Source organism: Hippoglossus stenolepis, chromosome 18 (genome assembly GCF_022539355.2).
Source record: "Hippoglossus stenolepis isolate QCI-W04-F060 chromosome 18, HSTE1.2, whole genome shotgun sequence".
Lineage (NCBI taxonomy): Eukaryota > Metazoa > Chordata > Actinopteri > Pleuronectiformes > Pleuronectidae > Hippoglossus > Hippoglossus stenolepis.
Genome location: NC_061500.1, coordinates 10,217,954 through 10,663,441, shown reverse-complemented (window position 1 = coordinate 10,663,441; position 445,488 = coordinate 10,217,954). Strand labels below are relative to the sequence as shown.

At 41.7% G+C, this 445,488-nt stretch overlaps 23 protein-coding genes and 2 long non-coding RNA genes across 49 annotated transcripts; 16 read left to right on the top strand and 9 right to left on the bottom strand.

Annotated features, from left to right (window-relative positions):
* Positions 1–6,202: 6,202 nt before the first annotated feature.
* rgs3a (regulator of G protein signaling 3a) lies at positions 6,203–151,586 on the bottom strand. Of its 7 annotated transcripts, XM_035141577.2 has the most exons (24): positions 151,401–151,586; positions 145,151–145,264; positions 135,646–135,696; positions 133,478–133,536; positions 133,299–133,393; positions 132,375–132,443; positions 129,351–129,411; positions 125,011–125,101; positions 112,272–112,339; positions 98,393–98,474; positions 97,448–97,553; positions 96,700–97,120; positions 94,699–94,738; positions 93,627–94,000; positions 91,798–91,875; positions 87,480–87,591; positions 83,691–83,734; positions 67,406–67,543; positions 42,263–43,258; positions 21,764–21,834; positions 10,759–10,860; positions 9,630–9,691; positions 8,516–8,682; positions 6,203–8,420 (listed from the first exon to the last, which is right to left on the bottom strand). In XM_035141577.2, exons 1-24 carry the CDS (start codon positions 151,423–151,425, stop codon positions 8,220–8,222), a joined length of 3,627 nt encoding a protein of 1,208 aa, XP_034997468.1. In that variant the 5' UTR covers positions 151,426–151,586; the 3' UTR covers positions 6,203–8,219. The 7 variants fall into 7 exon arrangements, with proteins under 7 accessions (XP_034997468.1, XP_034997471.1, XP_034997469.1 ...); XM_035141580.2 differs by lacking the exons at positions 125,011–125,101; positions 129,351–129,411; positions 132,375–132,443; ... (3 more) ...; positions 145,151–145,264; positions 151,401–151,586 and adding an exon at positions 124,057–124,341; XM_035141578.2 differs by lacking the exons at positions 112,272–112,339; positions 125,011–125,101; positions 129,351–129,411; ... (4 more) ...; positions 145,151–145,264; positions 151,401–151,586 and adding an exon at positions 102,576–103,427.
* Positions 151,587–151,696: 110 nt separating this feature from the next.
* Positions 151,697–154,973, top strand: rabepk (Rab9 effector protein with kelch motifs). The gene is made up of 8 exons (XM_035141587.2): positions 151,697–152,086; positions 152,451–152,505; positions 152,591–152,745; positions 153,062–153,217; positions 153,510–153,674; positions 153,926–154,075; positions 154,224–154,373; positions 154,520–154,973. The coding sequence occupies exons 2-8, from the start codon at positions 152,453–152,455 to the stop codon at positions 154,729–154,731; spliced, it is 1,041 nt and encodes a 346-aa protein (XP_034997478.1). The 5' UTR covers positions 151,697–152,086; positions 152,451–152,452; the 3' UTR covers positions 154,732–154,973.
* Positions 154,971–158,824, bottom strand: hspa5 (heat shock protein 5). Its single transcript, XM_035141585.1, has 9 exons — positions 158,656–158,824; positions 157,978–158,130; positions 157,638–157,869; positions 157,396–157,533; positions 157,186–157,298; positions 156,699–157,089; positions 156,357–156,594; positions 156,100–156,267; positions 154,971–155,989 (listed from the first exon to the last, which is right to left on the bottom strand). Exons 2-9 carry the CDS (start codon positions 158,091–158,093, stop codon positions 155,421–155,423), a joined length of 1,965 nt encoding a protein of 654 aa, XP_034997476.1. The 5' UTR covers positions 158,094–158,130; positions 158,656–158,824; the 3' UTR covers positions 154,971–155,420.
* Positions 158,825–161,445: 2,621 nt separating this feature from the next.
* On the top strand, positions 161,446–179,188 carry golga2 (golgin A2). 5 transcript variants are annotated; one of them, XM_035184291.2, is made up of 28 exons: positions 161,446–161,530; positions 162,864–163,037; positions 164,349–164,417; positions 165,663–165,800; positions 166,127–166,173; positions 166,439–166,502; positions 167,186–167,245; positions 168,085–168,165; positions 168,703–168,741; positions 168,862–168,924; positions 169,079–169,172; positions 169,279–169,385; positions 169,629–169,687; positions 169,848–169,989; positions 170,108–170,197; positions 171,033–171,140; positions 171,258–171,345; positions 171,736–171,878; positions 172,007–172,225; positions 172,413–172,526; positions 172,728–172,952; positions 173,110–173,209; positions 174,017–174,108; positions 174,267–174,495; positions 174,594–174,755; positions 174,844–174,950; positions 175,102–175,294; positions 175,771–179,188. In XM_035184291.2, exons 1-28 carry the CDS (start codon positions 161,483–161,485, stop codon positions 176,037–176,039), a joined length of 3,324 nt encoding a protein of 1,107 aa, XP_035040182.1. In that variant the 5' UTR covers positions 161,446–161,482; the 3' UTR covers positions 176,040–179,188. The 5 variants fall into 5 exon arrangements, with proteins under 5 accessions (XP_035040182.1, XP_035040183.1, XP_035040186.1 ...); XM_035184292.2 differs by lacking the exon at positions 164,349–164,417; XM_035184295.2 differs by lacking the exon at positions 165,663–165,800.
* A 627-nt stretch (positions 179,189–179,815) lies between these two features.
* Positions 179,816–228,201, bottom strand: dnm1a (dynamin 1a). Of its 5 annotated transcripts, none has more exons than XM_035185043.2 (24): positions 227,711–228,198; positions 218,391–218,464; positions 217,290–217,439; positions 216,863–217,066; positions 216,017–216,115; positions 214,743–214,903; positions 214,481–214,623; positions 214,263–214,398; positions 212,457–212,524; positions 211,793–211,931; positions 206,495–206,581; positions 205,484–205,554; positions 205,330–205,381; positions 204,465–204,476; positions 202,200–202,229; positions 201,771–201,884; positions 186,311–186,420; positions 185,455–185,566; positions 185,198–185,212; positions 184,867–185,037; positions 184,521–184,762; positions 184,172–184,375; positions 183,287–183,324; positions 179,816–180,614 (listed from the first exon to the last, which is right to left on the bottom strand). In XM_035185043.2, the coding sequence occupies exons 1-23, from the start codon at positions 227,869–227,871 to the stop codon at positions 183,303–183,305; spliced, it is 2,577 nt and encodes an 858-aa protein (XP_035040934.1). In that variant the 5' UTR covers positions 227,872–228,198; the 3' UTR covers positions 179,816–180,614; positions 183,287–183,302. The 5 variants fall into 5 exon arrangements, with proteins under 5 accessions (XP_035040934.1, XP_047200442.1, XP_047200441.1 ...); XM_035185042.2 differs by lacking the exon at positions 179,816–180,614 and adding an exon at positions 182,452–182,497 and having other exon boundaries at positions 227,711–228,199; XM_047344486.1 differs by lacking the exons at positions 202,200–202,229; positions 211,793–211,931 and adding an exon at positions 209,896–210,034 and having other exon boundaries at positions 227,711–228,201.
* Positions 196,701–198,342, top strand: LOC118125949. Its single transcript, XR_004698896.2, has 2 exons — positions 196,701–197,025; positions 197,681–198,342. It is a non-coding gene; the product is annotated as an uncharacterized LOC118125949 (long non-coding RNA).
* A 1,012-nt stretch (positions 228,202–229,213) lies between the features above and the next one.
* On the top strand, positions 229,214–237,825 carry ciz1a (cdkn1a interacting zinc finger protein 1a). Of its 2 annotated transcripts, none has more exons than XM_035184490.2 (16): positions 229,214–229,341; positions 229,800–230,115; positions 231,503–231,630; positions 231,768–232,009; positions 232,930–233,047; positions 233,215–233,302; positions 233,493–233,572; positions 233,723–233,802; positions 233,984–234,190; positions 234,317–234,447; positions 234,529–234,622; positions 234,750–234,863; positions 234,947–235,096; positions 235,271–235,349; positions 235,440–235,561; positions 235,688–237,825. In XM_035184490.2, the coding sequence occupies exons 2-16, from the start codon at positions 229,940–229,942 to the stop codon at positions 236,204–236,206; spliced, it is 2,328 nt and encodes a 775-aa protein (XP_035040381.2). In that variant the 5' UTR covers positions 229,214–229,341; positions 229,800–229,939; the 3' UTR covers positions 236,207–237,825. The 2 variants fall into 2 exon arrangements, with proteins under 2 accessions (XP_035040381.2, XP_035040380.2); XM_035184489.2 differs by having other exon boundaries at positions 229,797–230,115.
* An 882-nt stretch (positions 237,826–238,707) lies between these two features.
* bbln (bublin coiled coil protein) lies at positions 238,708–241,329 on the bottom strand. Its single transcript, XM_035184491.2, has 2 exons — positions 240,968–241,329; positions 238,708–240,377 (listed from the first exon to the last, which is right to left on the bottom strand). Exons 1-2 carry the CDS (start codon positions 241,044–241,046, stop codon positions 240,136–240,138), a joined length of 321 nt encoding a protein of 106 aa, XP_035040382.1. The 5' UTR covers positions 241,047–241,329; the 3' UTR covers positions 238,708–240,135.
* Positions 241,330–242,341: 1,012 nt separating this feature from the next.
* Positions 242,342–244,879, top strand: surf2 (surfeit 2). The gene is made up of 6 exons (XM_035141657.2): positions 242,342–242,530; positions 242,759–242,910; positions 243,065–243,168; positions 243,940–244,128; positions 244,334–244,467; positions 244,561–244,879. The coding sequence occupies exons 1-6, from the start codon at positions 242,456–242,458 to the stop codon at positions 244,648–244,650; spliced, it is 744 nt and encodes a 247-aa protein (XP_034997548.1). The 5' UTR covers positions 242,342–242,455; the 3' UTR covers positions 244,651–244,879.
* Positions 244,880–247,250: 2,371 nt separating this feature from the next.
* On the top strand, positions 247,251–254,572 carry surf4 (surfeit 4). The gene is made up of 6 exons (XM_035184967.2): positions 247,251–247,558; positions 250,113–250,299; positions 251,115–251,191; positions 251,289–251,332; positions 252,663–252,849; positions 253,349–254,572. Exons 1-6 carry the CDS (start codon positions 247,511–247,513, stop codon positions 253,613–253,615), a joined length of 810 nt encoding a protein of 269 aa, XP_035040858.1. The 5' UTR covers positions 247,251–247,510; the 3' UTR covers positions 253,616–254,572.
* A 1,750-nt stretch (positions 254,573–256,322) lies between these two features.
* Positions 256,323–283,168, top strand: ass1 (argininosuccinate synthase 1). 3 transcript variants are annotated; one of them, XM_035185023.2, is made up of 15 exons: positions 256,323–256,711; positions 257,836–257,969; positions 259,546–259,614; positions 260,247–260,435; positions 261,950–262,006; positions 262,090–262,164; positions 263,054–263,124; positions 263,239–263,269; positions 269,409–269,499; positions 274,082–274,166; positions 274,693–274,757; positions 277,358–277,489; positions 279,042–279,198; positions 282,247–282,312; positions 282,443–283,168. In XM_035185023.2, exons 2-15 carry the CDS (start codon positions 257,868–257,870, stop codon positions 282,489–282,491), a joined length of 1,239 nt encoding a protein of 412 aa, XP_035040914.1. In that variant the 5' UTR covers positions 256,323–256,711; positions 257,836–257,867; the 3' UTR covers positions 282,492–283,168. The 3 variants fall into 3 exon arrangements, with proteins under 3 accessions (XP_035040914.1, XP_035040913.1, XP_035040915.1); XM_035185022.2 differs by having other exon boundaries at positions 256,325–256,652; XM_035185024.2 differs by lacking the exon at positions 256,323–256,711 and adding an exon at positions 256,888–256,908.
* Positions 283,169–294,684: 11,516 nt separating this feature from the next.
* Positions 294,685–314,539, top strand: fubp3 (far upstream element (FUSE) binding protein 3). Of its 2 annotated transcripts, XM_035184505.2 has the most exons (19): positions 294,685–294,822; positions 298,851–298,962; positions 301,546–301,579; positions 302,125–302,174; positions 302,299–302,370; positions 302,793–302,850; positions 303,698–303,860; positions 304,670–304,768; positions 304,967–305,071; positions 305,191–305,293; positions 305,776–305,876; positions 306,143–306,272; positions 310,002–310,162; positions 310,455–310,528; positions 310,688–310,764; positions 311,148–311,204; positions 311,531–311,581; positions 311,739–311,866; positions 313,102–314,539. In XM_035184505.2, the coding sequence occupies exons 1-19, from the start codon at positions 294,727–294,729 to the stop codon at positions 313,108–313,110; spliced, it is 1,680 nt and encodes a 559-aa protein (XP_035040396.1). In that variant the 5' UTR covers positions 294,685–294,726; the 3' UTR covers positions 313,111–314,539. The 2 variants fall into 2 exon arrangements, with proteins under 2 accessions (XP_035040396.1, XP_035040397.1); XM_035184506.2 differs by lacking the exon at positions 311,148–311,204 and having other exon boundaries at positions 294,697–294,822.
* Positions 314,540–320,024: 5,485 nt separating this feature from the next.
* LOC118125945 (PR domain zinc finger protein 12) lies at positions 320,025–323,613 on the top strand. The gene is made up of 5 exons (XM_035185034.1): positions 320,025–320,250; positions 321,773–321,963; positions 322,074–322,229; positions 322,445–322,559; positions 322,679–323,613. Exons 1-5 carry the CDS (start codon positions 320,025–320,027, stop codon positions 323,131–323,133), a joined length of 1,143 nt encoding a protein of 380 aa, XP_035040925.1. The 3' UTR covers positions 323,134–323,613.
* Positions 323,614–330,040: 6,427 nt separating this feature from the next.
* LOC118125822 lies at positions 330,041–331,068 on the bottom strand. Its single transcript, XR_004698886.2, has 3 exons — positions 330,852–331,068; positions 330,443–330,532; positions 330,041–330,350 (listed from the first exon to the last, which is right to left on the bottom strand). It is a non-coding gene; the product is annotated as an uncharacterized LOC118125822 (long non-coding RNA).
* A 1,245-nt stretch (positions 331,069–332,313) lies between these two features.
* fbxw5 (F-box and WD repeat domain containing 5) lies at positions 332,314–340,027 on the top strand. Of its 2 annotated transcripts, none has more exons than XM_035184838.2 (10): positions 332,314–332,434; positions 334,031–334,226; positions 334,344–334,501; positions 335,064–335,247; positions 335,544–335,692; positions 335,981–336,313; positions 336,427–336,607; positions 336,728–336,875; positions 337,239–337,451; positions 337,838–340,027. In XM_035184838.2, the coding sequence occupies exons 2-10, from the start codon at positions 334,040–334,042 to the stop codon at positions 338,169–338,171; spliced, it is 1,887 nt and encodes a 628-aa protein (XP_035040729.1). In that variant the 5' UTR covers positions 332,314–332,434; positions 334,031–334,039; the 3' UTR covers positions 338,172–340,027. The 2 variants fall into 2 exon arrangements, with proteins under 2 accessions (XP_035040729.1, XP_035040730.1); XM_035184839.2 differs by lacking the exon at positions 332,314–332,434 and adding an exon at positions 332,449–332,998.
* A 2,553-nt stretch (positions 340,028–342,580) lies between these two features.
* Positions 342,581–355,975, bottom strand: traf2b (Tnf receptor-associated factor 2b). 2 transcript variants are annotated; one of them, XM_035184841.2, is made up of 11 exons: positions 355,842–355,975; positions 350,714–350,914; positions 349,934–350,012; positions 349,639–349,737; positions 347,524–347,685; positions 347,355–347,429; positions 347,002–347,076; positions 346,000–346,224; positions 345,603–345,906; positions 345,209–345,357; positions 342,581–345,129 (listed from the first exon to the last, which is right to left on the bottom strand). In XM_035184841.2, the coding sequence occupies exons 2-11, from the start codon at positions 350,887–350,889 to the stop codon at positions 344,911–344,913; spliced, it is 1,563 nt and encodes a 520-aa protein (XP_035040732.1). In that variant the 5' UTR covers positions 350,890–350,914; positions 355,842–355,975; the 3' UTR covers positions 342,581–344,910. The 2 variants fall into 2 exon arrangements, with proteins under 2 accessions (XP_035040732.1, XP_035040731.1); XM_035184840.2 differs by lacking the exon at positions 355,842–355,975 and adding an exon at positions 355,483–355,622.
* A 77-nt stretch (positions 355,976–356,052) lies between these two features.
* On the top strand, positions 356,053–361,649 carry coq4 (coenzyme Q4 homolog (S. cerevisiae)). The gene is made up of 7 exons (XM_035184844.2): positions 356,053–356,186; positions 357,171–357,326; positions 358,300–358,396; positions 358,494–358,596; positions 358,745–358,874; positions 359,237–359,330; positions 360,710–361,649. The coding sequence occupies exons 1-7, from the start codon at positions 356,120–356,122 to the stop codon at positions 360,891–360,893; spliced, it is 831 nt and encodes a 276-aa protein (XP_035040735.2). The 5' UTR covers positions 356,053–356,119; the 3' UTR covers positions 360,894–361,649.
* Positions 361,650–362,779: 1,130 nt separating this feature from the next.
* bspry (B-box and SPRY domain containing) lies at positions 362,780–367,738 on the bottom strand. Its single transcript, XM_035184842.1, has 6 exons — positions 367,185–367,738; positions 366,017–366,115; positions 364,718–364,948; positions 364,539–364,564; positions 364,306–364,430; positions 362,780–363,987 (listed from the first exon to the last, which is right to left on the bottom strand). The coding sequence occupies exons 1-6, from the start codon at positions 367,626–367,628 to the stop codon at positions 363,452–363,454; spliced, it is 1,461 nt and encodes a 486-aa protein (XP_035040733.1). The 5' UTR covers positions 367,629–367,738; the 3' UTR covers positions 362,780–363,451.
* Positions 367,739–371,771: 4,033 nt separating this feature from the next.
* On the top strand, positions 371,772–377,768 carry zmynd19 (zinc finger, MYND-type containing 19). Its single transcript, XM_035185159.2, has 6 exons — positions 371,772–372,053; positions 373,675–373,734; positions 373,815–373,921; positions 374,382–374,522; positions 375,011–375,191; positions 375,318–377,768. Exons 1-6 carry the CDS (start codon positions 372,003–372,005, stop codon positions 375,459–375,461), a joined length of 684 nt encoding a protein of 227 aa, XP_035041050.1. The 5' UTR covers positions 371,772–372,002; the 3' UTR covers positions 375,462–377,768.
* A 1,037-nt stretch (positions 377,769–378,805) lies between these two features.
* tmem141 (transmembrane protein 141) lies at positions 378,806–381,172 on the top strand. 2 transcript variants are annotated; one of them, XM_035185161.2, is made up of 6 exons: positions 378,806–378,951; positions 379,028–379,092; positions 379,231–379,297; positions 380,481–380,564; positions 380,682–380,792; positions 381,003–381,172. In XM_035185161.2, the coding sequence occupies exons 2-6, from the start codon at positions 379,039–379,041 to the stop codon at positions 381,062–381,064; spliced, it is 378 nt and encodes a 125-aa protein (XP_035041052.1). In that variant the 5' UTR covers positions 378,806–378,951; positions 379,028–379,038; the 3' UTR covers positions 381,065–381,172. The 2 variants fall into 2 exon arrangements, with proteins under 2 accessions (XP_035041052.1, XP_035041051.1); XM_035185160.2 differs by having other exon boundaries at positions 378,898–379,092.
* A 4,094-nt stretch (positions 381,173–385,266) lies between these two features.
* On the top strand, positions 385,267–396,514 carry sapcd2 (suppressor APC domain containing 2). 2 transcript variants are annotated; one of them, XM_035141612.1, is made up of 6 exons: positions 385,267–386,256; positions 389,046–389,179; positions 393,396–393,542; positions 394,220–394,321; positions 394,782–394,898; positions 394,989–396,514. In XM_035141612.1, the coding sequence occupies exons 1-6, from the start codon at positions 385,503–385,505 to the stop codon at positions 395,115–395,117; spliced, it is 1,383 nt and encodes a 460-aa protein (XP_034997503.1). In that variant the 5' UTR covers positions 385,267–385,502; the 3' UTR covers positions 395,118–396,514. The 2 variants fall into 2 exon arrangements, with proteins under 2 accessions (XP_034997503.1, XP_034997501.1); XM_035141610.1 differs by having other exon boundaries at positions 394,779–394,898.
* Positions 396,515–397,820: 1,306 nt separating this feature from the next.
* Positions 397,821–401,146, top strand: LOC118125780 (proteinase-activated receptor 3). 2 transcript variants are annotated; one of them, XM_035184749.2, is made up of 2 exons: positions 397,821–397,921; positions 399,510–401,146. In XM_035184749.2, exon 2 carries the CDS (start codon positions 399,564–399,566, stop codon positions 400,458–400,460), a length of 897 nt encoding a protein of 298 aa, XP_035040640.1. In that variant the 5' UTR covers positions 397,821–397,921; positions 399,510–399,563; the 3' UTR covers positions 400,461–401,146. The 2 variants fall into 2 exon arrangements, with proteins under 2 accessions (XP_035040640.1, XP_035040639.1); XM_035184748.2 differs by lacking the exon at positions 397,821–397,921 and adding an exon at positions 398,196–398,329.
* A 75-nt stretch (positions 401,147–401,221) lies between these two features.
* LOC118125779 (zinc finger protein 436) lies at positions 401,222–405,459 on the bottom strand. The gene is made up of 2 exons (XM_035184747.2): positions 405,004–405,459; positions 401,222–404,398 (listed from the first exon to the last, which is right to left on the bottom strand). The coding sequence occupies exons 1-2, from the start codon at positions 405,200–405,202 to the stop codon at positions 402,747–402,749; spliced, it is 1,851 nt and encodes a 616-aa protein (XP_035040638.2). The 5' UTR covers positions 405,203–405,459; the 3' UTR covers positions 401,222–402,746.
* A 48-nt stretch (positions 405,460–405,507) lies between these two features.
* LOC118125778 (PH and SEC7 domain-containing protein 4) lies at positions 405,508–417,342 on the top strand. 2 transcript variants are annotated; one of them, XM_035184745.2, is made up of 17 exons: positions 405,508–405,639; positions 406,837–407,233; positions 408,876–409,577; positions 409,891–409,972; positions 410,155–410,542; positions 410,672–411,715; positions 413,403–413,483; positions 413,587–413,699; positions 413,804–413,862; positions 413,951–414,040; positions 414,143–414,186; positions 414,291–414,463; positions 415,147–415,217; positions 415,312–415,457; positions 415,543–415,687; positions 416,211–416,357; positions 416,458–417,342. In XM_035184745.2, exons 3-17 carry the CDS (start codon positions 409,062–409,064, stop codon positions 416,743–416,745), a joined length of 3,387 nt encoding a protein of 1,128 aa, XP_035040636.2. In that variant the 5' UTR covers positions 405,508–405,639; positions 406,837–407,233; positions 408,876–409,061; the 3' UTR covers positions 416,746–417,342. The 2 variants fall into 2 exon arrangements, with proteins under 2 accessions (XP_035040636.2, XP_035040637.2); XM_035184746.2 differs by lacking the exons at positions 405,508–405,639; positions 406,837–407,233 and adding an exon at positions 408,322–408,496.
* Positions 417,343–424,915: 7,573 nt separating this feature from the next.
* Positions 424,916–431,822, bottom strand: pax8 (paired box 8). The gene is made up of 11 exons (XM_047344543.1): positions 431,780–431,822; positions 431,419–431,584; positions 431,059–431,256; positions 430,743–430,819; positions 430,395–430,520; positions 429,530–429,705; positions 429,179–429,296; positions 428,714–428,953; positions 428,128–428,229; positions 426,823–426,912; positions 424,916–425,703 (listed from the first exon to the last, which is right to left on the bottom strand). Exons 1-11 carry the CDS (start codon positions 431,820–431,822, stop codon positions 425,633–425,635), a joined length of 1,407 nt encoding a protein of 468 aa, XP_047200499.1. The 3' UTR covers positions 424,916–425,632.
* Positions 431,823–445,488: the final 13,666 nt, after the last annotated feature.

Here is a 445,488-nt window from a genome sequence, read left to right as displayed (position 1 = left end):
CACACCTGCACGTGCACGCCCACTGTACGTGAGTGGTCACATGATTTGTGTTTTCAGGTGCAGTAAAAACTGGCATGGAACAAAAATACTCATATGGACAGAGATTGTTTTAATTTGAAATCGCCATTTTCAAACTAAATTGTAGTAGAATGGATGTAGCCTGTGGCATTTCAAAGTTTTTAAAAGTGTTTTCTATTTGATAAATTTGACGTTTTTGTTTGTGGCAGAGCCGAGAAGGAGACAAGGCAGGTGTTTGATAAAGAAAAAGCAGGCTTACGGTGCAGTTGGCAGGTGACAGGCAGGACAACTGAAAAATCCAAACTCAAATAATTCCAAAAAGGGAAAGACTAAACAAAAAGAAACAAAATGGAGCTGAGAAGAAACACCTGGAAACAAAGCAGCAAAACCGAAGCACGAGGAGCCCAGAGATGTTCACATACAAACTGACAGAGGAGAACGAGCACAGAGACTGAAGGAGATCACTGAACTCAGGTGAGACGCATGAGGAAGGTGCAGAGCATCACAGGAGCAGGACAATCAGACAGACACAGGAAGTAAAGAAAGAGGGACTCACAAGGAAAGAAGTTTCAAAGTAAAGCAGGAACTAACAAATCCAAAATGCAAAGAGAGATATTGCATAAATCCAAAGATCCAAGAACCAAATGCAAGGAAAACAACAAGGCCAAAGTCTGCAAATAGAAAACAAGTGTAAACAATCCAAGGATACAAAAAGTCTTTGAAGTCGTTACAAATTCACAAAGACAAATTTAAAGTTCATACATAACAAGAAAATATGTGACTGGGATCAAAAAGTAAATTATGATGTATTGTAACTTAGAATAAATGTCTTCTATTTTACGCAGATCAGATACACCGGCACATGACGCACGAGTGTCTACACAAGTTTTATATATGCGTCTTATGTATGGTGTGTGTGTACGTGTGTGTGTGTGTGTGAAATTTAGACGTCCACAGCTGCTTGCTATTAGTCCAGCTGCGTCCGCCTGAATCTCCTAAAGAATTTGGTCATGTTTCAAGAATGAAGGGAAGAGTTTTCTCTCTCTCTCTCTCTCTCTCTCTCACACATCTTCACTCATTTACACGACTTGCTACACAAATGTGCATCTTGTGGTTGGTTCAGTAAATGGTGAATGGACTTTATTTATACTTTACAGCCACATTCACACAAAACTATTCTATACGCAGCACTTTTTCTCTCACACATCATTCACACATGGCCGTCAGAGGCAGTTTTGGGGTTTGGTGTCTTGCCCAAGGATATTTCAGAATGAAGACTGGAGGAACCGGGAATCAAACCAGCGACCTTCTGGTTAGTGAACGACCTGATAAAGGAAATGTGACTCATCGTGTCCGTCACTGTGAAGAATATAACCTTGATTGATTTGATTGGCGCTGGGGATCTTTCCTGTTCAGCCTGTTCGCCGCCTCTCGCCCAACGTCACCTGGGATTCGACCCTCCAGAGATAAGCAGCATAGATACTGGATGGACAGAGGATTGATTTGGTTTGTTGCACTGATTTGAATAAACAAAACAAAAAAATTCACAGCTGTTGGTACTTTTATGACATTTGGACCGAGCCATTCTCGCTGTTTCCCCTTGTTTCCAGTCTCCTGTCTGTTAAGCTAAATTTAGTTGGCGACTGGGTGGAGCTGCATATCGAGTGTACGGCCGTTCGACTGGAATTAATCGTCTAAATCTCAGCAAAAAAGCGAATAAGTGTATTTTCTAAAACATCAAATGAATCCATTAAAGCTCGCCGTCTCCTGTAATTTAAAAAACATCACTTTGTATAAATCTATTTCTGTAAAGGCCGTCTATATAAAAAGCTGACCTGTTTTGATTAGAGCACTGGGATAAGACCGGCTACTAAATCCTGCTTCCTTCCTCTGTCTGTTGCTGTTTTTAAAAGTCCCTGTCTTCCAGCGTCCGATGACGACATCCGCTGGAGATACCGAGTGGCGGTGATATGATGGAAAACTGCTCAGGGAGCGGCGGTGCACGTGTGGCAGGTAGCGCGTCACGTGCAAACTTTAGGCAAGCTCAGCACTGTTACGGCCCCCTCGGGTCCTTCAACTGAGAATTTGTGCCGGACTGTGGAAAAACTGGAAACGTTCCTGTGAACTGACACACGGCCAGAAACTAAAAATACCCCGAGCTCATGAGGAAATGAGATAAATGTAGAAGAATAAATAGATAAAACAGACACTTCAGTAAATCCTTTTCTATTTTATCCACATGTTGCAGTAAACTCTACAGATGAGGGCTAAAAGGGATCGTGGGATGGAGGGGTCCACGGAGCGAGCGAGGACGATGGGAGAGGCGTGATGTTGCGTTTGTAAACCTGCCAACAGTTGAAAGGATCGGCTGATCTGAGAATTAAGGATTAATCGAGGTTTAGGCCCCTTGACTGCTGCGCAAGTAGAGAGAATAATAATATAAGGGACGAGAGGGGAAGTCCCTGAATCCGGCACGACGACGTGTTACGGCTCCTCTGAGATCCTGATGCTAAAAACAGACGTCAAATATAAAGATAAAGATAAAGATCGACCTGGTGTCGTCTGATAGAGGTAAAAAATACTAGAGTTTTTCATAATCGTTTTGATATAGAAAGATATCATGTTTTTATTTGAGTGGAAATGTGAAAAAACGGAAAATCTAGTCTGAGCATCGTATTGTATATTTCTGCTCGAGCTGACAAATTCATCCACATTGTGAGTGAATGTTAATACAACAATCAACAAATGACAAAGAGAGGGTCACATATTCTTATATACAGTGTTTATAGTAGTTATATAAAAATCTTTTTCCAAAATCAGACAGGACAGTTCAGGGTAAAATGTTTGCTCTTATAGAAACAGAAGGAAGCTCGGAGAATGAATATACCTCCGCCAAGGCTAACGCCTGAATCTGGCGATTTTTCCATATCTGCTCCAAATTGAATGGGATCTTTCTTGGGTCATTATCCACCCGTCCACAGAATTTCATAGGAATCAGTTCTGTCATTTCAGAGTATTTCTCAGAGAATCATTTGTGGGTCTCAGGCAGGTTTATTGGACTGATATTTATGAGTGTGTGAGATGTGGCGCAGATCCAAATGAAAATCAGAATCGATCTAAATGTGGTTTCATAAAGCGACTGTTGGGCCTTGGCAGGTGTGTGTTCTCTACTGAGAGACATTCTCAGTGTTTTACAGGCAGTCGTATGTTTGAAAAACTCTTGTCTGCCTCTGCTTCCTGTCTTTATGCTAAGCTAAGCTAATTGACGGGTTGTGTGTTCTATCAACTCTCTTATCTATCTCGTGGGAAGGAAGCAGATAAGTGTATTCCCGAAAATGTCAAAGTACTAATTTAAGAATTGCATCAGTCAAGATGCACACAATTGGGAGAGCTGCCAGACTTGCAAAGCAATAAATAAAAAAACTAAAGACTGGAAACCTCTTTCCCTGTCGTCCAGTAAGACTTGCACATGGACATTTCTGCAAATAAAGATACAACACATCCTATCCTCGTGACAAATGTTCTACTTGACAGGAATGTCAGATAAGACACTGTCAGACAGGAGGAAACATCTTCAGCCACATTAGGAGCAGGAGGAGACGAGACATCTCAACAGGAAATGCGAGCTGGCGTGTTTCGGCCTCACGTGACGGCTGAATTAGAAAAAAAAACAATGGCAGAAACTGTGATACGGTTTGCACAGATGACAGAGAGGAAGGAAACTCCAACAAAAGGATTTGGTGAAAAAGAATCCAGAGCGAGAGCGGAACCCCCCTATTGTGTGGTGTACAAGATTGGCGTAGAAAAACACAATCGTGGGTCGTGAAGACAAAGACGCGGTCGCCGGGGAGCGAGAGGGAGAGGAAACAGGCCGAGAGAGGCGATAGAGAAGTCGATGACTAAAAGAAACTGTGTCAAAACAGATGGCAGCTGGTAAAGAAGATTAGGTGCTGTTACTACTGTCTCCAATACCACTTCAGACTGATCACCCCTCCAAACACAGACAAACACACACACACACACACACACGCTGCACTCACAGGCCTCCAACTGTTTCCTTTCATTCCGTCCCAACAACCCGGCCGACCTTCGACCCGGTGTCACACTGACTCCTCTCCTCTTCTCAGAAAACCAGACAGACGACGAGTCGTGACGGCTCTTATCTCCATCTCACTCACGACTCCACTCCATTAAGGATTGTGTCAATCCCTCAAACCAGACATGTAATTCTTCAGTTTGTGTGGGAGATTAGACGCGTTGCATAAAAAACAAGAGGATACGAGAGGAGTTTTCACCCTTGTGTGTTTGTTTGTTTGTGAGCAAGATTACACAAAAACAGCTGAACGGATTACTTGGTGGAAGGATGTTGGATGTGTCAGGGAAGATCTCAATACATTTTGGTTATTTTTCACTGTCTTTATCTTCACGAGATTTTTCTACGTTTTCATCATTTTCCCAAGGAATAGGATTTAAATAATCATTATTATCATAATAATAATTTATTTTTCATAAAACATAGTAAAAGAAAGGTGAAATGTAATGGGTTCCTTCCACCCCCCCATTCCTCCGCCAGGTTTGGTGGAAATTGGTTTTGACAGCTTTTCCTTAATTCTGCTAAAAAAACAATAACAAACAGACGCAGGTGAAAACATAACCTCCTCGGCTGAGGTAATAAACACAAGCGTTCTGTTGATGGGACAAATCAAACCAAGGTTTAAGTCATATTGTCTAAATCGGTTTATTTTGGGGGAAAAGCTGATTTATACTTAAAATGTGGTTGATAATTCTCAATTTAAGAGGAAAATGGTGAGCACACGACTACATGACAGATAGAAGGAGGAATGTCAGTGTTGCAAGTTCATGAGAATAAACTTTACGGTTGTTACAGGGGTGATGATTAACGCTGTGAAATTAGAGCCACATTTAAAAGAACTTCCTCACCGTGGATGGTTCTCACAGTCCAGGTTACTCAAAGGAAAACATTCTGGGAAACACGCTGATTTACTTCAGATGAGATGTCTGCAAACTATTTATGACGCTTCAGAGCCAAACGGTAATTAAGTTCAGCTAGAACGAGGGGAAAGGTTAAAAAACTGCCATCGTCCCCTCTGCAGTTCACTTATTAACATGCTCGCTATATCATGCTTCAAATTTCTTGCCCGGGCCAAAGTCCTGTCATCACCTCGAGTCCTGGTCTGGCACAAACCCCCACTGTACAACCACAAAGTGTCACACTTTATACTGGAGGTTTGGAACAGAACTCACAAATGAAAAGTGTTGATGAACATGTAGAATTGTTTTTAAACTTTGGACTGAGCCTAGATTAGTTTCGTCCATAGACTGTATTTAAAAAAGATTTCGTCCAAGCGGGGGGCAAAAAAATAACCCAGCCTAACGCCAACCCGATAGGATTTCTGCTTTTTGTGTCCAAACCAGACATGAGCCAGATGTAGTTATTGTTTGTTTTCACCGATTACAGACAGGTGCAGTGTAATAAACAACAGTCCAGCCAACGTGACTGACCGGAACGCGTACCCTGCCTATCAGGACCCATCTGGGCTGGTTTCAAACTAAAGTTTTGAAAGGTTTGGGTAGCCGCACTCCATGTGCTTAGCTAAGCTAACCACACCATGTGACTGCAGCTTCATATTTAAGCGTAAAGACACAAGACATAGGTCCCAAAATGTTGAGCTATTCCTTTAAGCAACTTCAAGCTCATGTCTATTCCCTCTCAACAGAGCTGGAATGCACCAGTCCACGTTTATGGACGCCGTGCACAGACACACAGAGCGAAGAAGCCCAGCCAACATGACGACCCAAACCTGGATATCATTAAAAAAAATTCTGTTTAAACCCAGTCGGGAAACACAAAAAATCCTAACCCTATGCATGGGTTTGGGTCCCAACGGGTCCCGACAGGCCGGGCCAGGTTTTTGAAATGACGTTTTTGAAATGACGTTCTGGTTTGAGTTTAATAGTTCAGGTATCCACACTCCTATATGCTATGCTAAGCTAACCTTACCATGTGGCTGCAGCTTCATATTCAGCTCATATGAATGATTCCTTTGAGCAACTTCACACATCGTGTCTGTTGCTTCTCATCAGAGCGAGACTGCACATCTCAGACACACAAACACACACACACACACACACACACGCCAGAAGAAAGATTCAGAGACAAGCGTGTCTTTACTTCATCAGTTGGTTGGTTTATTTATCATTAGCAATGACACCAAATGTACTCTACTGTTTTTCACTTGTTATCATGGGAGATGCATTTTGAATTGTAAACAGTGAAAATGATAAAAATGCATTTCAGAAAACTCCTTACAAGCAGTGTATGACCAGGGACAGGAGCAGACTGGACCTGCTCTCGCTCACCTATTGTTGTATCTTTTATCACTTTTTTAACAATACACGTCATCTTATAGTTTTGAGTCTCTCATATTTACATAGATACAGCTGAGTCCCACATTCCATCACCAGCAGAGACCGATCCGTTTCGTGTTTTTTGTTTGTTTTTAATGTGTTATCACATAGTTTTCTTAAAGAATTATATTTACAACCATAACGTCCCCCGGCTGCCTGCTGCCGGGGGGTCGACACATAATTAGAATCACTTGCTTAAAATTCTTTAAACTACTTAATGGTTCTTGAAAGTTTACGTTGTAAGTCAACCTTATAGCTCTAAACGTTTTGTTTTTTTTCTTCTCTTAACAAATAAAGTTAATACAGAGCTCAAGCCGTTCGTCTTCCCCCGTTAAAAAGTAAAAATCATCCAAATAAACGAACAAACCAAAAATAATAACAAAAGAAATATTGCACTTAAAAGTTCAGGACAGCATTGGACCTGTTTGGTGGTTAAGAGGAGTGAGAGCTTTCAGCCGAGTGCTTTGAGGAGGTGAGGGTGTGTGTTGAAGCATCCAGCCTGTTAATCTAAATAAATAGGCGAACCTTTGTACAACATGAAGCAGTTTTTTCTTTTTTTTCCTCGCACTATGACACGAGCAGCCTCACGTGCGTTGCTCAGCAGAACTAGGGAGTGCAGGTCGGAATATCTTAAAACATTTTTTTTAAATGAAAAAAACAACAGCGAGTGTGTGTAGAAAAACAAGAGCCGGAACCTGTCGTGGCAATGTCCTGAGAAAACGCTTCCTCGGTTTGTCCACCATGAGCTACAATGGTAAAGGAAATGTTGCTTGGCTGCACCGAACGGCTGTTCCTTTTTCTTCTTGAGTCGTCGTTCCTTGTTGTAAACAGTCTTTGGAGACAGGAAGCAAGTCGTCGTCTTTTCTTTTTATTTTCCATCTCTGGCTTTGAGTGTGATTTTGAAAATGTCTTTCAGTGTGAGAGTGACACACGTCTGTGTTTCTTCACACCGTCCGTTATTTATACACGTGGAGTTCTTGGCCCCCCCGTCTCCGCTGAGCGTTCACAGTCTTTCTGGATGAAGTGAAAGCGGTTTACAGAAGCTTTGAGAGATCGTGGGGTTTAACAGAGATGACTAGTTTTCATTCAGACATCGTCTCGTCGTTTGTTTTTTGTTTTCTCTCTCCGTCACAGATTTTCAAGCCCCATGGAAATGAAAAACGTGAAGAAAAAGGATGTCGCGTCGTACCAACAGCTTTAGAAGTGGCTTCACATAGGACATGGAGGAGGAAAGGAGGGGATTTCAAAAAGAAAAATTAAAGGAAAGGAAGTGACAGAACAGTACCCGACTGTCTTTATGTCTGCAGGGTTTTCTTTTTTTTTGGAGTAACCCCTCCTTTTCTCCAGTACAACTCCACAAGGACACAAACAAATGTCATTTTTCTCTCACAAGACACTGACAAAAAGCAAACAGTGATCAGACGAGCGTCCAGCTCTCGCTCCAGCCCTCGCCTGTGGGCTTCTATATTGTTTTTTTTTCTCCGGTTAACATCCATTCATCAGTCCATCCATTCATCCATCCACCTGGTAACTGTGTAAACTACATTCCTTTGCAGTGCCATAGAGCTTTGCCGCGTCATGTCACACCACAAAAAAATTCAAATAAAATAGTGGACAGGATGACACACACACACAGAGAAATAAAAATAAAAAAAGGCAAACAAAGAACCTCACATCCCTCCCGCCCCGCTGTGTGTTTTTTTTTCAAGTCTGCCCCGTTTTTCTCTCATCATCATCATAGTCGTCTCGCTTTCTCGTCTTTTCCCGGTCTCTTATGACGAAGACGAAGTCGAAGTGGAGCTGGACTTTTTTTGGTTGATTAAGTCCAAGTAGAGTTCTGAGCGGAGGAAGCGGGGATATGAGTCCTTCTCCATCAGCCCGTATATCCGCCTCTGCGCGAGGTCAAAGCAGGAGCGCGTCACATTCTGCAGGTTGTCCTTGGTGTGATCTCGGGTGTACGAATCCAGATTTACCTGCAGAGGAAAGGAACGAAAAACAAGCGATGAGTTTACGCTTTCAAGACACAACATTGAGAGAACTGCTACAAGTTCTGTCCCCTCTCGCTCACCTCTTTACACGACTGGATGGCGATGTATTCTGCAAAGATCTTCTTGGCTTTCGAGGCCATCTTGGACTGCGACTTGATCTTCTTGTACTCCTCGCACGCCAGCCAGAATTCCAGATTCTCCTCGCTGAACTCGGTGCGCAGGAAAGCTCGGAACGCCGCCAGACCATCTGAGACAGAGCAGAGGAGAGGAGGAGAATAAACAAGAGGAGTTGACTTGGAGTGCCATGGCAACCTCACAGCTGAAGCTCTGCTCGGAGTTTCAGCGCCCAAAATAGCTCCGTGACGGCCTTTCGAGTCATGTGGTCGGAATAAAGTGAGACATAAAAAACACCACATCTTCAATCCTTTTAAACAACATCACACCGCTGACCCAATCCTCTCTCGCCATCCAGCATGACATGCACGCATCTCTTTATGCATGAGTTGTAAATGAACAAAGATGAGACTGTTTCGGTGTAAAGAGGAGGAGGAGGCAGAGGAGGAGGAGGTGGGGGAAAAGTCTAATTCTGGAACTTTGGGGCTTTTTAAGTTTCGGTCCGGTTAATGATTTGAGGAAGACGTCTGCATGCAGGGAAAAGAAAGGCAGGAAGCCGCGTCCACCCACAGCTCCTGTCTGCACCTTTCCGTTCCCATGAATCACCCACGCTGATAAGCTGAGCCAACGCCGCGCGGTCATCTCTTACCTCATTCTGGGGAAGCAGGAGTGAGGTAAGAGGCGGAGAGGAGGGGAGGAAATTGGACGAGGGAGAATAAAGGGGGTGAACAGAGCCGGATGAGGAACAGATGTAGCGCTGGCTTTTGATCAGCTCTGACTGAGAGTCATGAGCTGAGGAAGATGAATTGTGGGAAACAAAAATAGCAGCACACATGCACGTTGACTGACTCGACCCCCTCCTCACTTTTTTCTTTCTTCTGTGCAACACATGGGCTCCATACATCAGCATAAGCACAGTGCCTGGGATTGTCACCCTCCCCCCACCACCTCAAGCAAGCACTGGGCCATATGGCAAACATGTTGAAGACTTTGGGAGCCTGTGTGTGTGTGTGAAGTGTGAAGTGTGGAGGAAGATGGCGGAGTAAAATGAGGGGATAAGGAAGAAAAAAAGTAACTTACATTTGTGTGCCAGCAGCTTGTCGAGCGAGTCCCCCCATTTCAGTGCCTCCTCTGGGGTGGGCCTGCAGATGAAAGCAGAGCGGTTCTTTAACAAGCCCATCTCAGCCAGGTTTCTCATTGTGTGACCCATCCGCAGAACTTTGCCTATGCTGGGTTGGACGAGTGGAATCCTGGGAGTTTATTCCTGCACGCTGCTGCCCTCCACTCTAGTGTGTGTGTGCTGCTCTGTGCCTCACACTCGCCTTGGGATTGGTCTGAGCTTTGAGAGCCATGAGTCTGTCTGGTCCTGCACTGTGGTGGGGGGAGGCTTTTATATTCCCACTGAATGCGACTAGGCAGGCGGGTGGGGAGGGGCGTCCGCCGGCCAATGGGGATGCGCCGTTGGGTTTAGAGACCTCCTCCTCCCCCACCCCACCCCCACCGGTGTGCGTCTGCCCCCTGCTGCCTCTCCTCCTCCTCTGTGCCCTGCTTTAACAGTGCTCATCTTCCACTCGCTGCAATCCACATCTGAGGCCTGATTTGACACACAGACTATCTATTCCCACAAATCAACTAAAGTTGCATTTGCTCTTACACCTTGGCATCTTGTTTCGCTGACTGTCATTCATGTGTTGAAGCAGCTTTTTAAAAAATAAATTAGATGGTGTAAATGTATTTCTCTCAGATTCTTAAATTAATCTATTTTGAAAATAAGGGGAAATACTAATATAAGAACCTATAATATCGACATTTACTTCAGCAGAGGACATTTATTCTTTAGGTCCAAATGTTCTTTAACTTAATATCTAAGTTAATAAAATATATCAAAGTACATAAGAGATATTACATCTCCCTGATAAGACAATGCAAATGCGTAGAAACATGAAAACTACTTCATATATGTGATATGTTAAAATAAAAGAACAACATCTAAACAATTCCCTTCCCTCCCTCCGACACACCTCACACATCTTCCCATTCACTTTGTTACTAACACACACATTCCCAGCACACACCCATCTCTGCTGCTGCCCACACGTCTGTCTCCCAGCAGCACCACGTCCGTCACCAGTCATGGTGGCAAGACTCGGAAAAAAAAACGTGTCACACCCGCCCACAGGGCACATGCAGTCAGGAAGTGGCCACTTACTTGACTGACTTCATAGACTTGTCTAGCTTGCCGGCTGGGTTGCTTCCTGGGGATTCATTCCTCCTCCGCAGGAAAGCCAGTCGATTCTTCATGTCTTTGGCCCTGAGTGGAGGAGAGGATGGAAGAGAAGAAAGAGAAGGGAAAGGGAAAAGAGGAGTGGGGAAAGAGGGGGAAAGGGTGAACGATTTACGAGTGCAGGAGAGGGGTGGGGAGGAGGTGGAGGCAGGAGAAGGAGAAAATGGAATCAGGGAAGAGAGGATATGATGGATAGAGTTGGACAAAAAGAGGGAAGGGGAAAGAAAGAGTTGAGTCTCCAAGTCCAAAGTCCACAACTGAAACAATCCAAGATTCGGGAATCACTCAATTCAAACTCTTCAGCACGATAAATCCAATCCACAAAGAATCAAAGCCACAAACTTCAGAAAAAAGCAAAAAACAAACTCTTGTGTTTGTACATTTTAGTCTTCAGGTATGTTGCTATGGCGGATCAGGAGTTTTTCCCCGAATTCGCTGATATTGAGCTTCCTTCTCCTTCGCTTTGTGTCAGCGGCTCTCAATCTGTCAATCAACAATCTCTAACAGTCCTTTCCCGTAGATGCGTCCCTGGCAGGTTCCTCGGCAGGGACTGAGCGAATGTGGCAGGGAAGGAGGAGAGAGACTCGACGCACACTCCTCTGTTTCATCACGCCGCTCTCTATGTGCCTGGAGGGGTTGCTGAGAGGGAGCTGACCCAGGGGCCGAGGCAACAGGGCGCAGTGACCTCTCCTCGCTCCTCTGCCGCTTCCCTCCAGCATCCGAAAATCCTCCTGACCGCTCACCTCACCTGTCTCACCTTTCCACCACCGTCACACACACACATACATACAGACCCCCTGCTGCACATGCGCCACCTTCAATCGCAGACAAGGCAGTGAACCAATCCTCGGCCCGACAGGATACTGCGCACTCCCATAATCCCACGGTACCTGTCCTGGCTTTTCCCGACCTGGACCACGTGCTGCCTCACTGGGATATGACCTCACTCAAACGCCCATTTCCTGAGTCCCTGCTTTTGATTTCCACTGTGGATTGACTGGCCCGCTAATAATGCAGCGCTGCGACGTGCGCTCACTGGCCCTAATCGCTGCAAGCTGTCCCACCGGCAACTCGCGGCCCCCAGGAGAGCATGTACTCCCCAAATTAAAAGAAAAACAGAGCTTCTACTTATAGACACTTATCATTAAAGCATGAAGAGGGGGAGAGTGTGACAACTGATTAGCACACTGAGAGATTAGCAGAAATACTGTGCATGAGGACACTTGGATGGGGATGAAAGAACAGGTTTCGGTTTTGGTACGGGCACCTGTACCAACTTGTGTCCACTTCACCGGTGTTTTCATGCCAGTCACAGGTGTTGGGAAACTCCCAGTCTGCAATCTGCATGTGCATATGTGGGTGAAGGGAAGAGTGGGAGAGGTGTAAATGTAACTTGGTCTCAAGCACGCACACTCACAGAGCGGCGGCCGCACTGAACAGAGAACACAGTCAGCTATAGCTGTGTGTTTTTCCCCCCCGAACGCCTGCTCGAAAGGAAAAGGTAGAAACATGCCCGGGCACATGGTTCGACATTTGTGTTTGGAAAAGGTGAATAGCTCCTTTAAGATCCGGATGAGTGTGACTTTGTAGGTGGATTCATTTGGGTGTGTTTGGGTTTGACTGCTGCGGACTCAGAGAAACGCAAGAGGCCTTTTTGGAAAGGATTCGCCAAACAGTTTCCAGACTCTGGGAAATGTCCGAAAGATTCTGTCCAGGCATTTTGCAGAGTTTGCCTTTCAAAGAAACGCAGCAGGACATTGTCCAGGTCCGACGTGTTCATGAGAACAGGAAAGTGAACATTCAGGCGAGGGGTGGCACACCGCAAAGGGTAGGAAGTAGGACCTGACGTATAAATCTGCTTTGGAAAGCACTTGATCAGCACATCACACCTCATCGCCGAAGTCTCATCGTCTTTTCAGGTTGACAACCTCATCTGCCCCTTCTTTCTGTGTCGCAGCTCTTTCCCATCCGGAGATATTTGTATTGTTTTGAGTTTTTCTCAGTTGTGCATGTAAGAAACTTCGCCGTAAATGTATTTTCCTGCTGTGTTCTCACATGGACCTTGGTCCTTTTCTGAACATTTTACCAGGGGTTTGGCAAAAAAAAAGATCTGGAGAATGTCCAGAGCGACTGACTCAGACGTTGGCGTTCTCACATACAGCCTCACAATATTCAATTGGTGCAACATTCAAGTCACTTTGGCCCAGGAAAAAATTCCATGGGACAATAAAGTATATTCGATTTGATTGAAGAAAACAAAGGACCAAAAAAATTACTTAAAAAAAGAAAAAGAAAAACACAATGACATGATGAAATCTAAGCACTGCACAGTGTCACTTGTGGAGATATTACTCATCCATTGACTGAAATAACATCAGTGCCAGAGTTTAGGCCTCGGTTTCATGGAAACATCCCTGAGAATAGCATCACACTCAGAATCCTGAAGGACATTATTACCCAAATAAAAACTCTCATGCTGTTAAATAAACTCATAACACCAGAGTTGGATTTATTAGATCGTTCTATATTTAGGCTGCACTCAAGGCAATTAGGGTCTCGAGCTGTGCATCGGTTCGCTCTGCGTCTGCCTCGCCCCTCGCATGTGAAGAAGAAAAGAGCCTGTATTTTATAAGGGTTGCAAAATATTTCTGTTGGCCTGACAAAGGACACTATAATATTTATTCTGGTTTTATAGAAGCCGAGGCCCCAGCGGGAATGATGTCATAACAACGGGCACTTCAAGGGGGTAAAATGTGTTTCTATCCTGCCACCATGTGGGCGTCAGTGGATACTGCAAACACAAACAGCAGCACAGGTTATTCTTTCACTCCTCAGGGTTTGGAGTCAGGACTGGAAACAGCTTGAGCTCACATCAAGCCAGGATTTATTTCTCCCGCTTATTTTTAGAAACTCAAAGAGAGCTTTGGCATTATTCTTGAAAACAAGTTCATGTAGCATCCACGTTTAAACCACTGGCAACACCGACTGCAGCAGGACTTTTCTCTGTAGTCTCTGTCTGAAGGTTGTCGAACTGCAGCAGGGAGGTTTCAGGGAAACGGCCATAAATTAAGCTCAATCAACTCCAACTTGAGGGAGGGACACATAACACTCCTCCCTCAACTTTGGGCAAAGACACATTCTCCTTTCTTTCAGCTGTGTCATGCAGAGGACTACAGACATGTCTGTGTCCTCCAGACACAGAGATTTAGCAAAATCAGCTACCGAACTCCAACTTATCGTCTCTAAACGAAGGGGAATGACTTAAAGCATGTTGAGTAAAAACCACCTTGGGTGAAACTCAAGATTTACAGCAGGAGGAAACTGCGCCCGGGTGCAGAGAGGAAACACTTACACCAACAAAACCAGCTGTTTTCGACATGAAAAGCAGCAAATGTATTATATATATTTCAGTATATCTTAATACCACATGGAACCAGTCTTGTGCTTGAGTCTATTTTCAGAGAAGCAGCACTTACTAACTGATACTGTTACTGTTCTTTGCACCTCTGCTCTTTATGTGCTAATGGCTCTCCTCACAGTCCCACTTTAACTACCTCTATATTTAAAGTTGCCACTTTTCCTCTCCAGCTGCTAATAGCTCCCCTGCACTAATGCGATTAGCTCTGTATCACACTTCATTTGATTTATCACACAGAATAAACCCCGTTCTTTACAGAATCTGCTAAAAGACTGACACATGCTCCGCGTGAGATTAACAAATGAATATGTACGGGCCACTTCCCTGCCAGCCAACCATACACAGCACAGCCACATTTGCAGCTTTTGGTGTAACGCGTACACACACCTGACTGTCTGCCTGTGTCTGTACAAGAGAGGATGCTTCATGTGCTTAAGTGAAGGAGCGAGAGGTCTTTAGATCCGCAATTATCCGCAGGTTTCCGTTCTCTCTATTCCCTCTCTGCTTGGTTCACATTAGGCGCGCTAATAGCACCCTGCTGGATATTCCTGGTGTTCTGAAAAGTAGGCCGCACTCTCAGGGAAAGGCTCTGGGAGCACATGAGGAGCGGAGGCTGCAGACAGACTATACTGCAGATGGATCTACTGTCCCATTTGTTTGTATGAAAGTCTTTATTTAAACCAGATAATCATTGGGGGCAAAAGGTGTCATTTACAATGATGTTGAGAATATGCAAAATAATAAAAGGTATAAGATAAGAAAAAAATCAACCAAAACAAGAAGTTATGGAAGTTGAAAAGTTTGAGATCATCCATTTCAAAAGATTAACAGCTACCAACAATTAGATATTATATTATTAGTTATTTGTAGTGGATTTTGAGCTGCAAAGACGCCAAAACACCGATTTTCCAGCCTTAGAATGAACTTCATAGACATGGAGCTTAAGCCAGTCATGAGTCCTAAGTAGACCCAATACACAGAGACACGTTCACATCATCAGGTAAATGTCTGGAACATTCAGGCGAGGGGGCGGGGGGGTTCTGGGTAGAACATGCAGGAGGCAGGACATGACGTGAACATTTGTAGTATTTGTTTTTCTTCAGTTTTCCTTGAAACGTCATTAACACACCGGACATTTTCCTGCTCTATTCTCACGTGGGCTCAACCAAACATTTTACAAACATTTTACTCGCAGGAAAAGCTCTGGAAAATGTCCTGAGCAACTGACTCCAACATTTGAATTCTCCCATACAACTGGTCTGGAACATTTCAGCATATTGTCTTGAAGCAGCTCTAGTGTAATGTAACCTGTAACTAAATATACTGTATGAAGGCAGCTTTGCAGTGAAGGTCTCATGAATAAACACATATTCATACAAGTCACGTTTCTCAGAGAGAGAGAGGACGAGCCAACCTTTTGTACAGAATGGAACGATGAGGAGTGTCATCCTACGTTTCTGTTTTCTACATGAGGATTTGTATCCCACAATGGAAGAGTTCAGCCTTTGTAAACCTGTGAAATCTGGGGCTGCAGCATGGAGCACAGAGGAGGAATTGAACTATGCGGCCGGTGAGAGCGGCGATGCTGAAGCATGTTTTCATTCCCTCTGCCACTTTCTATTTACAGAGAGCTGTTTGCCTGCGAAGTCACTACAGGACACAACACACAAACAACACTGTGTTTGTGCATCTGTGCCTGTGCGAGTATAACGGGTCAAGGGTTGTGTCAGTGTGTCTCTAACACTAAAAATAGCGTTAACACTGTTAAGGCTGTGGGGACAAATTGTGAGTGTTCGTTTTTTCTGTGTAAACAAAAACAGTCCCGAGATTTTATGTGTCCACGAGACGTAACGCAATTAGGAAGTGAGAGGCATGCCTTTCTCTGCAGATCTAAAAATGACAAGCGAGTGGCTGTGATATTCCTAGAAGAACAATGAAAAAGGGAATTGACCTCAATTTTGTCCATAAATATAACACTGTCACATTCACAGTCTCCCTCAATCAAGGGCCGAAAAAAGAGCTCTATTTCTGACAAAACTCACCTTCCTGCAAAAACCACATGAGCAATGCTATTCCTGAAATCCAGGCTGCGTATATTAAGAAAAAGGGGCAGCCTCAAGTTAGAAATTAAAGCTTCTTCCTCTGAAATAGTCAGAGCGCTTTCAGCCTCACGGGGGATTCTGTTCCCTCACTGCGACTGTCAAATGAGATCCACGTAGAGGTCAGATAGTTTCCTTCCAGCCCCAGAGCAACTACTCCTGGGGGATGACAAACAGCCCCCATGCACTCATGCTGTCCTCACCCTGTTTCAAATTCTTCATCATGAGAATCAGAGCTAACACACACACACACACTCCATTGCCTCGCTCTTACCTTTCCAGGTACTTTTCTGAGAAATCGACCATGGCGTGAAACATGGGTGCCAGCTTGTGTTTGACAGCATGTAAGCATGTGTCAAGAGTCCCGGTGCTCGAGGCCCAAAGGGTTTGTTTAATAATCACATTCCTCTAACCCCTGAGAGGCTCTGGTGAAGCGTTATATAGTCCTGAGGGGTCTGGGGGAGGCGGACCCGGGACTCACCCAATCACCACACGGTTTTTAGGACAGGGTAGATTCCTTCCACTGGGGCAGGAGCAGTTTTTTTTTTTGTTTTATGGGGAAGTAAGTTGAGATGACATTTGTCTCATTAAGCAAAAAAAATTGATGACCTGTTTATGATCTTGTCTCAAAATATGGCTTCTCTGCACTGGCTTCCTGTTTTCAATAAACCTCATTGAACTGATTCCTTTTAAGACGTTACTACGAGCCAAGTTTCTTGCTGTGTCTTTAATTTTTTTTCTTTTAGTTTGTCAGAATCAAATCGGATCTGATCCCCAATCAGGAAGAAAAAAAATGATGGCTTTGTCATGTTTTAAACATTATGTCATAACCTTAGCCAGAAATGCTTGATTTATTGTGGGGACTAAACGAAAGGGGAACTCTTTGTGTGAGACAGTATTACTGCACATTTAAAAAAAGAAAGTCTTTTATGACTCCAGAGGGAGCTGTGCAAAGTTTGATAAACATCCATAAATAAGGTCACTTGAGCACCAGCTGGGCCTGAAAACTTCAAGTTGGAACATTTAGAGAATATGCAGTTGTGGCATTAGATAAGATAGTTGGGTCAGCAGCCCTCTGTAGCCCACCCCTCATCTCTGCTAGAGGGTGGTGGCTCAGGGTGACATCAGCCACTGTACTAACATTGTCTGATTCACTGGACGTAGACTGTGGTTTTAAGGACGCCATTGGCTGAATGTCTCACACCATTTTGCCTTCCCCTCCCTTCCACTTCCTGCCTGCTACTGTTTTCAAAATCGCCTTTGCTGCAGGAAGCAACTCCAACAAGCTACGAGCTACCAGCCCACACGAGAAATATCCTATCAACCCAAGTTCTTCCCTGAAACTATCTTTACCACGTTGGAGAATGCAGAGCTGTATCAGTGGGAAATACTATCACTGATAATAATTAACTAATTATATTGCCTGATCATGGGCAGTAAATGTGTTCAGTCCTGTGGTGGTGCAATCAGCAGTTGACATCTGAAGCTGAACTACAAATCAAAACTTCAAAACAGCCCAGGTAACCACAGCAGGACACAAGTTAACCTCTGGCATTGACTTTAGTCTCAGTCAAAGACATCTGGACTTCTGTTTCCTCCGTCGCTCATCAAGAGGCGTCATTAGTTTGACAGATTGCTCAGAAGTCCCAGTCATTTAAACCTGCACGCAACGTCCAGCTGTTTGTTCTGAGTCTTTGTATGTAGGAGACTGAAGAATTCCAGTTTCAGGGAACGTCTACATGTCTATAAACTGTATATAACAACTATATAAAGAACATTCACCTCGGCAAACTTTCACACTACAGATAAGAGCATTAGATAAACCTTGGCAGCAAAAACAACCTGGGAACTGCAACAAGAAGTATTGGAAACACAATCTTGTGAGTATTTGGGACAAAGATGTATTAATTTTGGTTGTAAAATCAAAAAGGAAAAGGTTTGTCTCTCTCATCATCCTCAGAACCTTAGATTTATTTATGGAAAAGCTCACATTTCTTCACATATGACTCTGGGGCATCAGTTTATTGCTTTATTGCTACTTTGGGGGAGTGTAGTCGTGCTGGGTCTCATTGCTTGAGGAAGCAGAACACCTGGACTGAGTGAAAACAAAAGGAGGTAATGGAGGGGGGGGGGAGGCACAGTTAATGTGGACAATCCCAGGAAAACAGCTGTGCTGGATCCAGAAAACAGGGCAGAGGCAGCGAGAAGTGCAAAAAGGGAGATGGGGAGAAGAATAAGGGGCCGAGAGAAAAGCTAAAACAAGTAAAGGAATGCTGAGGAAGTCAAGGAGCAGAGTGTGTTGTGGTGAATGATGCATGAGTGAGGGTGAGACAATGAATTCACTGTGCTGTGGCCAAGTGCTTCGCAGCAGCAGCAGCGACAGGAAGTTTCAAAGAGGAGATTTGTTATATTCGTTCACATGGAAGTACAAATTCACGTCTTTGTGCAAAAGTGCAATCGATTTTCTCCTTGTTTTATGGTTATTGATGTTGTTTATTGACATTTTCCTAATTCAAAGCTGATTCTTGGTGACAAATGAATCACTGGTGATGATTATGATGATTAAGGCAAGAAGAAGGTTGTTTATAAGAGGATTTATTCTAATGACAAACTGAAACTACTCAAAAAAGAAAAAAAATGCCTACTCTCTCTTCATATATGACTTACAGTTACATAATCCACAGGGTCAAAGGTCAGGCATCCTTCTTTAAATACAAATGGCTACACCTCATCATGATTCCAACAGATACACATTCTTTTTTTCCCTTTCTTTATATATATATATATATATATATTTCCTCTTATTTCAAACCCAAGTTGTTTAATAATTTTATTTTCAAGTCTTAATTTATTTCATTTCAAATGTACTTTTCATCATGATTCCAACAGATACACATCTACATTTGCTCTTTTCTATAAGTTACAGATCAGTCTCGGACATCTGGAGGGAATAATTTAATTTCCCTTCAAGCCTGGTTATAAAGCATAGCCGGAGATTTCAATCTATAGGAGCAACATATTGCATTTGTATTCCTCTGAGTTACACCGGAAAGATATTGTGCTCCAGTGTATGTTTGTTTGTGTGACCTAATATGATGGAGAAGATTATTGCTCCTTGTATAGGCAGCGTAATGGAGAGGGCTGAAAAAAGTAAAAATACACTTATCATTAAAGCATGAAAAATACTGGACCATGAAAGAAGCGTTAGAAGTGAAAACAGGCTCATGATATTGAGAATATAACGGAAAAATACAGAAGCCAAGTGGGTAAACACGTTGAGTTTCCACCGCGCTGAAAGGTTAGAGGGTTATCATCATATTGGCTCATGGTGACAGAGGAAGGTTGCATCAATGACAGGAGTTCATTTCATCTGGAGAAGACAACATGTTTTCTTCCACTCAGCCTTCATCACTGTCATAACTGTGCTTGTGCAGATGAACCCATTGAAGGACGACGGGCACCGCACCTGGCAAAGCATCCGGATGTTTACACAATGCATTCAATAAGTATTGTGTAAATTTCATGTGTCTACATGAGGATATAAGGATTAGGACTTCAAATCATAACACATTTATGAGTTTGATAAATTAATTTGGTTGGCACAAACTGTTTTCTATATCTAGACACTTTGAATTATTGTTTTTAAGGAATCCTTTACATGACACAGTGATGGGTTGTATTAGATGAGCTAATGTCATGATCCATGTTTGTGAACCGCTAGTAAGCCAATCACAGTTAACTATGACCCATGTCAATAAATGCCGTCAAGCTGAGTTGTACGACTGAAATTGTCATTTACACACAACAGGTCATTAACATAAAAGTGTTTCTTTGTTTGCTAGTTTGCAGGATTACACAAAAACTACTCAACGGATTTACATGAAGGTTTGTGGAGGGCTGGGCCATGAACCAAGAAAGAATCCCATCAATTCTTGTCCAGATCCAGGAATTATTTCAATTCTTTAACATTGTGAGATTGTTTATTTCTCATACATGGATCTTGTTTTTGTTTTTTTAAATCAGCCATGATCAGAGGACTGATGTTCATGAGTGTGGGTAATTTGTTGCACATCCAAATAAAAATCTGGATCTATTAACTTTAAATGTTGTTTCTAGAGGGGACTGTCGGGCCTTAGTCCATTCTAGTTCTGTTTATAAAAACTATCAAATACACAATTATATTTCCTCTTGAAAAATAAGGAATCAACTCTGTTAATTCTGTTTAGTGTTACTATAAGGAAACACAAATTATCTTCATTTACATCAAAATATGTTTTGTGGACAATCAATCGTTGATTTTGGTATTTTTCTCTCATTTCTGCAAAAAAGACAAAAAATATAACATGTATAATCTACTAGATGCAAGACTGTATTCAGAGGAAATAAAGGACACATCGGTTATCCCTCTAAAAAACATTCCCATATTGTTTTATTAAAGAAAATAAAGTGATGGCGATATTCTAGGACTCTGGAGAAAAAAGGTCTGTGGAATCTTAATCACTTAATCTGCTGGTTAACCACACAACATTAAACACAGCTCGTGCTGACGAGCGAGCAGCCATCAGGGCCCAGGGACTGGGAGCAGGTTTTTTATTGTCCTCGCGGTGTGAAATGTGCTTTCATCTCGCTGAACAGGAGCGTGAATAAAGTTCATTCAACAGCTGATGAATCACCGAGGCGTCGACACACACACACAAACACTCTCAACACACACACACACACACCTTACTTCACCCACCATTGAGAATGTGAGAGACCCATATGGCACCACACTCCTCAGGAGCACACACATCATTTACCACGTCATTAAGTCGATTATGAACCGCGTAAAATGATTAGCTTTAACTCTCGCTGCCACCTTAAGCATGCGACGTGCTCCTGCATCGCACAGACCATAATAAGAGACGGAATACTTGCATGTAACAGTGTTTGCATTAGACAGAAAAATCTAAAATTGAACATCAATCCCCCTTTACTGTTCAAAATTTAATTACGACAAAAGCAGAGGTTTTAAATGTAACCGTCCCAGTGTTGACATGTCCCAACATCTTCCAGCCCCAAATCTAATCATGCCCCTGCCAACACAATGTCAGAATACTGTAAGTCCTGATATCTCCATTAACCCCCCCATGGGCCACTATTAAAGAACTCATTAGCATTCACCATTAGTTTGGACACAAGTGATGACACCCTCTCAAAATAAAGAATGTTAAAGCCCGGGTGTCAATACTGAACCCTTTCCCTAAAAACACATGTAGTTGTCATTCCCATGCTTTATTTTTCATAGAATAATATACTGTGAATGAACTTAAAATTTTAAATCTAAAAGCTTTGACGTGCAAGTTCAAAAACGAGATGATAAAAGTGAAAATGACCACACATGACAAAAACAAAGAAATATTTGAAGACTTACAGGTTCTTGGATTTCTTCTTCTTTGTCCCTTCGGGGCCGACCTCGCAGCTACAGGGGGATCCGGAGCTGAGCTGGGGGGAGAGGAAGGAGAGCACACACTGCATCATCCAGCCTCCGCACAGAGAGAGGGCCTTGTGGCCTCACGCAGACATGGTGGCTCGCTTCAACCAGCTCCAGGAGGCAATGACAACCTAGCACGCTGTTTAAGTCCTTGGTGCGCCCCCAGCTACAGACTGAGACTACTCCACGGCTGAGAAGGTTAATCCATAGCAGGCGTCCACAGTGAATGTCCCACAACACAAAGCCCTCTGAGGTGTGTGTGTCTGAATCCCACTGAATCAAAGCGTGTTTGTAAACTGTGTGTGTGTGTCCGGGTGACACAAAGTAAGTGAAAATCTGCGAGAGTGGAGACAGAGCGTGAAAGACCACGGCTGTTGTTTCTGTTGGCCTCCAACTGTGCCCTAAGGTTTGAAGTGTTGAGCCGAGACCCCGGTTTCACGTTACACTCTCTGCCAACCCTCCATTTTGATTGGTTAAAGGGAAAAAGGGAAGTTGCTTCAGGGTGGGGAAGGGGTCAATATCCACTAATCTGATGGCCTGAAGCCGCCCGATTGTATGTGTGTGTGTGTGTGAGGCTCTAAATAATGAGCCATTGTATTACAGGAACCCACAGTTGAACCTGAGCTGGATACTGGCCACAGCTGGTAACACATTGGGGGGGGGGGACAAATGAGTTTCAACCTTCAGAAGAAGCACAGTGTTTTAGGGAACCATGGGCACTATTGCCTGGTTGATGATACACTTCCTGAAAAAAGCTCACCCTGTTACATTTGGCTGCAGAGTTTGTGTTTTCCAGCAGCTTGAATTCAGTCGGTTACATTAAATTCCAAAGGAGACAAGATTTAACGTGGGAGAGAACATAAAAAACTGTCTGTAATTGGATTTTTTACAACAACCGCTCATCCCATCGATCGATCGGTAATTCTTTAGAAACATAACACAACAACCATTTAACAACAGTCTGGGGCGACACATCCACTGAACCGGATATCTCAAAGATGGCTGCTTCTGGTCAACGCGTGGATCCCCCGGGAAACAAGCTGCAGATTCAATACCTGCACAGGAGATGGACTTATCACGGCACTACAACTGCCCTGCATGGTCACTTGTGAAAGCATCCTGGAGAGGTTCGTTTAAGAGGCATTGACAAGAAAGAGCACTTGTTAGTTAACTTTACGTCCCCACCCGAGAAAGATATATAAGGATTATTAACAGCCCAGAATAAGTCATTCACGCATAGCTGCTGTTGAAACTTACACCATGTATGAATGAGAAAATGGCTCAAACTAACACGACAGACTGATTTTAAGGTGTGTTAATCATTTCAGATATTTTATTAAGAATACACAGTATTTGCCAGTTATTTTCCTAACTGCATATCTCTCTAGTGAGGAAATAAATCCATGTTGTACTTATTTTAAAGTCCCACACTGATGAAAATTAAAAAATGGCTCCCTGGTGCCTTTTTTATATGATGGGAAACATATCTAGAGTGAGAAAACCATGACAGAGTATTTCCCTCTTTAATGAGGAAGGAAGTGATACAGTTATATTCAAGCTATTTAAATTCCATGAGGGGGACCTTTTTAATGACAAATCTTTTGAATATGTCATTTTGAGGAATAAAGAAGAGTTTTAGGGCTGTCATAAGCTACTTGATCTCTTCACTTCAGTATTGTAATGTTTTCTTGTAAATGTTGCAGCTGTGTTGCCATGAGGTTTCCATGAATTGTGTCTATTTGCATGTTTTCTGAAGTTGTGTTGCATTGAACTCTCATGGTCACGATTGCCTTAGAGTCAAAAAATGCATTACATGGATGCATACTAATGTCTTTGTGTGTGAATGCCTCTGCACATCCATTTGTGCCTGCATACATTAAGAGTGTGTCCATGCACATTGAGGTTATTGGACTATTATTGTATTTAAACGATAATGTTTAGTCTCACAGGACAACGTTTCCATCCATGTGTATCAAGCCACATAATATGTACCAGCTGCCCACAGTAATATCCCATGGTGCTTTTGTATTGTTATTGATCCTGGTCGATAAATCACACGTATTGAGTTTTTTAAGCGACTGACAAATGGAAAGACCACAGAAAAAACACGAAGGGATGTGAAGCCATTAGACGAAACCGCTCCACAAGATGTGAAACATTAACTCTTTCATTGCTTTCTGTCTCGGTTGGGAATTGTTTCATCCTCGATTTATTATGATACAGAATTAAAAAAAAATCAACCTCCTCAATGAAGCCCTGAGGCATTTTCAAATTTTATTGCAGGTATAAGAATATTATATCATAAAATTTGATATTTGACCTGATCGTGTCCCTAAATATTTTAAGATCATGCGCCACTATCCCTCTCTCAGCAGAACTGAAGTAATCAATCATGTTTTTGACAAGGTTTTTACAAATTCCCTTCGTCTTTTCATGACAGCAGCAGTGAAACACAGGTTTGTGAATTAGACCTTGTCCAGTGCTGATGTGGGCGAGTACAGTCTTTTAATAAGTCCACACTCCTCAACGTCACCCCAGAGAAAACATGCACTGAAGTAACAGTTGACTGTGTAAGGTGAGTGAGAGTACATTATGTAGGAGCTGTCTAAAAATGAGCACAAGCTAAAAAAAGGAACAAAATATATTTATAGCTGCTTGATGATCGGTATAAAGACCTGTCACACTATAATGTGTATGTGTGGGCGCATGTGTGTGTGTGTGTGTGTGTGTGTGTGTGTGTGTGTGTGTGTGTGTGTGTGTGTGTGTGTGTGTGAGAAGGGGGGTGGTTTTTCTCTGTCTATTGGCATGAAAAGACTTGGTATATATTTATAAGTTGTTTCCTCAGGTATGTGACATTTCTAACCAAAGACAATACAATGATATTTGGTGACGACTATTTGTGCCTGAAGTTTTTCACATAAAAGAAATGTTTGAGAGAAAATCACCCGTGTTGTGGATATGAAAACCAAAAGGCCGAGGCATTTGGGTTGTTCACTTCATTCTGCAGAATAAATGACTATTTACAATAAAAATATATGATATTCGTCCCTTGAAAAGTAGCAACAAACCCTAATCGGTAGCATGAATAGGGGTTAAGTCATTGAGGATCATCAGGGATATCAAAAAACTTCATACTCTAATCACTAATTCCATCAGACAGGTTTTCCCCTGAAAAAGGTGTAAAACCAGTTGGAAAACCAGACAAGCCTTTCCCCTCTCCTCTCCGAGGACATTCAGCCTCTTGTAGCCCCCGAGGAGAGGATTGTTCAGGGCTATCAGGAGAACAAATTTTATTGTGAAGCCACTGGAGAACAATCGGGGGGGATCGTATGCTTGTCAGGTCGGCCTTTGTTCAACTAGCTGTCTGCATGTTAGGACTGGAACGCTCATTCACACTAGACTGCCATGTTCCAGCTGGATGAGTGCCACATGGATACACACACAGGGAAGTGTGTCGGCCTTTTTCATAGAAGTGTAGGCTGACTGTTCAAATTCATCAACACTCACACAAATTCAACTACGACAGACTGCTACATTAATAAGAGCTTGTTTAAAATACATTATTTTGACTCTATCACTCTGTGTGTACAGGGGTGTTTTAAATCGGCATCAACTTGCACAGGATTTTCACTGTGTCTGTATTTTTCTGTGTTAAAATAGAACTAGAATTACAACCCTGCAGTTGTATCCACCAATCAGAGCAGTTACATATATTTTTCCCCCCAGATTCATATAAGGTCATTGTGACCTTTGACCTTCGGCCACTGCAATCTAATCAATTAACCTTTGAGTCCACGTGACAACTGGTCAAAATCTGAAGAAATTCCCTGAAATAAAACGACACTGTGCCCTTGACCTTTGACCTAGAAATTCTAATTGTATCTTTGAGTGCAAGTGAACTTTTGTACCATATTTAAAAAAAATCCTGAGAGGTTTTCCTGAGATGTCCCAGTGACCATAACCTTTCAACCTTGACCTCCAAAATCGAATAAAGTTCATCCTTGAATCCAACTGAATGTTTGAAGCAAAGTTGAAGAAATTCCCTAAAGGCGTTCTTGAAACGGACAACCCCTAACCCCAATGCCTGCAACCACTGGCTGTCGCCGGCGTGGAGGCATCTATTCTCAAGTTTCTCAGTGTTTCTATTTTCCCTTTCTTTCTGGCTCCACAGCCAAAAGCCTGCACACATGACTTAAGCACACAATTCACACACTCCCAGACTGCCTTGAAATGGCCAGTGGAGCAGAGAAGTCTGAATCTTTTCTAAAATTAACCCTGGTCTGTGTGTGTGTGTGTGTGCATGCTTATGTGTATAGACTGCTCACATACCTCACTGGATACAGTAAGAAAACACAGAATTGGCCAAAGACCACATGACGATATGGCCCCCTGAGGCACGGGATGCGTGCTGCTAGCGGTCGCAGGAGGGCTGCGCAGATTCACAGATAAAGGTTTAACCTGGTGACGACTGTGCTGCACACGTGTCTTTGTTGCAGTGATACATGCCTGCACATGTGGGGGTAATCATATGGGCAAACGTGTTTCCAACAAGTTCAAAACATTCATTGAAAACATTTGCAGACACACACACACACACACACACACACACACACACACACACACACACACACACACACACACACACACACACACACACACACACACACACACACACACACACACACACACACACACACACACACACACACACACGGTCTAGTGACATGTCAGTTGAGCTCAAGTAAAGGGAGAATGGTGTGTGTGTGGTTGAGGTGTTAGTCATGTTGTGTGCGAGTGCATGTGTGTCTTCGGAGATCAGGGTCAGATTCCTAGGACGGAGCAAAAATGTCTGTCTCTCTGTCTCAACAAACTGTACATTCTTCACTTGTGCTCTGCACCAACAAACCCATTGTAGGAACAATATTCTAAACACGGCCGAGAAACATTCTTGACCCGGCCAACCCAGATTCCAAATCCTTCCAACGGCCTAAAACCCTCAGAGGTGAAGAAATGAGTCTTGGTCCGTGTGTGTTTAAACTTCTCACCAGTTCAAGCCCTGCTGCTTCCCTCCATCAGACCCCCCTCAGGCTGCTTCCTTCCTTTTCATTGCTCGGTTTCTTCTTTTATTCGAAAAACAAGCGGACGAGCGGGAGTCTGAACAATCTCCCATTCCCATAAAGAACAGCATTAGATTGGTGCTACTGTTGTACCCCAGCTTCCTGCCATTGTGTGGCTCTACCAAATGTGTGTGTGTGTACTTATTTTTTTCGTGAGGACCATTTTTAAGATAGACCTTATGGAGTGACGACATTTTGGGACATTTTTGCTGGTCCTCATTTTTTCTAGGGCTGTTTGAGGGTTAAGACCAGCTTTCAGGGTGAGGGTTAGAATTAGGTTTAGGTGAGGGTAAGATATTTAGTTCTGATAGTTAAGGTTAAGGTAAGGGATTAAGGAATACCTTATCTAATGAGTGTGGTTAGGGTTAGGGTTATCCACACTATGGATTCATTCGCACTTGTGTTGTGTGGATGTGTGCGTGTGTGTGTGTGCATGCATGTGTGTGAAATACCTATTTCAGACTGATGCAGTGACTTTATTAAGAGCTGTTTTTTTTTTTTTACAGTAATCATAGGACAACTTTACAGTGACAGAAACAAAGAGTATTATTAGCTTGATGTTGCTAAGTCAACAATAACTTCTGCTTATTTACTTTCAATAGATGTTTGAACATGATTACTAACTGCAAGTGGTTATTTTTACTTTTCCACCAGATGTAATGTCACTAATCACACAAGATGAATGTAGTTAAATGGGGTGAAATGGGATTTGAACATTAGTTCATTGAACATTTTGTCCATTAAACTGTCTGCGTGACGACAGATTAACGTTTGTTAGTTTAGGCTCTTTTAATTGTATTTATCGTAACTTTCCACTGAAGAAATAAAGGGAAAATGTTGCACAGCAGACTTACAGCCATGGGGGATGTGAAAAGAACAAAGTGAAAAAATAGAGTAGGAAAATTATTCCCATTATGTCTTCATGTGACGTAGCAACCCAGACTGCATAATTAGTTTTTTATTTGGATTTGATATGGTGTTCACTATATGAAAACATGGGTCATATTGTATTGTTATTAAAAGTCACATGTCGGTACGGGAACCATGAATCATTAAATCTGTTAGGGCATTGTAATTTTCTATTTCATGAATTTAATAAATAGAGTCAGAAAAGTCTCTTTCTGTCCAGACTTTCCCTCCTTTCTCAGAATAGCATCGTGGTTTGATGCTTTAATCCTCAACACTGAACAGGCAGCAGACAACAGCAGGTTAGTTGGGCACACGTCAACATGTGAATCACAGTCACAGTCCATTATCTCAGTGTTTTAACAGAGTGCGAGTCACGTGGTAACAACAAGCTGCAGGATCCAACTGAGCAGACGGTTTAGTGAAACAACTAAACAAGTGAAGAAATTCCTTTGTTTTGCATTTCGTGAATTTTCTTCATCTCAAAAATAATTCTTATCGACTCCAGGATCCAGGAGAACTGCACAGATTCACTAACACGTCAGAAGCTCCTGACAGGTGGATATCACCAGATAAAACAATGTGACTTTGGATATTCATTTAATTTACAAAACAATGTCTGTTTTGCAGAAACAACCTCTTAATGAGGTTCACTTCATTCAGTAGCAAGAAAATACAGCTGCAATATCACCAGTTCCTTTATGCGGCCAAATCATCATTTAAAATTTTAACAGCAGAAAAAAAGGTTCTTAATCTATTAATTAATAGGAATGTTTTTTATGTAACACTAAATAAACCAATCAGACTGAGTCCTCCCATTCCCTTTTAAAAGCCAGGTGCACTTGCACATGGGAAGCTTGCTATTATGATTGCGGATTTGCTAGGTAGTGAGAGAGAACATCTTTCTGCAGAGAAACCAGCAGAGTGCTATGTATTCACATATTACTATATTGACAATCTGCCCTTAAAGAAGCACAGATGATTGAAAACATGAGAACAGACCAATGACGGAGCAAAAGCATCTGATAGATTAAACAATTAATAGGCATCCTGGCTAAAAAGTTGCATGATGGTGATCTAATTAATTAAATTCACAGTTCTGATCACTCTGAAAGGTGAACTTTTGCTTCATGACAAAAGTTAAGCTACCTCCCAAACTGAACTCTGAGGTATTTTTAGTCCTAGTTTTCCCTCTGACTGTCAGAGCCTTGATAAATACAAGCCCAGAGGGAACGTGAGCTCAAAGTCAGGGAACACATGTTTCTATGTGGTTCCACATGCTTGATTGTAACACTTGCGAAAATACTATACTATCCTTTTTCTAAGTTAAATCTGAAAAACATCCCTTTTGCAGGACATATATAAGTAAACCGGGCAAACAACTGAACACAGTTCGGCCATTTATTGCCACTGATAAGTGTCTGCACTTTCTCACAGATCTCGGCCAGAGAGGTGAGAGAAAATAAAGTGAAAAAGGAGACAGAAAAAAGGAATGGGCTCTGCCTCTGAGGGGCATTGGAGGAACAATGGGGCCTTTGTAAGAGGCAGAAAACACAATAAAATATAGAGAAAAAAGATTTAATAAAGGGACAAACTGATGATTCAACAAAGAAACTTGGGGGAGCGATCGCAAAAGCAATAGCTGAGCTCAGCGGGGGGGCTGCAATCAATATCAGGCAATATAATCCATATATGAAGCTGGTGTCAAGTGAAGTTTTCATGAAGCTATAAAAAGGGTTTATATGGTTTATTCATAAAGATAACAAGTATTTTTTAATCAGGTCTGGTGGTTTACCTCAGAGTTCGTCCTTTGTTTTATAAGAACATTAAGAAAATATCCCTGATATTTTTCTTTGATGTGTAAATTATATAACTGCTTTAATGTCGTACTATTTCTTTCTTCATTGTTTCAATTTATGTCACAGGAAACATTTTTCCAACTTCCTCCACAAATGAAAGGAGATTTTGGGGAGAAATAAACTTCAACAACTGTCAAGGACAAAGGAGAGTTATTGTGTGTGTGTGTGCGATTCTGTGAGAACGTGTGAGCTTGTGTAATTGGATGGCAGACACTTTTAAACACACACACACACACACACACACACTCAGTAATATCTCCATATAAACTCAATGACCTTCACACAGGATTCTGACTCAAAAGCTGCACAATAGAAGCGGTGCACTGTTCGCACGTATGTGTGTGTGTGTGTGTGTGTGTGTGTGTGTGTGTGTGTGTGTCTCTCGTCTGCCTCCTGTTACTCAGCCCTGCTCAGGAGATGGCTGCTTCCTGCATAAGTTCTTGCAATGTCACAAGATGTTCATGAACAATGCTGCCAAGACGTCACATCTGGGAACTGCTCTGAAAACATGGTCATGTTATGCCCGGTCCTGAAACTGGTGCTATCCATTAGAACATTATTGACTTTCCCTGAACAGCCGATGACCTTTCTGCTTGGACTTTTAATGGCTGCTGCCTCACGGTTCTTTCCAGAGGTGGTGCTTATGCACAGATTTGTCATCAGGAGCATCAGTGGGCCCATTACTCCCAATTTGCTGCAGCCACAATGGGGCAAAGTATGCATATATATTTTCATATTATGCTACAGTGCCTACATGAACTGCATGATTAAGCTTCAATAACCTAATGACAGCTGACGATTGAACCATAGGTTGCAAACTGTTGCAGCCAGACTCTATTAGCGCCGATGATGGATTTGCCACTTTCAAACCAGTGACTCATGCTTCCTTGGTCAGTTACACTGTAAAAATGTATGTGGTTATTATTTCTCGATATTAATTCATGAAATCCAGGTGCATGAAAACATCTGAGACCCCCTCTTATGACGCAGATGTGTTTAATCAGTCGGACCTTGTATGGTCTTTTCAAAGCCTGATTTGTTTTGTTGTTTTGGTACCTCGGTTGGTAACTGTAGCTGTAGTGCCAGTGTTGATACAGTATTTACTGTATCGTCTTACAATAAATGACATTAGATTGTTTAACTGTGATTTAATAATGTTGTAAAGTGTGTTTATTGTCAAATTGATCTGATACAGGCATGACGCACTTGTTTTCTATCCGCAGTAGCTGAGTGTCAGGGGGAGATGTATGGCTTTCAGGAGGGAAGGGAGACATACAGCAAATGAGATTACGACCACGGTAGCTGGAGAATTATGTGGGTCACGCACCCGCTCCTGTAAAGGTCGTGCTTCGCCTCCCAGCGGAAGTAAACAATGCATGGCAGCCTGACTTCTCTGCTGGCCTCTATTTGTGGAGTGACAGATGAGATTAAAGCATCTGTTCCCTGTGACTTCTACTTTAAGCTGGGGTCAAATTTACAGGGCTAATTTAATTTGTTATATACCGCAAAAGCATTAGCCTCAGGCTGCACCCGTACTAATATGTTATCATTTTAAAACTCCGTCCACACCAAGATCTTAGCTTCATATCAGTAATAATCTGCTTCCTTAATAACACACTTGTAACTGCGTTGGACTAGTTAGAGAAAATAAAAGGAACGAGAAACTGTTTACAATGTTTTATCTTCACAGTTGTGACTGATAATCAGGAAGTGTTCAAACTAAAATGTAGCAGTGAGGATGAAGCCTCAATGTCTTTAAAAAATTAAAATGTTATTGTCATAGTGTCATTCACTTCTATGTAAATGGAAAAACCAAACGTAAACTGATAAATAAGCACCAAAAAAAGCTAATTTTACGCATCAGTAGTTTTGGTAATTAGTCATTTTGGCTATTGTAAAAATGTTTAAAACAAAATTAAGTAGTGCAACTTTTATGTTTTGAAGAATACCATTAACATATTGTGTCAAAAACAAAGAAAATATATCTTGTGTGAGTTGGTTATTGAGCAAAATGTTCTAAATAAAACACCACAACTTCAGAAATGTAGTTTTGAGGATAAAAACACAATCATAGAAAACTGTTCTGTCCTGTTAAACAGCTTCTCTTACTGTTGGAAGTGAATGAAGAGCAGGTTGAAATGAATCCCGTCCGGCTGCCTAACTAAAGGGGACCAGTGTGATATCGCTCTATGATTAAATGCTGTGTAATCACAGCAGGAAGTCGCCATCAGCAATAAGGTGACCACGGCAAACTTCAACAAAAAGGTTATTCAAGATTATTTATCTGGTTTTATTTATAGCACATGCCTTCTTCTAAAACTTTGATTTCTCTTTCTCTACCTCCAGGGCTGATCGTTACCTTGACCCTGTTCCCATCCTGCGAGAACAGCGTGTGTGCTCCCATCATCCCACCATCGACTCCTGCCTCCTGGGGAGTTTGAGTGATTCTGTTTGTCCTTTTCTTGCATGTGTGTGCGGCTGCTGTGCGGTTGTGTGTGTCTAAATTCAAACACAACCAGGTTTTGCGTACTCATGTGGGCCGCACAGCTGGCACACTGACAAAGAACACCGCGTTCTTGTTATCTCACTGTATGTAAAATTTTTAGTGCAGACAGAACATTGCGGGATTTGGACAGAAAAGATTCCGTCTTTAAAAGTGAGAGAGTGAGAAGAACAATCGTTAACAACACACCGGTATTTGTAATTATTGTAAAGAAAGTTCTCTTGTATATTTATTGCTATATCAAACAATACACATTTTATTCTAATATTGGAATTACTGAGTGACACAATCTAGTTATCTCATAATACGTAAGAAAGTGAACACTCACTAATCTTTGCTAATTTGGTCGAAGCTTTGAACTGGAAGATTAAATTGGATAGTTATCTAATCAAGATTCAATGGAGAACACTTCTTGGTGCGTGTCGGGATTTAAAGGTGGATCTTTACCACTAAAGACGTCAATGTTTTTCACCATGAATACAAATTTCAACCTTTGCAGAATCCATGTGTGGTGGAAGAAGTATTTGTAATCTCGTTAATCACATTTGTGAGTCAGAGACTACGAAGGATAGCTTTGTGTGTGTGCAAATTTATATACTAGAAACTATCCATCTGCATTTATGTAACCAACCCACCGATTCAGACACAACACTGCTATGGCAACGAACGCTGTAAACGTCCCGATTCAAACACACACAAGACGCAACTGTGAAACAGGGAGCCTTCTGGATCCTGTCTTGGATGAGGTGCATGTCAGGAGAGGGTCTTGTTGTTATGGTGAGCGCATCCAAAGTCCTGTCACTTCATTTACCCAACTGCATACAGTGCAGGGCACCGAGCTGGGCAGAGAGCGTGAGTCCGCTGAAATAGGTCTGGCCACTTAGTGCCGTGACATCAGGCCGTCGAGTCCTACGAAAGTACGACATCATCAAATGTAGATTGCTGTTGTAACGGCTGTGTATTCCCCTAAGCTGGTTACCAATGATGTGCCTCATGTGCGTTATTGTATTAGTCATGTTAATGTCATTAGCTTTTGCAGTTGATGGTAATTGAAACAATGTCCCATCTCACAATTTCCAGGCTCAGGCTGCAACGTCCTCCTCCGTCACTCATGGGGTCAAATAAGTTCCGCTGTTGCCATGTCGTGAACTATGGAAAATTGGGTCCAGCCATTTTTCCTTTCACGTATGAAGAACGCAGCAGGGGATTGTCCGAGTCAGATGTTTTCACAATAGGAAAATACCCACAACATTGGGTGGCGCCCGAGCAGAGCACGTAGGAGGCAGGACATAACATTTAACTTCCACATCGGAAATCACTTTTTGTTTATAGCACATTGAATTCGCCGTTGGTCCTTATCTCCAAATGCAACTTTCTACCATCTTTGTTGGCATCTTCTACATCGTGTATGACACCTTTTTTTTAAATCACTATATATATATATTCTTTTTGGGGTCTTTTCATCAACAAGTCCACTTGCTCGCTGTGACATTTTCCTGATTTCTCACATCAGCTCACTCCGACATTCTCCAGAGAAATCGACCAAGCCATTTGCGCTCCGAAATTGGAAAGTTCAGTATATGTCTGAAAACAGCTTTAGAAAGTGTCCTGCAGCGGAAGCAATCTGTTACGGTGTGGATATAGTTACAAATAACCAGAAACCTCCGTGTGTGCACATTCACTGTTTGACCGTGGGAATCCAGCAGGAACAAACCATTTATTTTTAGAATCGGTTTAAAAGAAACACCCCGGATTCATGTTGTATTACAGCAATATCAAGATTTACTGGAAACAGAAAGATCACACACACACACACACACACACACACACACACACACACACACACACACACACACACACACACACACACACACACACACACACACACACACACACACACACACACACACACACACACACACACACACACACACACAAAGTTCACAGCATTACCAATTCAGGTAGCTCCAATCACAAACTGCCAACAACTGTTTACAAATAAACAAGTTGGATGAATGCTAGCTTCATTAGCTTGGGATTAGCTCTAGTCTCTGTGGTGGGGATTTGTGAACGTGTTAAAGTCCCTCTGGAGCCTACTGAGTGTTTTAATGGCAGAAAAAGAGAGAGTGAGAGCGAAAGGAAACACGTAATTACAGGGTGAGTTTTGTTTTAGGGACGTGGGAGCTTCTCTGGCAAAGAATGATTAGTGTGGGAAGCTTTGAACCCTCGTGAGATCACAGTAAGTTTCCAGGTTTGCAATGATATAGAGATTTCATTTCAGGGGGAAAATACCAAAAAGTTTATACACTCATATTTTGGAAATGATCTTAAATAATCCTGCAGAAATTGCTCTTAACCCACAGGAGTACCCTTTGGTTAAACTAAGGTTAAATTTCCCTGAGACACACAATAAAAAGCTTTAATTTGTTTTTATTGGACGGCTCTTTCCATATGTCTATGTTATTCTTAATTTAAAGTGTGACTACGGCAATATAACAAAACAGAAATAAATTCCATAATACACACCAACCATCCATTTATCTATATCTACACACATTTATTATGAAAATGACCGTGAAAAAACACATGTTTGTACTTTTATCCTCGTCTGGATTTTTGGCAGGGAAGAGAAAAGAATTGGTGTAATAAGTTATTTCAGTTGGCAGTCAGTTATAATAAAACATCTGTATGGATTAACAGAAAGTGATAGCTCTTCCCAGAACACGGATATTTGTTATCACAGTTGCTCAACTGGGAATGATGTTTATCCTTCCCGTAAGTTCTACTGGTTATATCTGCAGAGCCAGAATATCCAATGTACATGTTTCAGTTTGGAATATTTAGTAAACAAGAGGCCAAACACAGTTGACCATTGCCACCCTCCCCCCCCCCCCACCACCCCGACTAGACAGGTCACATAGCAGCAGTGACCTGTCTAGTCATGTGCCATGAGCTCTAATAGGAAAACATGAAGAAGAGCAAGAATGTACTGAATGAACTGAGCAGTGTGTTTGTGTTCTATATGCAAACTTTAACATGTCACTATACTACCTGCAGTAATAAAGCATTAGCATTACCCCTTAGCCCGAAGAGAACATCATAAACTAACTACATCTTTTGGTTTTCGGTTCTTTTTTCTGATTAAAATGTTATGTAAGAAAAATCCCCGTTCAGGACTGGAACATCCGCTCTGTGGGGGGGGGGGTTCAGCTCTGGATGCTGCGACAGAATATCCAATTTCAGGCTAAGCTGATCCGTCCTGGTCTTCAATTGGTTTGGTTTGGCCGAGAAACTGCAGGCAAAACTCAGAAACCAGACTCATCAGCTGGTCCTCGTCCTCAAAACCTTTTCTCCTGTAAAAGTGACGCACAAATCTAACATGTGTGTTGGTTCCTCCAAATATGTTCATCTATTCTAGACATCCAAACAGGCTCATTTTAGAGCAACAAATCAACAGTATTGATACTATATGATACTTTACTATAATACAGTGGTTTCCTAAACTAGGGGTCAGGACCCCTGGGGGGTCGTGACAAAAATAAGGGCGAAGCAAAAAGATTTTCATGAAACAATTAAATAACATTTTAAAAAAGCACATTTTAGCCATAAGTGTTACAAAAGATGAAATAAATCATTATATCATGTATTCACTATGTGGGCTTGAGGTTTTAAAACTAAGGAGATTCTAACCAGTTCTTGGTGTTAGCTTTAGCCAATTAGTTACTGCTAGATCTGCTGGCAACTGCGGACATGTCAGCCGACAAAATGTCTACGTTGTTTGTCCAATGGATCATCACGGATACAGTTTTGGTGTCTTATAAATCCATCACTAGTAGGAACATGTACAAAAAAACTAACTTAACTAACAAAACTAACTAACTAAGTAATTTTGAGAGGTGCATCTGCCAGGTGTACCATAGCAAAGCTAAATTATTCTCCCTCACAATATAAAATGCAGTAGAGTAAATGCTTAACTCAGCTCAAATTGCTCAGAGATGGTGCACGTGCATGTGTGTGCATGTGCTCTGTATAAAAGAGCCATAACCTCTTTTAATGTGTTAAGACTGTTAAAGCCAAGGTTGTAAAGAACCCGAGTGGAGCGAGCTGGGTGGAATAATGGAAAGAGAATGTGAGAGGACCATTGTGGTTGTTTGAGGTTTTATCGTATTAAAAGTAATATCTTAGTAATGCCTGAGAGCACTAACAGCTTATTAGATAAAGATTAAAGTTTGTTCAGGTTTTTTTTCCCCCTCGTGCACAAAGACACTCTGCATTCCTCTTCCTTTTTAAGCAGCCAAATCAAAAACAAAGATCTATTTCAGACAACACAAGCGCTTCACTCACAGTCAGATGCCTCCCATTTCACAAGTGACAAGGATTCCTTCCTAAATTAAAAAGATCCTGTCTACACTGTCTTTGTGTAGACAGGATCTAAGTTTTTTTTTTCTTTTTGTAGCAATCACATATTGACTTCCATATATTTTGTTGTTATTTGCTTCACCACAAGCAGAAAAACCTCATGTTCAGTTCTTTCACGTGTTTGTCAATAGATATCGTAGTGACTCTTCCGGAGGCTCGCTCTTTTCCCGCTCAGTAAATATTTACATGTTACTTATTTAGCATTTCACTGGCCTGGCTGCGTCCCACGTGGATCTGAGCCCAGGGGACCTTTTGTCCCTTCCACCCGCGACATACTGTACAGTCAAACAGAAGAAACCCCCTCGTGTTTACCTACAATACGACTCATTCAGTGTGTCACAGGGCTGTCACAGAGTAAATGCTGTTTTTTATGTACACATCGCCATGTGGTATATCCCTTATTTTGTTTGATATTTGGACAAAAAAAACCCAACAAAACACTTGAAGCGAGGACACCAACACTCATCGATACCGAGTATTTTTAAATCGCTTCCTAGAAAAGTTTGTTCAGTAAAAAACAAACTATTATTAGCTGTGGTCATGCGCGCTGACTACTGAGAGGTACAAGTCCCAGCCTCGATATCAACAAGCGCTGTGCCCCTCTGCTACTACAACCTTTGAGCTAAGATTAGGTAAACTACAGGGAACATGGACATTAGGGCCTGGGGGAATGAGGGGAGGTCAGCGCTAATAGTTTTGACTTGGAAGACTGGGAGCCTGGTAGATGTGTATAGTTCAGGTACTTGGAGATGACTTCACAGTATAAGAAGTTTACCAATGTTTTTGCACTAAAATAGCATGTTTGGGTTCCTGTTAGTGTTTATCCTGCTTATCACAACGCAGAGGACATGTTAGTGGAGGTCTAGGAAATTGAAGTAATACTATATTCTGATAATACTTCACTCAAAGCAAGTTGTTCTTAGCTTGGGCGCACATGGTCCTGTGCAGGTATGCTATTCTTGACGGTTTGTTTATAAGGTAAAACAAGTAAACAGAAATAAACTTGCCCCTTATTATACAGCTAAGCATCTTTTTTAACCTGCTATTGTACATTTTAGGCAAACAAATATAATAACGGTAATTTAAAGGATGTTTTTGTACCCATACTGTTTGCATAGGTATACCTTCTGTTTCATTGTTATTCTATGTTTTGTGAATTGATTCAATATTTTGGATTTAGCTCCCGGGACAAAGGTCAGATAAAGCCGTGTATGTTCTGTTTGCCCAGCACCAGATTGCTCTGCAGTGCTCAGCCCGGTTTCTTTAGTCAAACAAATAAAGCATAACATGTTGTTGCTGTAGCTTAAATAATTAATTTCCATTTTCCCCTGCTTCACTCCTATATTAGAGCTAAAGCAGCAATATTACTTTAGAACATTAATTTAGCTGTGCAGCAGTGCAAAGGTTTATTTCAGACAGAAATAACAGATGGGCTAATTATGTGTGCAGTGTACCGACAGTAAATGGAAATAGTACCTGCTCAAGTGTTGAATTTTGTTCAAACTAAACAAGAGATTTCATCAATTTCAAAAAATCGTGACTAATTAATTTTTTTTATACTTTTAAATCTAGATTGTATTGTTAAAAAGAAGAGATGGTGAATGAGGCAAACACGACGAAGGATAGAAGCAGATGTTTCTAACTGTCGGCCACACGTACAACGTCCTTCACCTTCACAATCCTCTTGCAACGAGAGAGAATCACAAGACGGTTCTATAACACTGGTCTCCTGACTGGAAACACAGCAGAACCATTATACAACCATTATGAACCATGCTGTCTGTGTCCATTCCTACATGCCAACTCTATTTTTCTGTGTGTGTTCCTGTGCACGCGTAACACAACACCTGTTTTCCACTTTGAATGCATGTGGGCCTATTTGTGTTTTGAACTCTGCACCCCTGTGTATCCTCGACACAATGCAGGAATGTAAGCCATCGCACCACCATCAGTAAACATGTGAAAATGTTTCCTCCCAAACTCCTTGAAAGACGGACGATATTTATCCTGATTTCAAACAAACATTCAGAGCCCGTAAACAAAATGTTTAGCCTGTTGGATCTGTTGCAGCGACGCCTCTTCTCAAACTGAAACTAAAACTTTAGACAATGTGTCTGGAATAAGATGTGAGAAGAAAAACACAACACGAGAGATGTCTGATTGGAAGAAAATGCAAATGATTATTCTTTTGGCGGGCCTGTCACATCGTGTCTCTGAAGTCTCACTGTGGCATTCAAGCATTCTTCTACATTTCTGTTTTAGTTGTTTAATTGTGGTATTATGGTTACGTGCAAATGGTAGCAAATTATGTCAGTGCAGGTGAGGGTTTGTGTAGGCTCTCTATTTGATTGGCAGGCCAAATGCTGTCCCTTATCCAATCTGACTAACACAAAGATGATGAAAGATGAAAAATAAAAGTTGATACATAAACAAATGGGTTTTCCTGTCCCATAGGCTCAATATCCATGTGGAGCACGGATTTGACCTATTTTCAAAGCTACTTTTGTTGTCAATGTATTGTTTGTACACCTGCAAACTGAATTCTGATGACAAATACCATACAGTCTTGAACAATATAGACATGTTTTAATATGTATTTATGTTTACTAATGATTTTTCACCCATTAGTAGCAGGAAAAACAACTTTCTTTAAAGTGGCTGTCAAGGAAAGAAACAAAAAAAAACAACAACTCTTGGCTCTTGCTCTCTGCTTGTCCCTGGTTCTCCATGCATTGATAACAGGCCACTAAAGACATCAAGTGAGAGGAAAAGATGCAGAACGGAAAGAAACGCCAGACCAGTGCTGGGGTTTGTTAAAGGGCAAGTAAACACTGGCTGGCAAGGGAAGAGAGAAATGTCAGACAGTGTGTCTGTATGTGTGCGTGTGTGTGTGCATTGGTTTTCACATTCTCAGATCCCAAGTTATTGAAATGCTCGTAATGAACGGACGTGCAAACAAGTATCACTAACGTCTTAAAACTGCATTCAGTCAGTCACTGCATCTAAATAATGAAAAACAAACTTTTAAAGCAAAACACCTTTGCTTTATTCTTAATGTTGGCTCCCTCTGCATTGTCTCTGCACCTGACATGTGACTGTGAAACCAGCATGGAAGCTGAGGCTCTCTTCATATTGTTGATACTAAATTGTATTTCAACAGGATAATATATGACGAATTAAGAATTATTTGAAATGTTATTACTAACTGGAATTTAGCCTGTGGTTTCCATCGTTTAAATAATAACTCTAATTCATTTGCACACGTCTGATATGTAAGAGTTGAAAATAACCAGATTTCTGCCCACTACGTCACTGCAGTGCGGAAAATGAGCGATACAACAAGCTGTGAAAACATTTGACGGTCTTATGAAATAAAGGCGGTGTATTCTCGTGAATCTGTGTAACCAGACTTAAGAAGAACCATGAAGTTCTCTTGGTCAGAGACTGGACAGACGGACACACACACACACACACACACACACACACACACACACACACACACACACACACACACACACACACACACACACACACACACACACACACACACACACACACACACACACACACACACACACACACCTAGAGATGTCACAAGATTTATGAATGAGGGGGAGATGGCAGATCATTTTAAATAATGGAAACTCCAGTCTCAAAGGAACAGTGTCCATGACGCCAATAGGTAGTAAAATTACCCTTGAATCTGCCAAGACCAATAGGCTCCAGCCCTGTCTGCCGCATTCCTCCCCTGCACCGCTCACACACACTGCCATTTAAGGCTGCCGAGTGTGCTGACAGACTTGAGAAGGCCGAGGAAGATAAAGAGGGGAAGTGCCTCTGATATTCTACACTGATAAAGCACTTGTTTACCTCTGTCATTTGTCTGTCGTTAAGTCTGTGGGGTGCCTCTGGAGCTTTGATATCGCTCTGTCTTCTTTTCCCCTACACTTTTCTTCCCATTGGCCTGTTCTCCTCTTCTTTTCTAAAAAGAAGTCTTTAGTTTTGCAGGTGTTCAGGTCAAACTACTATAAATAGCGCACTTGGGGGAAAAAAATCGCTGCAGAGATGACGATTTGTCTGCATTCCAGCTCATGTGCAATAATTCTACAGAAATTATAAAGCATAATATGTCATGTTTAACAGGGAAACAAGCCCCACAGAGGGTTCTCAGTTTCATCACTTCATCTCGGCCAAAGTGAAGAGAGAAGAAATGACGCACACTCATTTCAAGCTGCTGCTCTTGCATGACGTGACGCATGCTTCCCTCTGTTGGACAACTGCAACAACTGCTGCCTGCACTAAAACCAATGGCACACTCTGCACAGATCCCTCCATCGTCCAGTAGTAAATATTTGTGATTTAAAGCATATCTCTTTTACTTGTGACTTATCGATATGTTCACTACGGTTTCTCACAAAAGCTGACACTTATTTCCTGAAAACAGTGTTGCATTTTCTCACCATAGAATATTCCATACCGACTAAGTGAAGCAAAGGAAAATGTTCAATGGTAAAAAAATGTTGGGAATACGCAGTTATAAACTTTGCTACGGATGCTAATGTATTCCACATAATGGTATGAGAGTGCATGAAACTAAAATGAAATACAGTCGTTTTTCATGAATTATTTAGTAAGTGGCTTTTTGTATAATGCCACTGTTCTCTCTATGTAAATGTGTTTTGCAGTTTGTGTGAAACCAGGCATAAATTCTTTATATAACGAGTTGAATGCTGTTATTGTCTATATTTTCATATTATGTCGTGTTTTTGCAGTGAGTTGTTCATTGTGTTAGAGTGAAGGAGAATGTGTGCACCTCATTCCATGATGTGACCAACTAAACAGTGAATGCATGTACAGTTTCTACAGGGGAATAGTGGAAGTATAGTATTATTTGTAATGTATTTCTGCTTTCTGTTCAGCAGGGAGCTTATTTAAATGCAAATGAGGCTGAGTGCCATTTTATGTGCAGTTAATATTTTAACAATATTTAACTGCATACAGTGACTTGAATGCTACTTTCTAATGCTACTTGCAAAACAATTCTGTTGTGCAAGTCGTCAATATGTCTTGTGCTGTAGAAAATATTCTACTGAATCCAAGCACAAGATTGTACCGGTATTAGTTGCAATGCACGGCCAGAATGTCGACTGCACATTTACTGTGTGTGTATGTTTCTATTGTTGGTTACGTTAGAAAGAACATTCTTGTTAGATTTATTTTGTTGAACACTCAGATTGTGTCTTGATTCTTGTGCACTTGCTCTATTCTACCACTTGATGTCGCTCTTTTTTACAGAAACAAGTGAACTGAAACTTAGGGCTGAACTGTTAAATCATTAACGCACTACTTATGCAATAGTTAGCAGAGACACAGTGTAGATATAGAGCTATATGTGACATTTAAGAAAGTATCTGTATGTATGTGTAAAGAAAAACTGAAGTAATCTGAATGACCATACATTAATGTGTGTTTGTGTTTTATTTAAGGTGCTTTAAACTTCTTAGAACCTATTACAAGTACTGGAAATGTGCTATAACCATGGCAGCAGCTGCATTTTACTACAGTTCTGAATTTGTGTAATTGTATTTCACTGTGTTTCAGTACAAACTGTAATATTAAGTGTGAAGCTGCTTACCTTCCTCCCGGAGAACAGCATACACAGCTGATGCATTGAGCCTCCATTCTTGGTCAGCTCTTTCTTCAGGGTTTTGGGCGATGGCAGCGTCCAGCCGCCCTTGTGGTGCACTCCCCCGGCCTCTAGGCAGTTGATGGCGTTGTCGGAGGTGAAACAGGACGCGCGGGGATCTTGCAGGAGGCTCCCCTCACTGTGGGTGCGCCTGCGGAGGGAGTTCTGCACGCTGAGCCCCCCTCCTCCGTGTTTCTCACAGGTGGCCCCCTCCACCATGCTGCGGCGCTTGCTGTCGCTCCTCTGCAGGTAGGCGTCGTCGCTGTCGTCTTCGTCGTCCTCCTCTTCAGACTCCTCATCCTCATCATCATCTTCGTCGTACTCTTCTTCATCGGTGTTGGGTGAGGAGAGGGCATCGGCGCTGAAGGAGCGATCAAGGCGCAGCTCGGGGATGACAAATGAAGATGAGGAGGAGGAGGGGGGAGCGTTGGTGTCGGGAGGCTCCGAGGCGTTGTCCTCATCAGTGTTGGACACTAACAGGTTGAGGTTGACCTCCTCTTCATTCATCTCTCCCTCCTCCTCCCCTCTATAATCTTTCTCTTCCCCCTCACTTACAACACTCCTTCTGCTGGCCCCATCTTCTTCCTCCTCCTCTTCCTCTTTCATGTGCCCCCCATTCTTCATCAGTCTCCAGAACTCCATCTCATTTCCCTCTATGCTCTTGCAATCTTCACCCTCGGTGGAAGGTGGTGGTGTGGGAGGCACCTTGTGTCGCTCCTCGGATCCCACCAGACCACCAAGGGGCATGTAGATCTCATCCAGAGGGGTGAGCTGCTCGGAGGGGTGAGGGCTCCCCAGGGTCCGGGGCTCCGAGGGGCTCGAAGGATAGAGACTGCTCTCGTCGCCCTCTGAGCTGCGGGTGGGCAGGTGGAGGCACACACCTCCTCGATCTCCTCCTACTCCACCCAGTTCACATGAAGGGTCATCCACCTTAGGCTCCAACATCTGCAGAAGGGGACAGAGAAAGAAAAGATGGAAGGAAAGTTAGTCACATCTGTTTGTTACAAGGTCTGTACACACAAATCAGACAAATTCAACGCAGCATGATGGAGATTTGCTCCCATGAACAAATCCATTTATCACATCTGGTTGGCATGCTACAAGCTGGTGGGACTAAATGGAATGGCCACAGAAGTCTGTGATTTGAATCTGTATCTGCCCAAAAGAAGGAATACTTACTTAAACCTAACAGGTCATAGTGCAAGCTTAAACAGGAGACAACATGCCTGGGGCCCTGAGTTGAGAAGGGGGCCCCTGAGAAGAGCTCATCACATTAGTCCACAACAACTGTTTTGTGAGAACTCCCTTAAATTCTATGATTTTCAATGTGCAGGACTGCAATGACACCAGGGTCAGAAACTCCATATGGGGCCTTACTTGTAATTTTTGATGTTTGGTTTGATATAGGTTCCCTTTTTCTGAGGCCCTTGAAACTTTCCCGATCAGGAATATCAACAAACACAGAGCACATTGTGAACACTGTTAAACTAGTTGAATGACGGCATAAAAAGTGACGACACATCTTGCGCGCCCGATGCTAATTTTGGCTAATCTTAATTCTAATTCCATCAGACTGACAAAAGGCTGATCTGCCAGAGAGCAGATTGTAATATCCGTGCCAGTGAGTTCATATTGTGATACACTGCTGTTTCTCTCACCCATGCTGCTACTGTACTACACCAGAGCTTGCTGCACTGATTCAGTCAAACTAAGCTGCAACTGAGCCCTCAGGGACTGCGGATTAAACAAAACAGTGTTAGCACCAGTAATATTTATCTGCCTCCTCTCTGACATGTTTCTATCATTTCAACTTTGTTTTTCACCCAAAATGACTGCACACATGCTCTCCACTGCCCCATAATGGAGCCCTCAGTAGGTGGACCATTACCAATGCATTCTGAGTGGGCCAGCGTCACTCAGTCCCACAGAATTTCAAATTCGATAGGATCATCAGAAGTTGTGAACGATGCTGAATATGTTTATAAAGCTATGCACAAAACTTTTTTAATCAAAGCCATACGTGTTTGAACATTTAGGGAGGACACTAGATTTCCAGAGGATATTTCAACTGTATATTTAAGTTTATAAATTGCCATACTATAAAACATGTTAATTTTGGCCCTGGTATATTTTGACAAAAGGGCAAGGTAACTTATTAACGTGTGCTCAACAAAATGCTGCAGCCACTCAGAGCTACTCTGCGCTCCAGTAAACAGCTCACAGCAGAAACCAGGAAGAAATCCAGACGCCTGAAGGCATTTATCAATACTTTAAACAGAGATGATGCACTGGTTCAAGAAGACAAAGACTGTGTTCACACGATTCACTCAGTCAAGTCAATGTAGAATTAAAAGTAACTCAAAGAGGACGAAGGAGATTTGGTACGAACACAAAGGATTAAGGAATAAAATTTGAGAGGAGAGAAAGTGACTCATAGTTTTCCTTTACTTTTCTATCTTTCACCTCCTCCAACTCAAAATGTCTCACACCGTGTTAAGCATTAAGGTGACTCTATATTTAGTTAGGCTAATGTGTGTTAATGGATACACATGAATATATAGAGCAAACGAAAATAAACCATGATGCTACAAATATCCTGTTGTACAACACACTCCTGACTTGTTAAGTCACGAGTCGTCGGCTCGTCAACAAAATGAATCGTACCTTCTCTCAGACTGCAGCGAGTCGAGTGAAGGGTTTCATTGTGCTGGTCGAGTTAACCCATGATGACGAGCTGCAGTCACAAGACATCCTCGCTCTAATTGGGGATAATGCCGCCTCCTCTCAGACAGCTCTCATGATATTCCACAAGCTGTTTGTGTGCTTCTGCAGCTCAAATCGGTTTCCCCAGATACCGCTGCCCCGCTCGCCCCCTGCCTTTTCAACTTTTGACCTGTTTTCATAAACTCAGGGAGGAGCTTTTTTGGGGGGATTTTGATTCAGGATGAACTCAGATACAGATTCTGAATTCAATATCAAAGTAAAGTTCTCTGTGTCACACGCTGAAATATAACTGCTTTTATTTTCTGCCAACACGTTATCAAAGTGAAAGGAGAAGTGGTTATTTGCATACTGAGTGGTGTGAGGTATGATTTGCCTCAGCTGCATATATGCACAATCTGATCATGGTATTTCTGGATACAGGAATGGGACGTGGAGGTCTGAAATTGGGGTCACTGTGACTCCAGCAACAATATGACCTCATATTTCTGTAATGTGAGCCGTGGAGAACTTGCAGGCTCCGGTCTGTGTGTGTTCACGATCACTTACTGAAACTATCTGCACATCTGACATTTAAAAAACAAAAAAATCCACAATTTATGGTGTTGACTTGCAAAACAAATAATGCCCTGCGTGTTCTCCAAAAGCTGAGCATCAATTCTGTTTATAATGGATTTGTGTGTATTTTTTAAATGTTTATTTGTATAGGGATGGATAAAGCATCTCCACCCTGAAATCAGTTTTTTAGGGGACAAGTTAAGTCTTAGATTCTTACCAATATTCTAGGTATACTTCAGAAATACTCTGTTTATAAAGAGATTAAATATTTAAAAACCAAATTAAACAGCAATAAAGTGCTACTCTACCAATACTGTGCCTTGTTGTGCACCATCACAGAGTCAATTTAATATTCATATCACAAAAACATAACAAAGATTATATAATTCTTCTGACAAAACGGTCCACATTGTTTAATAAGGTGAAGATTTACCTTAAAAAACAATTGTTTTATTATCCACAGCTCTTTGGATCAAGTAGGCCTATGTGAATATATACACTGACAAATGAAACTGTTGGAAAAGAAAAATATAACCCAGCACCCTTCAAGTAGATTTGTTATTAGCAATAATTGTGTACTGTAGTAGATTTACTACATGTGAAGAAGAAGCAGCATGAGAAAAGGGAACCTGTGTGTTAATAAGTGCCAAACTACTGGTGAATTAGTTACGAGCAAGACCTCACCATAGAATGAGGTATGAGTCAGAAAGACTTCATTTAAAGTTACAGGGATATTCTATTAGTAGGTCAAGTAAGTAAAATTAGTACAATTAAAACAACTGTAGTTGTGTGTTTTGTTACATATGAACAAACCATATTTATTAGTGGTATTAAGGGAGAAAGACAAATCCTGTGGTACTTCCTAATAAGGCCCGAACTCAGCAAAGATTGCAATTCATATACGACAACTTCAGTACTAAGTATTAAAAGGAACTAATGACAAATTCTTTGTTAATGACTTAGTGGTTTGAATATGACCATGCAGAATACAAAGGTGCTTTATAATGACTCATAGAGACAATATTTGACTAATATGTATGCTATTAAGCAATCAGTTAATGGATTATAAGTGAACCTGTTACTGAATTTGAATATTTATGGGTTTTGTTTTCCATTGAGATCAAAATGCAGAAGTTGCACCAGACAACTATGGTGGCCGGGCCGCAGATAAGCAGCAGATGTGGATGGAAGATGAATTCAAACATTCAAACAGAAAACTAGTAATTTCAAACCCCCACCCCAAGAGCAGTCAGTCATGAAAGTAGTCGGGACCCTCTCACCTACTCGCCGACTTCTCTTTATTCTAGCAACAGATCTCTCCGAGTATCCCTACCCGATGTTTAACAGACCTTTTCCTTGTCTGTTTGTTTGGGTGGTGTCTGTTTCACTTACTATTTCCAAGTGCGGCTGCAGCATAGTCACGAGAACAGTGACTATAAATATAAACTCGACTTGTCTTGAACGCCAGCCACCCCCAAGGTGATTCCAGACTTCTCATTTTCCCTCCTAACTACCTCTTAACCTCGCTGTGATCTTATCTTAATGCTTCACAGTGGTGTTACAACCAAGACATCAAGGCTTCTACTGATTATGTGAGGTGTATTTTTAGAGTGAAATGGACGGTAATAAAATTTTCCTTGGGGTGGGAGTATAAGTAAAACCTCTGCCTTCATTCTGTTCCATCTGTTTCTTGTTCTTTCTTTGGGCATGTTGGTCCAAATCAGAAAAACGGAGACAGGAATCCAAAGCTTTGGTCGTTTCATCAGGTATGTCATAGTTTGGACATTTTTGAAAACATAATGGGATAAACATGAATTGTTCTGAATCTATCCATCACACATTTAGGGAGTGTCTCAATTCAGGGGTGGCCTCCTTCAAAGGCTGCATGATGTCCTTCCATGCCCAAGAAACAAAGTCTCCAACTGGTGGATCCTTCTCTGGCCAACTGATCCCAGGATTCATTGCGGAAATGGCGTCAGCGAGCGACAAGATGTCCAACGCTTAAGTGTCACGTTGCAAATCAACCGAACACTTAACAATACACATGTTAGACCTGTCCTGTCACATTCACTTCAACTTTCTAACACTTCCTACAGTCGACAAACACACAAACACACACTCACACACACCAGCAGCTTCACATTAACCCTGTTCTTCTTTGATGCCAGTTTTCACATCTCAATTAAAGATTAAAATAAATAAAAGCATATAAATAAATGCACTAATCTTCAAAGCTTTGTCAAGCTAGGACAATTAGAATTTTGCCTAAACCCGCTAACCTTCTCTCTTCAATGAGCCTGCTTCAAAAGACGAACCAAAAGACACAAGCTAATGGGCGACAAGACCTTGCGCAGCATCCTTTTTCCCCCCTTGCTCTTGGATTTGCTGTATATGCAGGTAGAACACACATGAACTCAGTAGTCATTCAACAGAATAAAATCCCTGGCGATGCCTGAATTAAGCGAGGAAACAAAACCAGCACTAAAAGGCAGAGAGAGCAGGATGAGGTAAGAGAGTAAATAGATGGAGGACACAATGTGGACAAGACAAGCAGAAGGGAGGAGGGGAGTGGGTGATAGATAATGAGTCAGTGAAAGAGGGCAGAGAGAGGGAAATAAAGCAGGAGGGAAGAGGAGAGGACTTGAGAGCAAGTCTTGGAAATGTCTGTGTTGGTTTTTAAAGTAGATGGACCATTAACACCATTAGGTCTCGCACATGACCTAACTAGCTAATGATGAACTTTTCTGAGTCGTGAGGATATGAATTTACAAATACAATCTTAAAAGTGGAAGTGTTTGGTTAGTTTTCATGGTCCAGGAAAAAACAGGGAACTAGGATTTAGCTCACAGAGAAGACGTGATTTATTGTCTTGGCTGCCCCATGGGCTAAAACTATGCTTCATCATGTTTGAAATCAAGCCTGCGCCTTACGTTCAAGGCCGGGAGGCAGCCATACGGGCGGCTTACATTTTTTTCCCATGAGTTAGTGAGCTCGAGTCAATTTCACTTTAGCTCATTTTACACATTGTATAAAAGTCTTAATGTGCAATGTGCCGAAAACAGAGGAACTCAATTGTACATCATTGCTCATGTGTAATAGAAGCATAATGTCTAAAAATAGAAAAAAGAGCATGCCGCTGTTCCGAGAGATAAACGACATGCATGTCATTGACCATCCTGCTTTGCCACGTAGATCTCTCCACACTTAAATGCTCGCAGCATGATAAATCCCTCTGATGTAGGTTGCTAAAGGCTTTTATTCATACATCACGCTCTGGTCAGTTATTACACGTGTTGCTGAAGATCAAAAGGAGCATTTCAGATGCCCTCTTTCATAAATATCAAGCTGTTCAAAAGGCTACTCGTCGTATTCATGTCAGTTAAGAGCCAGGGAACTTAAGGAGCCGGAGGCCGCAAATAAGCAAATGGCGAGGATTATCACATTTCCTATATTTCGGTGGAATTCCAGCTGTGCTTCTGTCCCACAGGAGAGAAAAATAACTAAAATGTCCAATGGAAGGAAAATCTGTGAAAAAAGGCCTAGGGGTTCAGAAACATAATCATACATGCTTGACGGACTCTGGAGTCCCAAAATAGGAGGATTTTTAAAGCCAAACTGGGGCATGGAGGGAAGCGACCCTTGGCCTTATTTCCTGCATTCAGTGAATAGTTTAATGTGGAAACATACAGTTCAGAAGCTGTACTCACATATGCATTATCATAAAGTATGTCACCATTTGAATTTCAATATATTATACAATTAAACCTTAAAGGGTGTGGATCTGTTTACAAGCAGCCACCACTGATATAATGAATAATGTAGAGGCAAAATGATTATCTTGCACATGCATTCATATGCAACTGGTGTGTACAAAAACATACCCCCCCCGCCCCTGTTTAACAGTTAATAAAGGAAGTAACACCTCCTCATGGCACCTGCTAAATAACTGGTGACTCATGCAGGGTGTTGCCAACTGAGTGCAACAGAAACAATGAGGGGATCAGGTGAGAAAAGAGAAACCCTCCATAGTGCTATTTCTAAAATACACCCCTAGAAAAATTAATACTGAGAAATAATGACCTCACTTTGCAAAAACTAATGATATTCTGATAGTCTAAATCGCTCAAGGTTGAAATCTCTGAAATGAAAGGCGAAAGTACAGAGAACACACACACACACACACACACACACACACACACACACACACACACACACACACACACACACACACACACACACACACACACACACACACACACACACACACACACACACACACACACACACACCGTCACCCAGAGACAACCATGTGAACTCTGTCCCACGGTTACCATGGAAATGAGAGCCCCATCCCAGGGGAGCAGCTGTGCTGCGTGTTCTCCAAAAGCTGAAGATGCACCCTATGAACTCTGTCATCTTAGTTTCCCCAAACCCCTCCCTCGCCTCTCAATTTCAAGGTGCCATCTTTCATCTTTATCTCCTTCCTTCCCTTTCCACCTTTCCCATTTCTCCATTTAATTTCCTGTGTCCTAGTTGATAATAAGTAAGACATTACATTAAAGAGCATCAAAGCCTCCCTCTCCTTCACTCTATACTCTAATATTAATGGTTATTGTGTCCACCACCAGGCCACTTGCCAAATCTACCCTCAACCCCATTAAATCCAGCTCAACTCAATTAATATTCCTGTTTAATTTGGTATATTTTGTTGGACCAAGGATTTTCTTGTCTTCCTCTGTGCCTCTCTTTTCTTCCCAGTACTCCGTGTTGGGGCTATAAGATGGCTGGCAGGATGTCCAAGTGATGTACCCAATCAGTCTGTATTAACCTTGTTATTCAGTCTCCTTTACGCACCGACTTATCCCATTGATTTCCTAAAAGAACATGTGAGGTCAGATAAGTCTCAGCACTACTTCCTGTTAACATGGCCCCATGGGAAAACATGGTCAGAGCAAAGAGACAGAAACAAAGTTTATCAAACTTGTTGTCCTTTTATTTAAATGAGTATTCTCACCTCCTGAGTTTCACATTAAAATAACCACTTTGGGTTAAAACGTACTTAAAACCCTGTATCTGCTTTTGTCTGTATGTTTTCCCATTTCTCCTAATTTGCAATAGATAATTTCCTACACGAAGCAGACGATCTGATCCCTCAACAGCTTCCCAATAAGAAACACTGCTCCAGGTGTTTTTATGAAAAGCAGGAATCTAGATTTTCTTGTTCATTTTCCCAAACTTTAAATTGTGTGATGAAATTAATGGTAGATTTTGCAATAAAATGTGTCAGCAACAATTTTTTTTTACAATAAAAATCTGCGATTAAACATTTAAAAAGTGTACTACATACTAAATCTTCCTTAACTTAAAGTGCATTATCAAGACAAATGCCCTCTAAATCTCTTAAGTGTTCATTATGCAGCCATATCACGATTAAGTGTTGTTTTTAGTCCAGGCCTCTCTCTGTGGAGTTTGTATGTTCTCCATGGTCTGAGTGGGTTTTTACCTCAGGGGCGATCCATAAATGATAAACAGGATAACTGAGGGAATGGAAAAACATCATTGAATCATTATTATTGACAGGCATGTGTGAACAGCATTTGTATGAGCTCATCATATGTTTTGTATTTAGGGCAACACTTATTCTGTCGTCAGATATAATTGTCCGTGGAGAGAAAGTACAATATTTGCCTGTAATGTCGACCATTACGGAGGCAACACTGTATTTATCTCAAATTAAAAACATATTTTACATTGCATTATGTAACCCTCAGACAAACAAATTTCATTAAAATAGGAGCTAAAAAAGAGGGAATAGGAAAATACAACTCAATATCTAAAAATAAAGAGGAAGAAGGATACAGAAGGTAAACAGAATACAAGTCCTTGGTCTGAAAATGAATTTATAACCTAGGTACAATAAATAAATAGAAGGCCTTAAACTAAAATCAATAACCAGGGTTTCTTGCATATGTCTGTGTAAAACTGTTACTCTAAACTTGCTTGGGGATGTGATTGTTATCTGACTCAGCAGTAACAGCTAATTTGTTTTCTTGAGCAGTTTTAAACCACATTATTATCCACTAACTTAAATAATTTACGACAACCAGTGGGACAGTTTATTTCCTGCATTCCTGCAATCACAGGTCATACATAAAAAAAACCTCAAACATGTTTTGTCTACAGCCAACGTGTATAACTTGATATGATAATGACCCTGATATGTCATAATATTATTAAAGTGCTATTAGAGTGTCTGGTCCATCTTAATATACATTAGCCACAGTTTGACATGTATTGTCCAGAACAATCTGCAGTTTGATGATTTAAGGGCTTTTATTGCTTTGTGTAATACCAATATCTTGTTAAGGGGCCGCAACATATAGACGATCAATCTCTGATCGGCCTCATCATATGCACCGCTACGCACCAGCCTCTGTTGCCCTCAATTTCACTGAGGGAAGAGTGATGACACGGTAATAGTCATTTATCTGTCGGACCCCTCCATTGTTATGAGGCCGAATGAGAAAGCGGGTCCATAAATCTAAGAAAAGAATAAGACGAGGTGTCAGGTGAACACTGGGAGCAGAAAGGTGCATCTTTTAACCCCATCATGGAAACAATGGTTTGAAAAGAGAACTGAGGAGAGGGATAACAAGGTTTAGATAGAAAGTTTTTATTTAGGTGTAGATGCAAGTTTTTCACTCACCATTATTAAAGTGTATGAAATCAGTTGCACATAACAATATTGCTTATCAGGGTTTTGGAGGTTCAGTATTTCTCAGGAAAACTTTGAAGACCTCGACTGCATTTTATCAGCTCATTAATATTTCAGCTTCAAACTGGGAGCTGGCGAAGGAACCGTCCAGTACGTATCTATGTTTGTGTTCATGCTCCGGCCCTCACATTTCAACCAAACTCAAATTTAAGAATGCCACGCCATGCTGCGACTCCCATAAGACTCCGGGACTATTGGAAGAATCAAAATGCACGATTCATTCGCTCAAACAAACCAAGGCAAAAACAAGCTAGAGAGAGAAAGCGAGGGAGGGAGGGAGAAAAGGAGAGAGAGGAGGGGTCACATCCAAAGATGCAAAGGCATTATTGATAGAAGCCGAGGGTAAAGAGAGAAAATGTCATTGACGTAACTTGCCCCGTGACGCCGGGCAGCTGAAGACAATGTGACCACTGAGAAAGGCTGGAAAAGGCCTTCATAGAAGGAGCGGAGAGGGGTGTGTGTGTGTGTGTGTGTGTGGTAGTGGTGGAGGGGTTATTGGGTGCAAGTGCGTGTGCGTATGTGCGCGTGCACGAGAGAAGATGCATCTATCTTTTGTTTGTTTTTTGTCTTTGGTCGTTGCGTGTGCATGCGAGTGTGAGAACAAGGGATTTTGATCTGTAGGACATTGTTTTTTCCCAGGTTATAGCAGGTTATAAATAAACGTCTCATTTGTTCAGGCTTGAGAGAATAGAAGGAGGAGAGGAGGAGGAGTTTTCTACCTTTATTCTTGTAAATGTGTAAAACTTCTGTCAGGATTCATTCAGACACAAGCGACCGTTTGCACTCTCACTTTTTGTGTATCAACAGGCACCAACGCAGACTCCACAGCCCGGCATCTAACTCCCTCCTTTTAAGAAGAGGATAACCTCACTATTCCCTTAATGAGGCAAAAGAGAGAAGCAATTTTCCCCAGTGTGCGCCCTGTTGTGTTTTTTCCCCTCTGGTCCCTGTGCTTGGCTCTTACATGGTTTAGAGTATGTCTTCTTAATGGCCATCTCCCTAGTGTTCTTTCCCCCCCTCAGTCTCCCTGTTCCTCCCCACTATACGACTCCCCTGACATGTGGATTGCTGAATAACGCCGCTGGCACGCAGCCTGAGCAGAAAACGGACAAAACAAAAGCACCGAGCGGAATGTAAACAATCAGTTCATCAATCAATATACTGTACAGAACCCTTGTTTTTTTGAGAGATTACAAGAGCAATCACATTAAAAGGAAGGATAACTGGATGGAGTTACAGTAGAGACAGAAAATAAAGTGGAAAGCAAGCTAACACAGAGAAAGATGTGGAAAAAGTTAAATGAATGAAAATAAAGCACGATACCAACCCCTCGTATCAGCGCCTGTCATAAAGATACCCAGTGACAAATAAGCCTTTATTGCTTTTTCCTATCATTCCTCTCATCTCTCCGTCTTCTTTCTATCCCCTCTCCGTGAGGACCAGACCCCTTCCTGTCTCCCAGCAGCACAACAATATCAACATCTCAAACTGGCTGAAAACATAAATACCCCTTCTCCTAAACCCAAAGTAAAGCAGCATAAAAAAATACATGATTACTCATAAAAACATGAAGTACTCTATAGATTAGAAATTCACTTAAGGTGTAGAACAACCCCTACCTGGCAAGAGGAAGCAGTTCCAGGTTACAATCCAGCAAAGGCAGATGAAGACACACCACACATCCCCATTCAAGTGGCCTACTTCCTCTGTCAAACTGGTGTGTGTTGGGCTGGTGTGTGTGTGAGTGTGTGTGAGTGTGTGTGTGTGATTCTGTCAGTATGGGCTAGGTCAACTGAAGAGTGCCGAGACGGAGCGAGGGAGGAGGAGAGAAAGAAAGGGGAAGAGAGCAAATGCCCATGAGGCTAAGAAGGTGGACTCCCAAGCTGCACAAACAAGTGAGGAGGAAGGAGGGAGAGGGCAGAAGGGAGAGAGAGAGAGAGAGAGAGAGAGAGAGAGAGAGAGAGAGAGAGAGAGAGGGAGGAGATAGAGATAATGACAAGAGACAAATGAGCAGCGAGAGCTCGGAGAGAAGCATATGTGTGCGTGTGCGTCCACCAAACATACTGATCTATACAATGTCCCCATGTGATTGCAGATGTGTGTCTGCAAATATCATCCTACATGTGTGTGTACACATATTCATCTGTGCCTTTCACGACAACCCCCTCCCCTCCATTTGTCCGCGAGAACATTAAGCACTGCAGCCAGGTCCCACAGGATGCACAAGGCACACAATGGACACATATCCATTGTAAACACACACGCACACCGAGAGCATGTACTTAGAACACACCTACATGTATCTGTCACACAACACAGCCACTGGTTAATAATATATGAAACAGGAACTTTGGCAGATTGTAAAAAGGTCCATGTTGTGTGGCTCAGATTTAAATCAAAACCTATAGATCTGATCTGTAAACCTAAACCAAGGACTTTGTGTATATAATTCTACACACAAAAGGAAGTCACATAAACCTTTGTATATTCCCCGGCTGTGATTGACCCGCAGCGATAATTTCATTAGTTCTTATTGTTACTGTCGAGCTCATAATAGGTATTATATAGAAATGTTTTCACTCTAAAGTTGCTCTGAGTCACAGCCTGCCACAATATCCTTGAAGTGGATGACATCAGTGCAGCATTTCTAATCAAGCAATGCCACAACCACGCAGAATCCAGGGAGGACTCGGTGAACCCTGCAAGTGAGCTGAGAATTGTTAGCCCGCTTTTCCTCTGAAGCCCGGCTATAATGGCGACTTCTGCCTGCAGCAGCATGTGCTTGATTGTTATTCCATAAAGGCAATTACGTTTTTCTGAGGTGGTCAAGTCGTAGACAACCAATAAAACTTCGAACCAACACATGGGACTGAGTGAAATCTACTGAGTCAATGCTTGGGATCACATGGCTGCTCCTTTCGTAATTCTGCCGCTTGAGCAGAGCAAAGTGTCAAGACAAGACACAGTAAGTGGGTTTCTTTCACCAAAACTGGAGTTAAGGAAATGTACATCAAAAAATACAGCTGGAAGAAAAAAGATTAATAAATAAATATAAATAGATAAGACAAATCTGACCAAGTATTCAGAGTCAACTTCAAACACAAAGGCACATTTTGGTTGGAAGAACTGAGGTTAAACCATAGATCGTATACAAAGATGGACGGCATGTCTCCACCCCTCCCACTATCCAGAAATGAAGCCAAAACATCCCAAATATGAACGCTGCCATTGAGCCTCGACCAATCATGATTCAGTCTCAGCTGTCAATCATGACGTTTCACCTCATTTTTATATATCAAATAAAAAAATTGAAACCAATATGAGTGTGATAAAAATTTACCTTAAAATGACAGAAACCATCTTTAAATTTATTTGACATGTAGTTTGTCTTTTTAGTCTGTTCCATCTCCCATCCACCAACATGAAGGTGTAGGAATTTATGACCTTTATTGCAGACAGCTGCGATTAAGATGCTTTGGCTTCCCTTTTGGGAAGCCGTCATGCCGTCGGCAACTTACAACTTTAACAGAAAAATAAAGGTCGCTACATGTGATACAAGCTTCCAAATTTACTAGAAGTCTTACACATAGAATCATAAATCATGTTTTCGTCATTGATTAACAAGTGGACCTGTTGTACGCTCTGCCTCTTCCACTCATTCACACACATTCGCTCTCTGTTCTCTCAAGAGCCTCTCGGTGCTACTCAGGAGAAAGGCTTTTGTATCTCTTGAGCGAGCAACATTTGACGTTGAGAGGGAGAAGACACACACACCTGCTGTCTCTCTCTGCGCGGCTCCTCGGGTCAACGACTACACATCACCGACAAAACCCCCAAGAGGTAAAACGTCTGACACAAACGCAATGGTTCCCCGAGCAGCAGACAACACTTCAATGCTAGTTACTTCAAAAACATGAACTTGAAGGAGACACACTGATGCACACTCAACAGCCAACAGTTGTAGAGCCCCTAGTAATAAATGTGAATCAATTCTATGTATAGCTGCAGTAAGCACAAGGCAGTAAAGGATGGTAGTGAAATCCCCTGCCTCGGGAACACTTAACCAAAGAATGAATCACACATGCGCTATTTGTACGATTTCTCCAGCACTCCTGTCTAAATGTGTGCCTTTACTTTAAAAAGAAAGTGTTAATGAGGAGGACAACTATCGAATAAACACTAAACTATAAAATCTTGAGAAAAGTGTAAGCCACAAATCACTAAACCTCCCCCACCAATATCAAAGAAAATAGTTCAAATGTTGAATTGAAAATCCCCAGTTACATAAATGTGAGTAACGTATAAATAGTTGTGACTTCACCTCCAGCAGCATTTGCAGGACGGTTGCGACTGCGGCATGCACACACACACACACACCAACTCAGACACACACCAACTCAGACACACAACCTGTACACGGGCAAATCCGGACACAGTTACACATTTAGATCATGTTTAAAAAAGCATAAAAAACACAATAATCCTAATCTCCACCACAGGGGCAGCAGAAGAAGTCTCCAAAAAGAGCTCCCAGTTTGACCTTCACCGCAGTAGTAGAGAAAGATAGTGTACATTACCTTAGACACAGGCATCTGGACGAGAAGTGTGTTTTCTCGAGTATGTGAAGTGGGTTATTGCTGGTGTGTGTGTGTGTGTGCGCGTCCCAGAGTGCAACAAAGAGTGGCACAGTTCCTCCACTCATACACACATACACATATAAAGAGCACGTGTGCAGCGTGAACAGATACAAGCTGCTAATCCAATGTGACCAAATGTGATAATTTTTTTCGTCCTCTCCCCTCTGTTCGTTTTTCAGGATGTGTTTTCTCCTCCTTGCTCTGTTTTCTTGTCTGTTGTTGTTGCTGCAGTCCCAGTTTGCTCCCCAAGCTTGATAATAACGTGCGTGCCTACGTGTGCGCGATAGACAGTGAGAGGGGGAGTGAGAGAGAGCAGGGGGGGGGGGTGTAAAAACGGGATTTGATGAAGGAGGGGGATGAAAAATAAAGGACGACTGGAATCGGGGAGAGACGGAGGTGTGAGGGTGAAAGGGGGAATTGCAAAAATGTCAAATGTGTTAAAAACGTGGAGCGAGCGACGGTTATGAAAAGATCACACACAACTAACTCTCAGGAGAGCAAAGCCGTCAGTGTCCTTCAGTCTCCCTCTCTCGCCATCGCTCCCTCTCTTTCTCCCTCTGCGTGCTATTTTTAGAAGTTGCTGTGTCGTAAATCAAAGTACTGAATCAAAACCTATCAAAGAGCAGGATGTAAAGGGCCATGTCTTTCACACCTTATAAAATACACACAGACAGACACGCGCACACACACACACACGCACGCACACTCACCCTGTCTGTTACAATGAGCATGTGTCTGCATCAGACCTGAAGGGAGCTATGTAAGCTATTCATGAGGCCTTATCTAATCATGTCATGTGCTAATATATAATGGGCTTTTTCAAATAGCTATTTTAAACATCGTCAATTGCCCCTCGCGCAGACCACTGTCTCCCACAGCGCCTCCAGCTGAAGGTATTCTCGGGGAAACATTTTCAATAAAGTAATAATTGACATTTAAAAAGTAGAATATCAACTAACGGTAAACTAGATTTTCCGCTATCCACTTGTTTCATACGTTTTCTCGCACTTTGCTCTTGTTCGGCTCCCTCCTGTTAATTGGTAGCAGAATGTTTTCCACTTCTCCGTCTCACTGCTAATCATCGAGTACGCAATGATCATGTAGTAATGAAAAATGTACTTGTGCCACGTTATTTGCGATTATGCCGGCTCCGCTGCATGCTCAGTGGGGCAAACATCACTTTTCTGGGTAAAGAATGTACGTATATAAAATGGAGAGTGAATGGATTTCATGCTCTACTGTGCCTCCTTAGGACTGAGTCCACGAGGCTCTTATCCATACTCGCTGCTGCGCCGATGCATAATTGCCATTATATAACACAGTTATGAATAGTTAAAGGTGAGCTAAAATAAAGCCAAACACCACTCCATCAAAGGGAAATCATTAATGTTTAAGGAGAAACAAGGGAATGAATTGTACAGTACAGGCCACAATGAATAACATCCCAGAGCTGTGTGAGTCAGCGTACATTCGTGTGTGTGTGTCTGACAGAGAGAGTACATAGTAGAGAGAAACAAAGACAGTGATAAGGGCAGAGAGAGAGAGAGAGAGAGAGAGAGAGAGAGAGAGAGAGAGAAGGTAAAAGTCTGAATATTTGCATTTGAAGGCTACAAAAAAGAATTCAAATGAACTCTTAGATAAAAGGTAAAGAAGAGAAAGTTAAGTCTGTTTCCACTGGTCAAAAAACCCACTAAAATCCACTAACTTGTGGATTTGTCTGCAATGGGAATGGATACAATCAACATTCATTCTCGGGACAAATGTCTCCGCAGTGAACTCTGGATTTTAAACAGCTCCAGCTCCGATCAGCAATGGAAACATGACACGCGCATGAACGTAGCCCCTCTCCTGCATGGAGCTTCCAGCAATTATGCCTAAATAGCAACAAACATTTGTGTTCTTATTGGTTTTGACATCTGGGGAATGACGTGCAGCAGTGACTTCTTTCATCGTATCGTGCAAGATGCAACAATGACAGTGAGGTTTCAGATGTGATGGTTTCTGGCACTTCCCTGACGTCGATCATGACTCAACAAGGGGAAAAAAACAGACAGGCAAACTCCTCTTTAAATAAGAAACCTTAATACTAAACTAAAGGAGGTATTAGGAGGAGGGTGGGAGAAGAGATTAGGGGAGAGAAGATTTGGGCTCTGGTTAAAAGGGAAAAATGATGAGTTGTGATCTTTTGCAACCTTTGTCTCAAAAGACAATCTCTTACGAGCCAACTTCTCTGCACCCATTAAATCCTTTTAGAAACATAAAACACATTTTCGTCATAACTCCCCTGTCATGGGACTGTTTTAAATGTTTCAGCATGGCTTCCACATGTTGGCTCCATGAGAACCACTTCAAAATCTAAATATCACACTTCAAAAGGTAACGCATACCAAAAATGGCAAGCGAGTGGGCTGTTTGTGTGTGTGTGTGTGTGCACGCACGGGTGTGAGAGGAGAAGGGACGAGCAAAGACGTGACAAATGGAATTCATCCGTGTCTAATTAGAGACAATGAAGGGGAAAGTGTGTGTCTGTTGCAGAGAAGAGAAACGAGGCCAAGAGAAATGTTCATCACGCGCTTGTACAGATGTCGCCTGAATTATACTTTACAATTACATCCTTCACTTTGTCGACGCTGAGTCCAGTCGACACACGGAACAGTTTCACTCAGTTCTTTGTATCATTAACAGTGTAAATATTCGTATTCATTACGTCTATAATCCCCCAGTGAAGGTGAGATGACAGGTGTGTAGCAGCCTCATCTCTCTCTCATAGCCTCACTGGACCATCCAGTGAAAACAAAATGTCAAAAAATCCCCCAGCTTACAGCCTGCTAGCTTTCTCCTCACATTGTTCAGTCACTCAGTGTCGTCCTTCCTTCTCCTGCCAACCCCAGGCTCGGATCCCAACTACTGCATCTGCCACTGTCTTAACATGCTGTCCAACCCCGGGCGACCACTTTTAAAATGCTTCCTTTACTGTCGCTGCTGCCTTCCTAACAATTCCCTCTCTCTGCCAAAATGACCATGAGCTATGTTCGATCACTCTACATCGTTGTATATTGAATGTCTTGCTTTCATTATTTTGTTTTTACTGTAGATTGGCAGCTTGTACTCTGTTGCAAATAAAATGTGGGGAAATAAATAAATAAAAATATATCAGATGTCAATTGGACTCTGCAGCTCTCCTCAGTTTTGCAGAGCTTTGTATGGGGCTTCAGCTCATTGCTTGGTTTAATGTTTCAGTTCACTCTCACTGCTGTAAGCTACCTGCTAATCACCAAACACCAGACAGCTAAAAAGCCAGATATCACCCTCCATGTCTTTATTATATTTCACACAATTCCACTGACCAACAGGTGGCAGTAATAAATATGAGTGTAAACATGGCTGGATTTTAAATACTAGCAAATTCTCTAGGAGGAAGCAAATGATTAAACAAACAAAAAACAACACCATTAGTCAACGGTCATTAGTCCCCTCACAAAAACAGGTCAATCTCAGATAGGTGTACTAGTTTAACACCTACTCAGACTAAACATTCCCAAACTGGAGAAAATCGATAATCTTCAATATAACTGTGAGATTTCACGCAGGGAAAAAACATTTGCATTATTGAACATCGACTCAGAAAACTGCTAATTTATGAAGAGCTGAGACACAGTCCTGGGAAACAGAGGGTGGTGACACATCCTGACAAGAGGATGCTGTAAAGCAATCCTCAAATGAAAACCTTTAGAGTCAAAATGGAGGAAAATATTTATTTTTCTAATTTACTCTAAAATGAAGCTGAGCAATCAACTTCACGTCATTTTGTGTTGCTGCTTTAAATGCAGTGTGTCACTGTAGTGAGACACGCTGCTCCATAGATGCATATTCTCTGACACACTTCCTTTCTGTCCAGAGCTTCATGTATCATGGATGGAGAGCATGCCGCAGTGGAAGGACATGGACTAGTGGGGAAGACAGAGGAGAGGACAGAGCTTTCTTTCTTTCTTTCTTTCTTTCATTTCTTTCTTTCTTTCATTTCTTCATGAATAAACAGTTTGACACGTCGAGCGACAGAGTGGGACAGAGAGGGGGTGAGAGAGGGTCCTTGTCACACTGCGTCACTGCTCTCTCCAACATAAATGCTGTATTATAACCAGTTCGAACAGATTCTCATAAATGTGAAATGAGGCAGCCAGAGTAAGAGGACAGAGCGAGCTGCGACCAAAACCCCAACAGATACACTTTGTCCATTAGCAGCAGCCATCTTGTTTTCATTGCTCGTGTGAGCCTATTCTCTCGTGTGGGAAATGAATGCGATTTTACTGGCCACAGTTCTTCTGCCTCAAAGAGGGAGTGCCAGCATTGCTCATCAACTGTTAACTGTCCATGATAAAGTGTGGCTGTTGTTTTCAAAATGGTCAGTCCTGCATAAATTCCCATTTGAGGCTTTCTGTGTGTGTGTGTGTGTGTGTGTGTGTGTGTGTGTGTGTGTGTGTGTGTGTGTGTGTGTGTGTGTGTGTGTGTGTGTGTGTGTGTGTGTGTGTGTGTGTGTGTGTGTGTGTGTGTGTGTGTGTGTGTGTGTGTGTGTGTGTGTGTGTGTGTGATGGAAGCCGAACAAATTTATTTTTCCAGCAGCTTAGTGGGTAATGCTGTCCAGACAAGAATGTGCCGGAAGCTTTGCAAGGAAGGAGACCTTTAATAGCTATTGAACACCAGACCACGAGGCTAAGTGTTTGTTGGTGAACGGAAATATGGAAACAAATAAAACTTAAAATCAAGTTTATATACTGGGAATGTTGGGGTCCTAATTTAGGATCTTAGGTCCTAATTGTGCGGTTGCTACCAGAATGTTTTTCTAACTTTCCTGCTTTTACTTTGAAGGCCAACCCAGCTGAAGGTATGGCCACAATGTCCTTCCCTTCCAATGAATTTGCCAAGCACGCAACCACTGACAAATTGTGATGCCACAGTTTGGCATTGTGTGATGTAAAATAAATGGAGTGATCACATTCTGCGTGGAATTGATGCCACGGTTTGTATTTGTAGTAGTTTAGGGTAATTTTGGAAAAGCTGACGCATTCAGCAATTTAAGTGGTCCAGATTTGTCACAAACAGATGATCTGCCTTTCTGAACAGGAGACACACTCTTAAACATTATAATACATTCATCTGAATTATTAGATTTGGGGTCAAATGTTTCTGAAACACCCAAAAACAAAAGTAATGTTTTTCTCCAGCCCTAACAGACAAACACTGGCCTCTGTGTATTTGCAGATCGTCCAGGATCATCTCCTGTTAAATCACCAAAAAGTGTAACTTCAGCTGATGATCAGCCAATTTTCTCTCAATTATCTGACAAGCTCATCCCCATAACCACCTCCCATCCAGGTCATAGACCACTTTGTCATTCTTTAGCTTCACTTTAACCTATTCAAAGTTATTTCTGTCAGAGCCTCGAGACAGAGGCCTCGTTTATTCAAGATGAGTCACCATAAATATTTGCTCCGAGTCATCTGTTTACCATCTGCCGTCTTTAAACGAAGCTCCACAAAAAGCTGAAACTGGCAAAACCTCATCGTGCTCCGCTCTCGGAGGGACCGGAGAATTATATAATCGCCCAGTGGAAAGGGTTCACGTCCAGATTTTTCCAAACGGAAGCGAACAAAGTGTTTTGTGGATCGGAGGAAGCCAGGCTGCTGCTGACATCAACACTGTGGCGGCGTAACCACATTTGCTCTGAAAACATGAATGAAATTAACTAACAGAGTAGAATGAACAGATGTGATCCCTACAATGTGTGTGTGTGTGTGTGTGTGTGTGTGTGTGTGTGTGTGTGTGTGTGTGTCTATTCTGCTCTCACAGCACACTTGAACATAGCTTTTGAGTATAAAGTGCCAGCTTCAGCCAAGTGTGGATTTACTCAGCTTTGTGCATGAGAGGACAAATGCAGTTTCTGACACAAAGGATATGTGTGATTCCACAAGCAATTTTCTAAAGCTCTTTTGCTGCAGTTTTTACTCACTGACAGGAATAAACACTGTCCATCGATGGTACACCGCATTAGGTTTACACAGTGAGTTCTAGTGTTGACTCAGCAGTAACAAACAGGCCGAAATGGAGTTATTAAGGTAAAGGCTTTTTTTTTTTAGAGATAAGAGGACAATTTGCAAAATATAAATATAAAAGTTTATATTAAATGGGACGTTGCAGCTGATCGTCATCCTCTTGAGAGGGATTTAGGTTTTAAACTTCTTTTTATGTTATCTAATGGAAGAAACTGGCCCACATGTGTCTTTACATGCCAACATGAAATTACCCAAAGGGTCACATACAACAGAAAGGATACCACAATGGCATTCCTTTTATATCTCTTCCTCTTCGTTCTTGACAATGATTTGCATGTAATTAAACACATTTGGAGTTGACTGAATACAAACTATTTGCCTCTAAGGTATTCGGCTGAAATGCAATCAAAAGTGAACCAAATTGTCTAGATGTAAAAATGTTATGATTAAGCATGAAATTCCTTTGCCTTCAGGGCAACAATTAGATTTGCATTTGATAAAGAGATAAGCATAAAAGCCTCTAATGACTACAATTAAGAAGGTATACAAATGAAAGACATGCATTTAGGATTTCAGTAAAAATGTATCATCAGCTCTCGTAGGAATACTAATGTGTTATCCTCTCTACAGGAAAATGTGTGATTTTGATTCTGCAGACAGTTCAAACGTTTCATCTGGAGGCTGGAACGCCTGGTGGCATTTATTACCGCAGTTATTAAATAACTGACGGTGTTAAAGCTGGCCCCTTTCTGAACCCCTCGGCGGCTCCATAGCATTGATGAGATCCACATACGGAGGTGGTCACATTCAGAGGAGGTCTGGGATGCATGTGGACACATTCTTTTTACGTCGTGTGTGCACAAATGCATCCTTGAAGGAGCCGCATCATATTCAGCTGATGCCTCTGACCCGCAACAGATTAACAATAAATCCAAAGTATTTCTGTTTTGTGGCAGCCACCACAATATTAATGCACATTGATTTTCAATAAAAAAAAAAAAAAATTCAAAAGGGTAAAATCTTATTTCATTGCGCACAGCATATTGATTTGCTCGACCTCTCCTGACATCAACACAAAGGTATTGACAAAGGACCTATCTGTTGAGTCGGACTGGCAAAAAACTACATTATTTGGCTTCACACACAGAAATGATGTACAAATTTATTTACATGTAGAGCGGGGATGTGAGACCAGATCAAATGTTGTCAGGCGACACCTGTGGAAATGAAAGCGGTGTAAACTGATGCACTTGGAGCTGAGCACTCTAGAGGAATTTCAGCCAAGACACGTTTTGATCTGATCTCACTCACTTGCCAAGGTGGTCTGGGACGCACAAATCCTTTGTATGTTATATGCTAATGCGTCCTGATGTGTCCCTGAGAAGGACCTTAAAAGACAAATGAATGCAGGAAGTGGGGGTTGTTTTATTGACAGCATGGCAACGCTCCAAAAAATGGAATTGAAGCTTAACACCTCATATCCATTAAGGAAGATTCAGTCCAAAGAAATCTAGACAACAGCTATCAACATGATATAAGGTTTTGAGGAATCTTTAGTTGAAGCGAAGAAGGGAATAACACGTTGAAGACAAATGGACACACGTGTAAGCGGCAACGAGTGGTTGTCCACTTGTGTTTGTATTCCCAAGGCGCATGTTAATTCAAGATGTAAACAGGGTCGATAAGAGGCATCACCCCGGTTTGCACAACAAAAGGTTTGTTTGGCTTTAAAAACTGAAGCTTTAGGAAGTGTAATTAGCTACTAATAACAAAAAACGATAAGGGATTATAACAGTTTTTTTACCATGTCCTAATTGATCAATGGAGTTTGATTTGGTCGGCTGTGTTTGTGTAAATGGTGTTGACTTAACGTGACTTAACGTGACCCAACGTGACTCAACCTGCCTGGCCAGCTGCTTTGTTATTGAACGTATTGAGCATTTCAGTGCATGTGATGTGGTCATTCAGTCGGCTGGGTGCACATAATTGACCCAGGATCATGGGAGAAAACAGCCAATAAAAGCATCACGTACAAAAGATATTCTTTGGAAGATTATCCATCATGTTCCAAACCCAAGTCTGAATGTTGAATCTGTTGAATTCTTGAGAAAATTAAGATAATTGAGGATATTTTGAGGTCATTTTCCCTTCTGGGTAATCAAGGCTTCATCCCAAATCTTTTCAGATGAACCATGTGGGTAAAAATACTCTCTCTCTCACACACACACACACACACACACACACACACACACACACACACACACACACACACACACACACACACACACACACACACACACACACACACACACACACACACACACACACACACACACACACACACACACACACACGAATACACACACACAATCAGAGAGAGAGGATGGGATGAAAGACTGTCGGCTTTTCTTCCCCTCTCTCTCTCTCGCCCTCTTTCATGTGCTGATGAAATGAAGCCCTAATGTACAACAGGTGTGCCATCTACACACTACGCTATTTATTCCTTTTAATCACCTCTCAGCCAATCTCAAGCAAATTGGGTTGAACATCTTTTAAACTGATGAAGTAAATGGGTTGTCTGGTGCTCATCAAAAATGAAAGAAGTACAGAAAGAAGAAACCCGAAATCTTGGATTTACCGCTGATTACTTTTGAGATATCGTGTTCCCAATAATGGATGAACAACCTGAAAACCTAATGCCTCCAGCCACTAGCTGTTGTAAGTGTGGAGCAACAAAAAGCATCATGAATGAAAGAAGAAAGGAAAGGTAATTGTATCAAGGAAATAAGGCTAATCAAAAAAACAGCAAACCTCTGATTAAATGATGCTCCAAGGACGTTAACGGTTGTTTTCATCCGAAGATTTGCAAGAATGCCACATATTAACACATCTTTTACAAAAGTAGAAATCATTTTGAATTAGATTTCCTCAGGTAGCGCTCGAATTGATCAAAATGGGCCACGGTGATCTGCACAGCTCCCTCGGCAGTCAGCCTCCTAATCAGTGCGGTCAAAGCCCAGTGAGCACTTGAATATCAGTTACAGCTCATCTTAAACAGCCCCCTGCACCACCATCGTGCTACACTGAGCTGTAAAGGTGTAATGACTTTATCTAGCAGTGATTACATTTGGTTTCGATTCTTTCAGAAGCAATTCATTGCATCTTAAAATGTCATATTCTGTGTATTATTGGATTCAATCAAACTCATTTCAGTGCTTCCGAGAGCAACAGGAAAACAAAGGGGAATTGTAAGAAGAAAATCGAATATGTTCGAATTAATATTTGTATATTGGAGGGATCAAATGAGAATGTGTGTTCACCCAACCGCTGCTGTAGACTCCTGTTTAAGCCTCTGCATTTTGGCAAACTCTATCTTGGTCTTTTTTTTTAAACCAGAAGCAACCATATTTGGAGGAGTGGGGGGTGATTCTGAAAGAGAGCTTGATGACACAGTACACCCACCTGCACCTGCACCCATCAAAAGGTATTAACTGTCAATCACACAGACCAAAAGCTACAATGCATACTGTGCTTTATGACTAGAAACCCCCTCTACTGGTCATTTGAGAAACTACAGATTTCAGAATGCACTTCCGCATTGGCTTCACTTTCCGGACCAGGAGTCTGCGTCCATTTTTATATACAGTCTAAAGTAAAGACCAAAAACAGAGCTAGAAGAAGAGTGAGTAGCTGACTGGGCTTATAATTATCATGTACACAAATATGTCCCCAGATGAATGTTGTAAATATGCAACTGTTTGCTAACAAGTTAGCCAAATAAACTTAAAGCTGATATGTCACTTATAGGAAGTAAATTGTGTGATTAAAAATATATCCAACATCTATCCAAATATATCAAAACTATTAATTTAATGCATATAATGTCAATAAAGAAACTAAACAACTGTCCTTCCATGTATCACCACACCACAGGTAAACAAAGAAAACACCTGGTGCTCAGTGTTTCATCCCATCTGGTGTGGTTATCCTTTCAAATGATCACAACAAACATGATTCACCACAGTGTCATTCGTCCAGATGAAATCGAGTTGGTTAAAACCTGCTTTTGCCAGAAAATATCTCCTCCAGCAGGATTTAAATTGCTCTTAGCTGCACTAAAGCAGGACCACTATTCAAATGCAAGCAGATAAAAAAAAGGCAGCAGGATTAAACTCTCCAAAGAAATGTATGACCTAAGTGGAAAATCATAAGAATGGCAGTGTGAGCTTCCAGGAAAGTGCAGACGTTACTGACTCAGCGTGTATGCTTGGGAGTGAGTTGTATACATGCGGCCTGGGTCATTGGAAATGCTTGTATATGTGTGTGTGAGAGTGTGACCATGTGGCCGTACCTGGTCAAAGTGATGCGGAATGGAAGGCTCCCTCCTGTGAAGCTGGAGCTGCTTGTCAATGTTGTCCTTCAGGCACTGACACACACGGCGTTTCTGGTCTGCTGAAAAGGCTTCCAGGCTCAGCAGGCAGTCACACTTCTAGAGACATACAGGAAGAGGGAGAGAGAGAGAGAGAGAGAGAGAGAGAGAGAGAGAGAGAGAGAGAGAGAGAGAAAGTGGAGACGGACAGAGAGAGAGAGAGAGAGAGAGAGTGGGTGAGGAGCAAGAGGGGTGGAGGAAAAGAAAACGGCCAATTAGGCATCTGCTGTCAGAGAAATCAAGAAGTGCCTCCTGATCCTTGGATAGTGAAAGGGTTCAAGACGGGAAGAGCACGAGAGAACAAACGAAAGAAATTATAATAGAAAGTGTGCACGTGTGAAATGAGGAAAATGCTAAACAATAGTTTTTCACTTTTTAATGAGGGTCTGAGAGGAGGCCAGTCTTTCTACGTGTGTGCTTACCTGTCTGTCTGTCTGTCTGTCTGTGTGTCTGTGTGTGTGTGTGTGTGTGTGTGTGTGTGTGTGTGTGTGTGTGTGAGTCAGAGAGAGCAATGAGTGCCATCAGAGACGATAATGACAAACAAAAGAGCGTAATCCACCACGCGTATCAGAGGTCTTACACCTTTCTGTGTGGGAACGAGCCTGATAGCACGTCTGCGTGTGTCCAGCGGAATGAAATAAATGATGGTATCTATAACAAACACCGGCCCTACTACCAGCACTGGTGTTAATGTGCACAAACAGCTGCCATCTGAACTTTGTTTTCATGACACCACAGGCTGTACAGTGGCGCAGCCCCGTGGGCATCAAAACGCTAGCATTAGTGAAATTAGATAATAGCCGGCCTCCACTTCACGCAGAATTTGATACGCTGGCGAGACAATTACAGTGCGTGACTAATGGCAAGATGGTACTGCTGAAAGAGAACAAATCAATACGCCCCTGCTGGGAAATACATGGGAATAAATATCTGACAGCCAGTGGTTAAATTAGAGTTGGTCAAATGGCTTCTCATTGAAAAGAGTATAAATACCCCTGGGCTGACTCTGCAGGACATCCTGGTATCTGTGTTTGACCTCAGTAATGGGCAGATTAAATCTTTGATCGATTAATGTCCTCATTTGTGTTTGGTTACGACTCCACCAATGTGCCTCTGATAAAAGACAGAGCATCTAAGAAAAAACATCTTCGCTCGAACAGATTAATCTCATGTTGATTTGTGCTTCAAACGCTAATTTGGAAACAGCTTCCGAGCAGACCTCCTAAATAGTTTAAGGAGGAAGGTTAATGGGACAAGTACATTTTGTTTATGTGCTGCAGAGTTGTAGCTGGAGGAAATTGTTCTGATTTTACAATATTCGCCAAAAAAAACCAGACAAGCTTATGTCATTCCAGTGTTTACAATTGATCTTAGAATTAATAACCTGTAATTGGTGGGCAATATTTCAGCTCTTTGACTTGAGCCGACTTGATACAAAATGTCCATTCATCAATACTCAATTCCGGGTAAACATTTTCTAATATGCAGATCTATGACTGCGCAACAAATTAAATGTGTTTGTTCTATAAATCACTGTTCAATTCCTTCCTGTAATACTGACTTGCTCATTGAATACACACAGGACGGACCCCTGAGGTCATCAGATAAAGGTCTCGTCACAACACAGAGATTAAACTCTAAATCAGCCTTTACTGCCTCTTTTATTTATGCTGAATGATTGTTTTTGTCAATTTCCTTTTAAATTACTATTATATTTTTATGAATCACCATTCTAATTATTACGTTTTCATCTTATTTGTATCCTAGTTTTATGACATATGTATATAAGATATGTTAAGTCATGTCATGTATTTGTCGTGTACCTTTGCTTTTTATCTTGAAGATATGAAATCCTGTATAAATAAACTTGACTCGACTATTCCATCATTTGTGAACTCAAACACCATCAGCTCATCTCCACATCTTCTCCTGTTAAATCACAGTGAATATCTTAATATTAGGTTTGTTTAGTTGAAGAAATGTCTCCATTATGTCATTATTACGTCATGTATTGTTCTCAAGTATGTTTTTTTTTTCTCCATCTCCTCTATTTCCAATTCGATCATGTCCACCTACCTACCGTTGTTCTGCCTCTGGCGGTGTCGGGGGAGAAACATTTGTGCACTGACATTTTTGGGCACAAGTCAGGATATAAATAGTATTTTTTCCATTTTGTGAAAGTCGACAGAGATTGACTGAAGCCTTCTGGGTTTTTCTTGACACTTGCTGCCCTGGTCAGTGGTGATTCATGATGCTAGCTTATTTGCCTGATTCCTGGCTGCATGGGCTTTTGCACGGCCTGCTGTGCTGCTGTCTCTTTGAATATATGTCACTATTAATGTCACTCAATGTCCCGGTGAAGATGGGAAGGCTGCTGTTGTGGAGTCTACTGGCGCAAAGTGTTTGGTGGTTAAAGCCTTGTCATTGTTAGTGATGCTAATGCAGGGTAAAAAGGCATTTAAAGCCCACGTCAGTAATGGCAACATAAAGTCTGCTTTGCTTTGACACAGAATGAAATGCACTGCCTACAAAGCAGAGTAGAGTGGTGATGTGCAGCATTATGAAGTGCAATACAATAATCTGCCAACACGTGCAGAATACAAATACACAAATAAAATAAAGAAAGACACACGTGAGGTACAGTAAGAAACAACAATAAAGGGTCATTTTCTAGTCAAAAGTAAAGAAATACAGAGAGAAAAACAAGAAAGAGAAGCAGGTTCGGTAGCGTAAGCATTAATGAAATTGAGCCTGACTGTTTTCAATTGCACCATGAGATGATGAAATAGGGGCTTTTTCAGAGTGGACAGGAATCGATGCGGATGTTCTTTGATATCAATCATTTGGACTGAATCTGAGTTTATAAGGATGACGCACAAGCCATAATACGTGGAACACATCTCACACACACACACACACACACACACACACACACACACACACACACACACACACACACACACACACACACACACACACACACACACACACACACACACACACACACACACACACACACACACACACACACACGATAACTTCAATGTAAACAACAAGCTCTGTTTTTGTGTTGTCACATTAGGGATGACATCATATTCTGAAGAAGTTGATTCCTGGTTGCCTGGAGACAGCAAAAGGACACCGCTTGTGCACGTCTAAAATGAAGGTGTGCACGATGGTCGCACCCCCGGAGCCAACTAACCTTCAATCATGTACTGCTAATACGACCTGTTCATGCACATGCAACCCAACGGAAAAACACAGACACACGGCTACTGCTCAGGAGGTTGAGCGGTTTGTCCACTAATCCGAGGGGAAGGAGGTTCGATTACTGGCTTGTCCGGTCCACATTGCCAAAGTGTCCTCGAGCAAAACGCTGACGGCCAAATTGCTCATGGCAGCGTGTAAATGAGATGCATAGCTGCTTAGGCAAAGGGCTAAATATATAGAAGCCCTGTGTGTTTGAACGGCTGAATGGGAACCGTACTGTAAAGCGCTGTGAGTGGTCGTTAGGGCTAGAAAAGCACTTCATAAACGCAGTTCATTAACACACACACATGGACATTTTCACATGACTGATATGTGATGCCCTGTTCCTCTGTATTTCCTCTTTAATAATTCTTTGGAATAAATAATACTGCGAAAAGCAACACAGGCTTTCCAGCTAACATTGCCTCATATGGCCCGGTTTTCCCACACAACTCCCTGCTGCCCCAACTCAGAGAAAACACATCTGCTACAGAGTTCACTTTAGTGTCCCAGGGGAAAGCATGCACCTGCAAACACACATAAACAGACACACTCACACAACGAGCAAGCCTCTAAGATCTGTACACAGCTCCGGTCTGAACTTAGCACTTGAGAGCAGCAGGCCTGGACTCTCTTCGCCCGTTATGTGAGTCATGGTGAGCCGCGGGTCCCAGAGGGTTTACATCCCTGATCCGTCAAAGGGAGGAAGTGTGAGTGTTTACATAGTCTCGTGTGTAAATATGAGGTACACAGCGCGCGGCATACTGTACACCACTTACTGACGTCATGCACATTTTGTCCTGAGTAAAGAGAGACACGGGGGGGGAGTGACACATGACAGACGTAGAATAACACAGAGGTCATTTCTTATTGGGATTAACACGGCATACACAGCAAACGAACCATGCTCCGCCGGGGGAATACTAATGATGATTTATTTGTGTCGGCTTTCAATTTCAATTTCTCTTTTCAGCCCCCGATACAGGACTTGTGCGCTCTGACTTTGAACTCTGCATTAGTATCCGGGATTGTTACCCCCCGACAGTGACTCGCACATCATTGCATTACATCAGTTAAAATAATCAATCGTGCCAGGAAATGAGTCAACTGTTGACAGCTGGCCACAGACCACATGTTTTACACAGGAATCATCTGGAGCCAGCTGGAGCGCTCTATAACATTGGCACTGCAATCTATTTCACAGGACAGCTGTCTCCCGCTTTCAAGTGGTACTTCGGTCTTGTGATGCATCTTTCATTTTGGGTCGAAAGACACCAAATAAAATAACAATGTATCCGAGTCAGGACCCAAATGATATTTATCATCTGGGCTGCTTTGAGTTTGAGAGGATTCTCCGCAACACTTTGGTGGGAAATCTTGGGAAATTGTTTTAGTTGAGTTCATGTTGCTTCTTGCCAGTAAACAGCTTCTGGGCAGCGTCCCACAAACATTGGGATTTGTAAGTTTGCGCAAACAGAGTCAGGTCATGAATGAAGCCTTTATTCTTGGAATAATGGAGTGACTATTCATCTTATTCCTAAAATGATCACCTTAATATTCGTATTAGCTGAAATAGCAAATGGGTCCTTTACTCTAACTCCCTTGTTTATAAATGCAGCCGTCCAAGAGATAAACAGGAGTCCTAATGGAACAAAATTCAATGAATGGCCACTAGCCTGACATGGAGTGGCTAAAAATACAAGCAGCATTTCCCCTTAATCAGATTGATTAAAGTGCTCCCTGGTTGAAGCCCTCCTCCCTGAGCCATCTGGCAGATGAGTTTTCAGACTCGGCCGCTGACAACACAGTTCACCTAAGCTGCCACTGCACAGGTTAGCAGGATTTCAATGACAGCGTAAGTATGCCACATTCAGGTATCATTGTTTCACACTGCCTGGTAATACTAACCTGATTATTAGATGTGTTTTGCTTTCATGTGGCAAAGATCACATTTGTATAACAAAAGTTCAACATTTTGGGAAAGTTCGCTTATTGGCTTCTCCCCCCCCCCTTCAAGCAGAGGGGTGTTGCAACAAGGTGGGCGAAGCAAGCAGTTGCCTGGGGCCTCCAGCTGAGAGGGGCCCCTAAAACAAGCTGGTGTTGTTAATCCACAGCAACAAAAACGTTGTGAGAACCCCCTTAAATTATATGATCCGCTATATACAGGGAGCTGTAACGACACCATAGATGTAAAGCCCCTAATGAGGCCCCATGCAACTGTCTTTCTGCCAAAAGCTTCGTAATTTTAGAGGTTTGGTTGAAGACTAAATGTTTAAATGCATGTGTATGACATGTGGGTCAAGGAGGTTTGGGGGGTTGCACTTAAACTTGTGTATGCACAGTATGCACTTTCTCTTTAATTTGATACTAATAAGAATATAGTGCCTCCTAGGTCCCCTTTGCCTGGGGCCCTCAAAGTCCCTTGAATTACCACTGATGTCAAACTAAGATAATCAGCTTCTGGCTGTAGCTATAAGCAAATAGAAAATTAAATCTTAACACTCTGCTTGAAATTGAATCTGAATATTTCCCTAAATATCCGACAAGCCTTTAAAATAAAAATCTTATTTGGACCTGAATCCAGGTATAAAACAATGCCTTTTCTTTAGGTCATCATACTTTGCATTGAAGAAGTTTTTGCTCTCAAATAAGATAATTTCCACAAGAGTTCTGCCATGAGCTATAAATCCCTCCCTGCTGGTCCAACCGCTCCTGCACCACTACCCTCGCCCCCAACTCCAGCGCAATCTCAGCTTTGATTATCTCTGCACTGTTTGCACACATTTCCTGATGGAAATGTAGCTCAGCTCTTGGAGATAAACTTCAGTCTGGAAGTTTGTTCATGCACACACGTTTGTGTTTTGAGAGTAAACACTGGAGGCAGATATGGCTCCCTTTTAAAAGTATAGATAGAAAGAGCCAGTGAGTAAAACACCCGGAGAGCGAAGAAAACTCTCAATCAAGTGTGCACACCACAGAAGATCAGTGACGACACATATCTATTACCATCCCCACACAGGCTGTGGCAAGGTTAATCTCTATAAGGCAAAAAGAAAAGAAGACATAATGCCACCTTGGTTTTGCAGGATAATGATAACGATGTTATCATTTAAATGAATGGTAAAATATATAATGTAAATATAAAGTGCCTGTTATGTATAAGTACCTCTTACATATAAGTATTCACATGATTCATACCATGCTCCTCAGAGATCAGTGGCTTATAATGAGTCCCTATACTCTGTCACACCAAGCAGCATCACACCCTGTTAGTCCCGTACACGGCTGCTGAACATGCTATCGGGACTCGACACTCTCCCACAATTGAGTTAGTTACGGATCAAACTACCTATTATCTCATAGTCCTGCATAATCAGGAGCACGCCATTGCTCTTACGTCTTTGGACAAAATGACTGTATCAACGGGTTTATGGCTTCTTCCTACCGAGTGACATTTGAACAAGAGGGGAGCATAAGAAGCTAGTTAACTCTACAGTATGTGTCATTAGATGTGAAAGTCATTTAAACTCTTTTTCGGTTATTTAAAGGTTTTAAATGTCCTTATTTTTCCTCCCGCTCACTTTATATCCATGCAAGTGCTTTGGCTCGCAGCTTATCCACCATTTTGGTCCAGACTGAAACTTCCAAAACTAGAATGGCACTCATTAGAGCGCCTAGATCCACCAAGGCACAACTTCTATTTTATATTTCCACATGTTCTCTTTTTCTTAATTTCCCCCGGAGTGGAATCTTATCTTATCTTATCGTATCCACACCAAAATACAACAGCTGTATAATAATAATATAAAAAAATGCAAACTCTCTGTCAATAAAGCCCATAAGACAAATTCATCTCATATACTTCACCGAACAATTTAAACATGGAATGCAGCCTCCTCTCGACTCTGCGGCTTTCCCACACTCTTTTATCTATTTCCAGTTTGTTTGTCTGGTTTCCAGCTCGCAGCTCTTCTGTGGTTAGCCCAGAAAGAGCTGCAATGAAAAGAGCGAGTAAACAGGAGTCATTGGCCTGCAGAGCCACCGGGGAGGATGATAAGCATCATCCTCCCCGGTGTCATGTGCTTACATGACACGGCAAAGAGGAAGCTTTCTGAATTCAGACAGTGTTTCTGAAAAGTAGATTCTCCTATTTTAAAACGTCGGTAAGGTCACATGTCTACATGATAATTCAATGACCCGGTCAGTGAGTCAGGTAATCGTTTTCAGAAATTGTTTCCTAATCGAGGGATGTCGCAATATACTAGAGTTTACAATAAAGTTGATTGATCATGTTAATAAGACACGTGATACAAATAATCCAATAACTCTTAAATACTAAGAGTTATCTATGATTATCATTATCTATGATTATTATTTGGGTTACTCTCTCTATGAGCAGGGGGAGTGCAGGTCTCTCTCTCTCTCTCTCTCTCTGGGTGAGGGGTTAAGAGACTGATGTGTTCAGTCTATAATCTCCTCTGCTCCATTTCTGTATCAACCCCTAGTAGTTGTTGGTATCTACATACTCTTTTGAACCACCTCTACCATAATTGTGTTTATTGCAAAAGCATTAAGGCACTGTAATGTACATACCTATACAAAATGTAAATGCATCATTAATTTGTGACTTACTTCTGCACACATTCCCATTCAGGTCAGTGAATAATTCATGTGCTGACAGCCATTTGTCCTGCACCTGATGCAATAGGGAGGGTAATGCAGCTCAAGAGAATATGCTCGTCACCGATGCTGCTGGGCGAGTTGTTGGTGGTCGTAGATCTCAATGCAATCTTATCTCGAAGATGGGGGCGATTATATTTAGATGTAAGGCCAGTAAAGCGACAGCGCTGCCAGTCTGGGCTGACATATTAAATCAAAGCAAAGGCAAAGCAAAGCAAACTTTAATTCGGGGCTCATCTGGAGGGAAGAGGGCACGTCTCGGCTCAATCGGACCCCAGAGAGACGGGTCCTGCCCTGCCTGTGTTATGGATGGCTACCATGAAGGAGGTATTTTGCTGACTGGAGCCTCTGGGTGCAAATCATTCACACCCTTACTTCAGCCTGCAAGCGGCAGCCAGTCTGTCATGCAGTTAACGATGTGCTTGAAAGCACCGAGATACCTAAATACACACTGTATAGATAGACACACAAACCAGCACTTACAGATGCACATCCTTATAGATATGTTAAAGACTTCTGCTTAGTCCCGGAGAAGAACATCAACAGTGAGTGTTCACTTAATCAAATCAAAGCTGCAGCATTATTTGTGGCCACAAATGTTACATGAAGGTCATCCTGCACATCATAAACCAAAACCACACTGGGATTTCACTTAGTTCAGCAACATCCCTGTACATGTTGGTGCCTGTGAGCTCTTCTCAAACATCCCATCCTCTATGTGCTGCTTCAAGTGTACACAAACTTTAATGTTTCAAAACCAATATCTGCTAATTCCACGTATAATAATACTTGGATATAGAGTGAAACCATTTGTAACAACTGAACAATGAAGAAGTACAACTTTAAAATGTAAAATAAATGTACTCTGTGCAGACTATCCTGAGATGTGTTAAGTAGTCTTAGTATTTTTTTTACTCTAACCTCTAAATGTATTCAACTGAAAACAATTAAGTTCAGTCTCCCCTGACTTCGTGCAATCAATTGTGGGTCTAACTCACTTGAGACCGTGACAAGTTAACTCAGCACAGCGTTAAACAACCGCTCAGTCATCTTCTGATTAAGGAATTACACATTTTCCATCCTTACTTTAAAAAAAAAAAAAATCTAACTACTGCACTTACAGCCAAGCCACCTAGTTTCAGATCTCCCTACTTCATGCAACTGAGCCACAACAACACACACACGTTTGAATGCACCCCACACAGACCCCTCAATCAGGAACACTTACATCTCCACTGTCAGACAGTAGGTGCTGCTGCAATGAGCTCCCCTCCCTGGCGAACCTTTTCTTAGGCCCGACCCGGGCGGACAAGTTCCCCATGACGACTCTGGCTGTGACCCTGATGCACTCCGCTGGACCACTTATCTCGTACAGTGTCTCTCCTTTGTCTCGGTGTTTTTCATTTACACAGTGATTTCTTGCTTCCTCTCTCCCTGCGTCACTGACACACTTACACACACATGACTTTCCAGAGACACAATTGCACCCCCATCCACCACCAACACCACCACTTTCCCTTTCCACGTGTAAATCTGGGTTACATCACTTCTGTTTTGAGCAAGTGCTAAAATAGCATGACCTCCGGCTATATGGAGGAGAAGGACAGGAGTAGACGAAATGAGGAGGGCAGGCAGGAGAAGACTGATCCTGGATCTTTGATATAAATCAAGAAATAGTACATAGATGAGACATAATTTGGAGAGACTATATAATTTCATCATTTTATTTGACCCCATAGGAGATAGAGTACTTGCCTGTAGAGATGTAGCTGGGAGGTCTGTTACATGACAAGTATCGTAATATGTTACTGTGGAGTTTATGAAAGCTTTGTGTGTGTAGCTGTGGGTTATTTGTCTGTTTTTGTATTTGCTAAACCACCGCACGACAAGTTATTTATAGCAGCACTGTATAAATGCCGTCTTTTACTTCCTTTAAGGCCTGTCCTGCATTTTCTGCCTTTATTGGACAGGATATGGAGAAATACTGAAATACATCTGAAATGCTCGAGGAAAGAAATCAGGGGAATCCCACGCAACACAGGTCAGATCTGACATTATACATACGATCATTATATATACACGATATGAACTCAAATGATATTACACAAAGATCACATCAGGGCTGGGAAATTAACCAAAAATGTATCGAAACCGACATTTATAAGCTCTAACCGACAATCTAATCTTGCTCATGTCGGTTAATTCATTTAATACTTTGCCCAATGTGAACATTCACAAACTCTCGGGTTTCTGGAACGTTCATTTTGCAGCAGGGGTCAGGGTACCTGTCGAATCAAGTTGGAAATAATCGTGATATTGTGTCTGTGAATATTCTCAGCCATCCAGGTCATGGTATATCCAAGTGCCAAAAAACAAGGTCAACTGGACTTGGTTAAGTTTCTTGGATAATCATGATATTGATTTTAAGTCACAACTCCCTGCCCTATAGATCACATTATCTATGATTTAAATTGTGGTTTTAGTTAGGGACCTCGTCAGGAGTATTGACAGAGAGGGAAATAAATGTCTTGAGGGCCGAAGCAATTTCACTAAAAACATGAGACCTTGTCCTAAATCTCTCTCTCAGTTAGTGCGTGTGTGCGTGCGCGCGCGTGTGTGTGTGTGTGTGTGTGTGTGTGTGTGTGTGTGTGTGTGTGTGTGTGTGTGTGTGTGTGTGTGTGTGTGTGTGTGTGTGTGTGTGTGTGTGTGTGTGTGTGTGTGTGTGTGTGTGTGTGTGTGTGTGACCTTTGCACAGAGAAGCCAGAAAGAGCAATTCAATTAGAGTCTATCACATTACACACGTATCTCATTTGAGTGAACGTAAACAAACAAAGCGCACACACACACACGCGCGCAAACACACACCGAAGGTCGCGGTCATCCAAACTCTTCAAACATATCTTTATCTTCTCTGATCAGCGCGGCTCAATAATCCGGCTATTTGTGACCCGTGTAAATGTCCTCTCCCAGATCTCTTTAGATGTTTTTTTCCTATCTCCTTTCCTCCCCCCATCCATCCACCTCGCACTCTCCTCCACTTCACACGCCAGTGCGCCCCACCAGCGGGCCAAGAAGGTCAACCTCTCCGTAAAGACTGTCGTCACTCAAGGATAAAGGAGTACTACAGCGGTTTAGCAGCTGCTGGAGAGGAGAGGAGAGTCACAGTACATGTGTGAGGTAAGAGCAACAGTAAAAGTGATGTGATGTTTCACTGTGGCTCCTTGAGGTATGAAATGGACTGCTGACAGGTGTATCAACGATAATAGATGACTGCGCGGCTTAGAGTATGTGCAGGCGTGTGTGTGGGGGGTCTGACAAGATGGATGGAGGAACGGGTCTGACAAGGAAAACAGTGGTAGTAGAAGTAAATGTTAGCTGGAGTTAAACACACACACACACAGAGCTATCCTTATAGTACTTTGCATTGACTTCCATTTATTGTGTATAGCCTAACCAAAAACCTTATACCTAACCTTAACTAGGAACAATTCATACCTGAATTCATACCTAAACCAGGACCTTAGGAATTAAGGTTTTGGTCAACAACAACACACACACACACACACACGCTGGTACTTAGTATCTTAGTGAGGACACTCATTGATATAATACACTCCCTAGCCCCTAACCCTAACCATCCAAACTAAATGCCTTACCCTAACTTAAACCTAATTCTAACCCTAACCCTAAAACCAAGTATTAACCCTCAAGCAGCCCATTGAAAAAGTGAGGACCGGTCTAACTGTGCTCACTTTCCAAAAATGTCCTCACTCTGTAGGTTCTATGCTTAAAATGGTCCTCACAAAGAAATAAGTACAATAACTCAGCACTGGTCTGGTATCTTTTGGAGAATAATTCAAGGAAACGTGACTGTTTTAGTCAAGTAAGCAACTATCAAGCTGTCGGAGGTCCCTCCAGCTTTTGTGGTGCAGTATGTAAAGTTAGATGTATTTGTGCATCAATGACATTTGAATAATGGGATTAAAGACAGTAAGAAACAGCATTAGAAACAGAAGAAATGTGACAAGACCATCCCTGCAGACCTTTTTAATGTGTCGCATAAAATCCAAAATCTACCTGTTTAATTCCTTGAAAGTCTCTCTCTGCTCTCTTTCATCCTGCCTACGTATGGCTTTCTATTTTTAAATGTTGCCTAATTGGATAGAAAAGCAGTGGAGCTTTTTTCCCAGCCTGTGGGACAGAAATCAGAGCCTTCACATTCTGTCTGGAATTTCTGGGGGGAAAAAAGGCCCCTTTTAAAGATTCACAAGCTGCTAATTAGGTTATGCAGCACATTTCAAAGCAAAAGAACTGCTGTGACGATATGTATGTGCGGCAGGAGGGGTCAGGGTTTATATAGTTTCTCGATGAAAAGATGATCTGTGCGTGCAGACGTCTGCAGCCGAAAGCAAATTGCAGACGAGTCACAGTGGCCGGATGGATTAAAGAAAAAAAGGGAAATAAGGGCATCAGCGATCCGGTCTGTTAAGCCTATACTTTAGAAACACTTCTAAGACATCTTCACTTTAAGTGTGGAGTGTTAAAAAGCATTCGTACTCGTTTCCATAAGAGCAAAACAGAAAGACTGGTTTGTTCAGGCCAAGTATCCATAGATCCACAAGACACTGTATATAAATTGATTTGAGAGCCACAAAGTTCACAGTCATGCTCTTTCTATTGATGCGCACAGTCGACAGCAGGGTGGCACAAACAAGGGGTTTGCACAATCTCCCCCCCTCTCAGTGCGACACCTCTTTGCAGAGGTGCTCAAGCAGACCACAGGGAGTCGCTAGTGCAGCAATGAGAACAGGAGCCTCACCGGCTTCACACCAGAAAGCACTAGTATGACTGATGCTGCTGTCTGGATGCTGTCTGTGGCACCTGAGCATAAAGAGACTACATTTCCCAATGGGATGTGAAAGCAGCATAAAACAATGGTGTTGCAAAATGTCATTTCACTATTATTTACACCCAATTCAAAATGATGGTGTAATTAAAGGACAGCTCCACATTTTTTCAGTCTGTCTTCATCACAAAACAGTATGTACATATAAAAGAGTTTTTACTTCCCCCATGACGACTTTGTTTTCACCTCTGTCCATTTGATTGTTTGTTTTGTTTGTCAACAGGATTATAAAATAAAAACGGAATAACTACGGAAAGAATTCCTCCGAATTTTCGTGGCAGAATGGGCCAGATACAGATACTCTTAAATGCCTTTCTGCCATGTCAACTATTTTATTTATATTATTTATTTATTATTTAAATACTTTTTGTATTGTCAAAGAAATTGCGCTTTTAGCTCGACGCAACTAAACTGCTCTTTTATGGTGTTTTAAAGTGTTATTATTGTTTTAGCGGATGTTTGTCAGCGTGTATTTATCTTGTTTTTTCTTTTAATTGCACTAAACCAAATTGCCTTCGGGGCAGATAAAGTTGTATTGTATAATTTCTTGAGCATTGCCAAACAGGGCATTTTTGGACATTTTCACCAATTTCCCAGGGAATAATTCATGGATCTTAATGTTAAAAATCAGGCATATTTAGGGAGCTGGTATCTTAGAGTATGTGCAATTTGGTGCACCTTGATTAAATCTAAAAGAACTGTTGGGCCTTGGTGGAGTAATCTGGAACGATTAGCTTGTGATAAATATGATGCAAAAGTAAGTAGGCTACATTTATTCTCTTAAATGTGTCAGATACAGCTTGGGTTCCTCATCTCATTTTCTCATCTGTAGTTATGAATGTTATTTTTGCTACAAGTCAAAGCTTTGGAGTTACGCCTCCTGGAGGCACATCCTATTGGACAGCTAATCCTAAAGTATGCATATAAATCACGTTGTGTCCTTATGTCTTGCCACTGGTCTATTACGCAAAAGAGTTGGTGCCTCTCTGTCTGGGGCATCTGAGTTATATATGAAAGTCCCTGGGCGTAGATACTACAATGTACTGTTTGTCGGCCATTTATCTATAATCTGACCTGGGGCACTGCGAAGAGAGAAGGGAGTATATGTGGAATTAGACACTATTCTCCTAATGGTGTACAGATATAGTGTAATATGCTCTATGTACATTATATATAGTGGCATATACAGTGATGTGTGAGGATGGCCAAAAATTCCTCAACAGTTGTGAGGTTTTGAAAAGGATCCAGATTGGGTGGGAGATTTTGGATCTGATAAAGGGATATTAAGTCCCAACGTGCACCAGCGTGCCAGCTACACAGCCGTGTTAGCACAACAGCCACGACTCTACATATGCTATTTAGCTAATTGAGCAGTTTTCAACCCACTTTTTACGCCGTGCCAGATTATATGTTGTACATCTGGAGAAATATCACTGCAGGTGATGATGATATAAGGACAGAGAAAATATCTTTTACGCAAGATAATATTCTGTGAGGTGGCTCCAGAGTGTGTGCGACAATTGTACTATACAACACAGAGAGATGTGTGCAGGAGGAGAGAGGGAGAGGATAAAGTGACGGATACATAACACAACTTTAAAAGCATGATGTAACCCTGCCGTTTTATTCCCTCACACTTTCTGTGTTTTTAAAAAATGTTAGGAAATGGACATGAAGAGAAGCAGTGGAAAGGGAAGAGAGGGTATCAAAGTGAAGAGGAGAGACGGTCTGTCTACCACCACCTGCGAACATGCTCATTAACAACAGCCGAGCTGCCAAGGCAATGGAAAAAAAATATTTAAAATGGCCAATCAGGCTCCAAAACTATCAAATCCCATGAGAGAGTCTGTCAGATACCGTCTACACAGCAGATTGCTTTTATGCTTTTTCTGCGAAATGACTGTCTAAACACTGTAATGACAAGAGAGAGGACAGACAGTGATGCAGAACCCCACTGACATTAGGAGAGATTTGAAAACTAATTATGTAGAGCAGCACTTCACTAAGTAAAACTGTTGTGAAGGAGAAACACTTTGGATTTTACATCTCAAACAACGTCTGGTTATATATCATGTTTAAGTCTTTTTCTTTTTGCTGTACAGTATATGAAGCTTTAAACTTTGGCTAAGACCAGTTTTCACACGACTAGAACTTCTGCTGTGTTCATTTATTTTTTATGCTGCTGAAACAATGGAGAACGTGAGCTCTCAAAATGCCATTTCAGTTGTTGAATAATTGGTAACCACCGCGATGTAATATTAATAATTCGCTCCTCTTCATCTTAAATTGATAGATAGAGAGGTACTTTATTACAGAGGGTATAAGGACGATGACTTGTCATAAATGCCGTAACTATGATTGTGTAAACAAAACCAATCGCAATGTAAAATACGTGCATCATATTTTAAATACTACAATCCCACATTATTGAGTTGTATATTTGTGTGAGCATAAAACAAGATACTGTATATTTCACGGCCTTATTATCTTTGCCAAGTAGGTTATGTCTTCATCCTTTTCTGTGTTTGTTTGTCACAAGCACTTGGTGGAAAGGTGGGACATGCGCCCTGAAAGAACCCATTAAATTGTGGCATATAATAAAAAAATACTCAATAAAATGTGTTTTCATGGCCTTCTTCAACATTGAAAACTGTTTTTTTGGACTTTTTCCTAATTTCCTGAGGGATAATGCACGGATCTTGATGAAGGAAATCAACACATCTTGAGGGGACTAATATCTGAGTGTGTGCAATTTAGTGAGGATCCAAATAAAAAGCTAGTTAATTTAAATGTGGGTTCATAAGGGTGTTGGCTTTTTTCAGCCGTGGTACGGTAACAAAAATGGCTGCACCCTTACCACCATGTGGAGATGAATTCATGAGGATTCAGTTTGGAATCAACAGTTTATATGTATCTTCAATAGCTTTGGAACTGTGTCCAAACAAACATGATGGATTTGGTGCCGAATTGAAGGGGACTGTTAAGCCTTGGCAGAGGAATAAGCTGAGTGTCATTGTAGTTTGAAATAAGGATTATCTTGAATCTGAATTTATGAAATACACAGACATAATACAAAAAGAACCACTCTCTTGATGGAACAAACTATACTTCTATAATCTCTAAATATATATAACGGAGGGGATGTTGCATGGGTCTGTGATGGAGTCGAGTCTGACAGACACACAGAGAAAAGACATTTTCATTACAGCTTTCGCTAATCCTTGTGTCTTCCCTGTAATGTGATTTCCACCAGAGTCAATGGCCCCTCCGGCTCACAGAACAAAATTGTTCACATTATAGCCTCCTTTACCCTCTTTCTCTGTCCTCTTTCAAACACAAACACAAACACACACACACAGTCCCTTCTCTTACCTCGGTCATGTGAATAAGGTAGAATCTCAGCTCTTCAGCATAATCTGTAACACAAAGGAACAAAGAGATAAATACTAATGCTAGCAGGACATATGGAGCATATTGATTTACAGTTAGGGTTAGGGATTTGGGTAAAAATAATCTTATTGATACAGTAGGTCAGAGTTATAGACGTCCACCAAAGCATAAGTCACAGAGGAAGCACTCTGTGAGACAGGCCTGTGCATCTGGAGTCAAGATATATGGTTTTAATCGAATGATCCCTCCTCTCCAACAGACACACACACACGCGGTGGTTATCAATTTTGTCCAATGTTCAAGAAATTGGCCCTGAGGTGTGAGATTTAATGCTTCCTTACCCACATTGTGAAGGCAAATAAGAGCATATATCTATCTATCTATCTATCCATCCATCCATCCATCCATCCATCCATCATCTATCCCTCCATCCATCCTTCAGTAAATATTTAAATCTATCTATCTAACTATCGACTGTATCCACTGTCTATGTATCTACAACCCATCAACTCTCATCAAATTCTGATTCTAATGTGGTGAATCCTGATTGGTGGGCCTCACCTTTTTCTAAATGTCCAAACAGCTCAGACAAAAACAGAAAACTTTCATGTAAAATAACTTTGGAGGGTAAAGATGTGTTTGTGTACGAGCGCATGACTCAGAGTGAGGAGCTGGTGAAGTTCTCGGAGCATTTACTACTGTGACACTCACTGAATGCATCATTTGTCAATGAGGTTGTGTCTGTGAGAGGATGGACGTAGAAATACTAGAAGTGTATCGTGGCTTTCAAGACTGTTTCTGTGTCGCCCAGCTGTCGTGATACAAAACACTGAAAAGACTTAATAAGGATGAGATCTTGTTACTTCCAGTCAAGAGAGGACGAATGATGTCAGAGTGATTTCGGACTTTAGCATGTGAGCATCATCTGGAGAAAGCGGTATGTATGAGCATGTGTGTCACTAATGATGGATTAATTAGGAGACACTTTCTGTATATTCATAGATTCTGGGGTTTTCAATAACGTAGTTAAGTTGAAAATCCTTGAATATTATTTAAGAATGTCATTTTTTTTTTTTATATGACTCATAGGTTATTATCAAGAGCAGAGCACTTCATGTTTTAAAATATGTCTAGAGGGGATATTTTAACCGTCTGAAGTTGTCCTTCATTCAGTTACTAAATCCAGACTCTCTAAAGGCTCACTCTCACAACAGAGCTCATCCTCTGGACCAGAGGACTTTGAGCCTGAAAACTTCCAATTAGAGCACAAACCTTAAGTGTTTACTAAGCCTTCGATACAGGCGGAAATTCAGGGGATCAAATTAGGATCGCTAATATTTTGTGCTTGTAAAATGATGTCCACAAAGAATTACGGCTAGTTTATTCAATAATATCTAATGTATTTAAAGAGACCAAAGGACAACGGGTGCAGTGATGGTTATGGTCCGTGTGTGTGATGTTGAGACAACAGGACCCATGAGAAGTGTCGAGTTTTGCCAGTTTCAAAAAAGTGGTTGTTTTCATAACTAACAGCAGAGGTCAGTGTTGGATATTTTTCAGATTTTCAGAGGGCCATCATACAGCCTGTGAGTGAAGCTTACTGATAAAGTCAGATGAAAAACCTTGCATTTGATATACAGTATTTTATAATGCCCACATTTCATCTTAAATCAAAGAATGGTTATTTTTTTATAGGCCATGGAAATGATCATAAACTAAAAAAAGACATGTTGGTTATTCTAAAGTTACCATCTCAAAAATGAGTGAATCACTTCATATCATTGACATTTTCAACGGTGTAGTTACTCACATTTTATCCAAGGAAGAACAAATATCTCAAAAGTGGAATGCTCTGAAAACTGTCCTGCTTCTGGCAGTGTAGATGTACATGGCTCTCTTGTTAATTTAGTGAAAGTGGAATTAGTTTGCTAGGTACAATGGTCATTTAGTTGTGTGTGTGTGTGTGTGTGTGTGTGTGTGTGTGTGTGTGTGTGTGTGTGTGTGTGTGTGTGGTGTGTGTGTGTGTGTGTGTGTCAAGATCACTTTTTAATATCGCGCTCACTTCCCACGCTCATCAGCCGAGTATCTGGGTGACAGGAACACAGGAAAGCCCCTGAATTGAACTTGCACTGTGTCATTACACGCACAGGCACGCACACACACACACACACACACTCTACACACAGTTGTCAAACACGCCCTTGCTGAAACAAACACAATCCCCTGGCGCCTCTTTCCTGAGTGACGTTGCCGAAGCGAAATAACAATGACAGGCAGCAGGGTGGAGATGTGTGTGTGCGTGCGTGTGTGTGTGTCCTCTCATGAAACGCACAGACACGCGAACCCTTCTGAATCCCCACCCTGGAGATCTCTGCCGGTTTGGATGAAGGGCGGAGGTCAGACGTGTTCCCTGCAGGGGAGAGCAGCGATGTCTGTGGGAGGGAGAGCGTATCAGCCCGCATCAGGATTAATGTGCTAACGTTAATGTGTTGATTGGATGTCTTTATTAACTGTTCCCTCACTGTGTCAGCCTCCGCTTTCATGTGTGGTTTTCTATTCCTATTGTGTATCTGCAATTAACATTCCACGCCATTACACTGTTTGGCATTTGTGTTGATTCTAATCAAGAAAATAAGCAAGAGGTAACCACACTGTCATTATACTGACTCAGCAGACACGCTACCTCATCTACATTTAAATTATTATCTAAATATATTAAACATGACACAATAATGTAACTACATTTTGTGCTTATTACCTTGAGCACAATATAACAACGGTGATGAATGTGCACTTAAGAAATATGGCTACTTACTTAAAAAAAAAGAAGCAAGATGGTGCTGGAAGAAAATGCAAAACTTGAGGCTTCAAAATATCAGTTCACAAACTAATGGGTGATGTCATGGTGGGTTGCCACTTAGTTCTAGCACATTTTCCTGACGTCTGTGGATAATGACTTTGCGGCTATTTGAGGCTATGCTAGCATCTGAAAACTTTTCATGAGCACCGTTTACACAGTCATCTGAAAAGTCACTAAAGCTGTCAGACAAAAGTAGTGAAGTAAAAAGTACAATAGAGTAGGAGCAGATGTAGAAGTGCCAGTACAAATGTTAAGTACAGTACTTCAAATGTGTACTTAAGTACCATACTTGATTAAATGTACTTGGTTATTGTCTACCACTGTCTCAAAGTACCTCTCCCTTTGCTCTGCCCCAAGCATGACTCCAAACTTCACCCACGCCTCCACCCACCACTCCAAACACAGATATTTACACTGAGGCCTATTTATTTGAGTTGCCGGCGCTCTGTGCTCTGGCCCCCGACGGCCAAACTATTCTCTCCACATCGCAGAGGAGACCATTGTTTACACCAAGGTGAAATAAGAAGACAAAGCAACAGGAACTTGGGCAGTGTTTTCCTAAATATCCTCTGGTTAAGCTGAGCTGAAACGATCACTGCGATAATAGTCCTGTATGTTTATTTCTAGTTGGGCTATTAGAGTGTTTAAATGTTGCATTTGTTCTTCATTATCGTGTGTTTAACTGTGAAAGGTCAAACATGGTTTAATATGGTGACTTTGGAGATCGCACTTTTGGCTGATGTTTTTGTTTTTGGACTTTCGGAAACTTGTTGACATAATCACAAGAATTTAACATTTTTAACTCTCCTTTGTGCTCATTATCTCTGACATTTTAGAAAATTTCGCGGCAGCTACAACTATTATACTGTATTTAGGAATTCAGTTTTGGTGACTGGTGTATTAACGCTTACCGTCCTGGAGCCGCAGCTGTCTGAGGTACAGGGGGCTCTGAAGGACGTTACATCTGCCTGGTTCATCTTCCCTCGTCACCAGCATCAGGTCATTGTAGACGAACACTGTAACCTTCAAAGAAAGAAGAAGAAAAAAAAACATCAGTGGGGCCGGGGTGGGGGAGGAGGATGAAAAAAAGAGTTTGAAAGAGGATGTGAAGAAAAGGAAGAGTGAGGTTGAAAAGGAAGCAAGAAGGGACAGAGTCTCTGATTCTCTCACTTTAAATTAATCACATCTCACAAACACATCTGCAAACCAGTGAGATTCACAAAGACTAACTAACACCCCAAAGGTCTCACCGCTGTTCGAGGTGTAACCAACTCATGACCTATAACACAGGAAATGCACTTCACACATAGTTAAGACAGAACATGGCTTCATAGTTTAAACGGTAACACTGTGTAAAGTATAATATGCTTCAATTTTATGTTTTTTTGTACAGCTGCAAAAGAGTGTTATATAATATAAATCACTTTATTTACACTTGATAAAAATAAAGAATTCACTTTATTGTCTGGGCTTTTAAGACGCTCTTTTATTTAAATTCTCTGTGGAAGCAATGAACATTTTCATATCACTTTAGCACGTTTTTGCAAGGGCAGATTTTGTGCATGCATGTCTGTAATGTGGATCAATGTCTGCAGAAAAATATAATTTTTATTAGATTCACTATTGTGTCATGTTGCTTGCAGAGGACTTTCGGTCGCTTTTTAATCATACAAGTGGCACAGTTCTCCTTGGTTTGTATACATGATTATTTAATTTTGGACGATTGCTACATTAAAGACTGGATCTAGAGTTTTGCGTGACTGGCTTTCGGCTTGCGAAAAAAGAACAGAGAAAGAAGTAGATTATAAAAATGAAAAAGAAGTCTAGATGTGGGCCGAGTGGTCGCTTGTGTGAGGCCGTGCTTTCATGCAACGTAACCAGCACGCAGTGTGATTCATGCAGATGGGCAACGGTTCAAGACAAAGCTTTTGCTTTGGTGGCTTCCTCTGAAGGGTGAGATAGAAGAGACGGCCTCTCAGATGTAGCCAGTATCTGGTTAGAAAGTGTGTGTGTGTAGTGTGTGTGTGTGGTTGTGTGTGGGTGGAAGAGGATGTAAGTCAAAGTAAAGAAGAAGGGCACAGCATTTAGGAGGCAAACAGGGTCGCACATCTACTCACATGCACAAACAAATACACACTGTCCAGAAAAGTTAAAAAAAGCTTTTATGTCAAACAATCTTCAACGTTTGTTAAGTCGTCCAGTCAACAGTTATTAAATGAAAAAATTAAATAACGTTTTGTCATCTAATTACAGCAAATATATAAGACAACTTAATAATATTTTGACCTCATCAGTTGTAAAATAAGACTGAGTCATAATTTATATATGTATCAAGCAGTCGATATCCTGTGTTAACCTTTGTTGTAAAGACTATAACTACTTTCATTAATTAAGCATCAGCACATTATTTACGACTCTGGTGACAGTAAACTTAGGAGGATTTATAAGTTTCAAGTGGTTTAATCACCTTCATTATTTTTGATAACTAGAAATAAAGGATTGAAAACACATTGATAATCCACACCAGTAAGATCAAAATGATAAACTTGTTAGATTTCATAAATTCTTTCTTTCAGGAAATGTATTATGTCTTAAATTCTCTTCATCATTAAATCTACTCAAATCTGTTTTGTTCAATTGTCACTTTGAAGCCTTACTAATATTTGTCCTGCTAAAAGTCAATTTTGTCCAAATGTCACTTAAGCCCAAATCCATTCTGTGCCATGTTCTGCTCATATTGTGTTCATGCATCACAAAGAAAGTTCTGCCTGTTTGTGTGATCACTAGAGTTTGTGCGTTCGCCTGCGGGGTAGACTTACACAACCCCAGTGAGTAAAGAGTAAAGGCTGGAACAACACACACACACACACACACACACACACACACACACACACACACACACACACACACACACACACACACACACACACACACACACACACACACACACACACACACACACAGAGAGATCATTAAAAACAAGCCTGTATAAAGAGGCAGAGTGGAGAGAAACTCCCTCCTGACAAACACTGGCTGTTAAATATTTGTTTTATGACTGACCCCAGAGACAGGCCAGGACTGCACCTTCCATGCCAGCAGTCAGTGCATTTCACTGCACAGCGGAGGGAGGGTTATCTGACGGGGCGAATTAAAGAGTTGTGGCGAGATCTTGATTTAACGCAACGAGTCTCTTTTCTCTTTTCACAAATCGTGAAAACGTCGATTAATTTGAACTCTTCTGCCAAACAGGTTTTTCTTTTATTGTATTTGCACATTTATCAAGGTAATGCAAATATGTGTTAAGTAAATATTGTAACATTAATGCGACCAACCGGCGTGAATGTTCATTTAACTTCAGTCAACAGCATAATGGTTCAGATGTAAACATCTCCAATATCCCCTTCAGAATATTATGGTAAACTGAGCTTATTGTGAGGATCATTATACATCAGAAGGCATCAAAGTTTTAGATAAAGCTTTAGAACACCACTTTACAACACAATGCTATCCATCCATTATCTATACCATTTGTCCTTTGAAGTTTGCGGAGGGAGCTGGAGTCAATCCCAGCTAACATTCGGCGAATGGTAGGTTACACTCTGGACAAGACGCCAGCGCATAACAGGGCCGACATACAGAGACAAACAACCATTCACACTACGGCCAATTTAGAGTCTTCAGTGAAACCAACCCCGATCTGCATGTCTTCGGACTGCGGGAGGAAGCTGGAGTAAGCGAAGATGAAGGAAACAACTGGAGATTTAAAAATTTAAATAAATCATAGAATGCTTTCGTTGAACTAAAACTTTGACCTAAAACTTTGACTCATTCAGCAGCCGAACACACTTGTTTTGAAAGTTCACCCCATGTCTTTTTACCGAATCTCTCACCAAAGTCCGGAGACAGTGTTGGTTTTTAATCTTGTGAAGCCAAAGACTGAGGTCTTTGTAAGCTGCCGGTAGGAAATCTGGAAGTTAAAATTGTCCTAAATCCCTGAAAAATGATTCCTCGATGTGTTTTCTATGAAATCCACATGATTTATTTTTACCTTGTGTATTTTACCGTTTGTCTTTGTACGATTTAAAGTTTAATCGCTTACATTTCAACGCTAGAAACCAGGATGTTCCAAAACTTTTGACCGGTAATGTTCGTATAAGTAAAATATGAGGAGTTGCCGTTTCTTTTGAGGCATAAAACAGAATTTCTGTGATAGTCAGATGTTTCACACTCTGCTCCTTTCATCAATTATTCATTCCGCTCGACTCATGTGGACCTGATAGTTCAGAGTCGTTACAAATTCATCAGAGATGTTCAGATGTTCCGACATCTCCTCTCAGGATGTTGCTCCGTACTCTCTGTCCCCTTCTGTATACTTAGATAACACTAAAACACAAACACATGTTGAGTACTGATGCACACTGGGGCAACGGACCATCTCCTCCAGTTTGGCCAAAAGAAACAAACCACATAACCGGTAGTGACAAACTAACAAAATGTTTGCCACTAGCCTGATTGTCAACATTTATCATGAGAGGTGAGGAGAGGAGAGCACAGGGGGGGGGGGGCTCAATCTTTCTGTATCAATCAAATTTATAAACTCTTCAAAAGAAGCACAAAGAAAATCACATTTTCTTTTTTCATCACAAAGCTCCAATCCGGCACCTCAGGGGCACCATTTTTCAGCCTTGTGGTTTTTCTTCAGATTAGTTTTGGATCATCGAGTACAAGGTTTTGGGCGTTTCCCTGTCAACAACAACCAAACTTGCCGTGTAGAAAAGTAAACTGAAGTAAAGTGTAAACTAAATGTACACTTAAAAGGTCCAGTGTGTAAGATTTAGCTGAAAGGGATTTTTTGGCAGAAATTTAATATAAAATAACCCTAGTGATGTTTTCACTGTTGATGTTTCATCTAAATTGTACGAATTATTGTTTTCTTTACCCTAGAATGGGCCTTTTATATTTAAATACTTTATATTTACATCAGGAGCGGGTCCTCTCTACGGAGGACGCCATGTTTTTTACTGTATGACAACTGAAGGCTACCACAGGTTCTATTTCATGTTTGGAAGGAGAGGGTGAGGAGAGGGGCATTCAGCTGCAACATGCAACTTCACCACTAGATATCACTAAATTATACACACTGAACCTTTAAATTCTATGGTATGCATTGACATCACATGTATAGACGGAGATGTACACACATGCTGTACTAGTACTGGTAGCACTCACCTTAAGAGAGTGGTGCTTGCTCTCATGAAGTATCATCTCCTCAGATATGATGAGCGTTCGGCTGCACAGGTCAAGAGGCTGCACGGAGAAGAGGGACAGATAACAGAGACAGGTTAGGACGTAAAGGTTGTGGACATTATTCTGAGGCTCATTCAGTTATAAATGATATTTTGGGGTTTTGTGTGTTAAACATTTCCCCAAGATAAAATTTAAGAGGAAAATATTGCACATAGTGAAAGAAAGTTGTGGTACCAAATCCATCTCAGCTCCAAAATCCAAATGCTCTCCTAAACTACTCAGAGCGTGTGTCTTTTTTCTTTCTGCTATAAGAAACACAAGTGATAAAGTTTCTGTGATGACAGACGGCGAGCTGTGCAGCGGTAAGTGAAGTCTGAGTATGACGAGACACTGACAATAAAATGAATAGTAAGTATGGGGGAGGAGGGGACTTCCTCTCAGGTCCAGGGTTTGAGAAAAGGGGCCGATTCACATTGTGTGTGTGTGTGTGTGTGTGTGTGTGTGTGTGTGTGTGTGGGTGTGTGTGGGTGTGTGTGGGTGTGGGTGGGTGTTTGTGGTCAGGGTCAGGTTTACATGTTTCTGTGTGAATTAACAGGAAGTACCACTGCAGTCACTGCATTTTGAACATGGCAATGCTTCGAAGACCCCAAGATACCAACAGTATTTGAAATGTGGGAGAAAATATCATATCACAACTAACATGTCTCACAGGGAACAGCTAAATTATTACTTTTTTTTTGCAATGACACATGATTTTAAATAAGTTCCAATCCAATTCCTAACTTGGGTAAGTCCCCCATTACATATTTCTGATTATCATACTACACAATACATATATATCATTAGTATTAATTTACAGGAATATAAGACCTTTCTGATTATCATACTACACAGAATATATATTATTAGTATTCATTTATAGAAATATGAGGTCTTTCTGGTCGAATATATATCAGAATAAAAATAAAATATATATTAGTGGAGTAATACACTTTCACACAGGTGAACTTTTGTATATATAGTACTAGCTAAACAGAATATGACATTGAAAGTCATTGAAAGCCAAAATAAGCCCTTTAAATGGATTTATACAGTTCCTTTTCTTTCTTGTTAATGTTTATAAAATAAATAAGTCAAGAAACTTCCTTGTTATTCCGTTTAACATTAAACTCCGAGGTTTAACCTCTAAATGGCTCATGTCTACTTTCTTTTGAGCTCTGCGTTCGGGAGAACCATCATATCTATAGAACACATCCATCTTCTGCACCATTATATGTGGATTTTCCTATTTGACCACAGAAAACTATTTTTTCAGGGCAACATGAGGTCTCACATGCTTATACTTAATTATGACCACGCATGTTTAAGTTCAGCCATTGCTTTTCATGTCTCCCTCCTTTTGTTTCAGTCTGCCTGATAAACAAAAGTTTGCCATTTTAGGAGATGCACGTATTTGCTTTATCTGCTGAGTATTAGATGAAGATTATATCTGTTCATTTAACATGAAGCTACAGCCGGCCCCCTGTTATCTTAATGGAAAATGGGGAAACAGCTAGTCTGGCTCTGTCCAAAGCCAACAAGATCGGTTTATTAGGTCCTATGAAGCTCACTAGTTAACACGCGATATATATTCTGTTTAGTCTGCAGAAGAACAGAGGTCAAATCATGGTGTAAAAACATACATGTTGACTACAATGTGATTATTATTTAATAACTAACCTCCGGGCAAAATATGATGCATTATATTTTACAATAAAACCACTAACATTAACCATTATAAAAAACACAGGTATTAACACGAATTGTCCTACCTGAACAAAAATGGGGAAGATAAGGATCTTGGGTGCCACTTTCACATATCCATAGTTGCCATGTGGAGTATGTGAGCGGACAATAGTGCAGTTCTGGTAGTTTGCAAAGTTGGCGTTCTGCTGCTGGTAGTTGGATCCCCCTGCATTCGTGGAGGTGGATGATGTCTTTGTCGTCTTGGAGTTGTTGGACCGTCTTAGGAAGCCGGTGCGGCTTGAGAATCCACCACCGCCACCACTGCTGCTGCCGCCGCCGCCGCCTCCTCCTCCTCCACCAACACCCCCACTCGGACCTCCAGAGAAACCAGCGCGTCCACCACCGGCCTGGGTTTGGGGTTGTGGACCAGAGCCCTGACGTGTTGGGTATAACCTGGCTGCTGTGGAAGAAAAGGAAGGTGAAGCAGTTGTGCATAAAAACACAGATAACATACAAAATACTGTCATTTCTCAATATATTTATGGTGAGTAAGTAAATACAGAATGGGAGATCTGACTGAGCATGATACAGGGCATTCAATTTGGGTCAGAGTTTGTCCAGAAGTGCAAGAGGTCAGGAATCAACTATTCAAAACTGCTAGAAATTCAATTAAAATGGACTGAGTGGAATTAATTTTTTAGATGTCAGGACCTGAAATATTTATTTCCTGCCTTTTTCCTGTGTTTTGGGGTTAACTTTGCCAGCTCCGGGCTCCAGCTTATATGGATTCAAAGAGGTGGACACATAAATGACATTTTAATCTGTTATAATGATAAGCTTTGAGAAAAAATATATGCAAATAAAAACTAGTGATGATCTTATGTTGTAAATCATTTCGACCAGAATTCAAAGTGTTGCATTCACTGTATTTATATGGTGAGTTTAACTTGAGGTTATTTTAGTTGAAGATGTTTCAGTGAATTATATCACATCAGTAACCTGAAACGTGGAGTAAGAAAACCTAATCTAACACTGGGCTACGTCCAAAACAATAGCAGAGTGAAGCCAATTTAAACTGTGGCTCTCGGCCAAAAATACCCGACAGTAGAAATAATAACAAAACACTGCAGGAGTGTGAAAATGACATGCACGTCTTACCTAATGTTCCCTGGTCGTCCTGGTAAACAGGCCTTAAGATCTGAAAGAAGAGTAATATGAAATTACATTATTATTAATAATACTTTGTTTTAACTGACATCTAAGATACAGACAGGTATAGAAATGAGGTAAGATACAGTTTGTGTGGGGAATTTCTATATAATCATGTTCTTTAATTTCTATGATGTGATGATCACGAGACACATTTCCTTATTATAACAAAAGAGAAGTGTCATTGTATGTGTTTTTCTCTAAAGTAATAAAGTTGGGTTTTTATTCTGTAGTATGTGTGTCATGCACTTTAAGTTCCACTGCTGCCGGGCCGTGAGTTTGTGTTTTGGCATCAAGCTGGACAATATCATCAACAGCCTCTCGCATGACATTGAATCTCGTTTTCCAGGACTCAGCTGAGCCCGTTCGAGTCGTGCAGGACTCAGTGAAGCAGTGATGGTTTCTCCCTGTCATGACAAATTACAGTCAACTGAGGCAGCGAAGACAGAAAGCTGCCATCACGTCACACGTTGTTCACTTTAATACAGGATGTGAACTTGGGAGTTGAGAGCCGCAAAATGTTATCATTAGGAGGTTTTTATTCCACCAGATTATAAGGATAAATACAAACTGCCGTGTGGGCGCTGTGTGAGTTTGTATTGTGTCGTTTGGGATATGTCACCAACGTGACCTATTTCCGCAGGGGCTTTCTGTATTTTCAGCCAGCCGATGACCACCACAAAATTTCGCCAAATTCTTGCCCCTTTATATTTTGTGTGATACAAGTGGTGGCTGTTTGATGGGGAATTTATTGTTCACTCTTTTTCCTGAGGCTTCCCCCCCATATTTCCAAACCACCGGACACCTTTTTGTTTTTACAGTGCATTGTCACTTCCTTGAATAAGCTTCATCTCTTCCTTCTGAAATCAGTCTGATCTCATGTTTTTTGCAATGCACAAAGATGTTCTTTAGCTAAACCAGAACCTGACAAGCATTTACTTATGAAGATGGACACTGCATGACGCACAGACACACAACACACACAGGCGCAGCTTCAAGTCACAAGCTCATTAGGAAACAAGCAGAGAGGAAGAGAGATGTAAATGAAACAATGTAAAAGCCAAAAGGGTTTAGTTGGTTAGAAATGTTTCTGGAAGTTTGGAAAAACTTTTTAGAGCCTGAAAACTGATTAAAACCTAGATTATAATCACTAAAAGACAGAGGTTTGTGCTGCAGGGACTCAAACACATCCTGGACTCTTTGGTTGAACTTGTTTTTCACCCTGAGGAGGTTGAGTTAATAGGTTAGTATTTTATCGTTATGAGGTTGTTAGCTGAGGAATTCAGTTCAGTCTTTTTTTGATTTAATGAGTTTGCTTTATTTTGTTTTTATGATGAAAACTTTTAACTCATATACATGATGTCACTATAGATGCATCCATAAGTACACGCTATATAAAACACTATGTACATGTCATACTGTGCATGTACATACATGTTATACTTGTAATGGACCAATCTTGGAATGTGAAATTGTTAAAGTAATATTTTTTTTCCCTTCTTAAATGGCAGAACTATTTGTTTTGGAAATACTGACGTATAAAAGATGGCACAGGGGATTCAGCAATAAGTTATCTATAAGATAAATGATGTCAGATACATAGCATTGTTTTCCTAATATGAAAAATGTTTAACTGCCAAAAGCTTCACATGATATAGACACAATTTATTATCAACAGCTGCACTTTATATGTTATTGTCTCCTATTGCTTCCTGTAGCTGCAGGACTGATCTATACGTGTTATGTTCAAGACACGTTGTAAAGCACAGATCGGTGAGACAGCAGTAACCCAGATGGCCCAGACACGCTGTAAACACAGTCCTTCTATCTACCAGCACCAGGGATGTAAGGTAAGGAGACATATCTAGGATGAGCCATCATATGACCATGGTGAGGATGAGGAGGACGAAGAAGATGATGAAGGTGCAGCCCACCACCAGCCTGCGGTACCTGGCTTCCGGGGTTGATGGGCGCCAGGATGATGTAGTTGTCCCCGTTGGAGGCCTTGACCCTGGTACCCTTCAGTGTGGCAGTGTGCGGGTGGTGGAGGTGTCGCGGCTTCCCGTCCAGCTCCTCGGCGGACCCCCCCTGGGCCCCCCACGCGAGGGTCCCCATGCCTAAGCCGCTGCTGTTTCCGGCTTCGGAGCCGTTGACCAGCAGCCTGCGGGCGGCGGTGGCACGGTGGTGAGCGGGGAGAGGCGGCACGGCGGGCGGGGTTTTATCCGGTGCACGCCTGCGGGTGGGGGGCGAGGGGGTGTCATAGTTTGAGGTGGAGGGCTTGTAGGAGGGCCGGTGGATGAGGCCATCAAAATTAGGCTTAGCTGAGGGACCGGTGCGCCACACCACCACCTTGATTTCATTGGTGCTGTTTCTGAGGAGAGAAAGAAAGATAATGTTGAATAAAGATCTGGAGGAGTGGATATGATACGTATATATTTTGTGAAACAACTCAATGAGAAGAAGAACAACAATATAACAATTTAATAACTTTATGTTGATGACTCCTAACCTGAACTCACTGTAAAATGAATTCCTCTAAAATGAATGATCTTTCTACAGCCGACATGTAATGTCTCTCAGTCAATTAGATAATCATTACTGATTGCTCGTCCTGAGTCCTGGATAAGCCTTTCATTCTCTCAAACAATTAGGTGCTAATTGTCCCGTAATCCTCTGGTGTATTGGGGCTGGCTATTACCTGATCGCGTGGGCTAAATCCACACACTTCCACTGCTCCACTGGCTGCCCATTTAGCTGCAGGAGAGTGTCCAAATGTTGCAGACCTGCCTGATCTGCTGGACCCCCTGCCAGAGTGAAGAGACAGAAAAAAACATTTGTTACTTTTACATCTTTTAAGCACCTTTCATGCTATCCATGGCTATAATTTACTGTATTTATAATACTTAGAGGTACAGAATTGCAAATGACTGTACACATGAAACAATAAGGTAATAATTTAAGCTAAGATACACCTGATACGGGCATGAAACTGTTTTGAATCTCTCCACTAGGACTGAAACCATGAGATCAGCTCAAGATTCAGCATCTCCTTCAAACACATGGCTGCAGGGTGACCCACTGTGAACATGGGAGCTTCACAGCCAGGCTCCTTATTAACTGCTACACCCCGCTGACTGAGTCAGACCTAATGCTAATGCCCAAAGCTAAAACCAGGAGATAAAAAAGAAAAAACATTACCCACAGGTGGTGAATGAAACTTTCATGATGTATGAATCAGATTTCAAACTTTGCTCAATCAATGTGAAACAAGAGCAACTCTCACTGTAAAATAAACTATTACCATATTGTTTACACAGTCAGAAAATCAATAATTGGTTCATGTCATCAATATTAAAAGTAAAAATCACTTGTTAGAAGCCCTGCGAATGAAAATGAATCATAGCCAAACAATATTACCATGTTGGGCAAAGCAATTTAGTTTTGTCTACTTTTAAATTAAGAAATGTAGGATTTTGGGTGTTGGTGCTAGAACAAGAATTTGCAACGAGAAGCGCTAAGGAAAAGTTAAAGTAAGCTTGGTTCGTCTTTAAAGGTATTTCAGTCCTACAACATGAAAGACCTCAAAGAAGCCTCTCTCTGGAAAGACAGATCCCAGGAGGCTGACATGTGCATGCAAACTCGCCTGGATCAACAGCCTGTACCCTCACTGGGGAATCCGAGCAGATGGTGAAGCCATATCCATCCTTTCCTCGAAGGATGATCACCTGTGGAACGCACACACACACAGTTATTTTATTAAACATAGATACAATCTCTTTCTTTCGCCCACTACCTGAGAAACCAAAAGTAACATGCTGGCAAAAAGAGAAATAAACTCCCTTCCTACGGGATGATGAAGTAGATTATGATTCCGGCGTCTACATCCTGTTAAAGCTGTCATAAGAGAAGAATCCCCGTGAAATCAGTTAGCTGAATTAATGTGAAAAACAACTCCGATAGACGGAAGAAAGGCATTCTGAGTTCTGTAGTGTGGGAAGAATTTCATATACAGACTCTACCGCAAACAGATTACTTATATCTCTTAGAAACAGAAAGTCTCTCTCACACAAAAACATTCATTTCAACAAAATAGACACATTTTTACTGTCATAGACACAACAATTATTATTATAGAGAAATATAAAACCTACTCCTTTGCAATCAAATATGAGTTATACAAAATACAGCTGCCTCTTGAAATACACTATTATTTATTTGTCCAGGTTAATCCCACTGAGATTAAGAGATCCCACACACTGGCACACAGCAAGTAACTGTGTATAGTAAAACATTCATTTAAAATAATTTCATATCAAGTAATGTACGAGTCGTCATTAAAAATGAGTTTATAATCCATTGTCGGAATATTTTTCTAAACATAGAAGCAAGCAGCTTTCCACAGCAGAGTAAAGATTGTCATGTATTGCATCTCTGCCTAATGTCAGAATGTTCTGCCATGTATTTCTAGTGTTTTAATCCAATTCTTTATTTTCAAAAATAACAGATTTGGACAGATTTTGCAGGAATCAATTCATCTAATCCAATCAGCAATGCATCAATTTGCCAAATCTCGACATCACGGCACGAAGACGAAGTGTTTGTCTGCTCAAATGTACCAGATCGACACACAGAGCACACACACACAGAGCACAGACACACACAGATAATGCTGATCTCTCTTTCCCATTGTGTTTCTCTCTCTTTGACCCCCCACCACATCGTCATTCACTACCTGTGCTCGAAAGTCTGAGCCAAAGTCAACAAGGTTCCATCCAAAACATCTCACTTTCCAACCTTATCTGCTGACAACCACAGCTCGGAACACGCACAAAACACACACACACATCCCTGCCATCTCTATTTCTTTTTCTAGCACAGGAAAACTATGAGTATATCCTGCTAAATTACAAAGTCTGCCCATGAGCAAGATGCAGCACACGGAGAAATAATAGGGATTATTCAGGGGCCTGAAGCTCATGATGACCCTAAAATGTCGGGGACGATTGTGGTCTCTTATAGTCCACTGATTTTGTGTGCCCCTTGTCACTGTTTGGGGCCACTTTTTCTTTTTTTAAACCACATTTCTATACTCTTTAGTCGCTCTTTTTTGTCTCTATTTCTGTCTACATCAAAACTGACACTACTGAAAATATAATGTAACGCTACAGAGAAAGAAAACTGGATTTAATACCTGTCGTACAAAAAGAAATTGCAGCTGTCATCTGTTTTTATCTCCATGTTCGACATGTGTCTGAAACTTAATCTGCTCTTTAGATTAAATCAGTGTCTTTGGGATTTTTGCTGAGTTGCAGCAAGTAAACGGACAGAAAATTGACTGAACACAAAGATGGACGACATGACAGCTCCCCACAAAGTGAGGGCGAAGCGTCTTGATCGCCACCTGGTGGCTGGCTGCAATATAGGTCATTAATCCAGCCTCCTCCATATTAACGGTTGGGATATGAGCCAAAGTGTTTTTATGACACTGATGTATGTTCAAGAGTTTGGTTTTGACCATTGATTGGTCGAGCGTGTGTCGACAGGACCTCAGTGCAATCATATGATCTCAACTGTGAAGACTCTAGGTCGCAAAATGGCGGCGTTCGGATCTGGGGTATTTCAGCTTAATTTCTGGAGAGTGGGAGGAAATCGCTTTGTCCATCTTTATTTAAAGGCTACGATCTGTGATGCTTGCTACTGTTATGATAAGAGCTTTGACCTTGTTCCTCTGAGGCTGAACCCACACACACACACACACACACACACACACACACACACACACACACACACACACACACACACACACACACACACACACACACACACACACACACACACACACACACACACACACACACACACACACACACACACACCTCTTCCTCTTAATTCATAACTGTAGCAAAAATAAGTACAGACAGTATTATACTTGCTAAACCTGTGGCCGTGCGCTGCTTTGATATTTTCGTATTATGACAAGACCGGGTTTAGACTAATCATCCTTGAGTCTGGCTGTGTGACAAAACCAGAGAGAGAGAAAATAATGACATGTACAGAAAATGAGAGTGAAAGAAGAGATGAAAAACGATAAACGGGGATAAAAACTAAAAAAGATGGATTAAACAGTGGTGATGGTGAGGGAGCAGATGAAAAAGACAAATAGTGGAACAGATGGTATTAAAAAAAAACATTTCTGTGGAATTAAGGCGACCAGTCACAGAACGTTTTGTAGGATCATCTTGCAATTGAAGAAAATTGAAAAAAGATGAAAATTAACTGTGCTGAGAGAGAGAGAGAGATCTATATATCCATCTTTTTTAACAGAGGAGGTTTCAGACATGGTGTTCCTTTTCAAGCGGAACTCTCTGAACTGTCTAATTTCGCCTGATTCATCCAAACTCCAGAGCTTTTACAGCATTAATTCAATTTGTGAAGTCCAACCACTGGAGCTCCCTCTGGTCTGCCAGAGAGAAGCAGCACCACCCGCCCGGTTTCCTACTTCAACAATAAAACAGCGGGATTATTCACAAGCTAAAACAGAAAAGAGAACAATAGAATAATAGAATAAATTTGTATGAATGTTCTCTAAGTGACTGTTTTTTTTATTACATCCTCAAGACAAATTTCTGAAGATAAATGAATGGGAACAGTTCTCAGGATGAATTAAATTAGGTTCTTTCTTGATAAATCGATGATTCAATCAAAGGGCATGTGGAAGAAGAAAATACACTAAAACTTAAAAAAATATGAACTTTCTTGCAACCCAAGGGGGGGAAACCTGTGTGTGTGTGTATATGAGTTCATGTGCGTGTGACCAAGCTTTCCCCTTTTTTACATTCATGCCTCAGTGCGCCACCATCCTCTCAGACACGACCGCATGAAGCCGGGAGCAAAGAAATAAATCCTGCCGGTCTCCTCCGGATGATTTCAGTACACGTCTTGTCTGCCTTCCAACAGAGCAGCAGAGATAACATTCACCGCCAACAGGTGCGCATACAACTAAATAACATCTCCCAAGTGCACACAGCAGATCGGCTGTACTGTGTGTGGTGAGACAATGTTATCTGGGTCAGTATGTTGAGTGACTAAGACAGCACACCCAACACTGCAGTCACACACATAGAAGTGAAGTGTCATGCTGCATTTTGGTCACGTTAGCCCAGTGTTACAAATATTCTCTCTGATTCACTGCTGCAGTCTTAGTTTATTTGTTTCATTCTCTTATGGTTTTAATAAGCTGTTCCACCCCAATGTCAAGTTTGGTTTCCTACTCTTTAAATGTGCATTTCAGACGTGCAGGATGTGGCATCGCTTCACGCCACAGCAAATATTTGTCTCGTCTCATCCACTCTCCCTCTCCCTCCATCAGCCCCCTTCTCTCACAATGAGTAGGATAAATAATGTAAAGGACAGAGAGAGAGAGCGAGAGAGAGAGAGCTGCTCTTCACCTCTCAGGAACCACATCCTCCAAATCTCCTTCGTTTCGCTTACAGGCTGTTGTTCCTTTCCTGGACGTGTTGGACAGGCAGCTGAAAGTGCATTTTTCTCCCACTCAGCAATGGCAAAATATTTGGATGTGACAGTACGCAAACAGAGATATTACCATTTAAATTTTTTATGTGCAGCTCTTTCTGCTTTTGCCTTTTATAAATTATGGAATACAATTTATCTTCTGGCAATTAATTATGAAAGCAGACCGCAGAGATTGCAACTTTCAAAGCTGTAATTCATTCCACCAGTCTCTCTCTATAACATCACTGATTGATACCGTGCACTCGACGCACGTTTTCTCTTTTTCTATCTTCCTCTCTCTGAAAAACACACACCTGTGGCAGCCTACATCCGATGCACAGGTGGCACAGCCCGTGGATGGTGTGCAGGACACCTCCACCTCCTCCTCTCCCTCCTTCTCCAGGGTTTAAGTCCGCAGCTAGCACACACACACTGCGACGGTGACTTTCCACCTGGCCGCCCCCTCTGCAGCCCGAGTATCTCCACAGCCTCCTCTGTGCGGGCGAGTGTGTTCTCCTGGGGCTGTGCTCGAGCGGCTGGGAGCACTTCAGGGTGTTATGGATCATCTCAGCAGTGACGGCAGCCAAAAAAAGAGTGTCTGGAGTGGCAGTGCAGTCCAGAAATAGATGGTTGCTGATAGCAATATTGTTTCTCACTCTGCTGGAAAACAGGAATCTGTCGAGTATAACAAAAATGGTCCTTGGAGACGTTTTTCAGCCAAACTGGCTGTCGCTCCGCATCAGCTTTCTTCAAATGAGTCTAGATTTATTTTCCTGGTGGCAGCACTCTGCGAACTGAACTCCAGCTGCACTCTTGTCCATTCAAGGTTTGTTTGCAACAACTCCAGTCATGAATGCATATTCCCGTGTGCAAGTTTCTACATCGGTACCCATCATTTTAACCACAGCTTCACGTCTCCCTCGTGATTTCTTTTGAAAGTGAAGTTCAATGATTCCTTCCTTTAGGTTTTCATTCTTCTCCCCTCTTCTTGCATTGGCCCTGTCCTGTAAGACAGCGTCCAGCTTCTTGCTCTGCGGCCTGAACGCTTGCAGTAGCGCCTGGGATCAGCTGTGAGAGAGTGTGCGGCGGTGGTGTCGGCGTCATGTAGGCGAGACTGGCGCTGGCTCAGCCTGCTCGGGCCACACTGTAGCTCCTGGCTGGGGCACTCATGGGAACTCTTCAACTGCAGAAGAATAGGAGGAAGTGCCTCCCACCGCCGCCACCCCCCCCATCCCCTCTACACACATACACATGCACACATGCACACATGCACTTGTGCATACCTCGCCACCGCACAGCCAGGACAACTTTGTGTGCCTGCCCCCGATAAGGCCAGTTTACTTCCTGAGTCCACACTATTAGGTTGTGAGAGGTGCTTTAGCTCTCAGTCTTTGGCAAATATACACTTAAGTGACTAATATAGGTGGCACAAGTGTGACGTTTATGAATTAGAGTGAGCGAGACAGGAGTTTTATTAGGAATGGTCGAGTAAACAGGAGTGTGAAAACCATTGAAAGTGGATTTTAACTTAAAATGTTTCTGATTTCTCACAACGATTAGGACAATGTATAAAAACTTTATATTACCACGTTTACCAAAAGATTATGGTAGAAGTATTGTTGAGAGCACATACGTAAATACACACACACTTATAAATCAAAATGACCACCTCATCAGACCTTTTCCCACCTCAGCTCCCACACTCCAGTCTCCGTCCAGACATTATGCTTGTTTGTTATGTTTTCGACTTCCATATTTCCTCCGCTTTTCCTTTCCGCTGCTCCCCCTCAGCGCTCTAACCACACGGTACGGAAATTCACAGGTCTGTGAACTCGGGACAGTCCCCCCTCCTCCTCCTCCTCTTCCACTTGTCCAAACATTATTTTTGTTTTCAATATCTGCACGCCTGGGAAAGGGGTGGTAATCTGCTTAAAAATAACAACAACACCTCAGCGGCAGTGCAGGAAAAAGCTTGTTAAATTATGGCTCAAACAGTGGCCAGTCTAACCCCTAGCAACTCCCATTGATGCCCAGCTGGCCTCCTCTCTTCTTTTTTTTTTTTTACTGTTTAGGTGCCTGGCTCATGGAATGACACATGGACAGAGAAGTGACAGAGGACGAGCGGGGTGAACGAGGAGCGACGCTGCACTAGTCTCTACAATGCGAATAAAGTGGCAGAAAAGGCCGTTGTCTTAAGATCCCTTCATGCAAGTAGTAATGGCAGCTTTTCCCTGTTTGCCTTTTCAAAAGGGTGAGGGTTACCCGTCAAGCACACAAAAAACACTTTCTCTCCCTTTCACGCTGCGCTGTTCACCTCTAAATGGGCAGAAGGACGGATTAGAGGGGGAGAAGAAAGGGAAAGAAGAAAGCATGTCTTAGGGAGAGGAGTGAAAGAAGAGTTTGTAAAGCTCGTCTAGGAGCCAGACGAGGCCAGTCAGTTGGTTAGTAATGTGGGATCTCGCTGCATCTCCCTGTCGGCCTCCCTCTCTCTTTCTGACCTGAATAAAGAGCTATCAAAGGCGGAGGCGTCTTTCACGCCAATGAACACACAAGTTGGGTCTAAGGCCAAGTTCAGGGTCACAGCTCAAGTTGCACTTAAAATACAAACGTTGGAAGACAAGGACATAGATTCATAACAAGGGTACAGTAGAAGCAACTGACAAAAGCTAAGCTTCCACAGATTAGAGTATTAGTTTAAGTCAAATCAATTCATCTTTGAAATGCATAGATTAGTGAACATCAACACACTTTCAAGTGAATGACAAACTATAGAAAGAAATAATAAAAGAAAGAAGTATAAAAAGTAAAGAGTGGGACACAGCATGCTCATAAAGACAAAGGAAGATATATTCACAATGTTTGTCATCTTAGTTTAACTTTAAACTAGAATCTGAACATACTATGGTACGTTTTGCAGTTATTTGAATATGATCCATTCACCAGGGGGACATGAATGTCTATATAGATTGTACATTATCAGCAGACAATCCCAAAAAGAGAAGCCAAAGCGTCTCAATCACCCCCTGGTGGCTGGCTGCGATAGAAGTTCTTAATTCCGCCTCCTTGTTAGCGGATGGAACATGGATTAAACTTAATAGTTTCTGTCATTTAAAGTAGTTCTTATCACACCTATGTTTGTCCAAGTGTTCATTTTCCAAGTAAGTTTGGTTTTAATTAGTTATTTGATGCTATAGAATCGGGGTAAAACGCCATGATTGACGCTGAGATTGGTCGAGGGTGTGTACTGACGGGACGTCTCTACACTCCACCATCACAACTGCACAGATTCTGGCTCATTGGCACAAGATGGCAGAGTTCATAACCAGGAAATTTGGCTTTATTTCTGGATAGTGGGATGGAGTTATATACAGTTCACGGTCTATACTTACTTTAATGGCTGCATCTATTATTGACTGGTAGATGTACTGCATTCTCGTGTGAAAATGATGAACATCTGTAAAAAACATGATGGCAATCCGGCAAAGAATCCGTACCAAAGTGAGCAATGGGCTGACGACCAACACACCTACACTGCCATCTCTTCAGCCATAGAGCTAAGAAATATCAACCTGAGTCGGACAAATGTCTTTAGCCTTTTATTCACTCAGACACACACACTGATAGCAGTTTAAATGCACTGTTCGGCTTCAGGGTCTTGACACATGGACGGACCACTTATTCTCTTGTATCTGGCTTGAACTCTCCAATGAAAAGAAGATTAGCAGAAGTTATAAGGATAGGCACGCACACGTCCTGCATCTAGAAAGAACAGGGTTAGGGACAGCTAGGGCCCTGGGCCGAAAATACTCACAAAAGAAAACATCCTGGCAATAAAACTAACCATTCTTCATTTATTCTGAGACACCGGCCAGAAAATCCAACCTCACTGTCCTCTTTTTAGTTTGCCTCACCCTTCCTTCCCTGTCAGACACGAGTGTCAGAACCATTTTCTCAGAGATGGTTTAGGAGGTAATGCTAGCTGACAAGCAAAGTGATGCAGGGGGACATGTAACCCAGGGCGCGACTATTGTTAATATTCATGAACTCTGTGCTCCTTGCCAATGACATAAGCAGGGTTTTTTCCCTCTGCCTCTGAGCAGATGAACTGTTGTGGTGGCGCTTGTCAAATTTATCATCTGTAATTCAGACGAGCATTGTCATGATTAGAGATAACAGTCATTTTGGAGATGTTCCAGCTGATTCTTGTCAAGGACAGGATATGTAGATATGCAGATGAATAAGAAAATTCAAATGAATGCAGAAATGAATAGTTTACTACATAAATAAATGAAGAAATAAATACAGTGTGCGATGAAAAGGGCCATTTCTGTATTCATTCATTTTGTCATTTTTTTGGTCAAAATATCTGTGATAACCTTTATTATCTTAGTTTTGACAAGTACATTGAACCTATACTAATATATATACCTATAAATGGGCTTTAGATGTACTATTAAAAAAGGAATTACACTGGAGTTTTCACTGACAAATTCTCCAAATATCACAGAGATTAAAAACAGGGGTCAATATTTTCCCATCACAAAATTTCACCCCCGTGACTGTGGCTAGTGTTTATCCCAAATGCCAACAATCCCCTGTCTCTTATCTTTAAAAGCAAACCATGGTAACGCCAGATCTTTTTATTATATTGAAAAGACATTGAGCTCGCAGTGAGTCACACACAGCAAAATAACAGAGTTCATTCTGTGTGACATTTTTAAAGCATAATTTATCCCAAACTCGGGGTAATTATCTTAGTTCAAAAGAACAATGATTTTAAGTAAAAATGCAGAAGAAAGTTGTAAAAGTGGAGACGGCGAACGGAGGAAAATCTTCTTGAAATAGCCTTGTGGTTTTTCTGAGGGACATTCCTTTGTGGATATGAAGTATTATCTTCACCGACATCTGAAGTGTCCAAAGCCTTAAATGAGCCCAGTGTAAATCACTGAAATTATTCATGTGTAAGGCCATCATCAAACACTGAAATGTTTGAGTAGGTAAAGAGTGGGCAGTTAATGATACCACAGGGCTCTTTGTGCCGCATGGGTGATGGCCATGGGGTGACAGAGAGAGAAAAAAGAGAGGGAAAAGCAGCAGGAGGAGGAGGAGGGGGAGGCCACAATGGTGAAGGAGGACATACGCAGCGGTCTGGAAGGGAGCAAGGACAAGGCAACAGAAAATGAGTACAGAAAAGAGAAGAAAGTCTGAAAGGTTTTCCATTCTCCCTTAATTTAGTCTGTGAATGTGCTTCTCCCCCCCCTCCCTCAACTCTCCCCTGAGACGGTCCCACACAAACCGCACAATCATCTGTTACTCTGATTCACCCGGAGATAAAGAGGAAGAGGGAGAACAAGAATTAAAGGGGAGGGAGGAAAGAGGATGGAGAGGGGAAAGGAGCATTCACAAATACACATGTAGAACTTTGCCATGTCGATGCTGCTCTTCATCTCTTCACCCTCCGTATGACTTCAAAAGCCTCATAGTGGAAACAGTACAGTAACTTTATTCTGTTAGCAATGTCAGGAATGTTATAAATCTGTTTTGCAGGAATTCGCTGAAGATAAACTGAGCCAAGTTCAGCTCATCAAATACACAAATGTGTTGTGTCAGAGTAGTGTTGTGACTTGTGTTTCTGTGTCTGTCCAATGTGCGTTACGCGTAAAGAGAGGAAGAGTGTGTGAAAGGGGAAAGTAAATCGAGCACCTCTGTCTAATCCTGTCCCGTCAGGCTTATTACTGTTGCTCCGTGAGACCACCGCTTCTCCACAGAGTTCACATCCTGGAGTGTTTCAACTTTCTCAAGAAACACGGATACGTTGCAATGAGACACTGATCTGCTGAATCGGCCTAAATGTCAGCCACTCCGGGTGTCGAAGTCATACTGATCACATGTATTTAACAAGTCCATGTACATTGCAAGAATTGACTTATCACCTCAACCAACGAAGGTTGTGTTTTGACACCTGTCTGTTGCTTGGTTTGTGGGTTTGTCATCAGGCTTGCACAAAAACTACAAAACAGAGTTCCACAAAAGTTGGTGGAAGGACGGGACATGAAGGAAGAGATTGATACGGACTGCTTTTTGACATATTCAACATTTTCCCAGGTAATAATGCACGGATGAAGGCATAGAAAGGGAACTGATATCTATGAGTTTGTGCAATTTGGTGCAGCAAGATAGAATTTAATGGGACTATTGGGTCTAAGCACAGGAAAGTGCCCTCTTTTTGTTGAATCCCTCACAGTTCAGTGATTTCAAACAAACCAATTCCTTTTTTGAGAGACAATTCTTAATTGCGTAACATTCATGGAACCTCGCGTGTATGACAAACAATAGTCAATGACCATGTCCACTGTGCTGCAACATACAGTGTTACTTAAAATACATTTTGAACAATTATAAGCTCTGTTCACTCATGTGAAGTATTGTTGAATTCAGTTACCCTGCAAGGTACGTTGATGATCAAACCTTGGATCTTGTTCAGGCACAGATTGACTGTGGAGAAATTGTTCCTGTGCTACATGACCCTGCAGGACATCCATTTCTTTTCACTGCACACAGCAGCACTGCTAGAAAACAATGGCAAATTGGACACCGAAAGACTTATCAACACTTCAAGTACACAGGCGACGTAACTGATGGATTTTTGCTGTTGAACGCCTGCTGGGGTCTGAACACATTAACACCTCAGAGAAATGTTTTTCTAATGCGAGTATCTCTCAAAAACTCACCAAGAGTAATGGTAAAAATCCACTGTATTATTGATAACGCACCAAATCTAAGTTGTCTTCCTATTCCTATTTTGCTTGTACATTTAATCCGATGATTTAGATTATTACCTGTTCTGCTGTGTGCGTTTCCTCTGAGCAGTTTTTATGATTGAAAGCTGAATGTTCTGGGCTACACTTCTGAGTGTGAATGTGAATTCTTTCTTGTTTGTGGCGAGCGTATTTGGAGCAGACTGGGGCATTTCTCTTATGGCAGACTCAGCTATGTGTGGTTGTGGTTTCCACGGAGTCTTTACTTAGGATCTGTCAGTTTGTTTTATTAGGCTCCTGTTTACACTGAAGCACTGTCTGTTTTCTGACAAAATGCCGCAGACAAAAACGTGCATTTGGCTTCAAAGCTGTCCGATACCCATCTCTTTGAGTCTTTGTATACAGTATTCATGATATATGTAGCCTGCTCCATACCCTGGGTTTACAGAAATGTGATGGATCAAAGAAAAAAATCCATAACAGGAAGATAATATATGCCTCATGAGTGCCAGCTGACTTCCCCCGCCCCGATTTTCAATAATGACAGCCCCTATCTAAACATAGCCCCCTGTCACACATACATCTGAACCTGTAAAAGTGATTTTGCCGAAGCATTAACTGCGTTGGCATCGTGTGGGAACAGAAGCCAGAGTCAATTTTCCATGACAGTTACTTGGAAAATGTGCCAACTCGGGATCCAGTAAGAAATATGAGTTATAAATCTTCATCCACAGCTGTGGCGTCAACAAAAACATGCAAAAAGATGCAGCATTTATAAGCAACGAGATAATATTATCTTTGATGTGACACAAGAGGAATGGTTGAAAGACGCCGCCATTAACTATTTATTAATGTATTTGTTCCTTTTTGCGCACTTACTTTTAATACCATCTCTTTCCCACATGTTTTTGTCCATGAATTCTTTTTGCTAATGGTTTATCAGGGTAAAGTGTCTTTGAGTGCCTCTAAAGGTCCCATGTCTCACACATTTGCAGGGTTTTATCTGAAGGTTTGATATCCAGAAGATATATTTGTGGTTTTAAGTAAAAAAAAACCTTTCACTCTCTCCTCTCTCATGTTTCTCTCTAGAGCTCAAACAAGAACATTGTGTGTTGAGGCCAGCCAGGGGAGCGTGCATGGTCACAGAGTCCAAGATCATCGGGGACATCAGGGAGGTGAGTGATCGGGCAGCTGGTAGAGCAAGATGGGAACACGGTGAGTCGATTACCAGGTGAAGGGAGTTGTCTACCTTTCCGTCATGTCAAGACCACATGTAAATTTGAATGGGATTTATTGGAAGTGCAGACGAGAGACTATAGCGGCAACATCAAGGCGAGGTTAAGTCAGTGGATACCATCACTTAACTGAGAGAGAGGTTTGCAGTCCTGACACAGCCAAAAACATGGCTGGTTTTAAAGTAACTCATAAAACAACGTGATTGATACAACAGGGAACCTAAAACATTTAAGTAATACAACAACTGGGAGAAGAATTGTGTTACAAAGGTTCAACGCTGAAAGGTCATAAACTAACTAATAATAACAAACAATAGTCCTTAAAAGAGATTGATCAAAATAAAGCAGAGTTCAGGTAGAAGGAGAAGCCAAATGATTAGCGATGTCATTGTGACATCACAAAGTTACGACAGTCCTGATGGCTTGTTTTAATGCACAGTCTCTAAATATTTCTCCACATTTCTCCGTGGATTGAGAACTTTGAAACTTTCACATAATGTATGTATTGACCCTAGACAGACAAAGAAATCTGATAATATGAGACCTTTAGAAGTTCTGTGTAAATAAAAAGAGCTATCATTCTTATCGTTATTATATAACGCAAGAATCTTGTTTTTCAGTATCACATTAATAACAGCTGTGGTAGAGCCACTTATTTACATGTTTAAGTATAGTCAGAAAGAAGGGATCATATTTTGTTTGTTTGAAGTTTTGTTATTCCAGTTTCAGTAAAAAAAAAAGAATAACTTGCCTCTTGTTCAGCAAAAAGTGACATTCAAATTTAAGGCTTGTATTATTGTATTACTGAGAAGGCAAAAAGGCTTTTGGCATCTATTAGAGGGGAAGGCCGGTCCTTATGCTGCAGTGCATTGTCTTTGACTAAAAGCCGAGATGTAAATTATCCTGCTTTATTACTGTAGCTTAAAACCCAAGAGACAGACATTGTGAAGTTCGCTGAAGAGGGAGAACACCTGCATCTAAAACAAATGGTTGCATCTAGCTAGCGAGCTAGCTATATAGCCTGCTTGCTAGCTTATCCAACAAGTGCATGTACTGTAGGTTACAGCCGTTTTTTTTAAATGTCATCTAGACAGTTCCCAATAGAATTGGCAGCATTAGCGTGGACTCTTAAATAATCTACTTAAATAATCATTATTTCCTCATACAGCTGTAAAATGCGTGAAAGTATCATCAGTCATCCTCCTGTGTCTCTGTTAACAGTTTAAGTGGTCTACCACATTCATTGTTAATTAATGCACGGACGTTGTACAGTCAGCAATTTGGAAATTGAGAAAATGGACTTTAAAGCAACGTCCGACTTGAAATATTACAACAAAACTAAAACCACAAGATGTAAAGGATAAAAGGGAGGAGAAGGAGAGAACAGGAAGGTTTCGTGATTTCCACAAACAGATAAGGAAAACTGGCTTCACATCCGACTGCACATTTCACTTTTCCCCTTTCTCATGACAAACCATTATTCTGCTCCACATGTGACTCACATTCAAGTGAGCCTTTTGACATATATTGTCTTTCAAGAAATGACATCTTGCTCCATTCACTGCTCCGAGCACAAACACATGACTCAATTAGTTGCTATAGTTGCTGAAAATGTGTAACATGGAATTCGTGCAGTAAATGTTTCACTGAAGGCATGTTTATGCATGATGAGTTTGTTGGACATGGTGCAATGTCACGGCTCAACTACTTCGTATTATCGTATACAGGCCTATTTATTCATTATGCACACGATCAAACGTAATGAATAATAACACATAGAAGCGAAAGTGGAAATGGAAAGATATTCTCATTCTCACATCCAAGTACAGCAATAGTATTATTAGATTAATGTCCATATACACAATTAAACTTCCCCAATATTTCAATTACTCAAGTTGACATGCACCCCCCCACACACACACACAGACAGACAGACACACAACAGAAAAGGCAAACTTCTACATGATTAAACTTTGCACGGACACACAGGAAGTTAAAAATATTCGATTGTACTTACTGTTAAGCATTGCATATTCTCAGGGCGATTGGTCTCGGGGGCAGCACCATGGTTTGACAGCACAGCGTCTGAAATGTAGACAAAGGAATCACGGGCTGAGACAGTGCCTTTGGAGCACATTTCTCCCTGTGCCAACGCAAAACAGCTTTCTTGATGCACAAAACAAAAATCCCCAAGTTGTTCTGAGAGTCCATAAAAAGTGATTCAGAAAGATAACAACGAGCAATTATGGCAACAGCTGAGCGGAGCAGCCGTCGCTGGGCTGGTGTTCAAACTTAAGCGAGCACATAAAAAGGCAAAAAACAGGCCAGCAGAGTCAAGGAAAATCCCGTAAGATGCGAGGATCCAACAAACTGCCCAAGAGAGGAGTGGAAGTGAGAACAAGTGAGAAGGAGGGAGGGAGGGAGGGGTGAAGAAGAGAAAAGGAACTCCTCTCTCACTCTATTATCTGTCCGTCACAGGGCTCCTGGGAAGTTGCTATGGTTACAGGGACTCACGCCTCAGTGTCCTTTTAACTATTGCTCATAAAGGCAGCATTCAGCTTAGGGCTACAATGCAGATCTCCCCGTCTCCTTCTTACTGCATTCCCTTCTGTTTTTAAACGGGTTGACAGCTCTCACTTCATACAGTACATCTTATTTTTTACTTTCTACATTTCCTCTGTCTGCACAACTTCCCACAGAAAAACCCAAAGCATTCCCTCTCCAAACAAAAGCACCATCCTCCTGCTGTTATTACCATTCCTCTTTCTATACTCCTCCATCTCTAACCCATACCTCCATGACCAAAGCATGGAAATGATTTGACCTCAGACTGTGAAACGTTATTTTCAAAACTCTGCCAACCGAGTCTGAACAGCCCCAACACAAGTGAAAGGGTGTAAGTGGATCAGTGACCTTCTATGAGCCTTGCAAAATATTGGAACAACAACATTATATACACAAAAATACCTTGAAATGTTTGCTCAAGTAGATTTAGAGTTGGGGTTGGATGTTAAAAACACATTTTAGCACTGAATGATAGTTTAACATATATAGTTTAAATTGAAATTGTTGCAACACTGTTGTTTTACTGCTGACTGAAGCTAACTGAAGCTTTGAGATGTCTGAGAAATCAAGTTATTCTTGTAACTACTAGTCACAATAAAAGTACACAGGACTACACAAAGCTTGGCAGTAGAACATGCATTTTGTCCCACCAAGAAAAACAACAGCTGCTGGTCATTTTGCCAATGGCCAAAAATGACCAGCAGCCATTGTAATTCTGATCTTGACGGGAACGGGAAGTTGACAACAGTGACAACTCATTTGAATCCTGAACTTAACCAAATGGTTATTATTTATAATCTTGATTTGAGTCCGTGAACCGCAACAAAGAACTGTTAAGCAAAAAAGTCTTCGACACATCAAATTAAAAGAAACTTGAACATGTTTTAAATCATAGACAAACTCTATGAATTTAATAATTATTAATGTCTGATAGTATTTGATTTCCTATGAATAGGAAATGTTAAATTTACACAAGATGTCTCCTACGTCTCTCAACGGTAGCACGACATCATGAGCGAGCACGCGGCAAATAGTGCTGCACACACCAAGTTAGAGATCTCTTATGTTATTATGAGAGTACTGGTTCAATATGAAACTGTGTCAGGACCCAATAGTGCCACTTCAGTCTAGATAGTTAATGGGAAACATTGTAAGAGCCAAAAGTTTTAAGTTTCAACATCATATTGTAATGTGAATATTTTGCATCACTCAGTACAGTACAGGCAAAACAAGCAAAGAGAAGTAAAAAAAGCAAAAGAGTTTAAAATGTATCCGTAGTCCACAAGTAGATTCGAAACTTAAAAACCTCCCTAGATTTTGGACACAGTTTCTACTTTCCTCTGTGGCCCTAAAGTTTAACCCCAGAGTTTAATCCCAGAGGAAAAGGTCCAATCCCATAGTTGCGGTTGCCATCGTAACCCTGGGGCTTTAAAAAAAAAAAAGATTCTGTCACTCCCGAATCTGAAGCCTCCAGGGGTCCAGCTAAAGAGAGGGGCTAACCTGGCTGGCTTCAAGCCCAGGAGAGGAGCCTTTTGTCTGGCTAAGACATCGGTAACATGGGGCATATGAGGGGAGCAGCTGGCAACGAGCAACATCCAGAATGACTGACATAAAAATGGGGGGAAAGAAAGAGGAACAATAGGGGAGGGAAATACCGGACAGTGGGAAAAGTATACACAAGAGAAACCCGGAATTGGGTAAAAAAAAAAGCAATGTAGTCAGAAAAGGGGAATAAGAAAGAGAGGAACTTAAAGAAAGGCAGAGAGTGGAATCAGATGGGGGAGGGGGGGCAGAAAATGAAGACGTGCAAAAGGCAAGAAGAAAGAAAAGACATGTTAAGGTGCTGGCTGTCTCAATCAACCAGTCTCAGATCTGCCACAACATAAATAGCCCTGGACTCTGCCCAAATCAAACATTGCCCCACTCACTCCCCCTTTTCACCTCCTGTCACCAACAAACAAATAAACACTTGATGGAGAGAGTGGCAAAACCAAGGAGGGAGAAGACTTCCTCCCGTTCAATTCACTGAGTCTCTTCAGATCACCTCAAGTATCAGGAGAGGATTGTTTAAACTGCTCACGCCAAGAAATAACAGTCAATAGAGAAAGTGATTGTAATGAACTGGCAATAAACATCAAAATGTACTGTATAGAAGTGATGGGGCCAACAACCAACATCTCTCTCATGATGCAAGTCAATAGAAATGGAAATAGTTCAGCCAGAGTTCAGTGCACATCTGACAGCAGCAAATACACACAATTGGATTCATGATGCTGACAATTTGGACCCAAATGTCTTTCTTAAACAAGTAAAAGGTTCCTTTTGACTGCATTTAGAGTTTTGTTCGACCGATATATCGATTCACACTCGAGTCGCGGTCCCTTTTGCAAACTCTCCAGCCTTGCAGCTCTTGATGCAGCTCTATTTGGTGAACACAACAAGTAAATCTGAAGCTCATCACCACGCTGAAAGAGTGGATTCAGTCTTGTGCCTGAGGGCGCTTTTGTTGGTCAATGGACAAATTGATCCTTTAGATGAGGGGAACGATGTGGAGTGTGTGCAGCAACATAAAACCTCTGGATTCAGTTCAGTTCTTTTACATGTTCTCTTTGATGAGGTCGGTCATTATTGTGCACAGTGTTGCAGCTATAGTGTGTGCCCTAACTGTGATGTAGACTGAAACACTGCCTGCTGTTATACACGCATCCTGTACTGCCATCTTAAACATTGGAAATCTTAGTTTAACCGAGTTTCACAGTGACTTTCTGACCAACACGCACACAATAAAAAACAATCCATCTTAAGTCTATGGGGATCATCTTCATCCTTCAGTAGTCCAGCAAAAGATTGGAGTGATTTTCCCCCTCCATCAAATTTCAGTTGTAAAATATGTCACATCTAATACTGGATAATCCACTAAATCCCGCAGGCCAACCGGTCAACGGTTGCGATAAAACCGTCAGTGAGCCACTTGTTCACATTTGTTGACATGTTTATTAAAACTAAAGCTGCCAATTTTCCATATCTGGGACAAAGGTCATGCTTTAAACAGCTGAGCTGACTGAGAGGCACTGGGGATGCTGATCTGTTCATTATGATTACTGCGCAACTAGCAAGAGTGTCACCCACTGACTGAAGGGTCACATGCATACAGGCGTTTACCTCCAAGGCTAATGCTCTATCTCGCCATGTCAAAGAAAATTCACAGGATCTGCTACATAATTTAACGGGCTTTTCCCTGGGACATGCCGCACTCCTCCTCAAACTTTTATGGAAATCAGTCGAGCAGTTTTTGTGTAATCATGCTAATTAACAAACAAACAGACAAACAAAAGCAGATGAAAACTGTAGATTCAGATCTGCACGAAAATTCAATGGGTTTTTCTTTGGGTCATGCCCCACCACTCCAAAATAATTTCATGTAAATCAGTTAGTTAGATAACAAATAGAAAAACTAAAGCAGAGGAAAACAAAACTACCCTGGAGGTGGTAACTAACAGATGGTTTTCATTGGACAGTGGAGGAAAAATTATTGGATTCTATGAAACCAACTACGCTGGATTGTTTCTGATCCCATGGAAGCACATTGGTTCCACTGTAAACTGGCAGATGTGTAGATGCCCTTCATGATCCACCCTGTCATTCCATTTTATATAGGTCAAGATCTGATAAGTATTCTGCTTCTGTTTAAGAGGAAGAAACACTGTTCTAAAAGGCTACAGTTATTACAGAGAGGTTTGCAGGAGGTGGAAAAAATAACAGGAACATGCTATGTACAACAACAACACATATATTAGATGACTTAGTGCTCGGACATTATCAATAAATAATGAAAAAGCAGCGTTTAGATGTTTCTACAGTAATCTTATATATTATAGGGGGTTCCTATATGTATTTTTTTCCACCCCTTTAATGTCATGAAAAGAAGATAGCAAAAGTAGAACATACATGCATATTGTAATACAAACATCAAACTTCAAAATGGATGCACAGATAATTTACAATACATCTTCACCACACGCAGTTTGATCCCTGAGAGGATTGCATTTTCAGATGCTTGAGTTCTCTGCACCTAAAGCGGAGTGCATTTCAAACATGACACAATAGTATAATATTGAGCATGAGAGATATTTGTGCCTGACCTGTGCAGCCATTAAACAACTGAGTCATTTACAGCCTGATAACACATAGAACAAGACAATTACTGTTAAGTAACGGGCAGATAAATGTTAAATACTGTTTAGTGACTGACGCATTTCAGTTCCTGTTTCTGTCTAAAGCAAATAGCCAGATTGGATTATGTCTGCCGTGTCAATGTGTGGTAGATTGTCCCTGATGGGGATTTTGTTCAAAGGATTTGAGGTGAACAAAACATTCAGAGACTGGGATGGGATTTCAGATTACAGGCTGAATTGGTTACGCCAAAATCACCAACTTCTACCAGTTCACCAGGTTTGGTCACAACAGCAGAAATAGTTGCTCACAATAATAACAGAACATAAGCGAGCTAACTGATGAGTAGAGGCTTGGCATTGGAAAGTAGCAAGCGGAATAAAGTTTAATTTGTCTCACAACACAGTATTTCTCACGCAGTTACTCTAAACTAAGAGAGCAGGGAATCACCAACAAGATCATAAATATTCCTGCACATGCATTCCACTGAGTCCCTTCCCTTGTCTTAAGTAAACACAGCAGGTTTATAGTGACACTGACAATTAAGAGCATGAAAAAAGCTCCTGTTGTATCATCGTTGCAAAAGCAAAACCTGAAATTATTTTTTAAGAATACTGACAACTTAACTATGCAAAAGAGCCATCAAGATAAGAAATATGAAAAAAAATACATTTTTATTATATTCCTTCATGCACGCTCTCTCTGTGAGAATTATGTGTCATTCACACAGAACTGTCAGTATGTACTGCGACACGTGCTATAAATATCTGCAGAGCAGGATGGGAATATGCTTGTTATCAACATGAGTGCACCCCATATTGGCACTCACACTCCGACCAGTCCTGCCCACTTACTTACGCCCACTTTCTGCAGGCGCAACATGTCGAGGTTCATTGGCTGTGACCCTAACACATGGAAGTGTCCGCCCACTGAACATTGTGCTATTTGAAAGTTTGCAGTCTGGAGAGATTCATACTTAAGGAGGTGCAGAGGTTGAAGAGTAGAGGTGCCAACATCATCTGTGGTTGTCTGAGATGGACTAGTGCATGTGCCCCCCCCCATCAACCTCAAACTTTCCAGAGGACAAAGTGTTCCTGCAGTCAATCCTCACACTTTTTATTTACTGTTTCCTGTCTCGTCTCTGCTAAGATGAAATTGAATGCGAACTTCAAATTTTCTGTGCAGCTCACGTTATATTTACATTATATTTCATTACAAAAGGATCTGTTAGAAAAATGTCAGACTCACCTCAAGTTTTAAGTTTTTAATTTCACAGGCAAAGCTCCTTGTGTTAGCTCTGCTGTCGCTCATCTGGTTTAATTCTTAATTTAGAGACATCTTGTGCAGAGGATGAAATCGACTTAAATACTCATTCAAATGTCTTATGACGCCAATGGTCGACAAACATTGGTGCCACTTATCTTTCCTGAATGGACGTCCTCTGAGGACCGTGTGGGCGTGAGTGTGCTTGACTGACAAGTCTCTGACCATCCTATTAGTTTTGTGGCACCTGTTAGGTTGAGAGACATCACACCGTGTCAGGGACAGAATCGGTCTGTCTAAGTTCAATGGAGAGTGAATTCCATAATGTGAGGGAACTTTATTTTGAAATATATTTTAAATAAGCTTGTTCAAGTGGAGTATATCGTTCTAGCAAGAGATACAGACAAGTTTCATTTGGACAGCAAATGTGTTTTTCCTTTCTTTTTTTCTAGACTAGCAATTCCAGTTGTTCACAAAACCAAGATTTACTTTGTTTATATTATAGAATAATAGCTGATAATGTCAGAGGAGCAGAAAATGCAACAGAGCAGCGGAGTATGAACTACTGGGTCAAATGCTTCACTTCAGATCAAGTGGACATGACACCAGGGTCAATAATAGCCCCTCAGAGAAAGCATCAGATGTATGTCATGTCAGAGATACGGTACGCTCATCAACACATTGTCTCCCATAATCACACACAACCAGTGTTTACCAGAACAACTTGACAATATAGAAAACACCCCCTCCTCCGTGTCAACGGCCGAGCCTCACGCACACACACACACAAAGTTGATGGCATTGCGTAAAATTTAATCTGCTGATTTAAAGGCACAGCTTGCCATCTGGAAAGGCCTGACAGTGTTTATTTGTGTGTGTGTGTGTGTGTGTGTGTGTGTACAGTGTCTGGCTCCCCATTCATCCATTATGAATAGTGAAACAAGTGTGTGTATGAAGCAGATGACATACTTTTTAAGCACGAGCCCATTGGCTGTTCAGCTAGTTTTCGCTTTCACGCATATGGAGAGCACCTGACCCACATTGGAAGCTTGTTGGAGGGAAATGTATTAGAACATGGTTAAAAACACACACACGTACATGTCACCGTGGGTCAGTTGTCTTCATATGCAAACCATAAAAAAAAGGTAGAGCGAGGAGAGTTTCTCAAATGCTCTGTATTTTTCTTTCATTAGTAATAAAATGACAGAAACAAATCTACATATGCCTGTGAACAAATACGCACAGATGGGTGGACAAACTTAATCTCTCCGAAAAGTACCGCGCCATCCTAATGACCATCGAGACTAATGAAGGGAAATTCATTTTTCTGTTTTTGTGCAGCGAGCGCTTTTGTTCTCTCCATTGTTCTGTACTTAATTTACTACCATGCACAGTTTATCCGAGCAGATATTTTCTATTACTTTAAGCATTTGACGAAATTGAAAAACAAAAAAAACACTACACAGCCACAGAAAGTAATTGTGTATTATTATTTTCCTCTCTCTCCAAATTTAACAATCGACACGTGTGCACCACCTTTGAATGTAGTCAGAGCCAATACAGAGCTGTATTTCTACAGTATTAGGTCTTCATCACCGCATCAGGCAAAATTGTGTCCTGCAAATCTGCACAAATTTTCTTGTCACTCCTTTTAACAGAAATGTTGTTTGGCTGCCACTCATGCACCGTCTTTCTGTTCCTGCCTTTCAACGCATGTTTAGCAAAGTTAAGACGGCAGCCTTTTTATTGCCTTACAGTGTAATTAGCTGTCAGCGCTCCGCAGATTTTTGTTGTAGAGGCGGTAGGAAAGTCAGTCGGTCTGAGTCACAATGGCACTAGAGAGTAAAAAGAAGAATGACTTCCAGCAATCTGTAGAAAAAGTATATCTCTTTAAAATGTCGCTTTGTCAAAGTCGAAAATAGAATAATTGCATTACTCCATCTATCAGTACATTTTTACTTCCGAAGCTTCTCAGTAGCTCATAGCCCTAAACCCCTTATTCCTCCACTAGCGCAAAAAGCTTGTTTTTTAGTAATGAAAAAAATACACAAAAACAGCCAAGAACTGCAGTTTTTATAAAATGTAACTTCAACAGGAGTACGTACTGTATTTGTTTAGTGATTCATTTGACGTTCTAGTAAATTTACGGCAGCAAGGTCTATGTGGGATTAGATCAAAACACTCCTGTTCATCATAAAGAAGCAACATGACGACGCACTGTGACGTCTCGCTTTGGTTTGGGAGCTGCCGCTTTGAAGCCTCGAGGATTTGGCCAGCACCATGTTTGAAACCAGAAGAAACCATATTTGAAGAAGCAGGGGAGTCTGACTGAGCTTGAGGTACGGCCAATCACATGGTGTCTACGCTTCAATGTATAGGCAACCGTTCTTTATCATCCATTTTACTTTAATTGGGACCATTATTTACAAAATTAATATCATGCTGTATTGAAGACTAAAAAAAAAATTAGATGACTTCCTGTGGAATCTGCCTCTGCTGGTCATTCGAGAGAATACAGGTTAGTCCTTTCCACAGACCCAAAGTCTGCATCCAATTTCTTATACAGTCAATGTTTTTTAACAATAGAGGAATGAGCTGTATCAGACTTGACAACACAAGTAAAACTTGTTAGTTGAGCAGAAGAGATTTCTGCATAATGAATGCCCCAAGACAACTATGTTTCCTTCCCTTCCGGTAGGTCAGGACGATGCTGCATCATGTGTAGATGTGCCGCCGACTTCCTCGTCCAACATAATTCTGCCTCCAGGGATTTTGGCTTGGCACTGCCCTGACTTTGAACTGGCACAGCTCTCTGACTGAGGGATTAGTGAGACACACTGATACAAATGGTGCACCTCTGGTCAGAGTCTGTGCACATCAACATGGATCCATTCACGATCAAGCCTTTTATATTTTCCATCGGATGATATTTGCATACAAAGTTAGACTTTCTTTCAAATAGGATATTGATTGTAGGATTGTGACAGTGCAGCTGCCATGTCCAAACAGCTGTTACTCAGAACTGTATTAAATGTAAATCCTCTCTCAAATGCAACTACACAGGCAGAGCACATGCTTTGTATTTATCTCCCCACTGCAAAATAATTATATAAACTCTGGGTAGGAACTGTAGCAGTTTGATAATGCAATGCTTAAACAGAAAATGGAAATTAAACATGGAGTAGTTTATTTTTAACTCTGACTTAAGTTGGACTTAATTCATTAATGAGATGATGACTCTGAGTGATGCTAGAAGTTGTAGCTGAAGTTCATTTCATTTTAATCATTAACAAATCTGAGGCCAACCAAACCCAAAATGGATTCATGTCACTCCAACAGTATTTATAATTTTTTTATTATTATTATTTAGTATTAAGTATTCATTTACAAACCTAACACTAAACCCAACCATATTCCTCACTGTTTTTGTGCCTAAAATTATGGTAGCATCTTGTGAATATTTGGAGCAAATTAAATCTTTAAATAATTTGCATCTACAAAATATTACTGGTTTCTATTTTGGGGTTAATTTCAGTACATGCATCTATCTAACCCGTATGTGACTTCAGGGAAAGTCTACAGAGTACCAAAAATATTGCTACACAAAATATTGCCAGCCCAAACAGTGCATACCATAATTCCCCAGGGTGCTGCACAGAAAGGAACAAACAAATAAACCAACAGAATTACAAAATGCACACATCCAACCACAGCTCCCCCTGAGCATGACCACAAATATAACAAATACTGCTCACTGGCAGCTCAAAGGTTAGATAAATTATGGTACTATTTATAAAACTCTATGTTCAACTTACTCAAACAAGAGTCATCAGGAGATAACATATGCATGAAAGAGCAGATAAGTTGATGCGTTTACAGTTACCTGAGGTCACAACCCAAAATGGCAAAAGGCCACGACTTTACAACCTGTAAACTGTGAAGTTTAATGAAAACATTCCAACTGGTTTTCCAGCTCTGCTGCAGAAGCAAAGTGATGACAGATGGATGGACGTATGGACAGACACTTTATCCATTTCTCCCCGTTTCTTATTGAGGGATGAAAAAAAGCATTATTTTCTTTTCGGTACGAATATTTTTAGAAAATCACTATAGAGATGTTTACTCATTTATGGAGAAACCAAAACACATGGTAAACATATTCATAAAGAGATTTATGTGTCTCAGCTTCATTACATTCAAATTACAGGAAAAACTGAAGGATGTTAAAGATTGCTGCTGTGGCTTGGAACAGAGGTGCGATGACGAGAGGAAAAACTTTGAAATTGGCCTTGAAACCAAAGCATTACAAGAACCTGATGAGCCTGCCAAGCTCCCAGTACAACCCTACTACCTCCGTTTCTTAATATAAACTCTAATCATGGTCTTGGGTGGAAGTTAATGTTAGATTGAACTGTTTGTTTAGCAAATGGGTTTTTGCATCCTGCCACAATACCTGGGTACATAATAGTTGGACTGAGGACAAACAGACAAGTGAGAGAGATGTCAGAGTGATTAATAAACTTTGATGTCTGAGCAAACCCAAAGTGGAACATGAATAAAACTACAGGTAAGGGAGGGGAGGGGCATGAAATGGAAGAGACAGAGAAAAAGCTCAAGGATATTCAGAATCGGAGGCAAAGAGAGAAACATAAATAAAATTGACTATCAAAGAAAGTGAGAGAGATAAAGAGGGGATGGACACACACAGTGATACTCTAATGAATGAGATTTTGTTAATTTCCGTGTTAGCGCCTGTCATGGTGCAGCGGTCCCTGGCCTACATTCTGCCAGCTGGCTACACGCAAGTGCATGCACCCCCCTCTCACACACAGACAAACCCACACACAAGGATCAGAGGAGACAGTAGTGGGGCAGTATTGCCACGCGGTAAGATTAAAATATTCTGCATCCATCTAATACTGCTAAGCACGCAGGGTTTCATTCTTTTATCCTCTTTACATCCTCTGAAATTTACTTAAAAAGTTGCTTTCCCACACCTTCTGAATATCATTACTAATATTATAGTTAAAACACCCTGCAGCTTCTCATCCCACAAGCTAAAAGAATAATTTGCCTGTGTTACCCTTGAGTATAAGGATGCCCTCATGCAAGCCTTGTAATGGTTTCCTGCTGGCTGAGTCTTGCTCAATCTGATACCCTTGTCCCAGTTCCATCCACAGATGCATAAAACTAATTTTAAAGTTGCATGAGGTAGATTAGCCTAGTTCAGTGTAAATTGGGATGGGTAACGTAGTGTCTTATGATAAACGCTATAAGCAATAGGAAAGTCAACGGTACTAAGCGTGAAAAGGTGCATGTGGGAATATATGTGTATGTGCTGATGTGCAACGTTTGTGTCCCATGCACAAAAGGTGGGGTCATACTGTAAGTAATCCACCGAGTGGGTAAGCCAAGCTCCTTAAAGTGGTCTTCCATAGAAAGCAATTGTGACCAATTTAGCTCAGCGAGAGAAAATTAGATGAGAATTGACAGATTAGCGGCGCATGCAGAGAGTAACAAAGGGCTGTTTGAAAGTAATGTCAGCAACAATATAAACACACAAAAGAGAAATGCACGGATGGGGGAAACAAGCAATGAGAGGAGTTAAGAAAAAGAAGTGGAGGGAGAGAGTACATCAGACAAAAAATTCATAAAATAAAAGAGCTAAAGCACACCAAAAATAAAAATAAAAAATGGTCCATGCTGCTAATTTGCTGCTTTGCGATGCAATGTGCAACTTCCAAAATATCCATGAGTGCATTTGATACAGTCAAGAATAATAACACAAACATAGTACTCACCTAGTCTAGGCTGCCCTTAATGCTGGCACTGAGTAGCATAACTCCAACACACACACACACAACCACACACGCACACACCACCCCCAATGTGAAACTACGAGTGAGTGCAAACATAAGTAGAAGGAGAATGAGCACTCCGGGTGCGGAGAGCAGAAAAATAGATTTCCAAACAAATGTGTCTGAATGAGAGTATGGGTGTGTGTGTGGGTGTGTGTGTGTGAGATGGGTGGGTGTGTGATACCGTTTGTCTAGCAGCGAACGGTATAGGAGAGCTCCGACTCTCTCTCTCTCTCTCTCTCTGGCAACTGTGACGCTTCACTTTCATCCAGACTCCTCCCTCCCTCCTACTCACGCCGTCTTTCCCTCATTCGCTCTCCCAATCCTTCTTTCTTTCCCTCTCTTAATCCCTCACTTCCCCGGTCACCCCCACCTCCCGACCCAAAGGCTGATAAAGACTTAAGAGCAGAGAGCCTGACACCCCGGGCGCACACAGACATGTGAGAAAATGTATACAGCTTGTAGTAACAGTACCCAAGTTGTGTCGCCATTATATTCAAGCTTCATTCGCCCCTTTAACACTGTTGTTATAGCTTTTATCTTTATTTTATGACATCTTTTTCTACACTAGCTTTTATCGTCATCCTGTTTTCCAGAACTCCAACAGAGCTTTGTACAATTTGAAAAGTTTTTGGAATCAATATCAAATGATGCCAGAATGCCTAAAGAGTATATTTTTCTATACCTTCGTTAAACACCCTTTGCAATGCCCCCAAAAATTTAATAAAATATGGATAATATAAATAAAATGCCAACTTTCAGTGCTTCACACAATCTGATGCTAGTTAAACACTTTTCAGTGAGTTCATCAAAAGTACCAATGTTTGATGCTCAGTCCTAAACATCAGTGTTCCGGCCTTATTGACGGAATAATGAATAATTATCAAGTTAACTTACCGGTGGTGTGGCAGTTGTGTTGTGTGGCCACTTTAAGATGCTTCTTCCTCCCCAGCTCTTCCCCCAGTAGGTAGTACCATCCTTGAACTTCCTACAGCACACACACACACACACACACAAACAAAGACTGTCTATATATGTATATGCAAGTGTGAGTGTGTGTGCATGTGTGTGTGACTATTCACGAGTGCTGAGTTGAAGCTTGGGGATTCAACCTAATGAGTGCTTCATTTAAAATGAATCTTCTATGTGAGTGCATAAACATGTACAGACACACACATGCTTGCTCCTCCAGGGCTGTGAGCACTGAACACAGACACACACACACCACATACAATGCTTTGGCTTATTCCAGCAGCTGATGCCCCCGCTTCTGCACTTCTGCCTTGTGGGCCAGATGGTGTGTGTCTCTGCGCATGTGTGTGCGTGCATGTGTGTGTGTGTGTGTGTGTGTGTGTGTGTGTGTGTGTGTGTGTGTGTGTGTGTGTGTGTGTGTGTGTGTGTGTCAGACTACAGTACGTGTGTTACATAAAGCCGTGACAGAGGGAGTCTGATGTGTAATCCTGATGATGTGGACACAGTCTTGCAAACAAGAACATGAAAACACCATCATAAGCTCTGCCATCATTTTACCCTGTGCTACACATTCACCACAGCACACACATGCACACATGCATGCACACACACACAGCCAGTCTCCTCTTTTACACTGAATACCGTGATGCCATGGACAGTAACAATAATCTCCATTTTAAAAGCATCTTATCTGAGTGGACAGATAACTGCAGGCAGTGGGACAAGGGGGGAGGACGGGCAGGGGACTTGTATAGAAGAAGGGGGAAGGGAAGGGAAGGGGAGGGGAGGGGAGGGGAGGGCATATGTCCTGAAAGTCAGGGAGGGATTTACGCCATCGTTCAATATTACCCTGCACATGTGACAAAGGGGGGAAAGAATGGGGCCAACAGAGCTGTTAGTCGGGCAGGAGACAGACGAGAGAAGGGAGAGAGCAGGGGATGAGGAAGAGGTAAAAATCGCAAAGTGACACACGGGTGCAAACAAACAACAAGATGTGACAGACGAGCGAGCGAGAGAGATAGAAAAAAAAGTTGAGTCTCCTAAAGCTCCCCAGAAGATCAAGAGCCAGGAATGTATGGGTTTGTAAGGGATGAATGAAAACGACCAACAGAGGAGAAGAATGGATGTAGAGACGTAACTCCCTGTGATTCAAAGCTAAATCTCCCTCATTAGCGTATCAAGTTAATTAAATATTAATTGGTATAAATGTTAGACGAAGGAAGCAATAAGCCTGACTAAAATATCATTTAATTCCCTTGTTTGTTTGCCTCGCTTGATGTGGACGTTAAAAAAAAAAACTCAGTGGAGAGAGTTGAAGAGAAAACAAGGGGTTTTATAAATCTGCAGCTGGCTTCATGTTTTTCCAGCTTTACTTTCTCGACAGCAAATTAAGTTTTATTTTGACTTCTCAGTCTGAGAAACAAAACAACCACAATCATTAACGGAAAGCAGACACCATTTTCTGTGTCACTCAAACTGAAATGAAATGTGCCTCTGAGCTTCCTTTGAAGCCGGAGACAAAAGAAATATACATAAAAAAAGCTGCTTTCAGACATGCACTGAAGTCGGGACCTATTCCAGACACTTTACCAGAGGGGTTTCCATGTGAGAATGCAAATGTCCGAGTCAGTTGCTCCAGACATTTAACCGACTTTTCCTGCCAGCCCCCTAAAGTAAAGGAAAATGTCCGGAAAATGTCTAAATGAGTTCTATAAAGTGAGAAAACAGCAAAACAATGACAGCGAGCGGGGGTGTATTTGGTGTTACGAAGAATACAAATATCTCCGGATGAAAAAAAGAAATGTAGAGGACGCAGACGAAGATGTCAACTTTGAAAGACAAGTTTCAAAAGCTTTTGGTGACATTGACGGCAGTGTCTATGTGCTGTTCACAAAAATACTGTGATTTCAGCAGTGCAATATATCGGTCATGTCCTTCCTCCTGCAGGCTCCACCCCTCGCATGAAGGTTCCATTAATGTTCCTGTTGTTGTGAACGCATCTGACCCAGACAATCTCCTGCTGCATCCTTCATATGTGAAAGAAAAACTTTTTACTGAAGATTTTACTGAACTTCTATTATCTACTTCACAAAGCGTTCAGATTTGAATGGTTCATTAGGGCGGACTGCAGAGTTCTGGACTGGTGAAGGGCAGCAAAGTGCAACAACTGATCCTGGAAGTACACAAACTGACGAGGCCCACAAATAAAGGGTAAAAGCTGCTGCTTCATTTTCTCTGAGGCTTTCATATTAGTGCCTTAACCACATCACATGGGTTCTCTGCTTAAATCCAGGGTTGCTGACCTTGGAAAACAAGCAATATCAGGCTACACTACACAAAAAAATCTGCAACCGATACATGCAATCCCCTCCCGTCAGCTACACCCGCAAAACGAGAGAGAAGAGAGAGAGAGAACGTGCACCGCTGTGACTTGCTCGCTAACTACTGGCTATCGTCTTCAGCAGTGTGCATCTCCACTCATGCGGTGGGGGCACGGGCATGGTGCGCACAAGTCGGTCAGCGACAGACGGATAGTGTTTTTATTACAGTCCTGCAAGGGCCACAGACACAGGCTTCTCTTTTTCTCGACAACTTTATTGATGGCTATCAGGACATGAAGAGGATGTCAATTAATTTGATAAAAAAAAAAAAATAAATAAAAAAGTGTTTCAGAATCAACTTACAAAACAATCCTAACTTTAATATAAAGCAGAATCAGGTATATTTGCCAATAAACAATAGCGTCCTCATACTGTACATACTGCATACTATACATTTACTTTGTCTCAAAAGAACAGAAGTACTGAAGCATTAAACACAATTTGCAGTGGTTACTGCACTAAGCACGAAAATGTGTGCTTCATTTTTAAAATGAGAGTATGTGGCACAGTGCAGGGAAAACAAATACTCAAAGCAAACGGAGAGGGAAGGAAAGATAGAAATGGATGAATTAAGGTTCAATAATTAAAGAGTGAAGACAAAGAGCTAAGAAAAGCAGATGTGTGCATTTACTTTACAACCGAAGAGAACCTATTTCATCTAACTGAGCCACAGCACAACGCTGAGCTCCTCATCTCGAGCTGCCGTCACCTGGGACAGTTTGGGGAGAACGACTGAGAGCTAAGTGTTCTTCTTTATTATGATGTAGGTGTGTGGGAAGAAGTGGTGTCAACCTGTGTGTGTCTGTCGGTGTGTGTGTGTGTGAGTAGTTGTCCTCTCCACATCCCCTGGTAGGTACAGAGAGTCTGAATATCAAAGAGTTTACTCTCACTTTTCAACTAGTTCTAGTGTCGGTGTCAGTGAGACTAGACAGCGTTCAGCCAGTAAGCACAAAGGCCAAAGCAGCAGTTACACTCAAAGTGTGATGAGAACACTTTTGGACACAGCAAACTGAGACTGACAAAAGGAATCAGCTTTGGGCTTTTATGATGCGCTGCTTGTTCAGATTTAGGACATGAAATACACTGTCTCTAAGGAAATACTCAATTTTATTTGATTGGAATATTACACCGCAAAGTTCTGTAAAAGTGCATTTTTGCACTAACACTGTAATTTTCAAATCAAACTTTTATTTTATTGCCTCCACCAAGGAGGTTATGTTTTCACCCCTGCCTGTCTGTTCGTTTGTTTGCTTGTCAGCAGGATTGTGCAAAAACCAATGAGCAGTTCTCCAGGAAACTTGGTGGAAAGATGGGAAATGGGCCAAGAAAGAACCCATTACATTTTGGCACGGATCTGTACAAAAGGGGCAGATCCAGGAATTATTTTTTTAATCACTTTAAGATTGTCACAGATTTCCCGGGGAATAATTGATGAATCTTGATGAAAAAGAAAATCTGACATATTAAGAGGACTGATGTCTTGGAGTCATTTTGGTGCAGCTCGATACAATTTCGGGGGAACGTTTAATGCTACCGAGTGTCATTTTATTTTAATAAATGAAAGACATGACACTCTGAGACTTAAATCATAAAAGTCGTGTTGTTCATGTGTGTGACCCATGACATTTCAGAGGAGAGAATGACTCAAAGTGTGTTTCGCTCCAGTATCTGGCGGCAGTGTTCCTGTGCGGTAACACTGGTAACCCTAAAGTGTTTCTTCTCAGCTATTGAGGTCACTGGAATTCATTCACACTGAAGTAAACTGTCAGAGTCACGGTCTAACGGACGGACACACGCAGGAGAAGAGGTAACGTTAGAAAGACGGCGCTGAGGACACGGTTCGCCGATCATCCTCATATCTGTTATATCCGTGTTCAAACTCACCTCGTCTCTGTCCATGAGGGAGCGGACACCGAAGCTCAGGCAGCCCAGCAGTGCACTCATCCTTTCGATACACAGAGAGACAGACAGACAGACAGAGAGTAAAAATAGATGAATATCCCTGAATAAAGCTGATGTGTCATCTAATTCAGTTCTGACATTTGAAATGTCTCCTATGACCCAAATTAATTTACTCAAATAGACCTAAGAGCAAAGTTAAACTAATCAATGGGATGCTGTGTAAAAAATATGGGTGCTGTTAGAAGCAAAATAATCCATAACAAAGGACAAAACGAACAAAATACGCTCTACTTGGGGAACATTTGTCATGAATAACACAACAAAAGTGACAGTGATCTAATTAATTATCAGCTTTATGGGCATGTATGTGGTGGAGGAGTGAGTTGGGATATGTTAAGTTACGCGTACATGAGAAAAACAGCTCTCGACATCCTCCCAGCTGTGCTGGACTAATGCAGCTGCAGATGCTGCGCTGAGGGCAAACTGGCCCCCAGCGCGAATGAGCACCTGAAATGTTTCTTGCCATCCCCTCGGTCGGATGAGCCAGTGACCGAAAAAGCTCTGCTGCATTTACAGAACGTCGAGGAGACCCTGCTGATATCATACTCGCCTATTCTAACACAACTCCCTGAGAATCCAGATTCAGCCCTTCCAAACTTTTTCACCAGAAGAGGCAGCCTACATTTTATGCACATCATAAATCATGTATTTTTCATCCATGCATTACTAGGGGGGAAAAGTGCTTCAATTTAAGAATATTGTGGCAATAAGGCATATTCCATTAAAATACCAAGATCCTGTCGAGAAATAGTAACTCTACACCCCAATCCTAATATAGAGAACTTTTCCTTTTTTTGTCTAAACATACTACAGTGCTGCACTCCACTACACCCAAGAACAAATAGTGAAACTATCGGTGCAAAATTAATGAATGAAATAAGAAAACTAAAATAGCCAAGGCCAAACACATTTAAATCTGCTAGATCTGGATTTTAATTTGGGTCTGCACCAAAATCAAACAAACTAACAAACAAACACAGAGGGAGGATATAGATAATAAAATCCAAAGGTTTCTGTTACATATGATAGTGAACATCTCTTTTGTTTCATCCTCAAAGTAACACGGTGAAACACTGATCGAGCTCTGTGATGCCTCGAGTGGGCAGCAGCTGCAACATAAACAGTTATGCCATGTGGAAGCGGAAATATAGCATCGACGTGCACATATGCAATATGAACAATACAGCAGTGTGATTTAACGCTGCTCCTATGATCCGTCTTTTCATTTCACCAATGTGAATTTACACGAGCTATAGTTTTTGGGTGTGGAGAAATAATAAAGGGGACACCCTGATTTGATTTGTGAACACTAGAGTGTAGATCTTTTCTTTGCAGCACGTTGTGTCATTGTGTCCATACATTACAGGAGCGCTCACATTCATGCAAGGATCAGCTGGGTTTGGCTACAGCGGCACTTTGGCTTGTTCTGTGGTGCTTAAAGAGGATTTGCTTTCCACAACTTCCCCACAGCACTCGTCCAGTCGAATAATCACCTTTTAATGACATTTCAGGCTTTCGCTTTATGTATACAAATATTAAGTGTACTCCTGCAGAGGCCACTGGTTGATTGTGCTTCCCACTTACCGCATTTGACCATGTTTGCAGGTGAGAAACACAAATAGTCTTGTACGAGTTGCTGCACAATGAATCCTCCACATGGTCCTTTATTTTTTACTTGTGCTACATGAGCCGTTTCTGCACTGGAATGTTTCATGCTGATAAGACATCTTGTACATCTTAACATCTTGTACTACGTGGGCCACGACGCACAGCCCATTAACATTAAACAAAGGTTGTTCACAGAGCAAAAATCCTTGCAGTACCTGTGTCTCCACCAAACCATTAAATTAGCTCTTGCAACAGACCTGCCTGAACGCTGACGTTCGGGGCCTCTGAGCTTATAATTGCGTTCATCACATAAGAAATTCCTGCTTTCCTTTCCCCGACACTCCCTTTGCTCACAGAGGTATAAGAGTTTCAGAGTTTACAAGTGCGATGAGGATATATATAATTTTCAATTCAACACAGGGTCCTTGTGTGGATTTGGAGCACATGCATGTCTGTTAAATACATTAGCGTGTACCATAACCTAGATTCTGAGTCTCCACCCTGGTGTCTTGGAGTTAATTTAAATCTATAACAGATTAAAGAAAAAAAAGCAAATTCTGTATCTGACAAACATAGTAAATGATGGCTTTATTATTACCCACTTTTCGCTCCTTGCTTATCCCAATTATCAGCAGCAACCATTTGGTGTGAATGAGGCTTAATTGCGCACCAAAGATGAGCAAATCGCTCTTAATCTGTGTCCCAGGAACTGTCCCAAAAAGGTCTTTATCTTTATAATCATTCTATGATCTAAGCTGAACCAAGCATTTCACTCTATACAGTGCAGATGCATACATCCTTGTATGTAGTATTTGTTTTTACTCAACTCAAAACAGCAGAAAAACTTTGAAGAACGTCAATGGGCTCAAAGAGATTCTTCTCCATTCATGGAAAAGAGCTGTTAAATATATAAGTCATGTTATTTAGTATTTGCGGCACATAGTGATACTTTTCTTCTGTCCCCTCAACGTAACATTGCACACAAAATTTGTGACTCATTCGACCATATGTCCTCGATCCCCAGCAATGACCCTGTTTCAGCACAAGTCTGATGAGGCAGAGAGGCGAGAGTAACACATTCGCTCTGCCAGATTCAGAAAGAGGCATAGAAAAGAAACACACATACACAGAGACAAGCGAGACACAGCAATATGCAGGAACATCAATTATAAAATGGAATTTTGTTGACCTAGTAGTGAAGCTTCGTGACTACGCTCGCTGATGTGTCGCAGCTTCATGGAAATAAACAATTTAAATGTGAGTTTGAATGAAAATCAAAACCCCCCAAAAACACATTCCTTCAATACTATCACGAGTCACACGATCACCAGCAGGTACCTTGTTGTGGAGTCAGAGTTCCACATTGTGAAGAGCAGTCTCTTATGAAGGTCCGTCTCACTGACAACACTGTAAACAAAAGGGAAGAGAAGAAGTCAGCTCCTCTTTAACTTTGTCTTTAGGCCAAATACAAGGCATATTTTCACTCGCAGTGCCGACGTGTCTGCTTTCGTTTGCGCCACTCAAACACTTTATGAATCTCTTTAAAATCGACTGTACACAGAGGAGAGGACGTCCTGGTGGTATAGCTCGACACACAATTCTTTCAGTCTGGAAAAACCTTTAAAGAGTATTTGTAACTCCTTAGTTCACTATATGATCTGCTCAGACTGAAATGTTACATAAACATTTACCTACAACTTCAACTGCTTTCAGACATGCAAGTGTTCGCATATTTTCCCCATGTGAGAAAGCAAATGTCCATAACATCTCCTACTAGCAAGCGAGTGGGTACATTCCCAGCAGGCGAGTGGGCGTGTTGATGATGTTTCCAACACACAACGGGCGCAAACTGGAAGAACACAATGCAGTTAGAGGAGGCAGACGAAGATGTCAATTTGGAAAGATGATATTTGAGAACTTTTGTTGATAAGGTTTGATGCCAGTGTCGATGTGCTGAAAACAAAAACACTTTGCTCTCCGCAGCATGTTAGATTCTGCCTCCTGCATGCTCTACCCAGGTGCCAACCCTGGCACGGACGTGGACTGTTACAGAAATGTTCCTGTTGATGTGAACGTGTCCGACCCAGACAATCTCCTGCTGCGTTCCTGAATAAAAGCTTACGAGTCAGAAGCTCTGTATATCTAAAGCAAAGAGGAGCATGGTTTTATTTACCTGGTGGCATGCAGATAAAAATGTTTAGCTATGATTAATGGCTATAGAAACTGTGACAATGACTATAGAATACATGTCTGAATCCTCACAAGTAAAAGGTTTGTAAGAAGATGGGGTTTCTACAGTGAGGAACCATCTGAGTCTTCTGTCTGTCTGTAGGATCACTGTCTGGGGACATGCCAACCTGGAGAACACAGAGAAAAAGACAAATTTACAGGAAATCCAGTTTCCAGCGTTGCCCACATGAGCTTTTTCTCTCTGCACATACCTTAACATAAGAGTCACATGCCCCCTGGCACTCTTCCAGCATGCCCCTCGCCTCCAGAACTGTGGACACATAAAAATAGAACTGGATAAATTATGAAACGGCTCATTCCATGAGATCATATTATGGACTGTTGACTTTTTAGTCTCATTAATTTTATACGATATGCACATCAAATTTTAAGATTCTGGGTCAAAAGGTCAAAATAGAGAACCAACATTGAACCCACTAAGATTAAGATGTAGAATATTTGTCTGCAGCAAAAAAAAAACATGATCAGGTTTACGTGTGTAGTGCATGTGTGCATGTGCACTTTTTGCCGTATGCAGTGAGCAAGCTGATCTGATTGGGGGAAAGAGTGGCTGCCATGTTTAATATGGCTTACTTGACCCCTATTAACTTGGCCATATTTTGTTTTGTTTGCTGAAATAACAAGCTGTGAAAACCATTTTAAATTTATTCCATTGGCTGTGAACTCTGAAGGGAAATCTGCAAGCTCGACAGGAACACCTGCTCAAGTTGGGTTTAATTTTTTCTGCCTTCATCACTGTCAGCAGTCATTTTATTGTGTGTTTTTTTATCCTGTACCACAGCACAGCGTTGAATGAGGTTCCGTCCTACTGCCGTTAGCTTGGGGATAATAAGAATATGTGACAGGTCTTCAGCAGCTATCTGCCTGCAGAGCTTGATAAACCTCTTAAAGACATATAATATAATCTACATGAAATCTAACCTGTCAATAATACAAGATGCAATTAATACAATATCAGTTTTTTTGTGTAAACTCAAATGCCATCTGTAGCTGTCACGTGTATAACACACTATCATTTCAAAGCTTAAGTCGCTTAATTAGAAACTAAAAAAAACAGACTTCCAAACTGGACTCTATAATAATAATCTGATTCTGTGGGGAATTTGGGCATTATCACATTATTATGTTTAAAGACAGATTTTTCCTCCTGAGTGAACACTGTGGATTTAAACTCTTCTTCATGAGCAGAGAATGACTGCTCATACTTGATCAACAGCAAAACATTATACAAATCTGATGCAGATCATTTATGTGTTATACTTCCTCTCTGTGCATAAGCATTATAACGAAATAGGTCTTAAAACTGTGTTTAATTACTATTGATGAAAATTCTATTGCGATAATTATTGATATTGTTTTATTGCCTAGCCCTAAGTAAGACATTGCATCTTAGTAGTGACCATTCCGTTTCCACATTATTTTGAAAACCAGAACAATACACTTTCACGCTTGGTGTGCGCTTGTTCACATAAATACATACAGAGTACACATACTATGCAAATCTATCAACATAAATGTTAACTTAAGATCCGCCCATCTACACACTGAGGTTTTGAGGTTGCAAACCTGTGTGACTGTGTTTGACCGTAGCTTCCTTCCATCTCTGCTCAACTCAGAAGTTTACACTTGATGACAAATGCAAAACACAACTACACACAATACACAACCAGAGCATCTCAAAGGGTATGAAAGAGAAGCATTATTTTCTATGGACAAATAAAACATAGCTGAAGCATAAATAATACATTGGTTGGTGGTTTTTCTATGCTGATTTGTATCCGAGCGGACAGCAGCCGCAGTCCCAGCAAGACACTGTTTACACATGTATTTACCTCAGGCTTGTGTTTATAGATGGGTTGATCAAACTCGTAGTCATAAAAGTATTTAGTGGTGGTGTTATACTGAGTTGCATTATCTTAAGAGCAAGGTTTAATGTGCAATTCCCCAGCGCTGCATTTAACTGAAGGGGAATAATTGGACATTTCATTACATAATTGTGTAATGAAATAGAAAAGAGTGGAAGAGGGGAAATACTAAGAAGCTCATCTGATGAGTAAATAGCCATTAACACAGAAATGACAGAAACATCCACTGTTGGATTAATGTACCCAGCTCCCTTCTATACTATGTATTTTCTCATCTATGATCGCCATGGTTTGACATAAATTGTTTGATATTATTTTTATTTATAATATGTTACCAGCCCCAAGAAGACACCCACTGTGTCTTAGCCTCTCCTTTTCCCTTCCACACGCAAGTTGTCCAGTCAATAAAGAAAAATACCCCAAAAATATAAAGAAAGAAATAATAATAAACATTGTATTGTGTCTCTGTACAAACAGCCCTTAGCGTGACTCACCACTAACAACAAGGACTTCCTGCTCCTGGACGATTGACAGCTTCAGCTGACCTGTTCAAAACAAGAGAAAAGGAAGGTTACCACCAGGTTATCACAGGTGTGCTACAAAATCTAACCCTAATGGAGGTTGGATATTTCGGGAAACACACTTGTTTTCTTTCTTGCAAAGACCATAACTATTGGTGAAGCTACAGCCAGGAGATGCTTTGCTTGGTTTAGTTCCTCAATTTCTTGGTCACATTGACTTGCTGGACTCTTGTTCTTGTTCCCTGGAACCCTCAGAATTTGAACTGGCAGGCCCTCAGGGGCCACTTGCATTTGTGTGTGCAGCATGTTGTGCCTGCAAAGATCTGTTTCACTGTCACATTGTGTTATCTCTCAAAAAGTCAGTCAAGACAAGTTTGAAAATGTGTTTTTTTTTTAGTTTTTAGTTTACTTACTTTTCTTGTTATTGAGTTAATGCGTGTGTGTGTGTGTGTGTGTGTGTGTGTGTGTGTGTGTGTGTGTGTGTGTGTGTGTGTGTGTGTGTGTGTGTGTGTGTGTGTGTTTCCACAGTCTATCATCTGTCACTTTTTCCTTCTCTCCCTCTTTCCTGTAAGTCTCCTCACAGCTCTAGGAGACTTGTTAGCCGTGTTGACATGGCCACTGTTAACATTGGCTTTGTGCAATTTTTAATTAATCCTGCTCATAAGAGCACCGTCTACAGCTAAAATGTGGGAGCCTCGTTGTGTGATAACACTGCTGGCACTTCAGAGCTTGGGTAAAAGGGATGTTTGTCGTTCCCACAGTGAACTTGGCATGGTTTTTGTGCTGCTGGCTGAGGTCGAAGAACAAAGTGAAAACACTGTTTGAAATATCTTCCTGGTGCGTCTGAACCTGCCTGACACAAAGGTGGTTCTAAAGCAGTCTCACGAGTACCAGAATCAATTTATATCACACGGCAAGTATAAGCAAAACCCAAAGGAAAATGGTAAACACAGATGGACAAAAGAGTTTCAGGAAAGCTGCAGTATAAAGTGGACATTTACACAAGTAAACATTGACTACATACAGTCAAAGGCTGCTGGAAAACAAAGATCTAACACACTGTGCTTTTTATTACATTTTTGTGCAGGAGAGAGATCGGTAAAAACAGACATTATTTATAATCCATGTAAATTACACTCCTCGTGGTGGGAGACTGAGAAAGTGTCATGAAGGTAAGTGTTACTTTTTTAAGTTTAGAATTTTGGAGATAGCTATTAATTTTTACAAAGTTACTCTGCTCCAGAATAATGAGGCAGTAAAGTACTGAATGATAAAATAAGATAAACATTATTGATGCTGGGGGAATTCACTATAGGACAATAAAATGAAATATAGAAAGTGAGTACATAAATATAAATAATTTACATAATATACATTTTTTCACTACAGACAGAATATTATGGGTAGAGAAAATAGTCGGACAAAGTGCAGTGGCACAGGATGACTGCACAGTAAGCATTATATTGCAGGGTATAATAATAAGTGTACAGATTTCGAGAGAGAGACTAATATAAATATATAGACAGGTATAAAAATGATATCTATGTAATATAAAAATTATATTCCCTTCGTGTAAAGTCTGAGTGACACTCTTTCCCACCTTACGTTGTTAAAATGGATAAAATGTGTTCATGTTTGCAAGGGCATCCCATGGGGGTTATGGATGTTGTGACTCCCCGAGCCATTGCTGAAACATGACTTCACCCCCCTCTTCGCTTTTTAACGACAAGGTCATTGATGAATAAAAACAGAGTCGCCCATACATGACAAACCATTGATCAAGTTTGATTGATTGAATAGCCACGCAGCCAGTCACAGCCGTTTGACCAACCCCCCCTCCCCACCCATCCAGGGAGGAGTAAACACTACAAATACGTTGCGTGTGTGTATGCAGGACCCAGGCGTTCTGTCACTCACAACTGATTAGGGAATAACAGCTCAGAGGTAGGTAACGACTTTTTAACTGAATTTCTCTTGTGATTTATGTCATCAGTTAATGAACATAGAATTAAATGGACTGGACATTTTGGATGCTGAGGTTAGACTGTGAGTGGAAGTGGACTAATAGGGCCTGGCAGACGAGACAGCACTGTGGGTCAGAGCATCCACAGATGAAAACACTAATGCACTACCTCACACTACCTCATGCACGGTTAACGGCTGGGAACAGATGTTCTTCTGCTTAATTGCTATGCTAGCAGCTCTATGAGACTATACTTGGCACAGCAGCGCTATGGGCTAAATGCTAATCTCAACATTCTAACATTCTCACAATAACACTAACATGCTGTAGAATTATAGCATCTATAATGTTTGCTGGGTTTATCTCATATCTATATATAGCGTGCTCCTACTAAACCCACAGTGGAGCTGAGGCTGACAGCTTGGTGGTGGTATTTGATCATAAAACCAAAGTATTGAACAAATTGAAATTATGAACGGATGATTGGAGAAAAGAGAATAAGTTATGGTACATTTATTACAATTTATCCTGAGGGAGATAGTAATGTCTGTACTAAATAACGTGACAAATTCATCCAATGTTTTTGAGTGGCACTGGAGGAAAAGTCAAGGGATCACCGACGTCTCAAGGCTCCATCCTCCAGGTAAGATTAACATCAAGTGTCATGAAAATCATTTTTTTCAGTGAGGTGTTTGACAACTTTCAGACAAAGTGTCAAATTCAAGGTGACGCTGCAGGAAAAGTCAGAGGATCACGAAGAGGTTCAGTGTGATCCTCTGGACATTGAAGGCCAATGTAAGGGTGAAATGTATTTCTAGATGTAAATGCATTGTCTATAACAAAGGAAAATAAAAGTTAACATCAAATCAAGCTCTGTGTGGATGATATGGAATATAGAGATGTGACATTTACAATTAAAGTGAATTCAATCAGGCTATGTGCAGGTTAAGAACCTCAAACTTTTATGCTCACGCTGTATGGATCAAATAGGCGGCTACAACATGGCGCTCACACTGAACATGTGCATGGAAACAAGATGTCAGGCAGCATTACTTGGACCATGCATACAATATAGTAGTGTGCATAATCTGGCAAAAATTCCACCCAATTCTAAAACTAGTCAGGGGCAACTCCTTCCATTCAGGGAGAAAATCTGGCTTAATCCAGACAATGTCTGCCCGACTCTAAAGAAATACCTCAAGAGACAGTTTCCTGATGCTGAAGTTCCAGAAACTCTTACTCTGAAGAGCTCTACTTCTAAATAAATTACTAGGACTTATGTGCCACTACCAGATCTACTCGAATCAGAGACATCTCCATCAAGTATTAGATTTAAACTGTCACGGGAACTTCAAAACACTGTCAAATGTTCCTGCAGTTCAACAAATCCTCATTTCGCAGGCAAATGTATATTCTGTGAATATAATTGACTTGACTTAAGATTTTCAGCTGCTACTTGAAGACCTTAAGTAAATGGGCACTTCCCTCTCGCTGCAACACCCTTAATCCTCTGTTTTAAAAAATGCACTGGATGCACCCAGGGGCAGCAGCGATGCCCTGGAGCTGGTGTGCATGACGTGAATCGAACAGGAGACACTTGAAAATGCCACAATTGTCCAGGTGAAGGAACAAGCCCTCAGTGTTGGGGAGATGCCAACCTTTCAACCTTTACGGAGAGAAGGAGAGTGAGAGAGCGAACCTATAATTAAAATAATGTAGAATAATAAAAAGGTCTAGAATGAGATTTTTTATAGCTGCAGTAAAAAATAATGAGTCCCCGCAACAATAAAAGTATTCAGCACTTTGGAGAGGCGGCACAGGTTGCACCGAATGACAGAAAACTAGACAGGAAAGAATAAAAAGGCTGAACTCGACTTTAGTGCTAAAGAAAATATTTATTGCTCTGACGACAAAGAACAAAGAGACTCAATTTACTAGTGTTTGAGTTTAACATACTCAAAGCTGTAAAGAGAGTTAACACCTTTCGTTTGCTACATGGGAATTAAAAACTAAATCTTTCATTGAGTGCTTGTGTATCTAACTTATTATATAAAAGCACAGTCAGTGACCCCAGCTATCAATTTACAGTTATAACTGGTCTCCACTGTGGGTCAATACTGTGAATACTTTCTTTTTTTAATTGGCAGATTTGCACTTGTCACAAAATGTTAATTCCTTAGAACAACAATGACGTCTCATGCTTTGCTGAGGCAAAAAACTTGATCGAACATTGATGTTTGATGAAAGATGGCTGAATTTCTGACGAGTTAAATGCAACACAGATATGTCGAAGAAGATTCTTGGTCCAACGTGCAGGTGAACAGTCAAACCAAAAAACGAAGGGGAAAAAAGTAAAATAGGAACATCTCAGCATTAAACCAAATGGGAAGGAGCTGATAACAAGTCTGGGTTTAGAGATAAAAACATTGTATCATAATTAAAGTGACCAAACTTATTACAGTTATGCTTGTGTAGAAGAATATAAGACCATATCAAATGGGTGCAACATTGACATTAGCATTAACTTGCTCAATAATTCATTTCAAAATATCATGATAATACTTAAGATAGTAAAATAATGGCAGCTAATAAATAGTCCAATATTCAGTTGCCCCTGACGGCAAAGTAGACGAACTGGCACAAGACTTAAGTTCAACGATATATGAACTTCGTCTCGGAGACTTTGGATGATGCTGGACACCAAATCACCAAGGTAATTATGGAAAATAGAGACAGAAATGATAGAACCAACACAGGGGAAATTTACCCCGGTATCCTAAGACACCGGTAAATGCCGTCACTATTTGTGCCTCTTAAAGTTATGCCATTATTTGTTATTATCTTCTTAAGAATGGAGAATGTCTCAAGGTTCAATCTTATCCCAATAACAGACAGGATGGCACAAAACATAAAACATCCTGATTGAATGCATTCCAATGCCCTGACATGTTACTGGCCAAAGACTTTCACCTCAGGTAACTGCTTGCATATCCTCATTGTTGCTTCTATTCAGCCATTTCCCGGGGTTATCTCTGTTGAACAGGTGAGTCATCTTTTTGTTTCATCCCTTCTTTGTATGCAAGACCTATTTTTCTACTCTATTTAGTCTTTGATCGTGTTGCCCCCAGCAGCGCTCTCTCTCTCTGTGTACTTCAGACTTAATTTCATTGACACTGACTTCAACTGCCATTAAACCCCGTTTCGCTGAACATATCTCCACCTCCACCTGATAAACTGTGAGGCATTTGTGTAATGAAATTGCGCATTTAAAAAAAGACAGATGTTATACAAGGCTGGCAGGATACAGTAAGTAATGTTTTATTAGAATATGGAAAAAGGGGATTTAGAGAAAGAGGCAGATAAAAAGCTCGGCGTCACACACAATTAAAAAAAGATGTGAGAGACTAACACTGATACTGACAGGGAGTTTACTCTTTATCTGACCTCGCCCCTGCTGAGCCTGTCCTCGTTCATGTGCCAGTTCAATTAGGCCACAAAGTGCTGTTGCCTGTCCAGTAACAGGGCACGAGTACAGCCAAGTCAGGACTAATCTATCACGGATTTTGTATAGTTTCATTTGACATCCTGTGACCAAGGTAGCGAATAATGTGAGGGGAAACAAACCAGCACAAGCAAAAACAACACACAGCAGATATTGTACATCCAGGACCGTTGATATATCAAGGACAAACTTGAATATCTGTTGTCCACATTAAGACATAAGAAAATGAAATTATTTTTGTTCTGTGAAACAAGGAAGCTTTTGAAATGTTGCCCTACTTTGTCATTGCCACAGCGGCCCTGTCACTGTCACTCAAGACGTCGTGCACAATGCTGCCTTGTACCTCGGAGGTTTTACTCCTGATTCAAAGCTGATGACAACACAGGGTGATAACAATGACAATCTGTTCAGAGATGGAATGAATAGTCTGAATTAATGTAACACCAGTTAAATGTTGCATGCGTTCACCGAGCCAAAACGTTCATCTGGACACACATCGTTTTAGTTTGAAAAACGCCATTTTCAAATGAAAACGTGGTGTATGGATGTAGCCTAAGGCTGAGGGATATGTTTTTGTGTGCGTTTCCTCATTACCCTCCCAACTCCCACTCTCTGCTTTAACAGGCTTTTGCTGCTTATTTGTCACATTTACATTTGAAAGCTTGTGCCCCCCCAGCATCCAATAAGGCCAGGCCGGGGTACATTGTTGGTCTTTATGCAACGCCTGAAATAAGCCATTACTGGCAAGAAAAGGAGCAAGCAAAGAAACCTGTGTTATTCTGTGGTCTGTAACATTTAATGAAAGAACGGGAGCCATCTTGAGGAAGTTGGGAAACTGCTGTGTGACGGATTTAAAGTTTTCATCTGGGGCGGGCACCAGTTCATCCCATTTGATCCAAACGGAGAGAACAAAGAGCAGACTTGATGAGAGACACACGAGGTGTCCTCTCGATTCCTCGCTCAATTTCTTTTAACAGGCTTGTTATACAACTTGCCAAACCACATCTTCTTCTGTGTTGGCTGCCAAAACCAGTGGGATGGAGCTCTTGCTGTATTATCGGATCAGGGGAGTACAGATCAAATTTATTGTGTACATTAAATCCACAGGGGGAGACACTTCTGTGTCAGATACCAATACCCCTTGACAGAAAGGACAGTAGAGTGTTATTTGATGGCTTCAGAGACAAGTCTGAGGGAATTCAGTATGTATATTTCAAAAAAGCCTCAATGATGACATGAAACTTTTAATTACACACAATCATTGGCAGACTTACACATTCTCAGGAAGGGGAAAAGATAAATCTTCAATGCATGGGGGGGGGGAAATGAACGAAAATACAAATAATACTAAACGCACATATACGTGTGTCTGTGTATTTTCCAAAGAATATGCTTATACATGCAGTACTTGAAGCAGTGATGTTTATGTATGGCTAAGTCAACAAGCAGAATAATTTGGGAGTTTGTAAATACGACAATGTCGAAAAATAAATTGGCAAGACACATTATTTTTGTCAGAGAGGTGCGGGTAAAGAAAAATCAGCCTTCAAAATCTGTTTTCTTGTGACTGTTTAAAGCACAATCCCTCTCTGAAAAACTCTGTGGAAATAAAAAAGCACAAACTTCCATCTCACAAACCCTTAATTGGAAAAACCGCACTCGCCATTTGTTTTTTTGGCGTTACTCAAGAACTAGAACTGCCAACCTGTCATTTAGGTTTTTCAGTTTTCCCCATTAAATTGGAATAACATCAAATCCTGAAACACATTCTGCCTCTTAAGATGTTAAGTCTGGAGCTATTGATCCACAGAGCATCTCTGTTCCTCACTGCAAATTAGAGCTGGACTGATATGAGCTGACTTACTTTTGATTTACTTTTATTTAAAATAAGGTTTATGGTTAAACTGTAGACTCAAATTACATTTCATTGTCATGAGGGTTTGATCATGAAATCTACAGAATAATTGCTTTTTTTTTAAACGTATATTTATCATAACAGAAATTTTACCATATCAGTCAAACTAATGTAAATCAATTCATTAAGACCTAGTTTTGTTCAGGAAAACATTGTTTTTCCTCATAAATACAACATTAGTCAAGAAGCAAAGTAATTTATGGGATAAGGTTTATCTCTAATTCATATCAATTAAAAGTACAATTGTCTTTATTCTTTCAATATTGTCAATTCCCTCGTTCCTATTCTATCAGTCCAAGCTAATATGTTGATTAAAAGTCTTTAGTTTTGTTTGAATTAATTCTCTTAAACAATCTAAAAAGATGAATGGGTCAAAAAGGAAGATGTTGTAAGTGAAGTCTTAGGCTGCAACATGTGAAGTGTAATTAAAAATTACATATAAATTCTTTACCCCACACAAATTGTGTCTTGGAAAACACTTGAGGTTTGATTTGGACGGAAGACTTTAGATAAGCTTTAAATGGAAGTCGCAGCATTTGGCCGTGACCAGGTTGGCTGCTGTAACTCATTCTTCGGCAATAGAAAACGCTTTCCCTCAGGGAGACCACAGACACACTCTGCTTAACAATAGACGCTTTCTGGAAGAAGTCAGGCTCGTGGCAAAGTTTGACCCAGTTCTGAAAGGGCACACTGTCAGAATGAACTCGTTGCGTGCTCATGTGGGAGGGTCATGCACAGCAACGTCACATATTATTGGAAATCCAATCATCTCACTATTAACTTTACAGTTTCAGCCGGCACGCCTGATGGCAGACAGGCTGAGCGAGACACGTTGGAAATGGGACCTCAGAGAAATACCACAAATCATTCTGAATGGTCCACGGAGGAAAGCTTGTGATCCCTTATTTTGACTAGTCTCCAAGAACTAAATATAACATTTAAAGACAGTTGAGGTCAGGCATGCTGTACAACTCTAGTGCCAATATGCGTGGAAAGGGTGGTCTAAAGGTTTTTCTATTTCAACAAAGTGATAGTCAGAATGTATGGCATGCATGTAACGATGACACTTAAATTATCTTCAGGAACAACGATGTTTGGAAGCTGGGAAAGAGAAATTAAAGCTGAAGCACAGAGCTAGGCCGATACAGAAGGGACCACTGCTTCAAAAAGGCAAGACCAGCTGTAAAGGCAGGTTGACATTGTGCTCATTGTGGGTAATGTTGGGCTTCTCTACAATATTGTGAGGTCTTAAAATTAAGTAAAGTGCCTTGAGATAATGTTCAGCATGGTGTGATTTTGCTCTATAGAAAAATGTTATTGAAATTGAGGACTATCCCACACAAAAGACTGGAATGTCACGCAGTAGGGAGCATATCTCCACCAAAGCCCAACAGCCCCCTTAAATCCAATCAAGCTGCACCACAAGACCCATGAGAACCCTGGGAAATTAGGGATAATGTCAAAGTGAAAAAGAAAGTAAAAAGAAATCCTGGCTCTGCCCCACGTATCTGGATCTGCACCAAAATTTAAGTTCTTCCCTGATTCATACCGAATTCTTCCACCAGGTTTAGTGGTAATCTATTCAGAAGTTTTTGTGTAATACTGCTGCTAACTAACAATCGGCAATGAAAATATAACCTCCTTTGTGGAGGCAATAACCAACATGAAAGAAACGTAGAGATATCTTTGGTTGTGGTTTTAAAACGGTAACAAGTACAGGTGCACCCTAACCCTCCTGACTCCCTAACACTCCACATAAATGATTCAGGGTGTCACCAGATAGGGAGAGGCAGTGTCATTACCAGACCAAAGGACCTGCTGCGAGTAATATCCTCCTCATACTGGACACGCCGCAGGATCGAGTGTCTGTCAGACCTACATGACACAATGCTTTATACAACGCATTCCTGTACTGTGACCATGATAAATAAAAAAAGACAAAGAAATACAGATGGACTGGCACACAGCGAAGTCTTTTAGTTGATGCTATTATAGATGCAAGGGAAAGTTAATTAAAATTATCAGATATTAAGAGTCTTAAACTTAAGTCTAAGTGGATTTGGTCTGAAAACTAAGGTCTATAAGGATATTACCTCACCGTGGGTACTGAGGAGGAAGGACGATGTCTGCGGGGAGTTGGCAGGGGTCTTCCGTAGGTAAACTTTGAGGCAGGTCATCTTGGAGGGAGCTGCTGCAGAGATGGTTCCAGGGGCTACAAAGAAGAGAAGGAACGAAACATGATGCCTGTGTGTATGTGCGTGTGTGTGTGTGTGTGTCTGCTGGTGTGTGTGTGTGCATGTATTTGCATTCAGTTAAAGACAAAGATAGGCAGCATAAAGAGATTTTAAAAAATATAAAAACATGTATTTTTTTAGAAATGCCAATGAATTTATGTTAAACTCCCCCCCCGACTTTCTCTTCATGCTCCAACCAGTGGCAGGATGTGACCTGTTACCACGGCTGGCAATTAAAGGGTTCAACTATTTTGTTTTTCGAGAATCCTTTCGGCTCCACCGGTCAAGCCTGGATCACAATAACTGCTGGAATTCCCCCCATTTCAATCTGCACAAAAGAAGTATGAACAGACTGAATGTGCATGTACACAGCAAGCAACAAAGTCCACAATTAAGTTCTTTTCAACATTTTGTATCATTGATATCATCGCTCCACGGCTTTCTCATCTAATTGGTGTATCCTCTGGCCAGAATTTTATAATTATCTGCCCTAAATTTGGATCAAATGTACCATGTTAAGAACATACGACAATAGCAAAATTTGTCAATTTAGTTAAGTCCTTTATCCACGGAGTAGAAAAAAACATAATTAAATTAATCTGCAACAGTACTACAAAGAGCTTGTAGTACATGGTTTAGCTAAATATTTGATTAAACTCATTAAATTTGCTGGTTGCATTGAGTGTAAAAAAAGGTGGATGACAAGACTGCTCCCTAAATTGTGATAACTTGATCACCACCTGGTGGCTGGCTGCAATATAGGTCATAAATCCAACCTCCTCCGTGTTAGCAGATGGGACAGGGGCCAAACTAAAAGCCATATATCTTTCCCAAAGACAAAGTAAATTTTTTTAATCAAGTTTCATTTTACTAAGTTGTTAAATGCTATAAAAATGGGGCGAAACATCTTGATTTACAGCTGATAGTGACTCACAATTGTTAGAGTGCGTGCATTGGCAGGAACCGCGCCTCAATACCCACGATCGCTACTGCACAGACTCTGGCTCTGAAATCCTCAAGATGGCAGCATTCATATCCGGGATAATTTGGCTTCTTTTCTGGATAGTGAGTGGAAGTAGAGACGCGTCATCCATCTTTATATACAGTCTGTGGCTTGTTGCTAACAAGCTACTGGTAAAAAATGGCTTTGCATTTGAGGTGGGGGGGGCAAAGACACACATGGGCAACATTCACCGTACGAATTTACAACTGCACTTGGCAGCGCCCAAATTAATTTGCAGTAAATTCAACAAATATACAGAGACTTCAGAAGTAATACCCTGCGAGTGTTAAATTAACAACATAAACAAACGCAGTCCAGATCTGCTTTAAGAGCAAACAACAATGATTTAAAAAGACAAAATAAACATGTTTTTAAACCCAGATTGAATCATCAGTACAAACAATGGGAGTAAGCCAGTGTTGTGGTTGCGTGTCAGTAATCTAGATTACTTTGCAGCATGACTTAACACACCTCTGGGTTAAATGTGACACAATGGCAATCGTTACAGCACATTGTTTTGACATGTCGCCCTGTGGCAGTGTACCACTAACCCAGAGATGAACTTTCTATATTAATCCTGATTACTAAACTGCCGCACACTAAGAAGGCTCCCAAATCAAGCTGTATTTAAAAAAGGGAGATTAAAGTGGGGGGGAAAGGCTGGTAATTGAATAGCAGCCTTCCACCTACAACACATAGTGTCCAAATTCAAAATCAGCAAGTATTGTACAGGCAGCATTCTCACAATAGCATGCGCTCAATGATACTATTCTGGGCTGACAAAAAGTATATTTCCAGTTATCTCTCTCTCCTGCCTCTAGTCCCTTCCTCAGGATTTTGAAAAGTGATAATCACAGGCCTTTTTCCTCTCATTCTATCTTTCCACAGAAAATCCCCTGATTCATTTAGTCCTTATCAGTTACAAGTGAAGGGAAAACAAAGGATTTCCCTGAAACTCATACGCTGCTTCCCTGAAGGGGAAACTGGGCAGATAATGCTAAGGTGGCACGGCTTGGTCAGAGCAGAATGTTTGAATTGTTGACTTGTCTTTAACTATAGCAGTTATATTTTTGACCAATGGTGCAAAATCCCAAAATGTTACTATAGAGTAGAACAGGAGAAGGTTGCATTGTCCCACATTTAGGGACCCAGAGGTATTTGGTATTTTTGCTTGAAAAAGTGACCCAATCAATCAAAGTTATCAAAGTAGTTGATACATTTGACGATTGACTGATCAATAAATCAACTTATCATTACAGCTCTACATATTTTACAAATCAAATAGTGGGTATTTTGACCATAGACTGTATATAAAGATGGACGACAGGTCTCCAGTTCCTCCCACTATCCACAAAGTCTGTGCAGTAGCGATCAGGGTGTGGAGTCACGTTTGCAAGGTCCCGCCGATACACACATGCTTGACCAATCATGAGTCAGTCTCTGCTGTCAATGACATTTCACCTGTTTTTATAATTTCAAATAAGTAATTAAACCGAACTTACTAGAAAATTAACACTTACACATACATCAGTCTGATAAGAACTTTCTGAAATGACAGAAAAACTATTTTTGAGAGAAATGGATTTGATGTGTCGTTTGACTTTTTTATTTGGCACATGTCCCATCTACTAACCTAGAGGAGGTGACCTATACTGCAACCTGCCACCAGGTGGCAATCAAGAGGATTTAGGAGGCTATGGAGACCCTTTGTTGTATATTTTGGGGAGCCCCTACATTGTCCATCTTTATATACAGTCTATGTATAGTATAGAATGTAAAAATGCAAAAAAAATTGTAATGTGAGGGAAGCAGTTAGCAGAATTTTTTGGGCCCCTCGGTCACTATCACAAACAGCCAGTTGTGGCTCGAAACCACAACGCTTCAACGATAGAAAGCACAAATATTCCTGTGTCCCCAATAGGTTGAGGCATGATAAGGAATTGCAAGTTACAGTTAGTGCGAAGGCAGAGCAGTGTGAGGAAGGTGCAATATCAGGTGAAACTGGAAAGGCAGGGGAGAGGCAAGGGAGACGTAATTAAGATGGAGGAGATATGTAGGCGAGAGGGAACGTGCTCTTCAAACAGATGAATTTTCAATTTGCGTCGGAAGATTGGGGCAAGACTATGTGGTTCTGGCTGGAGGTGATCTCCATCACTGTGGAGAGAGAAGAGAGAGGGATATGTGGAGAGATGTCCAGATTGCCACAGGGGACACATGAGCAAAGTGAATGGAGGGCACGGCTGCTAAATCCATACAGTGAGTGGCACATTGTATTCTATGAAATACACCTCAAGGATCAGGGTGTATTGTTATGGAAAAGGAATAAATAATAAAAGGGCTGAAATAACATGTTAAATGTCATAGTCAATAATTAATTCATCAGGAAAAATCTTCACTGCATGAATATTCTCAAATTAAAAGTTTCTTTTGCTTTACGCCATTGTAAATTAAAGATTTGGGAGCTCTGGACAGTTGTTGGGCAAAATAATTAAATTTTAGGACATCACCTTGGGTTTCTTGTTGACAGGATTCTTTTGCACAATTTTATGATATTATATTGGCTAAATTATTAATAAAAGTCAATAAATGAAATAATCCTTAGTTGCAAACTGACCACTTTTACAAATGGACACTGACTTCTTATTTTTTAACTGTTATTCAAGTCAAACTACTCTGGGCTGCTAAATGGGACCCTCCCTCAAAGCAACCCTGTGAAACCGTTATCCAGTTCAGGATGACACATTGTTATGAAGCTCCAGAAGGGCTCAGGCCTGCAGACAGCTGCACAGTGGTGCTGTAAATCACTGTGTCTAGTAAGTCTAGAATATAACAAAGCCTAACATTTCTTTTGGGTTAATGGCTTGTTGCAGTCTTCTCTTGGTTTATTTGAAGTGTCAGTTTGAGCTACTGACACTTCAGGATAGCAGTGTCTGTGTGAAGTTTTACTCAGTTACCGTATTTAAGTACAGTTTTGAGATACTTGGTATTTATTGTCTGGAAAACTTACCTTTCTGCAAATCTGTATTTTTGCAGCATTACATTTAAATACTGGACTTCTTATTGGACTACATTTTGCACTCCACTTTTTATACAGGATGTTGTTGTTTTTGACATGAACACAGCCATCAATACAATGTGCTTCAGTGGGTACAAGAAGTACTAGTACAAATTGTTTTGAAACCGCTCCAATCTCAGAAAGGCAAATTGGCTTTTTCCGCATTCTATATGTTCCAAGAAGAAGAGGCATTTTTTTCCCCCTCTTAGAAAATACATGTCCTCCCATGTTAGAAATGAAAAGCAGTTAGGCCAATGTCTACAGATTAATTCAGAATCTGATAACTTGACTTCTAATTGTACCGTGTCTGCAACACTGCTGACTGTGACTTAAATCTTTATCGTCCCTCGTTCTTAAATTAATCTGATTCTGGGCACATCACTGCTCTTGTTCTATCTCCCTGTCCTCGCTTACCTTTTCCTTTTCAGGCCCTTTAGGCTTAAAGAATCCTCAGTGAAGGCAAGTCAAATACATGTGTGCCGTTTTTTAGAGAATACATGTTGCATTATCCTTATGACAAAAGCTCTATCCTCTGTTCACGCAATATATATGAATTAAGACACATAATATTTTTTAAAAACTCCCAAACAGGAAAATGAAGTACATACAATTTGACATTTTCACAAAAGATACAATGGCGCAGCCTATTGGCCACACTTTGAAGTGCAACCTAATGACAGTGAAAACGCATGGCAAATTAATATTATGTAACAACTTGCACAAACTGTCTTCCTAATGTAAGCACAACACAGAAAAAAAATGTATTTAAAATTTAACATGTATCATAAATCTAAAAATATTTATCAGTTTTATTTTTATTTTGCTTAAGGCAAAGTTCATGAAAATTCTACATAGAACCACAAGATGTCGCTCCTCCACCACATCAGCCGCAGTCCTGTATGATTGTTGAAGGTAAATATACTTTAAAATATATGTGGACTAAAGTGTTTCATCTTGAATGCTGTTTCACTACTCTCACATTGCTTGCATTTACACTATATCAAACTTCAAACAGTATTTCATCTAAAGTATTAATACTTGAATTTGTATTTGATAATTTGGGCAGCTGGGGAATCAGTCTGAAACTTAAGTATTTTCCTTTCATAACCTCTTCAGAACTGTTTTTAATGTGCGATTATTAAGATGCTTTTTGTATACGTAGTTATTTTGGCATCACTTGCTTTTTTCCGATTTTTACCCTGTGTATATTGTTTAGAACACTATAAAAAGGATTATTATTATCATGATTATTTTACTAGTTTTATTGGCCTACCAGGGGTAACATTTTGGCCTGATCAAATATAACGGCAACTTAACAAATAGCAACAAGTGGGTGGTAATGTTAAGCTCTGGTTTTCCACACATGTCTGGATAATGGAAAAGTAAAAGAATTATTATCCGTCATACAATAAGATAAGTTGCTGGTACTTTTGAGTGATGAGAATCACAGACTTTGCTCAGCACCTGCCAGACAAATACTCACTGTTTTTGAAAAGACATTCCCAGATGGAAAAATGTGAAACAACTGATATGCACAGTGTAATAACTATACATATACACATGTGCAATAAATATTCACACACACTCCATACAGTGACTGTATGAATGTATATAGTTATAGTTTTGTATTTGACTTTTTTTTATAGTAAGCTCTTTCTACCTTGCTTTTATTTTAATTTAACTACTGCACTGCTGAGCTGACCTGTTACTTCTTGTCCAACACCATTTCATTGTACCGTTGACCCTGTGTTCACTTGTCCATGACAAAATTGAAACTTGAAACTTGAATAAAACTTGAAACTTGAGCTGTGTGGAAGACAAACATAACAATATCCACTCTTCTCCACAGTAATGATAGTTTTTCTGAACTTGTTGCAGCAGGTTCAGCCAAACAATGACGCAGCAAAGGAGGACATATCATATTCACTATAGACTGAAATGAAAGGATTGATATCATAAATGTATCCTGTGTATTTTACAATAAGTTCAATCCCACTGAAGTTGCTCTGAAGCATTTTTCACGCTTCATGCAACACAACACATTTTCTCAATCTACCTGTGGCTGCCATCTTGGTCCACATGCCTGCTGCCTGGTGATGAAAGGTCACAAAGCTCAGCAAGCAGGAGAGGCCACGTCTGCTCCAGCTGAAGGTGAATGGTCTCCTGAGAGCGTCTTCAAAACAATAATGATTTCCTAAATGTCCTTTTTGCAAAGTTTCGCTTTTTTTAATGAACAAACTCTGTGACGCCAATCATCAGTGCAAAAATACAACAGGGTGGCGCTGTGGTCACTTTAGCTACCTTTTTATAGGAGTGAAGAAGAAGAAGAAGAAGAGGAGGAGGGCGTTTTCAGGCCAAACAGGAAGTAAAGACATTGCTCGAGTGTCTTAAAAAACTGAACTAAATATTAAAACCACGCGGTATATTCACATTAATGTTGTATGAATATTATAATAGAGCTTTTGTGGCCGCTCATTGTCACGTTAAACTGCGGGCGGATAGGATGAGCGTACTGCGCAAGGCAACCATGGCAACTACGTTTACGCACGTTGTCGACCCACCACTTGCCGTAGCTTTTTTTACGTAGCGCTGTGTTGTGGCTGGGAGACGAGAGAAGTTTACTGTTTCACGTGTTGCTATTTCTAACAACCACAGCCATTAAATAGAGATCGGAGCTCACTGATATCGATTTCTGTTCAATGACGGATGATTAGTCTCTACGCTTTGAACCCGGAATCGCAGGTTAGTGTGGAGGAAGCTCCTGCCATGCTAGTGTTAGCTTGTAGTAGCTTGGTGGTGTGTTAAATGTTCAGTGGCGTTATATTAACCTGCATTTGAAACACAAGACTGACGACTTACACGCACGGAGACAGTAAAACTATAATAATCAATATTTGGGTTGCTTCGACTGGAGCTTAATTTCACGTAAGGGCTTCTGTGCATCCCATCTTCTTAAAGTCTTTAGACAGTAAAACTAACTATCATTTTGACAAAGGTTAGAGATGAATCAGTTGTTTCTTTCTGCACAGAATCTCCACTGAAAAATGATAATGCATTGATCATTGAAAATAGAAGGAAAAACAGTTACTTCATATGTCTTTGACAGCTATGGAGTTCCTCCCAGTGCTCGAGCCACTGGATAAACCCAAACAAGGCATGTGGTAAGTGAATCAAGATTAATTGGTGCAACTTGTGATCTTATGAAATGTAAAATTGCTTTTGCTCAAATGTTGTCGTTGTCCACAGGTATTCTTTGATACCCAGGGGGGGTGCTCCAGGGGTCGGTGTGGGTCACACCTGCACATTTACTTCGTCTGGAGACGGAGACAGAGGAAGAATCCTGATTGTTGGGGGAGCCAACCCCAGTGGAAGTTTCTCACATTCACATTTCATAAATCTAGGTAATATATATATGAAAATGTGTCCATGTGGTGTTATAGATAAATACAGTTTTTAAATTAAGTTGCATTAGTTTGACTGCAGGTAACTTTCATTCATGCTCATGCTAACTTGCTCCACATTAACATTAGTGTTAAAACAACAAATTTGACCTTGGCTAAGACACTGTATATTCTTTCATGAATTTACAATCATCGCTGACTGTAATTTAGAGGAGGTGTAAGGAGAGGAGGTCCATTTATAGTGTTTCATTGCTGAATTTGTTAGTAACATCAGATGCAATTTCTTTATAATTTTGTTGTGTCTGACTCTCACCAGATAATCATGAATGGGACATTCCGGAGTGGGAGGGTTTGGAGGCACGATATGAACACTGCAGCTTTGTGCCAGAGAGCTGCCCACAGAGCCTGTGGGTGTTTGGGGGTGCACAGCAGAGTGGCAATCGCAGTTGTATCCAGAACTTACAGCTCACAGGTAAATCCCAACTTGTGTTTACCTGGTTATGTTTATGATCAGATAGATTTCACAAATAATCTGGGCTCTATTCTTTGGAATTGCTGAGGATATGAAATCATCTGCTGTCGTGTTTTGTTGCAGTGAAAACCTGCAGACTTTGCCGTATGATGCATAAGTCTGTTTGGTTTTTAACTGTGCTGTAGAAAATACTGTTTCTGTGGAATCGTCAAACAAGTTGATTCTACCATGTGGGGCCATTGCTTTCTGTAAATCGAGAACAATCCATTCTGTCATTTCTATTCTTGTCCAGACAGTAGCGCTCACTGGAAGGACGTGTCAGTTAACGGGACGCCCCCTAGTCCAAGGACATACCACACCAACTCAGCCTGCCTTGGGGACACATTGTATGTCTTCTCTGGAGGTGAAGCAGGAGCTTCCCCTGTGTCAGACCAAAAACTTCATGTCTTCGATACAGGTTTGTGTTGAATTTAAGAGAATTTAAAAGAAATTGACATCTTTGAGGGAAAAAGAAAAGACAAACTGAGCGTTTTGGCCAAAAGATTCTACCAAACTCATTTGGTACAAGTAGTTTTTAATCATTTTTAATTAAAATAAGATTCGGACAAGACAAATCAATCAGGAATTTTTTTATAGAATAAACTTTTCTTTTTCATACCAGAAAAAATAACTTAATTATTTTTTTACTTTAATGTGAATGTGTTCTAGTGTCTTTCACCTGGTCCCAACCAGAAACACAAGGCAGACACCCACCAGCCAGACACGGCCACATTATTGTCGCAGTGGGTTCGAAGATCTACATTCACGGAGGCATGGCTGGAGAAAAATTCCACAATGACATGTACTCTCTCGACACAGGTAAGCCTGAACTCCTCAGTCAATTATTTTCAGAGGATTTAAGTTTCAAGCTGCCTTGCAGTTATCTCAGATGATGATCACAGTGCAGGGTGAAAATGCTGTCAAAACTTTGAACTGGAATAGTTACAAATGTGCTTTTCTTTTTAAGGGAGTATGAAGTGGGAGAAAGTGCAGAACAAAGGAGATATCCCACCTGGAATGGCATCCCACTCAGCAGTGGTGCTGGGAAAGAACATCTACATCTTTGGAGGGATGAATAAGGATGGTGCCAGCAACTCCATGTACAGATTCAACATAGGTATCCTGCCTTTAACAGATATTGTCTTCAGTATATATTTTACACCTGCTTATATCTGAGATTTCCTATATAAGTGAAGCTGTGTAGTTCTCAACAAAAATGTAAAAAATATTTGCACATAGTGAAATAATATTGTCTGCTTGCAGAAAAAAGTAGATGGTTCCTAATGAAATTCAAAGGAGATATGCCACCAAATCGCTTGGACCACTCCATGTGTTTGTTGCCCTGGAAGGTGCATGAAGAAGAGCAGGTCGACAGCCCTGCTGCCTCAGAGACGATACATCTGGCCTTTGTATTTGGAGGGATGGACACAACAGGTGTCATACATAATGACTGTATTGTGACTGTTGTGACATGATGTAATATTAATTCACTCAAATTGTAATAGTGTTGACTCCATTATTGAAAACCTTACAAATGGTCAAGATGTTTCTAAACCTTAAATACATATTGATATGAACATTGTTTAGCAAATACTGACTATAGAGTTCTGTGGTATAAAGCTGGATTTTTATTCATTTCAGCCAGTGATCAATGTCTGTCAGTATTTATGCTAAGTGTTGTACCCTAAAATCATAAATGAATGCATGAGACAAATTATTTTATATATCAAACATTTATTTCAATGTCTTTCCCGAAGTACAATGACCAGATTCAATAAATAACTTTTTATAATTGCCTGTGAACATTATGAGCCCTTGATCCCACAGACACTCTACTCAAGGGACCCACAAATACCTGCCCACCCACCCCGCTAAGCCCCTCCCCACAAGAGAACCCTATTCGGACTGCCTGAGAACAGCAGCAGCAAGCCTCATATTGGGCTGATGAATATCTCCGCCTCCCAGCGAAGAGAACACCTCTCGCACACTGAAACCATTTTAAAAGTCTTTCTTTAGATTCAGTATGGTTGTTTGTTATCGCCACCCCTTCCCGACCTTTCCACTCACTATTTGAGTCCCATCAGTCCAATATGTACATCTAGATGCCACTACCAGAGAGGCAAGGGGCGACAGAAGAGATGACTTAGATGACTTCAAAACCTGCCTACAACTCATCCCTCTCCTCTTGCTCGCTCTCAGCGCCCTCAGGTGGGGGGCCGCCCGCACTGCCATAAAGCTTGCTGATAATGGGCTGCACCACTTCTTCCAGCTCCTTCTTCTTGGCCTGGAAGTCTTCCAGCTCAGCGTCTTGGTGCGACTCCATCCACTCAATCTTCTCCTCTACTGCCTTCTCGATGATTTCCTTGTCTTCATCGGACAGCTTGCCGCCAAGCTTCTCCTTGTCGCCGATCTGGTTCTTCAGAGAGTAGGCGTAGCTCTCCAGCTCGTTGCGGGAGTCGATCCTCTCTTTCAGCTTCTTGTCCTCATCTGCAAAGCGCTCTGCGTCATTCACCATGCGCTCAATGTCATCAGGTGTCAGGCGGTTCTGGTCGTTGGTGATTGTGATCTTGTTCTTGTTGCCTGTGCCCTTGTCTTCAGCGGTGACTCGCAGAATGCCATTGACATCGATTTCAAAAGTGACTTCAATCTGTGGTACGCCACGAGGGGCAGGAGGGATTCCTGTCAGGTCGAAGGTTCCCAGCAGATGGTTGTCTTTTGTCAGAGGACGCTCACCTGAAGAGTTAATAATAATTAAGCTTGGGTAGTGTTTAATTTTTCTTTCTGCATATAAGGAAAATACAAACATGTCATGTTTTTTTTACAGTGTAATGTCCAATTCTTACCTTCATAAACCTTAATGGTGACAGTGGGCTGGTTATCAGAGGCTGTAGAGAAGATCTGAGATTTCTTGGTGGGCACCACAGTGTTCCTGGGGATCAGTTTGGTCATGACTCCTCCAACTGTCTCAATACCAAGAGTCAGCGGGCACACATCCAGAAGAACCACATCACCTGCAAGAGAGAACAACATTTAATAAACTGGATAAAAATTGAAAGCCTGGCTCAGCGTGAGAGATACTATTATGAGGGTAATGACTTACCAGTGTCCTCCTCTCCAGAGAGCACTCCAGCCTGCACAGCGGCTCCAAATGCCACAGCCTCATCAGGGTTGATGCCCCTAGATGGCTCCTTGCCATTGAAGAACTCCTTCACCAGCTGCTGAATTTTGGGGATACGGGTGGAGCCTCCAACCAGGACAATCTCATCAATGTCAGGTTTCTTCAGGTCAGAATCTTCCAGCACCTTCTGTACAGGCTTCATGGTGGAACGGAACAGGTCCTGGAAGAATAGAAGACATGGTTAATAAGCTTACCAAAAATATTAACAGTTTTAAGCTGTGGTAGTCTGTGTTTATATAATTGAACTGTTACACAATGACTTACCATGTTCAGCTCTTCGAACTTGGCACGGGTCAGAGTCTCAGAGAAGTCTTCTCCCTCAAAGAAGGACTCGATCTCAATGCGGGCCTGGTGCTGGGCGGACAGCCCCCTCTTTGCCTTTTCAACCTCACGACGCAGCTTCTGCACAGCACGGTGGTCTTTGCGCACATCTTTGCCAGTTTTCTTCTTGTACAGCTTGATGAAGTGCTCCATGACACGCTGGTCGAAGTCTTCACCTCCCAGGTGAGTGTCACCATTGGTGGCCACCACTTCAAATACGCCATTGTCGATGGTCAGGAGGGAGACATCAAAGGTGCCACCACCCAGATCAAACACAAGAATGTTCTTCTCGCCATCCCTCTTGTCCAGACCATAAGCAATGGCAGCGGCAGTTCTAAAAGAAACAGTAAAGGTTGTCTTTTAATATAGGCAAGAGGGGAAAACACGTTCACCCCATTAAAGAAAAAAATCATTTTCATTAGACACTTACGGCTCATTGATGATTCTCATGACGATCAGACCAGCGATGGTTCCAGCATCCTTAGTAGCCTGACGCTGGGCATCATTGAAGTAAGCAGGGACAGTGACCACAGCGTGTGTGACCTGAGGGCGAAAAATAGGAGAAAATTAGACTCAAATATACACTGTTTATTTAGGACTTGAATATTCTTTGATGCATTTTCTTAAGCATTTTTCATACCTTCTTGCCCAGGTAAGCCTCAGCAGTCTCCTTCATCTTAGTCAGCACCATGGCAGAGATCTCCTCAGGAGCAAATGACTTCATCGTGCCACCACCAATGTCAACCTGGATATGGGGCTTGCTCTTCTTCTCAGTGACCTAAAGATAGAAAACCATCATGATTAATATCCAAGTACGTCACTTAACCATTACCTGATGATCTTTTGACCACACAACCACAACTATTATGAGCAGAGACTGACCTTGAAGGGAAAGTATTTGATGTCCGACTGCACAGTGGAGTCCCCCCAAGTGCGTCCAATCAGTCTCTTGGCATCGAAAACCGTGTTCTCAGGGTTAGAGGTCAGCTGGTTCTTAGCGGCATCACCGATAAGGCGCTCGCCCTCGCTGGTGAAGGCAACGTATGATGGGGTGATGCGGTTACCCTGGTCGTTGGCAATGATCTCCACACGACCATTCTTGAACACTCCAACACTGAAGGAAAACATTTTATAGATTAGGGTTATTTCATTTCAAACATGCATTATTACATTAATTTCTAAAAGGATATAGCAATCAGGCCTTGATCACTCTTTTCCTCACCATGAGTAGGTCGTGCCCAGGTCGATTCCAACCACAGTCCCCACGTTCTCCTTCTTGTCGTCGTCATCGGCAAACGCAGTGCCGGCCACCAGCATTACGACCCACAGCAGCTTCATCTCCGCTTCTTTTTAAGCTCGGATCTCCAGAGAAAACCTGAGGAGAGGTAGAACAATGTAAAAACGTGGCCATGCTAACGTGACGTGGTTCTGTCTGCCTCCCAAGTTCACGCCCGCCGACAGCTTATGCTAATGCTCCGTGTCATTCACCGGGCTTCAGACCCATGATGGCCGGGACCTCGGCTAATGAATCCCCGCAAAACGTCAAACAATAAGCGTTGGAAGAAAATGAGTTAGCTGAATAGAGCACCCACTGCTGCCGTTCATCGTTAGCACGTTTTTCCTCCATCCGCCGGTAGCTAGCTAACCACGTTACAGTGTCCAGCCGGCATGCGAGTGTAAATATTACAGCCGAGTATTGTTTAAAGTATGTTATTGTGACGAATGGCACATTGCAGTCACAGTAACTGTACATCCGGATTTACAAAATACACGAAACACGTCGGTTAAACACACCACTCTCCTCCAATGTTAGCTTAGCTGCCCTGATGGTGTTCGCCTTGTAGACATTATGAAATATTACATCTCCGCGTAGTCACATTCACAACAGGAGTATACGTACTTGAACCGGAGTATTATCAGCGAATCCTCGGCCTTGACGCTGCCTCTACGTGTGTTCTCTCGTTGCAAAGCGTATCTTCTCCTCTCTGTGTGTTCTGTACTCTTTTCTCTGTGAAGTGATTTTCGATGAGAGGCGCTCTCTCCATTTATAAGCAGTCACTTCTTCCCCGTCGTGGAGCCGCGCGATTGGCCGAGCGGCTGCTCGTTGGAACGCGCTTATTGGTGCCTCCCGGTACGCTGGCCGCCGCTGATTCGGTGCCCGGCAGGTCGCGTCGACGTCACCGCTTTTGCACCACCGCCGCCGACGCTGATTGGCTGTCTGTCGGCCAGCTCCAGGAAGTCTGATGGTGCAGCGACACGCCATTCAACCGACCAGGGCATGGCTGAATGTCCACACTTCATACATCAGAAGTTACTGCTGCTTTCTTTTCTCTTTTTAGAATAATGACCCTCACATGTAAGAGGCAGACAGGCAGTCTCACTCTGCTGTTGTTTCAACCTGTGTTGGTTTCAGGAGTACTGATGATGACTCACTGCTATGAGGAAGAAAAGCATTAACCCTGTGTAATATGTGTGTGTGACCAAATGGCCTAAAAGCAAAAATGTTGTCGCATCAGTTGAACTGGATTGACTGGATGTTTCATCAGTGACAATTACATTTTGACACAAACACTCTCCAGCCAGCGATCACATACAGATTTCACATAAACTGAAATATTTTGCACATAAGCAGGTTACAGGTTACATAACACATCAAGCACCTACAGTGCACTGCGTTCTGTCATATGGTCTCCTATCTCAAAAAGTCAAAATCGGTCAAGGTTAGCCAAACAGTTGCCAGCACCACACCACACATTCTATATGATCCCTTTAAAATGTGCAGACTTTACATTGCTAAAATGTGTGACTGTAAATGAAGGCATTAAACAAGCATTTATTAAACATTAAAGGTATATGAAATAACTTTCTTCTTTCTTGCTTTTGTCGACAATGGTGTGTGTCTTGATTATAATGTAACCTAATGTGTCTATTTTCAACTGACACACACGTATCTGCTGTTGAGCCAACTCTGGTTACTTATGTGGTATCCGAAATATGAGGAAGACAATGATAATTCTTTAATAAGGAGATCTCGGTTAGATAAATCCACGAATCAGCTTGTTTCAAGATTTTTCAAATAAAAACGTAAGACTTATACAATTTTTGACACACTAGATACTACTAAGTATGTGAAACCATTGTGTTCTGTTGTTTAAGGAATTTTCCTTTCTTGAAAATTCCTGAAATGGTTCAGATTTATTTTAGGGCCTCGATTCTGAAGCAAAGCAGAGTGATAAGGAAGACTACCCGACCCTTAAGAAGAAAATCTGTGAAATAACATTAGGCCAAGGCATCTTTTTAATATTTTTTTTTGCCAGACACAGGCTACCTCTATTCTCTATTTGTCTTTTTTTCATAGTGCTCCATCTTGGACGCCACTGAACCATTGCTGAGTCCCTGGCTTACAGATATGAATGTTTTCCAAATACAAATCTGCTAGCCTCTGATACTACCATTGACTTTCATTTTCCCTGTTGTGCAAATGAGCAGACTACTGGGTAAAAAAAATTGATGAGCTATAAAGGAGAAAGAGGGTATGCCCATTTCAGCTGGGTCTGTAGTTGAGGACAAGTGTTCCTCTCCTGCATAGCTTATGTTTCAGAGTTAAAAATGTTAGTAACAGTTTGGATATATAAATAATTTAGCTTTATGAATAAGTCATCCTTCAGGGAGGACTGAACAGCTTCAACACAATCATATCTGTTGATGTTATTGTTATGTTATTATTTAATGGCTGAAACTTTCACTGATGCTTTCGTTCGGTCTGACTTGATTTGCACAGTTTGAGAGGGACAGGATAGGATATCAGACTTAACACTTATAATTTAGATAATATTTGTATTCTGCTCTGTTGATACAAATGTATTGGACACTAATGCATTTGTGATCAAGAGGCCTCATTCTCTCTCAAACTCTGGAGTCTTTCTTGCTCAAATAGGTTTTTTGTTCCGCAGCTAAGCTGAATATGCAAGTAATGTTTCCACTGTTTGATTTTCTCTTTCAGTTTTTTCTCATCCAGTGTAGGAGGAGCTATGACACTGCTCAATGAAAGTTTCAGGAAGTGATCAAATGCAGATATATATATATATTAAGAATAAATTCAAGATTCAAGACTTTATTTATCTTGTGCACAACAATTACAGAAAGCAGTCGCTGGCAATGAAATTCTTGTTACAGGCTCCCTTCTAGCCATGCTCAGAAATATTTGAAAACCACACAAGCAAAAAAAATTTAAATTAAAAATAGAATATAAAAAATAAAATAAAATATATAAAATACAATAAAACTAAAGTATTTAAATAAAATATACACCTAAAGTATAAATTATAAACTAAAATAAAGAATATATATATACACACAAACATATGTATTATGTTTTTTCATAACATAATATTGTGGTTGTCTGATAGAATACAACTAATAACAGATCGTTTCATTCTTCACTAGTTCTGCACTGCACACATGAAAGCAAAATTAAAATAGAGAAACATATATATTTTGATTCGAAAATCTAACAAAGACAAAATTCTTCCTGCTTGCTCGCTCTTGATTATATTGGCTGAAGAAATTATTTTATTTAACTGAACAAATTACTTTGTTACTTTATTACTTTGTTACTATTGATTTATTTGCTCTGATCTCCTCCCTCTCCTGCGCCCCCCACCGGCGGAGGCACCAGCAGGCACCGGACTGATGACGTGGTTGGGTCGGCGGAGCAGAGCAGCAGGATGGCCGACCAGAGCAGGCAAATCAAACTCGCTGCAGCCAAGAAAAAGGTAAAAGTCATTTGCAACTGGACCGGTTCAATGCTTAGGGTTCCGCTGTGGTTTGCCGGTTTGCGGTGCTGGTGGTTTTTTGATCCGTTTTGTCACCAATCTACTCTCGGTGCAGGGGTGTTGTCATTACACGTCGCCCGACCTCTGCGCGGTCGCTTCTCCCTCCCAGCCTCACTTCCCCCGGGCGTGTAATGCGCAGGAGAGACCGGGGCTTCTCCCGGGCCTGTGCTTGTAGCATGAACTTTCCCAGATTATGTGGACTATTTTTAGTTCGCGGAGACATTTGCAGCATCCCGCGGTGTTTGTCTTGCCAGCGATTAAGTCATTTTACTCTCTTTGCCTATTGGTATCTTTATAACTAACGTAAAATGTAGTTATTAGCAAACCATGGCGTGCTAACTAAGGCTGGTTAGCAACTTGGCTAACTATCAGTTGGTGCTGTGTGTGTGTGTATAGACTCAGCAGACGTGTAGCTTTCTGCCTTGTTTCACAGAAGGGGCTCAGTTATCAAAGTAAGCAGCTACCAAACATTATTGTTTAAGTAAATACTGGTGTTAGCATTGTAGCCCAGTTAGCCGGATAGGATGACGGGGACTGTTTTGACAGCTGACACCCCTCTTCCCTGTCCTGCTGTGAGCTTTAGCTAGGTGTGCTGTGAGGCTAGTCTCAAAGATGGCCTTATCTACTGTGAAATGTTAGCTTCGGGGAAATGTCTCGTCAGCAGTCTGGCCTACAATCGTCCTGACTGACTGGTCGTGGTGTTTAAAATATACATTTTTGCTGCAATTCAATGTAAAGTGCTTTACAAATCCCCCATGGTTCCTTGTGGTACCCAACGACAGCTGTCACACACAGGCCTCATGGCCAAAGCACAGGGGACAAACCCACTCAGGCACGAGAAAGTATGTTTCAGATGTCACATGTGCAAACTGCAAATAGATGATCCTACTTTGCCACAAAGATATACCGACCCCATCTTGTTTGGTTTACAACATTAAACCAGTGAGCAAACAAGTCAGAGTGACATTCAATAACTTGCTGGCCGTGGTTATGCATTCCAGTCAACAAATGAAACCGGATCTGTGGTGTAGCTGGTGTATTGTCAGAGATATCCCCATTCATTTAGCTTGACAAGACCTTACAGTGATTAGAGATTAAACTGTATGTCTGTAAGGCTGAAGGTTTGGAACAAGACTCAGAGTTGAATTATTAAAGTAAAACATATGGCTTTTGTAAATCAGGAAGCAGAGGATCTTTCTCTCTGTCGGTCAAGAAGTACTTGGTGCATTCGTGTTCACACATTCATTGTTTCCCCCTCTCATGTCCTGCTCAGCTGAAGGAGTTTCAGCAGAAGAGCTCCCCTGCTAGTGGAGGAGGAGAGAAGGGTGGAGGAGGAGGAGGAGGAGGAGGAGGTGGCGGCGGCGGATCAGGGGCCAAGAAGAAGAGGAAGGGGAAGGGACTGAACCAGTATGATGCACCTACAACAGATAGAAACTCCCCAATCAACGTAAGTCTTTCCTTTATCATCTGCTTGTCATTCTGACCCTCTGGGTCAAATAACAACCTCTCTTTGTGCTTGACAGCCTGTCTGTGTTCTGGTTATCTCTGGTTTGTCAAACCCAGTGTGAACATGTTAAACTCAGTCTTTTGTTTGCTGTTTACAAAAGACAAGCAAAGGATTAGTGCATGTTATGTCTTGAACTTACAAACTGTATTGCTTCAATACACAGTGACTCTAGTCTGATAAACAAATCCAGAAGAGTTGATCATAGAGTGCTTTATTATTTGTTTTCTTGAACTCAAATGATTTATAATAGTCTCCTTGGCCATTGATATAAAATGTTGCCGGTTGTGAACTGATATGGTTGAAATACTGTCAAGTTGCCAAATGTTTTACTCCAAGCAATTGATGGCACACAGTGCAAACAACACAGCAGTATTAACATCTACTGTGTTTGCTCACCAGGTAATGGAGGGAAAATAATGTTTAATCCAGAAAGACTAGAACACTGGGCTAGAAGCCAATTGTTTACCCTTGGACCATAACAGTTGCCATTGTCAGGTTATAATGCAAAGGAAGAATGTGGGAAATTTGTTTTGATTTTGTGAGGTAAATTATATATAGTATAGTATATTTTAGTTATAATCATTAACACATACAAAAAAACATTTAATGATTGATAATGGCTAAATAATTAAAAGTAACATTTTGGAAGCAGTGATCACTCAGTTGTTTTTAATTTGTCAAAAGTAACAGGAAGTAACATGGCCAGTGGTTGTTTGGGCTGGTGATTTTTGAAAACCACTGGCTGAGTGAGGACACACAGTGAGGCATGTGACTCCAGCACTTTCAAACACAGCGATGGGCACGTAGGTCAGTTTTCCACAGACCATTTCAGTCAGTCAGTCGTTTTCTAATCCTAACTGAAATCTGGGCCTAGTTAGTTTGTGGAGCTGATTTAAGAGAAGCAAGAGATTTGTAATCGGGATAATAGTTCTCCACAAAGACAACATTTGGGGAAATGATGCACTGTCCCAGAGGTCTTATTGTGATTTATGTGTTTACATTAGTAATTTTTCTTTTGAATTGAACTGCAATAAAACGCAGCTGATATTGACTTCTTGGGAGCAGCTTCAGTTTCTCCTCATCACACTCCCTCCTCTCTTCTGGACCTCCTTTTTCTAAGATTTCTTGTAGCAGCAGCTTGTCTGTGCCTTTCTGTGCCTTTCTGTGTCTTAAATCACTATCACTTTCTAAATCATCCTCTCCTCTTTTGCCAATTTTTCACTATCCACCTTTGTTTCTTGTTTCCTGTAGTTTGACAGTATTCTCAAAGTGTTTAATCAAAGCAATGGAGTAGCCCTACCTCTTTATGGCAACAGTCAGGTGAGACTGTCTTTCTCTCTCTCTCCTGTCCTCCTTTGTTTCCTCCCTGCCTGTTTTATCTGCCTCTGCATCCCTCTGCTGTAAATACCTGCTCCTCACATGGTATTTAATATTGCACCTCGCTTCCCCATTCTTACCTTCCTTTTACGACAAGTGCACTTGTTCTATGTCACATTAACCTGAGAGCATGCTGGCGAATTTGAGTACTTGCGTTGGTGGTGTGCTTTTTAAAATACTTGTCAAGAGTGCAATAAAGGTTAAGAAACATGGAGGATGTGTTATTGAAGTATTGTTGGTGACCACTTGGAGTTCATATTTCTATGTAGAAGTGCATTGAAGATGGGAATGATATGCACGGTGGCTGGCAACAGTCTCAGTATTGTGTTGTGCTGTGTTATTTGCATCTGGGTGCATGATGCAGGCATGCATCTGGGAAAACCAGAAATGTGTGTACTGCATTTTAACCATTTTCATCGCTGCTTTTGTGTTTGCTGCTGGTTATCTTTGCCTTATTTGTATGCACTCATAACTTTTTGTACAAAAGTCAAAGTAGCACAGAAAGATTTGTTATAGTCTAAGTTTTTGATAGAGCTCAAATGGTAGCAGTGGTTGGTACAACTCTCTATTAGCTATAGTTAACTAAATAGATACCAACACTTAACCTCCATTTACTTGTATGTTATTGTCCTCTCAGCTTGTGCACTATCATGCAATCATTTCATTAAGTAAATGACACAACTGAATCAAACTGGCACCTTAAAGGTTCAGTGTGTAGAATTTAGTGGTAAGGTTGCATGTTGCAGCTGAATACCCCTCAACTCACCCTCCCCTTCCAAACATGAAGGAGAACCCGTGGAAACCTTCAGTTGTCATAAAAACTCAAAAGGTGTTTAGTTTGTCCAGTTTGGACGACTGTAAAAAACATGGTGGCCTCCATAGAGAGCCCCCCCCCCCGATGTAAATATAAAGTATTTAAATATAAAGGGGCCATTCTAGGTTAATGATGAAAAAAAATTCTTATAATTTAGATGAAACTCACTAGTGTAAACATAACTGGGATTATTTTATATTCAATTTCTGCCAATAGATCCCTTTCACCTAAATCTTACACACGGAAACTTTAAACCAAGTCAGCATGTATACACCTACATCATTATTGTCTTGCTCTTGCTTTTTAATCGTGACTGCTCTTTTTCCTGGCATGAAACCAGTTTGTGCATTTTTCTGTTTTATGTGTCACCTCAGACCTTTGCTGACGTGGAGCCCATGGGGTCTTCAGTTCCCCAGCTGCTGGAGGACCCAGGGGGCGAGCCTGAGTCTAACGCTGCTGTGCCTAACACTACTAATAACCCTGAGTTTGTCGGTCACAACGCTGACCTGCAGGTGTGTCTCTCACATCAATTCATTGTGTCTCTGTCTCTATTTTTCCCTCCATCTTACAACTGTCAAACCTATTATAAGCCTTAACAAGATGACTCTAATAAGTCTGATCCAATTTGTTGAATTGATTCTAATATATGAGCGTGATGATGGGATCATCCCATCCATGCTTTTGTTTTTTGTGGTGCTTATCACACAGATTCTTTTTTGTGCTTATCACACAGATTCTTTTTACATCAATTTGATCAATGTCACTTTTATCTGTTTTTCTTTCTCTTTTAACTCTATTCCTCCTTTCAATCTGTATTTCTCTCTCCCTCTCTCTGCAGGACTATCCTGATACCAATGGCAATGAGAGTTTAACAGAGGAAAATAGGTGGGGTACCTGACTTCTCACTGCCACTCAGACCCTTGCATCTTTTCATGGAAACACTCACAGCACATAATACAGGGACATAATTATGCATGTTGTCCAAGTTTTTATTTTTACATTATGTTTTTGCCTAGTTTTAACTGTATTTATAGTCTATAAATACTGACTTTTCTTCTACCAAACACTAAACAATATTTTTAGTTATTGTTTATAATTATTGCACCTTATATGTAATTATAATAATGTCTCTGTGTGTGTTGTCCTGCAGACCACTGTCTTCCACAGAGAGCCTACGGCAGCTCTCACAGCAGCTGAACGGCCTGGTCTCTGAGGTAGGATCTCTCTCATTCTCTCACTCTCACACATTTCTTTGTCATATGGTGCTATGGGTTTTTAACAGTAACACACCACAACTGATGTGCATTTGCAACAAGAGTGTGTTGCATCAATCCTCAGGAGGAATTTTCAAATTTACCAGCTGGTCTGAATGGCCTCAAGCACGCCCGACGGCACCAACTGAAGCACCAAGCCAGATTTAATATTTCCTCTGATCTTTGGATTAGTGAAGTCAGCAGCAAAACAGAAAGTGTGTTTTTGGTCAGGTTTCTGAAACTGTTATGACCTTTTACTGTCTAAAAGTCATGCAGTTTGGTTGATATAATAGCAGGTCATACAGTAATATGTTAAGCAAACAGAATTATGTTACTTTCAAGAAAATATGTTGAAGTATTTTTGCCTCACATGGTGGTGAAAAGCAGATGATACCAGTGTTTACTAAATGCATTTCACGTCTGCGATGCATCCACTATGTTTAACCTTCAAGAATGTGAAGATCATTTTTCATTTAGACACAAGCATAATTTTTAACATGAATGTTTACAGAGTTATGAATGAAAACCAACTGTTATGGACTTGATGATGCCTGTAGGGTCTATATATAAACTTAACTTGAAAAAACACATGCTGATTTCTCTGTATTGGAATGTCAGTAACATGGGGCTCTGTGTCATTTCAGTCATCTACTGCGTATGTGAATGGAGATGGTGCACCTGTTCTCAATGAGAGAGAAATGGAGGTGAGATGGACATCTAACTCAAATTTTTAATTAACTAAAACTTACTCTGAGATTTGAAACCTGTAATAGAAGTCAGTCAAGTCATACAATAGTCCCACCATTCTATGGGATTTACAGCAGCAGCGATATGAGGCATAATTTTCTGCAGTTCTCTGTTTCAGTTATAACTCATCTTATAGCTTCAACTCAAAATCAACATATTATCACCAATATTAAGTTTAGCTCCCTATCTGAAATGGTAATACTTGTGTTTTTAACATAAGCTGGGTAATCAACCACTAACTCTGTGAGGGTGACCTTCCTGGCTTTTTGTAATTGAATTAACTACACAGAGTATGTAACATGTTCTTTCCAAGAATTTCCCAGATTAATGACAGTGTGTAAATCTGTTTTGTCCTGTATACACAGTAACTGGTTAAGTGATCTTTCTGGTGCTGGCTATAGAAGGGATACAGAAACATGTAATGTTATTTCACTGACCACACTCATAGTTTGGTCAATTAAGAAGAACTTGAGAGAAACTTTATCTGACAAACTGAGGTCATTTGGATCATGTCCAGATTTACCTAAATAGGTCATTATTAAGGCTCCACTATTTTTAACTGCTTTAACCACCATCATGTATTTAAGTTATCTGTCATGACTCATTATTAAAAAAAACATTTTTGCACCACTTATAAAAGTATTATTGTTTACCTCCATGTTAATGATTCACATTTGAATTTTCCACCTTCCATATGTTATTTATTTGACATTTGCCACTGCACTTTATCCCTCTCTCGTGTTTTTTTTGTATTGTTTATTTTTGTCTTTCCCGGATGCATGTGTGCACGTGATAGAGTCGGAACCAGGAGCTGGCAGCCGCCCTGGAGTCCAGCAACCTAACAAACTCTCAGCTCAATACCCAGCTAGACCAGCTGGTAAGCAGCAGCAGCTGTGTGTGTGTGTGTGTGTGTGTGTGTGTGTGTGTGTGTGTGTGGCTGTGTGTGTATTTTCCTGCACGCCTCTGTGATCGGAGTAACACCATACTTAACCCTTTCACTATTTAATGCCACATCAGTGCATGTACTGTATGCATTCTGCACATCACCTTGAGTAACCTCACTGGATGAAGTCATATATGTTTTTCATGTTATTTATTTATCTTTCTCTTAGGTTGACATTAATTTCGAACCTAAGCATAAAGTGAAGCCTTAGGAGCAGATCTGTAATAACCTGATTAAAAATGGTTTAATAAACGTACTAACCGCAATAAACTAATATACATATATAAATAACTATAAACGCAAATGATCTACTAACCAGGTTCATTATTTTAATCCCTCATCTCTGTCCTATCTGAGGTCTTTGGTGCCAGAATTTTACTCATGTTTTATATAATTGTGTTTCACTGCTTGGATGCTGAATGACATGTTGATGTTTTCCAAACATAAATTGATATCCTGTTGATCTGGCAGGCAAAGCAATCTCAGGAGCTCACAGATCAGCTACAAAAGGTAACCATTACTTTTCCCCACCTCTGTCTGTTCATTACTGTCCTCATTCCTGTCCAGTCTATACTGAATTTCCACCTCCTTCCCAGTCATTCAACCTTTTTTTCTTTTTTCTTCCTACAGGAGCGAAAAGAATTTGAGCAGAGATGTTCCAAAGAGCAGGGAGCCATGCGCGAGCAATTGCAGGTAAGGGAGAGAAAATGAAACCTCCCCATTCCAACCCTTCCTTTTCTATGTCGAGAAAATGGAGTTAATTTTATGTTGGGATTTAATGAGGGACTTCAGTTGACATTTGCTGACTCAGAGAACTGTGCTCTGTGTTTGTCTTTCTTTTCATTAGGTTCACATCCAGACCATTGGAATACTGGTATCAGAGAAATCAGAGCTACAAACAGCACTACAATACACACAACACGCTGCACGGCAGAAAACAGGTTTGTGTGTTTTATAAGAAGAGGTGCATTCATTTTTCATCTGAGCAAGACATTGACCCCCTCAGCGGGTAATTAAAAGTTTGTGTATGTGTCTCTGTGTGTGTAGGTGAGGCAGAGGAGTTGAACAGCCGTCTGCATGCAACAAAGCAGAGAGTGTCAGAGCTGGAGCGAACCCTCTCTTCTGTCTCAGCACAACAGAAACAGTTTGAAAAGGTTTGCAGTCAATAGACTCCCTGTAAACAGAATTCACTGTGAAATGAGTAATGCAGAGGCAACATATAAGACCAGCTTAACGAACTAACACAATCAGCTACATCAATGTTATACAGATCGTCAGCCTCACACAGACGCACGTCCCACGTCCTTTGTTTCAGTGAAAAATATTTTCTGAGATGTTTTTGTCCTCCTGTCCAAGTGTCTGTTATTTTTAATAAATGTTTTTCTTTTTGTCCCCAGCACAATAAAGAACTTGAAAAGGAGAGAGACAACCTGAGACTAGAGGTGTTTAGAGTAAAGTAAGTCTGTTTATCCTAGAATACTTAAGGAGACATGTTCTTATAAGATTTTGATGTTAAAGAAGGCAATTCAAATCCATCAAATTCTACATAGAGCAACAGGTGGCATGAGCCACGTGTCCCAGGTCTTATGAGTATCTAATAGACTTTGTTTTTGCAGCAATGTGAGTGAGGAGTCGAAGCAGCAGAGCTCAGAGCTGTCTGAGAAGCTGAAACTGACGTCACATGACAATGGAGCGATGAGGCTGGAGGTGGAAGATCTTCGCAAGAGGCTCGAGATTGGTGACCTCATGCTGCAACAGGTGCGTTACACCAGACCCACATTAAATCACTTTCCCCTATAGTTAAACTAAAAACAAAACATTTTTATTTGTAAACCCGCATTCAATTCCAGTGTTTGTCCTTTTCATTTTTCATTAGTACTCCAATCAGTCAGATCCCAGCAGTGCCAACCAGCAGGCGCAGTTACTGGTGGAAGAGAAACAGCAGCTGGAGACTCAAAATCACCAGGTCTGTGTGCAAGGACCTTTCTCTTACTGAGCCCTCATACATACACGTTGCTTTAACACTCAATGTTATGCTCGCCTGACACTTGGTGCTGGCATGAACGTGTTATTGGTCGTCATACAACAAGCCATTTCTCCTGGACACACAACATATCCAGGCTTCGTGCTAATGTGCTAACTGTCATTGCAAAGCTTCAGGGAATTAAACTGCAACCAGATGAGCATTCGCCAGGTTCACCATCTGCCTCCTCTGTCCAGGCACAGTTTGACATTTCATGTCAGGCAGGAACTGTATTTGCGTAAATGTGATTTGACTGACTTGGGCCTGCTCTTGAGTATTTGTTTGCCTCTGCTGCAGCTTGAAAAGTTGAGCTTTTCTCATCTTCTGCCGCACACAAAGCAAGAAAAGCAAAGCAACAAAACCACAATGCTGTTCGACAATCATGACATCACCATTCAAAGTTAATGAGAAGCTTTTCTGTTGAAGGCTTTAACACGTATTAGTGCTCAGTTACATTTATCCACATACTTCTCCACTTTGTCATTCTACTTGCCTAGTTGGTGTATAGATAATTTAAACCTCAGCCACAGTCATAATTTTCACGTTAGTATTTGCATATAATGACACGTGTTGTTTTCACTTCCTCCAGCTTTATGTCTTGCTTGACAATTTTAATTACTTGCTACTTTAAGGTTACAAACTGACATTTTTTATCATTTGAAAATAAACCACCCACAACTACTATGAACGTTGTGTCTGAACCATTGCCTGTTTATCCTTTGGAACCAGAAAGTCTTGTTTACCCATTTTCCTCTTTTATGTCTTTTATGTTTTGTAGCTGATGGAGTCGATTGGTCAGCTGAAGACAGAGAGGGACTGTTATGCAGAGCAGATCCAAGAAGAGGGCCGTGTATGGAAGGACAAAACAGAACAGCTGCTAACACAGGTTACTCACTAACTTGTTGGCTATAGTTTAAAAATAAAGAGAGTGCTATGTCCTTTAATGTTCTTTATTTTTTAAAGCAAACAAAAGACTTATTAATGTGTGTCACTGTCTATGCAGGTGTCATTGGTTGCAGAGGAGAGGGACAGAAACATCAACCGAGTCCAAGAGTTGGAGGCCAGCATCACAGAGCTAATAAATGCTGCAGGTAATAGTTGCACACTGCCCTCATCTACTCTTTCTGTGTCCTCGCTACTCTTCATTCGATGGTAGGATTAATAGAATTGGTTCTCCGCTGATCTTTGAGAAACCTGCACCTGATTAAGGAGCTTGTTAGATGAAGGAGAGCGACTAGAGCACTCTGAATCATTAGTCCATTTTAAGTGAATTGTTTCTTTAATGCTGTAAATCAATCAGTGTGCTCCAGTCTTTGTCAGACAATCAGTTTTTGTATGATAATGTGTCATTTAGCACTATATTTAAAGCTGTACCAGTCTAAACGCTGTCATCTTGCAGGTGGCACAGCTACCATAGTGAAGTGTGTTTCACTGTAGCAAAATTACTAAGTTTGAGAACTTTCATCCTTCTTCTCCTCCAGCGTTACTGTCCCAAGAGCGAGAGGCTCAGGGTAATGCAGAGCCTCCGTCCTCGGGACCATCAGAGAGTGAGGTGGCTCTGCAAGAGAGCCTCGACAGACTACAACAAGAGAAAGAAGCCCTGGCTGAACAGTATCAGGCACAGGTATGCACCTCTTTGTTTTCTTCATTCCTAAACATCTAGATCTATAAACAAATTTTATGTGATCCACATACTGTATTTTATCAGTTTTAAAGAAATATAACTTTAGCCTTTGTAACATTTCCCCCCAGCTGAGAGACAACAAGCAGCTGAGCCGCATGTGTTCTGAGCAAGAGACGCGTCTGGGGGAGATGGAGCGGCAGGTGGAGAGCCGAACCCAGGAGGGAGAGGATCGTCGCCGCATGTTGGAGGATGTTCAGTCAGACAAGGCCACTATTAGCCGCGCTCTCACCCAGAACCGGACACTGAAGGACCAGCTGGCTGAGCTTCAGAACGGTTTTGTCAAACTGGTGAGGCTGCAAATCTTGCTGTCCATCTGTCCTTTTCTAATGACTCGTTAGAATTTGTATTCAATTATTGTATAGAAAAGGTTTTATCTGGGCCTCTGTAACAAAGTGTTACATAACTTCATGACAAGTGTTAACTCAAAGGGTGGGACACTTCTGCCTTCAAGCCAAAATGTCTTTGTTTGTACAGACTAATGAGAACATGGAGCTGACCACTGCCATCCAGTCAGAGCAACACGTGAAAAAGGAGCTGGCTCGCAGGATGGGTGAACTGCAAGAGGGACTGCACAATGTCAAGGAGGAGGTATGGTCACACGCCACTTTCAATTGCATTTGTCAGAGTTTGCACTTCAGCTGACTTCACTTTGCTCCCTTGTATGTTTTTAGTTGTCTATTCTATACACGTTCTCTGCCACGTCCATAGAGATAAAACCAATGCCTTGACCACACAGTCATTATCTCTGTCCTCTTGCTCTAATCTCCATCTCCATTCCTCCGCCTCCAGCTGGACTTGAAAAATCAAGAGACTCAGGGTCTGATGGAGCAGAGGGACCAGGTGGTGGCTCACCTGCAGCAGTACTGTGCCGGCTACCAGACCCTGGCCTCCGAGAGAGAACAGATTCACCGACAGTATCTGCAGCAGTGCCAGCTTATGGACCGGCTGCAGCACGATGAAAGCCAGGGCCGTGTGCAGCTGGAGATCAGTCACTGTCAGCTCAAAGAAACGCAGGTGTGTGATTCAGGAATAAGGTTTTTCTCCAAACGTAACTCTATTTTTAATTTGAATGTGCTGTAAAACCCCCTGTTTCTGTCACTGTTCATTCTTTATCATTTTTATGAACAGTTCATTCTTCATTGTTTCAATGACTCCCTGTCTCCCCCTACAGGACCATTTGGAGCAGTTGGTCAGAGACAATGAGCAGCTGAAGTATGAAGTGAAGGAACTTCTCCACAGCTCAGTTCTTGCAACATCACCGAGAGACCAAGGTAAGAATTATCTTAATCGGGGCCCGAGCGCTGACAGTGTGAAGGCCCTTTTGCTTTTCATTTGATTATTCAGGAAAAGGAATCGCATTTTTGACGGCGTGAACATACTCGAAAACTCACCAAACTTTGAGTAAACTTAGTAACAAAGGAAAAACTTAGTAACAAAGGAAAAATTTGGGGAATACCTAAAATAGTTAATGATGAAATTCATTCACTGCAAAGATATAGAAAATAAAAACTGAGCCAGGTCACTTTTGACCCACGTTGTGTATCAAAGGGTTAAGATAAAAAAGAATTACACTTGTTTGTGACTTACTAATTAACTCCACCCAGGCTTTATATAAAACACTTCAAAGGATTAATTAAGCAAAGAATTATGTTCCCAGTTTGCTTTAATGTCACATTGTCAATGGTCATAGAGTCTTTTGATTTCCTAGACTGAGGTGAAAGATTTATACGATCTGAAGAGAAATGAGTGTTTTTGACCTGAACAGGTCCTGAATAGATCTCTATTAGTCTGTATGTAGTGATAGTGATAGCACCACCTACTGCCAAAAAGAGGTAAGCCTCGTTTTACAACTTTAATTCGATTTAATTAACACTTATAGGCAGGGAAAGAAAGAACAGCAGTTTTTAACCTGTGCTCTATCTACAGTTATGTACAGTTATAATTGCTGCAATCTCACATTTTAAATGTGACCAATTAGTTTTACAGGTTGGAATCACATGTTTAAGAAATGGGAAACAATATCTATCCAGCTGTCTATAAAAGTCTTAACAGCTTTAATTTGTCATCATGTCATCAAGGTGATGGAGTGGAAAGCCAGTCCCTGCAGGAGAGTCCAAAGATGTCTTCCTCCATAGTTATCCCAGAAGACTTCGATAGCCAGAAAGAGATGGTAAGTAGGGTGATGAATATTTATGCAAGTATACTTAAAGGATTTATTGGTCCCGGCCAGGGGTCTCTCTCTTTTCCCGGCCTCTCGCCCAATGTCAACTTGGATTGAACGTTTTCTTCCTCCCACTGTCCTCATCACCACTTCCTGTCCCCCTGCAGGAAGAGTTCATCCGTGGAGCTCTGGTTCACTTGGAGGGAGAGAGGGACGAGGCCAGGAGGCAACTGGAGGAGGAGCACAGGCTCCACATGGCAGCCCGGCACCAGGCCGCTGTGGCCCTCAGCCTTGAACACCAACACCACAGCCACGAAACTGCTCATGACCATAATCATGAGCACGATCACACTCATAGCCAACATGGTCACTGTGAACACAGTCACGAGCATTCAGGTGAGGAAGACTACATTGTTGGTCTGTGTGCAAGTCTTTCTGGTTATGTAAATAGAGTATATTATTATAATGTGTACTCTGTGCTGTCCCCGGCTTAGAAGGAGGAGTTCCAGTTGAAGTTCATCAGGCCCTGCAGGTTGCCATGGAGAAGCTTCAGCAGCGTTTCACGACCCTCATGCAAGAGAAGGTGGACCTGAAGGAGCGGGTGGAGGAGCTGGAGCATCGCTGCATCCAGTTGTCTGGAGAGACCGACACCATAGGTGAGAATGAACAACAGCACAGAGGGTCCAAAAGGGACATCACCATACCAGTTAATGGTGCAATGACGTTCTCTGTTTGTCTCTTCAGGGGAGTACATAGCCCTGTACCAGAATCAGCGAGCCATCATGAAGCAGAAACACCAGGAGAAGGAGCATTACATCAGCATGTTGGCCCAGGACAAGGAAGAGATGAAGGTCGGTTATCGTGACCTTTTCATTTAAGATAATCATCAACGCAGTACAATGTCGTCACATGCGATGTTGGTGTTGAAGCATTTTTCGCTCAGTTTTCTCTCTAACTAACATTCAAAGACTAAAAGGCCGTTGTTTCTCTACTGTGCATCAGGCGAAGCTGGCGGAGCTGCAGGATCTGGTGATGAGGTTGGTGGCTGAACGGAATGACTGGTACAGCCGCTACGCCAAAGCTGTAGCTGGCACAAGCACGGTGAACCCCGACCTGCTTCCTGTTGGGGAGGATCACACTCATCCAGAGCACCATGGGCACACAGACATGGAGATTAATGCCGTCAGTGGAGCAGGTAGGCACAGCCAGGATAATGTTCTGTCATGATGCAGATATTCTATCCTAAATCAATAAATAAACGGTTTGCCATTGATGTGTGTCTAGAGGAAAGAGTCAGGAGGTTAAATGTGTCCTCTCAAGCCACATGCAGCCAAAGAGCTGAGATGTATTTTCTAAGTTTTCTCCATTTTTCTGCCAAAGAGAAGGATTCAGACTTAAGCCGTTTCAGACATGGCCTCGGGGTTAAATCCAGAGAATTGGCTACGGAGTTTACCCGCAGTTTGCCTTTCACACATTCTCAACATCTTCGGCATTATTCAGGCGAGAGGTGGAGCATCTGGGTGCAGCAGGAAGTGGCGTAGTGATCATATTTACAGCCCCCCGACACCGTCGTCAGCTCTAATCACCACAAACTGTCTTGGCATCTTCGTCCGTGTCTTCAACGTGTATGTCACCCATTTTTCACTTGGAGATATTTGTTTTCTTCTACAGAAGCCATTGAGGTCATTCCTCTGTCAGAGTCCACCACAGGCCTGGAAGCCCTCTCCTCCCAGGCACTTTCGACCAGAGCAGCCCAGACCGAGTCCAAGCCCCTGGGACCCAACGAGGACGGCACTGCGCAACAGATCATGCAGCTGCTCCAGGAGATCCAGAACCCCCAGGGGGCGCTAAGATCAGCCCCCTTCCTCGGGGAGAACCCCTGCATCCCCTTCTTCTACCGGCCCGACGAACAGGATGAAGTCAAGATCCTGGTGGTGTGAGGTGTGGGTATGAGAAAGGCGTGAATGTGTGTGTGTGCTAATGGACATGTCTTGAAGTACGGGGAATATTAAACACCACAGTTTACCATGTTTATATCTAATAGATCATATTCACAAACACTTGGACACCTTACAGAAGAGATCACAGATAGAAGAATGTCTCTGACCCAGTTACATTACAACACCCCCTCTGTTCCGCGTGTTGGCACGATTGTGTGCATGGTTAAAGAGAAAGTATTTTCTATTTGCTCTTTTTATGTTTCTGTTTTTTGTTCATGATGCTCTTCCCAGAGAGGAGATAATCAGTATTCCTAAACATAATCTGATTACTCTCAGTACCGCAATTTTTAATCCCCATCCCCTCTCTCGTCCCCCATCTTTACACATAAGTGCAATAAAGGGGCGGTGTACTCTGTGCCCCTGCTGAAACAGTACTTAAAGAGCTGTTGTGAATTAGCAGCCTGTGTCAGCAACTCTGCTACAAATCTCAGTTTTACACAATTCACTGTACAAATGCCAAAAAAGAGCATCCCGTTTGAATGTAACAAGCTGAATATTTCCCTGTATGTTTGTGTAACATGAAGAGAGAGAGGAGGAGAAGGGTGCAGCAAGACGATATCGGGTGGTGGTAGAGTGAGATTTAAGTGAAGTCAACAATGGAACTTAGTGCACATAAATGCTTAAGCTTAAGTAGGTGCAGTTTCAAAATCGAAAGCCCACAAGTTAAGGCTCATTCATGCTGACGGATGCATTGATTTCAACATGCCCCCCAATGTTGGCATGGTAGTTACGTAATACATCCACTAGAGGGCAGCACGTAGATGCCTGTAGGTTATTACAACTCGCAGACTTACTCCTCAAAGACATCCTCCTGTCTTATGGTCGTTTCACTTGAACTATTGGCTACACTGCCCCCTACGATTTCCGGCGGGACTGCTTCCGTTTCGTCTGTGTCTGTACGCTCTCAGATACGGATGAAGGCAGAGTACGCACAGTTCAGTTCAATCTGTTTCTGTATCTTATGTTGAGCATAGATGAGCCTTAACAGGATCTGGTTCAGGAAGACAGAGGCAGGTGTTGCAGAATGATGCTGTCCCTAAAACTACCTTTTTTCTCCTCTTTCATTGTCCTTTTCCTTCAAAGACTGAAAAACAAGTCGTACGTTGATACAGTGCAATGTGTTGATATGTGTTTGTGTAGCGTTGATGTTAAACCGAGAAGTCGCCATTGTTATTATTTCTGACTCAGCGAGAGGATGAGGTGAAACCTAAAGACCCCATGAAGAAAGAAAAAAACATGTTATTGTGGCATTATTTTCTCCATTGTTGCTGAAAACAACAACAACACAGGAGAAGGACGACTTTCAGATACACAACAGAGCTCCACGTTCTACTTCTACAGGTTAAGATGTTGAGGTACAGAATTTGAAGAAGTTACAGGAAGTATAGAGTTATAATCTATATTTGCAGTCATATATCTGCTTTTGAATATTCTGTGATCACAATCTCAATCCACACTTCCATCACTCAAAGCTCATAACTAATTTATTCTTCCTCATCTTCTGTTTCACGGGGTCTTTAAGTTTCTAAACGAACTAACCATGATTACTAGGAGCCTGTTCTTTTCTGTTACGTTTATCTCGTATCTCTACACATCAAAGATGAATTAATGCACATCCTTTACAACTGGACTGTGTGTATGTGTGTGTGCGTGCGTATGTGTGTCAGCGTCTGTTCTGTGTGTGTAGAGCTGTATAAGATTATATAAGTACGATTGCACTAAAACTGTACAAAGCTTCTCCGTCAGCTCAGTTTCTACCACTGAGCCTCCGCGGAGCAAACGAGGAATCCTATGATGCGTCGCTCTGTGTGCTGAGGGTTCCAGCCGAGGCAACTTAATTTAAGTGAAAGCGCGCGCATGCGAGAGACCAAGGTGTGTAAACACGAATTGAACATGATCGTCATGACGTTATTCCCAGACCTTTGGGACCAAACTGAATTTGAGAACATGAGCAACTTTTCATCTTTCTCAAGGAGAGAAGCAAAATTCATATTTAGATATCATCTCATTGTCCATCGATAATCGGGTTAATCTCCTTGTGGTGTTAAATAAATGAGAAATTACAGAGGATTCCAACATCTGGACTGACGTTTCTTTCACCTGATGACACGATGAGCGTTTCAGCTTTAAGAGAGAGATAAGATGCCCAAGTTCAAAAATGTAGATCAGAGTGTCGGACTCTTAATTTTTACATCCTCTGGTGAGTTTATTTCGAGGTAGAGAACAATTTGTGACCATAAGAAATTTCACACTCGATATTGATAACTAAAAATAACAGGACAGAAATGATCAGTGCAGATTCTGATGTAACGACAGTTTAAGGTGAATAGGGGCTGTATATGACTCCTCTACCCTAAACCACATCACTTTGACAGTTGGTTTCTGACTAAATTGACTTCTTTACTCTCGATTTTAAAATCCCTCGCTTCTTAGCATTCTGTCACTTTTTGTTTTTTCTCTTGAAATGCAACAAAATGAATTATTGTTTTGTTTTTGATTCTGGGAGCGGTGAGACCAAGATGGTAAATATTTATATAAATATACAAAATAAATCCTTTTTAGTGGTGTTTCTGGGACTTGTAAATGAAAAGGTGAAATTACTACAGATAAAGTTACTTCCCACTCTTTCTGATTCACTGTTAAATATGTTCCGTGTGATTGAAACAAATAGCAATGAGGAAGCATTAATTGTCTTTACCGTAAAAGAGGCAGTGTACATACTGTAACTGTGTAACATATTGTATATTCATTATGCCTGGTGTGTGTGTGAGTGTGTGTGGAGGGGGGTTTGTCGGCAGCGTGGGCTGTGTGTAAGTACAGAGTCAGGTTGTTGGTGGTTACTGACCGGCTGTGATTTAATACAAAGATTGACTAGAAAAAGATCTATTTATTTGAAGTAAGTTAGAATCTGAACTAATCACTTTTAAAGTCAAATGGAAGCGAGTGTTGGATGGAAATGAAGGATTGTTGTTCAGAGAACTGATTTGTCTGAGGGCGGCTTCACACTGAAGCTTTCTGATTTTTTTTTTTCTTTCCTTGAGTAATAATTTCTCCCCTTCTCCTGAATAAAACTGATTGAGCAACTGAAACAGTTTCTGAATGATTCATCATTTTTATAATGAACTTATCGCTAATCTGCTGTAAAACTGCTGTGAACACAAAGCTCAAACTGCTTAATGGAATTCAGACGACATCAATTGTATTATTTACTATTTATTTTAACTTTCTATTTACACCTAAAATGTAGCATACTTCGGCAGATCCTGATTTTTAAAATTAATTTCCATTAGATAATTAGTTTGATGCTTGCATATAGTAAGGACCAAAACTAGCAATTGAATTATTCATGATTTGATGTTTGATAATTTCATTCATTTATCTCTTTCAGTTTATAAAAAGGTTTTTAAAAACACTCATTTTGTCTCATAATCCAAACCCCACATATTTAATCTAGTACCTTCCATCATCTGTGTCTTCAAAGGACTTATAAATGTGCCAATTCCCCTTTACTACAGTTTCTCACTTTTACTCTCATGCCAGGTTGCTGGAAATATGTATTTAATTGAATTAAAAAACATTTAATTTGTATATGTTTTTAATGTAAAACCTTGATCCCATGATGTCTCCTTAAAGCTGATAGATAACAAATATGCTCTCAGGAACAGATGATGTCGAGCATCGTGAAGAGGAAGAAAAAAGACGGACAGAGAGGAAGCTGAGAGTTTCAGTACACTGAGATTTTTAATGTGTTGACATTAAAGCGCAGCCGTCCTGCCGACTAACATCATCCATCAGTTTGAACAAGACGCAGGAGCTGGAGCTGCTGCAGCAATTCACACACACTCACGCTGCGTCTCCCTGCTCTTCTACACACACACACACACACACTCACACTCACAAACATACATACACACATACAGAGAGAGAAAAACAAACAAACAAAACCCCCTCTCTGCTACGAGCTACAGTATCAAACCTGCCTGCACATGTCAATATACATCACTGTATTATACATTTTTTGTAAATTTTTTTTAATATTTCCTTATACAGATACTCATTTATTCATAATAATTTAAATACTCAGCAAGTACATACACTGCAGACTAAATTCTCTAGACAGTAGAAGTACAAGTCCCATAAGATGCACCACACATATACAGAATAACGCATTAATAAGATATGTCCATAATAAACTATTCACTGTTAAACCATTGGTAGAATATGCTTCGTTTTGCTTTGCAGTCGTGGAGGACCGGGATGCACAAGTTTTATTTTACATCAATGGAGGTACAGGGGGAGGGGGGGGGGCTTAATCGTGGCTGGTGGGTTCGGCGGTTTCTGTCACGAGTCAAAAATACAACACATCACACTGAGTTCAGTGGTAGAAGAGGGGTGGTGGGGGGTGCTGGGGATTGCAAAGATGGGTTCGACTCACAGGGCGAAACAGACGGAGCGCTCGATAGTTTTATGCATAGACTGTGGCTGTTTGTTTGTTCTCACTCACCCCCGTGACCACTGAGAGAGGGAAGGAAAGAAAAGAACAAAAAAAAGAAGCAGAAAAGAAATGGAAGATTATCATCCTGAATGATTTGATGCAGTTCACTTAAAAACACACAGAAACCAGATTTCCCTCTGAGAAAAGAAAAAAAAAAGGCGCTCAGGCTGCAACCCAGGCCACAGATCCCCTTCCTCTTAGTTAGACATATTCTCTTGCTTTTATTTGAATGGTGACATGCAGCTGTCTGCACGAACACGTCCTATATAGCCTTTTTATATATTGCACTTTTTATTTAGATCCAGCCTCCATAAGATAACGCAGAGTTTGTGTGAAGATTGGAGGAGGAAAGAGGGAAAAGTGGCACCAGGAAGTAAAAAAATAAATAAATTGGGAAACCAGTTTGTTTGTTGCATAGTTTCTGTGGAAGCACAGACAACAGTGTTTTCAGAGGTGGTTGTCACACACATGCGCAAGCATTTGCACTCGAAATGATTCAACTACTGGAGAAAACGTGGGTAAATCTACGGATGTTGAGGCTTTCTGGAGGCGAAAAGGCCCAGAGAGTCCCTCACAAGAGGAGGAGGAGGAGGGAAAGCAAGGATGAAGAGCAGAAGCACCCTATCTGTGCAGATATCTGAGGGTGAGGAGTCTGCAGCTCATCCTTGATTTCCTTTACGCCCTCGTCGATCGATCGAGTGAGTGACTGAATGGGTGGGCAGTCAGGTGATGGGAGTTTTAGAGGAGAGGAGGTGAAAGAGAGGACAGGGGGCCTCCTCTAAGAGGGAGGCGGCAGGGGGCTCTCGGGGCGAGAGGGCCCGCTCTGGTTTGGCCGGCTGTTTCGGTGGAAAGAGTGGAAACAGAGAAAAAACAGATGAAACTCCCAAAATCATTAAGGTGAGGAGACCCAAGGGACGTCACTGTGTTTATCTGCAGCTCAGAATAAACTCAATAATAATAAAAAAAAAGATAAATACTGAATTTATGAACGGGACCTTTCCTCTCCATCTTCTATTCCTCACTATGGATGTTTAGTTTTCTGAAAAGTGTGTCCTCGCCTGTGATCTTTAGGGGGAGCACTTTTACAGATCAAAGCCTGAATACAACTGGTAGAAATGAGAAGAAAAACACTAATATGCAACCAGGAATACTTCACTAAAACATTGTGATGTGATATTTGTTTTTGTTTTTTTCCTTTTACATTTTGAGAATAAAGTGGAAACGTCCAGATGATTTAAAAGGTTAAATCTTAAAATTTCAACTTTATTCTCAAAGAGGCAAATTAGAAAAAAATAGATCTTTCGCTTCTCTTGTGAAATAAACGTTTTAGTTTGAAGTATTTCTTTATTAAAAATTAAGATAATAAATCATAAAATAAAACTTAAAAAGATAAAACAAATGTTAAAAAAAAAGAGAAAGAAGTCAGCAGCCAGAATCCCCATTTAAAATGCTGGAGTGTAATACTCAGGCAGAGTTTCATGCTCGATTTGTAAAGTCTCCTCCTTCAGGTTTAAAAGGAGGAGGAATATGTTGTGTGTTTGCTTGTATATATATATATTTGTGTGTATTTATGTAAGCAGGTGTGCATGCATATGAGCACACACTTTGTCTTATCAGGTATTTCTTATTCTCTACATAGTTCATCTAAACTGAGGGAGTTGGGGTTTCGGTCATGCAGCTGTGTTTTCAAGTATTCTGCATCTCTGTGTGGAACAGAGGGAGAGAGAGAGAGGGCTTGTTGTAAGGGAGGAGTAGATGCAGGAGAAGGGAGCCGGCTGAGGTCAAGTGAGGCGGAAAAACGACAGGGAGGTGGCGCTGTTGTCCGTGGACTCTCAACCCAGAGGAGGGACGGGCAGAGCGGGAGGAGCCTGGGCTAGTGGGTTGGAGAAGGCGGGGTCTCCGACTGCCACACACACACACACACACACACACACACACACACACACACACACACACACACACACACACACACACACACACACACACACACACACACACACACACACACACACACACACACACACACACAGGGAGAGATACAGAGGGAACAAGTTGGATTAGTGTTTGTCAATGTGTGAAAATGTATTCTGCATTTCCCCCCCCACCCATTGTTAAAATTCATGCACATACACAGAAATACGACATCATCACAGACAACCACCTACATCATGAGGTAACACATATCACTACATGAGATATCAGGCTCGGTTCCCATGGCCACAGCGCCGGTAAGGCTGTATCCATGTGTATATGTGTATATATATGTCTGTGTTCTGTCAAGGCCTCACTGTACAAAGTTAGGGATGAGTGGGATGTGGTGAGAAATTTAACATCACATACAACACGGACACAAAACCATCTTTAAGTTGTGAGCTTTTGACTTGAATCCTGTTCAACCCCCTGCTGTTGCAAATAAGAAACCTCCTCTTTCTCCCGACACACTGATGCCACCTTTTAGGAACAAGTTAGCATCAACAGCAACAAAAGAAAAGGCTACGACCAAACTCAGCTCACACACTGATGCAAACTCAAACACACACCCTTGGGGGGGGGGGGTGTTTGCCAAGCAGCACTCTGAGAAGAGAAATGCAAAGTGAGAAAGAGGAGATGGCATGCAGTGAAAGGATGAGAGAGGATGAGAAAGAAGGATCGTGATGGCGGTGATGATAATGGCGGACAGTACCCAACGTACCAGAAACGTCCTCCCCTCACTGGTCAGTGATAGTGATTCTGTAGAAGGAACCATAGTCATGTGCGGGGACAGAGGTGTGGTGAGGGAGAGAGGGATGAAGAGAAGAGAGAAGGAGTGCAAAACGGTTACAGTGCAGGAAATGACCAATGTGACGTGAGCTCAGCTCTCCGACAGACCGGCCACACTGCGAAATGATTTAGATGGAAAAAGTTCCGAGAGTCGGATTTCGAGGTTGAATTTGTGTCGGTGAGAGCTTCACTCTGCAACGTTAGCGTCTCCTGCAGTAAACGAGGCAAGCTGCTACTCTGACCGTGAATGTTCAAAACCCGTAGTTAGCTCACAGACACGGTCCAGCACAAGGAGAACTTGACAAGTGCAGCCACAGATACAGTTCATGGAGAAGAGAAACAAAAACCCAAACGTTTTCCATCACCCTAAATCCAGCTTTGAAGCTTAAAAATCATAATCATCTAGATAATAGACGAGAGCAGAGGTGAGGTGTGTGTTAGTGGTGATCAGAGGAGTTTGAGCTGGTGATGTTTGACAGCGTGTGGAAAGTTAAAAGTGGTGGCAGAGAGAAATCGAGTCGAGGTGAAACCAAGAGAAAAAGAAATCACGATAATCACATGTCTATCCTTCTATTTCGGGATCTCTACCCGTCTATCATCCTCTACCTCAACCACAGCTCTCCACTTTCATTTACCTCCTTCATGTGGCTTCAGGTGTCTTCACGTCCCCCTTAGTAACAGAGAGCATCCACACTTCAGGTTGGATAGCTCCTCATGATTTAAGCTATTTGATGGATGTTAAAGTCCTCATGGAAATAAATCGTTCTCTATGTTGGTGTGAAGAAGGGTTTAAAACACGTCTCATGTTTTCACTCACCTGGGCACACTTGGGGGTGCGCGGTTAGGCCTGGAGGGCACAGAGGGTGGCGGCCCACTGTAGGGGTCCGGAGAAGCTCCGGGCCGAGACGGGACAGGGGGTCCCCCGGCAGGAGGAGGCCCGGGTGGAGGCCCACGAGAGCCGGGGCGGGCGGGGGGTCCCGGCGGAGCTCTGCGGTTTGGAGTTGGACTGCTGGCCGGAGACCTGGAGGATAATAATCACAGAACATCAGAATAATCATGGAAGAAACTACATTTACTCGTCACATAAACCACCGAATTATAATTTTAAAAAACAATACATCCAATAAAGATCCTGTTTTACCCGACAGATGTGTCTTATGTCTTACCTTCCTCCGGAGTTGGCCCGTTGCACCTGCAGCCAGGAATCATCCACGGGCGGCGGCATGGCGGTGGTTACAGTTGACGTGCTGATGTCGCCGATGATGCTGAGCGCCTCCCGCAGGGCGTGGTACATCCGCAGCATCTCGTCACGGTGCGTGGCCTGTTCCTGAGACTCCTCCATCAGCGAGTTCTGGTCGCCGCACGAGTACAACTGGGCCAGCAGGTCGGCGTTGATGTACTCCTTCGTCTGGACGGAGAGAGAGAGAGAGAAGAGAAAACGTTCTGTGATCTGTGGAACATTTACAGCTGAATACAACAATAACACTCCTGAGTACCACACCAGGGACTGACATTGTTAATCATGAGGTGCATGATGGTCTTTGGCATCAGGTCGCGGACGGTCTTGTTGACGATGGCCATGTAGGAGTCCACCAGGTTACGAATGGTCTCCACCTGCCGCTCCAGCTGAGGATCCATGCTGTGCACGAAGTTGTCACTGCCGCTGTCTTCGCCGCCGTCACTCTGCAGAGACAAAGTCAGAGAGTATTGAAGGAAAGACGGGAATTGTCCAGCTACAAACTTTTTTCTCTTCTTTATTTCAAAAATATTTTATATTCATGCTTTTTTGTCCAATAAAATGTTGTGGAAAAGACAGCGTGATGATGAAAAGACACAAACATACCTTTCCTTCCTTGTCCTACACGGTCAAACAGTGATGGAAGATAAAAGACATTGAAAAGGACAAATACAGAAACACATGAGACACGACAACATTAAAATAGATGAACATCAACATATAAAAGATCACGTTTGTCTGCATGGTTTTGACAAAGTGAGGGTTAAGAATGTGTTTTACTGTTCGTGTAGTTTGTAGAACACACATTTATATCCATGTATGATTAAAACTATGATACTGTTCTACATAGAATGAATCTTTACCGTGACGCGTTCAGGATAAACTCCGGCTCGAAGGAACGAGGCCTTCCAAGCATCAATATCCTCCTGACTCTCACAGGCCAGCTCCAGCTGACGGTAATCCTTATAAACGTTCCTGTGGAGGAAAACGTATTTTAGGAACACTGTTGTTTTTACCTGAACAGCCGCACATCCTTGTAGCAGCAGTGGAAAATAACTAAGTATTTCACTGATGAGGAACATTTTAAACACAACTTTATTTGAGATATTAATATTTCAAAGGCAAATATCAGGCTTTTTTACTGCACTACATTACTTTCACAGCTATATAGACACTAATTACTTTTTATTACCAGCTGTAAAAAAATAAGCCAACAAATAACACTGACATACTGAATAATTAGCATCTCTGCTTTCTTATCTTAAAGCCCAATTTGTTAGTAAATTTACCTCATCAAATTTTTGAATTAGGGCTTTTACTTGTTCCATTTCTATTATTTTTTAATTACACATTTTATTATATAAATGTAAATTTATCTTATTGTTATTGTTCTAAATTTGTATGTCTTAATCACTTTATTGTGCTATTTAACATAGACGACTCTTATCAGTTTTAATTATGAGTTCACCTATACAAGTTTTTCACAGTCACACCTCTAAAACCACTGTGACAATAAGGACTTTCAATCTTGAATCAGGAAATGTTTGAGTGGAAAAGAGAAAAAGCTAATTGTACTAGTTGCTTTCTATTCGTAACGACCTAATTTCATATTTTGCGTGTTTCTCTTCCACACATACGTCATAAAGGAAAGTGATCAGTAGCATGTATCTGCTGTGTATCTTCATATCGGTGTATGCGTGTGCTCATGTATAGCAGCACCTCTGCTCGGTGTTGAAGAGGGCAAAGATGTGCTTGCTGGACATGAAGCCTTTCTCCACATCGCGCAGCCGTAGGTTGTCCACCTGCAGCATGTACTTCTTCTCTTTCTCCTGCAGGGGGCGAAAGAGAAACACAATCCTTACATAGTGCACGAGGGAGAGAGAGAGAGAGAGAGCAGAGAGAGAGAGTGAGTGAGTTACCTCATCTGGGAGAATTTGACTCTAAAGTAAAAATGGACATGGAGATTTACAGCTCTTGCCCAGACGTTGTGTGAATGAGACCAAAATAGATTAAAAAGCCACTGAAAAAGACTCGTTGCGTTAAGATCAATGTGGTTTGATCAATTTACCACTTGATGTTGTGTATGTGATACCAAGATTCTGCTGGAACAATGATAATCAATGACAGAAACTAGAATGGAAAAAGACCAAAAGTAGGGAAGATGAAAGAAAACCAGGAGTAAACACTCACAATTAGATTTTACAGGAGACAAAAAAAAAGGAGAAGAAAAAGGCAGGAGAGACCAATGGGAAAGTCGTCCTGTACAGAGTCTGTGGTTTTGATTAGAGATGTGAAAAAAAAGAGGGCGAGCAACAAATGAGAAACACACACGAACGGAGAGCGAGAGCGAGAGAAAGAGAGAGAGAGAGAGAGAGAGAGAGAGAAAGAGGGAGAGAGAGAGAAAGAGGGAGAGAGAGAGAGAGAAAGAGAGAGAGAGAGAGAGAGAGCCTTCCAGTGTAGAAAACTCTTGTACTAGTAAATCTGCAAATAACATATGATCTCCAGACATCCAACTATTTATGAATTGAGGAACCTCAAAGTTAGTCATCTGCATGCACGCACTCTCACACACACACACACACACACAGACACACACACGTTGCAATTATAGTCCTCAAAGTCTATTGTTGTTTCTTTAATGAGGGTCAATGTGTGTGTGAACGTTTTATTATCGACGGTGAAATTAGAATTCACAAAAAGTGAGCAGCCAAAAATAGCACCGGGTGAGTGAGTTTCCACAAACATAGCTTACACACACTGCTTTGGGTGCACCTTTGAGCACAGTCTCTAACTAACCTTAAAACCATCTGGATGGCTAACCATGGGCCTGCCCTGCCCAACCCAGCGTGTGTCAAAGAGAGAGATGGAAGCATGTGTGTGTGTGTGTGTGTGTGTGTGTGTGTGTGTGTGTGTGTGTGTGTGTGTGTGTGTGTGACCAAACTCCTTCATCAAAGGATTTATGACCCGTGCAGCCAAATGGCCATATCCCCTAAATGCATGTAAAAACTCTCTCTCTCTCTCTTGCTCGCTCACTCTCTCTCACACACACACACACACACACACACACACACGGACACATTTGGCAGTGCTGCTACACCCAGGTGTCTGATACACCGAAAAAAAAAAAATACTGAAAAACCAAACAAGCAGTTGGCCAGACTGCTGACATCAACATTCACAGCGGCCGCGAGGGCAACGTATTCTGCTTCGAGTCTCCTCAATATTTCTCAATAGTTGCCTTCCTCCATTCCCCCTCTCCTCTTTCCCCTTGTTCCCCTCGCTCTCTGGCTTTCCCTCTCCCTGGGAGTGAGCAACCTTGGACTGATTCATACATTTTCCTCTCCTCTGGCCAGTAAATCCAGTCAGGAGAGATGGAGGAGGGGGGGGGGACTCGTGTGTGAGTGTGTGCATAATGTGGGGAAAGTACAGAGACACTGAACTCCTAAAGAAGTGGCAGAAAGATATGACAGAACTAGCTTAATGTGCTAAGGCTGTACATCAAGGGTGTACTACTACACAAAGGCCATATTTGCGTGTGAGAATGGATACAAAAAAAGTGTCTTCAGTGCTCAGACAAAAACCAGAAAGAAAAACAACAGATAAGAAAACGATGGATGAATATTATTTCCATATCACACGCAGACGTCTGACATACACATCAGACGGAATGTCAGGCTTTTCCTCTCTGTCAATCAGCCCATCTTGCATGTGTGCGTTTTTTTTACGTGTTTGGGGAATTTGGGGATTGAGCACTTTCCCATATGCTCACATAAAAGCCAGTCAGCATGAGCAGGCCAGAGAACAGATCTCAGACACTGAGCGCGCACACACACACACACACACACACACACACACACACACAGGGACACATGAGAAAACAAAATCAAACGGACGCAAAGATACACATGGATGACGAGCTTATATGAGATGTATAGGAAAGTGCACACACTGAATTTGACTGAAGTCGGCTGCATTTGATTTGAATGAGACCCAACGTCTGTGAAGAGGAAAGATACAAACAAAGCTAAACCGCAATAAGGTTTGTCAGGAGACTTCTGTTCTGTTTATGTTAATCGCCATGGAAACAGCTGAAGCACAACACAAAACTCTGTGTGCACGATCCTTTGCGCATATGCAGAGTGTATGTGTATAATCTATAGACTCAGGTTCAACCATCAGACAGGAGTGAAAATATAATATAATATATAATATCGATGGTGGAGATAACTTATGTACTTGGGATGCGTTTAGGAATATGCACTGTGTAATTACAAATAAATGAAGTTAGTAACACTTCCAGACATCTATATGGCGCATACACTTTTTTTGTCCTTCACTGTTATCTTATCCCGTACGGATTGAACAGCTCTTTGGGCTATTTTTGCACCTCGGTCCCCTGAGAAATGTAATTTCATTCTGCCTCGCACAGAGGGTAAAATGACAGTTAATCACTTTTGTCCCAAGACATGGGTCAGATAGATGGTCTCACGTTACCCCTACTCTCATATCTCTTTACCGTCTCTGTGTAACATAAAGGATCCAGTTAAAAGTTTGTATTTAAAGCACTGCACACAATACATTTCCGTACTGTATACGTCCGATCCACTTCACCCTCACTCACCAGCTCGCTCTCTTGGTCAAATAAGCTAAATTTACGGTCTGTCCCACGCACCCACTTAAAGACCCGTGTTGATCCGAGCTTTCGGGGCTGAGGAATGTTTTGCCCGCACCCTTCAGGTCTGCTGATTCTGTGGATTCCTTTAGGAGGCAGCAAAAGACACGTCTGTTTAGGGAAGAGCTGTGTAATCTGTTTGCACCAGGGCTGAATTTTATGTTTTTTCTATCTCATTAATTGTGTTTTCTTATTATGCACACAAACACATATGATTATTAGTAATCACATGTATTGACTGTATAAAAAACTGTAAAATATAAATTTAAGGTTCATTTTAATAGATACACATATTGTCTAATGCAACTCAACAGCTTTGCACATAAACTGTCATTACAATATTCATAATAGCTTTTGTTGACATTGGTGAAAATGTGAGAATTCAGTTCATGTCATTTATAAGAAATGTCTCATAAGGGAGACCAGTCCAACACCAGCACAAACTATGAACCCTGTACTGGGATGGAAATCCATTCACAGGGGTAGATGTATATAACCTGGCCGAGCCAACACCAGCCTTTAACCTGCGATGCCGGATGTGAAACATTGACCGTTTATAAAGATGGAAGACTCGTGTCTCCATCCTCCCACCACCCAGGAATAAAGCCGTAATATCCCAGGTCTGAATGCTGCCATCTTGCATTTTGGAGCCAGAATCTTAGCAGTAGTGATGGGGAAGGTGTTGAGTTCCTGCTGATACATGCAGTTGACCAATCGCGACACAGTCTCAGCTGTCAATCTTGATGTTTAACTCCATTATATAGCATCAATTAACTAATTAAAACCAAACAACAGGAAAAATTAGCATTTGAATAAACATCAGTGTGATAAGAACTACCTGAAATGACAGGATCCATCTTTGAGAAAAAATAATTTAACAACTTTGACTTTTTAGTTTGGCTCATGTCCCATTTACTAACATGGAGGAGGCGGGGTTTATGACCTATACTGCAGACAGCCACTTGAGGGGAGCCGTCATGTCGTCCATCTTTATATAAAGTCTATGGTTTGAAACCTTTAGCAGTTGTCGTGCTAAGTGTTTCGATTTTAGCAAACAACATTACCACAGTAATTCTACATGACTGATTCTCACATCCATTGTTTTTGCAAATAAGTTAACACATTCTTTCTCCGTCCATTTTGTCAGAACCTGGACACACGCAACCTTTCTTCTCTCACACACTAATGCACCAGATGAGGCAGTGCACTAGGTAGTTAACCTTGCAGCGTTTGGAGCCCGGTGTGTGTGCAAAGTACTTTCCATGGTTTTGTTTTGCTAGTGAGTAATCGCAGGCTAATTATGAGAAGCCAGAGGAAGTTCACTTCTGAATTCATAAAGGCACTTTAGCACTCTGCACGCCGTCCAAAGAAACGTCTCATGGACTCAAACACAAATTCAAAATGTGGATGAAATACGGCCTCACACACACACAAATGCACACACGGGAATACTAAACACCAGACATACACACACATGGACCTTACATAAACCATATCCAATTAACACTTTAAAACAAATCCGAGTTGTTCGGTGGGCAAAACCAAGAAGATAGTCGTTAATGGCATCCATGTTGTTTAAAGAGGCTGCATGTCTTCGTGTGTGTGTGTGTGTGTGTGTGTGGCAGAGTGTATGTTTGACGAGAGTCTGGTGACTTGGGCCGCGCATCAAAGGGCTGCGGAGAACCCGCACGGCATCTGGGAGCAATAACGCTGCTTCTAACCCTTCATTACCACAAAGACTGGGCCCTGGGTGGCAGCCAACGGCAATTTTCACAACCCTCCTCCTCACCTCCCTTCAGTTTTTCTTTCCCTCCATTCTTCTGCCATTCCTCCTATTGAGTTCTGACTTTTAGAAAAAAAAAAATAATAAAATGAAACACAGAGAGCAGTTCTGTTACATGACGGGGATGTGGAAAGACGGAAGAAGAATGAGACTCGTTTGGGTTTGAAGCACTGGTGGAAAAGCTTTTTAGCATCTGCACTCAATATCAAACTATAATAGTTCAGTGCAATTAGGTTATATCATAAGGAGCTTTTGTCCAACTTGTTTATTGCATAATGAAAAAGATAGTTCTGAACATAACTTTTGCTAGAAGAATCAATTGAAATCACTGGGTCTACATATCAAGAAACTCAGCTCGTGAAGAATGTGTTTTCTTCAGTGACTAACACGTCCTTAAAGCTGCTTTCAGACATTCACTGAGGAGCTGACATTTTCCTGAAATGTCCCAGAGAGGCTGTGTGTGAGAACACAAACCGCCCAGTCAGTTGCTCCTGACATTTTCTGGAACTTTTCCCGCCAGCGAAAACAGCGAGCAAGAGGACACTGTTAATGTTTTTTCCCACATTATTCTGTAAGAATCCTAATATGTCAAGGGAGGAGCTATGCACGTGATAAACAAAGACTAAGTTGTGGAATGACGGTGAGATTTGAGAGTTTTTAGTGACGCCATTGTCAATGTGCTATAAAAAAAGATTCCTGCAGCACAATTTATATTTATATTTCCTGCCTCCTGCACGCTCTCCCCAGGTGCCACCCCTCACCTGAACACTCCAGACATTTTCCTGTGGTCACAAACACGTCTAACCCAGACTATCTCCTGCTGCGTTCTTCCTATTCGAAAGGCAAACTGTGGAAAAAGTCTGAACCCAGTTTCCCGGAATTTTTTGGGAGTTCAGGTCTAAAAAGGACTTATGAAAGCGCATTTGAGGGAACTTCATTTGACTTTGTGCCATTTGGACTTAACAATTGAGTCGTCTACGGCAAACAATTCAGCAGCGGAGTGATTTACTGTTGGGAACAGATATATCTATTCTGCGGCATCGCGTGAAAACACACAGCTGCTTGTGACTCATCGAGTTGTGCAATGACGCTAATAACAAATAACCTCAGGCAGTATGAGGCATCAGGAAGTGTCTGCGCGCCCTTATACTTAAAAGTGTTACCAGATAACAAATCTAATCTGAAGTGTCCGGTTTCACAGGGAAAAACATGCATTCTCACTTTATCTATTTTTACATTTTTATTTGTTGAAGAGTTGCTCTTCTGCCCCCTCACTTCTCCTTAAAAAGTGACGGCCTTTGTGCTCCTCTCGCCTCCTCCTGTGGGAACGAGCACTAAATGAAAATAAACGTCTTCAGGCGAAAGGAGACGTGGTGTCTACGCTCCAACACAGGCGGGCGGGTCACTGATGCCTTCCTGTTTAGCGGCTAATTGCTAAGCAGTTAATTATCTGGTCTTGCTTTACTTCTGCGGAGGGTCAGTATAACAACCTTGGGGGGGACGGGGGGTGGCCCGGGACATGTGATCAATCATCGGTGACCACCAAAGAGCGAGAGGAGGGAGGGAGGCGGAGGGAGGGAGGGAGGGAGGGAGGGAGGGGAGACCCCGGTAACCACATAAACACATGTGAAAATCCCCACACGTCTAGTGACTCCTGTCTGATAGAGGGCAAATGTTCTGTTTCACACGTCTGTTTGGTGTCTGTGCGCACGTAGCACAACAGCTACAGTGCACGGCGACACGAAACCTGAGGAACATTTCAAAGTTTCCTTGGAAAGAACCGCAAGTTTGTATGTGAAATGTGTGTGAATGTGGGAATTTGCATTTTTCTTAAAATCCACATGAAAAGGACAAATAAGTCCTGTGGATATTCTCCTGTAGCTTTAACAGTAATGTACCTACAACGTCTAAGGTGACCACATGATGCAAAACGTTCACGTACGAGTCCAACATGCAAACACACTTTGAAGTCACACATGCGGCTTCATGTGCAACTCTTTGGTTAAGGCTATCCTGCAGTAAATGTTTATTATATGAGTCCTAACATTTTGTTTGTGGGACAAATGGAGCCTAAACAAAACGAGGGCATAATCCCAATTTAACAAAACAAGGATTATCTTTATTAATCTTTATTTAGACTGAAAATATCCCTTTCTTACTCCTAATCACAACCTGTATTCCTAACAAATAAGTGTTTTTATCATGTGTAATCCAAACACAGTGAGAGCTCACCGATTTATGACTGTAGAAGTTAATTTAGGCTAAATTAGCTAATTTAGCCTAAATTAACTCCACACTTTTTTATAATAAAATGAGCTGCCAGAATATAAACCTCTGCACTTTTAACTCACACATGTACACGTATTACACACAGGGTGTGTTTGAACTGATTTTTATGACATGATTGTGCCAACAGGGCAGTTCCAAGGGTGGAGAGGCTTTTTTATGAATAAAAAGTATAAAGTTGCCATAACTATAGTTGTATGCAATACAAGATTGAATTCTATAAAACAACCACAAAATACAAAAAAGTACATCAGATCTTACTAAACACGTTCAGTAAAGTTTATAATGTCTGTCACTCCTTCAGAGGAGCTTGAAGACGACTACACACACACACACAGTACATATGTCAAAAGACGTGCACATCGTTGTGGTTTGCCCCTCATGTCTGTTTGGGTCTGATCCTGGACTTTGTTTTTCTAATGGTCTCTCTATTGACATTATGTTCTTGGATATGCAGGAAACAATCAGGGGGAAATGTTAAATTTGATAAAAAGGAAAACACACATAACTCATTTATCTCATCACTCAGGCAGAATAAACTTTGTATTGTCCACAAATAAGCATGTGTACCCCCTCGTCTCCTTCTGACAGGCTGCAGTCATCACTCAGCTCTCGCTTCTCCGTCCTCGAAACCCTGTTTTTTCTAATGTTTTCTTTTACAACCAGTCAGTCACTTATGTTTTTGTGGGTACATTTGTGACCAAGTGTTTTTAGTTTTCATTAAAAAAAGAGAATATAAATAAATTGTTGTAAATTAGAAATAAAACAAAGCAAATAAGAAGATATGTTATCAGATCTGTGATTGTTTTCATCCCCACATGACCCCTACGATGATTATTACAAATCAATCAATTTACAGCAACACAAACACTGCGACATGTGACATAGTTGATTTTCTTTCTAAATAAATATCCTTTCGGATCATGAAGGTCCTATGTCTCTGGTGCTCTTATTTTGGAAGGTCAGGGCCTGAAAAGATGAGGGTACCTCTGCTTTAGAGTTTTTCTAAATAAATATTTGACATTTGGGGAAATGTATGCATTTGATAAAGGAAATAGTGCAGCACATAACCTGCCATAAAACAGTGAATTGTTATTTCTGCACAGACTAAAGAATTTCAGATGCTGTAATAGTCTGAGTTTGATACCAAAGAGCCAGAAAAACTGCCCCCCCCCCTTCCCAGTCTTTATGCCAATGTAAGCTAACGGGCTGTAGCCTGATATTTACCACACAAATATGAGAATAATGTAAATGCTCTCATCTAACTCTCTGCCAGAAAGCGAATAAGCACATTTCCCCAAAATGAGAATCTCAATCCTCAGACCACAGCACTGTCTTTCTGGACAATAGCTGAAATGTGCTGGACGGTTTCTTGTTTTCTTATTTCAGCAGGGAAATAACAATGACATGATGTTACAGAGGAGAAAGAAGCGATTCTGTGGTTCACATTCCCATTATCCAAAGAGAATAACAGTGATCTGCAGTGTTATCTCATAGTTGTGAGACACTCGCATGAAATACAGGGGATCACATTTTGTGTGTTGCGCACCCTCTCAAATGAATCTACACTGTGGTGTTCACAAGCGTAGCCCTGCCACACGGATGCAAACACACAAAAGATACAATTACACTCACGTAAACCGACGGTTGTTCTCTATAATGCAATATCTAAATACAAAGAAAAACAAAGTCTGAAACTAGAGGTTTTCCATAGCCAGAATTAACCAGAGACATTTCATGATGAGACAGAAAAACATGGGATCGCAGATTAAAATTGCTGTGTGTATGTGTGTTTGTGTGTATGTGTGTGTGTGTGCATACTTTCTCAGTATTTCTGGCTTTACTGAGTAATAGTTTGAAAGGAAGCTGCCTGCCTGGTCATCCAAACAGTGGAAACAATGTTGGTGCGACCGCAGCGCTTCCCCCACCCGCCCATTAAAATTTACTCCTTCCAATCCCTGAACCCGAAACTAAACTGCATCAATAATCCTGTGAGTGAGGACTGATTTATGTCATTATCTGCTTTCTGGCTTGTTTCTCAGATACTTTTGACTATTTTTTTTTTTTTTTTGCTCTTACAACTCTCTCTTTTTGCCCCCAAATTTTTTAACTCTCCTTCCCTCTTTCATCTCCATTCTCACTTTCCCTCCACATCCCTCCATCTCTGCCAGGACTGCTGACTGGTCTCTCCTGAGACCGCGCCTGCTTTGATTTGGAGCTCAGGTTGGAGCTCAGAAACTATAGCTAAAACAAACACACAGCCATGGCCACCTCTGCACACACACACACATATTTGAACACACACATACACCTGGAAACACTAGCACTGATTACTCCTGACTGCCAGAGGAATGAAACCTAAACATGAGTGTGTGTGTAAAGCAAAGGTGAATGAAGCAAACTTTGACTACAGCATTTCTTAACTTTGAATCACAGACTTTTCCCCCCTCGTACGAATACACACACACACACACACACACACACACACACACACACACACACACACACACACACACACACACACACACACACACACACACACACACACACACACAATCTCTTTTGCTCTGGTTCTGATTTACCAGTAGTATGTCACCCTCCAATCAGCCCCACCTCCTCCCCTCCGTGTGTGTGTGTGTGTGTGTGTGTGTGTGTGTGTGTGTGTGTGTGTGTGTGTGTGTGTGTGTGTGTGTGTTGGGAAGGCTGCGGAGCTGCATAAAGGGCTCTTTATTCAAGTCGGACAGGGAGAGGAAATCAGCTTTAGAAGTAAAAACAGAGGGAGCAAGAGAGAGATGGAGACCACAGGGCTGCACATCTGGAGTTATTACAAGGCTTCCTCCCGCTTGCCAAGAAAACGCCGACATTCCTGCCCTGGCTACAAAGACTGTGGAGCCTCTGCTCTCATCCAGGCCCTGCACACATATCCATCATTCAAAAACCACATATGCACTCACATGTACCATAAGTAGAGATGCACACATACACTGGCGGGAAGGGAAGAGCATGCAGACGCTTTACGAAACACTTCTCTGACTCCACGTGAGCGCACAAACGACAGACATCCTCCCATCTGCCCACATACGCTTCCACTAAAAACTTCTCTGCCTCGGCAGCCAATCCCGTGATCCCTTTTCCATACTTTACAACACACATGCCAAATGAATGCGTCTCACTTCCTGTTCACCTTTGACCTTCCACTTTCTCTCCAAGAAGTCAGAGGAGAAAGAAAAGAAAGAGAGAGAGAGAGAGAGAGAGAGAGAGAGAGGTGGGGGAGAAAAAAAGCCAGACAGAGGGAGGGAGAGAGGAAGAAGAAGAAGAGAGGAGAGGAAAAATGGGGGGCCGGCAAACTCCTCCTCCTAATCCCTCCATATCTCCTCTCTCTCTCCTTCTTTTTCTCCTTCCGTCTCTCGAAGGGGAAACTTGGTGACCAGTCCTTTGCCACGTTGAGCCTCCAGCCGGTCCACATTGCTCACTACCGGAGCGTTCTTCCTGGTTTTTTTTGGTCTCGGAAGCTTCAGAAGACAAATCCAAAAGTAGAATTTGAATGTAATGGGCTCCAAACAAAAGGCTGAGGGGAGATGACCTGGCGCCAATTAGCCGATAAGGAGACAAATCAAGAATCCGCCAAGAAGAAGAGACGTCATTCAAGACGGTCGCGATGTGAAGAGGTGAAAGGAGATCGCCCGGCCACAGGTATTCCATTTTTCTGAATGGTCTGCGTCGAGGAGGCGAAAGGTTACGGTGCTTTAGTGGGAGGTGTTGGGTCAGAGTTGGCTGAGACTCAGCTGACCGCAACTATTCACTGATAGATTACTGACCAGGGACCCAGAACTCTGATTTACTGTTGTTTTAAACTTCTAATGACTTCAACGCCTCAGGTTTGTGTTCAAGATCTCGGAGAGTCTCCCGGTTCTTATTTATTTATTTTCAGCCTGGGCAGACAGAGTTTAGGTTTGTGTAAATTTGAGCTTAATGGGGTATGACCTTGTGTGTAAACATCTCCGTATCTTTGTGTGTTGTCTGCTTTAATGCATTTTCATGAAAAACATATGGAAAGGTTTTGCCAAGTAATTTAAATTGACGTTTTTTGGCCTATAATGACATTAAAATGAATAAATCTTTGACTAAGATTTTCTTAATGGATTTCTTCAGCATGTTTTGTCATTGATGTTTTAGCTTTTCCCGCATCTTGTGTTTTCCCTCCAAAGCCTCAGTGTGGAATTCAGACTCTCACAGCAGGAAACAGGAGGGAATGTTGTTGAATCTGCCAATCAGTGGCTATCACCTCTGTCTAACCTCTCCACCTCCACCTCCTCCTCCTCCTCCCCCTCCTCTACCTCCCTGCCAGCCCCCCTCATCCATCCCTCACAATGCTGTTTCTCCTCCAGCCGGCTCAATCGGCCCGATCAGCACTTTGCCACAGTCGGACTGTTAGAGCAGGAGGAGCTGGACTCAAGAGTCTGTTGCTGGAGTCGCAGTGAGTACAGCTGTGTGTGTGTGCATATGCGTGTGTGTGCATGGGTATAAAAAACTTCTCCACAGCATCCTTCAGTCGCCCAGCCCGCCTGCCCAGTGTTCAGACTACCTGTTCAGGAAGTAGTGGTTGTACAGTAGTCTGCACATTGGTTAGGCTGGCTGGGGAAGCACGGGACGACTCACGCAAGAAGACACAAAAAGAAAAGCGAGACGGCACTCCAAAAGAGCATCCGGCAGGCGGGAGCACATCAGGGTGTGGGAACACGCAGCACCACCCCTCGTCCATCTGGACAAGCCCAGGCACAAGCCTAAATAAAGCATCCGAAGGCCCCACCACAGAGGCCTGGCCCTCGTCTGCCGTGGATTTATGAAAGACGGACACATAAATTCTGTCAGCTATAAAGAGACATGTGGTTACGGTTTATCTCGCTTTGCAGATTTCTGTGTATAACTTGAACTAAGAGTGAAGTCTGATGAAGATATGAGTGTAACAAAAAAAGTTGAAATAAAAGATGCCTGGTTATCTATTTTCTATCTACTGTTTCTTTATTGTTCATTCAAACAGGTTTGGGGATTAAACAGTTGTTCAAATTACACAAAGTGAGAAATCCTATATTGAACAACATAATCCATAAAGAAATCATATAAATATAAGAGGTGGTTTCATGGCGACCTTCACATATTTTTTTTTTTGCAAAACCCAAAAGATCCAACTGCGACTAAAAAAAGTTCAACCACAGTAAAAAAAAAAAAATGAACAGTTACACAAAAAGATAACTCAAACACGCAGTAAACCTCCAGCGTCAAACTGCGCTCTTGACCAAAATGTGCAATTACGTCTCAGCCTTCCCTGCACCAATTTGCGGCCGCTTTACCTCAAATGACCATGTAATGTGCAGAGAGGCAGGAAGCCACCATACAAAAATGTTGAAAGAGAAGCCACTCTGTCATGTTCTGTTTGCCAGTCGTTGTATTGCTCTCGCCGAAAAGAAAAAAAAGACAAGAAAATGGTTTGTGGCTTCAGTGTTTGTAGGTGACGTCATGAGAAGCTTTACGAGTTTATCTCGACCCCCTGTCTCGTTTTTTCCAAGATGTTTTTCTCTTCTATGTCTTCACCGAGGCCACAGTTTGTCTTCGAGACTGCACATCTTTGATAAAGCCAACCCACTGGTTTACGCCGCTCAGAGCTGCTTATGTGTCCCGAATACACAAAAGCAAAGTAGAGGGTAGAAACATTCACACGGTGTAGCATCACAGCGCTTCGCTGCAGGAGTGCAAACCACCAACCAACCTGTTTCCATTTAGAGCCCTGCCACCAGGCACACAAGCTTTTTTTAAATGCAGTCGCCGCTCCAGGAACACGCACACAAACCCACACGAAAGTGCACGCACATAGAGACACGCTGCGAAAAGGGGAGCGCACACACACACACACACACACACACACACACACACACACACACACACACACACACACACACAACGTGTAGCAGGCATGTTTCTGGGGAGTTCGTTTAAAGCAGCAGTCTCCCCCCAGGATGTTTACAGCTGGGATCACCAGGCGAGTCTGGCTTTCTGGCAGCTTTACAGCAGGAGCAGGGAAACCCAGGCAGGCAGACACACACACTCACACAAATGCACACACACACGTGCACAGAGCCAAAAGGGCACCCAAAGAAAATACGTCCTAGAGCCACTAAAGGACAGAAAAGTCATATCTGTGTGCCACAGTCTTCACGCATCCATATAAATCCAATTATAAGAATATATGAATATCACATGTGCTGAGAATCAATACCTTTACAGTCTTGTGGGTATTTTTTTAAAGTGCATATTTCTTTTTATCCATTTACTGTACATCCCTCTCGTTCTTTCTACCTCCCTGCTTTGGGGAAGCTTTTAGCCTGATTCAAAGTATCGGCATGTCCTGTGGTAATGCAGACCAGAAGGTTTATGGAAACACACACACACACACACACACACACACACACACACACACACACACACACACACACACACACACACACACACACACACACACACACACACACACACACACACAGACACTAATAATAACTTTCAACCCAACTAGTGGTGCCAGGATGTTTTGGTTAGTGTGTGTGTTTGTGTGTGTGTGTGTGTTCGTGCGTGCGTGCACGTGTGTTGCCAGACTATACTGCAAGGGTTTTCCCCATGACGAGCGGCAGCCCGTAAGATGGCACATGGTGTTGCGCTATTTTGCAAGTTAGTAAAAAGAAACATGACGTGTTTGTATGAAACTGCACAAAAAGTTGCACAACAACAGTTTTTTCTCAGCAGTCAAACTTTTTTTATAACTTTTTTTTGTGCTGTTAACCTGACCATAAATCTGTTTCGGCTTTTTATCAAATGTGTGTATTTTGGCGAGTATCTGCCCAGGTGCACGTATTATCATAAGCTCTCATGAGTACTCTAACCTCTGCTGGGAGTGTGTGTGTCTGTGACTCGGATACATAAAAAGTTCAGCTCGGATAGGAAACATAATGGAAAGTTTCTTTATTTATTTCTTGTTTTCCCGTTTCTTTTCTTTTTCAGAGTACCCTTCAGCCTTGGCTCTGAGCTTTAACACCATCCACTGTGTGTTGGTTTTGGGTCTCCCTGCGCCCTCATTTTTCCATGTTCAAATAAATATACAGTACAAGCAGGGGAGGGAGAGATGGAGGGAGGGGACGAAGGAGAAAGAGAGGGTGATGAAGAAAAGGCTGAGAATGGACAGATGGACGAGGGAGAGGAAAATTAATAGAGTTTTGGTGAAGTTGGGATGAACTTTTGAGATTGTACAAAGGAGCGATGAGAAAAGTGAGGAGGACAAATGTAAGGGAGATTATAAAAATCAAGATTAGCCCCTTTTTATTCCTCCTCCTCCTCAACCTCCTTCCCTTTCTTCTCCCCACTTTCTCTCCCTTCACATGGTCCTGGTTACTCCTGCTGCTAACCAGTTAACAAAAGACACTCCTGTCTCCTCCCCTACAATCCAGTCCGACTCTTGCTCCGTGCCCCTTCTTTGAAATGAAATAAGTTTATTAGAAGCAGCTTGTGTGTGTGACTGTGTGTGTGTACGTGTGTGTGTACGTGTGTGATTGGGAACAGGGCAGGGGGCTCTGGTATGCACATGTGTATGCCAGCTTCGGTGTCTGACATGTTGGGGGGTCTTGACTCTTTGGAAAGGGCCTTCTCAATGACACACACACACACACACACACACACATCTGTGTCCGAGGCCTGAAGACAATGAGACTGTTGCTACCTCCTACTAGTTCTGCAACACATTATGGGACACTGCTTTGACCAGTCGGCCCAGTAACAGAGCACGTCAGGTCAAATCATCTCAACGTGCAGAGGAAAAGTTGACCAACAGTCATATTTGCCATTGGTATGAGTTGGAATTCTATTTTTTTTTTTTTACCAGAGAGTGGGAAAGAAACAGATCCAACTGAAAAATGTCTCCCGGTTTTGTCATTTGTTGGAAAATATGAAACATGTGCTGTTGTTACAATTGGATGCAGAGTTTCTGGGTGATACAGACACAAGTGATCACATCTCCGGTTGTGCAGTAAAGAGGCAGATGCAGTAAAATGTAACGTTCCAGTGTATTACAGACTTTTTAGTCAGATTACAAGATTAAACATTCGTCAATAAGAATGAAATACAAGACAAGAAAACATAAACTATTCATGCCACCAAAATATTTCTCTTAAGCGCAAAGTAGCGTTAAATGTACGTTAACATGTTGACCTACCTCAAAAGTATTTAAGACCTAATTTATAATGTTTTATTTTATCACATTATCCTGTCAATCGTTTGACATCAACCCTACAGATCATAGAAACAAATGCCACCCGTCAGTTTGAATGACGCCGATGATACAGAGAAACCTGAGTTTCAGTGTGTATGTATGACTGTGTGTATTCACAGCATCTCACCTCATCGTCCTTATACCAGGACAGAGACTCGGCAGTGAGGACGAACCAGTACTCCTTGGCTCCTCCCTTCATGATGCCGATGTTGTTGATGGTCAGCCAGCCCTTCCTGATCACCTGAGAGAGAGACAGACACACAGAGTGGAGAAAACCATTATGAATAACATCCAGCAGGGAAAAGTCACATCTGCCACTTTCTTTATGGATCACAAATACGTACCTACGCTAAAATATATGCGGCAGCACAGTAACATGAAATGACACTGCCTCTAGTGGAGATAAGGAGCAACCGCCACAACAAACAGTAGGGTGGCGCTCACCAAGGTGACTAAACACAGTCCTCCCACTCTTTTTTTCTCTCTCTCGCATTTCATTCTCTCCACCATACAGAAACTATAGAGACAAACAGTACAGGGTGATCGAGTTATTTACCTTGAACCGATCGCTAACTCCTCTCTCGGGCTGAATGAGAATGTGGAGAAAACGTTACAAAGCTACGCCAAACCGTAGCATTGAATAAAGGCCAAATACACAAGGTTGGTCAAGAACCAGCACATTATACGTAGCTGGCTGCTGGGAGGATGGCAGCAAGGGGTCAGCAAGCAGGGCGAGGGTCGAGGACGTATACTGCTGCAACCTGAAGTGTCAAACTGTTTTAAAACTATGTGGGGATATTTATATATATATATATGAGCCTCACTGCTTTCTACTCTATTGTAAGTGCTTTTTGAATAAAGGTGGTGAAATGATTATGCTTGAGTGAGGAGGCTGAAGAGCCAGATGCTGCCGACTCACAATACTTCATTTGAAAAATGGAGATTCTACTCAGAACTAACACCACCAAAAGACTTGTGGGTTTGAACACAACTCGGCTGCGCATTGTGCATATGAATGGTCTAAAAGATAACCTTTCCGTTATCATATGTAATGATAAGTCCATAATTTGCTGTTTTAAATAACATAAGTCTCAGTATGAGTCGGCTCAGTGGAGAACAGAAGCTGTGGGGCCTTAAACTACAACCATCTATAAACAGGAAGTGAAGATCCCCTCTGTGTTTACAATGTGCCCCTGACCTTTGACCCCAATCTGGGTGGTTATTATGATAACTATGGAGGTGACGTGTCTGTGCTGCAGGTCCTTATCTTCTCTGGTCTTCTACTATTACTTCTTAGAATGAACTGGGAGGAGGTGGAGAGAGAGATGAACAATATAATCTTTTCTCATTTCAACTGAACCTTTTCTCTCTTTTCAAGTGACTCTTTATCATAACAGAACATTTGTCCCCCCTGTATTTTAAGTGTGGGTCTGTCATAGGCCATCCTCAGGAACAGATTTCAGACTGAGGACCCCTTTATTGGGAACAACTTGTCCAACTGGGGACAAAAGTTAACGTAAGGGTAAAGGTGTGTCTCTCTTCAAGTGCAACTTATGTCCCCAAAAAAGACCAGTGTGTGTCTTTATATCCTGATGGGGACTACAACCTGAATACATTAACTCATGGGGACAAACGTTGAGGTCCCCACAGGGAGAGACTGCTTTTTGAGGATTAAGATTCAGCTTTAGGTCAGCGGTAGGCACAGATGTGATGGTTATGGCTAGGGTGAAGTGCTGGAGGATGCAATATGTCAATGAGTTACCCCTACAGGGATAGAGAAACGATTTCATATATATGTGTGTGTGTGTGTGTGTGTGTGTGTCTGCAGGGAGGACACAGCTGAAAAAAAAGGAGGAAAGGGAAGCAGCCAAGCATCCCCACCACAGCCACCTGCCCAATACTGGCGGGTGAAGCTCATTTCATACACACATGCACAGCTGCACACTCATGAATCTGCAAACAGCTAATCACACGTGTTACTGCCACTGCAAAGACTTCAACACACAAAATACCTTGACTCTGAGCTCTAACTTAATCCCATATTCATCGTATTGTGAAAATAATTGAAGCTCAGTAGTGCTGTTGTTTACTACTCCAAAAAATGCTTCCCATTTACTGCTGAAAAGAAATCTATGTTACAAATATTTTTTTGATAGTGATGATCAGGTTGCATCTAAAATAAATCATCCTCTCAATATAGTTTATAATATATAGATTGTTTTTCTGGGCGGTCTTTTCATAACTTAATTATTGCAAATTGCAAAGTAACATCTGTGAAACTCTTTACTGCCTTCTACCATCATACAATGACATTGGCTGCAGTTTATTCTCCAATGTTTAAAAAGAAATTACCCTCACTATAAAACTATTCATGTTGCCTTTCTCCTCAATTGAGACACATACAGACAGTTTTCTGTCCTTGCAGACTCTAAGTCAATAGCTAACAAAGCCTTTATGTTTAAAGCTCCCATTAACTAATGATCTAACTACCAGTACATAAAATCTTTCAACTTGTTCAAAAATAGTCTTCTTATCATATGTTCAGTTTTACATGTCCATACAACAACTCTCTAATAATGTTAAAAAAGTTTTTTGCACAATTCTATCATGATTCTTTAATTATCTTGTTATTTTTCTGGAGAATGAAGAATCTCAACTAGAACCCAATACACATAAAAACAGATACAAACACATGCAGGCCCGTTGTATGCAGAGCGGCAAAACATGAGCACATGTGCATTATTGTCTACCTGCAGACATGCACAGAAATCACACGCACGCACACATTCACACACTCCACACACACACACATACTACTCACCATGATTTCATCCTGAAGGAGCAAAAGCCACAGAGAGAAGGAAAAAGAGAAGAAATACAAAAAGAGAAATCACTAGGAAGATACAAAAGGCAACAAGATAAGAAAAGGCAAAGGAGGAAGAAGAGGAAACGGAGAAGTACAACTACTTTTTGTTATTGTTACATATCCACTGTATTCAATGAATATACTGTTACTTTTAACATCACGTTCTTCGTTGTCTCTTTATCGCAAAAAATCTGTTTCAGGGAATTTTTTGTGGAAAGTAAATTAAAAACATAAGTAATGTGTGTTTAGATACAGCTAGAGAACCAGATTTGACTTAAAATGTCAAACCTCTTTCAATAATTCGGATTTTGCAAACTTGGCAGATGTACTTGCTTCTGAAAGCTTTCCTCTCTTTTGATATTAATATTACGATCGTCGTTGTCAAAGCTTTAAAAACATGAGAACTACCACGCGTGATATTTTGCAACACACACCAGTTTGTGCACCACGACTTTCACCGAGAGAACAATTTGTTTCCAGATTCAACAACTGTTGTGCATTAGCGTGTGCAACGTGTGCAGTGTTAGAGCTGCATTGTGTAGGATATGGACTGTTGCCCGGGGTAACACAATACTGTATAGCTGTGCTGCGTTTCACATGGACAAAACAGAGAGCTAAGTGCTACCAGAGCAAAGCCTCCGGGGGAAAAGACTGAAGGAAGCTCAAATGTCATGTCGGTCCAACAGATGAAACACTTGGGGTGAATTCAGCGAAGAATCCTGTTCCTGCAGATTAAAGTAGCCTGAAGAGAATGACACACGTCTGTACTTTAACCTGTGGAACGACAGCGAACACGTCTGCATGTTTGTGATTTAAATACCTGGTTGCCGGCCGCCTTCTTCTTGTTCATTTGGCTGATCCTCGGTTGAGCGCTGTACAAAACAGAACACATGCAGGGGTTTGACCTTTGCCAGCGCATGTCAACAATTAAGTTTTACATTTGGCTTGTATTAAAATTCTGCAGTATAACTCACTTGGCAAATCCAATAAAATCCTCATGGTTGGTGTTCATGTAGGACAACTCAATGTCTATCAACAGCAGCACCTGAACAGAGAGAGGCCGTGAGAGGTTATCATAAAGGGCTCATATGTTTCTCATTTATTGAAAATATTTCAACAATTCTCCCCAGGAAATTTGTGACTTGCCAAGAAATCCTTTTTTTTCCTTGTTATTTTTAAATTCACTGTAACTTCAGCATTGTTCTAAAGCCGTTGCTGAAATCTGTTGTTTTGCAGCAGCAAACTACACGAACAAACTACAGGATATCCCAGATCTTTTGATGCTATATTGTGAAGTGTTTTCATGCAACTATATCATTTTCTAAAACAATTCTAGCGGCATACGTTTTTTGTTTGCGGAATAACGTGACATTACAGATATCCCAGGGTGGGATATTTACTACTTTAAACGTACACTATGCAAATTTGGCCACTAGAGGTCTCTCGATCAAAAAAATAACAAAGAAATAGCTTGGTGGTGTCATGAAGCAGCCTGGGATCATGGGAGCTGTTGCCTTCACCGCCATTATTCACAAACGGTAAAGAATAATTGTGATCCATTACGATTGACCACCAAAAACAGTGGCTATAACACCGTGTTTGTGCTTCGTCATACGTCCTTTGCCCCGGAAGTTAGAGCAGAGCAGGGAAAGGCCACAAGTAAAGTGGATATGACACAATTAGATGATACTGTTACCTCGAATAAAACTGGGGATATCTCTGGGTTGGAACTTTATTGGAAACATTTTGGATAAACCCGTCAACCAAATATAAAACAACGATAAAGTTTTGAATTTGAATGAAAGACTATTTCATATAATATCGTTGAGATGCTGAGATCATTATTTATTACATACATAAATATGGAGGGTGCAGCAGTGAAATAATGTGTTAGTTCATCATAATTCAATAGTAATAGAATCCCCCTCTGCACCACCACCAAACCACTAGCTTTCCTTACTGTGTTTGTAGTTTCTGTGCGTTACCTGGGACTTAGTGCGGTTTTCCCGGTCCCTGATGTGCTGCGTGACAATTCTCTCCATCTCCTCTCGTAGTTGGGGATACTGAGCCAGCTGTGACCACAGAGATTAGTAGGTAGGTAGCAAACCCCCCCCAAAATACATGGCAACACACACACTGTCACAAATAACTGTGACAAAGTAAACCACAAAATTACTCATCTTGCCGAACCACAACTCAGTTCCACCAATAAAACAAAGTACATAACAGGAACACAATTAAACATGTTGTGGCGTTTATCCCAGATTGAGCTCTACGCATATCCAATGTGTGAATTTGTATTAGACTGGATTTTAAGTGCTAAACAATCCCAGCATTGAACAAATGGATAAGAGTAGCGCAAAATCTGTGATACACATACACACAAAAAAAAGAATAAGCAATGTTTCTGGCAAAAAAAAGGGCTTCCTTTTCCCAGCACACTGTGGGTCTTTTTCCATGAGCTCATTGCAAACCCACAAACTCAGACATTGGTGGGCCTCCAATGTGACAAACACATTTGGAGAAGTGTGGGGAAGGAAGAAAAATCAAAATCACAATGCAAGACGGAAAAACACGCCGTTCTCTTGCAAGTTACAATGCATCTTTCATGTCTGTCAGACGGTTTTGGGAGCGAGTGGATATCAATACACCTTCTGTTTCCCAAGTTGATTCACTGCCTCCTGATCTGATCTGACCCAGAGGACACACATAAGGAATAGATGCTTGTGTCGAACTACGTGCATTTACGATACTCACTAGGCAAAGTGTTTGGATGGTAGCGTTCCTTTTATTTATCGCTTTTGCAAAGCAATAAAACACAAAAGCAGCCATGCTTCCAATGCAATGGAACATATCACTAGTTAACCACATTCATTTGTGGGGTTTTAGTGTTGGATCGTAATATTTATATTTAAAATACAATAAAAAAATGCCATGTTCAGGACCTAAAGATCGTGGGAGCAAGTTTCTGATGCTATCAGCTACATCAGAGTGAAATGACAACAGCCATTTTGACAGAGAAGCAGGTGATCACAGGTGTTAGTGTCTCACCTCTGATCACCTGCTGGTTCATGTCAAAATGGCTGCTGTGAAGAAGATCTACAACAGCTGGTGGTGGAAGAGGAACATCTTGTTTACTTAAAAGTACAAATAAAATGTACTCAAGTGAAAGTACCACATTAACTTTTCTATATGAGTACGTACAAGCTTTTAAATAAACTTTAGGTATTCAAAAGTACTTGAGGCATATTCCAAATACATTGGATTGGATCAGTCCTCATTATTGATTACTTTTAAAAAATATAATAAAACAATATGATCATGTAACACTATAAATTGTAGAAATGGAGTGGTGTAGAAAGTACACATAATTCCTGATATACGTAGTGAAGTAAAAGTTCAAATGTATCTCAAATCTACTTGAGGTGAAGTACAGATACACGAAAAATCAAGTGTTCAGTGCTTGGAAGAGCTGATGAGAATTCAGGGCCCAATGTTTTTCACAAAATACTATCGTGAAAAAGCCGTCAATATTGTCAGATACTTATAATACTACACTTCCTCTGTTAGAAACTGCCAGTCGGCGATGTTCATACGCAAAGTCTGATGAAGTAAAAAAAGCCTTTAACATGTTCAGTATTCACATCTGGATCACATCAGGAAAGCTCAAGCACACAATGTAAAAACAACTCAACAATTTGTTTTGTCAAGTAACTCAACTTGGTAAACAGTGAGGAAAGACTCGTATCTGGCAGCTGTAATTAACAATGTCACCATTGTGCTGTTGCCAATAGAAACACTGTTAACTGATTTGATGGGAAGCACTTCATGTTTTTCACGCTTTGTGAGTTCACGTCAGTGCTGGAGAACAAAACCTTATACAAAGCATGAAAAGTGGATATATTTACGATCAAAGCGACTGAAAGCAACACAACTTGTGCCTCTGGAAAGGTGCATTGCAACTTGAAGGCTCAAATTGTTCAGTGTCCTAAAACTGACACAGAAACACAACATAGACAGGAGAGAGGAATATTTTCTATAAAAGAAAAAGGCAGCAGGCAGAAATGCGCACATTGATTCAGACTGACGTGCAATGCCAAGGAGCTGGGAGTACAGGGAGGGATGGGGGTGGGGGACAACTTCAAACTGACCCCTTTAAGGATTTTCCTAGTCACTGTATATTGTCATACAGTATCTTTAAAAACCGTATGTCTCTGAAAGTGAATCCAAGACAAAAGAGTGACAGAAAAGAGAAATCCAAAGGAGGTCGCGCTCGCTTTTGGTCGTTTGCTTTGGGAGGAGGCAGCCGGTTGAAAGGGTTAGAGGACGAGAGGGTGGAGAGGACGATAGAAAAATAAAAAGGAGGAATGAAAGAAATGCTGAAAGTTTCTCAATTAGTCTGTGAGTGGAACTACACAATCAGTCACTCCACTATTAAACCATAAAGACACAGACAGACACGAAAATGAGATTTTAACCAAATTAAATCAAAAGATGTTCAGACATCATGTCTTGCATGCAACTTGTTACATTGTAAATAAATATAAGGCCAATAACTGACAGAAGACAAATAAACTATGATCAAAATACAGGTTGTGTGGTTACACTGATAAAGTAAGGACAGACCGATATCTGCTGGATGACGTTTTGTGTATTTGTTCCATGTCAGTTTCCATAAACGAATAATCTAATATATTGATCATGGGCATTGTAATGCTATTTAACCACTATGTGTGTTGGTTGATCAGCCAGACATTTAAATATCCAACTTATTTCAGTAATTGTACAGATATAAAATGTATTTCAATTTTTATTTTAGCGCCATCATATCTTCTTGACTTTGTCTAGAAGTCAGGATGTATTCTTGTGATTAGTTAAAAAGTTTTAATTATTTCTTTGTAAAATACTAATAATATTTAGAAATCTATAGGGGACAGACCTTAGCTAAAATTGGTTATGGATGGTTAGATTAAATTTGATACTACAAGAAAGCAATGTGTTCTTGCTTACTACTGTTAAGAGGATAGCTTGAAAGTAGCATGTAGCAAAGCACCTTATTTACTTAAAATAATGTCAACTGTAAATAACTAATCAGAAGGGTAATTTTCTGAACTGTGAGAAAAGATTTAGAAAGAAAAGTTATATTTAAGACAACTATCTAAAACCAACTAAATCTAAGTGGCTCTATTTTTTGTAAATTAGGCATTTCTTTAAAGAAACACATATTGCAATTAAGCAGTTGAGGCCTGGTTCACTTGTTTAAATCATAAATCTCCTGATATCACTTCTCATATAAAATAAAAACATTTCCAGCCATCAGTCTGCCCCTACATGTGAGATTAACTGACATAGAGTGAATGTGTCTTGGCTTTATTTGTTATTTTACCTTGTTACTACACTTTTGAATGGTGAAGGTGAGTTCGCTCACTACCATATCTACACACTTCAGTGTGGGCCCCTTCAGCTTTTGGATCTGCTTTTTCACTATGGCCTCAAAGGCCAGGTCAGGGGTGAACAGCCCCGTCCTGTAGGGATAGGCAGGCGGAGTGAGGGAGGAGTGAAATCAAAAAGAAAGAAGAGGTGGGATAAAAATTGGAGAAAGAGGAGAGGTAGAGGAGGAAGACTTGTGAGAGGAGATGAGACAGATAAAGGAAAGTGGCGGGGTGAGACAAATAAAACCAAAAGGATGACAAAAGGAAGAGGACAATTCAAAGAATGGAGATGGAACAGAAGAAACAACAGATTGAAGGTTAAAAGACAAGGAGAGGTGTGAGGGGGGTTTGGGGGGAGAAACAGCACAGAAGAAGGAAAATGCAAGTGAGACATTTGGTTTCCCCTGAAGCCATTCTGAAACAGGGCGGGGCTGGAGTATCTCTCCATCAGTGCAGAGCAAACAGAAGAGAGGAAAGATGAGTGAAAGATAAAGAGGTAGAGAAAGCTCCCAGCCTGCACATCTCCACCAGCCAAAAAACTCCAAGCCACACACGGCAAGACCGCAGCTATGCAACCCGTCGCTCAGCCAGAATGCCCTGATCCCTCCTAGTGCTGACCTTTGACCTCCTCCACCCGTCCCTCCCTCTCTTCTGACTTCCAGTGGGACCCCAGTCATAACATTTACTATCCCAGGGCCTCCAGATTGTTGCAGTCCAACTGCTGTTAAAAATTGTTTGGTCACAGTGGATCAATCTGGATGAGGGACTACTGCTCCGTCTCTTGGCCACACTCGCAGGCCTCTGCTGCTGAGAGTGTGGCCCCTGAGGCCCTTAAAGCATAGTCATCATGGCTCCTGTCTGCTGCAGGTGCACAGCTGCCGTCTCACACACAAGAAGGTCTGAACGCTGAGATCATCCAGTATGGCTGCCAGGGAGTCGAAGTGAGTGACGCATGATTTTCTAACAAGTACAAGCAGAGGTTGACAGAGTGAGGTTCTTATGAAGGATGATGCCATTAACGGTGAGGCTGTAAGTGGGGCTGGTGGTGAAACAGCTCCAGGAACAACTCAGAGAAGGAAACGAATATTAAAGCTTTTTCAAATTTTCTTTCCTCTTTTTTGAAATAGGATTTTTGTGAAATTTAAAAGTTCTGCAAAAAAAGCCCAAAGTCTGTGTTATCAGTTCCTCTCCGCCTCAGAAAACTCAGTATCTGGCCGATACTTCGGCATCACTGTGAAGTCACATGCCCCTCATTTGCATACTTCACGTCTATTGGCTAGTCTGGCAAAGGGATGTCACTTTTTATTGAAAATTTGAACATTCATTTGAATGTGGGGGGGAATACTTTGAATACTTGGATCAAATTCAAAATATACAGTTTAGAAGCGCATCGGACCATCAGAGGTATTCTCGTGATCCAGCAGAAGGCGATTACTGTCAACTTGACCTATCGCACGCCCACTTCAACTATAAATACATGGATTGACTGATTTCTGGAATAACTGACGGTCTGGCATGCTTTTTGAAATAATTAATTCTTGATCAGATAGACAAACTGACTCTTATTTGGCAACCATATTCTGATGACAGCTCAGTGTCCACACGTGATTTCTCCAGCACAGCTTTCTACCACGGCCAGCCTGTCCAGCCAAACCCGTCCGAAGCAGTTCAGTCGGCAGGCAGGCGGGCACACTGCAGCCCACCCCGCCGCTCCAGGCGTCCCCCTCGCCGTCCAACAACAGCGAGGGCTGGAGAGAGGCCGGGTGGTTACAGTAACAGGGAGTGAACAGCAAAGGGGGACTTTGCAGATGAGGGGTGACAATAATCCGCCGTTTACTTTGATTTTTTTACCTTCTTGGTACACTGCCTAACCGTATTGACTAGCTCAGAAATGACCATGTCCACACATTTGGTGCACGGCTCTTTAATCTTCCCAATCTGCCTTTTCACAATGGTCTCAAAGGCCATGTCCGGGGTGAAGAGGCCAGTTCTGCCCGGCAGGTAGAGAACCAGCCACAGGGCCAAAGAAAAAAAAAAGAAAAAGAAGAGGACGATAGAGAAAAAGAAAGGAGGGAGGGAGGTTGGGTAAAGAGAAGAATGTTAATTGTTAAGAATTACCCTCCATTTCTGAGCTTTTGCCCCAAAACATAAATGAACACAACTTCAGACAGACAGGGGGGGAAAGGGGATGGAGCGATTGGACAGACATCAATCGCAATTTATCTACTTAATATGGAAACTAAATATCTTTGTTGAGTTGTTAAGGGTTAGAGTGTTACTGTAGACCAGGTGGTGAACTATCCAATAGGAGGCCAGAAAACGAACGCAACCAGAAGTCACTTATCTAATCCTTAAACATCCTCTGTCTAAGTTCATCGATGCCATTAGTTATTCAAACAGAGCACTCGAGCCAAGTCTGAAGGTCTCGGTGATTAGACAGATGGAGAGACAGAGGGAGGTGAAGTAAAGAGGAAGGGCAGGAAGGATGGAGAGGAGAGATGGAGGGAAGACATGCCTGATGCCGTGTATGTTCTTGATGGCGTAGCTGATCTCCTTCCTCAGCTCCTTCTCGTCGAACTCCATCTGGGAAAGAGAAAAACACAGACGACAGAGGGGAGTAAGTACAGAGAGTCCTGCTCTCACATCTTCATAGATCAGTTTAAATCTCTCTTGATTGTTTTAGCATGTCAGCTCATAAAGTTCCTTCCTTTAATTATCGATTTCTGTAAATGAAGATTTATTTCCTCTGTCGGTTGGGATTATGAGTTTATTAGAGGAATAATCTGCCTATGAACATCTCTTCATTTTACCAATCAACACACAATACATCTCATTATGTTCAAAAACTAAAATTGTTGTCGTAAATAAGTGAAGGTCAGTTGCAAAACATTAAGACGATAAGAAAGTACACTTAAAAGCTGCAAAAAAACATTTATTTTTCTTGCAAATTGCTGCATAATTTGACATCTTCTACTTATAAAAATGATTCTAACAAAAACAGGGAGGGGGAGAAGAGATCTCCTGGTCGGACTCCCACAGACATATCATGAGAAAACTTGGGAACCACTGGGTTGGAACATTCCCCCTGGGTTGTAAAAATGTCTCGGCAGCTTTTATTTTGAAAACGTTAATCAGGCTTTTCCCCTAACAGATCTTTCATACACTCAGCCGAACACAAAGTAGGATATATAATCTGATCTGCTATATTCCTGTATGTTCTGTTTTTAATTTAAAGGTATACCACTTCTTTATGGCAAAGCACCAATCTTTTTTATATATTTTCTTTGAAGCATATACTACAATCACATAAAACATCATGATAAACGGACTTCTAATGCATCTGGCAGACACTGGGGGTTTTCTGTGTTACGAGCCAAGCTTCTGGTTAGGAAGCAACCTGCTCCGTCTCCACGGTGGGAAACTGACAGGGCGTCTTTTCTGCAGTCTTGAGTCACAGACGGTAAGTTTTTATATCCTCAGAGGGAGGGTGAGGGAGGACAAAGTGGAGGGACGCATGAGAGGAGGGGGAGGAAGGACGGGAAGGGTAACGGCCGACTGAGAGAAAATGAAAGGAGAGAGAAGGCAAATATGTAAACAGGGTCGGGGTGAGGTAAAAAGCTTAGGGAGTCGAAGTAGGTGGATGAAGGGATGAGAGGTTAAGATAATGTGGAAGGTGGACGTGAGGGATGAATTAAGGATGCACGTCTTAAAGGAATGAGAGAAAAAGATGGGGTGAGGGAAGACCTTGCGACGGGAGAGGTAGGGGAGGGAGCAGAGGAATGTTTGAGAGAGAAAGCATCGGAGTCCAAAGGGAGGATTTCTCTCCTTCTCAGACTGAGAGAGGACAGAGAGGAGGAAGCAACTTAATGATGTAAAGAGGCTGAGAAAGATACTTGTCATAAACTAAGAAAGGCGTTTATGTCTTTCTTTTTCTGCTCCTGGGATTTTCTCTCTCGTTATCAGTGGTCACTACCTGTTTTATGCATTTTCACATTTTTATTATTAAATATTCGTTTTGGAAATGTTCAACAAAATTTCCTGACGCTAATAAAACAGCACTTAAGTGAATTAAAGTGAAGCCAAAGTGTCTCGATCGCCACCTGGTGGCTGGCTGCAGTATAAGTCATAAACCCAGTCTCCTCCATGTTAGCAGATGGAACATGAACCAAACTAAAAAAAGTAAAATCACGAGTCAAATACATTTCAGGTAGTTCTTATCATACTGGTGTTTGTCCAAGTGCTCTTTCGCCTGTTAAGTTGGGAGCTAATTAGTTGTTTGATGCTATAATGACAAACACACCAACATCTGGCATGCACACACCTTGACCAGTTCAAACGGGAAGCGTTCGTGGAAGATGCGATTGATCCTCGCACCCCCTGACAGCTCCGCGGTGTCAATCTGGTCGCCAGAGCCCTCTATGCACTTCTCGAAATCCACGGAGAACTGCTGCACCATCCTGCAGGGAGGCAGAGACACAGATATCAATAAATCCATCAATCTGCGTCTATCTTAAAGTCTATGTACCTGCATAAACTCACTGGAGCAGAGCCTTTGTCTTGCGAGAGGGATCGTCGGGTCTGAAGTTCTTGTACTCCTCCACCTCCTTCTCTATGGAGAGGAGCTGACTCTGTAGCTTGGCTCGCAGCCCCGGCAGGGTGTCGCGGATGTGGTTGGTCAGTTGCTGTGCAGGTCAAAGGTCAGAGTTGGAGAGAAGGGGTCAGAATGAGACAGAGTGTTGCAGAGCTCTTAAATGGATAAACTGCAGACCCTCTCCAAGTCTTGGTTTGCTCTTTTACAAACCTGATTGAGGAGTTTCTGGAGGAAGGGGGTGCCCATGCGGTCTGACAGGTGTCTGTACGAAGCGTGGGAGAGAAAGAACTTCCTCTCGGCGGCCATGGCGGCATTAATGTCCTTCTTCCCATCTATGTCCTTCTGGCTCCTGTTCACCACGCCGACGTATCCTGGACGGAACAGACGAGAGCCATTTACAATACAGTCTGAACTATTGCGAGACTCGCAGATGACCAGAGCCAACTTCGTCCATCACTTCCTGGAATTTCTCAATGTTCGTGGCCCGAATGGTTATTTGAATGGCAGATATTGTGGTCTTGTATTAGAGCAAACTTGGCTTGTGCTGGACTATTGTTGAAGTTTGACAAGCCAAACCCAGAATGAAAACGGCATCCAGCAGTTGACCACTGAGAAAACAGTGCTTAATATTGTTAAACTGTGCAAAACCACATTTTAAAGAGACTGAAGGAAAGATCAGAGATGAAGGATGGAAGGAGGAGAGGAATGCAGGAAAGAAGAAGAAGAAGGAGTTACATGAATAAATCCCAATATGTGTGTGTGTCCAAGTATTTAAGACAGAAAGAGAGAAAGAAAAAAGGGAGGAAAAGGAAAAACCGAGCAGAGTTCAGGTCACACGGATCCCATTTCACCTCCAGTTAAGTTTCCTCATGCATCACTCAGTTACAGGCCGTTTCATGCTCTATAACTAATGCAACTGTGAGCCAGCAGCCTTGTAAATGCGAACATCCATGGCAGAGAGAGAAGGAGCAAAGAAGAAGAAGAAGACGAGGGTGGAAAAACAACATTGAAAAAAAAAACAAAGGACATGGAAAATATTTAAAAGCACATGTTTGGGTCTTAACCAGGAGCAAATGGAAAAGAAAAGCACCGCATCAGCACATTGCAGTAAAGGGCAACCCGCAACGTACATGCATGTAAGCTCTTTTCCGACACTGGTGTTTTTCTCTTTGCCCCCTTCTCCTCTTCCTCTCTGCCTCTGTTTTGATTTCTCACTCCGTTCTGTTTTATTAAACCCTCCCTCACCTCCTCTCAGTGGTCGGAGAATTGAACCGCTTCAATTCGACTGCCTTGTTACCACAAGAGGGAAACAATGTGTCACTGCAGGCCCTGAAGTTGAAAAGACGAACTGTGTGTGTGTGTGTGTGTGTGTGTGTGTGTGTGTGTGTGTGTGTGTGTGTGTGTGTGTGTGTGTGTGTGTGTGTGTGTGTGTGTGTGTGTGTGTGTGTGTGTGTGTGTGTGTGTGTGTTAATGCTTGTTCTCACCCCTCCTGAGTGGAAGCAGTTTATTATCCAGGATTTCTTTAGCGTCCGTCCCCTCGTCCATCAGGTCCAGCTTGGTGATCACACCAATGGTCCTCATACCTACATGTACACACACCAAGATGATTTATCAATTGCACAAACCGAACCTGAAAACTGAAATGACAACTAAAATGAAAACTAGCTCTGATGCTCTACATACTCAATATCCCCAAATGCTGGAGTGTATTTATATATTATTTTAAGGATTTTTGTCACTGATATACTCTTATAAGTATTTTAATGTTGATGTGGATCGAGGTGGATAATAATTCTATAAGTTCATGTACTTTTTGGTAGTCTAGTGTCTAAAAAGACAAATACATTCCAGCATCTCTGCATTTGTCTCCTCTTCCAAGGAGGTTGTGTGTTTTTCTGTCTGTCTGTTAGTTAGCATGATAACACAGAAACCACTGGATGGTTTATCATGAAACCCATTCAATTTGGCTGAGGATCCAGATCAGGGAACGGATCCAGGGTTATATATTTACTTTCTTCACCATTGCGCTTTTTGCAACATTTTTGTTAATTGAGAATGACTAAAAACTCATGGATCTTGAAAAAAAAAAAAATCATGCATGTTTAGGGGTCTGATATATGAGATTTGTTCTAAATCCAAATAAAAATCAAGATCTACTGAATTTCCTGTGGGGACTGTTGGGCCTTGGCGGAGGTTTGTGCTCTCTGCCTTATGGTTTATAATGTGATAAGTGATAAGTAACTATCACATACCTGTAGTGGGGGAAAGTGGTACAATTTCCTGAGTCATTCAGTGGAGAAATATAGAAGTAGAAGTATAGAGTAACTCACCCTGAGGGTCGACCTCTTTGGCAATCTTTAGAGCGTCAGAGTTTGCCAGATCGGAGTTGGCCGGGGAGACGGCCAGCATCAGGCAGTTCTCCTTGGTGACAAACTGCATCAGCATCTCTCTGATCTGGGCCTCGATGTCTGCAGGTTGGTCGCCCACGGGCACCTTGGTCATCCCTGGCAGGTCCACCAGCGTCAGGTTGAGCACTGTGAGGAGGGAAAGGAGCACAGGAAGAAAACTAGATGAACTAGAGGAGCCTTTTCCACATGCATTGTCTCCAAATGAGAAGTTTGGATGTGCATAATCTGCTGATATGAGACAAAGAAATCTACATTTTCCTCTATTCTGTAAGTCAGATACAACAACAAAACACCAGGCAATTCACATCGAGCTGATATCTGTGTGGAAATAGAGTTGTGTCAGCCTCACCGTGAGGGGAGTAGACTCGCAGGTTGATGGGCACAGAGGAGATGCCCTTGTTGGCCCCGGTGATGCGATCAGTCTCCGCCTCAATCTCCTGTCGGACCTCATCGAAATCGACGAACTTTTTGCCCTTACAGTGGAGAAACTCAGCGTACTCTAAAGACAGTGAAGGGAAACACATTAGTGGAAACGAGGGTATACATTAAAACATGTTTTTAAGCAAATACACACGACAAACCAACAGTCATCTTATTAGCACTATTAAATATTCAAAAATGTCATAGATAACTTAAAACAGAATTAGTTTAATCATATCCATGCCTGAGTCGGAGTAAGTTAAATTATTCTAAATAAAAAAAGGACTTACTTATAACAAACTAAAATTTCTTTGCATGTTTGAGGAATGATGCAATATAAAATGAATCCACATATATCTCTGATTCGCACCATGAAGACGTGGGAGAAAAAGCTCCAAACCCTAAAACAGCCTAATGACTTGTAACCATGGCAACACGAGGATGCTGTTATCATCTCCACGTTGACTTGAGTGGAAAAGATGTTGAGGGACTGAAGCAGTGAGAGTGGAGGAGGATTCTGGAGGTTTATACATGTGGGAGCTGAAATACGTATCAGTTTCTGAACTTGTGTCTCTGTCCGAGTTAGAGTAGATGAAGAGTTCGGTCTAGAAGCGATACATTAAACACAGCAGGACAAAAAGATGTGGAACACTGAGTAGATCCTGAAGAAGCTTAAAATGCAATTCAACTAATGGCCACAAGAGGCTGGCTTCAACCCTCTTGAACGTCTCTCTTGAAAAGCGTAGTCAAAATATTTTGTGTTATTTTTACCTTTCAGTTATAACGATATTAAGGTTTACAAAGTCTCAGGCTAAAGTAAAGGCTTCTAATCATCCCTTAATGTATCTATGGGTGATATCACGGACACTAATATTAAATGTCAGGAGCCAGAGAAGTGATGAAATATTGTATACGAGGGAAGAAACATCTTTAAGGCTCTGCAGTAAGATCAGTTTTGACTCAACACTACTACATATCCCAACACCTGGAGGATGAGAATGTCAGGGCTTATGGGTAATGGGGTTTTTACCTGTGGGACAGGTCATCAGCTGCAGAACCAAAGGACGACGGGTCACAATGCCAGAGCCACGGGGAAGGAAATCCCTGTAACGCAACAGAAAGACGGAAGGACAATGATCAGCGACAGTACAAACTACTGTGTGTAGGCAAACAAAAAGAAAGAACTATACGTCAACGTCAAAAAATAAACCAGAATAAACCCTGAATTAAAAGAGAAACTTTAATAATATTAATCATCTAGAGACAAAAAGAGAGAGAGTCAGTGATTATGAATCATCATCCTGACACTTTGTTAAAAAGTCTTTATTATTATTCCCTCAGGAAGGCTGTGACAAGAACACAAGTGTGAAAATGTGTATGCTTGTGTGTGTGTGTGTGTGTGTGTGTGTGTGGGAGTGTGTTTTCTGTGTGCAGAGCTGAATAACAATGAATCCTCACACAACAGCTGTGGTGACATCAGGCTTGATGTTCATTTCATTTACCACAGGAATCATCTTTGTGAATCAACCAGTACGACAGGAAAATGGTTCAAATTATCTAAATATAATATATTTCAAATGTCTTTTTTTCTGACTCTTAATCTAGACACTAACAAATCCACAAACTTGTTTTCAAGTTATATATCACTACATGTTGAAATGGGGCCCCGTCATCTGACGGGCTGTTTAACAACATTGATAAATAAACCCTGACATTAGTTTTGGAGGTTTACAGCCGACGTGTGCCTGTTTAAATTTTTATCGTCACACAGAGAATTAGCATTTCTTCAGCAGCAGCAGTGAGATGGAAAAACCAGCAGCAACACTGCAGCAGAATAATTTCACAGCTCGGTAACACTGACACAACACAAGGAAATAAGTTCATGAGCTGTGAGCCATTTACACCAGATTCTTCTGCAGTTTCTCCTTATTTTCTGATGTTTACCAGTGTTTTATATGTATTTAAATTTGGGTAACAAAAATAATACTGAATTTCACAGGATTCTTGAAGCACTTGGGATCTTATAATTTTGTATATTCTTTTTGTTTCTTCTATTCTCTTTGTTGTGGACGACTTGTGTGTAAGCGTATGTCCGTACAAATGAATGTGTTAAACATCTGTTACCAAGTAAAATATTGTGCTGGTGTGTCTGAGGTGTGAAATGCCAGAGCGTGTGTGTGTGTACAGATGACTCCCTGCCAACATGTGTTTTACGCTTCCCTCTGTGCAAGACACTGATTTTCTCCGGGGCTGCTCAGCTGCTTATGCAACATCAGCCTCAGCTCGCCACTGGCACAGCACGCTCCTCAGCAGCCGACACGACTCTGCCTGTCCAGTGACATTTGTGTGTCTGTGTGTGTGTTGACAGCAACAATAACACTGTTGGGGACACATTCTGCAGCGCTCAGTATGTGTCAGCTCTTGTCTTACCTCCAAAAATCATCATAAAAATAATCGTAAACAGTTCAAATTTAAGTATTTATTTCCTGACAGAGTTGTGATTACAGGATGAGGATGAAGAACTGTAAAATGTTTTCATAAATATCCTGTTTTCAGTCATAATATATGATCTTAAGTCGTTTTAACAGATAAAAGATTCAGTATGTGATGAGAGAAGTCGACAGTAATCAAGTGAACGGCATGAATAAGAAATAGTCGAGGACCTGAGGCAGTTTGGATACATGAGTCATGAGCTGAGAGTTAATCAGGGCACAATCATGACCTCACAACGAAAAGCTAATTCAGCAATTAGTTGAAAAATTATTTCACCTTATTTCACCTATTTATTTCTTTCACAAGCTTTAAAGGAAGACTGTCTTTTAATTTTGATAGAATGATTAAAAAGCTGTAACTTAAATATTTCCTGACATTGACTCTGCTGCCACAAAGGACGCAAACTCATTAGTAAACAAGTTTTAGCTGCAATTTTTACATTATTTTCAGTTTTTTAGCTGTAAACAAGCTTTAAATAATCCAAATAATCATAAAACATCTGTGGGTAATGGTTAAAATATGGTTAAGTAGTTGCAAGTTTTGAACATGAGAAGATGCAGCTGTATTTTAATGGTTCTCCATCTCTTGCATTCAATCACAAACCTGTTTTAGTTTTCTTCAGTTTAAGGACATGAAAATTATCCAAATTAACTTTTAAGATTTTAAATTAGAGAGAAATAGGGAACTGGAAAAAAGTCAGATAGGTGAATCCCCACTTGTAATAATTGTAATAATAACTTAATCTCTGTTATTTTCCATTTCGCACTATAATCCAAGTCTATCATTAGCGATGTGCATCTAAAATAGTCAATAAGAGGCCATTTAATCAATACAACACAAGTTTATTAACACCATTAAAGTGTCTCTGACAAATGAAAGTGAGGGTTATAATCTACAGATCTTTCTTAAACCTGCTCCAGCCTGCAGCATATGTCACTTAAAGACCTTGTGTGAGTGTCGACAACATAGACCTGATAATACATCACATATGGTACATCACACTGAAGCTACTGTTTGCACATCACCAACACCAGCGTCTCTGGATACAGCAGTAAGTGTTTGTAAACATGTATTTGTATTAAACTGCTGCTTTGTACGACAAAAGGAAACCCTGCTCTCTGTTGGCCTTTTGCATTTGTCTGCCCATCTGCTGGTCGCCCTGTCTGTCTGTGTGTGTGTCTGTCTGTGTGTGTGTGTCCCTTTCTCCCGCTTGGACATGTTTATGTGGAGACAGATGGCCCTAACTGTAGGTCTTCCTCTCACTCCTCGTCCTCCCCTCAACGAGAAGTCACACACACACATACACAGAGACAAACACACACAAAAAAGACTCCCCTGCTGTCTATACACCAAGAGAGTTATGTGACAGTAGTGCGACTATCTCTCTCTGTTCACTTGTCCTTTATCTAATCCTGCTAAGAGAGGGACAGCCCCCCACCTTGTGTGATGTCATCCCCCACAGTGAGGTAGGAAATCACTCACACTTGTATAGCACTGGCACAATCCCTGTACAGCAGAGATTCTTTAAAAAGGAACAAATGTGTGTGTGTGTGTGTGTGTGTGTGTGTGTGTGTGTGTGTGTGTGTGTGTGTGTGTGTGTGTGTGTGTGTGTGTGTGTGTGTGTGTGTGTGTCAGGGAGGTCACAGATATGCTAATAAATCAAATAAATTTGATTGATTTTCTTCTTCATCTTGTGCAAATAAAATTATTTAGTTGGGATAAACATTCAGCCATTGATTCATTCAAGTCCAGTGAGCACCAGCTGTGGCAGAGTAGTGACTCATTGCTTCATGGATGAGTGCACTACACACACACTGTTATTATTCACTCTAGACTTCACAGATCCAGTGGCAGACAGACACTGAGCCTTAAACCTGCTATAATGCGTGCAGCAATAACAACCCTGAACGTAGTGAAGCAGCACAAACAGGCAACGCTCCTCCCAGCATCGCTTGGCTCCAAGTAGGATGAGAACGCTGTTTAATAATAGTGCACTCTCCCTCTTTCTCTCTCTCTCTCTCTTTCTCTCCCTCTCTCTCCCTTTCTCTCTTCCACACACATTACTGTCAACTGCATAGTTAGAAGGAGCCAATAAAATAGCTGGATACTGGATTCCAGATTAGATGAGAGCCAATGGGAGAATGTGTTGTTGGTGCGCAGCGGTCCAAACACAGATTAGTTGTAATCCCCTGTAGCAGTATCAGAACAAATCATGTCCTCTCTCTATCCTCTGTCTGTCACTCAGCAGCAGAACAATGAAAATAAACTGGAGCCTGGGTGCGAATCATTGGAAAGACAGGCACAACATTCTTAGACTGAGAACTTTGTGTTCATTTGTTTACCAACATGTTTATTTATTTCTTTTTCTTAGAAAGACCCAAGGAATGTAGTGTAATAAACATAAATCCTTTCAAACTCAAGCCAAGATAAATGATAACAGGAATTCTCACATTCTCTCTTAGCTATATATATATATATATATAATCAACTGGTGGTTCCAACTGAACGTTGCCCTCAACGTATCGCTGGAAAACTATGGGATCAATAAAAAACAGCATCACCACATGAGCTCATATTTATTTTAAAACTAGATAAACCTCCACCAAGGCCCAATAGTCCCATTATGAAACATTTCAATTGACTAGATCCAGATTTGTATTTTGATCGGAACCGAATTACAGACACCCATAAAAATGATTCTTGATTTTTTCGTTTCATCAGGATCCATAAATTATTCCCTGAGAAATCAAGGAATATGTTTAAAAAAAAACACACAATGTTTAAGAAAGCGAAAAAGAAAATCCTGGGTCCGCACCAAAATTGAATGGGCTGTTCCATGACACCACATCCTCCCAAGTTTAGTGGTAATCTGTCCAACATATCACATCAGAGTAGTCTGTCCTCTCCATTTTCACTACACAACCGGAAAAATATACTTTCCATACAGTATTATCATATATATTGTGGCCGCTTTATCTTACTGTGACATTTCCTTAACATGTGATCCTTTATAAATCATTAAAGCACGAGCCGTCTTTGTGTTTCCCGGCCTCCCCCTCACTGTTTAATATGAAAAGAATAAAGGAGCCTCAGTACACGTCCTTGTCTTTCACATGAGTGAAGCTGCTGCTGCGACTCATCCGAGCGCTTCTGGCCTCTTCCGTTTTATGTAACACATGAAACCAGCGATATATCATAAACTTAATCTGTGTGGGGGTTGGAATAGCGATGGTGCCAGTGGTGGTGAGGGGAGAAACATCTGCGTTGTAGTATTATGTTCGTGGGGTTGCGCTCGTGCCAGCAGCCGTCACTGATAACAAAGTGCTTCAGTCGGCTGAGCCGTGCACCTCGTAGCAACACCCCAGGAAAACGTCATGAACGCACCACATGTGACTTTTATAATCACATCTCCTTTTTGTAGGTATCGGCTGGAAAAGTCACCTCACACGCCCTCGAAATGCTTTTAGTAACTTCCCTAAATCTGACCAGTTCTGCTGGGAACTGAGGTTAATCTTCTGTGATCATCTGAGTGTTATATTATTATTATCATTATCTTATTATATTCACTGGCAGTGATACAGTGGGTTTAGTGTTTAGTGTTTTCGGAGCAGTCGAGCAGACTTGGTGCTGATTTGGTTGTTTTTGTGGAGGAGCTGTCCGTGGTGCTGAAACTACTTTCTGAAAAGAACATGCAGCTGAGAGCATCAGCAACGTTTCTGTAAACGCTGAGCAAAATGAATTCAACGTACTGATGAAGCATCCCACCTCCACCTGAACGATTGACAGGTTTTTTCCGCAGCTGGCTTTGCATGTGTTGGGCACTCAGACCAGTTAAAGACTCACTCCGCGCTAATGAGACTCATGGGAGTTAAAACAGTGACTGGATGACAGACACAGATGAGGAACCGGGCGTGGTGCTCAGATTCTTAACGTCTTCTTTAGTCTCAATTCCTAGGCTGGTCTGGGAGACACAGGGCTAATATGAGAGATGCTTGATGATGACGTGTACAGGTATAATACGTACAATCAGTCAATTCTTTGATAAATTGGTCAGCAAAAAATTATCTGCAGGTGTTAAGTAAAAAGGCCAAACATTCACCGTTTTCAGCTTTTTATCTCTGAGGATTTGCTGCTTTTCTGTGATTTTGTAAACTGAACATCTTTGCATGGTTTTGGCTGAATTTGAAGACAACATCACAGGCTCTTTGAATTTCTGTTTTAACTGTTTTGTGAACATTTAGATGTTAATATTTTTGCAACTCATTCAAGAGGAAAAGAAAATGGAACTGTCCACAAATACGCTTTTCATAGTCTAAGACAAGAGAAGGGGTTACTCATTAAAACACCAAATACAGAAACATCTGGATAAATTTCATAATTGCCAAAGGTATTATTCTTACGCGATCACATTTGATGTATTTCTGTAATTTTAGTTTAACATGACTGCATTTACTTTGTACATTTTACAGACATAAAGCAGCCCCTGAGTTGAACTGAGGTGATTTACTGCAAACAGATTGGAGTGAAGTAGACTCTGTGCACGAAGGACACATTAAGTTAGCAAGATCAAATATCAGCGAAGGACAGACGGTGAAGAGAAATATATCAATTTGATTGATCCTAATTTGAAGACGTTTCACTCTTTTTTACCTGCCAGCTTATACGGTTATCAGTTATCTTAAAAAGTGAAAAATAAATATATTCTAGACTCATTACACGTAAACTAAAATGTTTCCTGACCCCAATAAATGGGCTGAAGGCCGCTATCAAAGCAACCTGAGCCTCAGCAGCACCACAGGCTGATCATCTCCATACCACACCACTTTTTTTGGTGTCAAATTCACAAGTTGGACACAAACTGAGATGAAACAATGTATACAAATGTTCATTAAGTCTCATTTTAGTGCCTCGCAAGTCTTTAACACACTGTAACTTGTCAATGTCCACATGAGTCAAAATTTCAATGTAAAATAACCACAAACTGGCAAAAGTCCAAACTATAACTAAATATAGATATTTAGTGGCAGCACATCTCATGAGTCAGGAGGACAGTGTCAATATTTTTCATTATTTTGTCCCATCCCTAATCTAGAATATAAAAGTTTCACTTTTTAAATTATATAACAAAAAGAAATTGCCACGATATTCTATTTTTCTGAGATGCACCTGTACATGGCTCCTGAAATAATTGATGTAAATGTATCACTGCCATTAAAATGTCTCCTGTACATTTGTATTGATTTGTCTCACCGTCAGCTGCCAAGCCAGACAGAGGGAGAACAAATGCCAGGACGGGAGCTGTGGGGGAGAAATAATCGGCCCCATATTCCTGCCAAAAACCAAGCTATTAAAAGCAAAAAGGATAAAACAGCAGGTGGCGTAATGATGACAAAAAGTTTACCAGAGTGACACAAAACTACGCTAAATAACGGAGGAAAGAAGCATCTACGGTGGCGAAATGTAAACACACAGCGTATTGTAGGTGTGTGTTGATTTAGGCCCGATAACACAAACCACAGTGGGCCACAGGGATGGGGGTTGGGGGGACCTGAGTCACTGCAGGGGGACAAGTGCACATTAACACAAGACCAGCATCTGCATTTGTCCAGTGCTGCAGGCCTCACAGACACCTGCAGACAAGATGCAGTGAATGTGCTTCACAGGTCAGATCAGGCTCCGCTGTAACGTATAAACGTTTTCCTTGCATTGTTTCCGTTTTTGCCTCCGTCTAAACCTGCAGGTCTCTTGGGTACAGGCAATGTAATTAGGCAGAAGCTGTTGCTATGGTGACAGCTGAGCGGGCGCAGAACAGCGTGGATGCGCTCAATAGGTGTAAAGAGATTGTTGTGATATTACAACAAGGTTTCAACTCAATATGTGATTTTTTTTTAAAAAGTGTAAGAGTAAGAAGCTTCAATCAAAACCCTGTTTTTTAAATTATGTTCATAAAATGTCTATTGATTCTTCTATTAGAGGACAAAGTGTGACATTAAATATCATACAATGGCTACAAATGGAAGGAAGAATTACTTTCAGTTCTTTTCAAGGTTCATGTGAGTGTGTATTTCTTGTGCTGATATGGAGTTCATGGGGAAATGCACCAATTTAATACATTCAAGGCTGTTTAGGATTCCAGTTGAGTGCTGTTGTGTATTAGGATATATTTGTAAATCCTGGTCAGACATTGCGCGTAAATGCATAAGAAGCTCAAACTGCGACTCGTTATATTAAGCTATTTGTGGCCCTTTGAGTTGCATTCTGGGTAATGTAGATGCCAAGTTTTGACAAGTAAAATGATGATGTCATGGAGGCTGCATATTTTACAGTTTAACCATAATCTTTATAGATCTATAAATAAGAAGATCACACAAATATAACCAAATATTGAATTAAGAAGATAAATAATATGTTAAACATAAATGCACATCTTTTCTGTATTGTTCCTTATGTAAAATTTAAAAAATCCTATCGGCACATATAAACACTGATATGTGTGTAAGAGGTTCATATCGGTGGATATCTTTGAAATTTCACTTGTAGGCTCCATCTTTCACCACTGAACTGATATTCCTTCCCCTGGTTAGCATCATGTGTAGATTAGCCTAATAGCCTGACATGTAAACAGTAGGACGGCCTCTCCTACTACATGTTAAGATGGGGATTAGCACACTGGCCATGTGCTGAACTGTGCGTCTCTGCAGGTGTCAAGCAAAAGTAAAACAAACAACTACATCTCAAATCCGTTGCTGCACTGCTTGGACTGACAGATCTGGTGGCACGAGCACTGTGTCGTGGTGGATTTCCCCGTTATCACTCAGAGTGAGTGTGGGGGGGGTGGGCGCAGTATTAGCACACTCTGACCTTGCTGGGGCAGAAGATACTGCTGAATCACTCACTGTGCACAGAGCGTCAAAAGGGGAATAAAACCAATAAATCTGATCGAGTGAAATACAAGCGAGCTGGGCTGACGGGCAGTCGGCCAGTGACACCCATGTTGCAGCCGGTGTGAGGTAAGCTTCACTTACAGCATAAGCACTGGCAGACAGATGGATGAGCTGAGCTGGAAGGGCTCAAAGCTCAGGTGGACTCTGTCTCTTCCTCGCTTTCAGCAAGGTCACACTGCAGCATAACAGATCACATTTGTTCCCCCTTGTTTTATACCATCATCATCATCCTCCTCCTCCTCCTCCTCCTCCATCATCATCGTCAGCTCTGACAAACTGCATGTCCTCACACATCATTTTTTTTGCACGCCTGCCTGCAGGATTAACTCGGCCGTGGACGACAGAAACGACAACACATCCTGTCAGCATCCAAAATGTGTGCGTTTGCAGGGGTTTGAAGGGCCCGACACTGCAAACACCACATCCTGTAGACTGCCTGTGTGGGTGGGGGGGCTTTACAGGAAGTCAGCATCTCGACATTGCCCTGCTTCTGTCATACATATCAGAGAATTCGTGATGCTACACATGAAATGAAATGAAAGAATAACTCCTCATCTTTCTGTGGAGCCTCCATAACCAGAGGTGGTTTATGTTTTGTGGTGCCATCATGCAGCAGGGATTTGTGGAGGCCGAACAAAATAATCTTCTTGCCTTGGTGCTGTATGTGTGTGTGAGAGAGAGAGAGAGCAGGACAGCAGAAGGTGTGTGTGAGATTTGGATGTGCGTTTTAGAACCTGCCTGAGGAAGAGGAGGAAGAAGAGGAGGAGGAGGAGGAGGATGAGAAGGGGGATGGGGGACTGAGATGTTGTAAAGTGTAGATGGAAATGATGGTGAGGGGCCGTTTGCGTGATGCACCGTCACGCATCTGCAGCCCGGAGGGGGTGAGAGGGAAAAAAAGAAAAGCACCACTCACTTCCCCACGAAGTTCTCCAGCACCGAGCTCTTCCCGGCACTCTGCCCGCCCACCACGGCGATCTGCGGCAGGTCCAGGTTCGCGTTCTGGCCGATGGCGGAGAAGGCATCCTGCATGCGATTCATCAGAGGAATCAGATCCTCCATTCCCCGGTTCCCCATCTTCGCGGTTGCACCGAGGCGAAGCGAGCGATCTCCTTCCTCTCGTCAGCGGGGGTTAGGGGGGGGGGTTGTGTCTCGTTTCTCTCCTCCTCGGTCCTCTGCCTCATGGACTGCGCCCTCTCCTCCTCTTCCTCCTCGCTGTGTCAGATCACCTCGGACATGGACGCTCTTCTCCACTGAGCACCGCAGGGAGGAGGAGGAGGGTGATCTCCTGTATTTTCCTCAGGAGAGAGCCCTGCAGTTCTCCACGCACACCGCCAGATGGCGACGCTGCCGTCACTGTGCTGCAGGTGCGGTGCCGGTGTCGAGCAAAAGTAGGTTTCCCCGACTGGGATCGTGCCCCCTTTCGCGGGAGCGCGCCTGCATTCAAACGGGGGTGGAGCGACATAACTGCGCCCTGATTTCACCACAGTAGATGAAAAATAGCAGCAACAATAAAAATGGTTGTTTATACTTTATACTACATGGCCCAGCAATGATAATAAATATTTGTATTTCCATGAAACCAGAGCTGTCTTTTTTTTCCAGGGGGGGATACATTTTTTTTAGGGGATACAATATTTTTCAGTCTGAATAAATGTGTATCTCCTCTTAACGTTTGCTCCAGTTATAGGGGGTACTTTTTTGTTTAGGGGAAAAAGTGTGTCACCCTTGAAAAAAATGTCCCCCTATAACTATAATAACCATTTTTCAGGTTCAAAAGATGTGTATCCCCTGGGAAAATGGTATCCCCCAATAGGTTTTGCTACAGTGATGGGGGATACAATTTTTCTTCAGGGGATACAATGTTTTTCGGGGGGTACATCTTTTTTCAGACTGAAGAGAACTATGCCCTCCCTAACTTTTGCTATTGTCATATGGGATACATATTTTTTGAGTCTGACAAAATATGTATCCCCTGAAAAACGTGTATCTCCATTTAACTTTTGTTATAGTTACAGGGGGAAATATTCTTTAGGGGATACACTTTTTTTCCCAGGTTGAAACGATCCCCTTAAAAAAATGTGTATGTCCCTGTAACTCGCTATAGTTGTAGGGGATGCTAATTTGTGAGGTTGAAAAAATATGTATCCCCTGAAAAAAGAAGGGTATATATCTATATTTACCGTTTCTATGTAACCAAATGTCTTTTCCAGCATTTGAGATGCCAGATTAACTGTATTATGTGTTAACATGTTATTTACATTATACATCAGACCTGAATGTAAAGGTTTATAAATGAAACTATAGTTAAATCTACAATAGTTTTATATTTGACTGAGTAGATGGAAATAATTGATCCAAAGCTTCATATGTTATGCAGCGATGAAGCGTTTTCCTCCTTGGTACCACCAGAGGGCGACATCTCGCAGTCCCTCCACGCCACCGTAGAGAGGCTGGTTGTTGTTATCGCAGCTTCATGAGAGTATCTCCGGGTCTGAGAGCAGCTCACTGACCGCAGGGACCCACCACCGCTCCACGCTCTCACAAGTAAGTCCCGACCGCTGCTAGGACACCGAAGGAAAAGGGGAGAAAGTAGCCGAGGTATTGCAGTTAGCGAGGTCTGCGTGTGCTAGCAATGCTAAGCTAACTGGTCGGGTTCAGTTTCTTAGCGGTGGCTAATGTAGCTCCGTTCATTTCACAGCAGGTGACATCTTCTCATCTACTCACCCACACTTTCCACCGTGTGTTAGTGTGAGAGACGCGCGGGGCTCTGCTGCGAGTGGCCGACGCGCTACTGTCGTCATGAAGTTAGCTAACTGTGTACAGGGACACAATACGCACGCAAGCATTGTTGTTAGCTCACGTGCTAACACTAGCCAGTTGTCATCATGGAATATGAGAGACCTGTTGTCTGGAGCAGAGAGAGAGGGAGGGAGAGAGGGAGGGGTGGGGGGATGCTCTGTTGTTTGATGTGTGTGTGTAACAAAGAGTTGTTCTGTCAGCAGCGGGACTCATCTTCACCTCAGCCCCTGTTTCCCTCCTCCGATCCGGGGCTGTTGTTCTCCCAGAGGTGTGTAAACACGGTGCACAGCCGCAGATCTGTCAACATCCGCCGGGTAACGTTTGGACAATTAAAAAGCTCGTGATGTTCAACCCTCACATCCATCAGCAGCAGCAGCAGCAACAGCAGCAGCAACAGCAGCAGTTCCACCAGCACCTGCGGCAGCTGCAGCAACTTTTCCAGCAGCAGCCTCCGCCTCCTCCTCCTCCGCAGCCGCCTCCGGGGCATCATGCCGCCCATCACCACCACCAGACGCAGCGGTAAGCGCGTTAACTCGAGACCGGGGATTCAGGCAGGGCCTCCCCGGGTGATGAGTGTGTGTGTGGCTGCAGGCGATGGATTAGCTGGAAGCCCTGAAACAATACATGATGAACTGCGCGGTTCTGTGGGTGAATGGAAGTTTATCAGCGTGCAGCATTTTAGGTTTTTACAGTTTGACTCTGATTTGGTCCATTCAGCCCAGTCTGATATTGGTTATATAGTTTTAATATTTTAAATAAGATCACTCATTATTAGCCCCTCAAAGGGGGAATTTGCTAAATAACAACAGCAACAGTCAAAATATATCAGTAAGTAATAAGTAACATCCAATAATAATTAACCTACGCAGTTATTCTTCTGTCTGTCCCAATCTAGCAGCTTTACCACACCTTATGTGCCTTTTTTGACAATAGAGTTGTTAACTACATTGTCTGTCTTCATCAGATACTCATTAGGTTACCAAGCAGCGTTGTGTTTACATTCAAAGTTGCCCTATTGCTCTGCTCTGTTATCTTGCTTGCACAAAGGTAATACTGATAAAGGTTAATATCAAACTCTGTTGCAAGATTTCCGAACCCAGAACAGAAAGTTTGATCACATCACTTCTGGTCAAGTCTCCTGGCACCGGCACACAACCTGAGTTGTGATATAAAGTTCTCTCAGGGCTTGGGCCATGTCACCTGTCATTTTTTGGTTCTGTATCTTTTTAATGTAAATGTAAACTCAGTGTGCACCCTCTTGTTTATTCTGAGGATGAGTAAAAGCAGCAGTCAGTACAGGTTTTATCCCACAGCACCTAATTTGCGACTGGTTTTATTTTGATGTATTTCCAGGCTATTATTCAACACTTCCTCTGTCTTTGGCCTTTCACCTTTATGTTTACTTTCAGTCATATTTTACCAATCCTAATGTTCTTGATAATTTTGATTAAGTATTTTTTATATTGGATTTTATATAGGATAACACTTGTGAGACTTGCAGACTACTATTTTCCAGCTTTTGTTTTGTGAAGTTTGAGCAATTATGTGCTATAAAACAATCAAAACCTTGCCTCCTGTTCACGTCCAATCTGTGCGAGCAAGGGGCCGAATAAAGCATTTGCTTCCGTGTCGAGGCAAATCGCTGTGACCATGCCCTTATTGTGAAATGATCACACTGATAGCTGGCATTTGGAGTAGAACATTCACGTGCAGGTGTCCACCTCAACATCATTTTCTTTTCCTCTACGTATTTCTATGTCAGGACTGTAGCTGTGAAATAGATTTCTAGATTTGTCAGACAACAGACTGGTCCTCTGTTTGTGGACAGAACAAGATATTTTTGCCAAAACTCTGTGTCTGTTTTGTTGAAATAATGTGTATTTCTTTTGTTTTATTTGCTACACAGAGCCCTTACCGGGCCTTCCCAGACAGCCCCTCCTCAAAGGATGGTCAACCTCTGCCAGGCAACCCAGACAGCCCTCCTCGCCCCCAATCCCATGCTTCAGGGGGCCTTACTGATGCAGCAGATGCAGGGTACATTCTGGATTACAGTTTAAAGACAGCAGTATCTGGAAAAGGGCAAAAGCTGCCATCCCTGAATAATCTGAGGCAGCATTTTTATAGATGATATAAAAACAGTAAAACTTCTCTCATGCTTTCCCTTTGTTCAGGTAACATGCGGGGCTTTGGGATGGGTGGGCAGCAGTTCCGTCAGTTCTTCGCTGCAGGGGCCAGGTCGTCTCTGCTCGGGCCGGTTCCCATGGGCATGGCCATCAAGTCCCCCATGATGGGTTACCCAGCTGCACGATCGTATCATCCACACGCTCGCTACTACAACAATAACAGCAACACCGCCACCATCACAACTACAGCTCCTTCTACAGCCTCCTCCTCCTCTTCATCCATCACCACAGTAATTACAACAGCACCATTATAATGATTATAATCACTGTGTGTTGGATGTTAGCCCAACTAAAGACCAGCTCAGTCAGAGGAAATGTTCTTCATGTGATATTGGCTTATTTGAATGTTATTTGAATGTCTCCCATTCAGAAGCAAATCAGGGTTTATCTTTGTGCTTCAAAGCTTCAAAGAATTTCATTATAGTAGGGAACAGATCACCCTGCAGCAACAGTGGTGTTCAGTAGAATAATAACATGAGTTGATGGATAAAGATTTAGTTGACACAATTGATTGTTCATTTATGTAATTTTCTCAACAAAAATGCCCCAAATTAATTTTATTGCAGCTTCTTATATGTGGGTATTTCTTAGATTTTCACACCTAATATGCTTTAATACTAAAGTCTATTACTGTCTATTGTTTTGGACAGTTGTGACTAAACAATCAGATCAGATGACTAATGACTAGTTAATCAGGAATAAGTAGCACATTAATGAACATTGGCAGTAATGGTTAGTTGCAGTTCTGCTTGTTAGCAGGACATATTGTCGCTTTTGGTTTCTATAGGTTAGTTGTTGATAATAAATGGAGTCAGACCTCAGGTTTAAACAGGAAGATCAATTTGTCCTTTAATCTACTCTGATTAAATTAAACTAATATAAAATTGAGCTCAACATTGTTTAAATTACACACAATAATATGTTGTCTATATTTAAAAGGAATAATAAAGGTAATTTCAATTTTAGTTGGACAGTCAGAACAGAATCTTGTTCTAATAAAATCTTTGCTTATTTGTGGTTTTTCTTAAATGTTACTGTCACTATATCAAACTTGAAGGTGTAGCCATGTCATTTGGGGGCGGTGTTGAAACTAACTTTAATAAATAAGTCAAGCTTCTTCATAAATCCTTGTATCTGTCTCTGTTTGTAGGACACCATCGCTCGCCAGCCAGACAGGAAGCAGGACGGCGAGCAGATGGCAGCAGGAAGCACAGAAGCCGAACCAGCAGCTAGCAGCACCAGTGATGCCCTTGATAAATCTGAAACAGGTAGAGCTGCAATCCAGTCGGTGCTGAAAAATATTAAGGGATTAAGCACGAGATCATATGTAACTTCAAACTTGTGTCCCCGCCTCGACAAACTACAGATCCTCTGAGAATTCTGATCTCTTTGTTGATAATGTGTCTTTTCTTTCTTTCAAACTTTGATGGAACAGATGGAGAAGTGGGAGGAGTCGATGATGCCACACAGATATTGGATGAGGAACTCGAGGGACCTGCTGCGAAAAAGCCGAGAACAGAGGAGTAAAGAAACCATTTTTTATATTCTATAACATCTAATCACATCATCAGTGTTTAATCAGTCTGTGTTTTCTTTAATTATAAATTTTTTTAGTATACAGAGAAAAAAATTAAGATCATGAACATGTTCTGACTTGTAAACCTTGCAAACCAGAGGTTCCCTCTCCTTGATTACCTATCCTCTTTCTCTCAGGCCGGAGACGATTGTTGCAGATGCAGAGGGGGAGGTTCTTTCTTCAGAGAATAACAGCAACACCGAGAACCAGAATGAAGGTAAAATATACACTCAAACCTAAGGTCTTGAGAGAAGATGTTCTCAGATACGTCAGATTAGCCACTAATTTCACCTTAATGTAGTAAAGTATGGGTCAGTTAAGATGATCACTAACTGTATGTTTCTCTTGGTCCTAAAACTTTTGCCAGATTGCGCCATTCTGGAAGAAGGAGGCTCTACGGGGGAATCAGATGTTGTTGAGATGGTGGAGGAGAGCAGAGCTGATGAGGTGAGAGAAGCCTTTTATTTGGTATGGTCAGAGAATGAACAATAACTTTAATGTATTTATGCCAGCTAGGAGGATTTGGAGTATTTGTCATATTTTTCTACAACATCTGTCATGTCTTAGATCAATGTTTGACACTGGCGATAGTTTTACATAGTTTTTTTGTTTTTTTAACTCTTTTTAGGTGCAGACCTGTTTATCTGCCCCGTCACCATCTGGCGGGCTGAATGAAGATGACCAGCAGGTTAATTTACCCTCAGAGGAGATGTCACAGGGAAAAGACGACTCCTTGGGTTCACCGGGCAACCTGGACGAAGGGGAGGAGGGTGTAGCGGACAGCACCAACAAGTTCTACTGCTACCTCTGCAGCATCACCTGCCACAACCAGCAAGTGGGTTGAACGTACACTCACACAGCGACATACATAGGCCGTAGTGGAATGTAGTTCCTCCCAACACAATTGTGTTTTTCTACCCTCTTCTCGCCTTGATTTGTTCTCTTTTGTGTTTTTTCACAGAACTTCAGGAGTCATATGAACAGCGTATCCCACCAGCAGAGGATGATGGAGATCCAACACATGAGCAATGCCTGTCTGGTCACGCTGCTGCCCCGGGTGCAGGAGTCTCTACAGGGAGCAGTCCAAGATGGGTCAGTTTACTATAAACAAGATAAAGAAAGAAAAAATAATTATCATCAGTTTAAAATAACACTTGTTTGTGTTGTTTGCAGAGAGAAAAAAGCCGACTTGAAGCGTTGGTGTGCCACCTGTCACACCCACTTCACCAGTGGCGTCACGGACCACCGTCGCACCGAGGAGCACAAAGTAATCAGCTGCTCGCTTAAAAAATAAGCACATTTACACCATCTTATTCCTGAGGTCACTGAAAGTTAAAACAGCTCGTCTTGTCTTACTTCTCTTACTGATCTGTTGTCCCTCCATCTCTGCTCAGCTCGCCAGTAGAACCGCCATCTCCTCCTGCATGGTCTGCAAGAAACACTTTGGGAACGCTCAGATTTTTGTGGAGCACTTGCAGTCCCAGGAGCACAAACAAAAAATGGAGAAGGTAGCTTATTTTCCCCCAGGGATGAAAAGGAATTCAACGATTCATTTTTACAACTCACTGATGTATTTACCCCTGTTTCTTAGCTCCAGGAAAAAGAAGGCTGTGAGGGCTTGGCCAAGCTGACTGCCATGGACACAGACGGCTTTTCCCTGGAAGAGGAGCAGGACAGTGACGTTGAGGAGGAAGAGGAAAGGCAGAGGAATGAAGAAGACCCAGATTCCTCTGAGAAGCAGGTAATTTGTACAAAATGTGTTGGACTTTGCAACCCCTCCCAATTTTCAGTCCAAGGTTTGAGTCCAACGTCCCTTTGAAATATATTCTGAAATGACTGCTGTCACATCACAAACGGTGCATTTATCATAACATAGTCTATTAACATTAACTGTGTCTGTGGTGAACCGGTACAGGACGGCTGGTCATCCCTTAAGGAGGTGACTCTAAAGAACATGGCCAGCGACGAGCAGTATGACCCTGACACAGTCTATGGTGAGTGACGACTAACTTTTGGTTCTTCTCTGAATAATTCAGGACATTGCTTGTTTTTATTTACTGATGATGTTCATTATTATTCTGCAGGGTCCAGTTTCTTTGTTCCAGTGGCAGGTTTTATTTGCAGACTTTGCAACAAGTTTTACCACTTTGAATCTTCTGCCCTACACACCCACTGCAAATCACTGACGCACTTTGAGAACCTCAAGGTTGGTTTTTTATCGATGACTTCATTAACCTTGTTTACTCTAATTAACAGGGAGATGTATGTATTTTGCTTGACTGTTTGTATAACCCACGTCTCAAACTGCATTGTCTTATCTGCTTTTTCACAGAGGTCCAGATCTTTGCTCAGTCAGAAGGAGGAAGCTGTTAGAGGAAGTCTCCTCGCTGCAGACAGCCTCAGACCTGTAACAGAAAACACCACAGACTTGTCAGAAGAAAATTCTCTCTCCGATGACACTGGTTCAGTGACAAACTCCACACAGCCCAAAATTACACCCACACAGACAGAAAACCTGCAGCATGAGAATGAACTGGAACCCGAGCCAACATCAAATGACGGCATCACCACCTCAGCGACCTGCGCTGGCAGCACAGACAAAGACCTCACCCTCCACAGCCAAGAGGAAGAGAGCACAGCCGAGGAGTCTGTGCTCCAGGAGAGTCCTGCTGAGCTGTCCGCTGAAAGCAGAGAGGAGCCGGACTCCATGCAGGCAGCTGTTGCTGAGGATGTTAATGAAGAGGAGCAGCTGGAGATGGAAGCTCCTGCTGTTCCAGGGAAAAAGAACGGCTCAGGGAAGGGAAAAACTGCAGCCAAACGCAGGTCAGGGAGGGCCGCAAACAGACGCTGAGACAAAAAGGTGCAGCGTGGAAAGACAGGACACCTGGTGCAACCTGAACACAGGATGTGTCAGGGTTTGAAGAGGTGCTTTCATCAAACAGCGACCAAGACGTGCACAGACCAGCCCCTCTCCATGTTAGAAAATGAAACACACACAGATAAATAGGAAGATTGTTGATGGTGAATCCCTCTGCTAGGGTGGGAAATTAACAGCTGTTATCGAAAGCATTGATAGTGAGGTAGAAAAGCACGGTGTTGAGTGTGGTCACAGCCGTGGGAAATTAAATACAAGCAATCAGCATAAGATCATGATTGAGTCTGAACGACTCGACCCAAAACACCTGTTCAGTAGTTACACATTAATTAAAACTGCATTCATGTTGCTAGAAATAAAAATGACATTTTAAAACAAGGAAATCCCCCACAAAGAGATCCAGTACACATAATTATTCTATACAACATACAAATATTCAGTCAGGTTTTGCGTATGACGTGTTCACACTGGAAAAGTGACATTAGTTTTTGTTTTTTGAAGTATTTACCCTAACTAAATAAGTCTATTGTTTTTAATTTGGGTTTGATGGACACTTCTCTGCTACAGCTGCAAAACAACAAATTGTGGTTTTAAAAACTAAATTACAGGAAAACATAGCTTTGTGAACATCACAGGTTACAGAGAAATTGAAATAGTTTTAAAAACATGCCTTTATTGTGGCGTTAAATTGGCAGTGGTGTTTCAAATGTATCATGTCCTATTAGTGTATTTCAGTCAGGAAATGTTATGAGACATTTATGGTCCTCTGGGGATGAATCCTAATTTTGGTTATCCTCTGCTGCCAGCATTTACCTGTTATGTATCGACGACATGGATCTATACAGAGATTCATGGTCCCCAGAAGATCATCCCACTGGGATTAATGACATTTTCAAACCACAAGGTTCACATTTGTGGCTTTGAGATGGGTTTCCTTTAAATCACATACACACATCAGTGATCCCCTCAAGATAAACTGTAATAACTTTGATGATGCCTGACTTTTCATATATCACCATCATCCCAATAAACTTTTAAAAAACTCAATACTCGCATACGGAAAAACCTAATGGCATTTCCTGTACACCTCAGAAACCCAGCTGTAAACTCACAGCCTTGTTTTGACACTAACTGAAAAACTAGCTGCAGTATACTTTGACAATTCTACTCTTAACAAGTAGTATGAAAGTGGGACATACTGATTTAAAATAATCTAAATGACAATTTAATTTAGACTCTTTTAATTCAGACTATTTTTTTTAACCCCAACATTTCTTTTCTGAATTTTGTCATCTCTGTAATATCCTTTGACCCCCAAAATCAACACTGTCCAGCTTTTTTAAAATGTGGCTGTATTTAAAAAAACTAAAAAGAGGGTGACCAACAGGTTAATTTCCCACCCTGCTGTCCTCAAGGATCCGTTTTTGCAAATTGTCTAGCTACCTACATGAATTATTGTTAAATTAAAATAGCGGAGATGTTTTCCACGTTGCTAACCACGTAGCACATGCTTGTAGCGAGCTGAAATGTAGAATGTAACCAAATTAAGCGTTCGAGCAGGTGACAGCTTCTGATTAAAAAGTGTTAAAATGGTACTTTTGAGTGTTGAGAAATGCTGAATCGTCAAAATGATTATAGCCTCGTCCAGGGCCTTTTTTTTTTTTATTAGACATTTTAGGTTCAGGTTCATGTTGTGGGCAGAAAAGTTGTCAGCAGCATTGGGCTTTTCACAGTAAGACACAGATTTTATTATCCTTGTCCTCACCAAACGTTTTTTGTTGCTTTCCAATTAAGCTTCTTTTTTTTCTTTTTTTTTTTAGTCAAAAGAATCCCAACTCAATCTGTAGGAGCTGAGTGTTGAAGTGAACGCCTTCAAGATGATGTCTAAAACCCCTTTTATATATTTACTTGAAAAGTAGAATGAGCTGACGGCTCCATTAATGTGTCAAGAAATGAAAGGCCTCTGCTAACGACCAGGAAGGGAACTGAAATTAAGAGCTGTCACGTTCACAGTAGGATGTCAGCACGTTGCTCTTTTTGAATTCTGAAAGCTTGTCAGTGGAGACTTAAAGCTGCTCGAAGCTTAAAAGACTGCAAAGTGGTGGTTTCTTTTTCACTCCTGGCTTAATGTTGGAGATTGCAGCTTGAGGAAAAACCTCACAAATCAGTCTTTTATCTCAGAATTCCTAAAGATAAAAGTAGAATCAATGACGTTTGCTGTCACATTCCCATGGACGATGGTCGAGTGTGACTACATTAGTTATAGTTCCATAGCTATAGAGTTTATAGCTTCAAGGCCATTAAAAATGCTTCTACGAGCATTTATGACACACATGAAGTGGTTGTTTTGTGGCCTCCAGTTTGCCATTTCTTTGGTTTTCTTTCTTTCATTGAAGATGTTTTAGTTGAAATGCAGTGGACAGTTGGAATCACAGTTAAGTTAACCCCAGTATTATCTGCAAAGAACAACCCATGCAGCGTCTGTAGAAATTTAATTTAGTACAAAGTGTTATTGTGAATCTTCAGCTCAGACGTGAATCACCAGGAACAAGAGTACTAGAGAAATACCCCAGTTACAGATGATACAAATATTTATATTTGGTTTCAGGATTTCATCAGTCATGAGGTACAAGACGCACATATTTATTCGAGGATGTGTTATTTCCTTCTTCATGACTCATGTGTTGATCTGGAAACAGTTCCTCTTCCACATTACAGGAGGATGCTTTAAACCACAGACGGCTGGCTGACGCGTAGCAACTCCCGTCGTCACGTGATTAGTATTGTACGACGTTCTGTCCTGCGAGAACGAGACACGAGGCTTCGGCTCCGAAACGGAGATACGGACGTGCAAAAGATAATTTCCAACAAAGCTGTATGTTTCTTATTGTATTTTTATTCAGCTACTGACAAAACTGAGTTGAACAAACAAACAAGCAGTTGATGTTTTCTAATTGCTGGAAGTTTAATGTATTTTTGGATGTTTGTTTTCTGTTTGGAGGGGAGGGGGGGTGGGTCCCTTTTAATTTAAATTAAAATGTCTGACAATTCCCAGTTTGTCGACTTGGTTTTTAACTAGAAACAACCGACTTCATGAAAATGAACCAGACAGCACTGCGTAGACTTACAGTCACGATAAAGATCAAACATTAAACACTAGTAGACAAATGGAATGTTGCATATATTATTTTCTTGGGAAGATAATATACAGAGATTTTAAATCTATGACAAAACACAACACTGATAGGTAATGAAGACTTGTGGGAAATCTGTGATGACCTTTTTAACATACAGTTAATTTGTTAAACAGATCACTACTGACAGAGTGCAGGGGTTAAGTATTCAAATCTCTGCCCTCTTGAAAAAATTGTCATACAAGTCAAATCCTTCAGTGAGATCAAACATGATTTGATTTTTTTGTGAATCTGAACATGAACCTGTAGTTTAAAGTTTGTTTTATTTAGTAATGATGCCACATTATTAATTCAGATCATTAATATATTATTAGTTATATTATTTATAGTTATATTTCTGGTTGTAGGAACTGTCTCCATGATGTCTCACGTGAACATAAACAACTCTGCACCGATGGATGCAGCTTTTCACATGACAAACTCATTTCACATATCTCATTTCTGCAACCAGAGTGCAAAGTAACTAATGTAGAAGCTGCTGGAGGTCAATGAACTCCGCTCTGCTCGGGAGCAACACACCGGAGCACTACAGTTCAACAAAGGAGATAAACTGAACTGCATTCAGAGATCAAGGAGATTCAAAATATCACAGTCGAGCACACGTCTGCAGATGGGGGTGAATATTCACAGATATGGACCACGCAGATCAAGGGTCAGTTGAGACGTCTTCAATAAATATTTCTATCCTCGCATTTTTTGGTCCCCACTTGTCTACTCGCTCTTGTCGCTCATTTGCGAGCCCCCATCATCTTCCTTCAGCTCCTCCTTGCCGTCTGAGGGTTGATTCTCATCCTGGTTTTCAGAGCCAAGCAGCTGGGCCCTGAACTCCAGCCGGGCCTGTCGGTTTGACTCCAGCAGTTCGTGCATTTTGCCGTTGAGCGAGTCGTTGCGCTCCTCCAGGCCGTCGAGATAGGAGTTGATCTGATCAAGCATGGAGTTGATGGCCATGTACTCTGCGGATAAGCAACAAAGAGGGTTATAGTCTTTTCTGTTGTGGAAAACAAAGACTCTCAGTAAACAGATGCGGGTTTGTTTTTATAATAAAAGTAAATACAAGAGGTTTTCTTACTATCTTTATATTTCCCCATTTGTTCAGGTGGGAATACTACTTTCTAAGTAGCAGTTTATTATAATGTCTTGAATCAACGACAGAAAAGAGGAGACAATATTCCACTTTCAACAAACAACACGTCTAATTTGACAGATGTGGAATATGAAAAAATGTATAGTTCTCTTCAAAGCTGTAAACTAGTATATAGAACAAGTATATAAGCACATTTCTAAACAGGACCCTAATCTTTTTCTTACAGCACAGTGGATATGAACACTGTTGTTCTACGTGTGATCATGATGTGTATTTCATACTTTAAGTTAAATGCCTTTATGTGTTTTCTCTATTTTGGAGCTATGTAAAGTGAGAATTGTTAAATCGTTTATTCATATATACACAATGTGTCATTATTATTATGATTATTATATGGACTCTCCAGCTATATAACGCTAGCATCATAGATTAGAATGAATGAGAACAGGAGATCGTTACCTCCGTCACCGAAGTCATCTTCATCGTTAATGATGCCGTCCTCCATAGACATGCTCGGATCTCCGTTCGGTCCAGACATGGCTCAGATATTCTCCTTTATCACTTTGTCACAGAGACAGTTCCTGTTTCCACTGTGGGGCTAGCAGCGCTAACAGCTAGCTGCTATTAGCCAAGGACTCGAGTTACTAATAAGATTCAGCAGCGATGACAAAAAGTGTAAAAACAAGCGTTCAAGTAGTTTCAGTAAATCCACAGAGATCAGAGGGAAACGTCCGGATCAGCTTGTTCACTACTTTTTATTTAAAGTCTGTGGCTTTGACCTGCGATCTTCTCAGGTTGTTTATCAATGGATTATGGGCGAAGAGTGGGCGGGGCTTGGAGGGCTCATCAGAGATTTTCATAGCTCTGAGATGGATGACTCACTATGTTAGGTATCCTGATAAGGAGTCAAATAAACATCTCCTCACTCCTAAAACAGATAAGTTATGGAAACGTTTTGAATTTGTTATAATTGTAGTTTCCGTTTTAGAGCGAGATTCGTTATGGTCAAATTTCAAGTTTCATCGGCTACAATGTAAGGTTTCTGAAAATATGATCAGAGTGAGCTCTCTTTCATTTTCGTTCTCTTTGTGTCTGAGCTGTCAGGTGCCGTCGGTCAGCTGACTGCACGCGCAGCTAACAAGTACAACTATATTAGGACGAAGAAGAAGAAGAAGAAAAAGAAGGAACTTTAAATTCTTTCTTTCTTCTTTTCTTTCTTTCCTTCCGTTTTTTTCATTCGTCTTATCTTCTAAAAACCTATGTAGATGTAAGCCTTTGGGTGTTTTACATGAGGTCTCTACTGAAAACACAAGTAAATACATTTTTTTACAGTAGCCTCTGTAAATGTCAACGCAGAAAATGGACTGATAATAAGAAAATACAAATATGAATAAATAAAAACTAGCCTCTGTAATAAATTATTGTAATAAATAAAAAAATATTATTATGAAGTAGCTGCTGCAGCTTAAATTGAAAAAATGCACTGCTAACAAAAATCTACAGATAAAAAAGTATAATGAAAATAGCTTTTATTTAGTTCATATTTATCACACAGAAATACATGATGGGTTAAAAAACACCCATAATAATAATAGTACAATCTGAAATCCTTATTAATAATATGTTAATATCTCCCACTCCAATGAAAGTGAATTAAATCATCGATGTAAAACCCATTAATAAAGATGTTATCTTTCTTTTTATTCATTCATTTATCCACTCATTCATTTATGATGGTGCGTTAATAAAACGGCGATGACAGAATGAATGGAAACCTTCATCTCTTCGGCCCAAGCTGTAGTTCCTCTCTTCGATCGGTGGGCGGCGCCAGGATATCACGCGAGTCTGCGCAGTCGACCCACGTGCGGACGCTTCCCGTCAGAGGAGGGGACTGAGGCCTGATCAACACACCGCGACCTCGCTTTGTTTTGGAAGTTTGTTTTCGAAATGGAGGAATTACCTGCGGACCTCGGAGCGTTTCTCCTGAACCACCCGTTCCTCCAGCTCACAGACAGCAAGAAGGTGAGCCGGCCAATCACAGCACAGCACAGCACACGGAGCACGCTGTCAATGTGATGCTAGCTGAGATGCTAACTTACCTCACCACTCATTCACTGTGAAGTGTTGTGATGGCTGCATGTGTTGATCAAGGCTGGATAAAGCCTGTACACGATAACCTGCTTTGTTAAACTGCAGGATTTAACCCCAGCAGATGTTGCACAGCTGTCACCTGTGTGTGTGTGTTTTCAGATCAAATGCACACTGAATGGCCACGAGTTTCCGTGCAACCTGACAGAGCTGCAGAAGTTCACTCAGGGGAAGAAGTATGAGAAGCTGAGCGCCACAGCAGAGTTCAACTACAGCCAGCACGAGCCTCACGTCGTGCCAAGCATAAAACAAACGTAAGGATTCTCTGAAACGCTTCTGTCCAACCATCTGCAAGATAAAACACCAACACCTGCCAACACCTGGCTGTCCCTGCAGTGGTGTGGTTCCGAATCTATCTGTCAAACTGATGTGCAGTTTCTAATCTGACGTTTCCTGTGTGTCTTCCAGCAATCAGCTCTTCTGTAAACTGACACTCCGACATCTCAACCGGCAGCCGCATCATGTCCTCAGACATGTCAACGGGAAACGCTTCAAAAAGGCCCTCGCCAAATGTCAGTGCACCGCCAATCCACTCTGCACGACACGTTTTCAATAGAGGTTATTAACATGTAGGGCCCGACCAATGAGGATTTTTGGGGGCCAATATCGAGGAGTTAAAAGAAGTTTCCGACACTGATATCAGCTGATATATTTTTTTTTTTAATTGGCAATGACTACTGAGATGTTGTTCTCAAACCCTCATGGCAAAGAAATGTAATTGAGGCCAGTTTAACTGTACATTTTAATATAAATATCTATAAATAATAAGAAAACACAAAAAAATCATATATATATATAGAACTCAATCACTTCACCCACCCCTCCATCGGCAGAACAGCGTTGAGAAGATAATGAGTGAATTTCCATTTTTATTTAACTATCCCTTTAAACTTAATCACTGACCCTCAGATATGATTACATAGTTATAATGGGGATTGGTATCTCTAAACGCCTGTTGGAGCCTGCCATTAACAACAATGCTTTTCCCATATCATGTAAGCAGTTATGTAGTCACAATATTCCAGTACAGTTTTGATTTCACACAATTGGATGGCCACATCCTTTTCAGGTTTACACTGTGGTGTTGCTTCAGGTGTAGTCAGTCTTGTATATCAATTTACATTGATCTCATTGATTTAACTAAACTTACACACACCATTACATAGTACTGTTATTAAAAACAAAACATTTTAGGGTCCATATCCCTGTAGAGCACTGCAGATTATGAGCCAGTTCACGCTGTCACTTGGTTTCTGACATGACTCGTCTCCCTCTTGCTCCAGATGAAGAGTGTGTGAAGCAGGGGATAGATTTCGTTCCAGCCAGACTCAAACAGAAGAAGCCCAGAGACAACGTAGGAGAGGACGTCGGTCGGGGGAGGGCCTCAAAACAGGGGCGCGGCACATTGGATCCGTCGTCCAGTGACGAGGACCACAGCGACTCTGAGGACAGCATGAGTGACCTCTATCCTAGTCAGTATCCCACAGGCACACACTGTCGATATCTCTAACACACACTCTAACACACACCATCTAGAAAAAATGGTAATATCAGCTGCAGTATATCATTGAATTTGATATCTAGTTGTGTTTAGTTACAGAATTTGGTGTATGGACTTTTAAAGTGGACTTGTTGCTGTTTTACTTTTCTGTAACACCGTGTCATATTTCCCCGCAGCATCTGTGTTCACCTTAAAAAACACGGAAGAAGAAAATATGGAGGGTGAAGGGAATGAGGAGGAAGACGACTTCAAAACAGATGAAGACGAGGGAATGGAGGTGGACAAGCAGGAGGTGCAGAAACGCAAAAAGGTCTGTGTGTAACATGCATTTTTGTGTGTGTGGGGGATCTACTTTCTCCAACAGGCAGCACTGACAGAATATTGTCATATTTTTGTCTTTCAGGTCCAGGGTGGAGATTTACAGAAGAAATTCAAAAATAATCAGTCGAAATCAGGGCGAAAGACCAACGGGAAAGTGCGGAATGCAAAGTGAAAATGTAAAACCATAGGGGCATAGTATTTTTTACCTGGTTTTAGCACCAAGAACCTGCTGGACGCAGTTTTCCTGTGTCGGAGCCAGCCTGATCTTTGCATTTGTACATTGTAATCTTGCTCAGTTTCAGTGAGGCAGGTTTACAGATCTGTGGGACTGGATAGGTTCTGTCCCTCGGTTCCCAAGCAACAACACTGACATAAAATACAAATTGTTTGGACTTGCAAAAGTTGTCTGTCTATTTTTTTTTTTTACCAGTCGTCGCCTCAATATCAGCACAAAAGCAGGAATATGTGCACACTTGAAATGCAGATTAAAGAGAGACAACTGTGTCAGTGTTGCTTCATCTACTTCCTTTTCCATTTCCTGTATCTAGACCTTGAGATGTAATCATGTATTTTGTGCAAAACATTTTATTCTCAGTGCTGCATCAGGTCACAGTTATTCCTGACCTGTGCATTTAAATACCATAACCTATGGGGGTGTATAGGGTCTCCTCTTGGAAAACGGGCAGTGCACATGTTCTCGGAATTTAAAGACTTTCTCCAAGTCTTTGGTGTTGATAGTTTACAAGGCATCTGTACGCTGTAGCCAACTTTTACACCTCAGTCCCATTTCCCTTCACGTGCAGCTCTGCCCTCTCTTCTTCATCGTTCTCCCACCATTTCACCAGCAGCCAAACTGTCTGACTCTTCTGTCTCAGCTGGCTTCATCTTGACTCCGCAAACACCAGCACCAGTATGAGCCGTGCACTGACGAATAACTCCAGCAAATATTGCATTTCATGGTGTCCGTCCAGGCTGCAGTTGTAGTCGTGCAGGGTGAAGACCCCGGGGGGAGTTTAGACGGGCCGGGGCAGCAAGGACACATCAAGTCGTCCTGTAGAGCTGGTGGAAGTTGTTCAGTAGAAAGGAGAGGCACAGAACCAGCAGTATTAGCCTGTCCAGCTCTTATTAAGTTTAGTCTATCATATCCAGTGTTGCATTGGGTTGATTAATTGGTGAGCTGCCTGAATCATCACCAAATAATGTGGATTTAAAATTTAATTTTCACTATATTTATACAAATTACTGACGCAATGAGATAAAGTGTGGAATGATTTAATCAAACGCATGTGAATCGTATGTTGTGGCCTTCGCAGTCATGAACACTTATAAGAGTAATAGGTTCTCCAATATCAAAACACTACATGAGGGAGTATCTTATGCAGTAATTGTGCTTCATCTCTTTAACAGAGTTGTATTTACTAAAATAAATTATATTTTGTTAACTGTCTATGATTTCAAGTGGCGCTGATGCTGTCCTGGCAACTTGAGATGACCCAACACGTTAAATTTCCTTCAATTGTGTATATTCAAGCATCTGTTTATATGCTAGACAAGTTATGTGATTTCCCTGAGTCATACATCTACCATTTACACACAGTCCATAATGACCATTCAAAAAAATTGTAAATGAGTACATTTACTTGAGTGCTTGTACTTAAGCATTTCCATTTTGCCCTACATGTATATTGTGTTTAACTCCTCTCCAATACAGAGTGCTGTATTGTGCTCTATCCCAGCTGTAGTTAGTTACTTTGCATACAATGCATTGACTAAGATTAAGTTAGAAACTCCTTATCTTTTGACCTCTGACCTCTGTGTGTGATGTTGTGGCCCTGTGTCCTTTGTCAGAATCTACAATTAAGAAATATTAATTCCCTTTTAAACTTATATTTTAAAAGTAACAAACTTGCTTTTTGTTTAAATAGCACTGAATGATCTCCTGGTTCCATATTCTTCCCCGAACTGTCTCCCTTTCCTCAGGTCTGGCTGCACTGTAGATCCTTTTAAATCTGATTTAAAGTGCTACCTTTTGGAACTTATTTTATGTGCCTTTTCCTGTATTTGTCTTTTCTACAACTTTTATTTCTAACACAGTACTTCCTATCTTTTATCCATACTCGTGTCGCGTTCCTTTGTCGTCATTGTAAAACACTTAAGCTCAACTAATGCGGTATATAAATAAATCTGACTTGACTTCTCATAGGGTCTTATCAAGATAGATAGAAATGGATGGATAGAGAGAGAGAGAGGGTGGGAGGGAGAGAAGGATGGATGGATAGATAGATAGATAGATAGATAGATAGATAGATAGATAGATAGATAGATAGATGATTGATGGGTAGGTATAGGTAGGTAGGAAAAATAGATATGGAGGGATAGATAGATAGATGGGTAGGTAGGTATACGTTGGCAAAAGAACAAAAAAAGACAAAGGTTTAAAAAAGGTCTGATGTAATAATGCACTTAATTTAATTTTGAATAACTGGTGAAATTGTTGTTTTTGAATGAATCAATTTCATTTAGTTGAATAAACTAACATAATGAGGTCCATGTGAGATATAACAGACAGTAAGAATGCACATCTGTCTATAACCTGTAGCCATCTTTAAAAGCGCCACGACTAACAGGGGAGTGTTTACGTATACACAGATACAGATGAATGGAGGTGGAGTGCGTGAATCTACTTCTTTACACGCGTTAAAAAAAACCAAACAAACCCGCAAACAGCGGCGGACAGCGGCGTCGGGGCCCCGCACGCCTCAGTCTACGTGGCATACAGCGGTTGCAGCAGCGGAGCGTAGGGGGGCCCTGTGTGGCGCTCCGTCAACTCGCGGGGCATTGTGGGGCGGAGGCGGCCTTTTCTCTCGCGTCCAGGGCGAACGGGAAATCTTCAAGTAAATAACGCGAACAAGGGGGCGAGGAACAGACGGTCCGAGCCGGAGAAAACAAGAACCCCCAGCACTTCACGCACCGTGTTGCGCTCCAGCCTTCGGTGTTAACACAGAGGAAGAACCGCTACCGGCGCAGCAGACATGGGGCAGGAGGAGCTCATGAACACCGCGGAAGACGTGGCGGATCAGGTAACTTCAACCCCTTAGCTGCGCTGGTGTCCCCCACCGCTAGCCGCTGTTAGCATGCTAGCCGCTAACTAGTTTGGAAGTGACTCTCCGCCGAGGGTCTCCTGTTAGCGTTCTGGCGTCTTTACTGTTAGTTTGTACACGTCCGCAGTTTCCTGCCGGGGACTCGAACCTGACATTTTGTGGAAGCAGACGGTCATTTCCTCGCATTTCGAGTGTGCACGGGCGGCTGGTGTGTGTCAGTGTGCTGTCACACGTCTCCACATTGATGACTGTTCCACAAAGTGCAACTGTTAGCTTCAGCTGACAAGTTAAACTCGGGAGTTAGCAGCTTGTTAGCTTGTAGCCACACGGTTTAACCATAATGTGTATTTGCTGCCAACCGCGTTGTAGTGATTTGACTCCTCTGAGTTGGGCTTTTCCCCAAACTGGACAATCTGTGTGTGGCCTTGACAGAGCTGCTCCAACACCCAGATCACCCCCCACCCCCCACCCCAAACTCTGGATGTCTTCACTGTATGACACATGCTACAGCTAGCTAGCTTTACCATAGCTACTTTTTATTTTCCTGTATTGGCGTGACAACAGGTCATCCACTGCTCCACAAAAAGTGAGGTTCCGATCAGATTTCAGGTCAGCCTGTGTGACCCATGTTGATGTGAAGCTTGGGGACAAAAACTCCACAGGTTGTGTATGTGATGTACCTTCTGTCCTTTTGTAAAGTTGCTACAGTCGTGTGTGTGTGTGGTACCTTCTGTCCTTTTGTAAAGTTGCTACAGTCGTGTGTGTGCTGCATTCATAGCTTTGTTTTTTTAGGACGAGCCAGATTTAAAATCAGCTATCTCCTTGGAGTTGATCTGTCATTTCTGATATCAACCCTGTCTGTTTTGTGTATGTTTGTGCCATTTGTGTGGAGTCGAACCCAACACATATGCCAGAAAATGCTCCACTACCTTCATTTGATTACCCCTGATTGGTTCATACCCTCCTATCATGAGTTCTCTGTGTGGTGTGCTGTAAAAAAAATAGGGCATCTGCACACTGGTTTGTTTGCTTTGTTAGACACGTTGCTAAGCCCATTTTAAGGGCACATCCCTCATTAATGGACCCCTGAGCTAACATGTTGCTTACACCTTCTCCACAGTCTATTTGCAGCCTGTGGCTGAGACCCTGCAACCCTTGGGCTTGTTCAGATTGGTTCCCCTCTTCCTCCATTCACATCTCGCTCAGCAGTCGTAGTGGGAGGGGATAGACGCTGATAGGCTGCTGCGGTCTGGCTGTGCTGATGTGGACTGCCGAGGAGGCGGGGACTGGGGCAGGTCACAGCTCCGCGACTCTTGGCACTGGACTGTCTGAAAATCTGCTCATGAATTCAGTTTGACAGGAGAGCATAGGGTAGTTTGTTATTTGTAACTATTTATTTTATGTTCTCAACTTCAACTCAAAACAAAGGGGCCTTTTTGGGAGACTGTGACATGGAGACCTGTTATCTTCTTAAGATCTGTAGACCACAACAAAACGTCTACCGGCATGTTTTACCTTACTCTTTTGAAATCCGTTGCATCAGTTTATAATCTTATGAGTCTTAAGTTCCACGCCTTTATTGTTTCTTGGTTTAGAGAGGGAGAACCATATGTGGCCTAAATCTTATGGCTTAGCATCACGTGTGGCTAACTCGAACACAAGTAAGTGATTGTATGGTGTTAAACTTTGAAAGGTAAACAATCTATTCCCTTTTAATTATTGAAATAATCAGTACGAAGATGGTGTAATATTATTGATATTTTAAAGGCTGTAATGTGACAAAAAATCGAATCTACATTTCGCACCTATTTTATTGCAGTTACTGACGAAAGCAGTAAAAAAACTTACTCCACAGTTCACATCATACATAACTACCATCATTTCAGGTACCATCATGCACTGTTTCCTATACTTCACAAGGAGATCTAGATTGTGTGTAGAATTAAGCAAGTCTGCCAAGTCAGCAATTCTACTTTAAATTACTGTTATTCTGACATTCGCTTCAGCATTATTACTATTCAGCAAATGATCATTGGATTTATCACTATAAATATAGTTGACAGCGTTTATGATTGTTAGTAGCAGGCTGCCCCAACTTGGACTATTATTTTGTTTTATAAAGGACGTTTTTATAGAATTCAGTTATGTTTTACTCTGGGTGGCCGTGGGTCCTTAAAAACCTTTACCTATCTAAAAATGGCTATAAAGTATTAAATACAAGATTGGATGGGTCTCGGTGAAGAAGAAGAATCATTGGTGGAGAGTCTGAAAGTGTTTACTTGGGGGGGAAAAAGTATGTTTTCACTTTTGGTGTTTATTTCCATTGCAAGTTTGGTCTTTCATTTAATTTCAAGGGGTTTTAAAAAGGTCTTATAGTCTGTTTATAGCTTCAGACTCCCTGGTTACTGCTTAATGACTCATTATAATGTTGTATTGTTGTGCGCGATGTTGTCTCTTTCTTCTTTAGTCGCCACATCATCTCTTTCTGTTCTCGCCAGTCACTTACCCTCTCCTGTTTTCTCCTGTTGTCCAGTTCTTGCGGGTAACCAAACAGTACCTTCCCCACCTGGCACGCCTGTGTCTCATCAGCACCTTCCTGGAGGACGGCATCCGCATGTGGTTCCAGTGGAGTGAGCAGAGGGACTACATCGAGGGTACCTGGAGCTGTGGCTACTTCCTGGCTACGTGCTTTGTGCTGCTTAACCTCGTAGGACAGCTGGGTGAGTGAGTGCGTGGGAGGGTTTCAGTCAGGACCAAAGACAAGTCGGCTCAATGTTTCCGTGTTTCTGGGGGCCGTGAGGAGTGACTGAAACTGCAAAGCACATATATATTCACATAATTTTTGAAATATATATACACAGGGTTTTTAAGCGCAATATCCTTTCTGCGAAATTGAAAAAATAGCTAACCACTCTTGTATTTTAAAGTATCTATTTTATTAAATATGTGAAAGTTTTAAACGTGCCCCTGGTGTATTTCAGCCACATTGCGTCTGCCATTTGCCGAGAGTTGCGCAGTAAAGTCAAGCACAGTGAACTTCACTTGTGGGATACAAATCATCTTGCTGATTAATGAATCAGAAGAGACTGTTGTGACATATTGAAGGATGCAGTCAGGCCCACTTGATCATGAATCTGTTGCAAAACTGCTTTACCAAGCTCGTTTGAACTTTGAGGTCAATCGGTCCTAAGACCAGAAGTTTGTGCCCTGAACACTGAAGAAGGCGTCAACCAAAAGGCTTTGCTTTCTTGTACATCAAGAAAAAATGGATTAAATTAATATTTATATTTAGTTGTGCTTTTGAATCTGTTAAACCTGTATGTCTGTGATAAGCCTGATACTAGAAGTTTCTTCAAGTGCTCGAGCAACTGAAAATTGTTTTACTTTAAATTGTTTTTCAAAGTAGCTTTAACGTAATCCTGATTATATACATATAATGGCAAATTATACCTCAGGGAGGCATTTTTCATTTGAAGACTACAACAAACATTAGCCATAACTTTAACCATCTTTGCTCTCTTGTGTGTCCCAACAGGCGGCTGTGTCCTCATCCTCAGTAGAAATTTTGTACAGTATGCCTGCTTTGGATTATTTGGCATCATAGCGCTACAGGTGAGAATAAAGACACTATAACTACATTTTCAATATACTCCCCCAACAGTATGTCATTGTGTCTAATCTGGAACATTTCCTTTTTTTTCTCCACCAGACTGTCGCTTACAGCATTTTATGGGACCTTAAATTTTTGATGAGGTAGGTGTCACTCAGTTTTAGTCACAGATTCAAAAATGGTTCTTAACTGCCTCAATAAATTATAACAGAGAAATTCTGTCTTTATTGAAATATTGTGCATCATGTTGCTCCGGCTCCCAAACATCAAGTCTGATCTCCAAATCGTTTATCTTACCTGCCTGATTCATGTGTACACATACAAGTGGGAGGCAGTTCACTGACGTTTGAAGCAGAATGTTATTGAAATTTTATTGATATTGTTTTTACACTGACTGGTGATTTCTGATGTTAAGCTTTAAATTCCATTACCTAAAATCACAGATTAGAAGTAGCTTAATCTGGTTGAAAGAATGTGCTGCAGAAATGGAAACTTTTAATTTGCTTGTAGTACAGGGTTTCCACAGTGTCTTAAAAAATAATAATCTGACTTTTAATATGTTAAATTATTACATACTATGAGGTACGTACATTGGTAACGTGGGGGCATTTAGAGTTATTTTCTATCAGGCTACTTCATCTTATCTTCAATTATGGGGAAATGTAATTTATTCTGGAACTCTGATATTTCTTCATATCTGCCATACTTGAGCTAGCCCTTAAATTCCATTCATTATGGTCTTAAATGTAACTTGTTAAAACCTGCAGAAGCTCTGCATTAAACGTGAAACAGTTAGTTAAATGACTACAATTACTGTGGATGAGACCTGTGGTTTATTTAATCCTTAATAGTCAGATGAGTCATCACAGAAATCTCTTGTGCCATGTTGGACCTGTTTGAGCATTCTGTGTACATGTAATTCATGTACTGTGGGTTCTTTATATATATATTTCCTGTAAACAATAAAGTAATATTGGGAACCACGCTCATTCCAGTCAATAAATAGAACAGCACTCAGTAGAGCACATACCTGCTCCAAGGCCAGTCCCCTTAAATTCAATCAAGCTGCACTAAATTTCTTACACTCACAGACATCAGTCCCCTAAATATGTCAGATTTTTTTCCATCAAGATCCATGAATTATTCCCTGCAAAATCAATGAAATTGTCCAAAAAGGGCCAATCTCGGAATGATAAGAAGAAAAAACAAATCCTGGATCCCATCCTTTGTCTGGATCCATTCCAAAATGTAATGGGCTCTGTCTTGGCCCATGTCCCATCCCTTCACCAAGGTTTTGTTGAAATCTGTTTGTTTTACAAACAGTCAAACCAACCAACCATCAAGGAGACGGGGGCGAAAACAAGATCAGGATCAGCTGATCTGTCAATTGAAGTCAGCCTCCTCTTCTGCTTGTTTGACTTCAGGTCTGACACGCACTGTCCAGAAATAACCGTCCTCTTTCTCCTCCCCCAGAAACCTTGCCCTCGGAGGTGGTTTGCTCCTGCTGCTGGCCGAGTCTCGTTCGGAAGGAAAGAGCATGTTCGCCGGAGTCCCCTCCATGGGAGAGAGCTCGCCGAAGCAGTACATGCAGCTGGGCGGTCGAGTTCTGCTGGTGCTCATGTTCATGACTCTGCTGCACTTTGACTCCAACTTCTTCTCTGTGAGTACTGGCTACATTCTGCAGTCCTTTCACCCACATGGATCAGTCAAGGCCAGTGCAACACCACATTCATCTGGACACAGTTCTCAATCTACGATGGCAAGACTTCACTGAGAGCACATCTGTAGCTGAAAAGCATTGCATTCAGTCACTGTGGTGTCAGATTGACTCACTTAAACAATACTAAAACATTATTTTTCCAAATGGCAATGGCTGATGGTGTAATTTCCTGTTAATGGGTTAAAACATGCAAACTGCGTTGACCTGGTTAGTGGACGACCCTCTCTGCCTCCTGAGCCACAGCTGCTGGTTGTTGAGACGCAGGCACTGTGGTTTGACGTTCAACTAAAGTCCCTGTGATCTTTATTTGATAATGATTTGATTTATTGTCTCCAGAGCATGTTGACTGTCAGTAGTGATGTTCATTTACCATTCGTTCATCTTGGTCAAATTAAAGCACAAACTCTGTTTAACTTTGGACTTTTGCCTCTTTCTACAGATCCTGCAGAACATGGTGGGAACCGCCCTCATCATCCTGGTGGCCATCGGCTTCAAAACTAAACTCGCGGCGTTGACTCTCGTCATTTGGCTTCTGGCTATCAACGTCTACTTCAATGCTTTCTGGACCATCCCCGCCTACAAGCCCATGCACGACTTCCTCAAGTACGACTTCTTCCAGACCACCTCTGTCGTCGGCGGCCTGCTGCTGGTGGTGGCGCTTGGTCCTGGCGGCGTGTCCATGGACGAGAAAAAGAAGGAGTGGTAGGCAAAAGGAAGGGATGAGATACGAGGATTGCCCAGCACCACTAAGGTCCCCCCATGACCGGGACACAAAGACCCTCCCTCTCCTCCAGTTCCCCCCCCACCATCAGGGTACATAGGTTTTTTTTCTAGTTTTTATTATTTGGCCAAATCCACAACACCATCCCATAGTTTTTTTTCTATTCTCCACCAGACTGCTATTTTTATTTTTTCGTTGAACATGATCGTGCCAGATGTTTTTTTTTATAAATAAACTGGATTAAAAATGAATCCCAATCCAAACTTCATAGAAAACAACAATAGGATGATAAGTGGAAGAGGAGATTTATTTGTTCTGTGTTCAGGAGATGAATGAAAATAATTTATTGTATTTTATGGGTGTTTTTCCATATCATAGATTGATTTTCATATTTTCTGAATAAAAGTGGATGAGTGGAGATGGTGCAGCAATTTACCCCCCCCAGCCCCCCATGGACGCTGATGTTTTTCTGCTGTTGGATCTCGGAATATCTGAGACTTTCTCTCCACATTGATTCAGAAATCTTGGGCGCTCATTTGACATCAACTCGCATCTACTCTCCAGATTTCATCTCCCCTCTCTTTTTATAATACCATACCCTTTCAATCTGTACATCTTCAGTCTCAACTGACTGAATCTGGGGGGGACGTGTAAATTGTATAGTGGTGGATTGCAGTCGTGCTTGATTGAAAACTTCAACACAGTTGTTAGCTCCAGGACTTGTTATTGGGCACTTTGTTCTGTACGTCTTTGGCAAATGCCTAACTAGTGAACTGTATATGATCGGGGGATAGTAGTCGGGGAGGCTCAACGTTTGTGAAACATCATATTATGCGACCTAGAAAAGCAAAGAGGATTAAGCAGAGTCACTTATCACCTGAACTTGCGTGTTTTTTTTTCCCTGTGTAAGAAAATAAAAAATATTCAGTGTATTGATTTTCAGAAGTTTATATTGTATTTTTGATCTTTTTTTTTTATTTTGGAAGTTCATGGCGAAAAAATAAAAATTAAAAAATATAAAGTCACTGGCTCGGTCAAGGTTTTGTGCTCTCACAGATTTACTGACATCCTTGGACCATGAAATGTAAACTCTCAACTAACGATCCACACACTAGAGTGCAAACATGGAGCAAAGTACAGAAAACATGTAGACTTAGTGAGGACTGCTTGCAGATCACAGTCTCCTCAGAAGATGTGAATGAAGGGTGTTGAGTTGGTGCTGGAAAGAGCTTCGAGCCCCAGACTTGATTTTTAGGTCAGAGACTTGGAGAATATACTGACCTCTGGTGGCCAGCTGCAGCTCTGCAGTGGAGCACAGCCTCATTTTCAGCCACGTTGATAAACTTCAGGACACATGTACACATCTGAAGACTGTTAATAAAGCATTGATTTGTGTATTATTTACAGCGGTAACTGCTGAAAATAAGAGTAGGTATTAAATACAAGAGATAGATATATATATATATATATATATATTTTATATATTTATTTATCGGGATAATAGTAAAGGTTAATATATTCAGATGGTAGCTCCTCTGTCCTTGTCTCAGCATTGGACCTGACACCACAGATGGCTCCAGGTGGAATGATAAGAACCTTCTTAAAGTTTATAACTGACCCTTTAAATTCACTCAAACTGAGAATGTACTCAAAGATATTAAACAAATGTATCCCTTTCACTTATCATTACAAAAACCAATAATCAAGGGAGATGTGTGTTAGAATCTAGTTCAAATATGTATTGTGTGTTTTATACTTGTATGGAATTACAGGGCTGGACTTTGCAAACACTGGAGTTGTGTTTCACTGATGGAGGAAGTATCAGTGGCCACTGACACCACAAAGCCGAAAAAACTGTGATGCCATTGAAAAGAAATAATGAAGAAGTGGGACATGATATACAATTTCCTCTCAAGCCAAAGTATCTGTGTATTTATTACTGCTGCAGTGGATTCATACAAGCTCGTAAAAGTGTTACAAATATTTCACAATAACAGCAAAGTTTGTAGAAAGATTTAAAAAATATGATAATATGAGATCACCAACATAACAAACTACTTTATATCCTGTATGTAAAATAAATAATCTGACAATGTAAGAAACCAATATAATGTAATACTTCCAAAGAACAATTTTGTTTTTGTGCCCTTACTGACACCCACTATTCAGTTTCCTTATCACCCCAGGCACCCAGGACACCAAACAGTTCTCCAAACCTGAAATAATGAGCTGATTAATTGATTAGTCGATAAACAGAAAATGAATTAACAACTTTGATAATTTCTGGATTTTTAAAAGAATTTTAAGCCAAAATGCTTAAAACTTTGTAACCAGCTTCTCGTGTATTTGCAACTTATAAATATGGAGGATGGACCTTTCCCTCTATAATCTAAAGAATAAATCAATCATTTATCAGATGTATTGATAATTAAAACAATTCTTGGTTTCAGACTCACTTTACTTCTATGGTGACATAATTATACATAATTACATTATAGTGCTTTGTGGACTCAAACACGTCACCCACCCCTCCATTGGCATAGTGGTGAGTAGATAATGAGGGAATTTTTGAGTGAACTATCCCTTTAAGGAGCTCAGTCAGGGGGCCCAGTGGAGGCCACATGACAAAGGTAGGGGCCCCTGATTTTTCTGCTACGCCTCAGTGCATTTCCATAAAGTTGGCGGTCTCTTTGTGTGACAGGTTTCCTTGAGAGCATCTTTCACCATGACAACAGCACATTTCTCCACATGTGGATGACGTGTATGTATGTACGTACACGCGCAACAGTGTTTGTGTGCGACCCTGAGCTCGGTGTGAGTCTGTGTGCGCGCGATCCGAGGGTTGGTGGATGACGCCACGTGAGCTGGACCAGTCAGACCGGTCAGACCGTCGCCGCTGCGGGTTCAACACTCCTCTGCTGCCGCTGCTCTCCTCCGGTCCTCAACCACCGACCAGCAACAACATCTCCCGGGGACGCACACGCTCATCTCCGCGGTAAAAACAGACAGAAAGCCCCCTCTGGTGAGTGGCTGCAACACATCTGCGCGTTTGCGTGTTTGCTCCAGGTTGAGGTTTCATAGGTCAGTCACACACATGGATTTTGGCCGGAGGTTAAATAGTAGCAGGGGTTTGCAATAACAGCAGTGTATGTGTATGTATATGTATATGTATATGTATATGTATATGTGTATGTGTATGTGTGTGTGTGTTTCCGTGTGTGTGTATCTTCTATAGTTCAGTTTGTTACAGCTGTGAAGTACAGGATCTGAAATCACATGTGGGTATTTCATCATCATCGTCATCACCATCAAACCATGCTGATTTCTACCTGAAATACAGGTTTATCCTGTCATTTGGAAGAATGTAGCATAAAAGTTAGATCTAGTAACGTTAAAATCTATTCCCATTTTTTTTATTTTAATGTAAATGTGGCCTGTGTTTCAGTTTTGTTTAGGTTTGACAGCAAAATAATGGTGTGAAAATGGTGAAACTCCGTTTTTTAGGTGGTAAATGTGTTGAAAACTATTTATCAGTAATATTCAAAAGGAATGAACAAGTTAATTTTACGGATGGATGGATGGATGCTGTTCTGCTCGTACCGTCATGGTTGAATGCTCTGATTAGTCACTTTGAACAAAAACGTCATCTAAATGATATGTGATGTATTGTAATGGAATGGAATGGATACAAAACTGGTCGTCCATTTTGCTCCCTGGCCCAATGTGCCACCACAGTAAAGCACTAGCATTGCACTGGTACGTCCTCCTGAGAGAAAACCTCATTTCCAGTTCAGAAGCTCCAATATTTGCTTCATCGGTTAAACAATCCTCAGGCCATGTCATCAGTTTTTCTCTAGATCGTCAAACATGGTGTGGAATGTTCACATCACATCTTCTTGTTAAATACCTTAAATATTAGATAAACAGTGAAATTTGTCAGTTAATTTTCTCTTGATCAACAAATCGATGAATTATGTGCTGCTGCCTCCTCTGGGCTCCGTCCTGGAGCTGTTGCTTGCATTAGAAATGAATGAAGGTGTTTATTTTTAAACCGTTGGCTTAGATCAGACTTTGACACGTGTGATTGTATTATATTACAGGAGGATGTTACAACTTCCAAGTAGCACAGTTATACATTGATACCCCCCCCCACCCCAGTTATTTTATAGTAACTCATTTAACCCCCTGCCGCCTCCTCTCTGCAGCCTCTCTGACAGTTCCTCGAACAGCCCTCATCATGTCTAAAGGCACAGTGGTTCTGGCCTACAGCGGCGGACTGGACACGTCCTGCATTCTGGTGTGGCTGAAGGAGGAGGGCTACGATGTCATCGCGTACTTGGTAAGATCTCAGGACCGGTGTGTCCGTGTGTGTTTGTGTGCAACAGGTGTCTTTTAGTTGGTGTTGACCACCAGCTGCTCTCGTGTGTCACGCATCTGAAGTTTTACAATTCGCTGTTTCCAGGCTGCTGATGCAATTTGCCCCCCCCCCTCCCTAAAAACACAAAAACCCTATCAGATCTCCTGTGCCGGTTCACTCTCAACCACAGGATTTGGCTGAAATAATGCCAGTGCAAATCTAGGTGGATTTACTCTTCGGCCAGGGGCAGCTCAGAACTGCACAGCAGGCAGATTTCCTCACTTTTCATTCAGTGGGTTTGTGGGGGGATGGGTGAAGGTCTATAGTTCACAGCTGTGGCACGTGAGGTGCTTTTAGGGCTGTGGCTCTGCAGGGGAGCAGAGGAAGAGGAGCAGCAGCCATTGATCCATGAAAGTGATTTATTGTTTGTGATGCAGTTACAAAACAATGTGCTTGTTTGAACCTGTCAAAGAAATTGACATCAACCGAGGCAGAGAAGGATAAATCCACAGACATAACTCACGCTGGTTGCTGCAATGCTTAGGTTCAATTAAATTCATTTTATTTGTATAGGACCAACTCGCAGCATACATTACCTCAAGGCACTTTATATAGTAAGGTCAGCAAAACCTTGAGCAGACGCAGACGCGGCCATGTGCCTCGACCAGTTGGGGCGAGCGGAGAAAAATGGGGGAGAGAAGAGAGAGAGAGAGAGAGAGAGAGAGAGGAGAGAGAGACCGGGAACAGTTGTGTAGCTGTCATACTTAAGCTCCGTCAGTGTGGTTGTTATAATGAAGATAATTAAAGTGATACTTGTACATGTCTTGGTGTTATTAATGATAGCCCCACCATTTAATAATAATAATAATAATAATAATGATAAGAATAATATCCGAGTCGTCTGCAGCTCTGGAGTCGGAGATACCTGCGGAATAAAAGAATAAATAATATAAAGATGACAAAGACCATGAAGACCATGAGGAGTCAATAGTGTGTGATCCTGATCCTGCAGCTGTGGTGTCATAGAAACCCTGATGATGGGAGAGACAAACAAACACACAAACAACACACAATGTTGTTGACTTAAAATAACGTGATGGAAATACCTGAGATATCTGTTTGTAAACAGATTAAATGGATCTGGTTTGTCTCTTCAGTTCACATTTAACATAAAAGAAGCTGACACAGACCAGCTGCCACATCAGATATGGCTGATAATGTCCCCCGTATCAAACTGATGCAGGTCTGTTTTGTTTACTAGATGAGTATCTTGTATTTTTATGGGAAATGGAAACATTCCCGTATTTTGTGTTCCGCTCTGGGGCCCAGGCAGCTCCTCGAGCCTTTAAGTGGTGTTCATGGTTGGTTTCGGCTGTGAAGAGGTTGTTGCATCTCCTCCACCGACGTGATCTGAATGACAATATGGGGGAATGTCAGAATTGACACTCACCAGGCACGTGTCTTTGTGGTTCTGTGGAGGTTATATATTTGCTACCACGATCTAAACCAACGATTAACCGCATCACTTTGATGTGTGATTACATTTGTGTGTTTCCAGGCCAACATCGGGCAAAATGAAGATTTTGAGGCTGCGCGGAAAAAGGCAGAAATCCTCGGCGCAAAGAAGGTGAGTGAAATATGATGAAAGATATTACTGTGGATGAATATGAGAGTGTCATGGATCTAAGAAGCTAGAATATGATGTAAGGGCATTATCAAAATGTTCTCATGTTCCTTTAAAAAAAAAAAAAGGTTTTCTAAATTATTTCTTCACTGTCTGACAGTAGGTTGGTAGGTTGATTTACCTGGTACTTTATGTTTTTAGGTCTGTTTACTCGTGTCCCTGGCAATGGTACAACAAATAGAAATAGACAAATTTAGCTAAATAGCGGACAGCGTTTTTTCCCTTTCTACATTTGTTTGTGGTTTAACAATTTCTAAATTACTCCCAACCATCTTTCATGCATCCTGTTGTGTAAATAAAAGAAGCTTTCATATCAGCTAATCTCGATCGGAGCTTCACCTCAAACATCTGAACACAAAGATGTCGTTACCGTAAAATGGGCGTGACACAAATAAAATAACGATTCTTTGGATAATGTAATGGTTGTTTCATTTTGATGCATTCATATCACTTACTTGTGCTTTTGATCGTCAGTTATCTCTCGCTAGGGGGAAATTGATTTCACGTGTAAATGGTCCACAGATGCAATGAATCAAAAAGCTCTGTTCCGGGTCCTGACTTCTGATCCTGTGCAGGTTTTCATTGAGGACCTGCGTGCACAGTTTGTGGAGGAGTTCATCTGGCCAGCAGTTCAGGCCAACGCTGTGTACGAGGACCGCTACCTGCTGGGCACGGCCATAGCTCGGCCCTGCATCGCCCGCCGCCAAGTTGAAATTGCACGCAGCGAGGGCGCCCAGTATGTCTCCCATGGTGCCACGGGAAAGGTAAGCTATCACACAACTGAGATTCATTTTTCTGTATACCGCAACTGAGTCCAAGCTGAGGTGGTGCCACCATTCCACCCCAACTATTGTTTTGTGAGTTAACAAGGCCACTGTCCATAGTCTGAACCTCAGGATGTGTTTTCAGGGTTGAACATTAACCTTCTTTAACCAAACTGCGTCAGAAGGTCAGAGATCTACTGCCCCTGCAGCCGTTTCTCTCCTCCCTCACTCAACCTCTACTCACTGAAAAGATAGAGCTGTTGTGTGAATCTGAAGCAGATGTCATCATTTCTCTTGCCTGCACGTGTCTGCATGACATGAATTATCAGCTAAATGAAATGAGTCACTGCAGTTTGAATGAAAACGCAGGCCTGCTCGATGCCTGAATAGCATGTGTCAGTAAAGATTGAAAAACTGCCTGGGTTCCGATATCCGTGTTTCTCCCTGTGGCGTATTTTACTGCTCACTTAGCTGATAAACAGCCCTGCATTCTCTAATTCACATTTATCTTATTATTAAAAATGGAAAATCAACTAATTAGTCTGGATTTTATGTCACAAGATTAGGGTTAGGGTTACTGAACAGTGTTGAAATAATTGCATTATCATAACCTCAGGTCTTCTGGCTGTTGATTTTACAAGCTGCCTTCATCTTGATATAAATATACAACAGAATACACCACATTAAATAACACAGACACTGGGAGAACATGCAAATTCCACCGCAAAACTCATCTGCCAGAGCGGGATTTAAACCAAGAACCAGTTGATCCCCAGGGCCACAACTGTTCTTGAATATAAAACCTTTGGAATTTGTCCATGTATCGTTTACACTTTGCCCATAAGGAGTGAAGTGACTCTCTGGCCATCAGTTTATATGCACAAACACCAGAGGATAAAGATACAATACAGACCCTTCCATCCATCCGTCCATACTGCTTATCCCCTAAAGGTCACAGAGGGCCTGTAGATGGAGACAAACACCAGATCATAAAGTTACGATACAGACCCTTCCATCCATCCATCCATCATCTGTACCGCTTATCCTTTAAAGGTCACAGAGGCGCTGGAGTCAATCCCAGCTTACATTAAGTAAGAGGTGGGGCACGTCCTGGACAGGTCGCCAACGTATTGCAGGGCCAACGTATTGCAGGGCCAACGTATAGAGATAAACTACCATTCACACTCACGTTCACACCTTTGGGCGTCTCCAATCAAACTAAGCTGCATGTCTTTGGGCTGTGGGAGGACGTACTCGGTGAAAAGCCATGTACACACAGAGATACCCAGGCTGGCTGTCAGGTTCTAACCCAGACCCCTTCTGGCTGTGGGGTGACGGTGTTAACCACTGCACCACGATGCCGCCTGTCACAATTTGTGAGCATCCGTAGCTGTGACTGAACAAAAGATTTAATAGGAAACATCTTCGACCGTGTTGATCTTAAACCATTAACCCCGACGTACCTCATTCCTGAGACGTGGACCTCATCTTGTACCCTCCTCTGTGTTCTTCAGGGTAATGACCAGATCCGGTTTGAGCTCACGTGCTACGCCCTCTACCCCGAGGTTAAGGTGAGTTTACTGAGGTGACCATGTTGTTTGATGCTGCATCTGTCGACGCTCATACTCACTCCGTCTCTGCTGGTTCTGCTCAGATCATCGCACCGTGGAGGATCCCCGATTTCTACAATCGCTTCCGCGGGAGAAAGGACCTGATGGAATACGCACAGGTAACAAGCATCAGTAAATCAATGAGCCACAGATCACTTTTATTATTGATAAGACCATCAAACATGTGGGATTAGTCATTCATCAATTGATCTATAGGGTATTGTATTGTATAAAGCTTGTATATTTTAGTTTATGTAGTGTGCATGTGCAGGAGCTTCAATCTGATTTAAATTTATGTTCTCCTGATTTAAATTTTCTTGCTCCATTCAGAGATTATTATTTATTTATTTGTCTCTTGTTCCACTGTTATATACATTATAATTTCTCCCCGGGATCAATAAAGTATTTTCTTCTCTTTTCCATATGTGTTAACAAAAAAGCAGGAAAACATTTCTCCATGTGTATTGATTTGGTTGGTTATAGTAAAGAATATGATATAACAGTGAATGGACTGTATTTACAGGACATAATGCTGTATAAAAAGTATGACAATCTGTTATTATTTCCCTTCTCCCTGCCTGTGATTTAATGTCACACTCATGATTTCCTCGACTGTTCGACCGCACACGTTCCCTGACTGTTATTACTTCACCTGGTCCCCTCACTCACACCAGTTTTGCCCACTAGAGGGCGGTCATGATGTTTTAGTTGTGTCCTTGGAGTGTACAGAAACTTGTCATGCATCATGCAATCTTAAAACACCGACATGTTTCCTTTGAACAAGAACCATCTTTCCCTTTGATAGAGAGAAAATCAGCCTGGGGAAGCAGACCTATTTCAGTTACACAGCGTGTCATAAACCAGCTGCTTGAAATACTTTGCCACCCCCCCGTCCACAGACAAGTTCAGCTCTGATTTTAAAAAGCCTCTCGTGCAGCCTTCAGGTGCAGAGAGACTGCAGGTGAAAGAATATGAATCATAACGGCTGCTTTCTCTGTCGCACTGTAGAAACATGGCATTCCAGTGCCCGTGACTCCACGCGCACCCTGGAGCATGGACGCCAACTTCATGCATATAAGGTGGGTCGGAAGTTTGTGTGGGTGTGATGCACCTTCTCTTTAGTTCTGTTTCAACGTCTAAGTCAAGTAGGAATCAAAATGATGGTAATTCTTTAAACTGTGTTTTCTAAACAGCTACGAGTCTGGCATCCTTGAGGATCCCAAGGTAAGATCAGTTCCTAATGGAATGTCATCAAAATCTTTGAATTATATTGAACTTATTCCACTCTATATCGATTTTTAGATAAAGCATGTTATTTATAATCTTTATCACTGGCACTGCTAAAACTGAAACTCTATTGGAGACATGAAACATTTATACAGGTGAAAAGAAAATGTTCACCTGAAGAATTTTAGATAAAATTTCATGAGATTCCACACAAACATCTGGACGTTCAGTGTCATCTAGAGGTGACTTAAACTGAAAACAGCAATCAGAGACATTATTAGAATTCATGAATCTACACAGAAATGGATTTTAAATCAGGACAGTAAACTAACGATGACAGTAAATAGTCTCCTCTCACGCACATACGCTGTTTGCTGTTGTTTCCACAGCAGCAGACAGAGAAAATATTACATTTATTTGGGAGTTACTGTAAAAATAACACGGCAGTACGCAGACTGTCCCTTCTGCTGACCCATGCCAGCTCCACTTGAGATGACTCACTCTCCCACAGTGCCATGGGTGGGACAGAGTTTGATCTCTGCCGAGGTCAGGGGTCAAAGCAGTACATACAGGTTGCCCCCAGTGACCCCCAGAGCTCGCATCCCTTGGTCGCTGTGTCTGTTTCTGTGTCTCTCCTTACCCCGGGTCCTCGCCGGGCCCTGGGAATAGCCCGGGACACACAGACACTGACTTGTCGTCAGCAACGCTTCGACTAATTCCCAATTTCATGGGAGCCAGGGAGGGGGAAGGGTTAGGGCGTTGCGCCCAGCTGGGGCCTCCTGGGTTCCAGCCCCAAGTCCGCGAGACCCTATTGTTCCACTAGTTGTGCCGCCGCGGGCTGCGACGTGGGAGGGGAGCCATTTCATCGTGACACCGTGACACCAAAATGTCACCAGTAACAGTAAAGTACAAAGACAGTGCGCCAGACAGATGAGTCCCCAATGGAAGGGGTATCACAGGGAGGCGAGGGGTCCCGCGCTGCTGGGGTGGAGATGCAGGGGCCGGGCCACTGTAACTCACAGACCTCTATCTCTCTCACTCTCTTTTCTCTCGCCCTTTCCCACCCCTCCGCTGCCTATTTAGTGGCCTGTGGAGAAATGTTTTGAAAAGAATGGGACCAAGTGGCTCAATAGCATAGCGATGTATGATGACTGTATTGTGTAACTGATTTTCATTCAGGGGGTTTTGTGTCGGACCATTTACTCCAATATTGAATCAATCAATGGCATAAAATACAATGAAATATTTATGGTTGCAGTGGTGAATACATTACCCCGAGCACAGAATGAGATTTTGAACTTTGAACGAGCTGCAATAATCAAGTAATTCTCCGTCGCCACAACCTCTGGCCTTCTGGGAGATTGAACTTCCTCCAAGAATGTTTATTGATGAGGGTCAGAGTAAACATCCCAACAACAACAACATCTAAATGTAAAGTTTTTTTAGATTAAAGACTAATAAAAAGTAAATACTAACTTAAAACTTGAACTTAAAATGATAAGAATTGAACAAAAACAGCCTATAAACCGAGAGCAAAAGTGAATTTATCTCCCTCACGCTTAAACCAACATGTCAGATTTTGATCCACCTGGAAGGTCATCTGAAAGAGGTCATCTTGTTCTAAGTATCTCCTCTCAGTATCAGCCTCTCTCTCTCCTCCGGTTACAGCCCCGAAGGCTCGGGGCGGATCTGGACCATTCAAAGCCCCCCCGACTCCCCCACCTGTGCCACAATGGCCCCTCTCTGCTCAACACAGTCAGATTAGGAAATGTCCAAATGGTCGCTCATATGTTCTCCGATAGATAAGAGTCAGCAGAGTTCAGGTTACTCTATGATTAACACTGTATCCTTCCTGATAACCCCCAGAGCCACGGTGCCTGCAGCACAATGGCCCCCTGACTCCTTTTTATTTACTCGCCGCTATTTGGTGGCATTAACCTGTGTGAAGACATGCACCCAGGGCAACTGTTGTCATGTCTTTACACTCACATTTAATGGTGCTAGCATGCACCTGATGACAGTTCTGAGGTTGGGAAGTTGAACAAATCTAACTTTATATTTGGATTTGTTGGCATCAGGGTAGGACACAAACGCTGTGTGTCAACTGACAGAGATTTTTCATTCATAGATATTATGAGAAATTGTAAAGACTAAAAAATATTTCTACACACGCACTGATATACAGAAATGCATACAAATATCCATCATTTTATGTTCACATGACGTGCACATGACGTGGAAAAATACAAAACTAGAATGGCACTCAGAGGAATGCATACCTCTGCCAAGGCCCATCAGTCCCCTTAAATTCAGTGAAGCTGCACCAAATATCACACACACAGTATATCAGTCCCCTAAATATGTCTCATATACCTGATCTTCATCAAGATTAATTTTATTCCCTTGCAAATTGGTGGAAAATCTTGAAAAACTACGTTAAAAAATGTGAACAAAGATTCCTGGATCTGCTCCCTGATCTGGAATCTGCACTAAAATGTAACAGTCTCTTCACTGACCCATACTGCCTCCTTACCCTGTAGTTTTAATCTTGCTTAAAAACAATCGAACCAACAAAGAAATGGACAGAGGTGAAAACATAACCTCCTTGATGAATTTAATTATGAGGAAATGAAATATGTACACATATATATTCATATATAAAAAAACACACATCCATTTTGTTTGACTGAATTTCCTGTAAATGTTATACTGTATATCACTATACAGGCCAGAGTTGCGATGTAAAATTCAACATCATAAAAGATCTTCACCTTCTGCTAGTCAGTAGTAACAGGTGATATTTTTCCTGACAGTACGCTTTATTCATCACGTTGTTATTTATCAGATCTGGTTAGTAATATGTCAGTTTATAAGGGTCCCTCACTGTCTCCTCTCTCCTCGTACCTCCACACATGAGCAGTCGGGCCTGCACCCGGAGGCAGCTTGACACTCGTCCTGTGTCATTAAAACATCACCTCTGTCTTAATTATAGCCCCCATCAGCGAGCTTCCCCGGGCCCGCTCCCCTCTTTTGATCCCTGAGCCGCTCGTGTTGACCAGGAGTGGATGAGCGTAACGCCAAAGCCTGCGCTCACCCAGAGGAAATGAAAACTTGTTTTCTGCTGGTCGCATGGCTGGCTCCAGAGATGGATGAGCAGGCTGCCTGTAGGGGAAGGAAGTGGACTCGTAGGTGTGCGTGTGTGTGTGTGTGTGTGTGTGTGTGTGTGTGTGTGTGTGTGTGTGTGTGTGTGTGTGTGTGTGTGCATGAGAATGTGTGCTTTGAAGCGAAGAGGTCAGCGTTTGTCATGTGCCTGCGCTGCCCTCGGGTCTGATTGGTCTGACCTGCAATACTTAGCGGCTGCTCCCCGCGTCCGTCTTGGCATCGCTCTGGCTTTGCCTCCCATGAAATGCCTATTGTCATTCACTTAAGCTGAGGGGTTTTAACATTAACCAAAACATCCCGGGTGTTAAGAATATAAATATCTCTCCATGTGCGTCACGTGTGTATCGTTTTTTTTGCATTTTAAAGAGCGGAACAGACTTGAAACATGGTGATTTAAGTGTCATTTCCAACCCATTGCTCCAAAGATGTTTTCACCATTCGTTTTCTCTCTATCTCCCTCTCAACTCTCCCTTCCCGTCCCGTCCTCCCCCCCCTCCCCCTCTCCCTCCTGCCACCTCTGCCTCTTTTTTTTTTGGCCCCGTTGGCTTCGATTGAAAACCAATGAGGCAACTAATATGTGGAAAGATAGAAATTTACTTGCTTTAAGTTCATTCGTCAGCCTCCGTCTTTGCTGTATGGGCCACGTTTAGCACAACAATATGGAAGAAGCAAAGACTGCCAAAGGAGCTGCTCTGTGCTACATGATGGTGCGCTTCACGCCCCATTTCCCACCAATACCTCCTGCACACACACCCCCCCCTCGCCCGCTCCATCTCTACCTTTTCCTCTCTTTCAGGGCCACGGCTTTGGGACAGGTCCACCTGCAGGGGGTGGGAATTGAAATGCATTGATCTGTTGCTCAGTGGAAACAGGCGTATATTCCCTTACTTTCCTTTTTTTTCTTTCTTTGCAGTCACAGACTTGAGGTTTGAGCATGCATGACCATTTTGAGCGTTGCTAAGTCAGAGGCAGGAATTTGTTTAGATTTTTTAAAAATGTGATTCAATCAATCAGGTGGAAATAGATGTGTAGTGAGTCCTTTGTTGAAGCCACATCAACGATATAAAGGCCACGTTGTGTTTGTTGGTTGGTTAATTTGTTTGTAAGCAAGATTTATGCAAAACCTACTGGACGAGGCCAATGCGGGTCAGGGAAGGAGCCATTACATTTTGGTGTAGATCCCGATCAGGATGTTTTTTTATCACTTTTCTAAAACATTTTTATTTACATTTTCACAGATTTCTCAGGGAATAAATCATGGATCTTGATGAAACAAATATGGCATTATTATGGGACTGATTTCTATGAGTGTGTGGAATTTGGTGCAGCTTGATTGAATTTAAGGGGACAATTATTGGGCCTTGGCTGATGAATGAGTGTCATTCCAGAGAATTACCATAAGAGAAATTTCTAGACGTTTTCCTGTAAGTTAGAAAACGAAAACTTACAAATACAGTTGGCTCTTATGTGCTATACTTCATTTTATTTGAAGCAGGGGTAGAACCATGGGCAGGGCCAGGGGGGGCACTGGCCGCAGCTGTAATCTAATTGGCCCCTGAAGTGCCCCTATCCTGTCAGTAGTCGTTTTTTAAACAGAAAACATGACAATATGTTCAGAATTTTTATTTTCTAAGTCTCTTTTTTTGAAGCACACAATGTGCTCGAAGAAGGAAAACATTTTTCAAAATATATTCAATGCTGTGTGACATATAATCGGCCCCTCTGTGTAAATTGTGGCCCCTCTACGGCCCCTGATTCAGAAGATCCTGGCTCCGTCACTGACTTGAAGGTTAAAGAAGACAACCCGTGTGTTTACAACCAGCATGCAACACCACAGGAAACATAGTCTTTCTCATCCTCCTGTATTTAAAATTCAGTCCGTCTTTCCCCCCTCAAAGAGTATGCATCAAAAGGCTTTTTAGGGTAGTCATTTCACCCCTCTCCTGTTCACTCTCATTTGGCATCTTTCAGGGCTCTGAGGCAGAAAATAAAGGAGAGGGAAGACGGGCGCCTTCTCAGTCAATTTCGGTGTTTAGTTAAAAGGACGGAAAAGTGATTTCACTGCTCGTTTTCTCCTCCCTGACAGGCGGCGAGCGGATGCCGATTAGTTATTGTATGATGATTTAGTGTCTGGTAAAGCTTTCCATTTAAATGCACCCAGTAGTTATTTTGCATAGTCCCCCTGCAATTTGCTTCAGCTCAGGAGACATTGGCCATCGCCTTGTCCTAATGCCATGTAATTGTCGGAGGGGGCACGTCGCTGGGCGGACGCATCAACACGGGCGCGCTCTTTCGGGTCCCAGCCGTGACTTAATGAAATCGCTCCCGGCTCCCACCAGCTGAAAAAGACACAACAAGCGTCTGTCACCCAGGACAACTTTTAGTGTATTTGAGGTGTGGACTTTGTTGTGCAGCAGCCGCTAAGCAAAAATTCTTTATCCCAAAGTAAAACAGATGAGAAAGGTCACTCAGAAAATCAAAGAACCTCAGACACAGTAAGAAAGCAGAGATTTTTACAGAGACGACTTAATGTTGCTGCGAGAGGTTCTCTCATAGTATCAGGTGTGTGTTGACTTGTCAAGTGTTCTCTATTCTTGAGGATGTGAGTCATTTCTTTCTCTTGCCCTTTTCCCTCTCTCCGTCTCGCTGCATACCACTTTCCCCTGCCGGCCCCTGCGGTGAAGGGCCTCGCAGGGAAAATGAAACCAAATAGAGGAGAAAAATGGAATATTGATTTCTTTTTTCTTTTTCTCTTTTGATGGCATTTTCAGGTGTCTCCTTTTTCACGCACCATCCTCTCTTTTCTTCCCTCCGCCCCGCGTCTCGAGCGGTCCGTTATCACCTCGCACAATAGTCTCCTTGTTCGCCGCGCTGCTCTTTGATGAGGTCTCAGGAGGTCCTGGTGGAATAAAGTGGGGTAAAGTGTGTGAAATAGAGTAAGTGAGTGTGTGTGTGTGTGTGTTTTCCCTTTCAGAATCACGCTCCGGACGACCTGTACCTGATGACCAGGAACCCACAGGATTCACCCAACAGCCCCGATCGACTGGAGATAGAGTTCAGAAAAGGTTTGTGCACTTGTTGTGTCACCTGTTGGTCCGTCTGTCAGGATGTACAACCTCTTCAAGCGAATCACTGATGGAGATGGAAAAACTTTATTTCTTTAATGTTCAGAACTGACGTTATTCATTCGACTTAATTATTCAAATGAAGTTATTCATTTGATCTATTTAAAATGAAGTCATATTTAAATCATGGATAGATAGATGGACAGATGGAAAGAAAGGTGGATTAATAGATGGATGGATGGACAAAGCTGCAGTTTGTCTGTCCTTGTCAAGAGACGGCCTGTCTCCGTTTTGCAGCAGCCTCCTGATGCAGCTGTGCATTGCGTTCTCAGCCAGAACCTTTGATTTGAACAGCTCCCCAATAAACCTGATGGTATTGAGGGAGCGACAGGAGGGTCTGGCGTTGTTTCGCTCAATGCAGTCAACAGTGATCAGTGTGTGCTGATTTTTATTCTCAACTCAAAATGAACTCATAATTTGATTAACACAACATGGGTTAAAAGTGACCCCACTCCGTTTTTATTTTCTATATCTTTGCAGTAAATTAATTTCGTCATTCAGTATTTCAGGTATTCCTCAATTAACTTATTTTAATTTATAAACTTTCCGTTCGTTCATAAGGTAATAAAGGAAAATACAAATAATGATTTGTGGTAATCAAAAACAAGATAATTAATGAATATATGGAATATTAAATGAATACGGGTCATTTTTGACCAGTGTTGTGCATTAGAAGGGGTTTGCATAGCTTGTGTATCAAAGGGTTAAATTAAGGTTACAACCTCCAAAAAAAGATAAACTGCTCAACTAAGTAAGAGGTGTTGGCACAGCTCAGCGAAGACTGCAGCAGAGTGTGGTCTCTGCACGGCCCTCTCAAAGAGGAGCTCAACCGTTTCCTGCAGGGTCTCCTCAATGTCCATCTTCTCGTCACTCAGCTCCGTCATGAAAGCTTGAAAGTTTTCAGTGACACAGCTGACGGACTCCTCAGGCTGGACCTGCTCCTTCATCACAGCTTCTTCAGAGGCAGCTGGAGCTTTCTCCTCTGTCTTCTCTGTCCTCTGGATGGATGGAAAGCCAAAGGCGATGTCCACCTGTACAAGAAGTTGAAAGTGGATATGCATTAAATTCAAACGTAATAACATTTTGAGTGAAAAAATCCCAGATGAAGTTTCTGAAATCTGTCACCCATCAAAATCAGTTTTGGTGCATTTTGTTGTAAACCATGAACACAGTGGAAAAGTTGTGTGTTTGTATGTTTTTTTTATTGAATGTTATCAGTTCTGAAAGTCCGTCCTCTCTCGTCTGTGAATCTTCAGGTTACTTAACATTGATGGTCGTAGCCACAGGGCTATGTTGCCCCTGCTGCACTTTATCACCATTCCTGACCACCCAGACTTATCCTTAACGCCTCACAGCATAACTTAGTGCAAGGCTGCCATGTTTGGCCCGGGGGCACACACACACACACACACACGCACGCACACAGGCCGGAAGCATTAAGTCCAGCTAATACACTGAGCCCTGAGGGGCCAGAGAATCATTAGATATATGGCCACAAGGGTCGGGCTGAATAGTGGAAAGTGTCATGTGTTTGTGCAAAGTGAAAATGGCAAGAAACATCCCAGCCTGAGGCCACAGGCACAGATGTCCCTTCATCCCTGGTCACTGGTGGTGACGGCTGAAGATCACAAACATCAATTGGCTGAGAGACACTGGCTCCTCTGATCACACTGACCTGACAGCTTTATGAGCTAGAATAGTCATTTTAACAGAAGTTTAGAAAGTAGGTAGGAGGTTTGGTGACGCTTGAGATCATTAAAGTCAAAGCAGCTAAGGTTTTTTTTTATTTTTAAATGTCATATTCAGTGCTGTAACATTGAAGCTCGGTTTACCAGTTTCCCCAAAGAAAATGTTTAACTATAAAACAAGTTGGCGTCAGTGCAGCTCGAGGTTGCTTTTGTGAAACAGTGATGCAGTAGTAAAGCCCAGTCTGGTTTTGCGGGTTCATTGCAGGCCTGCGCTCCATTTTCACACATATTCTTTGCCTTTATTGAGCACCCTATGACAAAAGATGTTTTAGTTGTCCACACAAAGGCCCGAGCCTACTCCTCCCTCTGAGCACAAGATCAGCACAAGAATGTTTCATTTCATTCCCCCTCCCACCTTTTCATCCCTGCCTTTCTCACCAAAGTTTTCTCACTGATTAAAAAAGAATATTTAACGACAGGAACCTTTTCCCCCGTCAAGCACTCCATTCCCCATTCCTCTCCCTCTCTAAGAAGAAAAAGAAAATCATCCCTCCCTCCTTTCATGCCAAAGGAGTGGAGAGGAAAAAGAGACAGAGAGGAAAAATGTAAAGCAGTAATTTTTCCTACAACTGTGTCTGCGCTCCCATTGTCTGCACTGTTCGGCTGCGAAAAACTGAAGAAAAGGATCACGGTAGAAAAAAAAAAAGACCCCTCATGGTACCGGCACGATGGAGAGAGCGAGGGAAAAGAGCGAGAGCAGGGACGAAAAGGCCCAGCCTCTTCACTCCCACGTTCAGACTCTACCGTAATTTATTTGAACTTTTAATCTAGTTATTAGGTATCTGGGAGGGGAGGGATTCTAATAATGCACCGTCCACACGGATCTCTCCTGCACTGAGAGGTACTTTTTCTCCTTCCATGGGAGCCACCACCGTTCCCGCGATATGGGAATGGGCCGGCGACAAAGCCCCTGTCCAAGAAAATTTGTCAAGTCCTTCACGTGTCAGTCCTATCGGGGGGGGGTTTGTAAACAGCGGCTGAGAGGCGGCCAGGAGGGCTGCCCTTCTCTTCAAAGCTGCTTGACTGACAACTGCAGGCATGCTGAAGTATGTAATGGGACCGAGCGCTGGACGCACGGAGAGATTCTACAAATGGCTATATTCCATTCTCGGCACACACACGGACACACACACTCTCATGGACACTGTGTTTGTTTGCTGCCTCCACCTTTGGCCCGTGTTGCTCATTGAAGGCCGTGAATGAGCAGGTCCATGACAGTGATTGATGTGCACTTGGTTTAAGTGGCTTCGGAGAGGAAGTGTGCGGAGCGAACGTGTGTGTGTGTGTGTGTGTGTGTGTGTGTGTGTGTGTGTGTGTGTGTGTGTGTGTGTGTGTGTGTGTGTGTGTGTGTGTGTGTGTGTGTGTGTTGGTTTTCTTTACTCTAGCCAATAGGGTTTAAGTTAGGCTATCCACAATGAATGGTCAATGCACAGTCCTAATAAGGATAGCTGCACAAACCTCCGTGTTGTGTGTGTGTGGGTGTACATTTTGAGCCTACAACCTACAGAGTGAGGACATTTTAGGAAAGTTAGGACATTTTGGCTGGTCCTCACTTTTAATGGGCTGTTTCAGACTTGGTTTTAGGTTTAGGTTAGTGTTAGGCATTTAGTTTTGATGGTTAGGGTAAGGGGCTAGGGAATGCATTATGGCAACAGTGTCCCCACTAAGATCGATGTACAAATGTGTCTCTGTGTGTGTGTGTGTGTGTGTGTCTAAAACAGGACGATGGACGATGAATCCACAAGTGTCTCCTGCACATGCGCGTGAACGCACACACCAAAAAAAAATCTCCTTGCTGAAGAGCGCAGGGGCAACAAAGCTGCGTGTGTAATTGAATTAGGTGAAGGCCTGCCCACGATTTCACAGCCTTCAAATGAGCAGGGCCTTTGAATTTATTAGCCCCTCTCACCACCTCCTTTTGTAACGGCTCTCACTTTCATCTGACGACTATTGATTTCAGTGACGGAGATAATGAGCACTTGTCAGCAGAGTTTTATAAACTCTGTAGTTTTTCAGTCAGTTGAAATTCATGTTACAGCAGCTTTCAAAAAGCTTTTGATTAACTAGGGTGTGTTAAGGTTAGATTTAGTTTATTATCAACTTATATAAAAGTATAACATGAATTGCTGTTTCTGTTGTTGATCCTCAGACATGAAAATGGATTCTGTGTATTACGACAGTGGATGTAGAGGAGGATTGTTGCTTTATTTCAACTCATTTTAAAGATGAAGTGAAGTTTTGATGTGATCATGAAACTGTGGAAATCAAACTCGTGGAGGCAAAGTCTTGAAAGGAAATGAAGATCTCTATTTTACATCATAAAGGTCTGAGTTAGTCTGCAGAGTAACTGCAGAGTGACAGAAAATACATCAGCTTTTGTATTGTTTTCAATCTTCTACCACTTTTACACCAAAATTTGCAGGATGTAAAAACTAAAAGTATGCAAACGTTCATGGATATTTAGCGGCCAAACCCCGGTGAAACTCTTCAATAGCTGCTGGTCGCAGTCAGAGCTGATAAAAACATCAAATCATCTGATCCGTGAGTGAATGCTGCTTGTATCCATTCACTTTGCAGACAAAAGCCAGATGTTAGTGGGTTTTTTGACCAATGGAAAAGGGGCTAAATAGTATGATCCTGGAAGATCACTCTTTTCATTGGTTCCTCTCGCTGGTGAATGCACTCCTGGCGATAGGTTTTTGCTATCTGAGGGCAATTGAGAGTATTTATATGTGAGATTTCTATATGATATAATCAACATGTTTTCCCTTTAGGAGTTCCTGTCAAAGTGACCAATCTGAATGACGGCACATTCAAGGACATACCACTGGAGATCTTCTCACTCCTGAATGAGATTGGGTGAGCCTTTTTCTGTCGCTTATACAAAATTCTATAAAGCTTTATCGAAAAGAAAAACTTTCCATGTTAGGTGTCCAATAAGGAAGCCTCTTATAATAGGGTGTGTAAGTGTCACCAGAGGCGGAGCAGTGGTTAAGTTCACCACCTCTAAAGCATGTGTGTCTGGGATAAAGTCCCATCACACTTTTTCCTCCCGTGTTCATCTTCTCAAAACTCTGTGTTCTCCTCTGCCTTCCAACTGTTCGAATAAAAGAGGAGAAATAAAGGTGAGTCGACGGACGCCAAAGGAAAATCTGAAAATCCTAAGGATTTTTAAAAAATGGTTAAGCTACTGCTGCTTCTTCAACACATGCATCACACAATAGTTATTCTAAACTGATTTTATGATTTCCATTATCAGCGGAAATATGAGAATAAATATTATAACAGGGATATGCATTCTTTCTTTGACTCATATGGGTCAAATTAAATCAAGTTTATGTTATTTAAGTGTCCACTCAAAGTTGTCTGTCTCTCCCTGTCTTAGAGGCAAACACGGTGTGGGCAGGATTGACATTGTCGAGAACCGTTTCATTGGAATGAAGTCCAGAGGTAAGGAATTAAAAAATTATATTTCATTTTTAATGTGTCTTGGTGATGATGTTTTGATTCTATTAGTGCCAAATTAGCCTGACACTGTAAATGCAGTGAGATGGACATATTTGCAATTTTTACACTTTATATCTATTCAAAAACCTTTTCCTTTCAGTGTCCAGGGCTTTCATGCAATTTGCAGTTATTTTACTTGAGTGCTTTAAGTGTCACACTTGCTATTCCGCTTCCATAAAAGTGGGCTGGATGACGCACACACACACACACACACACACACACACACACACACACACACACACACACACACACACACACACACACTCCTCAAAGAAAAATGTTTTCCCCTACAGAAGTTACTTCCATTCACTTATGCTTGTACACACGTGTACAGAAAACACACGCCGTGAACGAGATGGCGGCTCGCACGCCTCACTGGATAAACACAAACACACAGTCGATCACATACGTGCACATGGAGTTGAACTCGGATGTTTTTCTGTCTTTATCTTTGGTATCAACAGGCGACTCGATAAGCTCCTTTGTTGGGGTTTCTACATCTGTTAGCGCAGCAAATATACAAGGCCAGTGAGCTGCGTGGCCTCGTGTGATGCACACACACTCACACACACACTCGTGCGCGCTCCTCTTCCCCCACGACACTATGTGCTATGATTGGCAAATTGACTTGCCAACAGACTGTGGCTGTGGCGCAACTTGGCAGGTAGAAATTGGAAAATGGGAAGCCCACTTTTCTCTCCCTCTTGGCTGAACAAAAGATCAGAGCTTTTTCCTCCGCTGCAGCCGTAGGAGGAGGTGGAGCACAAGGTGTCCAAGTGGTTGAATAACCGCCATCGAGTGCACTTGTTGGTCCCCTCTGGAATGGCAGTCGCGTTCGCACAATAGATAATGGGGAGGGATTGAATGGTGACATGTCATACTTATTTGTGTTGGGTCATATTTATTTGTGTGGGGTCAGGGAGGCGGCGGGGGAACTGAAATGGATTGTCAAGACCGTTGTCACTGTGCTACAAAACATTCAACAGCCTGTGCGCCAGACTAACATTTCCCATCTGTCACGCTGCTGTCAAACCTCTGACCCGTTCCCAGGTGACGGTGTTAGCGGAGGCAGCACCGATCAGACGCAGTGGCAAACAGCTGCATTTCTTTATGATGAACAGTCTCCTTCGTGTGCTGTCATATTCCAGGACGACACGGAAAAAAATAACGGAGAAAATGTTAATATATCGACCTGTTTATTCAGGTCAAATGGTTTTCATCAAATAATGTCTTTATCTGCATGTATTTCTTTAGGTGTTGCCTGTTTATGCAGGACTAACAGCTCGCCCAGAGGGTTGGAGGGGTTCAGCTCAGGGTGAATTAATTCCTGACCTGAGCCCCTGCCGCCCTGCAGCATGGTTAGCATACCTGCAGTAACCGTATGAAAGATTAAAACCTCAAAAACCACAGGGGGGTGTTGTCTCTTTAAGCTTAACTCAACTGCCACTGTTGGAGCTTACCCAGATAGCATTTCATTGTTGCTCCTTGCCGCTAAGCTACAGCTCTCTTTCGGAGCACTTAAGCCAAGTTGTGTTGGAGGGCAGTTTTAACTTATTTATCTGATGGAGCCAGCGGAAATGTCCCTACGTGCCCTCCGCGGCCCTGGATCAAAAAGCCACAAGCCGTGCTTGGCTCAGGTGGCCGCCTTTCGAGGCTTTGGACAATTAGCAGCATTGCTAAGCTCCGTTTTTGGCCACCGGCACATAGCGAGTGCGTCTCCACTTTCGGATCAGGGCTGGGCGCTGCAGCGTTTGGGGGTCATGCAGATTGGAGCTCCAGCATTGAAGAGATTAAAGATTCAGAAAAGGATTTTGAAGTCAGGACGAATGGGGAAATGTGGGAATCTGGTGCGAGAATCTGTTTTAGAAGCTTGACTCAAAGAAAGTGTGACTCTCAGTTGAAACGGCAGTGACTCACCAACATGAATATTATCGATAAAGCTCCTATTTATGTTGTCAGATCTGTCTAACACCTTTTTACCCTGCACCCCTCTCCAATCTTTTATTTTTTTGTTTTAGCTGACATTTGAGTGACAGCTTCATTTTTCCTGTCATCTACCTCATCTTTTCTCCCCTCACCCCTCCCTCCCTGTCCAGAGGGGGTAAATTACAGGGTAGGGAGAGCCCTGGTCCAGGCGCCAGGCTGGCAGGGTCCTCCTACCCTGTCATTTACCCAGGACACTGAGCGCTGTGAAGGCCTGTCTGTCACATGCCTCATGGCTAATAGAGTTGCTCGCTCGCATAGTTTATGTTCCTGTGAATGGCCCCTGATGATGATGATGATGACAATGCTGCTGGTTGTGGTTTATTTATAGAAGGAAATTATATATATATGTGCAATGTCATTATTCTTTTTTTATTATTATTTAGCTTTTCAGATTAAAGTTGCAACCATTCAGATCTCAAAAATATCATAAATCATGAGAATAATGAGATACTGTGTTGAATGTCAGACACAGACACTGGTCTGTTAATCTATCAATCTATGTAGTGTTTCATGGACATATTTATTTGTTTTGTTGATTCTCTTGCCTTGTTTGTCAGGGATTTATGAAACCCCCGGAGGGACCATCCTGTTACAGGCTCATTTAGACATCGAGACCTTTACCATGGACAAAGAGGTCCGGCGGATCAAGCAGGGACTGGGTATCAAGTTCTCTGAACTCGTCTACAATGGTAAATCACTGAAATATATAATCTTCATTGGATTATTTCCTTTATTCTGTGTGTTTAGTGACATATTATTTGTAGAACAGGTAAAAACACTCAAAAATGTCATTATTACCTGACCAGCATATTACCTAATGCTTACAAATGTCATCAACAATGCAAAGGAGGGTTGTGCATAATTTTAAACTTGCACGTGTAACATATTTTCTCCTTTTCACTGTTAGAAATGTCAGCATTCACAGTTATCATGTTTTTCCAATATTGCAAAGGGGGTCACTGGTCATCATTTCTGCCAGAGACGTCCCTGTCCACCTTATATAAGAGCGAATGAGACCATGTGTACATATGTCCCTGTATGTTACGTATGTTTGCATGTGTGTGCATGAGCTTTTCTTGGCTCAGGTGTCTTAATCCTCCCTTCTGCTCGGGCTCCAGTCCCCTGCACCTTCATCCACATAATAGGATCAGTGCCATTAGAGACCGACTACTAGGCCACTTCAGTTATACCCTCCAGAGACAGGAAGCAAACACACACACACACACATACGCACACACTTACACACACTAACACACAAAGGTGCTATCTTCAGAGGCAGAGCAGAGATTAAACCCATTGTAGGTTTAAATCATTAATAATTCTGCAAATAGACAACAGACGGCCGGTGTTGGGGCTTATGTTAACAGTCCACCTGTCCTGCTTCTGTTTTGCATTAATGCTGAACAATGTATCTTCCTTGTTTGAAGTTATTTATCTTTCATTAGAGAAGCTGCAGCCGTCTGAGCTGGTGTTGTACTGATGCAGCAAGAAGAAAGTGAAATGAATATGTTATCTTATATATGTTATATATTTAATTTTCCCAACTTATTGTCACGTTTTTGGCTGTTGACTATTTGAAATAAATATATTTTTCATTACCTTTTAAATTAATTATACCAAATGATGAATTGATAATAGTGAAAGCGCAAATCTTTCAATGAAACTGAAGCTCTCAAGTTCACACATGAACAGAATTAACCTGAAGAAAAAACACAAAATCTAATTTACTCTAAACCAAAACAGGGCCTGTTTTTAACTGTTAAATCGGAGGTGATAAAAGCAGGGAGGAATTGTGTCTTTGAACGTGGCCAGACGACGAGGTGGAGGTCAACCACTGATGAGAGGAGGACCCCTGCTGAGTGGGGCGTGCCTGACCTCTGAACATATACACACACATATCCCCTGCCCATCTGTCTCAGAGACTGACGGGAGAAAAGACAGGGGGGATGTGAAGTTCACCTGGAACAGAAATCAAATCAAAGCACACAGAGAAACATCTCGTGAGGAGCAACAACACAGAGCCCTGTAGACCCTGGTCTGAATGGAGGATTTGCATATTGTGTCATTGTCTGATCAATGTCTATTTTTCTTACAACATTAGGCAACAAATCAGTTACAGCAATCAGGGTTTTGCTTCGTCTTTGTGTTTTAAATGGACTAAAACTAAAACTCTTTCAAACCTTTACTGTTCATATGCTCTTTGTGACATGTAGTATGTTCCTGTGTCCTCATCTGCCTCAGGTTTCTGGTTCAGTCCAGAGGGTGAGTTTGTGCAACACTGCATAGCCAAGTCCCAGGAGAACGTGGAGGGCAAAGTGCAGCTGTCCGTCTTCAAGGGTCAGGTCTATATCCTGGGACGAGAGTCACCCAAGTCCCTTTACAACGAAGAGTTGGTCAGGTACGGTTGTGTGTGTGTGTGTGTGTGTGTGTGTGTGTGTGTGTGTGTGTGTGTGTGTGTGTGTGTGTGTGTGTGTGTGTGTGTGTGTGTGTGTGTGTGTGTGTGTGTGTGTGTGTGTGTGTGTGTGTGTGTGTGTGTGTGTGTGTGTGTGTGTGTGTGAGAGACAGAAGTAGCCATGTGTCAGTGAATCAAAGTGTGTGCTTGTTCCTCCTCGACAGCTGTGTTTGGCTGCTCTCGGCCTCAGTGCAGCTATTCCACACGTCCACCAGTCGGCCTGTCGTCGGCCCAACTTCCCCTGACCTCCACGTCAACGTATTGAACGCACCCTGCCTCACAAAGACATCAGAGAAATGTCGGGCTCAGTTCCTGCAGGGCAGCCCCCCCGCCACCCCACCTCACCCCGACCCTAACCGCCCCCCTCCGCCGCACCCCCATGCCCTCTTAGCCGCTGTAACAGTGGGTTTGTTCAGGAGGCTGACCCCTCATAGCCTCTGGGCAGGCTCAGCACTGACCAATGTAAAAAAAGAACTCCATATGCCTCAGTCACACACACTCCAGTTGTACCGCAGAGTCAGAGAGCTAATGGTGTTTTCAGCCAGAGGAGAGAGGTGATTCCACCGGGCCTGTGGGAGGAGAGTGTGAGGGGTGTCATGCTAGTTAAGCAGGTCAGAAAGAGAGAGAGACGAGGAGAAGTGTCTCGTCAGCTATTCAGTTCCTCAGTGTGTTTGGTAGTGAGATAAAGAGATTGTACCTTCGCCATTTCAACCTATATATCTTTTTCTCCGTTTTTATTCTGTTTCTTTTTTTCAGTAAATCTCTGCTGAGTCACTCAAGATAAACTATGACTCACCGATCTTTCAGTTGCTTAGAAACTCTCACTGATGACGTCTCCTGTTCTCATTTCAAAACTTTGCCCTTTCCCAGACACACGTCTTGGCTCGGGCGACACTTGAGTGTGGCAGGGGTGTAGTGTTGCGACATCACAAAGTCCTCGGGGCCACGGACAGATGGCCGCAGTTGGTGTCCCCATAAAGGAGCTCAATACAACTGGTCCTAACAAAAAACAGCAGTCTCAGCAGCACACACACACACTGACACACACACACATACACACACACACACTGACAGTACTCAGCCATGATTTTCTCCTATGGGCCCTATCAATAAAGAAATGTTCATTTTTCAATATTGATACATAAAAACCCAAGATCGGTCTTCAGGGTTACACCTGTCATGTCATGAATCAGCTGTGTGCAGATATCAGATTGATGAGGAGTGAGCAGACTTTGCGTTTCTGTTCCGTCTGAGCTCAGAGTGATAATTAAAGTTAATATCTGCCGGTCTGTGTGAAGCTGTATATATCTTTATTTATTTTTTAGAATATGCAGAATAATGGTGCCTTTGTAAGTAGTTTATTCTCAACTTTTAAAAAATGTAGATATTTAATATTTTAGTCTTTTTGCATAAATCCCTTCTCCAAAGTTTTATAACAATTGAATGTCTGTGTACAATTTAGGAGATAATGTGGATAATACACATTTTAATATTCAAGGAAACAACTGTGTTGCTCACTTGTTGAATTTAGATGAAATATATATTAGCGGGACAAATTCTGAGAAGCGCTTCATAGAATTTATTTGGGGTAGAAAGATTCTGAATCATACTGAAATCAAAGCATTTAAAATAATGATTGATGTAATTTATTTTTCCGACAGTGATCTATTGTCCACTATTGAAAAAGGTAACAAAAAACACAAATTGAAGCTCAGATTTAATAAAAAATGCAGCTTTTTTAAAGATTGATTGGTGCAAACTCACAGTTAATATCAGCATGACCAGTGTATCAGTAAATATGTAAGAACACAAATAGGAATAGTAATAATAGGTGGTGCCTGTGGTATAAGCAGGATAGTCCAATGTTATATGTTATATTTCTTATTAGCGTTATGGTGATCATAACGTATACAGTGGCAGAGACATTAATATGTACCTAACAGATACACCTGGAAGCAGCCGTCTCTCTCTCACACACACACACACACACACACACTATAGGCATAAATCCCTGCTGGCATCCTGTTGTCGCTCCACAGGCAACAGTAAACGGCGTCATTAACACAGTGGTAATACAGCCCGTCACCGCACCCATCTGAGACAGAAATGTCACCCTGCTCACTGTCCGCTGGCTCCACTCTCAATTAGACTGCAGGGTTTCTTAAAGAAATACACAAAATATCACATGCTCTCACACACACACACACACACACAGACGCTCAGAGTGCTCTATTCTTTGAAGCCACTCACTCATAATCATGTTCAGGTGCCGGGTAGGGAGCCTTGTATTGAGAGTTGATGATTTAGTTGTCGCTCTTTCTTTTTATAGTGTTTATCCTATCATTTGTTGGCAATTTCCTCCTTTGCTAAGTGCTTTTGAAGAATGAGTGCAAGCCGTACATTGGGTGTTGCTGGGAGGAGAGGAGGGAGTGTATTAAGCACTGCAGGTAGAAACTGCTGTAATTACACAGCACACGGACACTCTTTGTGAGACGCTCGCGCTCGCTAAGAAGAGACGACTGCGGCGAGCGGCTAAACACGACACGGAACAGGCTGCGGCACAAGTTATAGATTTACTTCTGGATAGGCTGGTAGACAGAAAACGCCAGATTACAAAATCATCTTGACACTTAGCTCACAGCTGATATGATGGGATTGTTTGAAAATGGGTAGCGTGCACCTTTTGTCTGCTTTTGTACATGAGCGTGTTTTCACTCTGCCTTTATTGATTATTCATTATTCAGGACAAACAATGCTTCAGAAGAGCATCCAAAGGAAAATCAATGGGGGGACGTTTTTCGAAAGAGCAGATTATCAATGATCCTGTTATTCCAGAGGCAGATCAGGCTCCGTGTCTCTTACTTTCCTGTTTACTCCAAACATTTCAGTCATACTGTTGCCAGAGTAACCGTTTACCTCAGTCCTACTTGTTTTCCTCCAACCTCAGATTTGATGATTGTTAACCCTCGTCTCTCTCTTGACTTTTCACTCCAGCATGGACGTGCAAGGGGACTACGACCCATGTGATGCCTCTGGATTCATCCGGATTAACGCTGTCAGGTTAGCGCCCCTTTGCCCCTTAATATTAACTCCAAACAGCAGGAATGCATGAGCCTGTGAGTAAAGATGTCTCTGTATAAATTACACTCGTGTCTTATTCCTTTTTTCCTCTTCTTGCTCTTCTCCGCAGGTTAAGGGAGCACCATCGTTTGCAGGGTTTCTCCAGCACCAAGCAGTAACTGCTGCAGCCCTGATTTTTCTTTATGCCCTCCTCTTTCCGATGTGTCAAAACCAGTTGTAGCTTTAGGCCACCATTGTCCACCTTTTACCTTCATTTTTATTGTTAGCTGTATTAGCATTAGCACACCAGACACAAATATGAGAGCCCGACCAATGTTGATATTTTGGGGGGGCCAATGCCGATACAGATATTAGGGAGTAAAAAAATCCAAATACAGATATATTGGCTGATATATATATTTAATAAATTGCCAATGATTCCTAAGATGAAGTGAAATAATGATAAACACAAAAAAATATAACTGAGGCTTGATATTTCCCAGTTCAACCATAAACTTTATTATAATATTATAACCATCAATAAAAATACAAATAGAACCAACTATACAAAATTTGATTTAAGAGATTAAACATAAATGCACATCTTCTCTGCATTGTTTATTCTCTAAAAAACTAAATTAGAACTTCAATATGTCACAGGCTCATATCAGCCATTTTTTAACAGTCGGGCTCTGACCAGGTTTCTTTGGTGGAACGGTGTAAAAAATATAAAATGTGGGTTGAGGTATTTAGTAGATTATTTCCTGAACTTGTCTGGTTCTTAGTATCAGTAGTTCAGTTCTTGAAGTTAAACATTTACAAATGAATTGTTGTAGAAATAAAATAGTGAATTGTGTTTGCTCATTTCTTTTCTTTATCCGTTTCAGAAAATACCCATCTCTCTCCTTGTCAACATGAATGTGTTTTTATAGTATTATTTAGATTAATAGGTAATGTCTTTGGTTCACAACCTTTTAATTTATTTATGAATACCTGCCTGTTTAAGTGTTGGGGCTGCACAGTCACCTCCTGAAGATCCCGGGGCAGCGAGGACACTGTATCATATTTATAATGTGCAGATGAAGCAGGGGGAAAGTGAACACGGTGGCTCAATGATTGCCGCTCGTGCGGAAGTGATGAGGCCATTACTGAGCTCAAATGGCACAAGTCAGATGGAAAGAAAACTAATTGGCCATGTATGTATATTTCACCTCTCAGCATGGGGACCACAGGCTTTGAGAACAGAGGGAAGAGGCAGAAGTATTTTTTTAGACAAAAGACCCAGTGTTGTGTAACCGATTATTACCTTGTCTGAAAACTAGACAAACATGGTACGGCTGAGCAAGGGGCTCTGTTTTCCAAAGTTCATTTGTCAGTGTTACCACAATGATGAAAGATTGTGCATTTTTTATAACATTTTTACAGATTTTTCAGTAAATCATTTTATAAATCTTGATGGAAAAACAGGCTGATTTAGAGGACTGATATGTATTAGTGTGTGCAATTTTGTGCATCTTGAATTCAAGGGGACCATTGGGCCTTGATGGAGGTTTGCCACCCCAACTGCTTCCAATGCATTCCATTCTTTTATTTTAATGTCTGGAAGAAAGTGAATGGGCCAATTTGACTGAAATTCCTTAAATTCACATTAATTAACTATTATGTTGAAAGAGCCTTAAGTATTAAGTGACATATTTATAGATGAATCCTACAACTTAGTTTTTCTGAACACTTAAGAGGCATTAACACCTTCATGTGATGTTTTGAAGACCTTTTTGCCCCCGAAACAAATGGAGGAGTCTGTTTAACTCCCGATTACAGAGTCTAGGATATGAAGCTGAGGCCGTGTGTGAGATTTGTATATTTGTATGTCGGTAGGTCTTTAAGTGATGTTGTCTGTCCTCTGTACATTTTGGAAAGATCAATATTATATTATATCAGCCTCACAGTTTGTAGGACGGCAGCTGTTTCTGTGTAAACCTCCGTCTCCACCACTAAAAGGTGTCAGTCCTGTATTGAGGTGTTGGGCACAGTGTGGGCCTCACGGTACAGTCCACAGGCACAGGAGACCCCCCGCCAGCTCTAATGGGCAATAGGGATCCTCGGACCCTTTCAGTCTAGCGAGAGCCCGTCAGCCCCCGCTCAATTACACGGCAGGCGTCTCAGCCTTTGCCTGGTCAATTACCAGACAGCCCCTGCATTTACTGTCGTGCACACACAGGTTGCAAGATAATCAGTGTCCAAAATTGCCCGGTTAGAATGAAGGGATGGATGGAGAGGTATTCAGATTAGTCAGTCAAGCTGAAGGGGAGGTAGGAGGCATGGGGACAGCTATCAATCTCAATCTAGCTTTGGCGATTGGAAGGGGAGGTTCGCGGTCACCTTTCAACTTTGTTTCTAGAAAGATATGATCCTGGGAAATTTGTCCTGATGTGATAGTGTTGTACAATGTGTATATTTGTTTTAGGGATTTAAAAAAAAAAATTTCGGTTTCTGCTTCCGGGTTCAGTTCGATTCAAGCAGAGTGTGTGCGTCTAGCTGGTCTCATATTCCCAGCTCCTTCCCCTCCCTCCTGTACCTGTCTGCCCAGCCAGCCAGGTATGAAAACTGGCTGACACCTGACCAAGGGAATTAATCATCCTTAACCCCGGACCAATTACCCCTCATTACCCACTCTGTGTCTGCCTCTCAGGGGAGAGCGCTGTAACAATAGCACGACATGAAAGTTGGCGGCGTCACAGGACCGGGCCCTAATGGACACTCCTGTGTCGACCATGTCTCCTCGGAGTCCAGGTTGACTAACCTTCAAGTCCTTGTCACTCTCCCAACAGCAGACGTACAAAAGAGGCTTTTGTTCAGGACCAGGGTCCATGACCTTTTGTGCTGAAGTGCAGAGGGCCTCTGGCGTTGAGAGGGCCGTCGTGATGGGAAAGGACGATTCACAAAGAAAACGTAGAGACATTTGGATGTTGAAGTTGGAAATATTTGCTTAATCATGCAACTAATAGCTTTAATAATGGTTATAAGATAACTTCCACTTGTTCTTCTTCTTGTTATCATTATTAGTAGTAGTAGTAGTAGCATTAGAAGTATTATTATTATTATTGTTATTATTAGACAGCTTTGGCTGGTGTCTGCTCTGTCTATGTTTGATAATGACAGTAATAGTTTTAGTGAACAATTTCTCTCTATTAGAAGCTTTCAAGTCTGAATTTAAAAGGCCCTTTTTTGCAGGTAAAATGATTTTCAACCTGACAACACAAAGTTGTCCTTATTGGTGTAAATAAATGATCTATAATATATAAAATCTATCTATTCGTGATAAAAAAACACCCATAAAGTTTCTAAGGACAGGTGCTGTGTTATTAAGAATGATCAATAGTGGTATTCGTCTCACCTTTCAGGAGCTGAATAAACGAACCAGTGACCTTGTGCTTGTAGCCCAGTGATTTCAAACATTTCTTAACACACTTAATACAATAACTGAATTAAAGTTCATACCCAGGATTTCACCCAGCAGCTATGATAGGTGGGTGACAATTACCTGAACAAAGCACATGAGAATGTTTTCTGTCTTGTTATCCATCAGAATATTTCGTGGTCATTCAATCTGTGCTCCTCATCTACCTGTCTGTGTGGAGACTGCTCCCGTGTTCACTGACCCCCACTCTCTTAAAACACAATGAAGCAGGAACAATGACCACGGAGGGTTAATTACCACCAATTAGAGGCCGAAGTGGCTCCTTCACTGTGGTTTGTGTGTAACCCAAGCCCAGGCAGACGCATAGGGGATCTGTGTCCTGCTTTTCCTTCACCTGCCTCCAGGTGACAAATTCTGAGATTTTATTCAATTTGTGCGTATGGACATTTTCTCCTTTAACTTAAATTTGACCTCATCTCCTTAGATCACTGGATATTTCTGTGTGACTTTTCTATTCCACTATTACCACCATCGCATTTTATTCATCTGTATTCCTGTTTGTATTAAGAACACTCAGCGACAGCTCAATAAACTTGTCATTTCTTGTTTCTGAACAGTTCACTTAATGCTGCTGTCTTTAGCAGGTAAGGGTTAATGGACGAGTCCCCTGAGGTTTGTGCAGAAAGCTAATGGGCCTGGCAAAGCTGATGAGGTCACTCCCTTACTGCTAAGAAACAATGAGTAATTTACAGGCCTGGATATCACGGCAATAGTGCAGGCTTACTATTAATATATTATTTATATTTATACATTTTATAGTCAGTAGATGTAGGCGGATAAAAAGTAATAAGAGAATAACTGGCTCTTATTTTCTCTTCTCAAATACAAGGGTGAAAGCTGTGTCAAGAAACTTTCCATAAGGGGGAGAAGTTGGATTGAGTTGTGAAAGGGACGCTGAGCAATCCAGAATTTAATTGAATTCCTTTGTTAATTAATACCATGTCTCAGATCACTTATTGGGTGTAAATGCCAGTGATGTCCCCAAACAGCGCAGATTTTTCCCTAATAGCTGACATGTCCACTTCACCCACACTCTTGAAATGTGATCTCCTGCTACAACATCAAACGGCCATCTGTGAGGAGCCATCAAAATACAACGGGATACAGTTTGCCTACAGGCGAGCTAACATCCGTGGATCCTGTCTGTGTGTGTTTTCCTTGATGTCGAAGCCTATTTTCTGGTGTCAAAGGACATCCATATGGTGACGTCCTGAAGATCTATAGACAGATGGGACCATTACGGTCAAAGCCCCTGGCTTTGTTTGGCCTGAGTCGGTGATGAAATATTGATGGAAAAATAGAAATATTTTGCCTGCTGCTCAATGTTGCTCATCTAAAAGGGTTAATGTGTGTGAAGACTTCCTTGTCTCCTGTTACAGCAGAATGAAGCTCAGCCACCCACTAACACTGACTGGACTGAAGTCTGCAGCCTCTGTGGGGCTAACAAGAATCAATAACCTCTTCTATGCCGGGTTAAATTACTCTGTTATAATTGATCTGGGAGCTGAATCGACAGCTATGTTGAGTAGTGGGTCGCTAACACTTTGACATTTGACATTCCCAAGTTAGACATTTTGGGAAATACTTGAGTGTTTCCTGGTGAAGCCACAGTCAAAAGCTTGTTAGTTTAGCTTAGCTTAGCCTAGAGTGGAGACAGGTGGGAAATAGCCAGATATATAAAGATGGACGACGTGCCTCCACTTCCTCCCACTATCTAAAAATTAAGCCAAAGTATCCCGTATATGTACACCGCCATCTTGGGCATTTGGGGCCTCAGTCTGCTCAGTAGCAATCAGTGTATGGAGCCACGGTAACGAAGTGTGTGCTTTGCCATCTTGTTGCATTTCCTTTTTGTAGCATCAAATAATGAATTCAAACCAAATTTGCAGAAACATTTGCACTGGGACAAACATCAACGTGATAAAAACTAGCTAAAGTGACAGAAACCATGTTTGACAAAAATCTATTTGACATGCACTTAGTCCACCTCCCATCCACTAACATAAGGGAGGAAGGGTTTACAGCCAGTACTGCAGCCAGCCACCAGGTGGTTGTTCTGACTTCACTTTTGGGGTTCCGTCATCCATCTTTATATACATATATATGATTTAACTTAAAAATATTGACACAATTTCCCTTTTTTACATTTGAGTTTTTGAATAGATGAAACCAATGAGACATACTATGTTAATCAATGAGTTTCAAAGGCAGTGAAATGTGCTTTATTTAAACTGTGAGCAGAGCCAGTTTAGCTGATTCCTAGTTCAAGCTTCATATTTAAAGTAAAAGCATGAAAGTGGTTATAATTTCTCATCTAAACTTAGTCTCAAAAAGTTGGTACATTTCTTTGCATTTCCCTCATTGCTACTAAAAATGAAACAATGCACAATTTGTAATACTGTAACAATTCCCGTAAGTCACGCCATAGTCCTGTAAAATGGAAATCAGCATTTTAAAGCAAATACATTCAATAAACTGTTTTAAATATTTCTACATCATCTCATATCCCAGAGACTCAGCCAAAGGTGCTATGATTTCCTCTCGTTTTTTTAATGTATGTATTCTTGCAGAACTCTGACAGAACTATTTTTTATTTATTGCAGTCACTACATGACACAGATTCTAATGTAATGAAATAACTTTTTATTACTTGGTCTAAAATAGCAATGACTCTGTGAATTTCGATTTTGGGACTGGTTGTAATTCAAGTCCATGCAGTTTGCTGCTTGTTGCCAGCTGTTGAGATCTGTTGAGCGGCTGAACTGTTCCTCCTTCATACAAACAGACCAGCTTCCCGACAGAAGCCCACCTAAGAAAACAGAAAGGAAGATTTCAGACTGTGATATTTCAGTGTGCAGGATGTCTTTTCCAACCCAATCCAAAGCTGTATGACCTGCTCAAAGTCCTGCATCAGCATATTTTTGAATCAAAGTTGCTGTTAACAAAAAGCCCTCCTTCACTGTTACCCCCTCATCCACTTCCCAGGTCCCCTGGTGCAGCAGCAGTAATGCAGCATGTTGATCTCAAATCAATAGATTTATCTCCCTCATTTGCAAGGGGACTTGGACCTGTGCCTCCCCCCTTCCCCTCCTCTCCCGGGGGTCTACTGTTGGGGTTTGTTTGCTGGCACACACTCTTTATGTTCTTCGATCCGTTGCTCTGCGAGGTGGTGAATGGATGGCAGGCCTATCAGGTTCAACAGGGTATGCTGGTAGTTTTTTTCGGTCCCACTCTCAGTGAATCCCTTGGTCGAACTAAATGTTTAATGGCGCTGGTTATTTGGTTGTTATGGCGCGCGTTATGATGGATGGTAATGTAACGTTTTCCGATGGTGCATGAATTACACCACAGGGTGAGCAGAGTGTTTGGGTGTTTAACTGGCCTTCATCGTTGAGCCAAGCAAATATGTAGTGAAGTTACATTTAAAGGAACTGTTTTTCTCAGATTTTTAAAAATCTAATTCTTATTTCTTTTACTTGATACTTCAAATATGTTCTCTGTGCAGGTGCAGCAAGATGATATGACTCCACACCAAACAGTGTGCCCCTAATTTCCCATGTTCTTTAACCAGCTCACCTTCATGGCCACCCATCACCCTGCAATCTTAAAACTAAGAGTAGAGACAACAATGAAAAGTAAAAATGTATAAGAAATAGTGTATATAAGAAATATACACACAGAGTCAAAGTGGTAAAATTGAGAAGAAAAACAAGGCTCAAAGAAGAATCACCTACACTTAAAGTCTTTAATGTTTACATAAAGGTATACCTATAAAAAGGTGGAGTTTTGCAGTAAAACCACAGAGACATAATACATTATTGTTTGGCTGATGATGAAAAGAAGAATCATCATTCAAAAGTAATAATTTGAGGCAACAAGGTATTTCTATATCAGGCTAGAGTGTAACACCAGGGGGACAATCCTTAGGGGAAAGCTGTGGCTGCAGGAGATAGAGTCGGCTGTCCACTATCCAGAAGGTCGTTGGGTCAATACCCGGCTCCTACCGATGTGTCCTAATGCAAGATACTGAACCCCAAATTTAATTGTGATAGAAAAAAGCACTGCATATAATAGCCATGTGTAAATGACAAAAAAAACTAGAAAAGCACTATATAAATAGTACAGTCAATTTACCATATATATGTTTTATACCATTAATGCCTCACACGACAATGTTACAGAGTTTAGTTCTGGATCCTGAAAGTCACATCATAAGAATGAGTCAATCTCGCCATGTGTCTGTTTGCTATCTCTAGAACAGCCTGCCTGGGCTCCTTTGTATGCATGGAATGAGGAAAAACATGTTTTGCCTCATGTGAACATGAATGCACTGCCACCTTATAGCCGATCGAGCCGCATTCGTTGCTTGAGCATTACCTGCCGCTCTGCACCTCAGTGACACAGCAGTAGGTGAGGGTTTTATCTTGTAAGTAGATTCAACACCGACAGAGTACATCAAAGATAGATTCCACTTTTAAAACGCTTCAGACCCCAATAAGCTGTGGGCCCTGCGAGAATCAAAACACTGCTTTGCTTCGGATGAATAAAAACAACCATTTTGTGCATCTTTTAAACTCTTGCCTGCTGTTGTGCTTTTATTTCTGCCGTGCCTGGTGTTTGGGTTTGAGCAGCGCCACGTCTCGTCCTTAAGAAACTCTTTTTTTTCGCCGGCTTGTTGTGTGATGACAGCGGAAGAATTACCTGCAAAACGCTCTTTTGTCAGCTCACTGTGCGGAGAGCTAACAAACAAGACCATTTAGCTATTATTTCCTCTCAGTCGAAGATACACACAGCAAGGCCGACGTTTATCAAGAAAAAGGGCCGACTGTGGGAGAGGAAGGCAAATAGGACAGGTGGAGGGAGAGGCCAGGAGGGATGGAGAAGAAGACAAGGATGGGGAGGGGGTTCTTGGAGCTGGGGAGGGGTCATGGTGTCCCATTGGAGAGAAATAGTGGAAAACATCCGTAATTTTCACTGCGGGATCCCGTGTAATTGAGTCATTTAAAATACAGATACAGAGCTGAATCAAAGCAAAGTGGCTCAGGGATGAGTAGGAGGAGGCTGCAAAGTAAAATGGGAGAGAGGTAAAAACAAGGAGGTAGACGTGTGTGTCTGCGATTATTGGACAAAGCTGGTCTGTTTATCCTTTTCATCTGTCAATCTTCTCTTTCAAGACAGGATCTTACCTGTCGTAGATGTTTTTGGTTTGTTTGTTATGCTACTCTTATTCTCTCCATGATCCGCCCTCATCCTGTTCTGCTTATTTACCACCACAAAAGTTTGCAGTTAATTATGGACTTTTTATTTTTCTTCTTTCTTTCTGTTATTAAATTCCGGTGAAGATATATTGCGAACAATTTGTGAATATACACTTTATTTTGTATCTTTTTTCCGGGCTGAATTAGTCCAGAATCAATTCACAAACAATGTGTTGGAAAACAGAATATTGCATTTGGTTTATGAAACAGAAAATGGACAAACTTCAGAATGTAGTGTTCCACCCACACGTGTAACAACTAGTTGTGCACATGATTGAGCTTAGATTTTTAAAAGGATTGCAAAGTGCTTCGATGGGAACACATTAATATTTGTTTACAGCTCTTGGGAACCATGACGGCAACGTGTGAAAAAAAAGTTATTTGAAGCTTTCTGCAGCTCCAGCAGCAGGTGGTCAGGTAAATTTCCATTTGGTGATGTCATTCGACTATTATTCTATCCATTATAATTATAAAATATGCTAAAACTTCAGTGCAGCCAGACACAACTGATTAAAACATTAAAACAGTAAATCCATGACAATCACAAAAGGTTAAAAACAATGTTAAAATATAGCAAAGTTTAAAATAGAGGCTTTATATTTTGACCCATATTTTGTTCATTGTGTTTTTCCAGGCATGATAATATGTTCGAGCCACTCGCTTTTATTCACATGCTCCGCTCTTTATGAACAATGTGTTCCTGAGTGAAAGCTGTGCAGGGATACCTCAGAGGTCTCTGGATGAAACACTATCCGTTTCTTGTATCCTGCCTTTAGAAATTTACGCCCACAGCAGAACCGTGGCAATTATAAAGCAATTACCGTTTCATATGGCTTGTTCTTTTGAGATTGAGGAGGAGAGAGGAGAAAGGAGGACGTAAAAGCACAGTAGTTAAAGAGGAAGTGTGCCAATATTGATGTTCCTTTTTCTAAATGTTCCAGCTGGACATGAACTCCTCTTATCTGACCGCAAAAGCATTTGCAGTGCAATGAAGTAAAAATTTATTTTAAATAAATTATAAAATAGGAGAATGGATCAACTAATCGGCACACGTGGATGATTTCTTGAACTTTGTATTCTTGAGAGAGCCGAAGCTTTGCTCGATGTGCACACACTCAGCTGACGAGTGGCCCTTCTGTCTTATCAGAGTGAACCATGGGAACAAGAGTCTATTCTCTGCAAGACAATGCCAGAGAGGAAGCTGTCTGTGTGTGTATGTGTGTGTGTGTGACACTTGATCAGCCTGCAACGGTAACCACTGCTCCACACGCACACACACACACGAGCACACACACACACTTGGTTTGACTTGGTTCCCACTGCTTGATTGGCAGGCCTCCAGAGACCCGCACCTGATTTAACTACCTTTACTTTCTCGGCTGTTTGACCAGATGGGGGCTGAATTCATAATAAATGTCTATATATGTGTGTGTGTGTTCTTATATATATATATATATATATATATATATATATATATATATATATGCATTATCTGGGTGTATATGACGACCACCACCTGACTCACCCTTTGATACCAGAGCTCTCAAATCACTCCCCAGCCACCTCCAGCTTTGAATACATTGGACGGCACATGGTAGCAATATGTCGGCGGGGCCGGGATCACACTTAAGTCACGCTAAACTGGGGGTCTTCATTTAGAGGTGCTGCTCTGGGAACAGCCCTCAGCTCCCACTTAATGTAGCTGCGTCTTTTCTGGAGGTGATAACATGCCCAGGGGCGGACGAGGAAGGGAAGTTGATATCTGTGCGGATGTGAGTACGATTCTGTACACCAGTCTGCTCGTCTCAAGGTGGATCACTTCTGTTTTGCACGGGCTTGTTGAAGCTAACCCAACGCCCTATGCTGTTAACTTTAATGCCTTTAAATCGTATTTTTAACCTAAAGGAATATTTGACAGATTTGAGCTTTTCATATCACAAGGCACAAAAGACTATTAGGAATTCAAATGTCTTTCAATGCATGTATTCTGAGGAAAAGCTTCATTAGACCCTCAAAAACTAAAGGCTACAATCACAGTCTGTGAGCTCTGTCTGACTTTGCTGGACCCCACATTCATTTTTTTTTTGCCCTTTCTGCTCCACTTTGTTCAATGAGGTTTGGATGCAATTTATGGGGCAGGAACTGTTTTGCATAAACAGTTTGGAAATTTGCAGCAATTTTCTTGCTGCTGCCATTTCCCAGATGTGCAACAATAGATGTTTCCACATGTGCAGTAAGGGAGAAAACCGACATTCCTCAATTTTCATTTTATTGGGTCAAATTGGAATTTTGTTTGATTCCGAGAAGACAGATTGAGATGTTTGAATTATATAGAGCAAATGTCAGATTAAAACATCAATGTGGCTCTGAAGAAAGCACTGGAAGATATGGGTAATATGTTAATACTATTTCCCTGTTTAACAATTACTTATTGTACAGGTCAATATAAAACCAGGGATAAAGTATAAGGGCACATGGGGGAGTAAGATGGGACACTGCAGACATCTCCTCCTGCTGTAAACACATTTATTTGACCCCCATGAGGAGGAAGGTAAAAGTAGAATTTCAGCGTCAACAGCATCATGTTGGTGTGTGAGATGTTTAGCAAATACAGTTTATTCCTATTCATAGAAAACTAGTGCAGTGCCCGTTCTAAACCTGCCTCTTTGGAATGGGTTGCTTGCTTGGCCTGTGGTGATGCTGCTTGTAGTTCTCTTTCTGAAACTGTAAAAGTGACCTGCACAAGTAAACACCTGCGTATGGACTCAGTCGACAGAACCATGACGCCACCGCAGCTGCACAAACTGTATAAACTAACTGTATAAAACTAAAACTACAAACCTGGATAATAAAGAAAATATCAAACCAACATAAATATTTAAACTACACACACGCAGGCTGCATAGTGGCTCTTACAGATCTGTTCGCCTGTCAGAGTTCGCTGAAGCTCCACACAGAACTGGATAATCAGTTGTTGTGAAGGTGCTGTTGTCGTGAGCAACAACGCCGAGCCGCCGCTGCTACAGAGTGCTCTGCGACTGTTTAAGTTCATCAAAATTGAATGTATCGCGTTCCCACATTACACCAATTTAGACACTGCACTTCGTTGGGCACTTTAAAATACACGTGTGAAGTGTGAAGCCAATAAGACGAATGGTTCTCGAGATATTCTCGAGATATTCGAGACAAGAAGGCCGGGAAACATAAGGTATAAGATACATTACATTTTACTTATTTTGTACTTGTTTAACTTTTCATTTTATTGATTATGACTTTTGTTTACGTTTTTGAATTTTACTGAGTATCTCACATATACACTATCCCCTTTGCTGCTGACACCGCAAATACCCCAGTGTGGCATTCATCAAGGGTTGATCTGCTTTATCTTGTTTTTTTGTAGTTTACTCGCACTTTTAAATTGTATTTTGATGCTTTGATGACATGTAGTTGTAATACACTTTAATGTTTTCAATACATTATTACAATAAAGCCCTTTGAATTGACTCAGTGGTATAAATGGGGGATATAAGCAACATGCTTTCTGCACACATGCATGATGGTCTTTGCCAACATGTGCTTCTCGGTCATCTCGCGAGATCACGCGGAGCTTTGGCTTGGCACGTGTGCAGCTTTTTTTTTTTTTTTTTTTAGAGTGGCTCTCAGCTGCCGAGGCGGATGATGATGATGGCGGAGCTGGTTCAGGGACAGGCCTCGGTGGCTCAGCCCGGAACGAAAGATGACTTCGCAGACACGATACGCCGGGTCCGACAGGTAACACGCTCTCCGTGGCGGACTACCCCGGACCACACGCCGGGGGCTCCGCGTGTCGGAGCCGGGGCAGGAACCTCGGTCGGGTCAGCCCGGAGCCACCACTACTACAAACAGCCCTCATGCAGCCAGTTAGCCGCAGCTAGCAGGCTAACGTTAAGTAGCAGGAGGTAGCTGAGCGCACAGATTAGAGAGTTTACCCCGGGAGGACGACGCGTTGGTGAACAGTGTCCAAACTGTCAGGAAACCACCACGCGAGTCTTTTTCGACCTCACACACGAAGGCCCGCGGCCGTGTCGAAGTTTGTGTAACTTTGGGTTAAGTCGACGCACACTGCAACCTGTTGTCAGGGCAGAAGTTGCACTTAGCTTAGCATGCTAGCTCGCCGACACTAACAAGTTTGGAGAGCCCGGATCTTGACCTACCACAGCGTGATCGAAACCTAAAACGCTGAGCTTTGACACGGACCCCGAGCCAACCAGCAGCCCGGCACGCGCACACGCCGCTAGTTAACAAGTTAGCTTCACTGAACTAGTTGTTGCCCCAGTTTTTGTTAAGACGCACGCTGAGCAGCTTGCTTAGTAGCCACACTCGGCTCTGACGGTTAAACCCCGTCGTTTCACTCCCTTCGCCTAATGTGGAGCGTGTCTGTGAAAATGGAAGCAGATGTTTGCTCACAACAACAAAACCCGAGTAAGCTAGTGTAGCTGCTGTTAGCTTGCTAGCGTGTGTGCACTAACAGGCCATGTTAGTGTAGCGTCATCTGAGCAAATAAGCCTCAGCTCCTGGGGGGTTCTCCACTGGTGCCTGGAAAATCACCTTAAATATACATAACCCACTAGAAAACTTGCACTGATGGTACTGCTATTAAGCTAAAGCACACACACTGACAGCAGCAGAGCAACAGTGTAGTTGTGGGGCTATTATATTTGTCATTAGTAGAGCTGTGTGTTTGCTTTAACAGAAGATTAGTAAACTACTGTCTGTGTATATTAGTGTGCAAATTGGACTTTAGTCACACAGCTGCTAGTTTAGCTTCCCCCAGTCTAGCACACAGTGTACCTTTGTGTGTTTTAAACCATCATTTACATTGTCTTGATATGCAAGACAAGCATACATATCTGGCAGAACTATTAGAGATTAATGCACATCATTAATCTCCCCAAAAAACCCATATCTGTACTTAAAGTATTTCCTGTGCAGGTACATGTCTCATTTTGAAGACATCCAGTGAAGCACATGGCTGCAGCATGTCCCCGTCCATGAGTGTCTGCCCCCGCGGCCCCCCCCCCTTCTTTTCTTATCTGTGATCACACCTTGTTCACAAGGTCTCAGATTTGCTAACTGAAAGCTTAAGGGATATGAAGGATCCAATTGCGGGCATCAACCCCAGTTTTTGATCTTGATACTAAATGGAAAAGTTAAGAAGCTGATTGTGTTTGCAACATTTTGTCTACAGCTGAGGTTAGGTTGTGGGTTTTACAGTGAGTTAATATGTGAGTACATTATATGCTTTTAGAAAGGAGAAGTGATTCTGTCGCTTTGTGGGGTATAAGACATCAGAGTGGTGTATGATAACATAGGAAGTGGAGGCCTCGTTGTCATGCTTCTCTACGCTCTTGTGTAAAGTGAGGTGTTAACTGACATTTGAATCCAATAACTGCACAAGCTTAAATTACTTCAAAGTGCAATTCTAGTTAAGCGCTCTGTTTTTCAAATTAAACAGGTACCAGAGTGTTGTGTAGAGATCCATTAACTCACTTGTCTAATTTACCAGATGTTAACCTCTGCATTAGACCTCCCGCTGGCTAATTATTGGATTCTTCCTCCTTCTGCTCGCCCCCTCTGCTGTTACTGTTTGCTAAATGCCACTGTCACTAAATGGGTCCATGTTGATCCTAAACATAACCAGTAACCTGTTGTAAACCAGTGAAACATGAACATCATGTCTTGCACAAAAAAAACCCCTTATTGAGTGGAAGTCAGAGTCATGAATGGTGTAGATTACTCACGAAATAGTTGTGCCACAGTGGCCAATGGACACGGTGTTCTCGGATCCTAAATATAAACTATACATACTTCGGTTCCCATGTGACCAAATGCCATGTGACTTTTATTTGTCTTATTTTTGGACAAATCAGAAATAACATTTTAAAAGTATGCAGGGAAGTGAGTCTAGTCTGTCCAGTCCACAGTGGTGTTTACCCAGAGGCCTCAGAGCACACTGTGGGATCCACTGCAGGATAGACCACTACAGTTTGTACCAGGCAGTTTGCCACAGAAACCAGCAGACTGCCCAAAGAAAGTGACTTACTGTGTTTGTATGTAGAAGCATATTTCCCTCAGTCCTCCACTGAGACTTAAATCAATGGGACGCCTCTTGGAAATAAAGTAAATAAATTATTTTCTGAACATTCTTGGGTTATTGAACTTAATACGTCAATTAGTGTTGTATCGCAAAACCCTTTTGTTAAAACAGCTATTTTCGTAATTCTTTTTCTATTAGACCCAGACTATATGACAAATTTATAGATATAAATTTATATATAGATGATAGTGTTTGAACACTTGATTAGCGGCCAAACATTTTACAAATCTGAGTTTGATCAATTATGTTTAATACCCCCTCACTGTGCTTGCACAATGCTTAAGCATAGATATATATTATATTGCAATAATTATTGCTATTGATTTATAGCCTTAATCTGGATGACTATAAAATGTACATGGAGTCAGTAGTAATAATAGTAGTATTACTGACAGAGGACTCCCTGCCCTTTTAACTAACTTAAATTGTAGTGATCTGTTCAGTCAAATTAGGTTTAAAACTCTTGTATTGTTTCAGTATCGAGATGTTTAGGCAGGTATTGCATATCACGACAACACACATGTCTACTGTCAAAAATATACCTAACCTGGAAAAGAAAAAAAGGCAGGTGTTTCAGAAGATACTTCTTAACAATCTGTCCATATCTTGTGAAGCAAAGCTCTGAGAAGCACAGGTTTCAGAAAGTGCAACCATTTCCTTCTACAATGCTTTCATGTTGCTTGACGTGCTCGTAGCTTCAGTAATGTCCTGTGAAGCAGCCGCCCCACACCCACCTTCCCTCTCTGCCTTCTTATTTCCATTGCTGGTCTCTGAAGTAGATAATCATCCCTGAAGGTGATGGAAGACTCTAAATGCCGTCACTATATTTTCATATTGTGAAAAAATTCCAGTCAGGCACAGATGTCAATTTAGTGTAATTTTCTGAAATGCTATACTTTTGTATGTGAGGAGAAGTGGCAGTTTAACAGGGGAGTGGAAAATGCTGTTGGCGCTGTCGTGCAACGAAACTGAAGATTTAAGTGTCCATCACCGCAGAAAACGAGCATCTGCTTTAGGTCGACAAGTGGATGATTTAGAAAATACAACTACATGGATTTTTAGTTAAGCTGTAATGCAAAAAAGTGCTCTTTTCTTTAAGTAGTGTGCAAGTGGTTGTGCACCTTGTCAGAATAACACAATGCAAAATGTGTGTGGTATGCCAGAAATTTAAAGACAAGTATTTTATAAAAATAAACTTTGAATATTGAAAATTCAGTACTCTCACATAACATGAATAGAGGTGTTGAACCTCAATACTTTTGGTAGTGAAAAGACTAATAGACCTATATATTGGTTGGCCAATAAAAATTGTCAGTTGAGATGTGAGCTTGGATGATTTGTCATTTGTTGGTGAAAGTGTAAAAAAGATGGTGCAGTCAGTGAGAGCTGGCACATGACAAATGTTTGAAGGAAATCACCAGCGTTTGTAATCGCAACAAGAGCTGGAGCAGACTGCTCCCAGCTACTGTAATATTTGGGTGCAGGTTTCAGCTGCTGTCAAAAAGATAACTACACACAACAGAGACTTCACAGGCAGGGAACGAGTCATTTATCACAAAGTTTTGTCCCAGATGACATCTTGGTAGGAAAATGTATGTTCAAAGAATATCATCACCACTTTTCACCTATTCTTCCATCTGTCCCACTGTGACATTTTCTCCAGATGGCAGCCAAGATGGGCGGAGACCAGATGCCCAACATGAACAATTCCTCTCCGGTCCTAGATCCCTCCCTCTACGGCTTTGGAGGCCAAAAACGTTCACTAGACAATGGAGGTAAGCCTTCATTATGGACACACAGAAATCACTGATGCTTTAGCTTTAATTCTCCAAAGCATATACACCTTCATAGAAACATCTTCCTGCAAATTAGAAACTCTTATGCTGTCTTCTCTGTTCACACTTTGTTCGTTTATTATTACATTTTTTTAATTGGGGTAAAAATCGGACAATTACCATATCAGCTGCTTTCAGACATGTACTGAACTCCACAGTTCTTCTGTATTTTTCTGAGACGCTCGCAGTTTCTGCGGACTTTCTCCGCCTGACCTCCTAGTATAATGTCCGTAGAAATCCAGGAGAAGTCGATGTGAAAACACAGCAGGAGGTCCCCCACTGAATTCACCGCGAGCAAGTGGGGGTAGAAGATGAGGCGTCTAACATGCGCCCCCCCCCCCCCCCAAAAAAAAAGCGGTGACAGACACATAGAAGACACCAACGAAGGAGACTTAAGGTGTCTGTTAAGAAAATCACGTGATCTCCGCATCAGAGTTAATACATCACTTCCTGCCTCTGTCTGCTTCACCTCTTGCCTGAATAACAGAGGATTTGTTGCTGTTGTGAACGCGTCTCCAGAGAACCTCCCGCTGTGTTGTGCATGTGTGAAAGGCAAACTGCGGGTAAACTCCAGAGCCAATTCTCTGGACTTTACCCGCAGGTCATGTCTGAAAACGGCTTTTGTTTCACCTCATTATCCAATTTTACAGGTTGTCATTTCTCTTTGGAAGTGGTTATTTTCCCCCAACTATTCAGTAGCTAGTGACATATTTGCCCAAGTCATTTTCTGTCAACACAAAAGCCGTCATTGTCTTAATCTTGCCTTCAAAGTTCTGATCAGTTGATTGTTTATCCAATCAGGCAAATGGACGATAAGGCTGTTTAAATGGCTGAAAAACTGAAAGCTGAGAAAACCCAAAATATTTTTGAACCTAGATCGATTAATATATCTTACTGGTTATGACGGCCTATATATTTGTCTGCTAGCTTTAGAATCCTGTCATAAAATCTCGGATTTCAAAAGCCCATATATATATAAATGTTTCAAGGATTTGGGTAACATAATAGTAAATTCTTAATTTATTCTATAATATATTGACCCTGCTACTCTCAAAATATTCCACAATACGAAATACATTTTTATCTTCATTTAGGGGGAAAACTGCTATCTCACCAAATTCCCATATGTTTATTAGACATGACATAACTTAAATCTTAGTACTGTTATGTTTATGGTCTGCATGTTGCATTAGAATAAAATATATTTAGTGTCATCAGTTTTGAGTGATTTTTGAGGTTTGCAGAGATGTCTGAAGAACATTACAGGCAAATGTTTCTGAGTAGCAGAACAGGTTTTATCATTCTCATACTTTCAAACCAGTTTGGATTAAGTAGGGATTAAGTAGGATTTTATTCTATGGGCCAAATAATCCATAGAAGTTATTTGAAACGTTACATTTCAGCCTAGTCAATAACCCAAGATCTTTTTCCACTTGTGTCCTAGTTGAACAGCGACATGAGTTGATTCAAATTGTCGTAACTGAAATATATTTAATAACTTAGTATAGTTGAAAACTGATGCTGTGCACCACTGATAGATTACTGCGGGGGAAACACAGTTATCTGTGAAGTGAGAGCTGTGGTTTTCTATTTTCATGTTTGTGTGGAGTATTAAGTGCAGTGCGAGAAATGTCACCCTATCTCGTCGAGCCTTGTACACAAAACAAGAGATTTGATCCATTTCATATCCGTGAAGTGGGAACACTAGTCATTTATTCCGTCCTCCTGTTATCTTGTCACAGTTGTTTGTATGATATTTCAGCCCTGAATGCATGGATAGATAAATTGTATGCAATTCTGGTTTAGGTTTGTTTGACACACTGTTGTTCGCAACAATTTGTCCTCGGTTTTTCTTCTGTCAAGGTTGTTGCACAATACAGGGGGAAACAAGAGAAATGGTATCTGTGTTTAGCAGCTAGCTCCCAGCATTTAATTATCAAATGTACAAGAATACAAACACTCCCGGTGTTCACACTTTATCTTGCAGTCTTGTCCTCGAATGATTTTAGTACACCTCCTTCTTTATATTCATAGCTGTTCCAGCCTCGAGCGTTAACCCCAGTGCATTTCCAGAAGAAGTGAAATCAGTGCAAACGACCATAAAATTGATAGAAGCTGCTAGATATCAACTCAGGTGTTTACGTCCACGGCAGCGCATCCTCCAGTGACCCTGCAAGACCCTTGCTTGGTGCTACCTGTCAAAATGCAATTCAGGACCAGCAGCCAGTGACCCAGCAGCTGCCTCTCTCTTTCTGAATGGCTCTGATTGAAACACTCACTCATACACTCGCGGGCCTGATTTCCATGCCTGTGAAAGCCCCCGCTGTGGGTCAGACACGAACACGGAGGATTGGCAGGGCCACATCCATCTGCTCCCTGTCCCCTCCAGCAGCGACTGATTCATTTGCACTTTGCTGCTTCATTTGCAGTCACTTTAGCGCGTATTTAAAACATTATTTTTAACCATGATCTCATGCTATTGCCCGTATGGTAATTAGTTTGTTTTTCTCTCCTTTCTCTCAGTTGGGAACCACCTCGGAGCAATGGTACATCAAAGGTGAGCAGTAAAATCAGTTTCTGTTCATTTTTAATATACTGTAGATGCATTCATAGTAATGAGATCACATTTTATGTAATCATAAACCCTCATTGGTTGTTTGGTTTCAATTTCAGATTTTGTTTCTCCATGTCCCTAAAAGAGGAATCATATACAATCACATACTCAATTTTAGTTAACATACTATAATTCAATTTTTTCCCAAATTGAATTATAGTTTCATTACTGGTTATTTACCTCCATTAATTGTTCAATTGTTAGGTCTTTAAAATATTTGAAAAATATCCATCACAAAGTGGGCAATTTCAAATAGCTTTTTTTTTTATCATTCTTCCCAAACCTAAAGACCTATTTTTTTAATGTTAGAAAACAAAAAGGTAACATTTTATAATGACAATAATTATTAGTTACAGCTCTAAACATCTCGCATCTATGTTTGCTATTGGCACAATTTGGCTGAGAGAAAATGTCGTCTTACCAATGATGGGTCTTAATTAAATTTTCTTTGGTCTGTCAGTTGTTAATCACGTCCTTGTCTCTCTCAGGGCTTTCACAACAGAAGACTTCAAAGTGCCTGATAAGATGGTGGGCTTCAGTAAGTAGCCCTCGAGTCAGTACAATTGTTTGACACGTAATCATCAGTGTTGACATTGTATTCAGTGTTTCAGTCACTGCTGGGGGCTGTGGCTTAAAGCTGGTCTTTTCTCTTCTCCTCATAGTCATAGGAAAAGGAGGAGAGCAGATCTCAAGAATTCAACTGGAATCAGGTTGTAAGATCCAGATTGCTTCAGGTACGTTATAACTAAACACATCTAAGCCCACCTGGTTTACAGTGAGAGGCCAAAAACTCCAAACAGTGAATTTTTCCTTTCAAAAGTAATACCTAACAGTCACATTAATATTTCACAAAGCCCCTTATATGTAAAACTAGTATTCTAAGGCAGTGGTTCTCAAATGGGGCTCCGTGGCCCACTGCCAGGGGGTCAGTGAAAGGTTTTCAGATTAATCCATTTAAATTATGATATATGGGTATTCTGTGTTGAAATGGTTAAAACATTTTTATTACACATTTATCTTGTTTTGTTCTTCCCTTGCATAGAAATGTGTAATTTTGGGCTGTATACATAAAATTGACTAGACTACAAAGAATTGATTACACATTGTTCTGTATGTGAGAATGTGCAGTTTGTCTAATCTTCCTATTTGTTCACAGACAGCGGAGGCATGTTGGACAGACCCTGCACACTGACTGGCAGCCCAGAGAACATTGAGTGAGTCTCAGCTTTTTTGAATATTTTATTTTTAACCGTGAAACAATTATATAGATACACAATACTGTTATTTTTCTCATTGTACTCTGTTCAATGAGAAATACATCTTAAGGGGGAAAAAACACTTCCCTCCTTGTAAATAATCTTGAGCAATTTCTTTGACTTCCCTGTATGACTGTAGAACAGAAGTAATGCTATTTTTACATTCAATCTAAAACTGTTGGTCATGTGTCCATATAGTTAAATTTAAAAAAAAGTCGAAATATTTTGTAACCCTCTTTGAGAATGTTTGAGGTATTTCCTCTAGCCACGAGGAGATGGGACTCTGACTTACTATCTTTCTATTGCATAGTGTTATGGTGAATATCTGTTGAATAAGTGTTACAATCATATTAAACAAATGCCTGGTTCCATTCCAAATACAAACCCTATAATTCCAGTCATAAAGGTACAAACTTTTCCACAGGAACAACCAGGTGGAGTGCAGAAAATATCTGACACTTCAGGGTTCATTCAGTCTCTCTGGGGTTAAATAGAGTTGGCGAAGGTGGTCGTAAAGGACCAGTGTGTATCCAGCGCTAACAGTGGCCACTGATAGACTGTCTTTCAACTCTCCTCATTGACAGATGTACTGAAGCTGAACAGAGCATTAGTTAATAGAAAGTGTGCCCTATTGTTGTGACAGAGAGGGCATGAACTCCAATCTCTTTTCATATCTGTCCTTAATCACCTGAACACCTCTTTCAGCGTTTGACAAAGAAAAATGGGACGCAGAACAGTTTTTGTGCAGAATCTGTGACAGGTGATAAATGTTTTTCTTGGTCTCTGCCCCCCTTCTCCCATATAGCCAGGCTAAGAGGCTGCTGAGTGAGATTGTGGAGCAGTGTCGGTATGGTCCAGGCTTCCACTGCGATATGGACGGCAACAGTTCCATCCAGCAGATGCTCATCCCTGCCAACAAAGTCGGCCTGGTCATCGGCAAAGGAGGCGAAACCATCAAACAGCTGCAGGTGTGGTCTTAGGTCACTGTGAACATTTAGCTTCTACGGTAGTTGTAGCTTTTCACAACCTGACAGCTGCCATCATTATAGATACATTACATTTACTGTCATGGTAGAGACTGGGAACATGCAGACTGTCGAACCCACATATTTAATCCATATATTTAGCAGTGAAAAGTAAATTGAAGCCACAGTCTTCAGTATCAATTATACTGTAATTGCCCCAGTTCCCCCTTGCTCAGATTGCAGGAATATGCAAGAAACCAGTTTAGTTTGTCATGTTGACATTTTCTGTAGTTTGCCTTCCACATATGAAGAACCCAGCGAGAAATGTTTTGGGTTATACACTTTCACAATTTCCAGAACGTTCAGACAAGGAGTGGCATCAGGGTCGAGCATGCAGACTTTGCATATTTATTCTGCTGCAGAAATCTCAAGTCTCACATCTTCATCTGCATCTTCTGTGTATGGCACCTCTTTTCATCTGGAGATATTTGGATTCTTTGTATTTTGATTTTTATCTGTTGCATGTTAGAAATCTCATCAACACACCCACTCACTCGTTGTGAATTCATTAAGCATATTCTCCTGTTTTATGACTTTTCTTTTTGTTGATTCACCAGCAGAATTTTTCTGTGAAAGAATAAACCTGTCAAATTACTGAAATGTGAAATATCTCCTCACGTCCTCCACGTGTTTTATATCAAAAATAAAAGCTGTTCTTTGAGCCCTGATAGAATTTCCACCCTTCAGAGGGAATGGTGTTTTCGACCCCAGGTAACTCTTGTTCCTGCTTCTGTCTGATTGTGCCCCTGCAGGAGAGAACAGGAGTGCAGATGATAATGATTCAGGATGACCCCATGCCCACTGGAGCGGACAAGCCCCTGAGAATCACTGGGGATCCCCACAAAGTGCAGGTTGGTCTCAGAAGAGCTCAGTGTGCGCTGATGTCTTTTCAGTTTACACTCAATTTTACACATTTTATGCCTTCAGGCTTCAGCTCAAACACTGGAAAACATCTTTGTTTTTATTGAGAGGCTTTCAGTTGAAGTTTTGCTTTGTTTCACATCCATATTTTATTAAGATTTTGTTGTGTTTTTCTATTGTCACTGTAGCAAGCCCGTGAACTTGTGGTGAAGCTCATCCGAGACAAGGACCAGGGTGACTTCAGGGTTGGGAGAGCAGACTTTGGATCCAAAATGGGGGGAAGCAGTCTGGATGTAAGAACCAGCCTCACTGCTTTTCAGTTACAGGACACACAGGTTTATGCTTATTTATTAATGCAGATAGGGTAATATATTATCTTTTCTGAAGTCTTCTTTCCGTCTTCTTTGTCCAGGTGGTTGTTCCAAGATTTGCTGTTGGCATCATCATTGGTAGGAACGGAGAGATGATCAAGAAGATTCAGAATGATGCTGGGGTCAGGATCCAGTTCAAACAAGGTGAGAACATAATGTTGGCGGGCACCTGCTCAAACATGTATCTAGACAATGATGCTACAGAAATACCACTGGGAGAACTGTGATAGGTCGGACTGCTTGTGTTTATTCCTATAAGTCAATGATGCTGGCGGCGCTTCTCTTCTCCTTTTCAGTATCGCACATGTAACAAAGAAATTTCCTCTGCATAAAACTCAGGACACAAACTTAGCCTGAGTGTTTGACAGCTGATATATAATTTAGAGCTCGAGGCAAAACTTCATTCAATCATCAGAATTCATGAACAGAGTGAAGTTTACCCCGGCCTGATCATCCACAAGTCCGTAATTCCTCCCTCCCTCACTATTATTCCCATGAGCTGTGAAATCCACGATGTTATAGTCTGAAGGGCTATCAGGATACCAGGATTCTGTTCACTTATGGTACTTGACAATAAACATGTAAACAATAGCTGAAGAGTCAAAGAGCTTTTTGTCCTTGTCCAGATGATGGAGTCAGTCCTGACCGAGTTGCTCAAGTGATGGGTCAGCCCGACCACTGCCACCATGCAGTTCACCTCATCAATGAACTGGTTCAAACAGCTCAGGTATGTGGTCAACATGTGCAATGCCACTGAACTTTGTTGTCTTTGAATATATTTTACTCATCTATGCTTTGCTGATGCTCATTATCTTTGAGGTTTAAGGACATAAGTAATTTTTTCAGTTTCTTAAACTCGTTTTAAAAGGCAAAAAACTACGAAATTTAGATGAAACTTTAGAAGAATTTTTATAAAAAGCTATTTTAAGGAGCAATTGATCCCACATCTTTTACTATTTTTCTTTTTTATTCCTCCCCAATTTTTCTCCACAGGAGCGTGATGGATTTGGGGGAGTAATGGGACGTCGAGGGCGAGGCGACAGTAACGTTGGAGGCCCTGCAGGCCTGCAGGAGGTGACATATGCAGTCCCTGCTGACAAGTGTGGCCTAGTTATTGGCAAAGGTAAAGAACATGTTTTTATTATTATGTCGATTTAAACACCTGTTGGTCCCGTTAGCTGTCTCAGTAGCTGGTACATGAAAGATTTCTTTCTCTGTGAGGTCAACTCTATCACATGTCCATTATCCTGACTCAACTTGCTGTCTTAGAGAATTAGTACACAGTTCACTAATACCAACAGTCTTACTTAGAGTATGCCCAACTCACCAGATTGGCTCTTTACTCTAATAACTGGACGCCATTTGGTGTTCTGCCGCTACGTGAAACTGATGAGAAGAAGGGGGGTGAGTGACCACCCTCCTATTCTCCCTCCAGGGCTCATGTATACAGCACAAGTGGCATTCATTGGCTTCACTAAGGGCTTAATGACGGGGATAATGCGTGTAATGTGACATTAATTGTTAAAGGTGCATAATAACAGCCCTCAATCATGTGGAAGGCTGCCTGGCATCTAATGAGGGTCTTTCAGCCCAATAGAGTGCAGCGAGGGAATGAATAGGAGGAATTAGCTTATTGGCTATTCATGCCCACTCTATTGCCAGCTATTTAAAAGTCATTGACCATTGCATTGGAAGGAGGTGTGTGTGTGTGTGTGTGTGTGTGTGTGTGTGTGTGTGTGTGTGTGTGTGTGTGTGTGTGTGTGTGTGTGTGTGTGTGTGTGTGTGTGTGTGTGTGTGTGTGTGTGTGTGTGTGTGTGGTGGGCGGGGTCAGGGGGGGCCTCTTTACCTAAGATAAAAACATGGCAATAGAAATGTCAAGTGGCTTTTGTGCATGTAGTGGGGCGAGGGAAACAAATAAACCTGGGCGTTGTGTCCCCCTCTCCAAGCATTAGCATATGAAGTGGGCCAATATGGTGGAGATGGCGGTGGGTCTGGGTGCTGTCAGCCGTTCCTTAAAGAGCACAGTGATTAATATCTTTACGATGCCATATGTAGCCCATTGCCCCTCTGTTTTGACCCCCTACACACACACACACACACACACACACACACACACACACACACACACACACACTGCATGTGGTGAATTGAGCCACCCACCAACCTGCTCAGACTTTATTACCGACTCAAACTCTGCAAGAGCCGTAACAAGCATCAGGCAACTTTACTCAAGAGTTTTGGCCTAAAAGTTACAACTCAATGTTCAGTTTTCCAGAGCTTTGTCTCCCTCAGTCTTCCTCAACAGAGTTTTCTCAGTTTAAAACTGAATTTTTCTTGGAGGAAATCTCCATGTGAAAGCTAGTGAGTCTACGTGAAGATTTCTTTGTCAAACTCCTACGGTAAAGAATTAACATTCGCACTTGATGCTGATGGTTAAAATGGACTCAACTCTTTGTACGTTTTCCTGCCAGATATTTTTATTGTAGCTCTAAGTTTTTGTAGTATTGGGCATTTCACTGACAGTTTTGTTTACATATCATAAAAACATTATAACAACGAACAAAAATTGGGCTAAAATCTAACAGATCTATCTAATCTGCCATTTATATTCAGGAGAATGTAGATGGTAACCTTAAGGAAAATAATTTTGGCCATTTTGTTATACAAAATCTTTAAAAACAATTGATTGTAAAATTGAGCCGATTTATTTTCTTATTTATTTTTCGGCTCTAGAGAACATGAATAACTGAGTGAAAAATATATTAAACTAAATTCACTTAAGGCTATTCCTGTTAACTGGTGTAAGGCAAAGTTGTTTATATAGCATTTCATACACTGGCAATTCAAAGTACTTTACATAGAAATTTATTAAAAACAGAACAGAGCAAAGAAAAATAGGACTAAGAAGTACAATTGTATAAATGGAGCTAAACAATTTTGTATAAGGAAACAAATCTGAATTTAGGAAAAACTTTATTCTTTTTTCCATCCACTCATATGAATGGGTATCATATAAATAGTATATATCACCCAGCCGTGATTTCATGTAAAGCTGCTGTGTGGTGTTATTTTTCCCCTGAGGCCTCCAGAGGGTTTCCCCACCAGCAGCGGCTAACCAGTCCCTTGGCTTTGCCCTGAATGCTGTCACCAGTTGCACTTTTGTATCCCCTCCTTTTCTCCAGCTCACTAAACCAGTCTCATTAATAAGGCCCGTATTATCTGTCTTCACTACAGCCCAGTCCATGAAATGAATAGTCAGGGTCTTCATTGCTCTCTGCTGTCTGACTAGAAGAGCTCATAATGGCTTCATTAAGGCAGAAGTTTCATTTGGTTGACAATGGGTTAATGGCCCATGTGCAGTCTGTTGGCAGCATGGAATAGGCTACGGGAGGAGGAGAGGTTTTTGATGAGCGTTTTCATTCGAAGGTCAGCCAGGGTCATCCGAGTGTCAGCCACAAGTGAACAAATGTGTAATTGATGTTGGGACAGCCCCGGTGTCCCCCCGGGAAGCACCCTCAGCCTTTTTCGTTCATACGGGCATTGTGGAGAGGGGGTGTGGGGCGGCGGCAGCAGCGGCTGTATGCCCCCCGTTCACTCCCTCCTCTCATCACAGAGGACAACACAGAGTCAAGAATGGAAAGGGTAAAAGAGACAAATGATATCCCAGAAGGAGGATACGCTTCAATTTTGGCCCTTTTCTCCTGCCAGTGCTGTTTCATTTCTCCCTGCTGGTGTAATTGCTCTCCCCACACGTCGGGAAGCTGGCATCTGATGCCGAGGAGGGGGTGGCGTGCAGGAGATGTCTCCTTTTGTTTACCGATTTGCATGGATGTTACCACAGAATGGCAGATAAGTGGTGGGACACATGCCAGAGTCCTCATAAGGTAGCACTATCACATCGGTTTAGTCAAGTGAGTCAATGATGAGAATGTCTGGTCTAATGCCGCGTCCATGTCATATAGGAAAAATTAGACAGATTCCCAAGTTAATGACTTGAGAGTTCATGTCATGCAGATGGTCCCAAGATCAGCTGATATATCTCACTGATGATATAATGCTGTCGTCTTTGCCTCGGATTTAATGCATAGAAAAACAAATTTTGACCACCACCAGGTGTCAACTATTCTTTCAAGTTTCTGTGATAAGAAGAATCAAGTCAGATATATCTCTACCTTCAGAAAAGTTTTGTTCGTAACTTGAAAAAGTTGGAAAAAACGAACTAATTGGTGCAACATGACTGGAGAAAGCGGAGAAAAGGGACTGTGGTATTCCCTTTTGCCCAAAAGGTAGAAATACGTCTATTGTTGCCTTACTGCGTACCGGCACTGAATCAAAAGATCGGGCATATCTCAGTCAAGGCAACATGGTGGGAAAATAAACATTGCTCAATCTTCATATGCTATCGATAATGTAACAATACAAAATCGGAGAAGTTCCCTTTTACGTTGGAAACAACTGTTTCCTATAAAACCCACATGAATATAAATGCTTAAGGCATAAAGGTGGGTTTATGAATCCTCAACTGTTTACTAACTAGTTGCCAACTCTGTCCATCTGCTGTTTGGTGCAGGTAGTGTTCACTGGGTCTTTAGTGCTAAACACAGTGAAAGTGAACCAGAACATTAAAGTTGTGATAAATGAGGTGAAACTCACTGTGAAGCTCAGTAAATCTGAGATGAGCTGCAGATTCAGGTGATCGTTCTCTCGAGGTTCAACACTGTGATGGACACTTTGATGGGGTTTTTACTTTTCATTTGACTTGGAGGACTTTCCTCACACTTCTCTTGTGAAGGTCTAATGTCAGCTTCATACAGAAACATTTAAACCTCCTGATGTCTTGATGCTTTTGTAGGTGGAGAAACCATCAAAAACATCAAAGAGCAGTCTCGTGCCCACGTGGAGCTGCAGAGAAACCCACCACCCAACACCGACCCCAACGTGCGCATCTTCTCCATCCGAGGCACCCCTCAGCAGTTGGAAAAGGCTCGCCAGCTGATCGATGAGAGAATTGGGGTAGGTGGTCTGACTCCAATCTCCCTGGCAGCCCCCCCCCTGCAAAACACCATTGTCTGGCTTGATATTCATGAGCACACATGTCAATGTGGGGAGCTGCTGGGGTGAGCTAGGTTGCTGTGGGTGCTGGTGGCCAGCAGGATGTCACCAGAGGTTAAACATAAAGAATCCATCAAATGGACTTAATGGAGTGCATCAGCAGCCAGCCCTGCCCTCTGACCTTGCCTGTTGGCTGCCTTTTAAGCACAAGTGTGGTCTCTTCATCACCTCCTCTTCTCTCTCTCTGCTCCAGGGCCCTGGAATGGGGAGCAACAGCAGCTTCGGGATGAATCCCTACAACCAAGGACCAACCACTCCTCCGCAACAGTAAGGATCAGTGTTTCTCCTCAACATGTCACGTTTTGATGTATTTCTTCAGTTTTTACTAGTCATCTCTTTGCTGTGTGTAACTCTGTGTCTTCAGTAGGAAATTAGTTGACAAGTTTATTTTCCTCACTGTGATTTGTCTGTTTCTTTTGCCTGAAGTGGGCCTCAGACGTTCATGACCGGAGGATGGGGTACGACCTTTCAAATCTGGCAGCCTCAAGGCCAACAGGAACACAGTAAGTCTACTGACAATCATATTCAGCTATCTATCTGGAAAAAAACATAAATCAATAAATAAGCAGCTGCCTAATTGTCTCATTCAATAAGGTAACAAACAAAACACAACATGCATAACCAGTTTTCATCCTTTTTAAGTTGTTTAATTACTCATAAATTTCATTCAGAGCTCAACCAGTCGAGCTGTGTTACTGCTGTGTATTCAAAGTCGTGTGCAGGCTGGGATGAAACCATCTCATTCCCTGTGGCTAACCTCATCTTTCCTGTATGCACAGATTTGAAATGTGCTCTCGATGGAAATCATTATGAAAAAGCGAGGGAAAAGGAAAAGTCTAATCCCACTGTCAGTAACTGTGGTGGTGTTATCTGTGTCTGGTTTCAGGTCAGAATGGATCCCAGACAAGCCAGATGGACTGGGAGCAGTATTATAAAAAGCTAGGCAAGTGTCACGATGACAGAAGCAGCTCAGGGCCCACTTCATTTGTGCTTTAACTTTGGTCACACCAGCCTCAAGTAATATGAGATTTATATATATTTATATATATAAATACACAAGTATGCAAGCCTTTACTCAGCCATATTGGAGAAATTATAAACCCACAACTGTAACATGGAGGTCTTGAAAACTGGGTTTCAAAAAGTCAAAGTGGAACAGCTGTGTTACAAGATCTGTAGTAAAATCAAACCGTTGAAAGAAGGATGTTTAGGGCCGTGTAGAAGCTGCTGTGTTAAATATTTTTGAATATTTCTTGTGCTTGATTACAGGTCAGCAAAACCAAGCCCAGAGCACTGCTCCTGAATACAACAAAGCTTGGGGTGAGTTTTTATCTTCTATGAGTAAAACATAATCAAACTAAAGGATAAAGGGAAGTTTGAGCTCTGACATCACCATTTAAACCTCGTAACATGGGTTGATGTCTTGATTCCTGCTCGTCTTAATTATTCCTGGCTGGTGTTTTTTTTCCCCCTTCAGGCCAGACAGCCGCTCCGGCATCTCAGCAGACCTCTAATCCTGACTACAACGCCTGGGTGGACTTCTACAGACAGCCGGTGGCCTACTTCAACCAGGGCGCACAGCAGACACAAGCCCCAGGCCTTCAGGTGAGAACCAGCACCTCAACAGCTTCCCAGTGAAGATGTTAAAGGGAAAAACAAATCCCATGTAGAGACCAAAACCAACGTGTCAGTCTGTCACTTCTGGAGTAAATCCATCCTTCAGGTCTGGTAATGAATTACATTAGTTTTAGCTCTGTGCTCCTAATCAACTAGATGATAAATATGTAGAAAAAGGTCACAAATACATTTTTATTTTAAGACTCAACCATTTCCTGAAACAAGAAATTTGAACTTCTCTTTGTGAGCTAAAAATTCAAAGATGTTGGTTTTGACTGTGGAAATGTGGATGTTTTTTCCCCCTAGAATTTCCGACATTCACTTTCTTAACCCGGTTCTTCAGGTGGTTTGTTAGACAGAACCACGTGGGATGGCTTTGTAGGAGACTGTTTTGAAAAGAGCAGGCATTTTCATCCAGTAGATTGGATGAACCATCCGTCTATTGCGGTCAATTACGGGTTCCAAAGCAGGAGAAGAATGAAATTATATTTTCCATTGGCCAAATGCCCTCAGTCCCATGTCTTTCTTTTTTCATTGAAGAAATGCTCTTTATTCCTGATATAGCAACAGCGATGCTCTTCTCTTTAGGAGCTGCTACTGTAGCCGCGTCTCACTGTCATCCCACCTAAGACATGTCATTAGCTGCCAGCAGTTCCTCCCTCATGACTGTGGTTTAACCACAAGAGAATAGCCTGGGGCAAGTTGTATCTAAAAACGTTTCACTACGGTTTCCGGGTTAAATGTCATGTTTGCTTGAAAATAATGTGCAACGGGCTTCAAGTTACTTTTTCTCAGTGTGTGTTGGAGGGTTTGCTCAATCAGCAGCGACATGTATATAAACCCCACCGTATTAAAAGGGCCGTGCACACTGTAGATTCTTAAGTTCTCAACAAACGCGGCAGCTGCTGCTTCTTGTACGTCTATTCTAGAGCATAGGCTGTAACATCAAGCATATTTTTAAGTATAAAACATGTATTCAAACCCATGTCATCAACCACAGCTGATATTTAAATAAACGTTTTATCTGAACGCAGCCCTGGAGAAAGATAGATTCATTGTTGGTTTTGCTCTTTTCATGGGATTTAATGTGAAGAAAAATCAAAAATCACATTTTTCCCTAAAACTTCAAAATTCAGATTAAAGTCAAATTAAGTGAGGACTTGAAATCAGCTGTAATGAGGGTAAATATTGTGAGAAATAATCAAACTGATTTTCGTCCACAGGATCATTAGAGAAGTCGCCCAGGTTAGAGACTTGAATCACTGAGAGGATGGAAAAGCCCCTTTTTTAACAGAGGGGGTTCAAGATTTGCAACGCCTTGAAGACTTTTTTTCTTAGTGAGAAACACTAGCTGTAGAATGACTTATATGATAAAGTAATATTTCTAAAATCAGGAACATTTATTTGTTACTAAATGCTTATGTACACTGTTATTTTGGATAGACAGTATCTGGGATCCCTTTTTGGACTTGAGAGAGCTGTTTCGTTTTTTTCTATATTTTCCTGTCGTTGACTCAGATTGTACCGCCAAAATGAACCCAAGAGTTGTAACATTTCAAAAGGCAATATGATCTATTTTTTCTAGTTATGTTGAAGTGAAACCATGATTATGCGCTTAGCAGTCTTGAATACGGTTTTTGTCCTATGTCATAAGATGTTTAAAGAGTGTGTTCAAAATGTTTTTCCTTTTACATAATTCAGTGAAATGAAACTGTGATGTTTTGTTACAGGAAATGTATTTTTGTTACAAGGTCTAAAAAAAAAAAAGGATTAATGTCAGCCAGTGGCAATAGTTCTAACTTAATTCCTGTTGTGCATTGTATGCTGTTTTTTCATTGTCATTTTATTGTATTCTGGTTTAAAAAGAAAAAGGTGCAATATCTTATTTCAGTTTTGAAACAAAGATGGGTTCTCTAATATTTTGACAGACTTTTAACTTGTAGTTTTAAGATGTTTTTTTCTCTTTTTTTTTTTTCTAATGGAAATGTCATGGATAATTTATTACAATGATCTGATAAGATTTAGGGGGATGTTGCAAATAGCTTTTTTGCCTTTGCTACCTTGTAAAACTATGTATATATGCTCATATTTGACTGTTAATTTAAAATATATATGTTTCATATATATATACTTATATAAAAAATTATTTTTTTCCTGTGATCAGTGTTGCAGGAAAATTGTCCCTCCGTTTTCTGTTTCTGTTTTCATACTGAAAATGTTAAAAAAGATTGTGAATGTGTGATTTGAAATTTGATGTTGCATCTTGTTATGAAGAAAAATATGACGTGGTAGACTTTTGTGTATGTTGTGTACCTGAACTATTCAAGACTGCTAAGCCTGTGTACTTCTACCTGTGTAATAATTAATGTATTATGATCAAAAACTCTTATTTGGTACCTCCCAGTTCACTAACGCCACACTGAGCCCTGGCTGTGGACTCAGTGGGGCGTTGGACTCAGTCCAATGCTAATAACTTTTTAATTAATTTTTTATTTGTTTGTGTGATCTAATATAAATGATGCATCATTATGGAAAAATGATTCTGGTATTAACGTCATTTCTTAATGAAAAGGGATATAATTTCAAAATGTCTAATTATGGTGTTTGTTTTTTTTTCCTCGTGTACAGTTAACCATGTATTAAAAACATCCAGACTACCTTTATTGTGTACTGTTAAGCTGATTTTCTGTTTGATTAATATTATTATAAACATTTGAATGTCTTCTGTTGTATTCTGATGCTCAGTGTTGAATCCTCTTAGTTTCACCTCGGAAACCTTCTCAGCTCTATTGTATATGACTAAATGATACATAGAGGATCTATAGGCCAATTGTGTTTTCATGTTTTATAAGCAGAAAATCTATATTTTCTATAGTCTTACTGCCAGTTCTCAAATTCCAATAAATTTTCCGCTAGCTGCTCTTGTGGTTGAGTTATACTATTATCACAAACTCCTAATGTTAACTGCAACACTTTTCTACTGTTGGTCTGTTTAACACTTTAAAGTAGTTTTATGAGTCAAACACGCATCACATCACCACACAGCTCCCAGTGTCTTTACACATGTGACAATATGGTACATGTACATTTCTTGTTCTTGCTCGTTTTAACATAAACCTGTAATGTCCATTTTGCAATAACCGGACAAGAAGTAGTAAAATTATGTCTTCAGTAAATTGCCCCATATTACATTGTCAAATTTTTTAAACTCTTACCAAAGCAAAATCTTTAACACATTCGTTAATAGTGTTTTGTATCAATGTCATCTGTCCCGTCTTAAAATGTCAAAACGCACAATTAGACATTAACTCAAATTGTTGGACACTACAGAATAATATTTCCATCGTTTTTAATTTCTCCCTCGCTCAGTATCTGCAAATTTCCCACATCTCCATGTCTCATTTGTCCCTGTCCCACCTCTTCCATGTGTCCGTCCCCTCGCTGTCCCGCAGCAGCATCTCCTCTCTCAGCCTCCTGTCCAGTGAAATGTTCCTCTCCACCCCCTCCTGAGCTCCTCCAGCTTTTGTCCCTGCACATCTTTGCGCTCAGCGGGGAAGCTCCTGCCACAGTGGACCCTGAGCTGCCACATACGGGTCCCTGCATTGATGCCGTGCAGCTGTTTCCAAATCCAGCCCTTGATTTTGATCCTCTTCCCTTTTAAAACGCATCGTCCCCGTGGACACTTCTGACCTGGTGGTCCATCATGGCTGTCCAATAATTTAGTTGTTCCAGGATCATTCCCGCACTGAGGTCGAGAGGTGCAGTTATTATTAATATCGGTCTGTCGGAGACACTGTTCTCCTGTGGGGGGTATTTTCATGCTGCTGCATTTTAAAGCCTCGTCTTAAAGAGTCAAGAGGAGGATGTAGTTCAGTTTGGGATTTATTTAGTGTTCAGGGACAAATGAGAAAATATTCATGTTCAGGTTAAATAACAAAGTTGTAGGACATTTTGAGCTGTAAAAACTACTTTATTACTACAATCAAATACAATATCATAATCTATGACTTGAAAAATAGCCAAATCTTACACTTTAAAATGTTGCAGGAATACATTTTTTGTATTTTGTGTATACTCAAAAAATACACATTATTTTAATGGTTACACTCTGTTGGTGGGAGTTGTATTTACTCAATTGATGTTCATGTGATTTACTTAAGTATTTGCCATTTCTGCTACTTTGTTCTTGTACTCCTGAAGCAAATATACTTTTCACTTCATTAGGTTGATTCATCAGCTAATTGTTACGTCGCAGATCAAGAGTTTACTCGCACAATATGATCAACATTAAATATTGTTCTATTTTATGTAAAGCACCTTGAGCTGAGTTTTATGCTATAAAGTGCTCTATAAAGTTTATTAGTTATAAGGCCTATTATTAAAATACCAAGTTAAGTTTAATACTTAAAGACAAGTATTTAAATAGTCATTCATCATTAACACTTTTACCATACTACACTTCTATCTTGGTTCTACTGTTCTACAGGATTTTTTTTTTTTTACTTGGACTTTTACTTTCACTGCATCATAGCTCCCCTGGTTTTCTCATTGAGTTTTATTGATCTGTTTGTTTGTTCATGTGCACAATGTTTGTGTAGTTTTTAAGTTTCAACAGTGTAGAAAACTCTCACAAGCGGAAACACTTAACAAATTTGTGCATTTGTCTCAGCATCCAGTCATTTATTATGCTTCATATACTGGGAGTGTCAAAAGTAAAATGGATTTCTCATTACGCAGAACGACCCATTTCACAGTTATATGAAATACATCAGATCATAAGTGATGCATTAAATCTATCATTTTAATGCTGCAGCTGATTATTACAACTACATCAAATACTGCTGCGAATAGTTTAATCTGTAACATATCATTGGTTATGAGTTGATTATTTGAATCTGCTGTTACTAAAGATGTCAGATAAATATTTGACTCCAAATGCAATAAAGTACAAGTATATAAAGCATCTTAAAATGTAATTACAAGTACCTGAATGTATTTCTATTGTACTTGTTTCTAAATGTACTCAGTTACATTCCACCTATGAAGAAAAAAATACAACTGATCTAATGAATATAGTGTCTTATTTTTAATTATACTGTATCAGGTGATGTTTAAATTATTGCCTTAGATGTAAATCCAAATTTCCCTTGCTGTGTAAATTGAGGTGCACACACACACACACACAAAGCAGGTGTCCCGTCTCCTCCTGTCCTGTCTAACCAGAGGAGTTAGGGGGGGAATAAAAGCAGTTTTAGGGGGAGATGAGGAGGGGGGGGGCACCCTCTCACCTTTGCTACAGATAAGCTGATCCTCAGTATCCTCCACACTGTGGCAGATACCTTAATCTGTTTTTAATGACCCTGCGGAGCATCCCTGGAGACTGTGCACTCACTCCCCTCCCTCCTCTCCCCCAGCTGGCTGCAGAAGTGTGTCTGTGTCTGTGTGTACTGGTTTTTGTTAGGATCTCTTCCAGCATAAACACAGTCTGGTTCTATGAGTAAAAACAAATATCTGAGCTACTAGTTAATGTTAGTGTTAGACATGAATTAGGGATACGGTTTTGGTCAGGCTGCTTTTTAAAACCTTTTATTTACTATTTTCAACATCTTCATTTTATTTAACAATTTTAACTTTATTTTTTTAACCTCATTTTTATTTTTGAACCTTTTCTTCATATTTCTTCACCTTTTATCTTTTGAACCTTTCATTTCCATTTTGGAACCTTTTCTTTATACATCTTATGTCTTTATTTTTTTGGATCATTTTCTTCTTCTTTTTTCAACCTTTTTATCTTTACTTCTAAAAATGTCATTTCTATTTTTTTTACTGTAACATTGTTTAGCAAATTTTTATTTTAGAAGCCCAAACTACCTTTTCTTTTTTACTACATTCTTACTTTTGTGTCATGGAGCAGAACACACGAAAGAAAAACCGAAAAATCCCAGAAATTAAAAATGTAAAATTCCTCATCTTTTAATTTGGTCTTGAAGTGTTTCTTATTCTTCTCACTCGGGCACAGAGTGTGTTTCCCTGCAGGCCATCGGCAGCTCCCTCTGCTGAGGGGCGTCACCTCTGCTATTTACCCACAAACAGACCCTGCTCTTTGATAGCTCTCCCAGCAGCTCGCTTTGAAATGAAACAATTACCGCACTCTTTGTGCAATAATTGTCAATCATCCACATGAAAATTGATAAGCTTTAAATGGACAGCAGAAGGGTTTAAATTGGTTTACAATGGAGCGGCTAAGCGGGGCTGGATTTGCCTGCGCTGACACGGCCGCGGCTTTACACGGCTCCCGCATAAAGCCACAGGTTAACGCATAAATAAGCAAATCAAATCCATGCGTTACCGCAATTCAATTCATTTAATTCCTCTTTAATAAAGAAGCGGCCCCGCCCCGCTGTCCCCGCGCCTTTTACCTCGGATTTGTGCGCTGAATGCTATAAATGTAAATCAATCTAGATGAGAAAGGATCCCATTGAAAAGAGCAGAGAAAATTTCATCTGGGAAACAGGAGGTGCGGGGTGGGGTGGGGGGGCAAAACGTAGGAGGGGCCCGCTCATAAAAAGCAGCTGTTTTTCACAGTAATCTTTTTTCGTGCCCTGTCACTCACCTTGCCTTTTCACTATCTCTGCAGCTCAGAGTAAAAAAAAAATAATGATAATAAAAAAAAAAAAAAGATCAGCTATTGTATTTAGGTGCCATATCTTCTTTCTCATTTCACTGCCACAGTCCATATTCGTCCAGAGGGATGGAGAGAAAGAGGGCGCACAACTTTCCCCATTCCTTCCTCCTCCTCCTCCTCCTCCTCCTGCTCGGACAATCCTCCTTGTAGTTGGTGCGGTGAAAGGAGGAGAGAGTGCATGGATGTCAAATTGCCCTCAAAACACCATGGAAGATTGATTTGCGGCACCGTTTCAGGGCCCTGACATTACTTGGAGAGGGAGCTGAATAGGAAACCTGCGAGCCGGGGATGGAATAAAGATGTCCTCTCTGCTGGAAGAGAAGGAAAAACTGCCCATTCGAGCCCCCCGGTCCATCAAGAGGAAAAAACAGTGGCTGCGGAGAAGAAAGGGGCCCCCGTATATACTCATCTAAACGTTGTCACAATACAGGGGAGGGGGGCCCCCGCGAACAACCATGAATATTAAACCGCTTATACCTCAACAAAAAGTGAACCAGCACGTCAAAGCAGCTTTGCATTTTTGTGCAGGGGAACAATGCTGCGGAGAAAAAAACACGTCGAGCTTGTTTCCATTCTTGTTGTTCCCGCGCTCGCTCCTCACACACACACACACACACACACACACACAGCATGCACAAATGCACGCACGCACAAAAATTAATATCACCACCGCATGAATAAGAAGTGCCATGAGAAAAAAATAGGCGAGCAGCTCCCAGACTCAATGACCCACTTCTGCGTGGACATCAACCCCTTCAAACTTTTTCTCCTTATTATTATTGTCTTATTATTTATTATTTTATCCCTCAACATCCCGTTTATTGTGCACATTTATAAACAGAATTACGCGCATTCATATTCATCCCGGCCAAAGAAAGCAGTTTATTCTCGTTTTACGCAATGATCTTTATTTTTATTACAACCCTCGTAACTTTTCAAGGGGTTGATACTTTTTTTATTCTGCAGGATTTCAATTTTTTTTTTAATATTCAGAAGTTTACTTGTGTGTTGTTATTTTTAACTGCTCTGATGCATTTGCAGCTTTGCGCACAAAAAATGTTGCGTTAAATAAAGTCTCGGCCCCCCCCCCCCTCCCTCTCTCTCTCTCTTTCTGTGTGTGTGTGTGTGTGTGTGTGTGTGTGTGTGTGCAGCAGGCAGGTCCACACACTCACACACACACGGTGAGGGGTGTGTCATTAATAAGTAATTAGACAGGGGTCACTCAGCCACTTATATAAAGAGACCCTCACAGCCAGACAAGGCACTTTTACGCACAGCCTCTCCAGAGCAGGAGGACGCACTGATAAGAGCAGCTCTGTGGGTTCACTCCTCTTTTTTTTTAAATTCAAACCCCTTCTTCACTTCCATCGCTCTACTTGTTGCTGCACCGCTTGTTTTTCTTTATTTCTTCCTCTCCATCATTTCTTTTCCCCCATTTAAAAAAAATATATTTCTTGCACCATGGGCTCCGTGCTGCCCGCCGACGCCCTGGCTCTCAAGTCTGGATTTAAGTGTCCGAGCCGCGCGCTGTCGGACGTGATCACCTCGGACATCCTGCACAGCTTCCTGTACGGCAGGTGGAGGAACGTGCTGGGCGAACACCTGGCGGAGGAGCGGCACAGCGGCACCGGTTGCAGCCCCAAGACCGCGTTCACCGCCGAGGTGCTGGCGCAGTCCTTCGCTGGAGGTATGGATGAGCTGACCTGCTGATTTAACATGGGACAGTGTTGTTTTGTTTTAGACTTGAGTGTCTCATGTTATTGTGGTGCGTGTTTGGAGGGTATTTTATTTAAATGCTGGTTTATGTGGGTTTATTTGAGGTTTTTATCCAAACATAGGTGTCCAAACATGCGTATTTTGTTGCGCGTAATGGTTCCAAAAGGTCACAGGCTTAATAAAGCAAATACACATTAATAAATATCGACTATATATTTTATAAAGAATGCGCTGATTTAAGATAATTTCCCTGTTTCACTTAAATCCATAAGGATTTTTTTATTTCCCCAATTTATCCAATTTCTTTCCAATTTGTCCCCAACGATTCCAACTCACGAAATATCGAGAAATTCCACCATCCTGTCAAAGAAAGCCACTTTCCTAAGCCCGCAGCCTGTGTCCACAAACTGAATCCTCCTCTCTTGTTGCTGTTTTTCCACATTTTCCCTCATTTTTCCGCTTTTCTTTCGACCCATTTAACGCATTGACCCCCTCACAGCTCCGGGACCCGGCGCTCACAGGCTTGTTAGGCGTGTAACTGCCGCCGATTGAAAGACGCAGGGCATTAAATTCATTTGGTTAACTTTGTGCTTGACCTGGGAAAGTTTCCACTTAAACCTCGAGGGGGAGAAAAAGTTCCCTTTCTTTGAGATGTCCCGGGTTTTTTTTCTCTCTCTTATCCCGCATTCATCAATCTCCGGACAGTCTCTTTTCCTCTCTTGGCAGCTATGGGGCTCCGGAGCTTTTCTCCTTTCTCTCCCCTTAAAAGATTTGCTGTTCCTCGCATAATGCACCGTGAAGGCTAAATCTAATGCTATTCATTGCATGTCAACCATTTAATCGCCTTTCCATTTTTTTGTTGCAGAAATTCCTTCGTCTTTTTAACAAGTCCTAGTCTCATTCAGCGCAAATTTATTGCTACAAAGTTCTTAAAAGGATAATGAATTTGGAATTAGCCGTTTCTTTTCCAGTAAACTTTAATGAATATCACATCTGAAGCATGACCAATTGCTGGACCCTGGGCATTAGAGGACCATTTAACCCCCATTCACAACTGCTTTTTTTTCGCAGACTCACATGAAAAAAAAAAAATCTTTGATTTTGACATTAAAGAATCGCACGATCTTTTTTCTTTTTTCTTTTTCTTTTTTCCGTCCTTTCTGATGCGGATGAAAATGCTTTCCAAGGGGGTTTCTGTGCGCAACAAAAACTTTCAATTCAGCCAGATAATCGAATTAAACGGAGGATAAGGTGTAGCTTAATATTTCGTGACCAAAATAAGATCCAGTCCATTTGCTGCTTTCAGGATCTCTCCAGCAAATCCTGTTTCATGAGAAGCTCTGACCACAGACTTCTCTCTCTGCTTTATCGACATTAATCCACATTTGTGTGATTTTTTTTCATATGCACATTTAAAACATTTTTTTAGGCCTTCGATGTAGTTTAATTCCTGTGTATGTTGCATGCTCACGTTTCTTCCCTTTTCTTTGCAGAGGTGCAGAAGCTGTCCAGTCTGGTGCTGCCCAGCGAGGTGGTCATTGCGCAGAGCTCCATCCCGGGAGAAGGTCTGGGCATCTTCTCAAAGACCTGGATCAAGGCCGGGACAGAGATGGGTCCTTTCACTGGGAGAGTCCTGTCCCCTGAGCACGTGGACCTGCTCAAGAACAACAACCTCATGTGGGAGGTGAGCTGCGAAAAAAGACCTGACAGACAGAAATTTGATTCATCAGATCGGATGTTTATTTTATCTTGTGTTTTTGATATTAAATATTTGTTTTCCACTTGTGCGCTCAGGTGTTCAATGAAGATGGCACGGTGCGTTATTTCATCGATGCCAGTCAGGAGGATCAGCGCAGCTGGATGACCTACATCAAGTGCGCCAGGAACGAGCAGGAGCAAAATCTGGAGGTGGTGCAGATCGGCAGCAGCATCTTCTACAAGGCTGTGGAGGTGAGAACAAGTTCACACCAGCAGCACTGGTACTTCACTGTGGCTGAGCATGGGTTTTATTTGAGGCCTGCCAAGGATTTACATGTCCTTTAGAAAAGCGCCACCTGCTGATGAGAAAGGAGAATTGCATTTGTAGTCATGCAATTTGAAGTTGATAGTCAGGTTATCTGGCATTTTATTAACTGAGCTTTCCCCTCTTCTCTTTCTCCTCTCAGACCATCCCCCCAGACCAGGAGCTTCTCGTCTGGTATGGAAACACACACAACACGTTCCTGGGAATCCCTGGAGTTCCTGGAATAGATGAAGAGCACCTGAAGAAAAGCAGGACTGGTGAGTAGCTTTTACGCATCAACGCAGGGATCATTTTGAAATAGTGTGTAGATCATCCTCTGTGCAGCAGCACCCACCTGAGACATTTAAATAACCCCCCTCCTTGTTTCCTCTTCCAGATGAATCCCACTCCTGTGAGGGCCCTATCTCATGCTCTCCCACTTCCTCCTCCTCTTCCTCCTCATCCTCGTCCTCCTCTGCGGGTCGCATGCGCTGCGTCATCTGCCACCGCGGCTTCAACTCCCGCAGCAACCTGCGCTCTCACATGCGCATCCACACCCTGGACAAGCCCTTCGTGTGCCGCTTCTGCAACCGCCGCTTCAGCCAGTCGTCCACGCTGCGCAACCACGTCCGGCTGCACACCGGCGAGCGGCCCTACAAGTGCCACGTGTGCCAGAGCGCGTACTCGCAGCTGGCGGGCCTCAGGGCGCACCAGAAGAGCGCGCGGCACAAGCCGGTGGTGTCCAACGCCGACGTGCCCTCGCGTGTGTCCCCTCCTCCCCCACAGATGACGACCATGGTCCACCAGCACCAGATGCCCCTGGTGCACCACATCCCCACCATGGTGCTATGACGACACCACCACAGAGGGACAGTCGCTCAGAACAACGTTGCACTTTAGATTAGAGCTGTTGTGGAGGAGAGGAGGGGGGCTCCCGATGAGACAGGTCTTTATTAAGGAAATAAATGAGTTCATGTGAAAGTAAAACATCACACAAAGACATTTCATTTGTTTTTTTATTCCAGCAGAAAGACGTTTTAAAGGGTTTTTATTGGGAAACTGAAATGTACTGAAGAAACACCACTGTCCAGATTTTATTAATAATTATCAGTGTCGGATCTTATGAAAATGTGTCAAATATCAAATGAGAGATGAGATATTTTCTACACTTTTACATCATGTTTCTGATCCTCACCAGCTCAGGTGAACAGTTCCTTCAGTCAGAGGTTTGTACAGTTTCCACCTCGTCTTCATCGATCCACACTGTAAACTCAACATTTGTCACTTTAACCCTGTACAGACTTTGGAGAACGCCGTTATTGTAAAGTTGAATTGTATTGTATGCCACTGTACATGTGAATGTAAATACACTTGTGCTTTTTTCTATTCTAAATAAAGGATATGACGTGATATTACACAGAGAGTGATTTTGGTTTGTGATGTCTAATCGCCGTAATATGTGCTTCTGAAAAACTGCTGCATCCAGGGAAGGAAACATAACAAATTCTGAAAACATTTTCTGATTGTGCAGCTCCAAGTTGAGTTAATCTGATCATGTTGTCCTCTTCATTTGTTTACTTGAGAAGTAAATAGAGGGTTTCTTTAAGATGATATAACACATTTAGACTCTAACTTTACAAATTTCACAAGTTGACAGCTTGTTTTTGTTGGTTTCATCAGTCCTGTGTCCACTCTAAAGAGGTGAAATCCAGCAAATAAAGTTATTTTCATGCTTTAACTCTTTATGTAAAACTTCAATCCACTTCATAAATGATCTGTTCTGTTGTGCACGATAGGGGTTTGTGAGCTGTGAAGAGTTTTGTTCATAGAGAAATCTCCTATTGCTGAGTCACAATTGTAAACAAACATTTTGAGAATCATTTTTACGATTTCTTGCTGTATATACGTGCGAGTGATAAATCTGAATAATAATTCCATCAATTTTCTAAACTGTCTTTCCCATTTAGCATCTCAGTGGATGGAGACCCAGAATCAAATCAATAAAAAAAAAAATTTGTATAGTCCATATTCACAGCAGCAAAGGGGACAGTCAGAAATAGACACCAGAAAAGTAATAATAAGTGAACATGTAATACTTACTACTAATGCAATGAAATGTAAAAAAATATTCAAAATACAAATAGAATAGAATAGAATAGATTGTCTTGTTGCCCTTGTGACCGCACTGATCTCCTCTGGTCAGGGTCAAAAGACAGAAGGTGAAAAGATTCATACAAGTGTGTTTGAGACAAACCACAAAGATAAAAAATAAAACAAAAACCACAGAGAGACAAACAAAGAGACATAAAACAACTCAAAAAGCGACAAAACAAAACAAAACACCATCTCTGAATCTGTGGCTCTTGTCCTTGTGTAGGTGTGGGGTGCATCCTTTCACACGTCTGTGCCCATAATCCCAAGTGTCTCATAATCCGTCCACAGTCGTGAGCCTGGCATCTGGTTTAAGGCGTATCCTGTCTCTGCCTGTAAGAGTAGTGTTTAACCACCCACAGGAATCTCTCCTCCTTACTACTTTTTTTTTTTTACGTTTTTCTTACTTTTCCTATAGTTTTTGTGTAGTTTATTACTTGGAGTTCCACACTGCCATTGTTGGTTTGTGGTGTGTGTTTGTGTATGTTTTGATGATGCTTTAATGAACTGCTGGATGGGCCAGAGACAACAGATCAATTTTAAGTAGCACCATATTTAATTTGCAGTAGTTTTAAGTAGGGCTGGGTATGGCGAGGAGGTTGGTCATCTATTAATCCAAAGGTCGGTGGTTCGATCCCTGTGTGACCTTAGGCAAGACGCCGAGCCCCAAATTGCTGTGCGAGTGATACACAATGCACTATATGAATGTACATGTATGTGTGAATGATGATCTGTAATGTAAAAGACCAGAAGAGTGCAGTTCATTTACATATGTTAAAACTTTAATAAGAAGAATCACAGCATTGTGAAGTTTGAAAATATTTGTTATCCAAAAATTTGTTATAAATTATGTGTAAACAACTGATGATCTATATTATAAAATTAATTAATATACATTCAATTTTATTATATTATATATACTTTGTATTCCTTATATTTTATATAGTTCAGTATGTTCTTATAGTTTTATATTTTGTAGCAGGAGGGGGGGGGGGTTGCTATGGTGACCTGCAGTGTATGTATGTATGTATGTGTGTGTATGTGTGTATGTGTGTATGTGTGTATCTATCTAGTTGATGTATAGGTTGTTTAGATACATTTATATAATGCATGTCACTGCAGGTCACCATGGCAACCCCCCGCCCCCTTCTGCTTCCTATAGCTTAGAATCTAACAACGGACTTCAAAGGTCTGTTTGCCTTGAATCTCTTAGATTAAAGGCATTAAAGGCAAACAGACCTTTGAAGTCCGTCGTTACTTAACCGTCAGTTTTCACTCAGTTTTCACTCAGTTTTCTTCTGACTACTTGGCTCGTTGCACTTGAATCGCTTCTTTCACCGGAACTCGTTTCTTTGGATTTGCCTTGAAGACAACTACGATTTATTTGAATCACCATGATGCCAAAACAAAAGCAAAGCGTGGAATTAACTTCCAAGTCAGCTGCTCGTGTGCTGGAAGAGAGGAGGAAGATGTTCCGGAGGCACAGTGACAGGGAGGCAGTTGTGTTCTTGGAGACTTCCGCCTCCTCAAAGAAGCCAAGAAGCCCACCTGATCTGAGGGGCGAGCAGAGGCGACGCCCTCCATCCGAGCCCGTGGTCTTTCTCCACGCTGCCTCCTACGAGCATCAGCCGCAGGTGGACATCGCCTTTGGCTTTCCATCCATCCAGAGGACCGAGAAGACAGAGGATGAGGCTCCAGCTGCCTCTGAAGAAGCTGTGAGGAAGGAGCAGGTCCAGCCTGAGGAGTCCGTCAGCTGTGTCACTGAAAACTTTCAAGCTTTCATGACGGAGCTGAGTGACGAGAAGATGGACATTGAGGAGACCCTGCAGGAAACGGTTGAGCTCATCTTTGAGAGGGCCGTGCAGAGACCACACTCTGCTGCAGTCTTCGCTGAGCTGTGCCAACACCTCTCAACAGTAAGTGATGCATCTCTGACTGGAAGCTACTTTTATCCTGTTTCTTACTTAGTTGAGCAGCTTATCTTTTTTTACAGGTTGTAACATTAATATAACACTTTGATAAACAAGCTATGCAAACCCCTTCTAATGCACAACATGGGTCATATCTTTGAGATAAATGTATTTTATCATTTAATATTCCAGGTATTCATTAAATATCCTGTTTTTGATTACCAGAATTCATTATGTTTATTTTTCCTTTATTACTTTATGAACAAACATAAATGTTGTATTGGACATATTTCTCTCTCTCACTAGTAATAGATTGTGAAATAATACTTAATAAGAATTTACATTTGTTCATTAGGTAAGAAAGGAAACATGAAAATAATGATTTGTGGTAATCAAAAACAAGACAATTAATGAATATCTGGAATATTAAATGATGAAATAAATTGATTTCAAACATATAGCAAAGAAACACTCAGCCATGCATTAAATAACATAGGAAATTAAAACAGGTAATTTTTGACCCATGTTGTGAATTAGAAGGGTAGCGATACAAAAAGTATTTTTTTTCAAATAGTAAGAAAGGAAAAATTAAAATAAGGATTTGGGATGATCAAAAACAAGTTAATTAAGGAATACCTGAAATACTGAATGACGAAATTAATTTCCTGCAAAGATATAGAAAATAAAAAGTGTGGGGTCACTTTTGACCCATGTTGTGTTAATCAAAGGTTTAATCAAATGATGAGTTAATTTAGAGTTGAGGACAAACATCAGCACACACTGATCACTGTTGACTGCATTTGGTGTTTGCTGTATAAAGTGATTCTTTGCATAGAAGTAATCAATATGTTTTCCTAAGTATGTCAGTTGCATTTGTGTTAATATTTCCTTATGGTTTTCTCCTCTTCAGGTGGAAGTCCAATCCTTAACCGACTGGTCGGCCAACTTCTCCTTCAGGTCTCTGCTTGTCAAACACTGCCAGGCAGAGTACAGGAAGAACTTTGACAGGGAGGACATTTCTCTGAAGGGGGGGTCTTGCCTGGAGCCAGTCAGGGACGTGAGGGTGATTGATCGGCTGAGAGAAGAGCGAAACAACGCCAGACCCTCCTGTCGCTCCCTCAATACCATCAGGTTTATTGGAAAGCTGTTCATATCAAAGGTCCTGGCTGAGAAAGCAATGTACAGCTGCATCAGGAGGCTGCTGCACAACGGAGACGGGCCGTCTCTTGAGAGCCTCTGTGAGCTCCTCCAGCTCATCCAGCAGGACCTGGAGGTGGTCACGTCCAGGGAGGTGATGGACTCCTTCTATAACCAGCTGGAGTTCATTGCAGAGGAAGGGAAGAGGGCACCAAGGCTCTCCCTTTTGTTGATGGACACAGTGGACGCAAGGAAGAGAGCAGGCTCCACTCCCCACTAACATTTCAATGAAAACACATGTGGGAAATATAACTTTACATTTCCTCTTTTCCCGAGAATCAATGAAAAGCACAGATGACTGGAGAGTTTCTGGGACAACATTTGACAAAAGTACTATACTGAACTGTTTTACATCGAATCTAAATGAGAATTCAAGAAAAATAACATATTTGATCCCCTACCCCAACCGCCCCCCCTGTAGACAGATGTAAATAGATGTGGACATAGATGTACTTGTTCTTTTGTAACACTTCTGAATATATTATATTTTTTTAAGTTTAATTGTTCAGTGTTTCCTAACCTGTGTTTTGTTTTATGCTGTGAATAATGAAACACACTGGGAAATTCACACTGGCAGCTAATTACGCAAAAAAAAAAGAAATAGTGAGTTAAAATAAGTAATTGAAGAGTGGAAATGTCACAAGGCAAGGTTCAGAAGAATGTCTCAGCACATGTGGTGTCAGTGACAAACAGGTAAAGGCTGATGTCATATTGAGGTTGATACACACATTATATTTTTATCGTATTTTTTCATACTGGAGCTCAACAAATGATGATTGATTTTTTATGTCAAAAACTGAAAGAAGTAATAATCTAGTACTGACTGTGTAATCATCTAATATTGCAATTTTTGGATTTTATAATGGGTGTCTATCTGAGGATTCTGTACAATGTACACTGGTTGACATCATGCCCTGAGAAATGTCTGTACTCAGTTTGAGATTTTTACTATGTTTGCAATGAATAAAATGTTCATATTTAATTTGGGTGTTTTTCTGTCCTTCCTCACATTTCAATTAAAACACATGTGGGAAATATAATTTTACATTTCCCCTTTTCCCAAGAATCAATGAAAAGCACAGATAACTGGAGAGTTTCTGGGTCAACATTTGACAAAAGTACTATACTGAACTATTTTAGATCAAATCTAAATGAGAATTCAAAAAAATATATATATTGGATCTCCTTACAGATTCAGCTGGTTGTGTAAGATATTTTTAATTCAAACTGTGAGCATATTCAATATAAGCCTTTGGAGTGATATTTATAAAGCAACAGCATGGTGTTATTTGACTAGGAAAGACAAAATGCAGCTTTATCTTTCTATCTATCTATCTATCTATCTATCTATCTATCTATCTATCTATCTATCTATCTATCTATCTATCTATCTATCTATCTATCTATCTATCTATCTATCTATCCTTTTATCTATCTATCCTTCTATCTATCTATCTATCTATCCTTCTATCCTTCTATCCTTCTATCTATCTATCCTTCTATCTATCTATCTATCTATCCTTCTATCCTTCTATCCTTCTATCCTTCTATCCGTCTATCCTTCTATCTATCTATCTATCCTTCTATCTATCTATCTATCCTTCTATCTATCTATCTATCCTTCTATCTATCCTTCTATCTATCTATCTATCTATCTATCCTTCTATCTATCTATCTATCCTTCTATCTATCCTTCTATCTATCTATCTATCTATCCTTTTATCTATCTATCTATCCTTCTATCTATCTATCTATCCTTCTATCTATCCTTCTATCTATCTATCTATCTATCTATCCTTTTATCTATCTATCTATCCTTCTATCTATCCTTCTATCTATCTATCTATCTATCTATCCTTTTATCTATCTATCTATCCTTTTATCTATCTATCTATCCTTCTATCTATCTATCTATCCTTCTATCTATCTATATATCCTTCTATCTATATATCTATCCTTATCTATCCTTCTATCTATCTATCTATCTATCCTTTTATCTATCTATCTATCCTTCTATCTATCTATCTATCTATCCTTTTATCTATCTATCTATCCTTTTATCTATCTATCTATCCTTCTATCTATCCTTCTATCTATCTATCTATCTATCTATCTATCTATCTATCTATCTATCTATCTATCTATCTATCTATCCTTTATCTATCTATCCTTCTATCTATCTATCTATCTATCTATCTATCTATCTATCTATCTATCTATCTATCTATCTATCTATCTATCTATCTATCTATCTATCTATCCATCCATCCATCTATCTATCTATCTATCTATCCATCCATCCATCCATCCATCCATCTATCTATCTATCTATCTATCTATCTATCTATCTATCTATCTATCTATCTATCTATCTATCTATCTATCTATCTATCTATAGTAGTATTTGTCTTCCACATGATGGCGCCAGATACTCAGGAAAAGAGGGTCCCAGAGGAGGACCCTCTCCTGGAGGGAGAACAGTCACAGATAAAGAAATGAACTCATAAGCCATTTGTTTAATTCATTGGATTATTATATCACATTATAGGTAAACATGTATCTATCTCGTCGCTGCTGCACTTGTCAGCTCTCAGACTTTATCCGGCTTCCCAACAGGGAGTTTACAGACAAATCATCATTAAAACAACTGCAGAGCAACACAGACACACATGCTGCATGATAACAAACTTCACTGATGGATGACCGGGCTTAGAAATGAGGGCATCTCCTCAGTCCACCCTGCTGGGAGGACTCGGCGAATTTAAACTGGTGGTGGTTTCTCATCACTGGAAACTGTCCACACGTTCTGCCCTGCACAGTGAGGAACATAAAGACAGTTACGCCATCAAAACAACAACAATCCTTATTTCTAATTAGCATCATCTGACACGTTGAGTGGTCACCTTTACACTGTGACAGACATCCGGCTGCTGGGCTGCTCCTGTTTGAGGAGCCACAGCATGATGCTATCCACCTGGTCATTTTACGCAGTGCTGCAGAGAAACAGAGTAAAACAGGCAGAGATTATTATTCTATCTGTTTCTATCATCAGCCACATTGTCAGCAAGTCTTACCTGTTGAGAAAATGCAGAAGCAGAAAACATGATCCTACCCCTATCAGGTTTTTTCACACACTCTGTTTTACACACTAATCCATTTTCATGTTGTAGAAAATCTGTTAAAGCCTGAAGCTGCATGTGGGAACATATATGTCACAGTTCCCTGGTCCTTAAAACCTGTTTGCTACTAAGCTTCCCTAGTTAAAAACTCACTTTAATTTGGTGTCATCTCTAAAAAAGTTGGAATACTTACGACGAAGTATTAGTCACAGCATCGCTCCACTTTAATTTTTCTCCCCACACGTTCGTCTTGCAGAGCAGCTCTGTTGTTCCTGTGGAGTCTGTGTTGTCATGAGTGACCACCCACACAACAATGATAATGACACAGCGTTTTCCACTGACAGAGCCTCTGAGGGTCACACGACTCATGCTCCCCGTTGGAGGTGTCGTGTTGCTGCACTGACACATGTGTTGTTCAATCATTGTCCCCAGTGATTAGTTCATGGACACAAAAACAGGGAACAAAATTATATTAAGATGTTATTTCTGACACTAAATATGATCACAACAATGTATAAATTAATGATAAGGGATCTTTTTATTCAATGCAGCCTACATAGATTTAAATAAAAGTTATACGTTTTCATTTTTGGAAGGTAAGATTTAATATTTAATAGGAGAAATTATTACATTCTTTATTTTATCATTTCTTTACTTTCATAAATCTTCATAATCTGCAGCCTTCAGCAACATGCGCCTGAAAGGTGAAATGAGGTTGTGAAAAATAAAGAAAGTAATTATTTTAGTGTTTTGTGGTCTTTTGTCACAATTATTTCAAACATGTTCAGAGTTACCATCATTATTAAGATTGGTGTATGTTTAATATGAATAAATAAAGGGAAGAAAATTAGAGGAAAAACACACAGTAAATCAGATTCATACTTTTCTCCTCAGATGTATGATGTTAGACGTGTTTAAATCTGTCTTCTGGCACATTTGACATATAGCATTGATGGCTGTTACCTCAACATCTTGATGGAAAGTAACATCCACTCAAGTACTTACCTTTTTTCCACTATACTTCAACACAAACACATTTATTTCACAAACTAATTTTTACTAGTTTCTTGGCAGACAAAGAATAATGGTACAGATTATATTCAACAAATGCACTATTATAGATCCCACTACCTATAGCAGTATATAAAGAAGGCTGAATTATCCCCATTAACATCTAGTCATATCATTTATAATCTAACATAAATTGATCATCCTGCACAGTACTTACATTTATCTTTTTTAATTCAAATATATTGATACAAATGCAGTATTTTATTCAAGGTCACTTGTAACACAGACGCTTATTTCTTAATTGTCACCATCATCATTTATTGTTACTATTTGTTACTATGTTACTATTACTGTATTTATCTTATTAATACTTCTGTTTGTCTTTGTTACTTAATTAACTTCCCATTGTTGTTGCTATTGGAGCTTTTGCTAAACATCTTGAATCTTGATCTGATTCAAATAGATGAAAAATGTAAATACAGCGGGTTTGAACATTAAAATTCATTTAACCCAGTGATGGTGTTGAATACATCTTTAACGAACACCTTGTTGTCCTTGAGATGATTTACTGATGATAAACATATTTCATTGACCTCCGGATGGATTGAGTTGGTCTTTCTCTTGCTGCATCGAGGCTTCTGTTATCTGTTGGTAGAGTCTGGCTGGTTCGACACAACACCGGAGGGTTGTTGTCATTTCTGCGCTGCTAGCTCTTAGCGCTAGCTAGCTGTTTGATTTCACCATCTGCTTATTTCGATCCAGCAGGTGAGTCTCAGGTCGTGTCAGTAACTTCGCGATGAACTAAAGTGGTTAACTAATGCCGCCGTGGCGCCGATTTATCAAACCAACCGCGGGTCGGGGAAATGAAGTCGTGGGACGGAGCGAAAAGTTGAAAACAAATCCAGGCTAACAGCTAGCTTAACGTTAGCTTGATAGGTGTCCGTGGCTAGCTTAGCAGTAAACCGAGTGGTTTACAACCAACACACACAAACATCCGCTGGTTATCAGGAGATGATCTAGTTAATGTTTCCCAGCTCGGCACCGAGGCTCAGTAGCTTCCTCTTTCTCTTAGAACTTGATACGAGCTTTCACGCTCAGCGACTAAAATGTCCATGTTAGGTAATCCGCACACGGAGGTTTGTTTCAGCGAAGATCAGAGTAAACGTGTCCTCAGCCACATGAGACCGCTGGTTATTTTTATAAAGTGATCGCCACACGACGTGATGGATGTCACACGGTTGTTTGAGGTCGTGGTGGAGCTAAAGCCACGCGAACATGGCTCTGCCCCAGGATCTGCTCACAGTGAGGAACACGTTGTAGAGGATTTCAGTGAGTGTCGGTGCTCTGACATGTTGATGATATTTTTGGGCTGCACGGCTCAGTGCTGACTGTGACTGCAGTGGTGTGAACTATCAGCTGTCAGACACAGATTACAGAGGATTGACCTCAGGCTCTTCATGTTTGCACACATCCAGAGTTATTTAAATTTCTGACTGATTTCATGCCCTCTTCAATTTCACATCTGTTAGTCAATGTTAGGGCTGGATTATAAAAACAAAACATATGAACATAGCAATTTCTGTAGCAGTCAAAATGGATAATTACCACGATAGATGACACATTATTATTTCTGTGAAGTTTAAAGACAGATTTTTGCTCCTGAGTGAAGGTTGTTGTGGTTTTAAAACTCTTCTTAATGAGTAGGGGATGCTCGATAAGCAGTAAATATTTTATAAATCTGGTCTATCAATTATGTGTTATTCTTCCTCACTCTGCTTACACAACTCATAAGCAATATATTGATAAATATTGGACTTTTGTTGTGTAGCTTTTGATAAAACTCATATTGCGATAATTATTTACATTGTTTTATTGCCCAGCCCTGGTTAATATGCTTTTAGTGGCCAGTTTATTAGGTTAATGTTGGTCATACTGCTCAGGTGTTATTTGATTATTTTTTGGGAAATGTTTTGATTAAATATTATGATGTTGGAGGCTACAGTATGTGGTGCTGTTGTATTGCATCATAGAGACATCATTAAGAATGGTGTGATTAACAGAAACATCTCTTGTTAACATCTCGTGTTACAGTACAGTTCGGCACCACCACAAACTACATCATCCTAAATTTTCTTACAGTTGCTCCAATGAAAAGTAGTATAAGCTAAACCGATGCAGATCAAGATGGAATAAGACGATCTTGAAGATATTAAAGGAGAAACTGTGTGAAGAGGTTAAAATTGCTTTAATATAATATCAATAATGTGTGTGTGTGTGTGTGTGTGTGTGTGTGTGTGTGTGTGTGTGTGTGTGTGTGTGTGTGTGTGTGTGTGTGTGTGTGTGTGTGTGTGTGTTGTATAGGATGTTATTATGGAGTGTGGCCCAGTTCTGCCTGACAGCCTGGTGTTGGAGATCTTCCTGTGTCTGTCCCATGATACCGTGCTGAGAGCTGGTCTGACCTGCAGACAGTGGCTGGCTGTCTCCAGAGATGAGTTCTTGTGGAGGGAGTTGTTCTACAGCTACTACCGCATCCCCCGCTTTGTACCCCGACACCCAGGTAAATATTAATAACCATGGGAAATATAAGACGAGTTATTTATTACAAAAATACACGTTTTATACAGATGTTTAGAGCGGGTGAAGTTTTAAAGAACTTACAATCTCTCATTTGCAGCGGCGGTGTCATGGTACAGGGAGTTCAGGCGTCTGTTTGACTGCATCCCCTGTGTGGAGGTTCAGACGCTGAGAGAGCACACCGACCAAGTCCTCCACTTGGCCTTCTCTCACAGGGGGCACCGGTTCTCATCCTGCTCCAAAGACTGCACTGTTAAGGTAGGGATTAAAGGATTGAATGTGTTTTTACATTCATCCTGGATCTTATTTACTTACTTTCTGCCAATGTGACAGGTGATTGTTTTCCTTATTTGGTTACTGACTCAACTGTTGGACTTCTTTCTGGTTCAGTGATAGTCCTGCTCTACATTTTACAACTTAGAAAAGTAAGGCACAACAGATCAATGTAAAAAAAATAGATTTAATTTCAATACAGTGCCACTTGAAGTGCTGAAAACATTATAACTAATAACTGTAAAGAACTCAGTGTTACAGATACTAAGGCAACTTTATTTTGTTTCTCCAGCCTTAAACTGTTGTTTTTATTTGAGTGGCATTATCTTTCTATCATATTTGTGGTTTGAAATGTTGAAACTTGCTGGTGCGGGGCTGTATTGTGAAAGCAACTCGACTGCCCAACTGAAGACATGCAAGGGACACTTTACCACTATACTGTTTAGCTTTCATGTTGTTTCCTCATTGTTTTACCGCCCTCAGCTCTCCTCTTCCTAATTATCCACTCACCTATTTCCAATCCTCTCTTCTGCCTCCTCATGAGCAGCTGTGGGACACGGAGCAACCAGATGGCAACCTCTCATTGGTGCACAGCTCCAGCATGCGGGAGTTCAACTGGGGCTACACTCAGTTCTCCCAGTTCAATGCTGACGACAGCCTGCTGCTCGTGTCTGGGGTTTACCTGGGCCCACACCACACCTCTTCGGGGGAAATCGCAGTCATCAGTCTGGGTAAGAGTCAAAGAGGAAATTTGAGGGAAGTTTTCATTATGTCTGATAACCTTTGAGAGTAGATCAAGTAATAACAGTCTCATGATATGTTTGCTTCTGGGATAAAGAGCAGAGTATACCAGTCATCTTTCACTTTGCTTGCTGAAAACCATCTCTTAGATTGTCCAAATGTGTTGAGGAAGTATATACTATAAAGTATATATAGACAACTGAAATGATAATTTGCATATAAGCAGGTATGTTTTAATTTACCTGTTACTATCTCGCTCTCACTTTCCTCCTGTGCGCCATCACAGAAAATTACACACTGTTGTCACGGGTTAGGAACAAGCCGTACGATGTGTTTGGCTGCTGGCTGAATGAGACCCACCTGATCTCTGGGAACTTGCACTGGATCGGCAACATGACCTCCTGCTCTGTGCTGTGGCTCAATAAAGCTTTCCAGGTGAGGACAAATATATCTCGTATTTGTCGGGTATTTAAAAGTCTTTCAACTGTCCCCTTTGCTTTCATGCATTCGTCATTGCTATAAAACACTTAATTAAATTTAAGACTTAAATGCTCTAATCAATTTCAATGTGAAAATTTGTTTTCTTTGCTTTGTATTAAATCCATTGTGTGTTTAACTGTGTGAAAACTAGACATCAATGTAATCACAGCGAAAAATGCTAAATTAAAATAAATATTTTTCCAAATCTTTCTCTCCTTCTCAAACTTTTCTTTTCTGCGACAGGATGTCGAATCAGAGAATGTCAACGTGGTCAAGCGCCTTTTTAAGATCCAGAACATTAACGCAAGCACCATCCGCACAGTGATGGTGGCCCACTGCCGTCGTCATGACAACCCGGACTTGGTGCTGGATTATGAGGCCCAGTCTCAGGCTCAGAGGCAGAAAGGGCCACCGCGGCAGCACCAGCCCCTCCTCTTTGACCTGGGAACCTCCGGCAGCGAGGAAGACGACGAGGAGGCAGCAGAGGATGATTCTCAGAGGGAGGCAAGGTGTCAAGGCTTTACAGCTGCCCGTGCCCCTCAGTCCACGATATCAAACCTGGAGCATGTTATACAGGTGAGGTGCGTGGAAACGCTCTTAAACATTTTGTTCCATGTTGTTAAATATAATATTCTTCATTGTGCCTCTTCTTTTGTCCTTGTCTCTCATCTTCAACCTTTTTTTGTCAGAGTCGTAAAAATGTCGGGCCCAGGGACCTGGCGATCGAAACCCACGTGGCTAAGATGATGGGCAGAACCCACACGAAAGCACCCGACTGCAGCCTCAAAGAGCAGCCTGAGTCCGGGGAAGAAGACAAAACCTACTTGCTCTTCACCACCGGCAGCCTTACGTACTCCCCTCACCAAATTGGTATAGTTTCCAAGCTGCGAGGAAATGATGAAAACAACACAATGCAACACATTTATGAAACCTTGTGAAGGAAGAATCCGACAGACATCTCCTCATGTGGCAGCTGTTCTTTGTTTCCAGGTATTAAGCTGATCAAGCCCGACCAGATGACAACCTCCGGTCCCGTCCTTGGTGAAGAGCGTAGCTCAGATGAGTTCTTTGATTCCCTGGACCATGTTATTGATATCCATGGACACATTATTGGAATGGGCCTTTCTCCAGACCACAGGTAAATAAACAAACATAACGTAATAGATATTGAGTGTAGAAACACATATTTATATAAATATGTAGCTACATAACCCTCATACCTTTATAGTTGTTAGCGTTTTTCACCAACGCTCTTGTGTTAATTGGAAATACACTTAACAAATCCTTAACAGTAGTGTGGCTGTAGTAGTATAGTAGTATTATAATGAATGTCCATAACCTTCAATGACATATTCAGTCATCCAATTTGAATCTAATGTAAGCTTGTCTGCATACATTTGGCCATGTAATGTAGCATTACCTAAAAAGCTCAAAGTAGATTATTAGTACATGAGAAAATGTCTTATCAACCCTACCTTGTCTCCTTCTCTTTGTTGACCAGGTACCTTTATGTGAACAGCCGGGCTTGGCCGGCCGGATGCGTGATCTCCGACCCCATGTCTCCGCCTCCCATCGCCGAGGAGATAGACCTGCATGTCATCGATCTGAAGAGCTTGAGGGAGGAGAGAAGAAGCCTGCGCGCTCACCGAGCCTTCACTCCTAACGACGAGTGCTTCTTCATCTTCCTCGATGTTAGCAGAGACTTTGTTGCCAGGTGGGACCGTGTACCTAGTGGTCATGTATGAATAGTAGCACTTAGCAACTGACATGGTGGCAAATCTGTCAACCACATTATCACTGCTCATGTCGTAGTAAAATCTTATATGGCTCTTTTTATAATAATCATATAATCTTATACGAGTCACACATGTTCCAGCTTTACATATTTAAAGATTTGCTGCCTTTTTTTTTTTACATTACCCACCTAAAGTAACGTCGCCAATACCAAGGCTATTATTTTGAAAGGTTCATTCATGATGAATGTAATCCTCTGATGTAGCCCATATAATGACAGATGGAAACACATCATCGGACAGCAGTGTTGAAATAATTTAGTTGTGAAGGCTGTACTGACCCATGCCTCCACTCTCCTTCCTGCAGTGGAGCTGAGGACAAGCACGGCTACATCTGGGACCGTCACTACAACATCTGCCTGGCGCGTCTGGCGCACGACGATGTGGTGAACTCGGTGGCATTCAGCCCCTCCGACCAGGAGCTGCTGCTGTCCGCCAGCGATGACTCTACCATTAAGGTGTGGCGTTCGCCGCGCATGGTCCGCCTATCACAGGCCCCCGGATGGCCACCGAGGCCTCGCAGCCTCCTGTCGTCCTGGTTGAGCCACAAGAACTCCACTTCTGCCAGCAGCGTCAATGGGAAACCATTAGTCAGGTTGGAAAACACACTGAGTGGGAGGGAGCGAGGAGAGAAAAGTTAGACCCGACTCCTCTGTGGTGGGAATATATATATATGCACTCCATGTATATGTACAGTGTGGTTACAGTCTGTGGTTTTGCTTGAGCTCACGGTGTTGTGACCGACAGCAGCGCTCGGCAGCTGGCAGGAGACGAGATGAAACTCCGTGTTGGACACAAGGGTGCGCTGTTGTGCCAACAAAGGCCAGACTGTTGAATTGACATGTGGAGTTAACAAATAACTTGCACAAGACAGACATTCTGTTTCCTGAGAGACGGGTTATTTCTGTTTTATCTGTAAGGTGCGTCTGAACAGGTCAGACACAGAACTCCTGGACCTGAGGTGTAAATGTGCTGCAGAGACGGCACCTGATGATCAGAGGCAAAGTGCTGTACCAGACAATGTTTTCAGAATTTGTCCCCTTATTAATGTAGTTATATCCAATTGATGTTTTGAGTATACCCCCAGTTTTTGAATTATAAACCTTTAAAACAAAAAGGGAAAAGACGTTTAGCTGCATGTACTGCAGTCTGCTTTGGTTTTTAATGACTTCCCTTCCTATTGTTTTATTGCCCCAGTAATGGCCGATCCCAATTCTATTCAACATAGAATTATTGAGTGACTGATTCTAAAAGAAAAACTTTTGGCGTGGAGCATGACTGTGTTAAAAAAAGTTTTTTTGTGTAGCAAAACATGTTTTGGGCCCTATATTATGTAGAAATGTATTTAAACACCTTCAGTTATTAGCAGCACAAACCGACACCCATTCATTTTGTAACGACACATAAGGAGGAATCTCAGAAATTCATGATTTCAGGACTTTTTCATTAAAAAAATGTGTTTTCTTTCCTCACAACAACATGTCACAAAGAATTTCCATTTGTTTTCAAGAAGAACTTTTCTCTTCATGCCCGAAAACTCAACATAGAGTAGGAGGTACATGGACGTAGGGGCAGTGCTGAGCATTTCTTAACACAACTACAATTTATTTTTGGTCATTTTAGTTGCACTGTTATCTAATCCCTGTTTTTGGGGGTCATCTGTTGAACACTCCATTTTAATTTAACAAATAACCACCGTTCTTTTAAACAGTGTGCACTTTAGAACAAGCAATGTTACATTACATATTTAAATGTGTTTTATGTTCAGGACGCACACTGTGGGAGATAATCATCCTATTAACATGGCACATATTTAATTCTTACATTAACTAATGTTTTAAAAACACTGGTGAAATATTCAGTTTACACATTCAATTGGCGTTTTTTTTTTTAAATAGTTGTAAATCTGTTAAAAGAAAGGATTGTACATTTTATTTTAAATATAAACGATCAATGGATGGAATTTCTTGGATATTTCCACTCAAACTAATGTTGCCCAGGACGTAATGTGTGTGATACACCTTAACTGTAGCATAAGAACAATCGATACCTTCAAGTACTCAATCAGAAAGATGTCATGAATGACAGTGACGTAGAAAAAGCAGAGTAGACCTGTTTTTACGTGTATTCTGAGAAAAGCAAACAAAAACTAAATCATGATAAGTGAACCACGAGACTTTGTGCGTCAGCTGCAGTCAAACCAACACACGGTGCAGGTACTTAACTCGCTAAATTATCATGTTTGGATGGAGAGTCCCTGCTGAGCAAGGTTTTCCTTTCGCTGATTAAAAACCCTTCAAAGTAAATTTTCGAAGAAATCTCTTCATCGGATCAGTCTCGCCACCAGTTGTGCGGCATTTTTTTTTGACGTGTGTGCAATAAGACTTCAACCCTCTTGTTGGTTCCCCTTCAACCAATTTAAATACTTTTTCATTATCCCCATATTTCTGATCATGTTTACTGCCTCTACTCCCCTCAAATAAAAAGTCTCAACATGTGTCAGATCAATTTCCTTTTCTTCCCCAAAAACGTGGGTTGTTGTTCGGTTATGTCGGGGAAAGTTGGGGATGGTGATACTTGAGAACTTAACGTCAGTTTTCTTGACAAAAGACTTTTGATCTTGTTGACGCTGACATCAGAAAGCAACAAAAGGCAGAGACCTGATACAGACATAACAACGTGGCTCTGTCACAATGAAACAATGACTCCCGATTCCTGTTTGGTGTATCAAATGGTCGACATAGGTTACCATAGGAACTGCAGGATTCCCTTAGGGTTCCCTACAAAACCACCGTTCATATAGTATTCTTCCTTTCTAGTAGTTTATGTGACATTTTCTCATTTGTCCATGTGTAAACTACAAACTGGGACTACTCAACTCAGCTTACTTGTAAAAGTACCCAGTTGCCAAAATGTAAACGAATACAGGCTAGATGTTCCAATCCATGAGTACTTGGTAGTCATATTAAAGTATTACGAGTACACAGTAGTTAATTATTGCATTAGTACTGAGCTGACAGCTGAATGACAGGCTGGAGAGAGAACATTTCAAACTTTGGCAACTTACAGCCGATTGGCTAAAGGAGAGTGTCAGGTTGTGATAGGATGAAAAGAGAGAATAGCAGGAAATGTGCATTTGACTTAAGAGGCAAGTTCCTGACTTAGCTGTTGTTCAGCTTTATTCATCAATTATGAAGGGACTTATAGGTCGACAAATGAAAATGAGTAAATTAGAATGAAATGACATTTATTGTGAACAGGGGAAAACCCGATTTTCAAACTCAGCTTTCATGTTGATCCTCAGCTTTCATGTTGACACCAGTAATGTTCCGTGACAGCGTCTTGCTCAGTTGTGATGGTATCACTGACGAGTGCTTGAACTATCTGTTCACGCACTCGCACGCATATACCAGGTGAAAAACAACCAAACCAGTCAGGCTGGTGTGACGGAACAAAAGCACACTTATCTCAATCTTGTCTGGGGGGGAGGGTGTGGTGTTACAATGCAATGCTGTCCTGTTAGACTTTATCTTGACCTCCAGCAGTTTCCTGAGCTCAGAGAGATGTCGTCAAATGTCGAGTTTTGTTGAATGGACAGTTCAAAATCAGTGAGTTCAAAGCAGAGGAGTAAGAGAGAAACTAATAGAGGAAATGCATTTTGAGTGACACATCTTTTGGTTCTTGTTTCCTGAAACACATTCATCGTTTAGTTATTTAAGCCCCAGGTCACACGAGAGAAATATGTTTCTAGAGAAACACAACCATTGTGTTGATCAGAAACAGGATGGCGGCCCTCCCCCCCTGCAGGAAGGAACTTTCCACACGCCCCCGGCTCCGTCTACTGAGCCGTTTCGAGATGACGAGGTGTAACCGCTTTTTTTTTTATCTACATCGCTCAGTTCATGGCAGAGGATGTGTGTGTGGTTGAAAGCATCACATCACTTGAACTGTCACATTGAGGTTTTTATCAGAAAGGCGGGAACTTATAAAAAGAAAATGTTCTTGATGCAATGCTTCAATATAGTTACCACTTAAAAAGTTTAAACAAGTAAACTCATAACTGTTTTGCAGGTACTTGGTTTAAAATTAAATAATTGGACAAATGTATTATTTTAAAAAACATTTTACCATTAACATTGATTTACATTTTGCATGAGATGTCTTTAGCATTTGGATTAATGATTCATCAATAGCATATTGATAAAATGGTAAAAAGAAAGATGCTAATGATAAATCATTGAGATTTGACCATTAGCATGTTTTAAAAAAACATGCTTTACCATGCTACTGTTAGCATTTATTATACAACTTTAGTTTTATTTGAACCATTTTAATGATTTACCATTAGCCTGCGTTTAGTTGATTTTAGTTTAGTTGATTTTAGTTGACTTGACTTGTATCTTGAGTCCATGAGGTCTTTCTTTTAAAGACCTTTTATTCTAAATGTGAGTAAGAATGAAACTCACTGGCAAATTTGCACAATTTGCAAATGTGTAAATGAAGCTCGGGAGATTTTCTCTGCAGGGAAGGACCTTTAACACTATTCACTGAGTCGGTGCTTTGAATCAGCCTTTGTGCAGAGTTTTGGGGAAATGCCGTTCAGTAGCGACGAGAAGCAAAGGAACTGCACATCATGTCCACGTTCATGTAAACCGCAACCAGCAAGAGGCTAACCACGTTTTTTTTGTGTGTGGTTATTATTTCCATCAACATCTTGATATAGAGCAGTGTCTGCGTTGCGGTCTCTCATTCTGTGAGAGACCTGAAAGTGTCTCTGCTCATAGAAGCACATGGGTCGGGGTCGGCTACGGTGGCCCACAAGGGAAATTCCTCAGCCGGGTTAATGGCAATAACCCTGTTATAAATAAATGATGGTGTTTTTAACCTTAACCCATAACATAAGTGCAGTGTATTCTGCAGGTTGGTATACGATGAACCACGTGTCTACACGATGTGTTTGAGTCGAGTAGGGCTGCGTCGAAGAATGAGTTTTATCAGTCAGCTGATTATTTTCCTGGATCATAAAGTGTCATGAAATAGTAAAAAGACATTTTCTAAAGCCATAGAACTCATTTTAATCTACTGCATGTTAATACAATCCCACAATTTGTTGTTATAAATCTTTTTTTTTTACACTTTACACACGTCAGGTGATACATTTACATACTATAAATGTTTAACCAGAAATACACCAAAACAGAAATAGTACAAAGAGAACTCATATAGTTTAGAATATACTAATGAATATTATCAAAATATATCATCACTATGAGTGATACAAAACATATGGTTACTCGTACAGCTGAGTTAAAAAGGACTTTGAGTTAAAGTATAAAGTATAATAATCTTTTTTACATTTGTAAACTGCTATTTACTAAAGATTACACTCCAGGTTTGAACTTGTTGTCTATGTCTGTCTTTCATCCACCAAAGCGCTTGTTTTCACCCCTGTCCTTGTTGGCTTGTTTGTTTGTTAGCAGGTTTATGCAAAAATTGCAAGATGGGGAATTTTTATTTAAAAAAATATTTATTTCACTGATTTTCCCAGTGAATAATTCATGGATCTTGATGTAAAAATAATCATGCATATTTGGTGCAGATTCAAATACAAATCCAGTTGCAGTGAATTTTATTGTGGTTTCATAGGAGGGTAGGTTTTTTTTTTGCTTTAAAATACATTTTGGCCGAGGATTTGGACAAAATCCTCGATGAATTCTTCAAAAGATGAAGAATACGTGTATGGTCCATACACGAATTCTTCATCTTTTCCTTAACATCGTGAGATAGGGTCCTTGGCGGAGGTTTGCGCTCTGAGTGCCATTCTAGCTTATTTCTTTTAATTTACTGAGAATATATTGAAGGGGTAACTGTTTTCTTTAGAGTTACTTTGTAACGTTTAGTCAACCAGCATCTACTCATAAGACAAAAAATGTGTAATAAAAGCAAAAGGTTATATTCAGTGTTGCACTAGGAGACTAGAGATAAGTGATAATTGATATGTTACCCACACGTGTATAAAATAATATTTTTTACTAGATTTAATTAGAGCCTGTTAGTTTTTATAATTACAGAACTATTGAACTCAGCAGCTGTTAATGTAACTAAAGCCCAGGGGTCTCATTTCTAACCGTTGCGTACACACAAAACGGGGCCTGAAGCGTGCGTACGCCACTTCTCATGCAAACGTGATGAATGATCAGCTGATCCTATAGATCTGTGATCTTTGTGCTGAGCTGAGTCCAGTATCACACAGATCGACCGACGGAACCGAACCATCCCAGTACAAACACAAGCATATTTTAATAATTCTGATAAATCTTATACACTGTAAAAAGAACAAGGTTTAATAAATAAATAATAGTAACCTTTACATAATAAAAAAGACTTTGTGCAGTTTGGATTCACATTGAGCGAAATTCAACAAATTAGATTTGTTTTTATTTTTTATTATTTATTTTTTTAACCACTTAGTAGAATTTAATTGTATTTTTTAGGAAAGTCTAAAGTTCCAGAAAATGGATACATTGTACTCATTGGGAGGTCTTCCACACATTTCAGGGACTGCCGTTTTCCAAAAGGTAAGACCTGTTCAATTATTTGTAGTTAACGAATAATTTATAACCAAGTTGCCGTAGCAGTTGAACCTTGTTTAGCGCTATTGAGAGTTATCAAACATGTATAGGTGTCCCCCCTGTTGAAGAACAGTGGTTACGATGCACCTAAAGTCAAGTTTGCCAGATTCAGGTTCCTATAATTACCAATTTTCCTTTTGTTGCTTGTGTATTCAGTACTTTCCTGACTGAATTGTGCATAATAAACTTTCCAAAACTGATTATCTCACTTTTGGGACGTTTGTAAATCTATAATAAATTTGTATCCTCTTTATAATCACATCACTGCGTTCCCATGAAATCGCTCTTCACCTCCACCTCACTAACAAACACTGTGAACAAAGTGAACATTGCGTTGAGGTGTGCGTGTGCACGGTTTTATGAATCTGAATTTTCTTTTGCGAAAAGCCATTTCTGTTTTTTGTGCGCACGTACACTTTTAGTATGAAGTTTTATAAATGAGACCCCAGAGCTTTAGCGTTGTTCTTCATAAAGCTTTACACACTAACAGAGTTCATTTATATATATTCTAATAACCACAACAGATCTACCACCATAATGTGGTGGTTATATTGTCTCCATCATAACGTGACTTTCTTCCAAAAGAATTCATTATAGGATTCTATATATATCTATTGATCATGAAATGTTATGGTCACATATTTAATATAGTATTATTACTATCTAATATTATTATTATTATTATAACTATTATAATTCATCCTAGACTTCTTCATGAAACCTTAGTGCAGCTTCCACAGCCGGAAATCTATAAGCCTGTGAGGTCGACTATGGCTTTGATGAAAATTGTGTCATCCCTCAAATAGGGGCTCTTGCCGGCCAATTTAGCCAGTGGGCAGAACAACGGGCAGCCACTGGCGATGTTCATCTCACTGATCGGCCGCTGGAAGGATGTGGAGGTGACATCAGGGCGGAAAGCGTCGATAATGTGCTCCCTGTTATTCTGATCCAAGAGCATCAGAGTCACCTGGGGAACAGGATAATGTATTAATTCATCTGGGATTAAGGATTTAAAGGAGTGAGCGTGTGAGTTTTGTTTCTCCTACCTTCTGACTGAATGGCCATTTCATCAGAGCGTCATACCGGCCCCTCATGACCACAAAGAACAGCGAAAGGTGCGTTCCCCGTCCTGTTCCATCGCCGTTCAAATACAGCCTCAGACACATTTTGTAGCCGTACTTGCTGGAGTAAAAGGCTGCGAAGAAAAAGAAGAATCCAGAATGTAAACAGAGCCTAAAAACAGTGTCACATGAGAATAGGAGTGACACGCACACTCCCTTAAGGAAAACAAGGGTGTACTTCAGTGGAAGTCCCCCCGTCCACATGCCAAGAGTTAACATCATGCAAACCACATGACCTCGTTCAAATTCAAAAGTAAGCGGGTGCGTAGGATGTGCTGCATGTACAGAAGAGCTTTGGATTGGGTGACCTTTGTCTTACCAGGTGAGAACATTGCAGGAGTCCGCCCACCAACAGCGTCCTGTCTGCGGCGTGCAAAGTCAGAGACTTTCCAGACAAATATCCCATCGTAGGTGCAGAACTGGAGTTCTCGCAGCAGATGTTCGGTCTCCGACAGCTGCAAGTCTCTCATATTCAGCGTCCTCTCCAGCTGTCGTACTTTGTTTGACAGATCCTCAATCTTTTCCTGGTCTAAGCGATGTTGATGCGAGAAAGCTTCCAATGTAACAGTGCTGCGCTCCACTTCACGGTTCAAGACACACACTATGTTTTGTAAAGCATTCACCTGTCGAGAAAGGCCAACAAATACAAATGCATTCAGATCCTCATAATAAGGCAAAAGTGGGTAACAAAGAGCATTAGAGAGACTGGGACTCACCTTTTTTTCCACGTCCACGGACTGTGGGGAGGCTTCAGCTCCAGCGTCTATACTGACTCCCTCCTCAGGAGCCCTGTACAGGCCCAGACCAGAGTCCTCCTGCCACTCGCCAGGACCTGAAGCCTCTGCACGTCCCCGACCCACTGACATCACCATGGGCAGCAGCAGACGCAAGTGCTCCATGGTGCTGCTGTGCTCATGGTCACTGAGCTTCCCGTTGTCCACCTGGGAAGAACAACAGAGCTTATTTAGCTGATACTATAATCAGGTCCAAACTTAAATTTCAGAAATGCAGGTGTTTCGGTCAGTTTAGTCTTGAGCAGTTGCCCTGCTGTAATGTTAAGTGGGAGGGGGTTTTACTTTGGAGGGAAGGAAAGTTGCATTTAACCTCGTGCCTCTCTCGAATTAGATCACTTTAAAAAGAGAAGCTATAAGGAGTTAAGAAAGGAGAACCAAGGTGCAGAGAAAATCCAACTCCACTTACACAAAAACTTTATTTATAAAAGAAAATACGCACAAAATGTATGGTAGTTTGTGCTTTTATTTTGTAACCCTAACTAATCACTCTCCCTTCCAGGTTTCCTTCTAGGGGTGTGTTTTCCTGCAGCCACAGGATTCCAGCTGATGCTAAACCCCTTGTTGAGTTAATCGGGGGAGAGAGAGAGGAGGGGACTTGTTTTTGCTGCTAAGTTTGTTTTTTGTTAAGTCATTTTTCAGTTAATTAGGCATTTTCTTTCATATGTATAAGTCAGTGGGTTTTTACATTATGTATAAAGAACAGTGAGAAATGTTCAAATGTCAATAATCTTTTATTGTGGGAGTGTTTCACTGGAGGAGGGGAGAGACCGGGGTAGAAAAAGCCGTGTGAGAGATCAGTGTGTGTGTGTGAGAAGGAGGGGGGGTGGAATCCTACAACATAGAATATATCAATATTTTTTGCTCACCTGTTTAAATGGAAAAACAAAACTAAATAAAAGCATCATATTTTATTAACATACATACCACAAATTTGCAGCCCACTTCACTGAATGGACAGGCACTCTTCGACTTGGCACAGGTTCTGCTGTGATCATTGAACTGAAGGTAGAATGGACATAGGGAATGTTACAGAACCAGATCCAAACAACGCACTGACTCAACTAAACAGAAAATTGGACATTAAAAGTAGGATTGTTGGTGTGAAAGAAACTAAAAAGTCATACAGTGAATTCGAAAGCAACATTTACTTCAAACCTCAATTAGAAAGAGGACTTTAATTATTATTCCAGACTGAGTATAGCATACAAAAGCCAAGTAATTTGTAACCACACATCTTATATGTAAAGTTAGAGGTTTATTTGAGTAATCGCTCAAACCTTTTCTCTTGGGATCTTCTTCTTGCCACAGTCTTTACATTGTAATGGGAACTTCAGGCAGATTTCATCATGGGCCTAAAATACATCGCGGAGGAGAAAATGAGCTTGTGCACATTCATGGAGACACAACCAGCAGCTGCCTTCACTTGAGATGGTCTCAATCTCTCACCTTGATTTCTTTAAAGTTGAAAGTCGTCTTGCAGTATTTACAGTTGAGAGTTCTGGCCTCACATTCTCTCTCATTGTGGCGGGGCTTGTCCGAGAGCAGGATCGAGGTTTTGCAGGCCTCGCACTGAACTCGATCAAAGTCGCATTGGCTTTCATGCTGAGCCTGAAAAATGCAGGACAGGTCTTTAATCACTGCAATCTTACAGTTTGTGTTTCCCACGCAGGGCGTATGAGTTCATTCATTATCTTACAGTGATCTAATCAGATAATGACAGTTGAACTTAAGTGTTCCGGCTTGTTAGGCTGTATGTATTTCAGACACTACACCCTTGTCAATCATTGTTAAAACAACCATTAAGATTAAGAAGTCCTTTATTAGTTCCGCAATGTAATAGCAGCGGAAATACATCACATAAGTAGTGTGCAGTGTAATGACTCCAGTAAATGCAATTTAACTAACACATCCATGCAATAATGGTAAGTAAGTGAATGAGCTGAAAGCTGCAACGTGGAAGTACACGTTGTTCTGTTCTAACACAACCACTTATCATCTCCAGTGCATGAACGGGGTCAAAGGTAAGAACAGTACAGTGATTTAATTATGCATGTGATATTAACTAATTATGATTGTTATTATCAAGGACTTAGTATTTTAATATATGTTGTATGTGGTTGAAAAACAATAATATACTAAAGAAATGAGATCAAAATACATTTTTCCAAACATCTTTCCTAAAAACAAATGAAAACAAAACCAGAAAGTTACTAGAAGATGTGAAAATTAAAGAAGCACGTATTTCAAAAGAAGTCCAGCAATAAATAAGGGGAAATAATGTAATGATCAACTTTATTTTTTTAGAGCTGGCAAAGTCTTTTGGAAAAGTACCGGGAAAAGAAAGGGGGTGGACCCGGATTGCGAGGTGGAGTTTACTGAACAGGAAGCGCAAGACCCTTTCAAAATGTCAACCCACAGCAGCAAGCTGATGCCTCGCAGCCACAGGTAGGTTAACCTCTTTTCGCTTTGCCTGCTCACTATCTGACACGCTACACTGAAAAAACCTTAAACTGAATGTCCAAAGTGTGATAATCTTTAACAGACGATCAGTCGGATCCCTGTCCCTGCTACGCTACGCCACCCTTGCACCACATTCAGCTTCATATCACTTCGTTATGGGTGTGGGTGGCTAGCTAATGACAGCGCAGATCTTTCCAGACGACGGCGACTGAGACCGCATCCCACGATTAATCATACATAAGTGTTGATGTGTCACAGACTGTTGTGAGCATTCCATGAACTCTGTGGTAAAACTACAGTGCACTTTGAGCCCATAGTTATATAGAAAACAAGCACATCTTTCGAAATGAGTGGATGGTTCGTTGGAGAGCGAGGCTAGTCAGAGCCACCTCAGCAAAACATACACGAATAAAATCAATCTCATATGCAAACATTTCCTGCCATCACGCCTTTTTAATGTTTCCTGTGTCAGTACTCATCTAGGTCACAAAACCACAAAGGATAACAACTACACACCCAAAAAAAAACGTCCTGTACACAGAATTTAAGATATGGATCTCATTTAATAAACAAGAACTGACTTACTTGCCCAGCACTGAGATATTTACAGAAGAAACAAAACTGTAGACACATGACGCCCATTCAAACACACCAGAAAGCAGCTTTATGATTCTCACAGGGTTTTTCTGTAATTAGTCAAACCACAGTCTGTTTGAAGGACTTGTCTCATCACCTAAATCTGTTTCTGTTTCCTTTCTTGCAGCCTGTATAAATTCAGTAGTTCCCTTATATAAACCCAGCAGTTTATTTTCATGTAATGGTCATTTCACCCGATGGTACTTTCCCACTGAGCTGTTGTTGATAAGTGGGTTAGATGTTAGGGACTTTCCAGGCCTGGTAAGTTTCACTTCCTGTTTCTCTGTAATTTGATCACCCTGCTAAACTTGTTCAGCCATAAAAAGAACTGAAAGCTTAAAGGGGAAGGGGAAAAAAAACTTAAACTTGTACAAGGTTTAATAAAGGCTTGGCAGAGAGAGAAGACAGAATAGTTAAAGCAGTTAATGCACCTACAATAAAATGAAAGTTAGAACTATACCTCACCTCATACTCTTTTATAGAGCCCGTCCAATTGCAGCCTTGGTTCAAACACCTGGCTGGAAGACTTGCAATTTCTCGACCTGCTGCATTGTCTGGAAACGCCTGGTGGAGCAACAAAGAACAAAGAGCTCAGTGAAGCCCGAAATAAAAGCAGCAGGCAGACAGAGTAGGAGGCATTGTATGAGGTTGCGGTGAAGTAAATGCCCCGTCACATGTGGGACTGGAATTATACATTTCCTTTCAAACAGAGTGGGGGTAAAAGATGGTTTACTGATTACACACAGGATGGTTCACTTACCTCATTACTATGAAGGATGGATATAGGCTCCTCATATATTTCCTCCTGGCGGCAGGCTTCACAAGGCTTTGGCCCAGAACTGACAAACAAAAGAGGTGTGTGAATTTACAGTAAAATAAAACAGCTTGTTTCCTGCTGATCCAGAACTGGAACAACTGATAACCGGTGTACATGACAACAGAAGTGACAGGAAGCAGGAAACAGAGATGTGGGAAATCAATGAGAATATGTGAAATATTCATTATCTCAAAAAATCTACATGTAACAGGTTACTTTCAAAACATCTACTTCACATCAAGGATCAAGTTTATCCCATGTGAACATGTCTTTGGACTGTGGGAGAAAACCCAAGCAGAGGCTCCTGTTTCATTTATGTTTTCTTTAAAACTGTTAAAAACAATAATTTTCTTTCATCTTATATCTAATGATACTGTTAAAGTATCACTGGACATAACAGTGCCTTGTATTCACAACACATTAGTGCGTTACTCAGCAGCCAGTGAGTCTATGAGGAAAAACAAACAATGGACACCTTTATCATGAGTGAGCCACATCCTTGTGATACACTGACATCAGTTTTAGAGTCCCGTCATCTGAGGGATGAGTGTGCATTAAGTAACTGATCTTGGCGGCACCAAAAAAGGAAAAATAATCCACAGAAGCGAGCAGAGATAAGAACACAGGATGGGCTGAAGCATGTCCAATTAGAGAGTAAGCATTAGGGAGTGGAAGGATGGGGGGGTTGCATGCCACACGGTTGTCTGTGGATCTCCAGTCTACCTGGTGAGCTGCTTGAAGCAGTGTACACAGAAGCGATGGCCGCACTGAGCCTGAACGGGCTTCCTCAGGACCTGGAGACACTGCTGACATTTGTATTTATTCTCCATGGGCACTGAGAGAACACTGAGTGGGATCCCCGGTAAAGAGTTTGCACAGTCCAGCGATATTCGGGCCATCCTTGTCCCTCCACCTGGAGCTCTTCTGTGAATAAATACGAGACACAGCACATGTTAACAGCCAAACAAGTCTTGAGCAATATCAAGAGACGGCCAATCGATCACAATGTTTACTTTTGTTTTTCTCAGACACGCCAGTAACTGCTTTAAGTTCTTGGCATACCACTAAGTAATTATTAGTGACACCTATCAGGGTTAGACTTTCTGGCATTGTTAGATGCAATTGAACAGCGTCCATGCCCTTTAGCAAATAGTTACACAGGGTGGTTAAGGCTGGGTCATAATTGTGAAACTGTAGACACGCCAACTTGACAGCAGTAATCTTTGGGTGTCATGTGTCACACCCAAATGATGAAGGCAAATGTAGAACACAAGGTCTTTATTATCATTGCACAACAGCACCATGACATTTATAAAAGATAAATAATCATAATACACATAACACACTCACACACAAGCTGAGGATCATTAAACACCTCAAATATGATATATGTTGCCTCGGTGTGGGTATTGCACCTAAGTACAGTAAATATTTGCAGAGGCATCATGCTACATTAAATCCACTGGTTAGTGTGGGGGTTCCTGGCAGAGGGACAGGTGATAGATGGGTATGGGTTTGACAAAGTTCAGTTCACAGATGGCTCTGGGTCTGCAAGCCAAGGATTTCATAGCCATGAGGCGCTTGCCAGATGTCAACAGGCCAAACAGGTAATATGGTGGGATGAGTCTTTGGCTGCTCTGCTAAGCCAACAAGAAGGAAGGACAACTCAACATATACCATGGCCATAATAACATACACGCAAATATCAAATGGTCTTGCACACAAGTTTAAAATGATGTTCAACAGTGGAGTCTGTTCAAGCACAATCTGCCGAGACATGCTGTAAGGTAAACAGTTTGGGTTTTTGGCCTTATCTGCAAAGTCTGAGATGCATTCAAATTCTTTCAGCTTATCGGCTGAATCTGTGGGGGATATGCTTATCTGTCACAAAACAGTTATGCTGGTGACAGATGTATCTAACGAATACCTCGAAGTATGTAAAACTGGCAGAGCTGAAGAACAGTGGAAGCAGAACTTGTGCTACTTCAAAGAAGGAGGAAGAGGATGCCACTAACTAACAGCCTTACTTAACACATGAATTTCCAAACTTCTGTGAACTTATACACACTTATGAAATCCTACTACACAAAAGCTAAATGCAACCAGGAGATATAGGTCAAAACGTCACGCAACCATCTGTTCAGTCTGTCTGCGCATTATTTTTTTTCTTGGGTAAATACAGAGATTTCAAAAAAGTGAAATGTTCCAAACATTTCTCTACTATCCAACTATTTGACATCCAACACTTGGGTAGGCTACTGAAAAGTTGGAATTTATTCATTAGTAACTGATAATCATGCCTGCACTACCATCTAGTGGTTATTTATACCCCAATGCACAGTGGATCACAAGTGGGTGTGGTCACAAGGAAAAAATGCATTTGTGAGGTCACAGTGACCTTGACCCTTGGACACCCAAACTAATTTCATCGTAGTTCATCTTGCGTCCAATTGAACCTTTGTAACAAATTTGAAAAAATTCCCTGAAGGAGGTCTTGATATATCGTGTTCACAAGAATGGGACAGACAGATATCCCAAGTAACATAATGCCTCTGACCACTGGGTGTCATTGGTGCAGAAATTATTTAAAATGCAGTAAATTAAAGCCACTATGCTAATGATTTTGAATATTTCTTCTTTTAGTGCCATCTAGTGGAAGTATCAAGAATGACACTGTGGCAAATTGAAGGCTGCGAACACAAAAAATCTCCCATGTGGACAGGTGTGCACAGTTTTAATGAGATGTCGGGAGCCTGCAGCTTTTCCTTTCCATTTAAACCAAGATGATGCAACGGTGGTGCTAAATGCACAGGGGAGCCCTTGGACCAAGTCTTTCATGGTAGAAAGACATTGTTACACTGACGTCTATGGGTGAAAAGAAACCGAAAATGTTAACTTGTTCCACCCCAGACCACATCAGCCAGTAGAAACTTCCACCAAGTGAGAAGTGGTGCCTAGAGAAGAAGTGTCGACCACCGTGTGACAGTTGACTTGACTGATTAAAACCTGCTTGGCTGGTGATGCAGTTCAACCCCTTGTGAACCTTAACCTCATCTCTTTAATGGATATAATGTCACCAAACTGGTACGCAGGGATGTGCCACGTCCCCAGGTTCTAACTCCTTCTCACAAACTTGGCAGAAGGGCACATTGGATTAAGCTCAGGTTACGGAACTGTGAATGATTTTAAAACAGCTCATGGGGGGTGGTTCAAACTTGTCCTATGAGTTGTACAATAACCAAGTGAAGTTCACTAAAGTAATGGTAAGAAATCAAGCTCAATCAGTAACAGCTTTTCTGCTCACTGACACTTTTTCTTTCCATTAACCCTTTTTAGTTTGTCTCCATTTGACCTGATGCAACTTAGACTCGAAATGCATTCATAATATCAACATGCAAGTCTGTTAAAACCCTTATGGCAGATGTCATCATATACAGATATATCCCACATGTCCACCAAACCTGGTTTTACAGCTGTAGAAAACAGCAAACAATATATATATAAAACTTCATGTTTAAGAGGGTGTTTATGGATTTCAGTTTGCAATGACATGGAAATCTAACCTTTGAAATATTTCTGCTTGTTGGCAGAGGGCTAAAGGTTGCATGATAATGTTTCTATGGTTTGAACTCTGTGCTGTAAAAAAAAAAGGCAAACAGCTTTCTGCAGTGTCTGCACCACTCTACTGATGACTTTAATGATTAAATCAGTCATAGATTAGTATTCAGTGTCAATCAAAATGTCAATGACATTTGCGGGGACAATACGACCTGCCTACACATGTTGATTATTATCTTTATATTTCCAACCCATAATTACGTTTTAAGTATTGCTTGGTTACAAAACACACTCTTCATGTTGCACAAACTGCCTGGGAGGTTTTTATGGAAATGTCCCTCTGTAAGGAGACACCCATGCAAACTATCAGCATTTTGGGATAAACCCTGATTGTGAACTTTCTGTTGCCACAGAGGTAGAAAAGATCCAAATCCTCTTTTTGGTGAACTCCCTCTTAAGCCAATTCTGCTGGTGTTGAGAAATAGGAGAAAAAAATCTTCTAATACATCTGTAGGGAAGTGAGATTAAGTCAAAATATAGAGCAGCAAGTAATTTTCATAAGTGTACTAATACTGAAAATATGCAGCACTTAGTTCCTCATGCTTCCTCATGAGACATGGGGAGACATGGGGAGACATCATGAGTCCATAGTGAGCATATGACCAGTAATTAGCCCTCAGCCAATAGTAATAACTGTGTAACCAGTCAAGCTACACACAACAAATCTACAATCTCTCAAGTAAGATTCGTTTATATAAATAGTTCTGTTCAAAAGTAGTCAATTATCTTAATCCCAATTTTTAAGATCACTAACTCTACTTGAACTATTCATTATTACTGACATTTTGTTATCCTATCACAATTATAAATAATGTTGGTACATATTTCTATAGTTTTGTCTTGTTTATTCCATTTTTAAATGAATATTAATTATAATTTATATAACATTCTGCCCCATAACATGGAGAGTGATACAGCAATATTGACTTAAGATCAGTAATTATTCAGCTGTCTTGATCCACTGTAGGTGTTTTCTCATCAATCTCAAGAAAAACCCCAGCAGAGGTGGTAAAAGGTTTGACATTTCACATCTCAGAAAACCCTGATGTGGTTTCAATTACGCTGGAAACTCCTTTTCCCTCTCATACTTTTCCCTGTCAGATAAAGTACAGAACAGAAATTCTCCGAAAAATTTCAACACTAGTATGACATCTCTCTGTAGAAGACCAACCTCGTTATTTCACAATCACCTCACATATGTCTCTCCTGCTCAGACACGTTTAGTCTATACAGCAAGGGTAAAAGGGTAAAAGAAGTCAAACAACACTGTTGACATGAAAAACACTGAGCAAAGACCCCAAGTCTGGTTAAATACAAGAATACACCCAAGCTGCTGGTCAGGGAAGTGTATCCACTAAACACTGAGAGGGGTAGAAACCAGAAAGGGTTAGGGTTAGTGAGAACAGCTGTTAAACCAGTCAGTCTCATGGAGAATCCATAAACTGAGTCTCTTTGTCCCACTCCACCAGCCTGTGTAGACTAAAGGAAGTGGTGTGAGAGCACTGAATCTGAAAACTGAGCTGTGGCTGAACAAATAACAGTGTAAACACACAGTCATCCAAAGTTGCAAAGTTCACAAAGCAACACGTTGGAGAGAAACCAAGCTACCACTGCCTGTTGCCAAGTCCATTTTAGTGTTTTGCCAAATAAATGCTAGAGTCTGAAATCTAGCAAAAACTATGAAAAACACACACACACACACACACTCTGTCTCTCTGTCTCTCTTGTGTGTGTGGTCTCCGCCATGTTCTTGCTCTGATCCTGCAGACAGACACACACACACTCTCTCTCTCTGCTCTTCCCCTGCAGCAGACCTCTCTCCTCTCCTTCTCCTTTCTCTCTGTGCACAAACCAAACCCTGAGAATCTACTCACCGAGCTGCTTAGCGAATGTATTTCGTCTTATAGCGACACGACTGTCGGGCTGTATTTGACACACACACAGATCCTGCCTCCATCACACGTCATTGCAGTCGGAGCACTTAAAAGCCACGAGCACTCGCCGTGAGTCGCACTCTGTCTCCTGCTGGTGGAACGTAGCCATTTAGCAGGCTTTACTCATTTCCACCCAAACTAACCGAACTTACTAGTTCTAACAGCTACGCAACTTTGTGCGGTTAGTTTACCACGAAGTGAGGCGGTGCTTTGCTGTAACTTTAGCCAAACTACTACCAGGTTAGCTAACTGCTAACTGTGTTGTTTGGGGGGTAAGAAGGGGAGCTCGGCTAACCAACCTTGCCGTGTTTGTCGTGTCTTTGCCGGCGGACGGGGCACACGTTCGTCCGTCACCGCATGATGAGAAGGGCAAGGCAACCTTTAGAGGGCTGTTTACGTTTTTCCACAGGGTGCGCTCACTTCCCACAGCTGAGGAGGACGGGGTCGTCTTCTCCTCTTACTCTGCTCTCAGATAATAAATACAACTGCCCACCTCGGTCCATGCACAATTGCTGCCCCCGGAGTACAAAACGAGCGCACCGTGCCCCCCTCCACGCATGCGCAGTGGCGGTTCACCATGTGGCGGAGTGTTAGTAAGCGTCTCCACCGGTTGACTCAGCGACATCATGGTTTGATCTCGAAAGGTACGAGTTTCTAAACATGTGATCTGCGTTAGTTTAGAGTCAGACACGAAGCTACTCATTTAGCTTCTATTCACCTGACGTGTGGGCGTCTTTAAATGTGCACGAATGCCAATGCTAAAGTGTTAGCATAGCACCCTCGTAGATGTCAGACAGCAAGTGGAGTGACAGGCAGCTTCTCTTCGAGTGTTAATTAAACACTGTAAACAATGAAGACAGTTACCAATAATTAAATCCGATACACACCATTATCCATTTAATTCCATATTCAGCTGTTTTCATTTTAGCTTCTTTCTGTCAATCATCAATCGGCTGTTCACTGCAGCCTGTATGAGGGAATATCAGTTTTGTTTTTTTAGAACCTTGATTTACATCATTCAATGTGGTGTTGAATTGTTTTTATATGAGGTAAAATACACACATAAGTGAGTTTATTATTACATTGTCTTTGTCTCGTGAAAAAAATATGATCAAATAAACTTTATTGGAGAAATTCACATGTTTACAGCAGCAGATTGTCCAGAAGAGGTGGACAAGAGAACAAGAAGTATACAATAGAATGTTCTACTGAAAATAAATCAATATTAAAAAACTTCATGACATAAAGATACAGACAATATATAATATAATTATAATATTATATACAACTCTGTATAACTACAAATACAGAAATATTTGTGGAGAAATGTTCTCTGATAAAGTGCAGTGGCAAAAGATGATTGCACGAGAATGTATACTATATTTCTGCATTATGTATAGTAAATATTGAGATTAATATATATATATGCAAGTGCATGCATATTGGCAGGTATGGTATATAATGTGTGATTGTATCATGTAATTTCGCAGTATTTTACTAAATATTAGTAGTATACTTAGTATACCTACATACATGTATACATATGTATAAATTCTGTTCATATATATATATATATATATATATATTTCTAAAATGTTTCATATGTTGCTCCACCTGTGTCTCTGCAGTGTCTGTCCAGCAGCTGTGCAGCAGCAGCAGCAGTGGGTTTACAGATGGCTGCTTTGATGGGCTGTACACTGGACACATTCCCACCACCCCCATCCAGAAAGCCCTGCTGGCCGTTGGGTCAGGTGTGGCTGCACTACAGGACCCCTACAGACATGGTAAGGCTCTAACATCATCAGCACAGCGGTCATGCTGCATTCTCTGTTTTATTAAAGATGCATGGGAAGCATGGGGGAGTTCATCTATGGCTAAGGAATTTGGTTCCTTGTCCCAACCCCATCTGCCTCCTCCCATTTCCTGTCTCAGTCTCTATCAATAGCCTTCCCAAGATAAGAAAAGTATGTCATTAAAGACCAGTCACAGATTTTTACAAAATGTGAAAATCATTTCATTTTCTATTTCTCTAGCAGTAAATTAAAACTGAATGCTAAGAGTCCAGCTATTTGCCTTGATGACTAAATTACGAGTCATTGTTTCATAATCCTTTTCATTTCTCAGTGAAGTAATACCCACAGGGAGTGTACAGTACTCAGTTTGTTTCTCAATAGCAGTTTGAATACAGTTGCTCACTCAATCGTGCTGTCACATGATGATGACAATGACTCTAAAACTCTCATGGGGAAAGCAAGCAAGCATCAACATGTGTCATCTGACATGTAGTTTGGTTTCTATCTGGCAAATCCTGGCTCGGGTGCATAGTATCGGTCGACCTCTTAAATTGCTGGATCCGGTAATTTTGATTCCTTTTTCAGTAGATCCCGTCTGCCTGGTGAACACCACGGCCATTCCAATCCCACACTCCTCAGTTTATAATGCAGGATTCTTCATAAATATTTGTTTTCACCAAATCCAAACAGAGATAACACGAACACCACCAGACTTGACATTTTCACACATTGAAAAATCTCCAGACAACTTCTACCAGCTGTTTTCGCAGACAAAAATCAAATATGGAGGTAAATCTAAGATTTATTATAAGCACAGCTTAAACATAAACTTTACATGTTGGAGAATCCTTCAGACAAAACATGTTATTTTGAGGAAATCGATTATTATATAAATAGTTTGGCCGCAATCTAGAAAATCTCTTGATTGTCTCTAATTCTGTGGGACTCTCTGTGCTCTTTACAGACATGGTGGCAGTGCTCGGAGAGACGACGGGACACCTAGCATTGTTAAATCTCAGGGACAGGATGAGAAATGACCCTGAAGGCCACACAATCCTAACGTGAGACGCTGCAGTAGCGCTATTTGGAAGCTTTCTCATTTAGACACATTTTTTCTACTGTAATTGAATTTCAGCATTCTCTTGCTGGTTGTTGCAGAGAACGGCCCAGGATCCGGCTGTCCACGCTTGATCTGACCACGATGGCCTCGCTGCCCGAAGGCTCCTTTGGGAGAGAATACCTCCGTTTTCTGGAGGACAACGTGAGTGTTTTTGTCATGTAAAGAGCATTCAACCCTTGTCTCACATTTCAGAACACTGATTTAATCATTTGAAAAACCCAGTGCTTCCGTTTTTTTTGACATTTCTATTTTATCTTCACTTCCATATTTTCTATTTCTGTTCTCTCAGCACGTGACCCCTGACTCGAGGGCAGACGTGAGGTTTGTGGACAATGAGGAGCTCGCCTACGTCATGCAGAGATACAGAGAGGTCCATGATTTGTTGCACACCTTACTGGGCATGCCTACAAACATGCTGGGTGAGTCCGACCTCACGTCAGCAGGTCTGCAGGAATCTGGCATCTATGTTCAGATTGTGTTATTTATTGTAACTACTTAGCATAGGGAAGCTCTTTTGACATTCTGATGATTAATTACTCTGTGCATGACGGACATTTGAGTGTTGACAGAACAATTACATTCTCACCAGAACTTGTTCCTCTCCCATGTTTCCCTTTCCAGCAGTTTGCAAATATCCTGCTTTTTAAAACCATTTGCTTTACAATGTTGATCTGAACTTTCTGTTTAGCTGTAAAAAGTCAAATGAACTGACTTTCTTCTTCTTTCCTCTCCTTTCATCTAAATAATTTTCACGTCTGTCTCTTTCTCCTGTGGATTTCAGGCGAAGTGGCAGTAAAATGGTTCGAAGCCGCTCAGACCGGGCTTCCCATGTGCGCCCTCGGAGCTGTGCTGGGGCCACTTCGGCTAAGCACAAGGTACAAATACCTGCGGTTTTACCTCAGTGTAGATTTTAGTGTTGGACCAGAAAGATGATTAGTAAGATCTGAATAATCAGTATGTTCAGAGGTAGGTAACTCCCTAAAATCTCTCGAAACAGTTAGTGAAGAGACAGGGGAGACGTGATACAGTTAAAAATGGTGCACACTTTGAGTCAGCCTGAGCCATTCAGAGTATCTCAGATTTCAGATAATAGTCATGTATTCAAAGGTTCCACCACAGGTCCTATGCTCAGCTGGCCAGGTGTGTATGGCGGGGGTTTCCAAATTTAGTCATCCGTCTAGTTCAGTACTTCTGAAGCTGGTAGTTTTATCTGCAGGTGTCATGATGCACATGAAAGGAGCTCTGATAGACACATTGTTTCCACACTGTCTGTTCTTTAATTTCAGGAGTAATTGGTTAATTGTTTGTTCATGGAAAAAAAAAAACATCTCCAGAATTCAAAATTCATAATAGAAGATGAAGTATGAAGCTGCAGTGGCAGAGGATCCTCTGCACTGAGGCTCTCACACTGTCCACCAAGCGTGTCAGAGGGCATTCGTGAGAAAGGGACTATAAATGGCAGGTTTAGGATCACAGACCTTGTTGAGCATTTTCTTTACCATCCTCACACATTACTGTATATGCTACTATATATCATGTACATGGAGCATATTACACTATCTGTACACCATTGGGAGAATAGTGCCTGTCTAATTCCACAGATACTCCCTTCTCTTTTCACAGAGCCCGAGGTCAGGTTGTAGATAAAGGGCCAACAAACAGTACATTGTAGTGTCTACGCTCAGGGACTTTCATGTATAACTCAGATGCCCCAGACAGAGAGGCACCAACTCCATCTGTTTTGCGTATTAGACCAGTGGCAACACATAAGGACACAGTGTGATGTAGGATTTGCATACTTTAAGCTTTACTATCCAATAGGATGCAAACTCTCTATGTTACACGTAACATAGAGAGTGACAGCGATTCTAGCCTTTGATGGATGTGCTGTTGGAATGGGTGACGCAAGTAGAGGGAGATATACTGGGAAGCTGTGGGAGACATCTTCAGACTTGGGGTTGACAATTGCTCATGTTACTCATCAGCTGCTGCCTGAGTTCTCCTTTCCCCAGCCTCCAGACAACCTCCATAACAGACCAGAGTTATTGAGTCCAACAGCTATATACTGTATCATGGCTGGTGTTACAAAGAACAAAGGGCTCCATATCATTTATCTACCTGTAAATCATTAGTCCTTCCTTATTTTGATAGCTGAGAACTTGTTCTCAGGGAAGTAACCGTTGCTCATTTGTTTTAATTTCCCTGTTCACTGTATCGTGTTGAAAATTTCCCTCCTTATGTCACCTTCTCTCAGCCGTTTGCAGACGCTGTTCACGTCTCTGGGGCCCTGGGCGCTTCAGAATGGTCGGCGGGCCCGATGCGTCCTCAGCGTCTTCTACGAGAGACGGTGGGAGCAGAACCTCGAAGACCTCCGGCAAGAGCTCAACATCGACCCGCCCCCCGTTATACCGAGTGCACCCAAGCAGAGGAGCACCTGAGGAAAAAGTCCAGGAATCACCTGCCAAAAGACTTTTAAACAGCAGAAAACCCATAAATATTTGAAGTGTGACTGTGACACTGGAAGTTTTAATATGATCCACTGAGGAAATGTCCCACTTGACAAACACTGGCTTGTTCCTTTTTACATTACAGATTTATCTGCCTTGGCATCAAGTCATTTTGAGTGAAGCCATTCTAGCTGATGGACATCTTTGTGATTTCCAGATGCTGGTGGACAGCAGGTCTAATTCAACAGGCCGCACCGAGTCACCATCTGTTATTGAGAATTCATTTTTGTTTTCAGCATTGAAATTAATTTAAAAACTGAGTGATCTGCAATTATGCACTTACCCATATACTGTATTCAGCTTGGAAATATAATGTTATTGCTATAGTTTTATAATTTATGGCAATAATTGGCCAGATGTGACATGTTTTCCTCTTTATTACAGTTATCGATTTATTGAGAAACCGAAAAGTTTCCACCTGCAGTTGTGCAAACAGCAGTTGGTGGGAAACGAGCAGATGCAGCTGCCTCTGTTATCTTTTGACTCACTATGTTGTCAAATCCTGTGCTGTGAATAAACTGGGCTTTCCTTTTTTACAGTAGTAATGTGTACAAAATAGGATCCTTAAAAAACAGGGTCTGTCAAGACAACCTTTAATTTATCTACTTAAAAGCAGCACTGAAATTTCTTTGCGATTGTTAATTTCACAGCTCAGAAAATGTGAGCTATTAAACACTGCACAATGGGTCTTCTTTGTTTTACTTATATTACATTAACATGTAAAATATTAACCCCTTTAATATGACACCAATTTAAACAGTAAAAACTTTATAGCATCTTTTACTTTATTCATTTTATTGCTTTATCATATTTCAGTAGAAGGTGCTTTTGATAGACTGCTGAGGGAAGCATGGTCGGTACGACTGTGCTGTTTCAGTCATGCACCACATCACACTGCTGCACCCGAGGTTTAGTCCTGATCACATGTCTATCCTGAGGATATTAACTTCACATTGTGACCACACATTTAAATGCAACAGTTCACAGTTTTTTCTGCAGGGCTGCACTGTAATCGTAGGTTAATGACTACGAATAAGACGTGGATATAAAATAAATGTTCATGAGTTGGGAAAAATCACCATAATGTTTGATTTTGTTCCGGTTTCACCGCAGTGCCAGTTTCAGTTCTTCTATTTAATGCTTTATTGTGGTTTTCAAATGACAGTTGATATCAGTTTATTATCATTGAACAAGTGTCACACGTGTCCCTAAGTGTGTTATTATCAGTACCTGTAACTGTCCATGGTCCTGGAGGAACGTTTCCACCTCATAATTATTTACTGATTTTACATGATGTGTCAGTGCTTCATGTTTATAATGCTGGTCATGAAGGTTACATTTGACATCGCCGCCCTCTAGTGGTTTTATGCATAAACTACGTGTTGAAATTTACTTCTCTGAAGTTGTTCAAAATAACCCAACAAACAACATAAGAAAATATAAAGTTGGGTTTCCAAATGTAGGAAGGAAGGCAGAGCTTGAGAACAATAATTTAATTAGCTCAGTGTTTTTTATATCATTACTCAGATTTTTATGGCATATTTGTAGATAATAGAAAAAATATCTGGAATGTTGCAAAGCTAAAAAAGCACAATTTCTTTGCAAGTATCTGTGCACTTTAATTTTGGCCAGTTGTATGTTTATCCTTTATGTTTTTCTTTTTTGTTTTTGTGTGTGCATGTGTGAACCATTTCTGGTTTATTCTTGCAACCTTGTATTCACAGGCCTGTTTCTCTAACCTTCACGCCCCCACTGCCCCTTCTCATTAACGTTGAAGAAAAAATATATAATATAACTTTGAGACGGGGAAATCAAAGTTACGGGTTTTTGTAAACAGGGAACACCAACCTCAATCTTTTATTTTCAGATTGACACAAAACTGAATGAGAACTACGAGTATTTATGAGTTACAATCATTCTGGTCACATGTCTTCCTGCAGAGTGCCATGTAACTGCAAGTAAAACTAAACCCTGCTGTTTCATCACAGAATGCACAAACGCAATGCTTTTCATCCCAAAGAAAATGTTATATTAATGAAACAAATGACAAAATAACAACTTTGTTTTAACATAACTGTCTTTTGCAGAATCAGAAAATCGAAAAGTCAACTTGAAGTGATCAGTTTACTGAGAATATGCCACATAACATTTACAGTAGTCCTGGATCAACCAGTGTAATCAATATTTTCTATAACATCATTACACAGATCAAAGATATAAAGAATCATATTAAAAACGTTATAAAAAACAATCACTGTCAGTCACAATAGCACAACTACTGTATAATATGATCAACAGATAAATTATCACAACCAGTAAAAAAGAATCTCTAACAAAGACGGAAGAATACATAGAAACTGAAGCAAAGTCTCTTCCTTGCTTTTCTTCACATCTTTAAAGTCATTTAGTATTTGTTTGTCATTCGGGACAGTCAGTGTATTATGGTGACACTGGGGACAGTCAGTGTATTATGGTGATACTGGGGACAGTCAGTGTATTATGGTGATACTGCGGTCAGTCACGGCACACGCCAGCAGCAGCGGGGCGCTGAAGTGTTGTGTGATGCAGTGCAGCAAGGTGCAGGAGTCTGGCTCGTAAAACAACAGCGTCTGACTTGGCCAGTCCAGCAGCACGCCGATCCTCTTGGGGGTCCTCACCACCTGCAGGGGAACCTTCTCCCCCGCGTGGCAGAAGGAGTAGTCCCCGTCATAGCGAGACAACACCCAGGACTGAGTGTTGTAACCGAGCCGCGCGTCGTTCCCGGAGCCTTTGCGTTCCAGAGAGGCGTAGCAGACCCCGACCTTAAAGGCGCCACATTGGCCGACGTCCACCATCCAGCTGTGGGTGCCGGAGGACACGGAGAGTGAACTCAGCGCGTTGGGCCAACAGTCGAATCGTGCTGGGTCGTAGAGAGGCGATTGGCGAGTTTTTTTTGGGAGGAAGGTCAAAGTGCAGGAGTCCTCAGACAGGGACAGGAGCGGGCTCACTGTGCGCCCGTCAAACTTTAAACACGATGATCCATAAGCTGTGGGAAGAAGATTATGAATATATATATGAGGGTATGTCATAAACTGCTGCATAACAGTTGAACTCCTGCTACATTTATCATGCTTGTGCTCCATCCAGGAATTCCATGACATAATCTTGATTTTTGTGCAACGTTAGATTCTCCTGAGGTGAAATATCTCTCAGTCTTGTCACCATGTTTTGTTGCTATTCGCTGCTTCTATCACTGCTGCTTCTGTAACTGCTGCTTCTAACTCTAAAGCAAACTACATTAGGACAGTGTTGTCGAATACATGTGTTGTTATGTGATATGATGTATCCCCACAAATTGACTAACCGTTTGGACCGAGCAGCACCGCCGTGGCCCACAGACCTCTCAGCAGCTTGCTGTCACTGCAGCCTGGGCTCAGGTTGAGTTGCTCTGTATCGCAGGGCTCCCCGACCCCTTCTGCCTCCTCCACCCTGACACAAACACACACAAACACAGAGAGGAGAAGACACATTACCTCTCTGGTTCGCCTGAGCAAATAAAGAAAATATTCACAAGCCTCTCATGTGATAAAATATTACCTTTCAACTATGTCCTGGACGCTAGTCTGAAAGACGAGACAGGAAACGACAGATTACTCTCCTGGACATTAACGTAATTCAGTAATTTATGGCCATTATCATGATACTATTTCCTCTGTACTTCAAATAAACACACCCCTGAACTCCCCCTTCCTGCTACAACTACCCTGCTCTCTTACCACTAGCTGTGCATCGGGAGTGTGCGTGAGCGTGTGCACCAGACGTGAACGTGTTTGAGACAGATTCCCCAGGGCCTGGCTCCAGTGGGCCCTCTGGGTGAGGAGACACTGCTCCACCCGCTCCTCCTCCCTCTGCACCTCCTCCAGCAGACGCTGCTCCTCCTCCTCCAGGGCTTCCCGAGCTGCGCTGACCTGAGCCAGCACCTGCTCCCTCGCCCTGCTGGCCGATGCCTGCAGAAAGAGGCCGGGAGAGAAAGAGAAATGTTAAAGACCAGAGTTAGGAGAAGGAACCAAACAACAGTTGATTGTTGTAACCGAGGTCGTTAATGACGTTTCACACTTCTGAAATCCTGCAATGTCACCAAGTTCCTTTTTTTTTTTTCTGCCACAGAAACATATCAGGTCAGCGACTTTGTCCTGAAGGTCGGATTTGTTTTTCTCTGTTGTCTGATTAAAGTCTGGTTTGCTCTGTTACCTGTTACACTACACATGCACACGCAGCATGTCTGACCTCTGCAGACCCATTCTGTTGACAGAGGTTAATAAGTATAGGTGCAGTGAAAGGGAGACAATCTTTGCTTCGTTGCATTGTGGTGATAAATTGACGAAATCAGCAAATACAATAGTTATTTCAAGGTATACGTTAATAGTGACCAAATTCTCTTATAATCTTACTAATCAATTCAAAAGATCTGATATCACATGTATGACAATAATAAAATGTTATCAAATATCAGAACATTTTAGACTCAAGGAGCATGATCAACATATTGATACTTTATCCTTTACAACTATGAATTCTTATACTCTCTTAGTGCTGAAATGATTCATCCAATAATAGATTAGTTGATTAAAATAAGTCATTTATCAGGTTAAAGTGGTTTTAGCTATTTAAATGTGAGAATATGGTGGGTTTCTCTGCTTTGTATCATTGCAAACTAATTGTTTTTGCAACAGATGATTGGAGCCTGTGGTATTTTTCACTATTTTAAACACTAAACAATACATGGACTGATCATACGAAACTCTCCTCATATTAATTGTTAGGGAAAATGGTGCTTTGTTGCAGCCCTAATGCAACAAGTCTTGTTAGAGAGCAGATAATCCATATACACAAACTCCCCATGTGTCCACAAAACGCACAATTGGGTTGTCACATGTGACTTGATCATAAATATGAGCCACCCAATGTCAACACTTGAGATACAGTGTGGGCACCACGGAGCAACGTGTCTGTGTAATTATTATTATATTACTGTGTGTGGTTGAATGAGAGTGGAGTATAAAGGTATTTCTCACCTGGAGCTTTTGCTCTTTGACTATCAGCGTCTGGTCAATGAACCTTTCCATCCTCAGCGCCTGCAGCTGCATTTTCTCACACACATCAACCAGTTCATTCTGGGGAAAACACACACACACACACACCAACACAACACCTTAATATGATCAGTTGGAGACGCAACAAGAATATCCTGTATTTTCAAATACCATGCAGGGGAATCACAGAGCAGAGCCACATGACAAACATGACACACCCAAGAAAGAATGATGAAGTTAACACATATAACACTGTTGAATATTTTTTACACAATTCCCACATGTTATTAATGAGCACACTTGGCTTATTATCAGCTGCCGTCATTAATACAGGGGCTGAAATGGGCAGATCAACGTCTTTTCATGTTGATCCTGCAAAATCGGTCATAATAGAAAGTTAAAAGTGAGACTTGAAAATCAAGTCGATGACATAAATAATGAAGTACATGACAGGATCTGTATTAATTTGAGTAAGTAACCATCATGGGTTATTTTCAGTCAAGGGTTGATCCAGGGGCCAGAGGGGCACAGGCCCCAGTCGTAATCTGACTAACAATAAACATGACAATTTGTTAAGAAGTTTTATTTTCAGTTTCATTTTCCAAAATAAACTCGATAATGTGTAAAGCCGCACATTATCGATTATGTGCAAAGCCGCTCAAAGCCGAGAGGGCTGCAGCACCACCTATTGGCAATGAGTGTAACTACAAGGGGGAAAAAGTTTACTTTAAAAGTTTTATTTAGTTTCATTTTTTCAAATAAGGTTTTTAGAGTTGCATGCTAGGATTTATTTAAAAGGATTTGATTAGAGTTTTAGAACAATCAATGTATTTTCTGTGTAGCCTATCGGATGCACAAATGTGGAACGTAACGCAGATCGTTTGTTGTCATGTTAAAATGTTATAAAACGGGTGTAATAGGTGCTAACAAAACTGTATCAACTTCCTCTCAGCGTCATTGAGCATGGATGTTGCACATATGATTCTGTGTAAATTGTGGCCCCCTTTATGGCCCCCCCTTTATTGCCCCCGATTTAGAAAATTCCTAGATCTGCCTCTGCCCTCAAACTTCCAATCAGGCAAAGTCCACACAATATGGCAGAAGAAGGACCACATTATGAACATGTTCGAGAGCCGGTGCACACACTCACCCGGATCGCTGTGACCCTGGTGGCCAGAGGGGTCACGGTGTGTCCGTGGCAGGGGCCGACGATGGCGCAGTGGGAGCAGATGAGCTTCTGCTCGGTGCCGCAGAACCAGTCGAGCTCGGACTCGTGCTCCACGCAGAGCTCACACTCACCCGAGAAGATCCCGGACTCCGTGTCGGAGGTGGCGGAGGGAGAAGCTGCTGCTCCACCGCCGCCGCCGCCGCCGGAGCTCTTCACCGCGGTGTCCCCCTTCACCGCCTCCACCGCCTCCACCGCCTTCACCGCCGCCGCCGCCGCTGTCGTCCTGTCCTTGGCACCGCCGCTCAACACGGAGAAAATGGGCTGCTCGCGGTCCATGTTCGTGCTGTCACTCCCCGGAGGAGCCCCCGGTGGCTCCCTCGCTGAATCGGAGCATGTTAGTTCACACGTTACGAGCTCCTCCGACATGACGCGGTAATAACGCAGCAGGTGCAGCGGCGGAGAGTCGCACCTTCACACCGGTGCAGCAGGTGAGCGGAACACGGAAGTAACACGGACACCAGAGGTCAGAGCTCCAATGCAACAATGCTTTCTGCTCCACTGCCTCTTCTCTGGTCTCACCTGGGCGTCAGCTGATACTTTTAACAAATGTTTCCTTGTCACAAACAGGGAAACGCATTCTTATATATAACATGGATATAATATATATATATAATACCTAATAGATATCCTACAGTAAACTGTCGTTCTTTCCCCGTTTTTCATGAATTTAGCCTCTTAAACCAAGTAACTTAAATAAAGTAACCTGATGCACTGCACTCAAAGTTTTACTTACTTTCTTTTGCTTTATTTAACTTCATTATCTACATTAAGCCCGGTTAATTTGCCTGTAAACTTTAGTACATGCTACATACACTACAGGGACACATACTTTACAAGAGTAAGCTTTAATATCAATCAATCAATCAAATTGTATTTGTATAGCCCATATTCACAAATCACAATTTGTCTCATGGGCTTTAACAAGGTGTGACATCCTCTGCCCTTAACCCTCAACAAGAGTAAGGACAAATATAATAATAGTAATAAGATAAGATAAGATAAAACTTTATTGGTCCACACATCGGGGGGAATTCAGTTGTTACAGCAGCAGGCAGGTCAGAATGAGGTAGACAAGAGAATAAAGACATATAAAAGAAAGGCAATAGAATAAAAACAACAATTAACATTAAATAAAAAAATGATGAGTATGTACATTATATACACGTTTTCACTGTAGTGGTTTGTATGAAATGTTATAAGTAAAGTGCAGTGGCCCAGGATAATCGTAATGATATTATGAACTTTAATGCAACAGGACTTTAACTGAAGTGCAGCCCTTATCATTGTTACATTTTATTGAGTGTTTAACACAGAACAACTCTACGTCTAATCAACATATTGTGATGTTGTTTATGTTTTGTTTGCATCAATGATCTTTCTAAACAAATTAGTAAAACTGACATAGATCAAAATAAATACAGAGTTTCAACCTATATAACTCTATAGGAATCTATTGTGTCTGTAAGTAATATGCATATCTTTGGTGAGATATAAGACACCTGTATGCAATACCATGTTTAAATGGTTAAAAATAACCACATTGGTCTCCACATCAGACAAAATTCTTCACACTTGGACATGGAGTGTGTGTGTGTGTGTGTGTGTGTGTGTGTGTGTGTGTGTGTGTGTGTGTGTGTGTGTGTGTGTGTGTGTGTGTGTGTGTGTGTGTGTGTTCTGGCATGGGATGAGGAATTAGTGCTTTACACTTTCCTTTGGCCGACAGACAATGGATTTAAATTTCCATTTTCTGATTATAAGATATTTTATTTACTATTAAAGCACTCATATCCAAAGACACCAATGTTTGTGTTATGAAAACTGAGTATGATTACATTTTCCAGGGTGGATCGCTGTGGTAGATACTCGGCTGTTTCATCATGAGTACACCCGGGGATGAGAAGTGTGGCCACACCTCAGAGAGGAGACAGTTGTGTTAAGCAATAATGAGCAACACCCAGTGTCTGCAGAAGCTCTTAAATCCAGAGAGGAAAACAAACATCCTCTAATACTAATCTAATAAATAATCTGTGCAGTCTGGTGGAAGCTGGAGGTGTTGATGTGTCGGGTGTGGCACCACAAAGATGATAGTTTTTATTTCAGGGGCAGCAATAAATATATTTAGAAACACTCTGCTGATGGTGAAATTAGTGTCATATAAAACTAAAGAAAATAAAGACATCCCATAAAAGATATATCCTCTTGTTTTTATCATTTCTTGCAGTCACTTCTCACACTGAGCTAAGATTTGCTCAGTGTTTGCTCAAACTTACTTGAAGCTTCAAGTAAGTTTGAGAGGAAAAAGCTCCAAAGTCCAAAAATTCAAAGCACAAGGAACAAACACATCTCCCACTCCTCCCAGCCCCCCGTCTGTGGGTAACTTGATATAGCAGTTATTGACAGAATCATGCCTTGGGTGGGTTTCCACACATTACACTTTGAAATGGGAACAGTAGTACACAGGGGTACCATTGTTTCACTGTCATGAAAGGCTGTTTTGTCGATGGTAAAACTAGTAAACACAAAACCTATAGTGCAGGTGATCAGATCGTGTGTCAAACAAGAGGTTCCTGTGTTTGGGAGAGAGATCTGAACATAGGAATCTCACTTGACAGGGATGCAGGAAATATTGGGGAAATTATCAGTATTTAAAAGAATAAAAAATAATGTTACGTGTCTGATGAAATGCTGAATATTTCACCAAGGAAGCTGGACATGTCTTTTATATTTACATTATTGCATCTTTTTCTATTAATTTGTCTTACATGTTGTGGGTAATTATTTCCATTAATATTATTACATACAATATAATAAGTCCCTGCTTGCTACGTAGTTATATTTACCTGCCTACTATGTTTAGTCAGAAAAAATGACTGCAGACATGTTTTTGACTGTTCATCATAATGGTGTAAAAAATATAGCAGCCTACTTTTAAACTAGATATAACTCATTTTTAATCATACACTGATTTGCCTCCAATTATTCTTTAATGCTCCTAAATAAACGAATTAAAGTAGGCTAAGTAAAGTGGTGAAAGTAGATGAAGGTGTTGAGATGTTTATGATTCCAGACCATCTATATTAATTTACATTTTTCAAAAGGATTGATGTGGAAACACCACTTCACTGATGATGGCCAATATGAGTGCTGTGTTAACACCAGTTTAAACCTGGTGTTTACTGAAGATCATCCTAATCCACCCCTTTACTCTCTGTAATACATCTCTTCACCTCCAGAGGGAGCCCAACCACTTCACCGACTGAACCATGAATTCCTCAACACTGAACAGATGTGCTGGGATTTTTATTTCAAAATGTTGTTATGCACATGACTGAAGTCAGGCAATGAAGATCATTAGATGAATGCACATAGTAAGATGCTTTAAGATGAAGCTTGTTGAGCCTCCATGTCCCAAACATTGGTCGCATTTCAATCATTGCACATCCCCAGTTCATCCACTGCTGCTAATGTGGATGTAAATGTGGATCATTGTGTTTCCTCCACGTATTTACTCATTTTATTTGCAGGTTTCCTTTTTACCGAGAAGGACTTTACTCTTCAATGCGCTGATTGCTCTCAAATAATTTAACTGAAGCTCACCCACCTGATTTACATTTCCTGTTTTCCTCAGGGTGTTTAGATAATATATAGGGGCAGAATTTACAGAATATTAACCCACCATGGAGCCCCAGTGGCCTGCTGTCATGTTTGGGCTGTGGAGATTAAATTCTTCCATAAAATAATTACATAAATACAAGATACCATAGTCCACAGAAGCAACACAAGTCAGTTGGATCTGAAGGGTAATGTGCCTTGGCTTTGATTGACCTTTTTAAAGTTCAGACAACATTACTGGCAAGTGAAGAATAATCAGTGTTCACAGGCATTGATGTCTACATCTGATATTTTAAAAAACTTCAGTACTTTCCTTACCCACAATCGATATTGAACGGGTTTTAATTATTATTGTTTTAAACACAGGGAGCTATGACTTTGAAACGTGATTGGTTTGCTACACAAAGAAATAACACCAAATAGACAATTGAAAATCAGCATCAATTAGGCCCACGTGAATAGACCAGGAAAAAAAATGCAATATACTTATCATCTGCACTGAACTTTGAAACTCTTGGTTATGTCTCGTGTACATACAGTTAAAACCTTTCACAAATAATGGTATGCTGTATTTTCGTCCTCAGTTATTCACGTGCTGCCTCACAGCAGAGTGTGAGATGTAGAGACACATTCCCACGGCCCTGAGTCAGGGGCCTAAATCCACAGCAAACGTCATAAACGGTGACGTCCTGTGTGATCATTTTAATAAAGGTCCGTGATCCCACCCAGCATCAAACATTTCGCGGGAAAATGGATGGACGTGGTCACGAGAGTGTGATGATGTAGCGCCTAAAACAGACGCTTGTCGGAGACACTCGTTGCCTATTGGACGGCGCGATCGTGCGTGTGGAGTTAAAAAACCCAGCGTCGCTTTTGATTGGACGCAGCGGTTAGCGGCTGGTCGCGCCCCGCCCCCTCCTCAGCAGCTCGCTCGGCTCTCCTGCGCCAGCAGCGGTGTGTGTGTCACCGAGGCTGGGCTGCTGCTGCCGGACAGACCCGGAGTCAGCGCGAACACCCGACCGGTCCACCCAAACTGGCATCGGGGCCGAGGGGCTGCCCCGGCGAGGCTTACACCCGAGCGACGTTCAGGTCGGACCCCGCGCCTCTCTCCGTCACCCGTCCCTCCCGATGTCGGACTTCAAGCTGGGGATCGTGCGGCTCGGCCGTGTGGCCGGGAAGGTGAGCTGGATCTCAGGGCTGCCATGTGCGGCCGGGGGAGGGCCCGCGGGGATCACAAAAGACGCTGCAAAAGAGACATTTGGAGCCGAGGAGTCGCCGCTGATCTCCCGCGTCGATGTTTATCAAGCCTTCGCCGACGCGGGAGCAGTTAAACGGCGCCTATTTTAGCCGCTTTTGAGCGGATTAGAGAAGCCGGCCGTGCCGAGCCAGACTGCTTCTCGGCTCCTCCGCCGCCGCACAGTCTCGCTGCGAAGCTAACGCTAACTAGCACGTTAGCGGGTCACGTTAGCTATGTTGGCTAACATTTAACGGTGAAATAACGTCCCGGAGGTCCACGCATTGTTCGTTGTGTGTCATTCCCGGTGTCGGCTGTTGTAGAAGCGGTGCAGACGGCTGTTAGCTCGGCGGCGGTGGCTCGTGTTGACGCTCGGCGGTGGAGTTAGCAGTGCCACGCTAGCTGTTATTTGGATTACACGGGCTGCTCATGAGGAAGCCATCGCCATGCTCCATCAACTGATTCTTTTGTGCAACGTGACAAAGCACCGGCAACACAACACACACACGGCTCAACAACTGTGGCTATGAACCTGCATTGTGTTGTTATTATTATTTTATCTGATTAAAAAGCCACGCAAGCGTCGCGTTGTTGAACTACGGCTGAGTACAGAACCGCTCCTGGCTGCTGGTGTCACAAGACTCTCACACTGGGGATAAACGGTGCAGACAGTTCAGTTCGCCCACCTGCTGAGGGACACTGCTCCTAAGCTGCACTCACATCTACTTCACATGGCGTCACGATGGTCCCTTTTAGATCTACACACTTGCCTTGTTGCAGCAGTGTCACGTTTCGACCTTTTTGGTTTGTGGACATCTCCACGGCTGAGTTGAACCCTGCTCCATGGGGCTGTAATGTCCTAACACAGCTCAGGCTGCTCTGAAGTGGATGAGACCAGTTGCTCCTTTTTTTTATTATGAATTTGTTGCATCTCGACTCCAAATGCTGTTGATGTCAGACTTTAGATGATGCATGCAGTTTCGCTTGGTTCACCAGGCTAATTCCGCTTATTTTCCTGTTGTGTAGATTAATGATACTCAAAAGAGAAACCCCATCTTTTATATGCCCGTTTCGCAACTGTGACTCAAACTGCAAGTTCCCTAATAGGAAAATTTGAACATCCCCTCAGTGGCTGGTCTCTGCAAACAGGCCACCCTTTGAGAAGTTGTGCTGTTTCTGTGTAAACTAGTTAAACTGTGCACATTTCTGAATGGTCTTTGCTGGATGTGGTTATACATTAGGCACAAACCCTCCTCTGGAAGAATTGACAATTGCCTACCATCACTAATAATTGTATTTATTTAATGTGTAGTTATTTGGGTAGAAGGCTTCAAACTCCTAGTCTATTTATGAATGCCCGGAGGTGAAAGTTTTAAATACACAGTTATTTATGAGAAGGCATACTCGGCATGCTGCTCATATGCTATTTTATGAGTTTATATGGTTCTCACAAAGGCTGCACCTCTTGTAAAGTTTTATTAAATATTGGCACAGTGTTAAATAAGACAATATGCTGCTCTTGCAGGAGTTGTGCTTCTAACACGTTTCTCTTATCTCTCATTCCAGACAAAATACACACTAATTGACGAGCAGGACATCCCACTTGTGGAAAACTATGCCTTTGAGGTAAATTCATTCATGTGCAAAGTTATTGTTGTTTGCTTTGACCTATTTTCTGATAGTAAACTTTTATGTTTGATTTCTAGGCGCGCATGGAGGTAGATGCAGATGGCAACGGAGCTAAGATCTTTGCCTATGCCTTTGACATCGGTAAAGGCCGCTGGGCAGGGAGGCCGCTGCACGAGCTGCTGTGGTAAGTTCATTCTTCATTCAAGTTCATGATACACAGATTATTTTGTTAGAGTATCTCTAGTCAACCGACTGTGCAGGCAAACATCCTCTCTGTGGAATTGTCCTTGAGGGATTGTTGTGGTTGTGATCACTAAAAACTGTAGCTGCCTCCCCCTCTGCCATCCAAGATAACTTCTTTCAACTTTCACAAAAACTTCACAATAAGTCGGTATCTTGCAACTGGTGTTTGATTGGAGAAGTTTTTTGATTTGCTGATTGGTTGCTGTGAATGTTATCATTGATCTTTTGTAGGGTGCGCATAGTAGCTTATGTTTCTCTTCCACTTAAGTCTCATGGTCTTGTAGAAGCAAGCAAGCATCCATCACCGCATCCATAAATCTGTGCAGTGTCGGTAGCCATCTACAACAATGTTATAGCACTAATGAGCTACACTCAACATCTGGATCCGTGTCTTGACCCAGGGAGAAGCACAGAGGAGGCATCGCACCCAGTTTCCAAGTCATCCACATCAACTCTGTGACAGTGGACAACCGGCTAGACAACCTGCGACTGGTGCCAGTGGGCTGGAGCCCAAAACCGGAGGAGATCTCCAGCAAACAAAGGTAGGACCACAAGTTTTCTCCATAAATGAAACCAGTGATTTATTAAGGGCCCCATGCTGGCCTGTTCCTGTGCCTGAGGAAAAACAGATAATTTCTCAGAAAAACAAATTTGCAGTGTTTTTTTTCCGTCCCATGTCCTTTAAAACAAATGCTTTTGGGTTGTTTTGTCTGCCAGTCTTCTTAATGGTCTGTTAACTTGAGAAATTAGTTGAAGATGTTTAATTTTGTAACCTGGGTTGTCGACACGAAACTGTTGAGAGTTAAGAACTGTCTCGTTTTATAGGAAGGAAGGAACAGAGTCTGTTAATGATTCTGGTTAGGGCCGGGCAATAAACAGAAAATATATCGAAACCGACATTTATAAGCTCTAACTGACTGCACGTCCTGCTGCACGTCCTCCCTCCACTCAAAACAGATTTTCAAATGGCGGCTACTTCTGTTCATGTTTTTGCTGTAATATTTCTTCTCGTGTTCCCTTACTCGTGCAGAGAGCAGTCTCTGTACTGGCTGGCCATCCAGCAGGTGCCGGCCGACCCTGTGGAGGAGCAGTATCTGGAGCTAAGCCGCACACGCTACTACAACGCTAACGGGGAGCTGGTGGAGGAAGAGGAGTGCTCCTGCACCTACTATGAGTGTCATTATCCTCCCTGTTCACTCATTGAGAGGAGGGTATGTACTATAACTGGCATCTTGTGAAACCTGCATGATTCTTTTTGTAACAAAATCAAATGTTTTAATCCCATTCACACGTTGATTTTGTTTTCTTATCCCAAATTGTTCCTTGTCTTCTCACAGCTCCGGGAGTTCAACATCTGCGGTCGCTGCCAGGTGGCCCGCTACTGCGGCTCCCAGTGCCAGCAGAGGGACTGGCCGGCCCACAAGAAGCAGTGTCGCGAGCGCAAGCGAGTGTTGGCCCTGGAGTCAGAGCCCGAACGATGATCTGCCTTCATCCTCGCCTGGGAGAGGATGGGGAAGAATTGGGGTGGGGGGGTCTGGGTTTGACTTGTGGCAGGGGAGCAGGTATGGAGGGCTAAACGGGGAAATTTGCTGGCGAGAGACTAACGACAGAGGACAATGTTGGTTGCTTGATTGTTTGTTTGGATTCGGGGGGTAAAGAAGACGGAGGAGAGAAAAGAAGAATCAAGCAAAAAGACATCTGCCACTTCCCAGAACTGGTAGTTCTCCATAGCTTGCTTTTCATTTGGATGACGGGGAAAGTGTATTATTATTATTATTATTATTATTATTATTTTTTTGTTTGTTTGTTTTTGTCTTTATTTTTCTCGAGGGGACACACCCTCGAGCTCTACCTGCTGCTATGGTTTTGTGTGTGAGGGGGAACAAGTCGTCTTGTTGTTGAACTGGACAAGCTTCTTTGGACCACAGTCATAGACGGACAGTTGTCGTCATCCACTTTTTCGCTCCTCCACCCGGCCACTTGGGTGCGGCGACGTCTGTGCGAACGGGGGATTCCGAACCCATCGTTCAAGCTGGTACAATGGGACATGGACCTTTTCACTGTATCGCTCCCTCTCTGACCTCTCTGGTGTGCACAGCTGCCGTCTTCATGGTCATGGACACCTTCGCCGCCTCCCTGTCTTGTTCGCACTCTCCACGCAGCCAACCACGACACGCATCAGACAGATTTCACTGATTGAACCACACTTCCAGTATTGAGTGTGGGTGTGAGAGAGAGAGAGTGTGTGTGTGTGTGTATGTATGTATGTATGTATGTATGTATGTATGTATGTATGTATGTATGTATGTGTGTATTTGCTGCCAATATGTACTGAAGGACATTGAAATGCTTAACGTGGTTTACAGGCCGCACTAACGTTATGTCTGTTCTCTTCTTAAAGGGGCCATATTACGCAATTTTAAATTTCATATTTAATCAAACTGGTGGGTTCAAAATTTTCACTGTTCTGTAATAAAAGTAGTTGCCAAGTAAAGGCTTTAATTTTTTTTCGAGGTTTTCTCCACCCATTAGTTATTTTTAAGTCACTTTGATTATATATATATATATATATATATATATATATATATATATATATATATATATATATATATTACAAAACTGCATTTTCAAAGTTACTATTTTAGAAGCTCTTCCTGATGTTATTTAGTACTTAGGTCCATCTTTTTCCATTATCACAAAAATTAAATACTGTTTTATTCTGATGAGAAATGAATTATCCTGTGTTCTCAAGACAGAGTTCCTCAATGATCACATGGAAACAAAAAGGAAGAAATGATCTTTACCAAAGTCTGCTCTCCTGTGGTTTGACACACTGAATCCCTCCAGTCAGTCTTACTTTGCTGGGTTTTAACACGCTCCAGTCTTCTTCGCGGTATTTTCTTGCATCTGCAGGGTTATGGTGTGTGTGTGTGTGTTGTGGAGTTTGCTCTAAGGTTATTTTTTTGAAGAAATTGAGCTATATATTTATTTAAAACAAGCGGTTGTGAAATGTGCTTTTGTCCTGATATTTGAAGGTAAACAGATAATAGAGTGGGGTCCTTTTCGTCACATCTTTATGGATGGGGGAGGGGGACTGAACATTTCATCCCTTGTTACTTGCTTTGTGTTTACTTTTCTCATCCTGAATGAAAGAGTCCCCCTGGTTGTTGCCCCTCCAGATGTTCCATGAAAACACTGCACACCATCATCGTCACTAAAATCTTCCACGTGAGAGACGTCTCGGAGTGTAAAACTTGAATTACCCCACTTTTATTTTGTACAGTGGTTCTACAGGCAGAAGCATTTCCTGCTTTTTTTTCCTAAGACATAGCGGCCCGAGTTAAATTGTTCTGTTTTCAGATTTGTCCATAAAGTTCTGCCCTCCTTGTATTACCCGCAGTGCACACCTGCTTAGACGTGTCCTTGTGTGTCTTAGGTGAAGAGTCCAGACACTACGCATGTTATTCCCACGTGTACATGCGACCTGTTGATTGTTTCTTATGTGTGTGTGTGTGTGTGTGCGAGTGTGTGTGTGAGTGAGAACAGGTTTTCAACACTGCACTAAACCTTGGCTCCCATTTTAGCGTATTTGTCGTAGATGGGCTGAAGGGAGGGGGTGTGATTTGGACAGCGTGTACAGATCGTGTCTGAAATCTTTTTGTTTTGTAAGAATATAAGCATTAATCACCTAGAAATAAAGAGCTACAATATGTGAATGGAAGTACAGTTGGGGATAACTGACAGTTGCTTTTCCAATGTAAAATGACAATAAATAAAATAAAACCTCATCTGTTGGAGTTGAGTATTGATAAGTGTAGGAGGAGAAGAAAATACATGATAACCTTTAATTGGTTTATGACTATGATTTGGTGAATGAGATGTATTATGAGTTTTGTCCTGCTTGGGTAGAAAAATGCAATATTAAGTAAGTTCAGTATATTTTCTATAAGCTTCCAAAGTAGGACTGCACTCAGTGTAGAGTCTTAGAATAGAGAAAGGGTTTTACTGTTGACTTGTGGGTAAACTTTCAGTCATTGACAGATCTCATGCTTAATTTCCATATAAAAAAAAGAAAGAAATTACCATCCAGAATGTGCTTACATACACTTTTATCTCTAAAGTATGTCCATTATTTCTTCCGTCTCTTGAATGTAACAAGTGACAGATGTTCAGCTGCATCTGTCTGGTAACTCAAGCCTCTGTGTTGATGCTCGTGCCTCAGCGGTAGTTGGATTCTCTTCTCTCCAGCTGTCACATCTTCCTCTTCTTCTTCTCGCTGGACGTCTCCACTTTGCGGCTGAGCCCTCCAGATCACTGTGGTGTCAAAGTTCAACAGAGGGGGTCACAGAGGTTAGCGTGTCATGGCAGCCTGATTTCTCCACATAGCAGAAACAGGTCACGGCGATAACTTTATTTAAGCTCCAACTCTCGTGTGACCATCTGTTTGCTGAAGCTGTTGTAAGACCCATTAATGGGTTAAGATTAATTTATAATGGTGGTGCTCATTTATATAGCACGTTTTAAACAACCACTGTTGACGAAAGTGGCTTAAAATATGAAAAGAAAGAGTATTAAAACATCTCTAATAAAAAAAAACAGGGAATAAATAGAAAGTGCAAAAGCATTGAAACAAAATAAATCTTTCAAACACGTTACTCCTGATCTGCTCGTCTTAATTCCTAAAGATTCATTCTCTGTCCTTCTGAACTTCTGTAAATACCAACATTGGTTAAGACTGATTAGGGTCCCTCACATATCTGGAACAGGATAATTATTTATACTTTACATGTAGTTTTTGTGACTGTATCAAATGTGACCTGTACAAATCTTTAAAAATGTCCTGTAGTGAGCGGTTGCAGTACTTCCTCCTCTCCTTTAGATGTCGCTAGTGGTTCAAGCAAACTTGCTGCTCACTTCTCTTGATCAGATTCTTTTCTCGCAGCACGGAAGTTGTATAACATCACAGAGAAGGTACACACATGATGGTTTTATAATATCAGACAGTGTCACCAAGACAAACTAATAACTGCAAGTTTAACTTTAACAGCGGGAGGAAACATGGTGAATCTCGGTCTGACCAGAGTGGACGACGCGCTGGCCGCTAAACATCCGGTGGGTTTTAATTTGCTGCCCCTTGTTCCTGGAGGACACTGAGCACAGGACACCTCTGTGATATATGAATATATAAGAAAACAGTGTATAAGTGTTATAGCAGAAACAATCATGTCGTGATAAGTTTGTCCTCCTCAGGGTTTAGAGACGTATGCTGCCTGTCAGTCTGGCGCCTTCATGAAGGGAACTGGGACCTTTATACTGGGTAAGTTTCATTTCCCATACACTCACATTGTCTTATCATTTATATTTGTATTACATTATTATCTGACTTGAAAAATAGAACATCACTTCTAACTTTAGTTTGTTTTATTGCTTTATTTTATTATTTTTTAATTATGTCATGGCTTTGAAACAGGCGTTTGTCTGTTTTATTGTTTAAATATAAAATTGCACTGCATGTTTTGTTTCTGTCTGTGTTTGTAAACATGTTGTTTGAAAAGTGCTTTATGGATAAAGTTTGTCATTTTTATTATTATGATGATGATTATTATAATTATGATTATTATGAGTATATTGTTGTTGTTGTCACATTGGATTTCTGTTATTGTTACTTCCTTTGTCCCAGTGTCTCTAAATCAGTCCCTGATCTGGAAAATCTTCGGTTAAATGTTACTTAGGAAAGTGTCAAACACTGAGAATAAAGACCAATGAAATTACAGGGACGAAAACACACACATTCTTATGACCAGTGTTCACCACAGGGGGGAGCTGTGCTCTACGAGTGCAGATTCGTTGTTTTTCTTTATATGAGGCAGAGTGCTGATGGTCACGTTGTTTTATTATAATATAAGCTCTGGTGTGCATTGTTTATCACTGCTGTATTAGTAATACACAAGAGTTCAAATAAAAATCACAATTTACTTTGTTAAAATTATGATTGACAGTAGGAACTTAGGTCTGTTATCTGTGATTCTCGCTTTAGGAATGCAGTCATAATCCCCCCTCCCTCCTTTTTTTAACAGAAACTTGAAACATTTGTAAGATATAAAGGTTTTTAAACCAGTTTTATTCCAGAAAGGCTGCATGCGTGTACTGTGTATACAAAGTAAATATGTAGGTGCAGGGCCACTGAAAATATGTATCAGTGACGACAGTAACATGTAACTGCAAGACTGATACAATAGACATAAGATAAGATATGATCCAAATTCACTTCTTACAGCAGCAGATTTTCAATGGTAGACAAAAGAGGAGGTGAAAGTACAAAATAGAATAAATAAATAAAATAAAATGTAAAAAATATAGAGATATGTCCAATATATCAACCCCTGCTTCTTGAAGGGACGTTTAAATGTTCATCCTGTGACTGGATTTCTTAATGAAACAAACATTCAAGTATGAATGAGGCGTGAATGCACCTCATGTGGCGTGTGCTATGTTTGTAGGTGCTGCTGGTTTAATTGCCGTTCAAAAGGCTATACAGAGGAAACTTCCTTATCCTCTTCAGTGGAGCCTGCTCATTTCAATAGGTGAGACGTGAAACCTGGACTATAAATACTATGGATACTAACAAGACAAAAAATCATTTGCATACAGGAGAGATGTTAATGCAGCCTCTGTAAGCTTCCCTCTCCTCCCTCTCTCAGTGGCCTCCTCAGTTGGCAGTTATGCTGTGACTCGCTGGGAATCACAGAAATGCTCAGATCTCTGGCTGCTGCTGGAAACAGGAAAAATCCCGGACAGATCCCCACCACAGCGTGAGTAGAGTGTGCGGCTGCAGACAGGCTCGTCTTTATTCATGGCTATCGTCTTCATAAGAACATGTATTTATCATCATTTTGCCCTCGGCCCTTCATTCTCAAACAGATGTAGCTCTGCCAGCTCTGTTCTTCAGTCATGCCGAACCAAATGAGGACAGTTCACTGACATTTATGCTTAAAATGTACTGTTCTCTGGGTTTCTTTCAGTGCCTAAACCGGAGGAACCGAAGGGACCCGGGAAGACAAAATATGGCGACGTAATAGATTGAACATGATCATAAATAAAAACATATTTATACTGTATATAACTGATGAAGAAATATCTTATGCATAGTTGTCTGATGATAATGGCTGAATAAAAGAACTACTTGATGAGGCTCAGTTGTTCTTACTTGAATATATGAAGATACTTGGTCTAATGTACATGCAGACAGTCAAACCAAAAGGCTTGAAGTACAGAAAAGAAATTCATTATTATACTATTCCGGAGACAGACACATCATATAAATCACAACACAGGCACATACTGGAGACTGGCACCAAACACCTAATCTATGGCATAGAGGCCACTGTGCCCCTTCAGGGCTCACCCATTTGTGGTATTTCCTTAATAAATCCCATGAATGAAGTGTCCGTTTTGAATTTAATAACGACATTAACATGTGGATGTGTTTCCTGAATCAGAGGTGCAGAATTATTTGGCTTTTCTTTTATGAGGAATCAGATGTTAAGCTCATGATCCGGTATTATTATCATTTGGACATGTTTGTTTGACATGCAACAGAATTAAAGCAGTGCTGCCAAGACCAGATATTAGTTGTCGCTGTATACCTCATGTGATCTGCAGAGCTGTGTGTTTCAGGTCCTTTTGGGAAAATACACCCAGTAAATGACCAGTTCTCTGTTTTCAAGCATGTTATATAAACTGCTGCTTTGAACGTGACGTGTTGAATGTTGAATGTAATAATATTTTGTGATAGTTACCCTGCAAAGATCCATCCTCTCCCACAGACACAAAGACGCCCACATGTTCATGTTTTAGACTAAACACAGAGGGAAAAATAGGACAAGATGCTCTGAAGCTATCAGAGTGGACCAGGTTCTCTGATGTACAAATATATACTATATTCTTGTTACATGTTACACTGACATGTCACTACTTTGAAAAAGATGCCTCTCCTACAACTCACAATGTTATAATACATAAACAACTCCATATCTTTCTTAATGCCCGCGGGATCAGAGGTGGAGCAAATATAAGATCACCAAAATGCAAATAATAAAAGAATCTATATATTTGGACACTGCTTTTTAGACAAATGCAACAGCCAGTACCAAGATTCTTACCGATCACCATTTTGAACAACTGCCAAACTTGTAAAAACATACAGCTCTGGAAAATGAGCCTATCCAGGTGCAGCACCCATCTCCTTCACAAAGACAAGTGCTGATAAACAGCTTTAAATCACGAGAGCTTTGAATTTTAAAGTGTGAAAATCTAGAGTCAGTGTCCATCAATATACAGAATCTGGGATTGTGGTTAAACGTGTCCACAAAAGGGAAAAGAGCGATGATTACATTCTGATATTGGCGTAGCTAAGCTCATTTGTACAATAAGGTGTTAATAACATAGATTCTGCACCGTGCAGTGCAGGCCATTGAAACAAAAGAGTCTTTCAAACATACTTAAAACACCTCGAGAGAACGAAGTGACCAAAGTCCAGGCGTTTGGTTCACGGAGAACAAGCCAAAGAAATTCTGAGAGCTCAAAACACGAGCTGCAGTGGAAAGAATCTCTGACACAGAAAAGGAGAAAAACGCCTGGATGGGAAATTCTCATGGTAAAGAAAACGTGGATGAGGGGAGATTTTTTGACTTTGGTTTAATATTCCTTTTCTCTCCATCTCTGTGCAGTCTCATTCCACCCCCATTCACGCTTCCTCTCGCTCTCGTCCTCCCCCTGACTGCAATTCAAATCTGATTTAACACCTCCAGGATTTGTAGGTTTTGAAGTCTCTTTCTGTGTGTGTGTCTCTCTCTCTCTTGCTTCCATCGGAAAAAGCAGGCTTCATGAATTGAATAAGCTCTCAGATCCTTTGTCACATGCACACTGATACGGCTGAAGGGAAAGACTTAGAGGAACAGGGAGCAAACAGGAGATAATGAGAGAGAAGATTTGCGTGTGCGTTGCATGACAGGACTGACTGGACAGTGGACAGTGACTGAAACGATCAGCGGTATGGACGAGGCTGCTGGGATGCTTGGCATGGTTAATAAATCCTACAGATAGAGAGAGCATGAGTGTGTGTGTGTGTGTGTGTGTGTGTGTGTAGCTGTTTTTTGCAGCAGTGCATGCGTGACAACATGAGACCAGAGGGGTGCAGGAGTCAGTGTGCACTTGTCTGACTCTGTAGGTTGAGTGATCACACTGAGCTGAGCTGCAACTGGACATTGTGTATATGTGTGTGTGTGTGTGTATCTTTCTCACTCTATGACTCTCTTTTGTTGTGTAACAATCAAGCCTGAAATGCTCAAAAAGTCCTCAAAAAGCCAGATATCAAATACAATTTTCAATGTTTCTCCAGCCCAAATTTGAAGAACCATTATTGTAGCAATAATCTGTGACCTTTTACTGCATAAACACTGACCTTGTGAGGACCAGTAGACCTCAAACGGACCAAATCCTGGTCCTAATGAGGGTAAACATCATTTCTTAGGGCCTAGTTGAGATAAGGGATAAGGCTTTGGTGAGGCTCTCTACACTTGATGGTCGTCAATACAAAGTCCCAAGATTAGCTGAGCAAACCTGTTCCACCGTGGAAGAGCCAAAACTATGGGGCCAGGGTTGAAGCTGTGTGTGTGTGTGTTGAGGGTTGTGTAACTGTGTCTCAATCCCTGTGTGAGTAATCAGTCTTATAGATGTGTAAAATATCTGCAAAAGCGGACTAAGATTTGCGAATGAGTATGCAAATGTGTATTCTCTCCATGTGTGTAATCAGATTTGTAAATGTGTAGAAGAAAAGCCCCATACAAAACCACTGCTGGACAAAATCCATACTCTGAAGCGGTATTATTGGATATTTGAGCATGTGATCCCTTGGACCTGCTCTCTAGCCCGGAGTCATTATCAATTCCCCACAAATTAATGTGTTAACTAGAACAACTGGTATGAGAGGGATTGTCAAACGGGGCTTGTGTGTTTGGTCTGAGGGAATCTATTGATTGTGCGTTCTATCTGTCAGCCTCTGCACAGTGGATTTGATGGACATACTGTAATAGGGAAAATATGTGATTCAATATCAGGTCTGACAGGAAAAATGTCCTGAGTGGGAAGCATTAGGCCTGAATCACAGGGAGGCCTTTGTGACAGTGTCTTCACCAGCCGTTGCTGCATACGTCGGTGCATGATGGGATGGGAGATCAAGTCTGGGCAGGTCGCAGAGAAACACAGGGCTGTGCAGGGGCCGAGAGTTTCTCTTTCTCTGACTCACCGCTGGGAGAAGAGAAAGAGGAAAAAGTCTCACTGATGTGCCAGATATGGTGGCAATGTGTTTGGACTGTGTGAAGTTTGAAGTAAGTTTTGTGCAGGGAGTGAGTGCAGAACGGATGCATGATGAAAGGGTCCGAATCACAGGCAGGACTTTATTTTGATAGGATTAGCTGTGGTTTTTATTGTCACTTGATAGTGGCCTCGTTTGGAGGTCAGGGCTATTCTGTAAAGTGTGACCCAATCAACAATCAATGGTTGTTGATTGGAATAACATCTCATAAATTAATGAACTACATTATTTTGAAATCTAGCATAAGAAGAATACATCATATTTCATAAAAGGATTATGTGTTTCTATACAAAATCTTAAATTGAATACTGATTGTAGTTGTGATGTAAATGCAGTGAAATCAATGTAACTGCGGCACAAGAATGGGCACCCATTATATTTATATTGGTGCAGATCCAGGATTTTCTTTACTATTGTGAGATATGGTGTGTGAGGGGCTGTTACTTTGTAATCCAACATGCAGAGAGACCATCTGTCAATGGGCAGGAAGTAAACTTCCTTCATTATACACAAGTGAACCTGGGGGTTGTTTAATGGACTTTTCACACTTGATAAATTGTGGACTTTTAATCATTGGGTTGAAAGTGAAACAAAAGGATGGTGTTCCTCGTGGTGATTGTAGTGTGTGTGTGTGTGTGTGTGCGCGTGTGTGCGCGTGTGTGCGTGTGTGTCCGTGTGTGTAAGGTGATAGTTAGCTCAGCTCTTTCTGATTAAGAGTGGGGAGGGGGGGTGGGGGTATAATATAATCCAGATCTTTATGAATAACGTCTCAGCAGCGTCAGTAATAACAAAAGCACAACTCAAACTGGAGCCCACCTCAGCGCTGCGCCAATCAGGGACCGGCTCGTGCGCGCCGCGGCCAATGGCAGGCCTCGGGACGCTCGCGCACGGCCGTTTGAAGGGCGGTCCTCGGCAGAAAAAGGAAAGTATGGATCAGAGCAGCGGCGGCGGAGGCTGGACCCACAAGACCCGGGAATTATAGACCGATTCCAGGCTAAAATATCCCCTCGTAGAGACATGAACCCTGCTTCTTAGTCAGCGGTAAACCTGTGTGTTATCCTGTGTGTGTTCAGGGTTGTGTTTCCACTCTGTTAGCGGACTGGTGCTCGCGTGTTTCTGATCGATTGGGTCATCAGTATCTACCTCCATGGCTCTGATAGCGACTGACCGCGGCTGCAAACTCAACGGGACGTCGGTGATCTACGGCAGAGTTGGGCCGAGAAAAGAAGTTCTCCAGGGGAAGAGTGAGAGCTTTAAAAGTGGCCAAATGCAGCCGAAGGAGACGGAGTATTCAACAGATGGTCTCCCCAAAGCCTTCCTCCACAGCCTGAGGACCCTCTTTGACATCTTGGATGACGGGGGACGAGGCTACGTCCACATCTCGGAGATTGAGAGTCGCTGGCAGGGCGCGGACACCCGGGCGCTGCCCGGCGGGGTGCTGGGCTGCCTGAGGAGGGTCACCCCGCCGCATGGATGCCTCACCTTCGAGCGGTTCGTCGCGGGGCTGCGGTACTCCATGCTCAACCCGGAGAACAGCTCCCACATCAAGGCCCAGGCGGCCGTGCACCCGCAAAAGCAACCGCAGAAACCCGCGCCGCTGTCCGCGTGTGGCGTCGGGACCCGGGCGGAGAACAAGGTGCGACCGCTGGGGCCGAGCAACGCGTCCAACATGCAGCAGCAGCCGCAGCAGATGCACCGGGCGACCTCGCTCCAGAGCCGGGTCAGGTCGGAGGAGGGGGCCGGGTACCCCGCGTGTGGTCCGCCGAGGTACGGCGCGGGCTTCGAGAGGTCCGGGCGGAGTTTGGAGCCGAACCAGGCCGCCAAACCGACACAGCCTCATCAGAGCCGGGTCCGAACCATCGAGTCACTCGCTCTGGAGTCACCGCAGCTCCAAGGAGCAAGTAAGTGGCACCATGTGATGTAAAAGAATAGAGGAACAATATATTTTCATTTTATGTTTAAGAGAAGAAAAGTGAAAGATATTCCAGTTACAAAGATGTATCACTACATCAATGACAAGCTTCAACAAGCTGTTAATAATAATACGTGTTGTCAAATCATGTTTTGTTGATTTTTAAAATGTCATAATATCAAATATCATTATCAAGGTTCGTGCCAGTTGCTTCTGTCAGTTCTCCACTGGCTCTCTCTCTGGGTTTGCACATTTCTTCCTGTTGCTCCAGAAACCAAAACCAAATCTTATCTGAACACAGAAGTGCCGGAGGGTTGGATTCAGAGTATCAGAGCTCCACTTGAGACTAAACTCCCATGAGCAGGCCATTTGACTGCATGCATAACTGAGCTGATGTGTCCACTGCAGCCTTGCCAGCTTTGCTCTTGTATTATAATTTGATTGGATGCAGTGATCCATGAGGTACACACACACACACACACACACACACACACACACACACACACACACACACACACACACACACACACACACACACACACACACACACACACACACACACACACACACACACACACACACACACACACACACACACACACACACACAGTGTATGCATCCATGGTGCTTGTGTTTTTGTATCTCATTCAGCAGGGGTCTTACAGGATTCGACAGCTGTCATTGTTCCGGTTCTGACAGCAACACTTCCCAGGTATCACCATTACGTCACAGCTTAAAACAGGCACGTTGAAGGGGGTCTGCTCCAAACATGGGTGCCCAGTTGAATAGTTGCCGTTGTTAACCCCAGGTCAGGTCAGGTCAGACATCACGTCATAAATTCCTGCAGAGATTTATCTACCCAGCGAGGACGGAGTTATCCCCGCCACGGCACACTGATTGGGGAGCAGGCATTGGTCGGTTGCATGCATGCTTGCATGTTCAGTATTTCCCCTGGTATATCGGATGTAGGTTGGAGGAGTCGCTGCAGAGAGAATTGCTCATCATCTCTCTTACAGGCTCACTGTTGTTCATCTCCCTCTCTCAATTCTACAGGAGTCCTCTCAATTACTCTCCCTTTATCCATCTCTCTTTCTTACACACATGCATTCACACATCTTAGTTTGCATGCTCTCTATAGCCAGGCTTGTCTGGAACTATAAGAGTGTAACTCTAGCTCTTTCAGCCCTCTAGGCTTTCACCGCTCACAGAAATTGCACTAAGGACACTGTTGTGTTTTCGGATAGTAGAATAGATGGATAAACCGATACAGTAGATGGACAAAAAGGAAAGTTTGCATACTTTTGTTTGCCTTTGCTCAGCAGCTTAGTGGGGTGGTGTACTTCTAGCCTTGTTGCATCAATCTGTGGACATGATGGTTCCCTTTGTCCCTCTGATCGCAACCCCATCCTACACCTTCTGGGATGAATTGCAATGATTGCGAGTCAGATCTTATCGTGCAAGAAGCTTAATCGAAGTGAGACACTGCAGTCAGATTCCAAAATCTTGCGTAGACCCTTAAAAGAAGATTAGAGGATGTAATAGATGTGGGTTCGTGCCCACAGTGTCGTAATGAAATTCTCAGTTGTCACACATGGATGTAATATTTGCATGTCCACACACTTTTGTCCATATAGTGCTAAGAGGCGGGCAGACCAGCAGTATTCATGTTATAATCTCTCCCATGCAGCCAAACCTGGATTAGGCCAGATTACAGCAGAAAGGCCACTGGGCTCACTGAATCACTGCAGCAGTGAAAAACCCTCCAACACCCTGGACATCACCAAAATTCATCACTCCCTCTCTGACTCCTCTCAATTTTTCCTATTCATATACAAACTCCACACACAGGAACAGAGCAGAGATTTAAGGGGAGTTGAAGAAGGGAAGCAAACCGAGAGACCTTGTTCCATAACAGAAAACTGTTAATTTGGGGTTTAGTTTGCTTCCTATTATCTCCTCATGCTGTTTTACAGCCTCAAGCTCAGATACTTCACATACTTCCTCCTGCTCACTCTAGTTATCGGTCCAGAGATCGTAATCAGACTAAGTTAACCCAGTGGAGATGCAAAACTCACTGAAGCAACTGGCACCAACCCTGTTGATGATGATGGAAATTGTACAATCAACAAAACATGATTTGACAACACATATTATTTGCATGTCCAAACAGCTTGTTGAAGCTTCTCATTGATGTTGTGTTGTTCAAAGTCTTTGTAACTGGAATATAAACTACTGAATGGGGAACTGTGATGAAATGTTTCCACTATTCTTAAACATTTTGGATAACTGAACTGTTTTCAACTATTTATAAGGAGCCTTTTCATCATCACTCTCTACTGAGTTCAGTTAGTATCACATAATAAAAGTCATCCTACCTTGTTTAGCAGAAACATTGGCAGAGTACAGCTCCCTCCTGTGGCTCACACTGGCAACCCAGATGCATTATCAGGCCAATTTGATATATATATATATATATATATATATATATATTTTTATCCTCATGTTTTCTTGGTCTTCCTCGTCATTTTCCATCTATAGATGTGGAGGTGTTTTCTGATTAGACTGATTTAGAAACACATGAAATGAGGGAAATGTGTATTTTTTCTGAGCTGCACATTACTGATGCAGATTATCTTGTGTGTGTGTGTGTGCACTGTTATCACAGTTATGTTCAGCAGGAGACAAACCAGACTGCAGTGATTACAGACCAAAGTTCCTGGCTACAGTGTTGTGTGTTTAAAAAGATTAAAAGAGTCTGTTTCTCATTTCTCTCTGGAGGTGTTGTGAAATCAGGTTTACCAAGATCTCAGAGTGAATCTGCAACAGGATTTACTGGCGGCTCCAGGCGACACGGGCGGAGTCGGGACGAGCAGAGACGGCATACCATATCCAACGGGGTGGATTATGGAATGGTAGGCATACCTGCGCACTCACACACAAACACACTGTCTGTATGTGATTGATGATGTTTACAGACATAACATTGTTCCATTATTTACCTGGTTGCTCAACAATCCGGGTTCTGTGTTGACATTAGCGATGAGTGGGTTTGTTGTGGATTTTTATTAATCCACTACACCTTCACTACACCCTGCGAGACAGCTTCGCCCACCATTACAAACCCACTCCCTTTTTAAGTGTTCACGGGTAAAACCAAAGACCCTGCAAATCTAATCGGGGCTGCAACGATCGCTCGGTTGATCAGAACGGTGACTGAAAACGTCAACCATCCTTACTCTAGATTCTCAGATGTGAAGATTTGGACTGTTTATTAGAACTAAACTTTATGTACAGTATATTCCATTGAATACAATTCACCTTTGGTTGTGGGAAACTATAATGAGCATTTTAAACCACTTTTAAGACATGTTATAGACAAAAAAGTTCAAAGATAAATCCCCAAAAGACAGATGAATTGAAAGTGAAAATCTAACTCGGATGTGTTGCTCGATTTGATATTTGAGACAGTCTTTTCACTTTTGGTCGACATTTGCACAAATTCACATATGGAAGCAATCAGGGTGTTGGTGCTGTTACCGTGGCTACTGAGATCATCTTACTGTACAATGATAGTACATTTTATATAGCACTTTTCTAACTGAAGCGTTTTCAAAGTGTTCAAACCCGAAACCCCTGAAATCCCCTTGTTGGACACACGACATGTGGAGTTGAGACTGTTAATTGATTTATCTACTCTATGACCCTCATATGATTATAGTTTAAATAACTTTGGGTTTTACATTATTGTTTGGACAAAACGTTCTTGGATTTTGCTGTCACTTTTGGCTCAAAGATATTGCGATCACTATTATTCTCTAAATTTTGAATCTCTGTGTACGAAATTTCAGAAAATGCTAATCTGTTTCAGATATGTACTAAAGACCAGACATTTTCCTGAAATATTCTATATTATAAGGCGATTTATGTAAGAACATAAATATCCAAGTCATTTGTTGGGGACATTTTCCGGAACTTTTCCTGCCAGCCCCCAAAAGTATTTTGTCCGGAGTGAGCCCATGTGAGAAAACAGCAGGAAAACGTCAGGAAAATTTACACTGGGTGAGTTATGTTTTTAATGTGACTTAAAAAAGGAATACAAATATCTCAGGATGTATAAGTGGAGCCATACACATAGAAGACACGGACAAAGATGTCAAAGAATCGATTCGAGAGCTTTTGGTGATTGAGTGCTATGAACAAAAGATTTCCTGAAGGTTCCAGGTATGTTCCTGCTGTTGTGAATGCACCTGACCTGGACAAGCTCCTGCTGCGTTCTTCATATTTGACAGGAAAACTCTGGAAAGTGTCCAGGCCCAAATCTCCAGACATTTTTCTGGAGTTCATGTCTGAAAGCGACTTAATAGTCACGAAAATGTGACATTAGAGGAATAAGCAGCTTTTCTGGATCATTGGTAAAGACAGAGACCTTATTTATCGATGTTAAGTATGATTGGATATAACAGAAGTTATAGACAAAGAATAGTTGGGTGTGTAGGAAAGTGTATAGTTAATAAATACCCTGAAAGTCCTGGGAAAAAGTAAAAAACTAAGTTTTTCAGTGGAGGCTGTTCTCCATTTCACTCACAGTTGGCCCCCCGCATGCCCCTCCCATCCCCGTGCCCCCTGCCTCCCTCCTCCCCCTGCCCCTCCCACCTCCAGTCCCAGAGCTCGTGCCTCCTCTCACTCTCCGTCTCTGCCCCCTGCCTCACCATTTCTCTTTCTCTCCAGCTCGCCTCCTCTCCCTCCTTCTCTCCCCGTCCGTGTCGCCATCTCCGTCTCTCTTCTCTCCCCCCACCCCACCCCACCCTCTCGGCCTCTGCATCTGAAGAGGCCGACTGACCGACTCCCCCCTTCCTTCTCCCTCCCTCTCTCCCTGCCCCTCTCCTCCTCCCCCTCCCTCTCTGTCCCTCCCACCAACACCACCAACACCCACCACCACCCAGGCCGACTTGGCCCGCTGCTGCCCTGATGGTAGTGAGCCGGGTCGGGCCCAGGGGCCTAGTAGAAGTAGAGGACACGCTCGGTCGGCCCGGGACGGCCTGGACGGCTGTGTGGGCGGCCTACACCACCGTCTTCATCCCACTCAGCAGTAGCCTCTATAGCAGCAAGGCCCTGCACTTTTTCCTCTGGGTGAGTCGGACGAGAGGGAGAGTTTGACAGGGAGGTGAGAGGTGTTGTCGAGGATATGGAGAATGGTTCTATAATGAGTTTCAGGATTTAAAGATGTTTATGTGTGTTAAGGAAAGTATAGGAGATAAAAAGTTGTGTTCAGGCACAGTAATTCAGTATGTTTGACGATCAGGGTACTAAAAGCGATCTGTCTTTCTGTCTAGTTTTAGGGACTGTGCGACATGTATGCTGATTTATCTTGGAGCCTCAGGGTGTGGACTTGTGCTGTAATGAGAAGTGAATGACAAAATTTGATCAACAACAGTGTTTCAACTCATTTATCAAACAAGATGACAGTTGCAGTTTCTCAAATTTGCTACAGTTTTATATCTCTGTAAGTTGAGTATCGGCCGTGTTTCTTTTTCATAAACTCGACAGATCAAAAAGGAAAATAAATCTATTTTCTTGTAGGGGTTTTTCTTGAGACGGAACCCTAACAGAGTACTGCCGAACTTTAGGCGTGAATAGTGCTGAGTCAATAAGCTGAATAATTGACATTAAGCAAAAATAACAAACACTCCCAGGTTTTGAAGATGTTCGGCTTTGCTGCTACTTTCGTCTCTTTAATCTAAAACTAAAACCTTTTTAAAACTGTAGTTTGGACCAAACAAGCAAATTCAAGACATTACCTTTTTGTATTTCTTACTATTTTCTGACATTTCATACTAAATGTAAACATTAGTTATTTGCTTCCTTAAACTGTCCCTTTCCGATGGATGTTGGCATTTGTTTTTCTCTGACCTGCTGCTGTATTGTGCAGCCTTGTGTATGAATATGAAAGGCTGTTATGTTCTTCTTTGTGTTTTGGCCAAACAGCTTGTGCAGTGAGTGCCATGTTATTGTGTGTGGTGCTGTGTGTATTCATGCCTGCCCATTCAGCGCTCACAGAGCAGACAAACATACATGCACAGACTTTTTCCACAATCGTTCAGCCACTTGCTGCTCTGCTCCCTCTGTGTATTTTCTCTTCTCCCTCTCTCCCTCTGTGTATTTTCTCTTCTCTGCGCCCTTTCTTTCTTATGCTGGGTTTCCTGCCTGTGGCCCTCACACATTCACACAGCCTGACACTGGGTCATGCTCAATTCTAAACACAGAGCCCGGACCCCCCTCCTCTTCCTCTATCCCCTTTCCCTCTGTTTTCTCTTTCTTGTGAGGCCTTATGGGGAAAGAGCACCAGTGTGTGTTAAACAGATTTTGATTTCGGTGTTGTCCTGTGTTTGTTTGCGACATGTATCCGGGGGTATGAGCGATGGTCAGTGGAATGTACTGAGCTACTCTGCGGACGGAGGGATGGAGCGATGTGAGGATAGAAAGATGACACACCAGGTGGCTGAATGCCAGCTATGAGGCCTGCACTGTGGCAGTGTGTCACATGGACAGCCTGGTCAGCACAACTCAATGCAACACACACACACACACACACACACACACACACACACACACACACACACACACACACACACACACACACACACACACACACACACACACACACACACACACACACACACACTGGGGTGGCCATAGTTGAAGTGGGTCCGCTGTTTACCCCATTCTTGCGTTGCTGCGCAGTTGCCATGACGCTGGGCTGATTGCTCCTCTGAACATTGTTCAGGATGGGAGTGAGTGCGGCACAATTGGTCTGGCGCCATTGTCTCCACCCGCACAAAAGCGTTTGCAGCAGATGCCCTTGTGAAAACACGGGAGTCAGTCTGCATGGCAGACTGCTGGCAGCCCGGTGTCAATGATTCGATTTAATCTTGGCAGAAATCTGAAAGCTGTCTTACTGACGGCATGGGAAATGTTTTCTTTCTGTCGCGTCTCCTTGAAATCTGGTTTGTTTTCGTCTGGTATTAATAGAACATTTTCCTTCCTCTTTCTCCATTTTGCCCCTTTCCTGTCCCCTCTTTTCACTGTCCTTCAACATGTCATCCCCTTTTCAACTTTCAACTCGCACAGTTGAAGCAAATGAAAGAGCTCGAGCAGGAGAAGGACTCCCTGCTGGCGGGCCTGGAGGTGGTGGAGCGGGCCCGAGACTGGTACCAGGGCCAAATCCACAATGTCACCGAGAGACAGCGGCAGGTCGGCCAGAGCTCGCACTGCACGGTCAGTTCACTGTTACAGCTAAAAGACTAGCAGAGATTCAACCTGTTGTTTTTAATTGATGTAGATAACTGGATAAATACATATAATATAAATTCGTGAGGAGATATTTCCCTCACACAATGCAGATTTCAAATTTATGACCTTATTCCCTCACAGTAATCCCAAATCAAACAATGAAATAAAACACAACACAAACAATAAACAATAAAATCTGTTTTGTAGTAAAGCCAGATCTATACTGGTTTCTATGGAGAACATATTATAGTATCCATATATTGGCAATAATTCCTAAGATGTCGTTGTCAAATCTAATGACAAAGAAATGTAATTGAGGCTTGATATTTTACATTTTAACCGTAAACTTTATTATAAATAAAAAGAAAACCTACAGATATTGTAAGTTACAGAAATTAAATTTTGATTAATGTATAATACAAACATAAATGCACGTCTTTTCTGCATCTTTTATTCTGTAAAATATAAGTTTTCACACTGGCGCATAACTGCAAACAAATTCAGATACTGATATGTCTGTGAAAGATAAATATTTATCCTTTTTAACCTAAATTTCAAACTGATCTATTTTTAGTTAAGTGTGTGTCCCTGTCCTGACATTTCTCAGACCTTTTAACTGCTTTGTTTATTTCATTAACTCTCTGTGTCTTCTCGCCTTTTAGGATTTCTTGACAGAAGCCAATCAGAGTCGCATGAATGTTCTCATTCCCAAACTACAGGAAGTCAACCACTGCCTTAGTGACCTTATTTCCTGCACTGGTATGGTGAGTACAAACCGCTTAAGTTTATTTTACTTCTACGATTAAACCTGGAGTTTTAGCATCGACTTTAAATGCTAATTCAACTTCATCTCTGAGCAAACAAGCGACAAATGTTTGAAGTCAACAAGGTGACTGTTCACTTTAACATCCATAAAAATGTACAATTATATTACACAAACTACAATAAACAAAAGTGAGTTTAAATATGTGCTTGTTACTTAGGGAGGGATATATAATAGTTAATTAAACAGTAAGCAGTTCTACACCAAACGTTCCTGTAGGCTTCTAAAAGAAGAAATCTTACTTCTTTGTTCCTGGACATCTCTCTCATCTGTAATTTAAAACTATTTTGAGAAGAAATTACGATACGTCATAACAAACCATTTTCTTGAAAAGATGACATGAAACTACATGTGGAGCTTTTTTATAATTTATCACCCGTTCCTCTTTGTTAACCCAGCAGTCATTTCCTGCCAGCGGCAGCCAGACTGCAGCACTGTCTTCGAACTCGCAGCCTCCACCTCCAGCTCCTCCACAGGCCATCCAGAGGCTGAAGGACCAGAACCGGCTCCTCACACAGGTTTAACACCGCCCACGTAATAGATATAAGTCACAGTAGCCTTTAGGAGAATGTGTGACACTCACTTCTTTTCCATTTTTGTCCATCAAGGAGGTGACAGAGAAGAGCGAGCGCATCGCCCAGCTGGAACAGGAGAAGTCTGCTTTGATAAAGCAGCTTTTCGAGGCTCGAGCCCGCAGCGCACAGGACACCAGCACCATGGACTCCACCTTCATCTGAAAACACTCCACCCCTCGACATATCTGTTCTGGTCAGGAGCAAACTTTTTCTGAGACTGACTCTTTGTTTACCCAGCTGACCACTTGTGGCAGTGACGCACCTTCTAGCCATGACACGCCAAAACCCTCGACTGCAACATGTCACCACTACACCCCAAACTAAACCATGCACTACCTAGACATGAACACTCCCGAATGACTTGACCCAAGAGTCTAAAGGCTCTTTTACTTGCTACCTTCCCTCTTCCTGCACCTAGCAAGGGTGCAATGAAAAAAAGAAAGGGGCTCATGAGCTCCCATCACTCCATTTTGTTTTTTTACACCATCTGCAAGATCTCCAAACTCACTCCTAAAGAATTGTTGTTTTTCTCCTGCTGCTTCACTCCACAGGCAGCATTAAGCGCTAAGCGGTCCATAAAGGAATTGGACATTAGGGGGAAATGGTTTCCGTTGGAATACAATGCCATATTCTTACAGTTTAATATGAAAACTAATCACCTGCATCTGTGTGCTGTGACCTATCACTTACTTTTTTGTTTTAAATATTTTAAGTTTGGTACATAAATCACGGTCATCATGAGGTACACTTTACTTTATGCTTGTCGTTCAGTATTCCCTTCCTCTTAATGTAATGTTTACGTGTCGTTCGCTTTCTAGTTTTTGATTTTTTTAAAATCTCGAACACAAAGAACAGGTTTTTACTGTGTTTTATAATGTAGCATGTTAAATGTTAAGACCTTTTGAGATGTTTTTTAGCTTGAAACAAGAGATGGGAGGACAAAACCAACAAGATGTTGCGGCGGAAACAGATGAGAGACGTTTGCACGTAGAAAAGAGCCGAGGAGGATAAACGCGGTAGACGGAGAATGTGACGGAGATGTGCGAGGCGTAGTTCTGATGCCATGTCAGAAACGAAACGATCAAGAAAAAAATAATCGTTTGGTTGTCAATGCTGCAGCCAATGTCTTTACAGTGGATTCTTTGCATGGATCATGACATATTTATCTTCTGAAGAGATTTCTGTTTGAAACCTGGAGATTAAAACGTAGCGTACGTGGAAAATCCCATGTTGTCTTTGTAAGTGTCCCCTTTTACTAGGTTCAGCCTGGAAGCCGTTGACTTTAGACTAAACTGAAAAACAAAATAATACATTTAGCCATCCACAAGTTTACAAGAGAAATATTTAGTTTGTGGGTGGTGGTAGAAAAAAAAAATCTTTGTAGTTTTTTACTGGGTATGTTCTGATGGGATGTCAGCACATAACATAGTTATATGCTGTTGATGTTTGTTTTCCACTTGTTTGATTGTACGTTTCTTGCTGCTCAAACTTCATTATGTGTGATTGAAACTCTTACTAGAGTTCTCTGATGAAATGTAAAAATAAATACGACAAACGAAGGGTGGTTCTGTGTGACTTCCTTTATTTTCCAGTCTGTACATTTGACATATTTGCATATTGTTCCTCTCATGTGCAGATGTCTGATAAGAATTGGATGAATTATTTTCTTCCCTAGGCTTGTTTTCTTAGAAAATTATAAATACGAGAATGTGTATATATATATATATATTTTTCTCTCTGCCAAAATATATTTTGTTTTATATTGTTGCCCTCAGATTTTGTGTTTGTCAGCAGGATGAAGACTACTGAACGGATCATGGGCCAAGAAAGAACCCATTCAATTTTGTAACAGATGTAATTCCTTTTTTTATTTTATTTGTTTTTACTTTCTTTGACACTTCCTTTTCAAATCCACAATTCATGCCTGTATTTGTGCATCTATGTTCACTAAAAACATCCAGTGATGTGAAGTTACACCTTGAAGAAGCTTGAGTGAATCAGGCCTGTTAGGACAAACTTAGATGTGTGCTGCTGCAGTGTGTGTGTGTGTGTGTGTGTGTGTTTGTGTTTCTACTCTGATGCAGAATTTAACAAACCTCTGAAAGTCTTCTTCCTCAAAGAAAGACAACACACAACGTGTGAACCTGACACCAAGACAAACAGGATCAGAGACACACACACACACACACAAAGGTACACAAACCTGGGTCGAATTACAGACAGACAAGCTGTTCAAACACACAACTCACAAAATACTGTAGCATGTTCATAAAGGGTCATACATGGACTGTGTCAACATGGTTTGAATTAGTCACTGTACACTGTAGATGAGACTGATCACATCACGTCAAACAACAGCAGAAGATGTGTGACACAAACAAATGTACAGTAAGATTCATGTACAGTTTCCAGTCCCTGTATCAAACCCACAGACAGACATGACACAGTGAAACGTGTCGGCCTCGTGTAACATGTTACTCACTGTTACACTGAATTGAATCAGAAGTGATTTTCTGGACGGTTGCATCAGTTGTTTACAGCCGATTTTCCGTCAGGCACCGATGGTTTGTTGCATCATTGCCAATCGGTGTGAATAGATGACGGCACACAGACCTTATTACTTTTATCTACTTTTTAATGTTTTTTTTTTTTTACTATACCCCCAAATCATCTTTTACACACTAACACCATTCCTGCTTATTGTTTTACGATTATTTAATTTGTATAGTTGAAAGAAGTGATGGAGGCACAGGGGCCACACAAGTCCTCCAGCTTCCACACACTTGTGCCGACGCTGTGATTGGACGATCAGACGGAGCAGGCTCCCTGAAGTGTTGGGTCATTTTCCAAATGCACGTTTTTTCTTTCCGTTCATTTTAGGGTGAGGGCTCAGCGTTTGCTCACACCGGAATTAGGGGGAGAGTGGAGGCCACGTCAGGAAAGTGCTGCAGTCTTCTACAGAACAGGTGAGTGTCATTTTTGCATAAAAAAAGGAAACTCTGACCTTTCCATCTAAACGCAAAAACATTGTAACTTTACATAACCGTCATCCTGTGGTCCTATGGTGGTCCGTTCATATCCTTTTACAGTGGCTCCACAGACTTAATTAGTTCACTTGTTCTGCAGAAGACAGTGTGCTGTTTATGGTCAGGGTGCACATTTACATGTCACCCTTAGATACGGAGTTAGTGGGATGTATTTCTTGTGTTGTTGAGCTGGGGGAAACAAACAGGAACCATTCTGTGATCACATTCAACACGAAGACAAGTCACTTCTGTGTGAAACTCACAGAGTGAAGAGGAAACAGACTGACGAGGTGTTAGGAAACTTTTAGAGCTGTTCAGTTCTGTGAAAGATAAATTTACTATAACAAGGTAAGAAACTTGATTTACAAAAGAAAACTGCACAGAAATTAAAATGTACAGAAATGCATGTTTAAACTGTCAAGCTTAAATCTTGAATCTTCAATTTTAAAAAAGTTCCTCTAATGAAATTCTGATCGTCTGCATTAATTGTTTTCTTCATTACTATTTCAAGGACAGAATGCTTTATTGTTACGGTAATCCATTATCATTAACACTCTTTGCACAGTGAGTGTATTTTGCTAAATAAAGGGAAGATGTCTGATAAGAGTTTAGAGCTCTAATAATCAATTTACATAGTGGCTTGGTGGCTCCATATAAATAGTGTATGTGACAATCTTCACACACTGGTGCCTTTACACAGTATTTAATCTGAGACGGCTGAAACACACTTACATCAAAATAATCAGCCATCTCCAGTAGATTATTATAATGTGAAATGAATGTGTTCTGTATGATTTAAATCATGGTATTACAATAACTGTAGTCATAAATGAGTTAGGCAAATAAGATGATACTAGGATTTTAGTAATGTAGCATATTGGTAGACACATGTCACATGGACCAATTAGAGAATAAAGAAAAACAAAATTAAGAAACAAATTTAAAAAAGGAGCTTTTTAAAAAACAGCTTTCATCGGGTTATTGAAGTGACAGAAGAACAGACACATAACTGGGTGACACGTCATGTGCCTAGATTCTCTCTCCCTTGATTTCCTGCCATCTCTTGGCTATCGACACTCTCCACCTCTGTCAACTAACTTGTTAATTCCAATACTGATTATTTTTCCACTTAACTGATTATAGATTGTGGGAAGGGAGCTTTGCTGATTGTGTTTTTATATTTTAACTAAAGACCAAGACCTATATGTCAGTTTACATTGAATTATGGTAATGAAATCTTAATTGATTTGGTTTTTTTGCTGCCAAAGGAGGTTTGACTAGTGAGTGTTGTGAATAATTAAAGGTTGTGATCAATAAATACTCGGAAATTATGATTATTTGTGTGTTGTTAAGATTTAGCATGTTGTGTTTATTCTCTGTAGCTGTCTGACATCTAATCAAATCACATTTTATGACCAATCAATGGATGAATGGATAGATGATTGATTGATTGATTGGTTGAATAATTGATTGATTAACCGAACAGTGTACATGCCACATCATTGCATTACCTCTGTTTCTCTGACAGATCTCTGTTCCTCCTGCTGGTCTCCTCTGACGACTTCACTGTGATCAGGCCGTCATGGAGGTTTCATACGTCAACTCCTCTTTGCTCTTCGTCTCTCTCAGACCCTTTAACTACAGCGTTGGGGAGAAGACAGTGTACGAGCAATGCAAAGACATGACCGCCACCATCATTTGGTACCTGGGCCTGCAGTTTATCAACATGTTCCTGGGCATCCCGGCCAACCTCATGGTGCTGTGGCTCATCCACAAGAACAAGGGCGACTCCTCCACCTCGGACATCTTCATCCTTCACCTGGCGATTCTAGATGTGCTCTTCTGCCTCACCCCTCCTCTGGAGCTGGCCAACATAGTCTTCCTCACCACCAGCAGCACCTGGTACGTACTGCGGTTCTTCTACGGCATCAAGGACTCCTCGCCGCTCTTCCTCTCCTGCATCTGCCTGGACCGCTACATGGCTGTGGTCCACCCCATCACCTTCACCGAGCTCAAGGACCGCCAGCACAGAGCGGTCTTGGCCATGCTGGTCTGGCTGGTCACCCTGGCCTACGCGGCCGCCAAGTGCGTGGGCAACATCAACAACTTCGAGAAGGTCTTCACGGTGATGATCCTCGCCGCGTTCGCCTTCATGGTCTACTGCAACATTGCCATTCTCTGGGTGCTACGGCAGTCTGGGCCCGGCAGAGACGAGATGCACCCAGTGAAGAAGAGGGCCTTCAAAATGGTCCTCATCATCCAGGCCATCATAGTGTTCAACTACTTCCCACCTGTGGCGCTGTTCCCCTTCCAGGACTACTTCTCTGCCGACGTGTTCCGCTGCTACATCCACTACGTCGCCTTCGGCCTGATGGACTTCAGCAGCACCATTCAGCCCATGCTCTACCTCTCCAAGGAAAAGATGCCACGGAGCCTCAACTGTTGTCTCACCAGCACGACTCACAACCAACAAGCATAAAGGCGCGGCTTCTATCTCTATGCCACCAGAGTGTCGTAATATGCAAGATGAATTCACCGATATGGTGAAATGCTAGATAATAGGTTTTGAGTTCTTCAATTACGAAACCATTGAATGTGTTAGTTTTTCCGATATCTTTTTTTACTTTCTGAAACTTTCATCACTTCAGTATACTTTCAGCGAGACGTCATTTCAACTTAAAACTGGTCACAAGACAGATTTTAAGTTGTATTCAGCTTTTTTATAGCTTGTAAACTTTTTGAATTGTTGCCGTTTGTATTTTATGCTTTCAGTTGAACTGAGTTTATACAATATGCCTGCTCACATATTCTACCATCACTGGCAGTCACTCCTGCATCTCTATTGTCATTGCTGCACCCTTCATCTCTATCAGACATTTTCTTATGTATTAATACTTTATACATTGACTCCCCTTTCCATTATGTTAAAAACTTGTTGGTGGTTTTTCCTCACTCTTGTTGAGGGTCAAGGACAGAGGATGTCGCACATTGTTAATGGCCGTCTGTGGAATCACGTTAGCAATGTTCAGGGCTTAAGCAACAAGCAGAGCCATCAACTGCTCCATATAATTCAATGTTTTATCACTTCTGGGTCATGGACACACATGTTTTTGCATTTCTGTGTGCACCAAATGTGTGAAGAAAATAAAAGAATTTGTACATTTAGTTTATTTTCTGCACTTTACCTTTGATTGTACAATAAAACCACATCTGCATGGGGCAAAAGATTCAAAACAATTCTTTGGGTTAAGGGTTGTTTTTAATTTAGACACAAACCACACCAAAGTAAATCACAATAAATTGCTAGTAGCAAACAGTCAGTTTAATGTACATTGCTATGCAGGTATATCAACCAGTCGCCACAGTAAACAGTTGCTCTATGATCATGAACATGAAACTTTACTCCTGCATGTGTCAGTTGTACAATATTCATATATGTCCTCTTATCATTACAGTGAAAAATCCTCTAGAAGCTTGGACATTGTTTGAGATCAGTGTTGCTTACAAAACAGGTTACTACTGAAAGCTGGTCAATCGATACTGATTATCTGTAGTAACATTATAACACAAATACATTCTCGTCGGGTCAATAGATCAGACCTCTGACTGTATAGTTAAAGCTATATACAGTGTTATATTAACTTTAAATCACAGAGCAGAACACATTTCTAACTCTCGGGCTACAAAGTTTTTCAAAGTGTGTAGATGTATCTTCTAAGACAATTGATTTTTTTTTTTTTTTAAATCAACCCTGTGGGAACATTTCAGCAACTTATCGATCTGACAGACATTGCAATCAATCAAAAATAGTTATTTTCCTATAAAGCATTTCATAAACACACAATCTACCACAGTTTGGTAACATACAGCAGGTTTTAACGTTCTTTCAGGGTCCTGTTTTCTGCCTGTGTCTTACACTGTGAGAAACGCCTACAAGGAGAATATTAGAGTTAATCAATCAAATGTATATAAGTCAGTATATAGTATTGCTGACTAACTATTTAGTCCTGTTAATACAGAATAGGGGGGTGCACTGGTGGATTGTATTTTTTACAGGTACCAGTTTGACTGCATGACAAATGATTCAGGAAGTAGAGACTGGGTAACAGATAAATGAGTTTCAGAGGTTTATCAGATGCCAAACCACTGCAACAGTTTGTACTCTGCGTCAGGATTTTACAACAAAGTGATCACAGCATGGTTTATAGTAGAATTACAATGTTCATGTTATACAGTAATCGAGCACAGCTTTAAGGCATTTTCACATTTGAAAGTCCGAACCAAGCTTCATGTCTTAGACTCTGTGTTTACATTAGTTTTGGTTTTACTTAGGGAGCGGACTACGGAATTTTTTATGACATACATACGTCCCATTGTCATCACCTACATAAGCTGTGTGTGAGGGCGTCATGGTGTCAAATCAAGGGGCAGTAGTCTTTCCGTTGGATAGGTGCAAATGTGCAGTAGCCCTGTGTGAAGGAAACACCATTAATCTCAACAAGGCTGCAGAGGCTCCAGCACAAAAAAAAGTGTGTTGTTCTGGGGCCTGATAATGTCTCAAACTCATGAATCTGTTACTGGTCACACAGCTGATGTGGGGTTCTGCTGTTCATTCATTCTCCTGTCCAGTGTTCTTATTGTTTTACTGGATGTAGTTCTCAACCATCATCTATGGGTCAAATGTAGCTGATGTAGTAAGTGAGATGTGGTTCAAAGATTTGAAAAAGCTGCTATGTGCATTTTGAATCGCAGATTTTTATATGATTCAACTGCTACAGTTTTTATCAGTGTCTGAATGCGTCTCAGAGGCTGAAGGTGGTACTGCGTTCGTCTCAGCCTCGCTCGTGCTTCCCTCGCTCTGAGCCTTCTGCTCCTTGGCCGCGTGCATCTTCAAGTGTTTCTTAAGGGACGACTGGTCCGTGTAGCTCTTTCCACACTGGCTGCAGAGGAAGACCTTCTCTTTGGTGTGGACCAGCTCGTGTCTCTTCAGGTGTCCCGACCTGCTGAAGCTCTTGCTGCAGTAGGAGCAGCTGTACTCCTTCTCTCCCGTGTGCGTCCTCTGGTGCAGTTTCAGGCTGCTGGCCACCGTGAACTTCTTGCCGCACTCATTGCAGCTGTATGGTCTCTCTCCTGTGTGCATGCGCATGTGTATGGTGAGGTGTCCCGCCTGGCTGAATGTCTTCTTACACAGCTCGCAGCTGTAGGGCCTCTCTCCAGTGTGAATCCTGTAATGCGTTTTGAGGTCACCCAGGCCATTAAACCTCTTCCCACACTGAGCACAGCAGTACGGCTTCTCGCCTGTGTGGATCCTCTCGTGTATGCGCAGGTTTCCTGCATTGCTGAATGTTTTGCCGCACTCCTGGCAGCTGTAAGGCCTCTCCCCGGTGTGAGTCCGCAAGTGGACTTTGAGCTGGTTGTGCTCGTTAAAGCGCTTCCCACAGTGCGAGCAGCAATACGGTTTCTCTCCAGTGTGTATGCGCTTGTGTATCCTGAGCTGACTGGGGTGGGCATATGTTTTGCTGCAGATGTTGCAGCAGTAGGGTCTTTCTCCTGTGTGGGTGCGTTTGTGGGATTTGAGGAGGTCGGCGCGGCCAAAGCGTTTACCGCAGTAGCTGCAGCTGTGGACCTTCTCGCCGCTGTGAGTCTTGATGTGGACATTGAGCGAGGCTGCTCGACTGAACGTTTTGGGACAGCTGGGGCAGCGCAAGAAGTTGTCGCGGTTTTCCACAAGCTCGTCTGCAGGAACAGTGGGGGAATCGTCCGCCTCATGCGTCGCAGCCTCTGGCTCTGCCACCTGACCGCTCGCTTCCTCTGGGTCTGCATTTGATTCGGGGTAATATTGCAACACATGCTTCAACTCCTGCTTGGAGAAACTGTCATTGTCACCGTACTGCAACACCCCATTCTGCTCCTCCTCTTCCTCCTCTTCCTCCTCCTCTGTCTTAATATATGGTCCATCCTGCATGTAGCTGTCAGAGACAATGGTGACTTTAACTTCACCGTCACTGCCTCTGGAGTCTGGTTCAGGGCCTGAAGATGGCAGCAGAGGTGCATATGCCTCTGGACTGTCACAAGTGACCTCTGTGCTCTCGTCTTTTACGGGCTTCATTGTCAGATTGAGAAGAGACGAGGGCTGGGAGAGGTCAATGGCGCAGTTTTCCTCCAGGCTGGGCTCTTCTTTCACAGATACCAGGGTTCTGTCTATACTTACCTCTGCCGTGTTGACACATGGTGGTTCTACCTCAGGATTTGTCTGCAGAAAAAAGGAGTCAGACGACACGATCTCCCTCATCTTGTCTTTTTGCTTCCTCCTGCAGCTCTTCTTGTCACTGCTGCATATGGACATCTTGAACGTGCCCTGGGTCGAGGCGATCGGATGACTGGTCCATTCCAAGGGCTGTTCTGTGACATCTTGTTCTGTGAAAAAAACATGGTCAAAATTATGTACAAAATAATATAGACTTTTGAGTCATGTCACAAACTATAACTAAAATAATTAATAACTGGAAAGGAATGCTTTAAATCTGTGGAAACTCACTATACAATCAAAATAACTGATTTGAATATAGTTGATTCACAGATTTTTGTTCACGTCTGCTGCAAACAGCCTCAAAACACTGACACATTATTTACACATCCAGCAGATACAGGGCAACAAAAGCATTACTTTTGAATAACGCCATCAGACAACTTTCCCTGTAGACATATAGTCTCTTGGAGGAAATTTCTAGGTCTTTATTCTTACCAGCTAACTGTGGGTTAATACCAAATGTAGTGTTTACAACTGCTGTTTTGAAACGGGATTGAAACATTTACTTCAATGGCTGCCAATCAATTTGATTGTTGCATCTCTTAATTCGCAGTGAATGCAGCATTGTTTATTGATGTTTACTGTGCTGCTGCAGCCGCTGCTACAGTTTTATTTATGTCTGTAAACAGAGATGCACGGGCTCTGCAAACAAAAGGTCAGTGTCTGCACGAAGCTGCAGCCTCCAGTGTTTACCAGCTGCAAACAACAGTACCTTTGGACGCACTCTCCCGGCTCTTGTGTGCAAACAGCAGCCGCTTCAGGCCCTCGTTCTCGGACTCGATCCTCCGTACCGTGCCCTGATACTCGCACAGCGTCCGGTCCACTGAGTCCAGGATGTCGCTCACTGTGGCTCTGAAGATCTCATTCAGAGAGGACTCCAGGAACACTTTCAGGTCACCGGACGTGGCCATGTTGGACCGGGCGGCTGGCGACGACTCGGTGCGATCGTACCCGGATCAAAGAGTCTGGATCATTGAAGAGGCACAGACAAAAGGAGTGTGTGTGTGTGTGTGTGTGTGTGTGTGTGTTGCTGCTGCTGCTGCCGTGTGCGGAACAAACAAAGCACACTCAGGCGCAGGAGAGTGACGCAGAGGAGAAAGCGGCTTCTGTTTCCCTGACACCCCTCAGACCCACAGCGCCTCCAAGCGGCGCGGAGTGCAGCTGCTGAGTTAGCCGAGGCCCCACTCGACGTCACACAGTTCACACAAATAACCACGTTATTGTTGATATCTGTGTTTAAGCCACAAACAGCTAATCACCAGGGTTTACTAGTGTTAACCACTGACGACACCACTAGTTCACCTCTACTACTAACCACCACTAACAAGGATGCCCACATAAGTGATAGGTAATGCAACTGTTTTAATGTGGATGCTAATCATGCTAATACCCGTTTACATTTAATTGACACTGATGGAGAAGAAGCTAATGTTGCTAAGCATTGTAACGAGTAACGACGTTATATGACAAGCTAACCAAATGCTTCTGGTAACTTGCGCATGTGCTAACTGTGGCTAACCGCCCTCTTAAGTCTGTGGCAACAACGCGGACGAGCTAAAAATGTTGCGTTAGTGACGTGTGTTGTTGCTAACGCTGCGAATAATGAGTCTGCGACCGATGCTAATGCTAATCCTGATGTGAATAATGCTAAATTGCTTTGAGTTAAGCTAAAACTGGGCAATTATATTAGATTAACTGTCTTGTTATTTTATCTCATTAGTTGTGTTATCTTGATAGTCTTGTTATTTTATCTTCTCAGTCTTATTGTGATATTAGTGTATTAGTCTTCTAGCTATATTATCTTATTAATCTTATTATATGGTCTTTTTAATTTTGTTGTTATATGATCTTATTAATCTTGTTGTTTCCTGATCTTATAAATCTTGTCATATGATTTTATAAATCTTGTTCTTATATCTTATAAGTCTTATTATATTATCTTATTAATCTTCTCGTTATATGATCTTATTAATCTTGGTGTTATCTGATCTTATAAATCTTGTTAAATGATTTTATTAGTCTTGTTCTTATATCTCATAAGTCGTATTACATTATCTAATTAGTCTTGTTGTTAAAGGTAAATCCTAAACACATTCTTGCTAATAAAACCAAATTACAGAGTTAACCTTAACACTAACCCCTCGTCTAACACAGCCATTGGTTAAAGGTAAGGTTACTATGCCAACCAACCAGTTCTCCGTGGCTCACGCAGCCCAGTGGAGACAGGTCTGTAAAACAGAGGTGTCCGGCCACAGACCAACAGACAGTTGCTCAGCTAATTACATGTGCACATTGAATCTGGAAGCCTTCTGGTTCTACCACATTGCTCCAGGTGTATTTTGCAGGAATGAAGCTGAGCCACTCCCCTCACCTGACCTGTATGTGTGCTCCCATGCCTTCAGGGCAGTGGGCGTGGGCCTGTGCCTCTCAGGTGTCTCTTGAGTCATCTGCCAATCACAACGTACCCTTTCTTCCTCTTTGTTGTCACTCAGCTGCTTTCTCCTTCTTCTTCTTCTTCTTCACAAATCCCCCTTTCACCCTCCAGCCATTTCTGCAGACGGACGAACAGGACGTATGGAGACGGAAGTGTGATCAGGATTTCTCCAAAATGGAGAGGAAGCATGAAGAGGGAGGAGGAGGACTCGGTCCAGCCTGGGACTTGTGACTTAGATGCATCTTTATGCGACACCACAGACTTAAGAGGCTGCCTGGCTTTAAGAGAGCGGATGTGTGGCTGGTTTGTTGTGCGAAGCAGCTTCAGACCAAAATCAGCTGAAGGGGGTTTTGTATGCGTGTGTGCGAGTGTTGGTTAAGGCACAGCTCATTGACAGCAGTATAAACCCAGTGTAACACAGCGATGTGTCCTTCCCTCCCACAAGACATGACTTAAAACCTCACAAGCTGGCGGATCATATGATGCTGCTTTAGAGAGCCTGGAGGGGGTAAGTCATGCTTCACAGTTGAAAAGATTCTTTCTAATGAGGGTAGTTTTTGAGCTCTTTGAGGTTTGAAAATGTTGAAATGTTCAAGTTTGTGCCTGTGCCATGCACCGTGGTGCTAATGAATGAAATTCTAGACGGCTCTGTCGACAGATTATGATGTTTCACATACATAATAAGTAATTTCACAACTCTTTCTTTACCCAGTGTGGCTGTTTTATTTTCTCCTCTATGGTATGTTTTCTTTCATTTATATATATCTGTACTTTAGATTTCTTCTGGATTTCTCTTTTATTGAGACTCAAAAGTGTTTCTTTCAGGAGACCTCCACAGTCATTTGAGCATTTGTGTTACAGTTTCCTTCCTAACAATGCTGCCGAAAATACTGTCACACGCAGAAGATTAACGGTGTTGTAGTTTCAAACACTCCAGCAAGAGATTATCAGCCGTACTGTATAATGTTGGTCTGCCCCAAATTATTTAGATGTTTAGTGTAAACATCAACGAGACAATTATACATATATGCAAAATTTAGCTCTTAAAGTTTCCGCATCTCCACACAGTGCCTTTCCTTTTATAGACGAGGCTCCTTCCTAATCTTCAGTAACGCTCATACATTTAACGTAGCACTTGTTGCACCCTGACAGGAACTGAGAAGTGAGCACCCACACAGGAAATGTGGTCAAAGTCTGTCCCGGATGTTGGTTGCGTGACTCGAATAGAATAATCAAGACTGACAAAACGTGTGATAGAAATGAAGTTGAGAACAAGCAACAGGATTAAATATGCAGAACAAAATAAGATATGATAAGTGATGCTTTAACTGTTCACTTCCTGTGGCCTTGGTGACCTTGGAGGTGATGCCCTTGGTTTGTGTTTACAAGCGGCGGCAACTACAAGTTTAGACTCTAGTTCACCGTGGCTTTATCCATCAGCCAGGGTCACAGTGCGCCACAGTGATAAAATGATAAACATACGGCACAGACAGTTAAACTGCTCACCAGCTAAAAAAAAAAAAAAAGATTAACTCCACCCTCTGCCTCTCTTCTTAATCCACACACATGCACCGCTATCTCTCTGCTCCTTTTCTTTGGGCTCACTCACTCGGGTGATTTTCTTCGTCTATGATCAGGAAGTGCAGACAAGCTTTTGTGACATTTCACTTGACGTCTTTTGCACATGTGCACTGCAATGACGAGATACTAAGATATTTGACAAATGATCACAATGGGATATAAAAAAAAAATCTACAAACTGGATTATGTGGTAAGTGTTGAGTATTTTTGTCAGAGTGATGTATTTAATTCAAAAGGCTTTTCTCAGTACTTTTAAATTTACTCTTTCTCACAGACGAATACAAAAATGCCGAGCCACTGTAAATGCATCCCTATCACTTTCCCACCAAATATAGTGGATTGTTATGAATGGCTTTTTTGTCTATCAGCTATCGGATGTTCCATCTAATAGACTTGGAGGTTCCCCTAAAAGTTATTTTTAAATGTGTTATTCAAACACTTGATGAAGAAAGAGCTTTGTTTCTGTTATCATATAACAGCAGGGTTTTTGAGCCACTCGTGTCTGACCCACAATTTAAATCTTGTGCTGCCTATTCTTGAACATTAATGGGTTCTTTCTTGTTTCACAGAACTGTTAATGGAGCCACTGGAGGTTGTAACGTGCCTCAGAGTTTCACATTTATGCAGCTGCACAAAAATGATCTTCGTATAGAAGAGGACAGCAAGGCAACATTTACAGAAACTTTCACCAAAACCCACGAAATCTAAAAAAAGAGCAAGAAACCAAACAACGGAACAGACTGAGAGAGACCCTAATGGAGGAGGAAATCATCTGCTCCTCTCTGCTACATAGTACAGATTCAGTCCTGCAGCAGCCCCACCAAGACTCGTGGACCTCTGCGGAGCTTCAGTACATCAGTGGAGAACAGGAGGTCACTGTTTTGGACGAGACAGAGACGGAGGGGGAGATATTCGAGGCACATGGGACAGATGAACTCACTTTTTCTCCAACGACAGGACGAGAGACTCCTGATGAGCCAGAGCAATGGGACCACATAATATGTCCTGTACGTCCCAGTACATCACTCTCTTTCGCCACGGTACAGTGGGACATGCCCGATCCCTTTACAGAGAAGCCCTCGCTCGTGACTGACAGCAGCTTGGCCAATGAGCTGGACTCCAGCAGCGTGACAAGTCTAGGTACCACTTCCCCGTCACTTCACCAATCTGAAGATGATATTTCTGCGTTTCTCATTACGGAGGAGAGAGAGGAACAAGATCGGCTTAATTCACAGCTTCTGAGTGTGGAGTGGTCAGGAAACAGCTTTGAGGTATGTACCTTACATAAAGAGATCGTGTAAAGAGCTGAAATTCTGATACTATGTCGAGTTTTGTCTTTTTCTGTGTCTGTACACACCTTTTTAGAAACAGTTTCCTGTAGTTTCTTACTTCCTTCACTGAGTGTAGCTTGACTTTTCTGTCGCCACCTCGGTCTTTACGTCTTTGAATACAGATGTGTGAGTTACTGTAATAGGGTTAGCAGTGGTGGAGGAATAGAGAACACATCATGTTGGTCAGATGAGGTTTTCTCACACAGTTTTTCACATGCTCATGTTCGATGATGGCCTGTGTTGCAATTTCCAGCCATGTGATGCTGCCGAAGTGCAAGAGCCGACGACACAGGAAAAGGAAGATTCAACACACGAGCTGGTAGACAGTAATAACGGTGCGTATTACTCATAGCAACACATTAAAACAATGTTTTTTTTTCTATTTCTTGCTCAGTTTTGGAATATACAGTCATGATTCATGTTCATTGTGGTAGCTCTGGTGTCGTTTAAAAAAAAAAAAGTGTTAGATTTTACTACAAAACTGTGATGTTTATCTGTCTCTGGAAAAATCTTCCAGAAATTCCTCTCGAGACTGACTCAGAAGATGAGGACAGACGCTCAGTAACCTCCGATCCTGTTGAGACTGTGGACATAATCGAGACTGTTTGGGAGGCTGAAGGCTCAGAAGATGAGGGGAACTGTCTCGTAGATGTAAAACTAGAAGAGGAACCAGAGGAGCTTAGCGTTCTGCTAACTGCACAGGGAGACTCAGAGGAACCACAAAATTCAGTGAATGGAGTAGAGATTGATGGAGAGGGCGAGGAGGCAGAAGAAGAAGAAGAGGAGAAGCGTGTGACCAACGAAGAAGAAGAAGAAGAAGAAGAAGAAGAGGAGAAGCGTGTGACCAACGTGCTTTATGCTGACGACAGTGAAGAGGCAAACACTGACAGTTGTCCAAGTGATGTGTGAGTATGATGGAAAGGGGAACAGGAAACGTGTACTGAAACTCAATGACTTCATTATGTTAATCATGTCACAGTTTTATGTAGTACTCTAACACTGACTGCATCTCATATTTCATGCACTGTTTGTAGGGAGGTGACGGCAGAGCCACTACAAACAGAGGATGCAGGACTTACCCCAGATAAGCTAATTCATTTGCATCCGTCAGAGCTTGTGGATGAAATTCGTCACTCAGGGACCGAAGAGGACGTAGAGATACAGGAGCAGTTACATGAAGATTCCACAGGTCGGACCGAAGAGACAGAAATGTGTAAAGGTGTAGATCATAACGTGGAACCTGAGCAGCCAGAAGCCGTCGACAACAGTGAAGAAGCATTAATGCAGGAGACAGAAAATGCAAAGAAGACAGAAAACTTACAAGCGATACCAGAGCTGCCTGAAGAAGTGGAGGAGGAAAGTCGTTTGGAGCAACAATATTGTGACGAGAAAACTTCACCGCACCCTGAACGGTCTGAGTGTGAGCAGCTGGAAACGATCAAAGAGCCCGAGCCTACCCAGGAAGAGGTGTTACATCAGATAGAGGAGGAACACTCTGACCAGTTAGGATGTCAACATCTGAAGGAGTCACCAGAGATGGAAGTAACGAATCAGTCAGCCCGACCTGAAACTGCAGAGCGAACAGAGGAGTGTACTCAGTCAGATCGGACAGTCTGTGTTGAAGCCAAAGACCCAGAAGTCCCAGAGCAGCAGCAGCAGCAGCAGCAGCAGACGGAGCCGCCCGAGCAGAATGAGCAGTCACCGCAAACGGCCGACGTGTCTCAGCCGACAATCCCAAAGCAGCATGTGCTATCAGAGGATTCAGATGAGTCAGAAATAACAGAGCAGCTGTCTGCAGAGACTGAGGTCACAGAGCAGACAGCAGAGGCAGCAGAGGCAGCAGAGTTAAATCAGGTGGGCTTGCCTGCGTTACATCAGGCTGAAGAATTAACAGGTCCTGAGGATGGAGGTGTACGAACAGTGATGGCGAATGGAGAGAAATGCAAGCTCCCCGAGACGCCCACGCCTCATATGAACGGAGGTGAGGTGGACAGAGAGGTGGCCCGCCGCCTCGCTGAGCAGCTGTTTAAGTTGGACGGGATCCAACCTGTAGATGTGGTCAAGCACTTAGATAAAGAGTAAGTGCATGTTTTTACACATTTGAAATCTTTCTGTGTTCATAAGTGATGAATGATGAGCTCCGCAGCCAAACGCACAACTAGCTACAGCTATAAGGTTTTTCTGCTTCTTTGTGGAGCTCCAAGCTGCAGATGTGTGTAAATGAGTTCGCTGAAAAACATTAGCAGTCATACAGCTGATTATACTTATTTTAATTTATAAAACATTTGAACACGCACAACACACAATATTTTGTCTAACCATTTCATGGGATATGAACTGTGTGAAATCATGATTATTTATACAATGCAAAAGAAAACCAAACCACTTCTCCAAAGTCACAGAGACTCTGTTTTTCTCCCGAATATTTTTCAAATCTGCCAAAACTCAGTGTCCAGAGGAAGAAAATCTTTTCCTGTCTGTGCGACTTAAGATCCTAAACCTGTAGTTAAACTAAATGTAACATATGATTAATATATAAAAATGTGACTTTTAATAATATTAACGTCATGGTTCCATCTCATCAAAGACTGAGTGGTGCTCTTTTTTTTCCCTACGTGTGATTTATTGCACAGATAACATTTAAAGAGCACTGAATAGATTTAACACATTAACATCAAATGTGTCACAGTGAGGGCGACAGCTCAGCCTGTGAAAACACTGCTGTTTTTATTTCTGTGGTTTTGGAGGCGTTTTGTAAAATTTTTGAAAATAACCATGATGATGCCGTCAGGGTTATCTCAGACATAAATGAATAACAGAAAGTCTGTGTTACTCACTGAGGGCGGGGAGGTGAAAAGAGCTGCTCATTTCCAGGCTTGAAGAGTCGTATAGTATGCTGCATATTTGGAGTTTGACTTCCAATAAGCATTAAAAGTCAGGGCATCCAAACCTTTGCTGGATGATTTTTTTGTAATCTACATATAGTAATAATAATAATAATAATGTAATACTCATTTAACACCAGGCTGAAAAACTGTGTCTGTTGGAAAGTGTGAAGTCTTTATCACCTCCGACCTCAGTGATGTCACAGCTTCCTGGAATACACTTTTTCCACCAATGCAGACAACAAACTTGAAACTGATTGTCTACATCATGATAACTGTTTTAAACATGTAACTTGTTATTTGTTGTTTCATTTATGGCTGCCAACTTTTCACCTGGCCAGGGACCACAGATGAAAATTAGCGTCTTGGCTCACTCTGGTATATTTTCAGTGTTGTTATTAATAAGCACTGTCCCTGAAAAACAAACTTAATAAATAAAATTAATAAACAAAAAACAAGATTTTTAGTGGATGTAGTTAATTAATTTGTGAAAAAAGGCCACTGCTGACAATACAAATATGATACAACTTAGATTTAGTCCCTTCGAAGTCTTGTGGGTCATATTTATGACTCATTTATGGTAGAATTATGCAATGTGAAATTTCACTGGACTGAGAAATGTTCACTGACTTCCTCTTTATGCTTGGGCATCATATTCAAGAAGTCACATGATTTCTTTTTGGCGTCCTTTACCCCCAGTTTAGCTTAAAATCTGCTTTAAAGCATATCCTGTTCCCATTAGGCTTTTAAAAGAAATGATTGAGTTAAAGATATTGCGGTACTTGATTTTTTCTCTCTGAAGCCTTCAGATAAAAATGTTTGATAATGAAATTTCAAAGAAATTCCTGATAACCCTGATTTTTCTTCTGTCTCTGTGTAGTAATGACTTCAGTCATGCTGTCGGAGAGGAATACCTCAAGTTCTTTGACTTTACTGGTCAAACTCTGGATCACGCCCTGAGGTGAGAATTGACAGAGGCAGAGCTTGGATTGTGTGCGACGACAACGCTCTTACAAAAACAAAAAAACTCATACAACACCTTGTAAAACGTCTCTCCCTCACAGGTCTTTTCTGAAAGTGGTGGTACTGATAGGAGAGAGCCAGGAGAGGGAGCGTGTGCTGCAGCATTTCGCCTGCCGCTTCCATCAGTGCAACCCTGAAGCCTTCTCCTCTTCAGGTGAGTCTCTGTCACTGTTTACCTTGAAATGTTTGATTCATGCTCAGAGATCCTGCAGTGAGTCGTCACGTGTGGCATTAACACTTTGTTTTTTATATCCTCAGGGGCTGTGTTGGCTCTGACATGTGCTTTAATGCTTCTCAACACTGATTTGCATGGACAGGTTAGACACATTTATGTCTGCAAAACAAATGTTTAAAGATATAAAATGTTGTTTTGACATGTCCCATGTTCTGTGTGTGTGTTGACAGCATGTAGGAAAATCCATGTCCTCCTCTCAGTTTGTGTCCAACCTGGATGGGATGAACGAAGGTGAAAACTTCAGCAAGGATCTCCTGAAGGTAATGGCTTTATTGAAGTTGTCAGAAAACCCATTTTATCGAAAGGTCAAATCCCTGTTGATGAAAATGTTGATGATTTTTTCTTCTCCATCTACATCTTAGAGTCTTCATAATTCCATCAAGAGTGAGCCGCTGGAATGGGCTGTGTAAGTGGACATAGTCATTTCACCCTCACTTGATATGTTCTGTCTCATGGAGTCTTCCTTTGTCATATCTTTCATGCATAATAACATCCCTCTGTGTGTCGAAGGGATGAGGACGAGTTACAGAACTCTGTGTTGCTGGAAGAAGATGTGGGAGATGATGCACAGCTGCGCTCCAAAGCCAACCCCTTCCAGGTTGTTGCCCACGACAAAAACGCCTTGGTGGTGAAGGAGGGTTTCCTACTTAGAAAACTCCACGCGGACATCGACGGCAAACGCAGTGAGTCCGACTTATTTTGCCTCTCAGGTTCATCAAATCATTAAATGTTTAAATATGTCATCTGGTACATAACAAGTAGTAGATCCTATGTGTGGTGGGGATTACGGTGTGTGTGGTTGAGCAATTTACAAAGTACATTGAAACATCATTAAATGGTATGCAGAATATTTATAACTTTTTGTGCCTGTTGTGGATAATACATAAATAAAATATCTAGTTTGTTTCATCTTAAATACAGTTATGATTTTATCCAAACTTTGATTTTGAAAGAGACAACATAGCCTGGTTAAGATAACATAATTTTACATATTAAAACTTAAATTTACTTTGGAATATGTTAAATTATTTAATAAAAATCAGTTTGAATTAGTAACCAATAATTGTTATAATGAATAGTTGACATGGTTGACAGTATTTGCTCCCATAAGTACTTCAATTTCCTGCACTACATACTCATATAATAATATGATAATCATAATCATGATTCTATAACCTCTCTGATTCTATAAATTGTTGAGGTTTGTCTTAGACACAGAAAGCAGCTTAATATCCCAATAATATAACATTTAGCATTATAGCATTTTGATAATTTCAAAGCTGAGCTGTGTGTTTTATTGTGGAGGGCGTAGACTTGTCTTTAGTCTGTAATCTTTACTTACCTGCTGAATGTTTGTGCGTTTCAGCTCCATGGGGGAAAAGAGGCTGGAAGACTTTCTATGGAGTCCTGAGGGGAATGGTTCTGTACTTACAGAAGGTCAGGGACTCTGCTGACTCTGCTTATTATGTGAAAACTATTTTGTATGTAAATTATAAATAGATTTCTGAACTATGTGTTTGTGGTGTTTCAGGATGATTACAAGAGGGATCACCAGGTGAACGAGGAGGTGGTGAGTGTGCACCACTCGGTGGCTGAGCAGGCAACGGATTACACCAAGAAGCCGCACGTCTTCCGTTTGCAGACGGCGGATTGGAGGGTTTTCCTCTTTCAGGCCTCGTAAGTCACGATACAGCTGGAATCAGTATGTAAAAAGTATGTGTGTCCAACAGTCAGATTCACGGCGCTGGTGTTTTGTGCTCAGATCTAAAGTGGAGATGAAGTCTTGGATCAGCCGCTTCAACCTGGTTTCGGCTCTTCACTCGTCGCCTCCGTTTCCTGCTGCTGTCGGCTCCCAGAGGAAGTTCTTCAGGCCGATCCTCCCCGCCTCGCAGTCTGCTCACACGCTGGTACACACTCTTACTTCTCCTTCTATAATTTACCCTAAAGTGAAAGTTATTTTACCTACATTTGTACTTAATTGTACCTGTTTTTATGCAATATGTCAGTGTGTTTCAGCAGTAAACGCATACAAATACCTTCAGCAAAGTTGTTTTAATTTCAGTTCTCTACTTTCAACAGTTGAATAGTTGAAACTTAAAGTCAAATGTTTTTTCTTAACATGTTTGAATGAGACCATTTAAGGAAGTAAAATTGTAATTTGCAGCACAGAAATGACACCCTCTGGGATTACTTCACCCCTGCAGCTAAAGTATGAGAGGGATCATTTATTTATTCAACAGGCATAATACAGTTAAATATTCTTACACAAAAACAGTCCAATAGTTGTAATGTATATCATGTCTAAATGAAGCAAATTTGCAGCTGCGACCTTGATAATAATTTCCACCCTTTTGGTGTGATTGTTCCTCAGCAGGATTTGCATGACGTGCGTTTGCATTTTTCTTCTACTATGTGTAACTTCCTGTGCAGGAACGTCAGCTGCAGTTTCATGCAGGAAAGCTTGAGTCCTTCAAAGCCGACCTGTTCTACCTGCAGCAAAACCCTCCAGAGGGCAGAAAAGCCAGAGCTAAGGAGCTGGAGGAGCATCGAATCAGAGCAGAGTACCTGCATTACGAGGTAGAGGAGGTGTCATGAGTGAATGTGCATATATAAATATATATATATGAGTGTCAATGACCCATGAGTGACCCTGCATTATCTTGCGCAAACCCCACAGATGTGTCGCTACGAGATCTACATCCAGGTGCTGGAGGCCTGGAAGAAGGTGGACAAGACGGGCAACAATGTGTTGAGCCCCGCAGAGCTGAACCTGTTTGATAAAGCCCTGTGTGCAGACTCTGTGGGGGAGGAAGACGAGGAGGACGGCGGGCTGAAAAAGTCCCACTCCAGCCCTTCTCTGGAGCAGGAGATGGCTCCTCCGACAGTGATCAAAGTCAGACGCAACATCTCTGAAAGACGGACGTATCGCAGGACTATCATCCCTCGATGGAATAAAGAGGCCTGAGAGGTATTTTTACTCAGAGACTGCTGACTTCACTCCAGATTTTTTTTTAGTTTTTGGAAGCACTGACCACAGAAGCAGGGAAGACACCAAAGTCAAATATAAAATCCGTCTCGGCAAGTTGTTTTGCTTTTCGGCATTTTCATCTTGTGCACTTTTTCAGAAATATAACCTCAGGGACTCCCCAGCTCTCAGACTCTCTCACCATTGAGGAGAGAACCTGACTCTCTTGTTGAGTTTATCAAAATGATTGCTCCTAATTTATTTTGTTTTCTTTGAAACAAAAAAGGAAATTTCTTTGTATTAAAACTCAAAATGGTACAAAATCTGTTACATTTGAAATGTCATCCTCTGGGCAACAGTTGTGCCTTTTTATAATGTAAACCACAAGAGGGTGCTGGAGTACAGGCCATGTGTGAGTGAATGCCGGGGACAGGCCGTTCTGTCAGAAACTTGTTTTAATAATTGCACTTTTGTTGTTTTTAATATTTTGCATACGTATTTTGTTGGCACTGTTTCATACTATGTTCATATGAAGGATTTATTTCTGAAATGTTATGTTTTTTTCCTCTGTAGGGGAAAAATAAAATATCAATTGTATTTATCATTCCTATCTTTACCTAACCCTAACCGGAGCAGTTGGTGTCACCTGCAGCTGCTCTGTCACAGTTTTCCTGTTCTCCCGAGCCAGGTTCATAATCTTATGATGTTTGAAACAAGGAGGGATTGTCCACTGAGGACGTTAGCAGCCTTTTCAACTGTCACTTGCATGCTGTTGTTCACCTCCATCACCAGCACGAGAAGACGCTTGACGTCATCATCATAGTCTTTGAATTCAAGCTCCCAGAAGTGCACTCTTACTGCTTACTCTGTTATATCCTCTACAGTCACTTCAGATGGGATCCTTGTTTCGTGCTGAAGCCTTAAAAGTTCAGCCAGCAGTGAAACCTTGACCTTGTAAAAGCTGTTATGACGACAGATCTGCAGAGCCCATTCTTATGTGTGTGTGTGAAACAGAACCCTGATGGGTCTGTACATGTTCCTTCTGCTTTTATTCAAATTCATGGATATTGTCGCTGTATATTTAAAATACTTTACTGACTATTTTAATTTCACCAATAGACTTGAGAGTAGAGAGAAGTGAAACAGTGATGACCCACCAGACTATTCTGACCAGCAACACACACACACACACACACACACACACACACACACACACACACACACACACACACACACACACACACACACACACACACACACACACACACAATCATCACACCCTGAAAGCATCAACCTTAAGCTAAAATTCACTTTTATTTCATCACTTCCTGAGCAATTTTCATGTGACAACCTGAACAAATCAGAACTGAACAACCGAAACATTCAAGTCTACCTGACGGGCAGGTGGCTGCAAATCTCTGGAGGAAGCTGGGATGCAGTGAAACGTTGAGATCTCTTTAAACCCGTTTTGATTTGTGGCTAACTTTTTTTAAGAGAGAGAACAATGATTGTCATGTTGGCAGTTTTTATTCAAAGTATATTTTTAAAAAGTCATTTCAAGTTTTGCGATTTAAGCCCAACCTAATCCTAAAGCAAATTTCAAACAGCCCTTTGAGGAGGGGACCGGCCCGAAAAACGGACCTCACAAATATATATTTACAAGCACACACACACACACACACACTCAGAACACACACATTGCTCACACAGGAATGTGATGCGACAATAGGAAACGCAATGAAGAGCACAGACAACACAGACAGGGGTACACGGTTCTGTCTGAACTGGACGGAGGTGATAGGGATATAAGCTGAGCTCTCATTGGTCCTGAAGCTCCTTGTTCTTCCTGTCTCCCACCTGCACCGACAGACATCAGGACAAACTCAGGATCTGATCATCTGCGCTCATAATGCTCAACTTGTCCCCTGAATGGAAGCAGTCTCCATTCATTCACAGGAATAACAAAGGCTCATTAAGATAAAGTCAGATTCTGGAGATGAGGTTGACTGATGGGCCGTAGGAGTGACAGGGGCCCCGGGGCCATCACGGCACCTTCGGCGGGGGCGGGAGGCGGGGGCGGCCCTGCTAGGCGAAAGGCGACGCCATCTCAGCTAACCTACATGCTCTCGGGGCTGTGACGAAATGTTTCGACGAGAGGCAGCCATTAGCGGTTCTTGTTTGTTGTTTTTAGATTCAACTTGAAATGTTTGACAATTTGTGTTTAAAGCGTGTTTGTGTGGTGCTGGCGTCACAGCAGAGCTCTTGACTGAAGCTCTCATGGTCTGTGGACCATGACTTCAACAGCGGTGGTGGTCTTGTTTTGGAGTGCCACCTTTCTCCAGCGCTCCAGCAACGACGACAACAATAATGACCGGCTGGAGCAGCAGGGGCTGCATCAGCGGCTGGGTTCAGAGGGCATCCTTCCCAAGGAATCGGCCTGTTTTTGTTCCATCTGCACCAGCCCACTCCCCGAGCTTTGTGCGACTCAGTCAGGCCTGGGTGGGTAATTAAAAAGGCAAGAGCTCAAGTTGTGATCATTAGGGGCTTGTCTAGCATGGGCGGCGAAAAAAAGACCTCGACATGCAGGGTCACTTCTGCCCCCTTTTTTCATCTTTCTCCGCTTTTCTCCTCCCCCTCGCACACATTGTTGCTTTGAACGTTGCTCAACAATCACAATGGCCCTGAAATGCTCAGGAAATATAAACCACAAACAGGAGCTGAGCTGTAGATGCTGTAGGATTTTTTTTTTTTCCTGCCCTCAATCCTCTTCCGGATGGGCATTCTCTATCTGCTGCTGACGCCTCGCACGCTCTACTTGCCACATCTAATCTCTTATATGCACAAACACTTCATTTCTCCTACTCCTGATATTTGAAAAAAACTGTTTTCATCCCCTCCTCGGTTTCTCTGTCTCCATCTTAAGCTCTTGACTGCTGCTGTTGGGATGTGGCTCTCTCCGTCCAGGGCCCTCGAAATCTATCAGCGGCGCTTTCAGGGGTTTTGTTTTTCCACTCAGACTCCGCTCGCCTCTTTCACCGAGACACCGACTCCACTCTTACCCTCTCCTGCCTCTTATCCAGCGTCCACTTGTGTCCACTCCCGCACTTTCCTGTCTGCAAAGACCCAAACACACTCGGTACATTCGTTTTACAAATGGGTGTCATTTTCCTTTTCAGTGGGAGTGATATTCTTTTATTGCTTGTAGCTTGTTTTCAAAGAGATGGGAGGCACTGAAGAAAAACATCCTCCCGTCCCTCTTTTTCTCCCAGACTGCTCCCATTAGGGTAGCTTTTCTCAAACCCAGACATTTTCATTTTATTTGCCAGTCAGACCCAGTCCAAACATGAATCACTCTTTAGATTCTATCATAACTGAGCCTTCGTGGCCCTTTTTTTTTACAAATGCAGGCTTTTGTAGCAAAGGAGCGTCTGATTGAAAGAGTCCCGGCGAGTGCCTTGCTTAAGGGCTTTTCAAAGCGTGAACTCTCTTTGCCCTTTCCTCTTCCACACACACACTCCTGCCTCTGACAACACTCCCCGGGCACAGGCGCAGCGGCTTTTAAGATGCAGGACAAACACAGCGGACGGGATCTAAAAGTCGGTACTTGGTGGGTTAATGCGACGTATAGGGCCGAGCAAAGAATGCTTGTGTGCTAATCTCCTCCATCTTATCTCGATTCATTTTCAGCTCTGACTGGAAATCTGGTTTTCCCTCCATTATCAAATCCAAATCTCTGAACATTTGCATATATTCTTTCTTTACAAGGTCGGGATAAATCAGCACAATCGAGATGTGTATGTGATGTTGAATGAGCTGTTTGTCAGCCCCCCCCCCGGGCCCCCACAGGTCAACCCTCTCCCTCAGGGCAGTACCTGATACCTGGCAGATTTTATCCACCTCTGTGAGTGTGTGTAGTGTTGAATGTGTGTGTGCTTTGAAAGGTGTGTTTTTCTTGATGTCTCCCAGTCAATAGTAGCTTCCTGCCTTCAGGGCTCGTGTGTTGTTTAATAGGCCGGTATGACACAGGGCACCTGTGTTTCCTTCCTTCTGTTCCCTCACAGAAACAGCCTCTGTTGGTTCCCCTTTGCTCTGTTTGACTGGCACATTTGTTCCACTATGGTTAAAGTGGAGGAGATAAGATAACCTCTTGAAACCGGAGGAATGTGTTGTAATTTGAAGTCCGCTCAGGTGTTCTGAGGCCTTTTCTCTGGCCCATGATTAAATATAGTCTCTGATAGAGATTGGGTTGTTAGGTCCACCACTTTGGTTCAGACAGAAATATCAATATCAAACAGCTTTGTTTTTCCGTGCCACCATGAAGGTGACACTTCTGGCTTGCAGTAAAATCTCTTGATAGCTATTGGGTGTTAAACTTGTACGCTCCTTTGATGTCAGACATGACTGCTCGACAAAAAAAATCATCACACTGAGTTTCGAGGTTTGATGTTGCGTAAATAGATGCATTACAAGCTGGAAGGTTGGATCTTGTGTTGGCAGTTTTTGTGTCATAACCTAATGATATTTGCCTTGCTATGTCTATTGCAATGATTGTATATATATATAGATATATATATATATCTATATATATATAGATATATAGATATATCTCGATATATGTCAGTGGATGACATGTCTCTGCTTCCTCCCATCGTAGAAAAACTGTAGCCAAACTATCCCAGATATACCGGTGCTGCCATCTGGTTTTTAGAGCTTGAAAGTGACGTTCAACTCCTCCACACACCTGGTCATTGCTGTGTGTTGTGCGTTTGCTCGTTGGACTGATGGTTTTGCAAAGTTACAAAGGTTGTCTGAAAATGCCTTGATCCCCTTTCCAAGGTCATGGCGGGAGCAGGTTTCTGACGCTGTGTCAAACACTTCGGTTGAATCACACTGAGCCCTTGAGTTGTGTTTTAACCACATGAAGCCAAAGAAAAATGAGTTGGTTTTATCATCGACTGCAAATTCGACTTAGCAGCATGAGAATCTCTCACTTTGAAAGAGCTCCAAAGTATTTGCTAAACATTCAGAGTAAAAAATGGTTCAGAGGAAGGGTTCAGAATAATCAGCCGTGCTTTGTCCATAACAATTCATAAACAAGGTAACGGGTTCACTCACGCAATCTGGGTTCTCTCGAGGGCCACAAAAAGCCTGAACTGGGCGGGGCCGACACAGCAGCGCTGCCATTCACAGTTCAAAACAACGACGTGTCCTGCAGCTCATTTGGACAGACAAATTCTGTCAGCCTGCATAATGCTGATTCGCCGGGCTGGATTGGTTGGCCGGTGTCTCGGGCCCAGAGATAAGTGGAGAACTTTCCAGATGACTGGTGCAGGACAACCCCGACCCGTCATCCCACTGATTGCCACACACTCCTCTGCTGCCTTTTTGGCAGCAATTTCTCCAGGGGCCCCCCATTCTGTCTTTGAGTTTGTCCCATAATGGTAATGGGACACATGCCCTCTCTACACACACACACACACACACACACACACACACACACACACACACACACACACACACACACACACACACACACACACACACACACACACACACACACACACACATATAGGGAGACATTCTTGCCCTGTCTCTCCGTCACACATACACACAGTGTTAGCATGGCTCTGTGTTAAGTGTAGTAAGTCCCGGTTGCCCCATCCTGCCAGCTTTGTCTGTCCTCAGCTGTTCCGGCCCGGTGCCTGTATTGTGCTGCCGGGCTCATTACCAGAAGCACTGTGGCCCGAATCCTCCACCGCTAATAGGCCCAGAGAGAGACAGAGAGGAGTTATTTCTGCTGCTGTAGCAGTATAATGTTTTGTTTTTTACTCATTTGGCAGTGAGACTGTTAATGTTTAACGTTTGCAGCCGTTATTTCACTGGCCGTCCGTCAGCTGGCTGAGGAATCTGAAACTGGGTTCGGTTAAAAGGTCTGCGGCTGTGGCTGTGAGGCACATCCACTTAAGCGCTCCTCTGTATGTATGAATGTATATGGATGTGTGTGTGTTCTGCATGCCTGAGCAGGGGGTTGGAAAGAATGAGAGTCCAGTCAGTTGATGGGCTGTCTGGAGTGGGCCAGGCCACTTGGACAACAATGGGATGAAGTGCAGCTATTGTTTAAAGTTTACAGGGCGGTACGCTGCGTGTACAGTGTGGCTGCAGGAGAGGGATACAAAGAGAGGGTGTAAAGAGGTGAGTCAGGGAAATGTTGAAATGTGAGGAGGGTGAAGGCTTGGAGAGACAGGGAGAAAGACGAGTGCATACTGTAAACAGAGAGACGTCATGGCTGCTCTTCATCAGCGGACAGATGCTGCTCCGACTGCACTGATATTGAGGACTTAAAGCGATTGTCTCAGAAGTCAGACAAAAGCCTTCATACAGTCTGGTTCCGGAGTTATATTATTAGTTTTGAGAGTCTCCTCAGTGATGAATTAGGCCATGAACCGAACAAAAGTTTGAGAACAGGAAATCTGTGCAGAGGTTCCAGTGGTCTAATGAGACCAAACAAGGGGCCTCCGTGAAAGAGAATAAAGCCCAGAGCGGAGACTGAAGCAGGTTCTAGTGCACATTACTTTTTCTCACAGCTAGAAAAGGGTAGCCTGTCAAAATTTATATTATAGGCTATACATTAAAAAAATCAGTTGCATTTAAAAGGAACAATTTAATACGGGTCAACAGTAGAAAGAAAAAATCTAATACCATTGGTATATTTCATCTTTAAATGTGTCATATTATTGATATATATCTTTAGACCTGAATTTGCTTTTAAAAAATACACTATATTACACATAATACATATGTAGGCCTATGTAGCACATTTATCGGCACGTTCACACTCATTCATATGTTCATTAATATTCATATCACAGGCTATAATTCAATGGCGAATGAGGAAGATCATGGGCTATGATGAAAAGCTCCAGAACACCCACCAGTTTATGTCATATTCACATTAATATTAGATATATTTAGCACTTATATATTTTACAGTGTAAATGATTAAAAAAAGTTGTCAATTTGTTTGATTGACAAGTGTAAATACATGTATATGTATTATTATATGTATTATTATTATTATTATTATTATTATTATTATTATTATTATTATTATTATTATGATGATGTCACGTGCTGTGTGTGTGGGGGGTCGCGCGCGCGCGGCCTCCCTCTCCGTCATCCTCGCGGGGCTGCGCGTGTCCCGCGCGCGGTGGCACCAGGTGGGCCGCGGCACCGGCGAACCGTGGCCTCGTTAACGCGCCGCAGTAATGAGGCCGCAAAGAGCCACGCAGCGACTGCAAATAAAACTACATGATGCAGAAAATAAAAGACCAAATTAAACAGATGCGCGCGTTTTCAGGATCATTGGTTTCGTCCTTTTAAAAATGCTCAGAGCTGCAGAAAAGAAAAGAAAAGACAAAATATTTCAGGTTAAGAAGCTGACGACGAGTTTTTATAATACTACTACTACTTATAATAATAATAATAACAAAATCTGACAATGAATACGTATACTTTTTGAAAAGTTTCATTACAGTAGCCTTAGAGTGCATTTTATTATTATCATTATTAAAAATAATAATAATAATAATACAATCAGACAATATACCTATAGTTTTGGAAAAGAAACTTCAGCTGCCTTGGTGTGAAACGTTTCATTACAGTAGCCTTAGAGTGCACTTTAATAATAATAATAATAATAATGATGATAAGACAAGCAGACAATAATTTTGGAGAAGAACCTTGTCATATCCCTACACCTTATAGTGTATTATAATCACAATCAAAACATGTTCTGTGTACCCATAAACGCAAATTATAAAAACAAAAAGAATTGATGTTTATTCTTTTATTAATTTCACAGGTTTTAAAAAAAGACACAGTAGAAGCAGTGGTAAATTTGTCATGCTTTAATTAAAATAATTCTTTAGAAATTCATTATGTACATCTGCAATAATATTAATAACAGTATAAGAAAAAATAGTCACAGTTCTTACCAAACATCAGAACAATCGGCATGACAACAAACTAAATTTATTTGAAGCAAAACAAACGCAGGCCCATTTCAAGCCCTGTTGGTTTCAGTAGCCAAATCATCCCCCATCCCACCCACCCACCCCCCCTCCCGCCCTCATCAGTCATTCTCTGAGTCAAATTGCATCACTTCCCCATAAGTAATTCATCATTTACAATATGTACACATTGCTGAACAGATACATTAATTGACTTGGAGGGGCATACGTTGGCATTTTTGTTGTAATTGTGATTAAATGTGTCGCCCTTCGGTCTATACTCAGGACCAGGAAAAGCTCAGAATTTACAGTGGAAACAACAACAAAAAGAAATCACAAAAATGAATTTGCAAGCAGACACAGATCAAGAAAAGGAAATTTGACAGGGTTCACAATTAAGGACAAAGAAGCGTTAATTGTAAACAAATGTGGGCATAGTTCATTATAAAGAAGTTGCATATCCCTACTCACTGAAGAGTCAAGTTGCAGATGTGCGAGAACGAAAGTCTTTGGCCAAAACAGCATTAAAGAGCTATCTGTGTACTGATCATACTGATATCAGGCTGAGTCTCTGCAGGAAACAGGCCCCGCGTGGAGTTCACTGTCAGCAATGTGTAAACGTGCACGAGTCAGAGTCAACCCTGGAAAAATGGTGGAGGTCCTGACAAATAAATAAAGGAGAAGATGGTGTGGTTCACCATGAGAGGATGTGATACAAAAAAAAAACCATGTTGCTGGTTTTGTCAGCAGAGTCTCTAGTTCACATCCAGTTTTGACTTTCATGCCTTGGTCCGCATGACGGTGTGAAGGTTCTCCAGTCTCAGCCCAGTGGGTCGAGTCCGGTCCATCAGACACAGGGTCTGTCCATGCAGCAGGGACTAGAGGTGGTCGTAGGCGGCTGAAGGTGGTGGGGCTGTGCGGGAGGCTGAGCTGTAGTAATAGGGGGAACCTGCGGGGGGAGACACAGAGGGAGGAAGGTGTTGGTGGTGGATCAGACTTTGTTTATCCCATCTTATCTGAGCTTTCACAGCAGATGGTTGAGCTGAGGGTCTGAGCGGCTCTGACTGTCTGTCCCTGCAAGTAGATCGAGTCCATGATCGAGTCTCGACCTCTGATGTGACTCTTCAGGAATCAAAGTGCAGGACCTTCCCAGAGATGTCCCCTAAAACCGCCAGATGTGCCTCATGCGAAGTAGTTATTTTCAAAACTGATACACAGTCTGATGTCAATCCATAGATAGTCTGTCTATATTATGTGTTGCACGGTCAAACGATTTTTATCTCAGACTGAAGATGTAGTACATCTGCTGCCAGTTAATATCAGGGGGAAAATGGAGCTGATTGTTGTGAGATCTATTCTTGAAGGCTTCCTTTTGTTGTGCCTCATTAGTACAAACGTATACATAAATAAATGTATATATAAATGTAATGTATGAACAGTGCTGGGAAAGAAAGTATTCTCTTTTTCTGGAATTGTCTGTAAAATGAGTTTTAAATTGAGTTATCTGATTTTACATTTGGTAAGTTACTCCTTCAGTTGTCTAATTCCTTTGTTGATTTAGGCCTATTTGGCACTGTTTTGCCATTTGCCTTATTATATATTGTCTTCTCTGCAAGTTGTTATGTTGCATAAGAGGTTTCCAACCTTGAAATGGTATTTCTCAAGGTTAAATAAAGTTAAAATAGATGAAAAATAATTTTAAAGTAATGTAGAACTTCCCAGTAAGTCCGTCCACAGGGAGAAACTGCATTTGCCTACAGCTTCCTGCATGTCAGCCCATCATTTAAATACCATTAATCATACATTTGGCAGAAGAGATTTCTTCTTAACTTCCAGGGGAGTTTTATGAGTTAATGCAGACGCTTCTAAAAACCCTTTCAACATCTAAATAATGTGTCTTTTATTGTGAAGGTCCACGTTCATCATCATACAGGAAAAAACTAAGTGTATTCAGAGACGAGGTGCTAGATGCATGAGGTTGTCAGCTGCAGATAAACAATATATATTAAGCACACGCACGCACGCATGCACACACACACACTGTCGGTTGTCGGCGTGTCCTTCTCACCCAGTATGCTGGAGTTAGTGAACCTCCAGGCCTCACTGTACGAGGTGTAGGGTGAATGGGTGTAGGACTGACCGGTGTAGTCTGCACCTGCTGCGAACAGGGAAGAAAAACAACTTGATCAAACACTCACGTCCTGCAGATAAAACCCAACAACAAAGACAACACATGTTATTAAAAGGAGTGAGGCTAAGTCATGGCCGAGAGCTCTGTTTGTGTGTGTGTGTGTCTGTGTGTGTGTGTGTGTGTGTGTGTGTGTGTGTGTGTGTGTGTGTCCCAGCGTCTGCTCAGCCTTAGCTCATAATTCACCAACAGTTAGTGCAGCCTGTAAACCATTAATCTGTGGTGCAGGTGGATGGCTGAGGGTGAAATCCCTCGGACCAGTGGTGCGTGCATCACCCTCTACGCCCTCTTTCCTCGGCCCCTCGCATCGCTCAGCCTCTGCCCTCAGAAATGCCCTCCTCCTCTCTCCGTCCTACACTTCCTGCTTCCTGGCACTCCTCTTTCTTTCTTTTCTCCTCGTCCCTTTTTTTTTTTTAACATTCCAATATCTAATTGGTAATTATGTTGGCTGGAATGAATCCCTGAGCTCCCCACCTCCTCCTCCTGTCCTAACCCCACCACCCACCCAACCACCCACCCCTTCACTCAGTAATTGTGTATCAACGCTTCCTCACAGCGAGCCCACCAGAAAAATAATAAATCAGACCCTCTCATTTCGCGCTTCGGAGGGCAGACTTCAAATAAAAAAAGGCACATCACACACACACACATGCACGCACGCACACACACACACACACACACTGTCTGGTCGTATGCAGGCATCTTGACAAAGACACACACACACACAGAAACCCACACAAACGTGCACACACACACCACACACACACACACACACACCGCCCCCTCTTCGTTCTTACCCAGACTTTACACCCCCTCCGCCCACCCCTGCATCTCCCTCCCGGGCCCCCTGGTTCCCATGGCGATGGGTGGTCAGAGGTGTCTGGGTGGGGGGGTGTGGGCAGCAGGGCGGAACCCCCAGCCTGTTCCCTGTACCCCCTGGGCCCGTGTGCACCCACGCACACACACACAGACACACACAAGTTCACCACCCTGGCAGGGCTACTCATTAACTCAGCCAGTCTCCCTGTTAATCTACAAGCCTCCGTTTCAGCCTTTCCTTTCTCTTTATTCCTTTTCTTCCTGCCTTCATCTCCCTCCCTTCACTTCCTCTCTACCTGTTTGATGTGATTTTATATATATTAAAGGGATGTACTTTAATTTCCTCTGACGTGCTTTGGTCCTTACCTGCGACCATGCCTGTGATGGCAGAGGAGGAGTATCCTGACTGTGCAGGGGACGGGATGTGAGGTGGGTAACCTGGCAGCGTGGAGCTCACCATGTCACGTCCTGAAAACACACACCACAACACACACAGCTTGTAAGTTAAGATGGAAGTTCACGTCGATGTTTTACAGAAGCTTTAGGGTGAAGGTTTTATTTTGCTGCAGAAAATTACACTGAATCAGAGCCACTCACAATATGTTGATTAACAGACGCGTTCAACGTTAGACTGTTAATTAGTTAATTTCTATGAGGAAAAGGGTCAAATTCTGTGGTTTCAGCTTCTCAGATGGCAGTTTTCCTTTGTCTTCTATTATAATTAATTATATATTTTATAGTTTTGGACTGTGAGAATAAGATTTTTGAACAAGACAAATTAATTTCAGTGTATTTTTCAAAACAACCCATTGACCAAATGACTAGTTAAAAACCTGATCAATAAGCAGCAGATATAATGAAAATAATTTTTTTTTGAAGCCCTACACTCACTGTCCACCTGCAACACAAAAACGTTGGTTATGAGTATGAACATGAATGAGATGAATGTTACCTGAGATAACAGACTGGCTGCTGAACTGCCCGTACACTGGTGCATGATGGGAGAATGAGTTGAATGCATTGGGGAAATGGTTGGAGCTGCAGCTGCTGCCGCTGACAGAAACGGGTTTCTGCAGCGCCTGCAGCTCCAGGAACGCCAGGTTGGAGGCCGCCATGTTTGGCGATGGGCTTGTGCTGGTCACCTCTGGGGACATTTCCTGTTTTAGACAGAGCGGCAGGGACTGAAGGGGCTCTGAGGCGGTGACGGGCGGGGTGAGAAAAATAAAAGCAAATGATGAACATGAGTGGAACTAAAAAACACGAGTAACACGTCAACAACAAACAAAGAATGAGAGGTGTCAGGGTTGTGTAAGAGATGCTGACGCTAAGACTCAGGATGTTGAGGACTTTGTGCCATGCGCTTTGTGTGTGGGGGGGGGTCAAAGGGCATCATCGCCATCATCTAACATAGTCTCACCGGTCACCATGGTGTAGCCCTGATGCGCCAGATTCCGTCCAATGGTGGAGCTGGATGCTGAGAGGCTGGTCTTGGCCTCGTCGAGGCTGCCGTTGAGCAGGGACAGCGGGTACAAAGTCTGGGGATGACAAACTGGGATTAGCCATTGGAGGAAGTGAAACGCAAGGACAAAATATCCAAATTGTGGAAAAACAAATCTGAAATTAGGAAAATAAGAAAACAAGAAGAAGAAAAATTCATGTACAATGAATTGCCTTCCCCTCTGAGCTGTGTTTAAATATGTATTCCTTGATTACTGTGTGTTTCCAGTTCTGTGTCACTGTATTGATCATTAGTCACTTGCTGCTGTACCTGCTCTGCCTTGCTGCCGGAGGCCGAGCCGAATGAGTCCGGCGGGTAGTGGTGACGATCGAACCCGCAGTCCAGATGTTGCGAGGCGGCTGAGAAATGATCCACCCTCATCTGTTTCCTTGGGACGCCACCGCTGCCCTGAGAGTCCACGCTGTGCCGACAGCTGTCCTGGTCACCTGGGAGATGCAGAGGGAGGATATGATAGTGGTAAAAATTATCAAATTTCTAAAATTCCTCAGGCAGGATTCTGGCCACAGAAAATGTATTGTGTCATTAGTAAACGACTAAACTATTTAACTGTTTAACTTTTCCCTGACACTAAACTTTCATGTCAGTGACCGATACAGAAGAACCGATTTTTGTAGACAGAGTTTATAGTTATATATGTGTGAATGTACTGTGAAATAGTTTCCCATTAGCAGGCCTGAAATTGCCTTTCAGGGGTGAATCAGGTATTTTGAATTAATCTCATAGCTCTTTGTTTAATGACTTGTGGCAGAGAAACTTGTTCCTCGTGGCAACAATAAAGGTCAAAGAAGTGATTAAATAAAGCAATCTGCAGTGTGTAGGTGGGCGTTTCAGCTTCATGACATGATTTCTCAGAGTAAATGACTGCCTGCCAGATGTTAAAATAGTGTTAAATTCAAATCAGGTCCGAAATTAAACATATCACTGAAAAAAAAGTTGCTAGATTTAAGTGTAAGTGTTTGCAAATGACTTCTATGAAAATAGCTTTTGAGTGTTTCCTCTGTTTTGGTGGGAATAGCAACAGCTTAAGCCGTTGATGTTCTTCTGATGGACACCACAAGAGCACAAACTTGAACCGAGGACATGCAGCGTCTCATTGGCTTGATCTGATTCTTACTGTCATCGTGGCTCCTCTTGCCCTCGGCGCTGGGATGAGGGATACCCAGCAGGCCGCTGATGGAGTAGGTGGAGCCCAGGGAGTCGGACTGAGGAGATTCGGGAGGGGTGACCGCTGAACTGGGGACTGGGGAGGGAGAAAAACAAAAACGGACAGATTGGAGACGGAGAGCAGGAAACGATGCTGCACATCTCAGTGGTCGGCAAGGTCATGAGTTTAATCCCACAGAACAATGAGCGCGCCCTATCTTTAACCTTAATCCGTCAGCGTCATGTGAGAACGCAGGTTGATATGGACAATGATACACAAGCTTCACCGTGCATGTGCATGTGTTTGGTGCAGACTTACTTAAGGTTTGTCCGGGACTCAGGCCTTTTCCATCTAGAGGCAGGTTGAACGGCTGTTGGACTTTAGTTCGTATTATTCTGAAACCAAAAACACATGAACTTTATTGGTTGGAAATAAGCATTAACATGATGATAGTATATCACTGCTGAAGGAAGAAGTACGTGAGGAAGTTTTAAAGTTTCTCTGGAGGAGCATCTTTGTCGGGAAGATGCTGATTTCATAACCCCCACATTGCACTTGTCCCCCTTGTCCACCTTCCATGACTGCTGAGCCACCGAGGCACAAACATGATTTCATTCATGATTGACTTTGTCACCTGTTAATGGAGCTCACGCTGGGCACCGTGTCGCCGTCACACACTCCCTCTGCCAGCAGCCGGTCCCTGATCTCCCACGCGAACATGGTGGGGTTCTGCCTCTTGTAATCGGCGATCTTGTCCACAACTTTCGGGGTGGCCACCTTGGGCTTGGAGCCGCCAATCACACCAGGCTTGATGCTTCCGGTCTCGTAGTAGCTGGAGGAAAAGAGGGTGTGAAGGAACTTTTAATTAAAGGAAGTAGAAGGATTTCAGTTGTTGCTTTAGGCGTTGGAGAGCGAAACATTTGTGATAAGTAAACAGAAGTTCAGAGGTCAACAGTAACAGGAAGTTGAGTAATGTGCTCGTTGGTGTACTTACCGTCCCAGGATCTTGCTGACGCAGCCATGGCTGACTCGGAGCTGCCGGGAGATGTCACAGGGCCGAACCCCCTGGTGGGCCATGTCCACAATGCGTTGCCGGATCACCTCCGGAAGTGGACGGCCATTAACAAACATTCCGCCTAGTTGGTTAAGACCCCCATGACCTGGGGGAGGAGGGGGGATGAACACTCATAAATGTCTAGGAACCTGAGACATGGCAACGTAACGGCAACTGCATTTATATAAGTCATGTACACTTGGACACACACACACACACACACACACACACACACACACACACACACACACACACACACACACACACACACACACACACACACACACACACATTGGCCTACACCCGTACTGCTTCAGGAACGACTCGGACCAGACTACCAACATGAAGACGTAAGTATTTGCTCGTAATATTGAAACTAAACCATCTAATTTAGCTCCTGAATAGTTTTCTTCATACATGGTCACAATAATGTCCACATCTGTTGACAAAATTGTATTCATTGGTACATAAAACATATATATATAATATAATCTCACACATACTATATCTGTGTGTGTGGACATTAACACAAGAACAGAATCTGTCTTCAAGAAATGGACCAACATCATGTAACAAGTGAAATATTCAAATAAAACGTAAACTAAACAATATATTACATTTTTTATTTTATATTATATTTAATACGGTTGTAATATCTTATTTGAAATTGTATTTGGCTTAAATTAAAGTAACTAAAATGTACCAGGGAGAATTAGTTAGTTTTTTCTGACAAACCAGATTTAACAGGCTGAAGGTTCCAGTATATGATTCCTGATAAAGGATTTAGAGTTAACATTTATTTAAATCGAGAAAATGAAAGAGGAACTTCCTGATAAAAAAGAACAACTATGATATCAAATGTAAACACACTACAAAAGTACAATATTTAACGATCTGTTTGTTCTGTTCTCTTCCTGTTTAACGTCACCTACAAATGGTAAAGTCCAAACTCACCTCACAATGGTTTGATTACTTCCAGGTTATCTAGCTTAATATAAAAACACTTACAGGCGCATTGTCCATGTTCTTTTCTAAATGCCACTAATTTATGTTTTGGTTTCTCATTGAGATTAAAGGGAAACGTGCCCTTTGGAAAACTGTCATTTTGGAATTTCCTTATTTGGTCACATTAAAGCCGATGTCGATTAAGTTGAAAACAGGCTACATGGAATAATATTTGACATTATCTAACTTGTAGGATATTTTTCTTTTTAAATGTGTTTCCCATCTTGTGCAGCTCAATGTATTATATCTTTTAAAAATATATATTTTTTTGTAGTTTTTTTTTGTAGTTTTTCTATACTCTTGTTGAGGGTGAAGAGCAGAGGATGTCTCACCTTGTCAAGAGACAAATTGTGATTTGTGAATATGGGCTATAGAAATACATTCTTATTAATATTATTACTGTTATAAGTAGTATTATTACTATAATTTTTTTTTAAATCTGGGATATAGGTAAAAAAAGGTTTGGTACAACGCTTATCATTTATAATTGATGTAGGCTACAGTAACACATCATACTTTACTACTAACTACTTTTCCACTAAGTACTACTACTACTACTACTACCAGACGTTTTTTTATATATATATATATATATCAAAATTTAATGCATATGAATCTCATTATATTGCATCTGCAAACATACAATGTATATAAAAGTAAAGGACGGAGGATTCTCTCCCCTGCACCATCAGACAGAGACGCACCATGGAGCGGCCTCCTCCATCCATCATCCATCCATCCATCCATCCATCCATCCATCCATCCATCCATCCATCCATCCATCCATCCTCTCCATGGACTGACACACCACGGCTTTTAATTTAACCCACTGATCCACCTCTTCCTCTCTCTCTCCTTGTCTCTCTCTGCCTTTTCCCAGCTTGCATTTCCACATCAAACAGACCGGACCGGGCCCAGGGAGGGAGGGAGAGAAGGAGGGAGGGATGGAGGGAGGGATGCATGGGGGAGAGAGGGGAGCCTCTATTAACGCTGCCAGCGGAGTGTGGAAAAAAATCTCCCCGCCAAGCTTCATCAACCTGCAGGATATTAAAGCCGAGCAGCCCCGGGGGGGAGGAGAGACGAGCACGCACACGCGCGCACATGCATGCAGACTCCGCGTGCACGACGAAAAAAACAAAGCACATAAATAGAATCAAATAGATAGTTAGATAGATCGATAGATAGAAAGATAGATAGATGGATTGAAATAGATAGATATATAGATAGATCTGAATTGATTTAGGTTTCAACCAATTAACTTCTTCATTATCCTTCACAGCAACCGGAAGAAAACATCACGTCACCCCTTCACCAGCTCAGGATGAGTCACTTCTCTCTGTGACTCTGGATATTTTCAGTGTTTCACAACTAATATGTGGTGGAATGTGACCAACCAGCCTTCGGACCAGGTATTATACACATCCCAAACACTGGTGTTAGTGGTGTGGTGGTTCCAAGTTTTCTGATACCAAACTTTCAGACCAACTTTTGGATAAATGGATATAAAATGATGTTCAGTACAAAGAAAAGACCTGTAACTATATAGAGCTGGAACAAGCTGATACTCAAAATGAAAGTACTTCACTTAAAGTCCCAATTTAACGTTCAAAAGCATTACACAAACATTAAATAAATAGTTTATAGCCCAGCACACTATGCTGTGTATTTCTAAGCACATACAACGTAATAGAATATATTTATATTTGTTAACTGTTGTAACTTCTACTACCTAAATTGTGTCAACTTTGTTTATTAGGTTTTCTGCTTATACCCTTGGCCGCAGTGCCAAATGTTAGCAGCTTATAAATGCTAAATAGAGTAAAGTGTTGATTTTCCAAACTTCAAGCTCCACAGGGTCATATCAAATGTGGAGAAATTGATGATATGTTCTGCTTATTTTCATTTCCTGCTAATTTCATGAAATGCCAGCTGAATTAAAGGTGAACAGTTCCATCCCAGGGGTCTTGAGGAGACCCGGACCCCTGCAGCTTGTCTTGTGTTAGTTACCTCTTCCAGAGTGGCTGGACATATCCCTGAGCATTTGGTCCTCGTTCCACCGGCCCAACGTTTGACGCTCTCCTCCCACACTGTCTTAACTCAGTTAAGGTGCTCTTACTCCTCGGCCTGCCTCGTCTGGCATGAGTGTGCACCGCCGGTCACACGCTGCAGGAGGACACATGCAGGGGGTTTCATGAGACGCGGGTGTTTGTCAGACATGTGAGGCCTCTGAGGAAATACTCACTGTGGCACCCCGGGTGTCTTCATTTCTGTCTGTACAGAGACCTGTGCACATGTTTCTCTATCAGTACGAACAGATATTTTGAGCTCATTTAACTTTAAGTCTGTCCAGAATACGTCTGTTTATCTAAGAAACACTTTCATTTGATGATCAGTATTTGTAAAACATGAGTCTTTGTTCCCCTTCGGCCGGATCACATGACTGCTCCTGTTAGACATACAATTTCCCTTTGTTAAACACTTTGTAATTAGGTTTGACTGGTCTCATTAATCACTGTATACACAGCAGTGTGTATCATTTAGGCTCTAAAATAGCTAAACTGAGGAATAACATATGTGCTATGATGTAAGGTGGTCGGGATCTAAGTAGAAAAAGTAAAGTTGGAGTGAGTGTTTGAGGAATGGTGGGTGTCTTTGTTCCGGATTCACTTTATTTTGAAGAAAACCCGACATTCACCTTAATTTAAATAGCATGGTATAAGCATATAACTATGGTGTCAGATGAGCATATATGAATTAATATTTTCCCAAAGATCAAGTGGCTCCATCTTGGATTTGATTAAAAGAATCTACATTAAATACAGAATGCGATGGCTTTAAAGGAAGTGGTAACTAATCTTAACTCTTAACTAAAACATGGGAAGTCTGTTGTAAATGTGTTGACTGGCAGTTGTTATTGCTCATATATGTGAGCATTGAATACAGCCTCCATCTGTTCAGCTGCTGCTGCTGTGTCACATCGCTCCTCTCTGCACAATGAGCTTCACAGGCGTCCAGCTCCAGGAAGATCACAGCAATACGAGCAGGATATATAAATAATATAATAATAAAATGAGACAGTGACGCCACCATAATGAATTCATTGGACATAAATGTTCACCCGGGACAATATGATGTTGGGTTTTAAAAGGTTTCACAAGTGAGAAAGAGTCAGATTCATATAAAAGTCATTAAAGTCCCTGTTAATTGTGCCGAATGTTAACATTTTAACTGTGATGTGAGTGTGTGTCGGGTGTTGTCGTGTCCTGCTGGGTGACACTTTAACATTTAGCCAAATAATTAGCAGAGTGTCACAGTCTATTACAAGTGACGACTGACGACACAAGTTAAAGTGCAGTGTTGGATCTGATTCACACTTATTTTGGTTTTGTCGCAAACAACATTTACACAGTGACTTAAGATTAGCAATGAAGCCTTTACTGTGCGTTGCCAGGTTTGATAAAGCTTAGTCATTTGATGTTTAATGTCTGAGCTTTAACTTGCTTTTGAAATTTAGTTGAACTCGCGTATGAAAAGCAATGTAACGTAAAACATAACTTTAGGTTTTAGCTGAATATTTAAGTTTTTAGAATAGCATGACTGCAAGTTCTGATTTAAAAAAATATCTCCCAAAACTATAGTGAACAAAAAATATATATATATTTTGATTTCAAGCTCTAAATCAGTGATGTGATACAAAAAAATAGAAATTGTGGAGTGATAGTGAAAATCATATATCTAAAAAAGTTACATATGTTCATGTTTTTTATAAAAATATTTTAATTGGCTGCGACAACAAAATTAACAAAATCACATCCATCATATTAATATATTTTTCAGATATTAATAAATCACTAATCGATGAAACCAGTTAATGGCAGTGAGATCTGATTGAAGGGTTGACCACAAGGAAACTTTTAAACTTTTTTATTATTTTAAAATGTTTTGCTCTGACTATAACGTAACCATAAAACATTTTCAATAATCATATTAATATTCAACTAAAAATAATCCCTGTTAATAAAAGCTGTTGTTCTATTTATGCTACAGGTTTGGACATTTGGACTTTTGGCCTCAGTGTAAATCTTTCAACATCTAATGTTTTCTGTCTCATGAGACTTTTTGCATTTTAAGATTTTGGTTTATAGAATATCTAGCTCTCCACACACACTAAGATAAAAAACACAATTTCTTTGAGTTTAAAAATACCCCCTTTTTATGTATTCATAGCTGCACTTGCTTGCTCTAAACGAGTTTATTTTGATTTTATGACTTTATATCATGGCCAAGAGGGACAGATGATTCAATCAGATCAATTTCTAAGATTAATTGGAGGAAAAGAGTAAAGACTCCATTAAAGGTGATTTACTACAATATTACAGTCTTATTAGGAAAAGTAGCCCAAATTTCACCAAAATAAAACCTCACTATATGTTTCTGTTTGATGTTTCTGTTTTAAGTACATTTTCTGTTTTATTCTAACGATAAATGATTTAACTTCATTGCTTGTATACTGTTCATATCGGTCACATTTGACTCTCCTGCGTTTTGTGTCAGAGACAAACACTAATGTTCTGCTGCTCATTTTCACATGAAATGCATTTAAGTATTTTACCACATTAGATGAGAATAACGATAAAAGTTGTAACACATAACACTGTAGCACGTAACCTCTTAAATCTGACCAGACACAGGTTCTATATTTTAAACCAATATTACGCACGTTTACGCATGATTATTATTTATCTACAGCGTCAGATTCACTCCTTAAAAAATTCCCCTCAGCACAATTTAATATTCGGTTCTTTTATTTACAACCAGGACTGTCACCATGAGGTGAATGTGGATGAATATTCCTGCTATTAAACTCTCCGCGTATCTGGACCTGACTCACGTCTTTACACCATTATTACAGAAAATTGCGTAGATTTTTCCCCCTGCGTCTCCAAACAGAATAATCTTATATTCTCTCAGTCTGTGGTGCGTCCTGCAGAGTGATTTGGATCATTTAAGTCTGAAAGGGCTTCAGCTCGCCGTTTCTACACGGACTGCATATCTGGTAGTGTCATTCACACATTCTCACACAAATACGTCTCCACGAGGAATTTAAACGAGAGCTTACCTTTTCCACGTTGGGTCTGAAAAAAAAAAGAAAATCGTCCCCCTGCAGATGTTCTGATATTATCCGATATGGTTGGTCTCTGTTGTTGTGGCACTGTATAGTCGCGCGTCCGGGGCTGTTGTGTTGTGCTGTGGTGTGCGCAGCCGACACTCAGCCAGTTTTTATCCAACCGGGGTTGCGCAGAGGATGGCGCCCTGCAGCCATTGGAGGAGGAGGAAGAGGAGGAGGAGGAGGAGTGGTTCAGTACGGAGAGGAGAGAGGAGGATGACTGACCCATGTGTTTTGATGGCACTGAGCGGACTGTACGGAAACACTTGTCAAGGAGACGCCTTGTTTCCATTCATCTCCAGCGACAGCCCCGCTTTGATTAGACCGTGCGCAGGCGTGTGTGGGCTGCGCGTCTCCGGCCGGTTCCGAGCGCGGCGTTCACACACAATTTAGTGCTCGATTTGCTGCGATCCGTCACAGGTTGAGCCTGACAGGTTCACTAGCACCTGGACCAGGGAGACACGCAGGCACGTCTGGCTCTATGTTTTTATTCTATCTTACTGAACACATGGTGCAAATTAGAAGGAAAATGAAATACAATCTGTCTTTAAACAGATTTACATCCAAACTTGCTCAATAAACTTTTCCAACTTTGTCAAACTCTGGTTAAAACTGATTAATTTGATTATTATCTAAAAACAGCTTTGACCACAAATTCCATGAAAATCTCAATTTAATTTATTACCTGTGCGCTATATGTTCAAAATGCAAGTAAATACATCGTCTTTTTCCTATAAAACATGTGGAATCACAACACAACTTAATCTAAACTCTATAGTTTCCTCTCACTTCTCCAGTGAGGCATTTTGTTTGTAGAATTTGTCCCACTTTGTTTCTAACGTCCGTAATAATGTAGCCTGGAAATAATAATGATGATAACACAAAACTTTTAATTGAATTTTTTGCTCCTTTCCTCCAATTTATTTTTGAAATGGAGACTGATCTGCCTCGTTTAGAAAGTGCATGTGCAGCAATGGGATAAAAAAAAAAAAATAGGATAAAAACCTCCAGGAGATTGAAATTGTGTTTTCCTTCTTAGTGTGTAACTTCCAGATGTTCTCTGCTCGGTTTGAATCCACCTCTGGATGCTATATAGATTTTATTTCTCAGCCCTGAAACTAAAGCGCGTTACTGTGGCGGCGAGTGGAGGGGTTTCTGTGCTGCTGTGTTTGTGACATGACCCTGCTGCGTGAAACAGGCCCTGCGTGCGTGTGCGTGCGTGATGTCACACCAGGGTGTCGGGATCCCCCTGAGTTAAAACGCTGTTAATGTTGTTCTCACAAACCTGTAAAACAAACACAACACCTCTAATGACACTCAGCCATGGCACCTCGTCTCCTGCACGTCTATCCAGCCATATGGACGCGTGTGTGCGTGTGTGTGTGTTTTAAATTGAAACTGATCTATTTTGTAATGTGAAATAACTGGTGACAGCAGAACCTGGATAATTAATTATCACCTTTACGCAAAAATGTACCCAGTTTGCCTGCAGCTTCACAGACAGAAATTGGAGGGAGAAACAGCGTCAGTCCTCTTCTGGTCAGTCGGTGATTGAAGTCCTCGACAAGAAAAGCTGTGACTCCACAACAGTGCCCGCTGCAGAACAATGGCACGAGTGTTTTGAAATAAATAAATGCTGAAGAGACTAAAGGGAATCATAACATGAGATGGACACAGGGACGGTCCCTCTGTGAAGTGACCAGAGAAAAAGACAAAGTGCCCGGAGGAGAAGAGAGAGAGGGGGGTTACAGAGAGTTTAACAAGGGATTAAAAGTCATAGATTGGTATCTATTATCGCGATGATACTGTGAATTAAAATAGAGCGTAATTATACGGGTCCGGTCGCCAAGGGGCAGACGGACACACGCCCTAAACTGCAGGCTCTCGTTGCGCATAACGCAGGAAATGAGGAAAACGTGCAAAAGTGCAATGCAAAAATGTGAAGCTGCAGCTGTAGTGATTTCGTCATACTGCGAATTAACTGAAATATTTTTGATTGTTTTTCGTTTTTAGATAAGCTGTCAACCTGGCTGACGTTACAAATCATCATTTGAGTTTATTTACGAGACACAACTGAGGCAAAAATGTCTGGATCTGAAAAAGCACACATTGTTATTATTAGTAGGTTATTCTGGATTTCGTAATGATCAGAATTGTTCTGTTCTGTTGTCAAAAATAGAATCCAGTGGCCTAAAACACAACTGACAGTTTAATGACACACAAAGGACACACAACTCTATTGTAATTATGAGGCTACACGTCTCATTAAACAAATATTGTATATATCAAACAGACAGATTTTTTCCAAAAACGTGTTTTGTCTATGCCAACTTGCATGAGTGAATAACCAATAAATAACCAATAAAATGCTTGGGTGATGCTGACAAGGTGCGACTTGGGAAACGAATTCTGGAAAAAATAATGAGAAATAAATAGGTTGTAAAGAAAAGAAAAAAAACGATTTGATAATAAAATATATTTTGAACACTGGCTAATATGTGATATTTATAAATGTATTTAATTTGATTGCAAATGGGATCGGTTATTACAAAAGTTTCCAACGTTATAACTCGTTACACAAGAGATCTAATTTCAATGAAAAAAAAAAATTAAACACACTTTGACAACACTTTACTTTAAGTGTCCTATTTATAGTAGTAGTAATAGCAAATAGTCTGCTTATGTGATGAATTGTAGTTATAAACTCATAATATATAACTTCCTCAGAGGAATCTGTTTTATAATCAGATAATGAATGTTGTAATAAAGTTATAATAAAGTTAAAGTATTAACTTTGTATATATTGATTCTGTGTTAATTATGTCTACATAGATACACAAAGTAAGAGGACACTTAAAATGTGACCCATTGAAAGACTCCTGCACATTTTCATATTCTTAAATCTGCAGTTCTGTAATTTTTCCTTTTTTGTACATAAATGCTGTTGATTTTGTATTAAACCGTTAATATTATATATAAAATGAGTATTTACATTAAAGTAAACAGGTGAAAACTGCCTGATGAAGGGTGCAGATTATTTCAGAGCATCTCTCATCTCAGGCTGCGTCTTGAGCTGACGTCGCTCCTTCACTCAGACTCTGACTGAAGGATAAAAGTCAGGAGCAGGTCGCTTTAAATCAAACAGTGTTTGTGTCTTTTTCTTCTCTCCGGGTGTGTCTTGTTGATTTGTCTTTATTTCCCCAAGCAAAGTTTGTGTGTCCGCCAAAAAAAAAAGGTGCGTAACCTGCGGCGACAGGTGGCAACAAGAGGTGAGGGCGAGAGGTCAGAGCGCACACTTCCGACTGCAGTGATAAGAGGAAACACGCACAGACACTGAGATGTTTAAAATGATTCAGATACGTTTCAGCCCTGATAAAACAGGAGATGCATATCTAAGGTACCCGGTGCCTTAAAGCGCACGAATTTAAATGGAAAACATTGTTTTTTCCGGATGTAAAATCAAGTGGTTTCAGGTCACATGTAAAAATATCAGAGCGTATTAGATAGGGTCGTAATTAAACATGACAGAAGAAACAAAAAGTAGTGCTATTGCATGAAAAGTGCACGAGGAACAGGCGCAAATAAAGGCACTTTGGCGCAGCAGCAGTGTGCACCATTGGATACATATTATTATAAGACCTAACGAAGACTTGGCTCCAAACTCGTGTAGGAACATTGCGTAAAAGTTGGATTCAAACTATGTCCGCAGCTGGTTTGGAGCCCGGCTTCGCATCCAGAGGTGTCACTGCCTCCGGACTCGCGGTGCGCGCTCCCTGCAAGCGATGCATCACCCCTGCGCGCTCCCGCACAAGAAAAAAGATGAATGGTTCCCGGGGAGAAGCCGCCACTTAATGACAACTTCTATAAATCTAGCCGAGCGGGCAGCACGTCTCTTTGTGGTCAGCCAGTCGAGATGAGCCAGATAATTAGGTCATAATAGCTGGAGAAACACCTCAGTATTGATGATCACATTAGGCCAATGGGTTTTTTTTCTGCAGTGCTCAAGTGAAGTGCTGAAACGTGCATTTTTCTGTGCTGGTTTTAGTAAAAGAAGGTTTCTGCATGTTTACATGGATGGTGGCAACATTTGTTTTTAAAATAAACAAGGAGGATGAAAGTGAGGATATATTTTTATTCACTTAAGTTTTATGTTTCTGTTTCTTTTTCCACCTCTTGAAACCAGATATAATGATGGTGGATCGTGATGGTGGATCGTGATGGTGGATCATGGTGATGGTGGATAATGGTAATAAATCATGGTGATGGTGGATCATGGTGGTGGATCATGGTGGTGGATCATAATGGTGGATCGTGATGGTGGATTGTGATGGTGAATCATGGTGGTGAATCATGGTTGTGAATCATGGTGGTGGATCATGGTGATGGTGAATCATGATGATAGATCATGGTGGTGGATCGTGGTGGTGGATCATGATGGTGGATCATGGGGATAGGTCGTGGTGGTGGATCGTGATGGTGGATGGTGATGGTGGATGGTGATGGTGGATCATGGTGGTGGATCATGATGGTGGATCATGGTGATAGGTCGTGGTGGTGGATCATGAGGGTGGATCATGATGGTGCAAGTATACAACCATAGTTTTCACTCATTAATAAAAAGCCATTCACAGCATCCAGATTTGTAAATGACATTGCTACAATAATACTCCCAGACTGAAGCATGGTTTGAGTCCTCTAGTTTCACATGTTGTGGCTTCACCATGGTCAGTATATCGGTGAGAAGCTCTAACAGGCCTCTGGGTCACTCAGACACACACAGGAGATGACACATCACAAGTGTAAAAGTTAAACGTGAAAACGTGGCGAGGTAAAGTAAAAAGAGGCCAATGGGAGGATGGAGGAGATGGAGGATTTGAGCTTGTGTCTCTGTGTCCGTCCCTGAGCAGTTTGTGCAGCAGATAGCCGAACATCCCGCTGATCGTGGACAGAGATTCAGGGTTGTCGAACCAGACATTTAGTTAAGGGCCTTCAGATGACTATGCATGTCACTAGAGGGACTGGAACACAACACGTCCCCCTCAAAAAAGAGCTATTTTTTGCTTTGAGGAGTTGTGTGTAACAGCTTAGAGAGCCGCAGACTCCTGGGTAGAACAGGGGTTTACAGTGTTGTCTATACGTTGCCATATGGGATCCAGTCGTGTTGAGGTTTCCGAGCCGCTCCTCCTCGCTGCTACTGTCATGATGCATGTGTTGCCAATAGCTTTTCAGCCCCCTCCCCTCCCCTCTTCATCCCTTTCTCTCCGAACCAGCCTTTACCATCTGTTTTGGCTCCCCTCCATTCTGTCCTCTCATCTTTTTCTCCCCATCTTCCTGTGTTTTGTGCACTGTCCACCCTCCCTCCAGCTTTGTCTGTCTTGGTGCAGCCCCGTCCATTGTTCCCCCCTGTGCCTCCCATTTCCGCTTTGGTGTTGCCCTCTGACCCCGCGCTCTGTGCCCCCCTCCCATGTCCCTCCTGCTGATGCCTCCTCCCCAAAAAAAACCCACCCTGACGGGGACCCCAAATCTTCTTGTTCTTCCCTTGACTGCTCTCCCTTTAAGTTTTTTTTGGAGGGGAGGGGGGGTAGCTAATAACTGTTGCCAGCAAGCTCCACACAAAATCCCAGCGTGATTGCTATTGTGAGGCTCACAATGGCACACAGGCCGTAATGGCCATTAGCAACAGAAGGGCCTGGCCTGCGAGCAGTGTTTAGTTGTGTTTAGCCCGCGTGCAATTTGGACTGGTGGTCTGATGTGAACTCCTCCAACCTTTAATCGATCAGCCACGAGTTTTCAATCTGTCTCCGTTTCCGTTTCCCTCTTCCTCGCTCCATTTGGACTTCTCTCCTAAAGGCGGGTAAAAGTGTCAGAATGCACCAAAACGTGCACTCTTTACCTTAATGATTTACATGAATGAGTTCAGTGATACAGGCCACAAACACACACACACGCATTTGCACGCACCCCCATCGACACACACTAGTAATTGCAGGAGACTTTGAGGATCAGAGCGACTGGTGAACCTTGTCTTCATGCCTGTCAGTCAGAAGGGGGTTTCCACGGAGACGGGCATCACAGAGTTGGCAATTGGCTGCGATGTTGCCTGGGACGTGGAGGCGGGTGTCCTCGCGGGAACTCAGGTGCTCCTCTGACACGCAGAGCGACGGGCGGCACATGTAATGAAATGAGTAGTGAAGGAGCCTCATTATCCACAGAGCAGTGTGTCGCTGTAACGCAGAAAATGTTAAAAAAAAAGCCACAACTCTGTTAGCAGTTGGAGTGAATGTCAGCGAAGTGAGTGGATTAGTGCCTTGTTTCTAATTAACTTGCTAAATAGACTCAGAATAGGGCCAGTTTACACGAGAGCAAGATTCTGATACGCACAAGTGTCTTTGAGGAAAGATCGTCACTTATAATTGACTGAATTTAAAGTGTCCATTCAAACAAATTACAAAAACAAATCCAGAGCAAACACTTTTTCTCCCTTAGCCCAAGGGACAGAGGTATTTCCAGTGCGATGTGTTCACAGTGTGGTCTGTGGAGTAAACCGAGTAGAGGAGTCATGTTGTCACTCGGCCAAACTGGTCCTTTGACACAGAGAAATATCCACTTGACTTCGGGCCTGAGACATCTGACGTTTTTATGGTTCTTCCCTCAAACTCAAAGATCATGTTCCATCGGGTTATTTGACAAGTGAAAACGAGTTGTTATCTCTGCTAAGCACCATGATTTCAGACTAGCTGCTTCCAGACATGCACGGATATCTGGATATTGTCCTGAAATTATCCGGAGAAGCTGTACGTGAGATCTCAAATAACTGAATAAGAGGTTTAAGGACGTTTTCGGGAATCTGTCCTGCCAGCCCCCTGAGTAAAAACACTGGAGAGGGTCCGATGGGAGCCCATGTGAGAACACGGCAGGAAAATGTCTGGAGGATTCACAGTGAGCCAGTGGCCATGTTGATGCCATTTCTAACACGTGTCAGACGATAAACAAAAAAAAAACAACAAGAACACAAATATCTCAGGATAAAAAAGAATGAGGTGCCATCCACAAGGAAGACGCCATTGTCTTGGAAAGAAAAACAAGATTTGAAAGCTTTTGGTGATAAAGGCTGTAAATACAAATACAAGATTACTGCAGCTGAATTTGTATGTTATTTCCTGCCTCCTGCATGTTCTACCCAGACGTCACCACTCACCTAAAAGCTCCAAAGATTTTCCTGTTGTTGTGACCCGGAGAATCTCCTGCTGCATTGTTCATACTGTATGTGAAAGGCAAAGGCCGATATGGAGTGTTCATGTCTGAAAGTGGCTTCTGTTCATCTGTTCGTTTGGAAGGATGGAGACATGGACCAAGAAACAACCTTTAAAAATTTGTATTAAAATTCGATTTTGGTGTGAATCTGGCTCAGGAGGTGGATCCAAGAAGTTTTAATATCCCTTTGTTTAACATTGCGAGATAGGACATTTTTTAAAGTTTTCCCAGAGAATAATTCATGGACCTTGATAAAATAAATCTGGCATATTAAGTGGCCTGATATCTATGAGTGTGTGAAATGTGGTGCAGCTTGATTGGATTTAAGGGGACTGATGGGCCTTGGCAAAATTCCTTCTGTCTTGATTTGATTGACACTTTTTTACCGTCAAGCTGCGTGTAAAGAGGTGAGTGAGAATAAAAAAACAATTCAGCATGCAGTTTCCCCTGTAGCCTATACAAACCTATATTTTCCTACAATCAATTTTCTATTTATTAGACAAGTGATGTTTGACTATGGGTGTTGTCAGCAGTTGATAAAGTGGAGGGAAATGTCCACAGTGTAATGCTAACAGGCATTAGCG

Coding starts and splice junctions, on each gene's coding strand:
- rgs3a (XM_035141577.2), bottom strand. CDS start 151,425: ATGTGGACCAAGATGGCAGCCACAG. Junction 112,340..125,010: donor ACACAACTGCCACACCACCG/GTAAGTTAACTT, acceptor TCTACATTTCAG/ACGCTGTGCTGTCAAACCAT. Junction 8,421..8,515: donor CCATCCAGTCGTGTAAAGAG/GTGAGCGAGAGG, acceptor TTTCCTCTGCAG/GTAAATCTGGATTCGTACAC.
- rabepk (XM_035141587.2), top strand. CDS start 152,453: ATGGAGTTCCTCCCAGTGCTCGAGCCACTGGATAAACCCAAACAAGGC. Junction 152,506..152,590: donor AAACCCAAACAAGGCATGTG/GTAAGTGAATCA, acceptor CGTTGTCCACAG/GTATTCTTTGATACCCAGGG. Junction 154,374..154,519: donor CATGTACAGATTCAACATAG/GTATCCTGCCTT, acceptor GTCTGCTTGCAG/AAAAAAGTAGATGGTTCCTA.
- hspa5 (XM_035141585.1), bottom strand. CDS start 158,093: ATGAAGCTGCTGTGGGTCGTAATGCTGGTGGCCGGCACTGCGTTTGCC. Junction 157,299..157,395: donor AGGCTTACCTGGGCAAGAAG/GTATGAAAAATG, acceptor TTTCGCCCTCAG/GTCACACACGCTGTGGTCAC. Junction 156,268..156,356: donor CTCTGGAGAGGAGGACACTG/GTAAGTCATTAC, acceptor TCTCTCTTGCAG/GTGATGTGGTTCTTCTGGAT.
- golga2 (XM_035184291.2), top strand. CDS start 161,483: ATGGCCGACCAGAGCAGGCAAATCAAACTCGCTGCAGCCAAGAAAAAG. Junction 172,226..172,412: donor AGAACGGTTTTGTCAAACTG/GTGAGGCTGCAA, acceptor TTGTTTGTACAG/ACTAATGAGAACATGGAGCT. Junction 174,109..174,266: donor TCGATAGCCAGAAAGAGATG/GTAAGTAGGGTG, acceptor GTCCCCCTGCAG/GAAGAGTTCATCCGTGGAGC.
- dnm1a (XM_035185042.2), bottom strand. CDS start 227,871: ATGGGGAACCGGGGAATGGAGGATCTGATTCCTCTGATGAATCGCATG. Junction 205,382..205,483: donor GATTTTATTGGATTTGCCAA/GTGAGTTATACT, acceptor TGTTTTGTACAG/CGCTCAACCGAGGATCAGCC. Junction 185,567..186,310: donor CTCTTCAACACCGAGCAGAG/GTGCTGCTATAC, acceptor TTTCCTCCACAG/GAACGTTTATAAGGATTACC.
- ciz1a (XM_035184490.2), top strand. CDS start 229,940: ATGTTCAACCCTCACATCCATCAGCAGCAGCAGCAGCAACAGCAGCAG. Junction 231,631..231,767: donor ACTGATGCAGCAGATGCAGG/GTACATTCTGGA, acceptor CCCTTTGTTCAG/GTAACATGCGGGGCTTTGGG. Junction 233,803..233,983: donor AGGAGAGCAGAGCTGATGAG/GTGAGAGAAGCC, acceptor AACTCTTTTTAG/GTGCAGACCTGTTTATCTGC.
- bbln (XM_035184491.2), bottom strand. CDS start 241,046: ATGTCTGGACCGAACGGAGATCCGAGCATGTCTATGGAGGACGGCATC. Junction 240,378..240,967: donor AGATGACTTCGGTGACGGAG/GTAACGATCTCC, acceptor GCTTATCCGCAG/AGTACATGGCCATCAACTCC.
- surf2 (XM_035141657.2), top strand. CDS start 242,456: ATGGAGGAATTACCTGCGGACCTCGGAGCGTTTCTCCTGAACCACCCG. Junction 242,531..242,758: donor AGCTCACAGACAGCAAGAAG/GTGAGCCGGCCA, acceptor GTGTGTTTTCAG/ATCAAATGCACACTGAATGG. Junction 244,468..244,560: donor AGGTGCAGAAACGCAAAAAG/GTCTGTGTGTAA, acceptor TTTGTCTTTCAG/GTCCAGGGTGGAGATTTACA.
- surf4 (XM_035184967.2), top strand. CDS start 247,511: ATGGGGCAGGAGGAGCTCATGAACACCGCGGAAGACGTGGCGGATCAG. Junction 251,333..252,662: donor GACCTTAAATTTTTGATGAG/GTAGGTGTCACT, acceptor CTCCTCCCCCAG/AAACCTTGCCCTCGGAGGTG. Junction 252,850..253,348: donor TTGACTCCAACTTCTTCTCT/GTGAGTACTGGC, acceptor CTCTTTCTACAG/ATCCTGCAGAACATGGTGGG.
- ass1 (XM_035185023.2), top strand. CDS start 257,868: ATGTCTAAAGGCACAGTGGTTCTGGCCTACAGCGGCGGACTGGACACG. Junction 257,970..259,545: donor ACGATGTCATCGCGTACTTG/GTAAGATCTCAG, acceptor GTGTGTTTCCAG/GCCAACATCGGGCAAAATGA. Junction 260,436..261,949: donor CCCATGGTGCCACGGGAAAG/GTAAGCTATCAC, acceptor TGTGTTCTTCAG/GGTAATGACCAGATCCGGTT.
- fubp3 (XM_035184505.2), top strand. CDS start 294,727: ATGATGATGATGGCGGAGCTGGTTCAGGGACAGGCCTCGGTGGCTCAG. Junction 306,273..310,001: donor TGGCCTAGTTATTGGCAAAG/GTAAAGAACATG, acceptor ATGCTTTTGTAG/GTGGAGAAACCATCAAAAAC. Junction 310,529..310,687: donor CCAACCACTCCTCCGCAACA/GTAAGGATCAGT, acceptor TTTTGCCTGAAG/TGGGCCTCAGACGTTCATGA.
- LOC118125945 (XM_035185034.1), top strand. CDS start 320,025: ATGGGCTCCGTGCTGCCCGCCGACGCCCTGGCTCTCAAGTCTGGATTT. Junction 321,964..322,073: donor ACAACAACCTCATGTGGGAG/GTGAGCTGCGAA, acceptor TTGTGCGCTCAG/GTGTTCAATGAAGATGGCAC. Junction 322,230..322,444: donor TCTTCTACAAGGCTGTGGAG/GTGAGAACAAGT, acceptor TTCTCCTCTCAG/ACCATCCCCCCAGACCAGGA.
- fbxw5 (XM_035184838.2), top strand. CDS start 334,040: ATGGAGTGTGGCCCAGTTCTGCCTGACAGCCTGGTGTTGGAGATCTTC. Junction 336,876..337,238: donor GGCCTTTCTCCAGACCACAG/GTAAATAAACAA, acceptor TTTGTTGACCAG/GTACCTTTATGTGAACAGCC. Junction 337,452..337,837: donor AGCAGAGACTTTGTTGCCAG/GTGGGACCGTGT, acceptor TCCTTCCTGCAG/TGGAGCTGAGGACAAGCACG.
- traf2b (XM_035184841.2), bottom strand. CDS start 350,889: ATGGCCCGAATATCGCTGGACTGTGCAAACTCTTTACCGGGGATCCCA. Junction 350,013..350,713: donor TGCTTCAAGCAGCTCACCAG/GTAGACTGGAGA, acceptor TTTGTTTGTCAG/TTCTGGGCCAAAGCCTTGTG. Junction 346,225..347,001: donor AAGTGGGCTGCAAATTTGTG/GTATGTATGTTA, acceptor TGTTCTTCCCAG/GTGGACAACGGGAAGCTCAG.
- coq4 (XM_035184844.2), top strand. CDS start 356,120: ATGTGGCGGAGTGTTAGTAAGCGTCTCCACCGGTTGACTCAGCGACAT. Junction 358,875..359,236: donor CATGCCTACAAACATGCTGG/GTGAGTCCGACC, acceptor TGTGGATTTCAG/GCGAAGTGGCAGTAAAATGG. Junction 359,331..360,709: donor CCACTTCGGCTAAGCACAAG/GTACAAATACCT, acceptor ACCTTCTCTCAG/CCGTTTGCAGACGCTGTTCA.
- bspry (XM_035184842.1), bottom strand. CDS start 367,628: ATGTCGGAGGAGCTCGTAACGTGTGAACTAACATGCTCCGATTCAGCG. Junction 366,116..367,184: donor CCAGGGTCACAGCGATCCGG/GTGAGTGTGTGC, acceptor TGTTTTCCCCAG/AATGAACTGGTTGATGTGTG. Junction 364,565..364,717: donor CTCCCGATGCACAGCTAGTG/GTAAGAGAGCAG, acceptor CTCGTCTTTCAG/ACTAGCGTCCAGGACATAGT.
- zmynd19 (XM_035185159.2), top strand. CDS start 372,003: ATGTCGGACTTCAAGCTGGGGATCGTGCGGCTCGGCCGTGTGGCCGGG. Junction 374,523..375,010: donor GAGATCTCCAGCAAACAAAG/GTAGGACCACAA, acceptor TTACTCGTGCAG/AGAGCAGTCTCTGTACTGGC. Junction 375,192..375,317: donor GTTCACTCATTGAGAGGAGG/GTATGTACTATA, acceptor GTCTTCTCACAG/CTCCGGGAGTTCAACATCTG.
- tmem141 (XM_035185161.2), top strand. CDS start 379,039: ATGGTGAATCTCGGTCTGACCAGAGTGGACGACGCGCTGGCCGCTAAA. Junction 379,093..379,230: donor CGCTGGCCGCTAAACATCCG/GTGGGTTTTAAT, acceptor TGTCCTCCTCAG/GGTTTAGAGACGTATGCTGC. Junction 380,565..380,681: donor GAGCCTGCTCATTTCAATAG/GTGAGACGTGAA, acceptor TCCCTCTCTCAG/TGGCCTCCTCAGTTGGCAGT.
- sapcd2 (XM_035141610.1), top strand. CDS start 385,503: ATGGCTCTGATAGCGACTGACCGCGGCTGCAAACTCAACGGGACGTCG. Junction 386,257..389,045: donor ACCGCAGCTCCAAGGAGCAA/GTAAGTGGCACC, acceptor TTCTCTCTGGAG/GTGTTGTGAAATCAGGTTTA. Junction 393,543..394,219: donor GCCAGAGCTCGCACTGCACG/GTCAGTTCACTG, acceptor CTCGCCTTTTAG/GATTTCTTGACAGAAGCCAA.
- LOC118125780 (XM_035184749.2), top strand. CDS start 399,564: ATGGAGGTTTCATACGTCAACTCCTCTTTGCTCTTCGTCTCTCTCAGA.
- LOC118125779 (XM_035184747.2), bottom strand. CDS start 405,202: ATGGCCACGTCCGGTGACCTGAAAGTGTTCCTGGAGTCCTCTCTGAAT. Junction 404,399..405,003: donor CCGGGAGAGTGCGTCCAAAG/GTACTGTTGTTT, acceptor TTTTTTTCACAG/AACAAGATGTCACAGAACAG.
- LOC118125778 (XM_035184745.2), top strand. CDS start 409,062: ATGGAGGAGGAAATCATCTGCTCCTCTCTGCTACATAGTACAGATTCA. Junction 411,716..413,402: donor GTCAAGCACTTAGATAAAGA/GTAAGTGCATGT, acceptor GTCTCTGTGTAG/TAATGACTTCAGTCATGCTG. Junction 414,041..414,142: donor TCAGCAAGGATCTCCTGAAG/GTAATGGCTTTA, acceptor TCTACATCTTAG/AGTCTTCATAATTCCATCAA.
- pax8 (XM_047344543.1), bottom strand. CDS start 431,822: ATGTTGGTAGTCTGGTCCGAGTCGTTCCTGAAGCAGTACGGGT. Junction 430,521..430,742: donor GAGTCCCGGACAAACCTTAA/GTAAGTCTGCAC, acceptor CTCCCTCCCCAG/TCCCCAGTTCAGCGGTCACC. Junction 428,954..429,178: donor GGGCTACACCATGGTGACCG/GTGAGACTATGT, acceptor TCACCGCCTCAG/AGCCCCTTCAGTCCCTGCCG.